At 38.9% G+C, this 576,716-nt stretch overlaps 2 protein-coding genes and 1 pseudogene across 8 annotated transcripts; 2 read left to right on the top strand and 1 right to left on the bottom strand.

Moving 5' to 3' along the window:
* Positions 1-285,425: 285,425 nt before the first annotated feature.
* On the bottom strand, positions 285,426-291,621 carry P2ry1 (purinergic receptor P2Y1). Its single transcript, NM_012800.3, is given in 2 exon segments — positions 285,426-287,518; positions 289,825-291,621. A coding segment is annotated over 1 exon segment (1,122 nt). The 5' UTR covers positions 290,982-291,621; the 3' UTR covers positions 285,426-287,518; positions 289,825-289,859.
* A 90-nt stretch (positions 291,622-291,711) lies between these two features.
* LOC147996270 (uncharacterized) lies at positions 291,712-542,670 on the top strand. Of its 7 annotated transcripts, none has more exons than XR_015674851.1 (12): positions 291,712-292,081; positions 293,532-293,705; positions 331,319-331,400; positions 367,003-367,146; positions 367,794-367,842; positions 377,907-378,043; positions 392,709-392,771; positions 396,243-396,282; positions 459,799-459,966; positions 460,189-460,257; positions 475,606-475,788; positions 517,627-517,943. XR_015674851.1 is itself a non-coding variant. In XM_087640453.1 (12 exons), exons 9-12 carry the CDS (start codon positions 475,765-475,767, stop codon positions 540,798-540,800), a joined length of 225 nt encoding a protein of 74 aa, XP_087496579.1. In that variant the 5' UTR covers positions 291,712-292,081; positions 293,532-293,705; positions 316,357-316,480; positions 331,319-331,400; positions 361,559-361,684; positions 363,054-363,243; positions 367,003-367,146; positions 392,709-392,771; positions 475,606-475,764; the 3' UTR covers positions 540,801-542,243. The 7 variants fall into 7 exon arrangements, 5 of the variants coding, with proteins under 5 accessions (XP_087496579.1, XP_087496577.1, XP_087496561.1 ...); XR_015674848.1 differs by lacking the exons at positions 459,799-459,966; positions 460,189-460,257; positions 517,627-517,943 and adding exons at positions 316,357-316,480; positions 361,559-361,684; positions 478,909-480,475; XM_087640453.1 differs by lacking the exons at positions 367,794-367,842; positions 377,907-378,043; positions 396,243-396,282; positions 459,799-459,966; positions 460,189-460,257 and adding exons at positions 316,357-316,480; positions 361,559-361,684; positions 363,054-363,243; positions 520,013-520,058; positions 540,707-542,243 and having other exon boundaries at positions 517,627-517,687.
* On the top strand, positions 382,394-382,532 carry LOC148006692 (U2 spliceosomal RNA; annotated as a pseudogene).
* Positions 542,671-576,716: the final 34,046 nt, after the last annotated feature.

Below are 576,716 nucleotides of genomic sequence, written 5' to 3'. Positions count from 1 at the left end.
CCTTTCTCCATGGAAAATGTCTTGAAGGCTTATCCCCCCTTCATTTTACTTCAGGGTATTTTGAGATGCAGCAAAACTTATCACACATGTATTCATGCACCATATACATCTACACAGACTGCACTCTGGATAAATGGCCTTCTGAGAAGAGCATACCCTTTTCTTGGAAGCACTCTATGTTGGCTAGTTTAATGTCAACTTGGCACAGGCTGAAGTCATCAGAGGGAAAATCATATAGGTAAATACTTCCATAAGATCTGCCTGTAGGTATTTTCTTAATTAGTGATCGATGGGGGTTGGGGAGGGCACAGCTCATTGTGGATGGTACCATTCACAATGACAAAAAAATGCTCTCTTGATGTCATTCACCCAGGGCAGGTGGCTCTGAGTTCTATAAAAAGGCAGGCTGAGAAAGTCCTAGAGACGACCATGACACTAAGCAATATTTTTCATGGTCTCTGCATCAGCTCCTGCATCCAGATTCCTATCCTGTGGGAGTTCCTGCCCTCACTGCTTTTAATGATGAGCTGGTACACTGAGCTGTGAGCAGAATAAACCCTCTCCCCACCCACTTGCCTTGTTTGTGATGTTTCATCACAACAAAAGAAACCCTGATCAAGACACACCCATAGGAGAGAATAACCGTAGAAAAGCAGAAACCCTGTGCCTGCTCAGATTGTGGCCATTGCTCGTCCTGGCTTGCTTTTCTCGAAGAGTATATTCTTGGGTCCTGTCGCACTGTAATTAAACTCTTGTCTGCTTGATTTCCACTGTGTCCCATATGGATTCTTCTATTTGGAGAGCACAAGGACAGACTGCTGCTTATTGGAGATCAGAAAACATTGGAGGACTCTCTATGACAATTCTATTCTTATTTTTTTTAATTTTATATGGAAAAGACAATTTTCAAGGTGAATTATTTGATTAAAATAGGCACATACATTTCAAGTTCCCTATAAAATGCTCGCTTGATGTCACTCAATATTCCAGGCATTCCAGGCAGTTGGGAATAGGCATGCTTCACTCCCAGGAAAATCTACTACGACATCTAAAAGGCAAGTTGTTTTCCCAGACTCACTAAAGCAGACACTGGCCTGAAGTCAAGCTATCAGTTTCCAGCCATCCAGATGGTACATGGACGGATAAGACCTAGGCATACATCAGATGTTTGCAAACAGAAGATTGGAGAAAATCCTCTCAGAGTGGAAGATTACACTCTTATCACTGTGTGGCTAAAGGCCCTGTATACTCTGCCTATGTCCAAGAATAAAGTGGAAACTTCCAGTTGTAATACATAAGGCTATCCATGGGGTAATTGCCTGTGATTTACTTCCTCAATGATGTCACTGAAGCAGCTTCTATGGTCCCTGCCCTTGCTGCAAAGCTTTAGGAATCAGATAGTGGGGAAGCTTTTGCTGTCTCCCTTCAATGACAGAATATTAATACACCCGACTCTCCTTCATTTTACTTCAGGGTATTTTGAGATGCAGCAAAACTTATCACACATTTACAGAGTCTGTTTTCCTTAAGTAGACAAATGGATTCAGGCTGGGCAGGGTTTCATTCCACAGCACACTATCTTTGCCACAAGGCGGATGTAGGCCCTGTATACTCAGAGAAATAACCACAGTTTGAAGCTTGTGGTTATTGAATTAAAATGAGAACATGCCTGCTCCTAAATATAGGTAGGGAGAAAGGTAATATTGTATTTGTTAGGAAGAAAAAAGCCAGAGGCATCTGGAAGAGTCCAGCTGAAAAGACGGGGCCAAGGGAGAAGAGAGGTCAGAGGAAGAGAAGAGAGGGAAAATAAAAGAAGACCAAGAGGGCAGAGACAACCAAGAGAATCAAGTAAGAGAAAAGAACCAAGATCCGAGAGTGCAGAGGACCAAGAAAGCACACGGGAACCTGTAGGGTTATGGGTCCCTCGTCGCCTCTGCTACCTGCACGATTGATGCAGACTGGATGCTGGAGTTGACCGCGCTTACGCCATGCTGTGGCTGGCAGGGTATCAGGCTGTAGGGAAGCCTTGATATACTTCTCTGGGGGTACAGAAGAACAGTGTGAGGCTCAGGACAGCCAGAGCTGGCTCAGGGGTCCGTGGCAAGGCCAGGCCGTCTGGTTCTCAGTTTCTTGGGCATCCAGGCACTGCTGGAAGCTGCAGAAGAGCTGAGAATGGAGATGGGGCCCTCTTGGGCTGGATGTAGCCTGGAACAGAGTGGGAAAAGGAGGAAGCTCCACCCGGTCCCATAGAAAGAGTCCTTGGCTTGACGGCTTGAGGCTTGGCCTTGGCTTGGTGGCAGCTATGGCTGGGAGTGCAGAGAACCCTTCTATGGGAAGCTAGATGGCGGCTCTACAGACGAAAGCCTTCTCCAAGACTCCCCACAGTGGATCCGGATGAAAAGTGGCAATCTGCTTTTTGTTTGTTTGTTAAGAATTTTATTATCAAAGTTATTACATCTGTTGTGAAAGTTCAAATGCTATAGCAAGGTGTAAACACTCCACTTGAGGAAGAAGTGGTGCTCCTTCCCTTCCAAGAGCCCCCCTTCCTCCACCCTATCCCCCACAGGTCTGGTCTTGACAGCACCCTGCCCACACAGAGTGGCTGGGGTCTCTGCACCTGCCAGGGCAGCCCATGGTTTTAAAGCATTTATTGTCATGGTGGAAAGTGGATGAGTAAAGTCATACCCCACTTCTCAGGATGGGCCTGAGATTAAATACCCTTTGAAAGGAGGAGTGTCTGGAAAGAAGAGTTAATTGGCTAAGTCTTCTAGGCCTTTACGTACCTTTTAAAAATGGAGATCTACCTTGAGCCTCATGTCCCCTACCTGTAGAGAGCATTCACATGGCTAATGACCACAAATGTAGGGGGTTGGGTGGGGGCTGCACCTAGTGACTGGGGTCTGGTTTCCTGGGAGTCAGACAAAAAGCCTACCTTCCCTTCAGGGTCACCGGGGTTTCTAGCCTTAGCTAACGAGGAACAAGGTTACCTTTCACAGTCCCACAGGAAACAAGAAAGCCCCAGCCAAAATGGCTGAGTTATATAGGGACCTGAAGCTGGGGAAAAAGAAACCCAGCCCCTGGGCTGGAGAGATTAAGGTAGGGAGTGGGGTGAGGCGTGTTGGGAGGAGCCACAGGTTTGAGTGAGACTTGTTCCAGCTTTTCTTGGGACTTGACAGCTATCAATCCTTTATGGACAATGGAAATTTGAGAAGAGAAAGAGAATTGAGGAAGACAGCAAGGGACAACATGAAGAAGAAAGAGAACTCTGTGGATATATCCCATTTTCCATGTAGGAAATTGTGCATCTTAATAGAAATGTACTTACAAGAATTCACTTGGCCCTACCTTGGCTTCCTAAGATTGCAAACATAATTAACGTGATGTGCAATATTTCTGTCAGTCTTTTAGAACATAGAATTCTGGGTGTGCAACTTTTATTCATGGCTATGCTGTTGCCCACATTTTAAGACACTGTCTATAAGAAAAGAGACCTGGAGGATTTTCAGGCTTTTGTGGAACTGCTGAAGTTCATCCATCTCTTTTGAAACATTTTCCCAGTCGGTCCTGCAATAGCCCTAATTCATTCAAACTCCTGTTCTCTTCACAGCTCTTTGCAGTTTACCCGTTACACCTGTTCTCTGTCTTCCTGGATACTATTCCTTAACCCAGTCTCCTTTGCCTGTAGATATCAACCAATCTGCCTTCCCAGATTCAGAACAAGTTTCCCTTCTTGTATAAAGGAGTTGATTGCACCCACTTCTGGCTGCCCAAATGGATCAGTTAACTTCTATATCCCCACATAGTACTGTTGATATGCCTGTGTGTTTACATGTCTGTTTATCTGCTGAATTGAAAGCTCCTTGGGGTAGGATACCTGGTTTATCTTTACTTTTTCTGAAATGAGCACAGTGGACAGGACTTAGGTTGTTATTAAGTAAATACCAATCAGTTTTCTGCTCAACTGTTCTCTTACAGAGTAGTTCATCTTTACAGGTTTTGTAAGCGCTGAAATTTTTGAGAGAAAAGAATTCCAGAAACTCTGTTCAATTCCATTTGATAGACACAAAGGCTTTTGTCAGTCTTCAACCATTACATCAACTCTTGGTTGTGCTGAATATAAACTCTTTGCAAACAATTTTCCCCCATTTCTTGTGATTTTAGTATGAAAGGGGAGAATAGGACAACAGGCTTATGTGAATTTCTTCAGGAAGAAAGTTTCATGTCCTCAGACACTGAAGAATACCAAGCTTAGAGTTTGAACTATGACCTAATGCCAAATATTCAAACTCTAAACATAAATGTCTTCTTAGGCTCTCCAGATTAACACTTATCTCCAAATGCAAGCATGCCTCAGGTACTAAAGCAATTGATTGCTCCATCCTTACCAGTTGCTCAAAACAAAACCATTGGGGTCCTTTATAAGTGAAGAGATCGAAGACCAAATTGGTGGTAAAGAAAGAAGCAGATAAAGTGGGTTGAGAAGTAGGAGATAAAGAATACAAAGACATTGTTTACAAAAGAGAAAGAACACTGAAACCTGTTATCATGGAATTAACAATAAAGGCTTGTTTATAGTTCATTCCACCAATTTGACAGTTGGCTTTGCTTAAAGGTGAGGAGGAAACCCAGGAAATATGTTGAATACTTTGCCTCCTTGGAATTTGTCACTGGATCACATGTTTAAACCCCTGTAGAAGGTATGATCCAGGAAGTTTCGTAGTCCTAGAACCAAGCATACATAAGTTTATATTTGGGTGTAGAACCTGTAGAGGGAAGGGCAGAACATGATACCCAGAATTGCATGCTGGTGGCTTGCTGGTAGTTCCCTACATGGAGAAGTGAGAGGGAGATGTTGGGAATCAGAGCCTGGGTAGAGCATGGAGCTTCACACCGGGCACATCCTTTGTGCTGCTACCTCTTCAGCATCACAAGTCTTTGCTTAAGCATTCAATCCTTGCTGCAGGCTAAATGGTCACACAGCTAATGGGTAAAGTCTCTAAGGACATTACGAAGATTTAAGGAGAATGCAAAATGAAGTACAATGAAAAGGTAAGAGAAGTACCATAAGAGCTCTTCAAAGCCCACAGATAGGTGTTAAAACAAGGGCAATTTCCCTGTCTTGCCCACCCCACCCCCTGTCTCCTTTCTTCCATATTTGCAAGGCTGCTTTCGGTCAAAATCTCGGCAGATTTGAGGACAAAGTTAGCCCTGAGCTAAGAACATTCCTTCAGGTGGCAGGTTTAAGGAGACTATTCCAGGTATGCACTAATCAGTTTTCATCTCTGATGGATATATCAAACAAAGAGCTAAAAGGAAGAAGGGTTTATTTGGGCTCATGGTTTTCCAGAATCAAAGGTGTTCATCTCATTCCAGGTATTAAGCAGAGAAGAGACTGAGAGGAAAGAGCAGGAACTAAGACTTAACCTTGAAAGGTGTGCTCCTTGGTCACCTATTTCCCTGCTAGAGCCCACTTTTTTTAAAAATTTTTTCCACCTTTCTTAAATTACGTATTTCTTATTTACATCTCAAATGTTATTCCCTTTCCTGGTTCCCAGGCCAACATCCCCCAACCTCTCCTTCTCCCCTTCTCTATGGGTGTTCCCCTCCCCATCCTCCCCCCATTACTGCCCTCCCCGCAACAATCATGTTCACTGGGGGTTCAGGCTTGGCAGGACCAAGGGCTTCCCCTGCCACTGGTGCTCTTACTAGGCTATTCATTGCTACCTATGAGGTTGGAGCCCAGGGTCAGTCCATGTATAGTCTTTGGGTAGTGGCTTACTTCCTGGAAGCTCTTGTTGCTTGGCATTGTTGTTCATATGGGGTCTCAAGCCCCTTCAGCTCTTTCAGTCCTTTCTCTGATTCCTTCAAAGGGGGTCCCATTCTTAGCTCTATGGTTTGCTGCTGGAATTCACCCACGTATTTGCCATATTCTGGCTGTGTCTCTCAGGAGAGATCTACATCCGGTTCCTCTCAGCCTGTACTTCTTTGCTTCATCAATCTTATCTAGTTTTGTGGCTGTATATGTATGGGCCACATGTGGGACAGGCTCAGAATGGGCATTCCTTGAGCCTCTGTTCTAAGCTTTGCTTCCCTATCCCTTCCTAAGGGTATTCTTGTTTCCCTTTTAAAGAAGGAGTGAAGCTTCCACATTTTGGTAATCCTTCTTGATTTTCATGTGTTCTGTGCATCCAGGGTAATTCGAGCATTTGGGCTAATATCCACTTATCAATGAGGGCATACCATGTGTGTTTTTCTGTGATTGGGTTACCTCACTCAGGATGATATTTTCCAATCCCATCCATTTACCTATGAATTTCATAAAGTCATTGTTTTTGATAGCTGAGTAGTATTCCATTGTGTAGATGTACCACATTTTCTGTATCCATTCATCTGTTGAAGAGCATCTGGGTTCTTTCCAGCTTCTGGCTATTATAAATAAGGGTTCTATGAACATAGTGGAGCATGTGTCTTTGTTATATGTTGGAGCATCTTTGGGGTATATGCCCAAGAGAGGTATAGCTGGGTCCTCAGGTAGTGCAAAGTCTAATTTTCTGAGGAACCTCCAGACTGATTTCCAGAATGGTTGTACCAGTTTGCAATCCCACCAACAATGGAGGAGTGTTCCTCTTTCTCTACATCCTCACTAGCATCTGCTGTCATCGGAGTTTTTGATCTTAGCCATTCTGACTGGTGCGAGGTGAAATCTCAGGGTTGTTTTTATTTGCATTTCCCTTATGACTAAAGATGTTGAACATTTCTTTAGGTGCTTCTCAGCCATTCGATATTCCTCAGCTGTGAATTCTTTGTTTAGCTCTGAACCCCATTTTTAATAGGGTTATTTGTCTCCCTGCAGTCTAACTTTGTGAGTTCTTTGTATATTTTGGATATAAGCTCTCTATCAGTTGTAGGAAGGGTCCACTTCTTAATCTCCCCAACACCTCTCAATAATGCCATCAAAGTACATTAATATATTCATCAATGCATAAGCCCTCTGATAAAGTCCTCGCTACCATGATGCAGTCATTTCTTGAAGATCCAACTCTTAACAATACTGCATTCAGAAGTAAGTTTCTAATGACGTGTGTTTGGGAGCAGACACTTCATAAGCAAACAAAAGCAAGGTGGAAAACCTGTTTGCACAATGACACAGAACAGACGGGTCATGTATGTTTATGAGATTAGCAATGTGGGCTGAGCATTGCATGGGTTGAGTGTGTCCTGATCATTAGAAATAAATCTAAACAGACAGTCTAGACTTCAGTGTCAGGCAGGCCTGAGTTACTACTAGGTCTATCACCGGCTTGTTATACCAACTCGTGGAAATTATTTAACCCCTGTCACCATCAAGTTTTCTCTGTTTCAAAATGAAACCAATCAAACAATCATATGTCCTCTAGATCGTTTTAGGATAGCTTGTGTCTCCTGATTGTTTCTGAGCATTTTACAGAAATCTTGAAGTTCAGGTTAAAATTGACACATTTTTTGTCTGTCCCTTTATGGAAATTGCCACACAAGGTTAGCAGATTGGAATAGAATGCTGGGAATATAGAGAGTGATGGGAAGGAGTTGTCATTCAAGATAAGCCAGGAGCTTTTTGCAGTAGATCTCAGGCTTGTCCACATGCTGACACTACTTTAGGGTCCATCACTGATGGCAGCCTTTGAGCACACGGAAGGTAGAAGCCTTCTGGCCCCCTCAGCTTCCAGTCTGCTTTTCTGCCATTAGCTTTTTCTGTCAGTGAGAAAGCAGCACAACCTTGAGACTTCTACCAAATGGCATTGCTATTAAAAGGAATGCACTTAATTAATCTCGCGTGCTGAGTATCTGAAGTAAGCACCTTGAAAGACTGTGCAGGGCAGAGAAAACAAACCTTTTGAATTTACTGTTCTGAGTTGTTTCACTCTCTCTCTCTCTCTCTCTCTCTCAAGATTTATTTATTTATTATAATAAGTATACTGTAGCTTTCTTCAGACTCAGCAGAAGAGGGCATCAGATCTCATTACAGATGGTTGTGGGCCACCATGTGGTTGCTGGGATTTGAACTCAGCACCTCTGGAAGAGGAGTCAGCGCTCTTAACCACTGAGCCATCTCTCCAACCCTTCTGTATTGTTTCTATTTAAATAATTTCTAGCTTCCATTTGTTTCAATGAGTCAGCTGAATCGCTGTGGCATTCTGAGAGTTGCACATACAAAATTGTGTGTTAGCTGTTTTAAATGCCTTGAAAAGGTGGACCTCGGTCAGGGGACTTGCTACTGAATAGCTTACACTGGGCCTTCAGCCTTGTGCTGCATCTTTAATTTGGGAGATACTCTAATGGCTGCCTTGTTCTGGGTGGTTGTGAGGATTAAATGACGTGATTGTTTCCTATATGCCACACAGGCAGGAGACGGTCATATGGAAAAGTGTACATCCATATAAATTGCACAGAAGCTTTATGTGTTTTCAATGCTGATAGGTATGGTGTAATGCTTGTAATCTCAACAGTGGGAGGTAGAGACAGGAAGATTCCCAAGGGTTGATGGAGGACTGTTTAACCTAATGGGTGGGCTCTAGGCCAATGAGAAACTTACGGGAGGTGTCTGACACGCCTGAGAATGATCACAGAGGTTGTCTTCTGGCCTCCTCATTCCAGTACACACACACGTGGATGCACACTGAGACATGCACATGAATACATATAGGCATGTGCGCACACACACACACACACACACACACACACACACACACACACACACACAGAGTGCATCAAAATCTTTCCACTCTCTGTTTTCTCCTCATCCTCTGAAGGCCTCCCCAGTTACTCCTTTTGGTTTCGTAGTTGGCAAGCATATGTTTTGCTTCATATGTTGACCAAAGTGAGCCTTTCTCCTGGTGAGATTTCCAAAATGTAATTTCCAACTGAGTAGCGATTTTGACATTTTGAGTTTCTAATGCTTAGTGTTCTCTACATTTTGGAATATGAGTGGGAGGAATTGATCTCAGAGTTAAATTATTTCACCAAGGACAAGTTAATAGCACAATGGTTTTGTACAGCCAGCTCTCTCATTAGGAACTGAGCTACAGGGCAAGATGATTGATGACTGAGTCAGTATCTTAGTCTTGTGAAACACTACAAGATTCATTGGTTCTTCTAGCGGGGGGAGGAAATTGAAAGTAAAATCTTATTGCTTCTTTTTCTGGGCCAATGTTCCGGGTTTTTTTTTTGCCAACAAAATGAAGTACTTACTTTTAAAATGTAGACACACAGATAAGAAAATGCGTGTAATTACTTAATAAGGGGGGACATGCATAATTACTCAAATTCAATGCATAAGGAAAGGGAAGCTATTCCAACCCAAGTTTCTGGCATATAATAATGAATTAAAAATAGTGAAAACATTCAGGCTCTGCAGTCACACTTCTGCCGACACATATGGCATTCAAAGATCTTGTGCTCCCCTGCCTCCTGGCAAGCAGATGGTTTTCCCATTGTATTTAAACCAGGGGTTACATGGATGGGCAGAAAGTAAGGACTTCCACCTTGGGTTTAGCTTGAGGCCTAGTGATTTGTGTATTAACTTTGTTAAGAGAAAAGAATAAACATTGCATATGCATATTAATGTTCTATAAGACCTCTGACAATGATTAGACTTGTTAAATAACTCATTGCTGGTCATCAGAGTAAGGTGTTGTAGGGGTAGCATTTTACTTTTTCTTAGATTGTTATTAGTTCTTTAATAATATTGTACATTGTTTTTGTCTGTTTTCATCTCGTCCTCCGAATTCCCAGATCTCCCTGCACCCTGTTTCCTATCTACCCAACTTTATATACATAAAACAAAACAAAACAAAACAAAACAGGTTAAGAACAAATTTTTGCCACCAAAATATTCTTGGGTGTGTGACCTGCTCTTGGAACATGGCAAATCTTACCACGGGCTACAGTCTTTGAGAAAACTGACTGTTGCTCCTCCAGCTGGTAACAATATTTTTTAAAAGTAAATATGTATTCATTTTTTATTTTATGTGTATATTTAAGTGTCTATCCGTATATTTGATCACTATGTGTCTGCGTGGGATTTAAGGAGGCCAGAAGAAAGTAGTGGATCCCTGGAACTAGGGTTTCAGGCAGTGAACTGCCATGTGGGTGCTGGGAATTGAACTGGGGTCTTCAAGAACAGTAAATACTCAGAATTACTGAGCCACCTCTCCAGCCTCAATTATTATTATTTTTTCCTAGATGAAATGGAGATGGGTTTAAGAAAAATCTTAGGGGGTTGGGGATTTAGCTCAGTGGTAGAGCGCTTGCCTAGCAAACGCAAGGCCCTGGGTTCGGTCCCCAGCTCCGAAAAAAAAAAAAAAAGAAAGAAAAACCTTAGAACTGTTACTTTTCTTACTGTGGGAAGGAATGTTAAATACAGAATGATGTCTCTCTTTGTGTTTCTTGTTGAAGCATTCAAAGTGCAGCTAATAATCCATTTTGTATTAAAGACTCATTTACTTGGTCATATTCATGTAAATACTCTGCTGTGGAACTTTAGCAAAGACACCTTCTCTGTATATGTCATATTCCATTAGCATAGTTATTAAACCGATATGAGATCCTAGCATTTAGCATCTATATGCTATAGACAGTGATTATGTGTTTTTTTGACTAGGTAACAACTCACGAAGAGTATCTACATTAAAAAGGAGGAATTATTTATTTTTATTTTGTGTGCACAAGTGTTTCCTTGCGTGCGTGTTTGTAAGTGCAGCACATGTGTGCAGTGTTTAGTGAGACCAGAAGAGGGTATCTGATTCCCTGGAACTAGAGTTACAGAGGCTGTGAGCTATCATGGGAGTGCTGGAAACTTAAGTAGAATTCTCAGAATAAGCCAGAAATTCTTTTAACTACTGAGCCTGTTCTCCAGCTGCAAGTTCATGTATTTAAAAAGAAAACTATTTATTGTGCACATGGCTGTTTGCTTACATGTGTGTTTGTGTATCATATACGTGCAGTGCCCATGGAGAACAGACAAGGGTGCTGGATCCCCTGGAATAGAGTTGCGGACAGTTGTGAGCTGCTATGTGGGTGCTTAAAATTAAACGTTAGTTTAGTATAGAAGAACAGCCAGTCCTAGCTTCAATGAATGGAAACAAAACTTTTGGTTGCTAAGCATGCAGTTCGTGCACCTGCATGAAATTTCAGTAATAAAAACAATTCCAAAAAAAACCCCAAAACCATAGCCATGTAAATGCTTCCCAGAAGTTGCTTATGTAGAAATAACAGAAGAAAACTGTAGAACTCTGCCTTCTAGTTTCTTGGAAGGAAATTATAATTTATGAAGTAGGAAGGAGGATTTGATTACATTTTGGCTGAGTAAAATGTGCTAGGAGCAGATCTCAGGAAAAGGGTAGGCTGGATTCCAGAGGATAGCATCAATGAAACTATCCTATTCAGGCTCCTGGACTCCTTACTGGTTATCAGGAATCACCTGCCTTGCACCATACATGCTGTGAGATTATCTCTTAAGAAGAAATGGCTCTCGGCTTTATAGCGTGGCATTTGCAACATCACTGTGGAGAGAATATGAAGGTAGTTATATAAACACACTGATTAATATTGTTTAGACTATGCGATACTTTCACATAAAAACATCTAAAAGATGTGTTAGGAGAGAAAATGAAACAGATTACGAACACTACGAGAAGCAGAATTAACATGAATGTGTATGTGTGTGAAAGACTATATCACTTCTGAACATGACAAAACAAAGACTCTAAAAGAATTATTATGGGTAAAGAAAATGTAGGAGACTTTATTTTTCTGTGCACTTGAAGTTTGAAACAATCAAATACTATTTTTAGAACAAAAACAGGTCATTTTTTGAAATCAAATAGTGTGGGCATGGCCATACCTACATGTATGCATTTAGGAGCTTAGGGCAGGAGGATAAGGAGTTGCGAGGGCAATCTTGGGTGGCTAGTGAGTTCTAGGTCAGCCTGGGTTCCATGAGAACTTGTCGAAACCAACCAAAACTAAAGCTGTGTAGGAGAAAATGTTTTTAAGATTTAAAATTTTTTATTTGGTGTGTGTGAATGCATTGTCTGCATGCATACATGTGCACAGTTTACATGCCTGGAGCCGAAGGACATGAGAAGAGCATTGGATTCCCTGGAATGGAGTTATGGATGCTTCTGAGAACCATGTGAGTGTCTGGGAACTGAATCTGGGTCCGCTGCAAGAACAATAAGGGCTCTTAACACATTCAGCTGTCTCTCCAGCTCCCAGAGCACTATTTTCAAAACCTGTGGTATTAACATTTGACTGAATCTCCCAATTTAAGGGAATAGTGATGAAAATATGTAAGAAGAGAATATAGCATTTACATTATCTTTCAAATACATGTAAAAGTGACCACTGACAAGCACAGCACTGACAACTGAAGCATGTTTATGTTTAAGGAGCCTATGTCTCAGTATGTGCTTTCACATACAGAGATCAGTTTGGGGGTTGTGTGTGTGCACGTTTGTTTGTATTTCTCTCTCTCTCTCTCTCTCTCTCTCTCTCTCTCTCTCTCTCTGTGTGTGTGTGTGTGTGTGTGTGTGTTTAAAGGAACAGTGCATTAAACAAAATCAGGTTTATACAACTATTGTATTTTAAAACAATAGGCTAAAATGAAACAAAAAAATCCCTAAACCTGCAGTTAGGTGGGGCAGGGGCAAGCAGGAAGTGAAGCTGTGGTTGCCCTGGGAGAAACAACCTAGGCAGTTCTGGCATCGAGAGGCCAATGGAGGTTCAGGAAATGACTGAGCTCGAAACCGGAAAAGTAATGTGGAGAGAACCAGGAAGGTAATAATCTAGAATATAGGGCAGATCCTTGCCTGTGGGAAGAAGCTGGGCAGTTTCTACAAAAAGACACAGGATCTAGAAGCCGCATCTGAACACTTCAAGAAACATCCCAAAAGATGGGTTCTGGTGGAAGAATGTAAAAATAAATGCCCTCCTCTGTGTGCCTGTTCACACCATCACCCTCTTCCTCATGCTCTTTGTCACTGGCAGCATGCCAAGGTAGGAAAGATTCCCTTCTCCCCATCTTACTCTTCACAGGTGAACCTCTCCAGATTTCCTCCACAGGAATTCTGCTCAGTCCCTCTAAGGGCTTCTAATACTTATACCCCAGGAACCCCTTCCCGGAAGGAGAAAGCTGACATGTGGCTGCATTTCACCGATTCTTAGAGTGGATTGGAAAGACACAGAGGACTCTTACATGGCTATGAGACTCTTATATGGCTATTGGCTCAGTTCATAACTGAGTCAATAAAGACCTTTAGAATCTTACCCTAACATCACCCTAAGAATTAAAAAAAACTGAAACAACAAACGTAAACTTAAAAAAAAATTCATGTGTGAGTCAAGACATAAGACTTTTCATGGTGACATGATGGGATGTGTCTGCAATTTTAATACTCAGGAGGCTGAGGCAATAGAATTGAGAATTTGAGGCCAGCTTGGATTGCACAATAATTTTAAATGATGATTGGACTATTTCACCATGGTTATCAACATTCTGAGATCTCAACAACCAGTAGAACCAATAATAACTGTGATATTCTCTGTGCATGCACCACTAGACATTACTGTGGGAAAGCAAAGTTGTAGAATGTAGTGGTGGAGAGTAAATGCAGAAACAAACCTCTGTTGTGCTACTGGTTATGGTAATGTAGCACCTACCTAAGGCAACCTGGTAATGCCAAAAGCCATAAGACTGTGGGTGTCCCCACAAGAATGTTCACAATTCTAACATCTTATATATTAAGTACAGAAGACCATGAACCAAGAGAAGTAGGGACTGGGAATACATCCCAGTGATGAATGCTTACCCACCAGGAATGAGGGTCCTGGTTTGGAATTTTTATTACCAAAAAGAAAAAGCAGGGGAGAAAATATTATACGCATGTCCCAAGCAATGTTGTTAATGGAAGGTGAGCTCAGGTATCTGCTCAGGAGAAACTGTTTGCTTTTAACCTTACAAAATAATAGTAATTCATCTGATAGTATACTATGCAGCCTTTAATAATCTATGCATGACAGAACCTAAGGAATGTACTATTGAGTAAAAGAAACCAGACATGCAAGAGGTTATCCTGTCTATCATCTCTGTATAATTCAAAGTCAGACAGAAAGAGCTAGGGCTTCTGGACTTCTGGGCATGTCCTCTTTCTGGTCTCAGGACGATACAAAGGGTATTCACATTGTTACGTTCAGGCTGCATAGTATGTTTGCTTGTTCTTCCCTGCATTTGATGCACTTCAGGGAAACGTAACCAGACTAGTTGCAAGATATGATGGTAGAGATGTTCAGAATATATTATGAGAGTGGAATCCTATTTATTGTCTTATGTTTTGTAGAAGAGCTAGGTGAAGGTAGATATTTTAGGGATAGAAAAATGAATGAGATTCTTTTTACTATTTAACTTTTATAGATATAAAATATAATGTATATTTTATGTATTTTTGCAATATATTATAAACAATGCAATAAAATATAATAGTGGATTTTAATGTTGAATTATTCCTAGTTATTATTATTTACATTTACAGTTTTGTTTTTACCAAATAAGTACAGAAACACAGGTCAGTATTAATAAAACATTCTTATTAGGATGTTTGGTTATTAAATGAGGACTTGGGAAAATTGGAAGAACCAATTTGGCAGGACCAAAGGCTCATGCAACTTATACAGCCTTGTTTCAGAAAGAGAACATGTTCTGTCTATTCTGGAGCTTATGACACAGGGCTTCAAAATAAAGGCCGAATAGGAACGCTCTAAGCAAGTGTGTAATGACTGACTCCTTTTGAGAGCTTAGTAGACATGCAGAGTCGGAAACTCGCTTTTTCTGTCTGTGGAATGGCCTTAATAATGTATTATCTGTATTCTCCTGGAGGCATTCTGAAGATAAATATATAATGATACAGGGATAGCTTTGAAGTGTTCAGAGATGCTGGTCCAGGGTGTTATTAGAAGGGATGTTCATGAAAAACCATAGGCTAAGGTGCTGCTTGAAGGCACCATTTACCAAAACTGTCATTTACCTGTTGGAAGTCCCTGTACATTAAAGGGATTTAGAGATAAGATTTTGGGTATAAGACTCTTTTTCTGGCTGTTATACAAGAGCATTTAGCAAGCAGTCAATGAAATGTTAGTCACATGGTTTGTAAATGTAAATGCTATTGTGTTTTCAGTGGAAATTATTTTTTAACATTAAAGTTAATACATAATGATTGTGATTATACAGTTTAGCAATATAAATGTTTGGTTTTTCTGGTTTTCTTTGTTTTGTTCTTGTTGTTTTTGAGACCAGTCCTAGCAATGTTGCCCAGGTTAGACCCTAACTTCTGGGAACCAAAGATCTCCTGGCCTCATCTTTTGGAATAGCTGGGACTATAGCTGTATGCTTTCCCTCAAAGGACAGAAAGGGAGCATTGTTTTGTTAATGAATACTCATGCCTAAGAATCACATAGCAAGGTATATTGTATATTGATCATAATTTATTGGAAATATTCAATTATGATAGTTTAAATGATAATGGCCCTCATTGGTTCATCTATTTGACTGTTTATTTTCAAGTTGGTAAACTAAAGTTTGGAAGGAGTAGAAGGTGAGGAATTGTAGGAGGAGGTGTTGCACCGGAGGTGGGTTTTGAGGGTTAAGAAGCTCATGCCAGGCCCAGTCTCTTGCCTCTCTGACTTGTACCAGTAAATAAGATGTGAGCTGTCAGCTACTGTTCCATGGCCATACCTGCCTGCCTGCTGCCTTGCTCCCCACCAAGGTAATGACTCACCCTCTGAAACTGGAAGCAAGCCTCTAATTAAATGCTTTCTTTTATAAGTGACCTTGGTCATGGTGTTCCTTCACAGCAATAGAACAGTAACTAAGATACCAACCTTGTTACATTTATGATACATGATTTTAGGATTAGCTTTTATACTATGGAAAACACAGTTGTCTTAGATTATAAGTAAATTTTAAAATTTATAGGCATGTACAGCTCACATTTGAAAAGGAACTATGAAAGAATTATCCCACAGAGACTGAAAGTATCAATCTACTTGGAGCCTACTGGAAAGAACTAGTCCTTGATATAGTAAATAAATAGCAGCAGAGAATGGTCCCAGGACAGATTAGCCTGAAATACCTATTTCTTAGCTCACTATCATTCCTCAATATATCACAATTACTGAGAAAACACAAAGACACATTTCCATTTGGCTACTCATACACCTCAAAGGAAAAGAAAAGAAAAAACAGGAAAGGAAAGTGGCCTCCTTACTAAGTTGGACCAGCTCTCATTGGTGTTACTACTTACAAAGAACTGTAAGACACTTCTGTCTTCACGTTGCACCCAATAGTTGAAGAAAACATTTTGAGATCTCACATTATTAAGAGAGTTTTCGAAACTAGATGATGCTTTTTACAATGTAAGATGCCAAAAGTTTAGATCAATTTACCTGCAATAAGGAATACTTCCCTTTGCTTTTAAAAAATTAATTATTTCATTTTGTTACATACCAAATGTTGTCCCCCTTTCCCAAAGCTCTTTACACACACACACACACACACACACACACACACACACACACACACACACAGAGAGAGAGAGAGAGAGAGAGAGAGAGAGAGAGAGACCCTTCACCTCTGAGAATTACTCAGATTATAAATAAAACTTCAAAACTTGTCACAAACAGGAAATTTACTAATTCCCAGTTCAGGACTATACCACTGCACATTCTAGAGCTTCTCACTAGAGACAGAGGACATGGGGTCCTAATTTGACATGTGAAGTTAATTTTTCTCAGGTTTGAGCCTTGGTTTTTCCTCTTATGTTGTTGTGGCTACCCCAAAGCATTAATGTGAGCATAAAGTGTATGCCCCCTCCAGTTTTTTATATTGCTGTAATAACCATGAACAAGACAACTTACAGAAAGGATCTATTTGGGCCTGTGGTTTCAGTGGCATAAGAGTCCATGATGGTTGGGTTGAGCAACAGCAGCTGGAGCGAGATGCTGAGCGCTCACCACAAGCTCAAAGTTGAAGCAGAGAGTGAATTTAGAATTGAGTGGTTTTGAAAACTCACTCCCGACTCCTAGTAATATACTTCCTCCTCAAGGCCAAACTCCCTGAACCTACCAAACAGAGCTGTCAGTTGGGAATGAAATATTTGCATACTCAAAGTATTGGGGACATTTTTTATTCAATCCAACACACCAATTAATTAGATGTATGGGAAAGCATTCTCAGCTAGAAAAAATACCCAATTAAACTTAATTTTTATTTATACTTTGTAATCTGAAATTCTTACTAATAATTCTTTTCCAAAGAACCTTAGGAAGGGTCTCTTACTAGACCTTTGGTATGTCAGAAATGATGCAAGTCCAGTCATCTCTGTTTTATCAAAACTATATACGGTCAACAAAACTCATCGACAATTTTACATCCTTAAGTAGAACATCATCAGGCAGGAAATGAATGGAGTGTCATCATTAGTTAGAAACTAAACTGATGGAGTGACCTATCATGACCTATGATGACAGATGGGTGACTATTTCCATGCCATCTCAATTGCAATTTTGCTTTTGGCTGAACTCAATGATTTTATGACCAACAATATATTACAGTTGGGTGAGGGGAGGTGAGGCTTATTTGTCATGATATGTTTTCAAGGACCTGTTCCTGAAACGTGTGAAACAGTGGTGGCTGAACTGGAAAATGCCACTCTGCCCTGGAAGAATGCATTACAGTGGGAATTCTGTCCATATTGTTGCTATTGTTTTAAAGGTGGGGTGTATGGAGAATTATTCCTCTTCTAGGAGAGACAAACATGAAGGTTGTGTACCCATGTTCACTAGCAGATTGCTTTAAGAAGCAGTAATGGGAAACCCAGAAGAGATTCCATGTGTGGAGGAACACACATTGTGTTTAATTGAGCTGCTGCTTGGATGCATAAACACAGCTGGGAACACACTAATATCTCATACTGAAGGCAGAAAAGTCAGGATGTCTTATTTTTATTTTAACCAAGTCTAAACCATGAACTAAATGGCTTAAAATCTTTACAAAACTGTGCACATGTGGAAATTCACTTTTCATACTTTTAATGCATAAGCTGGGACTTTGAGTCGTGATTTATTTTTGAAGCAAAGCACCACGTGTTCAACTTTTATTTTTCTGCTTCCCCGCAGGTTTACAGTGAGAGGAGAGGATTGCCTGAGGTCTGTTAAGTAAATTGAGATGGTATTTACATAGTGATAACCATTCTCTTGCTCTGTTTCTACTTAATTATTTTTAGATTTCCAGTTAGATTGAAAAATTGGGAATAATTACATTCAAAAATATTTCCATGAAAATTTTGATCGAACCATTCCAGAAATAGAATTCGCTTCATTTGGAAGTAAAAAGCAGTCTGTCTGGTATTTTTATTTGAAAATACAGACTATGAAAGGCAAGATGAGAACTTGAAATTTTTCATGAAAAAAAGCCATATTAAAATGTAGGCAATGTATGAGGCTACAGAGACGGCTCAGTCTTTAAGAACACATACGACTTTTATAGTTGACCCAAAACAAGTATGTCAGTGCCAGGGAGTGGATGCCCTCTTCTGGTCTCCATAAGCAAACACACACACACATACACACACACACACACACACACACACACACACACACACACACACACACAAACACATGTAACACTTTAAAACATGCGGACAATATAATAAGGAATGTTTTCTCTTACAATTTATTCCCTTAATAAATCTCAGCTCTGTGTGACTGGAGATACATTTTGTTTCTTTGTTCAGCTTTTAATATTAAGAAATACAAAATAGCTGTTTCTGTAGGTACCAGAATATCTGGTATATATGCCAGAATATCTTGTTTTACTTTCTTTGTAACTGATATGGTTAGTCTTGTATGTCAATTTGACTGGATTTGTAATGACACCAGAGACAAGCTCCTGAGTATGTTTGTGAGGTCTAACTAAGGAGGGAAGATGAACCTTGGATGTGGGTAGCACCATCCCATGGGCTTTCCTCCCTGCCCCAAAACTGAATAAAAAGGAGGAAAAATGGTAGGCAGCTAAACAATGTGACTAGCTGCTTCAAACCCTACAGTCACAGTCACAGCCACAGTCAATTCAGTGACAAACCCCAGCATAGAAGAAACCAATCCTTCCTTCCTTCCTTCCTTCCTTCCTTCCTTCCTTCCTTCCTTCCTTCCTTCTTTCCTTCCTTCCTCCCTTCCCTCCCTCCTTCCTTCTTTCCTTCCTTTCCTTGTTCCTTCCTTTCCATCCATCCATCAGCTACTTTTGTAAGATGCTTTGTCACTCAATTAGGAAAGTCACCAATACAACACACCACTGTCTGAGCCCATAACACACTCCCTGTTAATTATCAACCCGCCTTGTCAGTTGGAGGGTCTCCAGACCTTCAGTTGGATTTTAGTGGCTCAAAACTTTTGTATTATTAAAACTATGATGAAAGGAAACATTTATGAGGGATCTTGTTTAGAATCAGTCTCTCTTGAATGACCTTCAAGAATGTATGGGTGCCTTGAACTGTGCAAACTTTCAGATAAAAATGTAGTTTTAAAAAAACAGATCAATGAAAAGATATAGATTCCCCAGAATCAGCAGCAGCATAGAGTACATCAGGAGCACACAGGGCATAGGCAGATGAAGTATGTTTACTGAGGAATTTGGTCATTTCAACTCTAGTTCTAATATAACAATAGATGGGTGTTTTAAAGTCTGTCCTACCACTTGGGTTTTCCAATTGTTTCTCATCTTGACAAGGGATTAAGTGAGAATTATTACATTAAGAGCTTAGAAGGGACCATGGTAATTTTAACTGCAGGGGGTGTGGGAGTGCTTCTTTTACTCAGGAGCACTCATGGGAAGAGAGTTTGCTTAGAGTTGTTAGCTCTTGCTTGGGTTACTGTAAATCTTCATTAGTTTTGCATGAAAATAGAACATGAAAAAAGAATAGGCTTTCTTTTAACAGAGCTCAGCATCAATATTTGGTAGCTCTGCAAGTGTGTGACTATGTTGAGCTTCTACTCTGTAATCCAGGAGATGTTGAAGGTTCCTATTCCCAGTAAGAAAATGCCACTGGAGTGGCCTCTAATTGTGCTGTTTCTACTTGGATTTATGGGTCACGGTGCATGTCATTACATACTACTTCATCTCTGCACTCCAATGTTTTCACTTTTATTTATTTTTCTTTTTTTTATTATTTTAGTTTCTTTTATTTTTTACTGGATTTTTTACTTATATTTCAAATAAATATTTCCTGGTTTCTAGTCCATAAACTCCTTATCCCATTCCCCCTCCCCCTGCTTCTGTGAGGGTGCTCCCACTCCCACCCACCCACCCCTTCCCACCCTGACATTCCCCTCTACTGGGGCATCTAGCCTTGGAAGGACCAAGGGCTTCTCCTCCCATTGACGCACAACAAGGCCATCCTCTGCTACATATGCAGGTAGAGCCACGGGTCTGAAAGAGGTTTCCTGGTTTGGGGAAACTGTTTCTATTCTCATATGAGCCCAATGCTCCTAAAAATAGCTTGATTTTATAGTTTTATTTGGTCTTCTTTACATCTGGTATCCAAAATGAGGCAAAAACCACAGGCTATCAGCCATGTGAGAGGAAAATATAGGTGGTTAGCAACCTGGATCTCATTTTTCATGCAACTGAAGGCATGCTGTAGAGTATCTAAAGTCTTCACATGGTTAAAAATAAAACTGAAGAATATACTATCCTAGACAATGGTGAACGAAGAAAGGAATCCTTGTTGATATAGCTGGCCTAGGCTATCTCTAAGTACAGCTCGATTAGCTCAAGGGAACAATAGGATATTCAGAAGGAGTCTTTATAGAGCACTGCTGCAGTACTTGGTGCAATTTCTCCTGTCAGATTTAGTAACACAAAGTTGACATAGCTTAGTGTTCTGAATGACAAATGCAAAGTTACTATTTTATTAACACTTTCTAACATTTTGGATATGTAATGTGATATATACAAAATAATTCATTTTTCCCACCCAGGTTTTAGACTCTAACACACTGGCAAGTTTTACTTTATACTTCTGCCTTGTACGTTTCCTTTGCTTCCTCTCACCATTCACGCTGCTGCGTTCTTACAGCCCCTGGCTGGCTCTCTGGAGCAACTGTCCCAGGTTCTGCCTATGTGGGTGCAGCACCACCTGTGGAGTTAGCCAGGGACTCTCTAAGGAGTCCTTGTGTGCTTTATCCTGAGATAGGGCATGGCCAGGGCTTTGAAGAATAAAGTATTCCAGGTCACAGTTTTGCTGTCTTAGTTTCCTTGTGGTCTTATTGTCATTTCTGTTCATATTTGCGGTTGCCTCTCCAATTTAAAAGGCTTAAAAAATTTTTAATGCATATATTTATTGTTGTGGTAGTTTATAATGTATCAGGTCCTTTGAGTTATAGTCTTTGCTATGAAGATAAAATATGACCAACAAAAGAGGTCTGTCCGGTTCAATAAACATAACTAGATTACTAGACAAATTTAAAAGAAAACATAGTTTTAAAGATGTTTATTTGTATTATTTTAATGATGTGTATGAGCATGTGAGTGCATCTGTCCAGCTGGGCCAGAGCCATCTGATATCCCTGGAGCTGGAGTTACAGGTGGTAGTGAGTTGCCCTGTGTGCATGTTAGGAACCTACCTTGGGTCCCTGCAAGAGCAATGTGGGCTTTTAACTGCTGAGGCGGTCTCTCTAGTCCCTGAAAAGGACTGTCTTTACTGTCTTTATGCAAAGACAGTAAAACACTTACTAGCAAAGAATGAAAATGCTGGAGACCAACACAGATATGGCTTAAAAGTCTAACTTTTTCTTTTCTCTCTTTTGTTTGTTTGTTTGGTGTGTGTGTGTGTGTGTGTGTGTGTGTGTGTGTGTGTGTGTGTGTGTGTAGATTGAGTCTAAGTCTTCATGTAGTGTAAAAAATATTTTGTTTGAGTGACATCTGCATCTCCTAATAAGCCTAACTAACTTTCTCTTAGAACATACTTTTCAAATCCCATGTATCCAGGAATCTTAGGGTTTTTATTTTATTTTATTTTATTTTACTTTATTTTATTTTATCTTTATCTCCCACATTTCGGTCTGCCAGACTCTGCACATTTAGGGGAAAGTGGCTTAAAAACTATCTTCTATAAAACAATTTTTCTCTAAAGCACTGTTTCTTAAAGTGTTGACTTGGATTCTTCCCATGAACACATGACAATAACCTGAAGACAGCTTCAGTGATCCAAAGTGGTGTGTAGTTATTGATGCCTAGTGGATTCTTCTTCTTTTTCACTTTCTTTCTTTTTTTTTTGGTTTGTTTTTTGTATTTTGTTTTTTTTGTTTTTGTTTTTTTTTTGTTTTTTTTGTTTTTGTTTCTCAACAAAGAGCTGTCCCATTATAATATCAAGAAAACTGAAGTTTAAAAATCATTCTCCAGGTGTCTACTGGGCACTGCTGTATGCTTTGCTGGTCCTGCATGAAGGAACTAAGTCCCTAAGACTTGACTCACAGTTATGATACCTTTAGTGAAACCAGTTAGACTGGTTACACTTGCTGGGTGTTTGACTATATGCTAGACTCTGGGTTTCCAATAGAAATTGGAGACTGTTAATCAGAGAATGGGATGGAGTCAAATCTACTAAGAGAAATCTGGGCTGTGATTCAGACTTAGTCACTTCACTACTATGACCTTTATTTATTATAATAAGTAGTTCTTGGCAGATGTATTCCTTTACGAAGAAAAGGTATGAATAAAAAATTAATTAATATTGCACACAAAAAACCCTCGGTTTTCATCAATGTTAAGTGGTATTGTTGACTTCATGAATTGTAGATCCTAAAACTATTTTTTTATCACAAAGGAGAATCATATTGAATTGCCTGAATACAACTATTGTCCTGCATGAGCTTCATGTCCTAGGAACAGAACACTCAATGATGTTTAAAGGTTCCCCCTCTAGAGTACGTTTTCCAGAAAAGTCTAGTTTGCTTAGTCATTTGATTTTCTATTTAACACAGAAACGGCCATGTTTCTTCATTAGAATCCATGGACATGTCTACTACTCAACCCACAAAGAGCTGTGAGGCAGAGGGAGATGTTAGGGTAGACACTGGGGACTTGGCCCTCATTTTAAAAGATGACATTAGTCTGTGTTCTATACTAACTCCTTCTCTGAAAACTTCCTGCAGAGATGGAGCACTGTACTGACTCATGTTACTGAGACGTTTGTAAGAAGACTTGGGGAAGGAAGGAAGCAGGATTGCACAACTGCAGAACACTCAGGCTATAATACTTGTTCTTCACGTCGTCACAGAAGACACCTGATGAGGTGACTCGCATTAATATCTTCTACAGAGGAGAATCTGGGCTCATGAAAGTCACCAGTGAAGTAATAGCAAATTGGTATCATCGGACTTTAAGCAATAGAATTGGTTGTCAGGTCACAGGACTGAGAGGCAGAGTAGTGGAAGCAGCTGAGCTTGGCCCCAGGCTGCATTCTCCTTGTTATCTCTCCCTTTCAGCCTTCTGCTTTGTGAAGGTAGTTTTTGCTCTAGACCACAGACACTGTACAGAAGCTGCAGCGTCCTTTCCTTAGGAATTCCGACCCCTCTGGCTTTCAGTCTGCCATGAGCATGCATAGAACCTGGGATTGACAGTCTTCCTGACTGTCTTGAGTCACATGTTTATAACTGATCTGGTGGTGCTGTGTTGAGTCAGATGAATTGATGCAGTGAAAGCGTGGTCAGCCAGTACCATTCCAGATCCTGCTTCTAGAGACTCAGATAAGAAATGGATGGAATCTTTTAGAATGCTCTTAGAGGGATTATATAATGAAGTGGTAATTTAAAGGCTCATATGTATCATAGTATCCTTGGACAAAAGGTCAAACACCTAGTGCAAAAGAACTTTTTAAGTAAATAAAAGACAAATTGAATTTAGAGTCAAAGAAGTAGGCATGCTTTGTCAGAATTTGAACTACCAGTCTTTAATTCTCAACCAAATTAAAGAAACTTAGGGCATTTTAATTAGTAATTTAGTTTGTTGTTTAGTTGCATATTAGGATTGGCCTGGATAAGGCCTGTCAACTCCCAATAAGGCTAATAGGCTTGCAGCTGCACTGCTCATATTACTGGACATATTCTTTTCTCATTGATCAGAAGACATCCTTCTGAAAAACTGACCAGGTAAAACTGAATTCTTGTATTTAACCCTCACATTCATCATCTTGAAATAGGACAGTAAGAAATAATTCAAAAACTCTTGGAATTCATTGCATGATCTGCCTCTCTCTCTCTCTCTCTCTCTCTCTCTCTCTCTCTCTCTCTCTCTCTGTCTCGTTTTCAATGGTGTATTTTTTTTCTGTTCAACTATGAACTTGGTCTTACTGATTAATTGATAACACAGCAAACTTTAATACGATTTGAGGCAATTCCATATGACCTAAAAATAACGAGGCTAAAAATTTAGTCAATACTGAACTATTATAGTTGGTCAATTAATTTTTCTTCTGCTAATGTGAAATGTAGACATCTCAAACTAAGAGAGTTCACATGGGTTAAGGGACCTGAACAACAATTGCTCTCTCAGCTGCTGGAAATAATCCAACAACCATAAGTAGATTTAAACATTAAGAATTTTTTTTGTCTTCAAGGAATAAAGAAAATTGGTAAAACTGGGCATGGGGTGCTAACATGATTGTTGGCATGTCTCTGTACAGATAAATATTGCTTAGCAAGAAAAGAGTACAAAATTTCAAACACTTTTTATTTTGCCTCAGACTGCCATTGGATCACAATGGAGGGAAAATTAAAGCAAAACAAAGTAAATTCTTTATAAGACAAAATATGAGCTGGAGAGATGGCCTTGTCAGCAAAACATGAGGATATGGTTTACTCCCAGGACAAGTTTATAATCCCAGGCCTGGGAGATGGAGATGAAAAAATCTGTGTGGCTTGCTGGCCAGGCAGTATAACCTAGAATTGCTGATCTTCATGTTCAGTGAAAGAGCCTGTTTCAAAAACTCAGGGCAGGGCAGGAAAGATGGCTCAGTGGCTAAAACACTCATCATACAACCAAGCATTTGGATTTCCAGTACTGCCCTAAATGTTGGGTGAGCATGATAGTTTGCCTGTATCCCATAACTCAGAAAGAGGAGAAAAGGGAATCCCGGGGCAGGGGGAAGCTGGTTATTTTGAGTAGACAAACTGTTGAGTCCTGAGTTTAGTAAGAGACTCCACTTCAATATTGTAGGCATTTTAGGATAAAGAATAATTGAGAAAAACCCTAAATGTCAACCTCAGACCAAACAAACTCTAAGACTGAATTATATATGAATAAATGCTTAGGCAATAAGCTTGGATCTGTTCTCCAATAACTCAATGTCCAATTTGTTCTATTCTATGAGTGCCTTATACCTCATTACCTCTCCTCAGAGTTAATGCAACCATCTTCCTCAGAGTTTCAGGCTGAATCTCTTGCACCCCCACCACTATCCCAGAATTGTCTTTATATACTAAAACTTCCAACTTTCTATTTCCTGTCTATACTCAGGCCAGCAGACTTTGATTGACAGATGAAACTTCCACAGATTGCAGAAAAGACCCTGACAATCGAACACAACTCATGTCTGGATTTCTTTTTGAAGGAGCTTAGACGTTATAAAAGTTACCCCTTTCCAACTCTGCTTCCTGTTGCTGTGAGAAGCACTACAACTAAAAATGGCTTGCAGGAGAAAAAGCTTCGTTTGCTTTAAACTTCCTCACCACACTCCATCATTGAAAGAAGTCAGGGTTGGGATTCAAGCAAGAACCTGAAAGCAGAGATCACAAAGGAGTGCTGCTTCCTGGTTCATTCCTTCTGGCTTGATGAGCTTTTCTTCCTTACATAACTCAAGACCATCTGCCCGGGAGTGGCACTGCCCAGGAGTGGCCTACTCCACACCAATTAGCAACAAAGAAAATGCACCACAGAAGTTCCTGCAGGCAAATCTGGCAGAAGTGATTCCCCTCTCCCAGATACGCCTAGGTTTGTGTCCTGTTAAAAAACACTAACCAGCATACTGGAGCTTTCTACCCAACCCTGACAGATTGACATAGATGGAGATGGTAAAGTTCCATTCTTCTGTATCCTGAGGGAAGCCAGGAGTGGTGGATGGGAGCTTTAGGGATGTGTCTACAGGACTTTTGGCTGCTGGAAAGATTCCCTCAAGGGATCAGAGCAGTTCCTGTGGCAGAGGAAACAAATTACAGAGTCAGGATAGCATGGGTTTAAATACCTGTTTGGCCACATGCTGATTCTAAAGACTTAACTATATAGGTCACCCTTCTAAGATACTTTCCTGTCTGGTAAGTAAAGAAAATAATATCTACTTGCAGGACAATTATAATGATCAACTAAAACAACACCTACAAAGTGCAGAGGGTGTGGGCTCCAGTCAGCAATGGTTGGAAGAATGGGGACTTGATTCTTTTTCAAACTTCCCCCACAATCCTCCTCATACCACTACAGTTGGCAGAAATATCCATGATGAAATTCCTGGTTTTAAATGTAAGAATTTTAGTCATCTAGATATTTAAGGTGCTTTGCAAGACTTAAAGTGATAGGTTCAAAGTTATCTAGACTGTGTTTGAATTTAATTCTTACTAGCTTTGCTATTTCTTTTATAAGATACTTGTGTGAACTTCAGTTTTTACTTAAGGTCATAAAAAATTTTTGCAAAGAATAAAATAACTTTGTTTTTTATAGAATAGAAATCGAAACAGTAGTCAAAGAAAGATAATTATTTCTAGCACTTATTCAGTTCTAGCGCCATTCTAAAAGTTTTACATATAGTAACTTGTTTGGTCTTTATGAGGACACTGAGAAGTGAATATTACTGTTAATTTTCTTTTACAGATGTAGAAATTGAGGCCAAGTAAAATCTTGTGTAAAAGGTTATATAGTAGAAAGGGCCATTGCAAAAGCTTCTCTGGGTATCAAATATGTGTTCTGGTGAATGGATGAAGAAGATGAGGAAAACAAGCCAGAGAGGTAGCCAGTGTGTTGTGTCTCCCAAGGTACTATTAGGCAACAAAATAAACAAAAAGGATCAAAATGTCAGGTGTATTTTGTCAAGCAAGGAGGTTTGGGATGTCTATGTCTATCTTGGGATTGCTGATGTATGTTGGAAGATGGGAAACATCTGAGTCCTAAAGAAGTACATGCTGCTTTTGAGAAGCATCCTTAATGAATGGCCACATGCAAGAGGTGGCCAGAATAAGGTATGCTTACTGTCAAGCACTGTGCTCAAAGCTGTATCGTTTGGAAATGATTGGTTGAGAAACTGCTTTAAAGATACTAACTCTCATTCCACAAAGCTGGGCGCCATGAAGATCTGCAAGAGTTGAATGTCTCTGAGACTGGGTGAGACTGGGTCAAAATGAGGACGAGTCTACAATCTACAAGTGTGTATGTGTGTGTGTGTGTGTGTGTGTGTGTGTGTGTTATAGCTATGTATTATGTATATGTTCATGCTCACATACATATCTCTTTGCACATAAATATGTACATATTTAGGATTTTACTTATAATGATAGACTTCCATAAAGCACCTGCCTATTAGCTTTGTGTGTGTGTGTTTGTTTTTATTTGTTTGTTTTTGTTTTTTGTTTTTTCTGGTACTGTGTACTGAGCTCATGGCTTCTTGCATTCTATGCAGTCATGCACTCTACCACTTAGTCACACCCACAGCCTGTTTCTTGACTAATTATGTAGACAGAGGAGTTTCCTAAAGTTTAGAACGGAATTTGTTATGAGTAAAAAGGTTTCATAACTTTTTAGTCAGAATCTGGTTCAGAGCCAAAATAATTTCTAGTGATTCCCCCTCCCCCTAGTGCGCCGACTCCCTCCCCCCACGCCTACCCCCTCTCTCCACACTGAGCCCCTCCCCACATATCGCACTTCCAAAGTGAGGGAAATGATGACTCATGAGAGCCAGCACAGAACTTGGTTCTCTAGATTTTTATCGTCATGTCATGAGCAGCTAGAGGAAATAAAACTGTTCTGAAACTCCGAAGTAGCTAGCTGGAAGGCAGCAGTGCAGCCAGGGGCTTTTCAGGATACACTTTGACAGCAAGTTGAGGCAGACGCTAAGAAGGGAAGGCAGGAAAGACATTTGCCAAGATTCTCTCCCAGAGGGTGGAGTGAGTCAAGTGCTTTTAAGGAGGCAGTGCAGAGCCGAGTGTCTGTCTGACTAAGAAAAGGACGGGAGAAGTAACTTTTGTTATATAACAAACCCAAAGGGACCCGCGCCTTACTGTACAGGAATGTCCGGGATGTCATTTGAACGAAGTTATAACGGATTTGGAAGAATTACATTTTAGGAGTACATTAAGAGGCTAGTGACAAGGAAGAGATGTTTGCTTGTTTTGTTTTGTTTTGTTTTCCAAATAAATCAAATCCTCCCTGGGCTAGTTTTAGTTGATTCTTTGGGTGCCACCTAGTGATTAAAGAGAGGAAAGCAACTGGAAGTAACTGGAAAATGAAAACAAATTCTAGTCCCTGTGTAGGAAAAAATTTGTGTCATGCAAAGCTGATTTTGAGGGAAAAATCACTAATGTGCACTAATACAAACCAGGTATTTCGGAGAGCTAGAGGCTTTAATTCTTACCTTTCCTCTCCATTGCAGACTGTGCAAGCTTGACTTGAACCTATGTAAAACAACACATACACGAGGCAAAAGAAGCATGAGGTTGCAGAGACTGCACTTTACAGATATGGAGTCTCTATTTACATTTTGCAAATGCAGTTGTGGCCTCTCCCAATAACTTTATCAGAGTCCTGTTAGAAGTTCTCTGCAGAGATTGAAATGGGCATCAAGAAGATGACCACTCGAGGTGCTCAGACTCTACAACTAGTACAATCTACTCTATCAGCTTTATTTTTACTTTGCACGCCTACCATAAAGGAGGAGACATATCACCCCTCTCTGATGAGCTGTGTATGATATTTATACATTCTTGATATCTATATAAGAAAAGCACCTGAATCCCAGAGGACTAGTCGATGGTAAAGCCCACCCTAGGTTTCAAACTCTAATTTCTGTGAGAGTCTGGCAGGTGTGTGCTCCCGTTCACTGTTCTAATTTAGGGTAATCTCTCTCTCAAGGCTCTTCGTGTCCTTCATCCCTTTGTCAGCATCATCAGGGTCAGATTAGTTGCTTTAGTTTGGATGTCTACTTGTTAGTAACAACAGTAAGAAGAGGGAGTGGAAAGTTGCTTTTTTTACTCTGAATACAAAGAAGCCTTGGAAGAAATGCTCCTTTCTCTGCCCATTAAAGTTGACTTAGGAATATGTGATTCTAGGAACAGTTACAGCACAGTCTGTGACCATGCAGTAAATAATAGAGCCTCTTCTTTTAAAATTCTTTTAAAGTATTTTTATGTTGATGTCAATTAATATCAGGATAGGACACACAACACTATTAATTTCTTTGGCATAATGTCCTAATGGGAATTTTTAAAAGGTAACCATTTTCTTTAACTTTTTATATTTATATGCTACTCACTAATATTTATTGTTGTTTTTCTCATTGTTGTTACAAACAACAATGTGAGGGGAGGGCTTTATTTTAGCTGAAGGCATAGTCCCTCATGGCAGCAATGATGTTATAAGGGTGAGAGTTTGAGGCAGCTGGCTATGTTTCACCCAACTCTGGAAGCAGAGGAGGATGAGTACTAATACTTAGATTGCTTTCTCTTGTGTCCTTTTTTATTCAGTATAGGACTCTAGCAAATGTATGGTACCACACAATTTCAGGAGGTATGCCCTTCCTTAGTTAAAACTCTCTCTCCCCCCGTGCAGCACACACACACACACACACACACACACACACACACACACACACACACACACACACGAGAGAGAGAGAGAGAGAGAGAGAGAGAGGACAGAGACACAGAGAGAGACAGAGAAACAGCGACAGAGACAGAGACATACACATATGAGGTAGGTCTCTCATATAATTCCAAATACAGCAAGATCTTACAATAAGGTTTAATCACCAAAAGTTCACTTCTGGTCAAGTTGACATACAAATACATAACTTACCATTCTAACCCTGTTCTTAAAGGGCTCATGGATACATTATAATGCTAAGTTCTCCTAAAATAGTAACAGTTCTAACATTATTCAAAAGCTCAAAGCCAAAGGTCTCCTCTGAAACTCAAGGCAATCTCTTAGCCATGAGCACCAGTGACACAGGCAAGGATGAAGCTTGCCTTCATGAAAGACACATGCATGGAAATATTCATAGTGGTTTTGCTCATAGCAACATAGAAAAAACCTAGCTGTTTTAGAACAGGGGAATGGTTCAACTAATTGTGATGTAGTTGTATCATGGATAAATCTCAAAAAAGCTATGCTGATTGGAAAAAAATATTCCCAAGTCATATGCTGATTTGCTGATTTGGTACATACACACACATGAATGCAGTCAATTATGTAAAACTAAACACACACAACTAATTCTAAATAAATCTAGAGACAGAAATAAAATCTATGAATGGATAACATCAGTATTAACAACCTGGCTGTGATATTGTAGTATATAATTTTTGTAAAAATAACTAAATGGTACGATCTTTTACATTATTTCTTATAATAGATGTGAATCTATGAATATCTCATAAAGTTTAATTTTTAATTAAAAAGTTTAGTTTTAAAGTTGTAGGTATTGCTGGCAATAACCTGGTGATAGATGAGAACTGTGTTTCAAAAGATGTTGTCTGGCCTCCCTCCACAAGTATGTTGTGGATGTGCATCTCTCTTCCCACAAAACAAGTTTCTGAGTGCAGTAAAAAAATTTAAAAGAAATTAGCTAATGACTAATATAAATATATAATGACTAATAAAAGTTAAAAGTTACTTACAAATACATTTACCCAAGGATGTCAGAGTTCTTCATTGAAAACTCTTGAAGAGGTCATAGAACATAGAAAGAAATCTCATGGTTATGAGTTGAAAGAACTAATACAATCAAAATGTCTACTTTGTCCAAAATAATCTAAAAGGAGTCAATGTAATTTTCTCACAGAAGTGTAAACAATCCTAAAGTTTGTGTGGAACCAAAAATGACACCAATGCAAACCTGAGCCAAAAGAAAAGAATTGGAAATAACAGTGCACCAAATATCCCATCCACAAAATACAGTACCCCAAGTAGTATATATGTCTGGGAAGTTTTAGATGTGGCTTTAAAAGCACAGGCAACGAAAGGTTTGACAATTGAGATTACATAAAACTAAGAAATTTTATTCCCAGCAAGTAAATCTATAGAGTGAAGCATCAGCCTGTAGACCAGGAGAGAATATTTGTATTATATTTAATGCTAAAAGGTTTGCATCTAGAACTTCAAAACCCTCAACTATAATACCATCCTTAATGGCGCTATCTTCACCATCATCTGAATGAATGATGGACAGATGACCTGCTTACTCATTTATCAAAAGACATACAAGTAACTACCAAATATATTATAAACCATGGTAGCCATGAAGGGAATACACGTGACAGACACATTGTCATCCCAACTAGAATGACCATTTCATGAAAGAAATTCTGGCAGGAATCTGTAGAATGAGGAAATCTCATAACCTATGAGTGACATTGTAAATTTGCAAAGTCATTGTGGGAAAAATGTGGAATTTTCTCAGACAAATAGGAAAACAAACCTGCTCCATTACCCAATAATTTCACTACTGTATAGAAAATTAAAAATCTACTTATCAGAGAGACCTGCACTCCGGTGCATTTAATGGCATCACTCGTAGTAATGATGATCTGTAATTAGCAGGTAATGGACAAAGAAAGTATAGCATCTGTACACCTTGAAATCCAATGCAGCCACAAACATAGTTTTCATTTGCAGCAGTATGAACATAAGGATGAATAAAAAATCAGTCACAGAAAGACAAATTTACCCTTTACATGTGGAGGATTAAAGCTGATCTTATGGAAATAGAATACAAGAGGCCAGGGTCTGGGCAGGTTGTTAATGGATACAGAAGTATAGCTAAGGGCTGAGGCTGAGTGCTACCTGCAGACTAATCGGGTACTATGTGCAATGTCCAAATTCACCCTCCAGCATCATAGACTAGGCAACTGAGTAAATAAATAAAGTTCTTTTAAGATAAGTAACCTTTAATGTTTTAAAAAGCAGAGGGGGACATTTGGTGGCAATGTAAAAACCTTGTGCAGGGACAACTCTCTGAAATCTAAAGGTATGACCATAATAGTGAAGTCTCCATGTAATGGGGGAAAAGGCCCCCATTGCTTATCTTCTATAACCAAGCAAGGTTCTTAGCAGCGGGACATCAACCCAGCTGTAAAACTTTGACCTAGAACCTGCCCTGCCTGCAAGTTGTGGTGGGGTAAAGGTAGCACAAAACTTCTGGGAGTGACCAACCAATGACAGGTCCAACTTGAGTTACAGAAAATGAGAGGGAGTGTATACCTATCTGGCCAAAACCAGAGGCAGGACAACCCAGGAGCCCAGATAAAACTAAACACATCTGGCAAAACAAAACAAAACAAAACAAAACATCATCAACAACAACAAAACAAAATGTAACAAAGCCACAAAATCAACCAACCAATCAATCAACCAGCCAATGAAATGATTCCTAATTATATTCTGCTATATACACAGCAGAACTTTCATGAGAGGAACAACATCCAGCAACTTACAGGAACAGAAGCAGAGACCCACAGTCAAACTAAGAGAAGCCCGGGGAACCCTGCAAAAGAGGGAGGAAGGATTATAGGAACCAGAGAGGTAGAGGACACCACAGGACATGGCCCATAGAACCAACTAAGCAGGGCTCATAGGGGCTCACAAAGACTGAGGTGATAAACAAGGATCCTGTATGCATCTGAGCTAGATCTTCCGTGTATACTTTATGGTTGTGTAGCTTGGTGTTCTTGTGAAATCCAAAGAGTGAGGGTTGGGTGTCTCTGGGGTGGGGGTGTCTCTGACTCTTTTACCTGTGATTGGGACCCTTTTCCTTCTGTTGGGTTGCCTTGTCCAGCCTCAATATGAGAGTTTGTGTCTAGTCTTATTATATCTTATTTAGCCTTATTCAACAGATATCCCTGGGAGAGCTGCTCTTTTTTTGGAGGGAAATAGAGGAGGAAAGGATCTGGGGGAGAAGGGGTAGGGGAGGGACTAAGAGGAGTGTCAGGGAGTGAAAAGGTGGTCAGGATGAAATGTATGAGAGAAGAATAAAAGATTATAAAAAGCACTATTAAATCCCAAGATTAAAAATAAAACAAACAAACAAACAAACATATCAAATACACCATTAATCTCTTTCTGTTCCTCAGAGGAAAATCCAAGAATCTAACTGGCCTAGGCTATTTCATCCATGTCTCTCCCTTCATCCTCAACATCTGTCTTCTTCCCTTTTGTGCCGCACTCTCTCCTCTCATTGTTCTGTGTCCAGCTCACCAGGATACATCACCCTCCTGTGTTTACACAGATTCTCCCCTCAAACACTGCTTAGTTCTCCCCAACTTCACTGGGTTTCTCAGCAGATATCATCTTGTTGTTCACCTGTGCAGATGGGGGATGCACCTTAGCCTGGATGGCTTCTATTCTACCCCATGTGGATTCATAAGCTGTGACTAATTATTTTGCTTGTTTTCTTTGTAATCTGTCTTTTTCCACTACTCCCTGCACTTAACCTAAGAGATTCTCTCACAGCAAAATACAACTACTGCTCCCAACTCTTAAACTATCCCTTACACTTTAAAGGCGTTTGTTTTGAATGCCCTTTGTGAGTGATTAAGTTAATGAGCACGTAGAAATTGCAACAAAGAAAGAAACAAAGGAGGAAACAAACAAAGAAGAAGAAAAAGAAAAAGAAAAATGAAGAAGGATGACTTTGGATGAGGACACCTAGGAGAGAAGACTGTGAATGCTCCCCAAACAGATATGAGAATTGCTTGAGGGCAGATACAGCATTTACCGTGATCTGATCATTTCATTATTGATATATCACACAGCATTCCATAAATAAATGGTTTTCTGTGTTATAATTCAATATGTGTATATTAAAATTGTCACAGATATTCCTATTATCTCTGCTAATCATAGTTATTTCTTTATATAATAGGAAAAAACAAAACACAATTTCCTTATGTATTTTCAGCCACAAAATAAAATAGCAAGGCTTTAGATATCATAAAGCAACATAAAGGCCCCCGATGGTTGTTTTCCTCGTTGCCTTGTGTGAGGGCCTCAGCGATGCTCTGTCTTTGTGCTGTGTGGACGTGTATTATGCAGTGTTGCTGATGTGTGAAAGTCCATTCCATTGTGCAACTTTCATCTTGCATTTATCCATCATGCATCTGCAGCTCATCCTCTTCTTGCACATGTTGTCAAAGGCGTTATGTGATTAAAAAAAAAAGACATTTAGATCCCATACCATACTGATTTTAAAACATACCTAACTTACATTAATTCTTCCTCATTCAAAATATTGCTAATATAGGTTATTTCACCTTTGATTTAAAGAGTATTGAGGGCATGTGTCTTCAGAAACAAATGAATTTGAAACTTTGATTTTTCTTAGTACAGTGCTCAGAGGTCAAAGCCCAAGCAAGAACCTTGAGTTCTTTGTCCCTTTCTTTCCCCATGTACTCTCCAGATCCCCCACCTTAGCTCTGCAATCGTTTTGTTCAACCTGTCTCCGCTATTAGTGTTGATATAATGAGCTCAAAGCAAGCTCTGTCTCTTCTGTTACCATGGAGATACTGTCTTATTTTTGTAATCTTTCTGCATCACGTTATGCATTCATTCAGGTCTGTAAGGGCTCTCTGTTCTGATTTCACATATCTAACAAAGAAGTCTCTCTACAAAATTAACCTCTGACCTTTGCTGTCTACTGCAGTAACCTTGCACTATTTGCTAAGATACATATGGTTCCTCCCAAACCTGTCTTTATCCTTCCACCTGGAAGACACTATACAGAATAAATGGAATAGTTTGTAAAACCCTCCCCCCTCTATAGTCCAATTTCTGCAATTGTGATATGTGTCCCTACATGGCTTTGTGTAACTGGGAAGGAAGGGTCATAAAAAATTTGTCAACAGAAAAAATGTTTCTAAACAGTTAATGACCAAAAGTTAGTTCAAAAAGCAAATGCGTAATGAATCCAAAGTATTTATACCAGTTCTCACCCATGTTAAGTTGTGCAACCTTACACAGCTTTCATCTGAACACATGACACACACATTTGCCATGCCCAGGGAATTATGTCATGTAGTGCCAACAGACACTGCCTAATACAGCTCAGCTCAGGTTCTAGACTGCTGTGTGGATATTGCAGTGTTATTACTGTACCCAGTTTTCTGCTCTTTTAGAAACATAATGGTTTAATGAAGAAAAGTGAAGGCTTCTAGTATTTACCTACTATGATCCTTCTCTATCTTTGGCATGTTCTGTTGGAGTTTAAAAATTGGTGTTTGAGTTGGTTATTTGAGTTTCACAAAAGATCATTAAGTAGATGTTGGCTTGTGATTAGGACAAAATTTCCAAGAGTTTCTGAAATATTTCTAAACATGTGTCTGTTATTTTGTAGGATGTACTGTTGTGAATTGACCTTCTCAGCAGGGATGACAATAAAACTGAAACATCAGTCAACCCTGAGAAATGTTGAAGATGGTCTATATGTCCTGCAGTATCAAATGCTCAGCCACGATTTACTTCTTTATGAAATATTAAAAGTGCATTATCTTACTAGTATGCATTTTTTTGTCTTTATCAAATGGTACAATTACCTATTCCAATGAAGTATTGAAAAATAAGCTCCTTTATGACTGTCAGAAGTAAATGTCTGGCTTATTTACCTGTTTTATATACCCAGGGTCATGGGAAACTTTGTCAGACATAAAAGGGCCATGAGTGACCGTGCTTAAGAAGCTCTGGTCTCCATCACCACTTCCTTGTTTTGAAAGTTGGGCCAGTTGTATATGTGTTACTCATACTTCCCTTCACTCAGAATTATGGGTAATAACATAAAGTTTTTATTACTAATGGGGTGTCGGTTACACATTGTCTCCCTCTCCAGATGAAGTGGGCATTGGTTTCCTTTCACACTGTTTCCCTCTGGTGTACTGCACTCTATGTACCAGCACTGCCTGTCTATCAGACTGTGAAAGCAAGCCACAGCAATCTCTCATAGTTTCTTTAACTAGTTTCCTCTTTCCTTACCCCACTAACACAGGTACAAATAGCAGAGTTGTCAACTATGAGACAACTATTATTACCTAGGTACCTGCTTTATGCTTAGCTTATCCTAAGACCTGGAGACAGGATTTTAGTCTCTGGATTTTAAGTTTTACTTAATGAAGAGGAGGCTTACTTTAAATCTACTCTTTGAGTAAAAACAAATACCACTTTTGGTTTGCATTGGTTTCCATTCAGTTCCTTTTTTCCTCACAATCTTGACACAAGGAATTGTAATTGTAAAGAAAACAGCTTAAAAAACAAAGCACTAGACTATAAAAGAGCATCACTCATTTTGTTGGGATAGTGCATCTTCTGGGTTCTAGATTCAAAGCTGAGAGACATGGCTATAATTTCATCCCCCACGGTCTAACAAGAGCTGTGACCAGAACCCAGTGCCTTGCTTGAAATAATACATGCTGAAAACTCCTTCAACATCTTTTATTTGCTAATTATTTATAATAAATTTGAATTAAAAAAGAATAAAGTTGAAAAATTCCTAAGATCTTCAAAAATACTATTACTAACATGGTAATCCATAAATTTAAAGATTGGAAAATAGAGTCAGTCGAGATGTAATACATGAGGTAGAACTATCTGAAAACAACACAGCCCACGTGGTGAAGTGTTAACAAGAATTTCAGAGATGAAATGAGAGTAACAGCCCTAAGGAAATGAAGCACACCAACAAGACATGCATGAGCATCTGCAGAAGGTATCAAATACAAAACCGGGACATGAAAATTATACAGAAAAATTAACAAATAGCATTAGACCAAGATGAACAGTGGCCAAACAGTAGTTGATAGTATTGGGTAAAAGGAAATGAGAAATATGCACACAACACTGTAGATGATTAGAATTAAAAAAAAAATCTGTGTGAACTAGAAGCCACATCATAGTCAGGCATACAGACAAAGATAGGAACTGTAGCAGTCTAGAGTAATACCCCTAGGTATGTATGCCAAGGAAAAGAGAAGATTAATACAGACACACGGAGACACACAGACACACACAGATACACAGACACACACAGACACACACAGACACACAGGCACACACATACACACATACACACACACACACACACACACACACACACAATCACAATCACAGGGTTGTCCTCAAATTCAAGATATAGAATTAGCTTAGTTATAAGAAGTAGAGAAATGGGACAGAGAACATGAGACACACATTGCAAGAGACCTGGGAAGGTGGGGAGCAGCATGTCTACAATCCTAGATCCTAGCACTACTTTGAGGCTGATCCAGCCAGCACAGTGAATTAACTTTAGGCCATAAGATTGTGTTTCATAAAGTCAAAACAAAATGGGTCTGGTAGTACAGGACTGTCACCCTGCTACTCAGGAGTCTGAGGAAGGAGCATCCTAAGTTTAAGTTGTGCCTGAGTGATTTAGGGAGAGACTGTCTTAAGAGCCGACGAAAAGGGAATGGATGCATAGGTATATGTTCATGTATGCAGACATATGCATTTGGATGATTGACAGAGAAACCCACAAATCTGTGCACTAACAGTTAATCTAAGGGAGCTGGATCCACTGTAGAGAGCTGAGGCTGCCTCACCAGAAACTTTTGAGGGTAGAATGGATAGGCAGAGTATCAAGGACAAGTGCAGACATAGTGGTTTTAAATTGTGGATTCAGACTCCACACTGGCACACCACAATGAAAATACAGCAGCTATACATGAAAATAAGCTGATTACTTCAGTGAAAATATTTTTCCAAAATAAGTCCACATCTATCATCTAAACATTAATCTTGAAGAATGTAAATGAAACAATGAACCAACTACTTCAAAACTCTTTAGACACACATTTACACATAAATTACATATATCTAAATTTAACAAATTAAAAATACTACTTTCCCCCAAACACACTTAAAGGATTATTACGTCTCTTTAAGTGAATTTCTGGCACCACTGTGCCAACATCAGGACTGTTTAATATTTTTTAGTTATATTAGTTACCCTACATGGGAAAATCTTTATAATTCCTTCACAAATATATATCTAATAGACTTTGATTGTATTTACCCTGTCATCTATTTCTCTCACATATTCTTATTCTTACCCCAGATCTTCTTCCCCTCCCTCACCTAATTTTAGATGATTCTTTATAAGCCTGTAAAGGAAACTGGAGTCTTTGATTCTGTTTTATTTCATTTAACATAATGATCTTCAGGTCCATTCATGGTCCTGTAAACAACATGACTTTATTCTTTCTGCTGGCCGAGTAATTCCACAGTATATGTATTTGCTTTTGATGTTTTTGGAGTAATGGGGACCGCACCTAGGACCTGTCTTGCACTGAGCTGCCATTCTATCTCCACCCTGTATCTGTCTAGAGATGTTTTAAAATACCACAGTAGCACCATTCACACTTCTGCTGTTTGACATGTTATGCATATTATCTATATACTAAGATGTCCATTCTGAGATTTCAGAAACTGTACTTCTAGTTTTATGTCAATGCCTGTACAATATCTTCATAATTAGTGATAGATAGGGGGAGACACCAATACACTTCGGGTGGTGCTATCACTGGTCTGGTAGTCCTGGGTTCTAGGAGAAAAAAGGATGCACTAGCCATAGGGACCAACCCAGTAAGCAGCATCCCTCAATGGCCTCTATCTACATCAGCTCCTGCCTTCAAGTTCGCATGCTGCTTGAGATCCTGGCCTCCCTGCTTTTGATAATGAATTGTTATATGAACTGTAAGTGGAATAAACCCTTGCTTCCCCATGTTGCTTTTGATGATGGTGTTACATCACAGCAGTAGTAACCCTAAAACAGAAGTGTTAGCGCTTCATCTTTTTCATCGTCCTCAATGGTGGCTCCTCAATGGTCATAATGTAGTGGTTAGTGTCATCTCCTGCTCTATTGCTATGATACCATAACCAAGGCAACTGTTTTTTTAAGAAAACATATTTAACTGTGGCTTGCTTACAGCTTTAGAAGGTTTGTCCATGCCCATCATGGTGGAAAGCAGACAGGAGACAGGGATGACACTCGAGCATTAGCTGAGAGTTTACATCCTGAACTATGAGTAGTAGGCAGGGGACAGGAGAAAGGAAGGTGGACAGGGAGAGAGAGAGAGACAGAGAGAGAGAGAGAGAGAGAGAGAGAGAGAGAGACAGAGACAGAGACAGAGAGACAGAGAGAGACAGAGAGAGAGGGAGAGGGAGAGGGAGAGGGAGAGGGAGAGGGAGAGAAAGAGAGGGAAAGAGGGAGGAGGGAAGGGAGAGTGGGGGAGGGTGGGTGCTAGCATGGGCTTTTGAAACTTCAAACCCTGCTCCCAGTGACACACTTTCCCTGGCCTCACCTCCTAATCCTCAACATCTGTACTTGCTGGTGACCATGCATTCAAATAGATGGGCTTATGGGGCATTCCCATCCATAGTAATGCAACCATTAAAAGCTCTGTTGATAACAAACTCTATTACTTGCAGGGGTGTTGACAGAAAACAGGAGTAAACACCATAATGTTAAACCACTTTACAATATAAACCTAAACAGTTTAGAATATTAACAAGTTTTCTAAAAACAAAGCTAGCACTAATTATAGACAAAGGATTGTAGACTAGTACCAGACTAATGCAACGCTAAGCAATAGTTTATGGCTTATAAAATGATGTCTAATGAGAAACTTTGAAGACAATTATTATCATTGTTATTATTATTTATATTTGTACCATAATATTTCACATTTTTGTTTATCATTAAAAATGTTGGGCAAAATATCTATAAACGTGAACTTTGAATTTTGCAAGTGTACTCTAGTAGGTATAATCCCCTGTTGAAATGGCTTATGTCTGTTCTTCTAGAAGCTGCCTAAGAACATGAGTTGTGTTCTAGTCTTCTCATTCTGGTATGTAGAAGCTAAATGACTTCTTGCCAGCCCCTGTGCTGAAATGTCCTATATATTATCAGGCAGGTTTCAGAATGAGGATTATGGGAGATGATTGTTGTGCAAAGAGGCTCTGATTCATTCTCAAGGCCCACTTAGAAATCAGCTGGGAACCCTGCCGGGTAGAGCTCTCTACTATTCTGGTGTTGTCATATTGATAATGTGGACACATGTGGTAATGCCCAATGTTTAATGGTCAGGATTCCTTCTGTTTGTTCATTGGTTCTCTCTTAGCTGAGCATGAACATATCTACTTTCTCCATATAGTCAAAGTGTCTTTTCAGTCTTAGAATTACCCCTTATTTTGTCTCACCAAACACCAACCATGGACTAAGACACACATCACTGCTATATTTGTCCTGCTCCTTGTAGACTTCGATGTTTATGCTGAAAAATGTCTCATAGTACTTATCTAAATTTATCTTTTGTGAAATACATAAAAAGAATAAATACTGAAATGGTGAGGGAAATGTTGGCTAATTTTCTCAGCTTGAAAACTATGTAGTTTGTTGAGGTTGTTTACAAAGCTGTCTTTAGAGCTGATACATCAGACTGCATCTACAGCAAAAGCTTAAGAGGAGTTTTTACTTGTTTTTTTTTTTTTAAGCACAAGACTTACATCACTCAGGTTGATCAAGATGGGAACATTATAAAGATTCAGTGGGTAATGTTTGAATAGATTTTAAGTCAAGACAAGCCTTATATGCCTTTCCAACACACACACACACACACACACAAACACACACACACACACACACACACACACCCTTGTTCTGTGATACATGGACCAACTCCAAGCAGCTGCTGGTGTGGGTGGAATAAGACAGCTGAAGTTTGTCTGTTTGTTTTACAGAACAGCAGGGTGTGGAAGGAGACACTTTGGCCATGATGCAGGTAAGGAATGCAGTCCTTTTTTGCCAGTCTTTCTCTGGACAACAAGTGTGCTTCTCTTGAACTTTATATAAACAGCAAATGATGGGACAAAATTCATGAAATGTGCACTAATGAGAAGCAGGCCAAACACCAAGCACACAGGATTTAAGGTGGTCTTCACTAGTCAGTGCCAATGTTGCCTGTGTATAATGCTACAAGAGAGAATGTTACCTTAAATGTTATGCCTTGGTTTTTTCTCTTTGACCTCTGCTAATTTTACAGTTTGCCTGTGTTATAAACTACCCATGACTAGATACACGAATACCCAGATGACAATGGTATATCACAGGATGTATAGATTTCTTCCATTTAATGAATCTAAGATATATTTGATAATGTAATTAGTACAGAATATTTAAGAGTGCCGCATATCACAATACTGCCAGACTAGTGCAGGCATGTTTTATATGAATTTTATTTACACTCAAAGTCAGTGCTGCAACGAAAAGTCAAGTATCCAGCACAATAGAGCTGCACCTCTACCTTCAATGTCACTCTATGTCCTGGTTTGGTAGCCTTGGTCTATCCTCAGTTTATCCATGCCATTGACTTCATAATTGTGGAGGATCCTGTCTCCATCTGTGAGTAGAGTACTATTCCAAGGAAGATGTGTCTTGTGCCTCTTTCTCTCTGTGCTTCGTATCATACAGAGTTTGAAAACCTTCCTTCTGTTTCCACTACTCTTAATAAAATGTTTGCTCTAGCTACTCCTGAAAGGATATCTCCATGTGCTGCTGTTTAAATATGAAATGCCCCCCCCCCATAGGCTAATGTGCTTGACAAGCACATCTCAGGCAGTGCTGCTGATTTGGAAGACCTCAGCCCTTTTAGGAAGTAAGGCCTTCCTTGCTGGAAGAACTAGGGACAAAGGGTTAGGCCTTGAGGCTTTACAGATTGGCTCTGTTACTGACTACAAACTGTAGAACCTGGCTTTCTCTGCCACTATGTCCAGTACCATGCTGGCCAGCATCCTCTTGAACTGGAAACCAAAGGACACACTTCTTCTCAGACATTACCTATTGTAAGATGTTTGACCCAGTAGTGAGAGAAGTAACTAATACAAAAGAGTGGTGCTGAGAGGTAGGCCATTGCCACAATCAATCCAACATGCCTGCTGGGACTTTCAAACTCTTTTGAAGGAGAAACAGGGACACGTTTGGAAAACTGTGCTTGAGAAGACCCAGAACTTTTGTAAGCAGAGGTTAAAGAGCCATTCTAGCAGCAGTGTAGGAGCCCAACATGCCAACAGGACAGAAATGCTCAGTGATGAGCCCTGGGCTCTGCTGGCAAGTGAGTTACAAACCATTTCTGCCACGGCTGAGCAAGTAATCTCCCCGCACCCTGTCCCCGTCCGGAGAACATCGAGGAGTCCGGATTCAAACATCGGAGACTAATTGGGCGGTAGCCAGAGCAGCATCTAGTCTGTGTCATTCTTCTGTTCACTAATTTTGTGCCCACTGTAAGAGAAAGCCACAAGCAGAGCGGAGAGACAGGAAACTCGACGGTGTTCTACTATGCTAAGGCATGAGCTAAAGCACTGTTCCTCCCTGATGATGCTTCAGCCACAGTCAGAGCACAACAGTCACAAGGGTCACATTTGAGCCTTGTTGTATTGGAAAGTCTTCTCCTGTCCTGGATCTTGACAGAACAACTTCCGCATTGCAATGAGGAACTCATTTCGTAATCTCTCCCTTCCTGCAGTGTATACTCTACAGAAGCCCTGCTACCCTTCCTTACTAATTGGGTTCCAGCACTTAGCCATTTCAGGTTATCTCATAGACTTTCGTTACAGCATGTGTCCCTTCCTCACTTCAGTTTTGTGTGACTGAGGTTGGGAGAGCATCCTTTCAGTCATTTACCATTCTGACTGGAGGATTCTGAAGCCCTGTGGAATTTCAAACACAACTTAGTCAAATTAGCCTTCATTCTGAGAATTAATCACCTGTGCTGGAAGACAAAGTCTTTCCTCTCTATTTGCTGTGTATGCCCTTCCTGTTCTCCCCCAGAACTCCCTGGATGGAGATCTCAGACTCAGACTCACACTGACCCAAAGCGAGCAGAGATCTCAGATTAAATGGGATAGATGGGTGGTAAACTGGGAACCAATGTTCTCCCTGGTGGTCCTGCATGGACAGATACCAATAAATTAGCAGGAGCCACAGATATAAGATAAAGCAAGCTACCCTGTAAATGGTATATATCCCGGAGTATATGCACCTGCACATGTCTGTCCTTTTTGGGTCAGGACATCATTGATGTAAATATGGGGGGGGGGCTGCTTATGAATCACAAAATCTTAATGGATAGCATTTACTTAATGCAGTTGATTAAAAATAAAATTAGGGAGCAGAAGGAAACATTTTCACAGCTGACTCTGGTGCTCAGGCTGGACGTCAGCTAAGGAGGAAAAAGGCAGCAGCATTGCAGTCACCAAGGAGCCACAGAGCTCCAGGCTCTAGGACATGAAATGTCACTGGCACAGTCTTACTTAGGCACTCAGGGCAGTTGGTGAGAAAACAGCTTTCTCCACAGTTAATATCTGGTGTATCTCAAGCCCCAAACAAACGAGAAAATCTATGATAAGTCACAGCTCCCCTGACCCGACTGATGTCAAAGTCCCAGTGACTGTGGAGGGCCTGGAACTTTCCCTTATCTGTATCTAATAGAAGCTTGAAAAAAAATTCAGAGAAAACACATGGTTAAAAAAACAACAGAAACAGATTTGCAGAGTTTCAGAAGGTCTCTCAGAGGACTCAGAACCGTCGTCGGGCCCAAAAGGACTCTAGAAGTTTTAAGAGAGAGGCAGACACGCCTGGGAAACCAGAAGAGACTGCACTCTGCACACACATCTCGGACGCCAGAGGAAAACACCAAACTCCATCTGGAACCCTGGTGCACTGAAGCTCCCAGAAATGGCGGCGCAGATCTTCCTGGTTGCTGCCGCTGCGGAGAGCTCTTGGGCAGCACCCCGCGAGCAAACTTGAGCCTCGGGACCACAGGTAAGACCAACATTTCTGCTGCAAGAGACCTGCCTGGTGATCTCGGGACACACAGAGGCAGGATTCCTCTAGGACCGGGCACCTCCTGTGTTTACCGGGAGTCCCACACCCGCGGACCCTGGCCCGCAGCAGCTCTCTGCTCCCAGACACCGTGGGAGAGATACCTCACCGCCTGGTCAGGTGGGCACTCCTGAGGCTGCAGAGCGGAAGAGACCACCAACACTGCCCACCCTGCCCACATCCCTGGCCCAAGAGGAAACTGTATAAGGCCTCTGGGTTCCCGTGGGGGAGGGCCCAGGAGCGGCACGACCCATGCGCCTGAGAAACCGCCGGAACCTGAAGGAAACAGACCAGATAAACAGTTCTCTGCACCCAAATCCCGTGGGAGGGAGAGCTAAACCCTCAGAGAGGCAGACACGCCTGGGAAACCAGAAGAGACTGCACTCTGTACACACATCTCGGACACCAGAGGAAAACACCAAACTCCATCTGGAACCCTGGTGCACTGAAGCTCTCGGAAACGGAAGCGCAGATCTTCCTGGTTGCTGCCGCAGCAGAGAGCTCGTGGGCAGCACCCCGCGAGCGAACTTGAGCCTCGGGACCACAGGTAAGACCAACTTTTCTGCTGCAAGTGACCTGTCTGGTGAACTCAAGACACAGGACCACAGGAACAGCTGAAGACCTGTAGAGAGAAAAAACTACACGCCCGAAAGCAGAACACTCTGTCGCCATAACAGGCTGAAAGAAAACAGGAAAACAGGTCTACAGCACTCCTGACACACAGGCTTATAGAGCAGTCTAGCCACTGTCAGAAATAGCAGAACAAAGTAACACTAGAGATAATCTGATGGCGAGAGGCAAGCGCAGGAACCCAAGCAACGGAAACCAAGACGACATGGCACCATCGGAGCCCAATTCTCCCACCAAAACAAACATGGAATATCCAAACACACCAGAAAAGCAAGATCTAGTTTCAAAATCATATTTGATCATGATGCTGGAGGACTTCAAGAAAGACGTGAAGAACACCCTTAGAGAACAAGTAGAAGCCTACAGAGAGGTATCACAAAAATGTCTGAAAGAATTCCAGGAAAATATAATTAAACAAGTAGAAGCCCATAGAGAGGAGTCACAAAAATCCCTGAAAGAATTCCAGGAAATCATAAATAAACAAGTTAAGCCCATGGAGAGGAGTCACAAAAATCCCTGAAAGAATTCCAGGAAAACAAAATCAAACAGTTGAAGGAATTAAAAATGGAAATAGAAGCAATCAAGAAAGAACACATGGAAACAACCCTGGATATAGAAAACCAAAAGAAGAGACAAGGAGCTGTAGATACAAGCTTCACCAACAGAATACAGGAGATGGAAGAGAGAATCTCAGGAGCAGAAGATTCCGTAGAAATCATTGACTCAACTGTCAAAGATAATGTAAAGCAGAAAAAGCTACTGGTCCAAAACATACAAGAAATCCAGGACTCAATGAGAAGATCAAACCTAAGGATAATAGGTATAGAAGAGAGTGAAGACTCCCAGCTCAAAGGACCAGTAAATATCTTCAACAAAATCATAGAAGAAAACTTCCCTAACCTAAAAAAAGAGATACCCATAGGCATACAAGAAGCCTACAGAACTCCAAATAGATTGGACCAGAAAAGAAACACCTCCCGTCACATAATAGTCAAAACACCAAACGCACAAAATAAAGGAAGAATATTAAAAGCAGTAAGGGAAAAAGGTCAAGTAACATATAAAGGCAAATCTATCAGAATCACACCAGACTTTTCTCCAGAAACTATGAAGGCCAGAAGATCCTGGACTGATGTCATACAGACCCTAAGAGATCACAAATGCCAGCCCAGGTTACTGTATCCTGCAAAACTCTCAATTAACATAGATGGAGAAACCAAGATATTCCATGACAAAACCAAATTTACACAATATCTTTCTACAAATCCAGCACTACAAAGGATAATAAATGGTAAAGCCCAACATAAGGAGGCAAGCTATACCCTAGAAGAAGCAAGAAACTAATCGTCTTGGCAACAAAACAAAGAGAAGAAAAGCACACAAACATAACCTCACATCCAAATATGAATATAACAGGAAGCAATAATCACTATTCCTTAATATCTCTCAACATCAATAGCCTCAACTCCCCAATAAAAAGACATAGATTAACAAACTGGATACACAACGAGGACCCTGCATTCTGCTGCCTACAGGAAACACACCTCAGAGACAAAGACAGACACTACCTCAGAGTGAAAGGCTGGAAAACAACTTTCCAAGCAAATGGTCGGAAGAAGCAAGCTGGAGTAGCCATTCTAATATTAAATAAAATCAATTTACAACTAAATGTCATCAAAAAGGATAAGGAAGGACACTTCATATTCATCAAAGGAAAAATCCACCAAGATGAACTCTCAATCCTAAATATCTATGCCCCAAATACAAGGGCACCTACATACGTAAAAGAAGCCTTACTAAAGCTCAAAACACACATTGCACCTCACACAATAATAGTAGGAGATTTCAACACACCACACTCATCAATGGACAGATCATGGAAACAGAAATTAAACAGAGACGTAGACAGACTAAGAGAAGTCATGAGCCAAAAGGACTTAACAGATATTTATAGAACATTCTATCCTAAAGCAAAAGGATATACCTTCTTCTCAGCTCCTCATGGTACTTTCTCCAAAATTGACCATATAATTGGTCAAAAAACGGGCCTCAACAGGTACAGAAAGAGAGAAATAATCCCATGCATGCTATCAGACCACCATGGCCTAAAACTGGTCTTCAATAACAATAAGGGAAGAATGCCCACATAAATGTGGAAATTGAACAATGCTCTACTCAATGATAACCTGGTCAAGGAAGAAATAAAGAGAGAAATTAAAGACTTTTTAGAAATTAATGAAAATGAAGGTACAACATACCCAAACTTATGGGACACAATGAAAGCTGTGCTAAGAGGAAAATTCATAGCGCTGAGTGCCTGCAGAAAGAAACAGGAAAGAGCATATGTCAGCAGCTTGACAGCACACCTAAAAGCTCTAGAACAAAAAGAAGCAAATACACCCAGGAGGAGTAGAAGGCAGGAAATAATCAAACTCAGAGCAGAAATTAACCAAGTAGAAACAAAAAGGACCATAGAAAGAATCAACAGAACCAAAAGTTGGTTCTTTGAGAAAACAACAGGATAGATAAACCCTTAGCCAGACTAACGAGAGGACACATAGAGTGTGTCCAAATTAACAAAATCAGGAATGAAAAGGGAGACATAACTACAGATTCAGAGGAAATTAAAAAAATCATCAGATCTTTCTATAAAAGCCTATATTCAACAAAACTTGAAAATCTGCAGGAAATGGACAATTTCCTAGACAGATACCAGGTATCGAAGTTAAATCAGGAACAGATAAACGAGTTAAACAACCCCATAACTCCTAAGGAAATAGAAGCAGTCATTAAAGGTCTCCTAACCAAAAAGAGCCCAGGTCCAGACGGGTTTAGCGCAGAATTTTATCAGACCTTCATAGAAGACCTCATACCAATATTATCCAAAATATTCCACAAAATTGAAACAGATGGAGCACTACCGTATTCCTTCTATGAAGCCACAATTACTCTTATACCTAAACCACACAAAGACCCAACAAAGAAAGAGAACTTCAGAACAATTTCCCTTATGAATATCGACGCAAAAATACTCAATAAAATTCTGGCAAACCGAATCCAAGAGCACATCAAAACAATCATCGACCATAATCAAGTAGGCTTCATCCCAGGCATGCCGGGATGGTTTAATATACGGAGAACCATCAACGTGATCCATTATATAAACAAACTGAAAGAACAAAACCACATGATCATTTCATTAGATGCTGAGAAAGCATTTGACACCCCTTCATGATAAAAGTCCTGGAAAGACTAGGAATCCAAGGCCCATACCTAAACATAGTAAAAGCCATATACAGCAAACCAGTTGCTAACATTAAACTAAATGGAGAGAAACTTGAAGCAATCCCACTAAAATCAGGGACTAGACAAGGCTGCCCACTCTCTCCCTACTTATTCAATATAGTTCTTGAAGTTCTAGCCAGAGCAATCAGACAACAAAAGGAGGTCAAGGGGATACAGATCGGAAAAGAAGAAGTCAAAATATCACTATTTGCAGATGATATGATAGTATATTTAAGTGATCCCAAAAGTTCCACCAGAGAACTACTAAAGCTGATAAACAACTTCAGCAAAGTGGCTGGGTATAAAATTAACTCAAATAAATCAGTAGCCTTCCTCTACACAAAAGAGAAACAAGTCGAGAAAGAAATTAGGGAAATGACACCCTTCGTAATAGACCCAAATAATATAAAGTACCTCGGTGTGACTTTAACCAAGCAAGTAACAGATCTGTACAATAAGAACTTCAAGACACTGAAGAAGGAAATTGAAGAAGACCTCAGAAGATGGAAAGATCTCCCATGCTCATGGATTGGCAGGATTAATATAGTAAAAATGGCCATTTTACCAAAAGTGATCTACAGATTCAATGCAATCCCCATCAAAATACCAATCCAATTCTTCAAAGAGTTAGACAGAACAATTTGCAAATTCATCTGGAATAACAAAAAACCCAGGATAGCTAAAACTATCCTCAACAATAAAAGGACTTCAGGGGGAATCACTATCCCTGAACTCAGGCAGTAGTATAGAGCAATAGTGATAAAAACTGCATGGTATTGGTACAGAGACAGACAGATAGACCAATGGAATAGAATTGAAGACCCAGAAATGAACCCACACACCTATGGTCACTTGATTTTTGACAAAGGAGCCAAAACCATCCAATGGAAAAAAGATAGCATTTTCAGCAAATGGTGCTGGTTCAACTGGAGGTCAATATGTAGAAGAATGCAGATCGATCCATGCTTATCACCCTGTACAAAGCTTAAGTCCAAGTGGATCAAGGACCTCCACATCAAACCAGACACACTCAAACTAATAGAAGAAAAACTAGGGAAGCATCTGGAACACATGGGCACTGGAAAAAATTTCCTGAACAAAACACCAATGGCTTATACTCTAAGATCAAGAATCGACAAATGGGATCTCATAAAACTGCAAAGCTTCTGTAAGGCAAAGGACACTGTGGTTAGGACAAAACGGCAACCAACAGATTGGGAAAAGATCTTTACCAATCCTACAACAGATAGAGGCCTTATATCCAAAATATACAAAGAACTCAAGAAGTTAGACTGCAGGGAGACAAATAACCCTATTAAAAAATGGGGTTCAGAGCTAAAAAAGAATTCACAGCTGAGGAATGCCAAATGGTTGAGAAACACCTAAAGAAATGTTCAACATCTTTAGTCATAAGGGAAATGTAAATCAAAACAACCCTGAGATTTCACCTCACACCAGTGAGAATGGCTAAGATCAAAAACTCAGGTGACAAAGAATGCTGGAGAGGATGCAGAGAAAGAGGAACACTCCTCCATTGTTGGTGGGATTGCAGACTGGTACAACCATTCTGGAAATCAGTCTGGAGGTTCCTCAGAAAATTGAACATTGAACTGCCTGAGGATCCAGCTATACCTCTCTTGGGCATATACCCAAAAGATGCCCCAACATATAAAAAAGACACGTGCTCCACTATGTTCATCGCAGCCTTGTTTATAATAGCCAGAACCTGGAAAGAACCCAGATGCCCTTCAACAGAGGAATGGATACAGAAAATGTGGTACATCTACACAATGGAATATTACTATCAAAAACAATGACTTTATGAAATTCGTAGGCAAATAGTTGGAACTGGAAAATATCATCCTGAGTGAGCTAACCCAATCAAAGAAAGACATACATGGTATGCACTCATTGATAAGTGGCTATTAGCCCAAATGCTTGAATTACCCTAGATGCCTAGAACAAATGAAACTCAAGACGGATGATCAAAATGTGAATGTTTCACGCCTTCTTTAAAAGGGGAACAAGAATACCCTTGGCAGGGAAGAGAGAGGCAAAGATTAAAACAGAGACTGAAGTAACACCCATTCAGAGCCTGCCCCACATGTGGCCCATACATATACAGCCACCCAATTAGACAAGATGGATGAAGTGAAGCAGTGAAGGCCGACAGGAGCCGGATGTAGATCGCTCCTGAGAGACACAGCCAGAATACAGCAAATACAGAGGCGAATGTCAGCAGCAAACCACTGAACTGAGAATAGGACCCCCGTTGAAGGAATCAGAGAAAGAACTGGAAGAGCTTGAAGGGGCTCGAGACCCCATATGTACAACAATGCCAAGCAACCAGAGCTTCCAGGGACTAAGCCACTACCTAAAGACTATACATGGACTGACCCTGGACTCTGACCTCATAGGTAGGAATGAATATCCTAGTAAGAGCACCAGTGGAAGGGGAAGCCCTGGGTCCTGCTAAGACTGAACCCCCAGTGAACTAGACTGTTGGGGGGAGGGCGGCAATGGGGGGTGGGTTGGGAGGGGAATACCCATAAGGAAGGGGAGGGGGATGTTTGCCCGGAAACCGGGATAGGGAATAACACTCGAAATGTATATAAGAAATACTCAAGTTAATAATAAAAAAAAAGAAAAGAAAATTATGTTATCTGTACATGTATGTTCCCATATTCAGATGCCAGAGACTTGGCATCCCCACCACTACACTGAGGTTCTAGTAACGCTTTATGTTATAGTCTGTCTGTTTTTTGTCTTTTTAACATGGGTACATGGGTTTATTCCTCAGGTCCTCATGTCTGTGTAGTAAGTGCTTGAGCCTGTAGAGCAATCTACTCAGAATCACTATCTTTATAGCAACATTTGTTGATGCTTCTATTGGTTTGTTTTCATGAGCTGTTTGGCTGATTTGAATCATTCCTCCCAATTTGGGCAGAGTTTGTCTTTTAGAATATATAGCCAAAGCCTGCATTTACATTTATGGCTAATATAAAAGACACATGTAATATATATATAAATTATGTTTTGTGAAAAAAAAAAAAAACAGAAACAACAACATCAACAAAAAAACCTCACAAGTTTCATTAGGAAAGTAAACCTGAAAATAAAAGCGGGGGGTGGGGGTTGGGAATCAATCCCCTTTACTATTTCCAGACTATTAGTTTTTGGTATTCTTTGTAAAACAGTTCTGAAAAGAATCTTAAATGAGGAAAGGCCAAAATGACTGCTTCAAGCAAAATATTCAAGTAACAGCTAAATAATAGGATCAACTGAAAGAATTTCTTTAGTGTCATGTCTTATAGTTGCTCGACATAAAAATTATGCCTGCCTTTAACAGGGAGCAGGGCGGGGGACAGGGAGCAGGGTAGGGGTTTGGAGTGGAGGGAGATGATGCAATACAGTGAAGATTTGTTCTCCCACAACACAAGCTCGGTCATCCCATTTCTTGAAATAAGTGTCTGGCGCCATCTTGTGACAGGCACTTGTAATTGGTTGTGGTTTTGAAACCACAGTCTTGTATTTTGGAACATTTTACACTATGAAATCAGCTTATTTCTAACTTCCAGGCATGAACAAAATATTTATTCAGAGAAATACCCAAAGCACATTGGTTTTGTAGAGTATAGTGAAAATGACAATCATGATTTATTTCGAGTTCTGTGTAACGCCCATTCTTGAGTTCACTCACTCAGAGGCAAAGCAACGTAGACTCATTTAGTTTAGAGCCCAGGGTCATTCAGGGTTAGGACGGACTGGAACCTGAAAGCTAAATCTTAATCTAGTCTTTTAGTAGTTCTTGCCGTTTTAAAAATGCCTACTACATGCTAGGCGTTATGTGAAGCACTTCATGTTTGTTATCTTATAGCGCTTTTAATATTCCTGCGACATAAAGCTACAACTATTGAATCCATTATATACATTTACACATACACAAAGGTTATATAACCTGCCCAAAGTAACTCAGATGGAACAAACCAAACTCGAATGTGAGGATGTACAACCCACTGTCATTCATATAAATGTTAATGCTGTTTATTCATTCACTTGTGATAATACTCGCGTGCATGGGGGCACACACGCGCGCGCGCACACACACACACACACACACACTCAGAGGGGTTTAGGGGAGAATGCAAAGGAGATGTTATGACACAGACTGTTAGGTTTGAAGTTCAGTATTACAACTTTTAGGGTGGAAGAATTTGTTTAATCTGACTTTAAATGATCGTGTAGAAGACTGCAAACATCTTGCCTTGTTGTGGAGTTTTTCCTGAATTGCTCCCTCTTCTAAAGGATCAGTTCCTTCTAAGAAGGTTCTTCCTGGCCTGCCTCCTAAGGTAAGTTCCCTTACAGGACCCAGACGTCCCTTCCTCTGCCTTTGCCAGCACTTGGCACACTTTGTCCTCTCACGGCCACATCATTAGGTTCTCGGCTTTCTTAGTTGGTCCCCATGTGGGTCCCTGCAGCAGTGACTATTGACATCCAGTCAAACCTTGTTGTCAGAGAAGTTAAGATTCCCAAAAATAATCTTAGGCTAAGTTAAAAAAAAAAACCAAATCAAACCAAACCAAAAACCACTAAGCAGCAACTTGCGGTGGGTCAGGGTAGAAGCCCACACAGTGGGTTCACAATAAAGGTGAAGGATCAATTTTCTCCAGGGAAGGAGAAAGTCAACACACTTTTCTTGGGGAGATATTTGATCTGTGGGAGGCTAGAGCAAAAGAACAGAGGATCACTATCAGATGGGGCGTGGTCCTCAAATGTGAAAGCACATGAATGAGCAAAGAGAGGAGCGATTAAACTTAAGATCGGTGGGTCAAACATTTAGTGTTAGGCATTAGAATTCTGTAGTCAGTGTTGCTACAGAGCCCCTGTATTAATTTCAAGGCAAGTTATCTTTAAGTCATGGCTTGAAGAAAAGAATGACTTTTTTAAAAGGCAAACAAGTCTATGATAGCTATAGATTTGTGATTTAGGGAAGGAGTTGGAGGAAATGGCTTAGAAGTCAGCAGAGAGAACGTTTACAAAGAAGCCCCTTCTGGGTGACACCAGAAAATTTAACATTTATCCTGTGGTGCTGTGGTCTATGACAACTTATACAAGGAGAGGTATGGAATTATTTTTGCATTGCAGTGACCAAATATCTGACACAGCAACTTAAGTTTATTTTGTGTTGTAGTTTCCAAGGGCCCCTTCCTTGGTGTAGTGGCTCATGATGGAAGGGTCTTGTGGAAGAAGCTGCTCACCGAATGGTTGACAGGAAACAGGAAAGGGTTATTAGGTGGGGCTAGGAGAAGCGACAGCTGTAAAGTTGTTCTGAGTACAAGGGCATTCTTCTGGTGGCCTATTTTCTTGTATTGGACGCTGTCTTGTTTTGGCTCCACCATACTATAAATTCATTAAGGGATCAATGCATTGATTAAGTGTGAGTTCTCCATATCAACCTCAAAGGCCGTCAGAAGGCAGCCCAGCCCCCAGTACACAAGACCAAGCTGGGCAGGGGTATCCATTTATATTCAAGCAATGAAAGGAAGTGATATCATCAGGAAGTGATGTTATCAGAAAAGAGTCTAATTCACTCGGTATGGAATTCATGGAAGATGCAGGAGATGGAATGTAAACAAATGAATAATAACAAACAAACCCCTCCTCTTTCCCAGAGGTATTCATTTGTGCTTTCATACACTTGATAATTGGAAGTGATTGCAATCGTTCTACAATTTGGCTCACGGATTTCTGCAGAGCCAATGCAAACACATGAACTTGGCATCTGTGGATTTGAGCTTCTTTAACTGTCACCCCAGTGAAGTAGCAAGACAGCTTTTGTATTCTAGTTCTAGAATATGTGAATGTAGTTCATAGATGTCACTGGCTGTGTGAAAGTCATAGGCGCTTCAGCCCTCTCCTACGAACTGGGGAAAATAGCAGTGCATTCAAAGTGAAATGAGAATTAGCCATATTAGTACTGAAGATGCAAAGGGTAAAAATAGTGCATAGCTTTGGAGTAAGGACTGCATGGGCTTTAATTATTTTCTATTGTCACATTACAGTAAACACCTGTTCCTCAGTGGTGGGGCTTTGATTTACTGACATACTCGCAATGACTTACGCAAGTGTCTGACAGACATTAACCACTTCTGAAATACAGGAATAGTTTGGGCCTGGAAACTTTGCTATCATGATAGCTAGCAGAGGTTTGTTGAAATCAGCAAGCTTCATAACAAAAATAAAAGAAGACATCAATGAAAACACTGGTGGTTTGCCTCAGGCATTGCTTCATGCTTTGCTCCTGTGGAGCAGAAAGCTCAAGCCTCACATGTCTGCAGATGCTGAGTATTTATTGTAATATCTTTTGTTGCCTCCGTCTGTGTGTGGAAATGGTGAATGTTGTGGAGATAAGGTATCTTTGGAACCTGAGATGTACTGAGGTTAAGCAGGGTAGAATTCTTTATTCGGTATTATGAAATTATGACCCAAGTGCTATGGATTTGGGATTCTTCCATCTCTGTCATCCACTTGGTCTATCCCAGCACCTTAGTGGTTCTAGACTAATAAAAGAACCATACCACTGAAGCTGGGTTGTACCCAGCTTTGGCATCAAGTTCAAGTCAAATATCCACTTAAAACCCTGGAGAATGTTCTACTGGTTGCCACTTTATGGTCAAGAGATCTGTAATTGAAGATCTCCAGGGGGATGAAACCTAGAGTGATATCTTTATATTATCCAACTTGCCCATGCATGAGGCTTTAACTCTGGATTCTACATCATCTATGTCTTTGCATCCTGGGTTCTCTCCCTTGGGATATCTGCATTCCTGCTTTCCCTTGGTTCTTACTCTGTGTTTTTCATTGTTTAAAGACTTTCCTCTAAACCCAGAGTTGCGGGTTTTGCTGTATAGAAAAGGACTCACCAGGGAGCTGCCTGGGCTCACACTTGGTTTTAATGCTTCCGTGTGTTGTTGCCTTAGGCTTCATTGCTTGTTATCAGCTCACCCAGTCACCTTCTATCCACTGCCTCAATATCAGTCCACCACCAAACCCTGGGGCTTAACTCTCTTTGGTAGGATGTCAAGTGTTTCTTAGAAATGACCAGGCTTTCTGTTTTCTTGCTGAAACGAATACTGGATTAATGAAGTCACAGTGTTCCTCCACTCAGCAAACTCATTTCAAGCTGGGGCCTCTGGACTTTCTGGTTCCTATGCACAGACTGAGAAGCAGCACCTAAAAGGAAACATTAACCTAGGCAGGATCCTGAAGGATTGATGGTTTCTATGAACTGCTAGTCAACAGTATGCACTACGTATACACTATACATATATACATAAACCACAAGTAAATGGTGTATAAAACAGGAGGGTCAGGTTTAGGGAAACTTCCACCACTTAACTCTGACCCTGGGTCTGACTATTGGATTCTCTGCTTCTCCCTAGTAGTCTGAGCTATATGGATTCTAACAATATTGCTAATATTTGCTTTATAATTTATATAACACACACCTTTTTCCATATTGTCATATCATGCCATGCAAAATATAAATAAATTGACACTGAGAAGTTTCTTAAGGTCTTTTGAATAATTAAGTTATTGGAGTCATCCTTCTGAAGTGCTCTGTAAAGGTCAATGGTCTGAAGCTTCATTACATGCTGGTTTCCTTACCCCTTGTTTTAGAAAGAAGGACAAGTACCTTCTCCTTACTGCATCTATTTCTGTTTCCCCCTTTAAGCACTGCAGAGTGTGACTCACGTGGGTCTTGTTTGTATCCAGTTTTTGTTTTTTTCCCTGATGGATCATCCCCAGCACAGGACCCACCTATCTTGAGAGCCTGAGGTAGAGAAAAGCTGTTAAATGCTTAGCAGAGACTAACAAAATCTTACTTTTCCATCTTGTCATTGTGTCTCCTTCAGAAACTCCCGATTTAGCACACTATACATGGCACCTGACAAGTGTTATTAGCATACAAGCAAAAGATCTGAATTTAGGCTTCATTAACGTACCTGATTAGGTATCTTTTAAAGGCCCCCAAGGCTGTTTTTCCTATTCTTGCCATGCTATTTTTTCATCTGCCCATTCTCTAAGCAAATCCCGTGGAGCTAATATATTTAGAGGAGATAGCCTAGTGCTTATGAAGGGTCAGTCTGGCTAGGAAAGTATTTGGAAGGGTCAAGTAGGATTGAGTCTAGTAGCAGCCCAGGTTATGCTGGTTTGGTCTATTGAGAGATGTCTTTAGTTTTTGGCCATTCATCCTATAGTTCTGTGCTACAATGGGAATAATAGTATCTAATGCTTAACATACTTACCCTTAATCATCAGGCTTGGTTCTCAGTTCTTTTCATGAATAAGCTCAATCCTGTTAATCACAAGACTGGAGGAAGATCCAAGTGCCCCAGGTGACTCAGGTGCCCCAGGTGCCCCAAGTGTCCCTGTTTGTCAGAGAGCTTCACCAATCATCATTCAATCCATGTAATACATTTTTAAATGAAATGAAATGATTTTGTAAGTCCATCGTATGCAGCAGTACTTCTTACAGCCCTTCCTGGAGTGGGAGACATATTGACATAATAAAGAGCTTGTCAAGCAAACATGAGATCTTGGTCTTGATTCCCCAGTATTCATGTAAAAGTTAGAGGCTTCATGATCAGAGAGCTGAGGAGGTGAAAACAGCAGATCTTTGGGGCTTCCTAACCATCCAGCCTAGCCTAATTGATGAGTCACAGGTCCCAGTGAAAGACTGTTCCCAGATACAAGTTAGATAGCTCCTCTGCCCTCTACATCTATGCAAATACATGCATGTCATTCCATAAACATGTGCCACCTCCCAGATCACTTCTCCATTTCATTCAAATAAAGTCATGGCAATCTCCTGAAGGAAGCCATTGCTCCCACATTGCTGGCAGTCCAGATGTCATTTTGAACTCAACTGGTATTCACCAACAACAGAGTATCCATTCATTAGTTGGTTGAATGAAAATAGTGGTGTGTTTCATAAATGAAGCATCTCCTTTCTTCCTCGAACTAAGCAACCTATTGCTTACTTTGAACAACTGTTCACCCCATTTTACTTTCTCTGTACTGACACAGCTTCTTTCTGTGTTTACCTCTTCATGCATGCCATCTCAGACCTATAAATCCTGCAAATAGAGAGGTATTCTTCTTGGTAAATGATATCTATATTCCCTGCTTCCTTTGCAGAATAAATACAAGCCCATCTGTGTGTCAGGATGTTTTTGATACCATGTAATATAAAACTTAGCTCAAATTATGTTACAGACCAAACTGATTCCTTGGTTTATATTTAACTAGACCAAGAATTAGTTTTTCTGTAACTCAGTCAGCCAGTGGCTCACTGACCTTTTCATCTTAAGGCATTACAAATAGCTGTTGAACACATTTGATAACAGTAGTCACACCCAGAACTACACAGACTTTCTCTGTAGACTTCTGCTAAAAGAAATTTCATATTTTCCCTAAAGGTCTCAATATATAATTTTGTTTCTTATTGGCCAACTCTATGGCATGCACACCTCTCGGCTACCAGTTTTGAGTGACGGGTGCTACAGCTTCAATAGCTTTGCAACAAAAACCCAAACCACACAGTTAAAAATTCTAACGAATCTCTATTTGGGAATTTAGAATGGAGCAACAGTGATTACACAATGAACTGAACTAAGGAAACTGAGTCTATAAGTAGGAAAGGACAGAAGAGAAAGAATAAAAAATCCCAATCAATCATTTCAAAAATTACTTTCCATATAGAGCTAAAGCAATGTTCTAAGGTTACCCAGCTAAACAGGATATACTCTGATTGGGTCGGAATCAGATTTTGGAAAATTGGCACACTTTATTGTTGTTGTTGTTGTTGTTTTTTATTCTGATTATATAACATTTATCATAAATGAGTACATCCTTGTTGGCTTACATTGGTTTATTATTCCTACAGCAGAAGTTCAGAGCAAAATTGATTGGCTTTGTATCAGTTGTAGGAGCTTAAAAGAGGCAGTTTTCACTTCTGGAGCTAGTGGTAAGATTAGCTTTGCTTAACCACAAAGTCTACATGAAGGGGTAGACTTTGACTAGGAGGCAGAAGGGCATAGATACATCCAACCATCTTTCAACTGCCACACTTTCAAGGACTAATAGTTAAGAAAACCTAGAATCAATTATTCACCAACTTTTGATGGCTCTTGCTTCAAATACATCTTAGGTATCTCCATGTTCTTTATGCCAAGATAGGACTAGCTGACTCCTCAATGACTCTCTCTGGACACCTTTCCAGCCATTTTCTTATGGTATATTAGGGGTCTGAACCAGAGCTTTCTCTATCTACACAGTAGAATTACACAAAAGTCCTGTATCAACTGTCCTCCAAGGGCACACATTTCACACAAATGGTAAGTTGATATATTCAGCATTTCAGCTGACGTCACTTCCTTTAAAACTTTCAGTCTTAAAAAAAGAGGTTTATTTTATTGGTGTGTGTGTGTGTGTGTGTGTGTGTGTGTGTGTGTGTGTGTGTTTATACACCAAAGGAGGACATCAGGTCTCTGAGTTATTGTGAGCCATGTGCTAAGTGCAGAAAGCAGGCCCTCTACAATGAGTGCTCTTGACCACTGAAACATCGCTCTACCTCCTATAGATCTCCAGTCTTAAGGATCAGACTATCAGACTATCAGAACGGCCACCATCTCAATGCACTGAGCTGTATCCAAACTGCCAGCAGGCTAAGAAACTTCCATGAATTTATGTCCTCTCACTGTGACAAATTAAATGCTGGGTACTGGGAGAAGCTGTGACTGATCATACTCATGGAAGCACTAATAGTGGTCTATGACAATGAGATTTAATCCCTGGGACTGACAATGCAGTTTTAAAAAAAATCATCCATATGAGTAAGCCAACCAAAGTAAAAGGCGCTTTGCTGAGAACAAGCTTCAAAGTACGTTATGCCAAACACATTGTATTAGTATTTAGAAAAGAAAGTAGGTCTTTTTATTTTAAAAAAGAAGATGGAAGATAGACATTTTTCCACCTCTTTTTTAACATTCAAAAAAATCATGGCAAACCTGGACTTGATGGCAGACACCCTTACTCCTGGCACTCTAGGAACAGGTAGATCTCTGTGAGTTCAGAGTCACCCTCTTTACATAGTGAGTTCCAGGACCCTGTCTCAAAATGCACAAACCTGATTTTAGGTGTCAACAGGTGAGAGAGAAAAATGAGATGGTACTTAAGTGAACATGTTTTACAGACCGAAGCCTCTGCTTGTGACAAAGCAGGAAGTCAAGGAAAGCAGATCCCTATAAAGGGTGAAAAGTTTGGAGGAAGATGCTGAAGCTGAGGTGGCATGTGTCTAAGGGAGGGTCAAGAATGGGGAGCCCTTTCTTCTGCTTGGACCACACACTCTGGCATCCACCTATCTATTAATCTACTTCTGCCCATGAGACTGAGACATATAACTTGAGGGTAAAGGTTGTTAAAACAAAATGACTAGGAAGCTGATCACCCCAAAGTCAAGCCTGTAGGTTCATGAGGTGTGTTGTTTCTGATTCTCCTGTTCCAAAGAACATTTCCAGAAACCATTTTTTTTAGTCCAACTAATGGGGCTACCATTCAATGTTCTTAAAGTTCTCTCTGCGTGTGGAAGCCCTTACATTTTGTATCTGTCACATAAGCTTTTTCCATCATCTTTTGAGAGTCACTGCAAATCCAACCTTTTCATGGTTTCTCACTCAGTATGCCCTACTCCAAAGAATGTAACATTCTTAAAGACTACACTGTGAGGCTGAGTTCCTTCTGTCACTTGGATGCAGGGTTTTCAAATGCTTCAACCTCTGTTCTAGCCCACTGTCCAAAGGTAAGGGAGAAAAGATGGTAAAAGGACAAGGGCATATGGACCTGTCTAGAAGCAGTTCCTTGGGGGTGATTTCAATCTGTTTGTCAACATATCAGCAGTCAAGTTCAGGCCTCTACTGAATCAACATTAGTCAACAGGACCATCTGGAACACCAGAAGCTTTCTTCTGCATCTCTCAATGAAGTGAATATCAGGGAAGATGAAGATGAGAGGTCAGCAAAGCATTGCAAGGCTAGCTAGGCATGCATACCTTCACTGTCAGTGAATCCTATTTATACTTTCTCCAAGCATCATGTAACCTCCCATGGCTCTTGCCTCAGTGAAACACCATGTGATTCTGTCTTAGGAAAACATCACATAATTCTATGTCATATGAAATATCCAGAAACTTCCACATCAGAAAATAGTACAAGGATTTGTGCCCTTTAAAAACATTGTTGGGAACATGGGATGGATAACAGAATGGAGATCCAGGTATTTAATGAACAGGCCTGTTCTGCCACTCTAGGCAACTCTGGGCAGTCATATTTATGGATTTTACTTTTTGGGTACTTGTTGGAAAGGTCACCCCTCCCAAGGTCAACCTCAAACTGAGAAATAGCAATGTAATAAATCAATTGCTAATATGGGCATAAATCAACTCACAATTCAGTTGAAACTTGTTCTGGACATCATTAAATATTTACATAGACCTCTAATGCTTTACTTCGACATTTTTTTAATCACCCCCTAAAAGTTAAATGTGATCCAAGTTCATCTTTTGTCCAAGCGATCAATTCTCAGGAAGACTATCTGTGAAGCCAAAGGCTTGACAAAAATAAAGAGAAACATAACAATAAGCTTCTCAACACTATGTCGTTTCCAAATGGTCAGTTTTGTGCCTTGTATGCTTGTAACCTGTTCCCAGAATTTGTGTGTGCAGTGCCTTCCCGCGAGTAGCTTAGATATTACCCACTTTCAGGAGCATGTGGGGCTTTCCCCTCAGAACTAATTAATTAGCTTTTTAAGGGAGTTTTCTCATTTGAGTTAGATAAATCAACATAGAGAAGTATTGTTTACCAATACCACTTTATTTCCACTTTCATTTTTGCTTACATCTTGCTTGATATGGCTGACCTCGAGTCTGTCAGTGAGCACCACACAGATGAGAGCACAGTAGTTATGATCATGTCATTCCTGGGTTTTCACCTTTCCTCCTAATCACCATGTATCATGATGGTTACGGTTAAAAACATTGAAATCATGTCCAGAGTATGATATTCAGTGCACCCACCACTTTCCAATGAAATACTGTGTGCTCACTCCAGCCATAGTTAATTTATCAATAATTAAAACTGTACTGCAATCCCAATTACTTTGGAAACTGATGCAAGCACATGCCACTTGCTTTTTTTATCAAGCTATAAGTAAAGACATTTTAATTGCCATGAAGCCAAGTATTTTAGTATCATACTTAAGGTTTGGAGAATATATGGCATGACCAACACTCTAATCTGATCAGAAGTTGAAACATTTGAGTTTTTAAAGCTACAAATTATATTATTTACATTTTAAAATGTATTTACTTATTCTCTTATATATTACATGCTAACTGTGGTTTTCCCTCCCTCCTCTCCTCCTACTCCCTTTTCCCCACTTCTCCTCTTCCCCCAATCCACTGGTCCTCCATTTCCCTCCAGAGAAGGAGGGAAAAAATCTTAAAATCTAGGCTGGGCAAGGAAACCCAGCAGGAGAAAAAGGATCATAAAAGCTGGCATCTTCTACATGTAAGGCTCTTTCATGTCTTGTATTCTAGTTACCTTGAGCATTTATGATCTGTGGGGTTCCACCTACTCTCTGCAAGTCCTGTTTCCTTACCTAGAGTTTCCATTTCTAGCATTCCCTTAGTTTGTGTTTTCTTCATTGCTTTTTCATGGTCTTCTGGTTTTGAGCAGTTTTATTCATTGCTCCCACCTATTTGTTTGTTTTCTTGTCTTTCTTAATTTTAGTTAAAAGATTTATTCATTTCCTCCAATTGTGTGCGTTTTTCTGGATTTCTTTACGGAATTTACTCATTTCCTCTTAAGGAGGACCCCCTCTATTATATTCATAAAACTGGTTTTAAAGTCATTTTCTTTTGCTTCAGCTGAGTTGGAATATCCAGGGCTTGTAGTAGGATAGCTGGGCTTTGGTGGTGTCATACACTGGACTCCAGGTTCACACTCTAGAGGTAAATATAGGTTTTGGTGCTGACTTTTGAGTTTATCTTTGTTGAAAAGATATTTTTCTCTTGGATTCTGGTTTTTCTCTGGTCTTCTGGCCTGAGTGCCATGGTTCTGGTGAACCTCTAGTCCTCGGGTCCAGTAGGGTGTCTCTGCTTAGGTTAAGGTGGCCTGTGTGTTCTCTAGGGTTTTGGTTACTCACACTGATTTTGGGGTTCTGGGAACTGGCATGGCATCTGGAGTTCTGGCTACCTGATGGCCTTTGGTAGGGTAGGGGGTATTGGGGATTCTGTTTACTAGTGTAATCTCTGGGGTTCCAAGTACCAGTGTAGCATTTGGGGTTCTAGGTAATGACTTGTCCTTTGATAGAACAAGGGGCTCTGGGCTTCTGGCTATTTGCATGGCCTCAACTAGAGGCTTATGCCAGAGTTGTGACCAAGATATGGAGATGAGGGGAAGGGGTGCTATTGGGTACAGCTATGTGGGATCTAAGGAATGTTATCAGGCCATGGGCAGTGTCCTACCTGGCCTCTGGTAGAACAGTGGACTTCTACAAGAATCATACTGATTTTTTAATAAAGTATATTTTGATCATATTTTTTCTCTTCCTCAAACAAATTCTATCCACCTGCCGACCCTTCCAACTTTGTTTTTTCTTTCTCTGCCTCTCAAACAACAAATGATTAACACCACACCCAACAAAATAACCAAACACCAAGAAAGTAAACAAGTGAAAAGGGCAAAACTTATAAAACTGCAACACTAATAACAGACATCGGATCCATTTTGACTTGGTCAACAGCTTCTGAGCACACAGCTTGCTCTATAGTGTGCTTGATACATTCAGTGTCACTCCATTAATACAAACTGATTTTTCCCTTTCAGCAGCTATTAGTTTCAAACAGTTTATTGATTAGGGATGGGACTTTGTGCCAATGTATTATTTCTGTGCTGAAATTTTGTCTTCCTCAAACCTGAATAGGTCTTGTACATGCTGTCACAATGTCCATTAGTTCATAGGTACATTAGTTCTGTAATGTCTAGATGACACTGTGTCCTTAGAGTCATCCATCATCTCTGGCTTTTGTAATCTTTTAACTATCTTTTCGTCATAGGTCATTTAGCCTTAGGGAATGGGTTTGATAAAGACATCTCATCCAGGGTTGAGTGCTCTAAGGTCATCCTCTGCACCCTGTTTAATTGTTTTAATTATCACAAACTGCAAAGAAGATTCTCTGATGAGGATTGAGTGATGTGCTGAACTATATGGTATAGCAATATGTCTTCAAAAGTCATTTTACATCTATGTTTCTTTAGCAAAACAGAACAGTAGGCTTCTCCCTATGGCCCATGATCAGGTAGTCTAATGTTTTTGGCCTTATTTATGATTTAGGTGTTGGTTCCATCTCATGGCATGAACATTAAACCAAATAAAAAGGTGGTTGGTTAATCCCAAAAAGTTTGGTCACTACTGCAGGTATGTCACTGTTGTAAGTCACATGGTTTGTAGCCGGGTAATATTATTAATTTTCTCCTTTGGTAGAAGTATATAGTATTTTCCAACACAATAACTGCTAGTCAATAATGTGCAACTTCTACTTAGATACCAGCTCTATTTCTCATTGTTTGATGGCATATGCAAGCAGTATCTTCAGCAATAGGGTCTCACTGTTCTTCTGCAGAGGGTAGTCAATAGCTTTGAGATTAGCTTCTAACGTTTGGGGGAGGCTGTCTATGGGTCCCCTTTGGTCAATGACTCAATATGCAGGCTCTTACCAGGTAATACAAAATGTCTAGTTGGGTCATTGTCTCTTCTATTATGTGGTAACTCCATTTAAGTTCCTTTTATATTTTAAGAAGATTTTGAAATAGGCTTCTATTGGCTTTTCAAAAAGCCTTTATTATCTTTTTTATATTGTTTTTTCAGTTCTCCTCCTCATTTAATCTTCTTATTCTACTTTTTCCTTTAAGTCAGAGTAGAAGCATTAGTCTCATGAAAATAAATATTTATTAGCAACTAAAAAACTGATGTTCCTTATTGAGGAGTTATTGTCACTGAATAGTTGCTGGAATTAAAAAATTAACTTCATTTTAAGGATGTGGCCATTGGTCACTTGTCTTTGCTCCATTAGATTGCTTGAGACCTGTGCATGTATAGGGAACATTGTTTTGGCTTGGTGGGTTATTGAATTAAAAAAAAAGATGAAGGTCTTTTCGGAAACTGGGGGTGGGGGATGGACGGCAGCTACAAGTATATCGACATACATTGTATATGTGTATGAATTTCTCAAATATAAAAATGTTTAAAAGAATAAACTAGTGCACAGAAAACCAAAATGTAAGAAAATGCTGGAGCAGGATTTATATTTCCTCACTTCCAAGTTTTCACTTTTAGAAATGCTGTAAGAATGTTTAGAAATGATGAATTATTGATAGATGTCAAACTGTTGTTGACTGCTCTGAGCAAGAGCTTTAAAATTCAATTCTTGTTTGTACAAAATCTTTGGAATTAATTGTAGACACAAGGCAGCTTTTTTGCCCTGTCCCTTATTCAAGGACATTCAAGGAGATTATCCCCAAAGTTCTGTTATTGGTGTATGCAGTGACATTCTGTCCTCTGTTGCATCTGTTACTCGCCATGGGATGAAATGTAGAAACCCTTTATAGTCCAAGGGCTGAACTTGATGTGACATGAATCACAGGAAGAAAAATGAAAACACTGATATTTTCATGATATTAATCTCTTTGTTATTTTATATTGCCTGGATTGTTGATACTGCACCCAATCCTATAAATATTAGAAAAGTCCTAATATTTCTCAGAAGTTCAGAATTATTTACGAACTGAATTATTTACAAAGTAATCAATCCCATAAACCACAGAAAAAGGAAAGGGAATGCGCTGAACAGATGAGGCCATAATGAAACTATTTTGTTTGATGTAAGTTGTAAATTACTTATGTAGTAATTTTATGAAAAGTAGGTAGAGGATCTTGACATCCCTCGATGTTTGTTTTTACCAATGAAATCTTCAAAAAATGAGTTCATGTAGACTAGGGTATCCAACTGGAAGGTGGTGACACAGGCACAGGGGCACTGATACTCTTTTTGAAATATCTCTTTAATCCTCTCACATGTCATAAATGGTTGCCAGTGCTTTTTTTCACCCATTCTCCATCTTTCTATGTCCTCAGGCAACACAGTTGCTTTTCTTAATGAGAAAGAAAACCATGTTTACTGCTGTCTTGTCTGATGGCCAAGTGCCATTAACCATTGCTTTCTATCTTCCAAATGCTTTAGGGAAGTGGTTGTATGGGTGACTCATTAGGGAAAGAGCAAGAAAGAAATATTTGAGAAGTCTGTGAGGATCCCATGCCCACAAGTGGTGTAACAGTCCAAAAGCTGGCCAGAGTTCACAGAAAACAGAGCTCCAATAATAACGATTTGACATGCATTCCACCAGTGGGTGAAAACAAATGTAAGAGAAAAAGCCACTTCATTGTATCAGACTTATCACACACAGACCCTGCATTCAGGAAGGGCCACATAACAGAACACTTATGTAAGCTCTAGCTATGGTAAGGGCAAGTGTGAATTCACATTAGTCTCGATAAAATGATAGGCCAACCGTCATGAGAATACACATCAAATTTGATGACATAATTTCAGAGATTGGAACCTTTTAAGATGGCTCAGAAGGAATAAATTATGTTTAAAACTGCTTTCTGTTGCTGTGACTGAATATCATAGATTGAGTAATTCGTAAAGAATAAATGTTGATTCAGCTGAAAGATGTGGATGATGGCAAGTTCAAAATAGGACGGGTTGGGGATCTGGAGAGGTGAAGCAATCTTCAGAGAGAAGTGGCCTTGCTCCTGGCCTCTTTTCTTTCAAAGCCACTAATTCAATCATGAGGGCTCTGACCTCATGACCTCATCAAATTCTAATTATCTCCTAGGGAGTTCACCTTCAAAAATCATTAATATATAATCTTGGAATTAAGCTTTCAGCACATGGATTCCAGTGTTTATACCCAAGTCACAGAACTCAGAAATCACTAGCAAAGTCACCTTCTCAGTGACAAAAATTGCTTTTAGCTATTGAACTATGGGGAACAGAGGAAGCAGCTTCAGAGTTGGGACTGAGAGGCAAGTTTAAGCATTAGCTAGATACTGAGGAGCATTGCTGGAAGTTAAGTCTGGATTGCTAAGAGAAGCTGATTTGGGACATCGAGTGAGCTTGTAACCCAGGATCCCATGTTTGAACCCTTGAGAGTTAAGGCAGTTTTTAGTTTTCTGTCTGATTCCTATAAATAATGACTGATGTATAACATTAGCTAATGGTTGCTGTCATTAGGTCTAAATGATGCCTGCTTCATAGAAACTTAGGTGTATGGGAAGTGCAATGTTCTTTCTTCATCTCAGTTTCTATTTAAGTTATCTTTTTCATCTGAATGTCAAGGGGAGAAAAGGAACTAAAATAATCTAACAATAACCTCAGTCTTTTTTTTTTATTAACTTGAGTATTTCTTATATACATTTCAAGTGTTATTCCCTTTCCCGGTTTCCGGGCAAACATCCCCCTCCCCCCTCCCCTTCCTTATGGGTATTCCCCTCCCCACCCTCCCCCCATTGCCGCCCTCCCCCCAAAAGTCTAGTTCACTGGGGGTTCAGTCTTAGCAGGACCCAGGGCTTCCCCTTTCACTGGTGCTCTTAATAGGATATTCATTGCTACCTATGAGGTCAGAGTCCAGGGTCAGTCCATGTATAGTCTTTAGTAATGGCTTAGTCCCTGGAAGCTCTGGTTGCTTGGCATTGTTGTACATATGGGGTCTCGAGCCACTTCAAGCTCTTCCAGTTCTTTCTCTGATTCCTTCAACGGGGGTCCTATTCTCAGTTCAGTGGTTTGCTGCTGGCATTCACCTCTGTATTTGCTGTATTCTGGCTGTGTCTCTCAGGAGCGATCTACATCTGGCTCCTGTCGGCCTGCACTTCTTTGTCTAATTGGGTGGCTGTATATGTATGGGCCACATGTGGAGCAGGCTCTGAATGGGTGTTCCTTCAGTCTCTGTTTTAATCTTTGCCTCTCTATTCCCTGCCAAGGGTATTCTTGTTCCCCTTTTAAAGAAGGAGTGAATGAAGCATTCGCATTTTGATCATCCGTCTTGAGTTTCATTTGTTCTAGGCATCTAGGGTAATTCAAGCATTTGGGCTAATAGCCACTTATCAATGAGTGCATACCATGTATGTCTTTCTTTGATTGGGTTAGCTCACTCAGGATGATATTTTCCAGTTCCAACCATTTGCCTACCAATTTCATAAAGTCGTTGTTTTTGATAGCTGAGTAATATTCCATTGTGTAGATGTACCACAATTTCTGTATCCATTCCTCTGTTGAAGGGCATCTGGGTTCTTTCCAGCTTCTGGCTATTATAAATAAGGCTGCAATGAACATAGTGGAGCACGTGTCTTTTTTATATGCTGGGGCATCTTTTGGGTATATGCCCAAGAGAGGTATAGCTGGATCCTCAGGCAGTTCAATGTCCAATTTTCTGAGGGACCTCCAGACTGATTTCCAGAATGGTTGTACCAGTCTGCAACCCCACCAACAATGGAGGAGTGTTATTCTTTCTCCGCATCCTCGCCAGCATTTGCTGTCACCTGAGTTTTTGATCTTAGCCATTCTCACTGGTGTGAGGTGAAATCTCAGGGTTGTTTTGATTTGCATTTCCCTTATGACTAAAGATGTTGAACATTTCTTTAGGTGTTTCTCAGCCATTCAGCATTCCTCAGCTGTGAATTGTTTGTTTAGCTCTGAGCCCCATTTTTTAATAGGGTTATTTGTCTCCCTGCGGTCTAACTTCTTGAGTTCTTTGTATATTTTGGATATAAGGCCTCTATCTGTTGTAGGATTGGTAAAGATCTTTTCCCAATCTGTTGGTTGCCGTTTTGTCCTAACCACAGTGTCCTTTGCCTTACACAAACTTTGCAGTTTCATGAGTTCCCATTTGTCAATTCTTGATCTTAGAGCATAAGCCATTGGTGTTTTGTTCAGGAAATTTTTTCCAGTGCCCATGTGTTCCAGATGCGTCCCTAGTTTTTCTTCTATTAGTTTGAGTGTGTCTGCTTTGATGTGGAGGTCCTTGATCCACTTGGACTTAAGCTTTGTACAGGGTGATAAGCATGGATCGATCTGCATTCTTCTACATATTGACCTCCAGTTGAACCAGCACCATTTGCTGAAAATGCTATCTTTTTTCCATTGGATGGTTTTGGCTCCTTTGTCAAAAATCAAGTGACCATAGGTGTGTGGGTTCATTTCTGGGTCTTCAATTCTATTCCATTGGTCTATCTGTCTGTCTCTGTACCAATACCATGCAGTTTTTATGACTATTGCTCTATACTACTGCCTGAGTTCAGGGATAGTGATTCCCGCTGAAGTCCTTTTATTGTTGAGGATAGTTTTAGCTATCCTGGGTTTTTTGTTATTCCAGATGAATTTGCAAATTGTTCTGTCTAACTCTTTGAAGAATTGGATTGGTATTTTGATGGGGATTGCATTGAATCTGTAGATCGCTTTTGGTAAAATGGCCATTTTTACTATATTAATCCTGCCAAACCATGAGCATGGGAGATCTTTCCATCTTCTGAGGTCTTCTTCAATTTCCTTCTTCAGTGTCTTGAAGTTCGTATTGTACAGATCTTTTACTTGCTTTGTTAAAGTCACACCGAGGTACTTTATATTATTTGGGTCTATTATGAAGGGTGTCATTTCCCTAATTTCTTTCTCGGCTTGGTTCTCTTTTGTGTAGAGGAAGGCTACTGATTTATTTGAGTTATTTTTATACCCAGCCACTTTCCTGAAGTTGTTTATCAGCTTTAGTAGTTCTCAGGTGGAACTTTTGGGATCACTTAAATATACTATCATATCATCTGCAAATAGTGATATTTTGACTTCTTCTTTTCCGATCTGTATCCCCTTGACCTCTTTTTGTTGTCTGATTGCTCTGGCTAGAACTTCAAGAACTATATTGAATAAGTAGGGAGAGAGTGGGCAGCCTTGTCTAGTCCCTGATTTTAGTGGGATTGCTTCAAGTTTCTCTCCATTTAGTTTAATGGTAGCAACTGGTTTGCTGTATATGGCTTTTACTATGTTTACGTATGGACCTTGAATTCCTATCCTTTCCAGGACTTTTATCATGAAGGGGTGTTGAATTTTGTCAAATGCTTTCTCAGCTTCTAATGAAATGATCATGTGGTTTTGTTCTTTCTGTTTGTTTATATAATGAATCACGTTGATGGTTTTCTGTATATTAAACCATCCCTGCATGCCTGGGATGAAGCCTACTTGATCATGGTGGATGATTGTTTTGATGTGCTCTTGGATTCGGTTTGCCAGAATTTTATTGAGTATTTTAGCGTCGATATTCATAAGGGAAATTGTTCTGAAGTTCTCTTTCTTTGTTGGGTCTTTGTGTGGTTTAGGTATAAGAGTAATTGTGGCTTCATAGAAGGAACTCGGTAGTGCTCCATCTGTTTAAATTTTGTGAAATAGTTTGGATAATATTGGTATGAGGTCTTCTATGAAGGTCTGATAGAATTCTGCACTAAACCCGTCTGGACCTGGACTCATTTTGGTTGGGAGACCTTTAATGACTGCTTCTATTTCCTTAGGAGTTATGGGGTTGTTTAACTGGTTTATCTGTTCCTGATTTAACTTCGGTACCTGGTATCTGCCTAGGAAATTGTCCATTTCCTGCAGATTTTCAAGTTTTGTTGAATATAGGCTTTTATAGAAAGATCTGATGATTTTTTTAATTTCCTCTGAATCTGTAGTTATGTCTCCCTTTTCATTTCTGATTTTGTTAATTTGGACACACTCTCTGTGTCCTCTCGTTAGTCTGGCTAAGGGTTTATCTATCTTGTTGATTTTCTCAAAGAACCAACTTTTGGTTCTGTTGATTCTTTCTATGGTCCTTTTTGTTTCTACTTGGTTGATTTCAGCTCTGAGTTTGATTATTTCCTGCCTTCTACTCCTCCTGAGTGTATTTGCTTCTTTTTGTTCTAGAGCTTTTAGTTGTGCTGTCAAGCTGCTGACATATGCTCTTTCCTGTTTCTTTCTGCAGGCACTCAGCTCTATGAGTTTTCCTCTTAGCATAGCTTTCATTGTTTCCCATAAGTTTGGGTATGTTGTACCTTCATTTTCATTAAATTCTAAAAAGTTTTTAATTTCTTTCTTTATTTCTTCCTTGACCAGGTTATCATTGAGTAGAGCATTGTTCAATTTCCACGTATATGTGGGCATTCTTCCGTTATTTTTATTGAAGACCAGTTTTAGGTCGTGGTGGTCTGATAGCACGCATGGGATTATTTCTATCTTTCTGTACCTGTTGAGGCCTGTTTTTTGACCAATTATATGGTCAATTTTGGAGAAAGTACCATGAGGAGGTGAGAAGAAGGTATATCCTTTTGCTTTAGGACAGAATGTTCTATAAATATCTGTTAAGTCCATTTGGCTCATGACTTTTCTTAGTCTGTCTACTTCTCTTTTTAATTTCTGTTTCCATGATCTGTCCATTGATGAGAGTGGGGTGTTGAAATCTCCTACTATTATTGTGTGATGTGCAATGTGTGTTTTGAGCTTTAGTAAGGTTTCTTTTACGTATGTAGATGCCCTTGTATTTGGGGCATAGATATTTAGGATTGAGAGTTCATCTTGGTGGATTTTTCCTTTGATGAATATGAAGTGTCCTTCCTTATCTTTTTTGATGACTTTTAGTTGAAAATTGATTTTATTTGATATTAGAATGGCTACTCCAGCTTGCTTCTTCCGACCATTTGCTTGGAAAGTTGTTTTCCAGCCTTTCACTCTGAGGTAGTGTCTGTCTTTGTCTCTGAGGTGTGTTTCTGTAAGCAGCAGAATGCAGGGTCCTCGTTGCGTATCCAGTTTGCTAATCTACGTCTTTTTATTGTGGAGTTGAGGCCATTGATGTTGAGAGATATTAAGGAATAGTGATTTTTGCTTCCTGTTATATTCATATTTGGATGTGAGGTTATGTTTGTGAGCTTTTCTTCTCATTGTTTTGTTGCCAAGACGATTAGTTTCTTGCTTCTTCTAGGGTATAGCTTGCCTCCTTATGTTGGGCTTTACCACTTGTTATCCTTTGTAAGGCTGGATTTGTAGAAAGATATTGTGTAAATTTGGTTTTGTCATGGAATATCTTGGTTTCTCCATCTATGTTAATTGAGAGTTTTGCAGGATACAGTAATCTGGGCTGTTATTTGTGTTCTCTTAGGGGCTGTATGACATCAGTCCAGGATCTTCTGGCCTTCATAGTTTCTGGAGAAAAGTCTGGTGTGATTCTGATAGGTCTGCCTTTATATGTTACTTGACCTTTTTCCCTTACTGCTTTTTAATATTCTTTCTTTGTTTTGTGCATTTGGTGTTTTAACTATTATGTGACGAAAGGTGTTTCTTTTCTGGTCCAATCTATTTGGAGTTCTGTAGTCTTCTTGTATGCCTATGGGTATCTCTTTTTTTTTTTTTTTTTTTTAAAACGGATTGCTTTTTTTTTTTTTATTATCTTGAGTATTTCTTATATACATTTCAAGTGTTATTCCCTTTCCCGGTTTCCAGACAGACATCACCCTCACCCCTCCCCTTCCTTGTGGGTGTTCCCCTCCCAAACCTCCCCCCATTGCCACCCTCCCCGCATAGTCTAGTTCACTGGGGGTTCAGTCTTAGCAGGACCCAGGGCTTCCCCTTCCACTGGTGCTCTTACTAGGATATTCATTGCTACCTATGGGGACAGAGTCCAGGGTCAGTCCATGTATAGTCTTTAGGTAGTGGCTTAGTCCCTGGAAGCTCTGGTTGCTTGACATTGTTGTACTTTTGGGGTCTCGAGCACCTTCAAGCTCTTCCAGTTCTTTCTCTGATTCCTTCAACGGGGGACCTATTCTCAGTTCAGTGGTTTGCTGCTGGCATTCGCCTCTGTATTTGCTGTATTCTGGCTGTGTCTCTCAGGAGCGATCTACATCCAGCTCCTGTCGGTCTGCACTTCTTTGCTTCATCCATCTTGTCTAATTGGGTGGCTGTATATGTGTGGGGCAGGCTCTGAATGGGTGTTCCTTCAGTCTCTGTTTTAATCTTTGCCTCTCCCTTTCCTGCCAAGGGTATTCTTTTTCCTCATTTAAAGAAGGAGTGAAGCATTCACATTTTGATCATCCGTCTTGAGTTTCCTTTGTTCTAGGGATCTAGGGTAATTCAAGCATTTGGGCTAATAGCCACTTATCAATGAGTGCATACCATGTATGTCTTTCTGTGAGTGGGTTAGCTCACTCAGGATGATATTTTCCAGTTCCAACCATTTGCCTACGAATTTCATAAACTCGTTGTTTTTGATAGCTGAGTAATATTCCATTGTGTAGGTGTACCACATTTTCTGTATCCATTCCTCTGTTGAAGGGCATCTGGGTTCTTTCCAGTTTCTGGCTATTATAAATAAGGCTGCGATGAACATAGTGAGCACGTGTCTCTTTTATATGTTGAGGCATCTTTTGGGTATATGCCCAAGAGAGGTATGGCTGGATCCTCAGGCAGTTCAATGTCCAATTTTCTGAGGAACCTCCAGACTGATTTCCAGAATGGTTTTACCAGTCTGCAATCCCACCAACAATGGAGGAGTGTTCCTCTTTCTCCACATCCTCGCCAGCATCTGCTGTCACCTGAGTTTTTGATCTTAGCCATTCTCACTGGTGTGAGGTGAAATCTCAGGGTTGTTTTGATTTGCATTTCCCTTATGACTAAAGATGTTGAACATTTCTTTAGGTGTTTCTCAGCCATTCGGCATTCTTCAGCTGTGAATTCTTTGTTCAGCTCTGAACCCCATTTTTTAATAGGGTTATTTGTTTCCCTGCGGTCTAACTTCTTGAGTTCTTTGTATATTTTGGATATAAGGCCTCTATCTGTTATAGGATTGGTAAAGATCTTTTCCCAATCTGTTGGTTGCCGTTTTGTCCTAACCACAGTGTCCTTTGCCTTACAGAAGCTTTGCAGTTTTATGAGATCCCATTTGTCGATTCTTGATCTTAGAGCATAAGCCATTGGTGTTTTGTTCAGGAAATTTTTCCAGTGCCCATGTGTTCCAGATGCTTCCCTAGTTTTTCTTCTATTAGTTTGAGTGTGTCTGGTTTGATGTGGAGGTCCTTGATCCACTTGGACTTAAGCTTTGTACAGGGTGATAAGCACGGATCGATCTGCATTCTTCTACATGTTGCCCTCCAGTTGAACTAGCACCATTTGCTGAAAATGCTATCTTTTTTCCATTGGATGGTTTTGGCTCCTTTGTCAAAAATCAAGTGACCATAGGTGTGTGGGTTCATTTCTGGGTCTTCAATTCTATTCCATTGGTCTATCTGTCTGTCTCTGTACCAATACCATGCAGTTTTTATCACTATTGCTCTGTAATACTGCTTGAGTTCAGGGATAGTGATTCCCCCTGAAGTCCTCTTATTGTTGAGGATAGCTTTAGCTATCCTGGGTTTTTTGTTATTCCAGATGAATTTGCAAATTGTTCTGTCTAACTCTTTGAAGAATTGGATTGGTATTTTGATGGGGATTGCATTGAATCTGTAGATTGCTTTTGGTAAAATGGCCATTTTTACTATATTAATCCTGCCAATCCATGAGCATGGGAGATCTTTCCATCTTCTGAGGTCTTCTTCAATTTCTTTCCTCAGTGTCTTGAAGTTCTTATTGTACAGATCTTTTACTTGCTTGGTTAAAGTCACACCGAGGTACTTTATATTATTTGGGTCTATTATGAAGGGTGTCGTTTCCCTAATTTCTTTCTCGGCTTGTTTCTCTTTTGTATAGAGGAAGGCAACTGATTTATTTGAGTTAATTTTATACCCAGCCACTTTGCTGAAGTTGTTTATCAGCTTTAGTAGTTCTCTGGTGGTACTTTTGGGATCACTTAAATATACTATCATGTCGTCTGCAAATAGTGATATTTTGACCTCTTCTTTTCCGATCTGTATCCCCTTGATCTCCTTTTGTTGTCTGATTGCTCTGGCTAGAACTTCAAGAACTATATTGAATAAGTAGGGAGGGAGTGGGCAGCCTTGTCTAGTCCCTGATTTTAGTGGGATTGCTTCAAGTTTCTCTCCATTTAGTTTAATGTTAGCAACTGGTTTGCTGTATATGGCTTTTACTATGTTTAGGTATGGGCCTTGAATACCTATTCTTTCCAGGACTTTTATCATGAAGGGGTGTTGAATTTTGTCAAATGCTTTCTCAGCATCTAATGAAATGATCATGTGGTTCTGTTCTTTCAGTTTGTTTATATGATGGATCACGTTGATGGTTTTCCTTGTATTAAACCATCCCTGCATGCCTGGGATGAAGCCTACTTGATCATGGTGGATGATTGTTTTGATGTGCTCTTGGATTCGGTTTGCCAGCATTTTATTGAGTATTTTTGCGTCGATATTCATAAGGGAAATTGGTCTGAAGTTCTCTTTCTTTGTTGGGTCTTTGTGTGGTTTAGGTATAAGAGTAATTGTGGCTTCATAGAAGGAATTCGGTAGGGCTCCATCTGTTTCAATTTTGTGGAATAGTTTGGATAATATTGGTATAAGGTCTTCTATGAAGGTTTGATAGAATTCTGCACTAAACCCGTCTGGACCTGGGCTCTTTTTGGTTGGGAGACCTTTAATGACTGCTTCTATTTCCTTAGGAGTTATGGGGTTGTTTAACTGGTTTATCTGTTCCTGATTTAACTTCGATACCTGGTATCTGTCTAGGAAATTGTCCATTTCCTGCAGATTTTCAAGTTTTGTTGAATATAGGTTTTTATAGTGAGATCTGATGATTTTTTGAATTTCCTCTGAATCTGTAGTTATGTCTCCCTTTTCATTTCTGATTTTGTTAATTTGGACACACTCTCTGTGTCCTCTCGTTAGTCTGGCTAAGGGTTTATCTATCTTGTTGATTTTCTCAAAGAACCAACTTTTGGTTCTGTTGATTCTTTCTATGGTCCTTTTTGTTTCTACTTGGTTGATTTCAGCTCTGAGTTTGATTATTTCTTGCCTTCTACTCCTCCTGGGTGTATTTGCTTCTTTTTGTTCTAGAGCTTTTAGGTGTGCTGTCAAGCTGCTGACATATGCTCTTTCCTGTTTCTTTCTGCAGGCACTCAGCGCTATGAGTTTTCCTCTTAGCACAGCTTTCATTGTGTCCCATAAGTTTGGGTATGTTGTACCTTCATTTTCATTAAATTCTAAAAAGTTTTTAATTTCTTTCTTTATTTCTTCCTTGACCAGGTTATCATTGAGTAGAGCATTGTTCAATTTCCACGTATATGTGGGCATTCTTCCCTTATTGTTATTGAAGACCAGTTTTAGGCCGTGGTGGTCCGATAGCACGCATGGGATTATTTCTATCTTTCTGTACCTGTTGAGGCCCATTTTTTGACCAATTATATGGTCAATTTTGGAGAAAGTACCATGAGGAGCTGAGAAGAAGGTATATCCTTTTGCTTTAGGATAGAATGTTCTATAAATATCCGTTAAGTCCATTTGGCTCATGACTTCTCTTAGTCTGTCTACATCTCTGTTTAATTTCTGTTTCCATGATCTGTCCATTGATGAGAGTGGGGTGTTGAAATCTCCTACTATTATTGTGTGAGGTGCAATGTGTGTTTTGAGCTTTAGTAAGGTTTCTTTTACATATGTAGGTGCCCTTTTATTTGGGGCATAGATATTTAGGATTGAGAGTTCATCTTGGTGGATTTTTCCTTTGATGAATATGAAGTGTCCTTCCTTATCTTTTTTGATGACTTTTAGTTGAAAATTGATTTTATTTGATATTAGAATGGCTACTCCAGCTTGCTTCTTCTGACCATTTGCTTGGAAAATTGTTTTCCAGCCTTTCACTCTGAGGTAATGTCTGTCTTTGTCTCTGAGGTGTGTTTCCTGTAGGCAGCAGAATGCAGGGTCCTCATTGCGTATCCAGTTTGTTAATCTATGTCTTTTTATTGGGGAGTTGAGGCCATTGATATTGAGAGATATTAAGGAATAGTGATTATTGCTTCCCGTTATATTCATATTTGGAAGTGAGGTTATGTTTGTGTGCTTTCATTCTCTTTGTTTTGTTGCCAAGATGATTAGTTTCTTGCTTCTAGGGTATAGCTTGCCTCCTTATGTTGGGCTTTACCCTTTATTATCCTTTGTAGTGCTGGACTTGTAGAAAGATATTGTGTAAATTTGGTTTTGTCATGGAATATCTTGGTTTCTCCATCTATGTTAATTGAGAGTTTTGCAGGATACAGTAACCTGGGCTGGCATTTGTGTTCTCTTAGGGTCTGTATGACATCAGTCCAGGATCTTCTGGCCTTCATAGTTTCTGGCGAAAAGTCTAGTGTGATTCTGATAGGTCTGCCTTTATATGTTACTTGACCTTTTTCCCTTACTGCTTTTAATATTCTTTCTTTATTTTGTGCGTTTGGTGTTTTGACAATTATGTGACGGGAGGTGTTTCTTTTCTGGTCCAATCTATTTGGAGTTCTGTAGTCTTCTTGTATGCCTATGGGTATCTCTTTTTTTAGGTTAGGGAAGTTTTCTTCTATGATTTTGTTGAAGATATTTACTGGTCCTTTGAGCTGGGAGTCTTCACTCTCTTCTATACCTATTATCCTTAGGTTTGATCTTCTCATTGAGTCCTGGATTTCCTGTATGTTTTGGACCAGTAGCTTTTTCTGCTTTACATTATCTTTGACAGTTGAGTCAATGATTTCTATGGAATCTTCTGCTCCTGAGATTCTCTCTTCCATCTCTTGAATTCTGTTGGTGAAGCTTGTATCTACAGCTCCTTGTCTTTTCTTTTGATTTTCTATGTCCAGGGTTGTTTCCATGTGTTCTTTCTTGATTGCTTCTATTTCCATTTTTAATTCCTTCAACTGTTTGATTGTGTTTTCCTGGAATTCTTTCAGGGATTTTTGCGATTCCTCTCTGTAGGCTTCTACTTGTTCTCTAAGGGAGATCTTTATGTCTTTCTTGAAGTCCTCCAGCATCATGATCAAATATGATTTTGAAACTAGGTCTTGCTTTTCTGGTGTGTTTGGATATTCCGTGTTTGCTTTGGTGGGAGAATTGGGCTCCGATGATGCCATGTAGTCTTGGTTTCTGTTGCTTGGGTTCCTGCGCTTGCCTCTCGCCATCAGATTATCTCTAGTGTTACTTTGTTCTGCTATTTCTGACAGTGGCTAGACTGTCCTATAACCTGTGTGTCAGGAGTGCTGTAGACCTGTTTTCCTGTTTTCTTTCAGCCAGTTATGGGGACAGAGTGTTCTGCTTTCGGGCGTGTAGTTTTTCCTCTCTACAGGTCTTCAGCTGTTCCTGTGGGCCTGTGTCTTGAGTTCACCAGGCAGGTTTCTTGCAGGGGAAAAGTTGGTCCTACCTGTGGTTCCAAGGCTCAAGTTTGCTCGTGGGGTACTGCCTAAGTCCTCTCCGCGGCGGCAGCAACCGAGGAGATCTGCGCCGCTCTTTCCGGGAGTCTCCGTGCACCTGGGTTCCAGATGGCGTTTGGTGTTTTCCTCTGGCGTCTGGATGTGTGCAGAGTGCAGTCTCTTCTGGTTTCCCAGGCGTGTCCGCCTCTCTGAAGGTTCAGCTCTCCCTCCCACGGGATTTGGGTGCAGAGAACTGTTTATCCGGTCTGTTTCCTTCAGGTTCCGGCAGTGTCTCAGGCGCAGGGGTCCTGCCGCTCCCGGGCCCTCCCCTACGGGAACCCAGAGGCCTTATACAGTTGCCTCTTGGGCCAGGGATGTGGGCAGGGGTGGGCAGTGTTGGTGGTCTCCTCCGCTCTGCAGCCTCAGGAGTGCCCACTTGATCAGGCGGTGAGGTCTCTCTCCCACGGGGTTTGGGAGCAGAGAGCTGCTGCGGTCCGGGATCCGCCGGTGTGGGACCTATGGGTATCTCTTTTTTTAGGTTAGGAAAGTTTTCTTCTATGATTTTGTTGAAGATATTTACTGGTCCTTTGAGCTGGGAGTCTTCACTCTCTTCTATACCTATTATCCTTAGGTTTGATCTTCTCATTGAGTCCTGGATTTCCTGTATGTTTTGGACCAGTAGCTTTTTCCGCTTTACATTATCTTTGACAGTTGAGTCAATGATTTCTAGGGAATCTTCTGCTCCTAAGATTCTCTCTTCCATCTCTTGTAATCTGTTGGTGAAGCTCGTATCTACAGCTCCTTGTCTCTTCTTTTGGTTTTCTATATCCAGGGTTGTTTCCATGTGTTCTTTCTTGATTGCTTCTATTCCCATTTTTAATTCCTTCAGTTGTTTGATTGTGTTTTCCTGGAGTTCTTTCAGGGATTTTTGTGACTCCTCTCTATGGGCTTCTACTTGTTTATTTATGATTTCCTGGAATTCTTTCAGGGATTTTTGCGATTCCTCTCTGTAGGCTTCTACTTGTTCTCTAAGAGAGTTCTTCACGTCTTTCTTGAAGTCCTCCAGCATCATGATCAAATATGATTTTGAAACTAGATCTTGCTTTTCTTGTGTGTTTGGATAATCCATGTTTGTTTTGATGGGAGAATTGGGCTCCGATGGTGCTATGTAGTCTTGTTTTCTGTTTCTTGGGTTCCTGCGCTTGCCTCTCGCCATCAGATTATCTCTAGTGTTGCTTTGTTCTGCTATTTCTGACAGTGGCTAGAATGTCCTATAAGCCTGTGTGTCAGGAGTGCTGTAGACCTGTTTTCCTGTTTTCTTTCAGCCTGTTATGGGGACAGAGTGTTCTGCTTTAGGGCGTGTAGTTTTTCCTCTCTACAGGTCTTCAGCTGTTCCTGTGGGCCTGTGTCTTGAGTTCACCAGGCAGGTCACTTGCAGCAGAAAAGTTGGTCTTACCTGTGGTCCCAAGGCTCAAGTTTGCTCGCGGGGTACTGCCCACGAGCTGTCTGTGGTGGCAGCAACCAGGAAGATCTGTGCTGCCATTTCCGGGAGCTTTTCTGCACCAGGGTTCCAGATGGCGTTTGGTGTTTTCCTCTGGAATCAGTAATGTGTGCAGCGTGCAGTCTCTTCTGGTTTCCCAGGCGTGTCTGCCTCTCTGAAGGTTTAGCTCTCCCTCCAACGGGATTTGGGTGCAGAGAACCGTTTATCTGGTCTGTTCCTTCAGGTTCCGGCGGTGTCTCAGGCGCAGGGGTCCTGCCGCTCCGTGGCCTAGAATTTTAGTTTCAGAGTTTCAGTCCATTATCATGGCAGGAATCATGGGATCATGCAGGCCAACTTAGTGTTGGAGGAGCCAAGAGTTCTACATCTTGATCTGAAGGTCAATAACCTCAGTCTTGTAAGGCCCACCCTGCCTTTATTTGCCTACCCAGTTGTGTTATTTAATATTTAGGTAGGTGGGGCTCAGGGATACCATCTGGCCATTGTTTATTTGTAGTTTTGTCCTTGCCTTTCCTGTGCCTGTGACTCACTCCATTTTATCACTGGTTTAGACACACTTTCAGGTCCTTCAGCCCTTGAGAGTTTCTACTCCACTCTTATGGCATGGATGTCCTTTGCCCTGACTGTCTTATTTGACTTAGCAGACTGTTTTAAGCTAACTTATTTTCTGCAGACACTGAACTGATCACTGGACACCTGACACGTCCGGTCTGGAAGAGCCATTGAACTGGTGTATCTTATCTCTCCTGCCTATTTTCCCCAGGTAGTTTCTAATATTCTTAGACATTTTCTAGAGGGGAAGTAACTAAATTTACAGAATAAGTTCTGGCTGTACTCCAGGTACAAAAAAGATAGAAGTTGTCAAATTGTTTAAAAGTTTGGGTGGGAAGAATTTGGAAAGAAGAGCTATATGTTATGTCATTAGAGTGCCGTTTAGATTCAAGTATAATTCTGCATATGAGAAGACTCAAAAGGAAGCCAGCACTTCTTCCTGCTTCCTTGAATATCTGAGTCCACAACCACATAACAGCTGGCATTGTAATGTCCTGTAGCATCACAGCATTGGGAAAGCAAGACAGGGAGACCACTGCAATTTATTGGCTCTCCTATCTGCCCTAAGTAAAGAGCTCCAGCTTCTGTGAGAGACCATGTCTCAGAAAATGAGATAGAAAGAAACAGAGGAAGACACCTGGCTTTTTTTCATTTTTATTGGATATTTTATGTATTTACATTTCAAATCTTATTCCCTTTCCCAGTTTCTCCCTCTTCCATCCACCCTCCTCCTGCTTCTATAAAGATGCTCCCCCTACCATCCACCCACTCCCAACACATCATCCTGGCATTCTCCTTCAGTGGGGAAATGAGCCTTCACAAGACCAAGGGCTTCTACAATTGACTTCTAAGATTTATAAATTTAGATGAACAGATAAGCATAGTTGCTTGTGGTACAGATATACACATCCATGCATACACCGTGTACTCACTCACTCACTCACTCACTCCCTCAGTGTACTATTTTGCTTCTCTTTTACTGTGATAAGACACTGAGCAAAAGAAACGTGTAGAGGAAAGGCTTTTATTTGGTTTATATCCACATGATAGTTCATCACTGAGGGCAGATAGGGCAGGAATCCAACAAGAAGCAGAGGTCATGGAGGAACGATGTTTACTTTCTCCAGTGTTTCTCAGAGTGTTTGTTATACTAACTAGGGCTATCTTCCCAGGGAGGATCCCGCAGTAGGCTGGGCCCTCCACATCATTCTTCAATCAAGAAAATGCCCAGCAGACGTGCCCACAGGCTAGTGTGATGAAGGCAGTTACTCACCTGAGCTTTCCTCTTCCCAGGTGATTCTAGTTAAAAACTAACCAGCACACACAGTAATAAAACAAAAGAAGTTAAAAAAAAGGAATATATTTAGAATGATCAAGCTTAGTTAAACATGGCTATGCTGACAATTTGAGTGTGTATACCGAGTTAAAGGCTTTAAAGCATATGAGATATAACTTGCAAACTTGGTACTCTGAAGCACATAGTATGAGATTCAAAAGGCAAAAAGGGATAAACTGTTTTAAGAATTCTGGGATTTGCTGTTCTCATTCAGCTTGAGAACCTCGAGTAGTAATGAACTTGAACTGACTTCATGTTTTCAAATGCTTCATGGCTTCTTTAATGAAGCTTACTCAGAAGACATTTCCTTTTACCTATGTGAGATAACTTTTTCCTTTTTATTACATATTTTTTATTTACAGTTCAAATGTTATCCTATTTCCCAGTTTCCTATCCATACACCTCCTATCCCATTCCCCTCCCCCTTCTTCTATGAGGGTGTTCCCCCACCCATCCACAGACCCCTTCCCGCTCCACTGCTCTGACATTCTTCTATACTGGAGTGGTTGAACCTTGGCAGGACCAAGGGCTTCTCCTTCCATTGGTGACCAACAAGGCCATCCTTTGCTACATATGCAGCTGGAAGATGCGGTGGAAGCTTTTGTTATTGTTTTGGCAGCGCTCATTCTTTTTCTTTTGGTTTTTGATTTTGCAGCTGCCGCTAGGCACAGTCAGAAATCGTGCCTAGAAGATGAGAAATGTCGCCCAATAGTAATAGCAGGACAGGGGGCATTAGAGGAGTTACAGGACAGCATGTCAGAAACAGAGCGAGGTGAAAGATTAGAAGCTTTAAGAAGGAAAGGTGCACCTAAGAAAAGAGGCCCTTCCAAGGACCTTGGATCCTAGGTAGCAAGAGATAAGGGAAAGGACGCCCTGGGAGAGAAACAGGGAGGAGATAAAAGGAACACAGTATTTTGGGAGAAAAATTTTGTCTTTGTGCTTGTAAAATGTGTGGTTAGGCTCTGGAAACTTCACAGAGTCATACTGATCAGATTTGATAGAGGTAGACCGCCTGAAAATTTATTCAGGAGAATCAAACAAAAAGATATCTCAATTCTAAACTTTTGTCTTCAGAGTTGTATTTTACAGAGTGTGCCTACTTGGATTCCTGGTCTCAAGGACTTTCAGCTGGGATCAGTCAGGACACATCAGCTACATCATTAGTTTCATTTTTCCTACCGCCTACCCCCAAGGACATCTCAACGCCCATGCACAGCTTGATGGAGTTAATGTAATTGGGTTGTGAGTGGAAATATTCAGGACTGTGTTTCACTTCCATACCATTTGTGAATGTCAGTTGTGCTGCTCAGATATCCCGTAATATATCTCAGTATCTTACAGGAATTTGGTTTCAACACGTTGATGGACTAGTCCAGGAATTGAGACAATCCATCGTCCATATCAACTCCACTCGAGTGGATGGTCACCGTGGAAGTGGTGGGAAAGGGGAAATCCTACCTCTCTTCTGACTCCTATTGGAATCTGGGTCCCTTCGGTGGGACACCATTTAGTTTTTTCCCTCTATGTCTATTGTCTGTCCTTGGTGCACCAAGCTGTCCATGTATGTCAGTTTATGTCTGTGGTTTTTGTTTCTCGTTGTTTAAATGTTTTATGTTTCATGTTCAAAAGAAAAAATGGCAAAAACATTATCTGCCAGTCGTTCACACCTTGATTTGGTTTTAACTCGTTTCAAAAAAGGAACAAATGAATAAAAAGCAGTTTCAATCAGTCCTTGGAGCCCTGTACCTGTAGCCAGGAGTCTAGGTCAGCTGGAGAAGCTGCCCAGGGGGCTGAGCGTCTGCACGAGCTGATCTTAAAGGCACCAGCAGCTCCTCAGCTTCTTTGGTACAGGAGCTGATGGCTGTTTCTCTTAGAAAAATCCCTGACTTATTATTAGACTTAGCAGGTGACAAGGTGCTTCTCTTAAAATCACAGCTAGAAAAGTCATAATGGTGCTTGGTCTAAATATTGAAGATATCTGTAGCCACTTCAATTTTGTTTCTGATTGGTTCTAAATGTATAAATATGCTCTACATGCCTTGGTTATGGACTATTGGCTTTTAAGTTATTGGATATGGTTAAAAAGGTATAATATTGGTAACAGAAAGTTGACATAAAGCTGGTAATATGAATGGAGTCATTCTAGACAACATGTGGCATGAGCCAATCTAGGAAAACAGGTCTAAATTGAGATAATATTTTTATGAAATTCTTACTCTAGAAGCCAGGCTTCTAAAAGAATTTAGGGCAATGTCTCTTTGAGGTATCGGAGACCGCACCATCGTGCGTTGATACATAAAAATTGGCAGTCAAACTTAGTAGCATGAAGGGATAGACTCGGTGTTTTGGAGACTGGATTTTGGAGACTAGGTTGTTGGAGGTTGAGTTTTGCTTTCCAAAGTTGTGGTTTGCCCTGAAGTTACTGTATTTTGATGCTAATTCCACTGCCCCAAGGGCAGCTGCCTAGTCACATACTCAGAACTCAGGTGACCTTGTGGTTGTGCTCTGGTGTTACAAGGAGAACTTAAAGATTGTGATTAAGGATTGCCAGTGTTACATTGATGAACTCAAACTTACTTATAATTGAGAAAAAATCAAACAGGTAGAGACTGTTACAGGATTTACAAAGGACTGATGAGGTTTTAGAACCTGTGAGAGCATTACAGCCTGTTTGCTTACTCCAACTGCCATTTCAAGACAGATTTAGAGGATTGATTTTATGCAATTTGTTTATGTCATGGCAATTGTGAGTTTTCATTTCGTGAGCTTGCTTATAATTTTAGAGAGCCCATAAAGTGATATCATTAAGATTTTTACAAAAGAATGGCTAATAGCCTTATGTAATTTTGTTGCTTCTTCAATATAAGAAGTTAGAACTTTGAATCTTTCCGTGTATATGGAAATTTTTACTGCAAACCTTTGCTCTCAAAATGAGCTTTAATATTTGGGGAGTAGCTGTTACACTACTCCAGAAAAGAATATTTGAAACTAATTTTAAGCTTCTAAGGATATGTTAATTGCTAAAGTACCTCACCTTACCAGAGGACTTAACTTTGTTATCCTCATTGGAGATACAGTTTTTGTCGTATTAGTACAAAATTGTAGGCTAGAGTCATGGAAGTATTTTAAAAAGAAACCTGGTGAAACATACCTTATTCCAAACATCAATCAAATTGGTTATTACAAAATACTTATATTTGGCCTATTACATGCAAAATTGATAATTTTACTCTTTGCATGCTTTTGTATTTCCTGTACATTTGTGCATGCAACCCATAGAAAATGCGCTTACTATATTTATAAGTGGTTCATCTAATGAGAAGGCTACATGTATGATTGGATCACTTGTTTATTTTCTTGAGTTTCTGCTGCTTCAGCACAGATTATTAAATTACATGCTGTAGCAACTGTTTTTAAATGTTAAAAAAAATCAAGCTTTCAATTCATATACTGATAGCCAATGTGTGGCTTGTGGTTTACAATTGATTAAAAGGTTTTCCTTTTTTTTTTTTAGATACTACTAGCCCTCAAATTTTACAATTACTTAATGCTTTATTAGAGGCAGGTTTTCTACTTGAAATCAGTGAGTGATGATTTCAGTGTGAATGTCTGACAACTCACTGTCCTTTCAGTGCTCTGGCTCAGACAACTAAACAAAACCATAGACCCAGCTCTTTGAAAATGGTAATGGAGTTGATAACACACCCTCACGAAAAGAGGAAGACTCCATTTGCTTACTTTCAACGCCCAGTCTCACCCTACCAACTCAGGGATTTCTAAATAAGGCTAAATCTGGACATTGTTTACAGGATTCGACATTTCTAATTAATGCTTAAAACTTGTGAGGTGCTGGAGAGATGGCTTAGTGGTTAAGAGCACTAAGTACTGTTCGTTTGTAGGCCATTTGGGAGCTCAGGCTGGATTGCCTGGACCCCTTAGCAAGGGAGGACAATGATGCCAGGCAGATTATAGGCCTTACATAGAAACAATTCGTCAAAAAATCTCATTCTTTATATCACCAAAACAATAATGCTAGAAACAATAATTTGGTATACAAGTCAATTCATAAATACAAGTGCTCAGTGTCCTCAATTTAATCCTCGAGGACTTATCTTAATAAATAATATTTTAACAAAATTTCAATAAATAAAAAGGGGGAGTTATCCCTGTATGCTAAATAATACTCTTTTTATTTCAATTTTAAAATTTGGATGCCAAGGTTTATGGCACCCTACAACTAGGCATACTTCTGCCTAGGTGAAATAGAAAGATCCACATATTGGCATGATCCTGTCCAGATATTTTATATGGGGAAGAGGGAATGTTTGTGTTTTTTCTACAGGATGCTACAGGAGTGTGCCAGCTGCCTGAGTGGCTAGTGAGACATGCTGATCCTGGGAGCATGAAGATTCAGTTCTCCTGGTTCGGGTCCCTGGAGTCATTCCTGTGTCCTTGGAGGAAGACAGAGGATTTCCCCTCATCTTTTGTCATCACAGAAAGTCTGGCGTTGCTGCAATCATTGTGTCCTGTCCCACAGCGGCCTGCGCTCTGACCCTCTGTGCACTGCTGCTTGCTGGAGAAGCTAGACTCCAGCTGTTACCCCTGCCCCCCTCATTCCCCTGATGTCTCTTGCTGCCTTAACTGGTGTTGTCATCTTGCAGTCTGTAGCTTCACAGGAATGCCATCTGTGTGAAGCTGCTGTGGACTGGGGAACTCTGCCCTGGTTGTGCAGATCTCAGACATAGTTCCCTTGCCTGCTGGTTGTTCCAGAGAAGAATGGCTGATCCTGAACTGCCCTGGGAAAGACCTTGTTACTTTCGCTGCTATTGTAGCAGCCATTACTGCTGCACCCATTGTGTCTGCAGTGTCTAGAGTTACCCTCCCCCAATCTATTGTTAGGCAAACGCAGTGGGTGATCTTTCTGGAGTAGTTGCTAACAATTGGGAATTCTAAATTTTATTATAGGAGCGGCTTGACTACGACCCTTGGTGGTAGCAGCTGAGGAGAACCAGATGAGGTGCCCACTACTTATCGGGAGTGGCTCTGTTTGGTGCAGCCCTATGCTGTGGATTAGTGTTCATGCTATGGTTGGTTTGCAAACTCAGATCTCAACAGAAACATGACAAGGTCGTTGTCACTCAAGCACTTGTGGCCATTGAACAAGTGGCCTCCCCTGGAATTTGGTTACCTATGCTCAGGAATTAGTCGACATCTGAGGTCTCTGCTCTCGCACCCCATGGATTTGTGGATCCATTGCACTGGGATGAGAGAGACTCAATGATTCTTTAAAGGATCAGCCCTTCTACATCACTGAGGTTTCCTCATTGCACGCGATAGGGTGATCATGATTTCCCCACTAACTCATTTTCTGGCTGGCCTCTTTTGTAGAGTTCGCCCTAGGTCGTTTAGCAGTTACTGTCACACAGCACTGCGGTATCCAGAGACGGGCAACTTTCCTGATGTACAGACCAATCTAAGACACGTGGCCCGGTGGCAATAGGGTTACCCTACGACAGATAAGGCTGTGACATTGGAGGAACGACCTAAGACAGGAGCCACAGCAGATGGACGAAACTGCAGAGGCCTAGACCAGCCTCATTCTAATAAAACAAAAAGGGGGAGATGTGGAAAGCCGCAATAGCATTCACCATTACAAGATGGTACCGGCTTCCGCTGTGCCCCACGTGGAAAGCCGGGATAGCATTCGCCATTACAAGATGGTGCTGGCTTCTGCTGCGCCAGCCCGACTTCCTTTCAGGAGACTAGCTGTGTGCGTATGTGCAAGAGTGTGTTCATGCCAAGTCTTTGCCGACCCTCGGGCATGCCAATGAGATCATGTGTAAGCGACCAATCAGGCGTGGACACGCCACATTAGGGTGTATATAAGAAGCGCCATTCTGGGGCTCGCTCTCTCTCCTCTTCAAGATGCAATAAACGCTTTGCTGCAGAAGGATCCTGGTGTCTGCGCGTCGTTCTTGCTGGCGAGACATTGGGCGCGTGACAGCCATGTAGGTCCTGAGAATCAAACCCGGGTCCTTTGGCAAAGCAGCCAGTGCTCTTAACCACTGAGCCATCTTTCCGACCCCTCAAATATAGATATTTAAAGAATTTAAAGTAATGACCTAAATTTTATTGTGGTCTATTATACTTTTCATCTACTAATTTGGATTTTTACTTTTTCTTTGCTAGTTTGAACATGGGATTATCAATCTTGATGATTGTTTCAATTTTTTTGACTAATAAATTCTATATATTGTTCCTGTAGCTTCCATTTCGTTAATCTCTGCATTGATCTTTACTGTTTTGTTTTATATATTATGCATGACTGTGTTGGGGGAGTGGAGGTGCCATGGTGTGTATGTGGAAGAGGACTAATAGAGGGTCTCAGGTTCTTTCTTTCCCTAGTGTAGATCTGGGAATTAAACCCAGGTCATTAGGCTTGGTAGCAAGTGCTTCAACTTTCTGAGCTATCTCATAGCCTAGAGTCTTCTTTTCCTTGCTTCTGTTTTTCTAAGACCTTGAAGCACATCATTCTATTATTTGTTTGAAATATATCTTGGATTTGTTTTAAAGAGTTTATTCTGGATCAAATATAAATGGACAGAAACATGGCTTAGTTGTTTCAAATGATGTGCTCCACCATAAATGGTAGCTTGAAGTTTTTGCAATAACAGAACAAGAGTAAAGGAATTAGTACACTTACTAAATATGTTGATGGGAACAGCAGGCGGCAGGTTCCAGCAGAGAAAGAAGAACTTGCTATAGGCTCAGGTTCTCTGACAAGATTTTATCTGATAGTTAAAATGATGTTAGATCAGATACAGAGAAATGGCTTTCAAGGGGTCTACAGAAGGTGCAAGATAAATTCAGCTTGCAGTATGCAATATTTTAATTCTCTACAATAAAAGAAATTTGAATCAATCATTTAGATAAATTTTCAAAATAGGTGTGTCTTTTTAGGGAGTTTCAGTACTCTTCTTGCTAGCTAAGCAATCCCATTCTGTACATACTGAGACAAACATTTGATGTCTATCAGCACTGGGGTAGCCTTACTCCTAGGTGGGAAAGCAGACTTTAAGAGCCAGAAGAGTTATAGCATGAAGGAAGAGGTCTGAAGTCACATTAACCTTATTAGCCATGATGATCTATATCTGAACTCTCCATTTATATCTTCTACATTTGATGCAACATTTCTGTGAATTCTAGACAGGAGTATGAAGCCTAACTGAAATTGTCATGTAGATCATGTCATGATCTGAAGAAGTAGATAACTGATACAGGAAGTTATCATTTTGTTCAATAATCAATTGCTCTCTGGGTCTCCTCATTCACTTTAATTAGACTGTATGTTTTCTTCTATCTATAGTCATTTACATTCTATGAAATGCTTTACTTAATATTTAAAGTTTTAAAGACAATTGGTTTTTAATTTTAATTTCTCTTCTTGCTAATTGATTCCATAGTTATAATTTCATGTGGGGAGCTAGTTCTAATTTTAGATCAGCGTTCATTATCCATTTCTAACTTCTATTGTAAATCTACTTTGTATTTAAATTTTTGATTTGTTCTATTATTTTGGTATTGCACAAAATTTCTGTGTGGGAGTATAAAGGGATAGTGAAGTTACAGAAGAAATCAGAGAGCATTATAGTACCATTTTTAATTTCTTTCCACTGATATTTTCTGTTCTCCATGTATTGAATATGAATGATATAGGTACAGATATGAGGGGGAGCAGGAATGTGACATAATCCTGGTAGAGCGTGTGAACATAGAGTTTGTGGACATAACCAAATCTCATTCGTTATTCCACCTTCACAAAAGGAAACAGGACTTTAGTATGAGTAAATTTTGTAATATTGTGCATTTATTAGTATTGCTTAGTACTTTAAAAATTTCAGTTAAGAATATGATGTCATGCTTCAATTACTGAAAACTCATAGGTCTCTTTCTCCCCCCCTACACACACACACACACACACACACACACACACACACACACGAGTTCAATAATGTTGCTCTTCTTTCCATGCACTGAAGACTGACCACTTAGGACTGAATCTCAAAAGCTTGGCATCTTTTCTTCAGCAACCATTGATTGTCTGTGGCTCTTTATCTAGGAGCAACGTGAGGCTTTCCTTCATTCCTGTTGAGATGTTTATTAGAACAGTCTTTTTACCTTATGTGCAAGCAACCATATTGAGATTTCATAAGAGCAATATCCCTGTTATGTCCAGAAGAAACTATCATATATCTGTCATCTAATCTTATTATTGTTGTGGTACACTAGCTTTATAGACCAGTAAATTGTTGATAATTTTTCCTCACCATATTTTACATAGTAACTTTCTTTTTTTATGGATTTAACTATTTATTTATTTATTTATTTATTTATTTTATTGGATAGTTTATGTATTTACATTTCAAATATTATCCCCTTTCCTCCCTTTCCCATAACCACCCCCCTGCTTCTGTGAAGATGTTCCCACTCCCATTCATACACTCCCCTTTCAACACTTCAGCATACCCATACACTGGGGCATCAAACCTTCACAGGACTAAGGGCCTCTCCTCCTATTGATGCCCTACAAGGCCATTCTCTACTAGATGTGTGGTTGCAGCCATGGGTGGTTCCATGTGTAATCTTTGGTTGGTGGTTTAGTCCCTGAGAGCTCTGGTGGGTCTGGTTGGTTGATATTGTTGTTCTTCCTATGGGGTTGCAAACCTCTGCAGCTCCTTCAGTTCTTTTTCTAACTTTTCCATTGGGGTCCCTGTGCTCAGTCCAATGGTTAGTTGCAAGCATCCTCATCTGTATCAGTAAGGCTCTGGCAGAGCTTCTTAGGAAACATCCATATCCACATACATGTGGAAGCTGAACATAGTAACTTTCAACACTATAGCAGGTAGCTCGCCATCAGTAAGGAGGCTTCCAACTGAGGGTAAACTTAAAATATCCATGTTTTATGATTGAAATATGTGGTATCATCACCAATAGAGTATTACCTTCTGGCGTACCCAAAAGGAAAAAAAAAGAAGCAATAAAATCAGTGTATATTGTTTGGGATGGGATCTCTTGTTTTTTTTTTTTTCAAATACCTTTAATGTTACTTACCTTTCCTCCTGTTTTTCCTCTATATTGCCCCTCCACCCTTCCCAGTTAGACCCTCTCCCACTCTCCTCTTATACCTTCTTCATAGCATTGAGTCCTGCTTTCCCACTCTCTAGAACTTCTCCTTCATGTAAATGGCTTCTACAGGTACAATGGGTTATATATTTAAACATAAAAATTTGGATCAAGTATACACAAAAAGAGAGAACATGCAGAATTTGTATCTCTGGGTCTGGATTACTACACAGACTATGTTTTCAATTCCCATTAATGTATTTACTAGTGAATTTCATTATCTCATTTTTTCTATTTTTTTCTTTTTCTTTCCCCCAGCTAAATAGAACCAACTCCACTGAGTATATTTACCACATTTTCATTATCTATTTGTCATTTGGTCTGCTTCTATTTCTTAGCTATTTTCAATAGAATAGCAATGAGCAAGGCTGATTAAATATCTTTGTAGCAGAATACAAAGTCCTTTGGGTATCTGCTAATGAGTAGAATAGCTGTGTCATATGGTAGATATGTTTTCATCTCCTTGAGAATTCTCCACGCTGATTTCCATAGAGACTGCCCAAGTTTTCATTCCTACCAACTGTGAATAAATGTTGACATGGCCACACATCTGCACTGGCATTTGTTGTCAGTTACTTTTATTTTAATCTTAGCCATTTTGATTGGGGTAAGCAAAATCTGTAAGTAGTTTTTTTTATGGCTGTCACACACACACACACACACACACACACACACACACACACACACACATGCACACACACATTTTTCGCTTCAACAGAATTCAGCCTGAGTTTGGTTTGGTTTAGTTTATTTCATACCAAAAGAGAAAAGAAACTGACCATTGGTATTATTTTTTTTAAGTTTTATAAAGGACAACATTTAATTGGAGCTGGCTTACAAGGTTCAGTCCATTATCATCAAGAAGGGAGCATGGCAGCATCACAGCTTCCAGTCAGGCATGGTGCAGGAGGAACTGAGTTCTACATCTTCACCCAAAGGAAGCCAGGAACAGACTGAGCTTCCTCAGGCAGCTAGGAGAGGTCTCCAAACCCACTCCCACAGTGACAAGGACATACCTTCTAATAGTGCCACTTCCTGGGTCAAGCATATGCAAACCATCACATTCCACACATAAGTCTATGGAGGCCATACCTAAACTTAGTATAATAAAAAGTACATTTAATCCAACTTCCCAAGTCCCCTTAGTCTATAGCAGTATCAACAATGTTAAAAGTCCAAAGTTCAAAGTCTCTTCTGAGATCCATTCAATCACTGAACTGAAATCCTCAAATTAAAAGGCAACCATCTGGGCAAACTCCAAACTCTGCCATCTCCATATCTGATGTCAAATCGTCTTCAGATCTTCAATTCCTTTTTCATCTTTGTTGGCTGCAACAAACTTCTTTCTCCTTAGCTGGTTCCACTCCCTGTTAGCAGCTTTCCTCGGCAGATAGCCCGTGGCTCTGGCATCTTTAACATCTTTGGGTCTCCAAAACAGTTTCAATGTTACAGCTTGTTTCAGTGTCTGGGATCCACACCGTATCCTCCAAAGCGCCGGCTTCACCTCTCCAGCTCTGCCCTCTGTAGCAGTTTAGCTTCAGGTTGATCCACACTACACTGTTGCTGTTGTTCTTCGTGATCATCTCACAGTACTGGCGTCTCCAGTACACTAGGGTCTGTAAGTAGTTTTGAGTTTCTCTGAATGCTAAACACGTTGAAAAATTTTAAAAGATATTTCTTAGACATTTTTATTTCTCCTCTCAAGAACTCGCTTCAGGTTTATATCTCATTTTTGATTTGGTTTGTTTGTTTTCTTTATTCTTTGCTATTTAAGTGTTTTGTATATTCTGGATATTAATCTATATTGAATATACAGCTGATAAAGATTATCTCTTTCTCTGTGTGCCTCCTCACTACTTAACTGATTATTTCCTTTGTTGTATAAAAGTTTTTAAGGTTTTCTTTCTTACTTTTAGAAAAATTATTATTTTACTGTATTCAATTGGCAATATTCTATTAAAAAATTTGGGTGTTTTTCTAAATAAGCCAGAATCAAAAAGAAAAACATGGCATGTTTCCCTTTTCATTTGAAACATGGATTTAAGATTAAATGTGTATACAAAAATGTTTTTCTTTAAAATTAGGAATAAAGAGTAAACATTTAAAGTACATTGGAAATTGAAAATCCAAATGGAAAAATGTTGTACAGAAAGAGCAAAAAGAAAAAAGTAAAGAAGAAAAAGATTATTAATCAAAATGTGTACAAAGATTAGGTGATTGTATGAACAAAAATACAAACAAATTTATCACTTTTTTGATTGTGTACATGCATATATATATATATATATATATATATATATATATATATATTCAACCAACTGAATCCATTTAGTATTGCTCACATATAGACAGGGAGTGGAAGGGCATTAGGAAAAGTTCATCAGGGAAGAGGAAAGGATAGAAATCAATACAGTATTCATGTATGCAGTTCCCCAAAGTTAAAAAATAAAATAATGGGGGCTTATGGGCAGGAAACCAAGTAAGGGATACCATTTGAAATGTAAGTAAAGAAACATATCTAATAAAAAATTTAAAAAAATAAATAAAATAACATTAACAGTTTTGAATAAAACTATTGAAAAAATTCACAATGGTAACATTAGAGTATCAGATTGGTCATTCCTGGAAAAAAATGAAAGCAGATATTGTAAAATCAATACAGTGAAAATTTCACTGTATTGATTTGTATTTCCCTGGGCCTCAGCTCTACCTGTAGCTCTGAAGGCCAACTGCTACCCAAGAGAAACAGATAAAATTTCTATTCACCAATCCATTGCTTGCTGGAGCACCAGCAAGTCCAGCACCTGTGACATCTGCCCTGTCTATCTGTAGTCCATCTTCTGGTACCCCTCTACCTGAAATGTGGGAGGCCTACAGACATCAGGGACCACCAGCTCTACCTGCAGTCCCAGAGGCCTGTTACTATCAAGGACTACCAGGCCTGCCAACACCAAGGACAACCAGGTGCTAAAGGCCAGCTTAAGAACACATGGTATCTACCCCAAAACTGTCTATATAATTGGTCACAAAACAGGCTTCAACAAATAAAAAAAGATTGAAATAATATCATACATCCTATCAGGCCACCATGGACTAAGGCTGGTCTTCAACAACAACAAAAACAATGGAAAGCCCACATATACATGGAACTTGAACAATGCTCTACTCAATGATAACTTTGTCAAGGAAGAAATAAAGATAGAAATTAAAAAAAGGAAAAGAACACAATAAAAGCCAGAGCAAAGTGGTACCACCCGAACCCAGCTATCCTGCTAGAGCAAGTCCTTGATGTCCTAACACACCTAAAATGTAAGAAAAATGATCTTGAATCTAATCTTATTGAAACGAGAGGGACCTTTAAAAAGAAAACAATTAAATTCCTTAAAGAAATAGAGGAAAATACAATTAAGCAGATAGATGCCTTTAAAGAGGAAATGTATAAATATAAAGAAATACAGGAAAATACAATCAAATAGGATATGAATAAAGCTGTTCAAGACCTGAAAATGAAAAGTGAAATAATAACTAAAACACAAAGTTTGGCCATCCTGGAGATGGATAATCTAGAAAAGAGTATAGGAACCACAGATGTAAAATCACAGACAGAATACAAGTAATGAAAGAGAGGATCTCAAGTGTAGAAGAAATTGATACATTAGTCAAAGAAACTGCTAAATCTAAAAAGTTTATAACACAAAACATTCAGGAAATTTGGGACACTGTGAAAAGACCAAACTTAAGAATAATAGGAATAGAAGAAAAAGAAGATTCCAAGTTCAGAGGCCAGACATATCTTGAATAAAATTATAAAGGATTGAAGGAGCTGAAGGGGTTTGCAGCCCCACAAGAACAACAAAACCAACCAACCAGAGCTCCCAGGGACTAAACCACTACTCAAAGAGAACACATAGACAGACCCATGGCTCCAGCTGCATATGTAGCAGAGGATGGCCTTGTTGGGCAGCAATGGGAGGAAAAGCCCTTGGTTCTGGATGATTCCAGTGTAGGGGAATGTTAGGGCAGGGAGGTGTGAAGGAGGGGTGAATGGGGAGGGGAACACCCTTATAGAAGAAGGAGGAGGAGGATGGTTTAGGGACCATATGGACTGGAAACCAGAAAAGGGACCAGTATAGATCTCTCCTCAGAGACACAACCAGAGCATGTCAAATACAGAGGTGAATGCTAGCAGCAAACCACTGAACTGAGAACGGGACCCCCTTTGGGGGAATTAGAGGAATGATGGAAAGAGCTGAAGGGGTTTGCAACCCCATAAGAACAACAATGCCAACCATCCAGAGCTTCCAGGGTCTAAACCACTACTCAAAGGCTATGCATGGACTGACCCAGGGCTCCAACTGCATATATAGCAGAGAATAGCCTTGTTGGGGCACCAGTGGAAGGGGAAGCCTTTGGTCCTGCTAAGGTTGGATCCCCAGCACAGGAGAATGTTGTGGGAATGGTAAGGAGGTTTGGATGGGGGAGCACCCGTATGGGGGAAAGGGAGAGGATAGGGGGCTTACTGACAAAAAAATCCAGAAAGGGAATAACATTTGAAATGTAAATAAAGAAATAAATCCAATAAAAAAATGAAAAGAAAATAAAGAAGAAGAAGAAAAAAAAGAGATGCCTATAAACATACAAGAAACTTACAGAATACCAAATATAATGGACCAGAAAATTTAATCCTCCTGCCACATAATAATCAAAAGACTAAATGTACAGAACAAAGAATATTAGAAGCTGCAAGAAAAAACCTCAAGTGACATATAAAGTCAGGTCTAGCAGAATTATATCTGACTTCTAAAAGATTTTTAAGAGACTCTAAAAGCTGAAATGGTCTGGGCACATGTTTTGCAGACCTTAAGAGACCACAGATGTCAGCCCAGACTACTGTACTCAGCAAAACTTTCAATCACCATAAGTGAAAAAACACAGTATTTCATGATAAATCAAATTAAACAATATCTTTCCACTAGTTAAGCCCTACAGAGGACACTAGAAGGAAAACTCTAATTTAAGAAGGGTAACTACTCCTAAGAGAATACACACACAACAAATGAATAATTTCACAAGAGCAAAACCAAAAGAACACATACACACACGCGCGCGCGCACACACACACACACACACACACACACACACACATGCAGGCACACACGTATACAATCACCACCACCACCAAAGTAACAGGAATTAGCAATCTTTGGACATCAATATCTCTTAACATCAATGGACTTAATTCTTCAATAAAAAGACACAGGCTATCAGAGTGAATGTGTGAACACAATCCATCATTCTTCACTATACAAGAAACACACTTCAAGTAATAAAGATAGATATTACCTCAGAGTAAATGGCTAGGAAAGTGTTTTCCAAACAAATGGACCCAAGAAACAACTGTAGTAGCCATTCTAATATCTAGTAAAATAGACTTTCAACCAAAAGTTATCAAAAGAGACAGGGAAACAGATTTCATACTCATCAAGGAAAAAGTCCACCAAGAGGATGTCTCAATTCTTAACTCCAACACTTTAAATGCACATTAGTAAAATAAACATTAATAAAGTTTAAATCACACACTGTACCCCACACATTAATAGTGGGAGACTTCAACATCCCACTCCCACCAATTGACAGGTCATCCAGATAAAAAGTAGACAGAAAAATAGTTAAAACTAACAGGTTATGAACCTAATGGACCACATAGTTATCTACAGAACATTTCACCCAAACATAAAAGAATATACTTCCTTCTCAGCACCTCACAGACCCTTCTCCAAAATTGACCACATATTGAGTCATAAAACAAATTTTAACAGATAGAATAAAATTGAATTTATCCTGTTATCCTATCAGACTACCATGGATTAAACATGGATTTTAGCAAAATCATAAATGGAAGGGGGACAGAACAACAGACACTGTGGAAATCCAAGGAATTCTTAGGTCTTACTTCAAAAGCCTGTACTCCACCAAATTTGAAAATCTAAATGACATAAACAATTCCCTGGACAGATTTGAGGAGTCTTGGTATTAGCTCTTCTTTGAAAATCTGATAGAATTCTAGGCTAAAACCATCTGGCCCTGGGCTTGTGTGTGTGTGTGTGTGTGTGTGTGTGTGTGTGTTGGGGTGGGGAGACTTTTTGACTGCTTGTACTTCCTTAGGGTATATGGGACCAATTAGACTTTAGATTGTTTATCTGGTTTTGATTTAACTTTAGTAAGCCTACCAATACTCAAACTATTCCATAAAATAGAAACAGGAAGAAAATTGCAAACTCATTCTATGAGGTCACAGTCACCTGATAAAGCACAAAAGACTCAAAAAAAAAAAAACCACAGAATTTTATACCTATTTCCTCTATGAGCACTGATGAAAAGGTGCTCAATAAAATACTTGCAAACTGAATCCAAGAACATATCAAAGACATCATCTAACACGATCAAGTAAACTTCATCCCAGGGAAGCAGGGGTGGTTAAATGTACAAAAATCTATCAACGTTATCCACAATATAACAAAATGAAAGAAAAACACATGCAATATTATTTCATTAACTGCTGAAAAATTCTTTGACAAAATCCATCACCCCTCCAAGTTAAAAGTCTTGGAGAGATCAGTGACACAAGGTGCATACCTAAACACAATAAAGGCAATATAAAGCACACCAATAGCCAATATCAATTAAAAGGGGAGAAACTTAAAGCAATTCCACCAAAATTGGGATCAAGGCAAGGCTGTACACTACTTTTTCATTATAGTAGTTGAAGTTCTAGCTAGAGTAACAAATCAACTAAAGGAGATCAAGGATTGGAAAAAAATGGAATTAACATATTGCTATTCACAGATGATATAATATTATAAATAAGTGACCGAAAGACTCCCCCAGAGAACTCCTCCAGCTCATGAACACCTTTAGCAAAGTGACTGAGTATAAAATTAACTCAAAATATCAGTAGCCCTCCCCTTTATACAATCAATCAACAGGGTGAGAAAGAAATCAGGAAAAACGCCTTTCACAATAGCCACAAATGATATAAAATATCTTGGTATAACTTTAACCAAGTAAGTGAAAGATATGTAGAATAGAACTTTAAGGCTCTGAAGAAAGAAATTGAAGAAGATACCAAAAGATGGAAAGATCTCTTATGCTCAAGGATCATTCTGATTAACATGGTGAAAATAGCCATTTTACCGAAAGCAATCTACACAGTCAATGCAACTCCCATCAAAATTACAACAGAATTCTCTACTGTCCTTGAAAGAACAAGTCTCAACTTCATATCAAAAAGTAAAAAAATCCAGGATAGTTAAAAACAATCCTGTAGAATAACAGAACTTGTGGAGATATCACCTACCATGACTTCAAGCTGTGTACAGAGCAATTGTAATAAAAACTGCAATGGAATTGGAATATAAACAGACAGATTGTTCAATGAAATTGAATTGAAGACCCAGAGATAAACCCAGATCTATGGACACTTGATTTTTGACAAAGAAGCTAAAACCATACAGTGGAAAAAAGAAGTCATCTCCAACAAATGATGCTAGGTGTCTGCATGTAGAAGAATGCAAATAGATCCACATTTACCACCCTGCACAAAACTCAAGTTCAAGGGAATCGAAGACCTCAACACAAAACCAAGAACACTAAATGTAATTGAGGAGAAAGTAGGAATAACCTTTAACATATTGGCATAGTAGACAACTTCCTGAACAGAACACGAATGGCTCAGGCTCTAAGGTCAAGAAGAATGAGACCTCTTGAACCTGAAAAACTAAAATAAAAAGGCACTATCAATAGGACAAAGCTGACAACCTATGGAATGGGAAAAGATCACCAACTCTACATCTGACAGAGGGTTAATGTCCAAATTATATAAAGACCTCAAGAAGTTAGATGTCAGCAAACCAAATAACCCAATTAAAAATGGATTACATAGCTAAACAGAATTCTCAACAGAGGAATCTCTGAAGATTGAGAATACTCAAGGAAAGGCTCATCTTCTTAGACATGAGAGAATTGCAAATTAAAAAGACTTCGAGATTCTACCTTCGCCTATCAGAATGGCTAAGATCAAAACCCCAAGTGACAGCACACGCTGGTAAGTATCTGAAACAAGGATATTACTCTTCCATTGCTGGTGGGAGTGAAAACTTGTACAACTATACTAAAAATCAATTCCATGATTCTTCAGAAAATTGGGAATAGTTCTACCTCAAGATCCAGCTATACCACTCTTGGGCATATACCCAAAAGATTCTCCAAAATACGACAAGGACACTTGATCAACTATGTTCATAGCAGCATTATTTGTAATAGTCAGAAACTAGAAACAACCCAGATGCACCTCAACTGAAGAATGGGTAAAGAAAATGTGGTTTATTTACACAATAATAATTAAAACTGCTATTAAAATAAGGACATCATGAATTTTGCAGGCTAATGGATGGAACTAGAAAATATCATCCTGAGTGAGGTAATCCAGACCCAAAAGGTATGTATTGTATGTACTCACTTATAAGTGGATATTAGACATAAAGTGTAGGATACCTATGCTACATTCCATGGACTCAAAGAAGCTACATAGCAACGAGAGCCCAAGGGAGGATGGTTGAATCTCATTCAGAAGGGGAAATAAAAGTCATAAAGGGTGCAAAGAGGGAAGGAACTGGTTGGGAGAGAGGATGGAGAAGAAACAAGGGTAGGGAGAGGATCAGGTGTAGGGAGTGTCAGGGAGAGAAGACAGGGAGAGTGAATGAAAATTGGTGTTTGGTGGGAATAGAGGAGACTTCTCTAAGAAGTGTCAGAGACCTGGGATGGCTCTGGGGACTCTATGAGGGTGACTCTGGCTGAGACTCTTAGAGGTAGGATATATGGAGTCTGAAATGCCCACTTTCTGTAGCCAGGCAGAATTCCCAGTGGAGGCATAAGGATGCCAACCAACCCACAAAACCTTCAATGCAAAATTTGTCCTGACTACAAGAAGTGCAAGGACAAAGATGGACAGAGACCAAGAGAATGGTCAGACAATGGCTAGCCCAACTTGAGACTCAGCCCATGGGCAAGAACCAATCCCTGATACTATTAATGATACCCTGCTATGCTTACAGATAGGAGTCTAGTATAACTGCTCTCTGAGAGGCTCCCACCCTGTGCCTAACAGAAAGAGATGCAGAGATCCACAACCAAAAATGAGACAGAAGTCATGAAGTCTTGTGGAAGCAGTGGGGGAAGGATTGCGAGACCTGAGGGGATAGGGATTTCATAAAAGACCAACAAGTCAACTAACATGGACCCATGGGGATTCCTAGAGATTGAACCACCAACCAAAGATGTGCAGCTTAGTCTTCATGAGGGTACCCCAACAACTGGAGTGGGGGCTGTCCTCGTCTGTTTCCTGGCTTTGGATCTAAATGGGCTGCCCTCTCTGGCCTAAGTGGGAGAGGTGTGCCAGGGTGGGTTGGTTCACAGGGAGGCCTCCATGCTCATCAGAAGAGAAGTAGATGGGGAATAAAGCTCTATGAGGGGGACTGGAATGAAGCTGTAATTGGAATGTAAATAAATAAATTGATAAATTAATGAAAATTTCATGTGGAACAGAAAAAAGAATGAAAGAAAAAGAGGAAAAAATGAGAGACTGACAAAGTCAGTCAGTCTGTCTTTCTGCCTACCTCTGTCTCTCTCTGTCTCTCTCTGTCTCTCTCTGTCTCTCTGTCTCTGTCTCTCTCTCTCTGTCTTATACACACACACACACACAATTATACACATACATACACACACATGCACAAATACAGAGGGTGGAGAGAAATAAGCAGGGACGGGGGATGTTCTAGCAGTTTCTGTGTCTTCAGTAATTGGAGACCATCAGCAGTTGTTTGTAAGGAGGATGCCATTTGAAATGTGGAATTTTGTCCTTTGTACAGTTTATGCTGGTTTTGAGCCAGCATTAGTCAATAGCAGAGTATTCACTGCTCAAAGAGTTCATTCTTTGAGTGCCTGAGCTTCTGCCGATCACATTTAGCTCTGTGATCTTTGGATAGGCAGGTTGCTTAAGTTTCCTAACACTGCTCAGTCATGCTCTACACAATGGGGTAGATAATGCTTTAGCCATGAGAGTACTGGTCTCATTGTACAGAAAGTGGGGAAAGCAGATATAGTACTGCTGTCTTCACAGGAAGATCTGTCTTCATCATTTGAAACCTCTAAGTATTAATCATTTCCTGAAGTAATGCAGCTATGGATCCCAAGTAGACCTTTGTTTTATCAAAGTTCTCAGTCTCTGCAGTAATGACTGTCAGGATATCCAGAAGGTAATCTCATCCACTGACATCCGGAGAAAGGCAACCAACATCAAGGCTTTTTCTCAGTTGATGGGAACTGTTTCTTTGGTCTGACCACAGAGTGGACTATATACTGTCTAAGTTTTCTCTAGAGGAATAGAAATGATAGAATGAATAAAATACTACAAAGGGGATTTATTAGATTCATTTACATTGTACATGACAAATAGTTCAACAGTGGCCCACAACATATGGGTAAGAATTAGTCACATCTCAGCTCATGGGGCTGGATCTCTTAGTAATACAAACTTGATGCTAAAAGCCTGAAGGATTCCTGCAGAGCTGCCTATCTTCTGTCCCATCAAAAGGCAGAGAAGTTTCATTTAATGTCATCAAAGAACAGCAGCAATGGAGTAGATACACACAAAAGCAAAAGGAAAACTGGGCAAAAGCAGCAATGCTTTACTCTCAGACCTTTGTATACTTGGGCTTCCCTGGAGGCTATTTTTCTTCCAGAAAATACCCACACAGACCAAACCAAGGCATGCTTCCTAGTTGATTCCATCGAGTTGACAAACTACGTCATCGTAGACAACCATGACTTGTCCTGCTCATCTTTGGAACTTCTAACTCCCAGGTGTGCTTCAATGCTCTACCACTCTTGCACTTGTCCTGGCTTAATTGCTAGGATGTATTGGATATCCTGTTTTATGTTTGTGTAATTTGTTACTTTGGAATACAAATTTTTCTTGACTCTCTTTCCTGAGGTGATACAAAGGCAACACTGGTCTGCTATCTCTTTCAGAAATTTGCCAAGCTTAAATTAGCTGCTGGAAAAGTCATTTGTCAGGATTTCTTCTCTAGTTGAGGTTCATAGGAACTTCACAAGTGATTTCAATGTGAAATCTTAGAAACGAAAAAAATCTAACTTAAAGGAAAATTTTAAAAATGTTGTAAAATAACTGAAAATACTTATCAAGAATTGAATAAAGGAAAGTTAACAGTATGTACATATGACAGAATGTGAGTTCAAGGAATAAACTTGTACAAAATAAACAAGGACACTCTTACCATCAATGACAAATCTTAAAATCACAACTCTGAATTAAACATAAAGAAAATGAAAAGGACGATGATTTATCTTAGTGGTAGAATATTTGTCTAGCATCTATCTGTGGGGTCCTGTGGTCAAGTTCCATCAAAAAGGAATGCATGATAGCAAAGTCTCATCTATGCACATTAAAATATTACATTGGGCAGGGTATTTGAAGGATCATTATTTAGTTTCTCATCATAGTGACAGATACCTGAGACTTCATTTCTACCCACACTTACAGAGACGTCAGTCCATGGTAAGGAAGCTGTTAGGCTTTCAGGCTTGTACTATGGTGGCAATATCTCCTGGGAAGAGCCAACTAGAGAAAGCTGTCCACCTCATGCAATCCGGAAAGCAGAGAGCGGACAGGGCTGTGTAATACCAAGGTGTATTTTTCTAGAACTTGTTCATCAGTGACCTATTTCCACCAATGGTAACCACCCACTCCTACTTTATACCATATTCCCAAAATGACATCATGTTACAAATCCATAAAGAAAGAAACTCACACATTATGGTAGAGTCTTCGGAAGTCTATCTTCCCATGGAAGTATCTACTAGCTGGAGGCCAAGCTTTGAACTCAGGAATTACTGAGGGACACCTTATGTACAAGCTATGGCAGTTTATATTTGCTTATGTCTGTGTGCACATGTGTTTGTATATGCACAAAATCTATATGTATTTCAAATTCACACTTAATATGTAAGACTTTTTATATGGGAAGAGAAAGGATAAATGTTTGACTAAGCACACAAAGTTAAGGAGAAATTAATAAAGTTAAAATATTAAATAGATGGAAACTAGATTACTTTGAGTATTTGCTTAAATGCCCCATTTCTCTTCTTCACTTCTCATTTTTCTACATTAATTTTTCTCTTTACATCTATATGACATGAAGATGAATTAGAATCTCATTGAAAGTCAAATTCCTCAAGTGACAGGAAGAGACTACAAGTAAATAAAGATCTTATGAAGTGATTAGTGTTATGATTTGATACTTAAAAAATTCCCTAAAAATTTATGTTGACGCTTGCTTCCCAGTCACTATTCTAAAGTCCAACATTTTTGAGGGGACTAAATAGAGAGGGCTCTGGTCACATCAATAGATCTGTCCATATTTAGATTTAAGTTCAACAGACTAATGGGAGTTATGGAAATTTTACCACATAGGGCTTGATGTAAAAAGGTCATTGCTGTATGCCTTTGAAGGCTACCCCAACCCCTTTCTCTGCACATTACTATATGGCTTTCTCATGCTCTTTGTTTCCTGGCCAGCATGAGATAAGCAACTCTTTTCCAACATATGTTTCCTGTGATAGTGTTTTGTCTTTTCAAAGCCACAAAGTAGTAAGATCAATCAACCATAGACCTCTGACAATATGAGCCAAAATAAACTTTTTAAAAGGTAGATGCACATAAGGTATCATTTTACAGATATGGCAAGCTGACTAATGCAGGTAATTACAGAGCTCTTCTTGAGGTTAAGCGAATCTTTAGCTGCCAGTGAGCATTGTGAAGAAGGAACAAAAGGAAAGAATGGTGTTAATGAAGTCTAGGGAGAGCACTAGTACTAGAAATATCAGACATCCAAAAGGTGGTGCTGCTGGGTAAGAGACCAGGCTCTGCTAACGTACTTCCAAACAGGAGGGAGATAGACAGGAAAATGCCACTTTTCTGTACATTTGCCCATTTTGATGAGAAAAATAATTGATAAGGGAGACTGGGTGCTTTTTACAGACACAACAGAAAAGGACATGAAATAAGTTTGGATGCAGGGAACTGAATGATCAAATTTAACTGAGATCAGGAATACCCAAATAGTTGAAAAAACATTACTGGTGGGTATTTCTGAGGAATTTTCCAGAAGAGATTAACATTTGAACCAGTAGATCCTGTAAAGGATACTGTGCTTATATGTGGGTAGATATCTAGTCCATCTTAGGTCCCAGGGACACCAGAAAAACTGAAGCATCAGGAGTCTCTCTTTTCTAGAGCTGGTACCTTCTGCCCTTAGATATCAATCAGAGCTACAATATTATAACTTTAGACTCTCAGACACTCAAAGTTCCAACTCACTTCCCAATTTGAAGGCCTCTAGCTACAGACAGAAAGTAATTATCATTTATATTTCTGGTTGTGGAGATTTCTGGACCTCCTAAGTCAGACTGAGCTATTTCATGTCTTTCTGGTTCCACAGCTTTCAGATAATACAGTATAGGACTTCGTGGTTTCCATAATCTTATTAGCCAAATCTCAGAAGATCCTTTCAGTCTATCTGATTATATATCATTACTTCTGCTTCTTTGGAGTCCTTATAATATACTAGGAAAAAATGTATATAAATACATTTAATGGCATAACTTAACATATAATTAAAATACTTGCTTCCTGTAATTCCATGAAAGAATATAAATTCCAAAAGGATAGAATGCAAGTTTTACTCATAGTGTTCTCCAAATATTAAAAGAGTACCCGGTATAATTTAGGTAATATCTACTGATAATTTAGTGAAGGATATGTCATCATTTAATGTTTAAGGCCATACTTTTCTTTGTTACTGGGATGCCAGAAAGAAAGATAGCTGGGTTAGGGTCAATGATGATGGCATGAGACTAAACAGTCCCTTTCATCATTGTAAGGAGAATTGTCTATGTTGAATGAATTCATCCTTCGAAGCAAAATTAATTAGATTAAGATTCTAGAATAATGTCTCTGCATCTAAATCTTACAGTTTATAAATGGCTGAACTTCCAACACATGAAACTGTGCTTCAAAGACCTCATCAGGCTGGCAATGGCAGGAGCCAAACCCAGGTGATTCTCTGCTTGTGGAAGCACAGGAGGGCTACAGCTACAGGGATGTACTTTATAGATACCCATCCACATTGAGCTCAGTTAGGCAGCTGCCTTGTACTTCTCTTCCTTTCTTAGAAATCTACACAATGCAACATTATTCACCTATTAAAAACCAAAGACAGCATGAGTTTTGCAGGCAAATGGATGGAACTTGAGAATATCATCCTAAATTAAGTAACCGAGACTCAAAGAACATGTATGGTTCTTTGAGTATTCATTTATAAATGAATATCAGCCATAAACAACAGGTACCAAGTTATACTCCACAGACCCAAAGAAGCTAAATAATAAAGAAGGTCCAAACAAGGAAGTTTGTGTTGCATGAAGTTTTAAAAGCACAGTTCCACCTTAGCAAGCTAAGGAAGGTGTCCAAGAATCAATTTATCTAAGACTCATTTCATTAAGGATATGGAACCTGATGAGGCCACCTCCTTTAGCCAGGTAGGAACCCCAGTGGGGGCATGGAGACACCAACACACTCACAAAACTTTCAAACCAAAATTTATCCTGTCAACAAGAAATGCAGGCGTGGGGATGGAGCAGAGACTGAGAGAATGGCCAACTAATAACCAGCCCAACTTGAAACCCATCCCATAGACAAGCACCAATCTCTAACATTATTAATAATACTCTTTAATGCTTGCAGACAGGAGCATTGTTGTCCCATGAGAGGCTCCACCCAGCAGCTGACTAAGACAGATTCAGACACCCACAACCAAACAGTGGATGGAGCTTGGGGACTGTTATGGAAGTGTAAGAAGAAGGATTACAGGTCTGAGGGGGATTGCAACTCCACAGGAAAACCAACAGAGTCAACAAACCTAGACCCTTGGGGCTCTCAGAGTCTGAACTGTCAAACGAAGAACACACAGTCTGGACATAGGCCTCCCCACAAGTATATAGTAGACATGCAGTTTGGTCTTCATGTGGTTCCCAAACAACTAGACCAGGGGCTATCCGAAAAGCTGTTGACTGTAAGTAGAATATGTCCTATTAGCTGGGCTGCCTTGTCGGGCTTCAGTGGGAGAAAAAGCACCTTGCCTTACAAAGACTTGAAGTGCCAAGCAGGATGTAGAGTAAATAATTTAAAAATTAATTTAAAAGGAAATAAATCTTTTCAATTAAAAAAAATAAATCTCTAGAAAGTGCACCAGTCCTGAGGCTTTCAAACGTGTCTTTTGCAGTAAAATTTCTTTAAAATTTGTTTAAAATGAATTTTCATCTTAAGGATAGAAAATAGGCAAATTTTATAATCTTGTTTGGTTTTATTATTCTAGATAGGTAGACATCAAGCACAGTTTTACTTAAATATTGATATTACAATGGTATTATGTAATGTGGTTTGTAAATTAAGTTCTATTTTTTAAAAAATGTAAATTTCACGGTGATTGAATAATAATTTTGCTTTTTAAGGATGGCTGGATCACACTTAATATAAACATTCTCATTCTAATGTCTTAAACTCATTTCATACGATATTATTATTAGTAGTAGCATTTTACAAATTTTGCCTTGCAAAATATTAACATTTTTACATCTTATTTGCTATCTGGGGTAGTTTTCAAATAAGAGAATTGGAATTATTAGACACTTGACTTGAAAGGTAGTAACCTTTGGTGCTAGGCTCCAAGATTTGCTGACTTATAAACTCTATGACAGCTTCTGGCTGCAAGCCTTAAGAGTGAGGCAGTCCCCACTGTTGAGAGTTAGTGATGGCTTTTAGGATTAGGGTTGTCACAACCAGCAACCACAGGACAAGGAAGTCAGTTATCACAAAGTTGTTTCACATGTAGTCTTTGGTGGACAAGCTCTCCCCACAGCAGCCATCATTCCCATCTCAAAATGTTGACTAATGAAGAGGTTGGACATTTTTAATCTTTACCACTAATCAACCTTCCTGTCATAACAGCTTGCTGTCCAGGATTGTTGGCCAAATTGTGGATTCATGAGCAACTAAAGGGCTTTTTTTCAAGCACCAGAACAGTACCTACATTACTTGTCGCTAATGAAACAGACCCAGTATATCCTCTATTTGTGGATATTGAGTTTCTCTGAGTGAGAGAAGCTTTGATCTGTCTTGAAAAGTACAAGACAAGAGATGTTAGAAGTTCCTTTTTTAGAATATACAAGATTTGTTTGAGAAACTATTTTTGTGAATTAACATGTCGAAGCTAAAAATTAGGAAAAAAATCTAAATTACTTTCTTGGAATATGGAGTAGGTACAAGGAGAACATGAGAGATTGTTAGCCATCATATCCCATCCTCAGAGATAAGCTGAATTGCTCACTTTTCTGTTTTTGTGACAGAATATCCCTGCAAAAGCAACTGAAGGAAGAAGAGGTGTGTTTTGGCTTGTGGTTCCAGAGTGATAGAGTCTACCGTGGCAAGGAGGGCCTGGCAATCATCAGGGAAGGTATGGTATCAGGGACAGGAAGCTGACCAGTCACATTTTTATCTATACACAAAGCTGACTGACAGAACAAGAATCACATGATGCTATATTGACATACTCCCTTCAGCAAAGTTCCACCTCCTAAAGGTTCTAGAACTTTCCTCAATAGCACTGTCATCTAGGGACCAAATATTCATCCTCAGAAGCCTGTGGGAGACATTTCTCATACAAACCACCAGAGAAAACCTTCCACAACACAGCTTTTTCAGATGTGCTAGATAGACTGTCACTTTCATAAGAACCCTTGTCTTCTGCTAGTTCACCGTCCTTCCCTTCCTGAATCATATCTCTGATCAACGTTTCACTTCACTGCTTTTATGCTTGTCGTCAATAACAACAACCACATAGTACTCATTTCTGGCTGTATGCCAAGGTTGATAGGTTAAAATTGTGAGTTTGGTAAAGACTGCATATTACAAGCAGGATTTTGAATTTAATACATACCTGAATCACTAACACTGTAATATAAAGTATAAGTAGGGAAAGTTATTTACAGCTGTTATGTTTTTTTCTTATTTTACAGTCTTCTGTATTATAATCTTCCACGGTTTATATAATTACCAGGAAAGTTAATATAATTAATAATGAATGTTGGTATATTAAGTCCCCAAGGTACATCATTTATAAAAATATGTTGTACACAAAATCTTACAACATAGACAAAACCCTCCAATGTATGTGGATCAGCTATCTAAATACTTATTAGACTTTAAGAAAGTGTTGAACATGTGCTCCATGCTGAGCTATTCCATGGCATGTAATTTTAAACTTTTTTATAACATTGCTTTAACACATTTATTTAAGTAAATTGTGCACATAATTTGTATGCTATGTTCTTTAAATTTAAAAAATTTTTTTTCGTCTTTCATATAATACAATACTACCACAGCCTCTCTCTGCCCTCCTCCCAGTTCCCTCCACCTCCTCTCTTCTTCAGATTCACTGCTCCTTCATTTCCCTTCAGAAAAAAAGCAGGCTTCCCAGGGACATCAACCAAACACTGCATAACAAGATCAAGTAAGACTAGGCATTAACTCTCATATCAAGGCTGGATGAGGTAACCCAGGTTTAGGAGTAAAAAAAAAAATCCCCAATCTAAAGAACAATAGCAGGTATGCACAGGGCCTACATTGCAAGCTCAATGGTTGCTACTTCAGTCTCTGTGAGACCCTATGATCCCTGATTAGTTGATTCTGTGGGCTATGCTCTCTTGGTGTTCTAAACCCTTCTGATTTCTTTTTCCCCCCGCCCCCATCTCAGGGGTTCCCTAAGCTCTACCTAATGTTTGTCTGTGGTTCTCTGCATCTGCTCCAGCTACTGGAGTCTCTCTGATGATGATTGGGCTAGGCACTGATCCTATGAGTATAGCAGAATATCATTAAGAATCATTTCATTGACTTTTTTTGTCATTCATATTTAGTTCTGTCCTAGGTCCCTGGACCATCCAGCTTTCAGTTCCTCACCATCCAGACAGAGTGCAGTATGGATTCCTTCTTGTGGCATCAACCATGGTTAAACCAGTCATTGGTTAGCCATTTTTTTTTTTGGCTTGGGACAATTTTTTTTTTGGTTATCCATTTCTGTAAGTTCTGAGCCACTATGAATTGTGCAGGAAGAAAAGCTTTTGGGTCGTACATTTTGTTGCTGGTGTTGGTGTTCCATTCTCACCACTGGGAGCATAGCCTCAATACAGAAGGTGGCTGGTGCAGACTTCATAGCCTCCCTTAGTAAGAGTTCCCTGGAGCATCCACTACACTAGGTTTCCATATCACTCCTTAAATGCCCACCTATTCCAGTTCTGTCTCCCAGTGCTCGGTCCCTCTGTTCCCCCCTCCCTCCCTCCTGTCATCTCTCCATTCCAATCTCCATCTGCCCCTAGTCCATTCACAAAATCTATGCTATTTCTTCTTTCCAGGAGGAACCAGTGCATTTCCCCCAGACACATCCTCTTTATTTAACTTCTCTGGGTCCATGGAATGAATTCTAATTTTTTTAAACAGCCACCCCCCACTTCTAAGTGAACGCATAGAATTTTTAGCTTTCTGGGTCTGGGTTTTCTCACTCAGGATGATTTTTTTCATCCTTATTCTTTAAAGTTTTGTTTTTAATGAAAGATTATATAAGCATGAGGCCTTGAAGTCATTCCTTCAGAACCACAAATAAATAAATGAAAAGAAAAAAAAGAAAGAAAGGAAAAAAGGAAAGTAAGAAAATGTCTTAGTTAGGGTTTCTATTTCTGTGATAAATTACATAAACAAAGCACTTGGGAAGAAAAGGAATTGTTTCATATTACACTTCTAAGTAAAAATCCTCCACTAAGTGCAGTAAAGGCAGGGAACTTGAAGCAGGAGCTGTTGCAGAAGTCAAGGAGAAGTGCTATTTACTGGCTTGGTCCTCATGACTTGCTCAGTCTGCTTTCTTATACAACCCAGGACCAGCTGCCTGGTCAGGGCCCCAGGCACAGTGGATTAGACCTCCACACATGAATCACTAATCAACCAACCAGAGCTCCCAGGGACTAAACCACCATCCAAAGTGTACACATGGACAGACCCATGACTCCAGCTTCATATGGAGCAGAGGATGGCCTTGTTGGGCACCAATGGGAGGAGAAGCCCTTTGTCCTGCCAAGACTGGACCCTCCAGTGTAGCCAAATGTCAAGGTAGGGAGGCAGGAAGGGGTAAGTGGTTAGGGAGGGGAACACCCTCAAAAAGAAGGGGGGGGGGATGGGGATTTATAGATGGGAAACTGGGAAAGGGAATAACATTTGAATTGTAAATAGAAAAAATATCCAATAAAAGCATGCAATAAAATGCCTCACTCATGCTTATAGGCCACTCTCATATAGGCATTTTCTCAACTGAAGTTCTTTCCTCTCAGATAACCCTGGCTTGTGTCAAGTTCACAAAATCTAGGTGGAAAAGACAATAAGCAAACAAAGTTGAGATGATAGAACAACGGTACATACTTGTAATTCTGGTTGGTGGGGTGGGTATCTAGAAATAGGCAAATCATGTGAACATGTATGCATACATATATTTTATATATACTCATAAAAGGAAAACTTCAAATGCAGATTGTAGGAACAGCAAATAATAAATAATACTAGGATTTTACCAGAAGAATGTTATGATCCACTCCCCATCACTTGTTCATCCATGGCATATTTGTGATTCTAATTCCTACAGGTTGACAAGGAAGCCACTTGAAAATTAGAGCTTCACTATGGGAAAATTCATAAGTCATAAGTCATTTTGTGTCATCCCTTTGACATAAATAAAGTCAAACAAATATTTAGCACTGATTTAAAAAAATCTTAGTTTTGATAATATGTTCAATTTTCTGTCATCTCTGCACTTTCATTTTGTCTTTTCTCTTTCGGAATGATAATGTTAATCAATTAGACTGTTCTTATTTTCTGCGTAGTGGGAGAATATTTAAAAAACATTGGCTCTACATTTATTATTTTAAATTACTGAAGTAATCTATTTCAAAGAAATTGTTTTACAACGAACTCAAGATGAACTGGAACCTTTCAAATGTGAGTAGATCTCTCACTTTTATGTCCAAAACCTGCTGCAGCAGGATGCTGAGATCTGTTCTCCCAGGCTGATCATCCAGCAGACAGCAATTAAGTGGGAAGCACACTGAAGAATTCAGGTAACATCAGTGTAAATGACTTTGCTCTCATTCTGTCTGCTGTAATTAAATGCTGGTTGTTCTTCACAGAATAAAACTTGTCTCCTATTCAATTCTTTTCACTAGGCTAGGAGACACATTGAAGGTAAGCCTACATTTACACACTGCCACATACCACTTTGGGCTTCTATTTCAGGGTCTCCTATAGGCAATTTAAAGAATACAAAACCAGTAAATTATCCAACACCAAATGGTCACTCTAAGGGGAAATGTGTGTGTGTTCTTAAATTACACATATACTTGAGAGTGTGTGTGTGTGTGTGTGTGTGTGTGTGTGTGTGTGTGTGTAATAACAACTAAAAACAGATGCCATAGATTTGAAAAGAGTAAGGTAGTGTGGGGTGGGGTACATTGGAGGGTGGGAAGGAAGAAATTATGTAATTATATTATAATCAAAAAATACTTAAAAATAGAAAACCATTAACAGAATGACAGTTTATTGGAACTTCTGTGATGTGCCAAATCATTTCAGACTTTGGAACTGCTATCTGAGATTGTGGTCTTGCTCCTAGTGAGTAGTGTGTCTCAGTGGGAAAGTATTGTGAGCACATTGTCCAGTACTTGCTCACATAGGTATCTTAATGTGCACTCCTCATATATCCGTTCTTGGTGCTGGGGCACAGAAGGCAATGGACTCTGACTTCTCAGTACAGAATTAGCACCCAGGAAAGAGTAGCTAAACAGTGAGCAAAATCAAGAGACATGGCCATTATATATGACGAGACAATTACAGATAGAAATGAATGTGGGTAAGCAATAAATAAATACAAGAATGGGCATTTGATCTACATGAAGATCCTCCAAAGGTAGCTTTAGAAATGCACTTGGGGAGAGGGAAACCCCAGCTCTGAAGAGAGTAGGGAGGGAGTATAGTATGATGTCAGGTATAAGACAGACTGAGGCCTGTCGTTGGACGAGAAGGAAGATGGGAGGAAGAAAAGTTTTAGGAAGAGGAGGAGACTGGAACAGGAGGAAGAGGAAGTGACTGAGAGAACATGGAGGCTGATGTTAAGATTTCTCTCTGCACAGTTACAGGTTGTTATGAGTATTATTAATTGATGGATGTGTACAGGGCTTTGTATGTTTAGTTTGGCAATTATATCTTATCAATTGGATCAGAGGTTATTGTTATGTGTTCTTTCATGTGGCGACTTAAATTTAAGAGAGTATGTGGTGGCTGGAGACACTAAGCCTCCATGAAATTGGGATGTATTTCTGGCATGTTGACAACCTGCCTTGGGAGCTAGATGGGTAGAGAGATTGCTGCCAGGCTCAGAAAGAAGCCTTCTTTGGTAGTGTGATATGGGATGGAGCAGAGTGGGTGAGAGGCTTTGCTGACTGAGGTGAAGATATCTACCAGATATCTTGGGGCACTATGGTGCCAGATCTAGTGCGGGATAAAAGACAGCATTTTATTTTTATAATTTTACAGCAACAAGGGAGCTGAGCACCCAGGATGATCTGTCCGGCATCTTGGTTTTGTGTTCCAGTCACTGTGGCATTCATGCTCCTAGTTTTTTGCTTATTTGTTTGTTTGTTTTTGTTTTTCTGTTTTCCACAAAGTTGCTTTTCTCTACTTGCTAACCCATTTCTTTCTATGCTCCTATGACTCCTGCATGGTGGATAGAAGTAGATGATCAACAAGACAAGAACATTTCAATTGCCCTATCTTTGCTCAAGATAAATTTGGTTACTGGTCATGTATTTCCACTAGTGATAAAAACCCTAAGAACTGATAGCACATAAAGGCCATCACTTATTCCACAGAGTGGGATTCCAGAGAAAATACAAATCAGAGATGGGGCAATGAATTCACAATCAGCAAAAGACATGGACCAAAAGGCTTTAGAGCAACTTTCTAGCCATGAGCCAAGTTATAACACTATCATTCAACCCATGTTTGTTTCTATTTATATGCATCATGTGAGGTCAATATTTTGAATCAGTACACAAACAAAATTGTCCACTAACAAGTTTGTACGTATTTCATACAATACTCTGATTTAGTTATTTTTTATAACTAATCTATCCCTAGAGTTAAAAATCTCCCTCATGTCTTCCAAGAACACAAAGTTGCATATCTGAGATCTGCATAGGCCTCTTTGTAATCACTTACCAACCAACCAGGCTGTAAGCATTTCAAAGACAAGGCAAAGCCTTGTCTTTCGTAATGTACGTGGCATTCTGTTACCTTGGGCATGCTCTATGTGCACAGCAGTAAACGGAGCTACATTCACTCAAGAACTGATGCTGCCACTGTTTGTGTCTTCAGATATAATTTATTTCTATTGTAACTGCCTAGAAGGAACATGAGAAGCATTCTTAAAGCCAAGAATATGAAAGGGATAAAACTTAGAATCGAGAAGTCACAGAAGATAAGATGGTGAAGTTAACTATGCATATGCCTACACACTCACACATATTTTTTTGCAATTGTAACTTCTAAACAAAGTCAAAATTACACAATTAAAAGCCTGGAGAAATATTTACTGATATCTCTGGCAAAATGACTACTTCCCTTAATTTATGAAGCAGCCCTATATCAGAGAAAGACAAACAAATATAGTACAAAAAAGAATCAAAATACACTGACACATAATTCACCAAACATGAAATATTATTGACTCTTGTTTTTTTTCTTTTTTCTTTTCTTTTCTTTCTTTTTTTTTTTTTTTTTTTTTTTTTTGGAGCTGAGGACCAAATCCAGGGCCTTTTGACTCTTTATTCTATGCAAAATGTTCAAGAACTGTCTCTTGAATTCTAGTTTTACTCATCAAGTTGTGAAAATCCTGAGTTAGAAAACATGCTATTTTATTCAGTGGAAAAGACATTCTTTCTGTCTCTTTGGGTTTGATGCCCAAAATATTTAATTCCTTGTAGAAAGATTGACAGTATCAGCTAGATTTTTTAGTTTCATTTACCTGAAACCTAATCATCTTTATATCAACAAATGTAGCAAAACTTAGAAATTACAGATATATAAAATGATGAATTCCCAAAGCTTTAATAGCAATCTTTCAGAGCAAAAGCCAAATAGTATTTGTCAAATCAATCATAGTACTTCCATGCAAATAGCATGTTATGCAACTATAAGAATGAAGACAGTGTGTCAGGATATAGGAGGGTTTCCCAGACACATGAATGAAAACAATAGGTTCATATATAATGTGCAAAACTTGGAAAGGACATATGTTTACATTTTCTAGTGTTAAAAATAACATAACAAATAATACTTTTCTAGTATGATTATCTAGAATGGTAGTTTTAAAATCGTGTAAAAAATGAGAATGATATAAGAACTCAGTGCGTACTTTATTTTTTGATTTGTCAACCATATAAATGCATGCATTAAAACTAAGCAAGTTGATATATAATATAATTTCAGTACTCAAGAGCCCAAGGCCAAAGCAGGAGGATCATAATTTCAAGGCAAATATGGACTATAGTTGAAGACCCTGACTCAAATATTTATGTATATATGCATAAACATAATTTATATGTATCTACATACATATCATCATCTATCTATAATCTATCTTCTATGTACTTATAAACATGCATAGAGTTTATGTATATATGTATATACATTTAGAAAAAATTCTTTTGAAACTAGAATAGGATGGTGAATGTTATTTCATTTCATATAAATCAAATATATGAAAATAAATAAATATCATAGTATCTTAATGTAAAGAAGAAAGCTTGATACAGTGGGAAAACCTGAGAAGTCTGTTTTGCCAAAAACCTGTGTAGTTTGAAAATTGACTTTGGTTTCATTCATTCTTTACTTTCCTTATCTATAAAATGCAGTGAAGGACAGCTCTCTAAGGTCATTACAAAGATCAGTTAAGAGAAAGGACTTAAGGTTCCTGCACTGTCTGCTGGAGGTTGGCTCACATACAGAACTAAAATTTGACTTAATCCACGGAAATTCCAGAAACCCTCTGCTTACAACCCCAGCTCTGTAGGACAACACCTACTGTGGACTCTGCTTTCTTTCTTTTTTTTTTTTTTAAAGATTTACTTATTTATTTTATGTACAGCATTCTGCCTGCATTTGTGACTGCAGGCCAGAAGAGGGCACCAGATCTCATTACAGATGGTTGTGAGCCACCATGTGGTTGCTGGGAATTGAACTCATGACCTCTGGAAGAGCAGTCAGTGCTCTTAACCACTGAGCCATCTTTAACCCCTAGTTACCAGTGTATACAGAGACTTACTCCTCCAACCTGCCTCACACTCATTTCTTATTGCTGCCCCAACACCATCAAGTTTCTCTGGGAACATGCCAGTCAGGCCTATAGGCAAGCTTGAGATCTTCAGTCTCCTTCCTCTGTTCCATGTCTAATCTCTCCATCTCATGCCAGCTCTGTAGCATACTACCTATTTTAATCTCTGCTCCGTCTCCGCCCCCATTCCCAAGGGACTTAGTAGATCCTAGTGGTACATCCTTCTTTCTTCCTTCACATGGACCCTCCCCCCCTATCCCTTTCATCCTAGCCCATCACCCTTCCTAAATGTTAGGTCACAAAACCTAGGCACATATTTTACAAGAAAACATGTCTCTGCTAGAGCCTAGAAAACCCATAGAAACAGCACTAAACATTCTTAACATATCTAAATAATGGAACAAAGACCTTCAAATATCTCTTATGTAGATGATAGAGGTGCTTAAAGAAGAACTGGACAAATCCCTTGAAACATCTATGAAAATACAAACATTGGAAGAAAATGAATAAAACACTTTGTGTCTTGAATGTTGAAACAGAATCAATAAAATAAACCCAAACTAAGGAAAATCTGGAAATGAAAACTTTAGAAACTTGAACAGGAACCTCAGAGACAAGCTTCACCAATAGACTACAAGAGATGGAAGAGAGAATCTCAAGTATTAAAGAAAAAAAAAGAGAAGAAATTGACATTCCAGTCAAAGAAAATGATAAATCTAAAAAAATATTGGCACAAAAAAATCAGGAAATTTGGAACACTATGAAAAGAACAAATGTGAAAAGTAATAGAAATAAAAGAAGAAGAAACACAGGTCAAAGGCATAGAAAATACTTTCAACAAAATCAAGAAAATATTCTAACCAAAATAACAAACTATCTGTTAGGGTACAAGAAGAATACAGAACAACAAATAGATTGAAGAAGAACAGAAATTTCACTTAGCACATAACAATCAAAACACATAATGTATGGAACAAAGAAAGAATATTAACACATATTATAAACCAAATGGATCTACCAAATATTTACAAAACATTTTACCAAAACATGAAAGAATATACCTTCTCACCATCTCATGAAACTTCCTCTAAAATTGACCATTATACTCAGACAACAAAGCAAGTCTCAAAGTATATCAGAAAATTTAAATAACTCTCTCTATTTTTCCTAAAATTCACAAGTTAAATCTGCACATCAACAACAGAGACAGAAAGCTTACAGACTCAGGAAAACTTAATGGATCACTATTGAGTAAAAAGAGTCAAGAGAGAAATTAAGGAAGAAATTAAAGACTTTCTAGAGTTGAGTGAAAATAAATACAAAACATTATTAAATATGGGAAATGCTGAAGATGATTCAAGAGGCAAGTTTATAGCACTAAGTACCTACACAGAATAATTGAACAATTCTCACACCAGTAACTTAACAGCACACATGAAAGCTTTAGAGCAATCACATGAAAGAAAGGACATCACAAAAGAGTAGATGGCAAGAAATAATCAAACTCAGGGATGCAAGTAAGAGACTAGAAACTACAACATCAACATCAAAAATAATATAAAGAATCACTGAAACAAACAGTTGGTTCTTAGAGAAAATCAATAAGATTGACAAATTCTTAAAAAATGTAAAAGGCAAAAAGAGAGTATCTGAATTAACAAAATTGGAAATGGAAAGAAAGTTATAACAACAAACACTGAAGAAATTTAGAGAATCACAATCATATAATTTAAATAGCTATACTCTACAAAATTGGAAAAATCTAAAAAAAATGGACAATTTTCTCAATACATACTACTCACCAAAGTTAAATCAAGAGCAGATAAGCAATTTAAACAATTCATTCCTGATGAAATAGAAGCAGTCATTAAAATTCTCCCAACCAATTAAAGCCCATGGACAGATGGTTTATCACAGAATTTTACCGGATTTTCAAATAAGAGTTAACCCAGTATTCCTCACACAAGCACAGACTCTCCAACCATTCAGTCTTGTACCAGTTCACTAATTCCTTAAGTAAATACTCATAGGTGGGCTACCCTGGTATAACTATTTCCTTCTGACCAATGTGGCATAAAGCTCACTTCTACCTTCAGTTAGTTGCGTCTACTTGGGAATTGAGTCTGGAATAAATTAAGACAGTGGATTATGTATTCCAATGGTTTCTGTCATACACAAATGGTTATATAATTTGCTTTTATTAATTATTCAATATCAAGTGGACTGTTATTCTATTTCCATCACATCCGTAGAGCTCTAAGGTATTACAATCACAGGCCTTAGCCCCTGTGAGATGTTCAGTGCATGTTCTGTAGTTACAAGGGCATGGAAGCCAGGTAACCAACTTTTGACTCTAGATGCTAGTGATAAAAGCCCAGGTTTCACTTGTACTTGACCCTCAGCCCCTGATGAAGACCTCATACAAATTTTATGATTACTAGACTACAGCTGCCAGAGCTGTGAGCCACAACACACTGCCCTTATTTCATGGAACATCCTTAGCTTCATCTTTGGAAGTGACACAAATGTTGGTATTGCTCCTATTACTGCCACAGTACCTGCAAAAGGTCACCTAGATTCTAGTTCTGTATCTTTGGCTGCAAGGAGTACAGAGCCTGGCATTGAACAGCAATAGGCTTTAGTCCTCTATGGAAGGTATCTTATCTTGATGACTATGACTATTAGTGACATGACTCTTAGTGTTATTAATGCTTGCCTTGAAGGAGCTAGGGGCAGATTTTTTTGATACCCTGCATCACAGATTGCAGCTGTTACCACCACAAGGCTTGTTGCCCTTGGTGCCAAACTGTGGAGCACAAGCACATGCCCACTGCAAACTACGGCCATCTTCGTGTCTCTGCATCTATAATATTAAGTCATTCACAAATCTTACATTAAAAGAAACAGAGAAATCCACACAGAGAACATGAGCTCACAGTGTCCTAAGCCAAAGAAGCCACTAAATTGATACCATACAAAGGATCTAAAGACATTTCTACAAAAGTACTCCATATAGTTGACATAGACAGCTATTTCACTAGATGTGCAGACAGCAGTATAGAAACATGTCTATAGGAAATGTCTAAAGAAAATGCAGGGACAAAGAGTGGAGCAGAGATTGAAAGAAAGGCCATTCAGAGACTCTTCCACCTAGGGATCCATCCCATCTGCAAACACTGAACCCAGACACTATTGCTGATGCAAAGAAGCGCTTGCTGACCGTATAGCTGTCTCCTGACAGGCTCTGCTAGAGCCTGACCAATACAGATTCAGATGCTCACAGCCAACCATCAGACTGAGCATGAAGACCCCAATTGCAAAGGACTGAAGGAGTGGAAGGTATCTGCAATACCATAGGAAGAACAACAATATCAACCAGATCCCCAGAGCTACCAGGAAATAAACCACCATCCAAAGAGTACACATGGAGGGTCCCATGGCTCCACTTGCATATGTAGCAGAGGGTTGCCTTATCTGACAATGGGAGGGGAGGACATTGGACCTGTGGACTGTGCCCATAGGGGAATGCTAAGGCAGTGAAGTGGGAGTGGGTAGGTTGAGAACCCTCATAGGAGCAGAGGTGAGGGAGAAATGGGATTGGGGATTTGTGGAGGGAAAATTGGGAAGAGGGATAACATTTGAAATGTAAATAAATAAAATAACCAATTTTACAAAAAAACTTCAATAAGATATGATGCTTCAGTTTCTAAAAATTTTATTTTTTAGCCTATTATTGACTCCATTGGCATTATCATACATTTACCTTGGGCAGTCTCATATACTTTAGGTTGGCCTCAAACTCCTAATATATCCAGAATGGCCTTAAACTTGTGACTCTTAAGCATTCCTTTCACTAGTGCTGGAATTAAAGATGTGTTCATCATATCAAGTTTGCTTACTACTGAAAATCAAATTCTAGGCTTTGCACGTGGTAAGCAAGCAGTACCAACTGAGGTATTCTTTGTGAATACACTCTGAGAGAAAAGGTGAATATCTGTAATTGTCAAATCAGACCTCAGGTTTAAAAAAGTATGGACATTTATATGACATTCAAAGATGAATTATGTATACATAGTAAATAGCTATATATCAGACATTTCTGTCCAAGACTCATCCATTATGAAATAGAAACCAATTTGGTCAATGAAGCCCTGTACTGCTCCAAAAATTGGTGAAAGCAGCCCCACTTAGTGTCTCATTATTTCCTAAGTTAGTTTTATTTTATTGAATTCTGAAATAGAAAATTATCTCTTGCTGTCAGTCTTGCTACAATAGAAGACTGGAAATTGGAAATTGGGACTAAAATATGGGCAAAAGTAGAACTGATTGCCAGGTCAAGCAAAGTAAATGAGATCCACCGCTGAAGGGCTATGAATAGAAACCTCCTCAGAACCCTGAGGTTGGAGACCTAAGTGCCAAAGAGAATAAAGAGCTGAATTGGTCAAATCATTTTCAATTTGATGACCGAGAAATGAAAACACTTGGGGGAGTCTATTCACCAGTCTATTCAGGATACTTCATGTTCTCTTTGTGTGTCAGTTCTTCAGGGTAAACTTTGGGCTTTATAAGCCAGAAGTGATAGCAAGTCATCCCACAGTGTGCAGAAATGGAAGCATGAGGAAGCAAGGGAGCCCAGCTTTCTCTTCAGCCTTCTGGGTGGAAGAGATAACGAGAACAGTCTTTTCTTCTCTTTTTCTTTTCTTTCCCCTTAAGGCAGTATCCATTTCCCAGCAGCCATGGGGACCTTAGCTTCTTGCTCTATAAATAAATACTACCAGAAGACATTTGTTCAAGTAGGGAAAATGGTTTGTAACTTTTATTGGAAGTTAGAAATGTAGACATTCTGTTTTGCAAGAGACTTTTCATACTAAAATAAGACTACTAAAAGTAGGATATCTGTGTTTTATTTTATACCTTTTGAACATTCTTTTTCATATGTAATTGAAATGCTAGATGGCTGGAGTTAATAATGTCTCCATTTTGTAGGTAATATTTGAAAGAAAGAAAATAGAGAGAAGGGATGAAAGAAAAGAAAAATAAAGTTATGCTTAATAACAAAAATAGAGGATTCTAGATCTTGGTCAGAAGATGAATTCTCCTAATCATGAAGGTATCATAAAGTAAGTATAGTTTTAGATTTCATTGTCAAAGAAAAAAATTTTCATAAAATCGTGAACTTCTACAGCTTTAAGAGGAAATAAATGTCACATTATCAGTATAAAACCCCCATTTCTAGCCTGAATAACTGCCTAACACAGTCATGATGAAGTACAGTGCCCAGGAGTGTATTTCTGATGAGCCCAAGAAGATTTCTTCACAGACATACTGTTTGAATATTAATATGATTAGATAGAAATTTATAGAAAGTTTTGAAAAAATTACATGTGTTTTTACCAGGCTTCTGCTATTCATTTGCTTTAAGATCATGAAATTGTCAAATATAATTTCTTTCTTAAGGAGAAATAATTTTAAATATGATTCTCTGAAATTTTGAAGTCAATGTATGTGTATATTGGTTTATATAGGTTATTTCTTATAGTTTATTTCATATTATTACTATATCAGTGACTTCCAAGAGTTTTGCCCTGCGACAGGTTTGCTTTTACCTAGAGATGCATGTAAATGTGTGTTCAGTTTTTAAGTCTGTAAAGAGACACTGCTAGGTAGTGTGTCAACAGTGATGATAATAGCTCTTAGTGGTCAAGGAGTGTTTAACACCAATCACTTCATTTCATCCTCAGAGCAGTTAGACCATGGCTGTTGTTACTTCGCTTTATACTCGGATGACTGTGTCTGAATAGGAAGTTTATGAGCAGTTTGTAAGCAGTTTAGAGGAAAATACTAAAGCAGGAAGCCCCAATGTCTTCATCTAGAGTCTTAATCAGTTGTGTTGACCAGGAGTCAGCCTACAAAATAAAAAATAGTATTTACCCTGGTGAAAGGACTGGACTTTTAGGACCCATTTTGTATTTGAGATAATACAAACCAATGTACTTGTCACTAACTTGTCTATGATCTGTGATACCACAGCAGGTCCACACATCCCTTCTAAACCCACCATTCAGGTAGGAGGTCTGAAACAAAGCACACAGGCCACTGTTGTACAAAACACATGCAGCGATTCAAATCATTGCCAATGTCCCCAATTTTATGAAATAATGTATGAAACATATTTTAAAGATCATGAAGTACTTTGTGACTTCAAACTATGAATTAACACATTTTTAAGAGATTCTTAGGAGAAGACCTTGTAAAATAATGTCCCTGAAGAAAGAAGAGCATTGACTTACAAATATTTGTTTTCGGAGATTCCAACTTCCCTCTGACAATGTTATTTTCTCACTGTCAGTAAGATTTACAAGAGTTATTTACAGTATAAATGGTGTTCGCTGGGTCATTTGTTATCTATGCCCTGAAGCAAGCCAAAAAAAAAAAAAAGACAGCTGGGGATGATATTTCTGCACATGGTGTACAGACATACATGCAGACACAACACCCACACACATAATATAATAATTTAAAATTTACAATATTTAAGTTTTCAAGTTACCTCAAGGAAATGGGTAATTTTGAACTGTAAGCATTTTGAGGAATGTTTTAAAACAAATATGCACTCTATAACAAGAAAGATACCAATGTTTATATTCTTTCCCTTGTAAATATTTTGTGCTGTTCCTAGGCTCTGAATTCTACAAAAAAAAAAAAAAGGGGGGGGGGCTGGTCAAATACCGGGAATGTATTTACTTTTGTTCACAGAATATGGTATCAATTATAGCTTTTCCAATGAATTTCATTGTAAACAAATATGTTATGAAAGCTACCGTTCTTACAAATTTGAAGGATACAAAAACTCAGTTAAATGAAGATACAAATGAAAAGCTCACTTTTATAAAGTAATATTGAAATGTCACTAATGTCAGTTCAGTGCTTGTAAGAGATATTAAAAGCTTCTCAAAACTGACATTTTTTAATCAAAGTAATATTTTTAATAATAGTTCCTCTGTGATCATGGCAATCACTCATGTTATTTAAAATCTATTTTTGATACTTGTACATAATCTCAGCTCCAAAGGCACATGGTGAAAGCAGCACACAGAGAATGAATTTGAAAATCACTGAGTCTGTGGTTACCCAAGCGATCCTTAGAGTCTAGGATTGGGGGGAACTCAGTTCACTTTTATACATTATTCTCTTAGTTTCATCTTCACTGCAGCAAACAAAGAGTCTAGCCACAGACTCTCGAAGACTTTTCTTTGCTTCTCCAAGACCATGGAGTTCACAGAAAATGGGGCCTGAATTGTCTCAAAATCTCTCATAACAAAGTCATCTTTAGTCCCTGATCCTTTTGTGCTACAGGCTTTCCTTCATGGTGGTGCACTAGAGTTTCCAGATGGTCCCTGTTTAAATGTGTTTGTTCAAATTATATGATGCTTCAAGTCAATACTACGCAGTGACGCTTGCAAAGACAGATCAAATTTTAATATGGTGACTCTCCAATAATCCATGGTCAGAGCTCTTTGTTATTGAAGATCTCCACATAGCCCCACAGAAGACTTTGCCCACTGCCACCTAACTTCAGAAAGCACACATCACTGGGGATAATTACTGGAAGCTGGAGAAATGGGAAGGAGTAGGCCTTCATTCTGAGGAAGAAGAGAGACTATAGGACCACACCTTGTTTGTAATTACAACCTACTCATCTCCACTTTTGCAAACATTTTAATTGTATAAGTTTATGGTAATTCATGTATAAATTATGTGACAATTAGCATTTCTGTGTTCCTTAATATTTACCAAAGTCAAACTGTACATATTTATGAGGTACAGTGTGACATTTCAGTGTAGAAATAAAATACGTACTGATCAAATAAAAAATAATGCTTAGAACATTGAAGCTCATCTTACATAGTGATTAATATAACATATATGCTCTCATAAACTATAGGCACTTGATTATTTTAGAGAATGCTAAACGTATTCATATTACCAACTGTGTTTGGGTTGTTTGGACACCTCTTACCTAATCTTCAAATTTTTCTCCATTTTGACAATTGTTTTGTGTCACTTTTTCTTGGATAATATGATTTGAGTATAAAACACTCCCAGCTCATGATGCCGTTTTGCAAAGTGGTGGGAATCTTTCTGGTCACAGTGGACTGCACTGTTCAATGCTTTGTGAGTTTCTTGAGCGCCTCCTATTTTGTGTACATCCTTTAGCTTTGAGGAGAGGAATTGGATGAAAACAAGGCCTTTGGAAACGAGTACTTCAAAGTCTCTTAGTCTGCACACTGTCCAGCCGTGAGTCTGTTTTATGCCCATGTGCTTCAAGAAGCTTCTCAAATGTGAGTTGAAAAAGCACCAATCTATGGGTAAGCAGCTTGTCACTGGGAGTCATTTTATTGCTAACACACACACACACACACACACACACACACACACACACACACACAAAAGCAATTGTTGTGGATGTGTTTTTCCCTAAGGAACACCATTTCTCCCACTCAGAATTCATCATTTGATTGTGGTTCTTTGTGTATGGGTATGGGTGAATCTGCCTGGTCCTTCTACAATGCCCTTTGGCATGCATATTATTATTTTCCTTTACATCTTATTTTTAGGAACACATTTGGACGAGGCTCTAAGGTTGTAGTCTCTGACGATTCTTGGAAACAGTCTCACAGTGAACTCACTACTTCTCTGACTCTTACAATCTTTCTGCTCCCTCAACTCTAATTTCCCCTGAGCCTCAGGTACAGGACTTTATTTTAGATAAATCCATTAAGACCAGGCTTCACAACTCTCCATTTGATTGTGGCTTTCTCTAATTATCTTCATCTGCTGCTGCAATGAAACGTTTCCTTTTTAAAGAGTGAGGAATATACTTATCTGTGGATAAAAGGATACATATTTTAAAAGTAGTTAAGTATTATGCTTGGTTAATAAAGCAGAATAAAGAATTGTTTTTCTTCCAAGATTCATGTTTTCCTTAACCCAGGGTATTTGGGTTTTCAGTACCAGCCATAGTTTCCCTCATATTGGGTGTGTCTTGAGGCTAATAAGAGAGCTGCTCATTACCACTGAGGTATGAGGACCACTACTATACCTTAGTGTTATCAGGCCTTGCTGGTGAATGCTGTGGCTCATAGGTGCCATAGCTGGGTAAGACTATTGGTTGCTTAGTGCCTTCTGGTACCAGAAAAGCCAGTCTTTAGGGAGGAGACTTTCAGGTCAGTTCCAGCTTAGGAGTCTTTGGCCCCTGTGTCTGAGTGCACCTTCAGCAATAAGGACTTAAGTTCAGCCTCTGGGAGTCAACTAAGGGAAAAAGCAATACCCTATATATTCTGGGAGACTATTGGTGTACCCTGATGACAACTCAAATGAGAGCTTCTCATGTTTGGTGTTGGAGCTCCGTTAGGTTGTCTTTGGCCCTTGGAGAAAGGATTGTCTGACCATATGGGAAACTTTTATTTAAACTATATGTGTATATTTAAATCCCAACTCACATGATTTATAGACACTTTAGGTAGTTAATAGTATGATTCCTTTTGTCTTTTTCAGACTTTTTACTGTCGTTTTGTCCTGTTTCTATTATTTCTTCTCTATTTATCTCCTTCCCCATCCCTAAATAGAGCACCCCACTTTTGCATTTATCCCAACAGATCACTTTGCACTGTGCTAGTTCCCTTTTTATTGCTCTCCTAACTCTTCCCTTCTGGTAATGGTTTCTTTTTACTTTTCTGATTTCTGCAGTAACTCCAGAATATGTTCTCACATCTGGAGATTCGGAACGTGAAGTCTCAGATGAGAGAGAACAAGTGGCATTTGTCTTTCAACATCTGGATTACCTTACTCAATATTACCCTTTTCAAACATCAATTTACCTGCCAGTTCATTATTTCACCTTTCTTTACAGCTGAATAATATTTCACAGTGTATAAATACACTGAATTTTCATTATCCATTTATCTGTTGAAGGACAGTGAGGCTGTTTGCATTTACTGTTTATTGTGAATAGAACAGCAGAAAACATGGCCAAGCAGGTGTCTGTGGAGTAGTATGTCAAGTCCCGTGGGCATAGGCCAAGGAATGTAAGAGCCAGGTCATATGATCAGTTTATTTTTAGCTTTTTGAGAATTCTTCACACTTATTTCCATAGTGGCTGCACAAGTTTGCAGTTCCACTAATGGTGAATTAGTATCCCTTTTCCCTGTATCCTTTCCAGAATTTTCAGTCAGTTATTCTATTAGTCTATGCCAGTCTTTATTGGGGTAAGCAGAGATCTCAAAATTATTTAACTGTTCACTTTACTAATTGCTAGATAGGATGAACAATTTTGAGATATTTACTAGACATGTTTTTCTTCTTTTGATAACTGTCTGTTCATGTCTCAAGCCCATTTTTTAATGTTGTTAGGTTTTTTTCTTCAACTCTTTTGCTTTTTAATTCATTATATATTTTAGATATTAATTATCTGTCCTATGAGTAGCTGGCAAAGATATTTTTCAATTCTGTATAGTTTTTCTTCATCTGACTGTTTCTTTTAACAGTATAGAAGCCTTTCAGTCTTATGAAGTTCCACTGTCAACCTTTGGCCTTCACTCTTGGGCAAAGGGTGTCCTATTCAGAAAATAATTTCCAACACCTATGCCATGGCAGACACTGCCTATATTTTCTTCTAGAAGTGTTAGTGTTTCAGAATTCACATTTAGTGCTTGTCCCATTTGGAGTTGGTTTTTTATATATGATGAAAAATATGGCTATAATTTCATTTTTTTTTATGGACAGCCATTTTCCCTAGTGTTCACTCTTCCAGCAAATGACTTTGGTGTCTTTGCCAAATATTTTATGGCTGAAGTTATATGTAATCACATTTGGGTCCTTGATTTCCTCCCCATTGTCTATAAGCCTCTTTTGGGACATTATTTTATTGTTTTTGTTATTATGACTCTGATTTTTGTCTTGAGACCTGGGATGGCAATCTCTCTGGTTCTGTTCTTTTTGCTTAGGATTGTTCTATCTGTGGTCTTTTATTTATGTTAGGAGAGATTTTTTAAAAATAGTGATATGGAGATTTTGATTGGGATTGTATCAAATCTGAATATAGTTCTTGGTAAAATGATGAAATTTTTATTAATTATTCTATTTATTTACATTACAAATATTGCAACCTTCCTGGTCCTCCCTCCATGAGCACTTCCCACCTACCCCCTACTCCCTACCTCACCCCACTAGCATCCCCCTTCCCTGGGTCATTAAGTTTCTACAGGAAAAAGATATCCTTTCCCACTGAGGCCAGACAAGTCAGTCCTCTTCTCTATGTGTTGCTGGGCTCACGTATCAGCCTATATATGCACTTTGGTTGGTAGTTTCGTTGGGATCTGTGAGAGGTCAAGAATTTTGAAGATGGGTGAGTGGTCCCCTGTCTCAAATGGGGACAATGTCTATTTACTGGAGGTGGTGTCTAGGTTCGACAGTTCGACTAAGGTCATCTACACTGGGTCCTGGGAGCCTCTCATATCTGGTGTATGGGACTTTCTAGAGGGTCACCATACCCCTACCCCACACTACTGCTTATTTCTATTCATTTTCTGCCCCCTTGGGCTTCTCTCCTGTTTTCCTCCATACCTGATCCTGTCCCCCTTTTTCCTCTCCCTTTTCTCTCCCACCAAGGAGAACTCTAACTCTGTCTCTGGTGATTATTTTGTTCCCACTTCTAGGGGAGATTGAAGTGTCCATTCTTGGGCCTTCCTTTTTATTAAGCTTCATATGGTCTGTGAGTTATATCATGGGTATTCTGAACTTTTTGGCTAATATCCACTTATCAGTCTGTACATACTATGTATCTTCTTTTTGGTCTGGGTGTCCTCACTCAGGATGGTATTTTCTAGTTCAGGAAATTTTCCCCAGTGCACATGTGTTAAAGGCTCTTTTCCACATTTTCTTCTAATAGTTTGAGTGTATTTAGTTTTATGTGGAGGTCCTTGATCCACTTGGACTTCAGGTTAGTATATGGTGATGAGAATGGATAGATTTACATTTTTCTATATGTTGACCTCCAATTGAACCAGCACTATTTGTTGAACATGCTATTGTTTTTCCATTGGATGGTTTTAGATCCTTTGTCAAAGATCAAGTGACTATAGGTGTATGGGATCTTTTCTGCATCTTCAGTACTATTTCATTGATCTATGTGCCTGTCTCTGAACCAATACCATACAGATTTTATCACTATTGCTCTGTAATATAGCTTGAGGTCAGGAATGGTGATTCCCCCAGAAGTTATTTTATTGGTGAGGATACTTTTTGATATCCTGGGTTTTTTGTTACTCCAAATGTATTTGCAAATTGTTCTTTATAACTCTAGGAAAAACTGAGTTGGAATTTTGATGGGGATTGCATTGAATCTGTAGTTTCCTTTTGGCAAAATGACCAGTTTTACTATATTAATCCTGTCAATCCATGAGCATGGGAGATACTTGCATCTTCTGAGCTCTTCTTCAATTTCTTTCTTCAGAGACTTGAAATTCTTTCACATACAGATCTTTCACTTGCTTGGTTAGAGTCGCACTGTGGTACTTTATATTATTTGTGACTATTGTGAAGGGTCTTGTATCTCAAATTTCTTTCTCAGCCATTTTATCCTTTGTGTAGAGGAAGGCTACTTATTTGTTTGTGTTAATTTTATATGCAGGCACTCTGCTGAAATTGTTCATCAGGTTTAGGAGTTCTCTGGTGGAATTTTGGGGGTCAGTTAAGTATACTATCATATCATCTGTGAATAGTGATAATTTGATTTCTTCTTTTCCAATTTGTATCCCCTTGACCTCTTTTTGATGTCTGATTGCTCTGGCTCAGACTTCAAATACTATATTGAATAAATAGGAGAGCATGTGCAACCTTGTCTAGTCCCTGATTTTAGGTGGATTGCTTCAAGTTTCTCTCCATTTAGTTTGATGTTGGCTATTGATTTGCTGTATATTGCTTTTACTATGTTTAGGTATGGACCTTGAATTCCTGAACTCTCCAAGACTTTTAACATGAATGGTGTTGAATTTTGTCAAATGATTTCTCAGCATCTAATGAGATGATCATGTGGTTTTTTGCTTTGAGTTTGTTTGTAATATGGATTATGTTGTATTTCCTTGGAGACTATTGTGAACATGAGCATGATGGTCATCTCTTTTTCACCTTTGTTGTTGACATATAAAAAAATCTATTGATATACATGAGTTGATTTTGTATCCTGCCATACTGCTTAATATTTTTTTGTTTCTAGAAATTTTCTAAGAAAACCTTTGTAATATATAATATCATGTCATCTGCATGTACAGAGTTTGATCACCCCCATTCTCATTTATTTAATTTCCTTCTCTTGCCTTATTCCCCCAGATAATACATTCAGCACAATATTGAAAAAGTGTGAGGACATTGGACTTCTTTGTTTCTTACCTGACTTCAGCGATATTACTTCAATCTTTTCTCCATCTAAGGAGGTGTTGGCTATAAGTTTCTCATGTAAAGATTCACTTAGCAAATGTTTTCAGAACATCTGTTGAAAGGTATGCTATATCAGTGAAGCAAACATATAAACCGGATATCTCAAAGGCAAATTACATGGGATGCTAGAATACGATTCCCAACCATAGCGAGAAAGTGACTCATGATAGTAAGAGTATAAGGAGTGGTCTAGACTATAATGAAGAGCAGGACTGTAAGGGTGAGCCATGAAATGAAGGAGAAGTTGAGCAGAAACTGATAAGTATTCAAAGACAGGAAATATCGAGTATGAAGAAGCAAGTGAAGAGGATATCTGACAGTTTTAAGAATAGTATGACAAGATGTGTGGGTAAAGTGAATCCAGCCTAAGTTGTAGAAGGCAGTTGAAGAGATGTCCCAGACCACACTGTGCCTTGAAGATCATTGCAAGACTTATACAGTGTGTGAAATAGAGAACCACTGTGTCCAGGGAAGTAGAAATGTTAAGCTATGGCATGGGATTTTACCACCCATACTGAGAAATAAAGAAAGTAAGGTGCCTACAGGACACCCAAAAACAGATGTCAGGGCAATAGGAAGCTGCAGGAGCCTGCAGTTTTGGGAGCATGTCTCTGCTGAGGTTTTACCTGGAAAGTTTGGATTATTAGAAAGTATCAGGGTAATCTAATTGGATGAACTCACATAAATTCAGTAAAAGAGAAGATGCAGTACCAAGTTTTAAGCCTTGACATTCTCTGCCATCTTGAAGTTGAGGCAATAACAGAAATTAGGACTTTGACCTCAAAATACCCAATGGTGGAGGGAAATCAGAAGATACACTCTCCGAGAGTGAAGAATAAGGTGCTGAAGGAAGAAAGCATGCTCATCGCTTGTCCAGGTGCTTTTAAGCTTTTGAGAAGGGAGCTTGACCTGTGAGTTTAGCACCATTAATTAACTTTTGCATTAGACTCAGATTTTGTTTCCTCTGGCTTGTGCTCAGTCAGTGTTTTGGAAGCATTTCCCACTCTTTGAAGCCAACTCTGAATCATTCTGGAAATAGATGCTTGCAACATAGTGTCAGATGATGCTTGTGGCCTAGTGTCAGTTGACATGACATCTTTCAGCATCTCTTCAAATTCTAATGCAGCCACTTTCTCTGAAAGAAGTTGACCAGACTCCCCTTGTATCTACTGGGTGTTGTCAGAGAAGAGGTGAAGAAGAACTGACTTCCATTCTTCTAGAACATTCCCACTGTAGCATTTATAGCATTAAGACTGTCACGGAATATAAAGAACCTGGCTCATTTAGCTTTAAGAGAAAGAGCATAGTCTCTTGGCTATTTTTCAAAGGAATATTGAAATTGAAAAAGATATAAAAATGTTAAAAACTTGGAATTTAAGCCTTAACTTTGCTTATCACTTATTATGCTATAGATGATTCAGTCTCTGCTCTAATATTCTAGTTCTTAATAAGATGTTGCCATAGTTTCACATTCAAAGGACAATAAAAAAAAGTCTGTAAACTTGTAGATAAACAATTTAAAGCTTTGTAGCAGTGTAGCTATTAATTAGGTATGGAAGTCTCTCAGGAGAATAAAGAGATTCTCATAATAGCACAAGCATCAGATAACATGAATTTAATTAATAGCTTATAACAGCTGTGTTTAGAAAGGAGTTTTAATATATTTTGACTAAGCAGCACATTAGGGAGATGCATTTCACAAATTATTATATTTTTATTTCATTTATTATTTGCTTCCTAATTAAATGCTCACTTTGTTTAGGTTCTTAGTAAGGAGAATAAATCTATGTTTTCTGAAGTATAATTAAATTTTACAAACTCACAGTAAAGATCCAATGATAGGCATCTGGGTACTAAGAAGTCCAAAGTGGAAACTGTCAGTGCTATTAATGCCTGAGTTTGGAATAGTAAAAAGCAAATTTCTGCTGAATTCTTTTTCTTATAATCACCCTCAAGTTTAGCATTAATTTAATATCTATTTAGAACAGTGATTCTCAACTTGTGGGTCATGACCCCTTTAAGTGTCCCATATCTCATATCCTCCATATCAGATATCTACATTACAATTCACAACAGTAGGAAAACTACAGTTAAAAAGTAGCAACAAAATAATCTTGGGGCTCATAACACATGAACTGTATTAAAGGGTCGCAGCATTAGGAAGATTGAGAACCTCTGACTTAAACCCATGTTGGTTTGTATATGAGGAAAGATTATGAATGGGTGTAGATATGTGTACATGGTTTTGTATAATCAGGTACAAATGCACATGTGTACACAAGTCCATGGAGGCCGGGGTCAACCTTTGTTCTTGTATTGGCTAATAGCCACCTTGACTCAGTCTAGGGCAATATGAGAGGAGAGCCTCGATGGATGCATTGTCTAGATCAGATAGTCCTGTAAGTACATGTATTGGGGATTATGTTGATTATGTTGTTAATTGACACAGGAAGGCCCTGCCCACTGCTAGTGACACCGTTCCTGGGCATGAAGTCTTGTTTTTTTAAAAAAGCTAGCTGAGTGCAATTAACCTGTGAACCAGTTAGCAAAGAGTAGCTGCCAGGGTTTGTTCTGTAGATTTTTGGCTGCCAAGTGAGCTTCTTAGTTGAAGATACCATTCACTGTGTGGAATAGTAAGTGGGCCTTCAAGTCCCTGACTTAAGGTCTTACCATGTTTTATGTCAGGGATGGACTGTGACCTGAAACTAAATTGAACAAATCATTTCCATTTCCAAGTTGTGTTTTGTCAGTGTTTTATCCCAACAGAAATAAAAGTCTCATTCCTTGGAAACTATGCTCCTTGTTTGTGAGATGTGGCTTTTTCTAGAACCAGGGGCTTGCTGATTAGATTAGGTTGTCTGTCCATGAAGCCCAAAAATATGCCACCCTAGCTCTAGGATGACAGGCAGGCATCACTGTTTCTGGCTTTGTATGTGGTGCTAGGGTTAGAACTCGGTTCAAATTTGTGTACTGAGCACTCTATACCCTCAGCTATCTTCCTAGACCTAGGCTCCATCTTTTGATTTACGAGTGGCATATGCATCTAATAGTGGGAAAATATCCTTAAAGGCCACCTTCCACACTTTGTCTTCTGGACAGTATATGGTCCTAGGCAAAGTAATTTAGCTTCCTATCTTAAATCACAAATAGTCATTCCATTATGATAGAACTTAAAGTATATTGTCATTGAAGTAAGGCTCAGGTGTGGATGGGGTTGTTCAAGTGCAATTCCATAAAGCGAAGGAGCAGTCATCATTCATGCATCTCATTCACTGTGTTACTCAGGACCGTATGACGGCAGTAAATCCATGAAGCAGATCAGAGAAGCCACTGGTGCATCTCAGTTCTTAAAACAGGTTACAAATGTTTCCATTTCCTGCAGCTTTCAGAGTGAGAGATATTGTTCAGTATACAAAGTTCTATTCCCACTGAGTGAACTCTGTCATTATTGGAACCACCATAGTCTTTGAACTCTACAGTGTTCTTGCTTAATCATTTTTCTTTAAGAGAGCATCTTCAATAATGGTGCTGAATTAACTGTTTGCATGTAGAAAAATACAAATAGACCCATATTTGTCACCTTGCACAAAGGTCAAGTCTAAGTGGATCAAGGACTTCAACATAAAACAAGATACACTCAATCTAATAGAAGAGAATGTGGGAAAGAGCCTTCAACTTTTTGGCATAGGCAGAAATTTCCTAAACAGAATTCCAATGGCTCACCCTCTAAGATCAAGATAAGTGGGACTTCATTAAACTGGAAAGCTTCTGTATGGAAAGGAACATAGTCAATAAGGCAACCTACAGATTGGAAAAAAAAATCTTCACTAACCCTAAATCTGATAAAGGGCTAATATCCAAAATTCAGGGATGGAAATGAAGATTAGCCTGAGGAAAAGAAGGTCCAGCTACAGGCCCAAGGTGGGATCCAGCTCAAGGGGAGGCCTCAAGACCTGAGAGCATTATTGAGGCTATGGGGCATTCACAAAAAGGAATCTAGCATGGCTACCCTCGGAAAGACCCAACAAGCAGCTGAAAGAGTCAGATGCAGATTTTTGCACCCAATCAATGAACAGAAGCTGCTGACCCCTGTGGTTGAATTAGGGAAAAGCTGCGGGAAGCTGAGGAGGAGGGCGACCATGTGCAGTCTCAATTAACCTGGACCCGGAGATCTCTCTGACATTGAGCTACCACCAGGCAGCATACACCAGCTGAGATGAGGCCCCCTACACATATAGCAGAGGATTCCTGGGTATGGACTCAGAAAATATGCACCTAACCCTCAAGAGATGGGGATGAGGAGGTATGGGATGTGGAATAGTCAGAGTGTGGACCGGGAGGAGAATAAAATATGGAGGGTAAAAAATAAAGTAAAATAAAAGTGAAATGATCCAAAAAAGTTGAGCAGTTTTATCATCTTGTCTCTCAGCTACGGAGGCTTGGGAGTGTCAAGGCATCTTTTGGTTTTCAGCACTTCTTCGGAGCTCTTATAAAGTATTCTTTCAGAAATATTGTGGCACAGACAGGTGGCCATTTTTTACTCCATCTCGTGATGATTAATATTGATCATAAACTTGACAGTACCTAGAATCTGTTAAGAGACAGGGCTTGTAAAACATAGGACCACCTGCCCAAAGATGATACCATCAACAGTGGGCAGGGCCTTCTACATCAATCTTCCCGAATGCACAGGCCAATCTGGGAGAAGTTCCTTCTTCCAGGTGCCTCTGATTTGTGTCCACCAGTCACTGACTTAGAGCAAGTGGTTCTGTAGGTACAGTCTCCACAGACTGTATATGAAGACAGGGGAGCCAGTAAGAACACTGTCCTCAAAGACTAATGGCAATGTGGAGCTAGAGTTCATGACATTTTAGGTACAGTGTGAAAATATAACCAAGCAATATTTCTTAAAAAATCATTTTTTTAAATTGAAAGAGACAAAATAAACTCAAATGAACTAAGAGGAAAGAACTGTTGAGTTTTCACATAGAAAATAGGAAACACTTCCAACCCCGGAAGTAAAACTAGGAAATAAAACTCTGCCCTTTAACCATGGAGCCTACATGTGTCTGAAGTATGCATATGTATAGGTTATGGTTATCTGGCTTGATCTTCTTATGGGACTCCTAGCAGTACAAGTGGGGGGCTGTTGCTGACTCTTTCCCTTGATTTTGGGACTCTTGTCCTCCTACTGCATTGCCTCATTCAGCCTGAATATGAGAGGAGAGGTATCTTGTGTTACTGCAAACTGGTATGCCATGTTTGTTCTATATCCCTGGGAGGCCTGTGCTTTTCTGAAAGGAAATGGAGGAGGAGAGGAGGTGAGAAGAGGAAGTGGGAGGAGATGAGGGAGGGCAAACTGCTGTCAGGGTATAATACTTGAGAAAAAAAAGAAAAGGAAAAAAAAAACCTCAAAACAAAACAAAATTTAAACCATGGAGTCCACAGTCTTAGAGAGTGAGGCCTCAGTCTATGGTTCAATCAGTATTTCCAGTTAGATAGTTTTAAAGCAGATTTGACATGTTTGCAAACTTTTCTGTAATAGCTAAAAAAAAAATAAATAAATTTTAAAAATGCCCAGAAAATTCCTGGTTGCTGCCACTGCAGAGAGCCCCTGGGCAGCACCCCACGAGCGAACTTGAGCCTCGGGACCACAGGTAAGACCAAATTTTCTGCTGCAAGAAAGCTGCCTGGTGAGCTTGGGACACACAGAAGCAGAATTTCTCTAGAACCGGGCACGTTCTGTGTTTACCGGAAGTCCCACACCCGCGGATCCCGGCCCGCAGCAGCTCTCTGCTCCCAGACCCGGTGAGAGAGAGACCCAACCGCCTGGTCAGGTGGGCACTCCTGAGGCTGCAGAGCGGAAGAGACCACCAACACTGCTCACCCCTGCCCACATCCCTGGCCCAAGAGGAAACTGTATAAGGCCTCTGGGCTCCCGTGGGGGAGGGCCCAGGAGCGGCAGGACCCCTGCCAGAGACACCGCCGGACCCTGAAGGAAACAGACCGGATAAACAGTTCTCTGCACCCAAATCCCGTGGGAGGGAGAGCTAAACCTTCAGAGAGGCAGACAAGCCTGGGAAACCAGAAGAGACTGCTCCCTGCACACACATCTCGGACGCCAGAGGAAAAAGCCAAAGACCATCTGGAACCCTGGTGCACTGAAGCTCCCGGAAGGGGCGGCACAGGTCTTCCTGGTTGCTGCCGCTGCAGAGAGCCCCTGGGCAGCACCCCATGAGCAAACCTGAGCCTCGGGACCACAGGTAAGACCAAATTTTCTGCTGCAAGAAAGCTGCCTGGTGAACTCAAGACACAGGCCCACAGGAACAGCTGAAGACCTGTAGAGAGGAAAAACTACACACCCGAAAGCAGAACACTCTGTCCCCATAACTGACTGAAAGAGAGGAAAACAGGTCTACAGCACTCCTGACACACAGGCTTATAGGACAGTCTAGCCACTGTCAGAAATAGCAGAACAAAGTAACACTAGAGATAATCTGATGGCCAGAGGCAAGCACAGGAACCCAAGCAACAGAAACCAAGACTACATGGCATCATCGGAGCCCAATTCTCCCACAAAAACAAACATGGAATATCCAAACACACCAGAAAAGCAAGATCTAGTTTCAAAATCATATTTGATCATGATGCTGGAGGACTTCAAGAAAGACGTGAACACACTTAGGGAAGCACAGGAAAACATTAATAAACAAGTAAAAGCCTACAGAGAGGAATCGCAAAAATCCCTGAAAGAATTCCAGGAAACACAATCAAACAGTTGAAGGAATTAAAAATGGAAATAGAAGCAATCAAGAAAGAACACATGGAAACAACCCTGGATATAGAAAACCAAAAGAAGAGACAAGGAGCTGTAGATACAAGCTTCACCAACAGAATACAAGAGATGGAAGAGAGAATCTCAGGAGCAGAAGATTCCATAGAAATCATTGACTCAACTGTCAAAGATAATGTAAAGCGGAAAAAGCTACTGGTCCAAAACATACAGGAAATCCAGGACTCAATGAGAAGATCAAACCTAAGGATAATAGGTATAGAAGAGAGTGAAGACTCCCAGCTCAAAGGACCAGTAAATATCTTCAACAAAATCATAGAAGAAAACTTCCCTAACCTAAAAAAAGAGATACCCATAGACATACAGGAAGCCTACAGAACTCCAAATAGATTGGACCAGAAAAGAAACACCTCCCGTCACATAATTGTCAAAACACCAAACGCACAAAATAAAGAAAGAATATTAAAAGCAGTAAGGGAAAAAGGTCAAGTAACATATAAAGGGAGACCTATCAGAATCACACCAGACTTCTCGCCAGAAACTATGAAGGCCAGAAGATCCTGGACTGATGTTATACAGACCTTAAGAGAACACAAATGCCAGCCCAGATTACTGTATCCAGCAAAACTCTCAATTAACATTGATGGAGAAACCAAGATATTCCATGACAAAACCAAATTTACACAATATCTTTCTACAAATCCAGCACTACAAAGGATAATAAATGGTAAAGCCCAACATAAGGAGGCAAGCTATACCCTAGAAAAAGCAAGAAACTAATCGTCTTGGCAACAAAACAAAGAGAATGAAAGCACACAAACATAACCTCACATCAAATATGAATATAACGGGAAGCAATAATCACTATTCCTTAATATCTCTCAATATCAATGGCCTCAACTCCCCAATAAAAAGACATAGATTAACAAACTGGATACGCAACGAGGACCCTGCATTCTGCTGCCTACAGGAAACACACCTCAGAGACAAAGACAGACACTACCTCAGAGTGAAAGGCTGGAAAACAACTTTCCAAGCAAATGGTCAGAAGAAGCAAGCTGGAGTAGCCATTCTAATATCAAATAAAATCAATTTCCAACTAAAAGTCATCAAAAAAGATAAGGAAGGACACTTCATATTCATCAAAGGAAAAATCAACCAAGATGAACTCTCAATCCTAAATATCTATGCCCCAAATACAAGGGCACCTACATATGTAAAAGAAACCTTACTAAAGCTCAAAACACACATTGCACCTCACACAATAATAGTGGGAGATTTCAACACCCCACTCTCATCAATGGACAGATCATGGAAACAGAAATTAAACAGTGATGTCGACAGACTAAGAGAAGTCATGAGCCAAATGGACTTAACGGATATTTATAGAACATTCTATCCTAAAGCAAAAGGATATACCTTCTTCTCAGCTCCTCATGGTACTTTCTCCAAAATTGACCATATAATTGGTCAAAAAACGGGCCTCAACAGGTACAGAAAGATAGAAATAATCCCATGCGTGCTATCGGACCACCACGGCCTAAAACTGCTCTTCAATAACAATAAGGGAAGAATGCCCACATATACGTGGAAATTGAACAATGCTCTACTCAATGATAACCTGGTCAAGGAAGAAATAAAGAAAGAAATTAAAAACTTTTTAGAATTTAATGAAAATGAAGATACAACATACTCAAACTTATGGGACACAATGAAAGCTGTGCTAAGAGGAAAACTCATAGCGCTGAGTGCCTGCAGAAAGAAACAGGAAAGAGCATATGTCAGCAGCTTGACAGCACACCTAAAAGCTCTAGAACAAAAAGAAGCAAATACACCCAGGAGGAGTAGAAGGCAGGAAATAATCAAACTCAGAGCTGAAATCAACCAAGTAGAAACAAAAAGGACCATAGAAAGAATCAACAGAACCAAAAGTTGGTTCTTTGAGAAAATCAACAAGATAGATAAACCCTTAGCCAGACTAACGAGAGGACACAGAGAGTGTGTCCAAATTAACAAAATCAGAAATGAAAAGGGAGACATAACTACAGATTCGGAGTAAATTCAAAAAATCATCAGATCTTACTATAAAAACCTATATTCAACAAAATTCGAAAATCTTCAGGAAATGGACAATTTCCTAGACAGATACCAGGTATCGAAGTTAAATCAGGAACAGATAAACCAGTTAAACAACCCCATAACTCCTAAGGAAATAGAAGCAGTCATTAAAGGTCTCCCAACCAAAAAGAGCCCAGGTCCAGACGGGTTTAGTGCAGAATTCTATCAAACCTTCATAGAAGACCTCATACCAATATTATCCAAACTATTCCACAAAATTGAAACAGATGGAGCCCTACCGAATTCCTTCTATGAAGCCACAATTACTCTTATACCTAAACCACACAAAGACACAACAAAGAAAGAGAACTTCAGACCAATTTCCCTTATGAATATCGATGCAAAAATACTCAATAAAATTCTGGCAACCCGAATTCAAGAGCACATCAAAACAATCATCCACCATGATCAAGTAGGCTTCATCCCAGGCATGCAGGGATGGTTTAATATACGGAAAACCATCAACGTGATCCATTATATAAACAAACTGAAAGAACAGAACCACATGATCATTTCATTAGATGCTGAGAAAGCATTTGACAAAATTCAACACCCCTTCATGATAAAAGTCCTGGAAAGAATAGGAATTCAAGGCCCATACCTAAACATAGTAAAAGCCATATACAGCAAACCAGTTGCTAACATTAAACTAAATGGAGAGAAACTTGAAGCAATCCCACTAAAATCAGGGACTAGACAAGGCTGCCCACTCCCTCCCTACTTATTCAATATAGTTCTTGAAGTTCTAGCCAGAGCAATCAGACAACAAAAGGAGATCAAAGGGATACAGATCGGAAAAGAAGAGGTCAAAATATCACTATTTGCAGATGACATGATAGTATATTTAAGTGATCCCAAAAGTTCCACCAGAGAACTACTAAAGCTGATAAACAACTTCAGCAAAGTGGCTGGGTATAAAATTAACTCAAATAAATCAGTTGCCTTCCTCTATACAAAAGAGAAACAAGCCGAGAAAGAAATTAGGGAAACGACACCCTTCATAATAGACCCAAATAATATAAAGTACCTCGGTGTGACTTTAACCAAGCAAGTAAAAGATCTGTACAATAAGAACTTCAAGACACTGAGGAAAGAAATTGAAGAAGACCTCAGAAGATGGAAAGATCTCCCATGCTCATGGATTGGCAGGATTAATATAGTAAAAATGGCCATTTTACCAAAAGCAATCTACAGATTCAATGCAATCCCCATCAAAATACCAATCCAATTCTTCAAAGAGTTAGACAGAACAATTTGCAAATTCATCTGGAATAACAAAAAACCCAGGATAGCTAAAGCTATCCTCAACAATAAAAGGACTTCAGGGGGAATCACTATCCCTGAACTCAAGCAGTATTACAGAGCAATAGTGATAAAAACTGCATGGTATTGGTACAGAGACAGACAGATAGACCAATGGAATAGAGTTGAAGACCCAGAAATGAACCCACACACCTATGGTCACTTGATTTTTGACAAAGGAGCCAAAACCATCCAATGGAAAAAAGATAGCATTTTCAGCAAATGGTGCTGGTTCAACTGGAGGGCAACATGTAGAAGAATGCAGATCGATCCATCCTTATCACCCTGTACAAAGCTTAAGTCCAAGTGGATCAAGGACCTCCACATCAAACCAGACACACTCAAACTAATAGAAGAAAAACTAGGGAAGCATCTGGAACACATGGGCACTGGAAAAAATTTCCTGAACAAAACACCAGTGGCTTATGCTCTAAGATCAAGAATCGACAAATGGGATCTCATAAAACTGCAAAGCTTCTGTAAGGCAAAGGACACTGTGGTTAGGACAAAACGGCAACCAACAGATTGGGAAAAGATCTTTACCAATCCTACAACAGATAGAGGCCTTATTTCCAAAATATACAAAGAACTCAAGAAGTTAGACCGCAGGGAAACAAATAACCCTATTAAAAAATGGGGTTCAGAGCTAAACAAAGAATTCACAGCTGAGGAATGCCGAATGGCTGAGAAACACCTAAAGAAATGTTCAACATCTTTAGTCATAAGGGAAATGCAAATCAAAACAACCCTGAGATTTCACCTCACACCAGTGCGATTGGCTAAGATCAAAAACTCAGGTGACAGCAGATGCTGGTGAGGATGTGGAGAAAGAGGAACACTCCTCCATTGTTGGTGGGATTGCAGACTGGTACAACCATTCTGGAAATCAGTCTGGAGAATCCTCAGAAAATTGGACATTGAACTGCCTGAGGATCCAGCTATACCTCTCTTGGGCATATACCCAAAAGATGCCTCAACATATAAAAGAGACACGTGCTCCACTATGTTCATCGCAGCCTTATTTATAATAGCCAGAAAATGGAAAGAACCCAGATGCCCTTCATCAGAGGAATGGATACAGAAAATGTGGTACATCTACACAACGGAATATTACTCAGCTATCAAAAACAACGAGTTTATGAAATTCGTAGGCAAATGGTTGGAACTGGAAAATATCATCCTGAGTGAGCTAACCCAATCACAGAAAGACATACATGGTATGCACTCATTGATAAGTGGCTATTAGCCCAAATGCTTGAATTACCCTAGATCCCTAGAACAAACGAAACTCAAGACGGATGATCAAAATGTGAATGCTTCACTCCTTCTTTAAATGAGGAAAAAGAATACCCTTGGCAGGGAAGGGAGAGGCAAAGATTAAAACAGAGACTGAAGGAACACCCATTCAGAGCCTGCCCCACATGTGGCCCATACATATACAGCCACCCAATTAGACAAGATGGATGAAGCAAAGAAGTGCAGACCAACAGGAGCCGGATGTAGATCGCTCCTGAGAGACACAGCCAGAATACACCAAAATAGAGGCGAATGCCAGCAGCAAACCACTGAACTGAGAATAGGTCCCCTATTGAAGGAATCAGAGAAAGAACTGGAAGAGCTTGAAGGGGCTCGAGACCCCAAAAGTACAACAATGCCAAGCAACCAGAGCTTCCAGGGACTAAGCCACTACCTAAAGACTATACATGGACTGACCCTGGACTCTGACCCCATAGGTAGCAATGAATATCCTAGTAAGAGCACCAGTGGAAGGGGAAGCCCTGGGTCCTGCTAAGACTGAACCCCCAGTGAATTAGTCTATGGGGGGAGGGCGGCAATGGGGGGAGGGTTGGGAGGGGAACACCCATAAGGAAGGGGAGTGGGGAGGGGGATGTTTGCCCGGAAACCGGGAAAGGGAATAACACTCGAAATGTATATAAGAAATACTCAAGTTAATAAAAAAAAAAATAAAATAAAAAGGACAAAAAAAATAAAGTACAAACACCACCAAAAAAAAATGCCCAGAAAAAATAAAATCAATCAATAAAACTTAGGAGTCCCAAAACTTGCCATTCATAAAATACATTCAAAGCAAATTAGGACCTGTAGGATACCATGCATCCTCACAGTCTGGTACTATGGAGTTGTGGGTTTTAAGAATCAATTATGATATCAGATATAATAATGCAATCAGTAAAAAAGATAAGACATCTAAGAAAAAAGTTGTCCTTAAAAACAATAAGGCTTCAGAAAGAAATGTTCACAGGTTATGGCAGTGGTTGCTTATGGCCATCTATGTCTGAATTAGTATTTGAGCAATAACATACCCACGAGCTTAGCTGGTAGAAATGGGAACATTTCTGTGGTTGCCACTCACAGTGCAGGTTATAACAGATCTCAGCCAGGGCATTGGGAAATTTGCATTTAGGCACTTTTTTTTTAAAGACTTTTAAAACGTCACTGCATTCTCTCCATTGTCCCATGGATGCTCACTCAACCTTGACTTAAATTTTGCTTTCTGTCCTCCACCTAGTCAGCATGAGGTTTCATAAGGTGAGCCTTTGCAAGCTATCCAGAGTTGCATGCACTCTACCATGCCCAGCAGTAGACAGACATGCAGGGAGTCCAAATTTGACTCTCTTTCTTGAGAAAGAGAAGAATGGTATTAGGACGGTCTAATATAAAGGCAGATTAAACCATTTTATTTACATTGAGATGGAAGTTTTTTCTCCATTGAGACTCCTTTCTCCTTGGTGACTCTAGTATGTATCGAGATACGACTGTGTATGTAAATATGACAGTGTATATAAGTGTTTCTGTAAGTACCACAGTGTAGATGCCTCTTTGCTGTATGGATTTCATTTTCTTTGTTTAAATTCTCTGTAATGATTGCTATGAGTAGTTAGATTTTTGATTCTTTGAAGAATCTCCCTATTGGTTTCCATAACGGCTGCATATAATTTTATTCCCATGACCAGTAGGCTACTATTCCCTATATTTTTCTTTCCCTCGATACTAGTTTTCTGGTGTCTTTGTGAAAATATGCCATGTGTCAGCATAATTTGATTTGAATTTGCTTGATAGTAGTTGACAGTAAGCATTTTTTTCAAAAGAATTGTTGATCTTTTCTCTTGTGAGTATTTAATACTTCGGCATATTTAAAATCAAGTTGTTTGGCTTATTTTTGTTATTAAGTTATGTTTATATTAACCTCATAAAATATACAGTTTTCCAAGTTTTCTGCATTTTGTAAGTCAGGTCTTCACAATCTTAATTGTCCCTTTGTCAGACATAGCTGTTTAGTTCAAAATAATACCATTTGTCTATTTTTTAATTTCTCGGTGACTTTGTGGTTTATATACAAAATCTCACTCCCATTTTAATGTTGAAACAGTCTCTTATATTTTCTTCCAGTTGCTCTGTAATTTCTGGTTTCAGTTTGTGTTTATTCCTCTGCAAATTGATGTTGATCCATTTGGTGAAGTGATAGTCCTTCCCATGTGTTTTCATTCCTCCACTGGAAACCAGTCTGCTTGAAACCACAGATTTACTTCTGCTCTCTGCCCTGTCTCACTGGCCTAAGTGCTTGTTTGCATACCAGTGTTGAACTGTTGGGGATATTATCATTCTGTGTTGCATTTTGATGTCTAGTACTATAATATTACATGTTCAGGATTGTTTTGACCATTTGTGTTTCTTATACTTTCATATAAGTTTTAGAATTTCTTTTGTTTCTTTGAGGAATGGCATACATATTTTGTTGAAGGTTGTCTATAGTGTATATATTACGTGGTATGACAATAAATATTTTTTAAAACTGAACTTTAAAACAAATTGATATGAAGATTGGAATATAAGCAGGTATACAACATTTGAAGCATTGAGAAATTAAATTAAGGAAGGTGCAAGCAAAGACAGAGAGATAGGGCTGCAGGGCTTTTAAGACACTAGAGTATTTAATTAAAACAAGGACTCAATTTCTCATTTCTATGCATTCAGACTCTGGACATCAACTTTAGACCAAACTGCATTTCTGGATTCCCAAAAGTAAACTAGAAGTGGGTTGCATCATCCAGTGCACTCACTATGGCTGCTGGGTTTCTGTGGCTAACGCCCTTGATTCCTTTGTGCTCTGGACTTTAAACCTTGTCAGTCTGGTCTAATGGGCCACCTCCTTCCTGGAGCAGGTCTTCTCAGAAAAGATTCCCAGTGGGCGCATCCCCATGGAGATCTCAGTAGCTGAGTTCTATAAAACCAAACCAAACCAACCAACCAACCAACCAACCAACCAAACAAACAAACAAACAAAAAACCTCACTGAAACACAGAAGTACACAAATGCTTTGCCCAGTTTAAAACTCAGAGAGCTGATGGTTCTTTTTTTTCTTTTTTTTCTTTTTTTGGGGGGGTGGCTGGGGACCAAACCCAGGAGTTGATGGTTCTTGTAACTGGAATTAAACACAAATAATCTGACTCTAGAACTAACACTGAGAAAGGCAGCTTTGTGAAGAACATAGTCCAGCATGTTCGATTTGTGTATAGAGGCTAGTGTAAGAGCAGACATTCCCAGCTGAAAACACAATGCAGACTACCTGTAAGGAGAAGCAAGTGGATGATTTTGTTAGAACATACACAGTATGTTTAAGTATACTAAAAATAAGCAGGGATAAGGAACACAGTGATGTCACTGAGTCAACTCTTATCTGATGATGATTTACCACTCCTTATGTTATGAAAGTGAGAGGCCAGATGCCTATGTACCAAGACCTGTACTTGTAAATAGTTTGAGCTTGGCAACACGGTTTATAATTATAGGTTAGGCATTTTATTGTCTAAACTATGTTTAGGTAGAAGGATAGATAGATGATATATATGATGAATAATAGATACATAGAAAGTAGTATAACCTTGCAAATTGCATATAGCACAATTAGGCAGCACAGATAGGAGGGGTCCATATACTAGATGATTTGATGTAGGCTGAAAATGTGCCAGTTCAGAATTCTAATCTCATATGTACATAGATGATTAACTATATTCAAAACTTAGACTTATGAAATACTTTAAGCAAAACAGTACTATCTCTGTCCATAAAAGCAATATAGGTTTCTTGCTTAACAAACATTTTGTTCCTATAGGTATCACATGTGCAGACAGACATACACTCTAATTTAATTGGGGTAGTAGAACATTATTTTTCTAAATACCATTTCAAGTAAATTAGAAAATGTAGCATGTTTGTTTAGAAATCTTGTTGAAGATTAGGGCTGAAGAGTAGTTCATAATTAAGAAGGACTAACGAGAACCCCAAATTAAGATTATCATCAGAGAATAGGTAAGATATAATCAACTTCAGACTGTAGATAAATTTGACTCCCAGGCCTTGCCATAATGTTTTTCCTCCTAATATTCAGTGAAATCTTCCAACAAATATATAAATTAAAAGTATTTTCCATTGTAATAGGAACAGAATTAGAGCTTAAGCAATCATCTAATTAGTTTGTACAAGTAAGAAACATATGAAATGGGGGGGGGGATTCATGACCATCAGTTCTTGCATATGTGCTCATTTAGTGCTTATTGAGATGTAGTATTTTTTGAGTTATGCCTCAAGTTATAAAGCAAACAAATATACTTTATAAAAGGCCAAATTGTTACATGTACATGGAAAATTATGTACTCACAAGACTACTTCCAGATACAACCAGACCTCTTTAGGTATCAATGCTATGCTATCAAAAATATTAAGAGATTAATGTGAACAAAATTTATATTAACATTTTAATTTAAATTTATTTCTTTTATCAAAAAGAGATTTTCTTCCCACATAATATAGCTTGGTTATAGTTCCCCCTCACTACCCTTCCTGGTTTCTTTCACTCCTATATGTATAGACTATTTACCTCTAACATTATTCCTTAAACAATAGAGCATAGCTATACACCTAGTTCTATAACACTTATGCTGTATTGGGTAGTATAAATAATTTAGATATTATTTAAAGTGTAGTAGAGGATGTATAGTTACCTTTTACCAAGATAATGCTATAAACATCAGTATCATATGGGAAAGCTTCCTTAGACCTCTCACATCCAATAGTCATTCAAAGACAAGCACTGTTCTGATGTCTAATATTTGGTATACTTTGATACATCTTTGAAATTATATGAATTATGAAATAGATACATTTTATGCCTGAATTATTGTGCTCAAATTTATACATGAGAAATTCAACAACTACTTAGTCATCAGAAACAGATGCTGGGAAGCGGCAGAAGCTGAAGTATAATTCACATTTCACAGAGCTTCAAGTAAATATTGCCTGTTGTGTCTGTGTATTCAAATGCTAAGCACCTAGACCAAGTCCTCTTCCTCCTCTAGATTGAATTACTCTGTGAAGAGCAGGCCGCAGGCAAGCAGCTTATACTAAGGTTAACTGTGCACAAGTGGAGACTGCTGACTACATTGTTTTGAACTGGTCTTTGAGTACCAGAGTGGATTGCAAAAAGAAAGAAGAAATACAATAGGCTTAAAAATAGATTGCATAAAAGTAGCATTAATATCTCACCAGTGAGATAAGTAAACATTTCCATTTAAAGTCTTTCTTCATAAAAGAGTATAATTTTAGAATCTGGAGCTTTCAGTTCCTCTTGGTGACCCATCAGATGTTTTTGCACTATTATTACATTGTGTAAGTATAGCTGTACAATAACCCTTGATTTCTGATAGTTTTAATACTACAGTTTTCTATTTTCTCCGAGATTGCCTGGATATTTAAAATTTTATATCTCTACATATATTTTAGAACTGCTATATTAATTTCTACACACAATAGACTGGGAGCAGAAGGTAGCACACAGAAAAGACTAATATCTCACAGAGGCTACAGACAGTAATGGAGACAGTGAGCGGTGGGGGGACAGATCCAGTGTTTCTGTAGTACAATTTAGCATCTGTTGCTACATGCCAGAAAAAATCACAGTTTTACTAACTTTCAATAGAGATTTGTTACAAAGATTTGGCTTCCATAAAAATATGGAAGTTGCTGTTTTGTGGAAAGTTATGATGAATATGATCATTCAGGTAGTAAGAATTTTTATGCTATAGGAAGACTGTATTTCATATGATCTCTCTCTCTCTCTGTCTCTGTCACTGTCTCTCTCTCCCTCTCCCTCTGTGTGTGTGTCTATCTCTCTGTCTCTCTGTCTCTCTGTCTATCTCTCTCTCTTACACACACACACACAGACACACAGACACACAGACACACAGACACACTCACACTCTCGTACCTGACTTACTGTGCTTTGTGTAGTACTTCTATTGAGAATTTAACATTGTTTTTAGCAACACGTTTTGTTTCTATTGTGCAGCTTTGGTGGAGATTATGGGTAGAATGTTTACAGGATTCAAAAAAATGAATATGCCCTTCTGTTTCATGCTATGTTGATGACAGCTGAGCCAGTAGTAAGGGATACATACAAGAGACAGGGCTGGCTTCTCATCTACTGTGTCATTTTCAGTTGGGCATTCTAATTTTTTTTATTATTCTTTTTTTCGGAGCTGGGGACTGAACCCAGGGCCTTGCGCTTGCTAGGCAAGTGCTCTACCACTGAGCTAAAGCCCCAACCCCATTATTTTTTTAATTGAGTTGAAGCACATTATTGTGCAGAAGTATAGCCCTTGCTTTTCATGTAAGAAGTCTGCAATATCTTGGACACTAGAACGTGCTTCTGTTCTAGATAAGAAAACAATTCATAGTATAGCCAACTTATATTTAGTTCTAGCTACATACAATGAGGCTAAATCTTTGGCTTGCTGAAGGCTGTTTGTGACAGTTGATACAGACCAATTAAGTACAGAAGGCATGAAAAGTACACAGAATCTATGTGGACAAGTGCTATGAGGAGAAATGAGGACAAGTGAATAAAGTGTCAGGAATACTGAAAAGTACATTGCACATCCAAACTGCGGACTCTCTAATTACCTTGTAGAAAAGTACTCAGTTGTTTTGTCATTTAGATAGTTATCTTCTTGCTATGTTTGGTAGTTAGACATGGACATGTTTATCTACAACCCCTGCCCATCTTCTAGTTTTAATTAATGCTAAAGCCTTGAGCTAACCTTTGGCTCTAATTCTTATTCAGGAACTGAATAGCTTTCAAGCAATGATGAAAAGTAAAGGACAAGCCATATTTGCTTCAAGCATAAGAATAAAACATGACCACCATCACCACAAGTAGCTATCCCTGACGCTTTTGTACGAGAAAACCACAGTGGGTTTAGCAACTTTTGAGAAGTACGGTTTAATAATAAGGCATACAGAAAAAGAAACGATTCTCTTTCACTGGCTACTCTTCACCTTACATGACTGGTGATCATTAGACCGTCTTACTTTTCTCCCATTAAGCTCAAGAAGAACATCGATCTACACCAGTTGATAGCACTGTGGAGAACTGTCTCTTACCTGGGGGAGTCATGAGTGTTAACTTAGCCACATGACTTCTCACGGAACAGTTTCAGCCTGATGAAATTCAGGCACTCTGCTTTCTTCTTTGTAGGGTTTTGACCCCAGAGTCTCATTCATTTCTATATAGGAAAACCAAGCCAAAACACAAAGCCACAAAACCTTAAAGAGCTTTATTCTTTCTTTAATGTCTCTCTAAGCACCAATTGCTCTGTTAAAAGCAGAGTTCCCAAAACACCCAGGTATTAAATAGCTAACATTATCATTACTTAAGTAAAGGATCTAATTTCATTGGGTTTAGCAGGTATGTTCACATTGTAAGACACAAACAAAACATATATTTAAAAATATTCTTTCCTTAACTCAAGAGATGTTTCCCTTGTTAACAACTGAAGTAGTGCACATTATGATGAGCTTTTCTTCAAAACTGAAGGTTGTAATAAAGGACTAATGAGGCATGCAAGAATACAGACAACTTACATTGACAATGGAAATCAACTATGAACTCCAACAGCATGCAGTATCTGTGAACATACTCTTAGTCTAGTCTAGGATACTCTCAAGACACTTGATTTCATGGAACATGTACACTGTGTATTTCAAGTTACTGGAGAACATTTAAATATTGACATCCAATATGCAAGAATAAATATAGCACATAGTTGACATTTTATATAGAAATAGAAGTTTCTGGAGAACACACAAATAATGTAAATAGTGATGAGTGAAAATCTAATGAATTTTTTGAGAGATCTACTAATGAAGACTCAATCACTGGTGTGATGATATAGCATTATACAGAAGTTAGCAGGACATGTGAAGGACACAGTATTTATATTCAAGGTATTTTTCCATTGATAGGGCACCTCATCCTGATTATACAACCCCCATCTCTGTCTCTTCACATATAAAGTGGAAATGATGATGCTGTGCAATAATCTAGAGTGTTATGTGTGGCAAATGAGATATTTACTGCAACTCATATACTCTTGTCCTCTGTGCATAATACATGACTCCAAGAGCTTCTGAAGCAATAACAGGAACAAATAGGCGGATGTTTTCTCCTCACTGGGAGAATGGAAATACTCTCCTGTGGGTTTTATTAAAAACTATTCATTTAAGAAATATTAGAGGTGCACCATGTTTCAAAAACTTCCTTTTTTTGTTAAATAACTGTTTGATTATTTAGTTTCATAACTAGCAGGAGGGTTATCGGGATGCTCACCTTCTGATTTGCAATAAGAATAAGTAATGCGAGCCAAGTATTTAGGCAGATGTAAAACTTCTGTCAAGTATCTATTATTGTCTTTACTTTGCATATATTTTAAGCTCCTTATAAGAATGTGCTATGACCTTATGATAAAAGAGGTCATACTGAAACACTGGGTTAAAAAACCACCTGGAGTTTGTGTTAGTCAGAATGCTCCAGAGGAATAGAACCAACAGTGCTTGTCATACCAGCAAACTTGGAACATTTATGTTACTTTAATCATAGATGTTGGATTGAGACAGAATGTGGTTATAGTATGCTCAAAGGCTTCATTCTTGCAAATAGTTGGATAAGACATGTTTTTCTAGACTGGATCCTGGTAAACAACAGGCAGAGAGCAAATGCAGCTCCTTGTTACTGACTGTGAAGCTAAGGCTGGATGGTAAGCATTTTAATTACTGTTTTACTATTTTACTTTGTGTTGTTCTGTTTTATTTATTTATTTATTTATTTATTTATTTATTTATTTATTTATTTATTTATTTTTTGAGACAGAGTTTCTGTGTAGACCTGGCTGTCAGGGATCTGCCTATTCTGTCACAGTCTCTGTCATAGTCTCTTGTCTTTCTGGTGCTGGGATTAAAATCCTGGGTTACACAGCCTGTCACTGGCCTTCAGGCTTTTAATTGATGATAAAGCAAACAAAATATTAAAGGTCAAGCACCAGAGATTATAATAGACAATCAGATAAAATTGCTTGCCCTGTGGAGAAACAGTTTTCACTCGCTATTTTATATAGCATAGTCATTTAATCTTATTCTTAAAATATTTAAACTCACTTAATTCAAAAGCACATGGTTTAAGAGCTTACATTCTCTATGACTTCCATTTTAAAACTTAGTAGACTTACAAATTTTGTTTGTTTATTAATAAAATTCCTAACACACAGCTTTTTAAAGACCCTTTGTCAACTTCTGAGAAGCATCTATCTCACTTGACAATACACCTCATCTGTGGCTCAAGCTACACATTTCTCCTCATCATTATATGAGTTTAGGCTAAATCATGGTCGCAAAACAATTTACATATTATGCAAACCAGTTATTATTAGCTAAGGAGCCAGATTTTGAGATTTTCAAAACCTAGCAAGTCTGCACAAAGCAAAATTTAAATTTTTAATTTAAATGCACATAAAAATCAATGAGGTAGGCAGAAAGGAGTGGTGGCTGTCGTCATTGTTCTCTTGTCCTCTAGGCACAGCTACTGAGCACTTCCTTGTTCAATCTCTCAGAGTTTGGTTTCGACTCAAGAAAGAGCCACACAGCACAGTTTGCTCAAATTTGAGAGGACTTGCTAAAATTTTTCCTGGCAAGCAATGAATCTCAAACTTTCCAAGATACCTCTCGTATTTCAATGACAGGTAGGTGTACAGATACTTGGATTCATGTTGGAAATTATCTGTTTCTTCCTTTCAGGCTGATGTCTATGAAGCCATTCTGTCAGTGGAGATACACATGATTAATTTTATAATCGGTTGCCCTTTAGAAAGTTATCTGTAAATATAAGAACAATGACCTGTAAAGGAGCTTGTAGTTGCATTATAATTATCTGGGTTCTTCACCACATTCTAAACATCTCAATAATTACTTATAAAATCACCATAGAAACACTTCTCTGTGTATCTATGATGGTATTTTCAGACAAGTAATTAAAGAAGAAAGATTCACTCTGAATTTGGGCATCTCAAATGCTGGGGTCTCAAACTGAGCACAAAGGAGAAAGCACTTTGAAGGCCAGCGTTCATCTCTGTGCTACCTGACAGAGGAGCCGTGTGATTCTTGTCTCATTCTCCTGCCACCATATCTTCTCCACTCTGAAAGATTGGGCACCTTTCAACTTTACAGGCCTCTACACATACTCCCATGTATGTACATGTGCATAATAACTGGACTGAGCACGGGGACACCAAAGAAGTTAGAGAAAGGACTGAAGGAACTGAAGGGGTCTGTAACCCCATAGGAAGAACAATAATATCAACCAACCAGACCCCCCCAGAGCTCTCAGCGACTAAACCACCAACCATTGAGTACAAATGGAATGACACATGGCTCCAGCCATATAAATAGTAGAGGATGGCCTTGTCGGGCATCAAGGGGAGGAGAGGCCCTTGGTCCTGTCAAGGCTCAAAGCCCCAGTGTTGGGGAATGCTAGGATGGGAAGGTGGGAGTGGATGGGTGTGGGAGCACCCTCATAGAAGCAGGGGGAGGGGAAATGGGATAGGAGATTTGTAGAGGGGAAACTAAAACAAGAAGGGGTATAACATTTGAAATGTAAATAGATAAAATATCCAATTTTTTTTAAAAGACAGAAGCTAGGCTCTGTATCTGAGAAAGAACGTGCACTGCTCACTCTTTTAAGACTGGATCACTTCAGTTGCACCTAATACTTTACAGTTTCATCCATTTTTCTGCAAGTTTCTTCCTTCTGCTATGTATCCATTACCTACTGTATGTGTCATGCACTTTGTTAGGTATAGGTGCCTAACATCGAGATGGAAATTCAGATTAACTTAACAACAAATACTATCGTGGGTCTGTTTATATATACTTCATTCAAGACCACCAGTTTTCCTGAGATGCTATTTCATTCGTACTTTTAGACTAAGTAACTTAGCAGGCTAGGAGAAGAAAATTCTATAAAGAAAAGGTAAGATGAAATGGCCTAGAATGTTTGTGGAGCTGAATACTGATGTTATTTGCAATGCTAAAGGCAAAAATGAAGCCAGATAAAGAAACATATCATGAGTTGTCTTATGCACCCATTTAAATGTTTCTATGCATTGTATTTTGTTTGTTAATGTATGTGTACACGTGCATGTGTGTGTCATACTACAGGTATGGATATCAGAGGATAACTTGGGAGCGTGGGTTCTTTCATTGCAGTGTGCTGGTTCTGGGGTAGATATTGAAGTCCGCTTGTCAGGCTTGGCGTCAGCACCCTTACCCATCTAGACACTGAGCCACCTGGTTAGCCCATTCACACATCTTTACAGGACGTAGAAGCAATGAAGAATTACAGAAACCCACAACTGATCACCTTTCAGAGTTGTGTAGACCAGTCCCAACAGCTGCACCTACAAAACACCTCTGCACCTGAAGCTTAGGAAACATTGTAGAAGAAAGAGTACAAAGTTTTTACTAGTCAGAGGTGTTTGCTGCGAGGTTGGTGTTTCTTAGTAATATCAGAAGCTACCCCCATAGAACCTCACCAATGTGATTGCTCAAAAGTGGACCTAAGAGCAAAAACACCAGTTAACATGCAAAAGTTGATGGAGAAGATCAAGAGACCTTAACCTACATAAAGAACTATTTGCAATTGAGGAAGGCTGGAAATGAGAAAGGTGGACTTCCCCAGAGAAAAGCACACCAGAGAAGAGTACAGCAAGTAGTTGCCAAGTGCTGAAAAGTCAGCACTGTATTATATATGGAGCATGATAGAACATGAACAGGTTGTGAGTATGCAATACAAATTAGAAGAGCAGGATATGAATTTACAGGAGAGTAGAGACGGGTACATGAGTTGTCTTGGAAGGAGGAGAGGGCAGAAAAAAATTTAATAATTGAAATTTTTATAAAAAGAAGAGAAAGAACAGTGATGTTTCTAAACATAATAATTTGATAATGAGAATTGTTCCAGAAAGAACATTTTGTCAGTTCTGAGAATGATGGAAGAGAAACATTTCACATTAGTGTTAGGAAACTAGTTAGCTATTTCAGAGGTCCTAGTAGGTAATGCCACTGTCTGGAGAAATGAGAACAGAAGAAGGCAGATGCTTGGTAAGTCAATAAGGATGTAATATGTTAGGACAGTGGTCCAACTGGGTAGTGAGACACGGACACATGCATCTGAATCACACACAAGACAGCCAGGAATCTGCTGGAAAGCCAGTTCAGCTCGGGGCTTTTGAGACTGAAATTCTGTGGTTCAGCAAGGTAAAGCAGCCTGCTCAGTAGTTCTCTGTGAATTAGCAAACACTCCAGGCAAAATTTCAAGATACTGTGAAGAACTCTTAAATTTTAAGCAATAATAGTGTAAGAAAGAGAAATAATTTTATCTAAAACTGAATGATTTTTAAAAGCATATCCTGTACCATGTCTTACTTTGCAATAAAGGAAAATTAGGCAAAAATTAATGTAATTAATATTCTGTATGAGCCAGAGAAGAGAAGTCTAATTATATAATAGGAAAAGTGCTAGAAGAAACCTAAGTGTGCAATATTAAGACAGTGGTTACATAAACAGCTGCACACATCTCCTTTGGAACATTAAGAGTAGGCAGCTGCAGAAGCTTCCACTTTGAAAACAGTTTATCGGTAACGATGGAGGGTTAAAACAGCAGAAGACAGGCTCACAGAGTCAGCGCCACATCAGTCTCATAGTTATTTTACGAAGAAAGATCCCAGCCATTTTCTATATAAGATATGACTATAAGTAGTATCAATTTTTCATTAATCTATAATTAGTAAATTTTAGACTAAAATTTATCAAAGTTTTTTCAACCATGCCCTCTACACATATGTAGCAGACGGGCAGCTTGTTCTTCATATGGGACCCCTAACAACTGGAATAGGGGCTGTCTTTGACTCTGTTGTCCACCTTTGGATCCCTTTCCCCTAGCTGGGCTGCTTTGTTTGACCTCGGTGGGCGAGGATACACTTAGTCCTGATGCATCTTGATGTGCCAGAGCAGGTTGGTACCCAGGGATGGGCCTCCCCTTCACCATAGATAAGGAGAAGGGGGAATGGTGGAAGAAGGGTGGGAGCATGGGACTAGGAGAGGAGGGAGCAGACCAAGATTGGGATGTAAAGTGAATAAATAAATAAATAAAAAATAAAATTAAAGAGAAGTTTCCAATTTCACTGAATTTTAAAAATTATATGATTGATTTGCTTACAAAGTAAAAGTAAAAGTAAATTTTTTCCAACAATGTCATTTGGATGTGAAAATGGCCCGTATTCATTTTCTGTTGCATTATCTTCTTATATTTTTGTGGTATAATATAAGTAGGCACTAGGCTCATTGTAAAATATTAGAGTCACTAATAAAATTATCATTCAAATTGGGACAATTCTGACACTAGTGGGCTGCTGAGGTAACTAGTTGGAACACTGTATAAATCTGGCTGAGTGATCAGTTCTCCATAAACAGCAGATGTTAGCCTGGATTAGGATTGTAGCCTTGGTTTTACCCTAGAAAACTAGCTCATTGCCATTGCTTAGAACAAGGTTTTGGGGTGATATGGTTAATTGATGGAGAAAGTATAATTTAGGCATCTTTCTATACTACTACCAAAGATATTTCTGTTAATTTCACAAAGACTCAAGAATTACAACATTTACAATATTAAAGACAAATATTAAACACTTTAAACCAAGGCCTGCACATTCTTAACAGTACATATTATATACCTATCATTGTATAACTGATAATGTCAAAATAGGACATTATTAATTTGTAGGACAAATTTAACTCACCTTTTTATATTTTAAAAAAGCACTCAATGTATTTTGATCATGTTGTATACTCCCCCAATCCCTCCTAGATCTTCTCACCTCCCCACCCACCCAACTTTATGTTCATTTTTATTTTCTCTCTTTCAAAAGAACCAACCAAACCAAGCAAATGCCCTAAGAAACACACACACACACACACACACACACACACACACACACACACACACACACACATACACCCTAAAACCCCACAGAAATCAAACAAATGAGCATCAGAGCAGTAAGACAAAAATGCCAAGCAAACAAACTATCACCCCCCCAACAAAACCCAAAAAGCAAAGAGAAACAAAAAGCCCACAAAATATCACATTTCAACATTCTATTCAACTTGATAATTAACATTCCAAGTGGAATGTCCTGAACTGAATTGGATTGAAAAACACTTGCAGAGAATTAAGTAGTTCAAAGACCACATCAAAGCAGAAGACGCTGTTCTGTGTAGGCTTAAATTTACAGTCGAGTTTAACATTTAAAGGTGCACAGGGATATTAGTAGAAGGAAGACGGGGTTGGGGATTTATTTAGCTCAGTGGTAAAGTGCTTGCCTAGCAAGCGCAAGGCCCTGGGTTCGGTCCCCAGCTCTGAATAAAAAAAGAAAAAGAAAAAGAAAAAAGTAGAAGGAAGACACACACACTTTGTTTTATGTGGTTTCTGACTTAGAATAACAGCTGGGGCTGGTTTCCTCCCTCCCTGTAAAAGTTTCTCCCTTCCTGCCTGTATTTAAGTCAGTTTCCGAAGAAGAAACTTATGGATTAAAATGATAGTTAAATACACGTAGAAGTTCCTTAAGAGACAATGACAACAACAGTGGCCTTACCATGATTTCTAAGATTCATCCAAGCTTTTAAGTATATTATTATGTGGATTTTGTTAGGGTATTTTTTAAGGGAAGAGAATTATTTTCTTTTTTTTTTATTAACTTGAGTATTTCTTATATACATTTCGAGTGTTATTCCCTTTCCCGGTTTCCGGGCAAACATCCCCCTCTCCCCTCCCCTTCCTTATGGGTGTTCCCCTCCCCACCCTCCCCCCATTGCCACCCTCCCCCCCACAGTCTAGTTCACTGGAGGTTCAGTCTTAGCAGGACCAAGGGCTTCCCCTTCCACTGGTGCTCTTACTAGGATATTCATTGCTACCTATGAGGTCAGAGTCCAGGGTCAGTCCATGTATAGTCTTTAGGTAGTGGCTTAGTCCCTGGAAGCTCTGGTTGCTTGGCATTGTTGTACATATGGGGTCTCGAGCCCCTTCAAGCTCTTCCAGTTCTTTCTCTGATTCCTTCAGAATTATTTTCTTATTATCTCATCCATGAGTCTACCCATTCGAGGACAGAAGTAAATATTATAAACAAAAGTCAATGTGGTTTTCTGAAATAAAAACTTTGTAGAAAGATGAAATAAAAAATAACCATAGATAAATTAGACACAAGTTAAGGGCAGATGCCTAAGCATTAGAGACAAGTGAAACTTTGGAACTTATAAATATTTAAATGTAGTGGTGATTAGATTCAATGAAACTTTTCTGCAATAAAGTCAGCTGTGTGAAGACCTGCAGAGCCCAGGTCTCTTCCGGTGTGTAGCTCTACTGCACTGGCAGCAGAGAGAGTCATGGATAACATGGTGCTGGATCTCTGGAATGTGTCTCACATACCACTGAGCCTAGCACCCTGTATGTAGCACATGTCTAAGCAGAGCTTGGGAACCAACCCTAGGCCTTGCTTTTCTCTCTTTCTACTTCTCAGAATTCTGACTTATAAAGTCTCTTAACTTTCTTTCTGATGACATGGAGATGTGTACTCATGCCTTTGTGAGGCAGAAGAAGGAGGGTGGCTGTGTATTTCAGGCCATTCTAATCCACATAAACAGCTGTATATCAGTCAGGGATATATATATATATATATATATATATATATATATATATATATATATATAGTGAGACACTGTATTGAGACAAATAGACAAAGGGTTAAAAAAAGAGGAAAAAGAGAATTCTGAGCTTTTCTTTAACTCATAAAATATTTAGCAAAATACTGTCATTTTATCTATATCCTTACTACCCTTAACCCTGAGAAGTTAGGCCTTAATTCAGAATCAATGTTTGTATGTATGTATGTATGTATGTATGTATGTATGTATGTATGTATGTACATATATATGCATGCATATGTATGTGTGTATATGTGTGGATTATGCACATATGTATTTCAACAGATTTTTTGAAGATTATGTGTTCCATAGTAGCAGGCATATTGCCTACTTGATTAAATACATTTCCCAACCTCTCTAAGCTTTCTATTCTTGACTAGAAAGTGGAGATGCTGTCATTCTTACAGTTTTGCCCCAAATGAAATGATATTAAATATGTAAAATGCCTGGCACCAGGGAACACACTTTGTTGGCTTCTGCTAAGTAGACACATTGACTTCCCTACTTTTCTGCCCTGCGGTTCCAACATTCTGTGGTTTCAGTATCTTCGTTTCAGGAAATTACAAGGAAGTCTGTTAAAGCAGACTATTTTTAGTGCATGGAGGTCACATTATTTCCTCTATAATACAACTACTAAATATAGCAACATCTTACTATCTTCATGATGTGCTCTAAGCAAGCGTGTCCTGTTTTAAAGCAACAAAAATAATTACAGGAGAATTCTAAACTTTCCCAACCAACCAGGACAAATCAATAGATTCCCTGTCTGGTGGCCAAAACCGATAAAACTGCTTTGTATCGATGACTCTGTAATAAAATGGTAAAGCAGTGTTCTGAGTTTTTATTAACCTTGGTAGGAATGAAGACTTTACAAAGTGTTGGCATCCTGTAATTTCCTGCTCATTTAAATGTTCATTGTGTTAGAATTAGCATGTAGTGTCATCCTTATTCCTACTGTGATAAGATGAAAACAATTGCAGTGTCTGAATCATTTATCTATTAGTGACAGTGAAATAAACCCAGAGCCGAAATAGAATTAAGAAGTTGTTTCAATTCTCGCAAAGGCAAAATGACAGATTGGCTTTGGAATAGCTCTTGACAAGGCGTAGACATAATGTCTGTGACCAATATGAACATGACATTTTTTTTTTCTGGTGTTAGCAGTAAATGGCATGTGGGTAAAATCAAAATTTTCCTTCCTTGCTCTATTCATGGAGAAGGAAGAAATGGCAAGGTTTTGGTGGCAATCCCTGTAATTCCTGCTAACCAGGAGCTAGATGCTGGAGGATACCAAGTTCAAGGCTAGCCTGCACTACAGAATGAGTTCTGGACTTGTTTGAGAACCTTAGGGATTAATAACACTAATAAATTCATTTTAAGAAGAAGAGCAATTACTGGACAACTGGGACTCTGTCCTTTATAAATCTCCACCTTCTACTGGAAGACTCGAAGTACTGAGAGCTTTAGAAGGACCGTTGCAAAATAGATTCACTCAAAGTGTCAAAAGACCGAGATTTCGTCTATTATTTAAGTTAACTCCACGTCTAGATTTTCTTTCCTCACTTTTATAAAAATGAGATTTCATAAAACTTGAGTTAAGAAAGTTATTCTTCTCAGACACAAGTACAATAACCACTTTTCAAGGGAATCTCTTTATGTTATGTAGTCATATCACATTGTTGGAAATAGGTTTTACCTGACTGGAGCCATAGCAATGAACTACTCTTGGTCCTTTTATATGAGCAACATGGACAAACAGAATAAACCATAGACAGCCTATAGTTTCCAGGGGCTTACTATTACAAACTGGTTGGGGCAACATCATGATGTAAGGGTAAATTATTGACAAATGTCATTCTTATTAACTGAAACTTATTGTAGCAATATCTACAAATAGAAGTCTTGATTCCATATCTTGTATTATTTATTTAATTATTTACATCCCAAATGCTGCTTCCTCCCACTCCCTTTCTTACAGAGAACTTCCCCCATCCCCTTCTCCTCTGAGAGGGTGTAGTTCCCACCCCATCCCATGTATCCCCTGACCCTCTCTGCCAGATTAGAGGAATCCTCTCCCAAGGCAGCCATTTTGAGGAATGGATACCATAGTCAGGCTACACCTTTAGGGAGATGTTCTGCTTCAGTTGTTGAGGTCCCACAAGGAGACTGAGCTACATGTTTGCTATTTATCTGCTGCAGGCCTCATTCCCATTCTTTTTTGTGGTTTTTGGTTGGTGGTTCAGTAGAGAGCTCTCAGAGGTCTGGGTTAGTTGACTCTGTTGGTCCTCCTGTGAGGTTTCTATTCCCTTCAGGGCCGTCAATCCTCCCCCAAATCTTCCATGAGTTGCCCACCCCATTCAATGTTTGTCTGTGGGTAACTGTTTCAGTCAGCTGTTGGATAGAGCCTCTCAGAAGACAGTTATGCTAGGCTCCTGATTGCAGTCATAACAGAGTATCATTAATAATGTCAGGGATTGGTGCTTGCTCATGGGATGTTTCTAATTGGGCTGGTTATTGGTTGGCCATCTTTGTCCCTGCATTTCTTTTAGACAGGACAAGTTTGGGTCAGACTTTTTGTAGGTGGGTTTGTGTCTTTATCTCTCCATCCGGGATTCTGAAGGTGGCTTCTTCATGTTCCCACTTGTGTTGACTCCTTGGAGCCTCCTGAATCTCAGATCTCTAACACTTCTTAAAGATTCCCTCTCCCACATACCTGCCCACTTATTCCCCTCCCCCTCCCCTCTTCCACCCATTTTCCTTCCTTTCTCTGCCTCCTGTGACCATTTTGTTCATCCTTTTAAGTGTTATTCAAGGATTCTTGCTTGGGCCTTCCTTCTTGTTTAACTTTTTGGGGTTTTGGGATATATCATGAGTGTTCTGGACTTTATAGATAATACCCATTTATCAATGAGTACGTACCATGCATGTCCTATGAAAAACAAGTACATCATGAATTTTTCAAGCAAATGGATGGAATTAGAAAATATCATCCTCAGTGAGGTACTCCAGACCCAAAAGGACATTAATTCTGTCTCTTGATGATTTCCAGAATCAAGTACTCTACATACTGGTAACTATTTGTCCCAGTTCTTCCCTGCCAGCCTTAACAGTTCTATCCCTATCCCTATAACTGCCCACATTCCACCCCTACCAACATCTGCCTATTCCAAATGCTTTCTCCTTGTGCCATTGTTTGGCTATGTTCTGTGCCTAGAATTACTCCCATACACTTTGCTTCTGGTGAGTTGTGATTCAACTCTTAAAGCTTGCTTGGACTGTCAGTACTGTAATAAGTAGCTTTCTGGAAATCTCTATTCCCAATAGTCGAGCAGAATTAAGTTTGGCCTCTCTGAATTTCTGTAATACTAGACTTGCCTATCTACGGTTCTTAGCATGCTGCTTATACAAAACAAACATGGTACTTCCTAGGTAGTGTGTATTTCACTCTTTTGCTAGCTAGTAAGTACTTTGTTTTATACCATAATAGTTGAGTGCTTGAAATATAGTAGCAATCAGCTATTCTAATATATTTACAAAATATGATTCCATCTGAGGGCTCCAAAGTCTAAAGCCTTCACAGGCAAATGGCCAATGGCAAGTGGCTTTCTGCCAGTATGTGAGGGGATGGGTGGCAGAGAGGGAGGAGACGGACTTTGTCTCCTTTGCAGATACTTGTTCTGTGTTTACTGATGAATGATTAAGGTGCCTTAGGCATATCAGAAGTGAGTTTATTGAACTGGGCAAAATGATAAGTTCTATTTCCTTCTATTTTCCAAGCTAAATGCTGTGTTTGTCTTATTTTCCTCCGCCCTGTGTTTATCTTATTTTTAAACACATTGTTGAAGGATTAGACATTCAAATAGATACATAATTTGTTGACCACCAAATGTTTATTTTTTAAATTTAGCTTTGAACACCCAGCTGTAAGGAATTACTGTAAATATTTAGGCACAGGCACACCTGCCTCAAGAAAAGAACAGAGTTAGATGTAACTCCAAAATCTACCTTTCACTGATAGATCATGAATTTCTATAGATATAGAAGTGATGTAATTTAATATTGAGGAATCAATATAATTTTCGTCTCCCTAACTAGAACTACTCAGGTATAGAATTGGTTAGGGAATACGGAAAAGAAATGAGGAATATGAAATTCTTGGGGGGGAAAAGGTCAGATTAGCTAGATGTCTCTTTGTGAGAATCAGTTTCAGAAAGAAGAATATCTAACACATGTGGACATCAGCAATGGAACTCTGGACATAATTAAGTATGTAAGAGAGTAATGGTACTAGAGAGATGGGGATTTTCATACCATGCTTGGGGAGAGGAAGCTGTTGACAGAGATCGCCCATCTTTGTATGGGAGTGGTGGGAGTCACTAAAAACCAGGCCCAGAGCTGACTAGAAAGGGTCCCCTCCCATAGGAAAAAGAGTCCCTTCCAGCCATCTATTATGTTACCAGCAGGAGTTTCCCCTGAAAAGGATTCAACTGACACTGTGGGAGTGGACATTTCTGCCAGAAGTGACAGCAGAGATCAAATCATGTTGTGATAACCAGTAGTTCACTGTTGTTGGAGGCCAGTACCAGAAGGAGGGCTTGGTTGAGATAAAGCTGGGATGGCACAGAGGGCCATTAGGGTCTATTTCTTCCACATACAGCAAAGGGATTTCCAAACAATACTTTGAGTGACTCAACTTCCCAGCTGTGAGGAGAGATGAAATAACTCTTGACTTCAACTCTATCAACAACTAGTCTCATATTCTTGGTTTCTTAGGTGTCAAAAGTTGATAAAGAGATAGTTCTCTGGGAAAATTTTTTCTGCTTTCATAAAATGTCCAATAAAATGCATATAATAGTGTTTTGTCACTCTCAGGGTGAGAATGCCACAGGAGTTTCCTGACAATGTGAGAGATGCTGCACCATGTGAGCAAGGGATGGGAGTGTTTTGTGGGAAGCACAGCTATTTTTAAGGAATAAAATTCTGACCAACAGGTCTGACACGAAGTCTCAGTTTTATAAAATGCCAAACAGGCTTGGCTGTAGCAGGTGCAGACATGAGCAAGTTTGCTAAGTTCATTCCTAGAAGACTAGGGACACTCCTTACCAGAAGTGTACACCTCCACTTCTGTGAAACGCTCTCAATCCCTTATTCTAATGTCACTTCCACACCTCAGAAAATGTGGGCTACTGCTTCTTTTAACATTTTTGGCTAAAGTTTTCTAAGATGGTAGTTTTCTAATAAACAAAACTAACTTCATTTATAATCCTAAACCTCCTTTGTAATATTCTTATGCATATACAATTTAAAAATGGTGTGAAGATCAAGATCAGACTGGATCCTGCTTAGTTTCTGAGATCAAACAAGATTGAGCACATTCAAAGTGGCATGACCTAACGTACTTCTAATCTACATTTGTAGTTTCTTTCTTGCCTGCCTCCTATTCTAGACACACGTGTGTGTGTGCAAACACACATACACACCCAGACCTTCTTGCAAATGTATACATAGATACACACAAGTACGGAATGAAAGGTCTTTCATGGATCATTATATACAAGCCATTGTCTTGTACAGAAACATACATTTCCAGATAATAGGTTTTCTCTAAGAAGATCTAGATCCCAAAATGTAGTCACTAATTTATCACAGTAAACAAAGTTCATCTTTCCAATATACAAAATTCATGAGTATTTTGGTATTTTAAAAACATTGGATTTCGATATAATTTATTGTTAGAAGAAAAGAAATTTCGACACCAAAGAAGATTAAAGGGAAGCATTAGTTGGATAGGCAGCGGGGGCACATGCTTTTTATCCCAGCATTCAGGAGGCAGAGGCAGGCAGATGTTTGAGTTTGAGGAGTTTGAGGCCAGCAAGATTTACAGAAAGAGTTCCAGAACACTCCCTCCCTCCCTCCCTCCCTCCCTCTCTCTCTCTCTCTCTCTCTCTCTCTCTCTCTCTCTCTCTCTCTCTCTCTGTCTGTCTCTGTCTCTCTCTGTGTGTGTATGTGTGTGTGTTTCTTTTCTTTTTAAGTCTATTACTAAAGATCAAAGATAAATTTGTTTGGATAACAAGAAGTTGAAATCCAGACAGCATAGAAATATATCCATGTGCCTTGAATAGGAGAAGCTATGTTTATAGAGTTATCTGGATCTCATCTAGAAAGAATTTAGATGTTAGGACAAGAAGATGCTGATTAATAGAGGCTCCTCTAGTGGCCATAAACAGGCACACTAAGGAAATAAAAACCATATTTCCTCATCTGAATAGCTTAAATATTTTGCTTTGCTCTGTACTCTACAGCTCAAGTTGTCTTGCTGTGTCAAAATAATTTTAGATATCATTGTAACATTGATGATGAAAATTCTCAGCCCATAGGCAAAAAGCAGTCTTGAATACTGGATTATAGTTTGTAAGCTAACAGGCTCAGAGTGACTCCTAATATACTGGAAAAATGGATGAGATCAGCTGTCCTGTACACAATATTCAATGGCATTAGGAAAAGTCGGCTAAAAGGAATTTGACACTTTGTTGAGTCTTAGCAGCAGAAGTGAGAAGAGGGTCAGTTATGCAACACATTACTGTATGCAGTTCACTTCAAAGTCTCTCAACTCCAATTAATATTGAGAGTATCATGCAAGCTGCTCAATGGTATTCTAAATTTTTTATTCACAAACACTATAAAAGTATTGCTGTTAAACCCAGACAGTGAAAAGCAACACTAAAAACGATACAACATGGTGTATTTTAGTATTTTTCATAGTATGCAATTTGTAATATAAAATGCAATGCAGGAAGTCATCTAATAGTAATCTGGCTCCCTAAAATATGAAAATAATTAATAACAATAATTTGAATTTTTAAAGCTAATCGAGGTGTACTGAAAAAAGTAAAAAGAGAAGAGGGCATACTATTCACTTATTTATTTAAAGAATGATATTGAGTTTCCAAAAAATATAGCAATAGATATTAACTGTCAGAAACTAAAACGTGTTTATATTAACTCAAGATCTTGACTCCTTCAAGATGGCTTTGCCTTTGTAGTGCATTACTGATAACAAGTCAGGGGCTTCATTGTTTTGAACACCCTGATGAGTGCATAGAAGATTGAAGTGCAAACTTCTGGAAAGTCAGTTATGTCAAATGATGTTTTGCTGGGGCACACAAGCGAAATGATGTTTTGTAATAGCAGACGCAGGAAAGGATCCGTGAAGTTTGGAAAGAATATAAATATGACCCCACAGAGACTGGGATCTTGAGAATTTGTTTGCTTCATCCCACCTCTCTAGTCTTTGCTGACAACATCCATGCATTGGTTCAACTAACATTGCTTTGCTGAGCTTCACACATGGTGATTTCATAGAGAGAAACTCACCGAAGAACTTCTTGTGAGGTTACTGTGGCTTCTTGCTGTTTCTGAGCACTTGGGCCAGTTGGTTAGCTTCACAGTTTCTCCTGGATTGTCCTGCTCTTGCTGATTCGTGTGTGGTGTCTGCTGAATGGACTGGACTGCATCTGCTGATTCATGTCTGGTGTTTGTTAGTGGACTAGACTGAGAACAAGGAAGAATGGAATTGCCCCAAAGAACTATTTCTAAAGAGGTCCACTTCCCCTTACCCTAACAACCTTTCTTTGCCACTACCCCTGAAGGGTGGTGCACTAGAGGGGAGGTTGGGCTCTTATTAAAACAGGTTGTGAAAATTTTACATCCACAAAAGATAAAGATAATCTGACTTGCTTCAAGTGTTCAGAAAATTAATTTCATGTTTTCCATAACTTACATAATCACAACCTACAGGCACTGTTTACTAGATCAGACAAAAATGTGATGACAACGTCTCATATACATACCTCCAAATATTCTCTTCATGGCACCACTTCAAAATCTTCTCATAACATGATAACAAAGATAGTTTGATTATCATATTAGCTGGATAGTTGTTCAGTTTTTTTTAACTCTGAAATGCTCCAATTTTGAAAGTTTGTCCTAAATCTTTTATTAACATAATTTGTATAATTTTACAATTTTATACATGATACTGAATTTACATAATTTCCACAATTCCCTTTCTACACATACATACAAACACAGTGTTTATTGTTGTTCATATGCATATGTGTTAGGTGTTTATGGTTGGAGACTTGGCTTTGGATAACATCTCAGGGAGCTGATATATATCCCTCTCTCAACAGTCACTGGTTGTATACATGCTGTGTCACCTATGCATGAGATCTTCTGAAATTCCCTTTATTCACAATGGCATGTTAACTCTTGTCATTATGTTGGTCTTGTTTAGGTGGCCATGTTGTTGAGATTTCATGAGAGCAGCTTCTCCCTCATTTCTAGAAAGAAATATCTACAAGGATTTGTGATTGTGGTCTTTCTTCTTACACTATTTCTCTTCTTTTTTGTGCTGTTTTCCCCAAGTTTAGGTGTAAGATTGTATTTTAGACATTCCAATTGGGTTTGGACACCCTCATGGTCATTTGCTCTCTGAATTTTGTCTAGATCTCTGCAGTAGCTTCCATACATCAGTTACAATAGATAATTCTTCATGGGGAGTAAAAACTACACTTATCTCTGAATATAAGGAAATGTATTTAGAACAAAATTAGGAAATATACTGGTTTAGGACACTGGAAATAGTAGGTTCTCATCCAGCCTCTAAGGTCTCTCCAGCAGTAGGTAGCTGGTCAGCTTTACACTAAAAGGCATGAATTCCTGCTAAGTATGCTTTAAATTCAGGTATACAGCTGTTGGTTACTCCCTAGATAAAAGTGCCACTATTGCACCTTTCAGAATATCTTGCTGGGCTGGTAATTGTCATGGCTCACAAGACATACACCTGGATGTAACTATTGATTTCTTCTCTCTCTTGTCAGCTTACATAGCACTTTCTGTATCTATGGGAGGTGGTTCTTTGTAAGTGGGATTCCAGGTAAGTTCCAGTTCAACTCCCCACAGGCCTGCCCCTTACATCTCCCTGCCAGCTTCATACCTTGTTTTGCAACTATGTGTGTTCATGTTCTTTGTTCATTTATCCCAGAGTCCAAGTAGTGCTTCTTATCTTCTTACCAGACCTACCCTTAATCAAGGGTATTTCATAACTACTCTCATGGTTTGAATATGTCTGGTCCAGGGAGTAACACAATTTGGAGGTTGACCTTGGTATAGGTGTGTCACTGTGGGTGTGGGCTTTGAGACTCTCATCTTAGTTGCCTGGAAGTCAGTATTCCGCTAGTAGCTTTCAGATAAAGATGTAGAACTTGCAGCTCCTTTTGCACCATGTTTGCCTGGATGCTGCCATGTTCCCACCTTGATGATAATGAACTGAAACTTTGAACCTGTAAGTCATCCCTGATTAAATATTGTCCTTTATAAGACTTGCCTTGGTCATGGTGTCTGTTCACAGCAGTAAAACCCTAACTAAGCCATCTACCGTTAAAAACTGGTGCAACATTTTTTCCAGATTAGTTGACATAAAGGATGCTCTTTAGATAATTTCAATTTCAAATACCAATAGATTAAGAGACTCACCCTGATTAATTCTATAAGCAGCGATTGTGTATAAGAATGACACAGTCCAAAAGAATGGAATTCTTGACAGATAAGAGAAGTGAAAATGGTAAAAGCTAGAATAACATAATTCTACAATTTTATAACAAAATCAACTGTTAAGGTGAAAATTTCATGTTAGCTCCCTCAATTTTGATGCTCAAAAGTGGGAAAATTGAGATGCGCAAGAGGAAGGTGTGAGAGTAAAGCTCACATAGATGAGGGACACATCATTGAAACCTTACTGTGGTGATTTTCTATCTCATAAATGGCCCATGGAGGAGCAATGCATGTGCTGCAATGTATTCAGCAGACATGCAACCCAAGAAACCCAGTGTAGCATAAAGAAGGGTCTAGGACAGTATTTCTTGACAATCTAAGAGAGTATAGTCCTGCCACTCTGGGGGTTGAAGAACCTTTTACAGGGCTCGCATAGCAAATATTTTGCATATCAGATATTTACATTACGATTCATAAGAGTAGCAAAATTACAGTTATAAAGTAGTAGTGGAAATAATTTGTTTTGGAGGTCACCACAACATGAGGTATTAAAAGAACTTAGCATTAGAAAAGTTGAAAAACACTGGTTTAAGAGGAAAGCTATTGATTTTAAAATTTATCATGTTTTTCACTTTTATTGGATATTCTTATTTACATTTCAAATGTTATCCCCTTTCCTGGTTTCCCCTCTGGAAACCTGTTATCCTATACCCACTCTACTTACTTCTATGAGGGTGCTCCCCAACCCACCTAACCACCAACTCCCTCCCGCCTCCCCAACCTGGCATTCCCCTACATTGGGGCATCTAGCCTTTACAGGACCAAGAGCCTCTCCTCCCATTGATTCCCGACAAGGCCACCTTCTGCTACATATGCAGCTGGAGCCATGGATCACTCCACATGTACTCTTTGGTTGGTGGTTTAGGCTCTGGGGGGTCTGGTTGGTTGATAATTGTTGTTCTTCCTATGGGGTTGCAAACCCCTTAATCTCCTTCAGTCCTTTCTCTAACTCCTCCAGTGGGGTCTCCATTCTCAGGCCAATGGTTGGCTTCAAGCATCTGCCTCTATATTTGTCAAGCTCTGGTAGAGCCTCTAAGGAGACAGCTATATCAGTCTTCTGTCAGCATGCACTTCTTGACATCCATAATAATGTTTTGGTCTGATGATTATATATGGGATAGATTCCCAGGTAAGGCAGCCTCTGGATGGCCTTTAAAAGTAATTCAATTTGAAATTTTTGAATTCACAGGGTGAATTTCAATTACAAAGTTATTCTATTATTTTATGGATTTATACTCTCAAGAGAAGACTTTACATTATATTATTTCAATTTATGGATCAGGAATGTATCTATTTGTCACGATATTTTTTCCAGAAGTCATTCAGTCATTCTATCCTTTACACTGCACCTGTGATCAGTCAGATATTCTTTCACATTCTGCAGAATCATCAGAGAATCAGATACTAGATTTGGGACTTCACATAACTTACATTATGGTCTAAAGAACCAGAAATAAGTCACAAGTCACCAAGGAACTCCAAAAACAGATGTGATATGATCTAGTTTAAGTACATGCAGTTACTTGTACGCACCTGACTGAAGAATGGTCCATTGTCAAGGAATATCCCTTTTGACCAATTAAGCAGCTTCAAGAGGGATGCACATGGAGCAATGAGAGGTGGAGGAAATACCAGCTTATTCATTCAGATCAGTCAAATGTACCCTGTTAATCTGTGGAAAGACACATATCACAGTCAGAATGCAGAAGTGGAGAGACCATTTAAGAAGAATAAGGAAAGAGGGAGAGAGAAGGGGCACAGGTAAAGTAGTGGAGAGGGAAAGAGAACACAACATAAAACTGCATATTCATAAAAATGTCACAGTGGTTCTTAATATGCTAACCACATATTCCTTAAATATATAGTAACATAACCTGAGTACCTCAGCTGCCACCTCTGGCTGCCTTGAGAAGAAAGTTTCAGGTAGGAATAACACAACAAGGCACTTTTTCATCATAGTAGTCACAGGATGGTTGATTCTATGCAGACCATGGTGTCAATAGTTCAAAGGATGATGAAAGATGTAGTTTTAGATGTGTGCAGAAGGCAGAGCTGGCAGAGCTTCTGATGCAATGGATGGGATGACAGGATAGGAGGCAGAGCAGAGACTAGAATGATAACAAGGTTTTGGCCTAAACAATAGAGGTTCAGAGTTGCCATTTACTGATATTCTAAGGCTATGTGGAGCAGGTTTGAGAGTAATTAGATGAGTCTGGAGTTCAGAGAGATCTTGACTGCAATGTTGATTTAGGAGAATCTATTTAAAGCCATGTTCCTGGATACATAATGGCAAATAAACACAATTTGCATGTTAAGCAATGTGGCAGAGTAAATACTCAGAGAAATGCCTTCTGGCAAAGAATACCTAAAATGCTGGATAAAGTAATAATAAACTTGGAAAAATAAGCTCAGGCTCTTCTAATAGATAAAAGAGAATGTAGAACAAACAGTGAGAGGATAGTAAGCCAGATGTCAAGTTTGTTTTCTTCATCTGTGACCACCTGTTATTTTTCTGATGTTTCAGGGCCTAGGGTATAACTGACCTTGGGATAGAAACAAAGCTTCAAGCCTTAAAAGTGTGCTTAGTTAGATCAAAATTATGTCAGTGAAGCGGACATTTAAATCATTGCTTTCAGAGACTGTACTAGGGCAAATTAACTTGCTACCATCCCCAAGGTGAAGGCTGTTACAGATGGCCCTGTTTGGAGCATGGGCTTTTGTAAGCTAAGGGTTAACAACAGTTCTCAGTCTGGAAAGTACATTTCTGACATAGTCCTAGGTTGTTAGTGACACAGGAGATAAGGCAGCAACAACTAGCTCCTCTAAAGAGAAGATGGTTATCGTTTAAATATGTAAGGCTTTCTGGTTTCCCTGGCCTGCTTTGATTGGCTCCTCCTTTCCACTGTCTCAAACATCTTGCATCTTTCTCCATTTGGAAACCATTTTTTTTCAGTGTGCAGGTCTTTTTTGCAGGAGAGCCCTAGTGGGGCAGAGACACTTTGAATCTGCTATTGGCTCTTGCACTTACCTGCCGCTGCAGTGTGTAAAAACTTCTCCCCAGTCTTTCAACCGCTGTCCCATGTGGGTACCTTACCCTTCCAGATGCAGGCCTACTGGCTAACTTACAGTCCTTCTCTTCTTGATGGGTCTACAATCCTTCACTCCCTGTGACAAAGCTGCTGCACGTATGTGGTCTTGGGACTGCAGATGGATTGAACCCAACACATCTGATTTTTATTTTATGGGAGTACCTTGTCTCTTGGCTATGCTACATGTTATCTTTAGGCTTTTGGCCTGTTATTAAGTTTTTCTGTGTGCTTCCACAGGAATATGTAAGCATCATAAACCAGGCCCAGGATTACTATCATCTCCTTGTTTACAACATATAAATGTAAAGTATTGGGCAAGTAAAAGGAGCCAGATTGTATATATGCACGCATATACTTATTGCTATGTTTGCACAGAGAAAAATGAGTACATTTTCCTAAAACAACCATACATAAATACAGAGCAAGCAGAAAGGCTTAGATAGCAAAATGTATTATTAGGAATAATTCTATGTGATTATCAGAAACAACTGCCAGTGTCTTTCCCTGCTGCTGAGTACTTCCTAGTGCTTTGGGTAATGTCCTTCTCTTAACTTCATGAACTTACCATGGCTTTCATTTCTGAGTTTGTGCCCTCTTCTAGCCTTTCAGAATGTTTTCTTTGATCTTTGACAAGCTTTTAAGTATACTTCATGGATAACTGGTATTTGGGAGAAAGAACACTATGCCAAGTGGGAGTCTACACTTCTCTTGTCATACCAAAGCTGCTTCAATGGCCTGGGCCAACGGCTGATAGTACAAAGCGTTCTTCAATTTCATGCCTTCTTTTTGGCTTCTAAAGACTGATACATGGGCATGCTCCCATTCAGCAGAAATTCTATCCTGTCCTTATTGTCATCTTTCCCCTTTGGGGCACCTCTGCTCAGGTTCCTTTTACCCACTTGTCTAGAAACAGACATTCAAGGCTTTCTAGACTTTACACTAAACTGTGTGCAAACATATATTCTATAACAATATAGTAATAAAATTATGGTCTTGAAATAGGATTAGAACTTATAATGGGAATGGCATTGAATTAAAATGTTAAAATGCTTTAAAAGCTCATATACAGTAGAAAGTAGATGTGTCAGGAAAATATGCTTCAAAGTCCTGCCCATGTCTGAAAATATTTGGTTCTAGTGCTTCTCACAGGGTAATTGCATTGCCAGAGGAAGTGTGCCAAGCAGGTCAATCTACTGAGGTACTTACATTTGTTCTTGATATCGATAACAATTGAAAGTGCTTTTCCTAGAAGTTGCTCAGACCCAGTACCTCCCGCAGAAGATTACTAAGATTGCTTTTAGTTCAGGAACATCAGTAGACAAGAAAACAGGAAGATCCATATCTGTTTTTTAGCACAAAGTATAAGCCTCAGATTCTTATACATCATACATACCAGGTTGATTTCAGCTACACATCTATTCCAAGTAACCTTATATCATGGACAGTTTACAAATGCGATTTTCTTTACATGTCTTGTATTTAAACACCTACATTCTTCATATGCTGCAAGCATTTTAACTCTCCCATACAATTTCCATTCATCCTTTCCCACACATCAGTATTCTTCTTATAGGATTGGTCATTGATCATATTTTCTAATTATTTCATATTCCCATATATGTCACTTAGAGAGCTTTCATATCTTTGTTGGTTATGAGTTCTGTTAATGGGGAATGGTCAGAGAAATGAGTAGGGCACATGAGCAAATCACTCTGAGTTACTGAAAAAAAAAGTTTAAAAGTGAAGCAAAGTCAGAAAAAAGTGTTCCCCAGGAAAAACAGTAATTCTAAATCCAACTTCAGGAGTAGAAGGAAAGAATAATGCATGTTGGAGCAAGAAGGAAAAATAAAATAAATATTTAGAAGGAATGTAGAAATTATTAGTAGAGAAGAAAATAAATAGATCACAAAATTATAGGCCAGCCAAATTACATAATAACATTAGATAAAACTTGCATTTTAGTTGATGTAGGTTTTGTTATTTAAAGGTTAAGAAGCATTTATGAACTAAGCTAAAGCTAAACAAAGAAACAAACCAAAAGCAAGTTACAGCTAAATATCCCTGGCACATGACACAATAAAAGGTAATTGAAAACTAAGTATTTTTCCTTCCTTCCTTCCTTCCTTCCTTCCTTCCTTCCTTCCTTCCTTCCTTCCTTTCTTTCTTCTTTCCTTTCTTTCTATCTTTCTTTCTTTCCATCCCAGATGCTGCTACCTGTCCCAACCTCCCTCCTCCCCAGGCAGAGTTCCTCTCCCCATATCCCTCTCCTTGACCTCTGAAAGAGCAGTGGACCCCAATCCCCTCACCATGGTGCATTAAGTCTCTGCAGGATTAGGCACATTCTCTTCCACCAAGGCCAGACAAGGCAGCCCTCTGCTACATATGTGCCAGGCGCCTCAGACCAGCCAGTGTATGCTAATTTGTTGGTGACTCAATCTCAACCTAGACAGTTAGTAGACACTGTTGCTCTTTCTATGGGGTTGCCATCTCCTTCAGGGTCTTCAATCCTTCCCCTCTTTCATAGGGGTCTCTGGCTTCTGTAGTCTTCCCACTCTCTCTCTATTTCTATTCAATATAGTACTTGAAGTTCTAGCTGGAGCAATAAGACAACAAAAGGAGCTGAAGGGAATACAAATTGGAAAGAAGAAGTTAAGGTATCACTATTTATGAATGATATGCTAGTATACATAAATAGTCCTCAAAATTCTGCCGGGGGGATCCTACATCTGATAAGCAACTTTAGTAAAGTAGCAGGATATTATATTAACTCAAAGAAATCAGTAGTCCCTCCCTATACAAGTGATAAACAGACTGAAAAAGAAATTAGGGAAACAACACCTTCACAATAGCCGCAAATAATATAAGATATCCACCATAGTTTAAGGATACATGGTACAGTATGTTCATAGCAGTTTTGATCATAATACCCAGAAACTACAAGCAACCCAGATATCCATCAACTGAAGATTAGATACAGAAAATATGGTAGATTTATGCAGTGGAATATTATTCAGCTATTAAAAACAAGAACATCTTGGATTTTGCAGGTAAATAGATGGAACTAGAAGATATCATCCTGAGTGAGGTAACCCAGACGCAAAAGGGCATGCATAGTATGTGCTTACTGCTAATAAATGGATATTAGCTATAAAGTACAGACTACCCAAAATACAATTCACAGAGATACAAAGAAGTTAAGCAAGAAGGAAAGCCCGTGTGAGACTGATTGGATCCCACTTAGAAGGGGGAAAATAGTTATGGGAGGCAGAAGGATGGGGGACTTGGGTGGGAGAGGAGAAGGGGAGATGAATAGGAAAGCAGGATCAGGTATGGGGAGAGACAGGAGAGAGCCCAGAGGACCAGTATAATGAATGAAAACATGCAACTGCCAGGGGAGGAGTTGGGAGGAATCTCTAAGGTAGTCCCCAAAACCTGTGATGAGGAAAGCTCCTAGGAGCCAATACAGATGACCTTACCTGAAATGCCCGAGAGTGTGGATATGGAACTTAAAAGAAAACCTCCAGAGGGAGGATGGGTACAAAACTTACACCCCAAATTAGTCCTATCTAAAAGAATTGAAGGCACAAAGATAGAGACTGAAAAATGGCAGACTGACCCAACTTGAGACCTATATCATGGGCAGGCACCAATCCCTGACACTATTAGTGATGTTATATTGTGTTTGCAGACAGGAGACTAGCATAGCTACCCTCTGAGAGGCTCTATCCAACAACTAATTGAGACAGATGCAGATACTCACAGCCAAGACTAAGTATTTTGTATGGAAAGTTAGAGAGGTGGCATGTAAAATGACATTGAGAGTAGCATGGCTATGTACATAGAAAACTATAATGAGCAACAGAAATGTCGCCTAAAATAATCTGAGATGTTCTCACGTAAGCCAGGAGTTTGAGTTGAAATTAGAGACTAATGACTCCTTACATAATTTCTACTTAAAATACCAACAGATCCATTTGAAAATAGTTTCACTTCCATAACGTCAACATCAGAAGATATTCTTAGAGAAATATATTTTATTAAGGTATAAGATGCATTGTGTAAGTTCATGGAGAAGAGACTAATAAGTGGGGCACTATAAGAACCAAGGATAGCTAAACTCTCAGTCACAGGGATAAGCAAACTGGTTCATGCTCATAGGAACAGAAATATCCAGAACCAAGGAGCAAGAACAGTTAAATCATGACCAACAAAATTCTTAACAATGGGAGTCTGGATTTAACTATACATTTGATCCATGACTTTTCTGACCTCTGGCAAGGAGGTCTTATATCATAGGAAAACAAACTATCATGCAGTTATATCTTACCAGGATGCAAAATGTATGCCTCCTCAAATTTTTGGAGGACTAGTATATGATCACAGTGTTACTAAACTTCACATAAGCCATAATAGGCATGTGAAATTGCATAATGAATTAAATACACACATTTGAGCTGCTGAACTTGCCAATGTACCAGATACTGCCTTTCAAAAGTTACTGGTCTGTCTGAGGAGACACTAACATACCTTGAAATGTCTTCTTGCTCTGACCAAATTCAGTATTAGCTTTTAAACTTAAAAATATTTTGTGGGGGACTCTATTAAAGTTTAACTCAAGAACTCCTCTTGCCAAATTCAAAAATAATAAAATTCTGAGAGGATATGAGATGAGATTCTACCTATGAACCATTTAGTTTAAGTAGACAACCTGAATGTTTTGCCAGGCCTAAAGCATGTGAGGCTTATATGCAAAAGTTGTAAAGCAATTTATCCATCACTGTGAGAATCAGCTTCACCTAGATTATTTCTACAGATAAGCGAAGCATGCCATCTGGACAATTGTCTGGAATACATGGCACATAGTATTGCTTTGTTAGTAGAGAATGAGAACCCTTAATTCCCCTTCTCCACTTAGATGATCACTCATGACTATCTGGAGGCTTTATCCTGGCAAGTGACCAGGGACTCTACTGAGATGTAGTACTCTGAAAACCTCCTTCCCCAACTGGACCTACATGCTCATGCTCTGCTTCTGTAGTTGTGGCAAACAGTTCAAATTTGTTACCTTTATTCTTTATTCACTCATTTCTCTTCTCTGGTTAGTGTTTCCAGCTCGCTTACTTCTAATCTGTAATTCTCCTTTTCAAACTTCTCTTCTTGATCTGATGGAAGCTTTACTTCACCTGACCACTTAACACTCAGTGGCATTTGTTGTTTTATTGTTGGATGAAGGAACATGTGTGGTATTTCATACCTAAACTAACCAAAAAGGAACACAGCATTTTACAGTGAATAATTGGTAAAAATAAATTTAGCCAATGGTAAATTCAGCAGATATAAATCAAAGACTGAGAATCAAAAACATGAAGAATTCATGAAAGATAATGGGTTATACTATTCTACCTACAAAAATCATAATTACGTATTTTCAGGATTCTCCACTCCCCTTTCTCCATCTACAACTGTTGTCTCTCCATATATTTATTGTAACAGATAGATGAATTCTAATATGTTACAAGAATCTAAACAGACCAAACATTACATTTAAGAAAAAAAGCATGACTCCAATTTCTTTTCTTTTCTTTTTTTTCGGAGCTGGGGACCGAACCCAGGACCTTGCGCTTGCTTGGCAAGCGCTCTACCACTGAGCTAAATCCCCAACCCCGACTCCAATTTTTATAATTCATCTTTCTAAATATTTTTTGAATCTTATTCTTCTCACTCTGTTTTGTTTTCACTCCGGAGTTTGTGTTCTTTAAAGAATACATAAGGAAAAGAGACAGCACTGAGGATCCCAACGTTTGGATCCATACTGTCGTCACAGAGAAAAGTCTCTGTTAGAAGTGCCAGCTATGAGGGAAAAACAGATTTAATCCAGTCCTTTAGATACAAAAACAGCTATCGAGTAGGCTTGGAGCACCACACAGGAGCAGAAGATGCCACAGTTCCACAGCTCCAGTTGACAGTCTCATAAAAAACAGTTCTCGTGGGCCCTGCCCATTCATCTCTTCCTACTGCTTCCCAGTCCCATGTGCACTGCCCATTCATCCCTTCATACTTCTTCCCAGTCCCGTGTGTCCTTCCCATTCATCCCTTCATACTGCTTCCCAGTCCCGTGTGTCCTTCCCATTCATCCCTTCATACTGCTTCCCAGTCCCGTGTGTCCTTCCCATTCATCCCTTCATACTGCTTCCCAGTCCCGTGTGTCCTTCCCATTCATCCCTTCATACTTCTTCCCAGTCCCGTGTGTCCTTCCCATTCATCCCTTCATACTTCTTCCCAGTCCCGTGTGTCCTTCCCATTCATCCCTTCATACTGCTTCCCAGTCCCGTGTGTCCTTCCCATTCATCCCTTCCTACTTCTTCCCAGTCCCGTGTGTCCTTCCCATTCATCCCTTCCTACTTCTTCCCAGTCCCGTGTGTCCTTCCCATTCATCCCTTCCTACTGCTTCCCAGTCCCATGTGCACTGCCCATTCATCCCTTCATACTTCTTCCCAGTCCCGTGTGTCCTTCCCATTCATCCCTTCCTACTTCTTCCCAGTCCCGTGTGTCCTTCCCATTCATCCCTTCATACTGCTTCCCAGTCCCGTGTGTCCTTCCCATTCATCCATTCCTACTGCTTCCCAGTCCCGTGTGCACTGCCCATTCATCCCTTCATACTTCTTCCCAGTCCCGTGTGTCCTTCCCATTCATCCCTTCATACTTCTTCCCAGTCCCATGTGTCCTTCCCATTCATCCCTTCATATTTCTTCCCAGTCCCGTGTGTCCTTCCCATTCATCCCTTCATACTTCTTCCCAGTCCCGTGTGTCCTTCCCATTCATCCCTTCGTACTGCTTCCCAGTCCCGTGTGTCCTTCCCATTCATCCCTTCATACTGCTTCCCAGTCCCGTGTGTCCTTCCCATTCATCCCTTCATACTGCTTCCCAGTCCCGTGTGTCCTTCCCATTCATCCCTTCATACTGCTTCCCAGTCCCGTGTGTCCTTCCCATTCATCCCTTCATACTGCTTCCCAGTCCCGTGTGTCCTTCCCATTCATCCCTTCATACTGCTTCCCAGTCCCGTATGTCCTTCCCATTCATCCCTTCCTACTTCTTCCCAGTCCCGTGTGTCCTTCCCATTCATCCCTTCATACTTCTTCCCAGTCCCGTGTGTCCTTCCCATTCATCCCTTCATACTGCTTCCCAGTCCCGTGTGTCCTTCCCATTCATCCCTTCATACTGCTTCCCAGTCCCGTGTGTCCTTCCCATTCATCCCTTCCTACTTCTTCCCAGTCCCGTGTGTCCTTCCCATTCATCCCTTCCTACTTCTTCCCAGTCCCGTGTGTCCTTCCCATTCATCCCTTCCTACTGCTTCCCAGTCCCATATGCACTGCCCATTCATCCCTTCATACTTCTTCCCAGTCCCGTCTGTCCTTCCCATTCATCCCTTCATACTTCTTCCCAGTCCCGTGTGTCCTTCCCATTCATCCCTTCATACTTCTTCCCAGTCCCATGTGCACTGCCCATTCATCCCTTCATACTGCTTCCCAGTCCCGTGTGTCCTTCCCACTCATCCCTTCCTACTGCTTCCCAGTCCCGTGTGTCCTTCCCATTCATCTCTTCCTACTGCTTCCCAGTCCCGTGTGTCCTTCCCATTCATCCCTTCATACTGCTTCCCAGTCCCGTGTGTCCTTCCCATTCATTCCTTCCTACTGCTTCCCAGTCCCGTGTGTCCTTCCCATTCATCCCTTCCTACTTCTTCCCAGTCCCGTGTGTCCTTCCCATTCATCCCTTCATACTTCTTCCCAGTCCTGTGTGTCCTTCTCATTCATCCCTTCATACTTCTTCCCAGTCCCGTGTGTCCTTCCCATTCATCCCTTCATACTTCTTCCCAGTCCCGTGTGTCCTTCCATTCATCCATTCCTACTGCTTCCCAGTCCCGTGTGTCCTTCCCATTCATCCCTTCCTACTTCTTCCCAGTCCCATGTGCACTGCCCATTCATCCCTTCATACTGCTTCCCAGTCCCGTGTGTCCTTCCCACTCATCCCTTCCTACTGCTTCCCAGTCCCGTGTGTCCTTCCCATTCATCCCTTCATACTTCTTCCCAGTCCCATGTGCACTGCCCATTCATCCCCTCCTACTGCTTCCCAGTCCCGTGTGTCCTTCCCATTCATCCCTTCCATGTGCATTGCTCGTCCATCCCTCCATTCTTATTCTCCTTCTTGTGGGCATTATGTCATTAATTCTGATCACACTCTTCGCAAATATGCAGTCCTCTCTTCAAGAACAGATACCTTGGAAAGATTTCCATGAGCGAATACTCAGAAAGGTTTTCAAAACCGTCATTTATATTTTAAAAAATATTTGAGGACAAAATAGTAGCCAGGAGGGACCAAAGCAAAAGGGAACATCATTTTCTGTCCTTTCATCTCCTGTTCCTGATGTACATCTGTGTCTAGAGGAGGAAATATTACACATCATTAATGCTTTTATGCTTTTCAAAGGTACCCAGTAGACAGTTTACCATAGATGTAGCCAATGACAACAGAAATAAAAGCCAAAAGCAATGTCATACCCACAACTACTTTAAAATCAGACACCTGGCAAAGACAAACAAAACCCCAAAAACAATCCCCCCAAAACTAAACAACAACAACATCAAAAAACACAAAAACAAAAAAAGAGCAATTAGGGGAGACATGATCAAACCACTTATCATTATTTTAAAAAAAGTTTTAAAAATGTTTTAAGTGAACTTTTTCAGTAAACCTGATGTATTTAATTAGAATTAAAGTTTCTGTTCAAATTTTAATCCATCCATTGATGGATTTGACTAGTTTATATGTGTCACACTTTCAATTTCAATTTATTTGTATTTGTATTTATTTTTGTTTTGTTTTATTTTATTTTATTTTATGCGCATGAGTGTTTTGCTTGCATGTATGTTTTTACACCACATGGATGGCTGGTGCTCACAAAATCAGAAGACTGAATTTTGTAGGACAGGAGTTACACACAGTTCTGAACTACCAAATGGATGCTAGGAATTGAATAGGGCTGATCTGGATGAGAGGCCATTGCTCTTAGCCACTGATCAATCTCTTCAGCTTCTTGACTATTATACACATTAAGAATATAAATTAGTAGGGGCAGAGAGATGACTCAATGAATAAAAGTACTCACTGCCAAACCTATGATGACCTACATCTCTCTGAGTAAGATTCTATCAGACCATCTAGTTTGCTATGCTTTGGTCAGTCTGCCACACTATGACCACAACTCTCTGAATAAGTCTGTCATGCTGTCACAGGTTTCTCTAGAGAAGGCTGCCATGCTATGACAGTTTTCTCTAAGAAAGTTTGCTACACTATGACCTGGCCTTTCTGGGCAACACTTTTACAATGTGACTAGGTATCTCTGGGTAAGTCTGCCATACCATGAGTAAGCCTCTCTGGTCAAGTCTGCTATACCATGACTGATCTCTCTGAGCAAGTCAACCTTGCTTCAAAGCTCTTTGAAGCCTTCCTCCAATGCTCTCCTCTCTTGTCTTCTTACCTTTATGACCCTGGTAGCCATTTTCTTCCCATGGGGCTCTTTGACATACAGTTCTCCAGACCTTCCTTAGACTCTTTCTTAGATCACAGTTTTTGTATCACGTTAACAGGTATTTCTCCCTTCATTGTTAGAAATGAGTTGTAAATGCTCTCATATGATGCTCTCCTTTGAAAAGAATTTTTATTGTGAAATTTTATACCTCTGTATTGTTTCTTCTTGAAAGTTGAAGAAAGGCTGAAGGCATAAACAATGCTTACAGCATAATATGCATTACAGCAAATTAAAGCCTTGGAAGCACAGAACGACCTCTCTAAATGAAGTCCCGCTCCTAACTTAGAAGCTATTTTCATTGATCAGAGCTGAGAAAGGAGAGACCAGTGCCACTGGGTTATCAACTATGCTTTAGGGAAGTTCCTATGTCTATGAGTAGCTGGCCAACACAAAAAAGTATTCCATTATTTTTGTGTGTGTTATTTGTTTTGTTTTGGTATATTTTTGTCTTATTTTTCATTTCTCTTGGTTTTTTGTTTGTTTGTTTTGTTTTTTGTTTTTTGAGAGAGAGTGAGAGAGGGAGAGAGAGAATGAATTTCCCTAAAGAAGATCTAGGGAAGGAAAATATGTTCAGAATATACTATATAAAACTCACTTAATATTTCATTATTACAACCTTTAATTATGAGACATGGAAATCAATAAGACTTTATTTTTAATACAGTTTTTTTAAAAAAGATATATCTTTGGCTGGAAACGAAACATAAATGCTATTCACTCAAACAGCTACTAAGGAGAAACCAAATAAGTGGTCTTCAACTGGACAATGATTCTTTTCTGGTCCAGGGTATAGTGGTGACTACTGTTATCCTCCCATCCCCTCATACCTGTACATTGCAGATTTCATGAGGGCAAAGTTGTCCCTTTGCTATGAGAACAAAGCTTTACAAGAATAAAATCAATCCCTCTACTTCTAATTGAAGATTGGGGTCTTGATTTATAGATGTTAACAGTTTGTGGTTGCTAAGAAAAGTATGATTTTGAAAGTAGACAATGTAACTGATGACTGATAGCACTGCAAAGGAATTATTCTATTAAGAAAATAAATGTGAATAGAAGCCTTTTAATCATGACCAATCGAATTTTTATAAATGTTTTACTTCACTTTGAACTTTTTAGCGTTCCATAGAATGAAGTAGTTATTAATATATCCATGTGGGAACAATGTGTTCTTTTCATAACGATTTGAGAGCATTGGTGATGATTGGGTGGAGATTTATTCTTGTGAAAATATTTATTCTAGAAATGACTGGCCAGTACCAATAATGAACATTCCGCCTCCTGAATTAATCAATATTCACACTCATGGTCTCATTACAAAATGATCAAATAAAGATTAGAATTGTGAACACTAAGACAACAGTACAACATTATTGTTTTGATGAAGGCATTTTGGATAAATCTCCCTTGTCTCTAGAGTTAGGAAGAGGAAAATCCAGGAGAGGCACACACAGTTGAGGAGGCAATGACTTCTCAGAGGAGAAAGCTGGATGGGGAGCCATTTTTCCTTATAGCCTGTGAAGCCTGAGTTCTAGATTCTTCAGGGAGAAACTCATAACATATTTCAGTTGTTAATGTGATGAAGAATTGTGCAATGGATCTTATACTGTATCAATCTACTAGAAGTAGATACTTGCTCTACCACTCTAAATATATCCAAAAGTCAAGGCAGGGTAGGTGTGCATAGCCAAGGAATCATATTCCAAGTGTTTTAAATGAGTAATGACAAGGTCTGGATGATGGAGATATTTTATGGCTACTGTTAATCATCCCCCATCTTTGTTATAACTTTTTCTTGATATATATTATGGATTTCATTATCACATTTTCATATAGAATTTTTCTTGTAAAAGTGATCCCCAATTACCCTCTTTTGTCACCCTTCCGCTCTTGCTGATCTTCTTCCTCTTTCCAACTACTGTCCCTTCTACTTTTCTTTGTGTATGTGTGTAGTCCATGAATTTAATTAAGATTGCCTGCACGATTATGGGTGAGGAATTATTTATAGAATGGGCAATTTACATGGGCTTCACCACTGAAGAAGATGCCTCTTCCTCACTTACCAAACCATTATAGTTATTGCATATAGAACAGTGGGGAAGGGTTGGGCCTTATGACAATCTCCTTATGAATTCATGAGTGTAGCAGGCACATCATCCTTGGAGAATGTTATACAAGACTCCACTCATTCTTCAGGATTTTACATTCTTCATATCATCTATTCTACAATGATTTCTGAGACTTAGAGGGGATGTTATAGATGTCCCACTTGACAGTTTAGAATTGAACCAGCTATAAGTCTTGCAGTATCCACTACTTACTATGAAAATAAGTAACTGACCAAAACTAATAATGGTATTAACTTACAGGCACAAACATGAATTAGAGAAGGCAATAGTATGAACATATTTGTTTAGCAAAACAAGAGTAGTTACTTCTCCAGTAGGGCTTGTGACCTCCCAACTGCAGGCTTTTGATGAAGTCAAGAGTACCAAATGTGAGTTCCCTCCCATGGGAGCAACACAACCAGAAATTAGTTGTTACCACACATACCAGTTATTTTACCACACATTGTGCCTTTTGAGATGGGAATATGATGTCTTACTTGTGTGGACATGAAGATTAGAAACAGATTCTGTTTATCTTTGCATGGTAAAGAAGGTTGTGTAGACACACATGAAACTTAGCATTTTGGTTTTAATAGTCACAGTTCTATGGAGTGTCAAGAGCTCACAGTAGAACCTGCATGGTGTATTGTATTAGTTTCCTGAGGAACAATTTGAATTTGCTATATATTAGACTCAGGGGATTTGAGTCAACTATTGAGTCCTCTCAGTTTCCACGACTCAAGGAAATTTTGTTGTCTTCTTTTTGGTAATATTGGCAAATCCCAGTATAAATTTATCCTATATAGAACTTAACCATGAAGGAAGAAAAGAGAGAGTAAAATTAGAAGTGAAGTTTAACGTATAGGCATTGCATATGTGATCGAACCAGTCTAAAGATATGAATTACAGTATTAAGGTTTTATAGCTTTTGAAATGTCTTTATATAAATGTTTAGCTGTAATTTCTAACATATATTATATGTATGATATATATATATATATGTATATATATAATCAGTCAGTACTTAGAGAGGAGACAAAGAATAATGCAAATAATAGTACTTTAGCTACCTGTAATTGATACCTGCTGGAAAAGGGAAAATCAGTTTTCATATATATTGTTACTGGCCATACATCACATATCATCCACACTCCAGGGGAGGCCTCATGCACAGGAGTTGTTGGCTAACCCAAACTGATCTTCAGTGTTTTGTTTGCTTTGTTTTGTGCTTTCTGTTTGCTATTGTTTTGCATTTGTAAGTTTTTCTTTTTATATTTTATTTTGGGGCTTGATATAGAACATGTTAAATTGTGTGGGTATGATGGGCACTGGAAAAAATTTCCTGAACAAAACACCAATGGCTTACGCTCTAAGATCAAGAATCGACAAATGGGATCTCATAAAACTGCAAAGCTTCTATAAGGTAAAGGACACTGTGGTTAGGACAAAACGGCAACCAACAGATTGGGAAAAGATCTTTACCAATCCTACAACAGATAGAGGCCTTATATCCAAAATATACAAAGAACTCAAGAAGTTAGACCGCAGGGAAACAAATAACCCTATTAAAAAATGGGGTTCAGAGCTAAACAAAGAATTCACAGCTGAGGAATGCCGAATGGCTGAGAAACCTAAAGAAATGTTCAACATCTTTAGTCATAAGGGAAATGCAAATCAAAACAACCCTGAGATTTCACCTCACACCAGTGAGAATGGCTAAGATCAAAAACTCAGGTGACAGCAGATGCTGGCGAGGATGTGGAGAAAGAGGAACACTCCTCCATTGTTGGTGGGATTGCAGACTGGTACAACCATTCTGGAAATCAGTCTGGAGAATCCTCAGAAAATTGGACATTGAACTGCCTGAGGATCCAGCTATACCTCTCTTGGGCATATACCCAAAAGATTCCTCAACATACAAAAGAGACACGTGCTCCACTATGTTCATCGCAGCCTTATTTATAATAGCCAGAAACTGGAAAGAACCCAGATGCCCTTCAACAGAGGAATGGATTCAGAAAATGTGGTACATCTACACAATGGAATATTACTCAGCTATCAAAAACAACGACTTTATGAAATTCGTAGGCAAATGGTTGGAACTGGAAAATATCATCCTGAGTGAGCTAACCCATTCACAGAAAGACATACATGGTATGCACTCATTGATAAGTGGCTATTAGCCCAAATGCTTGAATTACCCTAGATCCCTAGAACAAACGAAACTCAAGACGGATGATCAAAATGTGAATGTTTCACTCCTTCTTTAAATGAGGAAAAAGAATACCCTTGGCAGGGAAGGGAGAGGCAAAGATTAAAACAGAGACTGAAGGAACACCCATTCAGAGCCTGCCCCACATATGACCCATACATATACAGCCACCCAATTAGAGAAGATGGACGAAGCAAAGAAGTGCAGGCCTACAGTTACCGGATGTAGATTGCTCCTGAGAGACACAGCCAGAATACAGCAAATACAGAGGCGAATGCCAGCAGCAAACCACTGAACTGAGAATAGGCCCCCGTTGAAGGAATCAGAGAAAGAAGTGGAAGAGCTTGAAGGGGCTCGAGACCCCAAAAGTACAACAATGTCAAGCAACCAGAGCTTCCAGGGACTAAGCCACTACCTAGAGACTATACATGGACTGACCCTGGACGCTGACCCCATAGGTAGGAATGAATATCCTAGTAAGAGCACCAGTGGAAGGGGAAGCCCTGGGTCCTGCTAAGACTGAACCCCCAGTGAACTAGACTATGGGGGGAGGGCGGCAATGGGGGGAGGGTTGGGAGGGGAACACCCATAAGGAAAGGGAGGGGGGAGGGGGATGTTTGCCCGGAAACCGGGAAAGGGAATAACACTTGAAATGTATATAAGAAATACTCAAGTTAATAAAAAAAATTGTGTGGGTATGGAGATGGAGGTAGGAAGGATTTGGAAGGGGTTAGGATAAGGAAAAGAATGATTAATTATGTTATGTGAAAGAAATTGTTTTGTGAGATTAAGGATGTCATCAAGATGGTTCAGCAAGTAAAAGTATACACTGCCAACTCTAACAAGATGAGGTCAGTCCCTGGCAACTACACAATGAGATAGAGAAAGGATTCCCAGAAGTTATCTTCTGATCTCTGTATCTGGGTCTTGGCTCGATCGACAGCATGCCCACGTGTGCCCACGCAAACACACACACACACACACACACACACACACACAAATGAATAAATGAATGAATGAATACATACATACATACCTACATAGAAAATAGTCCTTTAGAAAGGACCTTCTTGGAGCTGAAGGGGTTTTAAACCCCATAAGAAGAATAACAATATCAACCAACCAGATAACCAGATCTCCCAAGGACTAAACCACCATCCCAAGAGTACACAGGAATGAACCTGTGGCTCCAGCCGCATATATAGCATAGGATGACATTGTTGGGCATCAATGGGAGGAGCGGCCCTTGGTCCTATCAAGGCTCAATGCCCCAGTGTAGGTGAATGTCAGGGCGGGTAGGTGGGAGGGTGTAGGTGGGAGAGAACCCTCATAGAAGCAGGGGGAGATAGCTGGGTTCTCAAGGGGAAACTGGGAAAAGGGATAGCATTTGAAAGGTAAATTTAAAAAATATTCAATGAAAGAAAAAATGAAAAACAAAACAATGTAAAAGGCCTATGATGAATGAAATCTTGCAAGAACATAGAAGGAATAAATACATTATAAGTTAGAGTAAAGAAAAGAGATGCTCAGAATACAGCTTAAAAAAGAAAGCACTTTCTTTATCCAATATTAATTATGTCTTTTATAATATGTACATTAAAGCACATCAACAATATCAAACTATTTTTTATTTATCTTAAGTATTGCTTAAATGAGAGCATGCCTAAACCCTTTTCCTATTTTAGCCAATAGATATTAATTATTTCTAGTCTTGGTATAAATTTTTCAAAATCCACACCTAATATAAAAATCCAATCTGAACAAAAAGTTTTCCTGAAAGCATTGTTGAAGTAAGCTAATAATGGTTACCACTCTGCATGAGAGCAGAGAGATAGGATGGACTTCTGTGAAAGTGACTTCTGCAAGTACAAAAAGTTTCAGGGACTGTCACATCATTGCATTCCAAATAAACTTCATGGTCTCAACATAGCATGCAGGCTCTCCACGGTCTTCCCCTCAGCAAAAGGTTCCACCATACCCATGCTGAGGGAGGCTTCAGGAGGCCTGCTGTTGGCTTTGTATGGTTGTCCCCTGTGTCTGAGGTTCTAATCTCATTTCTGTTTTAATTGAGACACAATTTTCTGACCTTAACACAGTGCCCATGAGCAAATCCCCTCATGGATCTTCCAAAACCAACTCCAGTCTGTTCTAATTATCCATCAAAATCCCTTTTGGGGCACCTTGAACTTTGATTACAAACAGCACTTTTGCAACTGCAATACAATCATTCACTTGTATATTTCTCCATCGATTGACGGTTGATTCATCCACTGAAACATTCTATGAAATATTTATGACAATTGCTATTGTATGTGGAATCAACCCATGAAAGAAGTAAATAGTTAATTAGAAATTTAGTTTGTTGAATCAGAGTCTGAATAAACAATGAACAAACCAAAGTTTGTTCAATGGGGATAAAACAAAACACTAAATAATGCAATACTAGGCATTCTTCTTTTTTCTTGTTTTTTTTCTTTAAATTAGATATTTTTATTTACATTTCAAATGTTCCCGGTTTCCAAATCACCTTTCCTCTCCCCCTCCCCCTTCTTCTATGAGGGTGTTTCCCCACCCATCCACCCACCCTTTACCACCTCCCCACCCTGACATTCCACTACACTAGGGTGCCCAGCCTTGGCAGGACCAAGGACTTCTCCTCCTATTGGTGCCCAAGAAGGTCATTCTCTGCTACACAAGCAGCTGGAGCCATAGGTCTGTCCATGAATACTCTGCATGGTGGTTTAGTCCCTGGGACCTGTGGTTGGTTGGTATTTTTGCAAACCCGTTCAGCTCCTTCAATCCTTTCACTAACTCCTTGAATGGGTATCCCATTCTCAGTTCAATGATTGGCTGCAAGCATTCACCTCTGTAATTATCAGGATCTGGCAGAGTCTCTCAGGAGACAGCTGTATTTGGCTCTACTCAGCATGCACTTCTTGGCATCAGCAATATAGACTGGGTTTGGAGGCTGTAAGTATATGGGCTGGATGCCCAGTTGGGGCAGGCTCTGAATGGCCATTCTTTCAGTCTCTGCTCCAAACTTTGTCTCCATATCTCCTATGAATATTTTTATCCCCTTGTAAGAAGAACTAAAGCATCTGCACTTTGGTTGCCTTTCTTCCTGAGCTTCATGTGGCCTGTGGATTGTATCTTGGATATTCCAAGCTTTTGGGCTAATATCCACTTATTAGTGACTGCATACCATATGTCTTTTTTGTGATTGGGTTACCTTCACTCAGGATGATATTTTCTAGTTCCATTCACTTGCCTATAAATTTCAAAAGTCATTGTTTGTGATAGCTGTGTAATACTCCATTGTATAGATGTACCACATTTTCTATATCCATTTCTCTGTTGAAAAACATCTGGGGTCTTTCCAGCTTCTGGCTATTATAAATAAGGCTGCTATGAAAATAGTGGAGCATGTGAACTTGTTATATGTTGGAGCATCTTTTGAGTATCTTCCCAGAAGTGGTATAGCTGGGTCCTCAGAAAGTACTATGTTCAATTTTCTGAGGAACCTCTAGACTGATTTCCAGAGTGGTTGTACTAGCTTGCAATCCCACCAATGATGGAGGAATTTCTTCTTTCTCTACATCTTTGCCAGCATCTGTTGTTACATGAGTTTTTGGTCTTAGCCATTCTGACTGGTATGAGCTAGAATCTCAGGGTTATTTTGATTTGCATTTCCCTGATGACTAAGGATGTTGAACATTTCTTTAGGTGATTCTCAGCCATTTGATATTCCTCAGCTGAGAATTCTCTGTACCCCATTTTTAAAAGGGTTATTTGATTCTCTAGAGTCTAGCTTCTTGAATTCTTTGTATATATTTGATATTAGCTCTCTATCAGATGTAGGATTGGTAAACATCAAAAGATCTTTGTTTGTCCTTATGTCCTAATGACAGTGTTCTTTGCCTTACAGAAGCTTAGCAATTTAATGAGGTCCCATTTCTCAATTCTTGATCTTATAGCATAAGCAATTGGTGTTCTTTCAGGAATTTTTCCCCAGTGCCCATGTGTTCCAAGCTCTTGCCCACTTTTTCTTCTATTGGTTTGAGAGTATCTGGTTTTATGTGGAGGTCTTTATCCTCTTGGATTTGAGCTTTCTACAGGGTGATAAGATCATCGATGGATGGATCAATTTGCATTCTTCTACATGTTGACCTCCTGTTGAACTAGCACCATTTGTTGAAAATGCTTTCTTTTTTCCACTGGATGGTTCTATCTGTTTTGTCAAAGATCAAGGGACCATAGATGTGGTGGGTTCATTTCTGGGTTTTCAGTTCTATTCCACTGATCTACTGGCCAAGAAAAGACCCTCATATAAAATCAAGTAGACTGAAATAACATGTACAGGGCCTACACAATTTTGCGCCAGGTCCTCTCAGAATCATCATGGCTTCCTGTTTAGTGTTTTAATGGGATTGATCAATGTGAAAATGAATGGTCTCTTTTTATTTCCATTAATGAATTTATGTATTCATTTACATCATGGTCACAGTCCCCTTCCCAGATTCACCAACACAAATTCCTTCCTCTATTGCTTCCTCCTCTTTCCTCAGAGAACAGGAAGATTGCCCATGGGTACCAAACAGTCAGGACTTCCAGTGGAGGGAAGAGGACATCAACCTACGTACAAAACCTTCAACCCAAAAATATCCTGTCTACAAGATGTACAGGGATAAAGATGGAGCAAAGATGACAGAATGACCAATCAATGACAGGCCCAACTTGAGACACATACCATAGAAAGAGCCAATCCTTGGCACTATTAATAATACTCTGTTAATGTTTGTAGACAAGAGCCTGACATAATTGTCTTCTGAGAGACTTCATCCAACAGCTGATGGAAATAGATGCAGAGACCCACTGTCAATCATTAGGCAGCACTTGGAGAAGAGTAGGGGATAGAATTGAGCAAGAATACAGGCTCAAGGATACCACAAGAAGACCTACAGAGTCAACTACCCTGGACACATGTGGGCTCACAGAGATTGAACCACCAACCAATGAGCATACTTGGGGACCTAGGCCCCCTACACATTTGTTGCAGTTGTGCAGCATTTGCCATTATGTGGGTCTCCTAAAAATTGGAGCAGATGCTATCTCTGGCTCAGTTGTCTGCCTTTGGATCCCCTTCCTCTAGATGGGCTGCCATGTCTGGCCTGAGTGGGAGAGGATGCTTTAATTGTGCTGTGAATTGATGGGTCTCTTTTTCTTGTACCCTCTCTTTTGGCTCTTTTCTTCCTTTTTTTGCCTTGTCCAATTGCAAAGTGATAGTTTTTATTTTATTTTATTTTATTTTTAAATGAATGAATGAATAGGGGAGTGTGTGAATGAATGAGAATGTAGCCACTAGGATAAATGTTGACAACTGAACTGTCACTTCTATCTGCTGGGAGATGGAAAATCAATTTTCTCTGGTGAAGGGATACCCAGTATATCAACCACTCCATGACAGGTTTCATGATCAGAAATAGTTGACCAATATAGAATGACCTCCACAGTTATTTTGTGTGCTTTTTTGGATATAGTTTTGCACATTTTGTTTTTGGAGTAGTGGGTTTTTTCTTCTTAGATTTAGATTTTTTTATATTGTGTTTTTTGAGACAGAACATAAAGTTCATGGGGGTAGGGAAGGGTAGAGAATCTGGAAGGACTTGAGAAAAGAGAGGAATATGATCAATATAAATAAATATATTTAAATGTTAAAATTATTTTAAGCATAACTTTATAAAAGAAATAAAATCACACAAAATGAAAGCAATACATACAAACAAAACAATAAGACAAAAATGCTGAAAGAAAACTCCCCCCCCCCCTCTCTCTCTCTCTCACACACACACACACACACACACACACACACACACACACAGACATATGCACAAGTATACCAATTAATCCTGGGCTCAGGGTCTGCCCTGAAGTGTAGCCTTGTGGTGAAGGAAACTTATTTTTCCTTTCCCAAATAGTGTCAATTTTAGATAGCTTTTGGGTTAAAGGCAAATGTTGAGTTACCTTTCCCCTCTCATTGGACATTCTGATTTTTCCTCCAGACCCATTTTCAATGTGGTTCATATCCTGGATACCTAACCTACATGGACTGCATTGGAATGTGTCCAGATGAGAGACAATCTCATGAGGTTAGGATAAGAGAAGAGTAATAGAGTAATATTAACTGCAGTGATTTTAGCAGTTCCACTTGACATCTGGTTAATAAGGTTGTTTCCCTGGGAGGCCTTAGCTACTTATCTCTTTTTCCCATAATCCTCACCTTTCTGTAACTTGAATGCCAAAGGAAATCCAAAGTAGTCATCTCTACTAGTAGTTAAAGACACTCTCCTTTCATATAGTCTTTTTCATGCCCAAGTCAACAACCTCTTTACTAGATGACCTAGTCCAGTTACACATCTGTTTCCTATACATCTATACAGCTGTAATCTATACATATAGAAATAAGTATCTTTTGAATTTTCAGCTAAGAACTTTTAAGTTTTGACAGACTCTACCTGAAACAATAAAAGTTAGGCATTTAAGACAGATGCAGATTCAAACATTCTATGAATTAACTCTATGAGTCATATGAGCAATTTTGTGAACATGAAAGTTTAATAAGTTATTGTGACTCCCAAGGCTTAGGACCACCTCCCTCAATAATAACTCTAGCTCTATATTATGCGGTTGTTTTTGAACGCATCACCAGGGTACTAGCAAATCTTCCTATAATTAAAGTTTTTCTTAAGTTTGTATATAGTTTCTGTCTCATTTAGTTATCGTGTACGTTATTCTGAAATTCTGAATGCACTATTGTCAGACATGTGTCTAATGAACTTTTCTTACCAATTATTCTACAATTTTGCTACTTTACCTTTAGATACATGATTTTACCTGTATTATATTTCTGACTGGAAATGTTATTTAGACACTAAAACAAGGCATTTGCTGTTCTAATGGAAACAGTTGTTACTGTTCTTGCTTGCCATCTGACTAACTGCAAAAAAAAATCATGTTCAAATTGACTTTTGTGACAATTGCAACAGTTCTCAATACTAGACATTTTTCCACTGTTTTCTTATCGATGTATTTGATAATTGTGCACAAGGAAAGATTTGATTTTAGGTTGTTTCTTTAAAGCTTCTCAGAGGATAAGGACCCATGCTCCTAACAACTTTTGGCAGAAAATAACTATTTCAACTTTTGGGATTTTCAGTTATTACCAAGAATCCAGTTGGCAATGGAAACAACACCAGAGTACTTTGTTAACTCTGATCATGTACAACAACTCTATTTATGGAAGATGTCAGCTCTAGGCATTCTCTCACCATGTCCCATTGAATGTAACTGTCACTGGAGATGTTGTTACCAAATAGGGTCCTGGATCTATCACTTCCTGGAAGAAATTAATTATTAAAAATATATTATAGAAGTTCAAAATGAGCAATTTTCCCTATGTGGATGATTTTTTACATGGATTTTGGAGCTGGAATAGAAGCTAGGAAGAGAGTGATAGCTAATTGGTTGTCTGGATGAACCTAGATCTTCATACTTATTTAGCCTCACCACAGCCTTGCAAAGTCAGAATTGCCTCCTTGACACTGGGTTTGATGTCTAATAATCTTCTTAGAAAGCTAACCCACTTTCCTCCTCCTACCTCTTCAGAGTCCTATATCCACCTCCCAAATGGTCTCCTTCATTAAACCATTATTATTAACATATATCCAGGAGTAAATCAACACATAAAACAACCTGCTGAATCCATTCAATGCATGTACATGACCGCTCAGTATTGTTTTTCTGCATTTTATTGAATATTTTATGTATTTACATTGCAAATGTTATCACCTCTCCCTGTTCCCCCCTTTCTCATCCCCAGCTTCTATGAGTATGCTCCTCTTCCCACCCACCTACTCCCACCTCACCATCCTGACATTCCCTTACACTGGGGAAATGCCTCTCAGTATTGTTCACCAGGCACAAGGCCTGCATGTGTTTTTATTTATTTAGTTTTACTTTTTAAGCCATTGTTTAATCTGTATTTCACACAGAGTGAAACAGTTCAAGTTCCTCAGTCACACTTCTCCTCTCCCTGATTCCGAGGGTAAAACTTATACATTTGTGGCAGCTTCCTTTATTGTTATTACTTCATTTCAGAGATTATAGCATAATTATGTCATTTTCCCATTCCTTTCCTCTTTCCAAATATCTCCCATATATCTGTCCTTTCAAACCCATGTCTACTTCTTTCATTAATAGCTGTTGTATTCATATATGTGTGTGTTCATGTATATGTATAAAAATATAACCTGCTCTATCTATAGATTGTTATTTATATGAATGTTTTCCTGGATGACCATTTGGTATTGGATAACCAATTGGTATTCTCTTCCCTGGGAAAGACTCTTTCTCCCCCCTCAGCTTTCCTTAATTTGTCTAGTTTTTGTATAGGGGTGAGGCCTCCTGGACTTGCCCTCATACATTTTATCCTGTCTGTTGCTGTTGTCCATGCCCAGCCTACATTTAGGCACTTGTGCTGTTGATAATTTGTCGGTGCAGTTTCTGAGATTAGTAGCAAACACAGTCTTATAGCAAACCCCCAATCTTCTTGCTCTTACAATTTTCTCCTCCCCTCATTTGCAATGTTCCCTGAGCTTCAGGAGTGGGAATTGTTCGATAGATATATCCTTCTGGACTGAGCTCCACAACTCTACATTTAATTGGTCATGGTTCTCTGTGATGCTCCCCATCTGTTGCAAAGAGAAGTTGCATTGATGAAGGGTGACTTAGCTGTGGGTATAAAGACTAATACTTGAAATATAGTTAGGGATTATTCTGGTTTAGTATTGGTTGTAGGTTTTTCTCCAAAATCCATGACTTCAGTAGACCTGAATAGTTGGTTAGGCTTCTTATGGTGTGGGTTTAAAACCCAATTAGAAAATTGTTGGTTACTGTTCAAATACTTGTATTACTAGTGTACTGGTAGTGTTCTCATGCCATGTGGGTTATTGGCACCATAACTGAGTAAGACTGCTGCTTGTTTCCCCGCTTTGGAAGTTTGCATGGCATCTTCTGATGCCATGAAAACTAGCTCTCAGTGATAAGGCATTCAGATCAGTTCCAATCCAAGAGATTCTGTGCTTTGTATCTGGAGTGTATGGTGTCTTCAGCAGTAAGTAATTAACTTCTACCTCTGGGTGTCAACTAAAGGCAATAAAAAAAGAGTCTGTAATATTTTGGTAATCTCTTGGAAAACCCTGACCAACAGCTTAAAAGCGTTTCTCACCCTTTTTCTGTGGGTTTTGTCAGATGGTCTTTGGCTCTTGGAGGGAACATTGTCAGCTCAGATGAAAAAGCATTCATTTAAACTATATAACCATATATACTTACACACAGACTTACATTTATTATTAGTTTAGATTTTAGGTAGATAGTTAATAGTGGGCATTCCTATTTGATGCCTACAATTACATTTCCTAGTGTTATTTTATTTTCTTCCCTCTTTCTCCCTAGTTAGAGCCCTTCTTTTTTTCCCCATTTCCCTGATCAAATCACCCCCCCTTGCTATTTCCTTCCCTATTCCTTCTTGATCCACACCCAGCAGTGGTCCATTTTTGCTTTCCTTCTTTCGGCAGTTATTGATAATTAGCAGTCATAGCTGAAGATTTGGAGCTGGGAGCTTGTGATGAGAGAGAACATATAACATTTTTTTCTTTTTTTTTATTAACTTGAGTATTTCTTATATACATTTCGAGTGTTATTCCATTTCCCGGTATCCGGGCAAACATCCCCCTCCCCCCTCCCCTTCCTTATGGGTGTTCCCCTCCCAACCCTCCCCCCATTGCCGCCCTCCCCCCACCAGTCTAGTTCACTGGGGGTTCAGTCTTAGCAGGACCCAGGGCTTCCCCTTCCACTGGTGCTCTTACTAGGATATGCATTGCTACCTATGAGGTCAGAGTCCAGGGTCAGTCCATGTATAGTCTTTGGGTAGGGGCTTAGTCCCTGGAAGCTCTGGTTGCTTGACATTGTTGTACTTTTGGGGTCTCGAGCCCCTTCAAGCTCTTCCAGTTCTTTCTCTGATTCCTTCAACGGGGGTCCTATTCTCAGTTCAGTGGTTTGCTGCTGGCATTCGCCTCTGTATTTGCTGTATTCTGGCTGTGTCTCTCAGGAGCGATCTACATCCGGCTCCTGTCGGTCTGCACTTCTTTGCTTCATCCATCTTGTCTAATTGGGTGGCTATATATGTATGGGCCACCTGTGGGGCAGACTCTGAATGGGTGTTCCTTCAGTCTCTGTTCTAATCTTTGCCTCTCTCTTCCCTGCCAAGGGTATTCTTGTTCCCCTTTTAAAGAAGGAGTGAAGAATTCACATTTTGATCATCCGTCTTGAGTTTCATTTGTTCTAGGCATCTAGGGTAATTCAAGCATTTGGGCTAATAGCCACTTATCAATGAGTGCATACCATGTATGTCTTTCTGTGATTGGGTTAGCTCACTCAGGATGATGTTTTCCAGTTCCAACCATTTGCCTACGAATTTCATAAAGTCGTTGTTTTTGATAGCTGAGTAATATTCCATTGTGTAGATGTACCACATTTTCTGTATCCATTCCTCTGTTGAAGGGCATCTGGGTTCTTTCCAGCTTCTGGCTATTGTAAATAAGGCTGCAATGAACATAGTGGAGCACGTGTCTTTTTTATATGTTGGGGCATCTTTTGGGTATATGCCCAAGAGAGGTATAGCTGGATCCTCAGGCAGTTCAATGTCCAATTTTCTGAGGATTCTCCAGACTGATTTCCAGAATGGTTGTACCAGTTTGCAATCCCACCAACAATGGAGGAGTGTTCCTCTTCCTCCACATCCTCGCCAGCATCTGTTGTCCCCTGAGTTTTTGATCTTAGCCATTCTCACTGGTGTGAGGTGAAATCTCAGGGTTGTTTTGATTTGCATTTCCCTTATGACTAAAGATGTTGAACATTTCTTTAGGTGTTTCTCAGCCATTCGGCATTCCTCAGCTGTGAATTCTTTGTTTAGCTCTGAACCCCATTTTTAATAGGGTTATTTGTTTCCCTGCAGTCTAACTTCTTGAGTTCTTTGTATATTTTGGATATAAGGCCTCTATCTGTTGTAGGATTGGTAAAGATCTTTTCCCAATCTGTTGGTTGCCGTTTTGTCCTAACCACAGTGTCCTTTACCTTACAGAAGCTTTGCAGTTTTATGAGATCCCATTTGTTGATTCTTGATCTTAGAGCGTAAGCCATTGGTGTTTTGTTTAGGAAATTTTTTTCAGTGTCCATGTGTTCCAGATGCTTCCCTAGTTTTTCTTCTATTAGTTTGAGTGTGTCTGGTTTGATGTGGAGGTCCTTAATCCACTTGGACTTAAGCTTTGTACAGGGTGATAAGCATGGATCGATCTGCATTCTTCTGCATGTTGACCTCCAGTTGAACCAGCACCATTTGCTGAAAATGCTATCTTTTTTCCATTGGATGGTTTTGGCTCCTTTGTCAAAAATCAAGTGACCATAGATGTGTGGGTTCATTTCTGGCTCTTCAGTTCTATTCCATTGGTCTATCTGTCTGTCTCTGTACCAATAACATGCAGTTTTTATCACTATTGCTCTGTAATACTGCTTGAGTTCAGGGATAGTGATTCCCCCTGAAGTCCTTTTATTGTTGAGGATAGCTTTAGCTATCCTGGGTTTTTTATTATTCCAGATGAATTTGCAAATTATTCTGTCTAACTCTTTGAAGAATTGGATTGGTATTTTGATGGGGATTGCATTGAATCTGTAGATTGCTTTTGGTAAAATGGCCATTTTTACTATATTAATCCTGCCAATCCATGAGCATGGGAGATCTTTCCATCTTCTGAGGTCTTCTTCAATTTCCTTCTTCAGTGTCTTGAAGTTCTTATTGTACAGATCTTTTACTTGCTTGGTTAAAGTCACACCGAGGTACTTTATATTATTTGGGTCTATTATGAAGGGTGTCGTTTCCCTAATTTCTTTCTCGGCTTGTTTCTCTTTTGTGTAGAGGAAGGCTACTGATTTATTTGAGTTAATTTTATACCCAGCCACTTTGCTGAAGTTGTTTATCAGCTTTAGTAGTTCTCTGGTGGAACTTTTGGGATCACTTAAATATACTATCAGATCATCTGCAAACAGTGATATTTTGACTTCTTCTTTTCTGATCTGTATCCCCTTGACCTCCTTTTGTTGTCTGATTGCTCTGGCTAGAACTTCAAGAACTATATTGAATAAGTAGGGAGAGAGTGGGCAGCCTTGTCTAGTCCCTGATTTTAGTGGGATTGCTTCAAGTTTCTCTCCATTTAGTTTAATGTTAGCAACTGGTTTGCTGTATATGGCTTTTACTATGTTCAGGTATGGGCCTTGAATTCCTATTCTTTCCAGGACTTTTATAATGAAGGGGTGTTGAATTTAGTCAAATGCTTTCTCAGCGTCTAATGAAATGATCATGTGGTTTTGTTCTTTCAGTTTGTTTATATAATGGATCACGTTGATGGTTTTCCGTATAATAAACCATCCCTGCATGCCTGGGATGAAGCCTACTTGGTCATGGTGGATGATTGTTTTGATGTGCTCTTGGATTCGGTTTGCCAGAATTTTGTTGAGTATTTTTGCGTCGATATTCATAAGGGAAATTGGTCTGAAGTTCTCTTTCTTTGTTGTGTCTTTGTGTGGTTTAGGTATAAGAGTAATTGTGGCTTCGTAGAAGGTATTCGGTAGTGATCCATCTGTTTCAATTTTGTGGAATAGTTTGGATAATATTGGTATGAGGTCTTCTCTGAAGGTTTGGTAGAATTCTGCACTAAACCCGTCTGGACCTGGGCTCTTTTTGGTTGGGAGACCTTTAATGACTGCTTCTATTTCCTTAGGAGTTATGGGGTTGCTTAACTGGTTTATCTGTTCCTGATTTAACTTCGGTACCTGGTATCTGTCTAGGAAATTGTCCATTTCCTGCAGATTTTCAAGTTTTGTTGAATATAGGTTTTTATAGTAAGATCTGATGATTTTTTGAATTTCCTCTGAATCTGTAGTTATGTCTCCCTTTTCATTTCTGATTTTGTTAATTTGGACGCACTCTCTGTGTCCTCTCCTTAGTCTGGCTAAGGGTTTATCTATCTTGTTGATTTTCTCAAAGAACCAACTTTTGGTTCTGTTGATTCTTTCTATGGTCCTTTTTGTTTCTACGTGGTTGATTTCCGCTCTGATTTTGATTATTTCCTGCCTTCTACTCCTCCTGGGTGTATTTGCTTCTTTTTGTTCTAGAGCTTTTAGGTGTGCTGTCAAGCTGCTGACATATGCTCTTTCCTGTTTCTTTCTGCAGGCACTCAGCGCTATGAGTTTTCCTCTTAGCACAGCTTTCATTGTATCCCATAAGTTTGGGTATGTTGTACCTTCATTTTCATTAAGTTCTAAAAAGTTTTTAATTTCTTTCTTTATTTCTTCCTTGACCAGGTTATCATTGAGTAGAGCATTGTTCAATTTCCAAGTATATGTGGGCATTCTTCCTTGATTGTCATTGAAGACCAGTTTTAGGCCGTGGTGGTCCGATAGCACGCATGGGATTATTTCTATCTTTCTGTACCTGTTGAGGCCTGTTTTTTGACCAATTATATGGTCAATTTTGGAGAAAGTACCATGAGGAGCTGAGAAGAAGGTATATCCTTCTGCTTTAGGATAGAATGTTCTATAAATATCCGTTAAGTCCATTTGGCTCATGACTTCTCATAGTCTGTCTACATCTCTGTTCAATTTCTGTTTCCATGATCTGTCCATTGATGAGAGTGGGGTGTTGAAATCTCCCACTATTATATTGTGAGGTGCAATGTGTGTTTTGAGCTTTAGTAAGGTTTCTTTTACATATGTAGGTGCCCTTGTATTTGGGGCATAGATATTTAGGATTGAGAGTTCATCTTGGTGGATTTTTCCTTTGATTAATATGAAGTGTCCTTCCTTATCTTTTTTGATGACTTTTAGTTGGAAATTGATTTTATTTGATATTAGAATGGCTACTCCAGCTTGCTTCTTCTGACCATTTGCTTGGAAAATTGTTTTCCTGCCTTTCACTCTGAGGTAATGTCTGTCTTTGTCTCTGAGGTGTGTTTTCTGTAGGCAGCAGAATGCAGGGTCCTCGTTGCGTATCCAGTTTGTTAATCTATGTCTTTTTATTGGGGAGTTGAGGCCATTGATGTTGAGAGATATTAAGGAATAGTGATTATTGCTTCTTGTTATATTCATATTTGGATGTGAGGTTATGTTTGTGTGCTTTCATTCTCTTTGTTTTGTTGCCAAGACGATTAGTTTCTTGCTTCTTGTAGGTTATAGCTTGCCTCCTTGTGTTGGGCTTTACCCTTTATTATCCTTTGTAGTGCTGGATTTGTAGAAAGATATTGTGTAAATTTGGTTTTGTCATGGAATATCTTGGTTTCTCCATCTATGTTAATTGAGAGTTTTGCAGGATACAGTAACCTGGGCTGGCATTTGTGTTCTCTTAGGGTCTGTATGACATCAGTCCAGGATCTTCTGGCCTTCATAGTTTCTGGCGAGAAGTCTGGTGTGATTCTGATAGGTCTGCCTTTATATGTTACTTGACCTTTTTCCCTTACTGCTTTTATTATTCTTTCTTTATTTTGTGCGTTTGGTGTTTTGACTATTCTGTGACGGGAGGTGTTTCTTTTCTGGTCCAATCTATTTGGAGTTCTGTAGGCTTCTTGTATACCTATGGGTATCTCTTTTTTTAGATTAGGGAAGTTTTCTTCTATGATTTTGTTGAAGATATTTACTGGTCCTTTGAGCTGGGAGTCTTCACTCTCTTCTATACCTATTATCCTTAGGTTTGATCTTCTCATTGAGTCCTGGATTTCCTGTATGTTTTGGACCAGTAGCTTTTTCCGCTTTACATTATCTTTGACAGTTGAGTCAATGATTTCTATGGAATCTTCTGCTCCTGAGATTCTCTCTTCCATCTCTTGTATTCTGTTGGTGAAGCTTGTATCTACAGCTTCTTGTCTCTTCTTTTGGTTTTCTATATCCAGGGTTGTTTCCATGTGTTCTTTCTTGATTGCTTCTATTTCCATTTTTAATTCCTTCAACTGTTTGATTGTGTTTTCCTGGAATTCTTTCAGGGATTTTTGCGATTCCTCTCTGTAGGCTTCTACTTGTTTATTAATGTTTTCCTGTGTTTCCCTAAGGGAGTTCTTCACGTCTTTCTTGAAGTCCTCCAGCATCATGATCAAATATGATTTTGAAACTAGATCTTGCTTTTCTGGTGTGTTTGGATATTCCATGTTTTTTTGGTGGGAGAATTGGGCTCCGATGATGCCAAGTAGTCTTGGTTTCTGTTGCTTGGGTTCCTGTGCTTGCCTCTCGCCATTAGATTATCTCTAGTGTTACTTTGTTCTGCTATTTCTGACAGTGGCTAGACTGTCCTATAATCCTGTGTGTCAGGAGTGCTGTAGACCTGTTTTCCTCTCTTTCAGTCAGTTATGGGGACAGAGTGTTCTGCTTTCGGGCATGTAGTTTTTCCTCTCTACAGGTCTTCAGCTGTTCCTGTGGGCCTGTGTCTTGAGTTCACCAGGCAGCTTTCTTGCAGCAGAAAAGTTGGTCTTACCTGTGGTCCCGAGGCTCAAGTTCGCTCGTGGTGTGCTGCCCACGGGCTCTCTGCGGCGGTAGCAACCGGGAAGACCTGTGCCGCCCCTTCCGGGAGCTTCAGTGCACCAGGGTTCCAGATGGCCTTTGGTGTTTTCCTCTGGCGTCCAAGATGTATGTACAGAGAGCAGTCTCTTCTGGTTTCCCAGGCTTGTCTGCCTCTCTGAAGGTTTAGCTCTCCCTCCCACGGGATTTGGGTGCAGAGAACTGTTTATCCGGTCTGTTCCTTCAGGTTCCGGCGGTGTCTCAGGCGCAGGGGTCCTGCCGCTCCTGGGCCCTCCCCCACGGGAACCCAGAGGCCTTATACAGTTTCCTCTTGGGCCAGGGATGTGGGCAGGGGTGAGCAGTGTTGGTGGTCTCTTCCGCTCTGCAGCCTCAGGAGTGCCCACCTGACCAGGCGGTTGGGTCTCTCTCTCACAGGGTCTGGGAGCAGAGAGCTGCTGTGGGCCGGGATCCACGGGTGTGGGACTTCCGGTAAACACAGACCGTGCCTGGTCCTAGAGGAATTCTGCTTCTGTGTGTCCCAAGCTCACCAGGCAGCTTTCTTGCAGCAGAAAAGTTGGTCTTACCTGTGGTCCCAAGGCTCAAGTTCGCTCGTGGGGTGCTGCCCACGGGCTCTCTGCAGCGGCAGCAACCAGGAAGACCTGTGCCACCCCTTCCGGGAGCTTCAGTGCACCAGGGTTCCAGATGGTCTTTGGCTTTTTCCTCTGGCGTCCGAGATGTGTGTGCAGAGAGCAGTCTCTTCTGGTGTCCCAGGCTTGTCTGCCTCTCTGAAGGTTTAGCTCTCCCTCCCACGGGATTTGGGTGCAGAGAACTGTTTATCCCACGTATAACATTTTTAATCCCTAAATGGGGAAATATCATCTCATATTCTTACCTAATAATTATTTCCAATATTTTTAAATTAACGTCAACTTTGGGTTTCATACAGACTTACCCATACTGTTGCATAACATTATGTTCTGGTGGACTGTTTAGTTAACATCAATACCTTAAAAACAGTGTAATATGTCAGACATACATTAATTCCAATTGGAATCATCTCCAGCTTCCCATCACAAGTGGGGGTAAAGACTTAATTTCTGAACATCATAGTTACAGCATGCACAGTCATGCATCTACTGATAAACAGCAGCCAAGGTTGAATCAGCAGGTATACTGTGAAAGGCATGCAGAGCTATCTGAATGCTTCTGATAACATGTTTCTCTATGCCTCTAAGGCTTCTTTCCTGTGAACTCACTCAAATCTAGATGGAGAGTTTGTTTTTCATTGGAGATCCAGGTCAAAATGTCCCATTCAATTAAGCCCTTCCCACCTCGAAATGCTATTTTGACAAAATACATTTTAAGACTTATTTTATCTTCAGTTACATATGTATATGTATACTGAGGGTACACACATGATTGCAGATGCCTGTGGAGTTCAGAAGGGAATGTGGGATTAACTCCTTCAAGCTGGAATTACTAGAGGTTGGAGGTATGTAAGTTCTAGGAAGTATTCTGCTTTGTAGAAATGTGCTTGTTTAACTGTTGAACCACCTCTACAGCCCTCTTACCAATGTATATATTATATATAATTATATATAATATTTTATTATATTTTAAATTAATATATAATGTTTATATATGTGTGTATATTATATATAATTATATGTAATATTTTTATATACAATATATAATATATATATATATATCTATATAGTGGTAATGTTATTTTTGCATGCTGTCACATAACATTTTTAAGATCTTCTGAAGAAAGAACAATGCCCAAATAGTTTAGTTTTAAATAAATAGGTCTATTAAAACTTATATGCTTAGTTTAGCTTATTTTAATTTTTATGGTGTTTTATTTTGTTTGTTTGTTTTGCTTTCAAAGAATTATCTTTTCACAAGACAGAGGATTGAACCTAGGGTTTCTTCCCTGAGACAAGAACTCTAACATTGAACTACAGCCCCAGCCTTCAGTAAATCTTTTAGGAAATACCAAATTTGATGTCTGCTAGGGATACATCCCATCTTCAGACACTAAACCAAGGCACTATTGCTGATGCCAAAAAGTGCTTGCTGACAGGAGCCTGGTGTAGCTGTCTCCTGAGAGGCTCTGCTAGAGCCTGATCAATACAGATGAGGATGCTCACAGCCAACCATATAACTGAGCACGGGGATCCCAGTGGAGAAGTTAGGGAAGGACTGAAGGAGCTGGAGGGGTTTGCAAGGCATAGGAAGAATAACATCAACCAGCCAGAACCCCAGAGCTCCCAGGGACCAAATCACCAATCCAAGAGTACACATGGAGCTACCCATATACATAGCAGAAGATGGTCTTTTTTGGACATCAATGGGAAGAGACGTCCTTGGTTTTGTGAAGGCTGGATGCTCCAGTGTAGGGGAATGTCAGAGTAGGGAGGTGGAAGGGAGTGGGAGGGTTGGTTGGGGAGCACCCTCCTAGAAGCAGGAAGATGGAGGAGGGGATAGGGGGTTTACTTAAGGAGGTGAAACCAGGAAGGGAGATAACATTTGAAATGTAAATAAATGCAATAGCCAATGAAGGAAAGAGAAAAAGAAAGAAAGAAAGAAAGAGAGAGAGGGAGGGAGGGAGGGAGGAAGGAAGGAAGGAAGGAAGGAAGGAAGGAAGGAAGAGAAAAGAAAGAAAACCAACTTTAGGGTTTTGCTCACCACATGAATGTTTTAGAAGCATTTCTACTTGACTGTATTCATAGAATCATCTTAACTGGTCAGAACTTGACAAGGACATGAGTTTCTGTGCAACTACTAAATTATGGGAGGGGGCTAGGAAGGGTGGGAGTCACTAACTAATACAAAGCATCTTCCTGATGTACATCACAGAAATTTAAGACAACACTCCTTTTACAGAGATGGACTAAGAGGGTCTGCTGTCCATAAATTCACTAACTAAACAAATCTCGGCCTTGTAGAAGTGACTTACAAATAAAACTTCTTCACATGTCACTGCATTACTTTGAGCAAAGCTGATTGAGGGGGAAATTGCCCCATTCACACAGCTTTCTAGAATGCTGCCTTTAGAAAACACTTGATTTCAGAATGGCTCATTTGTCCTGGATCTAGTTTCTGTTATTCCAGGTTTTGTTTTATGAACAATATTCAAGGAGCCAAGTTTTAACAGTTTACAAATGTCTCCAATTCACATTGATTTTTATAATAAATTTAAACTTTTACACAATGCCTGCTGATTCTAATTGTGTTGTAGCAGACACAGCCTCCTTGTATTCTCATAATAACCCAACCCTGTGATTTTGGCCTAACAGAGGTTCGAGTTGGGAGGGACAAAGGTAAAGACTTTCAGTCATTATATAGTTTATCATTATTTTGTTTGCTAAATGTTTCATGGACCCTTGGGAGAAAACATAGATGGATAAAGGAAGGGGATACTAAGGAAATTGAGATTAGTTTGTGGGAGCACTTTAATTAGTAAGAGAATTTAAAAATTGGCTCAGAAGGAAATTAATGAAATATTTTGTTGGACCTTGAAATAAAAATAATAATCCAGATAGGCTGAAAACTCTGGAAGCTATCAAAAGGAAGAAAGCTGGGTGGAGCGGCATCAAGAGAACTGGGGGTAGGAAAAAGATGTTTAAGAGTGCTGAGCTGCACATCTGAGCTCAGAGAACTCGTCATATCAGATTGTATGGCAGAACCTAAAGCAAAACATAATACCAAGGACACATGGTTAGAAATGAAAATAGAAACAGCTTATTATGAGTGCTGGTTTGTATATGCTTGGCCCAGAGAGTGGCGCTATTAGGTGTAGCCTTGTTGGAGTACATGTGTCACTGTGGGCTGTGTGTGGTGGGCCTTAATATCCTCATCCTAGCTGCCTGGAAGCCAGTATGCTGCTAGCAGCCTTCAAACAAAGATGTAGAACTCGCAACTCCTCCTGCGCCATGCCTGACTAGATGGTGTCATGTTCTTAATTTGATGATAATGGATTGTACCTCTGAACCTGTAAGCCAACCCCAATTAAATGCTGTCCTTATAAGAGGTTGTGGTGTCTACTCACAGCAGTAAAACCTTAACTAAAACATTACAAGAGTAAAAATATAGCTCTAATTAGGGGCCAAAAAACCCTAGGCAACTAGCAACATGGCATGTAATACGTTATATGATATTTATAGTCCACAACACTCCTGTTTTCCATTCATGTGCCATCTGTTAGATATAGCACAGGTAATTCCAGTCTTCCTCTACAAATGTTCTTTTTTTCAATGTGTATTTTGCTATTTTGGTTCAATACCTGTTTTCCTGACACAAAGTGTGTGCTTTGGGAGAGGAATGAGGTGGACTAATGAAAACGTGGCTGTGAGTCCTTCCATCCTCTCTCTGTTATGCGGATGTTGCATAATAATAATCAGATGTGTGTCACCCATATTTTGCTTGCCACCTGTAACTCAGACTTTTGGGTGGGGAAAGACAGTGAAGTTGGGAAAACAGAAAGTTGATATTGACTGAAGAGACCCACTCAAATGAGAATGAAGAAGAAACTAGAAATGTGCATGGCCACTAGACAGGGCAATCTGGCCATTTATAACTAAATGTTGATAGTAATGCAGATAAAGAGGTAATCACTAATTAATTTATTCATTGATCAGAAACATGGAATGCCTGTCCACACCATGTAGCAATACACTACCTCAAAGCAGCCTGAGCACGGGCCACCACAGGTGCAACCAATCACTCTTCAGCCAATTACTAAATAGTTCCACATATAGCTATTTAAATGTTAATTTATATTAAAATAAAAATTATGATTTTAGTTTCCCTTTCACTGGCCACTCAGTAGGAGTTCTGTAGCCACATGCTGTACAGTCCAGTTGCTGAATTTTCTGCCATTAAGAAGTTCTTTTTTTTTTTATTAACTTGAGTATTTCTTATATACATTTCGAGTGTTATTCCCTTTCCCGGTTTCCGGGCAAACATCCCCCTCCCCCCTCCCCTTCCTTATGGGTGTTCTCCTCCCCACCCTCCCCCCATTGCCGCCCTCCCCCCAACAATCTAGTTCACTGGGGGTTCAGTCTTAGCAGGACCCAGGGCTTCCCCTTCCACTGGTGCTCTTACTAGGATATTCATTGCTACCTATGAGGTCAGAGTCCACGGTCAGTCCATGTATAGTCTTTAGGTAGTGGCTTAGTCCCTGGAAGCTCTGGTTGGTGGGCATTGTTGTTCATATGGGGTCACGAGCCCCTTCAAGAAGTTTTTTTGCTGGAGAACTCTGCAAGCATTGCACTCTGCTCTAAATATCCTCGCTTTTCACGGCGGAATCTATCAGATCAATTTCTTCCTCAGGAACTTCACAGATTTCTTACCACCACCAGGAAGTAGTCCTGAGCTTACAAAAATCATTTCTTTTACCTACATGTACGTCTGTGAACTACGTGTACGCCTGATGTCCAAGGGGCCAGAAGAAGGCATGGATTTCCTGCGACAGGAGAAGGGTTGCAGAGGCTCCATCCTCTGCAAGAGCAGCCAGTGCTCCGAAGCCCTGAAACAGCTTCTGAGCTTTTAATTTGTATTCAAGTTACCAGAGGCTCGTGTTCTGACAGTCTCTGATTCCGTAGGGTTGCAGAGCACCTGCTCTGCTTCGTCTTTGAAGTGGCAGCTGCTGTTGCTGCTCACCCGTTCTCTCTAGCCATCGTTGCTTGCTCACTGTCCACACCTCTATCTGACATCCATTGCCTCCAGAGAAGACCACCCTTGCTTCAGCAGCACATTTCTTCTTGATAGCATTTTCATGCAAGATGACCTCCTGAGTCCACCCAGTTTTCTCATCTTCAAGAAGGCTTTCCAAAAGGCTCACGGCTCTCACAGCATCTTTGTACAGTTAGTGAGACTGTTAATGCTGATTGACAGCTTGACAAAATCTAGGCTCACCTGAAAAACAAGCTTTGGCATGCTTGTGAGGGAAGTTTTAGGTTAGGTTAGTGTCTGGCATACCTGGGAGAACTCACATAGATGAAGTTAGTTGAGGTAAGATGTTCCCCCTTACTTTTTGGCAATACCATTCCAAAGGCTTGGGCTCAGGTTCTAACGGAAAAAAAGAAGAAAAGAAAAGGTGAGTACTGGATTCGTCTCTCCTCATCTCCTGTCTTTGCGTGCAATGTAACCAGCCAACTCAAGCCACAGTCACCATGACTTTCCTTGCCATGGTGGTTATACTGTAGAACAAGGAGCCAGAATAAAATCCTTTCTTCCTTAAGTGGTTTGTGTTCAGTATTTAATCATAGCAACAGAAAACGTAACTGTAGTTGGTTCTAAGCTTTCATGACAAGGATCTCTCAGTGGAGCTTGATAAGGATCCCTGTTCAGGTCCCGGCCATCAGGCTGAGATGGAGCCCAACAACCTCCTTCATTAGGGTGCTAGTGACTTTAGTTCCAGAATTTTCCTAGCCAAGTGCAAACAAGTGCAGTCATGGTAGTCTTATTTACAGAAGTACTCATAAACCTTCTGATTATATTGACAGTTGGCTGCTCACAGCATTTTTAATTTATTGCAAAAGATAACAAATCTATAAAAATGTCTGGATTTCAACTCTGACCATGTTGAAATTCCTCGAATAATTTCAGGGATATTTTAAAATCCCATGTAGGGGTTCTGTCCCCAGAGAACATGATTTAATTCACTGTGAAATAGACCATTGCAATTATTTTTCTTTGTTCCTAAATATTATTTATTTTCCTAGATGGCCTTTATAAAGTCCTGCACACACAGTAGCTTCACAATAGAAATTTACTTTGTTGTAATTCCAAAGATTAGACATTAAGTAAGCCTTGGCTGGTACATATTGCTTTTAAAGGTTGTAGATGAATATCAGTCCCATATCTCTTTCTTAGCTCTGGGTGATTCTTTATGAACCAAGGTTTGGAATGTCTGACTGCATCATTTTAATGTCTGCTGCCTTTGTCATATGATTTTCTTCCCTACGCCTATAGATTTCATTATAAGGACATCAATCTTAAAGTTGCAGCCCACCTTTAAGCTATGACCTCATCTTGATTACCTCTGTAGAGTGCCTAGATAAAGCAATGTTAGACTCACTAGTCTCAGGAACAGGTCTTTCAGTAGGACAGGATCCAGTCCATAACTTTCACAAAATATTTTCATCAACACCATGTCTTACAAATGATAGGCCTACACAGTGGCTAGGAACTTTGATATGGATTATTACCTGCATTAATCTAATATGAATTATTAGAATGCACCTTCAGATTCAGTGGGTGTGGGCTAAGTCTAGACATTTGTTTTCCTAAGAAGCAGAGAAACAAACAGACAAACAAAAAGTGAAGTGAATTCTGCCTCCCATCCTGGAGGCACTGCATCCTGACAGCTTGGTGAAAATGCAGACTGTAAATGTGAAGTCAAATTTCATTGATGTTTCCCAGGATTTAAGACATTCCTACAGCCTCTGTTCTTGGTGCCCTGTTATTGTGACATGCCAAAGCTAGAAGCAGGAGCTGGGCTGGGATGTGGTATACTAAAGATTTGGGGAAGAACTGGCCATGGGCCAGGAAAGTAGTAGGCGAGTTTCAGAGGTGAGGCTGAAAGTGAAAAAGGAGCTCAAAACCAAGTCAAAGCATGGTAGAGGTGACCTCCACGTGACAGACACTCAGTAAAACAAGAGTGGAATGAGCTCCCAGCTCTTTGTAACTGATCTAGAAATACCTTTATCGATGGTTTGTGTGTCTGAAAACATTCTAACCCAGAAGTGCCCATGAGAGCCTCAGAAAGGTATTCTGACGGAGGCTTTGAATCTCACTCTTTCTTGCACACTCTTGTTCTCTCCCTTCCTTTCTATCTTCCATTGTCCTACTGTTATGAACTTCAAGTTTTGTCTTGAGGTAGCATATCTTTTACCTTCCTCAAAGAAGTTGCATACCACAGATACTCAGGTACCCACTGATGACTGTCTTCTGGAACAACTACTGTCATCCCTTTATAGAGCCATTCACACCTATCTTGAATCATCTTACAAAAAGATGAATGGAGTTCACGGTATGGGAAACTTTTCAACTTAACAAGTTTAGGAGAAGACGGTACTACATTTTAATAAAATGGGAAGTGTTATAAAGGAATGATATGGTTTGAATTCTTGTATCTTTTCTAAATCATGTTGGAATTCAGTCTTCATAGAAACAGGATGAAAAGACAGGGCCTTTCTAGGGTGAGTATTCATGTAAAGTCTGTCCCCATATATGGGAACAGGAACCCTATGAATGCAACTGCCCTTTTTTCTCCCGTTTTCCATGCAAGGGGCAGAAACACAGTTCTGTCTTGAAAAGAAGACCACAGTCTTCTTTCCTGACATCAAACCTACCAGACTTTTGATCTTGGACGTAGCCCCCAAAATTATGAAAAACTACATTTCTGTTTGTCAGTTTTGGAGTTTATAATGTCTGTCATGGTAGAAAAAAAATCTGAGCTAATATTCACTGATGCCAGGGGCAATGGCTGTGTGACGCTGAATTCCTCACAGATTAATGAATGCTTCTTTGCCATTCTACCACATCTCTTCTTCTGTAAAATGGGGTTAACTAAACATTCTGCTTTCTCAAATGGCTGTTATACTAAGTACAACATACATCATCATGCAAAAGCATCATTCATGTCTTTCTTTAGTCGTGGCTTATGAAGATACTTCTCTAAGCACTATTTTATTCTAATTTTTGGTATGAGCTTACAAATTTATTTACACTATTTAGATGTTCAATTAGGCAAAATTAATAGGCACCAATTTGTATCATTTGTACTCAAAGAACAGTGTGGTTTAACCAAAGCCAACATGGAAAATTCTTCTTCCCCCCTCACACTCTCTGTGAATAGACTGCTGAGTCACTGTATGTGGCAGCCAAATTCAGGTCTATTAGGTATGCCTCTTTAAGAACTTCCAGAGTGCCATCCACGGTCTTTCTGTTAGATAATTAGAAATAAAGTCAACCTAACCTATACCCTAAATAACTAGGTGTGAGTGCAGATTTCTCTCTCTGTTCCTCTGCGCACGCGTATGTGTGTGTGTGTGTGTGTGTGTGTGTGTGTGTGTGTAGAAAAATAATAATGTCAAAGAGGCAGATGTATTTATAGATACAATATATTGTACAATTTGGGTATACTGTGGACTTCAAATAGTTGTGGAATGAAAATCTAAGTAGCACATGATACAAGATAAAGTGAACAACTAATCATCAATCAGACAGCTAGAGGTTGAATCACTAGGGTGTACTAAACCTTTTCCAAAGAATAATGTCATTTTTTTTGTAATGAACACTTTCCTCATTCTTGGGTTTTATGGTATATAGCCATTTTCATTCATTTCTTCATAGTTTTACTTTTACTTCCATCAATACATCCTTTTTGAATCACGAATTGTTTCAAAACACGGTGCTTAATTTCCAATGACTAAATTAGTTGATTTCATTTTTTGTCCAAATGCACCAATTATCTATCACAAGTTTGTTGTTTTTTGGCTTATGACACCAGAATTGGCAAACTCTGGATTTTAATATGTCTGGTAAATTGGTTGTAGATTTGATCTCTAACTGATGAGCAAAACAAAAGCAAACAGAAAAGAATGCCATCCTAAGTTAATATCAGACAAAGTAGAACTCAAAAAGAGAAAGTGATGAAGGAAAATGTGTTTAAAATGAGTTTTAATTGGTACTTTTAGTTGAGTCATATTTTAATTCACTCAATCAGTAACTCCTTCCCAACTAGTTTATTTAATCAATCTATATTTATGTTTATTATCAACATAAGAGTTTCCATTTTTAATATTATAATATTTTGTTGTGTATATTTTATTAATACTTTGATATTATATAGTTTCATGCAGCATCCATTGCTACCGTGAGGTCAGGAGGACAGAAGTTCCATCATATCCTGGACACAGTGTTTCACTCAGTCCTACTTGATCCCTAACTCTTTTTTTTTGTTTGTTAAAGATTTATTTTATTTATATGAATACACTGTAGCTGTCTTCAGACACACCAGAAGAGGGATGGTTGTGAGCCACCATGTGGTTGCTGGGAATTGAACTCAGGACCTCTGGAAGAGCAGGTCGGTGCTCTTAACCACTGAGCCATCTCTCCAGCCCCCGGTCCCTAACTCTTAATACTCTCTGTCCCCTCTTCCTCCAAATTCTGAGTCTTGTTGAGGCTGTAGCACACGTGGGGTAAAGTGTGTGGTGTGTCTCTACAGTCAAACCTTATACTCTGGCCAGATGTGAGGGGTTTTTTTTGTTGTTTTTGTTTTTTTGGTTTTTTTGGTCTGTTTTCTTTTTTTTGCATTAACCATAGTCTACTGCACAAACCACATTTTTTGATGAAGATGAAGAGCTGTGCTAATCTATGAGTAAAGAAAGGAGAATTGAGAGGGCAACTTGATGCTGTGTCCACTTAGCAATATGACAGAAGTAGGTCCATTCTTGCTGCCAGTACTTGTGAATTTATTGTTTGTTCATTCCTCTAGCTTGTTGTTCTCAGTCAAATGCCATTGTTTGGCTACTTGAAAAAATTATGTTTCCATCTTTTTATTTACAATGATTTTGAAAACATCACTTGTAATAGTTTTCTTGGTGACCCATACAGTGGTATCAAACTATTCATATTTCTTATCACAATAGGTTGGTGGCAAAATTTTACCACCTCTACTGGCATGTAGAAGGTTTTATTTTGCTTAAGCTCTTCGCCTACTTCAATTTTAAAATGTAATTGCTTATATAAAACTCCACAAGTGGTATTATAACGATTTCTTCAAGCAACAAAATTATTTAGGGATTCGTGATCACAATAGTGCTTCATTGTATTTACCTTTTCCTCTCTCCAGTACATTGCTATTTTCTTTCTGAAAGGCCAGTTTTGCTTCTATTTGAACTTACTTTCTGCTTGACGAGATTGCTTTAGCTTTTAATTAAAGCTAGATAGATCTTAAAGAAAATTTCTCTTCTTTCTCCTTTACCTATAATCAAACAAACAAACAAACAAACAAAAAAAACCAACAACAACAACAGAACCCAACAACAACAACAACAACATTATTTCTGGGAATCTAGCTTTACTATTTACAGAAATGATGGCTACCAACTCTCCTATGATTTCTGGTTAAAATTCTCATCCCTTTAGACTGGGATTGTCTGTATTCAGTGCATTGCTTTGTTAGGTTTCTTTAAAGCTTTTGCTTTGTTCTGATTTTCAGTAGAGTATGATGAGTCCTTGTATGGATTAAAGAATGATGTCCAATTTGGTCTGAAGATTCCTGCCTTTTCTAGTCCTCGGCTGAGTCTATTCCTTAAGTGTTGTGGATGCTGTTTTGTTTTTCGGTTCTGTGTGGTTCTCCTTTTACAAATGCTGTTTCTTTGCTGAGGCTTTGTGTTTTATTTGTTTCCATGAGCTTGTAATTTCTCACTGAAGCAATTCCATAGTGACTGCTTTGAAGTATTTCTCGTATATTGACAACATCTGTTCCTTTTTCCTATTGGCTCCAGAACTGGAGCAAATACTTCTGCCCCATCTTCCGTTACTCACTGCCATTGAGCAATGCCTCTAGAAGTAAAAACACCAGCCAGAACTATCATTCACATCCAAGTACAGAGCCAGGAATTCCCAATATTACAGGCACTATATTACATTCTGCGATGGGTGGAGTGCTTGTTATCTTAGATCTTTTTCAGCAACTAGACAGAGGAAAGGAAAAGTATAGTTTGGTTGTCTTCTACTCATAGGCAGTAGAGCAAGAGCCTTATTTTCTGTATCATATGTTGCATAGAGTTCTGGAGTCCCTAGGTCTAGATGATTCACTGTATTGGGTTGTATATCTAATGATCCTGTCTGTGCTTTGTTGTCTATCTCTAAAAAGACAAAGAGGAGATACAAGATTTGTTAGGGTCACCATTTCTGGGGAAGGGCCTGTTGTTCTCTGGCACGAGAAACAGGAAACAGGTTTGCACAAATGTATTTTAAAGTCACTTCCTAGCCCTTGGTCCTGCTAAGCCTGGACCCCCCCCCAATGTAGGGGAATGTCAGGGTGGGAAAGGGGGATGGTTGGGGAGGGGGAACACCCTCATAGAAGAAGTGGGAATGGGATGGGGGCTTATGAACGGGAAACTGAGAACGGGAAACTGAGGAAAGGAATAACATTTGAAATATAAATAAAAAATTATTCAATAGAAAAGGAAAGAAAAAAAAGGAAGTCACTTCCTGAGCTACTTTAGTAGTTCTTCAGTCTCATCTGCGACCTGGTTTTATCAATGCTGTTCTCTCTGGTGTGACTTTCTGCTTACAAATGTGCCATTTTACTTATCAGTGTGACTTCTGTTTAATCAAACTTGCTCCATTGCTTATTATCTTCTACTAGTTGCTGTAGATATAAATTTGTAGATTTCATTTCCTATTGAAAATGTTGGTATTGTAAATGGGGCAAACTTATACAATCACTGGCACAGTAATATTAAAAAGAACAACGTTCACCTTAAATTTTTTTTATACAAACAATGGAGTAAATTTGTTATGCCAAAAACCAAAAATTGCGGCAAGAGATTTCTAGCAATTTCATTTGTTCATCCCTCATACTTGTCCCATTATTAAAAATATTATTGGCTCTAGAAAGTGAGAGTTGTACAAAGATCAAGTAACTCATTCAGTTACCAACCACTTCCTTGCTTTGAATCTGCTCTAAGGAAAGGGGGGGGGTGTTGATTTTGTGGAGTGAGTCTTATTGTCTATGCTGCTTTCCTGAATCAACTTTTATTAATTCCTATGATAGAATAAACAGCCTTGGTAGATTCAATGTAAACTATAATACCTTGGTTTCTTTCCTCACAGAAAAGCAGTGTCTGGTGCTCCAGCATTGATACCACAGTGACAGGTGTCCTAGAAATGGAGTCACGCTGGCAGCTGGAAGGCTGTGGGTGATAAACACAGGCAAACTTCTTAGGCCCCAGAATTAAGGAAGCATGAGAGCTTACTACAGCAATTACCAGCCACACCAATATTTCTATGCTGCTATTTTGTAACCACACCTCTTGATCATTGAACTTTACATGAGGCAACTGTTGCTAACTCTAAATAATTATAAAACTAATAATATTCTATTATTGAGAAATGGCACTCACAGTTACACTTCAGAGAAGGTTATAGGTATAGCTTTCATACACACATTTCTTAACATTGGGAAACCTGTGTTTAGTTGAAAATTTTCATATTCATTGTATTTCATAGCTTCCCAAATTTTGCTATCCCAATACATCTGTTACGAATTAGGTTACTGTATAGTTCTTAATGAGAAAATGTTACTGACCAGTTAGGGTACAGGGTTTGCAGCTTCTATAGGCTATTTAAGGCTAATCATATTTGGAACACGAGTATACTAGTCATCCTTGCAACCTTTGATTTTTCACAGCCTATTTTATTTAGGGTTCTAAACTCTTCAACCTCTCTTCTAACAGACTGACCAGAGGTAGGGAGAAAAGAAGGTAAATAGAAAAGGGGTTGTGAACCTTTTTACTAGTAGTACTTTGAGGTGATCTCTCTTTGTTGTCAGGATTCCAGAAATCTAGTTCAATAGGAAACGTCAGACATGAATCAGTAGTGGCAACTCAGTCAGCCAGAAGACCATGAAAAGTTCTTTGACATGATTCTTCAAAGTGAAGAAGTGAAGCATTTTTCAGTGCAAGAGTGTCCTCTCACTGTTCGTGGGGTTCCATTTATATTCTTTTTAACTATTATGTGCCCGCTCAAATGTCTGTTTTTAGCAAAACATTATATGCCCTCTCACAAGACAGCTTCCAGAAAAATACCACGTGACATAACTGAGTTGTTAAAGAAACCAGAAATACTTCACATGGCAACTCCTTTTGGTTTATAAATCAAAGCTGCCATTTTTTTTTCTTGCAAAGTGTCAAGACTGTACGGTCAAGCTTCATCCAAAGGAGTAATGTATTGAGTTTAGATTCTGGCTACTTCCATGGCTGGACATGTTCCAGATTGCTAGTGTTCTCTGTCCTGCTGATTCTTCAGACCAAAGGAATCCCAATTAACTAACCCACCCCTCCCATCCCTTTCCTTCTCACAACTTCCAGTTATAACCTGTTATATGGCAAGGCCAATTCTTTTCCTGAGTTCCCCCACAAGAAGCTAAAGAGGTCAAGAAAGCTGTTATCAGATGAGTCTCTAGCACAAGACTAAATTGGATACATGCTAACAAACTGTGATGGCTGTATGGCATCCTCCCTATGTGAGCACCTACCTGAATGGATTGTGTTTTGTCCTCTCTTGCTCAAAGATTCGTTAAGAAAGGTTGTCAAGGCTTTTATTGAAAGTATTAACCTAGTTGTCCATACCTTTTTTTTCTTTGATAGGCCAAGATGCAGAAACTGATCAGAAATGCTTCCTCTAGCATTTTCAAAGCACAAACCATCAATCGAAAACAAACCTCTCCTTTGGGTGTCAATGGTCCTTATTTTCTAGTAAATGGAATGGGTCCCAGGATAAAAATTCTCATCAGTAAAACTAGAATGTACCTGGAAAGCTGGAGTAAAACTTACCACCCTTGTTTCTACTCAATATATGAAACTTTTACCATATTTTGGCTTCTTTGTTTATTCTATGATTGTGGTCTTCCAGATGAGAGACTGAACTTTTAAGTATTGGAAAATAATTTGAGTTAACATTAGTTTGTAAAATAAGACAAGCTCCAGATTTGACCTCCACTCTGCAACTCTGTAACATTTCTAAGTCCTGAGACTGTAGACACAACTGGAAGAGTTCCAAATACATGGCCTCACCTCTCTTCTCAGCCTGAATCATAAGAAATCACAGTTAAAATGAAATGGCATGGGTTGCTTATATACAATAGCTCACAGATACCCAATGTTTTATGTGAGTTTTGGACTGATATGTAAGTAATTCTCCTGTGATGTTTTCTGATGTCTATGGAAACCCACACTGAGAATCCATCAGGAGGGTCTGTGAGAAACAGGTTTGAGAAACCCTATGTATGGCCACAACCTAAACATGACAAACATTTTAATTCCTACAATGCTCCATATACATGCCATTTATTATTCCATGCCTGACTTTACCGTTCTTTCCATTCAACTTTTGGAATTGACCTACTTAATGAAAATTAACATTGTGACAGTCTTGCCTTTTTCAACACATTACTCTCTCTGTCTCCTTGCTATAAATACGCTGAGAAATATAGAAGTAGTTGAACAGTGTCAGATCACAATGTTAACAAACATTACCATCATCATACCTATTGACTGAAACATGGCTCTACCTGGGGACCAGAAATATCTTTGCAATCCTCCCTAGAGATGTCTGCTTTTCTGAAAGACTTCAGTCTTCCAAGACAGGCATTGGGCCTCCCTAGTTCATCCAACTGCTCTCTGCTGGTGGTAGGTGCCTACAAGTCTAGCTCAGAGAAGTTCTTCCTATTCAGAGACTAATGGCCTGAGGATAAGCCCTGCTTCCCTCTGTCTTATCAGTATTTCCTCAGTCTGCTATCTGTGGAGTTTAGAGATGCTGTTTTCTGTTCTGCCCTGATTATCACAACTCACCTCCTGGGGCCTCTATTTCTTCACTAGTGCTTTGCTGTCTACTTTTTTATTAACATCGTCAGGGATTTCTGAGGCCCTAGGCTTCAATATCCTGCTCTCCGACAACAGAATCTTTAAAAAAGCACTTCCCTTCCAAAAATCTGTTAATGATGTCCACTTAAGTATCCTATTTTCCCAGTGCTCACCGTCAAAGTAGAAACTGAAAGCATGTGTGGAAATGTTGGATATGACTTACCATCTCAGCTTTGCACCTTGAAACATATTTCGTCCAATACCATCCATCCAAAGAATGTTCTGTTTTCACTTATGGAAGGCTCACAGATCCATTTGTATTCATAATATACTTTCTCTGGCATCTTCAGATTAGATACAAGGCATTTAACTTCATCATTCATTTTGTCTTAAGCCTGAGGTCCAGCTGTCTGCCTGTGAATTTACTTACATCGCCATATCAAGACATTCGACAGAATTTAACACTCCTTCATAATAAAAGTCTTGGAAAGATCAGAAATTCAAGGCCCATACCGGAAAGCAATATAAAGCAAACCAGTAGTGGGCAGCACCCCGCGAGCAAACTTGAGCCTCGGGACCACAGGTAAGACCAAGTTTTCTGCTGCAAGAGACCTGCCTGGTGAACTCAGGACACACAGAGGCAGAATTCCTCTAGGACCGGGCATTTCCTGTGTTTACCGGGAGTCCCACACCCGCGGATCCCGGCCCGCAGCAGCTCTCTGCTCCCAGACCCCGTGGGAGAGAGACCTCACCGCCTGGTCAGGTGGGCACTCCTGAGGCTGCAGAGCGGAAGAGACCACCAACACTGCCCACCCCTGCCCACATCCCTGGCCCAAGAGAAAACTGTATAAGGCCTCTGGGTTCCCGTGGGGGAGGGCCCAGGAGCGGCAGGACCCCTGCGCCTGAGACACCGCCGGAACCTGAAGGAACAGACCGGATAAACAGTTCTCTGCACCCAAATCCCGTGTGAGGGAGAGCTAAACCTTCAGAGAGGCAGACACGCCTGGGAAACCAGAAGAGACTGCACTTTGCACACATCTCTGACGCCAGAGGAAAACACAAAACACCATCTGGAACCCTGGTGCACTGAAGCTCCCGGAAACAGCAGCGCAGATCTTCCTGGTTGCTGCCAACGCAGAGAGCTCGAGGGCAGCACCCCGCGAGCGAACTTGAGCCTCGGGACCACAGGTAAGACCAACATTTCTGCTGCAAGTGACCTGCCTGGTGAACTCAAGACACAGGCCCACAGGAACAGCTGAAGACCTGTAGAGAGGAAAAACTACACGCCCGAAAGCAGAACACTCTGTCCCCATAACTGGCTGAAAGAAAACAGGAAAACAGGTCTACAGCACTCCTGACACACAGGCTTGCAGGACAGTCTAGCCATTGTCAGAAATAGCAGAACAAAGTAACACTAAAGATAATCTGATGGTGAGAGGCAAGCACAGGAACCCAAGCAACAGAAAGCAAGACTACATGGCACCATCGGAGCCCAATTCTCCCATCAAAACAAACATGGAATATCCAAACACACCAGAAAAGCAAGAGCTAGTTTCAAAATCATATTTGATCATGATGCTGGAGGACTTCAAGAAAGACGTGAAGAACTCCCTTAGAGAACAAGTAGAAGCCTACAGAGAGGAATCGCAAAAATCCCTGAAAGAATTCCAGGAAATCATAAATAAACAAGTAGAAGCGCATAGAGAAGAGTCACAAAAATCCCTGAAAGAATTCCAGGAAATCATAAACAAGTAGAAGCACATAGAAAGGAGTCACAAAAATCCCTGAAAGAGTTCCAGGAAAACACAATCAAACAGTTGAAGGAATTAAAAATGGAAATAGAAGCAATCAAGAAAGAACACATGGAAACAACCCTGGATATAGAAAACCAAAAGAAGAGACAAGGAGCTGTAGATACGAGCTTCACCAACAGAATACAAGAGATGGAAGAGAGAATCTCAGGAGCAGAAGATTCCATAGAAATCATTGACTCAACTGTCAAAGATAATGTAAAGCGGAAAAAGCTACTGGTCCAAAACATACAGGAAATCCAGGACTCAATGAGAAGATCAAACCTAAGGATAATAGGTATAGAAGAGAGTGAAGACTCCTAGCTCAAAGGACCAGTAAATATCTTCAACAAAATCATAGAAGAAAACTTCCCTAACCTAAAAAAAGAGATACCCAAAGGCATACAAGAAGCCTACAGAACTCCAAATAGATTGGACCAGAAAAGAAACACCTCCCGTCACAGAATAGTCAAAACACCAAACGCACAAAATAAAGAAAGAATATTAAAAGCAGTAAGGGAAAAAGGTCAAGTAACATATAAAGGCAGACCTATCAGAATCATACCGGACTTCTCGCCAGAAACTATGAAGGCCAGAAGATCCTGGACTGATGTCATACAGACCCTAAGAGAACACAAATGCCAGCCCAGGTTACTGTATCCTGCAAAACTCTCAATTAACATAGATGGAGAAACCAAGATATTCCATGACAAAACCAAATTTACACAATATCTTTCTACAAATCCAGCACTACAAAGGATAATAAATGGTAAAGCCAAACATAAGGAGGCAAGCTATACCCTAGAAGAAGCGAGAAACTACTCGTCTTGGCAACAAAACAAAGAGAAGAAAAGCACACAAACATAACCTCACATCCAAATATGAATATAACAGGAAGCAATAATCACTATTCCTTAATATCTCCCAACATCAATGGCCTCAACTCCCCAATAAAAGACATAGATTAACAAACTGGATACACAACGAGGACCCTGCATTCTGCTGCCTACAGGAAACACACCTCAGAGACAAAGGCAGACACTACCTCAGAGTGAAAGGATGGAAAACAACTTTCCAAGCAAATGGTCGGAAGAAGCAAGCTGCAGTAGCCATTCTAATATCAAATAAAATCAATTTTCAACTAAAAGTCATCAAAAAAGATAAGGAAGGACACTTCATATATCCACAAAGATGAACTCTCTATCCTAAATGTCTATGCCCCAAATACAAGGGCACATACATACGTAAAAGAAACCTTACTAAAGCTCAAAACACACATTGCACCTCACACAATAATAGTAGGAGATTTCAACACCCCACTCTCATCAATGGACAGATCATGGAAACAGAAATTAAACAGAGACGTAGACAGACTAAGAGAAGTCATGAGCCAAATGGACTTAACAGATATTTATAGAACATTCTATCCTAAAGCAAAAGGATATACATTCTTCTCAGCTCCTCATGGTACTTTCTCCAAAATTGACCATATAATTGGTCAAAAAACGGGCCTCAACAGGTACAGAAAGAGAGAAATAATCCCATGCGTGCTATCAGACCACCATGGCCTAAAACTGGTCTTCAATAACAGTAAGGGAAGAATGCCCACATATACGTGGAAATTGAACAATGCTCTACTCAATGATAACCTGGTCAAGGAAGAAATAAAGAAAGAAATTAAAGACTTTTTAGAATTTAATGAAAATGAAGGTACAACATACCCAAAATTATGGGACACAATGAAAGCTGTGCTAAGAGAAAAACTCATAGCGCTGGGTGCCTGCAGAAAGAAACAGGAAAGAGCATATGTCAGAAGCTTGACAGCACACCTCAAAGCTCTAGAACAAAAAGAAGCAAATACACCCAGGAGGAGTAGAAGGCAGGAAATAATCAAACTCAGAGCTGAAATCAACCAAGTAGAAACAAAAAGGACCATAGAAAGAATCAACAGAACCAAAAGTTGGTTCTTTGAGAAAATCAACAAGATAGATAAACCCTTAGCCAGACTAACGAGAGGACACAGAGAGTGTGTCCAAATTAACAAAATCAGACATGAAAAGGGAGACATAACTACAGATTCAGAGGAAATTCAAAAAATCATCAGATCTTACTACAAAAGCCTATATTCAACAAAACTTGAAAATCTGCAGGAAATGGACAATTTCCTAGACAGATACCAGGTACCGAAGTTAAATCAGGAACAGATAAACCAGTTAAATAACCCCATAATTCCTAAGGAAATAGAAGGAGTCATTAAAGGTCTCCCAACAAAAACGACCCCAGGTCCAGACGGGTTTAGTGCAGAATTCTATCAGACCTTCATAGAAGACCTCGTACCAATATTATCCAAACTATTCCACAAAATTGAAACAGATGGAGCACTACCGAATTCCTTCTATGAAGCCACAATTACTCTTATAACTAAACCATACAAAGACCCAACAAAGAAAGAGAACTTCAGACCAATTTCCCTTATGAATATCGACGCAAAAATACTCAATAAAATTCTGGCAAACAGAATCCAAGAGCACATCAAAACAATCATCCACCATGATCAAGTAGGCTTCATTCCAGGCATGCTGGGATGGTTTAATATACGGAAAACCATCAATGTGATTTATTATATAAACAAACTGAAAGAACAAAACCACATGATCATTTCTCTAGATGCTGAGAAAGCATTTGACAAAATTCAACACCCCTTCATGATAAAAGTCCTGGAAAGAATAGGAATTCAAGGCCCATACCTAAACATAGTAAAAGCCATATAGAGCAAACCAGTTGCTAACATTAAACTAAATGGAGAGAAACTTGAAGCAATCCCACTAAAATCAGGGACTAGACAAGGCTGCCAACTATCTCCCTACTTATTCAATATAGTTCTTGAAGTTCTAGCCAGAGCAATCAGACCACAAAAGGAGGTCAAGGGGATACAGATCGGAAAAGAAGAAGTCAAAATATCACTATTTGCAGATGATATGATAGTATATTTAAGTGATCCCAAAAGTTCCACCAGAGAACTACTAAAGCTGATAAACAACTTCAGCAAAGTGGCTGGGTATAAAATTAACTCAAATAAATCAGTAGCCTTCCTCTACCCAAAAGAGAAACAAGCTGAGAAAGAAATTAGGGAAACGACACCCTTCATAATAGACCCAAATAATATAAAGTACCTCGGTGTGACTTTAACCAAGCAAGTAAAAGATTTGTACAATAAGAACTTCAAGACACTGAAGAAAGAAATTGAAGAAGACCTCAGAAGATGGAAAGATCTCCCATGCTAATGGATTGGCAGGATTAATATAGTAAAAATGGCCATTTTACCAAAAGCGATCTACAGATTCAATGCAATCCCCATCAAAATACCAATCCAATTCTTCAAAGAGTTAGACAGAACAATTTGCAAATTCACCTGGAATAACAAAAAACCCAGGATAGCTAAAACTATCCTCAACAATAAAAGGACTTCAGGGGGAATCACTATCCCTGAACTCAAGCAGTATTACAGAGCAATAGTGATAAAAACTGCATGTTATTGGTACAGTGACAGACAGATAGACCAATGGAATATAATTGAAGACCCAGAAATGAACCCACACACCTATGTTCACTTGATTTTTCACAAAGGAGCCAAAACCATCCAATGTAAAAAAGATAGCATTTTCAGCAAATGGTGCTGGTTCAACTGGAGGGCAACATGTAGAAGAATGCAGATCGATCCAGGCTTATCACCCTGTACAAAGCTTAAGTCCAAGTGGATCAAGGACCTCCACATCAAACCAGACACACTCAAACTAATAGAAGAAAAACTAGGGAAGCATCTGGAACACATGGGCACTGGAAAAAATTTCCTGAACAAAACACCAATGGCTTATGCTTTAAGATCAAGAATCGACAAATGGGATCTCATAAAACTGCAAAGCTTCTGTAGGGCAAAGGACACTGTGGTTAGGACAAAATGGCAATCAACAGATTGGGAAAAGATCTTCACCATTCCTACAACAGATAGAGGCCTTTTATCCAAAATATACAAAGAACTCAAGAAGTTAGACCGCAGGGAGACAAATAACCCTATTAAAAATGGGGTTCAGAGCTAAACAAAGAATTCACAGCTGAGGAATGCCGAATGGCTGAGAAACGCCTAAAGAAATGTTCAACATCTTTAGTCAAAAAGGAAATGCAAATCAAAACAACCCTGAGATTTCACCTCACACCAGTGAGAATGGCTAAGATCAAAAACTCAGGTGACAGCAAATTCTGGCTAGGATGCGGAGAAAGAGGAACATTCCTCCATTGTTGGTTGCATTGGGGTTGCAGACTGGTACAACCATTCTGGAAATCAGTCTGGAGGTTCCTCAGAAAATTGGACATTGAACTGCCTGAGGATCCAGCTATACCTCTCTTGGGCATATACCCAAAAGATGCCCCAACATATAAAAAAGACACGTGCTCCACTATGTTCATCACAGCCTTATTTATAATAGCCAGAAGCTGGAAAGAACCCAGATGCCCTTCAACAGAGGAATGGATACAGAAAATGTGGTACACCTACACAATGGAATATTACTCAGCTATCAAAAACAATGACTTTATGAAATTCGTGGGCAAATGGTTGGAACTGGAAAATATCATCCTGAGTGAGCTAACCCAATCACAGAAAGACATACATGGTATGCACTCATTGAAAAGTGGCTATTAGCCTAAATGCTTGAATTACCCTAGATGCCTAGAACAAATGAAACTCAAGACGGATGATCAAAATGTGAATGCTTCACTCCTTCTTTAAAAGGGGAACAAGAATACCCTTGGCAGGGAAGAGAGAGGCAAAGATTAAAACAGAGACTGAAGGAACACCCATTCAGAGCCTGCCCCACATGTGGCCCATACATATACAGCCACCCAATTAGACAAGATGGATGAAGCAAAGAAGTGCAGACCGACAGGAGCCGGATGTAGATCGCTCCTGAGAGACACAGCCAGAATACAGCAAATACATAGGCGAATGCCAGCAGAAAACCCCTGAACTGAGAATAGGACCCCTGTTGAAGGAATCAGAGAAAGAACTGGAAGAGCTTGAAGGGGCTCGAGACCCCATATGTACAACAATGCCAAGCAACCAGAGCTTCCAGGGACTAAGCCACTACCTAAAGACTATACATGGACTGACCCTGGACTCTGACCTCATAGGTAGCAATGAATATCTTAGTAAGAGCACCAGTGGAAGGGGAAGCCCTGGGTCCTGCTAAGACTGAACCCCCACTGAACTAGACTGTTGTTGGGAGTGCGGCAATGGGGGTAGGGTTGGGAAGGGAATACCAATAAGGAAGGGGAGGGGGGAGGGGGATGTTTGCCCAGAAACCAGGAAAGGGAATAACACTCGAAATGTATATAATAAATACTCAAGTTAATAATAACAATAAAAAAAGCAAACCAGTAGTCAACATTAAACTAATTGGAGAGAAACTTGAAGCAATCCCACTAAAATCAAGGACTAGAATCAAAATCCCATTCTCTTCCTGCTTATTCAATATAGTACTTGAAGTCCAAGCCAGAGCAATTAGACAACAAAAAGAGTTGAAAGGGATACAAATTGGAAAGGAAGAAGTCAAAATATCACTATCTGCAGATAATAGTATAGTATACATAAGAGATCCCAAAAATTCCACCAGAAAATTCCTACAGCTCATAAACAACTTCAACAAAGTGACTGGATATAAAATTAACTCAAACAAATCAGTAGCCTTCCTCTACTTAGGAGATAAAAAGACTGAGAAAAAAATTAGAGGGAAACATCACTCTTGACAATAGTCACAAATAAAATACCATGGTGTGACTCTGACCAAGCAAATGAAAAATCTGATGACAAGAACTTCAAGTATCTAAAGAAAGAAATTGAAGGAGACCTCAGAAGAAGAAAAGATCTCCCATGCTCATGGATTGGTAGGATTAATAGAGTAAAAATGGCCAACATGCTGAAAGCAATCTACAGATTCAATGCAATCACCATCAAAATCCCAACTCAATTCTTCATAGAGCTAGAAAGAGCAATTTTCAAACTCATTTGGAATAACAAAAACCAAAGATTAAAAACTATCCTTAACAATAAAAGAAGTTCTGAGGGAATCACTATCCCTGACCTCAAACTCTATTACAGAGCAATCATGATAAGAACTGCATGGTATTGGTAAAGAGACAGGACAGTAGATCAATAGAATAGAATTGAAGACCCAGAAATGAACCCATACACATGTGGTCACTTGATCTTTGACAAAGGAGCTAAAACCATCCAGTGGAAAAAAGACAGCATTTTCAACAAATGGTGCTTCCAATTGTATGTCAGCATGTAGAAGAATGAAATTGATTCATTCTTATCTCCCTTACAAAGCTCAAGTCCACGTAGATCAAAGGCCTCCACATAAAACCAGATATAGTAGAGAAGAGCCTTGATCACATAGGCACAGGGAAAATTTTCCTGAAGAGAACACAAATGATTTATGCTCTAAGATCAAGAATCGACAATTGGGACCTCATGAAATTTCAAAGTTTCTGTAAGTCAAAGGACACTCTCAAAAGGACAAAACAGTAACCAACAGATTGCAAAAAGATCTTTACCAATCCTCCATGTTATAGAGGGCTAATACCTAATATATACAAAAAACTCAAGAAGTTAGACTCCAGAGAATCAGATAATCCTATTAAAAATGGAGACCAGAACTAAACAGAGAATTCTCAAATGAGGTATATGGAATAGCTGGGAAGCACTAAAAGAAATGTTCAACATCCTTAGTCATCAGGGAAATGCAAATCAAAACAACTCTGAGATTCCACCTAACAGCAGTCAGAATGGTTAAGAGAAAAATCTCGTGTGACAGCAGGTGCTGGTGAGGATGTGGGGAAATTAGAACACTCCTCCATTCTTGGTGGGATTGCAAGCTTGGACAACCAGTCTGAAAATCAGTCTGGTAGTTCCAAGGAAAATTGGACATAGTACAACCTAAGAACCCAGCTATACCACTCCTGGGCTTGCACCCAAAAGATGCTCCAACATAGAACAAAGACATATGCTCCACTATGTTCATAGCAGCCTTATATATAATAGCCAGAAGTTGGAAAGAACCCAGATATCCTTCAACAGAGGAATGGATACAGAAAATGTGGTACATTTACACAATGGAGTACTACTCAGCTACTAAAAATAATGACTACATGAAATTCTTAGGCAAATGGATGGAACTAGAAAATATCATCCTGAGTGAGGTAACCCAATCACAAAATCACACATGTTATGCAGTCACTGATATATGGCTATTATCCCAAAAGCTCAGAATACCAAGAAACAATTCAAAGATTATATGAAGCTCAAGAAAAAGGAAGAACCTTCTTAGAAGGGGGAAGAAAATACTCACAGAGGAAATATGGAGACAAAGTGTAGAGCAGAGATTTAAAGAAAGGCCGTCCAGAGACTGACCCTATTGGGTATTCATTCTATATGCAGCCACCAAACCTAGGCAGTATTGCTGATGACAAGAAGTGCTTGTTAACAAGATCCTGATAGGGATATCTCCTGATAGGCTGTGCCATAGCCTTACTGATACAGATGAATATGCTTGCAACTAACCATTGGACTAAACACAGGGACCTCAATGGAGGAGTTAGAGAAAGGATTGAAGCAACTGAAGGGGTTTGCATCCCCATAGGAGAACAACAGTTTCATCCAACCAGAGCTCCCAGAGCTCCCAAGGACTAAACCACCAACCAAAGATCGTATGTGGAGAGACCCATGGCTCCATCTACATCTGCTTCAGGGGACTGCACTGTCTGGCATCAATAGAAGGAGAAGCCCTTGGTCCTGTGAAGGCACCTTTAGCTAGTGTTGGGAAGTGCCAGGGTGTTGAGGTAGGAGTGGGTGTGTGGGAGTGGGAGCATCTTCACAGAAGCATGGGGAGGGGTAAAAGGGTGTAACATTTGAAATGTAAATATGTAAAATATTCAATAAAAATAAATAAAATAAAAAAGAAAGGAAAAAAAATCTCTTCAACATTTTTCACTGGCACTCTAGTTCTCCCATACTACAACCAGTAGCAATGATCTGCACCTAAAATCTGGTTCTCCATTCTCTCTGTGCTAATTAGCTTTTGTTTCTATTGGTTTTTGTTTGTTTACTTATTTTGCATCCCAACTACAATTTCCATTCCATTTTCTCCCAGAGCCTCTCACCTTCTGTTCCCTTCCCTGCAGCCATTCCTCCATTTCTCTCTGGAAAAGCACAGGCCTCCCGTGGATATCAACCAGTTATGGCATATCAAGTTGCAATAAAAATAACCACCTTCTCTCCTATTAAAAATGGATGAGGCAATAGGGAAAGAGGAAAGTGTCCCAAAATAAAGCAACAGAGTCAGAGTCAGCCCTTGCTATTAGGAGTCCCACAAGAAGACCAAGCTGCAGAGTGTCTAGATCAGTCCCATGCAGGCTCTCTGGTTGACTGTTCTTTCTCTATGAGTCCTTATGTGCCCAAGTCAGCTGATTCTGTGGATTTTCTTATGGTGTCATATATCTCTCTGGCTCCTATAATCATTCCTCCCCCTCTTGCAGAGGATTCCTCAAGCTCTACCTAATATTTGGCTCTGAGTCTCTGCATCTGTTTCTGTCTGTTGCCAGGTGAAGCCTCTCTGATGACAGTTGGGCTAGGCACCAATATATGAGTATAGCAGAAAATAATTAGGAATCATTTCATTAAATGTTTTTCCAGATATGTTTGATTCTATCCAGATCTCTAGGTCCTGACCCTCCAGGCAGTGTCAAGGGTGGGCTCTGTCTCATAGCATGGTTCTCAAGTTGGAACAGCCGTTGCTTGGCACTTCCACAATTTCTTGGCCCCCTTATCACAGCACATCCTGCCAGGAGGACAAATTGTAGGTCAAAGGTTTTGTGGCTCAGTTTGTGCCCCTATCCTTCTACTGGAAGCCTTGCCTAGTTTCAGAAGATAGATGACTGAGGCTCCTTATCTCTTGCTAGACGTCCTTCTAGAATCACTCTCACAGACTCCTGGTAGTAGACTAGGATTGCACTAGGTTTCAAGCTTGTCCCAGAGTTGCCAAGCCCCTTTCCATATGTCTCTCCCAGTATTCTCTCCCTCCATCTTCCTGACCTTATGCCCCCTGTTCCCATCTCCACCCCACCCAAGTCACCCACCAGTGTCTTGTCTATTTCCCCTTTATAGTGAGGTTCATGTATTCCCCCTTAAATCCCTCTTCTTATTTAGCTTCTCTGGGTTTATGCATTGCAGCATGGTAATCTTTACCTTATGACTACTATCCACTTATAAGCAAGTGAATACACACCACATTTGTTTTTCTGGGTCTGGATACTTCACTCAGAATGTTCCTTTCTAGCACTACTGTTTGCCAGCAAATTTCATGATATCGTTGGTTTTAGTAGCTGAGTAATACTCAGTACCAGTGTAATGATACAAGTACATCGTGGAAATGTACAACATTTTCTTTATTGATTCTTCAGTTGAGGGACATGCCAAGAAGGGTACAGCTGGGTCTTGGGGTAAACTGATTTTCAATTTTCTCAGAAACTGCCATATTGCCATTCAAAGTGGCTGTATGAGTTTGCACCCACACCAGCAATGGAAGAATGTTCTCCTTGTTCCAGATCCTTGCCAGCATGGGCTGTCTCTTGAGTTTTATCTTAACCATTCAAATGTAAGATGGAATTGTCTTTATTTGCATTTCTCTGATGCATCAGGATGTTAAACATTCCTTAAAGTAGTTCTTAGCCATCAGAGATTCCTTTCAAGGATTCTCTTTTGACATCTGTACTCCATTTTTTTTTTAATTGTCAGAGGACGTAATTGACAGAGGAAATTAGTCCTCTGTCAGATGTAAAGTTGGTGAAGATATTTTCTCATTCTGTAAGCTGCTATTTTGTCCTAGTGATGGTGTTCTTTGTCTTACAGAAGTTTGACAGTTTCATCAGGTCCCATTTATTAATTGTTGATCTGAGTGCTTGTGTGTTTGGTGTTCTGTTCAGGAAGGTGTCACCTGTGCCAATGCATTCAAGGCTACGTCCCACTTTCTCTTCTGTCAGATTTAGTGTATTTGGTTTTATGTTATGTTCTTTTATATACATGGACTTGAGTTTTGTGGACGGGGATAGATATGAATCTATCTGCATTCTTTTACATTCTGATACCCAGTTAGACCAGCTCCTTCTGTTTTCATTGCATATTTTTTGCTTCTGTCAAAAATAATGTGCCCCTAGGTGTGGATTTACTTTGATTCCGCTGATCAACCTGTCTATTCCACTGATTCTTTTTAGATTCTGTCAAGATGATTTGTTCATTGTTGAAAGTAGAATATTGAAGTCTTCTACTATTAATGTGGGATTCCAACGTGTGATTTAAGCTTTAATTATGCTTCTTTTACAAATGTGGGTGTCTCTGCATTTGGGACATGGTGTTCAGAAATGAGACATCATCTTGATGGATTGTTTGTTTTTTTTTTTTTTACTATGAAGTGTCTTCTCATTCCATCTCATTAATTTTGGTGGGACATCTATTTTGATATATGTTGGAACTGCTACACCAGCTTGCTTCTCTGGTCCATCTGTTTGGAACATATTTTTCCAACCCCTTACTCTGATGTAATATCTATCCTTGATGCTGACATATGTTTTTCAGTAGAAGGATGGATTTTGTCTTTGCATCTAGTCTGTTACCCTATGTCTTTTTATTAGGGAATTTAGTTTATTAATGTTGTTGTTGTTGTTGTTGTTGTTGTTGTTGTTGTTGTTGATGATGATGATGATGATGATGATGATGATTATGGTGATGATAATGATTAAGAACTAATGATTGTTAATTCCTTTTATTTTGATGGTGGTAATGGTAGTTTGTGTGTGTGTGTGTGTGTGTGTGTGTGTGTGTGTGTGTGTGTGTGTCTTTTGCTTTTGCTGATGTGAAATTATTTATTTCCTGTGTTTTCTTGGGTATAGTTAACCTCCCTATGTTGGAGTTTTCCTTCTTAAGTCTTCTGTAGGGGTAGATTCGTGAATATAAAATGTTTAATTTGGATTTGTCATAAAATGTCTTGTTTTTTCCATTTGTGGTAATTAAAAGTTTTGCTGGGTATTGTAGACTGAGCTGACATCTTTGGCCTCTTAAAGTCGACAAGATATATGTCTAGGCACTCCTGGCCTTTAGAGTCTTTGTTGAGAAGTTTGATATAATTTTAATAGGTCTGGCTTTATATGTGACTTAGCATTATTTCCTTCACAACTCTTAGTATTCTTTCTTCTGTACAGTTAGTTTTTTGATTACTGTATAGTGAGGAGACTTTCTTTTCTGGTCTAATATATTTGTTGATCTGTAGCTTCTTCTATGTTTATAGGCATTTCTTTCCTTAGGATAGGGAGATTTTCTTCTATGATTTTGTTGAAAGTATTGTCTGGACCTTAGAGCTGGGAATCTTTTCCTTCTATTCCTGTTCTTCGTAGGTTTTATCTTTTCATAGTATCCCAGATTTCCTTGATGTCTTATGTCAGAAAGTTTTTAGAGTTAACATTTTATTTGCTTGATATATCAATTTCTTCTGTCATTTCTTCATCTCTTGAGATTCTCTCTTCTATCTCCTATTTTGTTACTGATGCTTGTATCATTAGTTCTTGTCCAGTTACGTGGATTTTATTCCCCAGGACTCCCTCAGTTTGTCTGCTCCTTATTACTTCTGTTTCCATTTTCACATCTTGGGTAGTTTTTATTTGATTTCGTCCCCTGTTGTTGGTATTTCCCTGGAATTCATTGAAGGATGTAGTCTTTTCCATTTTGAACAATGCTATCATCTTCATAGGATCGGATTTAAGGTTACTGTCTTATTCTTCATCTTTGTTAAATATCCACGGTTTGCTGTTATAGAATAGGTGGGCCTGGTGGTGCCACATTGCCCTGATTGTTGTTGATTTTGTTCTTACACTGGCCTCTAGTCATCTGTGTTTTGGGTTATTATAGTTTTAGGTGCTGATTTTGGAGTGTAACTTTGTCAGATAAATCTCTTTTGGAGTTTTTCTCTTAGTCTCTGTCTCCTCTATGGTCTTCTAGCCTGAGTAACATCTGATGTATTGAATGCCAACTTGCCTTTGGATTCCCAAGTACCTGTGTTCTCCAGAAAACAGGTTCTGGGTATCAGCTTTGTCTTTGGGGTTCCTAGTAGACCCTGGTATCTAGTAAGCCAGAAGTCTTCTGCTTAAGTTGTGGATGAGAATATGGACCCATGGGAAATGGGAGACACCTTTTGTTTGTTTGTTTGTTTGTTTCTTTACAATTAGACGTAAAATAGTTATCTAGAGAAAGAAACTTCAACTGAAAGGAAAAAGGACTCAATCAGGTTGACCTGTAAGCAAGTCTGTTGGGGGCATTTTTCAATTAATGATTGGTATGTGGAGTCCAGCCCACTGTGAGAGGTGCCAATCCTTGGCAGATATTTCTGTGTTGTATAAAGCAATAAAAAGAAAACCAGTAAGCCATTTCCTTCCATGGTATCTGCTTCAGTTTCTGCCTCTAGTTTCCTGTCCCAGCTTCCCTCAGTGATGGACTATACGTAGGAAGCCTAGCACACCTTCTCTTCCCTAAGGTGCTTTTGGTCAGAATGTTTTTATTACAGTACTAGAAAACAGACTACAGCACCATCATACACATTTTTTTGTTTGTTTTTGTTTTTTTTATTAACTTGAGTGTTTCTTATTTACATTTCGAGTGTTATTCCCTTTCCCAGTTTCCGGTCAAACATCCCCCTAATCCCTCCCTCTCCCTTTCTTTATGGGTGTTCCTCTCCCCATCCTCCCCCCATTGCCGCCCTCCCCCCAACAATCACGTTCACTGGGGGTTCAGTCTTAGCAGGACCAAGGGCTTCCCCTTCCACTGGTGCTCTTACTAGGATATTCATTGCTACCTATGAGGTCAGAGTCCAGGGTCAGTCCATGTATAGTCTCTAGGTAGTGGCTTAGTCCCTGGAAGCTCTGGTTGCTTGGCATTGTTGTTCATAAGGGGTCTCGGGCTCCTTCAAGCTCTTCACGTTCTTTCTCTGATTCCTTCAACGGGGGTCCCGTTCTCAGTTCAGTGGTTTGCTGCTGGCATTCGCCTCTGTATTTGCTGTATTCTGGCTGTGTCTCTCAGGAGCGATCTACATCCGGCTCCTGTCGGTCTGCACCTCTTTGCTTCATCCATCTTGTCTAATTGGATGGCTGTATGTGTATGGGCCACATGTGGGGCAGGCTCTGAATGGGTGTTCCTTCTGTGTCTGTTTTAATCTTTGCCTCTCTATTCCCTGCCAAGGGTATTCTTGTTCCCCTTTTAAAGAAGGAGTGAAGCATTCACATTTTGATCATCCGTCTTGAGTTTCATTTGTTCTAGGCATCTAGGGTAATTCAAGCATTTGGGCTAATACACATTTTATAGCAGGCTGTTTTCACAGTTGGTCTACTTAAGCAGCACTTGTTAGCTTACTTAAAATACTCATTGATGAGTAGACCATTTTATTTCCTAGAATGCTTGCTCTTAGAGTATTTGAATGATATTATTATTATTGTCATTCTTATCATCTCAATGTCACCGTCGTCGTCGTCGTCGTCGTCGTCGTCGTCGTCGTCATCATCATCATCATCATCATCATCATTTTAAAACAACTTCCTGCTATGCAGGCCAGGCCTATCACAAACTTTTAAACATTATGTCAGTAACCATTTTCCTTGTTTTATTCATAAATCATTCCTCACAAAAAATGATCAACCTTGATCCTGCACAGATGGCCACAGGACAAACCATCACTAATGTAAGATGAATCAAATCTATACCTAGATCTCTGGCTTCTCATCTAAGATTGTATTCATAATATGTATTACTTGGTGATAATTTACGAGAATATCCTAGAATTCTAAAAAGATATGCACACAGTTGAACTTGTCTTTTCAAGTCTCTTATTTGTGTAATTGTTATATAAATTTAAGTATTTCTCCAAAAGCAATCTGAGAATCTTCTTAGGATATTTTCTGTTTCTATATCTTACATATAATTAGAACTTTTTAATGCTAAATTATTTTAGAAGCATGCAATGGAAATATGAGTAGAAGAAAGTTGAAAGAGATTACTAAGGGAGATATAAGAGGGACAAAGAAAAGGGAAAGGGGCAGAAATAAATAGAAAAACAGTATGTGTAGAAGTAAAGGGAAAATGTCTCACTCACCTGATTAGAATAGTATATACCAGGTGTCTTAGTTAAGGTTTACTGCTATGAACAGACACCATGACCAAGACAACTCTTATAAGGACAACATTTAATTGGTGCTGGCTTACAGTTTCAGTTCATTATAATGAAAGTGAGACTATGGCAGCATCCATGCAGGCATTGTCCAGGAGGAGTTGCGAGTTCTATCTACATCTTCATCTGAAGGCTGCTAAGAGAGTACTCACTTCCAGGCAGCTAGGGTGAGTGTCTTAAGCCCATGTCAACAGTGAAACATCTACTCCAACAAGGCCATACCTCCTTAGTGGCACTCCATGGGCCAAGCAAATACAAACTATCACATTCTACTCCATGATCCCCATAGGCTTGTTCAAACAATGGGTCTATGGAGATCATATCTAGCCATAGCATAATAAAAAGTATATTTTGCCGAACTTCCAAAGTCTTCATAGTGTATAGTAGTCTCAATAATGTTAAAAATCCAAAGTTCAAGATAATTTTTTAATGAGAACTTCCATTCTTTATTAAGAATACAAATGACAAAATTGCTTTAGAAGACAGATTAGCAATTTCTCATGAAATAGAACACATTCTTTTGTTAAAATATAATCCCCTTGGATTTTGACCAACTCCTTTATATAAATATCTCCATATAACATCTGTTTTTATATTTAAGTGATATTATTCTTAATTGCTGAACTAGAAACAACTATGATATACTTTAATACTTGAATAAAAAAAGCCCTATTCTATAACCCTCAGGGTACATTGCACTTTGTTCAGCATCAAAAAGCAGTAAACTGAGGAGCCATCAAATGTAGCCTACATATATATGAATGACTGAAAGAAGTCAATCTAGAAGAAAGCTTTTACAGTCAAATAACTTTTAGTGAAAATCAATACTGTATAACCAGTTACAATAAAAATAATTGTCTGGAGGTGAAGGATTAGAATTACAGTTAAGTATGAGATGTCTAGGAAACTATTCTCTGTGCCATGGTAATGATCTCTGCAAGAATTTGGATTTTGTTTTACTTTTTCTTTAATTAAATATTTTATTTATTAAAATTTCAAATGTTATTTCCTTTCCTGGTTTTCCCTCCAGCAAACCCCTATACCGTTTTCTTCCCCCTGCTTTTAGGAGGATGCTCCCACACCTGCCCACTAACTTCCTCCCTCCTCCCCAACCTGGCATTCTCCTACATGGATGCATTGAGTAAGCCTTCATAGGACCAAGGGCCTCTCCTCCCATTGATGGCCAACAATGCCATCCTCTGCTACATATGCAGATGGAGCCATGGTTCACTCCATCTGTAATCTTTGGTTGATGGTTTAGTCCCTGGGAGCTCTAAGGTGTCTGGGTGGTTGATATTACTGTTCTTCTTATGTGTTTGCAAACCCCTTCAGCTCCTTCAGTCCTTTCTCTTACTCCTCCATTGGGGACCCAATTCTCAGTCCAATGATTGGCTGCAAGCATCCGCCTTTTTATTAGTTAGACTCCAGCAGAGCCTCTCATGTAACAGCAATATCAGACTTCTGTCAGCATGCACTTCTTTGCATCAGAAATGGTGTCTGGGTTTGCTGACTGTATATGGGAAAGAGCAGGTGGGGCAGTCTCTGGATGGCCTTTCCTTGAAACTCTGCTCCACTTTTTTTCTCCATATTTCCTCCTATGAGTACTTCATTCCCTCATCTAAGAAGGAATGAAGCAGCCACACTTTGGTCTACCTTTTTCTTGACCTTCATGTGGTCTGTAAATTGTATCTTGGGTATTTCAAGCTTTTGGGCTAATATCCACTTATCAGTGAGTGCATACCATGTATGTTCTTCTGTGATTGGGTTACCTCACTCAGGATGATATATTGTAGTTCCATCCATTTGCCTAAGAATATCATGAAGTCATTGTTTTAATAGCTGAGTCATACTCCACTGTGTAAATGTACCATATTTTCTGTATCCATTCCTCTATTGAAGAACACCTGGAATCTTTCCAGCTTCTGGCTATTATATATGAGGCTGGTATGAACATAGTGGAGCATGTGTCCTTATTATATGTTAGAGCATCTTTGGGTATATGCCCAGGAGTGGTATAGCTGGGTCCTCAGATAGTACAATGTCCAGTTTTCTGAGGAACTACCACACTGATTTCAAAACTGGTTATACCAGCTTGCAATCCCAACAACAGAGGAGTGTTCCTCTTTCTCCACATCCTCCCCAGCTTCTACTGTCATTTGAGTTTTTATCTTAGCCATTCTGACTGCTATTAGGTGGAACCTCAGGGTTGTTTTGATTTGCATTTCTCTGATGACTAAGGATGTTGAAATTTTCTTTAGGTGTTTCTCAGGAATGCAATCTTCCTAGCTGAGATTCTTTGTTTAGCTCTGTCCCTCATTTTTTTCTCTTTTTTTCATCTTTATTAACTTGAGTATTTCTTATTTACACTTCGATTGTTATTCCCCTTCCTGGTTTCCTGGCCAACATCCCCCTAGCCCCTCCAGCTCCCCTTCTCTATGGGTGTTCCCCTCCCCATCCTCCCTAAATTACCGCCCTCCCCCCAACAATCACGTTCACTGGGGGTTCAGTCTTGGCAGGACCAAGTGCTTCCCCTACCACTGGTGCTCTTACTAGGCTATTCATTGCTCCCTATGAAGTTGGAGCCCAGGGTCAGTCCATGTATAGTCTTTGGGCAGTGGCTTAGTCCCTGGAAGCTCTGGTTGATTGGCATTGTTGTTCATATGGGATCTCAAGCCCCTTCAAGCTCTTTCAGTCCTTTCTAAGATTGCTTCAACGAGGGTCCTGTTCTCAGTTCAGTGGTTTAATGATGGCATTCGCCTATGTATTTGCTGTATTCTGGCTGGGTCTCTCAGGAGAGATCTACATCCGGTTCCTGTCAGCCTGCACTTCTTTGCTTCATATATCTTATCTAGTTTGGTGGCTGTATATGTATGGGCCACATGTCGGGCAGGCTCTGAATGGGTGTTCCTTCTGCCTCTGTTCTAAACTTTGCCTCCCTATTCCCTGCCAAGGATTTTCTTGTTCCCATTTTAAAGAAGGAGTGAAGCATTCACATTTTGGTCATTCTTCTTGAGTTTCATGTGTTCTGTACATCTAGGGTAATTTCAGCATTTGGGCTAATAGCCACTTATCAATGAGTGCATACCATGTCTGTTTTTCTGTGATTGGGTTACCTCACTCAGGATATTTTCCAGTTCCATGCATTTGCCTATGAATTTCCTAAAGTCATTGTTTTTGATAGCTGAGTAATATTCCATTGTGTAGCTATACTACATTTTCTGTATCAATTCCTATGTTGAAAAACATCTGGGTTCTTTCCAGCTTCTGGCTATTAGGGTTATTTGATTCTCTGGAGTTGAACTTCTTGAGTCTTTACATGTATTGAATATTATCCTTTTATCAGATGTAGAATTAGTAAAGATCTTTTCCCAATCTTTTGTTTATTATTTTGTCCTATTGACAGTATCCTTGCCTTACAGGAGAGTTGCAATTTTATAAGATACCATATGTTGATTCTTGATTTTAGGGGATAAGCCATTGGTGTAGTGTTCAGGAAATTTTCTCCTGTGCCCATGTATTCGAAATTCTTCTATTAGTTCTTCTATTAGTTTCAGTGTATCTGGCTTTATGTGGAGGTTCTGGATGCTCTGGGACTTGAGCTTTGTACAAGGAGATAATATTGGATCAATCTGCATTCTTCTACATGCAGACCTTCAGTTGAACCAGCACCATTTGTTGAAAATGCTTTTTACCACTGGATGGATTTAGCTCCTTTGTCAAAGATCAAGTGACCATAGGTGTGTGGGTTCTTCTATGGGCCGTCAATTCTATCCATTTGATCTATCTGCCTATCTCTCTACCAATAACATACAGGGTTTTTGTTTTGTTTTGTTTTGATATCACTATTGCTATGTAATACAGCTTGAGGTCTGGGATGGTGATTCCCTCAGAAGTTCTTTATTGTTGAGAATATATTTCCTATGCTTGTCTTTTTGTTATTCCAAATGAGTTTGCAAATTTGTCTTTCTAAGTTTTGGAAGAAATGAGTTGTAATTTTGATGGGGATTACATTGTATCTTCAGATTGCTTTCAGCAAGATGGCCATTTTTACTACATTAATCCTGCCAATCCCATATTTTGAGATTTCTTTGATTTCTTTCTTCAAAAACTTAAAGTTTCTTGTCATACGGATCTTTCATTTGCTTGGTTAGAGTCACACCAAGGTATTTTAAATTATTTGTGACTATTGTGAAGAGTGTCATTTCCCTAATTTCTTTCTCAGCCTGTTTATCCTTTGGGTAGAGGAAGGCTACTGATTTGTTTGAATTAATTTTATATCCAGCCACCTTGCTGAAGTTGTTTTCAGGTTTAGGAGTTCTCTTGTGGATATTTTTGGAATCACTTTAGTATACCATCATCTGCAAATAGTGATATTTCAACTTCTTTTCCGATTTGTACTCCTTTGACATTCTTTTGTTGTCTGATTGCTCTGGCTAGAATTTCAAGTAGTATATTGAATAAGTAAGTAGTTAGTCGGAAGCCTTGTCTAGTCCCTGACTTTAGTGGGATGGCTTCTAGTTTCTATTTATTTTGATGTTGGCTACTGGTTTGCTGTATATTGCCTTTACTATGTTTAGGTGTGAACCTTGAATTCCTGATCTTTCCAAGACTTTTAACATGAAGAGGTGTTGAGTATTGTCAAATGCTTTTTCAGCTTCTAATGATATGATCATGTGATTTTTTCTTTGAATTTGTTTATATAGTGGATTTCATTGATGGATTCCTACGTATTGAACCATCCCTGCCTGCAACCCTGGAATGAAGCCTACTTGATCATGTTGGATTATTGTTTTGATCTGTTCTTGGATTTGGTTTGTGAGAATTTTATTGAGTACTTTTGCTCTGATATTCATAAAGGAAATTGTTCTGAAGTTCTCTTATTTTGTTGGGTCTTTATGTGGCTTAGGTATAAGTATAATTGTAGCTTCACAGAAGGAATTGGGTAGTGTTCATTCTGTTTCTATTTTGTGAAACAATTTGGAGAGTATTGATATTAGGTCTTCTGTGAAGGTCTGAGAGAATTTTGCACTAAACCCATCTGGTTCTGGGCTTTTATGTTTGGGAGACTTTTAATAACTGGTGATATTTCCTTAGGATTTATGACTGTATAGATGGTTTATCTGATCCTGATTTAACTTTGATACCTGGTATCTGTCTATTAAACTGTCCATTTTCTCCAGATTTCCCATTTTTGTTGAATACAGGCTTTTGTACTAGGATCTGATGATTTTTTTAATTTCCTCAGATTCTCTTGTTTTGTCTCTCCTTTCATTTCTGATTTTCTTAATTTGGATACTCTTTCTGTGCCCTCTGGTTAGTCTGGCTAAGGGTTTATCTATCTTGTTGATTTTCTCAATGAACCAAATGCTTTTGTTGATTCTTTGTATAGATTTTTTTTACTTGTTTGATTGCAGGCCTGAGTTTGATTATTTCTTACCTTTACTCCTCATGAGTGTATTTGCTTCCTTTTGTTGTAAAGCCTTCAGGTATGCTGTCAAGCTGCGCATGTATGCTGTTTCCAGTTTCTTTTTGGAGGCACTCAGAGCTATGAGTTTTCCTCTTAGCACTGCTTTCATTGTGTCCCATAAATTTGGGTATTTTTGCCTTAATTTTCATTAAATTCCAAAATTTCTTTAATTTCTGTCTTTACTTCTTCCTTGACCAAGCTGTTATTGAGTAGAGCATTGTCCGACTTCCATGTATATGTGGGCTTCCTGTCATAAGACCAGCCTTAGTTCGTGGTGATCTGATAGGATTCATGGGATTATTTCAATCTTCTTGTATCTGTTGAGGCCTATTTTGTGATTGATTATATGGTCGATTTTGGAGAACGTTCTCTCATGGAAGAGTAAGAGGAAGGATCGAAGGCCCTGAAGGGATTGGAACTCCAGAGAATCATCAGCAAAGTGAGCCAACATGGACCCTTGGGGCTCCTAAAAAACTGAACGATAAATTAAAGAACAGACACAGGCTGAACCTAGACCTTCCCAAAGATATGTAATAAACATGCAGCTTTGCCTTCCTGTGGTCCCAAACAAGTGGAGCAATGGCTATCCTAATAGCTGTTGTCTATCTGTGGGATATATTCTTCTATTGGACTTCCTTCTCTGACCTCAGTGAGAGAGGATGTGCCTAGCCTTGCAGAATCCTGGTGTGCCAGGATTTGAGGATATCCAGGGTAGCCTCCACTACCTTAATTTGAATACTGAATCTCTGCCTTTCCATTCATTTAGCTAAGGGTTTGTCTACCTTGTGGATTTCCTTGGTTTGTTTATTCGTTTATTGATCTCTTTGTTTCTAATTGATTGTTTTCAGCACTGAGTTTGACTATTTCTTGCTGTCTATTCCTCTTGGGTATGTTTGCTTCTTTGTTTTCTATAACTTTCAGGTATGCTTTTAAGTTGTTAGTATGAGATCTCTCTATTTTCTTTATGACGGTACTTAGTGCTCTTATCATTGCTTTCATTGTGTCTCATAAGTTTTGGAATGATGTGAATTCATTTTTACTGAATTCTAGGAAGTCTTTATTTCTTTCCTGACCAAGTTATCATTGAATAGAGAGTTGTTCAATTCCCATAAGTATGTGTGCTTTCTTTTGTTTCTATCTTTGTCGAAGTCCAGCCTTATTCTGTGATGATCTGATAGAATGAAGGGGTTCTTTCAATCTTCTCTTATCTGTTGAGGCTTGCTTTGTGGTCAATTAAATGGTCAATATTAGAGAAGGTTCTGTGAGGTGCTGAGGTGCTCTTTTGTTTGGGAGTCAAATGTTCTGCAGATATCTGTTATATTCATCTGGTTCATAACAGCTATTAATTTCATGGCCTATTAGTGAAATGGCATATTTTAATGACCTATCAGTGAAATTGGAGTGTTGATGTCCCCACAATTATTGTGTAGGGTAAACTAAACCCTATACAATATTTTCATTGTGTGATTTGAACTTTAGTAAAGTTTCTTTGACAAATATGGGGGCTCATTCATTTGGGGCACAGATGTTCAGAATAGAGAGATCTTGGCTTTTTCTTTGATAAGTATGAAGTGTCCTTTCCTCACCTCTTTTCATAACTTTTGGTTAAATGTCTACTTCATCAGATATTGAAAATGGCTAATCAAGCTTACTTCTTGTATCTGTTTGCTTGAAAAAATAAAATTTCAGCTCTTTACTCTGAGATTACTGCTCCAGGGCCACTCCTACAGTTCTGTTGGCATGCTACCTGCCATGTTGCTCATAGATTAACCCTATGAACTGCACATCCTAAACAAACTCTTTCTTTGATAGGTTATGTTGGTCATGATAGTTTATCACAGCAAAAGAAAAGTAATTAAAGGAGGTTACAAAACTAAGACAGGTAACATAGACACTACTTACGATAGTTCCTTCCTCGTGAGCTAATCATCTCTCAAATCTCTAACTGCAAACTGGGGATATCCCACATTGGGGATAGGAACTCAGTACACTAATTTCTTAGATACCCATATCTATTACAGAAAAGAAGGAACGATTAATGGGAAGAGGAATAGAAAGTTTCAAAAATGCCAATGAGATGTTCCAAGTAGCAATCTCTGGTTATAGGAATGATATATTAAAAAAGGAATAGTGTCTTATCTACTGTAAGAATTGCTCTATTAATTTCATAAGACATGCTTATCCATTGGCTAGAAACAGTCCACAGGAAGCATAGCCCTGTTGTAGATGCAGAGATAGAATTAGAAAATTAGGAACTGTGATTATTTGTGAATTATATTTCATTTTGCAGAAGATCTAATTAATGTAATGCATGACTACAGCTTTCCAAACTTTATCCATGTAACTTCCTTAATATCTCTCTAACCCCTTCTTTCTCATCTATTTCCTTACGCATAACCTCATCTTCTTATTCTTCAATACTAATTGTTCTCCTTGCCATCATCAGTTCATTACCCAAGTTGCTGCCAAATATGCTCTCTTTTCACATGCAAATCCAATTTGGGAGCTCCCCAGCAACCAGATTCCAATTTTTCACTGGACAATTAGGAGCAAAAGCCAAGCTTCTTAGCATGGCAACAGAGACTTGCCAAAATTATTCTTCTGGGTCTGCCTCTCTGTAGCTCTCAACACTTCTCCACTTCCACTGAATTCTCAGCGCATTCCACTCACTAAATTTAAGTCAGACACAAATAACTACATACCTCATTCTTTGTGCACTGGTTTCTATCTACTTGTAGTGTCTCCACTGTAGTTGTCTTCTTCTGTACTACAACGTAACTATTAACTGCTACCCAGACAGTAGCCAATATATTATCTTCAGTTGATGGGTCATCCCTCTTGACTGGGTAGGAATTAAAGGCTTTCACACAGTGCAAACTGTGCTTGGGTCCATGCCCAGATATTCTAGTTTAATTAGTTTACAACATGTATGGCTATTGAGACTATAAAATCTCTTAGTACAAGCATACCGAGCAGCTACATCAGAACTGAGAACTCAGATTGTGAGATCTTTCCCATGAGTCAAACCCCTGGCAAGAGTTTAAAAACTTCTGATGTGTACAGCATCTGAAAGCACTTTTCACATATGTGAATATACTGTGGGCAGTCTGGTTTAAAATTGCTTTACAGTAGCTAGGCATAATTACAAATTTGACTGTTTATTATTACTTCTAAAACAATGCTAAACTTGACCTTGATATCGCATGAAGGTGAAATTAAATATTGTTTATTCATAATCTGCTTGCTTCATATTTGAATAGTGATACAGAAGATTAGAGCCTATAGCTCTTGTTCTTTCCTTCTTGTCTATGAGATCTAAGATGTCCAATGTCTCAATCTAAGCCTACTATGCTATTGTATGTAAAGAAATAATGATTTTCCTATGTGTACCTTTATGTGGACTCCACAGCTAGAACTTTTAATACATGGTTTCACAGAACACACACTTTCTTAACATTTTGGATAGTAGCACTAATATTCTTCTTTGATGACATGACCCTAGCCAGGTATGTTTTCTACCTCCTTACCAAGTCCTATTTTCAGGCTTGGTGGAAAACTGTCAAAGCTGAACAAACCATGATTGATTGCCTTATGGTACTCTTAAAATATGGAGAAAAAAGTTTATTTTCAATCTTTCAATAATTGGAAACTAAGCAGAAATAAATATTGGAATATAATACCTATGCCACTATAAAATATTTTATTATTTAGTAAAATGTCAAAATTTGGGGGATATAATTAATGTTGAGAAAACAATGAAGAATATGTACATTTCTAATGTGTCTCAAACAAATAAATGTAGTCTGTTATCCACACCTATTACAATGTGCACACTACAAGAATCATATTAGAGTTTGTAGATAACTGTTATTTTCTACTTTATTATGCATTTGTTTTAATAATGAACATGCTCCAAAGAAGAGGAAATGTTATGTTTTTTAATGTTAAATTCAAGAAATTTTACATTTCTTGGTAAAGTGTGTTACTATATTTTACAGACAGACTTATTCCATCTGTTCTTTTCCTGAAAGTATGAAACCTATGTACCATTTCCTATAAACAATAATAAAAACTATAGAGATGCTAGAGAGTAAGAAAATGAATATAAAGACCTTGGATTACATCTTAATTTTATGACAAATTAGTTTTTTCTTCCTGAGAAAATTAAATTAACTTTTTTTTAGCTCAGATATCTCTTTAAAAAGTTATACAACCCATTTTACAATATCATTATAAATATAGAATAGCATACGATCTGAAGTGTAAGCCTAAGTAAACCTATAGTTGATGGTTGATTTCAGTTGCTTTTCCAGATAAAGATAATATCCTTAAAACCGAAAAGCTTGCAAATTTGCAAGTTGTCCACACTACTTCCCATGCTAACAACACTAAATTTGATTGACTCTATTCAGAGTTGATGTAAAGTAATTGAACATCTTTATCACCATATTTAGGGTAGAGCTAGAGAAGAAATCCACCCAGGCACTGCTCTGAATAACTTTGGCCCAAATGCTTGGTAGGCTGAGGCAGAAGATCTGTTAGTTCAAAGGTCAGATTGAGCCACACTGTCTCAGACACTCATACACCAGGACAAAACAAACATAGACAAGGGAACAACGGGAGCCCAGATGTACAGCTTGCTTATGCAGTTGGCTCAATAGGTGCCACAGCCTGGGACTTGAAACAGTCTTGGTCCTGGCTGTAACTTTCTGCAGACTGTCCTCTGTGGTTTTATCCTGCTGAATTAATTTAGCACAATACAAGGCCTGGCTGGACAGTGGCTGCGATTAAGTGAAAGTATTTTTCACCTGAATATTGTTTCTTTTTTACTTGATTTCAGAATGATGCAAAAATAAAGGACAAGACAGTGTGAACTTTTAGTGAGAACATGATAATGAGGAGAGTAAAACTTACGTTTTACTCAGAAAGAGGAAAGAAGTTAAGAGAATACTTGCATCAGTTTTATGATTTTTGAAGTAAGTGACTGGTAGTAGAGGAAACATTATAGCCTTTTAGAAGATATTTAACCAAAACAACATAAGTGTGACAGGAGAGTTATAGAAATAAGAGACTAAATCCTGCTGGCACATAGATTGTGACAACGGGCATTGATCAAAACTGTATTTGAACATATGTGGTGAGTAGGATCCTGTATCTGTGTAGTTTGGAGCAATCCAGGGATAAAATTACTTCTCATCATACATTTACTCAATGGTGACTCCCCATTTCTTCCAGAAGACTATATTCCCTGACCTATTGGCCATATGACTTGTTTGGGCCACTGAGACATGAAGGCATGAAGCTAGCAAAGGCTTGAGTGTTTGTGAAAGTATTTCTTGTGTGTTTGTTTATTTACCTTCGGCTGTGACAACAAGCAAGAAGAATGAGTATTCTGTAGATTAAGCTTGGACATTGTCTACAATTTGCTACTCCAACCAGCAAACCCAGGTCTAACAAACTTTCATATGACAATTTTACATAAAGCATAAAATAAAACGTTTCTTTCAGTAAATCACTCAGTTTGAGGACAACTTTTAATGGCATGCTATGAGAGTCAATTGTGATACAGTCTTGGCTGCAAACATACAGACAAAGAAACTGATTTTTAAAATACAGAAAATATGTGGCAAAGCCAACTTTGTTGAAGTTAGTGGAAAAATTCAATGGTACAATGGAAAAACAATTTAAGAGCATCAGTGTTATCAAAGGATATGATAATAAGATCTAAAAGGGACATAATCAAATAAAAAAATCTATAAACTTTTTAGACCTATCAAAAGTGAAAAGGCTTAAAATGATTATAGGTAACTCCCAGAGCAGAAGAAAGGAAAAAGCTCCACACTAATTCTGTATTTTCAACAGCCTGTTGTGTGAAAATGCAAAGACAGACACAGATCTTCAACTTGAAGTCATATAAGCCCTTTATGTAATTTCTAATTAATTTAGGAAAATGCGTTTATGTAAGTATATGGAAATAAATGATGCCCTCAAGTCAACAGTTTCAGTAACTTCAAGAAAATTAAATCAGAACTACCTTGCAACCAAAACTTCTACTATTTATCCTTTATTGTTACTAAAGTGAGGACACAAAGTATCAAAGGAACTCAATAAATGGAGAAGATTCTAGCTAAGTAGGCAGAAGTTGATTTCATTTGAGCAGATCAAATGTTGTTTTGACTGAGGTATATTTGATGATGTTCTACCCATCGGCTTTCTAACTCTTTTCCCTGCTAAATACCAGTATCATACTTCATTATATCATTCATGTATTTCTCCTAGTTTCTCACGCCAAAGAAGCAATGTATATTTAAGTAAAAATATGCTTGTGTCAGTAAAGACATCTTCACTAAAAAATAAAAATGATAAAATGAACTGAGAAACAGAAATCAATGTCCATTTTTATCAAAATGGATACTTGAAATTTTTTTAATGTGTGTTAATTTTATACAAAGAAACAACTAAGGGTTGTTACAGAAATTCTATCAGATCATGGGAGTTTCCCCAGTTCCCAATAGGTATGTCTCCTGATCTATGTCAGATTGTATAAAGATAGAGGGATTGTAAAAGCCACATAGGTTTTAGCACTCTTAGGGAAAATTAGGTAATTTGAAATAGTAAATTTAAAAAACATCTTTTAAAACTGTATGAGTGGTAAGAGATTACATAACTCAGAATAATGTGATGTTTTAAAGTTGATTGGTTTCCTTATAGGAAATAGTAGAAATAATACATACACTTTCAAATAAAATTATTTTAGGAAGGAAAATAAGTATTCCATTTCATCAATGCTTTGAGTGAGTTTTATGTTGGGTAGACACTAGTCATCTGTTAGCTATGCTGGAAACCTATATGAAGATCATGTGAACTGGATGTATTGGTTCCCATTTCATAGCCACAATTTAGTTAAAGATGTAACTACATTGTGGGAGCATTGTTGCTTACAGTCACCTAAATGACATTACTTAGCGATGTTCATAGAGTTTACAACTCTCTGAAAAATCTTCCCAATGTCACCATGTGTCAGAGGTCAACTGAACATCCCCTTCAACCTTTAACCTACACCATGGTACAGAGCAGGAAAGAAGGTTCTGTTTTGGCTTTATCTGAGCTTCTATTTTCTATCAAATTATTTCTTTAAAAGGGAAAAGGCATTTACTAATTTCCCTAGGAGTTTAATTATACATTACATGCATTATACAAACATCGGAAAAGCAGTAAGAGAGACAATCTCAAATTTCCAGTTACTCAGTTTGGGGGAAAATAAGGAAGTATGGATAAAATGTGTGTACAGATAACTCTAGAATAGAGTAAGGCTTCAATGAAGTGCAAAGTCCACCTATGTTTAAGAGCAGAGAGATAAATACTGCTATGTGGCCAGGATTGTGCAAGGTTTTCAGCAGACCACCACAACCAAAAAAAATGGGCTGGGGTCCTGGACTAAATACAAACAACAATAACAAACAAATTATTCACAAGTGTTCCTTACTCTATGATTTCTAAATGCTTAAGCACCTGATTGCAGTGACTTCTCCATCATGATTTACTATACTTCAAAACCAAGATCCAAAATAAATGCCTCCTCAAAACAGAAAAAACAATCTGTGTATTACAGCTCTGCTATCTCTGGCAAATACTATTTCATTGCAGATGCGCACCACCTGTGGTGCTTGTAGTCTTCCACCCCTTCTTCTGAGACAATTCCTGTACCTGAGGAGGTACAGTGTAATGTAGCTCTCCCATTCAGAGTGAAGCATTATGCATTTTCTTATTCTTTGCTGGTTGACCAGTTGTAAATCTTTAAGTTAGTTTCATCAACTGAAAAAAGAAGTCTGTTTGATCAGTGTTGACATATATTTATTTTTGGGTATAATGATAAAAACCTAAGGAGTAATTTATTACTAATAGTACATTTAGCAGAATAATAGTATTAAGTTATTCCCTAGGACCTATAAACAGTCACAAGTTTCTCTCCCATTAACAGTACCAGACATGAGTTCCAGCTTGTGGAACGAGTTTCGAATCCAATGAGAAAGCGATTGGTTACTCCTATAATATTCACACCACGATTGCATGTTTTGGTAAACCCATTGTTATCACAGCTAGATAGGCTCACAGCAGGGTAGGGCTGTTGACTACTTTTCACCCTAGAAGTGTATGTAGAATGTTTTAACACTGTTTGCACAGGATCAAGTCAACCAAACTTACATCATGAATGAGGTATTAGCTCATGAAATCCCACACCTAGTTGAGAAACTGATGTCAATGAATGTCGCGTTGGGGATGGAGGGTCACTTTTTTAGCCGATGTTGCAGCTCTTTAGAGGTTACAGATGCTTTAGTAGATCATCCCACATGCACACATGGCTATAGGCAGTACTATGTGTACAAGTGGGTCTAAAAAAATAAACAAAGTTGGGAAGAAAAAATAAAGAGATGGGGAGGAGATAAGAATGAGAGAGAGAGAGAGAGAGAGAGAGAGAGAGAGGAATAGGCATAATTTGACCAAAATACAGTATACATGCATGAAATGCCCAAATTTTAAAAAAGAAAAAAATGTAAAGAAATACAATATACTTCTTTGGGCCAAAATTGCACATGACAACCAAGATAGAAAATATCTTCCCATGAATCTTAATAGCAGGGACTCCATCTTATTCAGTGTACTAATCAAAGAAGTGATGTTCAGAAGTGGTGAGTTTATAATTTAAATCTGAACAAGATTTGCACACAAATACAAGCAGCATTTCTTGGCAGTGTGTAGAAAGAATTGAAGAGGTACATATTACACTGATCTTATTTAAAGCAAAGAGTTTTAGCATATATTTAGAAAGAATACTAGATTTTACTATAACATTTTTATTCAGCCATATATATTGCTTTAATCCTATTTGCTACAATTACTCTGATCTGCCTTAACCCTTCCCATCACTTTCCTCTTTCCTAGTAGGGTTTCTTCTTCTTCAATGTCATCGTTATCACACAAAGCTCTGTTTAGGAAATGAAGCATATGATGTTTGTCTATACCTCCATTATTTCAATTAACATGATAACCTCCAGTGCCATCGACTTTCCTGAAAATGGCATGGCTTTGTTCTTTGTGGCCAAGTTATACTTTTATATGTATTCATCCCCAATTTCTTTAACCATTTGCACCATGAGTCCATGAAGTGGCTATTGTAAAGCAAGTTTTGAGAAAAAATGGTTATGCACATATCTTTATAACAGACTGACTTTTTTCAGGCATAAACCAAGATCAGTATAACTGAACCATGTGGAAATTCTATTTTAAAATGTTTGAAGATATTCTACATGTTTTCCCTCAGTCTAGTTTACATTTTCACCAACAATGTACAAGAGCTGTACACACATACAGATGCACACATATTTTCTGAGCAATTCCTATTCTGACTCATCAAGATAATATTTGTATGTAGTTTTCATTTGCCTTTCTCAGTGGCTACACGTGGTGACCCTATTTTCATGAAATTATTAGTCACTCATGTTTCTTCTTTTGACAACTGTCTGTTCAGTCCGTATGTCTATTTATTGTTTGGATTACTTGTTCCTTTGAGGTTTGGAAATTTTACCTCTTTGTGTAGGATAGATATTAATTTCCTGTTGTGTGAATAGCTGACAAAGATTTTTTTCCCCATTCTGTAGGCTATTTACAACATTGATTGTTTCCTTTGCTGTGTGGAAATTTTTTGCATGTGACCACGTAAGTCAATTCTTCCTATTATTTCCTGAGCTACTGGAGTCCTGCTCACAAAGCCATTTTTTTTTGTTTCCCTATCTTTCCCTCTATGACTTTCAGAGTATAAGGTCAGGCTTGAATATCTTTGATGCGTTTTGATTTGTATTTAACAGGGTGAAAATTGAGTCTAGTTTTGATCATGTTTAGTTTTCCTAACACATTCTTTAAAGAGGTTCTTCATTCTCAATGTGTGTTTTTGTTACCATTGCTAAAAGTCAGTTCTACTGTGTGTCTTTTAATCCTGGTCCTCTAATTTAGTTCATCAGTCTGCATTTTTGTTTCCATGCTAGTACCATGCTGTGTTTGCTCTTAAAGCAAAGTCGAGTTAGCATTCCTCCTTTTACTCAGAAATTTGGGTCTTTAGAGTCTTTCCTGGATCCACATGAGTTTTAAGATTTTTCCTAGTTTAATATACAATTCCATTAATATATCTCTTTTGGTAATATAAGCATCTTGGCAATGTTGATTCTGCTAGTACACAAACATGGGAGTTCTCACAATCTTCTAGTGTCATCTTCAGTTTCTTTCTTTGATGTTAGATCAAAGAATCTGCCTTGTAGATTGTCTTCATTTAATCTCTTTAGCTAGATTCATTTCTGAAGTATTTTAGGTTATTTTGTTTGTTTGTTTGTTTTAAGCTACAGCAATGAAGACTTATTTTTTTTTTTGGTGATAAAACATTATATCTTTCCTTTATTGATAGATTTCTCAGTTACTATATTCCTGTGTTTTCTCACTTCAAGAAAATTTTAGACAGTTTTAAAATTATTGTATTCTTTCATATAGTGACTTCCTCCATGTCATCTTCATTCCTAATCCCCCTCTCTCTACCCCTCCCTTCTATCTATTTATCTATCTCCTCTTACCCTTCAATACTGGGGTTAAGTCCTAGGTCTCACACATACGAGGCAGGTACTCTGCCACTAAGTTATATTACAACCCTCTTTCCACTTCTGATTGTTATTTTTTTTTTTTTGCTTTCTTTTTTTTTATTAACTTGAGTATTTCTTATATACATTTCGAGTATTATTCCCTTTCCCGGTTTCCAGGCAAACATCCCCCTCCCCCCTCCCCTTCTTTATGGGTGTTCCCCTCGCCATCCTCCCCCCATTGCCGCCCTCCCCCCACCAGTCTAGTTCACTGGGGGTTCAGTCTTAGCAGGACCCAGGGCTTCCCCTTCCACTGGTGATCTTACTAGGATATTCATTGCTACCTATGAGGTCAGAGTCCAGGGTCAGTCCATGTATAGTCTTTAGGTAGTGGCTTAGTCCCTGGAAGCTCTGGTTGCTTGGCATTGTTGTACGTATGGGGTCTCGAGCCCCTTCAAGCTCTTCCAGTTCTTTCTCTGATTCCTTCAACGGGGGTCCTATTCTCAGTTCAGTGGTTTGCTGCTGGCATTCGCCTATGTATTTGCTGTATTCTGGCTGTGTCTCTCAGGAGCAATCTACATCCCGCTCCTGTCGGCCTGCACTTCTTTGCTTCATCTATCTTGTCTAATTGGAAGGCTGTATATGTGTGGGCCACATGTGGGCCAGGCTCTGAATGGGTGTTCCTTCTGTGTCTGTTTTAATCTTTGCCTCTCTCTTCCCTGCCAAGGGTATTCTTGTTCCCCTTTTAAAGAAGGAGTGAAGCATTCACATTTTGATCATCCGTCTTGAGTTTCATTTGTTCTAGGCATCTAGGGTAATTCAAGCATTTGGGCTAATAGCCACTTATCAATGAGTGCATACCATGTATGTCTTTCTGTGATTGTGTTAGCTCACTCAGTATGATATTTTCCAGTTCCATCCATTTGCCTACAAATTTCATAAAGTCATTGTTTTTGATAGCTGTGTAATATTCCATTGTGTAGATGTACCACATTTTCTGTATCCATTCCTCTGTTGAAGGGCATCTGGGTTCTTTCCAGCTTCTGGCTATTATACATAAGGCTGCGATGAACATAGTGGAGCACGTGTCTTTTTTATATGTTGGGGCATCTTTTGGGTATATGCCCAAGAGAGGTATAGCTGGATCCTCAGGCAGTTCAATGTCCAATTTTCTGAGGAACCACCAGACTGATTTCCAGAATGGTTGTACCAGTCTGCAACCCCACCAACAATGGAGGAGTGTTCCTCTTTCTCCGCATCCTCGCCAGCATTTGCTGTCACCTGAGTTTTTGATCTTAGCCATTCTCACTGGTGTGAGGTGAAATCTCAGGGTTGTTTTGATTTGCATTTCCCTTATGACTAAAGATGTTGAACATTTCTTTAGGTGTTTCTCAGCCATTCAGCATTCCTCAGCTGTGAATTCTTTGTTTAGCTCTGAACCCCATTTTTTGATAGGGTTATTTGTCTCCCTGTGGTCTAACTTCTTGAGTTCTTTGTATATTTTGGATGTAAGTCCTCTATCTGTTGTAGGATTGATAAAGATCTTTTCCCAATCTGTTGGTTGCCGTTTTGTCCTAACCACAGTGTCCTTTGCCTTACAGAAGCTTTGCAGTTTTATGAGATCCCATTTGTCGATTCTTGATCTTAGAGCATAAGCCATTGGTGTTTTGTTCAGGACATTTTTTCCAGTGCCCATGTGTTCCAGATGCTTCCCTAGTTTTTCTTGTATTAGATGGAATGTGTCTGGTTTGATGTGGAGGTCCTTGGTCCACTTGGACTTAAGCTTTGTACAGGGTGATAATCATGGATCGATCTGCATTCTTCTACATGTTGACCTCCAGTTGAACCAGCACCATTTGCTGAAAATGCTATCTTTTTTCCATTGGATGGTTTTGGCTCCTTTGTCAAAAATCAAGTGACCATAGGTGTGTGGGTTCTGTACTGCAAGCGAGATGTGAGGTCAAAATCCTCCTGGGTAAGCCTCTTCAGTGTGTACCACCATGCCAGGCAAATTTCTTCTATATTAACCATTTGGGAGGCAGGTATGCTGGAGATGGAACTCAGGCCCTTGAGCATGCTGAGAGTGATCTACCATTTGAGAAGCCCTTAACTCTCTTTTGTTATGCCCCGCTCTTCAAAACCACCATAGTTCCTGGGTTAAAGTCTCACACATGTTATACAAGTACTCATCATTTACTATAAGGCAAGATCACTTATTATGAATCACAGGCTAGCTTTGAACTCATTCTGTAATCCAGGCTGGACTTGAATTTGCCATCCTCCTGTCTCACCTTTCTGAATAACTAGCTAGAATGACTGGACTATATCCCATCTACATCATGTAGGGCTCCTGCTTTAACCACTAAATATTTAAATGGAACTGCATATGCAAGTACTGAGAGCAGGGTTGCTTTAACTCATAAAAGTGTCAATCTAATAGATTGATGGCCTGTAAGCTGAGCAAAATATTTGCTTTTATTCTTCATCTTTATCTTTCTATTACATTTATTTACTGTGTGCACTTAAACATGCCACTGTGTGTATGGCCAGAGGACAACTTGTGACAATTCTCTCCTTCAACCATGTGAGTCTCAAAAATTGAACTCATATCATTTTTCAAGTACATTTGCCCATAGAGTCATGTGGTCAGCTCATGATAAACATTTTGTTATTTTTTGGGCAGGGCTAAGAATTAAACCTAAAACCTTGTGTGTGCTAGACTAATGCTCTATCACGAAGCCATATCCTTGCCTCGTACTCTTCATTTTTAAAATGTATTTAAAACAATGAGTGCCTTCAGGATCACATTGAAATTTCTTTTTTATTCTCCATCTTTATTAAATTGGGTATTTCTTTTTTTTTGGGGGGGTACTACTGATTTAATAGAAAATTGCTCTTTCGTTTTTCTTTTTTTTTTTTTGTTAAGACCTTACATATTTAATACAGTGTGTTACCCCTGTACAAATGGAAAAAACTTAAGTTCAACATTTCTAGACCCATATGGCTGTTAATTTCTGTACAGTGCCAACTCAACACAGTAAACGGGGATACTTTTCTCCAAAGTTGACAGCACAGCTAAAGTTTCAAAAAATTCAAATTATATATCTGTATATATATATATATATATATATTTATATTTATATAAAAAGACCAATAATAGCAGTGTGTTATGCATCAACAGCAGCAACAGCTTTTCCAGGTTCTGCAGTCATCTGAACAAAACTGTAGAGAAATCCAGCACACTCCATTAAAAAAATAAAGTAAAAAAACAAAACCCGAGAAAACAGCACAGTTCTGTTACTCTTGTGGTACCTGGCACCATTTTTTTTAAATTAGCTTCTCAATCATCATCTGGAAAGAAAACATTCTGAGCAACATCATTAAAAACAGCTCTGATAAAGCACAGTCACTACTACGTATCATAAAGCAGGTACAAGCTATTTTACATCCACAGAGGTATGATACAGTACTGTCCTACGTCTATAATACTAGAGGATACAATTTAAAAGGCATTATTTGAGACTTGATTCTACTTTTCCAGCAGAGGGCCCAAGGATGGTGTGACACAGCTTTGTAAAGAAACATACTCTAGATAGGATTTCCTTTCACTAGTGGCACAGTTCTAAGGATTCATTCTCTCCATGAATGTCAACTAAAACCGTTATTAAAAAAATGAAATATCCCTAGAACAAAACCGTATAACCACCGGATTCACATGAAGATGACCTAGTGGAGACAAGCTGGACCTCACCTTACCAACAAGCTATCAAATCTGTTATGTTTAAACAGTGAGACCTCCAAGGAAGGAGATGCCAAGTAGTGCTTCAAAGCTTCGGACCACAATCAAACACAGCATCCTTTTCAACAGAAGCAGAAGCTCATCTGAATATGCTCAAGGATGCTGACATCAACATTTAATCATCTCCTCACTCATCCAGGAAGAAGGGGAGATCAGTTACTACTGTACTTTATTGTGTTCAACCAAATCACAATGTTACAAAAATAGCAAGCTGCCATAATAAAAAATAAGGCTCCTCTATCCAGCACCAGATAGCATCATTTTACTTTCAAGCCTAGAAATTGCACACTTGTATATAAACCAACCGAAGATGAGGATTGAGAGTTCATCTTGGTGGATTTTTCCTTTGATGAATATGAAGTGTCCTTCCTTATCTTTTTTGATGACTTTTCATTGAAAACTGATTTTATTTGATATTAGAATGGCTACTCCAGTTTGCTTCTTCTGACCATTTGCTTGGAAAGTTGTTTTCCAGCCTTTCACTCTGAGGTAGTGTCTGTCTTTGTCTCTGAGGTGTGTTTCCTGTAGGCAGCAGAATGCAGGGTCCTCATTGCATATCCAGTTTCTTAATCTATGTCTTTTTATTGGGGAGTTGAGGCCATTGATGTTGAGAGATATTAAGGAATAGTGATTATTGCTTCCTGTTATATTCATATTTGGATGTGAGGTTATGTTTGTGTGCTTTCATTCTCTTTGTTTTGTTGCCAAGACGATTAGTTTCTTGCTTCTTCTAGGGTATAGCTTGCCTCCTTATGTTGGGCTTTACCATTTATTATCCTTTGTAGTGCTGGATTTGTAGAAAGATATTGTGTAAATTTGGTTTTGTCATGGAATATCTTGGTTTCTCCATCAATGTTAATTGAGAGTTTTGCTGGATACAGTAACCTGGGCTGGCATTTGTGTTCTCTTAGGGTCTGTATGACATCAGTCCAGGATCTTCTGGCCTTCATAGTTTCTGGCGAGAAGTCTGGTGTGATTCTGATAGGTCTCCCTTTATATGTTACTTGACCTTTTTCCCTTACTGCTTTTAATATTCTTTCTTTATTTTGTGCGTTTGGTGTTTTGACAATTATGTGACGGGAGGTGTTTCTTTTCTGGTCCAATCTATTTGGAGTTCTGTAGGCTTCTTGTATGTCTATGGGTATCTCTTTTTTTAGGTTAGGGAAGTTTTCTTCTATGATTTTGTTGAAGATATTTACTGGTCCTTTGAGCTGGGAGTCTTCACTCTCTTCTATACCTATTATCCTTAGGTTTGATCTTCTCATTGAGTCCTGGATTTCCTGTGTTTTGGACCAGTAGCTTTTTCCGCTTTACATTATCTTTGACAGTTGAGTCAATGATTTCTATGGAATCTTCTGCTCCTGAGATTCTCTCTTCCATCTCTTGTATTCTGTTGGTGAAGCTTGTATCTACAGCTCCTTGTCTCTTCTTTTGGTTTTCTATATCCAGGGTTGTTTCCATGTGTTCTTTCTTGATTGCTTCTATTTCCATTTTTAATTCCTTCAACTGTTTGATTGTGTTTTCCTGGAATTCTTTCAGGGATTTTTGCGATTCCTCTCTGTAGGCTTCTACTTGTTTATTAATGTTTTCCTGTGTTTCCCTAAGTGTGTTCATGTCTTTCTTGAAGTCCTCCAGCATCATGATCAAATATGATTTTGAAACTAGATCTTGCTTTTCTGGTGTGTTTGGATATTCCATGTTTGTTTTGGTGGGAGAATTGGGCTCCGATGATGGCATGTAGTCTTGGTTTCTGTTGCTTGGGTTCCTGCGCTTGCCTCTCGCCATCAGATTATCTCTAGTGTTACTTTGTTCTGCTATTTCTGACAGTGGCTAGACTGTCCTATAAGCCTGTGTGTCAGGAGTGCTGTAGACCTGTTTTCCTGTTTTCTTTCAGCCAGTTATGGGGACATAGTGTTCTGCTTTCGGGCGTGTAGTTTTTCCTCTCTACAGGTCTTCAGCTGTTCCTGTGGGCCTGTGTCTTGAGTTCACCATGCAGGTTTCTTGCAGGGGAAAAGTTGGTCCTACCTGTGGTTCCAAGGCTTAAGTTTGCTCATGGGGTACTGCCTAAGTCCTCTCCGCGGCGACAGCAACCGGGAAGATCTGCGCTGCTCTTTCCGAAAGCCTCCATGCACCACGGTTCCAGATGACGTTTGGTGTTTTCCTCTGGCGTCTGGATGTGCACAGAGTGCAGTCTCTTCTGGTTTCCCAGGCGTGTCTGCCTCTCTGAAGGTTTAGCTCTCCCTCACACGGGATTTGGGTGCAGAGAACTGTTTATCTGGTCTATTTCCTTCAGGTTCCGGCGGTGTCTCAGGCGCAGGGGTCCTGCCGCTCCTGGGCCCTCCCCTACGGGAACCCAGAGGCCTTATACAGTTGCCTCTTGGGCCAGGGATGTGGGCAGGAGTGGGCAGTGTTGGTGGTCTCCTCCGCTCTGCAGCCTCAGGAGTGCCCACCTGATCAGGCGGTGAGGTCTCTCTCCCACGGGGTTTGGGAGCAGAGAGTTGCTGCGGGTCGGGATCCGCGGGTGTGGGACTTCCGGTAAACACAGGAAGTGCCCGGTCCTAGAGGAATTTTGCCTCTGTGTGTCCTGAGTTCACCAAGCAGGTTTCTTGCAGGGGAAAAATTGGTCCTACCTGCGGTTCCAAGGCTCAAGTTTGCTCGTGGGGTACTGCCTAAGTCCTCTCCGCTGTGGCAGCAACCGGGAAGATCTGCGCCGCTCTTTCCGGGAGCCTCCGTGCACCAGGTTCCAGATGGCGTTTGGTGTTTTCCTCTGGCGTCTGGATGTGCACAGAGTGCTGAAGACTTATTTTTAATTTTCACTTCTCACCAGGTTCATTTTGACTATATAGAAAAGTTTTGGATTGATTTGTGTTGATTACAATTCTTTATATTTTTCTGGAATTGTTTATCAATTCTAAAAGTCTTGATGGAAACTAGTGAGGTCATATCTATACCTGAGTAATTTGACTTCTTCCTTCCTGTTTCTATCCAATCTTCCTTGCCTTCCTACAATAGCTAAAGTCTCTAACACTGTACTGAGCAAGACGGGGAAGGAGTTACTTGCCGCTAACTAAAATGCTTGCAAGTTTTCTGCATACAAAATAATATTGGCTGTGGAAGGGTGGCACATACAATTAGCATGTTTATGCATGTTCTTTCTACTTCTAGTTTAAGACCTTTGTTATAGTGAAGTACTGAACTTTGTCAAAGGGCTTTCTGGTCTATTGAAATGATTATGTGATTTGTGTTTTTAATTCTATTTATGTGCTGTACTACATGCATTGATCTGTATAAAATCACTTATCCATGATTCTCCCAAACGAAAACATCCTAATTATGTTGATCATGGTATATGATCTTTTTAAGATGCTGATGAATTCACTTTACACATAATTCCTGTGTCTATATTCATCAAGGATGCTATTAGGTAGTTTTTTCTGTCCGTATCATTCCCTATCTCTGTGTCTGTGTTTGTTTCTGTCTCTCTGTCTCTCTGTCTCTCTGTCTCTGTCTCTGCCTCTGTCTCTGTCTCTGTCTGTCTGTCTCTCTCTCTCTGTCTCTCTCTCTCTGTCTGTGTGTGTGTGTGTGTGTTTCTATTTGATTATAAGGTAATACTGACTCTATGAAATAACTTTAGATATATTGTCTTCCTTTATTGTGGAATAGCTTGAGAAGCCCAAGCGTCAGTTTTTGTTTAAAGGTCTGATAAAATTGAGCAGCACATTTGTTCAGTTCTAGCATCAATCTCCTTATTTATGTGCTTTATATCTGATTGGTTCAATTTTACTTAGGTCACTTGTTCCTAAAGTTTTATCTCTTTATTCTAGATTTCCATGTATTTATATACTTTTGTTGTTTTTCTTAATATCTGTTTCTATTTTATCTCTAATGTTATGTGATAAGATCCACAAAGGTATTTAAATTGCAAAGATTCTCTTAAGTCCTACTTTAGAATTTTATACATGATATAAACTTTGTTTTAATTGCCACCCTCATGATTTCAAATATGACATAGGATTTTGGAGTTCCTTTCACTGTGGTAACCATGAAAATTCTTGAAATGAGCATGCCTCACAGGAGCTTCTCTGCTTGCATCAGTGTAATTGGTAGATAAGGAAAGATGTAGCAATGCTATCTATATAAACGATAAAACAGAACCTAGATCACAAGATAGAGTCCTCTGTATTTCTCCAACTTTGTGAATTGAGACAGGAAGAGTTAAGATTCTATCTTTTAGAGATGTGCTAGCTTTTGTGAAAAATGAAACTGTTTTTGATATCCAAGCTTTAAAATAAATTCAATTTGAAGGTATCATGGTTAAGTTGGAGTTTTGACACAGTTAATTCCAGAATGGGAGGAATTTTTCTACCCTATCCTTTATTCCTGAATTTACAAATACTATTTTTTCAATGATTTGGTTGTTAGAAAAATTTCAATTCAAACATTTGCCACGCTATTAATTACTAAAATGTCCTTCAGAATTATTCAGTTCAAGAGTTTGAATGAATGCACACACACACACACACACACACACACACACACACACACACACACGTGCATACACACACAAAAACACACATGCACGCACACACACACACACACACACACACAAACACTAGTAAATAAATAAATATAAGTAGTTCTAAGACCACATCTCTAACCTAGACATGTCTTCTAAGTCTTGACCTGAAAATCAAACTTCATTGAAGTATTCTACCATCTCATCCACCAGACTTCTACTAGAAATCTGGCTGTCAAATCACTTATACCTCTTACCAATTTTGATGGCATAAATTTTCTTATTATGTTCTGTTTCTAGGTTCCAATAACTTCACTGAATTCAGAATTAGGAGAAGATAGGCGTACGGAATCCAATACACCATTTGAATCTCTCCCACTCATAATGCTCCAACAAATATTCCTTACTTTTGCTGCATTTTCAGTTAATAGCCTATTATTCCCCAACTTATCTGGGCTACAAATATAACAGTCAACTTTAGCTGAGAAATTCCTAGCTCAGCCTTTCTCCTACCATGCCTCAGCTAGTGCTGCTCCCAGCCAGGAGAGGCCATCTCTCCCAGACTCCCATTTTGCAATCTACCAAATTGGGTTCCCATATAGAAGGCCTGGATGAGCTCTCTTCCCTCTGCTCTCCAGTTAGAAGTCTTCACCTCTGTACTTGCACTAGGCATGTATCTATAAATAGAAGTATCTTTGTTGCTTCATTAAAATTAGACCCAGCTTTCTCAAGGTGGAATGAGAGGGAAATTGCACTCAGGGCAGGAATATTAGCTTGAAGGACATGAGATCTGACTTGCAATTCTTTGCTTTCTTCACGTGAGGTACTCGTTACACTCAGCACTGTGAAGACATCAAAGAGATCTCTATTATTACGTGCTGGGAAGAGATTCTTGAATTGTCTGCTATGCGTGCAACATTTATATAGACTCAAGTAAAACAAGAAGAACATTGTGTGATATCAGAAGGTGTAGCCTTCTTTAAAACCAAAGCTAACCATATTGGCATTTAAAATTAATTTAATTTTTATTAAATCTACATAGCATAAGACTCATAAAGAAAAAAGGAGTATACACTATACTTCTAGATATTGATATCAAACACAGCTGCATGGATGTATATTACTCCTTCTGGGAGATTATATTTTTAGAGCAACTTGAGCTTCATAGGACTACCTACTGTGACCCTAGACAACTGATGAAGCTTCATTGGAAATCTATACATTTTTTACACTCTATTATTTGTGTGCATTTCAGGGGTTTGTGTAAAGGTGTAACATGCATTCAGCATTACTGAAAAAAAACCCTGAGGTTCTTCTGTCTTTTATCTCCATGACCCTTGGTGTCATCAAGAAAAACTGTACTCACTTTGATGCCTTTATGACAGCTACTTTCCTTACCTGGGAGTTGGCTCTTTATCAAAAGGGATAGTAATTTGTTCATTTCTAAGTTGACCATGATGACTACCTCTACCTAATGTGTACAGAAAATTCAACAATCTGTGCGAGAATTCATCACATAGTCTTATTAATTTCAAAGTTTAGCTTAGAAGTTTGTGGCAGACAAAATATAAAATCCACTGTACACTGATGTCATATGGTATCATTCTATCTATGAGCATATGTGAATTTGTTTGACTCTATAAATATGAGATAATAAAGAATGACTTAATTTTTATTTCTAAATATCTGTGTTCTAATTAAAGGAGGAGAATATACATTTCAAACCATAGTTCATGGCTGAGGACTGTTTTTAGCTTTCTTTGTGTTTAAAAAATGCTAATGAGCTTGTTGTTCCGTCCTAAATTTCCAAACAATTACTTCTAAAGAGTCTAGCCGTGAAATGACTTCAAGACTGTGGTAGAAATGCCTTATTTAAAAGTGTGTGAATGACTTAGAGGTGTAGTTTTGTTCTCAACTGCAGCAGCTTGGCTCCCTAGAACAAAAGAGGAAGAGGAATTATGTCAAGAACTGTGACTAAACTTATCCTAGAAGAGAAACTGGGCAGACATGGTAGGTCCTTGGCAGAAGCCCTGCCCAGGCTTGTAGCTATTGCCTAATACTTCTCTTTGTGCCCATGCGACCCACCCATTTCCTTCATTAGAAATCAGTGAATCATATCAGGTTCTGAGTAAACCGTCTTGATCTTACTTTTTTAAGTCCTCTACTTCTTGTTTCTGGCAATCTTGTTTTTGTCCCCTGCCAGTTCGTTATCAGCCTCCCAGCCCCTAGTTGACAAAGTATGTTCAACCAACCACATTGAATGAGAAATTATTTTGAAAACAATGTAGCTAGAATTTAAGACAACAGGTTCGTTTCTAGTCCTGATGGTTAGAGTCAGTTTGTTGACCTTGAAAGAATCCTATGTAAAGTGAAAGAATCTAGGTCCAAATCATAAAATTCTTAGAATGGAAGAATCTGTATAGGTACTTAAAAGTGGAGTTTTCTAATGTGTGTGTGTGTGTGTTTGTGTGTGTGTGTGTTTGTGTGTGTGTGTGTGTGTGTGTGTGTGTGTTTGTGTGTGTGTGAGAAAGAGAGAGACAGAGACAGAGAGAGACAGAGAGAGGAGAGAGAGAGACAGAGATACAGAGAGAGAGGAGAGAGACAGAGAGAAACAGAGAGAGAGACACACACACACACACAGAGAGAGAGAGAGAGAGAGAGAGAGAATTGCAGTAAGTACAGAAGTTAGTATAATATTATAATGATATGCCAATGATATGCCAGTACAATTCTGCAAGGACTAAAAATTAATAGAGAAGAAGAAAATATAAAACTATGTACAACGATAGGCACCCTGACCCTCAAACTCATCATGTAAAACTGATATTGTGCAAGTGAAATAGTTTGAAAGGGCATAATGTGCTGGCAATTTTTTATGTATTTTATATATTTTGAAACCTTCAGGTAAACAGACAGACTACAGTTAGTATATTAACCATTCAGAACCATTCAGAAGGATACTTTGGACACCATGGTGTTCACTTTCCCATCTCTGTTACATGCAAATAGTGCGTGAGTCAGCTTGTATACTTCAAAAGTACATTCTTAGGTTTTAATGCAGTGCTGGTTTGAGATGAGCAGAGGATCTCGCCAATGGTAGGATTATAGGCATAGGAGGAACACACAGCGAAGAAGAGTTTGGTTGTGGTCTACTCTGACTACACTAGTCCATGATATTAACTCTGGTAAACAGTTGGAAAAGCTATCAGAATGATTGCACTGGAATACCAAGGTGACTGGCTTTAGGGGTCTGAAAGTGAGTGCTAACCTCACTTTCAACTTCTGGTCCACTGTTAGTGCTTAGAGTTACGGTTCTTACCTTTTCAAATGCTCAGATCATTTAACTATAACTTTATCACAGTTATGAATCATAATATAAGTATATGTTTTCCAATGGTCTTAGATGAGCCCTGTGAAAGGGCACTTTGAGACCAACAAAGGTCATGACCAGTGAGTTGAGAACCCCTGGCTTAAAGGATATGACACTCTTCCACAGTCAGAAATGGCATCCTTGGACAAAGATCTGAATACTGGCTATTATGAAGCTGAAGGTCACAGTGAGGTAGGAGAGCTGTGAATGATGTGGTCACTGGCTCAGATACCACTGAGTGACTCTAGTAACAACAATGTTTCTCTTATAAAATTAAGGCATATTTACTTACAAATGATTAAATAAATTAGAAAAGCAAAAAATGTCATTGCATTTAAAAATCTTGCCTATGGCATGTGTCATTCTCTCCTTAGATGAGTGCAACCGTGTGTGTAAACTTAATTTTTTATTACCTCATTTTAAATTTACTTCTGCGCTTATTTTTAAAGCCCCTGTTTTTTTTAAATCTGCAATTTCTCATGTTTTCTCTGTTTACTTTAATACATTTGTTATTCATTTATTATTTGCATGATGGTTGGTTTCCACATGTATGCCAGAATGCACATGTAATCATATGAAATCAGAAGACAGCTTGAAGAATGGTCTCCTATTCCACTATTTGAGATCCAGGGGTGAAACTTGGATTGTCAGCCATGGCTGCAAGCACGCCTACTCTCACTAGCTACTCCTCTATTTTTATTTACACATACACACACACACACACACACACACACACACACACACACACACAAATTCAGCTCTTGAATTTAGGTTCTTATTAAGGAATTCTTCAGGTGTCAATTGTTAAATTTTTCATTGGCTTTGATGTTTTCTTCTTTATCTTCCTTTTACATTTTTATTCTGAGAGGTCTGATTACTTTGTATGTCTGTGTAGTACCAGTGTGTGTTTGTGTGCATGCGTGCATGCGTGCGTGTGTGCGTGCGTGTAATTTGAAGCTAGGGATCAAATTAAGATTCCAGTCCACACTCGTGTCAGGAGCCCTGTACCACTCCATTATATGTCTTTTTGTTTTATTTTCCTTTTGAAAATTATAACCCTTTCTTGATTCCTTTCTCTACTTTACTATAATACTTCCACTCATGATGCTCATAATACACTACTGTTCAGATTCTCTCTCTCTCTCTCTCTCTCTCTCTCTCTCTCTCTCTCTCTCTCTCTCTCTCTCTCCTCTCTCTCACTCTCTCTCTCCCTCCCTCCCCCCGCCTCTCTCTCTCTCTCTCTTCCCCCGTGTGTGTGTGTGTGTGTGTGTGTGTGTGTATGTGTGTGTGTGTGTCCTTATCTGCTCTTTCTCTCTCTTCTTTTCCCGTGTTTAAATAATAAATTATGAATATGTATTCTTAATCTAGTGAAGTTTCTCCTGCCTTCTAGCTAAGATATAAGAGGCTTTTTCTTCCTATCTTGTGTAGATAGAATGCTGAGTGCTGGGTAGGAGCTTAGCTGGTGTAGTTTGCTGTCTTGACAGTAATACTATACCCCTCCTCTCCTGACATTTTGCAAACGATTTCACAGTAGTACAAGTAGCTAGGAATCCTCCAACACAGAAGAAAACTGTTTAGTTGGTGAGTGGTACTCAGATGGCAGCTCTGACCATCCTGACCATCACTCTGATTCCTCATATCAGTGTCTTTGCCTCCCTTTTCTGTAATAGTAATTTCTTTAGTTTCTTGATTTCTAAATAAATGGAAATATTCAATATTCTAGTTTCCCATTTCTTAATGTCAAATTCTTATACCTTGATATCTTTCAAACTCTATCTTTGTCAGAGTATCCAAAAGTCTTCTGCGATAATTTTTTATATTACAAAAGCACTAGTAATCTATGTATTATGTGATGTTAGTGAGAAGCCAACAATTATTGATGAATTAATCATGAAAAATAGCTTCTGTGGAAGGAAAAAATGTTGTTATATTTCTATTTAAAGTATTTCCAGTATTTCTTATGTCCTGATTTAGAACTGACCTTCAGTTGGTATCCAGACTTATTCATAAACAGTACTAATAATTTATGCAACTGTGATTTTTTAAAAAAAATTCTTATAATACACAGAAAAATCCTTATATTGGAACAGATTTTAAGAAGCCTGGATGTTATAATTCCTAGTTAATTTATTTTCTGTTTCTATATTTACTCATAATATAATACAAAATATAGAATTTAGAATCAATTCAATTTAGAAAGACACCTGACATCCAGTACTAACACATTAGAAAAGTATTTAAATAATCAAAAGATATCTAATTAGAAACTCACAATAACAACAAAATTATTGAGTCATGTTTCTTGGTGTGTCAAGGGAGGTAATAAGGGGTAATGAGGCACAGGTGCTCCAAAGAGAACTAGTAGGAATTAGTACTGCTCAGCTAGAAGAAGAAAAGGATGAGAGTTTGTAGAACTAGAAACAGTCTAGTACATACTGAAGGACCTTCTTGGTAGTTAGGGTGCACATTCACAGCTCATGTGAAAAGAAAAGTGTGACTCAGATTCTCACCCTCTTTTCTTCATTTCTCCTGTCTCTCTAACTGTGCCTAACAAGAGCATCAGGGAGACTGGGAGCTGGGAAAGGACTTGGCCACCTCCTAAGGCAGCAGTTCATAGAGAGGGAGTCGTGGGGTGTCTCTGGAGGGGCAAATGAAGACTATTAACCCAGCATCTGCCCATCTCCCTCTTGAAAGATCCTGCACTAACTATGGAAGGAAGGAGCTTTTATAAAATAAAGGGCTTGCTTCGTGTTCTCACATAAACTAGAAGATCCAGCAAGGCATCATCAGGGGCACATAACATGCCATGTGTACTCCAAGCCCATAGGCACACACTTGTGGAGTTGTACTTTTTCACAGCTAGCATTCATTCAGTACTACATTCAAGGCACTTTTGCAAAGGCCTTGTATGGAGTTACTCTGATAAAACTCAGTCATAAGTACTCATTCTCTCTGTCTTATAGGCTAGGGAACTGAAGCTGAGAAAGGGATCTCAGATTAATAATAATAAAATCAGACAGAACTTAACTCAGGCAATCCTTGGAGCAATTGCCCCGAATTCACATCCAAACCCCAAGTCTAAACTTACCCAGGTATTCCCAAGTATTCAGACAGATTCAGCAGTTCCTTAGTAGAGGCCATCCATTATGATGTGAACCTTTCATGCACCCACCCCACCATTATATCTGAGTAATAATTAGCCAGTTGGTAAGCTAACTTCAACTTTTAGTTGACCCAATTCGCAAAATCTGTTCATGTAAGAATCATAATCCAAATTGTTCTATTGAAAGTTAGCCAGCCCTATCCTTAGCTGTAAATTATCCTATTTCATTCTGTCTTTAACTTCATTAGCTTTGCTTCCCAGGTCAGATGTAGCACACGGTCCGGAGGCTCTCAGACCATTGTTCTGGAAAGCTGCACAAATTCTCGACTTAACTTTAGGGCTGTGAGGACAGTCTGAAGCAGACAGGATTTTATAATTTGAAGTTGTGGCAACCCTTTTGAAAGGAAAGGAATTTACTTCATTTTATACAATGAAATAAAAATGTTGAGATTCTGAAGAGTAGTAACGATTTCAGTAGGTGTTGAAAGTAGGTTAAACTAGACATTAACTATAATTCCAGAGTTCCTTTTATAAATTGTAGGTAATTTTTTCCCCTGGAGCTGAGGACTGAAGCCAGGGCCTTGTGCTTACTAAACAAGTGCTCTACCACTGAGCTAAATCCCAACTCCTTAAGTTGTAGGTAAATTTAGGAAAGGAATTTTTCACTGATAAGTGAAATAAAATTATCCTGCACATTAACTAGTCTATATAAGGAAAATCTGTTGTCCTTTATGCTTTTGATGAGACAGAAATTTTCTATGAAATCCAGGCTAGTCTCAAACTCAAGGATTTCATGGCTCCATCTCCTGACTGCTAGGATTGCTCGTGAATATTACTATGCCCATATCTACCCAAGATAAAATTTATGATAACAATTTAATATCTAAAATGGTAATAATAGCCTAATGGTTTATTAAATATTTAAAATATCAAACATAGTCCTGATCATTTGTTACCTTTCTTAGCCTATTTAAGTTATTCTGAGTCATATAATAGACGAGGCTTTCTATGGAATCAGATCAGTGTTTCTCCTAACTTTTGCCTTTCCCTGCGTTGATATGAGTGCCGATGACCTGACTGTTAGGGTGGGTGAGGAGAGATGAAGGATCCCGTAATTCAGGGACTCTCTGACTGTTGTTATATGGCAGTAAATCAACAAAGTGATTGAGAGTTTGCGTGTCTGTTAAAATGATATGTGAATCAGATGGAATTATTCAGCTGGTCCTTAACTTCTTGCATTCCTTAAATGTAAAATCCCATAGATCCACAGTTAAAACTTTGGTTTTTGTCTCCATAAACTTTGTCTTTGACAGATTTCTTAAAGCACTCACATTTACATGGTTTAGACAACTTGGTGGGGTAGAGTTGTCTGGGCTCCTACACCCTGTAAACAGCCACACAGTTTGAGAAGGTTTCTTTTTTTTTTTTTTTTTTTTCGGAGCTGGGGACCGAACCCAGGGCCTCGCGCTTCCTAGGCAAGCGCTCTACCGCTGAGCTAAATCCCCAACCCTTGAGAAGGTTTCTAATCAGAGACCAGATCAGGAGTGAGTATAGTCCAAATATGCTTTCACAATAGGATGTGCCTTTCACTCAAAAGCATGATGTGTGAATTTATTAGTTTATATGCTTATAAAATGGGTTATGTTAAAGTAACAGCATCTAAGGTGTTAATTTGAGCTCTGAAGAATAATAAATACATGTATGTATGTTTATATGTATGTATATACGTATATATGTATGTATGTATGTATGACTCTAACAGCTTTGATCAATATTTTTTCACTATAAAGTCAGTTTTCCCTTCTTAAATCCATAAGTATTTTCTGAGCTATTACTCTTATTGTCTCATTCCACACCAAGCTTTTGACTTACTCATGTATCTATTTGTATATGACCTGACTGTGTTTTCCAATGTTATTAAATGGGCCATAGCTGTTCAACTGCAATTATCGCTTATTTTAATGTTTATCTTGTCCCCAACTGAGTCCTACTCTTAACACCGCATAACATTCTCTACCCTCACCCTCCTTAGATTCCGACTACCATGCTGGGCTACACTCAGAATGCATCCTTAGGACACACAGAGCTAGACCCCTGGTCTAAGCAGCTGCAGATGGCAAGAGTGTCAGGAATGACTGTGTGGATTTGCTCTGTGCCACAGTTTAGGTCTATTGTTTAAGGAAAAAGAGGAGAAGAGAGGAGGGAGGGAAGAGAGAAATTAAAAAAAAGAAGTAAAGTTACAATGTCACAATACAGGTAATTTAAAAGTTTGCAGTGTAAAAATTATCTACACATACTTAAATTAGCTCATACATATATATTGGTCAGAAATTGTTTGCAGCCCCTCCCCTCACCCCTTGTCTAGGAGTGTGAACTGAGTCTGGCAAAAGAAAAAAAAAAGAGAATTGGGGGAGGAACTAGTCACGTTAAAGAGAGAGAACAAATGATGGATTCCTGAAAGGACTCTTTCAGAAGCTTTACAAGCATGCAATTTAAACTGTCTGCTCGCTAAAGATAAAATAATAGAGTATGGAATAAATCAAAGTACTTTTTATTATAGAGAAAGAAAACATTTCCTTTTAAGGCTTAGAACTCCTATGAGAATACTGAGTTGGGTCCGTTATGCCCTTGGAATGTAAACTTCAACTCTCATCGAACTTCAGTGAGAAACATACTACTGAAGAAGCCTGTCCACATACATTTTGAAAATATACCAACAGAAGGGAACTCGGCCACATGACTGCCCACTCCTTGGGGCTTGGGACCCTGTATGATCAGCAACACTGAGCAGCCTCTAAATGCCCACAATTCCTGGCACATCTGCTCTATTTTCCTATGCTAGCATTCATCCTGGAAAACATTGGATGGTTCTGCATTGCTTCATTCATGGCAATACAAACAAATTGCATAAATAGACCATTCATTTCTGGCCACTTATGTTTTGGCCTAAATATGATCAATATAGCAATGGGTATATAACTGTAAAGTGAATAAATGAGGCAAACAATTTTACCAGTTAATACAAGGATTCATCATTAGTACACACAAAACACTTTTTCCAACTTTGAATGCTCTTGGGACAAGGTTTCCAAGAGAGAAAAATATATCTTGCCATTAATGATCACGTTTGTAGTTGTGATTCTGTGATTTCAAAGCAATTTCCTTTCATATTTATTATTTCATATAAGAGAAGGATTCTGGCAGTCAGTTCATACCTCCATTTATACATTCTGAAAATTGCTAAAGCAGTTAAAAGATTCTTCCACTGTTGTAAAAGTCAAATAAAAAGTTTGAAATCTAATATTCCTACCCTATTCCAAAGAACATGTTTCAGCATCATTAGAAATTTGGTCCCATTATTAAAATATTATGGGTATCTTGAGGCAAATCAGAGCTGCACTCATCATAGAAAAGGTTTGTTTTACCCTCGTCTAGCTACATCCATTATCTTAAATAAGGGATATGACAAATTCTTCAATTATTGTTATGTAAGTGAGAATCAGAATATCTTTTCAGAACCTGCCCTTTCTCATTTAATGTGCTGTTTTCTATCAATGTCTATAGTTACCATTGGGTTACTATAGACACAGTTACCACAGGATTTGAAGGTGCAATGTATAGAATAGGGTTTTTCTTATGGTTCTATTAAAGCCTCGGCCGTGCCTCTGTTTCCTCCATTCTAAGTTTTGCAAGCTTTCTGTCTGCTAATATAGAAATTAAGATGGATCCTGCCATTGGTACATCTACACAATGGAATATTACTCAGCTATCAAAAACAACGGCTTTATGAAATTCATAGGCAAATGGATGGAACTGGAAAATATTATCCCGAGTGAGGTAACCCAATTACAGAAAAACACACATGGTATGCACTCATTGATAAGTGGATACTAGCCCAAATGCTTGAATTACCCTAGATGCCTAGAACAAATGAAACTCAAGACGGATGATCAAAATGTGAATGCTTCACTCCTTCTTTAAAAGGGGAACAAGAATACCCTTGGCAGGGAAGAGAGAGGCAAAGATTAAAACAGAGACTGAAGGAACTCCCATTCAGAGCCTGCCCCACATGTGGCCCATACATATACAGCCACCCAATTAGACAAGATGGATGAAGCAAAGAAGTGCAGACCGACAGGAGCCGGATGTAGATCGCTCCTGAGAGACACAGCCAGAATACAGCAAATACATAGGCGAATGCCAGCAGCAAACCACTGAATTGAGAATAGGACCCCCGTTGAAGGAATCAGAGAAAGAACTGGAAGAGCTTGAAGGGGCCCGAGACCCCATATGAACAACAATGCCAAACAACCAGAGCTTCCAGGGACTAAGCCACTACCCAAAGACTATACATGGACTGACCCTGGGCTCCAATTACATATGTAGCAATGAATATCCTAGTAAGAGCACCAGTGGAAGGGGAAGCCCTTGGTCTGCCAAGACTGAACCCACAGTGAACGGGATTGTTGGGGAGAAGACAGTAATGGAGGGTGGATGGGGAGGGGAATACCCACATAGAAGGGAAGGGGGGTTTAGGGGGATATTGGCCTGGAAACCGGGAAAGGGAATAACATTTGAAATATAAATAAGAAATACTCAATTTAATAAATATGGAGAAAAAAAGTAAAAAAGAAATGGCTCATGCCTTTTTGGTTTTACTTTTGGTTCTGTTCAGTGTAGGACTAATGATCTAAAATGTGACTTGGTGGATATGAAAATGATAAACTTAGAAAACAGTCATTTTTTATCTGATATTTTTGCACCTCAAATCAATATGGACTGAAAATCCACAGAGTATTTTATTTCTGTAAATATTTTATTAAGTCAGCAGGTACCATTTGATTCCCAGATTCAAGGTCTGGAAACTGATAACTGCTGGAAGTCCACTTCCAAGAGATCCAGCCTCCTCTTCTGGTCTCCTTGGACTTCTGCACACACACACACACACACACACACACACACACACACACACACACACAAATAGATAGCTATATGGATGGATGGATAGATAGATAGATAGATAGATAGATAGATAGATAGATAGATAGATAGACCCATACACATAAATAAAATTAAAATAAAAATCATATATACAGTTAAATACATGTCTCATAATTTTCAATTTTTGAGCAAATTTATTTTATGCCCCATCACTAACACCAAGGTGACATTCCTGAAATAAATTGAAACTTTCTACATCTGAAAGAATTGTATAAACCACATCAATCATGATTATAGTAAAATTAAAATACAAGAAAACCCTTGTCTGTGCTCATATCTTGAAGTGTTTAAATTATGTTTTTATCTTGCAGTTTCGAAGTTCCTAATCCCACATCAAGGTCCTTGGTCCATTTAGAATTCACTTGTATGCAGGATGAGACTTCTGGATATAGTTAATAATTTTTCTATCGGGTAGATTTGTAGTTCTCACAGAATCAGTTTTTAAAGATGCTGTATTCCTTTTCTACTGAATTCTTCTGACATCAACATTACATAGATGGAAATTGATGGGTATCTTTGCATCCTGTGAGCTGTTCCATTTGTCTTCTTGTCTATGTTTGTGTTCATATTCTATGGTTTTCTTACTAATGGCTCTGTAATGTAACTAGAGATATTGTTATATACGATCTACTGCTCTTTGGCTACTTGAGGTCTTATGAGTTTCCATATATATTTTGTGACTGTTTTCTCTAGTTCAGTGGAAAAAAATGGCCTTGATGTTTTGATGTGGATTGTATTGTATATGTGGTTTCCTTTCAGCAATATAGCCATTTTTGATAAAATCTGCCAATCTACATGCATGTGGCTAATCGTTCCAGTGTCTTCAATTTCTTTCATTGCTGTGTTGTTGTTGCTTTTTTTTCCTCCTACGTGTATCTTTCACAACCTTGGATATGTTTATCCTTAAGTATTTTCTTTTATTTTTGATTATCTTATGAATTTGCCCTTTTCTGGGAACATTTTCAAAAACAGAATTACCACATGATCCATGTATACCCCTCAAGCATATACCACAGTAGTTTAAATCAATTCTCAAGAGAGATGCTTGTGCATCCATGTTTAGTGTTGCATAAATGAATGACTAACAAAAACATAGAACCTATACTAAGTGAAATTGTATTCAGGCATGAAGAAAAATCAAATCAATGACATCTGCAGGGAAACGAATGGATCTGGAAATCATTATGTTACAAAAAAATGGGCCAGATACAGAAGGACAAGTGCTGGATATATTTGCTTATATGTGGAACCTAGATTTAGATGGTGTATGTGTATGTGTGCATGTCTTTGTGTGTCTATGTGTATCTGTGTGTGTCTTTGTGTCTGTGTGTGTGTGTGTGTGTGTGTGTGTGTGTGTGTGTGTGTGTGTGTGTAGGAGAGATTTTGTGTGAGAGGGAAACCAGGAAGAGAGAGGACAGTAGGAAAAGTGAATGAATAAAACCCATGTAGTGACACATCTGCAAATGGCATCCTGAGACACAATGCTTTGTGTGCTAACTTAATAGTAACAAATAATAACAGTGTAGGGGCCATGCATGATGGTGCACACCTTCAATCCCAGGACCCAGGAGGCAAAAGCAGACAGATCTTTATGAATTTGAAACCAGCATAATCTGAAACAGTCTCAGGGTAGCCAGGGCTGTTACACAGAGAAACCCTGTCTCAGAAAAAAATACAAACAAACACCAAAATCAAGAAGAAAAAAACAACAAATATAATATTTAATATTACTAACTCATTATAATATTATAAATTAAATATAATTATAAATTAGAATTAAAATTACAATTATATAATACATATAAATATAATATAAAATAGTACAAATAAAGTTTTCCATATTTATTGACTGAGAACCAAAATTGTGTGAATAAGTAACACATATTCCATACAGAAGACATTGTTCTCTAGCTCTTAGGTTGCAATGTAATTGCATATGCATCATTTTCAAAAACTCTCCTTAAGAAAGAGATAGAAAGAGGAAATTCGTTGAGGGTACTTTTTATGAGAAGGGCAGACTAAATTTTAAGTAATGTTGTAAGACACAGAAGCAGCATCATTGGAAATTTACGTTATTCTAATGTTGTAATCAGGTCTTTTCCTGGCTCAATCCTTTACATATAAGTGTGATAAATTTGCTTTTACCAAAAAGTTATTTGTTTTGAGGCAAAACAATGCAATTTAATGACTTCCAGACATATTCTATGTTAAAAACTATCATTGTAATTTACTTGTTCTTTTGAAAAATTAGAAAGAGGTGACTGGAAATTTTAGATGGGCTAGAGAGATGAAAACTATTCAGATACTTTACAAATTTTCATGAATTGAACTGAAAAGAATAATTTCTGACACACACACAAGGAAGTTTTCTTAAACTGTTAAGCATTCAATATTTAGTAATATAGAAAATAGTTAAGAGAAAAATAGTTACTATTTTTTGTAGTTAATTTCCAACTAAGTTGATAAAAAAAGAAACACTACCATCTACAAGTTAGATTTGCTGTGCCGTGTAATGGAATTTGATAAGGCTTAGAGGATTTCAAGTCCTAATGAGTACTGTGTGATGCTAGCAGGGACATAATCAGGGAAAAGCTGACCATGCCAACATCAGATTTGGACAGAGCAGGAGAGATAATATCCACACAACTAGGGCCTGCATGTTCTCTCAAAGTTAAGAATACATGGACCTGAGTAACCACCCCAGCCTCAGACACACACTCAGTGTCATTATGCTTTAGAACCAATACATCTTATCACCCAACCATTAGGAGCAGCTCTCCATCCAATCTATCCCTGAGAATGTGATGTTTCTGAGCATTTCCTTCTTCCCCTTCCTTCCCTCGCTTCCGTCCCCTCCTCTCTGATCTTCTTGCAGTGCTGTATTCTACTCCTTCCCTTTCTCCTCTAGCTCATTCTCTTTCTCCTCTAGCGCTGATGATATCCACCTCAGGGCTGCTGCTGTGATTCCAGTGTCCATCTCCATGTTCCCGGATTCCTTAGGTGAGACCTTCATTTGGCTCGACGACTCTCAGCTTTTTTGTTCCTATACCTGATTTCATGAAGCTCTTAAAGTAGATACCCAACTTCATTTCCTTAGGTTCTGAGTTTTATATCCTATTGTCCACCATCAATAGCAGCATTTCACTGAACATTTGATAAAAGCCAGGCAGTTTTACAAAGCTCTTCACACAAACAACCTCTTACAAGAACTCAATAATGTAATGTCTTGCCAACTTCCTTGTTTGGATTAGCAGACTGAGGTTCAAGATGGTTTTGTCATACCCTGTAGGAAGCCCTGAGTGAGTACAGTCTGAGTAAATTTTCATTGTTGAGATGTGTCAGCCCTATGGAAGTGGCAAAGTCTTCCTCAGGTAACACTCAGAAAGAAATCAAAGCTTTCTTGAGGAGTCCAAATGTGAACCAGTAGCTAAGATACATATATTTATTCTCAAATTCAACTTCTCCTCCATGGATGTTTATAGTCACGGACTGTTGACCTACAGATACCTTCTTCCAAGGATAATCCTTCCCTGTATGCTTTACCTCATCAACACTGTGAGGTTAGGAATTGCAGAGGCAATAGGTACCACTCTATCAGAATATACACCTGGCACAGCTGTGTGCGTTCTTTCTTAATTCCTTTGCCACTCGTGATCAGTCAAGATTACAGAAGAAAGCCATAGAGGACATGATAATACCCAAATTCTCATGGCTAAAATTTGTGTTTATATTTCATGTGCAATGATTTGAGTTTTGAATGCTATAGACTATTGTTCCCTAAATGTTATATATTTGTACAATAAGACATATTCTGCCTTTTAAATATGATTTCCTGATTCAGCTTAATTCATAGGTTATGTTACTTTTTTGTACTGACCATGTGGTGGATGGCTTGATTCCCTTATGCCTGAGGTTTTGCACAGTTTTATTTCTCGGTTCAGAAACAAGAGACTCAGGGAATCCAGTTTTGAGAAGGAGAGCAAAACCTTCTAACCTTTCTTTGGACATCCAGGCATTTAGTGCTTAGAGTCCTGTCCAATGATGAAAGTGCCATCTTGTTGCCCAGTATTAAGGTGACAGTTTAAAAACCTGTCAGTGTCTATACAGACTGCCTGCTATCCAAAACAACTGTTCCAGATGGGGGAATATTTTATACTGGGCATTAAAGAGTGTCATTAATGTTTGGCTGATGAAACCTTTTCCTCTGCACAGCTAGAACTCTTGAATAGTCAAGAAGTAATTCCCTGTCTATTGGCAGCCTGAGCCTATGGGGTGCCATTGACATATTTGAAGGCATAAGGCATAGAGGCTTATATTGCTAGGCCTTAAGAACTAAAGATTTAAGGCTCAAAGAGTCAGAGAGAGTTGTTGGTCCTTAGGTGAGAGGCTTATTGTTCTGCATTTTGATTGCTATTGGACCAGCTCCCAGAAGCTAGTGTTAAAACTTCTGAGTTGCATTTGTCAGGGACATCTCAATGCTTAACTTTAGGAAGATCTCTGGAATTCTTCTAGGAACAACAGGTTTCAGGGACACAATCTGTGTTGCAGGCTGTTCTAGAACTCACTGTGTAGCCAGGCTTTTCTAGAACTTGTGTTCATCCTTCTGCTTCTGCCACCTGAGTATTGAGATGACAGTAATAAACTGTCATCCCCGACTTTCCATTTAGCTCTGAATGCCTGACATTTAATCTTCTATACTCTGCAGCTTTGTAGTGCTGCAGAGATTCATTAACTGTCTTGGCTGCCCAGAGAGAGGGTCTGAGATCAAAGCCTCAGGAGTGCTCCTTGGCTTTGGAAAACCAACTCTGACATTTCTACTCATGAGAAAGTTATCACAAGTAGGCAATTAAAAAACCAAGTTTCAAGAGAAAGCTAGTTTTCTCCTCTGCAATACCCCCATCCCCTCACCCCTCCCCTTTGCCTCTAAGACAGTGCTCCCCTACCCACCTACTCCCACTGTACCCCTCTAGCATCCCCCTTTACTGGGTCAACAAGCCTCCACAGGACCATGTGCTTCCCCTCCCACTGGTGCCAGATAAGGTCATCCTCTGCTACATATGCAGCTGGAGGCATGAGTCTCTCCATGTATACTCTTTGGTTTGTGGTTAAGTCCCTGAGAGTTCTGGGGGGTCTGGTTAGTTTATATTATTGTCCTTCTTATCAGGTTGTGATCCCCTTCAGTTTCTTCAGTCCTTCCACTAACTCTTCCATTGGGGTCCCCAGGCTCAATCCAATGGTTGGCTGTGATTGTCTGCACCAGTCTTATGTGTTGGCAGAAACTCTCAGAGGACAGATATACCAGGCTCCTCTCTACAAGCATTTCTTGGCATCAACAATACTGTCAGGGTTTGGTGTCTGCAGATGGGATGGATCCCAAGGTGGGGTCAACTCTAAATGGCCTTTCCTTTGGTCTCCATTTTTTGTCCCTACGTTTTCCTTAGACAGGAGCAATTCTGGGTTAAAGATTTTGAAATGATGGATGATCCTATTCCTTAACTTGGGGTTATGTCTATCTTCTGGAAGTGGTCTCCTCTGGTTCTATCTCCCTGCTGTTGCGTATTTCTGCTAATGGAAATATGGGAACCTCTCACATTCCTCCTGTCCAAGACTTTCTAGTGGTTGCCACTTTTACCAATACTGTTCTTTGAGTGCCACGCTTATAGCAACAGTGTCATACCAGGTGTGACTTCTGAGCCAATAGTCATAAAAGTTTTAAAAAGTCATAAGTTTTAAAATATCATTCCTCTGATTTAAAATGTGACCATGGCTTTCATTTGCCTATTGCAATGAATACAGTCTTCTCTACTTGTTCTTAGAGAATATGGTTATGGTTTTATTTTTGTCTAAACTTATTTTTTTAACCTACTATGTCACTCTGGAACTATATTTCCCCTTATTCCACCAAACCCATCTTCTTCCCACTTGTAATTGCTCAGTTTTCTTCTCCTACAAACCAATTTCCTCAGTTCATGAAAGTTCAACCAAGACTCTCTCCTCTGTAGGGCTATGATAGTTATAGAGTATTGTCTACACTTATTCTTACCAGCTTTCTATTTGTGGATTGTTTTGTCTTAATTTAAGTAACCATTAGACCTCTGACTTTGTTTAGAAAGCAGATGTCACAATAGCAATTTTTATCCATGACTGGACACTAACTATTACACACATGACTAGTCATCTAATCAATTATCTTGCTAAGAAAAATAAGTTGACATTATTCTTTTTTTTTTTTTTAGTTTCTGGTTTTTTTTTTTTTATTAACTTGAGTATTTCTTATATATATTTCGAGTGTTATTCCCTTTCCCGGTTTCCGGGCAAACATCCCCCTCCCCCTCCCCTTCCTTATGGGTGTTCCCCTCCCAACCCTCCCCCCATTGCCGCCCTCCCCCCATAGACTAGTTCACTGTGGGTTCAGTCTTAGCAGGACCCAGGGCTTCCCCTTCCACTGGTGCTCTTACTAGGATATTCATTGCTACCTATGGGGTCAGAGTCCAGGGTCAGTCCATGTATAGTCTTTAGGTAGTGGCTTAGTCCCTGGAAGCTCTGGTTGCTTGGCATTGTTGTACTTTTGGGGTCTCGAGCACCTTCAAGCTCTTCCAGTTCTTTCTCTGATTCCTTCAATAGGGGACCTATTCTCAGTTCAGTGGTTTGCTGCTGGCATTCGCCTCTATATTTGCTGTATTCTGGCTGTGTCTCTCAGGAGCGATCTACATCCGGCTCCTGTCGGTCTGCACTTCTTTGCTTCATCCATCTTGTCTAATTGGGTGGCTGTATATGTATGGGCCACATGTGGGGCAGGCTCTGAATGGGTGTTCCTTCAGTCTCTGTTTTAATCTTTGCCTCTCCCTTCCCTGCCAAGGGTATTCTTTTTCCTCATTTAAAGAAGGAGTGAAGCATTCACATTTTGATCATCCGTCTTGAGTTTCGTTTGTTCTAGGGATCTAGGGTAATTCAAGCATTTGGGCTAATAGCCACTTATCAATGAGTGCATACCATGTATGTCTTTCTGTGATTGGGTTAGCTCACTCAGGATGATATTTTCCAGTTCCAACATTTGCCTACGAATTTCATAAACTCGTTGTTTTTGATAGCTGAGTAATATTCCATTGTGTAGATGTACCACATTTTCTGTATCCATTCCTCTGTTGAAGGGCATCTGGGTTCTTTCCAGCTTCTGGCTATTATAAATAAGGCTGCGATGAACATAGTGGAGCACGTGTCTCTTTTATATGTTGAGGCATCTTTTGGGTATATGCCCAAGAGAGGTATAGCTGGATCATCAGGCAGTTCAATGTCCAATTTTCTGAGGAACCTCCAGACTGATTTCCAGAATGGTTTTACCAGTCTGCAATCCCACCAACAATGGAGGAGTGTTCCTCTTTCTCCACATCCTCGCCAGCATCTGCTGTCACCTGAGTTTTTGATCTTAGCCAATCGCACTGGTGTGAGGTGAAATCTCAGGGTTGTTTTGATTTGCATTTCCCTTATGACTAAAGATGTTGAACATTTCTTTAGGTGTTTCTCAGCCATTCGGCATTCCTCAGCTGTGAATTCTTTGTTTAGCTCTGAACCCCATTTTTTAATAGGGTTATTTGTTTCCCTGCGGTCTAACTTCTTGAGTTCTTTGTATATTTTGGAAATAAGGCCTCTATCTGTTGTAGGATTGGTAAAGATCTTTTCCCAATCTGTTGGTTGCCGTTTTGTCCTAACCACAGTGTCCTTTGCCTTACAGAAGCTTTGCAGTTTTATGAGATCCCATTTGTCGATTCTTGATCTTAGAGCATAAGCCATTGGTGTTTTGTTCAGGAAATTTTTTCCAGTGCCCATGTGTTCCAGATGCTTCCCTAGTTTTTCTTCTATTAGTTTGAGTGTGTCTGGTTTGATGTGGAGGTCCTTGATCCACTTGGACTTAAGCTTTGTACAGGGTGATAAGGATGGATCGATCTGCATTCTTCTACATGTTGCCCTCCAGTTGAACCAGCACCATTTGCTGAAAATACTATCTTTTTTCCATTGGATGGTTTTGGCTCCTTTGTCAAAAATCAAGTGACCATAGGTGTGTGGGTTCATTTCTGGGTCTTCAATTCTATTCCATTGGTCTATCTGTCTGTCTCTGTACCAATACCATGCAGTTTTTATCACTATTGCTCTGTAATACTGCTTGAGTTCAGGGATAGTGATTCCCCCTGAAGTCCTTTTATTGTTGAGGATAGCTTTAGCTATCCTGGGTTTTTTGTTATTCCAGATGAATTTGCAAATTGTTCTGTCTAACTCTTTGAAGAATTGGATTGGTATTTTGATGGGGATTGCAGTGAATCTGTAGATTGCTTTTGGTAAAATGGCCATTTTTACCATATTAATCCTGCCAATCCATGAGCATGGGAGATCTTTCCATCTTCTGAGGTCTTCTTCAATTTCTTTCCTCAGTGTCTTGAAGTTCTTATTGTACAGATCTTTTACTTGCTTGGTTAAAGTCACACCGAGGTACTTTATATTATTTGGGTCTATTATGAAGGGTGTCGTTTCCCTAATTTCTTTCTCGGCTTGTTTCTCTTTTGTATAGAGGAAGGCAACTGATTTATTTGAGTTAATTTTATACCCAGCCACTTTGCTGAAGTTGTTTATCAGCTTTAGTAGTTCTCTGGTGGAACTTTTGGGATCACTTAAATATACTATCATGTCATCTGCAAATAGTGATATTTTGACCTCTTCTTTTCCGATCTGTATCCCTTTGATCTCCTTTTGTTGTCTGATTGCTCTGGCTAGAACTTCAAGAACTATATTGAATAAGTAGGGAGAGAGTGGGCAGCCTTGTCTAGTCCCTGATTTTAGTGGGATTGCTTCAAGTTTCTCTCCATTTAGTTTAATGTTAGCAACTGGTTTGCTGTATATGGCTTTTACTATGTTTAGGTATGGGCCTTGAATTCCTATTCTTTCCAGGACTTTTATCATGAAGGGGTGTTGAATTTTGTCAAATGCTTTCTCAGCATCTAATGAAATGATCATGTGGTTCTGTTCTTTCAGTTTGTTTATACAATGGATCACGTTGATTGTTTTCCGTATATTAAACCATCCCTGCATGCCTGGGATGAAGCCTACTTGATCATGGTGGATGATTGTTTTGATGTGCTCTTGAATTCGGTTTGCCAGAATTTTATTGAGTATTTTTGCGTCGATATTCATAAGGGAAATTGGTCTGAAGTTCTCTTTCTTTGTTGTGTCTTTGTGTGGTTTAGGTATAAGAGTAATTGTGGCTTCGTAGAAGGAATTCGGTAGGGCTCCATCTGTTTCAATTTTGTGGAATAGTTTGGATAATATTGGTATGAGGTCTTCTATGAAGGTTTGATAGAATTCTGCACTAAACCCGTCTGGACCTGGGCTCTTTTTGGTTGGGAGACCTTTAATGACTGCTTCTATTTCCTTAGGAGTTATGGGGTTGTTTAACTGGTTTATCTGTTCCTGATTTAACTTCGATACCTGGTATCTGTCTAGGAAATTGTCCATTTCCTGAAGATTTTCAAATTTTGTTGAATATAGGTTTTTATAGTAAGATCTGATGATTTTTTGAATTTCCTCCGAATCTGTAGTTATGTCTCCCTTTTCATTTCTGATTTTGTTAATTTGGACACACTCTCTGTGTCCTCTCGTTAGTCTGGCTAAGGGTTTATCTATCTTGTTGATTTTCTCAAAGAACCAACTTTTGGTTCTGTTGATTCTTTCTATGGTCCTTTTTGTTTCTACTTGGTTGATTTCAGCTCTGAGTTTGATTATTTCCTGCCTTCTACTCCTCCTGGGTGTATTTGCTTCTTTTTGTTCTAGAGCTTTTAGGTGTGCTGTCAAGCTGCTGACATATGCTCTTTCCTGTTTCTTTCTGCAGGCACTCAGCGCTATGAGTTTTCCTCTTAGCACAGCTTTCATTGTGTCCCATAAGTTTGAGTATGTTGTATCTTCATTTTCATTAAATTCTAAAAAGTCTTTAATTTCTTTCTTTATTTCTTCCTTGACCAGGTTATCATTGAGTAGAGCATTGTTCAATTTCCACGTATATGTGGGCATTCTTCCCTTATTGTTATTGAAGACCAGTTTTAGGCCGTGGTGGTCCGATAGCACGCATGGGATTATTTCTATCTTTCTGTACCTGTTGAGGCCCGTTTTTTGACCAATTATATGGTCAATTTTGGAGAAAGTACCATGAGGAGCTGAGAAGAAGGTATATCCTTTTGCTTTAGGATAGAATGTTCTATAAATATCCATTAAGTCCATTTGGCTCATGACTTCTCTTAGTCTGTCTACATCTCTGTTTAATTTCTGTTTCCATGATCTGTCCATTGATGAGAGTGGGGTGTTGAAATCTCCCACTATTATTGTGTGAGGTGCAATGTGTGTTTTGAGCTTTAGTAAGGTTTCTTTTACATATGTAGGTGCCCTTGTATTTGGGGCATAGATATTTAGGATTGAGAGTTCATCTTGGTTGATTTTTCCTTTGATGAATATGAAGTGTCCTTCCTTATCTTTTTTGATGACTTTTAGTTGGAAATTGATTTTATTTGATATTAGAATGGCTACTCCAGCTTGCTTCTTCTGACCATTTGCTTGGAAAGTTGTTTTCCAGCCTTTCACTCTGAGGTAGTGTCTGTCTTTGTCTCTGAGGTGTGTTTCCTGCAGGCAGCAGAATGCAGGGTCCTCGTTGCGTATCCAGTTTGTTAATCTATGTCTTTTTATTGGGGAGTTGAGGCCATTGATATTGAGAGATATTAAGGAATAGTGATTATTGCTTCTTGTTATATTCATATTTGATGTGAGGTTATGTTTGTGTGCTTTCATTCTCTTTGTTTTGTTGCCAAGACGATTAGTTTCTTGCTTCTTCTAGGGTATAGCTTGCCTCCTTATGTTGGGCTTTACCATTTATTATCCTTTGTAGTGCTGGATTTGTAGAAAGATATTGTGTAAATTTGGTTTTGTCATGGAATATCTTGGTTTCTCCATCAATGTTAATTGAGAGTTTTGCTGGATACAGTAATCTGGGCTGGCATTTGTGTTCTCTTAGGGTCTGTATAACATCAGTCCAGGATCTTCTGGCCTTCATAGTTTCTGGCGAGAAGTCTGGTGTGATTCTGATAGGTCTCCCTTTATATGTTACTTGACCTTTTTCCCTTACTGCTTTTAATATTCTTTCTTTATTTTGTGCGTTTGGTGTTTTGACAATTATGTGACGGGAGGTGTTTCTTTTCTGGTCCAATCTATTTGGAGTTCTGTAGGCTTCCTGTATGTCTATGGGTATCTCTTTTTTTAGGTTAGGGAAGTTTTCTTCTATGATTTTGTTGAAGATATTTACTGGTCCTTTGAGCTGGGAGTCTTCACTCTCTTCTATACCTATTATCCTTAGGTTTGATCTTCTCATTGAGTCCTGGATTTCCTGTATGTTTTGGACCAGTAGCTTTTTCCGCTTTACATTATCTTTGACAGTTGAGTCAATGATTTCTATGGAATCTTCTGCTCCTGAGATTCTCTCTTCCATCTCTTGTATTCTGTTGGTGAAGCTTGTATCTACAGCTCCTTGTCTCTTCTTTTGGTTTTCTATATCCAGGGTTGTTTCCATGTGTTCTTTCTTGATTGCTTCTATTTCCATTTTTAATTCCTTCAACTGTTTGATTGTGTTTTCCTGGAATTCTTTCAGGGATTTTTGCGATTCCTCTCTGTAGGCTTTTACTTGTTTATTAATGTTTTCCTGTGCTTCCCTAAGTGTGTTCAGGTCTTTCCTGAAGTCCTCCAGCATCATGATCAAATATGATTTTGAAACTAGATCTTGCTTTTCTGGTGTGTTTGGATATTCCATGTTTGTTTTGGTGGGAGAATTGGGCTCCGATGATGGCATGTAGTCTTGGTTTCTGTTGCTTGGGTTCCTGCGCTTGCCTCTCGCCATCAGATTATCTCTAGTGTTACTTTGTTCTGCTATTTCTGACAGTGGCTAGACTGTCCTATAAGCCTGTGTGTCAGGAGTGCTGTATACCTGTTTTCCTCTCTTTCAGTCAGTTATGGGGACAGAGTGTTCTGCTTTCGGGCGTGTAGTTTTTCCTCTCTACAGGTCTTCAGCTGTTCCTGTGGGCCTGTGTCTTGAGTTCACCAGGCAGCTTTCTTGCAGCAGAAAATTTGGTCTTACCTGTGGTCCCGAGGCTCAGGTTTGCTCGTGGGGTGCTGTCCAGGGGCTCTCTGCAGCGGCAGCAACCAGGAAGACCTGTGCTGCCCCTTCCGGGAGCTTCAGTGCACCAGGGTTCCAGATGGTCTTTGGCTTTTTCCTCTGGCGTCCGAGATGTGTGTGCAGGGAGCAGTCTCTTCTGGTTTCCCAGGCCTGTCTGCCTCTCTGAAGGTTTAGCTCTCCCTCACACGGGATTTGGGTGCAGAGAACTGTTTATCCGGTCTGTTTCCTTCAGGGTCCGGCGGTGTCTGTGGCAGGGGTCCTGCCGCTCCTGGGCCCTCCCCCACGGGAGCCCAGAGGCCTTATACAGTTTCCTCTTGGGCCAGGGATGTGGGCAGGGGTGAGCAGTGTTGGTGGTCTCTTCCGCTCTGCAGCCTCAGGAGTGCCCACCTGACCAGGCGGTTGGGTCTCTCTCTCACCGGGTCTGGGAGCAGAGAGCTGCTGCGGGCCGGGATCCGCGGGTGTGGGACTTCCGGTAAACACAGAACGTGCCCGGTTCTAGAGAAATTCTGCTTCCGTGTGTCCCAAGCTCACCAGGCAGCTTTCTTGCAGCAGAAAATTTGGTCTTACCTGTGGTCCCGAGGCTCATGTTTGCTCGTGGGGTGCTGTCCAGGGGCTCTCTGCAGCGGCAGCAACCAGGAAGACCTGTGCCGCCCCTTCCGGCGACATTATTCTTAAATGATGTTCTGTACCCATATAAACAGCTGGACCTCATTTTTGCTTGTGGTAATAGCATACATGCCTATGATACTAAGTTTTCATTGCCAATATGACATGGTCTAGAATCATTTGGAAAGAAAGTATCCATACACGTTGCCTGTGGTAGATAATTTGTGGGGAATTACTATGATTATGTTTATTGAGGTGAGAAAACCTCACACTGTGAGGGGCGCCATTCCTTAGGCATGGACGAGTGGAGGAACTGATTTGAGTGTAAGGATGCATACATTCACTGCCCTCTGTGGTTGATAATAGATGATATGACCAATTCTATCAAGTTCCTCTTCCTGTGACCTCCCATGATGAACTGTAAGATAGAACTATAAGGTAAAATAAACTCATTCTTCTGAGACACTTTTTGTCAGACTATGTTGTCACAGCAAAATTAAGAGAGAAACTGGCACTCAGATGCAGGCCAGTGCTGTGGTGGCAATGTGGTGGGTTGTTCTGCTTTTAGCATGTTTTACGGCAGGATGTGGAAGAGTTTGCACCTTTACCCTACAACACTCAGTGAGTACCAAATACCTGGCATTCTCAAAAGCAAGAAAAATACAAGATTGAGGAGAAGAATGAATATAGATGAGACAAGGAACTGTATAGAAGGATCAACATTCTGCATCAAGGTCCCAAGAGGCCATTACATGAGCTGTGAAGGTGAAGCTTCAGTTGTAATTGAGACCACATAATACTAGAAATGCCAGGACTGTGGGATATCTGCCAAGGAGGGCTGCAGCTAGAGTGGAAACTGTCCAAAGCCTAAGAGAAAAACTGGGCTTTATCTGACAGAACTGGAAGTGTGTGTGTGTGTGTGTGTGTGTGTGTGTGTGTGTGTGTGTGTGTGTGTGTGTTGGTTTGAATGACAAAGACCCCTAATAGGCTCATAGTTTTGAATGCTTGGCCACCAGGAAGTGGCATTATTTTTTACAATTAGAAAATGTTGGGGGAAGTGTGTCACTGAGGTTGGGCTTTGAGGTTTCAAAAGCTCATGTCAAGCCCAGAGTCTTTCTCTTCTTGCTGCCTGCAGATCTAGCTGTAGAATTCTCAGGTACTTCTTCAGCACCATGTCAGGCTGCATTCCACCGTGCATCCTGCCATGGTGATAATGCACTAAACCTCTGAAACTGTAGGCCAGCCACAATTAAATAGGTTTCTTTTATAAGAGTTGGTGTGGTCCTCGTGGATTTTCACAGCAATAGAACAGCATCTCTTCACACTGGGTTGAGGGGGTGGTCAATGAATAAGAAATGTCCTCCATGTTTGGGTATTTGAACATTTGATTTGTAGATAGTGATGCTGTTCGGGGTGGTGTGCTACAGCCTTGATGGACAAAGTACATCACTAGGAGAGGCTTTGAGACTATATAACTTTATCCTCATTCCAGTTTGCATCCTCTCTTTCATGCTTGTGGTTGAGATGTGCTTTCCTAGCTTCCTGCTCCTTCTGGCCTTCCGGCAGCTTTCTGTCATATCTGACCACAATGATGGAGTCGTATCTCTCTGGAACCATAAGTCAAAATAAACTTTCTTCTATAAGTCACTTTTGGTTATGGTGCTTTATCACAGCAACCGAAATACAAGTAATAGAGTGGGTCTACTCAAGTCCCTTTGGAGCCCAGAATGTCATAAGTTCCAGATACCAGACACAGACATGAAGGCCCATGTTCAGTTCCTTCAGAGCACGGCAGAAATGCAATTTTTAAAATATTAACTTGCTGACCCATATGGAAATTCCCAAAGCTTGCTGTAACTACAATAAATACCATTCACCCCTAGACTTGAGGCTCTCACTCTGACCTGCGCAATGGGGACGGCGAGAGACCTTGCTCGAAAACTTGTAATAGAGACTCTTATATACTTATATAGGAATTGCTCCTTGGTGGTCTTTGGTTCCACTTGGGCATAACATTTTACTCAGAGTTGCCTTTATCAGTATTTTACAGAAGCAACAGGAATAGAAACTAAAAATCACCCTAAGTAACTGGTACACTCAGCTTCCTCCTCTGCTCCCACCAATCCAAGAACAATCACAAGGGCGCTGAGAGCTTACCACAACTTCAGCTCTAACTACAGTCGTTTTGTTCCAGCCACCTATTTCTGTGTAAAGAGGTGTCCTAAAGCCAGAGGTATAAAGCAGTCACAATGTTGTTCTCATCATACCTTTGAGTGTTTTAGGAATTAAAAGAAAAAAATCTCAGCAAGGAGGTCTTTCTCAGTTACATAGTATCTAAGGCCTACTCTAAGAAAGTCTGTATAATTCTGTTGGTCTGGACCCTAGGGTCTCTCAGAGACTGAACCACCAACCAAAGGACAAACACAGGCTGGGACTAGGCCTCCAGGCACATATGTAGCAGATGTGCACCTTGGTCTTCATGTAGGTCCTGAACAACTGGAGTGGGGCCTATCCCAAAAGCTGTTGCCTGAACATGGGATATGTTCTTCTAGCTGTGCTGCCTTTTGTAGCCTCAGTGGGAGAGGAAGCACCTAGCCTCACAGAGACTTGAAGTGCCAGAATGAGGGAGATACCCAGGAGGCCCTACCTGCTCAGAGGAAAAGGAAAGGGGAGTGGGGGAAAGATTGTGGGAGGGGGTAACCAGAAGGGCAATGAGTGGGATGTAAGGAGAATAAGTAATAAATAAATTTTTAAAATTTAAAAGAAAGAAAATCTGTATTGCTATGGGTACCTAGACCAGGTAGAAACTTGACCATTCTCTTCTACCAGTATATGTGATGTCAGGTTAGTAAGAGCAGAATGGTTGAATGGTTGGACCCATACTCTCTGTCCATATCCTTTGAAGAATCTTATGAAGCAATTCACCCCTCAGTATAGCTTTTCTGGCATGTGTTCTAGAATACAGCCTTAGTTCTTTTCCTTGTCAATACCAGCTCTCCTATCTTTATTACCTTGCACACCAGACAAGAGCCTCCCAGATTCTTGCTGCTTAACATTAATCGACTGCCACATAAACTCGATTTTTGGAATAATGTCAGCCAATTCTTGCTAACTGCCCCTTTACTGATGGTGTCCTGTGCCTAACATCAAATCCATCTTCCTATAGAACTTCTGTAATTTTCCTGCTACTCGGGAATATGGCTATTGTCCCAGACTCGCATGACAGATCTTCTGCATCCCAATGGCCTTTGACTATCAGACTCAGTAATACAGCTGGATCCTTCCTTTGCCATTGCTACGTTGAATCCACTCTTCACCCCCACCCCACCACCAATTTCCACATGTCACTTCCTTCCTCAGCATCTTCAGGAAATCCCTTTGCCTGGTTTTCCGTTTCTTACCTTGTTACTTCAAACCAATGACCTATACATGCCTTTGCTCTTCCCTGACATGCTTCTTGAGTAGTCAGAAATACTGTTTTATGGTTTAAATGTGCCCTCAATAACAGCAATCCTTTGCAACCTCTAAATCAAATCGACTCTTTATAGTTGTTTTCATGGCCCATGACAGAATTACATCTTCTTTACAAGATTCTCTTTTGAGGCTGAATTCATCAGGAGTGGGGGCACTGTATGGGTCTTCAATGACTTAGTTCTTTCTGCTTCCATTATCTGATCCATTCTTGTTGCTGGAGTAACTATACCCCACTAATTTCTTCTACATTGATCTTTTCTTTTGTTCAGATACTCCATGGGAGGCTGTTGCTACTTTATTGACTACAGCTAAAACTTGCACAGGGACAAATAGGGCCTGAACTGTGGAAGTCTATTTGCAGTAACTACATTGTTGCTCCCACGCAGCGAGCATGGTGGTCTTTCTGACCACTACATTCCCTCTACGTTTCCCAGTAAGAGACATCATGAAAACTTTTTTTTTTGCACTCAAAGAATAATGATGGTGATTACAAATTTTAAAATAAATAAATAAATGTGATTGTTTCATTCCACACACTGTTGTTCCAGAAAGACAGCAAAGCGGCTCAAGATTCTCACATAAAAGGGAGATACTGGTTAGCAAGGCAAGTGTCTCGGGGGACATGTCATTCTTTCAGCTGGCCTTTGTCTTTTAGACAGGCTTTCCAAGAATGTCTCAATCTTTGTTCTTATTTCAAGCTCTGCAGGCATCTTTCTGATATATAATTAGATCCCCCAGAACAAAAAGGCAGATGCCTGTTATTGTGACTGGTATATGACCATTGTACGTAAGAATCGGCAATCTAGCTGGTAAATGATTCTCTTGTCAGTTTGCTCGGTGTGAGTCAGTTCCTCAGTGTTGGTGAACTCTAGATGAACTGTTGAGATCAAGTTTCTGGATCTGCACAACTAAAGACCAGACTCTGGACTGTGGTGATTGAAAATAAACCGTGAACTTAAGAGGTAAGGCTTGGTGAGGGAAGCCAGTAGGCATGTCCATTTAATATGCTTTTAGCTGGATATACTTTTCCCTCTGTATCTTTGTCTCACAAACACTGAACCCAGAACAAAGCATAAAAAGGTTGGCTTCGTTCTGTCTATAAATTTGAACGTTAAAGAACTGAGTCAAAGTACAGTATTATGTGTCTGCGAGATCTCACAGGGAGAGACCCACAAAGCCTCCAAGTATGATAAAAGGCATCAGAAATCTGAAACAAAGACAGCAAAAGCAGTACATGCTTGCAGATTGCCAAGGAAGTGCAACACTGTGATTTCATTGATTCCTAACAAAAGAGCAGAAACTGGCACTAGCATGTTTCCCTGCTGTTCAGGTGTACACTATGGGGAATACTGAGCACATTTTGTGTTATTCCTCCAGCATTATTTACATCTATTACGATGCCTTCCTTGTAGTTACGGAATACACAGCTGAAAAGGTTTAAATATCCCGACCAGGGAGCACAAGCTATAAGTAATAGCCTTGAGTTCAGAACTGAGGTTTTCTGATAGCAAACTCCTCCTCTTACACTAAAGTAGAGGGTCACTGTCCAAAGCTAAAGAAATAATGAAAAGTTAAGTTGTCAACATTTGTACAAATCAAGTACAATGACTTCAAGTATACATTCTTAGAAATTCTGAGTGGAAGAAAATAACAAACAGAAACAGTTTTATTTAGAATGGATTGCATGTAATAAAGTTAAACATGATTTTTTTTGCACTTGTTATTTGTTATTAAGTAAATACATTTGCTTTTATTTAAAAATAGTTTTGAGAAACATCTTATCCTGTTTCTTTAGATCCATGTCATCTTTTACTAACTAAAGTAATGAATAATTTACAATTTTTGAACATGTCTATCAAAAAAGTAAACTCTGTAACAAAACCTACAACACAAGTAAACGTAGAAGTACACACACTAAAATCATTTACTGATACTGATCAACACTATTCTATTTTCTTTGTTGAAGTTCTCTCATAACTCATTATACTAATGTGTGTTCCTTCTTCTCTTGGCTTTTCAACGGAAGTTTTACTCTCACCTGACAGAATTTACTGGATTATCTCCAAGACTTCACAGGGGACTTCCCATCTTCACACTGGTGATTTCTATCCAATAGGCAATCAAAAAAGTAGTGAGGACTTTTTCTGACTCTGTATGAAAAGCAGCCCACTTACCTCCATACCCCCATCCCATTCCCAGCTCTATTGCGGGGTCACTATGGTCTGATCAGTTGCTCATCTCAGGGGCCAGACACTACCACAACTGCTGGTTTGGATTGTCCATCAATCCTAGCAGCCATACTGACTGATCAGGGCAGAACTCAGGATCAGCCCAGGGTGCTGCAACTCTGTGGAGTTAACAAGTAAGCACAGAAAAAGCATTAACATAGATTTCAAATGACCTCTGCTGTGCCCACAATGCTTGTGCTGTCAGCTCTCAAACCATAGCAGATGGACTCTGAATGTAGGGTCAGTTTTTAAAATTGCCCATGGAAGCTCTGACCATATTTGGGTGTCAGAATTCTAAATTTTCTGAAAAGAGCTATTAAATTTCTAATCCATTAACGAAAGGAAGAGAAATACAATTCACTTTTATTTCCAGAAAACTGTTCTGTAACTCTAAACTTAAGGTGAGTTACAAAGTCAAAGTTGTTAAAACTTTAGGAGGAACCCTTAAAATATCAAGATAGTTATATGCACTATTCCCAAGTATGAATTACAAACACTCCAACATAAAACACTCTAGTGCACTACACATACACTCTGAGATACATTCTAGCATACAAACACACTCACACATACCTCTACATACAGACTCAAGCACACACTCAAGCAAACATACATTGCAATGTATTCTAATGCACATCTACAGTCCAACACACACACACATAACACAAACACACACACACACACACACACACACACACACACACACACACACACACCTTTACCAAAGTTGCTATCAGAAACAGTGCGATCTGACTAGCATATCTAATGAAGGACTTACCGGTATCTTAAGGGCCTGCAGAGATGCCAATGTCCTATCCACAAGAATTTGTTACAAGGCACTTCTGTAGATGCCAGGAAACCCAGTACAGGAACATTGCAGGTTTGCCTTTCTACTGAGATAAACTTTATTACCAGTAATTACTTAGACATATCATATCTCACACTTAGGAGGCAAAGGTAATGCAAACTAAAAAACAAATTACAAAAGAATGTTAGTATAATTACTTCCATGGATAGGCAGAGGCATGCAAATCTCTGTAAATCCCAGGCTAGCCTGGTCTACAAAGTGAGTTCTAAGATTGCCAACGCTGTTACACAGAGAAACCCTGTGTCAAAGAAAAGAACAAAAGAAAGAACAGAATATATCCTCGTTTGTGATTAAACATCAAATAAGAACAGTGTTAGGGATTATTTTGCCTCAAGATTCTCTCTTTACCATAAAATGTTATAGCGCAATTGTCAGTTTAAGAGATTGCTCAAATTCAAACAATGTGGCTTGTAGTGTATGTTGAAATGTGAGGAAATGTTTGAGCAAGAACTGTTTAATAATACAGACACCATCACCATGTTTCATAGCTTTATTGAATCTTTCTGTTTTAATTTTCTATGCAAAGTACACTTCTAATGACCACAATTTATGAAGCTCTGCTGTTATTATAAATAGCAGATATAAGGTTGGCTGCCATGCCTAGGACACGCGCGCGCGCGCGCACACACACACACACACACACACACACACACACACACACACACGAGCGAGCAAAGTCAGAAACATGGGCGATTCTGCAGCTCCCTACAGTCAAGCAATACTGTGCTTTTATGGGCCATGAACCTCTTTTTAATACAAAGACAATTATATTCAATCAATCCAGAGTTTGTTAAGCTACCACTGACGAGATAAACCTGAGAAGGCTCAAAGTGCCAAAGTAACACTGTTCCATACCTAACTCAATAGCACTGTTAACCACAAAGAAATCTGCTTCAATCATCTGCATAAAAATCACAATTATTATAAAAATAAACTTTTTCTTGCAAAATCGCTAAAACAACATAACTCAAATGTACAAATTTTGATATGAAACATAAATTCACCTTCATTTTTTAAAATGACAGAATTTAGCAGCCAAATGACATGGTTATCACTTGAAATGTTGGTATTAAAGTTACCAACCTCAAGAAAACAGATTAAAATTAATAGCAATGCTCAATTTGTTGTTAGTGTTACTTAAAAATAAACCCACCTCAAAGAAGATTGTACTATGTGGCCTTAAGAAAAAAATACATTGTAAAGCTTCAAGATCTGGCAGAAAACTATCAGCTGCATCTTTATCACCCTGCATCACTAAAGATTGTCTTTTACATTCTCACATTGTATCTACACTACCCAACCCACTAGACATCTAAATCAATTTTGAATAGGAGATAAGCCATTAGCCTTTGGCAGTGGAAGCTGCGATCATAGTTAGGGCAATACTCTAAACTTTCTGAAAAGACAACACAAACTTTCTATTGTATAAACATATATAATGTACATAATACATAACCTGTCTAAAATATCCTATGCTTGTTATAAATCTTACCATGGTCTAACACCAAATCATATCTGGGTAGCAATAAACCCACACAAAAGGAAAGCATGCAAATTCAAATCTAGGGAAAATTAAAACCCTTGTTAGAAAACACATTTTCATCTTTTCAGATTCAAATACAAACTGGTCCTAAAGGTTCAAAGATACTAATATCTGGAAAAAAAACTCTTAAATATAATTCTCATTTTTATCTAGCCTTATATATTACTGTAAAATATACATGTGACATTTGAACATTATGCACTGCAATAAATAGAGTTTACACCAGTATGTTGTATCTTCAAGGAAGTTTTACAATCTGTACATCTGAAGGCCCATAAACCTCTTCAATAAATACTATTTCAATAATTACATTCGACCAATGGAAGAAAAGCTTCAATACACATTTACTAGTATCACACTGTCTACGTCCTGTCACTAATTGAATTCTAGTTGCTACTGAGTACTGATATTTGTCATATCAAGATGGGTTAGTGTCCTGGTTGGGTGAGCAGAGATTTACAGGTTTCAACTTGTCCGTTCCACAGTCGGTGGAGATTGAGAACTTTCTCCAAGGACTAGACTGGAGAGTCCTAGGAAGCACAGAAGCAGATTCCAAACAGTTCTCACTGCTTTTCAAGACTTACCACAGCACCTATGGCATCAACAGTTGGTGTCCTGTCGCCTTTTTCTGTTCATGAAGAATGGGCTTCCAAATGTCTTCTCAGTGGTCACATCACGGTTTTAATTTTGAATTCTGTCTTGTGTGCTAAGTTTCTTCTTAATTTATCATTTCCGTTCAATACAGGTTCAAAGCAACCATCAAAGAGTCCGAGACAGTACTTTGTAAGGAATAAACAGCAGATAGCAACAAGGAAAACAAACCCTTGAGCTTGGAATGAAGACATCTTTGTAGTGTGAAGAGTCACTTGCTACATCTTACAGTTTCAGGTGTCTTTCAACAAAATGTCAACATAACTGTCATTATATGAAAACACCTACTCATGTGGCACAAACTGGTCTTTTGGCCAATAGAATGTTGCTTCTTCTTGACCTGTGCATCAGGTCATCTCAGGGACTTCTTGTGACCTGGAAGAAGTTGGCACAGTCAGTCGTGTTACTATTGTGACATATCACTATTTAATGATGCAGTAAGCTAAGAAAGAACACTTTAGGGGCTGCAGCAGTAGCTCAGTGGTTGAACTCTTGCCTAGTATCTACAAGGCCCCAGGGCCAATCCCCAGAATGAGGAACATGACAAGGAGCAGAAGGGTACTTTGGTCCTCTACCCAAGTACTAACCGAAAGAACATTTTCTGGAAGTTGAAACAGTGCATTTAACACATATTCAAGATCAGGCTGCTCTCCTAAGCCTCAGAATGAGAAAACTGTATTAAATAATGAGGAAATGATATAGACATATGGAGAACTGAGCCCTGGGTTTCTGAAATTTTCATTTGGGTCAGTTTAACAAAATTACTTTTGAGCCACTGAACATATTTGAAGTGTCAACATAATAAGGTTGTATTTTAGATTTTGTCTGTAGGATTCTGAAACAGGAAATGTTGCATTAGTCTTACCACTTGACAACTTGGAAAACCTCAAAAGCAGGAGACACAGTAAAAGTCTTCTTTAGTTGGCTACTTTACCTCTGTATGTTATGATTGAATCTGTAGAAGAATCACTATATAGGAAAGCTAAATGCAACTTTCCTTCATGGACCTGAGTAATAAGACATTGGGCAAATGGAAACACTCCAAAGATCTCCCAGATTCCTAGTCACTTGGGTGTATAACAAATGACATCAAATCCTGACTGAATCTTATGTTATTTATCCAACTAGGCATAAAGGTTCTTTCCTCAGAGAGTACTAAAAAGCAGTGTCTACCATCACATAGAAACTCAGAAGGTGGCCGAGTGAAGACTAGCTTTCACCGCTATAATTCCTTGGACATCAGACTTCTTTATTTGCACTCTTTAGTTCTTCACTATTTTAATTAAATTAAATTTGACCATTTCAATGGCTATAAATGTAGCAATTCACTATTCGTTGGGAATTGTTTTTAAAATTGGATATACTTTGTAACTAATTCATTACTATCTAGGAGAGAAGGCACTGCTGTCTCTTTATTATGAATGTCCTGATGAACACTTGTAATGGACCTCTCCTCAGTTTCACCATGCCTCAAGCACTTAAATTTTAATTTCCTTTATTTTCTCTTTGCAAATGTTTTTCATTCAAACAGTCATCCAAAGGTTACAACTTGTTGTAAGATAACAGCTTTCCATGATTTTGGCACACCTACGTGATTTTCTTGTATCCCCTTTCATTCTGCATTTAATGTTTTCAAGACCTCGGAGGAGACAGAAAGAACCCTCCCGTTATTTTTTAGTTTTACATCCTTCTTTTTGAACTCTTCTCCTCAGCTCCAGCTGCAGAAAGCAGCTGTCAACCAAGGCGTCTGCTGTCCCGCCCTCCACCCCACAATCTACTGAGGGTTCCACTGCTGCCTTCACCCTTTAGTCCGAAGTTTAACTGGGATTTCTCAAAATTGTTTTCACAGATGTGAGGGAGCAGTTGTCTTGGAACACAGAGTCCTAAGACACTGCACAGCAGTGGTGCAAGTGAGAACTCTTTATCCCAGGAAGCCTAACAGTCCACAGTATTTATCAGGAAAACACATGCACTTCAATGATTTTGAGGGTACCTTGCCAATAATATAATATCCGCAGCCTCCTACCACCAAACATTTAAAAAGTGATGCTTTCTAATCAGTTTTCCAGAAATAACTGGAAATGTTCATTGTCTTCACATAAAAGCCCATTGATTTTCCTTTTCTATTCAATTCCCCAAAGATATTATCAGCCACCATGTATGCTTCTGAGGAACTGAAAGACGTGTACCTCAGGCATCTGCTCAGTACTCAGTGGACTGACCAGTGTGTCATTATACTATGCCAAATTGGTTTTCAAAGTATAGATTTGTAGTTTGTTTGGGTCATGAATTATGCATAGCAATGCAGGCTGAACCAATCACAGATTCAAGTTCCAGGTGGCCAATTTTCTTGGAGATATTTTTAATATCAAAAATGCTCTGCTACACACACACACACACACACACACACACACACACACACACACACACACTTTAAACAGAAAAAGCCTGTGAATTGAAACGGAGGAAGGGGAAGTGTTTATCTAGTAGCCCTCTTTCATTACTCATACTTCTAGTCAGTAAGAAAGGAGCTTACAGGAAAGAATAATAAATGTGGATGTGTGCATCAAGTGGATGCTTTTTTTTTCCTTTTTTTTTTTTGACTCAGGTCTTTCTTGTTTGGAGTGTTCTCTAACATTGCTAGTAACTTAGGAAGAAAAGCATCTCTATGAGGATCCTACCATGTTACAAACTGAGGAGCTTGGATCTCCTGCCTTCACAAACTTGTGTCTCCGTTCTGCTTGAACTCAGACAAAATGTTGAGAGTCATTTCTTCACTCTTGGATTGTAAATTGGCCTCACTCCTCCTGGAAGCTTTCCTGGTGGCTCGGGACAGTCTCCTTCTGAATGTATCTCCAGCCAAGAAATAAAGAATGGGGTCCACACAGCTGTTGAGACTTGCTAGACCTCTTGTTACCTGATAGGTGGCATAAACCCTGTCGTTGAAATCACACATTTCTGGGGTCTGGAAATCCAGCCGTGCCCTCAAATTCATCGTTTTCATCACATGGAAAGGGATGTAAGACACAGCAAACACCGTCAGGACAATTATCACCAGGTAAATGGATTTCCTCCGGAGAGGAGAGTTGTCCAGATCTTTGTAGATCAAAGCTCTAACAATTAATCCATAACAGCCCAAGATCAGCACCAGGGGGATGCAGAACATGGCCACAGTCGTGCACATACTGTAGATGAAATAACTTCGCAGGTACTCATCTGACGTGGAGTCGTAGCAGGTGACAGTTTTGTTTTTCCGAATCCCAGTGCCAGAGTAGAAGAGAATGGGGGAGATGGCCACCACCACAATGAGCCATACCAGCACACTGACATAAATGGCATTCTTCTTCTTGAGCCTGCCCAGAGACTTGAGAGGGTACACCACGCCACTGTACCTGTGTGCACTGATGCAGGTGAGGAACAAGATGCTGCCATAGAGGTTTACATGGAAGATGAACCTCTGCAGCTTGCACATAACATCCCCGAAGATCCAGTCAGTCTTGTTGAAGTAGTAGAAGATGAGAGCTGGTAGGGTGAGCACATACAAAAAGTCGGCCAGAGCCAAATTGAACATGTACACCGAGATGCCGCTCCAAGGCTTCATGTGGAAAACAAACATCCAGATTGCCACGCTGTTGCCAAGGAAGCCTATGATGAACACTAAGATGTAGACCGCAGGCAGGTAGTAGAACTGGAAGCCGGTCTTGATCAGGGCACATCGGAATGAAGAGGAAACTGCTGCAGTCGAGGCGATTGTACTGTTTCCCCAAAGGGAGCCCAGGCCAGCCAGGAAGGCAGCATCTGTCCCGTTGGGGACAGCCGACCAAGGCACCTCGGTCATCCTCTTCTTTCCAACTCAGGCAGCTACTCGAAAGGACAGACCGCGACGAGAGGGCAGCTGCGGCGAGAGGCTCAGCGCGCATCGGAGGCGCGGGCCAGGGGCTGGGACCGCGTGCGGGAGTTCCCTACGGGTCGGAGCGCGCGGGGGCTCGCCCACACCGGCTCTGGCCGCGCGTTTGTCGCGGGCCATGAAATTCGCCCGGGGCTGCGACCGATCCAAGCTGAAGGACGGGCGGGCAACTTCCCGGTCCAGCTGGCGGCACGGAGGTTACACAACAGGACGCGCAGGGCACCTCCACCAAGTTTGCAAGTGCGCTCCCGCGCAGGGCGACAGATAGGCGCTGCTCAAAGCGCCTGGGGCGCAGTAGGGTCAAGTCCAAGTAGCTCCGCGGTTCTCAGCGGCCGAAGGGCGCAGGCCAACCACCTCCTCGCTCCGATCAACTTTGCCTGGCCATCTGCCTACTCCCTACCTTGCAACTCCGGACCGTCACCGGGGACGCCGCGACTCTTCTTCCGGCCGCATTCTCAGCCCGCACTCAGCCTTGGGAGAGCTCTTGGCCGCGGACCCTGGAGCTACCCTTCACCCCGCTCGCAGTCCATGAAGTCGGCAGCTCTCCTCGGTGCTCTGCTGGGTCTCGAGTGCAGGGAGCAGGAGAGAGAGAGAGAGCAAGGCTCCCAGCGGGGTGGGCGGAGCCTGGGAGCCCGGGCGAGTCGGTGCACCACCGAGAGGCGAGGGGCGTGTCTCGGCCGAGCAAGCTTGGGGCTGCTGGCTCAGGGCTGGGCGCCCAGGGCGGGAGGTGGCCTCTGGAAGCAGGGATCACGGTGCCCCTGATAGCCTGGCACGGCTGCCACCACTCAGTGGTCAGAACAAAAGGTGCTCTAGGGCAGCGGTGGCTTCTGGCCAGCGTATGGCTGGAGGGGTTTCCTCGATCCTCTACAGGCTGGCTCTGTAAAGTGAAGTTGCTGACACACTGAAAACCTTCTGGACGCTGGCAGCATTCTGTCTAAAGCTTTGAGCAGAGCAGCCTGAGACAGACATCTCCAGAGTCTCCCCGGAACTCGCAAGGTGTTTGCAGGCTCCAGACAACCAGCGGTTTGCAGGTGGGCACGCCCTGGCCCTGCACAGCGCCTTGCTTTGCCCAGCGCATGTAGGAACCTGCTGATCCCAGAGAATGCCAGCTCTGAATGAGTGAGGGTGGTAAGCGGCATGGGCAAGTCGCTTTCTGCCCTTCATGTCTGTTTGTTTTTATTGTTGTTTGTTTTCTTATTAGTCTAAATACTATTTTTGCACTACTTAGAAAAACGCTAATACACCAGCATCACTCACGTTATTGTGAGAGTGTACACTAAGAGCCTGGTCTAACTGCTTAGTTAATGCAACACGTATGCTCAGTACAACTTGGCTGCTAACACTTGCTGGAAAGAACAAGCGCCCTCAAACCCCCATTTACCATTTACATACATTTAAAGATTAGAGACTACAGTAAAAGTGAATCAAAATCAAGCGGAATATTAAACGCCGCTTTATAAAGAGAGTTCATTTGTGGAATGATAAATTTACAGTTTGGTTTTATTCCTATTTCTTAAAATGTCTAGATACAGGCTCCACTTGTAGATGTCTTTAAAATATAGACAGAGACCAATGTAACTAGTTTATTTATTGTAAATCTCAGTTTGGAGCTCCAAATGCATAAAAATGTGGGCAATGCATTCCAAAAATATGTTTATATAAATAGATTGTTTCCTACCTGAAGATGTAATTAAACAGAACCACCCAAGAATGGAACCAAGCACTTCTTGACAATCTTCTGATTAATGTGTTTTATCTGACATATTAGCACATACATTTCTCTTGAAGAAAAATAATAGAAGAATAAAGTCTTCAACTATTTACTGTAACCATTTCTTTCTAGTCTCATATATTAAATGACTTTGTTCCCTTGAAATTACTCAAGAGTCGGAGTTGGTGAACTGGCTCAGCTGGTAAAGGCATTAGGCACTTAGCACCAAGCCTGAGGACATGAGTTTGATCCCCTAACTCACATGGTAGAAGGAAAGAACTGACTCCCACTGCCCTGTTACCCATGCACCCATATTGTGACATGTGGACTATGACACAAGAGCATATGTTCATGTACACACACACACACACACACACACACACACACACACACACACGGAGACAGAGAGATTGACATACAGATACACAAAGACTAAATGTACAGGAAAAACAAAAAAAAAAAAAAACAAATAAAGGAAGAAACCATAGAGGAAAATCATGAGCTCCTTGCCCAGACACTGAGAAGGAAATTACTGCACACCACCCAGCAGATCCTTTCAGGAAACAGAAAAGTATGACTACAGAAACAGAATGAGCATACTGGTACAGTGAGTCGTGGTTGAACCCAAGAGCACACTGATGATAAACTAGACCAAGCCCAAGTGCAAAGGTGCTGCGATTATGAAACAGCTCTGTTAGCTTTCTATCTTCATATCTGACCGTTCCATAATTCTAACCTTAACAGATATTCTTCTGTTGTTCATTTGACAGATTACTAGCTGGGCTGCATGGTCTACTGTGAAAGAAAAGGAAACTAGGAAACCCACTAAGCATTTCAAGAGTATTCAGGTCTTGATGCCTTGCTCCTTTGCATCTTTAATTTCATGCAATCTAAGCAATATACGACCTCCCTCAGAAGTCTGTGGAAATGCATTAGCTCATCATGTGAGTGTTTTGAAATGAACCTTTGGTCCAAATAGTGCTAAGGACTTTCCAACAACCTACTAGAAATTTGGGGAACTGATATAACTAACCATACTATATGATAGACATTTTAAATTTGGGTTCTTAAAACGAGTGATTATTTTAAACATGACTTTTATCATATTTAACTATGTGTTCACTCTACTTGTTATATTTAAAGTAAAGATGTACACTACAGAAATAAGATACAGTCATTTGTTGGCAACTTTCCATTCATAAAATATTGAACTAGATTGAATGAAAGAAAAATGAAAAGATCCTAATATTCATATTAGAATACAATTATATGTGTCTTAAAAGTATAAGAGAAAAATATGCCCTATAATGCTTCCAACATGTGTTATAATTACTTGGATACTAATTGCTATTGAATTTGCATTACAGTGTGTTGGGGCTCAGGTACTTATGTATTTGTCCTTGACATGCCTATAGTCTGAACTAGAGATGGGGAGGGACCAGAGGATAGATGTCTCTGTATTCCTCCTCCCCTGTCTGTAGTCTTCACTTTTTCTCTTGCAATGAGGTACAGCAGGTAGAATGTCTCATGTTCAGCGTTCTTTGTCCCTTAGTCAACCATGAGTCCTAAAATGGTCACAGACTGACATTGCCTTAAAGGAAGAAATGCTGCTCAGAAATACCAAGAAGAATCTAAGCAGATAGAGCTAGAAGACTTCCTCTTCTATTTGCTGGCAGCCAGCTTTCCTTCTGGCTTTGTGCCTTCATTCTTTCAGACGATTGGTGTTTTCTTCTGATTAACCTGTTATGTGTTATAATTATGCTTGCCATTACCCTTGGGGTGGGTAATTAGACCATTCCATCCTCAGAGTGGCTTGTAAGAGATATAAATTTAGTTGAAAAAAAAGTGCCAGGAATACAAAAAACTTATCACAATACCATGTAACTTAACAACCAACGGCTTATGTGTGGCTTCCAGAACCCTGATTAGGGGTGACAAGGGAGTGAAGGCATGAAAAGACACATACAGAGGCACACAGAGAGTAGCTGGGGTCAGGTGGTCTAGGTTCTTAGTTGGAGAAGTTCCAGAACTACAGAAGAGTATCATGTTTATTACATTAAAATGAAAAGGGGAGACAGGGTTACTTCATACAGTTGAACAATGAGGTACGGGACAGGCTTGGCTAATGTCAGAAGGAACAGAGCTTTGGTTGTTCCAAAGGAACGTATTTGATGGCTGACAACTATGTGTAACCTCAGTTCTAGGAGATGCAACTCCTTCTGACTTCCATGAGCACCACACACAGATACATGATTCACAGAAATACATGTAGGTCAATCATCTGTGCACATCCATTAATAAAATAGTTTTTTTAATCTCTCTCTTTTTTCCCTCCATCTTTATTAAATTGGGTATTTCTTATTTACATTTCAATTGTTATTTTCTTTCCCGGTTTCTAGGCCAACATCCCCCTAACCCCTCCCTCTCCCCTTCTCTATGGGTGTTCCCCTCCCCATCCTTCCCCCATTACCGCCCTCCCCGCAACAATCAGGTTCACTGGGGTTCCAGACTTGGAAGGCTTCCCCTTCCACTGGTGCCCTTACTAGGCTATTCATTGCTACCTATGCAGTTGGAGTCCAGGGTCAGTCCATGTATAGTCTTTGGGTAGTGGCTTAGTCCCTGGAAGCTCTGGTTGTTTGGCATTGTTGTTTATATGGGGTCTCAAGCCCCCTCAAGGTCTTTCAGTCCTTTCTCTGAATCCTTCAACGGGGGTCCTATTCTCAATTCTGTGGTTTGCTGCTGGCATTCAGAAAATTTAAAAAGCAAAAAGTAAAAAGCATTCTGTATGTTTCTACCCTAGTATATATGCCATTGCTACAAGGGGAAATAATGTTACAATGGTAGGTAATACAAGTGATAAAATGAGCTGAATGGAAAGCTTAGGGAATTCACCACTGTCCAACACTACAAACAGGGGTTAGGCTTGAGTTACAACCTTTATAAAGTGCAAGCCAGTGATGAAGTTGGAAGAAGTGAGGCACAAAAAAAGTGAAGGTCCCTGTTAGGAAAGCTTAAGCCTTGGTGGCCAGAGCAGGCTGAGTATGTAAAACAGTCATCCCCAGAAGACTCCTCTCAAGACAGAAAACATTAGCCTAATCCCTGAAGGGAGTAATGGCCACAGACACTCTTAGATGCTTCTTGAATGTACTTCCTGTTTGTACATAGCACTCATAAACATAACCACCAACCATAGACAAACTGAGAAAGATAGTTATGTGAAGTCTGATCCATTTGGACTCATAAGCAAAAATTCCTTGTGCTCAAGTCCTCATTTTCACCTTTAGAAGGAATCATTTTTATTTTGTAAAATACAGATGAAAAAAATCATTGAAAATAATTCAAGTTCATGTCAGCAAGCAGGAAAGCAAAAGAAAATCTGATTTAAATAAGAGCATCAGTGGCTGCTACAGTTGTTCTGTGTTTTCAGGAAAGAGACCTTTATAATCAGACAAGGAGACAATAGACGCTCCTAAGACTAACGAATTAAACAGGATGATTTCAGAGGAATACCTTAGGAAATGAGGAAAATGGTCATTCTTAAAAAAAAAATAAAAGTAGAGGAGAAAAAATTGAAGTAAGAAACCCAAGGGGTTCTCAGAGATGTAGCCCAGCAAAGGAGAAATAGGAGAGAAGTCTAAGGTAGTGAGGAATATAAGAGTAGAAGCCAATGGAGGGAATGAGAGGATTGTCCTGTGCCAAGAGGACCCAGCTGCGCCTGCCAATTATACACTTGTCATGGATTCAATCAGCAGGCTTCTGGAAATGTATTTCATTAGGAATCACAGCAGGCGGAGAAACATAGGAGACAGAAAGGCAGTTCAAGGTTGGGGTAGGGAGAGGAGGAGAGCAGTGTGGAGGAGAGCAGTGCAGAAGACCACCTTGCTACAGAGTTATTGAGGGCTTTCAATCTTGTATCCCAAAAAGGACCTTAACCTTGCAAGACGGTGTTCCATTAGTTCTATAAATGCTTGCAGTGCTCACTTTAGGTTGTTTGCTCCTTTTGAGACAAAGTTTCTCTGTGTAGCTTTGGGTGAGCTGGGATGTTGTTGCTGTTGTTGTTTTCAGCAGTCCTCCAGCCTCTGCTTTCCAAGTACTGAGACTACAGGTCTGTGCTGATGGCCCTGGCTTAGTTTCTATTTTTACATAGGTTAAGTTAGCCCCAGATAGCCTCCATGCAAAGTTTTAGACACTCTTCTAGAAGTAAACATGGCAACTGAGGAAACCATTCCATGAGTAAACCTGTTAAAGAGAAGTAGCTCCAGTAGCCTGTTTATAACGGCAAAGAGAAACAAAGCTTAAATAGAAAGCAACATAGGAATTATTGCAGTTGTTGGGAAAGAACCAGCATAGGAGTGAGGTGATGCTTCAGGTAGAGAAATAATCATCTGATTCTTATGATTTCAATAAGAGGAGCTGAATCTCAGAGTATCAGGCTTGTTCTGTCTTTTTCTTGTTAGTGGTGGTGATGGTTTGTTTTGGAGCTTCTTTTGTTGGTTGGCTGGTTGGTCTTTTCTTCTTTTGTTTTTGCCATCTTCCTCATTTCTAAATTGATAGCAGCTAGATATTTCTGTCTCCCAGGAACTACATCATGGTGACAAATGAAGGTGACAAATGAAGTCTCACCTTGAGACCCTATGTTGCTGTTTGGACACAAATACAAACACGATTAACTGGTAGAGTCTCCTAGGTATAGAATGTTGACCCGGGGTGAACCAAGGGACTTTACTTGTATAACAAGCTCCTTTTGTGTCCAAGCTGGTCATTCAATCACTGCCAGTGTGTATCACATTATCTGTGATGTTGTTTGACATTGCATTGTTGAAGCTTCTCTTGTCTTAAATTAATACATCTTAAGGGCATAAGATTCTTGAATTGTGGGATATTTATGCCATTCCCTGTACAGAATAAGGATCATGTGTTGACTTGTTATTGAGTAGAGGAGTCCAAAGAGCAAGACTGGGTTTAGAAGTCAGTTAAGGCCACTTTAAAGCTAAGTAAGAGCTACCTTGTCAAATCAATTCTATGTTGATATTTTAAAAATAATGTCTCTGTAACAAAACAGCTAGAAGAATAAAAGGTAGTCAGAATGTGCCCAGCACACAGTATATACAAAATAAATAACAGGTTTTTTATTGTGGGTGTCATTAATATTTGCAACCTGTTCTTTGTTTTTTATCTTAATGGATAGATCTTGTCAAGAAGGTACTTACGTGTAACAAATAAAACCAACTTTGACAAAGTGACTTTATTCCAATGGTATAGAAGTATTATAAGCATTAGAACTTGAAAATAGAGGCTTTTGTTCCTACTGCCCCTGAGCCTTGGTGCACAATCAAACAACAGATTCAAGAAATTGGAAGCATGAGCTACTTACACTGGCAGGAGATATTGTGGCAGGGAATGACTGTACCAAACAGGTCTGAAATTGCTCCCACTGAAAAGAAGACACTGTAGCCATGCTTGTACTGGAAGGGAAGAAAGGATATGAGAAGTGAAAGAATCTCAGGGAATTCAATTCAAAATCTCTCTCGATGTCCTAAGGACAGAGAATTGTGCCCATGGGAGAAAACAATGTTCCTAGAGAGATGAGAGCAGGCCCTGGAAGTCTGTTGCCTGGCTTTGCCAGAGAGGCAAGTGAACACTCATTACCATTAACGACAGGCAGGTATATATCCTCAATGACATCTGCCTTTCTGGTTTCCTGGATTCACTACAGAAAGAAAGGTAGAATACACTGTCATTTTGCCCGTTTTGTCTTTGCTAAGGTTGAAAAGTGTAACAAGGAAAGAAAAAGAAGGAAATATGGGGAAGGGGAGAGAGAGGGGGGGAGGGAGGGAGGGAGGGAGGGAGAGGAGAGAGAGAGAGAGGAAGGAGGAGGGAGGGAGAAGGAGAAAGGAAAGGACGGAGGGAGGGAGGGAGGGAGGGAGGGAGGGAGGGAGGGAGGGAGGGAGGGAGAGAGGTTTTACATGGATGCTTGGAGAATGGACAGGTTTCTTCCATCAAAGTAGAGAGTTCTGCTCCCATCCCAGAAACTAGCCTGTGGGGCAGGCATGTGCCCGTGGGACCCTAATTATTAATTCAATTGGAAATAACCCCAGGGATATATTTACAGTAGTTCAAATCCCTGGAAATAAGGAGTTTGACATGAGCGTTGGTGCAGCAGAGAAATTGAATTTGGTTTAGAGAACTAGTGCCTCAGGAGAAAGTCGAAAGCAAGAATGGAAAACGTTGGGCTGATTGCATTAGCCAGGCATAGTTAATGCTCTATGAACTCTGCTCAGGCATGAACACATGACTGTAAGACAGACTGCAGTTTCCTTTCACAAGACACCTTTAGAGGTCAGCAACACCAATGCATATGGCCAACTGTCAGGTTTTACATTTGAAATGCAGTTTGAAAATCAGTTATGGAAAGGAGAAGCTGAGCCTAGCCACCAGCCAAATTATTAGTATTTAGAGACAAGTTGATATTATTATTACTGGCTCAGAGACACATAGAATGGTGCCATATGGCTGAACCATTCTATTGTAAAGTATACACACAAAGGACTTTGAGTCAGCACGCCTCAGAGATACTTGTACATCTGTGTTCAATGTAACCATCTTAACCCACCATCACTAAGACCAATACCAGGAGTCACTGCAACTGACCAAGAGAATCAGGTCAGGCTAATGTGTGACCTCATACTGGGATGCATTGCCAGAAAAGAACTGGGCTGGGATATTGGAAATTAACTGGAAAAAGTCATAGGAAGGGAATTGTAGGCAGCAGACATGGGAAGATTAAAAAAAAATTCACTAGGTGCTATTGAAATGGAAAGAAAGATATCAAAATCCTAATGTCCAGGCTGAAATCTCTAGAGAAAGTTTATAAGTGTACACGAGTGAGAGAGAGAAAAGAGGATGTGCCAACTGAGGGAACCCTATTCTGTAGAAGAGATAGGAAAGAGAAGGGGAAGAAATGTAAGCAATCAATATTCATAGCCATGTATATTATTAGGAACAAAGCAATACATTTAAGCACAAAAAGACTTCAGGCTGTTATTAGTGGCAATACCTGCATGGAGATAGATGTTCTGTGTACAGCATAAATATTAAATCACAGGGGATAAACTGTTTTGCTGAATTTCAGATTATGAGTTTGATGGTCATTGTTAGTTGTTAACAAACCCTAGAGTTATCTGGGAGATGGCCTTCCAAGCACTCCCATGTGGGATTTTTGGAATTAGGATAATGATCTGAGAAAAGCCATTCTGGATGTGGGTGGCATCCTTTCTTGGCCTAAACCCAAGAGTGAATGAAGAAGAGAGACTGAGCTGAGTCCCGGAGATGAGTGCATTAACCCATTGCTCTTCTTTCTTGAATGTGGACCAAATGTGACCAGTTCTCTTAAGGTATTGTTACTGTGGCATCCCTGCAGGGATGGAATATAACCTGGAATTGTTGGCCTAATAAATTCTCTTTCCCGAAGAAGATCCCACTCCCTAGGGAGTTGTTGTTGTTGTTGTTGTCACAGCAACAGGAAAAGTAATTAAGACAAAGAGGATCTAGGACTGCCTGGGTTGAAGGTATCACAGATGTAGAGATCACTCCAAGGGAATTGAATTAAGAAAGTAAGTAGAGGAAAATTTGCTTTTCTTTGTTCCTCCTGGGGACAATTAGCCACCCAAGGTGGGATGGTGTTTCTAACTTCAACTGTGTAAGCAGCTTAGTGCTATGTGTCATGGGGTAACAGACCAGATTAGAACATGTTTTCTGTGTTTACAGATATAAACACATCATAGTGCAAAACTTCATAGGGTAAATCTCTAAAGTGGTGAAAGTCTTGTTTTTTATGCTTAGAGGAAAGACTATGCCAACATTGGACTAGTAATTCTCTGTTCTCTCTGAGTGACTCAAACTTAGCTCCCTGACACAGCAATTTGAACTCATGTTATTTCATCTAAGAGATTATTTTTGAGAGTTAACAATATGAATTATAGCTAATATAGTCAGATTATTTTTTAAGGATAGAACACATATTATGTAGGACTCAAGCCTTTTGTATATAAATATCTGAAGGTTGTGAGAGCTGATTATGTTTCACATACTAGCCTTATTTTTTTTCTTGCAGATTTTGGTTTAAATCACAGCAACAGGAAAAGTAATTAAGACTATGTGGAGCTAGGATTCCCTGGGTTGAAGGTATCACAGACCCAGAGATGACTCCAATGACACTCATGAGCACTCAACCTAAATAGAAGCATTCTTTTCTGTAGCCATTCATCACAGGATATTTTGAGAATTGTGTAATGGACTCCCACTTTAAGCTGATTGGAAAAGCCCATGCTATGCAAATTTAAAGAAGTGTTTTGAAACATTGTGCTTTTCAACAAAGCTGTATAAGTATTTGAGAATCTTCCCTACCAAATCAATTACAAACTCTTTATATAGCTTCTCAGGAAAGTGTTACTCAGCACTGGATTTTACTATTTACCATATAAATTCTTAATAACATAGAATCTCTATTCTTCAGCTACAGTCTATTCCTTTTGAAATAATATAACAGGGCAGTAGATTGTAGGAGTCCATACAGAACACTAGTATGCTTTTGTTCTTCCTTTATTCCTATGATGTTTTCCCATTGCTTACTGACATTAAAGAATTTCACATTTTCTAATTCTTTCATTAGTATTTTTCAAAGCTCTTCATAATGATCCCCAATCATCCTTTCTATACTCTAACCTGCTGTATGGGTCCCATAAATATTCTCTGTATATTTTGCAATATTTTGGCCTCTTGATCTTTATGACATTTAATGTGTTCTCTATCCTGTCTTTTTCATTTTATTCATGTTTCAAACAGAAAATTTGATGCAGTAAAATGAGAACACATAATACTATATGTTATCTTGTGCGGTCTTGCAGCAGACAATAAATCATTTAGATCCATTTGACCTCTCTGTAATATTGAAAGCCTTCATTCTGAGGTTGGTCTCTAAGTACTGATACTGTCTCCATGCATTTTGTCTGACATGAAGCCTGTTATATTCACTATCCCTGTAGCTTTGAGAGTGATGAAGAGAAAGGAGGAAAGACACATATTTAGCTGTCTGTAAGCTTTTATTGCTTTATGTGCTAAGCAAGCACAGTCTATAAGCTTTCACTATATGAGTTTACATGCAATATTAACACTCTCTGAAGTGGGTCTTCTCAGTGCCCTTCTCCGCATTGTGGTCTTCTTGACTGACAGCCTGGTAATGACTACAATAGCACCATTGAACTCTAGCGTATGATAATTAAATTTTAACTAAAATAGAAATGTCAGGGTTTCAAGGTAAGATAGCGTATTAGAAGTCCTACCATTAAAACTTGGTAGGAGAAAACAGTCAAGGCAATATATAACAAGCTCTTTCTTTATAAAGACAAGGTCTATAAATGACCCTATTAAGCCATGGGAGCTCTCCACAGGGAAGCAGGCAGGAGGTCTAGCTTAAAATCTTGTAGAGGAGGTAAAATGTGAGGGATATCTAGTTGCATAAGGGAGAGCATCATGCTGCTGCTCACAAACATCCGACCTGAAGGGTCAGAAGAGGACAAGGTAGAGAGTAGGGATCTGAGGGATGAGATAGGACTGACAGCATCCCTCCTCTACAGAACTAGGAGGAATACTGAGGCTGCAGAAACCCATAGCTGATTCTTACCTTTCCTCCACACAACAGGGCTTGGAACCTGCTGGTGCCCCTGAGGTTTCCTCTTTCAGTCTAATGCAGCTGCACCAAATATTTGCTCCAAAAGTATTACTTTCATTTTAAATTTTACAATGTCCTACCTAACTGTCTATATTTCCTGTATATCTTTCATATATATATGTATATATATGTATATATATGTATGTATACTTATATTAATTTTTTGTATATTCCTCAATTATATTTTAGGACACTTTCTTTTTCTCTAAAAGTGTATCCACAAATACTCAGATAATACTGCTGCGGTGACTTACACATACACATGAGTTAAAAAAAAATGCACTTAGACATTAATCCCACCTATGTGACCATAGTAGGTTATGAACCTAATATGATTCCAGAATGTAAAACAAAATAGTTTTACAGATAACACAAAAGAAAATCTATTTGGGCTGAGTGACCTCTTTTAAGGCTCAATATTTTAAACACAACTCATGAAAGCTATAGGTGATATTATGAATGCCATCAAACTTAAGTTGGGAAGGAGCAGTGATCATGGCTTGTCAGGGACTAGGGAGAGTGATGTGGGAAGATCACATGACTTGAGCCCAGGAGTTCCAGGCTATAATGTACTATGTTGGAAGGGTTTCTATATTTAAGAGTCATTGGTGGATGGAGCCTATGAACAGCCACTAAAGCCTGTTCTATTCAACATAATAAGGACATGCCACTTACATTTCAGCTCTGTGAAGGATACTGCCAAGAGAATAACTCAAAATCAGACAAGGCTGTGAGAAAATACTTGCAAAAAATACATTTAATAAGATTGTATTATAAAACATTGAAAGAATTAGCCCTCAATAATAATAAAGTCAATGAACCCAGTTAAAATACTTAGTCTATGTGAAGAGATAGCTCACCAACATAAATGTGCAGGTGCCAGATAAGAACATGAGATCAAGTCCAGGGTCATTTTTCTTCAAGAACTTTGAATCCAAGCATCCCTTCAAACCTACCAGAAGGGATGGAATGTGAAACACAATACCAATACTGTTTCATAATTAAAAACAAATCAGATGCTAAGCCATGGAGAAATATAGAGGATATGCAAATAAAATTAGTAAATAAAAGATGCCAGTCAAAAAACTACCTACTATGAGACCCCAATTTTGTGACATTCCAAAACAAGAAAAGCATCAGTGTTTACCAGGGTTTAAGAATAAGGGGGGATAAAAACTCAAAGCACAGCAGATTTTTTTTTGTAGCAGTGAATCTATTTCATACAATGCTGTACTAGCAGATAAATGTCATTGTAGATATTTTCCAACGCACTAAACTAACAGAAAGTGAACTCTAATGTACACTAGAGACTTGGAGTGATAATGACTCTTCAACCATTGCAGGCTCATCAAACATAACAAGCATCCTATTTTGGAGCAAGATGTTGATTGTGAATGACATTGTACGTGGGCTGAGAAGACATATGGAAACTCAGTCCTTCAGGCTTAATGTCATTGTGAACCTCAAATTACTCTAAGACACTGCTTTCAAATTTCAGCCATTGTTAACCTTAAAATTATTTCTGTGGATTCTCTTTCAATATTATGAATATCTCCTGTACTCGTTACTCTGCTGCTGTGATAAAACAGCATGACCAAAGCAATTTACAGAAAATGTTTGTTTTGACTTATGAATCCAGGGAGATATGAATCCACTGTTGCAGGGAAGTGTGGCAACATGAGGCAGATGTGGGTCAGGAACAGGTGTCAGAGAAATCAATCATATCTTCAATTCCAAGCAGGAAGGAGAAAAGTTGAGCAGGAAATGGGTAAGGACTTGACATCTCAAGGCTGTCTCCTGGTGACATACTTTTCTCAGTGATATTGTACCACTTAATTCTCCCAAGCAGCTTCCCCATCTGTGAACTAAGAGTTTAAGTCTACTCCTGTCAGGGAAATTTCTTACTCAAATCACCTGATCTCCTTTTATTTCTAACACATTTCTAAAATGAAAAAGCTGTAAAATGATAAAACTCATGAGGGGTAAAGTAAAACGAGGTGTGAAACATTAACAGGTGAGGGGATTAAGTTTGTGGGAGAGGAGTTTAGCTTCCTTAACCAAAAACAGAAAGCTAAATTTTGAAGCTCAGCCTTTATACAAGGAGAGACTGGGTTTAAGAAAATTAAAAGTTATCGATTTTGGAAACTAGAAGTAAGAACACAGGTGAGAATGGAGGGCTTATTGAAAGTTATGGTAAAGGAGAGGTATCCCACATATGGAACTTTGTTCCTCCTCCACTTATTCAGCTACAAAACATTCTCCCAGGCTCTCCTCTTCTCTGTACCAACATACCACTCAAACTTGGATCTTGGAGTCCTTTCTGAGTGAAATGGAGACTGTGATGATGTCGGCTCTCACATCATAAAGACTACGTAGGAAACTACAGAAACAACATGTGTCACCTCCTGACAGCATACTAAAATGCTAAATGTGTCATTGCTTCTCATACCTCAGCACCAACTATGAGTGGAAGCTTTAACGATGCTTCTCTACTGGTCCAAAAGACCCTCCCTTCAACTCTACTCTTTGTTTTCCTCTTTTTTCTATTTTCTTTTTAAAAATATTTTATTTACTTGAATTCTGTTGTTGCTCCTCTGCAGACCTCCCTCCCACAGTTCCTCATCCCATTCCTCCTCCCCCTTGCCTCCCAGAGGTCCTAGCTGCACTGAGACCTTACATGACTGTTTCTTTCTGCTCATTCCAAAGCATGGTAGAAAAGCCTCTCTCCTGTGTCCCAGAAGTCCCACCTACATCCTCCATCCTAAAATTGGCTGCCAGCCTTCCTTCTTGACAAGTCAAGAACCAGTTAGGGAACAATACTTTAGCTACAGAACCTCCCCTTACAGGATTGCTTCTAGTTTCTCTCCATTTCTTTTGATTTTGTTTGTTGGTTTGTTGTATATGTATGTATATGTATATGTATATGTATATGTATATGTATATGTATATGTGTATGTGTATGTGTATGTGTATGTGTATGTGTATGTGTATGTGTATGTATATGTATATGTATATGTATATGTATATGTATATGTATTGTTATAATGTTTAGGTATGTTCCATGAATTTCTGATCTCTCCAAGACTTTTAGCATGGGGGTGTACTGTATTTTGTTGAAGGCTTTTTCAGCATCTAATGAGATGATCATGTGACTTTTTCCTTGAGTTTGTTTATAAATTGTATTATATTGATGGCTTTTTGTATATTGAACCATTCCTGCCTCCCAGGGATTAACCATACGTAATGGTGATGAATGATGGTTTTGATGTGTTCTTGGATTCAGTTTGTGAGAATTTTGAGTATTTTTGCATTGATAGTCATAAGTGAAATTGTCTTCCAGTTCTCTTTCTTTGTTGGGCCTTTGTGTCGTTTAGGTATCAGAGTAACTGTGGATTCATACAATTTATTAAGTAGTGTTCCTTCAGGTTCTATATCGTGGAATAGTGTGAAAAGTATTGGTATTAGACCTTCTTTGAAGATCTGGTAGAATGCTGCACTAAAACCATCTGGCCCTGAGTTTTTTTGGTTTAGTGGGATTTAATGACTATTTCTATTTTTTAGGTGTTATAGAACTGTTTAGAAGTTCAAGTGATATTGATTTAACTTTGGTACATGTTATCCATCTAGAATATCATCCATTTCATCTAGATTTTCCTGTTTTGTTGGGTAAACTTTTTGTAGTAGGTTCTGCTGATTTTTTTAATTTCCTCAGTTTCTCTTGTTATGGTGCTCTTTTCATTTCTAGTTTTGTTAATTTGTCTATTGTCGCTGTGCCCTTTAGTTAGTTTAGCTAAGGGTTTATCTATCTTGTTTATTTTCTTAAAAATCCACCTCTTGGTTTTGTTGATTCTTTGTATAGTTCTCTTTGTTTTCAATAGGTTAATTTCAACCCTGAGTTTGACTATTTCCTGCTGTCTACTTCTCTTGGATGTGTTTGCTTCTTTCTGTTCTAAAACTATCAGGTGTACTGTTAAGTTGCTAACATGGAATCTCACAAATTTCTTTATGAAGACACTTAGTACTATGATTTTTTCTCTTAGTTCTGCTTTCATTATGTCCCATAAGTTTATGTATGCTGTGTCTTCATTTTCATTGAATTCTATAGAATCTTTGGTGTATTTCTTTATTTCTTCTCTTACCATGTTATCATTGAGCATAGAGTTGTTTAGCTTCTGTGAGTATGTTGGTTTTCTCTTGTTTTGTTGTTATTGAAGTCCAGCCTTAGTCTGTAGTGATCTGATAGAATGCATGGAATTAATTAAATATTCTTATATCTGTTGAGGCTATTATATGGTTAATTTTGAAGAAGGTACCATGAGGTGCTGAGAAGAAGGTATATTCTCTTTTTTGGGGGGAAATGTTTTGTAGATATCTGTTAAGCCCATTTGTTTCAAACTTCTGTTAGTTTTATGTGTTTATTTTCTGTTTCAATAATCTGTCCATTGGTGAGAGTAGGACACTGACATCTGTGAGGTTCAACGCATGTTTTGAACTTTAGTAAAGTTTCCTGTGCCAATGTGGGTGCTCTTACATTTGGGGCATGGAAGTTCAGAATTCAGAGTTCCTCTTGGTGAATTTTTCCTTTGATGAATATGAATTGTTCTTTGCCACTTGACTTAATAACTTTTGGTTGAAAATCTATTTTACTGGATATTAGAATGGCTACTCCAGCTTGTTTCTTGGGATCATTTTCTTGAAAAACTTTTTTCCAGCCCTTTACTCTGAGGTAATGCTGTCTTAGTCATTGAGGTGTGTTTTTTTGTAGGCAGCAAAATGTTGGATTCTGTTTAAGTATTCAGTCTGTTAGCTTGTATGTTTTTATTAGGAAATTAAGTCCAGTGAAGTTGAGAGATATTAATGACAGATGACTGTTAGTTCCTGTTATTATTGTTGCTGGAAGTGGTATAATATGTGTGTGATTCTCTTCTTTGTGGTTTGTTGTGAGATGTTTTATTTGGGTAGTTACCGTACTTGTGTTGGACCTTTGCTTTCAGTATCCTCTGTGGGGCTTAATAGAAAATTATTGTTTAACTTTGGTTTTGTCATTGAATATCTTGGTTTCTCCACCTATGATGATTGAGAGTTTTGCCGGGTATAGTAGCCTCAACCGGCATTTGTGTTCTCTTAGGGTCTGGATGACATTTGTCCAGGATTTTCTGGCTTTTAGTGTCTCTGTTGAGAAGTCTGGTATAATTCAGGTAGGTCTGCCTTAAGATGTTGCTGGGTCTTTTTCCCATACAGTTTTTAATATTCTTTCTTTATTCTGTGCATTTAGTGTTTTGATTATTATGTAATGAGAGGATTTTCATTTCTGGTCCATCTGTTTGGTGTTCTGAAGGCTTCTTGTACCTTAATGGCCATCCCTTTCTTTACTAGAAAAGTTTTCTTCTATAATTTGTTGAAGATGTTGTCTGGCTCTCTAATCTGGAAATTTTCACCCTCTTCTATTCCTATTATTTTTAGGTTTGATCTTTTCATTTTGTCCTGAATTTCCTAAATGTTTTGGGTTAGGAGCTTTATACATTCTGTATTTTCTTTGACCAATGTGTCAATATCTTCTATCATATTTTTTATGCCTGAAATATTTTCTTTTCCATCTCTTGTATTCTGTTGGTGGTGCTTGCATCTGTAGCTCCTGATCTCTTTTTTTAAGTTTTAAACCTTCAGGGTTGACTCCATTTGTATTTTCATTTTGTTTCTATTTCCATTTTAGGTTTTGGGCCATTTTATTCTATTCTTTCACCTGTTTGAATGTATTTTCCTATGTTTCTTTAAAGTATTAAGAATATGTAAAGCTTCCCACATTTGTGTGACTTCTTTGCTGTGATGGTTTGTATATGCTCAGCCTAGTGAGCAGCACTATTAGAAGATGTGGGCTTGTAGGAGTGGGTGTGGCCTTGTTGGAGTAGTTATATCATTGTCAGTATGGGCTTTAGGACTCTCATCCTAGCTGCCTGGAAGCCAGTGTCTGCTAGTAGCCTTCAGATGAAGATGTAGAACTCTCAGCTCCTACTGCACCATTCCTCCCTGGATGCTTCCATGTTCCTATAAGCCAGCCCCAATTAAATGTTGCCCTCATAAGTGTCCCCTTGGTCATGGTGTTGGTTCACAGCAGTAAATTCTAACTAAGATACTTGTGCAGGGTCCATGCTAATCTTTTTTGTGTTTCTGGCTGGAACAGGCCTCCTGTGTTCTTGGTTAGGGAAAACCTCCTTGGAGTCAGGCAGGCTTTGGGTTCCAGGGACAGGATCTCTTCCAGTTACAAGTGAAGGTGCAAACCAGAAGGACTAGGCTGCTGGTTAAAGCAGACCTCTTGTGTCCTTGGTTATTGCAGACTTCTTAGGAGTCAAGATAGCTGTATTCTTGGTTACTGCAGACTTCTTGGGAGACAGGAAAGCTGCACAGTGTGAGAGGGAATTGAGCCCACTGATCTGGCTCAACTCTACTCTTAAACCCAGCAAACATTTCTGCATTCGAATGTTTCTTACTTTCAACTGTGACTGTGTTGTCGGTGCTTTCCATTGCTCAAAGAAAGCTTTATTCTAAAGTAAGGATGGGTAGGAAAAGCATCACTGAATGCAAATGTTTGATGAAAATTAAAGAAAAAGCATAAAGACAGTGAAGGAAAAGTAACAGTGTAAAGGCAAAAATCAAGTTGTAATAGCAGTGAGTAAAGGAGATAGAAAGTCTACCAAAAGAAACACAGGGAAAGGCTTTACTGTACAACATGAAGAATTGAATTTGGATCCCCAGGATTGATGTAAATGCAGGATATTGTGATACAACACTATTACCCTAGTGATGGGGTGGGGCAAAGATAGATTTCAAAGCCCAGTGTCCATGCAGCCTACCTAATTTGTGATCTCGGGTTTCTGTGAAGGACTTTCTTAAGAAACTAGTTAGAGGATATAAGGAACAGAGCAAAAGAGGAAGGTGCTTGAATTGTTTGACTTTGACCATCATGTATACATGCCTATACTCAAAGACATGCATGCTCTACAATTATATACATACAAAAATGAAAATAAAATAATACCATGGAAAGAATAAAGAACTCTCAGATATTTTACATAAGTACACTCATTAATATCTTCTGTAATTCTTTACTAGTGTTATTCAGAGAATATTATCTAGGCAAGAACAAAATGGCAAAGTTATGGGAGGTGAAAGAAAGGAGCAGAAAATTAATGATGTCAGTGTAGGACTAGCATACAAGTGTCAAGTGTTGAAATTGAACACAGTTGAGCAAAGGAGGGAAGTAGAAATCATGACTCCCTGCTACTAAAGAGAGTATAGAATGATTAGCACTAGGTAAAAAAAGATTCATGTCCTAACAAAATTCAGAAAACAGTTATGAAGAAGAGATCCTAAGTGTCTCCAGATGCGGAAAACAGCACTCATGAAGATAAAGTACAATTATAATCATTGACCTGTTAGGAGCTGCATTGATTAGAGAAAATGGCTTGGCACTTACAATCCTGTCTGTCCCTAGAATGACTCATGTAACAGAGAAAGTGAACACTTTTCAGAAATACTATGTCTTAAAAAATAATTTCAGTAAATCATGACAAAGGAAGACAGAGTTCAGATCTCAAGAGAGCAGAGAATAGAGTTCTGGAGTTCTGAGCCTGAGACTCAGGGAGAAATCCATTAGTTTGAATCAAGAAGGCTAAGGAATACAGAAGAAATCTAGAAGAAAGCCATTGGAGCTGACTCATTGCTGGGTATTTGAAGGAATTTCTGCAGTTGGTTTTTATCTTAGAGAAGTTAGGAAAATGACTTAGCCATAATTATTAGTAGGCATTGCTTGATAATAACACTTGGTGAAGGAGGGATCATACATACACAAGACATTTTATAAGTCACAGCACAGCTCTCTTGATATAGGTACGCTTTAAAATGACACCGTACAGAAAGCAAGAATAAAATTTCCTTGCAATGAAACCAAGAGAGACAAGTAAACATAATTCCACCTCTAACAACGAAAATAACAGGAAGTGACAATCACTATTCCTTAATATCTCTCAACAACAACAGTCTCAATTCCCCAATAAAAAGACATAGACTAACAGATTGGATACATAAAGAGGACCCAGCATTTTGCTGCATGCAGGAAACACACCTCACAGACAAAGACAGACACTACCTCCAGAGTAAATGGCTGGAAAACATTTTTCCAAGCAAATGGCCTGAAGAAAAAAGCTGGAGTTGCCATCCTAATATCAAATAAAATTGACTTTCAACCAAGAGCATTTAAAAAAGATAAGGAAGTACACTTGATATTCATCAAAGGAAAAATCTACCAAGATGAACTCTCAATCCTAAATATCTATGCTCCAAATGCAAGGGCACCTACATTCATAAAAGAAACCTTACTAAAGCTGAAAACACACATTGGAGTTCACACGATAATAGTAGGAGATTTCAACACCTCACTCTCATCACTGGACAGATCATGGAAACAGAAATTAAACAGAGATGTAGAGAAACTAACAGTTAACAGATATTTACAGAACATTCCATCCTAAAACAAAAGGATATACCTTCTTCTCAGCACCCCATGGAAGCTTCTCCAAAATTGACCATATAATCAGGCACAAAACAGGCCTCAACAGATACAGGAAGATAGAAATTATCCTATGCATCTTATCAGAATACCATGCACTAAGACTCGTCTTCAATAACAACAATAATGACAGGAAGCCCACATATATATGGAAGTGGAACAATGCTCTACTCAATAACAACTTGGTCAAGGAAGAAATAAAGAAATAAATTAAAGACTCCTTAGAATTTAATGAAAATGAAGAAACAACATTAGCAAACTTACAGGGCACAATGAAAGCGGTACTAAGAAGAAAACTCATACCTCTGAGTGCCTGCAAAAAGAAAGAGGAGAGAGCATATGTCAGCGGATTGACAGCACACCTTAAAGCTCTAGAACAAAAATAAATAAATAAATCCAAGAGAAGTAGAAGGCAGGAAATAATCAAACTCAGAGCTGAAATCAACCAAGTAGAAACAAAAAGGACTATACAAAGAATCAACAAAAGCAGGAGCTGGCTCTTTGACAAAGACAACAAGATAGATAAAGCCTTAGCCAGACTAACTAGAGGTCACAGAGAGTGTGTCCAAATTAAGAAAATAAAAAATGAAAAGGGAGACATAACAATAGAATCTGAAGAAATTCAAAAAATCATCAGATCTTACTACAAAAGCCTATGTTCAACAAAACTGGAAAATCTGGAGGAAATGGACAATTTTGTAGACAGATACCAGGTACCAAAGTTAAATCAGGCACAAATAAATCATCTAAACAACCCCATAACTTCTAAAGAAATAGAAGCAGTTATTAAAAGACTCCCAACCAAAAAGAGCCCAGGCCAAATGGGTTCAGTGCAGAATTCTATCAGATCTTCATAGATGACATCATACCAATACTGTCCAAACTATTCCACAAAATTTTAAACAGAGTACTATCGAATTCCTTCTTTGAAGCCACAATTACTCTTATACCAAAACCACACAAAGACCCAACAAAGAAAGAGAACTTCAGACCAATTTCCCTTATGAATATTGATGCAAAATTACTCAATAAAATTCTTGCAAACTGAATCCAAGAACACATGAAAATGATCATCCAACATGATCAAGTAGGCTTCATCCCAGGGACACAGGGATGGTTTAATATAAGAAAATCCAACAAAGTAATCCACTATATAAACAAACTCAAATATAAGAACCACATGATCATTTCATTAGATGCTGAGAAAACATTTAACAAAATTCAACACCCTTTCATGATAAAAGTCCTGGAAAGATCAGGAATTCAAGGTCCATACCTAAACATAGTAAAAGCAATATACAGCAAACCAGTAGCTAACATCAAACTGAATGGAGAGAAACTTGAAGCAATCTTACTAAAATCAGGGACTAGACAAGGCTGCCCACTCTCTCCCTACTTATTCTATATAGTACTCGAAGTCCTAACCAGAGCAATCAGACAGCAAAAGGAGGTCAAAGGGATACAAATTGGAAGGAAATAAATCAAAATATGACTATTTGCAGATGATATGATAGTGTACTTAAGCGACCCGAAATGGTCCACCAGAGAACTACTTCACCTGATAAACAACTTCAGCAGTGTCAGGGTATAAAATTAACTCAAACAAATCTATAGCCTTCCTCTACTCAAAGGATAAATAAGCTGAGAAAGAAATTAAGGAAATGATATTGTTCATAATAGTCCCAAATAATATAAAATACCTCGGTGTGACTTTAACCAAGCAAGTGAAAAATCTGTTTGATAAGAATTTCAAATCTCCGAAGAAAGAAATTGAGGAAGATCTCAGAAGATGGAAAGATCTTCCATGCTCATGGATTGCCAGGATTAATATAGTAAAGATGTCCATTTTGCCAAAAGCAATCTATAGATTCAATGCAATCACCATCAAAATTCCTACTCAATTCGTTATAAAGATAGAACAATTTGCAAAGTCATTTGGAATAACAAAAACTCAGGACAGCAAAAACTATACTCAACAATAAAAGAACTTCTGGGGGAATCACCATCCCTGACCTCAAGCAGTATTACTGAACAATTGTCATAAAAACTGCATGACCCAGAAATGAACCCACACACCTATGGTCATTTGATTTTTAAAGAAGGAGCTAAAACCACCCATTGGAAGAAAGATAGCATTTTCAACAAATGGTGCTGGTTCAACTGGAGGTCAACATGTAGAAGAATGCAAATCGATCCATTCTTATCACCTTGTACAAAGCTATAGTCCACATGGATCAAGGACCTCCACATCTAACCAGATACACTCAAACTAATAGAAGAAAAAGTGGCGAAGAGTCTCAAACACATGGGTAGTGGGGAAAATTTCCTGAACGAAACAGCAATGGCTTACGCTCTAAGATCAAGAATCGACAAATGGGACCTCATAAAACTGCAAAGCTTTTGTAAAGCAAAAGACACCGTCGTTAGGACAAAACAGCAACAAACAGATTGGGAAAAGATCTTTACCAATCCTACATCTGATAGAGGGCTAATATCCAAAATATACAAAGAACTCAAGAAGTTAGACTCCAGAGAGCCAAATCACCCTATTAAAAAATGGGGTACACAAAAGAGGTAAACAAAACTTTCATAGCTGAGGATCATTGAATGGCCAAAAAGCACCTAAAGAAATGTACAACATCCTTAGTCATCAGGGAAATGCAAATCAAAACAACCTTGAGATTCCACCTCACACCAGTCAGAATGGCTAAGATCAAAAACTCAGGTGACAGCAGATGTTGGCGTGGATGTGGAGAAAGAGGACCACTCCTCCATTGTTGGTGGGATTGCAAACTGGTACAACCATTCTGGAAATCATTCCGGAGGGTCCTCAGAAAATTGGACATTACAATACTTGAGGACCCAGCTATACCTCTCTTGGGCATATACCCAAAAGATGCTCCAACATACAAAAAAGACACATGCTCCACTATGTTCATAGCAGCCTTATTTATAATAGCCAGAAGCTGGAAAGAACCCAGATGTCCTTCAACAGAGGAATGGATTAAAAAATGTGGTACATCTACACAATGGAGTACTACTCAGCTATCAAAAACAATGACTTCATAGGCAAATGGAGTGAATTAGAAAATATCATCCTGAGTGAGTTACTCAATCACAAGAAGACACACTCGGTATGCATTCATTGATAAGTGGATATTAGCCAAAAAGCTCAAATTACCCAAGATGCAATCTACAGACCACAGGAAGCTCAAGAAGGATGACCAAAATCCAGATGCTCCCACTCCTTCTTAAAAGGGGGAAAATATTCATAGAAGGGGATATGGAAGCAAAGTTTAGAGCAGTGACTCCAGGAATGGCCATTCAGAGCCTGACACACATGTGGCCCATAGATATACAGCCACCGAAACTAGGTAAGATTTATGAAGCTAAAAATGCACGCGGAAATGGACTGGATATAGATCTCTCCTGTGAGACACATCCAGAGCATGTCCAATACAGAGGTCAATGCTGGCAGAAAACTACCGAACTGAGAACTCCCTTAGGGGGAGTTTGAGGAAGTATTGAAAGAGTTGAAGGAGCTTGCAACCCCATAAAAATAACAATGCCAACCAATGAGAGCTTCCAGGGAATAAACCACTAGGGAAAGAGTATATACATGGACTGACCCAGGGCTCCAACTGCATATGTAGCAGAGAAAGAATAGCCTTGTTGGGGAACCAGTGGAAGGGAAAGCCCTTGGTCTTGCCAAGGTTGGACCCCCAGTGCAGGGGAATATTGGGGAGGGCAATAAGGGGGATTTATAGGGGGAATACCCATATGGGGGATAGGGAGGGGAGGGGAGAGGGGCTTATGGACAGAAAACTGGGAAGGAGAATAACCTTTGAAATGTAAGTAAAGAAATATATAATAAAAAATTTAAAAAATCAACATCAAAAACAAAATGAGCAGTTTAAAGGTGGGTTCTTTTAGAAGGTATCCTTGTCGGTAAAAGGTGGGTGACTATACATAGAAACTAAGGCAAAACTTTTAAATTTGGGTCAAAAGACAGCTCTGTAGGTAAAGGTGTCTGCTGCCTAACCTGACACCTTTAACCTGTTTCCTGTTACCCACATGGTCAAAAAACCCCAACTCTCATATAGTCCCACGACTGAATTCTAGACATGCCATGGGCACACACACTAACCAATATAAAAGCAAAACAATGAAACAAATTAAAGGCTGTTATTAATTCCAACATGAATATTTATACTTAAAAAAGCCAAAATATAGTGATCAGCAATAGCAGATAGTCAGAAAAGATAGGGTTGGAATTAATTTAAATATTGTTTAAATAGTTTTTGATGACAAGGAAACATACCACAGATGGGGCAATAATAAATGAGGCAAGTCATCAATGCTAAAAAGAGGCAAGGACAAATCTTACAACTGCAGAAGTGAGCCTGGTCGATTTATCAGATATTGATAAAGTATTTAACCAAAGAGCTTAAACCATGGAGGTGTGTTTTTAACTTACTCATCTTGGTAGAGTCAAAGCATTGTTGGTTCATATAGTGTTGTGTTTTTTATACCTGATTACATGAATGAATCTGGCTTTCCACAACAACAGATTGCAGAATTAAAATTGAAACCCTGATTGAATTAAAAAGTTTTCTATTTATCTTTACTTTACACATACACATGGTTTGCACTTAGCTGCTGAACTATTACTCTAGTCAGACCCAGCCCCATACACTTTTAAGGCAGTTTTTGTGTGTGTGTGTGTGTGTAGTGTAGAGAGAAAAAAAACTTTTCTGATGTTTCAGTTCTCAGCTGTGATTCAGAGTCAGCCATTAAGAATGTCCATTACTTTTCTATAACTAGAAGCTGGATAAAGAGGATATATCCCTAATTCAAAGTGTAAATTTCAAAATCCATTTTTCTTTGGTTAAGTCGTTTATTTATTTTTATATAGTAGGAATAAAAATAAATTGCTGAAAATATTTTAATTCAACTTAATTGAATTAAGCATTTAATTTAATTAAGTTGAGCATTTTCTTGATACCTTTTAAGGATAGTCATTTTTGTTGCTACGAATCACTGTAGTTCCTTTGGAAGCCACTGGTGATTCCTTGTAAATTTAAATCTTCAGAAAACTGTTCGAGTTTGGTATTTTGTTGTATTTAAGTTAATATCAATTAAGTTTTATAAGTTATATTTTTACAAAGTTTTGTAGCTGTGAAAGTTTGCCCCCATTTGTCACAGTAAAAATAAATTTTTGCTTTTTGGTGGGTTTTTTTGGGTGTGTGTGTTTGTTTGTTTGTTTGTTTTTATAATACAAACTTTCATCTTTTCCCAGAGGCAAAAATAATAGTAAAGCCATATCTACGAGTCACAAATGCAAAAAAAAAATTCCTTCAACATAGGCGCAGTTCCTAAACATGAAAGTGAACTTGTCCGGAGGATACCTGGTGTCAAAGCTGGTAAGTTACACTCTGGTATAAAGTGAATCACCACCCCACAGCTTAGAATCACCTAACCAGTGAGCCTCAACTGAGGATCTGTTTACATCAGATTGGCCTGTGGGTATTACTGTGAGGAATTATCTTGCTTGTCTACATTGATATGGAAAGGCTCATCCAAAATATGCGTGATACCTTCTGGTGCATTCTTGTTGCGTTATATATATATATCAATGAGTAACTCAATCTCTGAGCACAGCAACTAGCATTCTAATTTGTAAGTCATTCTAAGTTATAAATTCTCGGGTAGTGTGTAGTGGATCCCTCCATCACCTGAACCGGAGTACTCCCCAACCTACATTTTGTCTGCATCATCTATCTTTCCTGTCCAAATGGAACTATCTTTCTCCAGCCTCCCTTCTTCCTCTCTCTGACCCAGAAGTTCCTTCTACTCCTGGCCCAGTGATGTGTCCCCTGCAATCTTTATTCATAGAAAAGGGTCCAGCCACATGTTCTCTACATTTTCTAAAAATGAAAACAGTAGAACATATCATGGTAATAAGATCAGATAAAGAGGTTGTTTATGCATATGGAAGCAAAATCCAACTAGATCTACTAGTGTTTTGTTGCTGTTGTTTGAAGGTCCTAAAATAGTTCTGTGCTGAGAGGTGATTCATAACTCTATTCAGTCCCTGCTAGAATAGCAGACAGATTCTATATTAGTTTTAAAAAAATCTATCTTTGTCAGGGCCCAGCACCTATAAAAATATACATTAATTTTAGATTTCTATACTTTGTATGTATGATTGTTTTGTCAACATATATGTAGTATATATATTTCTGGTGCCTTCAGGGGTCAGAAGAAAGTGTCAGATGCCCTGGAACTGGAGCTACAGATGATTGTGAGCCATCAGGTCACCATGTAGGTGCTGGGAAACAAATCTGAGTTCTGGAAAACTGACTGCTGAGCCAATCCTCCAGCCTCAAGAGCTCTTGTCTGTATTAGCTCTGTGCTCATCAGCTTCCTCTCGTCTTTAGATGATGGCTCCATTCACTTACCAGACCCTAGCAAGATTGATATGCAGTGTTGGTTTTGATAAATGATCTTGCTTGGTACCATGCCAGACATGGTACCTGCTTTGTAGCCTAGCCTAGCTACAACCTACCCCATTCTTCCTGTCTTAGCCTCAGAAAACTATTGGGGTCACGGGCACGTGACACTGAGCGTCAATTCACATTTGACAGGAAAACAAATTGTCACGTTGGTAGCCTTTGACTGATAGGAAGACTTTCTTCCAAAAGACAACTGAACTATCATTTTCAGAGATAAAGGTGTATGCCTTTTGTTAATACCAGCGAACAGATACATTCTGCAAAGCAGCCACTATATCAGAAAATCAAGTTATCTGGAAAAATTTAGAGCTGGCTGTGAGCCACTGGTTTATATAATACTCATTTTCAAGCAAATTTAAGACAAACGTATTTGTATCTTAGACATGTCTGCCATTCCATTCTTCCTGTTTCCACTTAGAACACTTACCTCTTGAAAATGATATAGAAATAATTCCCAAGGAGACTCTTCTACAAAATGAAGCAGGTGCAATCTATGAACTGTCTTTCTGTCTCTAGGGTAATGTGTAATATATCTAATACCTTTGCCTTTACTTCACTGTAATAAGTTTACAGACACGAGAGCCAAAATAAAACTGTGAATGTAACTTTTTAATGCAATATGAATGGATTATATAGAAGGCAGTTGATACATGCTGGCACTAAGTGACAATGGAACCAGGGAGGGTGTAGGTAGGCTCATCACTCTGGAATGTAAAGATAGTCATAACTGTTCTGTTGTGTCACCATGACAATACCTGACAGAAACAACATAGGGGACAAAAGTTATTTTGGTTCATGGTTTCATCCATCCAAATGGAGAAAGGACAGAGAAGAGGCTCAATGCCTCCTGGCAGAGACCATTCATATCCCCATGGGCTAGAAAACAAAGAGAAAGACAAGATATGGGGAAAGCTACCCCCAGTGGGTCTGCTCCCAGAGACCTATTTCTTTCCTCCTATCAAGAGTCACTTCCTGAATTTCCATAACATTCTAAAACAGTGCCACCAGCTAAGAGCTAGGTATTTAGGTAATAAAGCTGTGAAGGATGCTTCATATTCAAACCATAGCAAGGTGTGTGCACGCACAAACACACACACACACACACACACACACACACACAGAGAGAGAGAGAGAGAGAGAGAGAGAGAGAGAGAGATTCCAAAATCTTGTTTAATGTTAGAAAAAGACGAGCTAAAACAATAGTTTATTCATTAAAAAAAACTATGTAATAATAAATGTACAGACATCTAGATACATAGTAAGGGGAAATGTCTCTAACAGAATTTGACAGAAGGACTCCTAAATAAACAGGGCTAGAATTCTGCCCTTATGTGTTGATATGCTCTTCCCAGGTTTCCAGTAGTGATTGGGCATCCTTCAGTAATATTTACTGCTTAGAATCTTATCCCTTTCATATAGGAATGTACTTGTGGACACTGTCTCCGTGTTTATTTGGGAAAGTGTTCATAGCAGGTCTAGAACAGAACTTATTGACTGAAAAACAAGCAACAGAGAAAAAAGCCATATATTGAAACCCAGAGGTTATTTCCATATGAAATACTTGCATTTGCGCATTGTAAAGCTTCCGGCTCAGCCTGGCTTTATCAGATTCTCTAGGAAGAACTGAGCAAGGGGTGCCCAGAGAGTGTGGAAGCACTTGGGATATCAGGGCAGCAAGCTGAGCACCTCTGTTTGGTTTCTCAGTGTCCGTGTTTTCTCTCAATTCATTCTTCACGAGCCTTACAGGTTTCCATTTGGCTTCTTCTGTATACCAGTTTCTCTGTCAGCCTCCCAGACCCCACCTCCTCGTAAGTTAAGGCCATTGGGGGAATGTCTATATTCCCTGGACTTTTGACAAATGCTTTCTCTCACTGCTGTTTGGACAAGACAATGTAAACCATTTGTGTAGATGAAACTATGCGGTACTCTGGTAAGCTTGGAACTGGTCACTTGTCCTATCCATGGCCCTCATGTCCATTAGTTTTGTTTTGTTTTGTTTTTTATTCGCTTTTAGTTTGACTGTGGCTCCTTTAAAAGACTTAACCCAAACTTGGTGGTTGAAACAATATGCGTTAAATCAATTGCTAAAAGTTTTGGAGGTCTGAAGTATGATGCTGGTTTTTGGTGGCTGTAATTCAGTAGAGGTTTAGCAGGGAGTTCATTGGATGGTCCTTATGACGTCTATGACTGCCTTTAACCCTCATGTATCTTCCAGCTGTGTAACTTCTTGGCTTATTTAGTAGTGGCACTGCTTCCTGATATATTAACTTTTTTCATGTAAGGGGCCTCATTCTACATGGAGATTCTAGAAGCATGTGGCAGGATAATCTTCCATACTGAGATATCCAGCCATATTTGAACAAAATCACCATTTCTACATAAAACTACAACTTACTTTTACTGGGTATTGGAATCTGGGCATCTTGAGAGAATACTGTTTTGTTTAATAAACTTCATCCAATTGTAAAACTGAGAGAGAGGGGCTGTAAATAATAAGGATCAACTAAGGCTATGTTTATCTTCTATAATTGTATAACCAGAGCAATGCTTCTCCATGAATTCTCAATTATAATTTGATTTTAAATTTGACAGACAAATTATTATATTTTACAGACTGTTAACGGTACATAATTATAAGATGGAGACTCAACTTTTACTTGAACTTGGCCTGGCATAAAGCCATCAATTCTAAGGACAGTGTGGATGTTACACGTCTTCAAATTATAGTAATAGTGTTCTGTGGCCTTAAGTTGGAATTGCTTATAAAAGCAAGTCAAATAAGAGTTTTATCCAGGTTTAATAAAATGACTGAGAAATACATGGACTGAAATTGAGTTTGTTTTTAATTCTATATAATTCCTAGAGGACTAAATGAGCTTCAGTGGCAACCTGATGCCAAATAACAGATATCTTGTAAAATAACTCAGTCTGCCTCACTGCTGTGCTTTTAAGTTCATGTGAACATAAAAACTTGCCTTCTGTTGTGTTTCTCTGTTCACTACTTTTCTGTGTGTGTATGATTGGATTAATTGTTTGAAAAGTCATTACGAAAACACAGTCATATTATAATATTCATGCTTTCTAGAGTCTCACAGGAAGATGACACAGGTTTCTCTGGCTTAGAATTGTCACTGTCTCCCTTTATGTCTCTGTGATCTCAATTGTTCTGTTCGACCAAATGTACCAAACCATGAAGGAGATAGAACTCTACTTGATCAAAAATGAAATAATCAGAGTCAATCTCACCTGGTAGTGCAATCAGCTATGTGTTTTTAACACGGTTTTCTTACCTCCCTGACCCCTCAATTTCCTTACTCAGAAAAGAGGAGAAGTGTCCATGTCTAAAGCCCAAAAATCTCAAAAATTGAGATTAGATTCTCATTCTGAGACCATTAGGAGTAGGGATAACTTCTCCCCTCTTTCTGTGTCTGCCTCAGCAATTAACCAGGTCATCTCAACCAAGTGATCACAGTCAGTCAGTCACACACCCAGCACCTAGATAGCCTGTCCATGATAATGAGGCATCTCAGTACCTTGGCTTTCAGCCAATGACTTTTTCCCACCCTGGGCATTCTCAAGCCAAAAATTATATAACTGTTGGTTTACCCCAAATAAAGAGTATGCATATAAACCCATAAGACCAAATAAGAAAAACGAACAAGTTAAAATAGATAGTCTCAGAGAGTTGCTTCATTAAAGAATGAAGAAAGAGAAGGCCTTTCTCTAAAAGGACTGTAACACTTAGATTGCTAGAGAAAGAAGACCCCACCCCCAACACACACACACACACACACACACACACACACACACACACACACACACAGAGACACACACAGACACTTGCTCCCAACAAGACCAGGATTCTGTTTGTTCCAGATTCTACTTTACCTCCTTCTGGCCTGGCTGGCAGTGGAGTCTGACTGACATCCTTGAGGGAAAAGGTGGATTGTAGGCCTGACCAACTTTCTTCCTGTCCTCTCCAAACTGGTGTCTTGGTGGTGCCTGGACACCCTGAAAGGAGAGGAACCACATACCCTGACTTGGCACAGATATTAAGCATTGTATGATTAAGTTTAATATTTAAATTTGAATTTAAATAAATGCATCATGTTTTAAAAGTTAACTTTCAAATACATTTATGATGATCCTGTGATTCTCTCTTCAAATGTTTATGCTACAAATGAAAAAGATGATGAAAATGTGACTATGGCTAATCAAAATAATTTCATATCATCAAGTAAATATGACATGCTTACCCTTAGTGAAACTAACATGTCAGAACAAAATTTCCAGAGGACAATAAGAGAAATCTGGGATTAGTATTTCAGCCATAATTTTTTAACCCTTTCCTGAAAAACTTGAGGAGAGGCCAATTTTGGTTGATAATCTTAAAATATGCTTAAGTTACTTGAGTTTCTGAAGCTGAAGCTTACCAGGAGGTAAGAGGGCATTTGGGGAACTCTGTGTTATAGTTCCCAATAACATCTCTTCTATCACTGCTCTGAACCTTTAATGACTGAAAATGGGACTCTTCAAAATAACAGCTACTTATAATTTAAACCTAAAAATGGAAAGTTGCTGGCATTTTTCCATAAATATAGTGTTCCAAGTGACATAAAGAAAAGGAAGCTCGCATTAAGTTATTAGTCCCCGACTGAAGTTGGATGAAGCCCACATAAGGTAATACTTATTTTAGAATCATAATTTTCTACTTAATAATCTGTTATTCCTAAGGTCTGTAATTATTTGAATGATTTTATTTTAAAAAGCCATTTCTACGGGGGGAAAACAGAGTCAGACAAAGAAATGAATTCTTTTCATTGGTAGGAGTGAGATTTTTGCTTTCCAAAGGCAAAGGAACATAGGTGTGTCTACTAAGCCCTTCGCCTTCCTCAAGTACCCTTCTACTTATTACAGCCATAGGGGTGGGACCATCCATCAGCCTCTACTTCATCATTAGTTTTTTCATCTTTGTGGCCTAAGAAAGGGGAATTAGGAATCTTGTTTGGTTAATCTTTGCCCATTACATTCTTTAAAAGACTCAGCAACAACCAGGCCACACAATTAGGTATTGATTTTTCTTGACCCCGACTAGAAGTAAGTGTATATGAGGCCAAAGTTGTTCCTGAAGACACCAGTATTCTTCCTCTAAATCCCTCTGTGGTCAAATATCCCTTAAAACCGAGAAGGAAAAAGAGATGCTGGAGCAAACTGCAAAATGGTAAGAGAGATATGCACTTTGCCAGTGAAAATGTTACATCCAACAAATAGCTTCTTGTTTAACTGCTGGATCAGGAAATCTGTCTTAGTCATATTGATTACATCATCTGCTACACAGCTGCTCTCCCAACTGCAGAGAGGAATTAATGCTGCAAGTGAATAAATGAACATTGCCATACCAAAAACAGGACTTAAGAAAAGCAAAACACATTGGTGTTTTAACACTTCTGTATCAATTTAATATGCATTTAATCTGCATTGCTCACACACAAACTATTATATTCTATATCTTTGTTTTAATAAGTACATTGTAAGTTCATTCATACATTAACAGTTTTGAGTCCTGGTGTTCGGCCAAATGCTATGATAGGAGGATGCAGGGCCCTAGAAGACAGGCGAGGTTCCTTTCAGCTTGAAGATAAAACTTATTAACAATTGGCAATATCAGGCTGTGGCCATTTATTTAATGAAATGAGTTAGAATGCAGATGTATATGAGGACAGGGAGGATTACTTTAAAAGGTATCTTAACTAGGGTTTCTCTTGCTATGGTAAACATCATGGCCAAAAACAACCTGGAGAGGAAAGGGATTTTGTCATCTTATATTTCAGTGTAATAAATCATCACTGAGAGGAAGTCAGGGCAGAAACCTGGATGTAAGAACTGGAGTAGAGACCACGGAAGAGGTGTGCTGCTACTATCTAGATTGCTCTTCCCGAGGCTCGCTTAGCCCGCTTTCTTATACAACTCAGGACCATCTGCCCAAAGAGGTACTACCCATCATGGGGTGGCCCCCATCAATCACTAATTCATACAATACCCCCATAGACTCATCTACAGGCCACTCTGGTAGATGTATTTTCTTAACTTACCCCCTCATGCCAGTTGTACTTAGGCTTGTGTCAATTGGGCAGATACCGACCAGCACAATTGAGCCCTTGTCAGCTTGACACACAAACATAACAGATTACCTGTTCGTTCTTGCTCACCCCTAAAATCTCATATTAATAGAAATATCACAATGTAAACCTTTAAAAGTTCCATAGTCTTTAAAAATGCAAACACTTTAAAAGTTCACTCACTTTAAAACATTTACTTTTTACTGTTCAGAGACTCAAATTTATCCAGTGTCTCTGAATATCCAATCTCTCTAAAACATCTAAAGTTTGTCTAAACTTCCAAAGTCGCTCAATTGTGGGTTCCTTAAAATGAAGAGATAAGCTAAATAGTTAAATAGTTTTCTTTTTGTTGTTGTTGTTGTTGTTGTTTGCTTGTTTGTTTGTTTTCTCCAAGAGATAAGAACCAGGGCACAATCATGGTAAGACCAAAGCTAAATCAAAATTCAACAGAATAAAAATGTCATTATTGAATATCTGGTACCCAGTCGGGATCCTATGGGTTTAAAAGGGCCACATTTCTCTGGCTTTGCTACCTACAATCTACAGTTTGTCTTGTGTGCTAGGATGGCTCTGCCCACAACTGCTACTGTTCTTGTTGGACATCCTAGAATACTGGCATTTCCAGTATGCTGGGGTCTCATCAGCAAATGAGCCACACCTTCACCAACAGACTCCCTGGCTCTCTTTGGGGACTCTGACTCCGCCACATGGCACCAAGCCTCACCATCTCTCCATAACCTCTTTAACCCCAGGGCTTATACAGCTGCCAAGGTTGCATCTTCCCTAGTAGCCTCTCCTGCTCTTGTACATGTGAATTCTTGGCTGCTCTCCATGATCCCTTCATGCCTTCAAAACCAGTAACCACCTGGTAAACTCTTGCACATCACACTTTTCTGCTGCCCGTACAAGATGCAGTCTTGGCACTCTCTGGACCACAGCTGATGTATACTGACTCTCAGGAAATACTGCCAGAAGATCTCACCCAAATGATGCTGGCCTCCTCTGAATCACCATTAATTGCTCCACTGCACTAAACCAACACTGACATCCAAGCAAAGCAAAGATTTTGCATTTGTGGTTATGCTCTCTTGTTAATCACAGCTGATTCTTCAGCCTCACTTGACCAGAAGCGCATTCAAAATATCTTATAAATGGCCAGTAGAGTCTTGCTTTCTTCTGAAACTTCACAAGCCAAGACCTTTGTGTTAGAATGCTTGCCTTTGTCTTCCTACTTCTGACGGCTCTCTTCTCAGTGCTCGAGCAAAAATGAAAAAAAAATTTATAGGACAGGTCGATTATTCTTTGTTATATAAATAAGAATCAGCAATGTTTTTATTTTCCTTTTTACAGTGTGCAAAAAAATTCTCAGTTAACGTAAATGAGTATAATGTTCAGAACTTTCATGAATTCTTTTCTTAGAAATTCCACATTTCTAATAATACATTTATAATCATTTTTTAAACTTCACATATGTTTATTACATACTTGTCCTGTGTCTTTTTCTCCCTTCCAAATTCATGTTATATGTGTGTATATTAAAATGTGCACTGTTTATTAATAAATATATAAATACAATCTTCTCAGTTATCATTTAGTATTTACATATGTTTAGGGCTGACCACTTCAGATTGGTTAACCTAGCAGTGGGCTCTTCCCTGAAGAAGACTGATTTTTCCTTCCTCAGCAGTCCTGTATTGTATGTAGCTCTTCATCTAGGGATGAGGTCCTGTGCACAATGTCTCCCATCCATGTTGTCATGTCAATGAATATCACTATTTTTCAGGCTTTGCTGAGGCAAGATACATGGGCTTTTATTTTCTTGTCATCTTTCACCTCATTCTGGCTTGCTTCTGCCCACTCTGTAGATCTCACCGTATAGGTTTTTAATATCTAACTGTGATTCACATCACATATTTTGTGACCTGCTCACGGCTAAGCATCTGTGTGCACAGGGTACACACTGCTCAGGACAGGAGTTCTCAGGTCATGGGCTCTTTCAACAGAATTCTTGAGGTTTTTCTACTGGACAGTAAAGTCTCGCTAAGTAGAAAACAATCTTCCTACAAAGTACCAGTGCAGAAAATCACTGTACCTTCACTTCTGCCACAGAAACACAAAAGTGTATACTCTTCACTTACACAGCAGGAAGGCAAGCAGAGATGGGGGTGTCCCTTAAAATGTTAAGTATTTCTATAAGGGAAAATCATCTTAAAACAACAAGTACCTGAATAACAATATAAACACCACAATGTCAGGTTTTTGTGATCTACTGAAAACTGCTGCTCATGTACGAAGCAATTTATGAAGAAAGATTTTGCTGAATGAAAGTAAGATTAATTATTTATTATAGAATCAATAAGGAAGACTAGAACAAAGCTAGATTTGTCCTGGCTACCGGAGTAAATCAGTACTCTTCTATATGCTAGCTTATTAAGAAATTGCAGTGCTTTGGTATCGGGCAGCTTTGTAATATCATTTTAGGATCAAGGCAGGAGAGAGAAGCAAAAGCCTATCTAGAGAATCATGAAAGCAAGAATCCCAGGAAAGCTGAACTCTGTGGATTTCCTGGCTCCTTAACAAGTTGCAGTTGTACTGAACTTTACAGACCCACAAAGCATCACATCCTTCTCTTTCTCCTTCTCCTTCTCCTTCTCCTTCTCCTTCTCCTTCTCCTTCTCCTTCTCCTTCTCCTTCTCCTTCTCCTCCTCCTCCTTCTCTTCTTTCTCCTTATCCTTCTCCTTCCCATTCTCCTTCTCCTTCTCCTCCTTCTCCTCCTCCTTCTCCTCCTTCTTAGTCTTCCTCTTCTACTTTCTCCTTTTCTTCTCCTCCTCCCTCTCCCCCTCCTTCTCCTTCTCCTTTTTCTCCTACTATTCATCATGGAACACTAAAAGAAGGTAGCCATTTCCTTCCTGTCACAATAGGAATCTCTCTGTACCAAACAGAATTATTTCTGAAGTTCCTTTCATATTTTAAAAGATATCAAATTTCATTATCACAAAGTGTTGTCTCACTATTAAGATTTCTTTCAAGGAAGACTTGAAATTAAAAAATTCAAAGAAAAGAACAATGAAGACTAGAATATGAAATTTGACTGTTAACTTAAGGTTTCAAAACTGAATGTTCAACACTGAAAACATGTATACAAGTAACCTTTTATAGGCTCAACAGGTTATACTTAGGAATATATATATACATATATATACATATACATATATATATGAAAAATACATATATATATCTATATATGAAATGAGGACACAAATTTGAAGGAAAGCAAGGAGATGTATATGGGATTGTTTGGACAGAAGAAAGGGAAGGGAAGAATGTGATAATTATATTAAAATCTTAAAAACAAAGAAAAACTTATTTTTCACACATCTAGAATTCCAGAAAATTTCATAGATATGCATCTGAACTGAAACGCTCAGCTCGACATATTTTGTGAAAATAATAACTTGCTTTATATTGCAAATTAAGAACAATATCAAGTCTAGTTTTTATGTTTTCCCCTGCTACATTCATATTTAGTTACAAAGTTTTTGAATACAGAAGAAATATATAGCTGAAAAGGTGACAGTACAGTGTTAACTATTGTACAAATTTGTTTTCAAACAAACTTAAATTATATAATTTCAGGACCTTGAGAAACTCTTTAGCTAGGGATTTCCTTTACTGCTATTCCCATTGGTCTGTTTCAGTTGCCATTAAGTAGCGTAGAAATTGGTGAATTCATCTTTAAGAATTTATTTTTGCATTAGTGAAGTATATTAAATAATCCAGTGACTGAGTGCATGTTTGGGGAAATACGATTTTATTTGCTATACCATGATTGAGTGCATATTCAATAATATTACACGGAGTTTATTTGATTTTAGCGTGACGTACACAGATAAGTGAGATGAATCCATGTCTTAATGATAGTCCAAACAAATTCTATTGATACATGTTTGCTCTCGATAGTAAAACATGCCCACTGACTGAATGACAGAATGTCACAGTGTGAGACTACTTTTTATAGCTTTCAAATTGTGCTATCCCAGACCAGCTGGAGCCGCACATGAAGCATCATTTCTCAAAACACTGTTTTTCTCAAAGCACATCCAGTCTTGGAGAGAATTGGGCAACACAGGCATCCTTGGACTGATGCAAGTCAAACATTCTTCACTCTGGTCCAAAACTGTGACAAATTAAAATAGGTTTGTTTTTCTGAACTTTCATGTAAAACTTGACTAATCCCATGCTGCAACTGCCTGTTTCCTACATTCATCTATTTACATGACACTTGACGTAATTTCTACAGCTACTTGCTGTAAAATGCAACTGTGTTCACTGACAGGAATTTTTACATAGACGCTGGTGTCTATTCTCCAATTTCTGTAGAGTACATCTTGCTGCAATGAATATTCTTATTAATAAATAAACAAACTATTTTCTATTTTTAATCTGTATTTATTTACTTTTATTGGATTTTTTTAAATTAAATTTCAAATGGTATCCTCTTTCCTAGTTTCCCCTCCAGAAACCTACTATCTTCTATGTGGGTGCTCCCCCAACAACCAGCCCACTGTTTCTCACCTCCCCACCCTGAAATTCCCCTCCACTGGGACATCGAGCCTTCACAGGGCCAAGGGTATCTCGTCCCATTAATGCCCAATAAGGCCATCTTCTGCTATATATGCAGATGTAGCCATAGATTCATCCCTATGTACTCTGGGGATGGTGGTTTAGTCCTGGGGAGCTCTGGGGTGTCTGGTTGGTTGATGTCTTTGTTCTTCTCCTGTTGTTGCAGACTCCTTTAGCTACTTCAGTCCTTCTCTAACTCCTCCTTTGGGGACGCCGTTCTCAGTTCAATGGTTGGCTGGGTGCCTCTGTATTTGGCAGGCTCTGGCAGAACCACTCTGGAGACAGCAATATTAGGCTTCTGTCAGAATGCACTTCTTGGCATCAGCAACATTATCTTGGTTTGGTGGCTGTATATGGGATGGATCCCCAGGTGGGGCAGTCTTTGGATCACCGTTCTAGAGACTTTCCAGTCTCTGCTCCACACTTTGTCTCCATATTTCCTCCTATGAATATTTTCCCCCTTCTAAGAAGGACCGAAGCATCCACATTTTGGCCTTCCTGCGTCTTGAGTTTCATGTGGTCTGTGGATTGTATCTTGGGTATTCTGAGATTTTGGGCTAATATCCACATATCAGTGAGTGCCTACTATGTGTGTTCTTTTGTGATTGGGTTACTTCATACAGAATATTATTGTCTAGTTCCATCCATTTGCCTAAGAATTTCAAGAAGTCATTGATTTTAATAGCTGAGTAGTACTCCATTGTGTAAATGTACCACATTTTCTGTATCCATTCCTCTGTTGAAGGGCAACTGGGTTCTTTCCAGCTTCTGGCTATTATAAATAAGGCTGCGATGAACATAGTGAGCATGTGTCCTTATTATATGTTGGATATTTTGGATATATGCCCAGGAGTGGTAGAGTTGGATCTTCAGGTACTGCTATGTCCTACTGCCAGACTGATTTCCAGAATGGTTGTACCAGCTTTCAATCTCACCAACAATGGAGGAGTGTTACTCTTTCTCCACATCCTCACGAGCATCTGCTGTCACCTGATTTTTGATCTTAGCCATTCTCACTGGTGTGAGGTAGAATTTTCGGGTTGTTTTGATTTGCATTTCCCTGATGACTAAGGTTGTTGAACATTTCTTAAGGTGTTTTGGGTCCATTCAATATTCTTCAGTTGAGAATTCTTTGTTTAGCTCTGAACCCCATTTTTAATAGGATTATTTTATTCTCTGGAGTCTAACTTCTTGAATTCTTAGTATATCTATCAGATATAGGATTAGTAAAGTTCTTTTCCCAATCTGTTGGTTGCTATTTTGTCCTAATGACAGTTTCCTTTGCCTTATAGAAGCTTTGCAATTTTATGAGGTCCCATTTTTCAATTCTTGATCTTAGAGCATAAGCCATTGGTGTTCTGTTCAGGAAAATATCCCCTGTGCCTATATGTTCCAGGCTTTTGCCCACTTTCTCTTCTATTAATTTCAGTGTATCAATTTTGCATGGAGGTCTTTGATTCACTTGGACTTGAGCTTCGTACAAGGAGATAAGGATGGATCGATTTTCATTCTTCTACATGTTGGCTGCCAGTTGAACCAGCACCATTTTGAAAATGCTGTGAATGCTAGTAGCAAACCATTGAACTGAGAATGGGATCCTCCTTGGAGGAATTGAGAAAGGATTGATAGAGCTGAAGGGGCTTGCAACCTCATAAGAACAATACCAACCAACTAGAGCTCCCAAGGACTAAACCAATACCCAGTGACTATACATAGACTGCCCCATGGCTTCAGCTGCATGTGTAGCAGAGGATGTCCTTGTTGGGAGACAATGGAAGAAGAAACCCTTGGTCCTGTCAAGAATGGAACCCCAAGTGTAGGGGAGTGTTGGGAATATGTGAAGGGGGATAGTTTGTGAGGGGGAACACCCTTATACAAGAAGGGAAGGAGGATGAGATAGGGGACTTATATCTGGGAAACCAGGAAAGGGAATAACATTTGAAATGTGAACAGAAAAAATATCAAAAAAGAGAAAGAAAGAAAGAAAGAAAGAAAGAAAGAAAGAAAGGAAGGAAGAAAGGAAGAAAGAAAGGAAGAAAGAAAAGAAAGAAAGAAAAAAAGAAAGAAAGAAAGAAAGAAAGAAAGAAAGAAAGAAAGAAAGAAAGAGAAAATGTTCTCCTTTTTCCACTGAATGGCTTTAGTTCTTTTTTCAAAGATCAAGTGACCATAAGTGTGTGAGTTCATTTCTGGGTCTCCCATTTTATTTCATTGATCTACCTAAGATGGATGACGTTTTTAGTTATTGAGTACAGAAAAGTTGAAACCAACCTGCACCTACTCTTATTTTTATTTGTAAATACTCTTCTGGCACCCAAAGTTCTCATTCCAGAGCCCTCATTCTATCTGTCTTGCTACATAAAAATATGTGGAGAAAGGTAAACCCAAGATCAAGTTCCAAGTGTGGAGAACAAGAAGCTACAGAGCCAGAGAGGGTCTGCATGCCTCTAGCACTGGGAACAAGTCAGGGGATAGTGAAGATAATGCTTGTGACTGTTTACATTTGAAATTGTTCTGGCTTCTAGTGTTAGTGTTACCTTATAACTCTGTTGGGAGGGAAAAAAGGAAAAGCATCTAATAGACAAGCAGTAAGAATCTTTTTCTTTTTATTTGTCTTCCACTTCAAGATTAGTAAATTAAACCCTGATGTACATTTGACTAATTTCAGAAGGTAGAGTCCAGTGTGTGACAGCATTCATCTAGCCACTATGGTTCTTTGCCACCATCTTTGTGGTAGAGTTGATTATCAGTGGGGTTGATTATTATTATTAGCACCTAATGGGGAAAGATACAAATATGCTTTGTAAAATATTCTAAATCTCATTTTCAAGTTTAGACTAACAGAGATGCTATTTCACAAAGGTTTACATACATACATACATATGTTTACGAACTTACATGCAAACACTCTGCTTGAAGGTTTAGTCATCTTTAAAAAGGATTAATTTGTAATTAGGTGTATTGACTTAGTCGACAGTGGCTAAATGATATGTACATGTGATTACAGGTGCCTGCAGAACCCAGAAGATGGCCTAGCCTCCTCTAGTGCCAGAGTTACAGATGCTTGTGATCCACCTGTCCTGCGTGAGGTAGGAAACAATCTTAGAGTCTACACAAACAGTATGTGCTCTGAACCACAAAGCCATCTCTCTAGCCTGGATGTTTAATCTTTAACAAAAGATCTTTGACATTTAGGAATGGAATTCCAAAGTAATATATTCGTTGAGGTTTTATTGTGAAATTTCATGAAAACCAAGTTTGATAATGTTTGCTGACGGTCGGTACGATAAAAAAAAAATCCAAACTCTTCATACATTCACAGTGACTTAGGTTCAATTGACTGTAGTCACTCCAACACTGCAGAAGAAGTAAAAGGGTATGTGGAGGTCCCCAGACGATTACTTGTTTAATGTGTTAATATAATTCATAGTAAAGACATATGAAGAAAAAAGGTCTTCATCATGATAATTAACCTGAATTGAATGGTTCTGACCTATGCATGTCCTCCCTTAGAGCTTGGATATAAGATGTTTCCTTAAAAGGGCACATGTGTTAATGGCTTTGTCCCTATGTAAGCAGTTACAGAGGTGAGGATTTGTGGCCATTTTTGGATCACAAGATCTTTGTCTTAGTGAGTTAATCCAGTGCTGGACTCAGTTTTATGCCACCGTTGGGTGGTGGAACCTTTCAGAGGTAGGGTTGAGTTAAAGGAGGTAGGTTCACTGTAGGCTTTGTTTCCAGGAACTATGTGGTATGGTGGGCGTCTTCCTGTCTGCTTTCTGGCTGTAATTAAACACCTTTGCTCCACTTGTTTGTAAGCCCCAATGATGTTTGTAAGTCTGATAGTGACTGTACCAGCTAAAACAGGCTATTAACTATGAATTCAGGAGCCAAGAGAAATCCTTCCTGAAGTTGTATTCTGCATTTTATTACAGTGAGTGATGCCCAACTAGTGTACCTTAAGCTATCTATTTGCTCTCAGGTGACCATCCAGGCTGTCTTTTCTATAAGTCACCAGAGGTAATAATTTGCTTTGAAATATTTGATTTAAATTTATATTCAAAAGGGTCAGAGGATCACCAAAGCTTTCAGCTTTTCATTCATTCAGTAAGGATGTTTTAAATTTCTTAATATCTGAAATTATTTCAGCAACTATAAAAATGTCCATAAAGACCCAAGTAAAATTCTTATTGCTGCCAGATAAGACAAGAAAGTGGGCATACGAGCCAAATGACTGTGCTAAATAGACAGTAAATTGATTCATTAGGAGGTGGGCAAACTCACTCGCAAGCTCTGCCTTATTGTTTGGGAGAACTGCGACAATAATTGGATTTTATCTGAGAAAACACTGCAAAGGAAGGAGGGGTCAGATAATATTTGGCCTTAACAGCTTAGTAAGCACTCTATCCTGAAAACATCCGCCCTCCTTTCTCAAGGTAGAATCTATGGACCATCGACAATTGACAACTCTAGTGAGTAACTCAGGTGTCCAGAGACAGTTGAATTCTTTTAAAGAGGTACTAAACAAATTAAGGATTTTTTTCTAAAAAAATTGAATGTTGTTTACCTATTCCATGGTTATGATGATTAAGCAGCATGTATAGTTTAGAGGGCTTTAAAACACAAGTATGAATGAAATGAGTTACCCACAATTCGTTTCTCATGGTCAAAGAGAAATAGGGAGAAAGAAAACAACGGGACCTAATAAGCTGATTCTCATAGCTAATTGTTGACATATAGGAATTTAAGATGTGCATCATTCAGAAAGTGCACACTTAAATCACATTCTATACATATTGATTATGTTATTACATGTACTATCCATGAACACTTTTAAGGAGTAGCCATAAATTAGATATCCAAGGTAGTCTCATATATGTGAGTATGTAAATTTATATTTGTACATATATATGTTTATTTATATATGTGTACATACACTAAATGCATATAAATATGAACACATATGTATTGACAAGAGGACTAAAATATGGACCAGCATTTGCTCCGTATTAATATTTTATGGATGCAATATTAATTAATTTTTAATTAATTCTTATCCTCCAGGGGAAGATAAGGGAAATTAATGGGAAAAAGAGAACATTTACTAAGCAAACTATTATCATATTTCATCTTATTATTGTTTGATGTTTTAAATATTTTATTTGCACATAATTTTAATGTTCATTATATGCATACTATAAATAATACTTGTTGCTGTGTATTTCACTATATTTTAGAATACATGCTATGTTAACTAAACATTCAGTGATTCAATTTTTTTTAAAAAAATGTATAAAGATTTTCTAATAAAATTCAATGTATATCTGCATGTTCTGGAAAAAAAAGTTGACCAAAGTTTTGTATTGCGAAAATTTTAACATTATTTTAGCTATGTGATTTTCTAAATCCACAGACAGTATCATCAAAAGCCAAGGTCTACAGATCTGAGAATTGTCTAAAGTTATGCTATCCGTTAAGTTGCATTAAGATTGAAGCATTAAGGCTTGTTTTATTGTCAGAATTACTAACTCCTTAGGAATATAAACTTGGAAAGAATCCACGTTTCTCATGGGATAGGTTCATTCTATCATAAAATGTGTGTATATAAGAAGAAGGGAGTGGGAAATTTGTACAGACATGAATGTTAAAATGTCTATTAGTCATTTCTTGATAATATTATATATCATAAACATTGAACACCCAGAACAATGCTATTCTTTTCAAGTGTATCTGTGAGTCAGCATCTGCAGAATGCTTTCAAGCAGTTTTGTTTCCACTTTACCCAGATAAGGGTGATTCAGCCTCACTTATCTCCTTACATGGTGGGAACACTCACAGTACCTCCATTTTCAGAGGATGGCTACATGTAACTTGCAAAGACAGACTGCAATCCTTGTGCTTTCATGAATACTGTACCCAAACACACCCATTTTATGTGATTTTTTTTTGTTGCAATCCATGAAACCCCTTGCCTACATCGTATTAAATGGTTGATAGCTGGCATAATTTGTTTTTAACTTGATATTTTGAAAATTCAACAACGAAAAAACTTTGAAAAATGACTCTAACATGTTGACTCTTTTGAGTTGAAGACACTTAAAGGCAGCCAGCACAAGAAGATAATTCTGACTTCCTTTCTGTTTTGTAAAGGCAGGAAATATGAACAGCATCATCGCCACATTAAAGGAAGCAATAATCTTATCACTAAGGACAGGAAGTTCGAGCTAGTAGAATTCTGTACAGACTCGGTTAAAATTAGCTTATCTTCTCAGCTTCCTCAAGAAACTTAGCTGCTGTCTTGTGACTCAGTATTCTTGTCCAGTTTAGTATGTATGTAACTGAGGCCAAATGCTTTTGTGTGGCTGTTTGTCATTTTCATCAAAGTTATTTTGTCCTGAAAAACTTATATTAACTAAAGTTCTAGTTTTCTCCCATTGAAGAGTAAACATGTAAAATCTACCTTATTTCCCTACACCTCTCTTAGCAATTATTTTATTCCATTCTGTCATCTCTTTTGTCTCATCTTTTTGTCTCATTCTTATCCGAAATGTATTATAACAAGGAATCTACTAATTTTAAAGAAACAATAAATTTAATTTATAAGACATTTTTAATTTCTCAGACCTAATATTATTAATTATGTCTGGGATTAAATTTTATAAATTATTTTCTTTATAAATATCAGAACATCCTACTGATATTTCTCCTGGAAGCAAAGCATATATTTTTAATCAGTATAGGATGCTTTCTGGGAGGGAATTTTTTTTTAATCTAAGTTCCATTATTGGGTGCCTGATGATATAACTGGCCATATGTATGTTTATAAGATAAAGAAGAGAAATTATGTACACACAGAAAATGTGAAAGAAACAGCCTAGTAAGTGCTCACCATAAATACATACAGCCTTGACAATGCAATGGAGGTGGGGTGGGGAATGGTGAAGATTCTTCTATGCGCGGAACAATGGCTGAGCAGACATCAGGAGACAGAAAAGTCTACAACATGATGGTACCTTTTTATGCTACTGCAGTCAGAAAACTCCCTGGAAAAGGAAGGGTGTCTATGGCAGCTGCTTCCATAAATTGATCTTGTTAAAGGGAAGTGTGATAAGGCTTCTTTCTGCTGTTAGTTACTGTGACCTTTATGCCAGTTCCACAGTTTCAATAGGTCCCCAAATACTAAGACACACAAACAAGCAGGAAACTTCTTTAGAGTTTGTTTAACTTGTGAGATTTGCTTATTAAGTACTTTTCAGATCAAGCATAATGGCACCTGCTTTTAATCCTACTAGTTGGGAGGCAGAGGCATGTGGATATCTGTGAGACTGAGGTCAGCCTGCTATACAGAGTGAGTATTAGACCAATCAGGGCTATATGATAAGACCTGTATCAAAAAGCAAACAAACTCAAAATTTTTCTAGAGGACTGGAGATTTATCAAGTGGTTAAGAGCCGGTAGTGCTGTTGCAGAGGACCTAAGGTTGGGTTCCAGCAGCTCCAAGATATCTGACACCTTCCTCAGGATCTGAATGTTATTGGACCAATGTACACACACACACACACACACACACACACACACACACGCACACACACACAAACATGCACACACACACAAGAACACACGCACACATGTGCACACACCTGTGCACACAAAGTATTTATGTGCATGCACACAGACACAGAATTAGATTATGGATAAATCTTTTTAGCAATTTCAAAGCACACTACTTGCACAGAATTGAGTTTGCTGTTTGAAAATGTTAGTAAAGTAGAGCTTAGAATTTTTCAATATCACATGAAAAACCAAGCACCTGAAAAAAAGAAAAAAAAACAAAAAACAAAAAAACAAAGCAACAACAACAAAAATTCAGCTTTCAATAAGTAACTGGAAGCAAATCTTTGAAAGAGGAGTTAGATCAGAGGCTGGGCTCTGAAGTGCAGCCGGGTGAGAATACTCATCCCCTGTTTTCAAAAGTTGAAAGATCAAGACTAATGACCAGCTTAGCCAGGTGATCTTTTCATTTGCTAACATGTATTGAAATAATAATAATTAATGACACTATAAGATGCAAAACTATAATATCTATTTTCATAGCACTGTTTCCAAAAGTAAGTTTTTGAAATAGTGAATAAGTGAATTTAACAAAGTTTCTAAACATTACCTGTAAATAATAAACAAGCACATGTCTTGTCAAAATATAAAGCACTCATGTTGAACTATGAAACTCGGTATCTTTTCTCCCTTGGTGGAAAAAAAATCTCATTCCTAACTTGCCATTTTAGTAATGACACCATTGTCGGTTCAAACTTTCTAAGATCAGAGATAATGTATATGCTTATGTCTGTTGGAACATATGTTTATAATTATAATTTAACTTAATTTGAATATCGTGATAAGTGAAAAATGATCATTCAAATTGTATTATCATGATTAGAAAATTATAAGATAATAGATTTTTAGAAAAACATTTTCTTGTTAGTATTTTCATGATCAAATAAATCAGTTCATTTGCAATTACTTATTTCTGAAATTTTCAGCACCTCTTAGTGTACAAAAACAGGTATAAATATACTATCTCTAATTTAGAAATCTCTTTGCTCTCACTGGTACAAACTAAATGACAAAGAACAAATATTTTGTGTAAGATCAATGAAGTATGAAAAGGTCAGCTTGACTAAAATTTAATATGATTTGTGTCTGTTTATAAAGTCTAAGATGGTTCTAGAAAAATAGCATTTATTATTTTAACATATAATCATCTTTACTATTTTTACTACTTATCTTTACTAATGAGGTGATCATTAAACCTTATTAAACAGAAATTGAGTAAATATTTGTTTTTTATGCTGTATCACTCTACAAAATGCTTTTAAGGTCTATAGTTGGCTGGAACGGATGCTAATAGAAAGGGCAAAGCCAAGGTCAATTATTAAAGTAGGTCATGATAAATATAGAGCAGAATCACCCACCACACAGTAATCTGCATGTGTTTTTAACTTAGATATTACAAGTATTGATTATTTTTTCATTTTAAAACATACACACACATACATATATACATATATATAAAATAATGTACATTATAAATTAATTTTGTTACATTTTACTTGCAATGCAGAATATTTTGAACAATATTAAAGTGATGTAACTAACTAATCTTTGAGAAGCTGAGTTTAACCAAGTGACCAAAATTGAAAATAAACGAGTGAATTTCTTATTTATGAGAAAATTTTGATATTTGCTACAATAAACACTATATTTCATCCTCAAGTTTAACTCTAGTCTTATTTTTGTATGTGCATTATATAAATGGTGGACCTTTCTTCATATTAACGATGATTTTCTTGTTTTCCACTATCTGCTAGCACGAAAAAGACCAGTCACATTCTGTTCTTGTGCTTGTTATTGTTGTTAGCATTTCAATATTCAGTCGAAGCCTTCTGTATTTCCACATCTCTTTTTTTTAATCTTTATTAACTTGGGTATTTCTTATTTACATTTCGATTGTTATTCCCTTTCCCGGTTTCCAGGCCAACATCCCCCTAACCCTTCTCCCTCCCCTTCTATATGGGTGTTCCCCTCCCCATCCTCCCCCCATTACTGCCCTCCCCCCAACAATCACATTCACTTGGGGGTTCAGTCTTGGCAGGACGAAGGACTTCCCCTTCTTCTGGTGCTCTTACTAGGCTATTCATTGCTACCTATGTGGTTGGAGCCCAGGGTCAGTCCATGTATAGTCTTTGGGTAGTAGCTTAGTCCTGGAAGCTCTGGTTGGTTGGCACTGTTGTTCATATGGGGTCTTAAACCCCTTCAAGCTCTTTCAATCCTTCCTAAGATTCTTTCAACGGGGGTCCTGTTCTCAGTTCAGTGGTTTAAAAATGGCATTCGCTCATGTATTTGCTGTATTCTGGGTGTGTCTCTCAGGAGAGATCTACATCCGGTTCCTGTCGGCCTGCACTTCTTTGCTTCATCCATCTTATTTAGTTTGGTGGCTGTATATGTATGGACAACATGTGGGGTAGGCTCTGAATGGGCGTTCCTTCAGCCTCTGCTCTAAACTTTGCCTCCCTATTCCCTCTCAAGGGTATTCTTGTTCCCCTTTTAAAGAAGGAGTGAAGCATTCACATTTTGGTCACCCTTCTTGAGTTTCATGTATTCAGTACATCTGGGGTAATTCGAGCATTTGGGCTAGTATCCACTTATCCATGAGTGCATACCATGTGTGTTTTTCTGTGATTGGGATACCTCACTCAGGAAGATATTTTCCAGTTCCATCCATTTGCCTATGAATTTCATAAAGTCATTTGTTTTTGATGGCTGAGTAATATTCCATTGTGTAGACGTACAACATTTTCTGTATCCATTCCTCTATTGAAGGGCATCTGGATTCTTTCCAGCTTCTGGATATTATAGATAAGGCTGCTATGAACATAGTGGAGCTTGTGTCTTTGTTATATGTTGGGGCATCTTTTGGGTATAGGCCGAAGAGGAGTATAGCTGGGTCCTCAGGTAGTTCAATGTCCAACTTTCTGAGGAACCTCCAGACTGATTTCCAGAATGGTTGTACCAGTCTGCAATCCCACTAACAATGGAGGAGTGTTCCTCTTTCTCCACATCCTCACCAGCATTTGCTGTCACCTGAGTTTTTGATCTTAGCCATTCTGACTGGTGTGAGGTGAAATCTCAGGGTTGTTTTGATTTGAATTTCCCTTATGACTAAAGATGTTGAATGTTTCTTTAGGTGTTTCTCAGCCATTCGAAATTCCTCAACTGTGAATTATTTGTTTAGCTCTGAACTCCATTTTTTAATAAGGTTATTTGTCTCCCTAAGGTCTAACTTCTTGAGTTCTTTGTATATTTTGTATATAAGCCCTCTATCAGTTGTAGGATTGGTAAAGATCTTTTCCCAATCTGTCCGTAGTCAATTTGTCCTAACAACAGTGTCCTTTGCTTTACAAAAGCTTTGCAGGTTTATGAGATCCCATTTGTTGATTCTTGATCTCGGAGCGTAAGCCATTGGTGTTTTGTTATTGAAATTTTCGCCAGTCCCCACGTGTTCGAGATTCTTCCCCATTTTTTTGTCTATTAGATTGAGTATATCTGATTTGATGTGGAGGTCCTTGATCCACTTGGACTTAAGCTTTGTACAGGGTGATAAGCATGGATCAATCTGCATTCTTCTACATGCTGACCTCCAGTTGAACCAGCTCCATTTGCTGAAAATGTTATATTTTTTTCCATTGCATGGTTTTGACTCCTTTGTCAAAAATCAAGTGACCATAGGTTTGTGGGTTCATTTCTGGGTCTTCAATTCTATTCCACTGATCTATCTGTCTGTCTCTGTACCAATACAATACAGTTTTTATCACTCCTGCTCTGTAATACGGCTTGAGATCAGGGATAGTGATTCCTCCAGAAGTCCTTTTATTGTTGAGGATAGTTTTAGCTATCCTGGGTTTTTTGTTAATATAGATGAATTTGCAAATTGTTCTGTATAACTCTCTGAAGAATTAGATTGGTATTTTGATGGGGATTGCATTGAATCTGTAGATTGCTTTTGGTAAAAGGGCCAGTTTTACTATATTAATCCTGCCAATCCATGAGCATGGGAGATCTTTCCATCTTCTGAGACCTTCTTCAATTTCATTCTTTATAGGCTTGAAGTTCTTATCCTACAGATCTTTCACTTGCTCGGTTAAAGTGACACTGAGGTATTTTATATTATTTGCGACTATTATGAAGGGTGTCGTTTCCCTAATTTCTTTCTCGGGTAGTTTCTCTTTTGTGTAGAGGAAGGTTACTGATTTATTTGAGTTAATTTTATACCCAGCCACTTTGGTGAAAGTGTTTATTAGTTTTAGTAGTTCTCTGGTGGAACTTTTGGGATCACTTATTATACTATCATATCATCTGCAAGTAGTGATATTTTGACTTCTTTTCCAATCTGTATCCCTTTGATCTCCTTTTGTTGTCTGATTGCTCTGGCTAGAACTTCAAGAACTATATTGAATAAGTAGGGAGAGAGTGGGCAGCCTTTTCTATCCCCTGATTTTAGTGGGATTGCTTCAAGTTTCTCTCCATTTAGTTTAATGTTAGCTACTGGTTTGCTGTATATGGCTTTTACTATGTTTAGGTATGGGCCTTGAATTTCTATTCTTTCCAGGACTTTTATCATGGAGGTGTGTTGAATTTTGTCAAATGCTTTCTCAGCATCTAATGAGGTCTTTATCTTTCAGTTTGTTTATATAGTGTATTACGTTGATGGTTTTCCATATATTAAACCAGCCCTGCATGCCTGGGATGAGGTCTACTTGATCATGATGGATGATTGTTTTGATGTGCTCTTGGATTCTGTTTGCCAGAATTTTATTGAGTATTTTTGCGTCGATATTCATAAAGGAAATTGGTCCGAAGTTCTCTTTCTTTGTTGCGACTTTTTGTGGTTTAGGTATAAGAGTAATTGTGGCTTCATTGAAGGAATTCGGTAGCACTCTATCTGTTTCAACTTTGTGGAATAGTTTGGATAGTATTGTGATGAGGTCTTTTATGAAGGTCTGATAAAATTCTTCACTGAACCCATCACGACCTGGGATCTTTTTGGTTGGGAGACCTTTAATGACTGCTTCTATTTCTTTAGGAGTTATGGGGTTGTTTAAATGGTTTATCTGTGCCTGATTTAACTTTGTAACCGGTATCTGTCTAGGAAATTGTCCATTTCCTGCAGATTTTCAAGTTCTTTTTGAACATAGGCTTTTGTAGTAGGATATGATGAGTTTTTGAATTTCCTCTGATTCTGTAGCTATGTCTCCTTTTCATTTCTGATTTTGTTAATTTGGACACACCAGTCTGGCTAAGGGTTTATCTATCTTGTTGATTTTCTCAAAGAACCAGCTCCTGCTTTTGTTGATTCTTTGTATAACCCTTTTTGTTTCTACTTGGTTGATTTCAGCTCTGAGTTTGATTATTTCCTGCCTTCTACTCCTCCTGAGTGTATTTGCTTCTTTTTGTTCTAGAGCTTTTAGGTGTGCTGTCAAGATGCTGATGTATGCTCTCTCCTGTCTTTGTATCTGAGGTGTGTTTCCTTTAGGCAACAGAATGCAGGGTCCTCATTGCGTATCCAGTTTGTTAATCTATGTCTTTTTAATGGTGATTTGAGTCCATTGATGTTGAAAGATATTAAGGAATAGTGATTGTTGCTTCCTGTTATATTCATGTTTGGATGTGAGATTAAATTTGTGGGCTTTTCTTCTCTTTGTTTTGTTGCCAAGATGATTAGTTTCTTGCTTTTTCTAGGGCATAGCTTGCCTCCTTATCTTGGGCTTTACCATTTATTATCCTTCGTAGGGCTGGATTTATAGAAAGATATTGTGTAAATTTGGTTTTGTCATGGAATCTCTTGTTTTCTCCATATATGTTAATCGAGAGTTTTCCTGGATACAGTAACCTGGTCTGGCATTTGTGTTCTCTTAGGGTCTGTATGACATCTGTCCAGGATCTTCTCTGGCTTTCATAGTCTCTGTTGAGAAGTCTGCTGTGATTCTGATAGGTCTGCCTTTATATGTTAATTGACCTTTTTCCCTTACTGCTTTTAATATTCTTTCTTTATTTTGTGCATTTGGTTTTTGACTATTATGAGATGGGAGCAGTTTCTTTTCTGGTCCAATCTATTTGAAGTTTTGTAGGCTTCTTGCATGTTTATGGGCATCTCTTTCTTTAGGTTAGGGAAGTTTTCTTCTAGGATTTTGTTGAAAATATTTACGGGTCCTTTGAGCTGGGAGTCTTCACTCTCTTCTATACCTATTATCCTTAGGTTTGACCTTCTCATTGAGTCCTGGATTTCCTGTATGTTTTGGACCAGTAGCTTTTTCCATTTTCCATTATCTTTGACAGTTGTGTCTATGATTTCTATGGAATCTTCTGGTTCTTTTTTTTTTTTTTTTTCGGAGCTGGGGACCGAACCCAGGGCCTTGCGCTCCCTAGGTAAGCGCTCTACCACTGAGCTAAATCCCCAGCCCTCTATGGAATCTTCTGCTCCTGAGATTCTCTCTTCTGTCTCTTGTATTCTGTTGGTGATGCTTGTATCTGTGGCTCCTTGTCTCTTCCTTTGGTTTTCTATATCCAGGGTTGTTTCCCTTTCTGCTTTCTTTATTACTTCTATTTCTGTTTTTACTTCCTTCACCTGTTTGTGTTTTCCTGGAATTCTTTCAGGGATTTTTGTGATTCCTCTCTATAGGCTTCTACTTGTTTATGTTTTCCTGTGTTTTTCTAAGGGACCTCTTTATTTCTTTCTTGAAGTCCTCCATCATCATGATCAAATGTGATTTTAAATCTAGATCTTGCTTTTCTGGTGTGTTTGGATATTCAGTGTTTGCTCTGGTGGGAGAATTGGACTCTGATGATGCCACTTATTCTTGGTTTTTGTTGGTTGGGTTCCTGCTCTTGCCTCTTGCCATCAGGTTGTCTGTGGTATTACCTTGTTCTGCTATTTCTGACAGTGGCTAGACTGTCCTATAGGCCTGTGTGTCAGGAGTGCTGTAGACCTGTTTTCCTGTTTCCTTTCAGCCAGTTATGGGAACAGAGTGTTCTGCTTTCAGGCATTTAGTCTTTCCTCTCTACTGGTCTTCAGCTGTTCCTGTGGGCGTGTGTCCTGAGTCCACCAGGCAGGTTGCTTGGAACAGAAATGTTGGTCTTGTCTGTGGTCCCGCAGCTGACGTTGCTCTTGGGGGGTTCCTTTTGAGCTCTCCTTAAGGGTGGCAACCAGAAGGGCCTGCGCCACCTTTTTCTGTGTCCCGGGTGCCCCAGGGTCCCAGATGGTGTTAGGTATTTTCCTCTGGAGTCAGAAATGTGGGCAGAGTGTGTCTGCCCCTCTGAAGGTTTAGCTCTCCTTCCCACGGGATTTGGGTGCAGGGAGCTGTTGACCAGGTCCCTTCAGGTCTGGACCTTGTCTGGACTACAGGGGACCTGCCGCTTGAGTGCCCCTATCTTCTGTTTCCCAGAGGCCCTATACAGTTTCCTTTTGGGCCAGTGGTGGGCAGTATTGGTGGTCTCTCCTGCTCCGCAGTCTCAGGAGTGCCCACTTGTCCAGGCGGTGAGCTCTCTCTCCCAAGGGGCTTGGCAGCAGGGAGCTGTGGGCCTGGATCAGCAAGGTTCGAGCTCCAGCTAAAAGCCAGAAGTGTCCAGTCCCACAGGAATTTTGCCTCTGTGTGCCCTGAGTCCACCAGGCAGGTTGCTTGGAGCAGAAAAGTTGGTCTTATCTGTGGTCCCGCAGTTGAAGTTGCTCCTGGGGGGCTGCTTTTGAGCTCTCCATGAGGGCAGCACCCAGGAGGGCCTGCGCTGCCTTTTCCCAGGGCCCCTGTGCACTGGGGTCCCAGATGGCATTAGGTGTTTTCCTCTGGAGTCAGAAATATGGGCAAAGTGTAGTCTCTTCTGTCTTCCCAGGCGTGTCTGCCCCTCTGAAGGTTTAGCTCTCCCTCCCATGGGTTTTTTGTGCAGGGAGCTGTTGACCACCGGGTCCCTTCAGGTCTGGGTGGTGTCTGGACCGCCTTTCCACATCTCTTAATGCTAACCAGAACAGTCAAGAAATCACCTATCTTCTGGGAATGAGAGAATCTTGGGCTAACTTCTTCTCAGGAAGAGAAACTGAATCCAAGGACCCAGTAAGGCCCTGCACTATGCTCATTGAGGGGCAGATTGTAACTGGGTTTTAGCTCTTCTATAGATGTCATCGTGATGGTAAATTGTCTCAGGTGGAAGTCATGACTTCATTCTCCTAGCACATTGTGATAGTTCTGGGGAAATGGGGTTCTTTGATAGATGAGTACATTCAGACTTTGTTGTTGGGGTATACTGATGTGGACATGTTTGGTTAGTGTATGCTTTCTCTTCCTCCACACTTTTTCTTCTATTTGTATTAAGTTCCTATTGTTTTCCCAGCAGCACAGAAGCGAACTGGTACTTAATCTTTGTCCTTGGTCAGTTTAGAGCATGTAGGGGTCATGTCAAATTTGATACTAGATTGAAATGAAAAAGCAGAGAAGACTTTTTCCAGATGAAACTTTATTAAATTAGGCAGTCAAGCCAATCTAATTTTGGCATGTGACAGCTTACATCTCTGATTGGGAGGCAATTTGTGAAGTAAGACATTCATTAAAATAAACACAAAGCTAAACTAAGATGTTAACTGTAAAGGTGATGGGCAGTGATATGGTGCTGTTATATCGTAAGAGTCTTGCAATTATCATGTAATTATGCAAATTTTATCACCTTATCATTTTCATACTGGGAAAATGTTCTGAAATAGAAGCTTACCTAGGGCCAATTTTTAGATCAAATAAGCTCATAGACAACCTCCTATCTTTTAAATTTTAAACTAAAAGTTATACAGACACTTTTAAAACATAAAGGTGACTTTAAAACAAAACTCAAAAGTATGGTTATAGTACTAGTAACTCACTAATGGTGTTTTAATATACACTTAATTTGACTTACTAATTTGCTTTGCTATGTCAATTTTTATAGTAGATTTCACTCAAGTATTAAAAAAATCAGTATTAATTTGCATGTTAGGGAATGTTATTGGTATCTTTCCATCAGTGGTTATGAAGTAAATGGTAATTAAATCAAGGAAATATCATATCATGCTTATAAAAAATTGTAAAAATTCTTCTTTTACAAAGACTATTGTACTTCAGAATTGGTGTTTTAATTGTAAAGCCATTTATAAATGGCTGAAATTCTAGAAATATTTTACACCCTATAGCTTTGTATAACAAAAATATGTATATGCTAAAGATTTTACTATATTTTCAACATATCACATGGATATAAAGATATCATTGTGAAGACTCGTTCATTCATGGTATACAATATTGGGACAAGTGAATGAATTTTTCTATTATAAGTATGTTAGTTTAACTATGCGAGAAGATCTGAAGGAATATCAGAAATTTTAAGATTGATTGATATTGTGTGGCATTCTGTTGCTCTCATTCCCTTGCTCAACTCAGTTAAAGTGTGAAGTCTCTATATTCACAAGTAAAAAGTTAAGTTTAATGAAAAAATATAGAATTTCCCAAAGAAATAACACAGACTCATCAATGTCATGATAGACAAAAGAAGTCTCCATAGTAAGGATAACAGCACTGAATCCATAAATATAAAGACTAAGAATCCAGACACAAAACTAATGAGGCAACATTTTGAATTTCTCAGAAGGCCACTGACATTTTTATAGGTAACAATAACACTGTTTCCATGATATCTAAACAGTCCCTAACACATTGCACTTAGACTTGGAATTAATCTCTCTATTCTGAAGTCATTTAGAAATGTGTGTTGAGATAAACCAACTGACTATTCCTTATTGCCAGCAAGGGTTAGATTTTGTCATTCTCAAAACATGGTAAAGTTTAAAATGTATTTTTAGTGAAGTTTTAGTGGACCTATTTAAGAAATTAGAAGGTCAAATTAACATGGGAATATGTATTTTACCATCTCTTTAGAGGCAATGTTTGAAAATATATTTGTTGAAGACTGGGATAAACTATCTTCATTGTACAAAGTGAATAAGTATGTGTGTGACACATTATATCTATACTTCAGCCAGAACAGCTTTGGGACAGAGTTCAGAGAGGGAAAGGGCTGTGAATGTAGTTCACTTGATAGAGTGCTTGCCTGGATTGTACCCGCTGAACCACATAACCTGGATACAGCGGTCCATTCCTGTAATTCCTATTCCTGTGTTATGGAAGTAGGAGACTCAACAACTCCAAGTTATCCTTAGCTTTATAGTAAATTTGAAACCAGCCCACCCTATGTGAGACCCTGTCTTAAAAAAAATTAGGAATGAGTAAGTGAATGAAAACTAAACAAATGGGGAAGAAATAAAGGAATCTTCTGTCCAAATATCAATGTGGTAAATATAATGAAAGAAAGAACAAATGAGATCCCAGCTGTCCCACAATAAAACAGAGAAAGGAGAAGATGAAGATTAGAGTTTTCTTAACAGTTGATTTGTTTTTTTTTTTTTTGGTAATAGACATTAAAAGCAACATACATGAACTAGCTGTGCACTGGAAAAAGTTGAGGCATTAGGAAGTTGTTAAGGACAATGAAGATTATGTAAGTGATTTCAAGTCAAGACTCAGTATTAGATGCCAGCAGCCTAACCTGAAGCAGACCATTGTAGCGCTGACATACATACATGCATAGCATCTTTTATTAGTTAAGGCTGAAGTGTCTGGCACAGTTGTGATATTGCACTGTCTTTTGTTTTACAAGAGCTACATATGATGACTTCGTAGTTTTATCAATAGTAGCAACAGTAGTAGATGCACTATTAGCAGTAATAGTACTAGTAGCTGTAGTAGTGGTAGAAATAGTACTACTAGTAGAATAATCGTAGCAGTAACAGAAGCAGTAGTAATACTAATTTGTTAGAGTACAATTGTATTGCTGTGGCAAAAATCAGTAACAGGGAAAACATATTATGCTCACTGTTTCAGAGGGTCCTGTGTATACTATTCTGGGATCATGCCCTTATGAAAGACTCAGGCCTCCATTTGTTGGTACCAGGAAGCAGAAAGAAAGGGAATAGGAAGCGGCAGTAGATAACATGCCCCCAAGAGTCTACACTCCTTAGATCACTTTCTTTGACAAGGCCATACCTACCAACGTTCCCAGACTCCTACAGACCAGTGCCACCAGCTACCAACCAGCACCTAAATCACCAGCCCCAGGAAAAAAAGTCACATTCAAACAATACCATAGGATTGGATGAAAATGATTCTATTTTAAAAACTTTGTTATAAAATTATTTTTACTATTTCATAGAAAAAGCTAAGTTGAATTATTTTTTTAAATTATTCTCTCTCTCTCTTTCTCTCTCTCTCTCTCTGTGTGTGTGTGTGTGTGTGTGTGTGTGTGTGTGTGTGTACATGTATATGTGAGGGGATGTAGGTCAGAAGACATCTTTCAGACACTGGTTCTTACCTCCCACCTGATTTTCAAGGCATGGTCTTCTTGCTGATTGTGTTACTGTGCTTGTGGTACGTGGTGTAGTGAACACCCAAGACTTCCAGCATCTGACCAGTCCTCTCATTTGTGCCACCAATCTCACCATAGGGATGCTGGAATTGCAGAGGAGTATTACTGTTCCCAGACTTTTACTTTTTATAAAAAAGCACTTTTTGTTTAATGTTATTTTAAAAGGGGGTAGTTAATTTTACTCATCAAGCCGTCTCCTCAGCTTCCTCAATGTAATTTTCATTTTAAAACTCACATTTCCCCTGCTTTTCACCTTCTCTTTTCCAAGCTTTATGGTCTTGAGAAAAAGCAATTATTATAAATGATAAATTAAGGGGATCACAGACATTCTGACTCAGAATAGCAGGGATGTTGAGGTCATTAATTTCTCAGACTTTAAGAAGATAAAAGTCACCTGGAGGGCCTGTCACATTTCACTGCCAGCACTTTTCTTGACATCCTGATTTAACAGAAGTGAACTGAGTCTGAAAATACATGCCTTTAGAAAACACAAGCACCACAGGTGTACTTCTTCATTAACAAATGTTGAGTAATATGGAAACACTGAGTCCAGCTCGATTTCTTCAAACAGGAAAAGATGTAGCCAAAGGTTCCCTGTCCAGAGAGTAAGTCTGGATATGAGACTTCCACTACTGTGTCCTGCAACTTCTCTCTTGTCCATAACTTTTTTGTTCTTGTTTTTTTTTTATTTCTGTAGAAGTCTAGATGAATTCACCTGGAAGACAAAATAAATTTGATGGAAATATTCAGAACCAGTCATAGAAAATTTGCATTGATAGCAATATGTTTTAAAATGTGTTTTACACTGTAATAGCTTGCACATGTGGTGCTATATCATAGTATAAAATTTATTAATTACAATATAGACATCATATATTAAAATACCTGGAGGGGTGGTTTGAATGAGAATGCCCCACATAAGCTTACGTGTTTGAATACTTGGTTCCCAGTTGGTGGAACAATTTGGGAAGGATTAGAAAGTATAGCCTTGTTGGAGAAAGAGGAGTAGCCTTATTGGAAGAAGTCTATTACTGGAGGAAGGGTTAGCCATTTCAAAAGACTCACACCATTCTCAGTGTGCCTCTCTCTCTCTCTCTCTCTTTCTTTCTCTGTCTCTCTGTCTGTCTCTGTCTGTCTGTGTCTGTCTCTCTTTCTCTCTTTCCCTCTCTCTCTCTCTCTCTCTCTCTCTCTCTCTCCCTCCCTCCCTCCCTCCCTCCCTCCCTCCTTCTCTTTATCTCATAGATTAGGATGTGAGTACTGAGACAATACCATGAACCCTAATCCTTTGAACCTCAATCTCAAATAATTTCTTTTATACATTGCCTTGGTCTTTATATTTTTCACAGCAACATAGAAGTAATTAGGATACATGACTGTTCCATTAAATGTAGATATATGAAGCTCTCAGCTGACCTTAGATCCCATTAGACTGTCTTAGAGGTTGCCATGTTGGAAGAAGGGTGGGTATTACTAGACACAGGCTAAGAAGAGGCAAACTGGAGGCCACTGAGACCCACATTTGCCACACATTTTAAATGTTTTAGATATAATTCTTTAACATGAAATGCCATTTAAATGGAGTTCTACAGATAAAACCAGTGTCCATTGCATCCCAGTAGATCACCCACATACAGAAAGAAATTTTGCTCATAAGTTAAATGAAAATGAAAATCAAATTACTTTCCTTATAAGAACAAACGTGAGAGATATAACTAAATATTTCTATATTAGAATACTTAAACAGAACATTTATAGGTAAGTAAAACTCTAATATTTGATCAAGTTATCTGGATAATAAAGTCATCATTCTTCATTGTCCTGTGCATTCACAATGCCCATTTCTTAACTCCTGGAAGAAACTTTAGTAAATATATGGTATACAGAAAAATAATGTAGGAGACTTTAGAGGAGAATGTCTTCTTTATTCTGCAAAGCCAAGCCCTGCACAAGAGTTACTTTATAGTCAGTTCTATGAAGAAATTCAATCCATGTCATTGTTTCACCTCTGAATGGCACTCATGTGGGGCTCAGTCAGAATCACCTGTATGAAGACAATAGAGGTCCTTATAGAGGGAATAAATAAATCCTTTAGAGAAATACAGAAAAGTACACACATTTGAATAAAATGAATAAATCCCTTAAAGAAATTTAAGAATAAAACAAAGAGTGGAGAGAAACGAACAAAATAGCTCAGAACCGGAAAATGAAAGTAGAATTCATGAAGGAAGCAGAAAACCAATGTAATTCTGGAAATGAAAAATTTACAAGTTTGAGTAGTAAATACAGGCGCAAGTTTCACCAATAGACTATGAGAGATAGAACATCTCTCCTCTGTGTTAGGGGGGTGAAAATACAAAAGAAGAAATGGATACATTGGTCAAAGAAAATGTTAAATTTACAAAACTTCTGACACCAAAATATCCAGAAGTCCAGGTCAGCATGAGAAAAACAAACTTAAGAATTATTGATTTAGAAGAAAGAGAACACTAGTTGAAAGGTCCTGAAAGTATTTTAAATAAAGTCATAGAAGAAAAATTCCCTATCCCAAAGAAGGATATGCCTATAAAGGTGCAAGAAGCATATAGAACACCAAATAAAAATTTCCCAAAAATCAAATTTTCCTTGCCACATAATAATAAAAACAATAAATATGCAGAATGGAGAAAGAATAATAAAAGTTGTAAGGGCAAAAGACCACATAACATAAAAGGCAGATCTAATATGATAACACCTGGCATAGTGGAGAGTTTAAAAGTCAAAGGTGCCAGAAAAATGAGCTGTAGACTCTAAGAGACCACAGTGCCAGATCAGGCTATTATAGCCAGCAAAACTTTCAATCACCAAACATGGGGAAAATAAGATATTCCATAACATTGCCAAATTTAAATTCTATCTATCTACAATTCTAGCCCTACAGAAGAGGTTAGAAGAAAACTCCTATCTAAGGAGTTTAACTATACCCATGAAAATGCAGGATAAAAATTTGAGATAAGCAATACCAAAGTGGGAAAAAAGGAAGCAAGGAAGCACACACACACCTCCAGCACCACCAGCACCAATGATGACAACAACAAAATGACTGAAATTAACAATGATTGATCATTGATATCTCTCAATATCAATGGTCTCAGTTACTAACAATGGAAGTGAAAACAAGAGCTAGTCTTCTTATGAATCCAAGAAATACACTTCAAAATCAAAGATTTCCTCAAGGTAAAGGGTTAGAAAACAATATTCAAGAAAACAGAACAAAGAAGCAAGCTGGTATAGTTATTTTATTATCTGACAAAATAAACTTCAAATAAAAACTAATCAGAAAAGATAGGGAAAGACACTACATATTCCAAGCACAAAGACACCCATGTTTGTATAGGAAAAACTACTACAGATTAACTCACATATTGACCCTCAAACACTGATGGTGAGAAACTTCAATATCCCACTTTCACCAATACATAGGTCATTCAGAAAATCAAACGATCCTGTTAAAAATGGGGTACAGAGCTAAACAGAGAATTCTCAACTGAGAATACTGAATGGCTAAGAAGCATCTAAAGAAATGTTCGACACACTTAGTCATTAGGGAAATGCAAATCAAAACAACCCTGAGATACCACCTTACATCAGTCAGAATGGCTAATATCAAAAATTCAGGTGACAGTAGATACTGGTGAGGATATGGGAAAAAGAGGAACACTCCTCTACTGCTGGTGGTATTGCAAGTTGGCACAACCACTTTGGAAATAGGTCTGGCAGTTCCTCAGAAAATTAGACATAGTACTACCTGAGGACCCAGCTATACCACTCCTTGGCATACACACAAAAGATGTCCCAACATACAGCAAAGACACATGCTCTACTATGTTCATAGTAGCCTTATTTATAATAGCCAGAAGCTTGAAAGAACCCAGATGTCCTTCAACAGAGGAATGGATACTGAAAATGTGGTACATTTATTTACACAATGGAGTACTATTCACCTATTAAAAACAATGACTACATGAAATTCTTAGGAAAATGGATGTAGCAAGAAAATATCATCCAATGTGAGGTAACCTAGTCACAAAAGAATACAAATGTTATGCACTCACTGGTAAGTGGATATTAGCCCAAAAGCTTGGAATTCCTAAGAAAAAAAATCACAGATCATATGAAGCTTAAGAAGAAGGAAGACCAAATATGGATGCTTCATTCCTTCTTAGAAGGGAGAAAAAAATACTTACTGGAGGAAATATAGGGACAAAGAGTGGAGCAAGAACTGAAGGAAAGGTCATCCATAGACTGCCCCACATGGAGATCAATACCATATGTAGCCACCAAACCCAGTCACTATTGCTTCCTGACAGGAGCCTGATATGGGTGTCCCCTGAGAGGCTCTGCAAGAGCCCTACTGATATCAGCCCTACTGATGAGAAAGTTTTCAGCTAACCATTGGACTTAACAAGGGGACCCCAAAGGGGGAGCTATCGAAAAGACTGAAGGAGCTGAAGGGGTTTGCCACACCATAGAAAGAACAACAGTATCAACCAACCAGACCCCACCAGAGCTTCCAGTGGCTAAACCACAACCTAATGAGTACACATGGAGGGATCCTTGAATCCAGCCATATATGTAGCATATGGTAGCATTGTCCAGCATCAATAGGAAGAAACATCCTTGGTCCTGTGAAGGCTCATTACCTCAATGAAGGTAAGGGCATTGACTTAGGAGTGGGTGGGTGGGAGTCAGAGCATCCTCATAGAAGCAGGGGGAGGGGAGGTATTGAAGAGGGGAAAGGAAATAACAATTGAAACGTAAATACATAAAATATCCATGAAAAATAAAATAAAGAAAAAGGTCATTCAGACAAACATGAAACAGATAAATAACTGGAGCTAACAGACACTATATAAACCAAATGAATCATATATATATTTACTGACATCTCTGTATCTCATGAAACATTACTTAAACATTGACTACACACTCAGGCACAAAGGAAGTCTCAGCACATACAAGAAAATTGCAATAATTCCTTGCATCCTATCAGACCACCATGGTCTATAGCTGATTATCAGCAACAATAGAAACAACAGAAAGCTTAAAAACTTATGGAAACGAAACCGTCTACTGCATAAAAATTGGGTTAAAGTAGAAATAAAGAAATTAAATATTTTCTGAAATTCAATGAAAATTAGTACATAGCATATCAAAATTTATTGGACAAAATGAAAAGTGGTCTAAGAGGAAAGTTGATAGCACTAAATGCCTACAAACCAAAACCAAACAAACAAACAAATCCTGGATTCTCATGTTGGCAACTTAATAGCACATGTGAAAGTTCTAGGACAAAAAGTTGTGATCACATCCAAGAGGAGGAAGCATCAAGAAATATTCAAACTTAGGTCTGAAATCAATAAAATACAAAGAGAAAAATAAAGATAATCAATAAACAAAGAGTTGGTGCTTGGTGAAAATTAATAATATCAATAAGCTCTTATCCAAACTAAGTAAAAGGCAGAAAGAGAATATTCATATTAACAAAATCAGAAACAAAATTGGGATGTAAAAGCAGAAACTCAGGATAGTGCAAGAAATATAAAAATATACCTTAAAAGTTTTTACTTCAACTTTGAAATTCTAAAAGAAGTGGATAATTTTCTAGATCAGTATCACTTATCAAAGTTAAATCAAGTTTGGACAACTATTTAAACAAACTTATAACATCTAGTGAAATAGAAGCAGTCATTAAAGTCTCTTTTCTAACCAGAGGCTGGAAAGTCCAGAGACCTATGATAGAAAAAAATCAATAAAATGTTTCCTGATCATATCCTTATATATTCAAAGATTGGTGCCTAGCCCAATTGCCATGAGTGAGGATTCCTCTGGCCCCTGATGGGAGCAGTTACAAAGACCCACAGATTAGGCAAAGAGAGAGCCCAAATGGGAGATCTTCATTTGTTCCCTCCCCTTCAAGTTTGGGGAACCCTGTGGAAAGGGGAAAGAAGAAATATAGGAGCAAGAGGGGTCAATAATACAAGAGGAGCACAGCCCACAGAGTAGGGCTCACTGAGGCTCACAGATGCTGAAGTAGCAATCACATAGCCTATATGGGTCTTCACTATATCCTCTGCATAAGCTATAGTTGTTAGATTGCTATTTTCTTGGGATTCCTAACAGTGGGAGAGGTGGTGTCTCTGACTCTTTTATTCGTCCTTGGGACAAGTGAAATTCTATGGGATTGCCTCACTAGCCTTGGTATGAGGGTGTGCACATAGAGTTATTGCATCTTGTTATGCCATGTGTGGTTAATATCCCCGGGAGGCCTGCTCTTTCTTGAAGGGAAACATAAGAGGAATGCATCTGGGGGAGAGGGAAGTAGAAAATTGGGAAAATTGGAGGGAGGAGGAAAAATGGTGGTCCGGTTGTATTGAAAATAACAAAACAAAACAAGAAAAGCCCAGGGACTTATGGTTTTAGTACAGAATTATACTAAACCTTCAAAGAAGAGTTAATGCCAATACAACTCCAATTATTTTACTGTTGCCTAGTCCTCAGGCCCCCAAGGTTGTCCTTTCGGGAAGGAAATAAAAATTCCTGGAATCAATGATAAGACTCTTGGGGCCAGCTGCAGAAGCAGACTCACTTATTTTAATAGTGGAGAGGGCCTTTATATACTCCTCCAAAGTTCTCTAGATCAATAACTGCTCATCCTGTGTAGGTGGCACTAGCCAATTGGCTTCCCTGGTCACACATGCTCTGTCTCTGTTCTTTTCTGGGTGTCAGGCAAGTTCCAAAGTTAGTAAATGCAGAAGCACCACCTGTGCAGGTGTTGGCCATTGCAGGCCACTAGTCAGAACAAGCTGATTCATTCCTCTACCATTTTACAAAATAGAAACACGGGGAATAATGGTTAATTCATTTTATGAGATCACAATTACCCTGATACCCAAACTGCAAGAAGGATGATAGCAGGATAGCAAGGATTTCTGAGTCAACTGAGCAAGGCTCATGTGAACCCATAGAGACTGAATAAGTAAGCATGGGACCTCCATTGTCTGCAGCAGACTCTCTGCCTATCTATTATCTATCACCTTTAGATTCATGTTTCTCAGGGACTCCTGAGTGTGGGGATGAGCTGGTCTCTGATTCTTGTGCCTGCTCTTGGGTCTCGTTTCCTTCCGTTCGTTTGCCTCGTCTAACATCTACACGACATTTTTTGCTGTATCTTCATATAGTTGATTTTGACATATTTGGTTGTTCCCTTATAGAAATGTTTTATTTTTATTGGATATTTTATTTACATTTCAAATAGTATCCCCTTTCCCACTTTCCCCTCCAGAACCCTTCATCCCATTCCCCCTCCCCTGCTTCTATGATGGTGTTCCCCCTATGAGAGGCAGAAATGGGGTAGATTTGAAGGTGGGGGGAGGTGTGGAAGAACTGGACTGAGTAGAGGGAAGAGAAACTGTAATCAGGTTATACTGCATGAGAAAAGAATGTGTTTTTAATAAAAAAAAATTTTTTTCAGTAGAGAAATCCTGTGTCTTAACACATGCCTGAAGTGTTAAGTCTTAAGTGTTAGGTGTTAAGTCTCATTAGCTTGGGCAGTGTGGACAATCTGAGAATGAATTCTAATCTAATTAACTTACTTCTAGAGCCCAAAGCTGGTCAGAGTTGTCATTGGGACCACTGGTTAGTGGGAAGTCACACTCAGCTTAATGATACTTTGGGTTTTCTGCAGGAATGAAAGAATTTGAAAGAAGTTAGTGGAAAATTCAGCTGGATGGAGACTTCAATACCTTTCCTGAATTACACCAGTCTTTTCAGAAGAAAAATACATTAAGGCTAGACCCCCAGTGTATGGAATTATTGGGGGTACAGTTAAGGGGGGTGAATGGGGAGGGGAACACCCATATAGAAGGGGAGAGGGAGGGGTGAGGAGGCTGAAGGACTGGAAATCAAGAAAGGGAATAACATTTGAAATGTAAATAAGAAATACCCAATTTAATAAAAATGGAAGAAAAAATATGAGGTTGCCCTGTTCTTCGAAAAGCATTAAATGGGCAGCCCGAGATGCCCCCCCAGGATGACAATCTGAACACATTTGGATGTGCTGGGCATTACTAGGATGAGCAAGGAAGTGGTGGAAGGATGGGAGGGAAGAAGTACCAGAGGATATGGGCACAATGAAGAAAGGCAGAACTGGAGACGGGAAGGTAGTGAGGGATAGGCTGATGTGAGCTGGCACTCAGGGCCATGTTTATGTCTGTGGCCCGGTAGCAGTGAGGGTCTGTGTTGGAGTTCTGGGCTGCTTCCTGGGGGCCCTGTTGTTATCTAAGGGCTGTGCAGAGCTGGACATTGTGAGAGAGCTTGCCAGAATGGCTCATGAGCATGGGAAAACTCCCAGGGAGAGCAACTCACCTACCACACAGGCCCAGGTCCAGGGTTTTGGATTGGTCCACCCCAATATCTACCCCATCTGTGAACTGCTGGAGTGCATGAAAGGGCCATTCTTCCAGAACTAAAGCTGCAGGATCTCCATGACTCAGGACAACAACAGGATATCCAAGAGGAGTCCCAGTGGGGATCCCATATTGAGATTGTAGCAGAAGCCAGAGGCCTTGGACCAAACCAATGACTCATTGTAATGAACATTTTCCCCCACTACCCCCACAAAAAGCTATTTGGGCAAAAGGCTATGCTGTGTGACACATGACACACTGTAGCTTTTACAGTGAGGATCAGTCTTGTTTGTTTTTGTTGTCGTTGTTGTTGCTTGTGTGTTCATTTGGAGGGGATATTTCAAGGGCAGAAGGCAGGTATGAAGGAAAGGGAAGAAGAGTTGGATTGGAGTGCATGATGTGAAATTCACAGAGAATCAATAAAAAGATTTTTAAAAAAATGCATTAAATGGTTGAAAAATTTCCAGTCTTCTGACCATGGTGTTCTGACCTTATTAAAAACTAATGCAAGACATCAGGAGAAACTTAGAAATAGCCCTGTCAATCATAGCATCAGATCCTCACCTGAGGTTGTGATGAATCAAAAAGTAACATATATATATATATATATATATATATATATATATATATATATATATAGGATGTATTACCCACCTGAAGTCCAAATGTATCAAAGACCCTCTGCCAGGCTACCAACTACTCACGCCACATTGGACACATTCATAATAAGCTTTTACTCTTGATACAGAACGCTGACACATAAAGTATAAAGTATAAATCTTTCCCACTTTGAGAAATATATCCTATATATTTCAAAATATACACAACCTAGAATTTTTAAAAAATGAGTTGGATCTATGGCTAGAGAGTATTTGTTTGAGCTTTAATTGAGCCAAAAAGAAAACCCTATTCTCGAAACTTTCACTTGTCATGAAAAACAGCTTCTGTATGCTCGGTTTAAAAATGTTTGGCAATTACTGAGCTGTCTGTTGGGCTTCTGTAAGTGATGCTCAAGACAGTGTGTGTGCTTAGGATGAGAGGCACTTTTGTTTAATCACGGGGGAATAAAAGTTCATTTCGGGAGGCTTCTTAACAATTGTAAATGTTTTGCTGACACTTTGACACACATCATTGAGTTATCACAGTTAGTTTAGAAGAATGGCTAAGGGGGTTCTTTAACAATGGCTAAGTTAGAAGAATTATTCAGTCTACTATTCCCTGCATTTTGTTCTCACTTTTATTAGCCACGTTATCTTCCTCCTGCAGTGTGATTGGAAGAAGCTCCTAGCACCTGACATTTGGTAGAGATAGCTTAGCTTAAACATCCCATATGGTACAAGTTGAAAACATATATTATCAAATACAGCACAATATATAAATATATACACATATAGTTTTCATTAATATAGGCAAAAGAGAACAGTTCCCAACTATCATGGCATTGTGTCTGTCTTCCCTCAGGATGCTTTGCAATTGTTACATATAAACAGAACGATGGTGTGGCTGAGGGTATGCAGTGTCAAAGCAGCTGGGTAGTATGTGCAATGCCCTAGCTTCAGTCCCAAGCACATCACAAAGAGAAAGGACTGTTGAGGGTCTCAGCACTTCCCATATTAAAAAGGTAACATTGTTAAGTTGAAGTAAATATAAAGAAGTCTGTATTTTCTTCTTGTTTAAAAGATACTACTGACCAAATTTCTGACACTTTCTTCAATGATCTCAGTAGGACACTGGACAAGAGGACAGAGATCTCTTAGCACAGTATGGGTAGAGATATTGAGCTGAGAGTCAAGACTAAGAACAGGGAAGAAAGTGTACCCCTAAACAGACTTTTCTACTTAAAAACAAATAAAAGTTGATAGGTAGGGCAGTTGAAAGAAGAGGAGGGTGTCAAAGGTTTTAATAATAACTTAATCGTACATTATAAGGTCTGTGAAGTTCCCGATAAATGGAGAGATTTAAGTTTTCTCTCGGCCCTTACCTTCTCTTCTTTCCATCAAATTTTCTTCACCAGCAAAATATCTTACCAATATATGAATTGAACATAGCACAAAATTAACAAATAAAAGGAGCAAAATCAGACGATGTGTACTCATACTCAAATTGTAGCAAGATCATATTTTTATCATACCTTTAAAAACTGGAAATTCAGATTTATTTCTCCCAAATTCAAAGTATTTCTAAAAAATGTGAGGCCATGAGATGCTGTAACATCAGGGCCTGTGATCAGTAAGTCCCGAGACTTGGAATTAGTAGACTTGTGCGCATACTGGTGACCACTGTGCTGCAAAAGAATCCATTTTGTAAGAAATTTATGGTATTAACTTAATCAGCATTTGTATATAATGCACCTAACACAGTGCTAGTCTTACTGAAAATCATCTTTACATTAACTTTTTTCTCATGGAAGGAAGAAGGGCATGACTACAGGTTTCTGTTGTCACACACGACTGGCTTTGGAGCTAGTTATATGGTTTCCTACTGCCTGACAGAAGTCTTACATAGGTTCTTAATACATCCTACATTAGAAATGTTTAAAACGAGGCAAAAATATAAGCAATATTTCATAAGTGTAAATTTTTTCAAATTATTGTTATTTAAAGCTTAAATGCCTCAAGTATGTTAGATTTTTAAAGTTCTTTACTGTGTGTGTGTGTGTGTGTGTGTGTGTGTGTGTGTGTGTGTGTGTGTGAGAGAGAGAGAGAGAGAGAGAGAGAGGCAGAAAGAGAAAGAGTATTTTGTATGGTATGGGTACTTGTACCATGGCTTGCATATGGATGTTAGATGACAACTTTGTGAAATTTTTTTCCCCTTCCCCCTTTATGTAGGTTCCATCCAGGTCATCATACCTGCATAGTTCTGCAGCCAGTACCCATGTCCATTGAACTTTAATGTCAGAAATTTATTTTTCAAAATATTCAATAATCTCTTTACATGGGCAAAAATTGGTTCAGATCCTGTATGTCCTGCATGATGTAAATGGTGTTTCTAATGCTATCCTACAGGTACTGAAAATCTCAAAGTCAAATTCAAATGATGAAAGGCAGACATTCTAAGTAATGCCCATTTAGTACTGAGTATCTAAGTACCACTCTGGGTTCTGACTGTACAGCATCAAACAGACAATAAGCACAAATGTTCTCCTAGGCCATAAGACAGAGCAAGGAGGGATAACCTACAAAATTAGACAGTTATAAGGAGTTGTAAGGACAACCAAAGGAGGAAGAACATAGGAAGCACTTAGAATAGCAAGGCCCATTTCTTTCTTGTTTTTCTCTTTAATCATTTAAATTAGTACTTGAATGAATGCTTTATTTTCATACATATCTAAACTCTACTGTAATTCATTCTCCTCTCCCTCTGTCCTCTGTATCTCCTGTTTCCTCTGGCTGGTTCCCTTTCTGAGGATGTCCCCACTTGAGTTTTCATTTCACAAGTATTCCATTACACACACTCTCTCTCTCCACTCCCATCCATTTGCTTCTCCTCATGACCCTCTTAATAATTTCATGACATGTAAGTACATCCACCCACATATATAAGTTTAAATCCAAGTTCTGTATCTAAGAGAAAAAATGCTGTGTTTGCCTTTGAGGCTGTTTTTTTATGTTTGAAATGAGTCCAATTACATCTGTGTTCTTTAAAATGTCATAACTTCAGTTTTCTTTATGGTTGAATAAATTTCATTGCTGATATGTGCCATGTTTTCTTTTCCTATTGTTCAATCAATGCTGATTCCATTCCTGGGTTATTGTAAATAATGTGGGAACGAGTATGTGTATGCAAATAACTCTGTAGTATATGACTTATAATCCTTTGAACTTGTGCCCATGAATGGTATAGCTAGGGTAGCTGACAGCTTTTAAGAAACCTACACATTAATTTCCACAGTGAAGCCTCAAGCTTATAACCCCAACCAGCACTGCATAACAATTCTCCTCCAAGTGAACATCAGTAGTCATTACTATTTGTTTTCCTGAGTTTAGATGTGTTGGCTGTGTTATGAAACTCAAGCCAAATTTAAATTGCCTTTTCCTGACAGCCAAGGATGCTGGACAGTTTTCTAAATTCATATTGGCATTTTCATTCAGTTTCCTGAGAATTCTCTACTTAGTGTTGTGGTCCATTTGTTAACTGGATGATTTGTGTGTGGGTTGTTCAAATTTTACAGTTCTTTTGATACTCTAGATATTAATCTCTGTCCTGTCATATCATTGACAAAGATTTCCTTCTATTCTGTAATCTACTTCTTTAAATTGTTTCTTTTTCTGTGCAAAAGCCTCTTAGTTCATTTCAATCCCAACTGTCAACCATTGGGATATTTAAAGAGGGATTACAGTCCATGTTTCCTTCAGAAAATGTTTGAATGATAATGTAAAAGTGTGATTACCAGGACTATGACTAGGTAAAGGGATGCCCAGAAGAACGAAGTACAAGCAGAGTGGTTGGGGAGACCTTACAAGGAACTCCAAGGGCCCAGATCAGACAGAGCAAGATAATAGAAGGGGCACGGTGGGGGTTGAAGAAAGGGATATACACTTAAGTTAAGGCCCTGGTTCATTACTGTAAGATTTTTTTCATAATGATGTTGTCTTAGTTAGGGTTTTATTGCTATGAACAGACACCATGGTCAATGCAAGTTTTATAAAAGACATTTAATTGGGGCTAGCTTACAGGTTCAGAGATTCAGTCCATTATCATCAAGGTGGGAGCATGGCAGCATCCCGGCAGGCATGGTGCAGGAAGAGCTGAGAGTTCTACATCTTCACCCTAAAGAACAGCCAGGAACAGCCTCAGCATCCTAGGAGGAGCGAGGAGGAGGGTCTCCAAGTCCATCCCACAGTGACACACTTCCTCCGACAAGGCCACACCTTCTAATAGTGCCACTCCCTGGGCCACTCATATGCAAACTATCACAGATATATTCTAACTAAATAAAATGGGATTTTCCTTGAAAATTCGAATATAACCTAACTGTCAAAATCACTCAAGACACTAGAGTAAAACTGGATGAAAGAAGACCAAGGAGGAAGAGTGCAAACAGCCAGAAGATGGATGTAGGGATTTTTTTCCCATTTGATAGTAATGGGTCATGAAAAGTTTTGTGGGAGAGTGAACAAAATTAATTAGTAGATTGAAGTATACCGTATGAGAACAGAAACATATGAGAGAAGAAGATCAAAAGCTACTACAGTGCCAAATAGATAGCCATAAAATCACAAATGCAAGTAATAGTATATGGACTAAGCAGGTTATATTTAGGAATATAAGTGCATATACATATATGCATGCAATAATGGTAAAAAAGTAGGCCTTGGATTTAAAAGAAAATGAAGAGGAGTATATGTGGGAGTTTTCACAGAGGAAAGAGAAATTCAAAATCATGTAATTATAGTATAACTTCAAAAACAGCTAGTTTGAGACATGGTTAGTTTCTTGGTTTTGCAGTTTGTTTAAGTGTTTAGAGATAACCCCGTGGAATCACAAATATGGTAAACATAAAGACTCAATCTATATTACTTTAATCCTATGCAAGTTGTTCACCAGGTCCCATTAATGTATGGCATCATGATGTTTCTTTAAGTAGATCAGAAATTTCAACAGGTCATTTAAGCCCCCAATTAATTTGGATAAATTATGAGACTTAAAACAAAAAGAAAAACAAAAAAGTATCTGGACATCATGATTTCTATATTAAATTAAGCCAGAATTTGGGATTAAAGTTATGTTTTCTTTTTTCTTGCTTGCTTGATGCTTAGAACAAGTCAACGGGAAACTGAGAATCCTGCTTGGAAAAAAAATCAGAATAAAACACTAACAGACAATCAGATATCAAAGAACATCTTGAATCTTATCAAACACCTTTGACAAACACCACAGTCCAGGTAAATATGTCAAATTTAGCAGAGTAATAATGAACTGATGTACTTATGAGTATTGGAAAGATGTGCACATTAACAACACACACACACACACACACACACACACACACACACACACACACGATATGGCCATTCTCAAGGCAATGACTTCATTGTGGAGTTACAATGGTTCTATTACATATAATTCAATTTGATTCAGTGTTTGTTAATACAGATGGATACCTGTAATCATGTTTCTAGTAACTGGCATGTCTGTTTTTGAAACATTCTGCAATAATAACTCTAATCACTTTGCTCTCATCTACTTTTCACCAATCCTTTCAAAAAACATTCCAAGTGTATATAATATTCTCTGACTACCCATTATCTTAAGACATTTTAAAAGTTTAAATTCAGATTGCCTAGAAAAAGGATTGACAGAGAATAGATGTACAATATTTGTGGAACGGAAAAGAAATGAGTGAATTTGTTAGAGTCTATCATATTTTTCTTTGTAACTATCATTGAAAATTTTTGTGTTAAGTGCTCTCGTAAATCCTATAGAAGGGATTTTGCCTTCATTTCACCTTTCTACTCTTTACTTTGAGTTCACGTACAAAAAACAACTTCTGCGAGGCATGCTTCATGTTATAAAGAACAGAGGCAACCTACCAACACAGAAGGAAAATTCTATTTTGGAAACAGTGATTCTTAGTAATTTTAAAGTTCAATATACATAGGGCTTACCCAATGTTTTTGTTATGTTCTGTGCCATCCTAAAAACATTTGAAATATCTAACATTTCATGCTCTTGTCTTGTGTGTATGATGTATTAAGGCTGTAAGTTAAAACAGAATGTGCGCATGTCAGGCCTGCATTGGACTTTAGTTCCCAGCATCATAAGTCAGCAGTCATTAGAAGTAATCACAAGGGAATTGAACAGGAATTGATTTAGCATTATGTAACCAAAGCAAGGTAGTCACTTTCAATTTCATTCAATTTTTTCTATAGTGTAAAGGCAGCAGAAATGAAAGCTCTCTGGAGATGAGCATGATGTATTGCTTTTAGTATTAGAAGTGAGATTTTTTTTTAAGTAGCCCGAGAAAAGAAAGTTTGAATGGCTCTGTTGTCCATCCGAAGATGAAAGAAGATGGGAAAGGAAGGGGGCAGAAAGGGGACAGAAACAGATGCAAGAGTTGCCACACTTTTGAGTGTCCTTATTCCTATGAAGCAACAGTTACAAATGCTTCCAGAAAGCATGGGCCAGGAAATATTACAGACTCCGAGGACCATATGTTGTCTACCACAGCTGCTCAGCTCTGCTGTAGTAGTAGAAAGACAATCATTGTGCCCAGGACTTCACTTGAGTGTGTTCTTGCAAACTGTCATCTAGGAAACCAAGCAGCTGGAGGGCCAGCTCTTGAAGAGTAGCATGGTGGCTCCTGCTACAGAGGATAAAAGCTCCTGCTGCATCAGTGCTAATCCTGTGTGAAGAGAGTGGGGCCCTAGTCTTCTGACATCTAAGAAGCTCTCTAAGTCAAACTTCTCTTCACATTTGGTCAACTTCATGCTTCAAGACCTCTGTAATGTACCATTATTTTTAGCCATTTTTTTCTTAACACAGTTTCACAAAGATTCTGCTTAAACATAGTAAGAGGCTAATACGTAGTAACTTGTTCATTGCTGGAGTCCTGACATAACCGATAAGACATGTTCTATAAATAGGTTCTGGGGGAGGGAGTAGTTAGAAAACTAAAGCAGAGGAAGATACATCTGATAGACATCGCTGTCCTTCCAGAAACTTTAAGTTGTTTCTCCCGGAATCAACCGAGGCACCAAAGAACAGGACAGATGCAAAAGACTTGGCAAACTAGAGCTTGTTGGCTCAGTTTCTCTAAAACACTCTGGTTCTCTAGTAGTAGTTGATTTGGAGTTAGTTTTATTCTTTTACACAGGATGTAGACTCTTACTTGTAAGCTGTCTTTGGGAGAAGGGAGGAGAAAGATATGGAAAGTTGGGTTGACGCAGTAGTTCACAATTTGGAGGCTATTTTTCTTCTCTTACATATGCAGGACACAAAATAAGCTTGGTATGTGGAACCATGTCCCGTCCACCACTAAACCAGATTTTGCTCATGCTTGCCAATCTCAATATGCTTCCATGTGACTGCTTTGTTTTGAATCATGCTTCATCCTAATCACAGGAGTGAAAAGGATGAGGAAATGGTAAGCGATATATAATGGAAACGGGCTTCATATTAGTTCCTTCTCTGGAAGCTTTGACAGAACTGCAGAGTAAGAAACTTGAATAAGATAGGTTTCACTGGCTAAGACTGTTAGAGATTTTAGTCCAAGTGCATTCAGCATATTGTGCTTGGGCAACTGGGGGACAAGAGCACATGTGTAAATTCTCTACCTCATGGTGCTGAAAAGCAGACAACAGGTATGCACTTTGAAGGGACAACCCTGGTACCCTCTGTTTCCATCTAGAACCCAACCCTTGGTATCTTCAGTTTCCCAAAATAGTATTATCAGCTGAAGGCCAAGATTCAGCACTTGCTCTGAAAACATGGAGAGGTGCATCACATTAAAACTGTAACAACCGGATTTGGAGACTCACAGTCTAACAAACAAAGGAGCAATGTCTAGTTTGTCTTTTTTAATTTGTATTTCTCCAAATTTCAAACAGAAACACTTTATTCTACAGAACTAAAGAAAACATTTTAAATGCTTGTGAAGCATAGGAAACAAATATTATTGACTTAAAGACAGAAATGCTGTCTGAAAATGCTTCACTGAAAATGCAAAGTTCATTTTAAATAAAATTCAAGATAGAAGCAAATAGATATGAAAGTCAGTCTGAGCTTCTCCACATGTTTTAACCTTAACAGCTTGAAATGTTATCAGTCTGCAACCAAATTTACAAAGGATCTCTTAAGAGACACTGCAATTTCTTAATCAAAGGAAACCAAAGACGTAAATCACATAAATCAATCTACACAAGCTTAGATATAAAAATTAATTTTGTAGCATTTCACACTCATCTTACCTAATAAGAGAAAAAATGAAGATGCTCAGTTCATCTTAAGGAAACATGTTATTTTAAAGAATAACTTAATTGCTTGGCTTGTGATCACCTATTTATGAAGACTTGGAAGACAGTTTGCCCAGCATCTAATACAGAAAGTATGTTATAGTGAATACAAGTGTGATTCTCTTGTTTTTCCATTTCAAGTGTCTGGTGAAACCTGCTGTGATGTCTAAGCTCTGATATTTAGACCGTGAATTAACACAGCGCAGCTCTGCCAATAAACACATCCAAGTTTTCATGGCCAGTGACAACCGCTCTGCAGATGGTTACATATGATTCCAGTTTGTTTTTAATATTTTTTCTCAGATTGTATTTTAGGCCTTCCTACCCATATTTCTGCACAGTATAACACCTAATGAGAGCTACAGGAATTTTTGTAGTAAATACAGTGCAGACTAACTGTGCTGTAATATTCTAACTTAGTTGATATGATCTAAGGGAATGCATTTTGACTTCTTGCCCATCTTTGCTCCAGAGGAGCCACTGCGTTTGTAGGATGAGACATTTCTATTTTCAGTTGACAGAGACTGCATGCTGGCAAAGATAAGGCTTAAGTGGGTCAGCCCACTCTCCTTTTGCATGACCTGTAAGGTTAATTATCAGATGGATCTCAAACATTTTCTTCTCGAAACAAGTCTAAAGATCCTTCACAGTTGTATATGTTTCATATCAAAATGAGAAAGGTACAGGACATGACCTGAAGAAGCCAGTTGTGTCTTCTAATCTCATCTCACTAGCCGGACCCCAAGAGCTCTGACAAACAGCCATGAACACCCTCCTCTAATGACCTGATTCACGACTGTCAGCAAAGGTGACGTGGAGCCAAAACAGTGTTTTCACATTGAAACACGGGTGGTGGAAACTGTGCCCTTGTCAGTTACAGTGCTCTCTCTGTGCACAGTGCCTCAGGCAGTCATTGGGAGTGTATTTTCGTCATGCACCTCAGATAGTACATGATACTCACCTTGGCGGTTTCTTTTTCCTTTTTGTTTTGTTTTTCTCAGTTTTCTAGCTGCCCTGTCCTTTTGATATGCGGAAATCCATGTCACATCTGTGTAAGTGCATGAGAACACTCTGCCCAGAAGCAGAAGCAGTGTTCCATTGCTTGGTCTTCTGAAGTATCTATTGTAACTATTATTTTGTAAATATTATAAATTCCACTTAAATACTTGACCAGGGTCAATCTTTTTCTTCGCAACTAATAGGAATTCCCTTTGATTTGAGTTTCTGTCTTGAAGCTTATTGCTTTAATGATTACAATACTAATCTAATGCTAATTTAATGCTTTAGGTAGGTCTTCAAACAGGAAAGATGGAGAGATAATGTTTATGTGAATGCTGTTCTTGCCTATTTGTTTGTATTTGCAACAGGCAAACACCAGCTAATGGGCAGGCTGGAGTATCACTATGTTGAAAGGCAGATGTTCACAGAGGGTTTTTTATACCCTCCCAATTTGTAGGTTTTCAGTTTCTGGCAACATTTAGCAGTTTTGTTTTTTTCCTTCTTGCTGTTCATACTTAATCTGAGTAATATCTTTCCTCTTTGCTGTTTAACTTATAACTGTTTTGAGCTTTATTTATCTTAATGACTTTGCTTAGTGAGACAAAACACCATTTCAAATTCTTATTTCTTAGTTTCTGCTCTAGAATCCAACTGATTAAAAAAATCTGGCCATAAATTCTTAATGGTGTACTCATCTATCTCTATTATGGAATAAAACAATTTGAAGATCAATGTTTTCATAGAGCCCCCATTAAAATGCAGAGCAATCGATGAGCTGGCTTCTCAGGTTTCCCCTTCACAGATTCTGGGAATATGTCTTCCTAGGATTGCTTACATTTAATGCATCTTCTTAAGGTTGTTTAAAGTTAAACTAGAGATTTACAGATATACATTGCAAAGAGCTGACCTCACAAGGGTACCATACCTGCTAATCACAAGCAAGATCTTTCTGGAAATGAGCATGGAAGGTTGGCAAATGTGATGACAGGGACAGTCATTTGGCTCTCATTTTTCTACCATTTGTAGAAGATTCTCCTTGGTTTTGGCCTAAAAGATGGAGTGTACTTATATCTATTAATAATCTATATGATTAAATACAACTGATGTTAAAGAGCTTCTCATTGATGGAACTCACTTTTTTCAAGTATTTCATGACTGTCATGTTTAATGTTATTCCAGATAAGGTAAAGATTCATTACTATGTTCAAGTAACTCAATCTTGCCCTTTCTGCATCTGAACTTCATTGTAGAGGAGGCATACAAAAACCAGAAGAACTAAAAGCAACAGATCATGCAAAGAAGTCTGGATATGACATTGCTGATACAGGAAGAGTCAAAGACCAGATCTAAGATAGCAGTGCTCTCCATATGGTTGCTTGATCATAATCAAAAAGGTAAGCATGACATGAGTCCAGAAAGCATGTATTTGTGTTTTCTTTGTATTGATGGTAGTGCCAATATTATGACAGGAACATTTTCATTGAATATGTTTTACTATGTAAAATTTTATTAAGCTAGAGAAATAGCTCACCTATTAAAATTTCGGCTCACAAATTAAAATATAACTAAAACCTCACTAAACAGATAGTTAATTTTCATTAAATGAAAATTAAATAAAATCTCAAAGGTGAATAGAAAGGAAAAGACACTCAGACCAAAGTTGTCAATGAATCCACTTAGATGGGCATAACCAAAGAGGGCATATCTGGGAAGATTCAAGGTTACATATATAGTTAGAATATAGAGTGGAGTCAAGACTACTAAAGAAAGATAACAGGAGGAGGTAAATAAAGTAGGCTTGATAATGGCATCAAATACCAAAAACACACAGAAACAACGTAAATAACCAGTAATGTGGCTTTCTCAAAAGAAACCTTGAGATAGTAGCTTGATTATTGCAAAGATAAATGTGGATATCTTTCCCTTGTGGAATAAATGACAATAGTACAATTATGTTTTCCAGACCTAAATTTCATGAAAAAACAAGGTGTTAAGTGTTCTAACAAATACCCTTTCCCCAAGATTACCTCTTTCTCTGCAGGGAGGACTCATGCCCAGAAGATTCCCAGAGGACTCCCCCTTCAACCTGGGTAATATGGCCATCAGCAAGCAATCTGATATTTGGTTTTCTTATCACAGCTCTAGACGTGATATCTGTCAGAGCAGGTCTTATCACATGGAGAGCTTCAGATTTCCTCTGTTGGGCATAGCATTGTCCTGTGGGCATGCACCCCTAGTTGGAACATCAGCATACACTGGTGTAATTTTCATCAATATCCTTATTTGTGTATTTAAAATATATGGAATCCTGTATAGGCAGCTTTGGGTCTTCTTACTTTTCCCTACAAGTCATTTTTTTTAAGTTTTATGGATGATATCTTTATTAACTCAATTCTTTCTTTGTTTTGCAAGCTTACATGCAATTCCCTTTAATAAAACACAACAGAATGAAACTGTTTCTAAGCAGTTTTACAGTATACACTTAGGAGGCTTTTCCGTTGGATCACAAATGTGATTTTTTCCTGCCTCGTTAGCCAGCAGGTGAATAATGAGCTACTTACATAATTTCTTGTCTTAGGGGAAGTGAAAATGTACCAGGTAGAACATAGAACATTGCAAATCTGTAACTTACTTTGCTTGCTAAGCGAACTGCCCAGTGCCTATGTTTATGACTCAAGTAAGGGAAAAGACAACGCTGGCGATGATTTCTCAGGTCTCATCGGTTTTCCCTTTTCATGCTACATTAAATAAAGGAGTCTAAATAAATTCCTGCCTGCTCAAAATGGTTTCTTCCCTATGTTACAGGCAATTTATCTTGATGTTTGCTTTGTCCGCCCTAAGTGGGACAAAGGGTGATTGATTTTCTGTTACGAGGAACTGACGTTAACTCTGCGCAGTCTCCCTTGGGACTTCGCAGTGAAAACAGTGTTTCCTGAACTGAGAACTATAAAATGACACCTTTGTCAGGAGTTGAGGGCAGTTAAAAAATTAGCAGTGAAAGGGCCAGAGAATTCATATTATACAGCCGTAGCACGATGTAGATATCAGGTTAGCAGTTTAGGAATAATGTAACGATGAGATATGAAGCCCCTTCATCCTCTTGCACCATAACAAAGACTTCTGGATAACATTTCCCTCTGATGATGCCCTGTTCACAACCCCTCCTAATGAGATAGATTTTAATTTCTCAGCATGAGAATGTGGCCATCAGATACCTATTATGACAGAAGTGGGTTCTGCATGGTCATGATCTCAGTCACCTTTTAAGTCCCCAAGAACTTCCAGTTTGAAGAAGGAGGAAACATGTAAGAGTGTGCAGTTGTATGATAATCCCTTTCTTGCACTTTAAATATGCATTAGGAGAGGAAATGCTCAGTCTCTGTAGAAGCTGGTTCATGATCCAGTGGGCCTCGGCTACCATGGAGTCAGGGTGAAACTGAGTGAGATAATCATTAATACGCATCCCCTAATGTTCCTCTGTTCTGTAAAAAGAACTTGAAAGCTCCACACACACAAGATACCTAGATACTTAGGAACAGTCCTACACGTGTGTGTGTGTGTGTGTGTGTGTGTGTGTGTGTGTGTGTGTGTTTTCTCTAAGTGCAGTGAAATAAATAGATTCTTTTGTCAACCAGGCAACTCCTCTGCCTCCTTCTTACAACAAAATAATGACAAGAAACTATCCCTTTAAAGTATATAGAAACCCTATAAAATAGCCAGAATGTTACTGAGGGAAACAATGCTAGAAGCATTGTAAAACCCATGTCTTTGTTTGCTCTGACATTTACTTTGAAGAAACCTTTCAGAAAGATAGAGAAAAGACATGAATAAATTACCAAAGTTGAATAAATGACTTTGAATGCAAAGACTCACCTTTTCAAGTTGAAAGAACTCACTGAATACTCAGAAAATTAATAAAATCAAATGGTCATATGAAGGTATATTGTTAAACAAGTTCTACTGGTCATTAAAGGGCAGGCATTTTCACAAAGTTAATGTCAATATGATTGGCAAGATTAGAACTCAAGAGATGGAACAATATTACTAAAATTTCTAATGAAAAATCTCTTCAAGCTCTAAACTAATACATAAAGAAGGCATCATTCAACTTTGAAAATTGAATAAAATAACAGTTTGATTGTGAGATAATTAAATAAAAGAATGGACCTCTTATTTGCCCTTTCTTAGAAACTGCTGTGGCATATAATTTATAAAAAAATGATGTAAGAGACAGGAGGTGACATTCAATTAACGCTGCCTTACTTAGAAGAAGGAATCAGCATGATTAAAACAATCTAATTCTATAAACTTATTCATATTTTTTGTAGCAAAGGAACATTAAATCTTAAATTAAACAAGCAAACTAGGCCCTGTGAGACAGCCACTCAACCTGATGATGTGAGTTCAGTGCTCAGAACTCACATGACTGAAGGCAATAAAGGAGTCCACTGACCTGATGTGGCCGGCTACTACATGGGTGCTACTACATGTATGCGCGCGTGTGCGCTCACACACACACACACACACACACACACACACACATACACACACACACACACACACACACAAATCTTATGACTAATGAACTAAGTTAACTAAAGGAAACTATAAGAGTACTGGCTGATGATTTGAAGTTTTGAGCTTTTGGAAGACCATTGTCTGGGGTTTAACAGATCTGTGAGACATATGCCTAAAAGAGCTAAACAGGGGAAGCTAAGATAATACAAATATTACCTTTACTCTGAGAAGTCGTAAAATAATAGAAATCTAAGAGATATACACTATCTTTCCACAGAGCACATATGTATGTAATAACTTGCTATCATTTGGCCTCTCACCATGCTGTACTGGGTCACATAGATGGGTTATTTTTGCTTTGTTTAATGAGCATTTGGGATTCTATAAAAATATCATCTTTCAGAATCTGATTTTGTACTATTTCCCAGGAGTCTTAAGTTGCAGGTCTTACATTTGTGTATATATTCTTTCTGAGTGGTTAGATAACAGAACCAAAATGTCACCTACCTTTAATATCTCAAAATACTTCCAGTTACCATGATACCTCTTTATTTTTTTCTTTATTAACTTGAGTATTTCTTATTTACATTTCGATTGTTATTCCCTTTCCCAGTTTCCAGGCCAACATCCCCCTAACCCCTCCCTCTCCCCTTCTATATGAGTGTTCCCCTCCCCATCCTCCCCCCATTACCGCCCTCCCCCCAACAATCACGTTCACTGGGGGTTCAGTCTTGGCAGGACCAAGGGCTTCCCGTTCCACTGGTGCTCTTACTAGGCTATTCATTGCTACCTATGAGGTCAGAGTCCAGGGTCAGTCCATGTATAGTCTTTGGGTAGTAGCTTAGTCCCCGGAAGCTCTGGTTGCTTAGCAATGTTATGATACCTCTTTATAAACAACTTTGTTTACTTGGGTTAGAAGCCATAAAATTATGCAGAATTACTCTCTCTCAAAAGTTGAGAATTTTCACTATGACACCAGAGAGATGGGATTTGGAGAGATCTATCTGGTTTTTATTAATCCACTATTTTAAGCAGACAGATAATATTGTACACATTCATTGTGTACAGCATGTTTGAAAATGCATGTATGTTATAAAATTGACACAAAGATGTAGTTAATAAATGCATTAATTCACTTGTTTTCTATGGAGAAAGTCTAAATGTGCTGTTTTCCAAGAAAACTGTACATTGCTGTTGACTGTCTGTAATAGAACTCTTCAGTAATTCCCCTTAACTTGCAATTTCTCCTTAAAGCGTTAGCCAACCTTTTCAATCCACTCCTGATAACACCACTCTGCTCTACTCTTATGAGCTCTAGGTTTATCCATGCAAATGAGATCCCATGATAGGAACTCCTCTGTGTCTGGCTCATTTTACTATTCCTCCTAGGCTTATCTGTACTGTCATAAATAGCAGAAGTTATTCCTTTTTATTGGTGATGTGAATGCAGTTTTGTATTTATGAATATGTTTTGAATGCACTGGGTATTGACAGGTGTGCTGATTCTGCATCTAGGACAATATGAACAGTGATGGAACACATAGTAGGGCTAGTCTGTTCCATGTTCTGATTTCATTTACTGGATCATCCACAAGATTAACTCTAAGTGCATTAGAACTCACTCTCCCAGTTTCCACTATGGCTGTACTAATTCCATTCCCATTAGCCTAGTTCATGTTTCCTTACACACTAGCTCTCTTTTGTGTTTTGTATGATCACTGTCCTAAGGAATGAGTAATGTTTGTAACAATTGTGGTTTGTCCATAATCTTCCTGACAGTTGCTGACATTATACATTTGTTCATATAGCCATTGCCCTCCTGTGTGTCTCTTATTGAGATGCGTCTATCTATATATTCTGCTCATTTTACAACACTATTTCCTTTACATTCAGGTGTCAAATTTCTTTTGAGGTTTGGATATTTATCTTTTATCAATACATAATTGCTTATTTTCTCCGAATCCATTTCTTTTTCTTTCATTTTTATAACTCCATTGTTTCTTTTTCCTCTGCTATGTGTTGAAATCCCATTAAACTAGTTTTGTTCTCTCTATGCCTCTGCAGCCCAGTCTGGCCTTGACATATACAAATCCACCTGCCTTACCCTACAGTGCTAGTATCATAGGTCTTCATTACAGTGGATTGCTTTTTGTTTTGTTTTGTTTTTCTTTCAAATGCCTCAAGAGCCCGATTAAAATAGGATCGTTTCTCAGGAATTAACCATATGTATTTTCTTGTATACCTTTAAAAAGTAATTTTATACTTGAAGGTCTTAGATTTGCATTTGTATCGTTCTAGTTTTATTTATTTATTTATTTATTTTAATATTTAGTAATAGTGTGTGCATGAAAAGGAGAGAGAGAAGGAGAGCATAAAGAGGCAGTCACATGTCATGGCACAGAAGCAGAGGTCAGGGGACAACTTTCTATAGTACATTCTCCCCTCTCACTTTATGTGGAATCTAAGGAGTGAACTCAAGTTGGGGCCCAGAACTTGTCAAGCCATCTTGCCATTCCAGGTCAACTGAATGCAATGTGCGATTGTGAAAGTTTCTTTGTACTTTCTGTTCTTTTTCTTGGTCAAGAAATATCTTTTTAAACTATTAAAATGGTATTTGATGACTCTATAGCTTTGTAGTGTGTTTCAAAGTTACTTGATCTGATCACTTTCTAAGACAGGAAGAGGAAGTTTGAGTAAAAGTTGGGCTGACGACCCATGACTTTAGGCTTTAGCTCCCCTATGACTACTGAGTCATATTTAAAGATTGTTTCTTTTTCGATTTACCCAAGTTTTATAGCTGTTATTTGTGTTGGTTCTGCTTCATTCTTATATGCCAGGATTTACTTTTAAAACAAGAAGAGTTCAACAGGAAGTTATAGAGAAATGTGCCAGCAAACTCTGCTACACTAATTCCTAAAGGATTAGGAATGTTACAATGCAATAGCAAAACCAACAGTTTTACTGATAGCTTTACAGTCTGCAGAACTTATTAGCATTTATGAATTATATGTATTCTTATTTATATGTGCCTTGTATTCTATACAGAATCTGATATCAACACTAACACAGTCAACACCATAACTATACATTCACAAGACATTCTTTTGTTACTCAGCCTGGCCAAAACCAAGCCTTCTCTATTCTTTCCCCGACTTTTGCAGAAAATTATGAACACCTTCATCATGGGATGACTTTCTGAATTTTATCAAGAATGATATCTATCCTTTTGAGGTTGGCTGATTTTCACTCAATATAAGTTCCTTAATCTTCATGCAACACATTATATGCATCAATAGTTCATTTCTTTTTATTGATGAATAGTATTCTGTGGAAGAGTTATAGCATGCTCAGCTCAGTCATGCATCTATTTATAGAATACTTTATTTTGCAGTTTTTCTCTCTGAATTATATCATTCCTATATATAGTTGTCTGTATATTTATTGTGTGAAAATAAGATTTCAGTTCTCAGTGATATATGTCCTGAGAACAATTGCTGCTTCGTGTTATAAATCCAATTCTAGTTTTCGCAGAAACTGCCAAACTATTTTACAAAGGAACTCTGCTTCTGTGGATTCCAGTGAGGAATTTATAAGTATTTGATTTCTATTACAAAAATATTTTATCATTGGAATAAACATATAGTTTTAGTGTAGGCAGTTAGAGTTTGTAAGGTAAACTTCAAGAAAAATGACAGTTACAAGGGAAAGATAATTCCAAAACTATACAGAGGTTCCTTTTCAAAGGCCCAACAATTAGCTGATCTGCACATCAATGGGAGTTCAGGAAAGAATCCCACAGACAGTAGAGACTCAAAGGTACAGAGACAAAACACTGTCTTAGAAAACAGACAGCAGATAACCTAATACAATGAGACTGTGACTCAGTTTTTAAAATATCCTGGTTCACTATTGAGGAATATTAACTTTAGTTCTTGTTCCATCTAACAAGATAAGAACAAATTCCCAGTGGATCACATTGTTTTCAAATAACCATATGCAGTAAAAAAGGTCAAGGAAGTTTATAGGAATATAAAGCTATCTTCATACAAATTATGTCATTTACCATATCTGGCAGCAGAATGAGAACTATGAAGCATGCAGAGAAGCATGGAAATACAGGTTCGAAGAAAATGAGAAACTACTGCAGCTGCTCAAAATGGCAGGAGGAAGTATTCTCACTGCCTCATCTTTGGGTGTTCTTAGGTATTTGGTGAAGATTTTGCAGGGGGAGTCCAAAGAGTGAGCAGGAAACCCCGGTCGAGTGGAACATGAAAACATCCAATTCTGTAGAAGCAAACACTTAGAACTGTCAATGAGTTCCAAATATCTAGGACTATGCTGGGTTTCCAGTCATAAAATGAGAAGGAGCAAATAGGCACAAGTTAGCTCATATTAATTTATTTCACATGGTTGCTCCTCTTTCTGAGTATAGATTTTTGCACTACATGTATGGAGGGGCTTGTGAACATCGGAAGACATAGAGTTGTGACATACTGTGAGGATACTGGAAACCAATCCTGAACCACTATTAGCTTTTAGAACTGATGAGACATCTCTCCAGGCCCTGCTTAAAAGGTCTGAACATTTTTTTTTGTTAAAATATTGTCACTTGGGAGACTGGAAATCTCAGCATTCTGAGAACTAACTTTAGGGGAATACTAGTAAAATCTCTTACTCTAGCTAATAGTCTAGCAATAGTAATAGACTAGTAATACTAGATTTAGTCTAATAATGAACCATCTGGCTAGAAAAAATGCACAGTTTCTTTACTGAGACATTCTTGGAGAAGGCAGGCTTAGCGTTCTTTGACCCTGGGGGCTTCCTCTAGGGTCTTACAAATACCAGGACACTAGGACATTGTCCTAACAAGTCAGACAGAAGTAACTCCGTTCCATTTTTGTCCTATTCTATACCATTACTTAACAAGTAAAATACTAAAATATATTTTAACTAATATAGTTTCTACTCAGAACAAGAGTGGTAATAAACCCATTTATTTGAAACAGACATACTTATTGCAAATGGATTCTGAACTACAACTAGAAAAAGAGGTGGAGGAGGCATCACAGCTCATGGGAGTTTGACATGGCTTTGACTTTGTCTGCCCTCCGTCCTTTATGCTACTTTTCTATCTAACGGCACCAAGTCTCCAAGAGCTGTCATTTTTGCCTTTGCCTTTATCCTCACCTCACTGCCCTCTCTGCAGAACAGGGCTGGAGATGCCCCTCACAAGGCCCATGTGCCTGAAGGAAAAAAAAAAAAAACCTCTTTAGCTGAACTGTCCCAGAAAGGGGGAAAAAGCAAAACAAAACAAGCAAGCTAAACAACAGAATCTGAATGATTAATTTATTATTTCAGCAATCTTAGTTGAACAGTTTTCTTTCATTTAGATGTTATTCTTATTTGCCTAAAAACATGGCCTCTATAGGTTTTTTTTTTCTTGTTGTTGTTAAAGTTTGAATTCTGTCCTTGATAATAAAAAAATGGCTGTTATTGTGAAGGGCTTATTTAATTAAGTGAAGTTGAAAGATTGGACTCAATTGATTTCAGCTAAAGAATATTTTGATGAAGAACAACAGCCCTCCATATTCCTACGGAACACACAAAGGAGAGCGCCACTAGAACAGGATTAAGGGGTTAGCCTGCAGGGCCCTTGCTCCGGTTCCAATCTATGAGGCCACAGAATAATGGCTGCACCCCACTGCAGAATAGTGTATTTATAGAACTCCTCTGTGTGGGAACACAATATGAGGCTGAAGAGATCACTTTGTTAAGGTACTTCAGATAGCATGGCTACAAACTGAAGGATGCTGCTGAGAAGCCTGGCAAAAAGTAAACAAAGAGCTTCTATTTTTCGCACTAAGGGGTTATAGGAGGAATACATGGGGAATTTGGGTAAATCTGGCACAAGACAATAAACAAGACTGTGCTTCCCATCAGCTGGCTTTTTCCTTGACTTTCTTTCCTACAAAGTGCCCAGGCTCACCTTTAACTCCTGGTACTACTGTTTAAAGCAAAAAACAGTAAGGGGAGTGAATCATTTCACCTGCTTGCTACAAATATTATTAAACTTCTAAGTCTTGCAGTTGGCTTCTAGAATTTCAACGTGTGTATCAAGTCTTCTGTAACCAAAAGAGAATAATAACTGAGAGCAAGTTGCTTAAATATGAATCAAAAGTGTACAATACAAAACCATAGGTACTTTATAATTGTCCTAATATACTTTCTCGTTTAACTCATGAGAGATGCTTTGAATGTCATCTTCATATTTTATTGTATTGAATAAATTATTTAACAACTTCTTATTGACATGTGCCCTTTAGGGAAGGTTCGTTAAGATTCATAATCAACAGACATGCTGGGTTCAAGAATTCAGTACTGTCAGGGAGTTCCTGAAAATTAGAAGATTCACCGTACCCCTACCCAAAATCATAAAATCATAACAACTTCTGGGATAGATCCCCAGTTGGGGCAGTCTCTGGATAGTGCAGAATAATAGCTGAGAATTTGTAACACTCTATTGTAGATCTTCAGTTGTAGTTTATCATGCATCAGATAATTTATCCTTGGCGGTTGGACCCTCCTAATTAAGGTTGAAGTCTTCCATTGTCCAGGTAACCTTCTGAGCTCTGCATGAAATAGGTGACTCCCATTACCAACAGTGCTTCTTTTTCTTTGACCTGGTCTGGGGAGCCTGATACCCCTATAATTTCTACCTGCCAAATGTCATGTAGCCTTGGTGAGATTACAGGTTCAGATGAATTACTTCCTTCCTCTGGATAAGAACTTGTCCAGCAAGCACCTGAGATTCCTGGGATGCCTCTCCATGCAAAGGAGGCACTCACAGAACTTTAAACTCCAGCCAATGATTTTCACTTACACTGAAAACTCCTTTCCACTCTCCAAAGTCCATCTCCAAAGTCCTCCGTTTCACCCCGAATAAAGTGTAAGCATTCAAATCCACCAAAAATAAAGAAATCTGAACAAGCTAAGACCATCTCAGAGAGCTTTGTCATTGAAGATCGGCAGAGGTGTTCCCCTAAAAGAGCTACAACACTAAGGTCCTTGGAGAAGGCTTTCTCATCCCTACCCTCTCATCCTCTGCACTCACTCTCCGCTGTACCCAGATTCTGCTGAACTCCACCCATTCTGGACTGGTGTGCAGTGGTGTCTAGACACCCTGAAAGGGAGGAAGCAGAAGACTGAACCATAGCTGGATCCCCCAAACACATGCCCCATTTGGTCATACAACTAATGAATTTACACATTAACAGATGAAAGTTTTCATGATCGATTCTTGTATTGAAGTAAATAAGCAAGGACTAAATTAAAATATTCAGTACTTTTAGATACACAGGATAAACTTAGCAATCATGAGAATAATTAAAAGAATTGGCACTAAGTCATTCTGTAAAAATACGTACCAAGCTATTTATTGTCAATGCGAAACAAATGCTTAGGACTAAAACTTGTCTGTAGTTTCTGAGGTGGGGTCACAGGCATCATACATCTTTATAAAATCCTCATTCTAAGATCTCTGTGGAGTATTAATGACATGAATTTTGGAAGATTGTATATAAAATTGTAGCATATTTTAAAGTAACTTAAAATTCCTTTTATTTTTATTTGTGTATAGGGACATAGGAATACACTTGAGTACAAGTACCCACAGAGTCCAGAAAGTAACATTAAATTCCATGGAGCTGGAGTTCCAGGCAGTTCTGAGCCATCCAACATGGATGTTAGAAACTACTCTTGTGTCTTCTGAAAGAGGTATTCTCAACTGCAAAGCCAACTCTCCAGTTCCACTTGAATCCGTTTGTAACCTCGAAATACTTCCTCTCAGTGACTACAGACTTCAAGGAGAGCTCAAGCAGAAGCAAAACCCACAGATTTGATGTTTATGTCAGTTGTTGCTTTGAATGCAAAAGCTAAAAATCTTAGATTGTTCCGCAAGAAAGCAAGATTTGGTTCAGTAAATAGTTGTGTCTTTTTCTCAAAATCACTACTACACCTAAAATTCAAATGGATCTCAAAAGTAAACACAATCTTCATTTTGAGCACCTAGACTCTTCCAAGAGAGAAATATATTTCTGCCACAACATTGGACATCTGCCCTCAACACATGTCATTGTGGAAATCATGTATTCATTTACAATTCTTTGAGAAAAGTGAAACTAACCATTCCTATTCTGAGGAGGATAAACAATCCTGGGGAAGAAAATAAACAGTTGTTTCAACTGAAGAGCAATCCTGACCAGACCTAGGCAGTTGTACCCCTGTATTTAAAACGGTCATGGTCTCAACCAAACTCCCGTTGATTGCTAGCTACCAGAACAAAGAAAAAAATATGTTTCAGTTGTTTCCTTTAAATTTTGAAAGGATTTTAGGACAAAGTAAAGCTTGGTTCTAAGGTTTTATGTTAAATGGGAATTTTTTTTTTATAAATTGAACCCCTCAAGTGAAAAAGGTTGTTATATTAAAAGGTGGAATGAATGCCCAGAAAGACACAACTATTCAGCATCAAATCCATGCAGTAACTTAGGGTATAAGATGGAGATGAAAACATCTTAGCAACTGATCATTTGAGACAAAAATAAATGAATTGTAGATTGGTCTCCAGCCTTGTGAGTTGGGGCCAAAGTTAAGCCTTGGAAGACATAGTCTTCAGGACATTCTAGGACTCAGCTCCTCACTCTCCTATCTTTATCTTGCTAGCTATGAGCTAGGAAGCTTGGATCGATGTGTAATACTGCTGTGCTATACCTCCACCAACACAAGTACTGAGACCAATGAGACATGAAGCTGTGAGCCCAAATGCTCCCCCTTTAAGGTGATAAGCTCACATTGTTTGTTACAGTAATGGGATGTTAACATAATTCCCCTGTTCTTGTCACAAGGAATGGTGATCAAAACTCATTGCACGGCAGATGGAAAACACTTGATAGAAAGCAGAAAACTGTTTCATTGATGAGCTCCTGACAGGAAGTATGCAGCCTCAGCCAGTAGCTCCTGTGTCTGGCTAAAGCTGAAATGCTAGCCGTTAAAGCAAGGACATCAAGAGAAAATCCTCTTCACAGCCACCCAAAAGAAACATATGGAATCATTAACAGTCTAATATATGAGATACAATAATAGCAGAAAAACAATGAAATTTTGTTATATACTGGAAGGATATTCAAGGAGGCACTAGTTAAATCTAGAGATTTGCTTATTTGTGGCAAGACTCAAAGATCTAAATATATTAATCGCCTGTGTCTGGTTTTCTCCTTCTAGAAAGTATGTAGCTATCTACCAGTTCAACATAAGCAAAATGTGGTGGTCCACTCATTAAACAGCAGTGCATGAGAGGTTGAGGCAGAAAGATCATAATTTTTTCAGCAAGACTTGACTATATAACCGGACTCTTTGAAAAAATAAAATCAGCATCTCTGTGCCTAAATGGCCTTTTGCATCTTTATTAAACTGAAGTCTAGTCATTCTACAAAGATACTTACTGTGCCATTTAACTCACTAATTTAACTAGATATTTTTATCTTTTGTGTTTTTTCTTCTTACTTATTCTCTCATACAGCACATCTCGACTACAGACTCTCCCCTCTTTCTACTTCTCCTACTCCTACCCTACCACCTCCCACCTATATTACTCCTAGTAATGGAGGGTATGGAGCCTAAACTGGCTATTTTCTGCTACCAGGCATGGCATCCAGTGCTTGGACAGAGACTCCAACCAAGCCAGAAAACCTTCAATCCACAGCCAGTTCTTCCTAAGAGATGTGCTAGCCAATGGTCTTTCAGAGCTTGTGGGAGTGGCCAAACAATGATTGCTCCAAGGAGGTCTATCACAGAAGAGGAAACCCATGTTTGACACTGCCTGGATGGCCATGAACCAGAACCTGGATCTTTTTATTTTTATTATGAATTAAAAATAACTTAAGAAAAAAATTAAATCTCATCTTTTCCTTTTAATTACATAATTTTGCTTTTCCTTTTCCTCCCTTCAAAACCTGCTATAGACCTTTCCTTGCTGTCTTTAAAATGCAAAGCCTCTTTTAAAATTAGTTGTTATTACATGCACAAATGTATGCATATACACGTGTATATTCCCAAATACAGCCTGCTTTGTCTGCACAAAATTACTTGTATGTATCTTTATGGTGGTGACCATTTGGTATTAATAACCAATTGGTGTCTCTTCCCTGGAGAAGACTAATTGTCCCACTCTCAGCCTTCCTCAGTTTCCTGTAGTGCTATGTATTTCTAAATTATTTTACTAAGTATTTCATATAAACATAACTGTCTCCTCCTAGGTCATTCATATTCTAACCACTGCTGTCTTTTCTTTTTATGTAGCTTTGGTTAGTACTTAGGTTGAGATATCTCTCACAGCTCATGTAAAACCATGCCAGGAAGTTTGGTATGGTAAAGCAGGTTGAGAGTCAGAGACTAGGTGGCCACATACCAGAACCTTAGGTGACTCAGCTCCCTGCCAGACTCCTGACCTGGAACATGTGTCATGCCTCTCACACAAAAGAAACATGTCCTGTAGGCTCAAGACATAGTTCTCCATGTTAATGAGGCACCTAGGGGCTCAGAGGGCTCAGCTTCCCTTCACAAACACTCCTCCCTGAAATAAAAAGGTATTTAATCTCAGGCACACCCTGAGAAGTGGGATGTGGTTTTACACATCCATTTTCTGCCATGACAGTAAACTGTTTAGAACCACAGACTGTCTCTTTTCACCAATATCCACCATGAGGAGCCATGGATCCATGGAGAAGGCCTTTGCCTACAGAGCTGCAGCCTAATCTCCCACCGAAGGCCTCTCCTTTCTGCTCCCAGCCACAACCACCACCAAGCCTTCTTTTGCCAACTAAGCACAATGACCCCCACTGAGAAGACTCCCTTTTCTGCTCTTCAACCACTCCCAGTAGCAGGCAACTGGATGTCCTAGAGCCTGAGAAACCCAGGACCCTGGCCTCAGTGCTTCCCTACAGCCCAGCACCTGTTCCAGTGGGTGGGGAAAGCACAGTGAAACTCCCTGGATTCTGCCTCACCAAATGCCATGCCCTGCAGAGAAGACACAGACTAGATACTTTAGTCAATGAAGTCATACATTCGGGCACTAGAAACTTCAGCCACTTCTCTACAACTTTTATTTCTTTTCTCTCTCTCTCTCTCTCTCCCTCTCTCTCTCTCTCTCTCTCTCTCTCTTTCTTTCTTTCTGTTTTGCTTCTTTTTAAATTGGATAGTGTTATTTACCTTCCAAAGGTTAGCTCCCTTCCGGGTTTCCTGTCCATAAGTCCCCCATCCGATAACCCTTCCCCCTGCTTCTATGAGAGTATTCCCCCACCAACTACAGACCCCTTCCCACCTCCCTGTCCTGACATTCCCCTACACTGGGGCATGAAGCCTTGGCAAGACCAAAGACTTCTCCATCCATTGATGCCCTACAAGGCCATCCTCTGCTACACATGTGCCTGGAGCCACGGGTCTGTCCATGTGTACGCTTTGGATGGCAGTTTAGTCCCTGGGAGCTCTGGTTGGTTGGTATTGTAGTATTTTTGTTTGTTTGTTTGTTCATTTGCTTGTTTTGGCTTGCTTTTTTTTTTACAACAAATTTAAACAATTTAATACTTGGTTTTTCCTAAAATATAAGAACTTAAATATTTTAATATTATTAAGGAATCAGTTCAACAGTAGATGACATTATGGTTTCTCTACTAATATAGATGTTTTTGCTTAAGTTTTTAGTTTACATTGTTTGTTAAAATTCACATGTTTTAGTTACATAAATTGATGATTTTTTTAATATTTACTCTTTTTTATGGGATATTCTTTGTTTACATTTCAAATGTTATTCCCTTTCTTGGTTTTCCGTCCATAAACCCCCATCCTATCCCACCTCCCCTTTCTTCTATAAGGGTATTCCCCCTCCCCAAACACCCATCTCCTCCTGCCTTCGACTCAGACATTCTCCTACACTGGGGCATAGAGCCTTGGCAAGAACAAGGGCTTCTCATCCCATTGGTGCCCACCAAAGCCATCCTCTGCTACATATGTAGTTGGAGCCATGGGCCTGTCCATGTATACTCCTTGGGTAGTGATTTAGTCCCTTGGAGCATCGCTTCTCGGCCTTTTGGCTAAGATCAAGTGTAGTCCCTTGGAGCTTTGGTTGTTTGGTATTGTTGTTTTTATGGGGTTGCAAGCCCCTTCGACTCCTTCAATCCTTTCTCTAATTCCTCCAATGGGGACTCCATTCTCAGTTCAATCATTTGCTGCTAGCATTCACCTCCGTATTTGTCATGCTCTGGCAAAGCCTCACAGGAGGCAGCTATATCTGGATCCTGTCACCATGCACTTCTTGTCATCAGCAATATAGTCTAGGTTTGGTGGGTGTATGTATATATGCTGGATCTCAACGTGGGACAGTCTCAAAGATTGGCCATTCCTTCAGACTCTGCTCCAAACTTTGTCTCAGTATCTCCTCCTATGAATATTTTTGTTTCCCCTTTTAAGAAGGACTGAAGCATCCTCACTTTTGGTTGTACTTCTTCTTGAGCTTCATGTAGTCAGTGGATTATATCCTGGGTAATTCAAATTTTTTGGCTAATATCTGCTTATCAGTGAGTGCATACCATGTGTGGTTTTTTTTTGTGATTGGGTTACCTCACTCAGCATGATATTTTCCAGTTCCATCCATTTGCCTCTGAATTTCATGAGGTCACTATTTTTGATAGCTGAGTAGGAATCCATGGTGTAAACACACCACACTTTCTGTATCCATTCTTCTGTTGAGAACATCTGGGTTCTTTCCAATTTCTGGCTATTATAAATAAGGCTGCTGTGAACATGGTAGAGTATGTGTCCTTGTTATATGTAAAAGTATCATTTGGATATAACCCAGGGGTGGCATAGTTTGGTCCTCAGGTAGTACTATGTCCAATTTTCTGAGGACAGACTGATTTCCAGAGTGTCTGTACCAGCTTGCATTCTCACGAACAATGGAGGAGTGTTCCTCTTTTTTCACACCTTTGTCAGCATCTGTTGTCACCTGAGACTTTTTTATCTTAGCCACTTTGACTGGTGTGAGGTGGAATCTCAGGGTTGTTTCAATTTGCATTTCCCAGATGACTAAGGATGTTGAACATTTTTTAGGTCCTTCCAGGTCCTCCAATATTCCTCAGTTGAGAATTCTTTGTTTAGCTCCGTACCCCATTTTAATAGGGTTATTTGATTCTCTGAAGCCTAAGTTCTTGAGTTCTTTGGATATATTGGATATTAGCCCTTTTATATGTGTAGGATTAGTAAAGATCAGTTCCCAACCTGTTGGTTACCGTTTTCTCCTAATGACAGTGTTCTTTGCCTTACAGAAGCTTTGCAATTTTAGGAAGTTCCATTTCTCAATTGTTGATCTGAAAGCATAAGGATAACTTTTCTTCTATTAAGTTGAGTGTATCTGGTTTTATGTAGAGGGCCTTGATTCACTTGGACTTGACCTTTGTACAGGGCAATAAGAACGTATTGATGTGCATTCTTATATATGCTGACCTCCAGTTGAACCAGCACCATTTGTTCAAAATACTTTTTTTTTCCATTGTAAGGTTTTAGCTCCTTTATAAATTTCAAGTGATCATATGTATGTAGGTTCATTTCTGGGTCTTAAATTCTATCCCACTGATCTACCTGCTTGTCTTTATACCAATACTATATAGTTATTATCGCTATAGCTCTGCAATATAGCCTGAGGTCAGGGATGGTGATTCCCCCAGAAGTTCTTTTATTATTGAAAATAGTTTTCACTATGCTGGTTTTTGTATTATTCCAAATGAATTTGCAAATTGCTCTTTCTACTTCTATGAAGAATTGAGTTGGAATATTGATGGGGATTGCATTGAATCTGTAGATTGCTTTGGGCAAGATGCCAATTTTACAATATTAATCCCGCCAATCCATGAGCATGGGAGATCTTTCCAATGTCTGAGTTCTTCAATTTCTTTCTTCAGAGAACAGAAGTTCTTGTCATACAGATCTTTCACTTGCTTGTTAAGAGCCACACTGAAATATTTTATATTATTTGGAACTATTGTGATGGGTGTCATTTCCCTAATTTCTTTCTCAGCCTATTTATACTTTGAGTAGAGGAAGGTTACTGATTTGTTTGAGTTAATTTTATATCCAGCCTCTTTGTCGAAGTTGTTTACCAGGCTTAGGAGTTCTCTGGTTGAATTTTTGGGGTCGCTTAAGTATACTATTATATCATCTGCAAATAGTGATATTTTGACTTCTTCCTTTCCAATTTTTATCTGTTTGACCTCTTTATGTTGTCTGATTGCTCTGGCTAATACTTCGAGAACTATATTGAATAAGTAGGGAGAGATTGGGCAGCCTTGTCTAGTCTCTGATTTTAGTGGGATTGCTTCAATTTCTCTCCATTCAGTTTAACGTTAGTTACTTGTTTGCTGTATATTACTTTTACTATGTTTAGTTATGGGGCTTGAATTCCTGATCTCTCCAGGACTTTTATTATGAAGGGGTATTGAATTTTGTCAAATACTTTCTTAGCATCTAATGGATTTTGCTTTGAGTTTGTTTATATAGAGGATTACTTTGATGGATTTCCATATATTGAACGATCCCTGCATCCCTGGGATGAATCCTACTTGATCATGATGGATGATCGTTTTGATGTGTTCATGAATTCAGTTTGTGAGAATGTTATTGAGTAATTTTTCATCAATATCCATAAGGGAAATTGGTCAGAAGTTTTATTTCTTTGTTGGGTCTTTGTGTGGTTTAGGTATGAGCATAATTGTGGCTTCATAAAAGGAATTGGGTAGTGTTCCTTCTGTTTCTATTTTGTGGAATAGTTTGTAGAGTATTGGTATTAAGGCTTCTATGAAGGTTTGATAGAATTCTGCATTAAACGCATCTGGTCCTAATCTTTTTTTGGTTGGGAGACTTTTAATAACTGTTTCTATTTCTTTAGGGGGTTTGGGACTATTTAGATGGTTTATCTGATCCTGATTTAACTTCAGTACCTGGTATTTGTCTAGAAAATTGTCCATTTCATCCAGATTTCCAGTTCTGTTGAGTATAGGCTTTTGTAATAGAATCTGATTGTTTTTAGAATTTCTTCGGTTTCTATTGTTATGTCTCCCTATGTTTTGTTCTTTTTATTTTTTAAGGCAGCACATAATCTAATATTGTGTCTACTTTAAATTAAATTCCCCATTTTTGCCACAAGCATAAATTCTTTTACCCAACTATAACTGCTTATTAATAATTTCTAATTGATGTCTCCTTTAAGCTCCAAGTTTTTGGTAAAACCATTGATTTTGTTCCTAATTTTAGAGTAGGTTTCTTATACTTTACTTTCTTTAGTGTGTGTGTGAGGTTATAATTACATCACTTCTCCCTTCCCATTTCTCTCTCCATATTCTCCTATAAATTCCTCCTTGCTTTCTTTCAAATTTAAAAGTAACTGGTTTCTTCAATACTAACCTCTTCCATGAAGACACTGTGTGATTTGACCAAGCCTGTTCAGTCAGTGAACAGGTTATCAGGGGAGGGAGTAAGGATTGAAAAAGAAAGACTGACTACGTTATAGCATGACTCCTGCTTGCACTAAAGCAACTTTATTTTCACTGCGCCATATTTCTACCCCAGATGTGCTGACATAGGTAAAATTATCTCTCCATAGCATAAGTAATGAAACAATAGATATCTTGTGCAAGGCTCAGCAGACATCCGTTTTCCATATAAGACTATTTCAAGAACTTCCTTATGATGCACATGTCTGGGGTCAAGAGATTCTGCACCCAGGCAGTTCCTGTGATTGCTTATCTAAGTCCCTCCTAGTCTGCGTTCCTTAGCCTTAAGTCAGTTTGGCTGACTGCAGCTGGCTCTCCACAGTGATTATGTTTTAGAACTCCATACACATGTAGTACAATATGAAAGTTGAAAGGTAGATGTGTCATTCTATTACTAACATAGCTTAATAACTTGCTATTAGAAGGATGTAACATGCCAGATGATGAAAATAAAAGAAGGATCTGTCTTTTTGTCAGAAAACCCATTTTCTAGTGGGAATTTGACTGCTGGGCTTTGATCCGAATCTGTTAACTTTTACCCCAATCTTAATTATTTCTTTATATTGCCTGATTTTGGATTTGGCTTTGTTTTGCTTTTCAAGACTGTAAGGTACAAAAATACTATTTAAGATCTTTGACTTTTATTTTGGGTACTTATGACTATAAATTTACTTCTTAAACTGCTTTAATCATGCTTTGTATGTTTTTCTTTCTCATAGTTTTCTTTTCATTTCAGTCTGGGAATTTTTTTAACCCTCTTTTGACTTCTTCAATGACCTATTTATTATTCAGTAATACATTGTTAAATCCTGCTGAGCCTATGTTCCCTTATGTTCAGATATAACACAAATTGTTATTTCAACTTTCCTATATTTGATAACTCTTGGTATGTGTTCTGTTATATGATCTATTTTAGAGGAAGTCCAGCACTCATGAGAAAAATGCCCATTCTTGGTATTAAAGTAGAATATTCTATAGGGTTTTTGTTTTGTTTTGTTTTTGTCTGTTTGTTTCTGTTACTGTTTTAACAGTAACATTTTACCTATTGTGACATTTAGCTCATGGGTTTCTCTGTTTATGTATTTATTTACTTTTGTCTCAATGTGTTGTCAACTACTGAATATATGTTACCAATGTCATTATTATTACATTGGTATAAATCTTCGACTTTATATTTGATATTATTTATCTTATAAAGCAAGGTGTGCATCATGTTTCCATTTAATGTATATGTTTAGAATCATGTCATTTTAGGGGAATGTTCTTTCCCATAATCAGTGTGACATGACCTCCTTTACCTCTTTCAATTATTTTTGTCTGGGGCTCCGTTTTCCAATTAGGTAGTACAGAAGAAAGTCTGTTTTCTGGTTCTATTTATATATGGTATTGGGACAGTGAAAAATACTGCCTACATAATGACAGAAAATAGCTCTGAGTCATACATGCAAGCATTTTCAAATCTCCAAAATATATAAAGAACTATCAAAAGTAAATAATAAAGCAACCCAATTAAAAATAAGTCAAGTGACTGAATATTTCTCTAAGAAAAATATATAAGTAACTAATAAGTTTACTAATTGTTAGAACATTGTTTTTCTTGGCAACGTCCTTAATGTTTGAGGGTTGCAACCACTTGATGGCATGACAGACATTTTTCCTAGCCACTGTACTTTCTTACAAATCAAAGGAATATAGTGATGCTACTCAAAAAGGATGCTGTAGGCACATACAAATGCAATCAGAATGACGTTGCACCAACATCCATGGATGTTCCCTAGAGGACCCCAGTCAAAATGCCCTTTTTCAAATTGGTCAACTGAGGAGTAGAGGTCATCCTCAATGTCACAGATAGTTTGGGTTCTACGCATCTACCTGCTGAGTCTAGTGTTCATGTCATTTCTGAAGCAGCTTTCTTCCTAACATAAGAAAAGAAACAACAGGTTTTTTTTCTCCTTGGATGCATTTTGAATGTTTAAATTGTTTTTTTTTAATACAAGCAGAGCAAGACAAATGTTACTTTAATGAAAGAGGGAGTTCTTTCACAATCAATAATAGATTGTTTATCATTTGTCTCATTCATGGTCTATTTATATCATACTTATTTTAATATTATTTTGGATATTCTTTAAATCTCATTGACTAAGAAATGGTTCCCAAATGCATGATGCATATAATTAGCCTATGCTAAGTGATAAGACTTTGTAGCCCCCCCTCTCTAAAAAGAAAATACCCATTGTGACCAGGAATCAAGGCAATTAAACATCATTAGCAAGACTAAGAGCTTAGAAAAAATGAACTCCATTCAGTTTGACAAAATGAAATGTTGAACACACTGAATAACACAGAGACATGAGAAGGGGTTCAAAGAAGTTCTTCATACACACTAAACGCCCTGTACTTTAGAGAAACCCAGGGCTTACTAGCACTAATCTGTAATAAGGGAATGGACCTCAGGTTGGGTATACTGCAGAGTCCTCATAAATTACCAGCCAAATCAGTCACTGGATGAAAGTCTAAGTACATTTTATGTACTAATAAGACTTTAAGAGAAAGAACCATGGTTCATTACCTTATATTGTCCTCTCTCTCTCTCTCTCTCTCTCTCTCTCTCTCTCTCTCTCTCTCTCTCTCTCTCTCTGCTGAGTTGCCCATTACAGGGAAGTACTCACTTCACACAATATCAACCATAGAGCAAGATGGCTGTGCATTTTAGGGTAAAATTGACTGAATGTCTAAATGTTTCAAACACCAAGATCCACTGCACTGCAACCTTTATATTTTAATATTTATTTAATTTTTTATGTGGGCACGCGTGTACAAGTGTATGTGGGTTTGTGCTTATGTGTGTCTCTGTGTGTGCATGGTATGTTTGTGGCATTTGTGTACAGATGCCTGTGGACATCTGAAGACCTGTTCCCATAGAGCTAGCATTACAGAGAGTTCAAAGCCACCCTCTGTGGATATTAGGAACTGAACCCAGGCCTCCTGAAAGAGCAGCAAATGCTTTTAACTGTGAAGCCATCTTTCTATCTCTAAGACCATTACTTTCTTTGATTCCTGTAACTTGAAATCACTTTGATGATGTGTTCTGCTTAACACTTAAATGTTATCTATCTCACAACAGTTGACCTGTAACTGTGGAAACTGGACTCAGTTCTTGTTTTTCGAGATGCTAATTTTAATGACAACTGTATCTGATTTCATTTATTTTTAAATTAGCCAAGTTTTCTTTTTAAAAAATTAACCAAGTTACATAACAGTAAATTGAAAATGTATCCACAATATTAACAAGTATTCAGAAGATCTGACCCACATGTTTTAGAGTGGGTATATGCCATGGGAGTGGAATAAGCAGTTGCTTCTTGAGTGGCATGGTTCAAATTAGAATTTCATTTCCTAAGTTTGGATAGTTGAGAACCATGAAGTATAGCAGTGGAGGCATAATTATTAAGCATCAACACCAAAAGGTCAAAATCAACACATGCTTTAACATGATACATTTCCTTAATTGATATTAAACAAATAAAAGCATATAGAACTTTTGAAAGACCCTCAAGTACACCTATTTTAGAATTGTAAATTCTCTAAGTGTGGAAACAACAAGACATAATATGTTTCTGACTTCATTATTTTGTGGACCATTAAAAATTAATTTAATGATTTAGATTTAATTATATAATTTACCAGTGTGTGCTATTGTTGCTGGTGGTGAGGGGAGAAATGGCATGTTTATGTGTGTGGGAGTGTCTGTGTCTGTGTCTTAGAAGAAATTTTTCAAGTGTTCATTCTCTCCTTCATTGTGTTGGTCTGGGGATTGACCTCTGGTTATCAGGCTTGGCAGCCATCACCTGTAACCACTGAGGTATCTTACTTGCCTTGTTTGCAATATCTTAAAAATAGTATTTTGAATAGATTTGTTTGGGGGAAACTAGTACACATGTATACTTAAAGACAGAGATGTATATTTAAAGTACATTGCAAGTCTTCTTTTCTGTTCACTGTGTGAGGTTCAAGAAGGAAGCTGTCATATGCAAATCATAAAGGAAACCATCATACACAAATCAAAATGGCAACTGCATCCAAAACTATACACCAGCAGACCGCAATCATGATTTCCCAGCCTTCAGAACTTGAAGCTACATGTTTATGCTTAAACAGCTTATGGACACGGTAGGGATGACAATATTTAGGGATACTGATGCACCACTGAACCTAAATATCAGATTTGAAAGCTGAAATGTAGATTATTTAAGAATAAAGGCAAGGAAGAAATTCCTTGGAACAGATTCCCAGCAGATAAAGAGAATTTCACGTAATGGGAGGAAACATGTAACTGGAGTTATCTACTTTATGGGTTCATCTTTTTCCATCTTTTCCTCACCCTTTCAATCTCCTAATACTAGATAGAAGAGCAAATATTGATAGAGGAAAAAGGGGTGATGTTTATCCTTAGTCCACTTCCTGCTGATTAAGGGTGTCAGGTTCCTTGGGGCAACATTGATCTTTGCTGGCAGGATATCTAATTTTTTTCACTTTCATATTTCTTCTTTTCACACCTATTTAATAAACCACAACAAACAGCCAACAACCCACCTTGCATCTTGGGACCCTATCTTCTGAAGGGTTTCCCAAGTCCCAAATATCACTCAAACACAGAAACTATCTAAAGCTGGAAAAATCACACTCCTGCTAGAGCACAAGGCAAATCATAGTCAGCTGCTCTGGACTATCTCAAGCACTCCCATATCCCACACCTTATTATAAAACAAATATATACTTTTATAATATTTCTATTTAAGAAAACTGTCACCACAGAATACCTTTATCAAGGGAGATGGATGTATGGATGGATGGATAGATAGATAGATAGATAGATAGATAGATAGATAGATAGATAGATAGATAGATAGATATAGAGATATTTGCATGTTGGTGGATACTCATGGATATCAGAAAAGGGCAGGTAATTGTTAGCTTAAATAAGTAGGTGATGCGAACTGAACCTGGGGCCTTTACAAGAGCAACAAGAACTCAAAATGATGAACTGTTTCCAGCCCTCATCACTATTTTTACTGCATTTTATTTGTATCATTTTGTTTTATTTTATTTTGTTTTGTTTTGCAAGAAGAACATTCCTTTTGAGTCCAATTAATGAAAACTCAGATGAGAGAAATAACCTCAAAGTACAGTCTTCTGTTTAGCTTTCACATTTTGAGGACTTCATCTGGTGAGTGCTCTGTGAGAGCATAGTCAACGTCTGGAACAGCATCAGTCAGAACCACCATTCTTAGCCTTATTGGAAGAATGATTTATACAGTAGCGTGAGGAGCAGCAAGATGTGTGCTCACTTCCAGCTGGAGCAAGCATGCCGCACTGATCTATTTAATAATTACTGAATAAATATTTACAGCGACGAGATAGTCTTGCTTTAAAGCTCAGGAAATTATAAACTGTGATGTTTATATCTGGTTGTAACAAGTTTACATTTTTGTCTTTAGAAAAAGAGAATTATTCATGTTATAACAATTGTATTGATGTTAGTGTATTACAGGAAGTTCCTAATAGAGTACGGATTGTTGAGTTTCTGCCCGGTGAAGTTTAGTAGAGAGTCAAGGATATTTTTTCTTTCCGGTTTGTTTAATCCTACCCTGTCAGCTCTTCTCTCTTGTACTGGGTAAGAGTGATAAAGCTTTAACTAGTTTACTGATGCTCCTGCTAAAGCAGAAATGTTGTTACCATTCCATATCATGGAGTTCAGTAGCATGTGGTTTCATTATACTCAACCCTACAGAAGAAAAACATACATAACTGGGCCAAATAATCATTTAACTTCTTGCAATAGCTTTTACAAAACCATGAATAGGCTGAAAGTACTTGTCTTGGTTAGGGTTTTACTACTGTGAACAAACTCCATGGCTAAGGCAAGTCTATAAAGGACAGTATTTAACTGGGCTGGCTTACAGCTTCAGATGTTCAGTCCACCATAATCAAGGTGGAAGCAGAGCAGCATCTAGGCAAGCATGATGAGCAGAGCTGAGAGTTATACATCTTCATCTGAAAGCCGCTAGCAAAATACTGGTTTCCAGGTAGGTAGGATGAGGGTCTTAAAGCCCATGCTCAGAGTGACACACCTATTCCAACATGTCCATAGGTCAACCCAATGCATACAATCCTTCATTGAGACTTTCCCACCCTGGTGATTCTACATTATATCAAGTTGACAATTAATGCTAATCATTCCAGTGCCCTAATAAAATAAGCCATTGCATTTCAGTAAACGTAGATCTTCCATAGTGAATGAGTGTTGCGTGTGAAACATGTACTATTCACACAATAGTGAATTCATTGCTGCCTTTGGACTTTCTAACCTCAAGTACTCACATCTACTCCAACAGGGCAACAAGTTCTAATAGTGCCATTTCCTGAGCCAAGTATATATAAACCATCACAGTACTAGTAAGAAAAAACTTGGGTTATTTCAAAATAAACAGGTGCATACTTCTTCAGTGTTCATTCTTCAGAGACTCCATCTGCATCTTGATCAGTAACCATTTTCTAACTACACATAACAATTTCTTCCATGAATTTCACATCCAGTTTCCATTGTGGTCATTGTTTCTCTGCCTCTTGATTTCTCCCTTCATTGTACTCCCCCAATATCAAGACCCTTCCAAATATGACATTTATAACATTTAGATGGAAAAATAAACACAATAAAAATGTGCACAAAGAAGTTTAAAATGTGTTGTTGAATTGTTATTGATTAATTAATGGAAGTTCTTTTTTGTCATGTAAGCTAACTTATGATCTTTCTGTTTATTGTTGTTTTCTACTTAATTCTACAGAGTGAATCTGTATGCTGTCTCAATGAGCCATCAACCTAACCCCTGAGGAGATGAAAGTAAGAGGTAAGGACTGTAAGTGGTGATAGGATCATGAGAGCATGGTTTCATGAATGGAATCAGTGCCTATTATAGGTTCATTTATGATGTGATAAAATACCCTAATAAACAGCTCTGTGGTAAAGTTACTTAGGCAGAAGACTGAAAGCTGTCACATCCATTCATAGCCAGGATAGACAAATATTTCAAGCATGCTTGTTTGCTTGCCTCTTTCTCCTTGGGTTCATTCTCCACTCTGATCCTATTCAGAAATGCCTGTCTCTCCATCCACAGTGAACTTGATCTTTGAACATGAATTAACTTAATTAAGACAATGCATCCTCATGTCTGTAGGTCAACTGAATGCATACAATCCTTCACTGAGACTTTCCACCCAGGTGATTCTATATTATATAAAGTTGACAATTAACACTAATCATTCCAGTGCCCTAATATAATAAGCCACTGCATTTCAGTAAACTTACATCTTCCATAATGAATGATTGTTGCATGTGAAACATTTACTATTCACACAATAGTGAATTCATTGCTGCCTTTGTTTGGACTTTCTAACCTCAAGGACAAAGGAGTAACCACCATTTATAAGCCTCTAAGTGTACTGCAGTTTGCGTAGATGAATGCATACATCATTTTATACTGCTTTCTAAACTACTCAGGTTACCTTCTTCAAGTTGTTTTTCCTATTACAATTTACCAGTGATTGTCTTTTGGTGTCTGTCATTTATAAACTGTTGTGAAATAGGCATTGATACCTCAAGTATAGAAAAGTCAGTGTTAAGAGTCTGAGGTTCATGGGCACGATCTAATGGGGGAAAATCTGGTACTAATGAATGAGGTGAGAGAAATATGACAAAAGTTTCCATAATCAGCATTCACAGACACACCCAGACCTTGGTGAGCACATGTAATTTCATTCAAAATGATTGAGAAGCTATTGGAGAATTGGGAGCAGAAGAGTGATGTAGGATATGCATCTTCTGAATTACTACTATGAAAAAAATTAACTTTTCATAAATGCAGAATAAAATGAAAACCTGTTAAGTACAAATTAACAACACCTATTACCAAGACAAGAGGATGGAGATTGGCCTGGGGTGTCAACAGTAGAGGTGGTAAGGTGTGGCCAGAGACTGTGTTTGGAAAGTAAAACTCTAAGAATTGCTGATAGAAGTCGTAAGAGTTGGAAAATGAAATGTACCACGAATGACTCCAAGAAGATAGTACAGCTCAGATAGGGAAAACCACAAATTCAAATTTTCCCACTCCCACTCTATGAAACTCTTCCCCAGGTTGTGAAGAAACTCAACAAATTAAGGCTTTCCAATGTTGTACTTGATGATTCAATGTTTCCTCCTATTTGATAAATCTTCATAGTTAGTACTAAACTCATTGTTATAGAACAAATGCATATAGTGTAACGGCTGGTATCATTAGGGATTTGTCCCCAGAATATGGAATTACTAGGAAGGACGGATCCTTTAAAGGATCCTTAAAGTGGGGGTCTGTTTGAAGGACATTAGATCACTGATTCATACCATTGAAAGAGATATTGGGGTCCTGGCTTCTTCTCTCTGGTTGTTTTCTTACACCAAGAGGGGAGCAAGTTTGCTCCCCACCAACATATTAGCCTTGCTTGGCTCACACCAATGTGGTAGAGCATCAGAGACTAAAAACCTTTGAATCTTTGAATCAAATATATTCTTAAATTATTCACAGGAGCTTAAAGATAACATTATTATGGAGTTTCACATCTTAAGATGATTATGATGAATGATTTATTGCTATTTACCAAGATAGGCACTATTTCATTCAAAATTCCCTTCAAGGTTGATCTAATGGTACAATTTTCAGTAAAAAAAAAAAAAAGAACAAAAGAACAGTAAATAAAACACTGAACTGATCATGAAGTTGGTTCTTCAAATTAGTCTATGACTTTGAAGTTCTTCGTTTCCATTTTGTGCATCAGATATAGTGACTTCCACCTGCTCTGTCAGTGGCTGAATGCATATGCAAAATATTTCACAAATGTTTGGTAATTGGTTAACTGAATAGTACATAGCTGCTATATGTGGACAAGGAAATTATTTTGGTCTCTTATTAACCACCTACTGATTTTTCCATGAGGCTAAATCTTGTAATTCTATTTCTGCCTTTTAATGGTTTTATCTATTTTTAATTAAGCTTCTCTAGAAATATTTAACTTTGAAGCCTAAACACATTTTCTAATTAAAGGATCAGGACAGAGCCTGGAATTATCCCCTGGCTAGTTTTTCCTAATCTATTTACTTAATTTTCCTTAGAGAGTAAGTGTGAACTGAAGCATGTATAATAATAAAAACCAAAATGCTGTTTCCACCTGAACTTAAAAAGTCAACAGAAAGAACTCATCAGCTGCCATTAGGTCTGAAACCCAGATGGTCAGAGGAGACAGACCATCACCTGATTTTGTTAATTTCTTAAGGAAATGCTTAATGTTGAGATGGATCCTTTGGAACTGAACACCAAATATGTTCCTTCCAGAGGTTAGTGTAATTAATTCTGGGGGAGTGATAATTTTAATGCATCACCATTGTTTATCTAAAGAGAACAGGTACAATATGTTCTGATATAATGTGGTGCACACCATTAAACTCACCCTTTTAATAGGAATTCAAGTACCACTACCTTAATATCTGGACATGAATTGCATTCTTAGAATTACCTGCTGTAAGTAGTGGTTAACGATTCACTCAAAAAAAAAGGGGGGGTGGGTTGGGGATTTAGCACAGTGGTAGAGCGCTTGGCTAGCAAGCTCAAGTCCCTGGGTTCGGTCCCCAATTCCGAAAAAAAGAAAAGGAAAAAAAAACATGTACACATTCTGATTTCATCTATACTACTGTCCTTAAGTACATAGTTTTTTTCATTGTATACTTGTGACAGACACTGTGGTTAGTGCTTAAAATCATCCTATTTAATTTTTTCTAAATCATTTATAAGTTAAATGAATAAATACAAGGCAGATAAACTTTGACTAATATCCACAATAAATAATATACTAAAACTTAAGAGTGGAAATAGTGTGGCTTAGAAGAGAAATGGTTTTCAAAGGCTCCTCAAACCCAGAGGTTTGAGGGAGTGATTATTTTTCAAAGGCTGTGTGATCTTATCGGTGGATTAATCCAGTAGCAGAATTAAAATGTGATGTCATTATTGGGAGGTGTTAGAAAGAAAGAGGTAGGACCCAGCTACAGAGGGTATATAGCTCATTTGGAATGTGCCCTGGAAAGGTATACCTTGTCCACAACTCCTTCTTCTTAGTCTCTATGCCTTCTGTTTACAAGAATTTGAGGAGCTTCATGTCACCTCATGGCCCTGACATAATGTTCTGTCTGTCTCACTGTAGCCCAGAAACAAGAGTCCAGTCAGTGATCATAAACAAAAACTTCTAGAACCAACCACCAAAATAATTCTTTCCTCACTTTCTGTTGTTTGTAATAGATTCTGCCACAGCAATGAAACCTAAGCACCTGGAAATAAGGTAATTTAAAGCACCATCATGGAAAGTAACTAATTCTATAGTGGGTTTGGCCTAATGCTGCTTATATTATATTTATTTGGGTTGCCAAAATTGTGCAAAAATCTGAACGTAGGCATGTAAGACACTGGGGGACCCTGCCCCTGGGTTGGCCCTGACTGGTAAATAAAGTTATCAGTAGTCAGTTGATGATGGGCAGGGCAGACAGAGGTGGGACTTTTAGGATTCCTGGGCAAGGGCTCAAGGAAGGAAAAAGAGGAGATCCACTATGCTAGTAGAAGGTGAGAAGATGCTACACCTGAGAAGGTGCTGGACAAAAAGCATAGCTACTATAGGAGTCTGAGGATCGCAGTCCAAGAGCCAACCCCAACCCCCACTGGGTCCACGATAACAAAGATGAAATGTAGAATTTATTAAGTAGTAACTCAGGAATAACAGAAGGATGTGGATTAGCCACGTGGAGGTTAAGAAGTAGCCCAACCATTAAGCTGTTTTAAGCATATGAAAACATAAAGACTATGCATGTGTGTCTTTCATTCGGGAACCCAGAACAGTAGGGCAGGTAGCTAGAGGAACATGCTGCCAATGCCAGGATCAACTTGAGTAATTAATTGGGTACTGCTCCATATTTTTCTTTTTTCTTTTTTTTTTTTTTTTTGGTTTTTTTTTTTTTTTCGGAGCTGGGGACCGAACCCAGGGCCTTGCGCTTCCTAGGCAAGCGCTCTACCACTGAGCTAAATCCGCAACCCCGCTCCATATTTTTCAACCGTTAGATCCATCAGTGGTTCACATTCTTGAGAGAATCTGTTTGGTCTAACTTGGATCTGGTGTCCATCCTGCTAAGAAGTTTCCATGTGGTGAATACTATTTCTTTATTTTTATTTTTTATTGGATACTTTTATTTACATATTAAATGTTATCCCCTTTCCAGGTTTCCCGTCCATAACCCCCTATCACATTCCCCTCCCCCTTCTACTATGAGGGTTCATCCCCTTACACTGGAGGGAGAGCCTTGGCAGGACTAAGAGCTTCTCCTCCCCTTGGTACCCAACAAGACTATCCTCTGCTACATATGCAGCTGGAGATATGGGTCTGTGCATGTGCGTTTTTGGGTGGTGGTTTACTCCTTGGGAGCTCTAGTTGGTTGGTATTATTCTTGTGGGGTTGCAAACCCCTTCAGTTCCTTCGATCCTTTCTCCAACTCCTCCAATAGGGACCTCGTTTTTAGTTCAATGATTGGCTGCAAACATCCACCTCTGTATTTGTAATGATCTGGCTGAGATTCTCAGGAGACAGCTGTATCAGACTCTTGTCACCATGTACTTTTAGCATCATCAATATTGGCTGGGTTTGGTGGCTGTAGGTATATGGGCTGGATCCCCAGGTGGGGCAGTCTTTGGATGGCCCTGATGGCCCTTCCTTCAGTCTGCTCTCCAAACATTGTCTCCATATTTCCTCCTATTAATATTTTTGTTCACCCTCTAAGAAACTGCACTTTGGCCATTCTTCTTGAGCTTCATGTGGTCTGTGGATTGTATCATTGGGTAATCTGAGCTTTTGCGCTAATATCCGTTTATTAGTGAGTACATACCATGTGTGTGGGGTTTTTTTTTGTGATTGGGTAACCTCACTCAGAAAGATACTTTCTAGTTCATTTGCCTAAGAATTCAAGACATTGTTTTCACAGCTGGGAAGAATGCCATAGTATAAATGTACCATGTTTTCTGTATGCATTCCTCTGTTGAGAGATGTCTGGGTTCTTTCCTGCATCTAGCTATTATAAATAAGGCTACTATGAATATAGAGGAGCATGTGTCCTTCTTATATCTTGGAGCATCTTTTAAGTATATGCCCAGAAGTGGTATATCTGGGTCCTCCGGTAGTACTATGACAAATTTTGTGAGGAACCTCCAGACTGATTTCCAGAGTAGTTGTACCAGCTTGCAATCACACCAACCATGGAGGAGTGTTCCTTTTTCTTCACATCATCAACACCATCTGTTGTCACCTGACTTTTTGATTTTAGGCATTCTGACTGGTGCGATATGGAATCTCAGGGTTGTTTTGATTTGCATTTCCCTGATGACTAAGGATGTTGAACATTTCTTTAGGTGCTTCAGGGCCATTGGATATTCCTCAGTTGAGAATTTTTGTTTATTTCTGTACTTCATTACGAATAGGATTATTTGGTTTTCTAGAGTCTAACTTCTTGAGCTCTTTGTATATATTAGATATTTGCCCTCTATCAGATGTAGGATTCGTAATGATCTTTTTCCAATCTTTTGGTTGCCATTCTGTTCTAATGACAGTGTCCTTTGCCTTACAGAAGCTTTGTAATCTTATGAAGTCCCATTTGTCTATTCTTGATGTTAGAGCATAAGCCATTGATGTTCTGTTCAGGAAATTTTCTCCAATGCCCATGTGTTCGAGGCTCTTGCCCACTTTTTCTTCTATTAGTTTGAGTGTATCTGGTTTTATGTGGAGTTTCTTGATGCATTTGGACTTGAGCTTTTTACAGGGTGATAAGAATGGATCAATTTGCATTGTTCTACATGCTGACCACCAGATGAAACAGCACCATTTATTGAACATGCTATCTTTTTTCCACTAGATGGTTTTAGCTCCTTTGTAAAGGTCAGGTGATGATAGATATATGGGTTCATCTCTGGGTCTTCAATTCTATTCCATTGATCTACCTGCCTGTCTTTGTACCAATACCATGCATTTTTTTATCATGATTGCTCTGTAATACAGCTTAAGGTCAGGGACAGTGATTCCCCCAGAAGTTCTTTTATGGTTGAGGACAGTTTTCAATACCCTGAGCTTTTTGTTATTCCAAATGAATTTGCAAATTACTCTTTGTAAGTCTATGAGGAATTGAGTTGGAATTTTGATGGGAATTGCATTGAATCTGTAGATTGGTTATGGAAAAATGGCCATTTTTACTATATTAATCCTGCCAATCCATGAGCATGTTAGACCTTTCCATCTTCTGAGATCTTCAATTTTTTTCTTCAAAGACTTGATGTTCTTGTCATAAAGATCTTTCACTTGCTTAGTTAGAGTCTCACCAAGATATTTTATATTATTTGTGACTATTGTGAAGGGTGTCCTTTCCCTAATTTCTTTCTCACCATGTTTATTTTTTGAGTAGCGGAAGGCTACTGATTTGGTTGAGTTAATTATATATCCAGCCACTTTGCTGAACTTCTTTATCACATTTGGGAGTTCTCTGGTGGAATTTCTGGGATCATTTATGTATACTATATCATCTGCAAATAGTGATATTTTGACATCTTCCTTTCCAATTTGTATTCCTTTGACTTCCTTTAGTTGTCTGATTGCTCTGGCTAGGAATTTGACTACTATACTGAGTAATTAGGTAGAGAGTGGGAAGCCTTGTCTAGTCCCTGATTTTAGTGAGATTGCTTCAAGTTTCTCTCTATTTAGTTTGACATTGACTACTGGATTGCTTTATATGGCTTTGACTATGTTTAGGTATGGGCCTTGAATTCCTGATCTTTCCAAGACTTTTAGCATGAAGGGGTGTTAAATTTTGTCAAATGCTTTCACAGCTTCTAATTAAAGGATCGTGTGTGTATGTTTTTTTTTCTTTGAGTTTGTTGATATAGTGGATTACGTTGATTGATTTCCATATATTGAAGCATCTCTGCATCTCTGGGATGAAGCCTACTTGATCATGATAGATGAACATTTTGATGTTCTTGATTTGGTTTGAAACCATTGTCTTGAGTATTATTGCATTGATATTCATAAGGGAATTTGGTCTGAATTCCCTTTTTCATTAGGTCTTTGTGTGGTTTAGGTATAAGTATAATTGTGGCTTCATAGAAGGAATTCGGTAGTGTTCCTTCTGTTTCTTTTCTGTAGAATAATTTGGACAGTATTGGTATTAGATCTTCTATGAAGGTCTGATAGAACTGTGGACTTAACCCATCTGGTCCTGGGCTTTCTTTTTTTTTTTTTATTTATTTTTTTTTATTAACTTGAGTATTTCTTATATACATTTCAAGTGTTCTTCCCTTTCCCGGTTTCCGGGCAAAATCCCCCTCCCCCCTCCCCTTCCTTATGGGTGTTCCCCTCCCAACCCTCCCCCCATTGCCGCCCTCCCCCCATAGTCTAGTTCACTGGGGGTTCAGTCTTAGCAGGACCCAGGGCTTCCCCTTCCACTGGTGCTCTTACTAGGATATTCATTGCTACCTATGGGGTCAGAGTCCAGGGTCAGTCCATATATAGTCTTTAGGTAGTGGCTTAGTCCCTGGAAGCTCTGGTTGCTTGACATTGTTGTACTTTTGGGGTCTCGAGCCCCTTCAAGCTCTTCCAGTTCTTTCTCTGATTCCTTCAACGGGGGACCTATTCTCAGCTCAGTGGTTTGCTGCTGGCATTCGCCTCTGTATTTGCTGTATTCTGGCTGTGTCTCTCAGGAGCGATCTACATCCGGCTCCTGTCGGTCTGCACTTCTTTGCTTCATCCATCTTGTCCAATTGGGTGGCTGTATATGTATGGGCCACCTGTGGGGCAGGCTCTGAATGGGTGTTCCTTCAGTCTCTGTTTTAATCTTTGCCTCTCCCTTCCCAGCCAAGGGTATTCTTTTTCCTCATTTAAAGAAGGAGTGAAGCATTCACATTTTGATCATCCGTCTTGAGTTTCGTTTGTTCTAGGGATCTAGGGTAATTCAAGCATTTGGGCTAATAGCCACTTATCAATGAGTGCATACCATGTATGTCTTTCTGTGATTGGGTTAGCTCACTCAGGATGATATTTTCCAGTTCCAACCATTTGCCTACGAATTTCATAGACTCGTTGTTTTTGATAGCTGAGTAATAATCCATTGTGTAGATGTACCACATTTTCTGTATCCATTCCTCTGTTGAAGGGCATCTGGGTTCTTTCCATTTTCTGGCTATTATAAATAAGGCTGCGATGAACATAGTGGAGCACGTGTCTCTTTTATATGTTGAGGCATCTTTTGGGTATATGCCCAAGAGAGGTATAGCTGGATCCTCAGGCAGTTCAATGTCCAATTTTCTGAGGAACCTCCAGACTGATTTCCAGAATGGTTTTACCAGTCTGCAATCCCACCAACAATGGAGGAGTGTTCCTCTTTCTCCACATCCTCGCCAGCATCTGCTGTCACCAGAGTTTTTGATCTTAGCCATTCTCACTGGTGTGAGGTGAAATCTCAGGGTTGTTTTGATTTGCATTTCCCTTATGACTAAAGATGTTGAACATTTCTTTAGGTGTTTCTCAGCCATTCGGCATTCCTCAGCTGTGAATTCTTTGTTTAGCTCTGAACCCCACTTTTTAATAGGGTTATTTGTTTCCCTGCGGTCTAACTTCTTGAGTTCTTTGTATATTTTGGATATAAGGCCTCTATCTGTTGTAGGATTGGTAAAGATCTTTTCCCAATCTGTTGGTTGCCGTTTTGTCCTAACCACCGTGTCCTTTGCCTTACAGAAGCTTTGCAGTTTTATGAGATCCCATTTGTCGATTCTTGATCTTAGAGCATAAGCCATTGGTGTTTTGTTCAGGAAATTTTTTCCAGTGCCCATGTGTTCCAGATGCTTCCCTAGTTTTTCTTCTATTAGTTTGAGTGTGTCTGGTTTGATGTGGAGGTCCTTGATCCACTTGGACTTAAGCTTTGTACAGGGTGATAAGCATGGATCGATCTGCATTCTTCTACATGTTGCCCTCCAGTTGAACCAGCACCATTTGCTGAAAATGCTATCTTTTTTCCATTGGATGGTTTTGGCTCCTTTGTCAAAAATCAAGTGACCATAGGTGTGTGGGTTCATTTCTGGGTCTTCAATTCTATTCCATTGGTCTATCTCTCTGTCTCTGTACCAATACCATGCAGTTTTTATCACTATTGCTCTGTAATACTGCTTGAGTTCAGGGATAGTGATTCCCCCTGAAGTCCTTTTATTGTTGAGGATAGCTTTAGCTATCCTGGGTTTTTTGTTATTCCAGATGAATTTGCAAATTGTTCTGTCTAACTCTTTGAAGAATTGGATTGGTATTTTGATGGGGATTGCATTGAATCTGTAGATTGCTTTTGGTAAAATGGCCATTTTTACTATATTAATCCTGCCAATCCATGAGCATGGGAGATCTTTCCATCTTCTGAGGTCTTCTTCAATTTCTTTCCTCAGTGTCTTGAAGTTCTTATTGTACAGATCTTTTACTTGCTTGGTTAAAGTCACACCGAGGTACTTTATATTATTTGGGTCTATTATGAAGGGTGTCGTTTCCCTAATTTCTTTCTCGGCTTGTTTCTCTTTTGTATAGAGGAAGGCAACTGATTTATTTGAGTTAATTTTATACCCAGCCACTTTGCTGAAGTTGTTTATCAGCTTTAGTAGTTCTCTGGTGGAACTTTTGGGATCACTTAAATATACTATCATGTCATCTGCAAATAGTGATATTTTGACTTCTTCTTTTCCGATCTGTATCCCCTTGACCTCCTTTTGTTGTCTGATTGCTCTGGCTAGAACTTCAAGAACTATATTGAATAAGAAGGGAGAGAGTGGGCAGCCTTGTCTAGTCCCTGATTTTAGTGGGATTGCTTCGAGTTTCTCTCCATTTAGTTTAATGTTAGCAACTGGTTTGCTGTATATGGCTTTTACTATGTTTAGGTATGGGCCTTGAATTCCTATTCTTTCCAGGACTTTTATCATGAAGGGGTGTTGAATTTTGTCAAATGCTTTCTCACCATCTAATGAAATGATCATGTGGTTTTGTTCTTTCAGTTTGTTTATATGATGGATCACGTTGATGGTTTTCCGTATATTAAACCATCCCTGCATGCCTGGGATGAAGCCTACTTGATCATGGTGGATGATTGTTTTGATGTGCTCTTGAATTCGGTTTGCCAGAATTTTATTGAGTATTTTTGCGTCGATATTCATAAGGGAAATTGGTCTGAAGTTCTCTTTCTTTGTTGTGTCTTTGTGTGGTTTAGGTATAAGAGTAATTGTGGCTTCGTAGAAGGAATTCGGTAGTGCTTCATCTGTTTCAATTTTGTGGAATAGTTTGGATAATATTGGTATGAGGTCTTCTATGAAGGTTTGATAGAATTCTGCACTAAACCCGTCTGGACCTGGGCTCTTTTTGGTTGGAAGACCTTTAATGACTGCTTCTATTTCCTTAGGAGTTATGGGGTTGTTTAACTGGTTTATCTGTTCCTGATTTAACTTCGATACCTGGTATCTGTCTAGGAAATTGTCCATTTCCTGAAGATTTTCAAATTTTGTTGAATATAGGTTTTTATAGTAAGATCTGATGATATTTTGAATTTCCTCTGAATCTGTAGTTATGTCTCCCTTTTCATTTCTAATTTTGTTAATTTGGACGCACTCTCTGTGTCCTCTCGTTAGTCTGGCTAAGGGTTTATCTATCTTGTTGATTTTCTCAAAGAACCAACTTTTGGTTCTGTTGATTATTTCTATGGTCCTTTTTGTTTCTACTTGGTTGATTTCAGCTCTGAGTTTGATTATTTCCTGCCTTCTACTCCTCCTGGGTGTATTTGCTTCTTTTTGTTCTAGAGCTTTTAGGTGTGCTGTCAATCTGCTGACATATGCTCTTTCCTGTTTCTTTCTGCAGGCACTCAGTGCTATGAGTTTTCCTCTTAGCACAGCTTTCATTGTGTCCCATAAGTTTGGGTATGTTGTATCTTCATTTTCATTAAATTCTAAAAAGTTTTTAATTTCTTTCTTTATTTCTTCCTTGACCAGGTTATCATTGAGTAGAGCATTGTTCAATTTCCACGTATATGTGGGCATTCTTCCCTTATTGTTATTGAAGACCAGTTTTAGGCCGTGGTGGTCCGATAGCATGCATGGGATTATCTCTATCTTTCTGTACCTGTTGAGGCCCGTTTTTTGACCAATTATATGGTCAATTTTGGAGAAAGTACCATGAGGAGCTGAGAAGAAGGTATATCCTTTTGCTTTAGGATAGAATGTTCTATAAATATCCGTTAAGTCCATTTGGGTCATGACTTCTCTTAGTCTGTCGACATCACTGTTTAATTTCTGTTTCCATGATCTGTCCATTGATGAGAGTGGGGTGTTGAAGTCTCCCACTATTATTGTGTGAGGTGCAATGTGTGTTTTGAGCTTTAGTAAGGTTTCTTTTACGTATGTAGGTGCCCTTGTATTTGGGGCATAGCTATTTAGGATTGAGAGTTCATCTTGGTGGATTTTTCCTTTGATGAATATGAAGTGTCCTTCCTTATCTTTTTTGATGACTTTTAGTTGGAAATTGATTTTATTTGATATTAGAATGGCTACTCCAGCTTGCTTCTTCTGACCATTTGCTTGGAAAGTTGTTTTCCTGCCTTTCACTCTGAGGTAGTGTCTGTCTTTGTCTCTGAGGTGTGTTTCCTGTAGGCAGCAGAATGCAGGGTCCTCATTGCGTATCCAGTTTGTTAATCTATGTCTTTTTATTGGGGAGTTGAGGCCATTGATATGGAGAGATATTAAGGAATAGTGATTATTGCTTCCCTTTATATTCATATTTGGATGTGAGGTTATGTTTGTGTGCTTTCATTCTCTTTGTTTTGTTGCCAAGACGATTAGTTTCTTGCTTCTTCTAGGGTATAGCTTGCCTCCTTATGTTGGGCTTCACCATTTATTATCCTTTGTAGTGCTGGATTTGTAGAAAGATATTGTGTAAATTTGGTTTTGTCATGGAATATCTTGGTTTCTCCATCAATGTTAATTGAGAGTTTTGCAGGATACAGTAACCTGGGCTGGCATTTGTGTTCTCTTAGGGTCTGTATGACATCAGTCCAGGATCTTCTGGCCTTCATAGTTTCTGGCGAGAAGTCTGGTGTGATTCTGATAGGTCTCCCTTTATATGTTACTTGACCTTTTTCCCTTACTGCTTTTAATATTCTTTCTTTATTTTGTGCGTTTGGTGTTTTGACAATTATGTGACGGGAGGTGTTTCTTTTCTGGTCCAATCTATTTGGAGTTCTGTAGGCTTCTTGTATGTCTATGGGTATCTCTTTTTTTAGGTTAGGGAAGTTTTCTTCTATGATTTTGTTGAAGATATTTACTGGTCCTTTGAGCTGGGAGTCTTCACTCTCTTCTATACCTATTATCCTTAGGTTTGATCTTCTCATTGAGTCCTGGATTTCCTGTATGTTTTGGACCAGTAGCTTTTTCCGCTTTACATTATCTTTGACAGTTGAGTCAATGATTTCTATGGAATCTTCTGCTCCTGAGATTCTCTCTTCCATCTCTTGAATTCTGTTGGTGAGGCTTGTATCTACAGCTCCTTGTCTCTTCTTTTGGTTTTCTATATCCAGGGTTGTTTCCATGTGTTCTTTCTTGATTGCTTCTATTTCCATTTTTAATTCCTTCAACTGTTTGATTGTGTTTTCCTGGAATTCTTTCAGGGATTTTTGCGATTCCTCTCTGTAGGCTTTTACTTGTTTATTAATGTTTTCCTGTGCTTCCCTAAGTGTGTTCATGTCTTTCTTGAAGTCCTCCAGCATCATGATCAAATATGATTTTGTAACTAGATCTTGCTTTTCTGGTGTGTTTGGATATTCCATGTTTGTTTTGGTGGGAGAATTGGGCTCCGATGATGGCATGTAGTCTTGGTTTCTGTTGCTTGGGTTCCTGCGCTTGCCTCTCGCCATCAGATTATCTCTAGTGTTACTTTGTTCTGCTATTTCTGACAGTGGCTAGACTGTCCTATAAGCCTGTGTGACAGGAGTGCTGTAGACCTGTTTTCCTCTCTTTCAGTCAGTTATGGGGCCAGAGTGTTCTGCTTTCGGGCGTGTAGTTTTTCCTCTCTACAGGTCTTCAGCTGTTCCTGTGGGCCTGTGTCTTGAGTTCACCAGGCAGCTTTCTTGCAGCAGAAAATTTGGTCTTACCTGTGGTCCCGAGGCTCAGGTTCGCTCGTGGGGTGCTGCCCACGGGCTCTCTGCAGCGGCAGCAACCAGGAAGACCTGTGCCACCCCTTCCGGGAACTTCAGTGCACCAGGGTTCCAGATGGTCTTTGGCTTTTTCCTCTGGCGTCCGAGATGTGTGTGCAGGGAGCAGTCACTTCTGGTTTCCCAGGCTTGTCTGCCTCTCTGAAGGTTTAGCTCTCCCTCCCACGGGATTTGGGTGCAGAGAACTGTTTATCCGGTCTGTTTCTTTCAGGTTCCGGCGGTGTCTCAGGCACAGGGGTCCTGCCGCTCCTGGGCCCTTCCCCACGGGAGCCCAGAGGCCTTATACAGTTTCCTCTTGGGCCAGGGATGTGGGCAGGGGTGAGCAGAGTTGGTGGTCTCTTCCGCTCTGCAGCCTCAGGAGTGCCCACCTGACCAGGCGGTTGGGTCTCTCTCTCACCGGGTCTGGGAGCAGAGAGCTGCTGTGGGCCGGGTGGGCTTTCTTTTTGGTTTGGATATTTTTAATAACTGCTTCTATTTCTTTAGGAGGTATGGGAGTGTTGAGATGGTTTATTTGGTCATGATTTAACTTTGGTACACGGTGTCTAGAAAAATGTCCATTTCATCTAGAATTCCAGTTTTGTTGAGCATAGGCTTTTGTAGTAGGATCTGATGATTTTTTGAATTTCCTCAGTTTCTGTTGTTATGTCTTTCTTTTCATTTCTGATTTTGTCAAATTGGATACTCTCTCTGTGCCCTCTGGTTAGTTTGGCTAAGGATTGATCTATCTTATTGATTTTTCTCAAAAAATCAGTTCCTGGTTTTGTTGGTCTTATATAGTTCTTGTTGTTTCTACTTGGTTGATTTCAGCCCTGAGTTTGAATACTTCCTGCCATCGACTCCTCTTGGTTGTATTTGCTTCTTTTTGTTCTAGAGTTTTTAGGTGTTCTGTCAAGCTGCTAGTTTATGCTTTCTGCAGTTTCTTTTTGGAGGTGCTCAGAGCTATGAGTGTTCTTCTTAGCACTGCTTTCATTGTGTCCCATAATTTTGGGTATTCTGTCCCTTTATTTTCATTAAATTCTAAGTTATTAATTTCTTTCTTTATTTCTTCTTTTACCAAGTTGTCCTTGACTAGAGCATTATTCAGATTCCATGTGTAGGCTTTCTGTCATTTTTGTTGTTATTGAAGACCAATCTTAGTCCATGGTGATCTGATAGGATGCATGGGATTATTTCAATCTTCTTATATATGTTGTTCCCTATTTTGTGACTGATTATATGGTTAATTTTGGAGACGGTACCATGATGTGCTGCGAAGAAGATATATTCTTTTGTTTTAGGATGAAATGTTCTATAGATATCTGTTAAAACCATTTGGTTCATAACTTCTATTAGTTTCTACGTGTCTCTGTTTAGTTTGTTTCCATGATTTGTCCATTGATAAAGTCTCCCACTATTATTCTGTGAGGCACAATGTGTTCTTTGAGCTTTAGTAAGGGTTTTTTTTTTAATATGTTGGCCTTACATTTGGAGCATAGATATTCAGGATTGAGAGTTCATCTTGGTGGATTTTTCCCCTGATGAATATGAAGTGTCCTTTCTTATTGTTTTTGATAACTTTTGATTGAAAGTTGATTTTATTTGATATTAGAATTGCTGTTCCAACTTGTTTCTTGGGACCATTTGCTTGGAAATTTGTTTTCCAACCTTTAACTCTGATGTAGTATTTGTCTTTGTGGTAGGGGATCTGAGTTCTGATCTTGCCAAGCAGCCTTGGTTTCTGTTGCTTAGGTTCTTGCCCTTGCCTCTTACCATCTGCTTATCTCTGTTATTAGCTGGTCTTGCTCTCTCTGACAGTAGCTTGACCCTCCTGTAGCCCCCTGTGTCAGCACTCTGGGGACTGCTTTCTCCTAGGGGCATTTGGGTACAGAGAGCTGTCGCACAGGGTCATTTCCAGGCACAGGCAGAAACTGGAAGGATTCTGTCCCAGACTGCTCCTCTGTTCCTGTGTCCAGAGGGATCCAGGCAGGTTCCTTTTGGGCCAGGAATGTGAGCAGAAAGCATCTAAAATCAGATATAACTTTACTACAAGACATCATAAAATAATAAATCTAAATTGAGAATAGTTGGTAGTTAAAATTTTAATTGGCAGAATGAAGTGAATATAAGACTGACTTTGCATAAAATTAGATGTCTATAAAGAAGAAAGGACTTTAGAGCTGAAAGGTGGCACACTTCAATATGTGATATTCTTGTGTGTTCACAAGTACAGTCAGTAAAACCATTGTAATTCCTTCAACAGGAAAAATGTTTAGGGGAGCTTCACATTATTTAGTTCTGCCTAAGACAGCATAGGATAAAACAAAATACAGAAATTTTTCCTGCAATTAAAATGCCAATTAAATCACTGTCTGAAGGCAAGCAGGTGAAAGGCTGCCTCGGGAAAGTCCTGACAAACTTATTATGCAATCTGCATGACTCATGGCCATTCTGTGCTATGGAGAGTGGAACAGACAAGCATTCAGTGTTCCCATAGCATGAAGAATTCTTCCACATAACAGCTTCCTGCAGCTCACTCTGGATGATTTATTGGAAACCATCTCATTTTATTTCTTGAATGAACTATAGATGCTTTGAATCTCCAAATTCAAAATTCCAAGGAACATAGATAGAGTGGTTGTCCCATGATCAACAGATCCACAGTTTCTCACTTAACCTTCCCAGGTGGCCGGTTAGTAACCTGGTTTCTTTCCAGATTAGAGCCGGAACTGCCAAAGTTACAAAGTGACTCCTGACAGGGACATACTGGGCCAAGGAATAGTGCCAAACCATTGCACAAAATCCCCAGGGACAGAGTCTACAGCACCAGAGGTTACAAGCTTGAGTCATCAAGAAAATATCAACTGGGAAAGGGAGTGGATCTGTATGGGAGTGGAGATGGGGAGAACCTGGGAGGAGTGGAGGGAGAGGAAACTGTATTCTGGATATGCTAAGAAAAGCATTCATGTTCAATAAAAGGGAAATAAAAAGTAAATGTCAACCTATGTTCAAAGAGCCCTGTTGACCAAACCCGGAGTCCATGCAATAAATGAACATAAACTAAAGCTGTGTCATGTGATGGGAGATCAAACTCCATTCTCAAAACTAAGCTTGCCAGAAACTTTTCTTTCCTTATAATGCAGCTAGTGTACTTCAATCTATGGCCACCTGACCAGGTGCTCAGTGATAAACTTTATAGGCCTGGAAGGTAGGAGAGCATTGGATGAGTTCCACAGTCCCCAAGTCCAGACAACAGTCATCAAATGGTCTGAAATTCATAAAGGAAATTTTAACACGATTTTAATTTCCCAGTGTGTATAACAGTGATAATTGAAGTAATAGCAGGTAACATTTCATGTGTGATCACAATGTTAGTTTCCTTGTAGAAACTAACATGCACGCTAGGCAGCCCTACGTGGACACTGTTCCAGTCCTCAAAAGACTGAGGAAACACAGCTGCTTTTACCAGCTGGTTGAGACCCTCTGCAAACAACGGCAGAGCGGAGGTTGAATCCTCAATGTCTGGCTCTGGACTGTAAATGTTTGCTTTAGGTAGTTTCCTTTGTTGTTGTACCAGATATAAGTATGTTTCTAAAAATAATATTTTTATTTGATTCTTAAGGATTTCATATATAAATACTGTATTGACACCATTTTCCTTTCCTCCCTACAATTCTCCCTGCATTCCTCTCACTCCTCCTCAAATGTATTGCCTCTTATTCATTCATATATATATATATATATATATATATATATATACACATATATGTGTGTGTATGTATGTATATATGTATGTATGTATGTATATATATGTGGGTGTGTGTATATATTTATATTTGTGTGTGTATGTATATATATATATATGTGTGTGTGTGTGCCTCATTCACATAACATATCAATTTGTGTTGTCATACTTTATGTCTTGGTTAGATGATCATATTTTTGTGACTTCCTGGGTACAACTTTCCAGTCTTATATAAAAGACCCTAACAGTTGATGCCCTATCCTGATCTTCTGGTTCTTACCATCTTTCTGCCCCATTTTGAATGATGGTCCCTGAGCCTTACGTGCAGGGGTTGTGTTGTAGATGTGTCAGTTGGGGCTTTGCACTCCACAGTTCTCAGTTGTGATTTCTGTAATGGTCACTGCCTGCTGCAAAAATAAGCTCCTTTGATAAGGAGTGAGAGCTACACTCACGAGTGGGTAGAAGGATAAGTATTTAGAATGCATTTAGAAAGTATTTGTTTACTGAAGTAGCAGTAGTGAGTTTTCTTCCAGGTCAGTAAGGAGCTTGGTTTATGGTACCAAGCATAAAATCCCTTCTATATTGAGCAGACTTTAAGTCCAGTTACATGACTGTTGGTTACCTAAGGAAATAAGTGTCCTGTTGGACCTTTTAGGAGATCTTGTCATCCTGGTCACTGTTGCTCAGGCATAGCTCTTGATTGCTTTCTCCTGTGGCAGCCTGCATAGCCCATTCGGGTACAGTGAGAGCTAGTCCTAGGAAGGAGACTTTTAGAGCATTTTCAGCTCAATTTCTCCAAGTTTTCTGTGTTGTCTTCAACAATAGGGACATTACTTTGTGGGAGAGGACCAAGAACAGTGGAAGTAGCATACATTCAAGAACATGGAAGTAAGAGTTAGGGATTTAGCTCAGTGGTAGAGCACTTGCTTAGCAAGCACAAGTCCCTGGGTTCGGTCCTCAGGTCCAGGGGGGCGGGGGGAAAGAAAGAAAGAAAGAACATGTGAGTAGTCATGGTTGGGACTCACTGATCTGAAGGTGAAAAGGGGGCTTCTGATACTTGGTATTGTGGTGGGTTTTGTTAGCCATATACTTTTTGACCCAAGTGGTATAGTGGTCATTTAAGCTCTCTCTCTCTCTCTCTTTCTCTCTCTCTCTCTCTCTCTCTCTCTCTCTCTCTCTCTCTCTCTCTCTCTCTCTTTCTGTGTGTGTGTGTGTGTGCATGAACATATACTTACGTGTGGGATTTTAAGCAAGTCTAAAATAATGTGATTCCTTATAGCATTTATAAACACCCTTAGTGTGAATTTATCACATCACCTTTCCCTCTGTGCTGCTCTCACTCCCCTTTCCAGACACAGAGTTTCACCATGTGGTCCGGGCTGGGCTGGAATAGACTTCCTATACCAGGCTGACCTAAAAGTCGTTGAAACACATTTGTTTTTCAAAAACATGAATGTATATTTTTTAAAATTAAGTTGATTCAGAAAGTATGATACTGAAGTTTCAAAGTTGAATTCCTTGACAAATAGTATGTAGAAAATTTTATATATGTTGAACAGAAAATTTATCCAAAAATGTAGAGTACATTTTTAGCTAATAGAAATCATGCAACAGGGCTGGAGAGATGGCTCAGTGAAGAGCACTGACTTCTCTTCCAGAGGTCCTGAGTTCAATTCCCAGCAACCACATGGTAGCTTACAACCATCTGTAATGGGATCTGATGCCTTGTTCTGGTGTGTCGGAAGACAGCAGCATTGTACTCATATACATAGAATAAATAAATCTTTTTAAAAAAGAAAGAAATCAGCAACAGTGTGCTTCTCTATGAGTGTCTCAAGGTCATAGGACCATTATAAACATATATAATACACTAATAATAGTTTTTCATGACTAACTATGGCAAATGCTCACCAGGTACAGGATTAAAAATCCAAGTTAGAACATGTATAAATGAAAGTGCAAACAGCAAACAAAATCACGGCACTTTATCAGATATTATGGAAGAAAGATTTTATGTTATAAAGGCCTGATTCAAAAAATAGATTCAGTTTTACAAAATCTATTTACAGATGTCTAAGATTTTTACAGAATTTACAGAATTCTGTTTACAGAATATTCCAAGATTCCAAACACCAGTCTAACTCTTTTGGTGCCCTGCCATGCAATTTCTTCTATTTCTTTGCTTGGAAAATGATTATACAGAAGTGGTTTAATACAAATTAAATTAACAAATACTCTTAATTAATGGGCCCTGAGATTTTTGATGCTAGATTGGTAAAATAGTTTGGCTTCTTTGTGTAACCAACTGTGCCTTGCTTATTGCTTCTGAATTTAAAAAAAAAATATGCCCTTGCAGAGTGGGATGGATTAGAGAAAGGGTCCAGGTTGTCAGAACATTACGTGTTTATTTCAACGAATGTAATAGCAGTAAATTACACACTGATGATTCAGCCTCCTGTTTAGCTTGGTATTTTCAGGAAAATTCAGTTACCTTAGCAACTAGTCTATCACATGGGACATGCTGTTGCATGCATAATGTCTGAAAGTCAAAAGCTTTTCCCTCTGGAAGAAATCATACCACAAAACAGGAAAGTAAATACCATCTTTTGCATAATGAATTATGTTACTTGTCTCCATGGAAGGTAGAAAATAATTTTTATTTACTTTAGTGTTTCTTTGCTGCTATCTGTCAAAGTGGCAATATGTGTATTTCACAAATGGAAAAAAGTTACATATATATGTATATATATGTATATGTATACATATCATAAGTATATAAAATAAATAAGACTGGATCATTGTATATTCACTGTTCTTTGGTATAAATCACAATCAAATTAGCCTTAAATTTTTAAATAGCACATCATTAGCATAAAACAGCAAGATATAGTATTTTTATCCTGTGTTCATTACAAAAACGTTGCATGATAGTGTGATAATTTAGAATAATAGTATTGCAGATGAAAATCAGTATATGAGTGGAAATATTTTGTCAGGATTATTGTTGTGTTACAGACACAAAGCTTACAAATTTCAATAATAATATATACTTTTAATTTTTAAGGCTTCATTTGATTCATTAATATTTGAGATAAACTCAACTCTCTGTGTCACCCAGGCTAGGCTTGACCTTCAGATCTGTTTTCCTCAGGTTTTAGTGTCAGATTACAGGTACACAGCTTCATTCCTGACTTTTAAAGTATTTCACCTGCCTCATAAGAGGAAAATATAACCACTATCAACTTCTCAACCAAAGCATTTTAAGTATTTTTAAGTGTTTACTTTATATAGTTCATGTTCTAGTTGAGACAACAAAAAAGGCATGAAATAGACAATGTAATTACATTGTATTAATTCTTATAGAGAATTTTGTATGTAACAAAATTCCTCTCCCTCTACATCTTACCTTTTCTTTCCTTCTGGACATTTTGTTCCTGAAACTCAATGCAGGGAAGCAAGGTTGTAATTCTTCCACCCAGTGAATGTGACTGAACCCCACACAGGAGAGATCCTGCAGTGGGGAGGACAGAGAAATGGGGCAGGTCACACTCAGGTCATATAAGAAAAGACAGCAAAATCTGACTTTTCAGCCTTGAACAAAAAAGTTACCAATTCTGAACATGATAAAGCTAGAATATATCTTGTATCCCTAGGCTGAAATAGAATGTGTTTCTTTCAATATATTTGTAGATGAGCATAGAAATGAATGTATATGTACTAATATACCCAGTATACGTAGTCATATATGATTATATATTGCGGTATATTCTATGATATATAATGATGCATTCGACTTGGGATTTTTTCAAGTATAAAGCTATATGACAGATAAGTGCCATGTGGAGTAAGAACAATAGATAAAAAGCTAAAATATGTAAATGCTGACAGTATCTTTGTTGAGAATATTTCAGTATGGGCCTACTAAACATAGCAAACATACTAAACCAATGTAAGATATTAGTACTAGAAAATACCAAATCTCTGTATTACCTTCTCATCTATTCTATAAATCTGAAATATTCCTATTAAATATAGTATATTAAGAATTAAAATCAAGAACACAGTTGGGATTACATTGCACAATTTCAAAATTTATTACAGAATTACAATAAACAAAAGGCAGCCTGAGACACTGTAGGATAATGGTAAGGATTTAGATACATTGAGTCCATAAACAGGAAACTGCAGATGTGATCAATTAATTGACATTTTTAATTCCCAAGATAAGGTAGCAATGGATTCTTTAAAAGTACAGTGCAGGACTATTTGGACACCATTAAAAATAATCTTATTCATTACCTTTAATCACATACAAGTTAAAGTAAAAATAGATCATAGATTCAAAGTAAAAGCCAAAACTATTTTCTAGGAAAAAATGCCAGTGATGTTTCTTTCCTCAAAGTAGGAAGAATAGTTGACAGAAAGACATCAGCTATATAGAAAATGACATTGTTGAACTTCACCAAACTAATATTTTTTTTCTTCAGTAGAACATTAAGAAAACAAGAAAGCGAGTAATGACAGGGCTTCGTACTTTCTGAAGCTCTCTCTCTCTCTCTCTCTCTCTCTCTCTCTCTCTCTCTCTCTCTCTCTCTCTCTCTCTGTTCTCTTCTCTCATTTTCAGTCTTGAAACTAGCTGGAACCCTCTAGGAAAAAGGAACCATAACTGAGAAAATGTTTCTACCAGATTTGTGTGTGAGCCACTATGTGGGGCATCTTATTGCTTAATGATTTATGTGGAAGGGCATCATGCACTCGGCTGATGCCACCCCAGGACTGGTAGTTTTGAGATGTATAAGAAGTAGAATAAGAAAGCCAAAGGGAACAAGCCAATAAGCAGCAGTCATCTATCACCTCTGCTTCAGTGCTGCCCTTCAGGTCCCAGCTGTTCCCTCCCTGACTTCCTTTTATGGAAGTCTACATTCTGTAAGGTTTTCTTTTTGTCATGCTGTTTATCATGGACTGTGAAACAAGCTAGGATAACTATGTATTTGTAGTTATTGGTGACTTTTCTAATACTTCTTACTTCCTGATACTACAGAATGCTCTAGAATCATCGAATATGTTCCCTTCCCTAGCCAAAACTACTATTTCTTCAAGGAACTCTATATGTTTTTACTGGAGGAGGGATAAAGGTCAAGATTTGGATGCTAGCTGGGCTTTGTAGAATTTGGGGTTTGTTTGTTTTTCAGTAATTATTTTCAGGTAATATAGATATATTTGTGTTTTAACAGAAAAGTCTCTTTCATTTAGACTGACCCTATTCAAACCTTCTATAGGTCTTCACAAGTACTGAGGAAAATTATGAGAGCTCTTACTATAATTCCAGAATATAAAACAGAATTAGGTGGGAACCCATAATCAAAGTTTGTCCTTTGGATGCTGGAATAACTTCAGTCTTCTCTCCCAGCCTTCAGAAATAGAAGATTGTTAGTGCTTGTGAAACAATGGAGGCACAAGTTTAAAGATTGGCTCAGCCAATATCAATTATTGATTTAACTTGACCTTGACATAAAATAATTTGAATATAAAGTACAGCTATCTCTATGTAGCTCTATTGAACCTCTGACGAAGTGAAAGGATTTGACGATGCCTAAGTATCTGACACATTTTCGATGGTATTCAAGGTCTTCAGCATACACTATTTATTTCAAGACTTAAAATAGCCTGAAAACAGGCTACTTTCTTCAGTGGACACTGAGGTCTGAGGAAGTAATAATTCCTGGAAATTACATAGAAAGGGAAAGAGAACAATTAAATCTAGATGTTAATCTTCATGGCTCACTCACTGAAAAATTTATCTATTGCTTATTTGAGATTTAATATAACTAGTCCTCTTGCACATGAGTATGCATGTGTGTGAGTGTGTTCATGTGCATATGCGAGTGTATGTGTTGGTGTCTGTGTGTGTATACCAGCACTTGTCCAGAACCTTACAGTCCACAGTCTCTTCTTTTTGTTTTACAAGCTCCAAATTTCAGATAATTTTTTTCTTATACTGTTAATTAAATTATATTTGTTGCCACATATGTGAGAAAGTAGCTCACAAATGACATTAGAAAAAGTCTATCATACATCTGATTAGATAAGAAAGGAAGATAGTTCTTTCTGTTTTTTTCTTTTGGTTTTGCTTTGGACTTTCTGCTGGGGGAGTCAGACAGCTCTATGAGCCTTTAATAAAATTAACCTTCTGCTTCAATCAACCATCATCAAATTGGGTATTTTTCTAAACCCATAATTTGGTTAAGTATTTAAATTGTTCTTCAGTGTTTAAAATTGCAATCTAAAATATCTGAGGAAAAGGATATGATGTCTTGTCACATTTGATGCTCTCAGTCACTAATTAAAGATTCCATGCAAGACTACTGACGCATAGCTCTACCTTAAGGCTCAGCACCTTGGTGGAAAACTCCAAGAAATAATCGCATCCTTGCTTGCTGCCAGCACTGAAGAGGGAGGTCCTTCCGACTCCAAGGAATGACATGTCTTTATAGCCTAACATTTCTTAAAGCTGTGATTTTATGTTACCCCATCTCTTGTTCTCAATTGTCATGCTTAAATACAATCCTACTAATGTATGGGAGAATTATAAATAAATAGTAGTTTTATAAATAAAGAGCAATTTGTTTTTCGTTAAGAATTATAAAAATGTTTTATTGGTATGGCTTCGGTACCAAGACAGGAAGTTGAGGTTAGGGGAATTATAAACTCCAGTCCAGTTTTGGACCGCATCGGTGTTAAGATAAAATGATCCTATCTTAACAAAAAGATGTCATGAACTTGAATAATGAGTGAAACTTCCTGAATATAATACAAAAGTTCAATGCATATGTTTAAGTTTAAAAAGGCTGTGGTTGATAGATTTACAATTCTAAAATATAATTCAATACAACAAAAAGCCCTGGGGCAAATTAAAAGTTGAAGATCAAATGGCCAGATATGTCCATAGGAATAGCTTGCAGTTCCTAAATGATTGATTTGGCAATTCAGTTTTATATGTTTTTAATGTACTACAAGATGCTTACTTTTGTTACTGACAAAAAGATTTAGGTTTTTTTACTTTATTTCTTTTCTAGCATCCATTGTATTCTAAACATTCGGTCATTACTGGTGTTTTCTTTAGACATACCATTCATTTGTTTCTGAAATGCTGACAATGGTCAATGGATATGGCCTTTCTTTCTGTATTTTCTTCTTACTCTGGAATGAAAGAGAAATGTGAAGAGATTCCAGGAATTATCCTAACTGTTACTTTAGGTATGTTTAGTCATTTAGTTTTATTTTTATTGTCTTTGATAATGTGTAGTCTTGTTATAATATGTATATTTGCTTTTATTTGTGATGTACCCATAATTACAATTTTAACTTCAATTACAGAAAGTAAAGAAAAAAGCTATTATTTTATTATTTAATACTGAATATTGATGTACAGCTATTAAGACATGTAGAAGTAATAGTATATTGACCTAAAATCGACCCAGATTTAGAAGTCATGTCATTTTATATCTCTTCCCAAATATCATGAGAGCAGCCATGTAGAGATAGACACAATATGGTCACGAAGGAGTAAAGGAAGCTGCTCGTCCTCTGGTGTGGTCTCTCGACTTTTAAATAACTTCAAGAGGAAGCCAGTTTCAGTAGCGATAGGTCAAGGCATGTAGGCTTGGCACATTTGGAACGATTTTGAAGAGGTGTACAGTAGATGAGTCAGAAAGAGCAAAGGCAACAAACTATAAGGAAGGGATGGTCTGCTGTGAAATCACAGTACAGATTAAATGGTCCCACAGATCACTTGCCCTTCTACCACCTTCGGTCTTTCATGAACGAGAGACTAGAGATTACACAATGATTGAGTGCAGAAAGAGATTTGGGAGGATGTCTGATCCAGCTGGCTTGGGATCTGTAGGCGTGTATTTCTCCATTTTCAGCATGGCAAGACTGATCCATGTCGCACACCACTTACAGTAAACCTCTGCTTTCAGGTCTAGCCAGACTACCAAAAAATTGATGCAAGGGTTTATAGAAATAAGGATGACTCTGAGAATGGAAACAAGCTCTAAAGTCCAGGGATTTGCTTTTAATCTTTATTAGAGTACAATAAGAGCATCGCAGAACACTCAAGTTTGCCAAGGTGATCTTACAGTGTGGAAAATGGCAACCTGAGAAGGTACCTCTTAGAGAAAGGGGAATATATAGATGAGTTAAATGTCTTTCATTGGCACTAAAATTTTACTATAATGAGATTGTGGCAAGCACACTCACTTAGATTGAGCTGCTATCATAACATGTCATAGAAGAGACTTGAACAGCAGATATTGGTTCTCTCTGAGTTCCAGGGTTAGAAGCCTGACATCAGGATGCCTTCATAGTAAGGTCATGAAGAGGCCACTTTCCAGGCTTGCAAAGAGCTGAATTTCTTCTTTTATGTTCATATGCCCTCTCCTGAAATAGGGCTCCTTGGAAGAGTAAGACAGTTCTCTGGTGTCTCTTCTGACCCAGTCACTAATTCTGCTTCTTTGTACCACTCACAAGACCTCATCTAAATCTAATTATGTCCCAAAAGCCACGTCCAATTACCACCATCACCTTGGAGGTTAGGGCTGTAAGGTATAAATTTGGGAAATGTGAAGTACTCAGCCACTGATAATCACTGAGCCACCATAAGTTCAATACCAGTGAAAACTAATGCTGGTTCCTTAAGGAGCCTAGCATTAAAGCTGGACTTGACTCCAATCTCATAGTTGTCTTCTGAGCTGTAGAGAAGGAAGAAGGAGGAGTCTCATACAAGTTCTTTTTTTCCAAGACAGAAAGGAAGAGAGATGTCCTGATGTTTGGCAGAGAAAAATTAGATGGGCTTGAATAAAGGAAAAGGCAGAAAGCCAGGAAATCTGACTTAAATGTCAGCACCATAGATACTCAACTGAGCAGGCTTTTCAAGCAGGAGCAGTTGTATTATTTTGAAATCGGCACTTTAAGAGAGTATGACTTCCAAGCTGCCATGAATCATAGCAAGGAAGGAAAGTCGTAAGTGTTCAGAGATATTTCCTGAATCTAAATCTAACTCTAGGCATGTTGGAGTTTGCAGAGGCACCATGGCTGCCATAGTCCCATGCAAGGTGAGCTGAAAATGACGAATAGCCTTAGGACCAAGGGCAGCATATCCAGACAAGAAACTGGCAGAAATCGGGCTTTAGGATTTGAAGTAGAAGCAGGAGATCATGGGCACTGGAAATTTTAGCTGCTAGGAGAGCAGCTAATATCTAGTTTCTAGTTACATAGGAATGTATGCAAGAAACAAGGCTGTATTTACTAACAGTTTTCTTTGATGCTTTAGTGTATGAGTCTTTAAAATATTAGACTCTCCTAAGGCCAATCAATGTTTTGGAGACAACAAAGGGCTACACTTGCCATCAAAATGTGTCAATAGCAAAGGACTGTACATCAGAAAACCCACAGCCCACACTCCAAAACACGTCTACTGAGCTATAGATTCAAGGTACTAATTATTTGATGACCAAATGTCAAGCACATAGAGTCAGGCCTATACCTGTGGTTTCTGTTTATTTAAAACCAGTCAGTCACCCAATGCTATAGCAATCCAAGGGCAAACCCGGCTGTTCTGCTTTCATCTCGTCAAGCCAGCTAATGTATACCCCTATCAGCAGGGCCAACTCTGTTATGCTGTCCAGGCACAATGAAGGGCAGACTCTCCCAAATTTTAAGCCAGTGAAGGGCAGGGCCAGTTCTCCCACTCTCGTGACCTAGGTAGCAACTCTTCCAACTGCCATAAGTGTCATGCTGTGAAGTGGAATACATCTCCCCCACTTGTCCAGTTTAGCTACTTTTTTTTAAAACCAAGCCGAGTACTAGAACCAGGGGCCGTATACATGCAAAGCAAATGCTATACCACTGATCTACACTTTCATACTCCTCTTTTTTAAATCTATTTTTCCAAATATTTATTTAGTAACAATGTGCTGTGCATATTAGCATGTTTATATCAGCAATATTTAAGATAGCTCTCATGCCAAGAACCTGAAAATTATTCGTGTTGTTTCTTAAGCCATCCCCTTGTTTTTAATTTTCAGTTGTATCAACAGATTTCGGTTTTAGATAATCTTGTGATGGATTACCATGTCATTTAGGGGTTCAATTCATGTAAAGAGACACCATGACAAAGCAAATCTCATAAAGGACAGCATTTAATTGGGGCTGGATTACTGAATCTGAGGTTCATTTCATTATCATCATGGCTGGAAGTATGGCAACATCCAGGCAGGCATGGCACTGGAGGAGCTGAGAGGTCTACATCTTGTTATGAAGACAAACATGAAAAGAATGGCTTCCAGGTATCTATGAGTTTGGTATCTCAAAGCCCACCCTGACACTGACACACTTCCTTCAATAAGGTCATACCTCCTAAGAGTGCCACTCCCTGGGCCAAATATATTCAAACCACCACAATTACCAAGGACATATAATTCTGTGTGTATCTTTAACATTTCTAAAAAAAAAAATACTGCTCCGTTTGTAAGACCTGTTGATCCTTTGTACATTTTTATATTTTTTGCATGTTAGCAATTTTGGTCAATTCCAAATTTTGCACTTACCTATATTTATAAGAATATTTACTCTTTCCCTCAAAAACACAGATGCTTCTTAAGATTTTTATGATATTATTAACAATAGAAAATACAGAATGCTCAAAAATTTAATAAGTAACATAAGCAAAATTTCATATATCTGTTGATTAAATTTTCATTGAAATTACATGTGTAGATATTTTTCTAATTTTACTAGAATATTTTCCTGTAGTATTCAATTCTCAAAGCTATGTCTACCATAAGAATTGTTGACGTTTTTCATTTATTTCATAAATTTTGTATTAGCATCACCATCAAATTTTGTTCTGAGAGATTATATATATGAAATATTTAGGTGAGTTTATTTCATTAAGTTTAAGTTTAAATCACAACTGCTCATAGAGCTAGAGGACACTCTGGTGGTGAGGAGCAAGGAAAATGACTATCAACAAAGAAAACAAATCTAAGCAAATTTGCTTATTTGGACTGCCTAAGAGGAGCCAGGGTTCTCAGTTCTTGTGACCCTCAGGAATTCTCAGTCCCTAAATTGTTCTGCTCCTTTGTCCAGAAAATATAGCAATCATTATCTAGAGTTATATAGTTCTTTCACAGGAAGAGTCTCATTTAACTCTAAGCATGACAATTTTCTTTCACTAAAGAATGAGATGTTGGTGACTTGGTCAGCAATATCCAGTTTGTGAATGAGAAGACATAATTCCTGTCTGACACAGGTAGCTATCTGCCTACCTTAGATTTTATTCTGCTGCTACAGCATTACTTTCTCAACACCAAAGATTTTTTTAAGGCTTCAAAGTTTACTTTTTTGCTTCAACAAGAGTGATTGAGAACTAAAGCATAAAATCTAGTACAGGTAAAATATAAAACTTAACCTAGATTAAGACCATATTAACTGGCAGAGCAATTGTCAAATGTATCTTTCATCTTAGAAGTATTGTCACTCCTCAGACCTCTCAAGAGCTAAGTTCCAGGGCCTTCTTCCAAACACTAAAATCCTCAAGTCCTTTGAAATTTAAAATATTTGAGCATAATCTACACACATCTTCCCATGTGTTCTAACTCATCTAGACAATTAATAAGTAACCAAATAAATTTGCATTTTTGATATAAAGTATTATAGAGCAAACAGGCAGTGTTAAGAGTTGAGAGGAATAGATTTGGAATGTTCAATACAATGTAAATACTACATAAGAAATAACTAATATTTTAATCAGAGCATCCAGTCAGGTCTTTTTCTGTACATAGCAATCATGATGAAAATTTGATTCCAATAATGTTGCCTACAAAGCCTGAACAAAATATTTTTATACATGGCATCCAAGATGTCAAATATTTTGTGTAGTCTTGAGGAAGAATGGGGATAGAATTGAGCAAGCTAGATGGTTCAAGGACACAACAAGATTTATAAAAACAACTAATCTGGGCCCATGAGGGCTCACAGAGATTGAGTCACCAATCAAATAGCATTCAGTGGATGTACTTAGGGCCCCCCACACATCTAAAATAGATGTGCACCTTGGTCTTCATGTGGATCTTTTGACAATTCGAATTGGGGCTGTCTCTGACTCTGTTGCCTGCAATTGGATTTCTTCTCATACCTGGGCTGCCTAGTTGGGCCTCAATGGGAATGAAAGTGATTAGTTCTGCTAGGACTAAATGTCCCCGGATGGGGTAGACCCCAACAGGGGTGGGGAGCTTCCCCTTCTTGACAAGAAGAGGATGTAATGGCAGGAGGGATTTGTAAGGGCAGAACTGGAAGAGAAGGGCTGTGATTGTAATGTAGTGTGAAAAAAAGTATTTTAAAAAAAGGAAGATTAGAAAAACATATCTTAAAAAATATATTTATTTGGTGGTTTAGTCCCTGGGAGCTTTAAGTGGTCTGTTTGGTTGATATTGTTCTTCATATGGGGTGTCAAACCCCTACAGTCCTTACCCTAACTTCTACATTGGGATCCCTGCCTTCAGTCTGATGTTTGGCTCTGTCCATCTGCATCTGAATTGCTCCTGCTCTGGCAGAGCCTCTCAGGGGAGAGCTATACCAGTCCCCTGTCAGTAAGCACGTCTTGGCATCAGCAATAGCATCTGGGTTTGGTGTCTGCAGATGGGATGGATCCCCAGTTTGAGCAGTCTCTGGATGGCCTTTCCTTAAGTCTCTGCTTCACTCATTTCCTTTTGACAGGAGAGATTCTGGATTCATATTTATGAAGTGGGTGAGTAGCCCCATCTCTCAACTGGGGGCCGTGCCTTTCCACTGGATAAGGTCTTTACAGGTTCTATCTCCCCTTTGTTGGCTATTTCAGTTAATGTCCTCCCTGTTGGGTCCTGGGAACCTTTGAATCCCTGGCACCTTGAATGACCCATGGTAGGGGAATGCTAGGGTGCTGAGGCAGGAGTGGGTGGGTAGGTGGGAGACCACCTTAATAGAAGCAGGAGGACGGAGGGAGGGGATATGGGTCTTGTGCAGGGGAAACTGGGAAGGGGGATAACAATTAAAATGTAAATAAAATAACAGATGAAAACTGAAAAAAAATTGATTTTTCTGAGACACTACAAAGTTATTTCAGGTCAAATTTTTTAAGTTAAAAAATGAAATGTTTCCTTTTGTTACTTGAAGCTCATAAGTTAGACTGTATTCAAACTTAAAATTATGTTTCTGAACTGTTTTCAAACTACGCATAAAGTCTCCATGACAAGACTAACATTCACTTGCAACACCTTTTAGTCACTACATAGTCAGAAAGACTTAGAAACACACATCTTAGAAAGACTGTACGCTTACTTACAATGGTGGTATTGGCATTTGTTGCATACTGTTCTTGAAAATTAATACTAACAAATTTACACCCATTTATCAGAGTGAATAATACACTCTGAAACAGATGTTTTTAAAATCTTTATTATGCTCAGTGTTGTTGTATAGGGTGGAGAGAAACTGATTTTCAAAATCTCATAAATCTACAGTCTACTTAGGATTTTATATTATGAAAGTAGATTGAGACTGACTTAAAATTTTCAATTAACACTTTGCTTCCAATCAGCTGGGTGATATAACACTGTGTAGACAAATGACTATTATATGAAATTTAAATTTGATTAGTACAAATATTTAAAATTGGGGAAAATTGAAATTACTGATTTGGGTTGAGAGAATTTTAATAAGAATTATTTAAAATTTTGTTTAAATGATTTAAAGAATTGCTTTAAAATGTTTACTAATTGTTTCTATTGTGGGGGTACTTTTGTATCATATATATATTTATATATGTGTATATATATATTTACATATGTGTATATATATGGCATATATATGGTGTGTGTGTGTGTGTGTGTGTGTGTGTGTGTGTGTGTCCACTTGATACTCAGCCACATGGTATACACTAACTATAACCTTTCCCAGAAGGAGGTGATCTTTCTGAGCTGGAACATCCAATTGTACTGTTATCCTAATTTCCAGATACCTGCCCCCCTCTAGTGCTACGTGGCACTAGCAAGGCATAGCACTCCAAAGATGATCTCAGACACCCAGAAGCCCCAGAGTGCCACTAAGTGGTGGAGATATAGAAGAGAAAGAGAAGCAGAGGATGCGGAGATATACACAGTAAAGAGACAGAATTGGAGTGTTGAGGGTAGTGAGGTTTAGCCTGATGTGAGTAACTAGCAATGCCACTTAAGGCCATGGTGAGGTCCTGGTCCATGGTGCCACCAAGGGCCATGTTTGGATCCGTGGCCATGAAGTAATAAGGGTATGTCATCAAAGGTCAGGTGAACTTCCCTGGGCTGGGTTATTGCCTGGGGCCATGCTGATGACTGAGGGCTATGCAGTACTGGCTCCACCTCTCATCCGGGCATTGTGGAAGAGCTGGCCCTGTCCCTTACCAACTGCAACACACAGTCCTCTCCTGGACAGTACAGTAGAGCTGCCCCTAGTGGCGAAGGTGAGAGTGAACAAGACTCTAAGGTGTGAGAGCAGGAAAGCTGATCTTGCCCCTTGCTGCTGGTTACAGTATTGGATTAACTAGCTGAGGCAATTTGGGGAGCTTTCCCTGATGCTTTGGGTCCAGGAGACTCAAGTCATTGGTTGTTCAACTCAGCTACAACCCAGGCCCAGATCCAGGGCTTTGAGTTGGCCTACCCTGACATCTACTTCATCTTTGAACTTCAGAAGCACAGGAAAGGGCCAGCCTGCAGATCTAAAGGTGAAGGAACTCTATGACACAGAGCAAAAGGATATCCAAGAGGAGTCCCAGTGAGAATGGCATTGATGGTGGAGCAGATGTCAGAGGTCTTGCCTTAGTTAGGGTTTTACTGCTGTGAACAGACACCATGACCACAGCAACTCTAATAAAGACATTTAACTGGGGCAGGCTTATAGGTTCAGAGGTTCAGTCCATTATAATCAAGGCAGGAACATGGCAGCATCCAGGCAGGTATGGTATAAGAAGAGCTGAGAATTCTACATTTTCTTCTGAAGGCCACTAGGAGAAGACTGGCTTCCTTGTAATGAGTAGGAGGGTCTTAAAGCCATTCCCACAATGACACACTTCCTCCAACAAGGCCATTCCATATAGTGCCACTTTCTGGGCCAAGTATATTCAAACTACCACAAGGCCTTGAAGCAGGCCAATGACTCACTGAAATGAACACTTGCAAGTAAAGGTGTGTCAACAGAAGTGTATACTGAGTGACATACTGTGACACACTACAACATCTGTAACAGGATGGTTTTTTTTTTTCTTTTCTTTTTTCTTTTTTTCGGAGCTGGGGACCAAACCCAGGGCCTAGCGCTTGCTAGGCAAGCACTCTACCACTGAGCTAAATCCCCAACCCCTAACAGGATGTTTTTATGCTTTATTTTGATTTGCTTTATTTTTTATTTTTATTTCTTATTTTCCTTTGAGTAAAAAGGTTGCAAAGGCAGAAAGCTGATACAAAGGACAGGGAAATGAATAGGACTGAGGTACATGATAGAAAACTCACAAAGAATCAACAAAAAGTTGAAAAAGAAAGAAAGAAAAACAGAAAAGGGAGATACTACAGTGTAGCAAGAAGTACTTAGAAAATTGTCCTTAAGAACAGCACCTGGATTTTAAAGGTGATTTTCTACTCAATGTACATATCTTATTCTTTAAGTCAATATAATTAGAAGAAGACAGCATAGTACTAAGAAGGGTGTGATGGACCACCCAGTAAAAAACAAAGAAATGGCTTACAGGAAATACAGCAAGCAACAAGATGTTTACATCAGAAAAGAATGAAGCTTTATATATCTTCACAACCTAAACAGACAAAACCAGGACTTCATAAACATCTTTGGAAGAATAAAAATGGATGCTTTTAAAATAATAATAGTTATTATTTTATATATACCTCTCTCAATTGACCTAGCATCAATAAACTTAATAGTAAGCCACTGACAGAGGCATCTCCATTAGCAGCACAAACAAGATGATAGCAGCCATTAATACCTCCATTATGTACATCCATAATGTACATTGTACTGGAATTATTGACAAAGACAAATGCACATTAGGAAGAAGTGAGATATAAACACGAGATGGAATGAGGAAATTACTATGTGCAGATATCAAAATGACATACTTAGAAGCATAGCTAGAGGAAAGGAATTAGAGAAATCAATAAACTAAATGACAAATTTTATGTAAATTTTCATATTCTCTACTTGAAAGAGTGAGCTAAATATGAAGTGTAATGGAAGAGGAAAATCACATTTAGAATAACATACGAGAGCAACTTCATTACATATGATGAGGGAGTTTAGCTAACTTAGAAAATGCTGTTAGAAAGTATAGACAAACATCATATAACTTGAGAATATTAGGATTAGATCAACTAGGGGCTCTCTCCTAAAAGTCAGCTACCATCAGAAAATACTGCTACCGTAGAAAGTACAGGGAAAGAATAAATAATTAAATCATCAAATGCGATAACCTAGAATAAATTCAGACTCACCAAGTCTCCAGTGGAAGGCTTAGACATTTTTTTGAGAAATAATGGGCTTAAACTATCCTAGAATTTCCGCTACCTCAACCTGGCAATGTTTCATCAGCAGAACAGTCAGTTTCCTCTAGTCTGTTAGACAGCTTGCTTTGCTGTGGTTGGAGAGCAGGCTATAAAGTTGCCTAAGGAAGACGAAGTCTTGCCATAGGTAACAAATTCTTCCTTAATGTCAAGATTGTGGAATCACATGTATAGCTAAAATTGGATCTCTAATGCCTCAGGTAATAGATCTTAAGAGAAAATGTGTACTAGGAAAGAAATTATATAGTCATGACTACTTTTCCTTGACAAAAATATAGGAAGTACTATTAGAATAAAACCACAAAAGTTTCAAAAATAAAAATCAGTGAGTACAACACTCAACCCTTATTTAAGAAACTTCTTCCTACAGTAGATGGTAATTAACACATAGACCCACAGTTGGGTACATTTACAGAGCAAGAGACTTTGGACCATCCGAAGTGGGGTAACCCAGTCACAAAAGAACACGGATACTATGTATTCACTGATAGGAAGAACAAAGTGTGGATGCTTCAGTCCTTCTTAGAAGAGTGAACAAAATGCTCACAGGAGGTAGAGGGAGGGGGGAACTTGGAGGAAGAGAGGAGAGGGAAAAAGAGGAATGGATCAGGTGTGGGAAGAGAGAGGGATGACATACAGAGGGCCAGGAAATTGAATAGAGATGTGTAGCAATGGGGAATGGGGAACTGGGGTAGCCACCAGAAAGTCCCAGATGCCGGGAAAGCAAGAGGCTCCCAGGACTCAGGGAGATGAGATTAACTGAAATGCACAACAAAGGGGAGGAAGAATCTATAGAAACCATATCCAGAGGTTAGGCGAGGTCATGGTTGAGTGATGGAGCCACCCACTTGTCTCCAAATTTTTAACCAGAATTGCTACTGTCTAAAGGAAATACATAGGGACAAAGTGTGGAGCAGAGACTGAAGGAAAGGCCATCCAGAGACTGCCCAACCTGGGGATCCAGCCCAGACACTATTGTGGATGCCAAGAAGTGCTTGCTAACAAGAGCCTGATATAGGTGTCTCCTGAGACATTGTGCCAGAACCTAACAAATACAGATGTGGATGCTCGCAACCAACCATTGGACTGAGCAAAGGGATCTTAGTGGAGAAGTTAGGGAAGGACTGAAGCAGCTGAAAAGGTTTGCAACCCCATAGGAAGAACAACAATACCAACCAACCAGACCCCCTAGAGCTCCCGGGGACTAAACCACCAACCAAAGTGTACACATGGAGAGATCCATGGCTCTACCTGCATATGTAGCAGAGGATGATGTTATCTAGCATCAAAGGAAGAGGCTATTGGTCCTGTGAAGGCTAGATACCCTTGTACAGGAATGCCAGGAAGGTGAAGTAGGGTGGGGGAACATCCTCATAGAAGCAGGGGGAGGGGAGATGGCGTAGAGGGTTTGCTGAGGGGAAACTGGGAAAAGAGGTAACATTTGAAATGTAAATAAATAAAATACCCAATAAAAAATGGACAAACAGCTTAATGGAAGCTAAGAAAAGCAAAAACATTTTGGGGGCACGGTGGGGAGGGGAAATATACCTCCTCTCCTTAAAAGAATAGTGAAGCATGCTGTAAAATGACACAGAAATAAATTTCATTAATGTAGATGAAAAAATGAATATTTCAAGAGAATTGTAGGGTTAGTAAAGACCTAACCGAAAATTCAATACTTAAACTGGATATGGTTTACATTCTCACAAACTCTGTGTTCAAGAGGCCGAGGGAGGAGAATGGTGTGTTCAAAGTAAATCTGAACCATATTATGAGTCCAGGAGTAACCTTCAACTACATAGACCCTGTCTCAAAACAAAAAAACAATCTAATCCAGGCATGATGGCATATTTCTGTAATCTCAACACTCAACATACAGACTCATGCTATATAGTGACTTCCAGACTAACCAAGGCTATATGATACCCTTCCTCGATAAAATAGAGGGTCAGTGAAATAGCTTAGTGGGTAGAGATTTCTGCTGACACGATTTACTACCTGAGAAGGAAGCCAACAAGATAAAAGGAGACAATTGTTCCCTCATACTCAAAAACAAAATAACAAATGTAACAGAATTCTTAGGGAAAGAAAAAAGTACTCAAATGTTTTTCTCAAATATGATATCATAAAAGTGACAATATTAATTATAATATTGCTTGCATACTATAATGTACAGATTCAAAGAAACATTCCATTCAGCCCAAAAATATCATTGGAAAATGTGGGCATACTTGATGCTGACAATCTTTGACTTATTAAAAATTTAAAAATACCTGTTGGTCTAATACTCAGTGCATGTAATTTAATAAAAGAGATTTTGATTGAGCTTCAACATAATGAGTGCAATTTGGTTTACAGTGGGTCAAATGTGCATCTTGTAAATGCATTAGAGTCAAATTTTGACATGAATCTAAGAAATAATGACAGCTATGATTGACTGAATCTGATATTTTCATTCTTAATTTGCTTTCCTAGTATTTCTTGAATGATTAGCACTGAACAAAGAGTAATACTGTATGCTGGACACTCCAGTTATTTAACCCAGAGGCTTTCATCATACAGAACTTGTGTTTTGGTGGGAGAGTATGGCACAGTGATAAAATGATCATTTCACATTCAGATAGATTGTAGTACATACCTTTAATCCCAGCATGTGGGAGTCGGTGGCAGTCAGATGTCAGAGTTCAAGGCCTGCTTGGTCTATAGAGTTCTGAGATAGCAAGGGCTGTTCAGAGAAACCATGTCTTGAAAAACAAAGTATAAATGTTACTGAAGAAGTAAAATACTTGTTAGAGAGAGTTCCTGTGAGATGCATGTAAGAAATGAACTTACAAGAGCCAAGTAGGAGTTGGGCAGAGCAAATGGGGAGTACTGGATCGAACAGGAAACCCCCTTATAGGAGCACAACTTCCAGTTTATTCAGCGGAAGTGGGCAGAAGATAGCAGCAACCACAGGGAAGGATGAACTAGGGGGTCCTGCCTGAATCCAGGACCAGCATGCTGGACTTTCAGGGCTAACCAGGTAGGGTGGAGAAGCAATGGCTAAGCTGGGGAACACCTAACTGACAAGGAACTTGATGGGAAAGTAACTGTGACTAAGTAGTCCAAGAAGGATTCAGCTTATGCAAGCCACCCCAGCAAAGAAAACAGTATGGTTGAAGACCCAGTATTCACTAGTGCCAAAATTAATGCTGGAAGATGTAAAGAAGAAGCAATTTGGAAAAAAAAACAACTTCTTGCAAGGATGTCTTGCAGAAACTGGGACAACTGACAGCACAGCCCTATGCCATCTTCTAACAAGCATTGTGAGCCTTTCATTGAACCTGTGACCCACATCAGGAGTGGCTGTTTCTGCCACGTTCTTATGTTCCTAGCTGTGGGATGTGGCTGATACTTGCAATGGCTAATCTTTGAAAGAATAAGAAGATTCTCACACGTGTGTTGCTTCAGGCTTTTCCCAGCCAAGCCACTATATTCCAGAAAAACCACAGTTTTCTGAAGGCAGCCAAGGCCAACAGAGCCCCAGTGCATTACTGCCAGAGGTTAGAAAAGATGCAAAGCAGAGGTTGCAGGAGGACCCCAGCCATTTCTGCCTAAGATACCTTGTGAGACACTTTCTCATTGAAGAATGTCTGTGGTTAATGGTATACAGTTCATTTTCAGGGAAGGCAGACCTCACAAGAAGGATGGAATACAGTGTTTACTGCACAGTATTCCTACTTTCCTTGGAGCCTCAACTGACTGTTCCCTGCTTCTTTACAAAGAGGGTGAGCATATCAAGGAGGAAGTTTTCCCCAAGAAACTAAGACCTAATATTTTCTTCTCTCAGTAAGAGTTGAGCCTTTAGGTAAGCTGGGAATACTCAGCCTCAATGTCATAAAGATTGGCTTAAAACTTCTGTATCTGGACTGATGTAAGACAGAATCACCAGTCACAAAGCAGAAAGGAGAAAGCAAAGGAATTCATGTGATCAAATACACATGGTGTGCTTGCATAATGGCATGTGTCAGAAGCATCAGAAAACCAAAATCTGAGAAATCTTGACTTTAACCTGGAGATGAAGAGAACTTTAGAGGAGTTTCATAAAGGTGGCTTTATGTTATGTGGTATGTGTGGCTTGAAAGTGAAATGCACTCATAAACCCCATGTGCTGTTTGCCTACAGCCAGCTGATGGCATTCTTTTGGGAGATTCTGAACACTTGTAGAGTCAGGTCCCAAATAGAGGAAGCAGTTCACTTCAAGTATCTTGACAGTCAGTGAAGGTCCTCTCATCCATCCTCTGCTGCTTGTCCATTTTGAGCCTTTGCTATGGAAGGTTCTGCCTCACTGTGGGCTCAGAATGGACAAATCCATAGATTATGGATAAAGGCCAATGAAAACATGACTTAATAATGAATTTTTTAAGTCGTGTCTGTCAGGTATGTTTTGTCATGAGGAGAAGAAAAAGGATCTAAAAAGATAAGTCTTGAGCGCATGTTCAGTCACTGTCCTCGGGTGAAATAAATTCTCCAGATAACATAATTAGAAAGGCTGAGACCGGGGTTGGGGATTTAGCTCAGTGGTAGAGCGCTTGCCTAGGAAGCGCAAGGCCCTGGGTTCAGTCCCCAGCTCCGAAAAAAAAGAACCAAAAAAAAAAAAAGAAAAGAAAAGAAAAGAAAAAGAAAGGCTGAGACCTAGAGAGAGGCAGAAGAGAAAGATTAGTAGAATGACTCAGGAGATTTAGAAAAGCAAAGCAACGGAAGTAGAAGTAGGGGTGGGAAGATGGGAGAGATCACAGTGAAGATCACTTTTGTGTAGCATCCTTTCCCTGATTCACCTGACTCATCTCTGTTTTGTGAGTAGATCCACAACCACTCCAGGCCAGCAGTGTGATGCTGGTGGAGCTGGTGTACATGCAGATGAACTGAGTCTATCATCTCCTTCTAAGTTCATTTACTCCGCCTCAACCACAATCTCTGGACCAACTATTAGAGAAATAATGCTCATGGAGAAAAAATTATATTGCTAACAAGAACAGCTAGCACACACAGAGAAGAAGTCAGTGTGGATGGTTGATAGATCAAGAGATTCAGAGACAACCTATGTCATTGGGTTCCTAATTCCTCAATCCTGTTTCCACTAATCAATGTGACAGAAGTCTGTATAGTTCCTCTTGTGCCTATTGGATATTAAAGCTGAATTTCTTTTCAGTAATTTGGACTTTGAAACTCCATTTAGAAAATCAAATATTATTTTGAAAACTTACACTACATAGAGATGTGGAAACACTCAAAGAATACCATCAGTATTCTAGTTCTTAATGAATAAAGCATGATCCTTTCTCCTGGCTAGAATTTTATCAACTTGATAAAAGTTCACATCATCTGAGAGAAAACCTCACTTGAGAAAATAGATCCATCAGTTCACCCTTCATGGAAGTATGTGGGATGTATTCTTGATTAGTGGTTGATATGGGAATGATCAGCCCACTGCTTATGATACCACCAATGGGCAGGTGGTCCTGGGTTGAAAGCAAGTTGAGTAAGCCATGAAGAACAAATACAGTAAATATCACCTCCCACCGTAGTCTGATTCAGTACCTACCTCCTGGTTCCTGCCTTCACTACCTGGCCTGACTTCCCTCAAAGATAAATTTTGACCTGTGAGTTGTAATTGGAAATAAACCCTGCTTCCCCACCTTGCCTTGGTCTGAGTGTTTATCATAGTGATATAATTCAAACCTAGGCAGTCTGGTTAGTAGAGATTGATTATTCGAGAAGCAATTGAGTTGTGAGGGAAGATTAGTGTTGAACCTTGCTCTTAGTAAACATAGAGTGTCTGTCAGCTCTTCAGAGGTAGGTCAGGTCACAGGTGAGTATACTTGAACCTCAGCAAACTTCTACTTCCAGAAAATAACTACGCTGAAGAAGTATCACACAAACATGATAGGGAATCTTTAAAAATGTTTGTGGCAAAATATGTAGATGGAGAAAACCAAAGAAGAGAAAAGGAAATCTGGATAACAGCAATTGTTAAAGGTCTTAAATCGAACAGCTTGTCAGACATATAAAAATGCCTTAAAGATAAAGGAATCAAGGATGCCCTTTGTCGTCGTAACTAAATGATGACAAATGTCCTAGTAGGAGTCACTAACTTCCTGAGAATCTACCAAAAGGTCCAACCAGAAGAGTCTGCAAATCACAGGAACAGTTGTGATCTCAGAGAAAGGACATCTACAGAATAAGTGAAGAAAAGGTGTAGGTTAGCTGGAGAACCATGTGAAATGGGAAACTGAGTTTCCATTAGTGCAGTTCTTTAACTTCTGTGAATGTTACACCACAGTGTGAGACACACACAGTACTTTAATAGGTTGTGGTGTGGTGGGAGAAGTAGGGTAGGCGAGATTCTAAGTGGGTAGCACTGCTTGTCATGTTAGCCTAGAAACCTGAATTTGATTCCAAGAACCCACATGAAAGTCAGAGAAAACCAACCTTACAAAGTTGACCTCTAGTCTCCATACAAGCACAACTGCATCCCCCCAACACACCACACAGTAGACACACATACACATACAACACACACAAACACATATACACACTTCACACACATTCACATACAATCACAATATTGTAATAGAGAAACTACACAAATATACCACACAGAATGAATTATATTTACCTAGATTTGTTCACCCTTCTGTATGTAAGTATATTTAGACTGTATTAGTAAATATGCACACATAAAATACAGATACTACTCTGGAAACAGATGCTGGTCTTAAATCTTCCAAAAATATACTGTGATTATGTTTTTGTTTGCATGTGTGCACACATGTACATGTGTAGTGTGTGTGTGTGTGTGTGTGTGTGTGTGTGTGTGTGTGTGTGTGTGTGTTTGGAATAGAGAGAGAAAGAAAGACAGAGAGGGACAGGGAGAGAGACAGAGAGAGCAAGTGAGTGGTGAGAGAGACAGACAAACACACAGACAGAGACAGCAAGACAGCAAGTCAAAGGACAACTTCCAGGAGTCTGTTCCAGGAGTCCATCATGGGCTCTGAGGCTGGGACTCAGGCAGTCAGGTTATGGGGTCAAGTGTTTTCTTCTGCTAAGCCACTCTGCAGACTCTACTGGCTGTTAAGTCTTGCTGGGTTTTTGTCTTTAGACAATGAGCATAAGCTCCTTATGCTTCCTCTATCCTGTGTGTAAAATGGAGCTACTGGAATAACAATGGAAGGTATTCTCTGGGAGAATCTGGAGGATTCCCTGGGTCATTGGCTGCTGAGAAAACAGAATTGCTTGTGTGCAGAAAGCCCTTGGTGAACTTCAGTGATCCTCACAACGAAGATGGCTGCCTTTTAGAGCTTCACAAGCATGAGGAAATCTGTCTCCTCAGGCTGCTCAAATGTGTAGTTAGAGAGGTGCCACCACACACTCATCATTACCTCTGCTCGTTAATAATGGACAAAACTCTCACAGCCAAAAATACTTTCGACTGGCTGACAGGACATTCTGTATTGATTTTCTGGCTTTCCCTGTCAGTCTTCCTTCTCATAAGTTATTCATTTACTTTTAAGCTCTAGGCCCGCAGGTTCACATTTTATCTAATCAGTCTGACAGCCCATCTTTCCGAGCTTTCCAAATGCTGCAGAAAGCATGGGCCATTTCCACCAAGGAACACGGCTTTCCTTCTGGAAGGATCCACCACTCAGAACTGCTCAGGACTCTTCAGCTCTGCAGTGCATCAAATTGCATTTTCATTAATATTGGATACATTCTTTCCGTGATACACAGTAATTTAAAATTTATGATGTATTATTATGGCTAGGATGCTTATAGCATGCTGGAGTAAAAAGCAGGAGGTTAAAAGGACTTCTACACTATAGTGTCATCTGTGAAAGTGCAAGCAGGTGTGTATCCTCTCCTTGATAACCGAGTTTGAAAAAAAAAAAGAATATCAAATTGGAGCGGTGGAGAGATGCCTCTGTGGTTAAGAACATCTGTTGCTCTTGCAGAGGACCTGGATTTGGTTCCTAGAACACACATGGTGGCTCACAACCAACCATAACTGCTAGGCATTCATGTTGTGCATATTTGTACATGTGAAATATATCTAAAACAAACCAAAAGGATCAGCACTTTAAAACTGTAGACTGTATTTAAAACTGGTGTGGTTTTACTGTCTATATATTCTCTAAGTATTTGCAAAAGTCTTTTGTTACTCTGGAGTCAAGCATTGCATTTTGTGGGGCTGGATAGACAGAAGAGTTAACAGCAATCAAACTCTGCCCTGACACTACTAGGTCACTCTAATGTCCTCAGGGCACGTGCTTGGGAAGAGCTGTGGTGGTGACCCACATTCTAAGAAATTTCAACAGTTCTGTACATTTCTTTTGGGCTTCCTTAAAGTGATCCCTACAACTGGTTTTTAATATATTTTCACATAGCAAACGTTCATACCCTTATTATTCACTAGACTGTGTTCCCTGCAAGCCAACAGAGAGGGTTACTGACCTTAACTCCAGTCTCCATGTGTGTGTGTGTGTGAAGAGTTCTCTTTTAATGTATAAAATTATTTATTGTATTAAGCCAATACATTTTTACTTAAGGGATTTGATTCATTTGCTGTCTATCCAGATCATCTGAAAATAGCCCTTTCTCAAAGGTCATCCAGTTGTGCTTTTTAGACCTTTTTTTTTAAATCTGTCCTTGGTTTAATGACACAGTCATTGACAACTTCTAACTTCTTAGCCAGAAGATTTGAGGATTTCTTCAATTTATTTTAAGGATCCTTCTTCAATTAGATTGAGAAATCATTTTAAGGTAAACTTTACTTGTGACACCAACATCTCTGAAGAGTCTTCTCATATCCATTCCTGGAGAATGGTACATATGCCTTTTAAAGGATTATATCATTTCAGTTATAAAGACTGAACCCCCAGTGAACTAGACTGGTGGGGGGAGGGCGGCAATGGGGGAGGGTTGGGAGGGGAACACCCATAAGGAAGGGGAGGGGGGAGGGGGATGTTTGCCCGGATACCGGGAAAGGGAATAACACTCGAAATGTATATAAGAAATACTCAAGTTAATAAAAAAAAATAAAATGTAAAAACAAAACAAAACAAAACAAAAAGACTACAGTCAAAGATTACTCCGATTTAGCTGCTAACGCCTGCCTTCTTTAAGCATCATAGAGGTATTAGGCCTGAGTTGTCTCAGGGTGGTTCTGTGATGCAACATGAAGTTATCCTCTTCATTTTACTCACATGCTTCATATCCATGATTCCCCTTAGCACACCAGCATGGTTGTCACTCTTTCCCTGACCATCCTAATCTGCCCTAGAACTGCCAGAGGATTGCCCACAGGTCTCTGATTTCCTGTTGATTCTAACTGCATAGTCGTTTGTCCAAGTGCGAGTTTTGTCTTGGGATCAGGAAAGTGAAATAAATAGAAATTAATAGTATTCAAGAACATCAATTCAGATAATCCAATAGAAAAGAGGATTCTAATTTCTTAATATGAATGATAACGTAGGCTCTGTAACATTAAGTTACTCCAACTCCCTCAGGACTAGTAGGTGGGAGTTCCAAAGAGCTGGAACTGAGGCCATGGCTACCTTCCTTCCAATCCTGTGTTCTCCCTGGGCTGCAATGCTTCTCTGGCTCCTGTGTACAGGGTGCAGAGCACACAGACAACCACACATGAGTGAACTCCCACTCAGGGTATCTTAGTCAGTTACCTGCTCAGTGACTCAACTTCAGTAATCCTTTACTAACCTTGTTGCCTAGAACAGGTACCTACTGTGACATTCTTGTATCCTTAGAAAATGCTTTTAAATGAGGAACAACAGAAAAGGAAGCAAAGAAGCTATAAGAAGGTTAATTCTTCCAGTACTAAAGGATCTTTGTATACCTTATAAATGCCTCAATCAGTCTTCCTTGCTCTCTTGTTTGTTTGTTACCTGTTAATCCATTCATTATCTCAGCATATTCTAGAATGTGAATGCACAGACAGTGAAATGGAAAATGAGGGCAGACCACAAACTGTAAATTTAAGGTAAGGATGAGCAAAGTATGAAGAGATGATGACCTTAGATGACAAGGTCAACCTGTGGATTGGACAAAGCCTACCACTAGGCCAGAAAGAGCAAGAGCAAGAGGCCTGTGGGGCTCAAAAGGGAACCTTCCTAGAGCATTCTTTTCATTTTTTTCTAGGGCATTCTTGAACTCCTCATTTTTTTATCAGGACTCTGCTTCCAAAACCAGTCACCAGCCTAGAATTTCCTTTTGTTTTAGTGTGAGGAAATGAGGTGTACTTTGATTTAGGTATGATGAAACACATTTGACTGCCCTGTCAGAAAAGTCTGGCATATGCATTAATATATGGCAGTGTGCACAATTCCACAGTAAAGACACATCAACATAGCACATTTGTTCCTACCCTAGTGTATTCTTATGTCCTTTGTTCAAGGATGATTTCTTCACAAGAGATGCTTATAACCATCTCTTATGTATAACGTATCTATGGTGACTTTAACACTATGACTTTGCATAAATCCCTGGCTGATCATTGTTTCTAAGAACTGATAATTACTACACTGAGTTATAATTCTATAAAGTACTGCCCACATACAGTTACATACCTGACAATCCCGTAGGTAGATTTCACTTTAAGCCTGAATAAAATTGGTTCACAATCCTTGCTTTTGGAGGTATAGCTGGATTTGGTAAGATGTTGTCCCACATTTGGGTTCTGGGCACCAAAGCATAGTTGCAGGGGTATATTCTTCATCTGTGTCTAACGTTCTACTCAATAATGAGTGCTTTCCTTATTCCTTGTACAGAAATGTTTATAAGTATTTTTAACATTTAGAGAATTGATGGACCCAATGGCTTTCTTGGTAGTTTCATTTGTGCTACTAGAAGTCTGGAAGTATTCTGTAATTGATATATAAAATTTGCTACTAAAAACCACTCATGTTATTGCTATCTCTTGCTAGTTGATAATAATAGGCAAACATATATGTTTATTAAATGATAATAGGAATATCAGGCATTCTTAACATAATTCTCTACTCTAGAATATGTTTATGATTCATGTCTGTCTAATTTAATATTCTCCTTTTGGGAAAGTTGGACAGATACCATGAATCTTCTGAGGTAAATAGGAGGGGCAAATTACATAAAGTTCACAAAATTGTATTACTTCTGTTCAGAACTTCTGTCAATTACTTTGCAAAATTTACATGAGTCCCAAATTGGGAGACCAGGGTACAGGTTACTAGTAGAGTTCTTGTCTTACACATACAACATGCCCTAGCTTAATATGTAGCAGCATAAAAAATCACTAAGTTAATTGTTTTTAATTAAATAAACTCAGAGATATTTTTATTTCTAGTTTGTTCCATTAAGGAGGCTGGAAAAGAAATCTTACCATAACTTTTTCTAATATGGAAAACAATAAATTCTTTTTTTTTTGCTGTTTTTTTTCTTTCTCTTCCTTGTTTAGCAGCTTGTGAGGCATCCCTCTGATGTGTCTAATGAGAGTCCTTTGCTGCGAATACAGCCAAGACAGCCATGTACGCCCCCGACCCCCACTCAGGGGTGTGGAGGGTCAGCTATTGCTTCATTTGCTGAGGGTGTTTACCTTTCCCGCTCTCCTGTTCATTTTGTTTAATTGAGAGAGTCTGGGAGAGCTGAATGTAATTCAGCTGATGTATTCTGTCACGCCACCGAATGCTCCTGGCTTAAAGAAAAATTTAAAAGGCTTATCCCTTAAATAGCATTATGTTGCTATGGGATTTCACTTAGAAGCATAACCATGTTTATATATCAAGCATATACGCCTACAGAGCTTGGCAATTTCTGCATAACATTTCCTCTTTCTTTTTTTTTTTTAAATTTTTTATTAAGTATATTTCTTTTTTTTTTTTTATTAACTTGAGTATTTCTTATACACATTTCCAGTGTTCTTCCCTTTCCCAGTTTCCGGGCAAACATCCCCCTCCCCCCTCCCCTTTCTTATCGGTGTTCCCCTCCCCACCCTCCCCCCATTGTCCCCCTCCCCCCAACAGTCTAGTTCACTGGGGGTTCAGTCTTAGCAGGACCCAGGGCTTCCCCTTCCACTGGTGCTCTTACTAGGATATTCATTGCTACCTATGAGGTCAGAGTCCAGGGTCAGTCCATGTATAGTCTTTAGGTAGTGGCTTAGTCCCTGGAAGCTCAGGTTGCTTGGCATTGTTGTACTTTTGGGGTCTCGAGCCCCTTCAAGCTCTTCCAGTTCTTTCTCTGATTCCTTCAACGGGGGGTCCTATTCTCAGTTCAGTGGTTTGCTGCTGGTATTCGCCTCTGTAATTTGCTGTATTCTGGCTGTGTCTCTCAGGAGCGATCTACATCCGGCTCCTGTCGGTCTGCACTTCTTTGCTTCATCCATCTTGTCTAATTGGATGGCTGTATATGCATGGGCCACATGTGGGGCAGGCTCTGAATGGGTGTTCCTTCAGTCTCTGTTTTAATCTTTGCCTCTCTCTTCCCTGCCAAGGGTATTCTTGTTCCCCTTTTAAAGAAGGAGTGAAGCATTCACATTTTGATCATCTTGTCTTGAGTTTCATTTGTTCTAGGCATTTAGGGTAATTCAAGCATTTGGGCTAATAGCCACTTATCAGTGAGTGCATACCATGTATGTCTTTCTGTGTTTGGGTTAGCTCACTCAGGATGATATTTTCCAGTTCCAGCCATTTGCCTACGAATTTCATAAAGTCGTTGTTTTTGATAGCTGAGTAATATTCCATTGTGTAGATGTACCACATTTTCTGTATCCATTCCTCTGTTGAAGGGCATCTGGGTTCTTTCCAGCTTCTGGCTATTATAAATAAGGCTGCAATGAACATAGTGGAGCACGTGTCTTTTTTATATGTTGGGGCATCTTTTGGGTATATGCCCAAGAGAGGTATAGCTGGATCCTCAGGCAGTTCAATGTCCAATTTTCTGAGGATCCTCCAGACTGATTTCCAGAATGGTTGTACCAGTTTGCAATCCCACCAACAATGGAGGAGTGTTCCTCTTTCTCCACATCCTCGCCAGCATCTGTGGTCCCCTGAGTTTTTGATCTTAGCCATTCTCACTGGTGTGAGGTGAAATCTCAGGGTTGTTTTGATTTGCACTTCCCTTATGACTAAAGATGTTGAACATTTCTTTAGGTGTTTCTCCGCCATTCGGCATTCCTCAGTTGTGAATTCTTTGTTTAGCTCTGAGCCCCATTTTTTAATAGGGTTATTTGTTTCCCTGCGGTCTAACTTCTTGAGTTCTTTGTATATTTTGGATATAAGGCCTCTATCTGTTGTAGGATTGGTAAAGATCTTTTCCCAATCTGTTGGTTGCCGTTTTGTCCTAACCACAGTGTCCTTTGCCTTACAGAAGCTTTGCAGTTTTATGAGATTCCATTTGTCAATTCTTGATCTTAGAGCATAAGCCATTGGTGTTTTGTTCAGGAAATTTTTTCCAGTGCCCATGTGTTCCAGATGCTTCCCTAGTTTTTCTTCTATTAGTTTGAGTGTGTCTGGTTTGATGTGGAGGTCCTTGATCCACTTGGACTTAAGCTTTGTACAGGGTGATAAGCATGGATCGATCTGCATTCTTCTACATGTTGACCTCCAGTTGAACCAGCACCATTTGCTGAAAATGCTATCTTTTTTCCATTGGATGGTTTTGGCTCCTTTGTCAAAAATCAAGTGACCATAGGTGTGTGGGTTCATTTCTGGGTCTTCAATTCTATTCCATTGGTCTATCTGTCTCTGTACCAATACCATGCAGTTTTTATCACTATTGCTCTGTAATACTGCTTGAGTTCAGGGATAGTGATTCCCCCTGAAGTCCTTTCATTGTTGAGGATAGCTTTAGCTATCCTGGGTTTTTTGTTATTCCAGATGAATTTGCAAATTGTTCTGTCTAACTCTTTGAAGAATTGGATTGGTATTTTGATGGGGATTGCATTGAATCTGTAGATTGCTTTTGGTAAAATGGCCATTTTTACTATATTAATCCTGCCAATCCATGAGCATGGGAGATCTTTCCATCTTCTGAGGTCTTCTTCAATTTCCTTCTTCAGTGTCTTGAAGTTCTTATTGTACAGATCTTTTACTTGCTTTGTTAAAGTCACTCCGAGGTACTTTATATTATTTGGGTCTATTATGAAGGGTGTCGTTTCCCTAATTTCTTTCTCGGCTTGTTTCTCTTTTGTATAGAGGAAGGCAACTGATTTATTTGAGTTAATTTTATACCCAGCCACTTTGCTGAAGTTGTTTATCAGCTTTAGTAGTTCTCTGGTGGAACTTTTGGGATCACTTAAATATACTATCATATCATCTGCAAATAGTGATATTTTGACTTCTTCTTTTCCGATCTGTATCCCCTTGACATCCTTTTGTTGTCTGATTGCTCTGGCTAGAACTTCAAGAACTATATTGAATAAGTAGGGAGAGAGTGGGCAGCCTTGTCTAGTCCCTGATTTTAGTGGGATTGCTTCAAGTTTCTCTCCATTTAGTTTAATGTTAGCAACTGGTTTGCTGTATATGGCTTTTACCATGTAAAACAATAAATTCTTATTCTCAAATGCTAGGCAATATTTGTAAGCTTATATTCTGATGATAAAATGAAGATAATCAGAAAGTTGGGATGTTAACAAATCTACATTTGATTCGCAAAACAAAGATTCTACATTTCTAGCCAAACCTGAAAAGAACAACCCAATTGTCTCTAAGGATACCACAAGTATAATCAGAAAAAAAAAAAAGAATCTAAAGAAAAGCAGAGAGACACAATGCTCTACGTTCTAAGATGCAGTGGAATCTCTAGGATGCTGTGTCCTTGTTGTTCTAGGCAGAATAATGTTCCTTTTCTGCTCTAGATATCTTAGGACTTGGCTCCATGGTTTCCTTTTGTAATTTTTGTTATTTTTTCATTTAAATTAGTGATAGAGAATCATAAAGGTGTTCTGGTTATATAACATGACCCATCATTCTTCAGTGTAGTGTTAGGACCCTCCCATACATCAGCCCTACCCCATGTATTAATGTACAGTAAAAGCAAAATGGTAGTGTTCTCGGGACTCTCTTACAAAGCTATATTTATTGTGTGTGTGTGTATATATATATATACATATATATACACAATTTTGTGAACTTTATATAACATATATAACAATCAGTATTTTGGTTCTTAGTGTACAATACATAAAGTGACAGTTTCACAGAACTGTAAATAACATTTTTGTCAATAACTAGTTGACTACAACTGTGTAGGCTGATTTCTGAATCTTCCATTCAATTGCATTGGCCTATGAGTCTGTTTCCACTTTAGTGTTTCTTTGATTAATCTACCTCTGTATAACTATTGTGATGCCCCCAGCATTGTTCTGTTCAGAATAACTTGTGTGTTTCACGTCTTCTGTGCTCCTTGTGAATTTCTGGAGTTTCTTTCAAGTTCCGTCAAAAATGTTAGTGCAATTTTCATGGGGATTACACTGATTCTTTAGATCACTTTTGGTAATGTGAACAATTTCACACTAGTAATTCTGTCAAGCCAATGGCATTTATGATCTTTAGATCTTCCAATATGTTCTAGTTGCTTCCTCTTGCTGTGATAAAACACTATGGCCAAAAAAGCTTGGAAAGGAAAGGGTTTATTACCTTACATATTACAGTCCATCCTGAAGAGAAGTGGAGGCAGGAACTCAAGCAGAGACCTAAAGACAGGAGCTCAAGCAGACACCTAAAGACAGGAGCACAAGCATAAAGAAGTGCAGCTTAGTGGCTTATTACACATGACTTACTTAGGCTACTTTCTTATACAACCCAGGACCACTTGCCCCAGGAGGTGATAAACTCACAGTGATCTAAGACATTTATACACCAATCATTAATCAATAAAATGCCTTATAGGCTTACTTAGAGACCAATCTAATGGAGGCATTTTCTTTGTTGAAGTTTCCTCTTCTCAGATAGCTCTGGCTTATATGACAAAAACATTTTTCCCTTACTGTCTTAAATTTTTGTTGTATATATCTATGGCCTTGGTTATATTCATTCTTATGTTTTGTTTTTAAAACTCTTACAAATTTTTTTCTGGGTAAGATTTTGGAGGAAGGCATATATAGAGAAGCTACAAAATTTTGCATGCTGCCTTTTTATTAATCCTGCTATTTTGATGACAGCGTTAGTCACATTTCAAGGATTTTTAGTTGAGCCAGTAGAGCCTTCTGAATATTGTGTTATGCCATATGCATGTAGATATAAATTGATATCTTCCTTTGTTTTTTTATGCCAGTTTTACTTTTTCCTCTTATCTTATAGCTGTTAATAAGATATTGGGTCACTGGTGAACAATAGAGAGATTGAGTGCCCTTTCTTCTCCAGGCTAGAAGAAATTCAGTATACTGCTGGCTATAAGTATATCATACGGGTCTGTCCCTTCCAATCCTAGTACTCCAGTGTTTTTATCATGAAGGAACTGTGAATTTTGTCAAAACTCTTTTCGAAGTCTGTTGAGATGATCATGTGGTTTCTGTTCTTAATTTTATTTAGGTGTAATATTATATTTATTGATTTGCCTATACTGAACTGACTTAGCATCCCTGGAATGAAGCCTACTTGATTAATGATGTATGATCATTTTGGTGTGTTCTTAAGTTCAGTTTTGTAAGTAATCAGCAAGTATGTTATGATTTGATAAAAGCTGTAATTAGTCCCTTTTCTGTTATTTGAACAAGATACTACATACCATGTGTTTTAAAAGGAAAAGAGTTTTCTTTAATTTACAATATGAGAAGTGGTGAATCCAAACAAGTTCTGTTAGCTTGATCAGGGCCCTGTTGGCTGTGACACATCATAGGGATAGAATTAATGGTGTCTTGGAGTTGTTGTAAAGGTAGTGATCACATGACAAGATAGGTAGCCAAAGTGAAGGCAAGTGTCAGTCTTTTTCTTTTTGTAACAATTCATTTTTCTAAGAACTAACAATGAAGGTCTAGTTTCATCCTGACAACACTGTCTTTTCACTGGATTTAATGGTCTACATAATCTGCCAGTCCAACCTCTGTGAGTTCCAAGAATCCAACACAAGAAACACTAGGAGATATATTGTGTGTAAACCAGAATAGTCTGTTAGGAAGATAGTGAAACATAGGAAGCTTTGCATAAGTTTGGCTCATCCGAACTCCTTATAGAATGTAAGCCATTGGGTTACTATGCATTTTATTTAACATTACTGTCAATGATGAAAGCCAATTGGAGTTATATTTTTTAAATAAAGTTCATAAAGCAAATCAAAAATAGCAATAGCAACCAGAGAGTAGTGAAAGACAGTGGGTAGTAAGGAACAGAACTCTGTAACTGCTTGTGTGATTGACTCTCAGCCTTCCTAGTCCTAATAATCACTGAAGAAACATTGAGAAGTTACATACCCTGTATTTCAATGTTTTTGACTGAACAGTCATGTGTAAAGTGCTCACAAAAGGGCCTGGTACACACTATATGTGTCCTGATATCAGAGCTAGAACTGGAAAGCCAAGAGGACCCCAATCCTTTTTCTTCTTCTCTTAGTGGTACCTGTCGCTGACCTTCTGATTCTTTGCCTCTTTTCCCTGTAAATCAGCTGAATTTTGGAAGGCAAATGGGAATAGGAGAGAAACAAAGTGCAAAATACTGTGGAAGTCAAAGGTGTTTTAATTTACTGTTAGAATAGAAAGAGCAAAATAGTTTTGAAATACCAAAGTAACATGCTAATTTGAAGTTTTTACACTGTTTAAGAAAGATCATATGAGACTAAGAAGAGTGATAAATGAGGCTGGTTTACTGGTTTATACCTTAAATGTCTAATACATACATACATACATACATACATACATACATACATACATACATATGCATATGTGTGTATGTGTGTTGTTTTTCTTTGTAATATACCTTTGTGAATGGGAAGAATATGACAGACAGTGGTAGATATATGAATGCAATGTGACTAGATATAGAGGTAGGTAGATGACAGATAGATACATAGATAGATAGATAGATAGATAGATAGATAGATAGATAGATACATACATACATACATACATACATACATACATACATACATACATAGACAGACAGACAGATGGCATGCTGGAGACTGGGTAATCTTTTCAGCAAAGACATACTAATTTTCTAGAACAGTCATGAAAAAATACCACAGACTGAGTGGCTTAAATAAATTTATTTTCCTATGGTTTTGAAATGTTTGAGTTGCAAGTCTGATTTCTCATGCGACCTCTTTCTTACACTTTCATGTTATCTCCTCACACGATTCTTCATTCTGAGGACACATCTATGGTGCCCTGCTATTTGTTTAACTTCCTTTTGCTTCTAATGATAGCAGTCAACTTGAGTTGGTCTCATTCTAAGTTAGTTACCTCTTTAAAGGAACTATTTGTAATCACAGTCACATCCTAAGTTACTTGAGATTATAGATTTTATTTTATATTTTTAAAGTCATGTTTCTTTATGTATACGAGTACTCTTGTCTACATGTACCCTGCATACAAGAAGAAGGGATCACACAGCTGTGAACTACCATGTGGGTGCTGGGAATTGAACTCAGGACCTTATGAAGAGCAGTGAGAGCTCTTAACCACTGAGCTATCTCTCCAGTCACGAGATTGGGGTTTTAAATGTGTATATTTTAGGGACAATGCAATTCAAAAAGCATAATACAATCATTAGGAAAGGCAAGATTATCAAGCAATAGTCTGTAAAAGGCAGGACTGTGCTGTGGGAAATTTCCTTTCATAGAATTTAAAGTGTACAATGGCTGCTTAGATGCAGATGATGAATTGTACATAGAGCCAAAACTGTCATTGTATTTACTGCCTGAATCAGAGGGTGTCACAGCAGTATAATTAAGAAATATCAAAACATACAGAATGGAATGTAGACATGGAGAAAGGAAGATAATAGTTTCTTAATTCAGTTACCAGCTGCTTGCTATGAACCTAGTCCAAAAGGACGAGAAACACACTGGCGATCTTTGAAGATCTATAAAACATGAACATGACTATATAAAGAAAGGTCAAGATGGCCAACAAACATTTATACATATAAGCCTGAAGCTCTGAGAGTTGCAGATGTGGATTTTAAAATTAGGATTTACGTGCTCTTAAGATCATTTAAGCGGCCCAGGGCCACAGCTCAGGGAATCAGGGGTTGCCTACCTTGTATGGAGATCTGGGTTTGAGCCCAAATCTGCAAGTGAAAAAGTAACAACAAAATGTTCTTTAGAACTATGATTTCAGGCACAAGTTTCTAAGGAATAAAGAATGACTAATAAAAGCTAAGAAGGATGGCTCAGTTAGTAAAGTACTTAGAGCCTACGTGAGTTCAAATCCAAAACTCTTCCTTAAAAGACTAAATTACAGAATGTGAGCTCCAGGGTTAGTGAGAGACCCTGTCTCAAAAAATAGATTAGAGAGTTACTGAGAAAAAAGATACCCACCAGTAACCTCTAGTCTCCACATGAAAGTACACACACACACATGCGCATGCACACACACACAGGCACACACACCACAAAAGAATGACAAAGAGATGGAAAACTAAATTATCCAATGGGGTAGAAGAACAAATGCTAACTTCAGTTGTGACTACGTCCATCAAGTATTCCTTGTGAGGTTGTCATATATGTGATTTTCAAGTGAATGTTATAAATGACTAGCTTTAAAATACATATCTATCTAGGTCATAAGAACAATGCTAACCTATTATTCTTTTTTTTTATTAACTTGAGTATTTCTTATATACATTTCAAGTGTTATTCCCTTTCCCGGTTTCCGGGCAAACATCCCCCTCCCCCCTCCCCTTCTTTATGGGTGTTCCCCTGCCCACCCTCCCCCCCCATTGCCACCCTCCCCCCAACAATCTAGTTCACTGGGGGTTCAGTCTTAGCAGGACCAAGGGCTTCCCCTTCCACTGGTGCTCTTACTAGGATATTCATTGCTACCTATGGGGTCAGAGTCCAGGGTCAGTCCATGTATAGTCTTTAGGTAGTGGCTTAGTCCCTGGAAGCTCTGGTTGCTTGGCATTGTTGTACATATGGGGTCTCGAGCCCCTTCAAGCTCTTCCAGTTCTTTCTCTGATTCCTTCAACGGGGGTCCTATTCTCAGTTCAGTGGTTTGCTGCTGGCATTCGCCTCTGTGTTTGCTGTATTCTGGCTGTGTCTCTCAGGAGCGATCTACATCCGGCTCCTGTCAGTCTGCACTTCTTTGCTTCATCCATCTTGTCTAATTGGGTGGCTATATATGTATGGGCCACATGTGGGGCAGGCTCTGAATGGGTGTTCCTTCTGTGTCTGTTTTAATCTTTGCCTCTCTATTACTCTAAACTTTGTTCCTAGACTAGGCCATCTCCGCAGTATCTGTTCTAATCTATAGTCAACAGGAAGCAACTCAGCCCTGCAGTCTGTTCTCTTTCCCAGAGATTCTTACATATTCTTGCAAACACTAATTTGCTAAGGATAGACTGCAGAGGTGAGCTGCAAATGATTGGCTCGATTTGGCAACAACTTTAAACATCTTCTACAGTATCTACAGACTTCCTTGATCTTTTGTTTCGCTGTCTAAATTTCCCCTGTTTCCCATTAGTCTCACTGAGAGATCCCTACACTGTAGTAAGAGCCTTTTTTCCCATTTAAAGCCTTTGATTACTCTCCCAGACATTGCTTCCTAGTTTGATGGTGGAAAGGGGGTTGGGGGAGTCTTCAGGGAAGGTTTTCTAGAATTAAGCGAACAGATTACATCACTGCTTGGTGCTTTCCTGTTCTTTTAAGAATTGGGGCAAATTATATCCTTGTCGTGTGGAGTTGGACCAAGAAGAAGGTCACCAATTGTTCCATCAGGAGAACATCAAATGGCCTCACTGTCTGTCACTGCTGCTGATGTTGGCTTCTGTGATCAGATAGTCATTTCCTCTCAGCTACAGACCCCTATCATCATTATTGCAGTCCTGCTGTGGATGATTGAGACTGCCTGCGAACTCCTCAGAATGTTCCAATCCCAACCCTCTCGAAGGTCATTACTTCTCTCATTCTGCTGGTTCTCATCTTTCCTAAATTTCTCCAGGTTTTGTTTTCCTCAAAACACATACAAAATTATTTCCTGTAAGATGTACCAGTATAATTGAGACCTCTGTTTTCTTCCTCTAAATAGTAGGAAGCTATTTATTACACATTCTCCAAGTTCTTATAGTGCTAAAATTAGGCAGAAGTCTAAGAGTTTGAAAATTCTTCTGAATGAATCTTACATCGTAAACTCAATGTACACCAGGTCGGGTTTTAGAAACATGAGACAAGAGCCAAGTATCTGGCTCATGGGTTTATCGTTTCTTCTAGTGTCTTGGTTTCTGTTGTTTGTTAGAGGTCTGCTTTCTCCCTCTCTCCCCTCATTTTCTGCCGTGTCCTTCTGGGCTTGAGCACAATGATAAACCACTATTTTTGCCCATGTTGATAACCCAAATCCAGAAAGTATCAAAGAGTTTAGTCTCCACTTGATGCCGAGTGGTAGAGGGTGAGAGCAGAAGCAGAGCCTGGAACAGATACTAGAGGTCCCGTTTGTGTCAGAACCACTAGGTCCCACAGAGATTGTATCATTGAGGAAATATTACACTGAAGGCCACAGATATGTCATAAATGAGCAAAACTCAACAAAAAGTAGTGTGCAAACTGCAGAGCATATACTCAAGAAGGGCAAGTAGTGTGGAAGCTGCAAAATACACCCTTGAGGTGGCAGGTCTAATAGGATTCATCACTTCTCAGATGCTGTCACCAGGAGCTCTGGGCTCAAGGGTGCCAGATTCCTAAATCCTGATGCTATCGTCCTTATCACTGTGATAGATCACAAATAGGACTTTATATTTTGTACCTGTCATTATCCTGTGACAACAACACCCTGACTCAGGATCTCTTATTGGAAATTTTTGCTCTGAAACGTCCCCAGAATTAAAATGAGGGTTAAAAAGTTCAAGAAACAGGAAACAGTTCTTTGAGACTCAAGGTTACTGAGCACTGGAGATGAAGTCAAAGAAGCCAACATAAGTGGTATCCACCATAAGGCCTTTTACTTTAGCTTGCAGAATAAAGGAAACTATTAGAATTGTAGGGAAATTCCCTGTCTCTTGAGGGAGATGGAAAAGATTCCGGAGCCTCTATTGGAGAAAAGGAAACCGTCAGCTTCCCATTGTCCAGAAGTGGGAAGCTCGAGAAAAAAAATGGTAGTTTTCCAAGATCTATGAAATTTCCAAAGGACAGTCTCCAACTTTGACATCTTTGTGCAAAGAAAAGTAATGAGTTTCAGTGAATAACGAAGCTGGAGGCATGTCCACATCCTGCTTTTGCAATACCACACCATTATAAACCATGTAAATATTGCTTAAAGAACACGAAGTGGTCAATAGGAAGGTGAATAGAGACATCTCTCCTTTAAAACAGCAATTCCACTATGCACACCTGAGGGACTTGGTAATGCCACAGCATATCAACTCATGTTATATTTGCCTAATCTTTTTAAAACTATTTCTAAATGTAACCTCTGTGCTGTTTAAATATATAAATATATATAAACATAATATATATTATGTATTGTCAATTAGCATAATATGGACGTAAGTAAAAAAATGTTCATTCATTTCCATCTTTGGCTTGATCTCGAGGCCATGGTCAGAGAAAACACAAGGAAAAACAAGTGAATACCACACATAGCCAGCAGCAACACATATGTTAGGTGCTTTCCAGGTTCACTTGTACCTCTCTGTCATATTCTGGGAAAATAAGGCCAGCAAAAAGTTCCATAGGATAATTTTAAAGCATAGGCTGTAAACTAGTATGCTACTTTGAGCCTGATTTTTAATCATGTAGACTTCTGAGTACATTTTTATATATTATGTATTTTAATATATGAGAATGTTAATATTTATCTCTTGATCATACGTTGATTTTTTTATTTCCAGTTATGTCCCTATTATATACTTCCAACCTTAGTTTCATTTTGTAATTTAAGCAACTATCACATCAATATTCCTCTTAAACTTTGTTTTCAAAATGCTTATTTGTGACATTTTAAGGATCATTCCTATCCCACTCTTTGAGGTTATGAAAGGTCACACTGAACAAGAGGACAGTGGAAGTGATATTCCAGACCCTTCAGCTGGCCTCTGTCACAGGATCAAATGTTTTCCTGGCTCATGTGTTTGCTATAAGGACTGTGTTCTCATGGTCTATATGCCTTGAGCAAAGAAAGAAAAAAAAAGATGCTCTTACTCACTCCTGACTTGTAATTTCAAACAGAGTTTTTCATACTAGGACCATCTTAATTTTTATTTTATTTTCTATTCTTCCTTCCTTTTTGTTATTTTTGAATTTTGTGTATTGGCCCTGTGTTTGTGTTGTTTCTACTTCTTTACCTTTCTCCAAATCTTCTTGTGTCCTCCTGTCTACTCAAATTCATGACCTCCTATTCCTTAATTATTATTCTTACACAGATGTACACACATATACATACATACATACATACATACATACACATAAATGTATGAATATAGTCAGCTCAGTCTCTTTAAAGTTGCACTGTGTGTGTGTGTGTGTGTGTGTGTGTGTGTGTGTGTGTGTGTGTGTGTGTGTCCTCTTGGGACTGGATAACTTATCAGGGAACTCATCCCTGTAGAAAACTGATTCTCCCTCTCTCAGCACACCATACATCCCTGTAACTCTTTATGTAGTTGTGAGCATTTGTGAGATTTTTCTCACTGAAGATGACATACCTACTGGTATTGTCAAGGTCTTGTTTAGACTACTTTCCTATTATATATAGAAGACATTATCTGCAGGAGATATTCTGGTTTGCTAACTCTTACAATCATTCTCCCCCTTTTAATGTTTAAAAACTCTATATTCTATGGAGACATTCTTCTTTTCAGACTTAAGCTTCACAAGGCAGAGAAGCTTGTTCATTCGGGGTGCCAGCTCTTATCCTGTTCTAGGAAACAGATAAGCATGTGTTGAACAAATAAAAGAAAAATTAATCAGATAAAGCCCACTTTGTGGGGAACCAGAGAGAAGATGGTAGATCACCATATCACCGTAAAGGGAGGCATTCAGGCCAGAGTTGAGAGAAAATGAAATTAAGATGCTTAGTTAGCCTGTCTGAATTAGGTCTGTTATAAGAAGTTTTAGCCTGTAGTCATAGCTGGACAGAACCTTTGCTTTTCATCCCTGTTTCAGGAGCTTCAGCTTCTCATATGAATGGACTTAGGCAGTGGTTTCTCTTCCAGAAGCAGGAAAATAGAGGCCTATGGAAAAATTTCTATTCATGAAATGGCATTGATTCCAGTGCAACCACAAAGGGAAGAGTATAAAGGGGGTTCACTTTATGCTGAAGAAAAATAAATGAAAAATTATATACTATACAAATTACAAATGTCCTACAATTACTTTTTGTACAATGTTCAAATTTGAAAATTATTATATTTTATGCAGTCCATTTATTAGCAAGGATCTTAAAATGCTCACAGGGTAAATGTAACAACTATGCTTGAAGCATAAAAATTAAGAAAAAATGATAACATTATACAATATCCATATCTACTCAACTAAATATAATAAAATTAACCATAAGAACAATTATTATGCATACTCAGGTGAATTTTCAAAAAGCAAATTTTCTAAGCTTATCTTCCCTTACATTATATTATATTATATTATATAATTCTTTTCAGTTTACAAAATGCCCTTGAGCATCATAGAGACGGAAAATAAAAATACTCCTTTCTTTCATGCTTAGTACAGAGAGCCTTGTTCCCAAGTGACGGAACTCATTATTCAAGGATGAAATTTCTGACTCACTCAGCACAGCAGAGTTTGGGAGCCCTCGCCAGCATAGTTAAACTGAGACTTCCTTCCAGGAAAGGAGTAGTCAGAAGGTTCCATGCTGCACTCTCCTCTTAGAGTAGCAACATGGACTAATAGCCTCTGACAGCATATGAGCCATAAATGATAAGTAGATGGAGTTTAGAGAGGGCTAACGAGGAAAGCTTTTCATGAACAGGATGAAATTTGAAAGTGGAGTGGGGTGCACAGGATTGTAGAGATGAATGATAGGCACTGAAAAGAAACTCCAGGAAGGGAAAACACTCAACACATAACATGTGGTCACTGGTACTGCAGCAGGCAGAAAACTGTTTGTGAAGCCATCAACAAACCTGGATACAAAATGGATACGGTACATCCACTCAATGGAGTACTACTCAGCTATTAAAAATATTGACTTCATGAAATTTTTAGGCAAATGGGTGGAACTAGAAAATACCATCCTGAGTGAGGTAACCAAATCACAAAGGAACACACATGGTATGCACTCACTGATAAGTGGATATTAGCCCCAAAGCTCGGACTATCCAACATATAATCCACAAATCACATGAAGCTCAAGAAGAAGAATGACCAAAATGCAGATGCTCCAGTCCTTCTTAAAAGGGGGGAACAAAAATAATTATAGGAGGAGATATGGAGACAAAGTTTGGAGCAGAAACGGAAGGAATGGCCATTCAGAGCCTGCCACATCTCGGGATCCTGCCCATATACATATAGCCATCAAACCCAGATAATATTGCTGAAGCCATGAAGCACATGCTGACAGGAGCCTGATATAGCTGCCTTGTAGAGAGCGGCGCGGCGAAACAAAGATGGCGCCGACATCCAGCCTTGTCTGGATATAAACGACTTACTGCGCATGTGCAGGCTTGTCCCCTTGCTAGGGCTCCCTCTAGTGGTGAACAGCGGTACTGCACATGTGCGGTTTATTCACCAGGTGTTAGTTGACCGTTAATATGCTAATGAGGTGATTCATTCTCCGCCAATCCCTGGAGGACAAGTAGTGGGGTGATCCAAGCCCCACCAATCCCTGAGAGATAATTAGCATACTGCTGTCTATATAAGCCGAGCGATTTTGCTGCTCGGGGTCCCTGTTCAGAAGAGCTGTAACACTGAGAAGAGCTGTAACACTGAGAAGAGCTGTAACACAGTAAAGGCTTGCTCGCAGAAGAATCCTGTTGCCGCGCGTCGTTCTTGCTGGCGGGACATTGGGCGCGCGACAGCTGCCTCTTAAGAGGCTCTGCCAGAGCATGACAAATACAGAGGCAAATGTTCTCAGCAAACCATTAAACTGAGAATGGGGTCCCTGTTGGAGGAGTTAGAGAAAATTTGACAGAGCTGAAGGGACTTACAACCCCATAAGAACAAAAATAGGAACCAACCAGACCTCCCAGGGAGTAAAATACCATCTAAAGAGTACACATGGATAGACCCATAGCTCCAGCTGCACAGGTAGCAGAGGATGGCCTTGTTGGGCACCAATGGGAAGAGAAACCCTTGGTCCTGCCAAGGTTAAATACCCCAGTGTAGGGGAATGTGATGGCAGGGAGGCATGATTGGGTGGGTGGTTGAGTGGGGAACACCCTCATAGAGGAAGGGGGAGGGGGAATGGGATAGGGGGAATTGGATGGAGATTTATGGACAGAAAATGGGGAAAGAAAAAATAAATAAATACAAAATCAATCCTAAAATTTATATGAAACCACCAAAGACCATAAATAGTTGAAGTAATCAGGTGTAAAAAGAATATACCCACTTTTAGATTTACAACAATGCTGTAATTACAGAGAGGCACAGAACCATTGAGACAGAACAGAGAAAACACAAGAAATCTATTCTCAATTTGTCTTTTACAAATACTGAGTCCACGCATTGGGAAAGGGTAGCCAGAGCAACAGATGATAGAAAAAACCAGCTGTTGCTGTGCTAAGGAATGAAACTAGATTCCTATTCCTCAGCAGTTAAAAGATCAACCTGACACGGGTTAAAGACTCAACCATACAACCCTGAGCTATAGAACTTCTAGAAGAGAAAATGGAAATGCTTAATGGCATGGGTATGGTTAAGGTTTTTACAAATAAATCTATGAACGTATAGGCAACAAAAATTAGAAGTGAACAAAAAGAATTTATCAAACTAAAATAGGAATGTGCAGGGGAAACCAAAAGCAAAATAAAAAGAACGTCTCTACAACAAAAGCAAATAGCTGCAAGGGAGTCATCTTATGAGGGATTAACAGACAGAAAACAAACGTGTTCAAATATGGTAAAGCCAATATACATAAGAAGCACACCCAGCTTCTGGGTAAAACCAATCTAAACTTAAAAATGTATAAAAGATTGAAACATATATTTCTCATAAGGAGACATGTAAATAGCTAACAGGTACATAAAAAAAAAAAAGTTCTGTCCCAGGTTCTCAGGAAAATGTTAATCAATGCCACTAGAACCCTAGAGTAGAGATTACCAAATGACAAAAGATAATGAACCTTGAGAGTGATGCCGGGAAGAATGAACTTTTGCATGTTGTTAGTAGCAATGCAAATTAGTACAGTCATTATGGAAAGTATGGGCAGTTACATAAGGAACACTGTATGGCCCAGCCACCATATCTTGGCTTTGTATCCAAAGGAAGTTAAACCAGGACTTCAAAGAGACATCTGAATAAATGGGTTATTGTAACTTTATTCACAAAAGCAAATAGCTGAAATTATCTTATTTGTCATCTGAATGAGTTGATAGTGAAAATGCATTATAAACATAGTGGAATACTACTCAGCTCTAAAAAAGGATGGATTGACTTTTCAGTGTATAGGAGAACATAATTGGCATTTAGATAAAAGAGAAAACTACAGGGGGTAGGTGATAGGGGTAATTCAGGAGGCTGTAGCCCATTTCTGCCACTGTCTAACTTGGTGACTGAGAGAATACTCTGATCTGATGCAGATTTGCATTCAATAATAGACAGGACACCATAACAAGTTGTTATGCCTAGCATTTTAGTAAATTTTTCCAGATCATCAACCTATAACAGTAAACTCAATAATCACATCATCAGAATAACCACTGGCATTTTCCGTTGTAGAGTTTTAGATTATATCACAAAGCTCATTGAGGGCCTGTGAGGAATGAAGGAAATGAGGTGACATCTATGAGGCTCTTGTTGAACCAGGGCATTCCCATGTTCTGTAACAAAGTTATGTAAAAAAAGATATATCATTGGCATATATACATATATATACATATATATATACACATATATACACATATATACACATATATACATATATACATATATATACATATATATACATATATATACATATATATACATATATACATATATATACATATATACATATATACATATATATACATATATACATATATATACATATATACATATATATACATATATATACATATATATATATATATATATATATATATATATATATATATATATATATATATGCTTGACCCTTGTGCTAGTACTGGGAACCAGGACTAAAATAATAGGTAATTTCACATTAATCTTAGTACATGGTGCAAAAAGAGATAATATCCAAAATTATAAATTATTTTTCAAAATGTCTACAAAATTGCCACAAGCAACCTAAACGTTTTAGTCCTCGTATCCTTGGCAATATGTACTGTTTTGCATCCATTAATTACAGGAAGTCAGTCTAGTGGATGTGAGGTGGTATCTCAATTCAGTTTTCAGTTGTATTTGCAGCAAACCAGAGGCAAGACAGCAACCAACAGTATTTCTCTAAGAATCCTGCCTTGCATTCCTGATTTCCCTCAATAATGGATTGTAACTTGGAAATATGAGAGAAATAATCTCCTTTGCCACCCCAGAACTTATAATTTCCTAATTACTAAAGGTAATTAAGATAATTTTCCCATTTTAATTTGTATACCTTCTATGGAAAACATCTATTCCAGTCTTTTACTTATTTCACATTTCAATATGTATGTAATTTTATTACATTAGAAATATCATATATAAAAATTTTGTGAGTTGTATGATTTTGAATAATACTTTTAGTTTCTTGATTGATTCTCACATTTTTTACTATGATCATTAAAATAATAAAATTTTGTATCCTTTTTTAAATTCTAAATTTTAAATATTTTTAGTTTTCACAAATGAACACAGTATACTTACATCGTTCCCACTAACATTCTCTACATTCAATTCCTCCTGTGACCATTTAGCATTGCTCATATATATATCTGTACTTTTGTTTTACACCTTAGAATCGATAACCTATCAAGTGATGAATCCTTGGAGAAAACTGATTCTCCTCCCTCAGCAGTCATTGACTGCCTATAACTTTTCATATAGGGATGGGACATTGTTCTACCTTCACCTTAGCATGTTAACTGATGTGACCATTATGAGGTCTTGTTCATGAAACTACTGTGTTGAGATTTAATGGGTGAAGTTGTCAGGCTTAGAGGACACTAGCTAGCAGCAGGCAAATTGCTTCTCTCATTCTACCAGTCTTTCTGCCCCCTCTTCTGTGTTGTTCACTGAGCTTTAGTTGTGGGTCTCAAGTTCATACATTGTACCACATGGTTACTTACTCTATACAGTTGACCAGTGATGGATGTTGCAAAAATAAGCATCCTGATGAGGGGTGAGAGCTACACTTAACTATGGGTATAAGTATTTACAACATAGTTAAAAGCTATATGTAGTAAATGGTAGGAGCAGGGTTTCTTTTAGCTTCTATGACCACTTTGGTTATAGGTAATTGGCTAGATTTGTAGTATAAAGCATGGGTTCCCCCATAATGAGTAGTCTTTAACTCCAATTATAGAGCTATTGGTTATCTGTAAGACATAAGTACCACTATTACACCACTAGGGATATCTTGCCAAACCTGTCATTATTGTTCATAGATATTATAGCAGGGTAATAAATATTGATTGCTTTTCTCCCTTAGCAATAGTACTTTTCAATACTACAAGATCTGGTTCTTAGAAAAGACGTTTTCCAGTCAGTTCCAGCTCCAACTCTATACTTATAAGTCCTATGTCTGAAGGGAATGATGTCTTCTGCAACATGCCTTACTTCTCAATTGTAGGGAACAACCAGAGGCATTGGCCAAAGTTTTATTTTTATGTATGTATTTTTGATTTATATCTTTTTGGGTATGTATTTGGTGGTATATCTATCTACTAAATCATTACTTTACACCAAATAATCAAAATTTACTCTTATCTGCCTTTCATTTTGTAGGTTTTAATTACTAATAAGTAACTTAGGAGCAAAGATTGTTAAGATTTTGTATGGAGTAGGGTAAACATATAAATTCCAGGAGGAATATAGACACAAACTCTCAATATTATACACAGTAACCCCCATACCATCTATTTTTTTAGAAATAAAATTTAAAATGTATAGGGTACAAATATATGCTTAAAAATTGCATATAGGCACAGGCTCAGAGTTCAGGCTGATTGAACCAAAGAGTGTTAATAAAAATGAAAATTAATCGACAAGGAATATTATGTAAAAAACAAAAATTAGTAAAATACAAGACATATGCTATCATTTCCCTATAACATGCAGTTTCGTTCTATGTGCTTTTGCTCTGGGACATGACCATGTTATCAGCCCCTTTCCAGGTTCCTTTGAATCTATCAATAAAAGACCCAACACACAGTTGTTCAATTTCAACTTGCCTTCTTGGCACAATTGCTTGACGCTACTATCTCCTGCCTGGAAAAGAGTGACCTTTTCAATTTCTAATCTCTACCTCTCCTAACTTCAGTTGGCAAATTCCCTTGGTCACCCCTGTGTAGCCACTCCATTTTGAGATCTCATATAACTCTTAGTTCTTCTCTTTCCAAAGCATAGCTGACTTCATTCTCCTTCCTTGCATCTCCGTTTTCTTCCAGGGACCTGGAAGTCCCGCCTGTACCTTCAACCCAGTGATTAGCCTATGGCTTTCTTTACTGACAGATCAAGAACCAATTGAAGAATAGGACCTTAACATCAGAACTGCCCCCAACATTTCTCAAACTTACATACTAGAGAATGAGTAAAGTAACCAGTAAGAGGAAGTAAAATGTTGTCCATGTAAAGGACAATGTACTCAAAGAACAATAGGAATGGAAACAGTTAACCAATCTGAAAAGAAAACTGGAGTTTAAGTAATGTTGCCTATTTGAGCTATATAAAGTCATCTTAATATGAACCAGAACATGGTCATAGATTCTGACCAGTGGGGATAAATGTTTTACTGATTCAGAGACAACTTTAGATGTCCTCTTCAGAGTGTAGAATCAGTTTATCTATAGATACTTCTCTCTATCAGTTGATTCAATGTTAATAATAACCTGCGTTTGCAAAAATGTAGAATTATAATCTCTGGTAAGTGGAAATGGACAATGTAAGAACCAGAAAACAAGAGCCTGCCAGTTCCAAAGCTTATTGAATTTTGAAACATAAGCTGATGGTTCTATCTGTGGCCATCAAGTTCTTCAGGGAAGATCAGCAACCTCATTTCTGTAGCTGAAAGAAGTGAAGAAAACCCTTGATAGGTATGTATTTGCCAAGAATGCTGCACACAATCCAGCCATGTCCAAGCTGCAGCCTACATATCTATAAATTCATAAAAGAACCATTTGTTTTACAAGTAAGAAAACTGAGCCACAGAATAGTTGAAGAAGTTGAATAAGTTTGAAGGTAACTTTTTATACAATTGGGGTTTGAAACAGTGCAAAAGTCATTCTGTATGCTTATGTAGCTCTGTTCTGCCCTCCAGCTAAATGTAATTTCTCAGGTTTTTAAACACTGCTTCTAAAGATGATTCAACCACAGCATTCAAATTAAAAGCTGCAATTTTCTGGTATATTAGCTTCTTTTCTTGTCCATGTGACCAATAATACACAAAAGTCAAAAATGGAAAGTATGCTTATCTGAACTGTGGTTTCAAAGGTTTTAGTCAGTTCATCTTAAGGGGAAAGGATGGCTGAGGGAGCAACTCTGTTCTTGGTGCCAGCGGTCAATAGTGAGACTGCATATGCCACTGCCTGGAAGAGGAGGTCCACACAGGGATCTAGTATCATCATGAAAGGTCACCATTGGTGAACTACTTCAACCAACTAGACACCAAATCCTAAAGGCTCTTTGCATTCAAATGTAAAGCATGAGGGGACTACTTGAGATTCAAACCATAACAGCTGGTAACTTGTTAATGAATCTATTTTTGATCTTTAAAAACCCTATGATGAAACGGTGTAAGTTTGCTTATAAATACATGGCATATTGAAATGTTTTTACTTGGCAAAAATGTGCATTTAGAAATATAAGCACTGGCATAACTCCCAGGAAACTTGTAGTTCAGGTACTTTGAACACTTCAAGTTGTAGAAAACATGTGAAAAAATGTAATTAGTATTGACCTCACAAAGTCTAGAACATCTTATGGACTGTATAACAACAGATGCTACTTAAAGAAATTTATGTTTTAAAATTAGCGTACAGGTTTCCTTATGGTGTTTTCAGCAGAGATTGTTTCAGTTGCTATTTCCCTCCCATGTCGCCTTTAGCTCTCTGCCCTACTATAATATTTTACCCTTCTGTGACTGTTTGTGTATGCTTGGCCCAGGCAGTTGCACTGTTGGAACTTGTGGCCTTCTTGGAGTAGGTATGGTCTTGTAGGTGTGGGCTTTAACGCCCATGTCCTAGATGCCTGGGAGCCAGTAATAGGCTAGCAGCCTTTAGATGAAGAAGTAGACCTCTCAGCTCCTTCTGAGCCATACCTTTATGGTTGCTGCCAAGTTCCTGCCTTGATGATAATAGACTGAACCTCTGAACCTGTAAACCTGCTCCAATTAAATGTTGTCCTTGTGAGAGTTGCCTTGGTCATGTTGTCTGTTCACATCAGTAACTAAGACACCTTCTTTCCCCAATATTTCCTGTTCCTTCTCACACTGGTCCAGTTATCTTCTCTGCCCACGTAAAACCTCTTTTTCCTTCTCATGAGCCCCTTTCTAGTACCCACACTCACTTCCATATAAATATACATATATAAAAGTTATTCAGGTGTTTTTTTTAAAGCAGTTCAAATCATAAAGAACGCTTCTGCTATAGCAATTGTGGGAATTTATATCAAATAGGAATTGATACACTGACGGGAAGGAGTGAGAACGAGGCTGCTGTGTTATAGAAGCAAGTGGCCTCATCAGGAGCTTTGGGGGGCAGGGGCAGATAAGCACTCTGCTCTTTCTTGTCATTGTCCCAATAACTTAGGAGCAACCCTGAAAGGTGAATTGTATGGACTGCCTAAACTGTGGTCTAGTCTTCTGTGACCTGCAGACCCTGTGTTTGAAGGATTTGTATTCTGCTGCTGTTACTAGAAGCACAAAACCTACTGAAGAAAACACCAGAAGAACTTCCTAAACTCACAAGCTATCTGAGGTAGGTTTATTATTGCTGTAAAAGAGAAATACCATCACCAAAAGCAACTTGGAGAGGAAAGGGTTTGTTTGGAATACAGTCTACTAAAGGAAGCCAATTTAGGAACTCAAACTGGGAGGAAATTTGGTGATAGGAGCTGAAACAGAGGGCGTGGAGTGGTCTTGCTTACTGCCTTGCTGTTTGTCAGGGCTTGCTCTGACTGATTTTGTTTTTTTTAAATAGGACGTAGAACAACCAGCCCAAGGATGGCACAACCAATATTCAGCTGGGACCTCCCTTTTTGGTCATTAAGTAAGAAAATTCCCTTCATGCTTACCTACAGTTTGCTCTTATGGAAGCTATTTGGTTTCTTACCTGAACAGAAGCACATTTTACATATCAAAGCAGACCTGGCCTCCAGGTTCTCCCAGCATTCCTCAGTCCCTACCTGACATACCCTGCTAACAACCCTGAAATTTCTAGTCCAGGTACTGGGCTGCCCTTTCAGCCAGAGGTTCTTCCCTGTATAATCCAGACACTTTGGACTCTCGTGCTTTCTCTTCTCCTCTTCTCTCTATGTTAGTGTATTCTTTCTTTCTTTCTCTACCCCCATTACATGACTACTTCCCTGACCTCCTTCTTTGGGGCCAGTGAACTCACCCACTGGAGAGCAGCTCCTCAATAACCTGCCCTTAATATATTTTAATCTGGTTTGAGTTGGCTCATTTCACCAACAGAAAGGTAATCAGAGAAGGCTAGGCTGATTCTATGACAAGCTGCAAATTGGTAGTTAAGGAGACTAGGTTTAATTCTGTTTCCAGGCAAGTCTAGGCCTCGGATGCTGTCCTGCCACCTGGCCTGAGGCAAGGACAATGGGTTGGCAGCACTTTCCAGACTTCCTTAGCTAGTTTCCCAGCAAGTTTGAGCCCCCATACCCTGGTAATGGACCCAATAAATTATCATAGAGGTCACCTACCCCAGAATTTCCAGAATTTATATGCTTTAAATCAAGCATACAAGCTCATTTAGTTGTCTCTCTGTCTTGGCAATGGAAGACCCCAGCATGCTGGAGTTCTGCAGAATAAAACACTCTTTGTGTTCACATTCCATTTGAGTCCAGGGTATCATTCTTCAGCAAATCATGGATCCTTACAACCTATCAGAAGCATTTTCACAATTGAAGTTTCCATCTCTCAAATGTCTAGCCTGTGTCAAGTTGATATAAAACCTGGTCCCTGTTAGGGAGCAAGCTCAGCAGCTGCAAAACTCTGCTTGGATAGGACTATGATAGAGAGACACCACTACTTTACCACAGAATCATGGACATAGAGTCCTTCCTCCTTTTCTGCCAAGCAAACTTAAAAATTGGATATTGAGGCAAAAATATACCCCTAGGTATATTTTCCACTGTAGTCAGTAGCAGAAAATCCACGAGACAGAAATTGCTACACCTTCTCAGCAAGGACTCTCCGAAAACATCTTACGTTTTCTCTTGTAATTTCATGATCAATGCAGAGTTTGCTTTTTCTTCTTGACCACAAATACTGCACAATTTAAAATCATGATAGAAGAGTATGATCCCTTCATCCCCCCCACCCCAATCCCCCGGATGGTCATTGAGAATCAAGAGACTAGCTAACGTCCAATACCACTTAAACGATCGAAATAAAAATAGGTAGGAAACAACAGTTCTGGTCATGTTTGGAAGAAATTTTTTTGTCCAATTTGCTAAAAAAAAATTGCATAGATTAAAACATAGGTGGAGCATTACTTGAGAGGCAGATTCACTTTCAATTCAAATTCAATTTCAGTGATCCAAAACATCACTATAGTAAATCCTTATTTTGTCCTAATTTATGTAAGGAGATAAGAGATTGTTCTTGCTCCTGGGAGTGATTTACTCACCTCCTTCTCTAGGGGTTGATTTACACACTCACCTCTTTCCCTAGACAGAGACTGATTTTCACATGAAAAGAGACCTGGATGCTTTCAGTAGTCCTGGAGCTGGCTTTCCCCAGGGAAGCTGGGGCTGGCTGCTGCCTTTTGTCACCTTTCACCACAGGAATGTCTTCAGAGGGCCACAGAAGCTACTGTCGCAAGGCTGCTTACTCTGCTTTTATGAAGAGGAGGATGGAAATTGGTTTTAAGAAATCACAAGGGCACATATTTGCTAACTCACAAACTCATATTTACAGTAATTAAGAGGCATGGATTTTTTTTTCTTTTTCGGTAGAGCAAACCTAATCATTTTCCTTGGGTTTTTGTTCTACTCAGGTTTGAACATTCATTGCTGGTTTGGGTTTCCCCCAGTACAGCTGATAGCATCAAACATCCAAAACCAAGCAGCCGAATGGAGCTCCCAAGCAGCTTGTGTGGAGCGATGTTATCAACTGTTATAAGAGTAGCAGAATTCTTGGGTTTGGGCTCGGTCTTGGCCTGTGAGATGTCTTTCAGTTCTACTTATGAGTTTTTAGTAAATCCAGATCAGTTCCGCCCTAAACCCTGGGAACTTCATTTCAAAAGGGAGCAAAAGATTTGGATACAGTGAAAACAACGTCAAGTGCAAAGGCTCAAATTAATAACTGTGGAAAATAACCTCTGGTTAATGGTTGATACACACGCTTGCACCAGTCACAGGTGTTTTGAACAATTCTGAAGGGACTGTCTCTGTTTTCAATAGGAGGAATTCCCTACCACCACCCCCAATAGAACCTTGTCTCTCCCTAATGCTTCATTTTGTATAGCCTGGCTGAATAAAATTGGTTCTTCCCGAGTGCACAGCAGATTGGGGCCTGGAGTGGGAGGCTTAGAGCTCACTCTCACAAGTAGAGTGCCTGCTTCCTCCTGGAGAGAGATCTGTTGTTCCTGGAAATTTAAGAAATTCAGATGTAATGGGAGTAGATAAGATCAAGCATCTTATGGCTCCAAACTCATTTCCAGATCCCCCTTTCCAGCAACTGACTCAAGTTCCAGCAAGTGATCTGACATTTTCCATCATGACAAGGAGCTGACAGGTGCTAGAGGGTGAGCTATGAGGCAGGCAAGCTAAGCAGAAGGCCTGAAAAGCAGAGTCAGAAACTGGTATCTAGAACTCTGTAAGTTTCACAAGAAAAGACAATCAAAGTTAATATTCAAACACATTATTTACAATTTCGGTTACAGGATGAATCTAAGGTCACCTGTATGCATAAGTTTAATTGGGAAAGGAAAGGAAAGCTCCACCTAAAAAACACCTTTCATTTTAAAATGTTATTCTATAAAAGTAATATTGGAAAGTCGTACGTGCATGTGCAGTCAGCCAATGCCTAGTAGTCCTGCAGGTGCCGTCTAACACATTAAATTCTGTTCTATTCCTTCCATTTGTTTCCTATATGTTCTTTTTCTTTGAAACATGGAAATTGAAACTACACGGTGGTTTATTAAATTATTAAGTAGAAATTAATGCTTGGAAACAGTTCATGAGGGTTAGGCCAGTTAAACTTAACCAGCCAAAGGGCTAAGAACCCTTAACTGCGCATTCCTCAAAGGGGTCAGCAGATCTCAGATCCCTGAAGTCCTCCTTGTCTCTTGTAGCAAGACACATTAGCAAATTAATAATATTTCCAGCTACAAAGATAGAAACAAAACTAAGCGTGGCACAAAGAGAGCCTAATAGACCTGTATGCACATGTTAGCCTGTTGGGGCTGATTCACAGTCATTACCACCAGCTCCACCTGATCCACTGTAAACATTTCCTGACCCTTTTGTCTCTGCACTCAAGTATCTCCCCAGATTCCCAAATAGATCCTTCATTTTAATATAGAATTTAATGAAGTTGAGGACAAAACTGGTATCTTAATTTGCTGGCTGATTTTAGTAAATATGAAGTTCACTACACTGCTCTATTGATTACAGGATCTGTATCTCTATGAACTTAGAGAATCGACTAATGCAGTGTTTGAGGGAGCACTGGGAGGAGAGCAAGGCCTCTGGAATTATGTAGTAATGACTGTTTCTTCTTTCTTAAGGTTTTCATGTGTTTGAACAAATAAGTTAGATAACACACGTGCAATGTGGCAAACACAAAAATGTTAAAACCATTGATAAATTAATTTCATTTGGATATCAAAATTGTTACGCTTTTCTTGCTTTATACCATTTATCGGCATGAGAATCAAGTGCATACTGAAAAATAGATAATTTACACACAGAACCTTCTCATTTTCCGAGAGGGGCTTGTGTATCTCGCCTGCAATGTTAGACAATAGTTTGTCTGCCTTCTGCAACTTACCGCACACTCTGCAGTGACTAGATTGGACTTCAAGGCCAGTTCGAATATTGACTCCTCCCTTGTATGTTCACCTGTGAACAACAACAACAAAATTACAACATATCTGACCTAGTGGTTTCCCTATCAATAGTGTTTTAATTCAAAATCAGAACACTGTTTAATGCTCTTTATTTAGAATTTTTAAATGTAAGTAAAAATGTAAGCCGAAGAGGCAATACATGAATATAGCAAAAATATGTGATATAAACATATTGTTTAGGAATTAATTTGTGAAATAGCATATTTGAGTCAAAGGAAAATCCTTAGATATACATAGAGAGGTTTCATAGAACATAGAAATTGATCTACAGGTAGAAGAGAAACTGCCACTATCTTCCTGAGAGTAGTGCTTAGACCCCAGCACACATAACTCAATGGCAGTTCTATGGACAGATATTTCTGTACCAATAATAGTTCTCAGAAATCTATGGAATCACAAGATAACATAAAGAAAGGGACAGCAAAATCCACAGGACATTCAGTCATTGTTTTGCTTATTTCAAAGGTTTAAGATTTTTCTCTAACGGTTTAATGTTAAGCGCTAAGAATGACCCTGGCTATGAGTTCTACTCCATAGTTGTATACCAACAGCAACTCTACAAACCAAAACTGAGAAATATTTATAGTGCACCGAGTAGGTTGAAAATAACTTGTCTTAGTCAGGCCATGAATGAGTAACACAACTCCTGGTTTCCACGCCTAGAGCCAATTTTTGACCACATTGTACTCGGCTTTCTATAAATATCAAGTAATACTTAGGAATATGGCATTGCCATTCCATCAAGATTGTCATGGTCCTTGCTGAAGAGGACAGGGTTGTTCAGGAGAGTCACAAAGCTCATGAAACAAGACTCGACCTTCCTCAAGGTTGTGTGAGCCATGAATCACTGCTAGGGGAGAGGAGATTCTTTAGTGGAGCTGTGGCAAGCCCTCCAGGGGACTTTAGTGATTCAGCTTTCAGGATTTGTCACCCAAGCTGAGTTGAGCTTTTCATTAATACAGCTGTGTGAGTCATCCATGCTTCCACAATTTACTCTTCACCCATCCTTTCATAACTAATCCCAGTATTTCCACTGGTTCATGATATTAGACTCTGTCACTTGTGACTATTATGATAGGCATTGGCTACTACGATATCACCCTTTATAATATCTTACTACTTTCATCTCAGTAATAATAAAGAGACAAACAAGATCTTTTTGCTAACATGTTTTTATTATTTGAGAATTTTACATCATGCCCCTTGATTAAACCCACTTCCCAGTCCAGACCCCTCCCTTATCACACCCCCCATAAAGAAAAAGTAGAAAGAGGGAAAAGGGGAACCAAGTCCACCTTGTAATTTTCTTATACTCACTGGAACATGGTCAAATTCCCAATGGCCAGCCCTGGAAGAAGAGCTGAGTCCTTCCCTAACCGTACCCCTGCCAGAAGCTATTGATATACACAGCTACACTTCAGCATCCCTATCACAATATTTAAGAAGGCTTTCCTTTGGGGCTGTTATTTTGAAGGGGTATTTGGGGTGGAGGTGTTGTCCCAGAAGCCTTCTATATTCCTCTTTCTCAGCTGTATCTACAATCATTGATACTCCTGCCAGAGTAGCTTCCTTACCCTTTACAGTCAGTGGGAACACAGATCCCGGGCTTGTACATGGTTTCTAGCAACATACAGACTACAAGCACCCAGATATTTTCCAGTGTCAACACATGCCCAGGACCTTGCCTGATCCCCAGTGGTCATACAGCTAACAGACATCTACATGCTCCTCTGAAGAAGCTCAGGCCACAAATCAGTATGGCCTCTGGGAGAAGTATGAACCATGGAGGTCCTTTAAAGGAGGTCCAAACCAGTAAATGGGCGATCCAGCTGCTAGGCTATTTGGAGGGTGTGCGGTGAGTTTATGAAAGCTGCAGGCTACTGCACACCATCCCACCTACCCTACTGGGTATCAACTGTTTCCTCCATCAGCAGCAGCCTTACCTCAAACCCATCACTGCTAGTGTGCCTCCAGGCCCACCTCACATGTGCCACTCCCTCCTCTGTCTTTCCTACTTCTCCAGCCCATATCCACTTATTGTATTGGAGTTGCCCTGTATCACAGGCCCTTTTCCCAAACAGTTTTACATGCAATGAGTCATTGGTCTTATTCAAGGTCTCTGGCTTTTGACACACTATCAATACCGGACCCTCACTGAGAGCCCTCTCAGATATCCTGCTCTTGCCCAGAGTCATGGTGGCCGTGCAGCTCTGGATCTGCAGGAGCAGCCACATCACATTCCAGTAGCTCACAGATGGAGTAGATATTGGGATGGACCAACTCAAAGCCCTGGCTCTTGGTTTGGGTTGTACTTGAGTTTGTCAGTCCAGACCTCTACTGGGCCAGTAAGGGTAGAGCCAGCCCTCCTGCCTACTTCACATCCTATCTGGCAGGCCCATTGAGGTGCAGGCCAGCCTCAAGAAACAATATCTTAATCCGAAAAATTATGCAGGTTATTTTCTCTCAACCTTGTAGGGCTCCATGCACTGAAGAAGATTCCATTTTTTTTTCTCTCTAAGAACAAAGAATCTCCCTGATTTACCAGTCCTTAAAGAAAAACAGTTGTAAGTCAGCAGAATGATTTTTATCTTTTTGCATATAATTTCAACTCTAGTATGCTTTTTTTAGAGAAAAAATGGTTATTCCTTTCGTATTCAGACCCACTGGGCAAGGCTTTTACAAATAAAGGGAATCTGCTTAAGTGTGTTAAAAACAAAGAAAGAAAGAAAGAAAGAAAGAAAGAAAGAAAGAAAGAAAGGAAGAAAGAAAAGACTCCAAGGAAAAGCACAATTAGAGAATTCAACAGTAGAGGTCTCAATCTGCTGAGATTTAAATTCACTTGAATATCTGTAAGCCAATCCTTCCATGTACTACACCCACACACACAGACATAGGCATAAACACAGTATATGTTTTCTGAGTATGTGTCCCTTGTCTGTGTTTTTGTTTCATTTTTAATTATTTTTATTGGATATTTTATGTATTTACATTTCAATGGTTATCCCATTCCCCACCCAGTCCCATTCCTCCTTTTCCCTAACCTCTGAAGTTGCTCTCACTCCCACCCGCCAACTTCCACCTTATCGCCCTGGCATTCCCTTACACTGAGGAAAAGAGCCTTCACAGGACCAAGGGCTTCTCCTCCTATTGATGCCAGACAATGCTATTCCCTGCTACATATGCAGCTGGAGCCATGGGTCCCTCCATGTGGACTCTTTGGTTGGGGATTTAGTCCCCGGAAGCTCTGGGAGGGTCTGCTCGGTTGATATTATTGTTCTTCCAATGGATTGCAAACACCTTCAGCTTCTACAGTCCTTTCTCTAAGTGCTCCAATGGGGTCCCCATGCTCATTCCAATGGTTAGCTGCAAGCGTCTTCATTTGTATCAGTAAGGCTCTGGCAGAGTCTCTCAGGATACATCCGTATCAGGCTCCTGGCAGCAAGCACTTCTTGGCATCAGCAATAGTGACTGGGTTTGTTGGCTGTTTATGGGATGGATCCCCAGGTAGGGCGGTCTCTGGATGATAGCCTTTTCTTCACTCTCTGCTCTATTCTTTACCCCTGTATTAGGTGAGTATTTTGTTCTCCCTTCTAAGGAAGGACTCATGCATCCACATTTTGGTATTCCTTCTTCTTGAGCTTGAATTGTATTTTGCATATTCTGAGATTTGGGCTAATAGCCACTTATCATGGAGTGCATATCATGTATGTTCTTTTGAGACTGTGTTACCACACTCAGGATGATTATCTAGTTCCATCCATTTGCCTAAGAATTCCATGAAGTCATTGTTTTTAATAGCTGAATAGTATACCATTGTATAAGTGGACCACTTTTCCTGTATCCATTTCTCTGTTGAAGGACATCTGGGTTCTTTCCAGCTTCTGGCTATTATAAATAAGGCTGCTATGAACTTAGTGCAGCATGTATCCTTGTTATATGTTGGAGCATCTTTTGGGTATGTGCCCTGCAGTGGTATAACTGGGTCCTCAGGTAGCACTATGTCCAACTTTCTGAGGAACCACCAGACTCATTTCCAGAGTGGTTGTACCAGCTTGCAATCCCACCAGCAATGGAGACGTGTTCCTCTTTCTCTATATCCTTACTACCATCTGCTGTCCCCTGAGTTTTTTTATCTTAGCCGTTCTGACTGGTGTGAGGTAGAATTTCAGGATTGTTTTGATTTGCATTTTCCTGATGACTAAGGAGGTTGAACATTTCTTTACGTGCTTCTCAGCCATTCCATATTCTTCAGTTGAGAATTCTTTGTTTGGCTCTGTACCTCATTTTAAATAGGGTTATTTGTTCTCTGAAGTCTAACTTCTTGAGTTCCTTGTATATATTGGATATTAGCTCTCTATCAAACGTAGCATTGGTAAAGATCTTTCCCTGAACTCTTGATTGTTGTTTTGTCCTATTAACAGTGTCCTTTCCCTTACAGAAGTTTGCAATTTTATGAGGTTCCATTTGTTGATCTTAGAGCATAAGCATCTTCTTTGATTTCATTGATGCTTTTGTCATACAGATCTTTCACTTGCTTGGTTAGAGTCACACTAAGGTATTTTATGTAATTAGGGACTATTGTAAAAAATGTTCTTTCCTTAATTTCTTTCTCTGCCTGTTTATGCTTTAAGTGGAGGAGGTCTATGGATTTGTTTGAAAGAATTTGATATCCTGCCAATTTGGTGAAGTAGTTTAATAAGTAGTAGTAGTTCTCTCATGAATTTTTTGGGGGTCTCTTATGCATACTACCAAGTCATCTACTAATAGTGATATTTTGACTTCTTCCTTTCTAAATTGTATACTTCTGACCTCCTTTTGTTGTCTAATTGTTCTGGCTAGGACTTCAAGTACTATATTGAATATGTAGGGAGAGAGTAGGCAGCATTGTCTAGGACCTGATTTTAGTGGGATTGCTTCAAGTTTCTCTCCGTTGAGTTTAATGTAAGCTACTGGCTTGCTGTATATTACTTTTACTATGTTTAGGTATGGGCCTTGAATTCCTGATCTTTCCAGAACTTTTATCATGAAGGGGTAATGAATTTTGTCAAAGGTTTTTCTCACCATCTAATGAGATGATCATGTGTTTTTTTTCATTGAATTTGTTTATACAGTGGATTATGTTGATGGATTTCCATATATTGAACCAAGCATGTATTCCTGGGATGAAGCCTCCTAGATCATAGTGAATAATCTTTTTGATGTGTTTTTGGATTTGGTTTGCTAGAATTTTATTGAGTACTTTGACATCGATATTCCTGAGGGAAATTGGTCTAAAGTTCTCTTTCTTTGTAGGGTTTTTGGGTGGTTAGGTATAAGCTTAATTGTGGCTTCAAAGAACAAAGTGGATAGTGTTCCTTCTGTTTCTGTTTTGTGGAATAGTTTGAACAGTATTTGGTATTAGGTCTTCTTTGAAGATTTGATAGAACACTGCACTAAATCCATCTGGTCCTGGGCTTTGTTTGGCTGGGAGACTTTTAATGACCGCCCTATTTTTTTTAGGGGTTATGCAAAAGTTTAGATGGTTTATCTGATCCTAGTTTAAATTTTGTAACTGGTATTTATCTGTTGAGTTCTATTTTGTGACTGATTATATTGTCAATTTTGGAGAAGGTACCATGAGGTCCTAAAAAGAAAGTATATTCTTTTGTTTTAGGATGAAATGTTTTATATATATATATATCTGTTAAATCCATTTGTTTCATAACTTCTGTATATTTCACCATGTCTCTGTTTAGTTTCTTTTTCCATGATCTGTCCACTGGTAAGAGTAGGGTATGGAAATCTTCTTTGAGCTTTAGTAAAGTTTATTTTATGAATATGGGTGCCCTTACATTTGGAGCATAGATATTCAGGATTGAGAGTTCATCTTGGTGGATTTTTCCTTTGATGAATGTGAAATATCCTGCCATATCTTTTTTGATAAATTTTGGTGAAAGTTGATTTTCTTTGATATTAAAATTGCTACTCCTGCTTGTTTCTTGGGACCATTTGCTTGGAAAAAATTTTCCAAGCCTTTTACACTTAGGTCATGTCTCTCTTTGTCACTGAGATGCATTTTTTGTATGTATCAAAATGCCATGTCCTGTTTATGCATCCAGTCTGTTAGTCTATGTCTTTTTATTGGGGAATTGAATCTATTTCTATTAATCATGAGATATTAAGGAATAGTGACTATTGTTTCCTGTTATTCCTGTTGTTAGAGGTATGATTATGTTTGTATTGCTATCTTCATTTGAGTTTGTTGCAAAAAGATTACTTTCTTGCTTTTTCTAGGATGTAGTCTCTCTCCTTGTGTTGGAGTTTTCCATCTATTATCCTTTGTGGGGCTGCATTTATGGAAAGATATTGTGTAAATTTAGTTTTCTCATGGGATATCTTGGTTTCTTCATCTATGTTAATAAAGAGTTTTGCTGTATATAGTAGCCTGGGCTGGCATATGTGTTCTCTTAGGGTCTGTATGACATCTGCCCAGGATCTTCTAGCTTTCATAGTCTATGTTGAGAAGTCTGGTGTAATTCTGATAGGTCTTCTTTTTCATGTTACTTGACCTTTTTTCCTTACTGCTTTTAGTATTCTCTATTTTGTGCATTTGGTGTTTTGACTTTTATGCGACAAATTTCTCAAATTATGTGAGAAATTTCTTTTCTGGTCCAATCTTTTTGTAGTTCCGTTAGGCTTCATGTATGTTTATGGGCATCTGTTTTTTTTTTTTAGGTTAGGGAAGTGTGTTTGTTTGTTTGTTTGTTTGTTTGTTTTAATTTTTAAAATATATTTAGGGGCCTTTTAAGTTGGGAACCTTTGCTCCTTTCTATTATCTTTATGTGTGATCTTCTCATTGTGTCATGGATTTCCTGTATGTTTTGGGTTAGGAGCTTTTTGCATTTCACATTTTCTTTGGCTATTGTTTAAATGTTTTCTATGGCATCTTCTGTCCCTGAGATTCTCTCTTTAATTTCTTTCTTCTGTTGGTAATGCTTGCATCTATGATTCCTGATCTCTTCCCTAGGTTTTCTATTTCCAGTGTTGTCTCTCTTTGTGATTTCTTTATTGTTTCTATCTCAATTTTTAGATACTAGATGGTTTTGTTCAATTCCTTCACTTGTTTGGTTGTGTTTTCTCTTTAAGTGTTTATAATTATTTACCTATGTTTTCCTATAATTCTTTAAGAGAGTTATTTATGTTCTTCATAAAGTCCTCTATCATCATTGTTAGATGTGATTTTAAATACACATCTTATTTTTCCAGTGTGTTGGGGTGTCAGTGTGTTGGGGTGTGTGATAGGAGAACTGGGTTTTCCACTTGGTTATCTTTGATGTTAGTTAGTCTTGCTGTCTCTGACTGGAACTTGTCTCACCTTTTTATCTTAGGAATGAGAGCATTCTTGGGAGACTCGCTCTCTCTGCAGCTTTTGGGTCTGACGGGCTGTAGGACAGCCTTAGTCCTGTTCCAGACTGCTTTACAGTTCCTATGATCTGTGTGTTCCTGGTTTCTCTCTTTGGACAGTTATTGGAGCAATAGTGGAGCCTCATATTTGGGCTTAGGAGTGAGAGCACTCCTGGGAGACCAATAGTCTATGGGCAGGTTTTGGGTCTGTCTTAGCTCTGGGCACAGATGGAGACTAGAAAAACTGTTTTTGTTTTCCGAAACAAAACACAGCTCAATACTTTTCATTTAGAAAGTGTGAACATAGGGTTGGGGATTTAGCTCAGTGGTAGAGCGCTTGCCTAGGAAGTGCAAGGCCCTGGGTTCGGTCCCCAGCTCCAAAAAAAAAAAAAAAGTGTGAACATAATTACATAATTTATAGATTTTAAATTGAGCACCATTAGAGTAGCTCGATAAAATACCATGTTTTTCTCTTCCTTCCCATTTGGAATGTGAACCATTTTCTTGCCTATTATATCATATGTATCTATCTTTTAGATGCTACCAACCATTCAGTTACTTAGGAGTACCAGGTTTTCCACGGTAGGATAACAGGTAAACCTTACCTTAGTTAAAGTTCCCCCAAATCGGGGTTGGCTACATTTATGATTCAATGTACCAAAGAGAAGCCAAAGGGGATTCCTTCAAGTGGAAAGATGAATGTTTCATAATGTGGAAAGTAAGTGTCCTAGTGGGCTTCAGCTGTCAGCTTGGCACAAGGTTAGAGTCACCTGGGGAGAAGGATCCTCAATTGAGGAATTGTTTCTATCTCATTGACTTGTGGCCATGTCTATGGGGAAGTTTTTTCTTAATTGCTAACTGATACATGAGGGTCCAGCTTATTGTGGGCAGTGCCATGCATAGGCAGGTAGGTTGGGTGGTAGAAGAATGCTGGCTGGGCAAGCCAGAAGTGTTCCTCCATAGTTACTGCTTTAATTTCTGCCTCCCACCCCTGCACTGCCTTTCTTCAATTATGGAGTAAGCTGTAAGCAAAAACAAACCCTTTCCCCATTATTGAGGTTTTGGTTATGGTTCGTCATCACAGCAAAAGAAAAACAAAATAGGACAGAGGAAAAAGTGTGCTGAAACTGATAAGAACCAGAAAAAAGCAACAGTCACAGAAACAACAGAAGGTTATTCAGTGCTTTTCAGTGTTCCCCTGGGGGTCTTAGAAGCAATTCCAAACACAAGGGAGGGGGTTTTCTGTACTATTGGCATTAGATGTTTGCAATTACTCATTTCTTTAAAAGATAAGCATTTAAGTATTTAATTGAAGGAAAATAAATACTAAAAACACACTAATTTTTCTAGCAAGCACACATACATACATACATACACACATACATACATACATACATACATGTGTGTGTGTGTGTGTGTGTGTGTGTGTGTGTGTGTACAAAAATCTCACACACCATTGTTGAATTTTGGCATATAATAATTGGAGAAGATTTATTGAAGATGAAGTAATGGAGCAAGTTCAAGCCTTCAATCGTTACCAACTGACTCACAGCTTATATAGTTGGTTCAATAATCTCAAATGCAATTTTGACGCCTTTTTCACTAATTCTTGACAGTTACATTGATGGATGACAAATGAGTCTGGAGCATGTGCTGGATCGTGGGCTGAGTCTTTTATACACATTAGTTATTTGTAACTCTTACAACAGTTTTGAGAGGCAAGTATTAGTATTATTGGCCTACCAGCTATTACTATCCAGCCCTATCCAAGGATATAGAGGTCTGTGGGCCTAGAGCAACCAGCATCCTTAATGAGAACGCTCTTTTTTTGTGTGTTTGTCACAAGGCTTCAAAATTGAACATTTAGAGCAATGATATTCTGAGGCTTACATAATCTTCACTTAGAACATTGGTTCTCAACCTTTCTAATGCTATGCCCTTTTAATACAGTTCCTCATATAATGGTGACTCCCCCAAACACAAAATTATTTTGTTGCTATTTCATAAATGTAATTTTGCTACTGTTATGAATTGTAATGTGAATATCTGGTACACAAGATATCTGATCTGTAACCCCCGAAGGGGTCACAATCCACAGGTTGAGAGCCACTAATTTAGAAGTCTCTTATGCTCTGTAGCCAGTGTTTTTAAAACTTTTCATGCCTTTGCTTATGGTTCCAATTGGCACACTATCATACTGAGTGTGTGTGTGTGTGTGTGTGTATGTATATGTGTGTATGTATATGTGTGTATGTGTGTGTGTATATATGTTTTCTAGGAAATTGTTTCACCTCTAAGCAGTACATCTAGCTCTAGAGATTTAAATCTTATTCTCTTTAGAAAGAAAATTCAAGAAGTTTGGCTCTCAAAGTATATTTCCCAGGTTCTTTTTATTGTCACACCAAGGTCAAACATCAGAATTTCTTATTCCCTTCATTGTATTGTCACTTCTCTGCTCATCTGAAACCATCCTGCCCTTCTTGTCTGGTTCAACAGGAACACAGTTAGACCACAAAGTGACAAAGACTAGGGTTCAAGGAGTGTGTTATGTAAAGATACTGCGGTCTCACAGCAGTTCATACTTGGTGCTGTGGTCCTGTTAAGTGCTTAGAACCTCAGATGGCAGAGAAGAAACCAATCACTACCTCAAACATGAAGGGAAAGAATTTGGATCTTGGATGGTCCAAATTCTCTGAACATCTCTACTTAACCTCCATTTCTTAGTGGCTCAAGGAGGCAGGAGAACCCTTCCTTCTGGAGGTAGCACTTTTACAACAGTTGGTTTTCTGCCCAGAGAATGAAAGCCTTGTGATCATTAGAGTGTCTTTTACTGATTAGAAAGTAACATTCTGGGAAAAGGAAAAAAAAAAAAAACAACTCTTATCTGCCAGCACATGGGATAGACACACCCAGAGACACACCCATTGTTCTGAACTCATTTTGTTTGATCGCATACTTCTCATGCTGTCAGAATTTGCAGTTACTATAAAAACCACATACATGAAGATATACATGTATGCACACACAGAGACTCTGTGACTTTTATTTATTTTAATCTTCTGTTATTTAATTCGGGTGCACAGACTGAGCACTCAAAACATGAAACTGAGCATGAATTTCAAAATAAAAATGCAATATGTGTGATATTTGTGAAGTATTAATTATAAGCTGCAGAAATCCAAGCAATCTGATAGAGAGAAAAGAAATCATTCTATTTTTGGAGACCCAGGTACCTGCCTACTCCACACCAATCCTGCAGTTGAGTCTTCCCAGCATTAATAAGCATTAACTGTGAGACCTATTATAATTAAAAGTGAGTTCATGGATGCTGTCATATTCACTATGTTTTTCTCCTCTGTGACCAGTATTTCTCCATTTATGCTTTATCTACTATTTAGTGTCCTGAGTCTAGGCATCAGAATATAAGAACTAACTCATTTATTCTGTTGGGGATACATCAAATGCGGTACATATTGACCTAGCATAACAGCTCTTAGATTCCCTTCCATTAGCATTGGGGCATGTGTTACATAGCATGAATTATGTTTTTGTGCATCTAAGGGAAGCAGACACAACAAGGCATCCCTATCTTTCCATTGGGCTCCAACACAAATTACAGTGGACAACTGACTGACCATCAGGAGATTACATTATAGCCTTTGTAATGTGATTAGTCTCTTGTCTAGATTAGAATTTGGCAAGAACCTCACATAGATTGAGTTCTCTGTACAGCAAATCATGGCATTGCAAATAAGAGTACTGATATCCACTGTTTGATTATTTCAATCAGAAGTGTTCTGAAAATATTTTCTCCCAGCAAGTGTGTGGTTCTTGTTTTTTTGGTTGTTTGTTTTGTTTTTGTATTTTTCTTTTAATAGTACCTGTTGTATAGCAGACCTGCTCAATTCTGATACTGTTCTTTTGCAGTGATGAAACACCATGAACCAAGGCAACTTATAGAAGAAAAGCCATTTGGCTATGTTCGCAGAAGAGTAGAGTCCATATCAATGGGAACAACATGGCTACAAGTGGCAGGAATGGCAACTAGAGCAGGAAGTTGAGTGCTCCCAGCCTCAAACTGAAAATATGAAGGCAGAAAACTGGAACCAGGTGGGGCTGTGTTTCATTTTGTTTTTATCTCAAAGTCCACGCCCCAATGGGACAAGGTTATACCACCTAAACTTTATATCACCACCAACCAGACACAAAGAGTTCAAATGCCCAAGACTATAGGTGACACTCCTCATTCAAACCACTGCAATACATTTTTCTTTTGGGTTATTGTGCATTTAGTGTTAGATCTCAGAAAGCGTGGCCACCTAAATCATAGTCACAGTGCTTTTTTCTAAAAGTTTTATAGATTAAAGTTGACATGGACATATGTGTGTTTTAGTTTAATTTCATTTATAAAGCACGGAATGTGACATAAGATTCAAAAGATTCTCTTTGCAGATTGGCACTATTGAAATGTTTCCCCTTTACATTTGAGTTGCCTTTAAGCCTTTATTTAAAACCAGTGCATACATACCATGAGTCTATTTCTGGACTCTTGCTTTCACATTGCCATTTCCCTGTCTTGATGCAAGTGGCTCATTGTGCTCCACTTGCACAGATACAGCTAGATTTGCAGTTAACCTCAGAACCAGGTAAGTACTCCAACTTCTTGTTTTATTTATTTAATGTATTTTCATTTTCCACTTGCAATGTAGAGTTGGTTTGTCAATTTTATTAAAACTTTATTGATAATCTAACAAGGACTGTATTGACTATTGATCCACTAGTGTATAACTCACCATTTAACAATGTTGAATATTTTAATGTCTCTACATGTATAAACATTTTTAAATTGTCAAAGAACACCAATAATTTTCAATTTTATGAAAGTTTGTCAATATATTTTATATTTGCAAAGCTATTTTTAAGATGTATTTTTTTAGTTTATAGTTTTCAAGGACATTTAATACTCAAACACATCACACACTTGATATTTATATGTTATATTTAACTCTTCATTAATTCAAAATGTCTGCTAAATTTTCAAGGCACAGCATAGCTATCATTCTATTTTCTAGTTAACCATCAAGGGGAATTCTAGTTTCCCTCTCAGAGGAGTCTTTGACCTTCCACTGGACCCAATGCACTAAAAGTCTGTGCAGATGCTTAATAAGAAACCAAATGATCCTGGTTACTCAGCTAAAAACAACTTCAGAATCATCTCCTTTCATGAACTAAGAGAAATCCACAAGGCAATCATAACTAGACGTTGGATTTCTTTAAAGGACAGAAAAGAAATAAGAGTGTTTCTGTTATGCTTTCTTTTAATTACAATAGATAAAACTCCCTAGAGTCAGTATGTTGATTGACCCACATCATGTCCATTGCTGACACAGCACAGTATGTTTAAGGAGCTCTTTTGCAGAGCAATAGTCTTCAGTGCTCCAATGGGATTCAGGTAACAAAAACAGCTAATCGTATCAATTCATTACCCAGAGAAGCTTTTACTTACCTTCATTTTCCACTGGATTAAAGAGAGGCTATATTTCCCTTCCTTTTTGTCAGTCTACAGTTAACATTGGTATTGCAACAGAGTTGAAATGACAGAGTGACTTAAGAAAAAGTTTCATTGTGGACTTTGTAGAAGGTTATAGCTGAAGATCATGGAATGTAATCTATTTCCAAAGTCACAGTCTGCTCTCTTTTTTGAAGACCTACTGAACCATAATCTGAAATATGAGTTTGAAGAACGAACTTCCAACTAACTTTGCTAGAGTTTGTTGAAGTCAAAGTCGTATGAACTGGGAATCTGAAAATAGCTCTACGTGTGGTTGTCTTGAACTCAGTCTCAGAAGAACAACACCATCAATTACAGAATTTGTTAACACACTGTTTACAATGCTTTCTTGGATTCTTGTAACAGATGTGACATTTTGCTGCTTTGCGTTTGACTCAGTCACATAGCCTGTCCACATAGACTGGATGGCATATTCTTATATGTGAGTTTGTGTTTACTTTTACTGTGGCTGAGCTATAATGTTAGGCCATGAAATTTTATGTTAGTTTTCTCATAGGCACATACCATTACTGGGCAGCTAGCAGCACATTACTAGGCTCTGTATCCTGGATTCTGAAAATGACGATGCATGCAGGGCTGGCTTCTGTAGCATGGAGTTTAGCTAAACTGCTTTGAGCTACTGACAGGTTATGCACTTCCAGACATCTGCCTAGGAACACACTGGATCCATGAATGAAAGACACATCCACACTAGCTTATTTTTGAAATGCCTTGGCTAGCTCAAAGGCTGGGCAGTTTTAATCTTCCATCTGGCTATCTTAGTAACCCCCAGTACTCCTGACACAACACCCTCTAAATCTATGATCTATCTTTGCTGCCTTGTTTCTTTTGGGCAACCCCCTAGTCTTTGGTGCCCAAAATATTTCTGGGCAGTACTTTTGGAGGCTGCATTCCTTCTCATCAACATTTTGGATGATTTTTCTTCTGCAGCTCTAAATCTGATTCATCTCTCTCTGAAATGTGGCAATTCTCTCCTCCTCTCTCCTGCACCATTGCCCAAGCAAATCTAAGGGCCTCACTCTGTCTCCTTTTGACCAATCACTGGCCAGTGGCATCTTTATTGATCAATCAAAAATCAACTGGGGACAAAGACCTTCAGCCTTTGGACATGCAGATCCTCAATAAATCAAATCATTAGAAACAATCCAAAACAGGCTTCTTTCCAGGCTTTCAAATGCTTGCCTTCCAGCTATAGTTTTGGCAGGTCATTTTTCTGTCTCATAATGTCTCAAGTGTCTCCTCTGTCTCCTTTTCCTCCTCCTCCTCCTCCTCTTCCTCTTCCTCCTCTTCTTCTTCCCCCTCCTCTTTCTCCTCATCCTTCTCTTCCTTCTTTTTAAATGAAAACATGAACATTGTAGAACAAATCCCTCCAAGATCATTTTAAAACCATATTTACTTCTTTATGGATCTTATAGCTAAATAATTTCATATCATAAAACCAGCATCTGGGTTTCCAAATTATAAATTTAAGAGCAAATGCAGATCCATTCCAAATATCCTTCCTCCTTTTGCTTATTTGTCCACAAAATGCTGGGAATGGTATACATATTAGTAAACTAAATAGTATTTGACACCCAAGATATTAATGTTGCTTTAAAAGAATGACTGGTATGTTTTCTACAGATAAATCTCATGACTTTAATCTTTCTTGTTTATAGGCATCATCCTGGCTACTTAAGAAAAGGATTGATAAACAACAGAGTTTAGAGAGTAAGAAGAGCCATTAAGCTTCATCTAGCAAAAAAAGGGGGGAGGGGCAGAAAAGCAGGTAACCATAGACAGGGGCACTAATCAGCTCTTCCTTTCTTTGCACATAGGGAAGGAACATGGGGGACTGACCCATGAGATGTTTTTGTGATAGGCTGAGACCAATTCCCCATAAGCAATACACAATGGATAAATCTACAGGAGATCCCTGAAATGACAGTAACAGGTACTAGCCAAATAGAATGGATAACATTAAGCACTTCTTCCACAAGATACCAGACACCCATTAACCACTCCTCAACTCTCAAGGTTCACGGATCACTGTGGGAGATGGCAGGAAGAATGTGAGAGCCAGAACAGGTAGATGAAACATATCCAGAGATACAGAGAAATATCTCTGGATATTTCAGGCCAGCTGTACATCTGAACTCAGTATTCATGGCAGCATGAACAAGTCCAGGCCAGGTTAAATCCCAGCACAGAGAGGGGAGTTGGGCATACAATACCACCCTGGTGATGAAGTGATTGGCAATTCTTAGCAGCTGAGAAAGGAAAGGTCAATTTTCTTCAAGAGTGAAAGTCCTGGAAAGTCAAGTATGTTCTGGGTAAACACTAAATGCCCAAGACTATTAGATCTCACAAATTTGTCTTCATTTGCAAAAACAAAAAAAAGAGTGAGGAGACACAGTATTTTATGGATAGGGAAGCAACAATTTGGGAAGAAATGAGGAAGAATATGATTAAAAGATTCTGTAAAAACCTTGAAATTCTCAAAGAACTAATAGACAACAATAACAGAAAGACCTTGCACCACAATAACAAAATCGACAAACCAACTAAATAATAACAACCATCTCCCCGAATCCCCAAATTTCTAAACATTAATCTCAGAGGAGGACACTTAGACATTCAAGTCGCTTCACAGATTCCTAATTATTCCTGTCACTCCATTGTGGTCCACTAGCCACCTATACATTCTTGCCCTCCATGGGAGTCTATGTGTCATATCAGTGACAGATGTGAATTAGGTGTTGACACCGGCAACTATGCTTTGAGAGTGATGATTATTAAATTTCCTGTAACTTTACATTTTTACGCATAGCTTCTTTAAAATTAAGCTTCATTAACTTACAATTAAATAAACTCCATTAAAATTAAGTTAATAGCATGTGTCATGTCTAAAGTCATTTTTACAACATTACAATATTTTTATATCACATGTAATTCATATTTATATATTGAATGAAGGAAATACTGCACAGAGATGAGTTACTTTACATTTGTTCTTAGTTTAGTATTCAGAGGTATCCTATTTGTTCTTGAAAATAAACAGAGTTGAAACATTTACACAATGGGAGTTCACAAGCACACCTTGTCATTCGTGGTAGAAACAAAATAACTGGGGAGAGTAGTTAAGTAATAACATACATTGGGCAATCTTGGGGGTTTTGCCTTTCATTTATTTTGTAATTGATGTATCTCATTAAATAAAATGAATACATTTTACAATTTTATAAAGGTTTTATATGTTTTTCAAAAGACAATAATTTAATTCAGAACCCTACAATGTATACAAAGCACCTTAATTTTTAACTGTTGTTTTTGGAAGATATTTTATATTTACAGATGGTACTCTTACACTACATTTTCTTGAATTACTGATTTCCAATATTATCCATTAACTTGCTTGAATACATACAAGGATATTCTTTAAACTCCATTCTTAAACCCTCCAAGTCATTTCCTGAATAAATTTAGTGATGTCAACATTTCTAGTTTAGTCTATGATTAATGTTTTTTTATTGGATATTTTTTATTTACATTTCAAATGTTATCCCTTCTCCCGGTTTCCTGGACATATGCCCCCTATCCCGTCCCCCTTCCCTTCTTCTACAAGGATGTTACTCTCTTCAACAACACCCCCTTTCCACTGCCCAACATACCCCTACATTGGGGGGACCCAGCCTTGACAGGACCAAGGGCTTCTCCTTCCATTGGTGCCCAACAAGACCATCCTCTACTACATATGCAGCTGGAGCCATGGGTCAATTCAGGTATAGACTTTGGGTAGTGGTTTACTCCCAGGGAGCTCTGGTTAGTTGGCATTGTTGTTCTTATGGGGTTGCAAGTCCCTTCAGCTCTTTCAATACTTCCTCTAATTCCTCCAACAGGAATCCCATTCTCAGTTCAGTGGTTTGCTGCTAGCATTCTCCTCTGTATTTGAAATGCTTTGGCTGTGCCTCTCAGAAGACAACTATATCAGGCTCCTGTCAGCATGCACTTCTTAGCTTCATCAATCTTATCTAGTTTTGGTGGCTGTATATATATGGGCTATATACAAATGTGGGGCAGGTTCGGAGTGACTATTACATCAGGCTCTGCTCCAAACAATGCCTCCATATCCCCTCCTATGGAATATTTTTGTTCCCCCTTTTAAGGAGTGAAGCATCCACACTTTGGTTGTCCTTCTTGAACTTCATGTGCTTTATGGATTGTATCTTGGGTAATTCGAGATTTTGGGCTACTATCCACTTATCATTGAGTACATACCATGAGTGTTGTTCTGTGACTGGGTTAACTCACACAGGATGATATTTTCTAGTTCAATACATTTGCCTATGAATTTCATGAAGTCATTGTTTTTGACAGCTGAATAGTATTCCATCGTGTAGATGTACAACATTTTCTGGATCCATTTCTTTGTTGAAGGGCATATGGGTTCTTTCCAGCTTCTGGCTATTATAAATAAGGCTGCTATGAACATAGTGGAACAGGTGTCTTTGCTGTATGTTGGAGCATCTTTTAGGTATATTCCCAGGAGAGGTATAGCTGGGTCCTTAGATAGTGCAATGTTCAATTTTCTGAGAAACCTCCTGACTGACTTCCAGAGTGGTTGCACCAGTTTGCAATCCCACTAACAATGGAGGAGTGTTCCTCTTTCTCCACATACTCCCCAGCATCTGCCAACATTTGAGTTTTTGATCCTAGTCATTCTGACTGGTGTGAGGTGGAATCTCAAGGTTGATTTGATTTGCATTTCCCTGATGACTAATAATGTTTAACATTTCTTTAGATAATTCTCAGCCATTCGATATTCCTCAGCTGAGAATTCTTTCTTAGCTCTGTACCACATTTTTAATAGGGTTATTTAGCTCTCTGGTGTCTAACTTCTTGAGTTATGTGTATATTTTCAAGAGGAGGCCTCTATCAGTTGTAGGATTGGTAAAGATCTTTTCCTAATATACTGGTTGCCATTTTGTCCTGATGACAGTGTCCTTTGCCTTATAGAAGCTTTGCACTTGTATGAGGTCCCATTTGTGTATTGTTGACATAAACCTTTGGTGTTCTGTTCAGGAAATTTTCCCTAGTGCCAATGTGATCAAGACTCTTCCCCATCTTTTCTTCTATTGGTTTGAGGGTATCTGGTTTGATATGAATGTCCTTGATCCACTTGGACTTAAGCTTTGTACAGGGAGATAAGAATGGAATCAGAGAAAGAACTGGAAGAGCTTGAAGGGGCTCGAGACCCCATATGTACAAAAATGCCAAGCAACCAGAGCTTCCAGGGACTAAGCCACTACCTAAAGACTATACATGGACTGACCCTGGACTCTGACCTCATAGGTAGCAATGAATATCCTAGTAAGAGCACCAGTGGAAGGGGAAGCCCTGGGTCCTGCTAAGACTGAACCCCCAGTGAACTAGACTGTTGGGGGGAGGGCTGCAATGGGGGGAGGGTTGGGAGGGGAACATCCATAAGGAAGGGGAGGGGGGAGGGGGATGTTTGCCCGGAAACCGGGAAAGGGAATAACACTCGAAATGTATATAAGAAATACTCAAGTTAATAATAATAATAAAAAAAAGAATGGAACAATTTGCCTTCTTCCACATGCTGACCTCCAGCTGAACCAGCAACATTTGTGGAAAGTGCTATCTTTTTTCCAATCTTTTTGTCAAAGATTAGGTGATCACAGGCGTATGGGTTCATTTCTGGGTCATTTCCCTAATTTCTTTCTCAACCTGTCTATCCTTTGAGTATAGGAAAGCTACTGATTTGTTTGAGTTAATTTTATACCCAGCCACTTCACCGAAGTTGTTTATCAGGCTTAGTAATTCTCTGCTGGAACTTTTGTGGTCACTAAAGTATACTATCATATCATCTGCAAACAGTGATATTTTGACTTCTTCCTTTCCAATTTGTATACCTTTGACCTCCTTTTGTTGTCTGGTTGCTCTGGTTAGGATTTCAAGTGCTATATTGAATAAATAGGGAGAGAGTGGGCAGCCTTGTCTATTCCCTGATTTTAGTGGGATTGCTTCAAGTTTCTCTCCATTGAGTTTAATGTAAGCTACTAGTTTGCTGTATATTACTTTTATTATGTTTAGGTATGGACCTTGAATTCCTGATCTTTCCAAGACTTTTATCGTGAAGGGGTGTTGTGTTGAATTTTGTCAAATGTTTTCTCAGCATCTAATGAAATGATCATTTTTTGAGTTTTTTTGTATAGTGGATTATGTTGATGGGTTTCCGTATATTGAACCACCCCTCCATCCCTGGGATGAAGCCTACTTGTTCATGATGGATGATCGTTGTGATGTATTCTTACACTCAGTTTGCTAGCATTTTATTGAGTATTTTTTCATCAATATTCATAAGGGAAATTGGTCTGAAGTTCTTTTTCTATGTTAGGTCTTTGTGTGGTTTAGGTATAAGTGTAATTGTGGCTTTATAGAAGGAATTGGGTAATGCTCCTGTTTCTATTTTGTGGAATAGTTTGGATTGTATTGGTATGAGGACTTCTATGAAGGTCTGATAGAATTATGCACTAAACCCATCTGGCCCTGGTCTCTGTTTGGATGTGAGACTTTTAATAACTGCTTCTAATTCTTTACGAGTTATGGGACTGTTTATATGATTTATCTGTTCCTGATTTAACTTTGGTATCTGATGTTTGTCTAGAAAATTGTTTTTTTCCTCCAGATTTTCCAGTTTTGTTGAATATAGGCTTTTTTAATTTCCTCAGATTTTGTTGTTATTTCTCTTTTTTTGTTTCTGATTTTGTTAATTTGGATACATTCTCTATGCCCTCTTGCTAAGGATTTATCTATCTTGTTGATTTTCTCAAAGAACCAGCTCCTGGTTTTCTTGATTATTTGTATAGTCCTTTTTGTTTCTGCTCAGTTGATTTCAGCCCTGAGTTTGATTATTTTCTGCCTTCTACTCATCTTCGATGTTTTTGCTTCTTTTTGTTCTAGAGCATTTAGGTGTGCTGTTAAGCTGCTTATGTATGCTCTAGATTGTTTCTTTTTGGAGGTACTCATAGCTATGAGTTTTCCTCTTAGCACTGCTTATATTGTGTCCCATAAGTTTGGGCATGTTATGCCTTCAATTTCATTAAATTCTAAAAAGTTTTTAATTTCTTTTTATATTTCTTCCTTGACCAAGTTATCGTTGAGTAGAGAGGTATTCAACCTCCATGAGTATGTGGGCTTTCTGTCATTTTTGTTGTTATTGAAGACCAGCCTTAGTTCATAGTGATCTGATAGGATGCATGGGATTATTTCAATCTTCTTGTATCTGTTGAGGCCTGTTTTGTGACTGATTATATGGTCAATTTTGAAGGTACGATGAGGTCCCGAGGAGGTATATTATTTTGTTTTAGGGTGAAATGTTCTATAAATATTTGTTAAATTCATTTGTTTCATAACTTCTGTTAGTTTCTCTATGTCTCTTTTTAATTTCTGTTCCATGATCTGCTCATTGACAAGAGTGGGGTGTTCAAATCTCTTAGTGTAATAATCTCTTAGTGTGTGAGGTGCAATATGTGCTTTGAGCTTTAACAAGATTTCCTTTATGAGTGTAGTTGTCCTTGCATTTGGTGCATAGATATTCAGAATTGAGAGTTCATCTTGGTGGATTTTTCCTTTATGAATACAAAGTGTCCTTCCTTATCATTTTTGATAACTTTTGGTTGAACGCTGATTTTATTTGATGTTATAATGGGTACTCTAGCTTTTTTCTTCAGACCGTTTGCTTGGAAAGTTGTTTTTCAGCCTTTTACTCTGAGGTAGTTAGTGTCTGTCTTTGTCTTTAAGGTGTGTTTCCTTAGGTATGCAACGAAAAGCTGGATCCTCTTTGTATATCCAGTCTGTTAGTCTGTTTTTTTTTTAAATTGGAAAATTGAATGCATTTATATTAAGAGATATTAAGGAATAGTGATTGTTGTTTCCTGTTATTTTTGTTGTTCAAGGTGTGATTATGTTTGTAGGGCTATCTTCTTGTGAGTTTGTTGCAAAAAAGATTACTTTCTTGCTTTTTCTAGGGTGTAGTTTCCCTCCTCGTGTTGGAGTTTTCCATCTATTATCCCCTTTAGGGCTGGATTTGTAGAAAGATATTGGGTAAATTTGCTTTTGTCATGGAATATCTTGGTTTCTCCATCTATGCTGAGAGTTTTACTGGGTATAGTAGCCTGGACTGGCATATGTGTTCTCTTAGGGTTTGTATGACATTTGCCCAGGATCTTCTGGCTTTCACAGTCTCTGGTGAGAAGTCTGGTATAAGTGAAGGTCTGCCACCACATGATGCTCATGACAAAGAACAACCAAAGTGTGGATGCTTCAGTCCTTCTTAGAAGGGGGAACAAAAATATTCATAGGAGGAAATAAGGAGACTAAGTTTGGAGCAGAGACTGAAGGAATGGCCATTCAGAGACTGCCCCACCTGGGGATCCATCACATATACATACAGTCACCAAACCCAGACAATATTGCAGATGCCAAGAAGTGCATGCTGACAGGAGCCTGATAAAGCTGTCTCCTAAGAGGCTCTGCCAGAGCATGACAAATACAGAGGTGGATGCCCGCAGCCAACCATTAAACTGAGAACTGAGTCTCCATTGGAGGAGTTAGAGAAAGGATTGAAGGAGCTGAAGGGGCTTGCAATCTCATAAGAACAACAATACCAACCAACCAGAGCTCCCAGACTAAGGCACTACCCAAAGAGTACACATGAACTGACCAATGGCTCCAGCTGCATATGTAGCAGAGGATGGCCTTGTTGGACATCAATGAGAGGAGAGGCCCTTGGTCCTGCCAAGCTCGAACCCTGGTGTAAGGGAATGTCAGGGCTCGGAGGCAGGAAGGTGGTGGAACACTCTCATAGAAGAACAGGGAAGGGGATGGGATAGGGGGTTTATGGACAAGAAACCAGGAAAAGGAATAACATTTGAAATGTAAATAGAAAATATCCAAGAAAAAAAAGGTCTCAACATGGCTTGTAGGATGTCAGACAATAAGGGCACTTTGTGTAAACATTTACCATAAAATTCAAAATACTCTTAGTAATTCTACTATTAATCATTTAGTTTACAACAATGAAAACACACAAATTCTTTTGCAGCTTTATTTATAATAGCCCCCAAATGCAAATAGTTCAGGCTTCATTCCATATTGTTGTAGTTTGAATGTGAAATTCCTGCCTTAGGCTCCTGCCTTGGAGGTTGGGAAACATTTATGAGCTAGAGCCTTGTTAGAAGACCTGAGTCAGTGGCAGCTGGTGTGTTATAGGTGCTACCACTTCCTGTCTTCTGTCTGCTTGTGGATAATCCATGCAATGTAACCAAGCCCCTCATACCAAAGCCCCTATGCCTTTCTGGTCATAATAAACAGTGTTTCTTTGAGCTGCACACCAAAAGAAACCTTAAATTGCTTCTTCTCAGGTATTTGATAATAGCAACGAGAAAAAGAAACTTAATTCATGTTGTCTAATAGGTACTTTGCACTATTTGACTATTAACCGTCTCTCGATCCTTTCACTCAGGGTTGGGTGGCCACCATTCTATTCTGTTTCTTTGAGTTAAATTATTTGAGATCAAAATGTAAGTGGGAAAATGCCATATTTATATTTCTGTGCCTGGCTTATTGCACTTAGCATAGTTTATGTTCTCAAATTTTATTCATACTTTCACAAATGGCAAATATTATTTTTGTCGAAAAGTACATGGGGAGAATATTATAAATAATATGGTTCCCATAATTATTGAAAAGGCAAAATTTAAAATTCTTAATATAGAAAAAAGTCCTCAAAATGATGAATAAGTGAATTCACTTAATTTAATTATCTTACATGGTATTCATTAATCATTTTATAACTGGTAGTTCATGAATATAAAAAGGTAAAGTTTGTCAATGTGCAATTAAAAAATAAATTATTTAAAAAAAAGTGAAGGTCTGCCTTTATATGTTACTTGACTTTTTCCCTTAGTGCTTTTCATATTCTTTGTTTGTTTTGTACGTTTGGCATTTTGACCATTGTGAGACTGGAGGAAATTCTTTTCTGGTCCAATCTATTGGGAGTTCTGTAGGCTTCTTATATGCTTGTGGGCATCTTTTTCTTTAGCTTAGGGAAGTTTTCTTCAATATTTTTTGAAGATATTTACTGGTCCTTTAAGTTGGGAGTCTTCACTCTCTTCTATACCTATTATCCTTAGGTTTGATCTTCTCATTGTGTCATGGATTTCCTGGATGTTTTATGCTAGAAGCTTTTTCTATTTAACATTATCTTTGATGGTTGTGTCGATGTTTTCAACAGTATCTCCTGCCCCTGATATCCTCTCTTCTATCTCTTGTATTTTTTTGGTGATGCTTGCATCTATGATTCCTGATCTCTTCCCAAGGTTTTCTATCTCCAGGATGGTCTCCCTTTGTCCTTTCTTTATTGTTTCTTTTCCATTTTTAAATCATGGATGGTTTTGTCCTTTTCCTTCAGCTGTTTCATTGTGTTTTCCTTAATTCTTTAAGGGATTATTTAAGGGATTTTTGTGTTTCCTCTTTAAGAACTTCCATTTGTTCACTTGTATTGTCCTGTATTCCTTCAAGGGAGTTATTTATGTCCTTCTTAAAGTCCTCCATCATCGTCATCATAAAATGTGATTTTAAATCCAAATCTTGCTTTTCCAAGGAAATCTTTTTTGGATATCCAGTATTTGCTTTGGTGGGAGAACTGGGCTCTGATGAAGCCAAGTAGTCTTGGTTTCTGTTGCTTAGGTTCTTGTGCTTGCCTCTCGCCATCAGGTTGTCTCTTGTGTTAGCTTGTCTTGCTGTCTCTGACAGTGGCTTGACCCTCCTGTAGGCATGTATGTTAGCACTCCTATAGACCTGTTTTCTTTGAACCAGATCTGGAACAGAGAGCTGCTCCTCTGTTGGTGTGAACTGAAGCCTCCGGATGGGTTGCTTGGTGCAGAAGAGTTGGTCGTACCTCTGCTCTCAGGTGTGTAGCCACTCCTGGTGATTGGCTTTCAGCTCTTGGTGCAGGCAGAAATCAGAAGGGCCCTGCCCCTGACTGCTCCTAGGCCCCTGTGCCCAGAGGGCACAGATGGCACTAGGCAATTTCATTTTGGGTCAGGAGTATGTGCAGTAAGTAGTTGTTTCCTCTGGATTCTCAGGAGTGTCAGAACTTCTGAGAATCCAGCTCTCTCCCACACAGGATTTGGGTACAGGCAGCTGTGGCAAAGGTTCAGTTCAGTTCCAGCGCAGGCAGATGTCAGCAGTTTCCTGCCGCTGCCTGTTCCTATATTCCTGTATCCAGCGGCCACTATGTGGGTTCCTCTTGAGCTAGGAATGTGAGCAGTAGTGGTGGTCTCCCCTGAGCTCTCTGGAGTGTCTGCACTTCTGATGGTCCAGCTCTCTCGCCCATGGGATTTAGGTGTAGGGAGCTGTGGGACCTGTTCAGTTCAGTTCTGGGCACAGCCAGAAACTGGAAGTGTTCAGTCCCAGACAACTTCTGCCTTTGTATGACCTGAGGCCACAAGGCAGGTTGCTTGGAGCAGCAAAGTTGGTCTTACCTGGGCTCTCAGGTGTGTAGGCTGATTAATGTTTTTCGTATAGTTAGTGTCTTTATTTATAACTTTCAATGCCATTTGTGTATAAATTTTTTTTCTCTTTTATGATAGCATTTCCTTTAAATTCAGTAACTAATTTATTATCAAGTCCATATCTTTCTGTTTCTGTTTCATAATTCTCTATGTTCTTACAGAACTTAGTTCACTAAAAACTAGTAAACAAAAAAGAACATATAATGGTAGTTAATCTATATTAAATAATATAGTAAATATAATTATTTGATTTTGTATTAAATGGAACAAATGGAAAAGTTGTATTACAATAAATGAGAAAAGCAACTGACTTAAAGGTCAATCAATATATGAATAGGTAGAAAAATATGTTAGGTACACACAATGAGGTTTTTGTTTATTTAGAAGAATGAAATATACCACTTTCAGGAAAACAGACACAACTGGAGATCCTCATAATAAACAGATTAAGTCAAACCCAGAAAAACACATTTTCTCTCATTTTTGAACCACAGATGATGTATAGACATTTCAAACCATGCTTGCATATATGACATGAACACAGCAATGAAACTGTCTAAAAAATAGTGGGAGAGGAAGAAAAGAAGCAGAATGGGGATAGGAAATATAGTCAAATAGTGGTACAGTATATACTTGTCAAAGTACATGATATACTTGTAGGAAGAATAGTGAAACGTTTTACTATATACAGTAAATATGCAACAATAAATAAATTGATCATTAAATTATTTCTTTGAACGAATTTTTGTGGAAGTTTCCAAACTTTTGAATCAGTAATTTATCCAAGTGAAATTATATGGGAGACCACAATTTAAAACAAAAACAAAAACAAAAACAAAAACAAAAACAAAAACAAAAACAAAAACCAAAAAACAACAACAGCAAAAAAGGACAACAACCAGAATTACTGTATCACCAGTAAAAAGAAATTGCATGTATCAAATGTAAAAGTTTTTAAAACTCCAATATCCTGAGATAGATTAATTAAGCCAGATTGATAAACAAATAAATTAGAAATTAGAGAAACATGTTTTTAAAAATAATATCAGTTTCAATTTATTTGCTTATGTAAATTGCCAAAGTTGCATATTCCCTGAGAATACATAACTGTATTTTAATGTAATACAGGAGCTGAGATATGAAACTGTTTGACTACCATTTCCTGGTTCTCTTTTACAAAAACAAAAAGTCAGGCAAGAAGCTCACAGAGCTTTTAGATCCAACCTGTAATGATGTGATCACAACCTCATATTCTGAGACTTCAAGATTGCTACAATTACATGCACAGACCAATGGTGTGGCAGCCCTGATCATTGACTAGCTTTGAGCCCCTTCACAGCATATCCATATTGTTGTAGCAAAGAAAATGCATGGGCCTAAAGTTAGAAAGAAGAAAAACAAAAATAGAGAGGCAGGAGAAAAAGGAACAAGAAAGGAAGGGAGGGAGAGAGGGAGGGAGAAAAGATAGAAGAAGAAGGAGAGAGAAAGGGAGGGAAGGAGAGAGGAAGGGAGGGATGGTGAGATGGAAGGAACCAACAAACCAAACTAACCAATGAACTTTCTTTTCTTTAACTTGGATTTTTTAATTTACATTTCAAATATTATTCCCTTTCCCCCACCCAACTACCCACCCATTCCCGCCTACCCCCACTCCATCAGACATTCCCCTACTCTGGGCTGTCCACCCTTGACAGGACCAAGGGCTTCTCCACCCTTTGGTGCCTAACAAGGCCATCCTCTGCTACATATGAAGCTGTAGCCATGGATCTGTCCATGTGTACTCTTTGGGTAGTGGTTTAGTCCCTAGGAGCTCTGGTTGGTTGGTATAGTTCTTATGGGGATGCAAGCCACTTCAGCTCCCTCAATCCTTCCTTTAACTCCTCCAATGGGAACCCTGTGCTCAGTTCAGTGGTTGGCTGCAAGCATTCTGTATTTGTCATGCTCTAGCAGAGTCTCTCAGGAGACAGCTATATCAGCCTCCGGTCAGCATGCACTTCTTGGCATCTAACTTTATTATCAATACGTATTTACTAAGAGATGAGAGGATTTTCTTCCAGAAATTGCATATAGAAAACTTTGTAATGTTTTTAATGTATTTCAGAAACTCAGTTTGACACTCTAGTCCTCAGAAACCCTGATCCTCTGCAGCCCTTCAGTCCCACCCACCAAACCATTCCCATTCTTTCTCAACCTTCCCAGACACCCCCAACCACTCCTTGGAGCTTTCCTGCTTCTTTCTGACCTCACCTTAACATTTTTGAGTCGCAGTTGATGTAGTTGCATATTTCCTTCTGTGCCTGTAGGATAAACTTCCTTCTCTTTTGCTGACCTTCTTTCTTTGCATCCAGACTCGCATATGACAGGCATTAATTACTAACTTCCTTGAATGCTTCCCCCAAAGATGCATGAACCTCAGTAGGCCATTCCTGTCAAAATGACTTATTTTTCTTTGCTAGAGCACAGCTGTTGTCTGCAGTTCTGTTTGTAGGACTTCAATAATTCTGTACTTTTCTCCCAAGGTTTCTATGATTTTCTCAGCTGCTTTTCAATTCACTTTATTCAATTCAAAAACAAACAATGGAAAAGTTATTAAAATTGGCGATATTTACATGACATGATAAAGGGCTACCACAAAGGTAGAAAGGTGACTGTGTTGATAAATTTGACTGTGTTCTGTGAATAAAGATCTAAGCAGCATTAAACAACCTACATGAGACTCTTGGTACATTTGTAATGAAAACTATCTGCCTGTGTTTGCTGACAAATTAATTCATAATTACATGTGAGGGCTTTTCAGGCCTACAACATAGGATAACTCTCAAAATGTCACTTTACCTTTTCTTGAAGATATGTTTCTACAAAATAGTTACTGTTACAGACTCTGAAAGTTCACTGGAAATTAACATTTTGGGAAGGAAAGGGCAGGAAGCAGATGGGGCAGAGAAACTAGTATTTAGGAAGATCTTGTCAGTGGATACAACCTTTGGGGTGCATAGGTTGAAATGTCTGAGCTTTCTTCCACTGTATCTATTGGTCACTGAATGCATTCTGCCTGGATGCTGGCAAAACACATCATACTCAAATAGTTGCCCACTGGGGCTATCCAGAACAGAACATCCAGCATCAAGGGTGAATCCCCTCTCACATGAACATTATCCTACAAACAAATACACAGTTAAATTGGCACCAGATATCTGCCCACCTAAACTTTCAAGGATGATCAGGAAGCTGATGGGGAACTCATTCTCATGTTAATGTCACAGAACTATGTTCTGATTTCACAGCTCTGCCCAGTGAATCCTGGAGTAACATCAACTTGGTTCTCAGTTCCAAAAGCCAGAATGTCGGACTTTCTTAAAGTGTCAAAGCTGAGATAAATGGAACAGGCTAATTAGTCATCCACTAGAGGCTTCATTCCTGTCCTTTGAGGCTATTGACTGTTTTCAGGTCTTGACAGTTTAGATCATTTTCTTTGCAGTGTGGCAGTTATAGCAATGAGATATAAATGGTGAGAAATTAGCATTATAAATCATTTCCGAGAAATCTTGAATCTCTCTGACTTATGACATGTTGGTCCCTAATGATGGAATTTATTTCTTGATACCTGTTTGGAAGACATAAGATGCCTGAGCCCAAATCAGAAAATTCTACAATAGCCTAAATAATTCTGCATTATTAATTAGTATCTCTTAGAAAACCTTGTTTCAGAGTTCCTCTTTAACTCTGTTTACCACATGTAATAATTCCCAACTTTGGCTTTATCCTGTATGTCTAGTTAAACTCTTACAGTGAATTCCTTCAGAACCATCTATTTTATTGAACAAGAATTTGAATTCTCACTTACACCTGTAAAATAAGACTTTGAGAATGTCTGGGGTTGACAGCTCCCTACCCTGATATATTTGCTGATCCAGAGGGAGTAATGAGGTCTCTGGAGTGACCAACAGGCAAGGGGGAAAGAACTTCCTGAAGGCTGGGCTGGGTAGCTTTTTGTCTTGAGTTTATAGCTCTTCCTTGAACTGAGCTTGGAAATAGGCTGGAGGTAAATGGTGCGTACTTCTCTCTTCTGTTATGGATATTTATTTGTATGTGGGGCTCTATATCTCTTTCCTCTGGAAAAAAATAGATTTTAAAGACCATAATTTGAATGTGTGCAATGATAATATATTCTGAACATTCTCAAGCCTGGTTTTAGTAACAAAATGATTCTTAATAGTCTATTATTTTTAATACTTAACAATTTTGAATGACAATTATAAAAAGAAATGAATAAAAAGAACATTATTCTAGCTATTGCATAGCCTATAATAAAGTTTTACAACCATAACACTGCAACAATTTTTCATAGCACATGCTCTTCAAGGAAATGTGAAATTAGTTTCCAATTCAGATTCATGGGGTGATCTTAACAGTCACTCCTGATTTACCTATAAGGTCAACATGTTTCATTTTTAGGATTGAAATAATTTTCTATTGATTCTTAATGTGCAACAGAGAATTTCAAAGAATAATAAAGTAATAGCGTCTGAATTAAAATTACAGTTACTGCAATGCTATTGTGTTCTGATGCCTGTAGTAAAGCTACTTGGAAATTGCTCTCACCATGTGGTTCTTGTCTTTATTGGTCTGGAAACATGATGCCACAAGTGTTTTTACAAGTGAGCAGCATTTTCAATATGGTTATGGATATGGTTTTTTTGCCTGTGGGAATGGTTTTTGACATCTGCATGTGGTTATTCTGCCTTTTTTTTTTTAAAAGAAACAGAAGTGAAATACTGCAGAATGTGTTGACTCACTGACTTCCAAAAAACCTTTAAAGGATTCTCTGTGGCTCTTTCCGAAAAAGAAAATAGAAGAAAAGAAAGTCAGGCTTTTGTGAGGTGCTGACAAATGATGGTGACCAGATGGCTTTCTGTGTCCATGGCCTACACTGTGCATATAGGCTGCACAGACCTTTGGGTGAGACAAAAGCAAGTGGCACAGATTTACCACAGATCCTTGAGTCGATGCTTTTTTGTCCTTTAACTGGGTGGTTGTGGGAGGAGAACCTAGTAAGGAAAGATGTAGGAAATAATAAAATAATCAAGGAGAAAAACTTATCAAAGATCGATGTGCTTATAAGCCTAGGGGGAGGGACTAAAGAACAATGACTAGAACTGGAGAGATCCATAGAGCATGTAATGAGGCAAAGAAAGAGGAGAGAGGAAAGTTTTATCGAAAATGGTCAAGTTCACAGTTCCAAAGAGCACAGTGGTAGGGAAAAGAGAAAATGAGAAGCCCCTAACAAAGGGTCTTACAGACCTGTGTACAACATTATAGCTATAATCAACTATAACATATACTCAAAAATTTAAGATGCTGAAACTCACATTGTTTTATTTTGATAAGCTTAGTAAAATAATTACAGCTTCCAATAAGTACTATAGTCACAGATATTTACAATATTTTCTTATAAAAACAATTAGAGGGAATATGTTTAAATACAAACGTATCCTCTCTGAGATGCACATACCAAATGATGTGCTGTGACTATGCACATGTAACTGGAGGGCAAACAAGAATAGGAAGAACTCAAAAGGACCAGTTGATTCTTTTCATGAAAAATCTAACAAAACTCTTGGAGTAAGCCAAGTTAAAGCAGAAAAAAATTAAAGAAAAAAGTGAAAGCAAAAAAAGTTTGAAAACTAAGAAAGAACTGAATTAAGCACAAAGACTGCATTTTTTAAAAAAAGAATCTACTAAGAATGTGCAGGATATACAAATGGAATGTTTCTATTTTAATTCTAATTAAAATAAATCAATTTTGCCAATTGCAAACAGATTAAAGTTGCCTGTATTAAAAACTAAAAACTAATTTTATTTTCATGCTTTTAAATTAGATAGAGGTTGCTTATATGAGTCATGCCTAAGTGATACACCATTAAGGATAAAGCAAGGTATTAAATAATTAAATTAAAAAATACCACAAACACAAAATCAAAGTAATGAGAATGAGTGCAGGTGCCATGCAATAATGAAGGGGCAAAAGATCAAATTATAATCATAAAATATATAATCCAAGTTAAACTATTGGGATTATAAGTAAAATTAGACATTTAAAATTATAGGATTAGGAATTTAACACAGCCCTGTTTAAAAATGGGAGGGAAATCTAATTAAAGGCAGAAGACTCCAGAGCACATGGACGTAGAGCTAGGAAGGGTTATGGCTTGTGTTTGTTTATTCAGCTCAAGGATAATTGTATTAGAGTCTAAAAGGAGCCTCCCGGGGTAGTCAAGTTGTAAAGCTCAATAGCTCCAAAATGACACACTGCCCACATTATCCTACACAGAGGTCAGCCACAGGGGGAGACGAATTAGCACAAAGTAAGGATGCTCACAGTCCCAGCCAAATCATACTTAGGCTCTTGCCAGCATCCCAAAGAAAAACACAAAAGGAGAAATGAAAGGGTAAGTTACTTCTAAGACAGGATTCAAAAGGTAGACAGATGCAGCCCACCCTCGTGGAGGCTTACACTGTCTGGGCTACCAAGAAGTTTGTTCTCACCCCAGTGGATACATCTACAAAACAATTCCTGAATCTAAGACTTGGGAAATGTTGCAGAAGAGGGGGAAGAAGGACTGTGGCAGTCAGAGTATTTGCATTGAGATTCTGTCTCCTGATAACATCGGAAACTACATGGATAGAGTGTCTCTAACATGACTGCCTAAGCAGTAGCTGGACAGGGAAGACAGCAGTGGGCATGCCAGAGTGGATAGAGAAAGCCCACGATGTAAACTCTACATAAAGGAAACTGAGGAAGGCTGAGAGAAACAGTTCTCTCCAAGCAAGACACACTGATTGATTATTCAATGCCAAATGATCTGCTCTGAAATCATACACCCAACTGGACAGACTAAATAGGTTGTATTTAGGGATATATATGTCTATACACATAGATGCATGTAACAGCAGTTATGGATTCAAGGACCATGAATTTAAAAGAAAGCAAAGAGGTATATATGAAAGGGTTTGGAGGGGGAAATGTGAAGGAAAATATTATTTAATTTTAATCTCAAAGATAAAGAAAAGGAAAAGAAAAACAGAGACGTCTGTTCTTAAAAGGTGAACAAAAAACCATAGTAATGGTCCAGATCCTGCATGCTCCAATGTGCAGCTTGTGTCCATGTGGGTCCCCTAACGATTGGAGCCAGTGATGACTCAGTCTCTATTCCCTGCCATTAGATCCACTTCCTCTTACCTGAACTGCCTGGTTGGGCCTCAGTAGAAGAAGAGGTACCTAGTCCTGAGGGGACTAGATGTCCCAGCGTGGGGTGTTATCCAAAGGGGCTCCCGTAAGGGGAGGGGCCAGTAGGGGGAGGGATTTGTAAAGGGGACACTGAAAGAGAAGGGAGGAGGGAGAAGGGCTGGGATCTGGGTATAAAGTGAATAAAAAAACAAAAAGTATGAAAAAAAAGATGGTCTTAACAATAGAACTCAAGGCTTAAAAAGGAGCTATAGTTGGAAATTATATTAAACAGCTATAATCAAGAAAAGCAATTATATTCTGTCAAAACTTGAAAACAGAATTTATACATAGTAGTAAGTTATAGTCTCCATGACAAAAACAAGTGAAATAAAACACATAGAATTGGGAAGAAAAGGATAAAGCTCCCTGCATGGTCGCATTTACTAGAGCATCTGTGAGAATCTGTGAACTTTGAGATGTGATTTAACCTAAGTACTAAGCAAAGCAACGGCGTAAGAAAATGTAGCAGTAACTAGAATATAAACAGCCTAGAAGACATCTCTCACGATGTAAAATACTTAAGAAAATAAGCTGCGAATGTGGCGTTCACAGGCCTGGACTGGAGCAGCTTCGTTTGCTCTGGGACAGGTAAGTGTGCAAGGCAAGCAAGCACACTGTGAGTGTAGAAGACACAATGAAGAGGGTGGGTAGGTGTGATCGAGGGCCTTCAGCAGACTGGCAAGATTTACACTAATCTGATTGGTAGGATTATGAATGTTTGCTGTATTATTATCCATACCTTTATATTAATCTTACTGGCTTTGCAGGATTAAAATATTCCTGGAATTTATGTGTTCCTTTAATGGAGTCTAAACACTATGAGCAAGAGTATTTGAGTTCTACAAATTTAAAGAGTTAATATCACAGTGGCTTTGTTATATTATTTTCTTTTTGCAGTGCACACGTTCAGTATGTTGATACTAAATATCTTGTTTATTTCAAATACATAGATTCCTCAAGGAATAGCTCTATTTAATAGGACTAAATAACTCCATTACTTTTTAGCCACAATCATCTCAGGGTCTTTTCATTTTCTCTTTATTTGGCAACTGTTAGCTGTCATAACAGCCTAGAGTATCATTTTTGTCTCAAGGGAAGAAACTATCCCCTGTAATGAGATGTTCAGGCACTATATTAACAGAAGCATTAAATACAAACTCAAGTAACAATAGAAGACAGTAAATGATCTAACATTAGGATATAAATATTAAAAGTCTGTACTATCCCACTTTAAAGTCCTAGGTGAAATTTTATGAATATTAGAAAGTATCAAGAGTAATAAAAACTTTTCCCACTTACTTTGTTGATGCCTCCTGTTTATGTTGCATATGGGCCAAAACAGAATCACTCCTCTTGAAATGCCCCTGATTTAATGGTGGATGTCACTGCTATGAATAACATTACCAGTGTACTTTAAGCATTTTCCAGGAGTGCCTTAAAATATTTGATGAATAATATGATTAAAACCTAATATGGCTGAAAAATAGCATCTTAATTAGCTTGGTTACACAATTCTGATTTTAGAAACTTAGTTATCATATTACTACCCCCAAAAAGTTGAGTTTTGTCTCTGAAATCCATTCTTTCTGTGGTCTCTGATGAACTCAGATGACAAACTTACGAAACTCTGCCACACTCATGAGCAATTCTCAAAGCACAAAAGATCAGGAAGTTCTCTGGGTATCATTTGGTTGATCAGGAAATCAACTCTTGATCTAGGTTGTATATTCTGTAACAGAATATGCTGCTTTCTTCAGCATATTTTATTCAAGTCCTAAGTTTCTCTACTCTCTAATGTTAAATATTCGTTAGTCTCTATTATTGTGTGTGTGTGTTTAAAATGTACAGCATGAATATTAAAATAGTCATTAACATTAACTATAAACTTGTTTGTCAAGTTTTTCCTCAGCCTGTTGGATAAATGGATTTTATTAATCTCCATATCAAGTCCCCAGTGAGAGTGCTTTTGCTATCTCCATTTCATAGATAAATAGAGTTGTAATGAGATTAAGGAATTTGCTCATGTCATGAAGCCAATGAGATAGAGCCAGAATGTGAACAGAGTATGATTGTCTCTGGGACAACAGATATCAATCACTTCGCCCAAGGCTGGGATCAGATATGCCTTTGAGTTCCTGCAGGGTATCTAAAATCGTTTTGCACAGTCTTGCCTTTTGAATGTGATGAAATTAGACTCACGGTGAACAGTTGACAACCCCCACATCAGAAAACAGAGCTGAGATTCAGCTGGGGTGTGTTTCAAATGAGCCTAGAGATCATCTGGCTCTACCAACAGCTGCCAAGAAAGCACGGCCACCTTAGGTGCATATTCCAAGTCTCCTGTCTCACTGTAGGTATGCCAAGCTCTTGGCTCATCCCAAGTAGGGTCACAATAATAAAATAAAATAATATTTATATTATTTTAAATATTAACATATTTACCTTAGAAAACATGCATCATTTTTATATGTTGGGGCACTGAACATCATTTTTCATAGCTCATCAAAGATTGCCATCTACAGTTACCCTACAGTGCAAAAACCCAGCAGAGCCTCCTACTGCTAGCCACGTAAATGTAACTCAGTACCATTGATCAACCTTATCCATCCCTCCCCGAAATCTAAGCCAAGAATTAAAAAGAATATTTCATCTGCATAGTTTTAAACTAAGAAAGAAATCCAAAGTGCTTAAAGACAGATAATATATTCTAAAGAAAGAATAAAAAACAGTAATAAATTAGATCCAACCTTAGAACATCAGTGGATAACAATAATGTCTGTCTAGTCATCAAAGACACAGTTGCTTCTCCAGGGTGTCTTCAATACACTAAGACATGTCAGTCAAATGAAATTATATCCCATTTTAATATTATAATGTAATATAATTTACATAAATGGACTCTTCCCTTCATTTTTAATTTTTCCAAAGAGCTATGAGGTAGACAAGCAAAGATGTTTATGGAAATTAAGCAACATCCTGATAGCTGATGTGACTCCAGAGTCCATATTCTTTCCAGTGCCCTCCAACATCATGCTGCAGCGTGCTTGGTGCTGTGGGCTCGCATTTTTCCATTGCTAATTCTCACCCTGGTGCTGGCATCACAAAATGGATATGTCTAGCTACACGCCACACCATGGAAGGCAAAGTTCAGCAGAGCTAAGTTACTTGCCCAACCTCATGCAGCAAACAATATACAGACTAGGTTTAGTTTAATTGGGAAACATTGCTCGTTGCATTTTGCAGCATGCCTCATCATCTGGTAGAGAACCTGATAACGTAGTGATAACCGTTCTGACTTGGCTGAAGTTGACTGGATCATCAACTTTAAAAAGATGGCACTTTAATTGTTCTTTATAAAACAACAGCTTGTTTATGTTTAAAGGATTGCGGGATTGGATATTGCTTGGGGGAAGATATTATGATTATAGTTTTGAAAAACTGGAATCCTTGTGCTGAGAACTTCTAAGAATATGATGAAGTCATGATCCTGTATACTTATAGTGAAAACAGCCCAGCACTGTTACTTTTCATACTAGTATAAAACTTGACACAATACTTCTGTGGTCCTGAATGTGAGTTGACCTTTAGCATGCTTCACTGATATCTGGTAAGAAAATGAAGACTCAGGAGCAAAAGAGTATCAGTTCACAATATTACTAGATGTTTGTCATAATTCTCCCATTTGATTTTAACAAAGATAAGTAGTAACACTGAAAACAATAGAATGCACAAGCTTCCAAGGTAGCCAGACTTCACTGCTGAAGTATAAACTCATAGTCTATTGTACCATGCTTTAAATGTAAAGAAAAATATTAGGTCAGTTAAATTTCACCAATGTTAATCAATGCTTAGTTGTGCTGTAAAGCTAACCATGGCAAATGAATTAAGCCTATTGAAAATAAATAAAGGGGGAGTTACAGTTCAGAGAACTGGCTTGCAACTTGTAAATTAGGCATGCATAACATGGAAATGTTATGCAAGTCTACAAGTCATTTAAATATAAGAAAGTGGAAATATTTGCCGTTTCATACAAATGGGAACATAGTTATGGGAGCTGTTATGTGAGCTGTTGTCTGCAAGCATTTTCACAGCAGACTTTGGATATGAAAGTTATCCTCCCCAGATTGAGACTTAATATAGTTCTTCCAAATCTTTGAGACTAAACTAGATTTAAAGGACAGGAGAATGCTTGTCTAACGCATGTCAGTATTAATGCCTGGCCCAACAAACATGCCTACACACATGGGAAGTTATTAAGAAACAAACTACAAAACATTAAGGAGAATGGAAGAAGGACACAGAGGGTGTTTGTTGTTTGTTTACTTATTGTTAAGGACCTGTCCTGGAAAACTATATCAGTATTCTTCAGTATGCTTTGAGCTGTTCCCTGCATCCCAGGTTTTGAGCATTGTTTGGGGCAGGTTCTGGGGCCTTTGGGTCAAGGAACTTCACTGACAGATGCAGATTACTATGTGCAGGCCTTTGAAGTTTGTAGTCTCCTCCAGTTCCCAACTATCTCTCTGTTTCCCAATAATCTAAGACACGACTAATCTCCATCTACAAACTCCCACGACAAAGCTATTTCACCACACCTTCCCTACCATAATGGACCCAACTTGTGAGCTAGAATAGATTTTTCTTTCATAAGTCCTTTCTGCAAGGCTGTTTGTCACATCAAAGAGAAAGGTGGCTAATATACCTTGGAAATGATAATCTTCATTTTGCAATCTTCATTGCTTCTGTAAGCAAGCTCTTTCTTCTGATTTCTTTATTGAATAAAAAAATCCATATCACTGGAGCATGGTTGGGAGTTGAGGTTGAAGCTCAGTAGTTGAGCACTTGACTAGCTTGAGCAAGGGAGTAGGTTCAAAATTCAGACTGACAAGTGAAGGAAGAAAGAGAATGTGGGAGGGAAGGACAGAGAGGGGTATGGGAGCAAGAGAAGGAGGGAGAACAGGGAGAGGGAGGGAAGGAGAGAGGGAGGGAGGAAAGAAAATGGAGGAATCAGGAGAGCAAAACAGGGGGGAGAGGAGGGAAAAGAGCACTTGGACATTTATTTAGAGTTAAGTTGAATGGAATAACACATGTAAGAGTTCTGTGCACAGCTAGAGAGGCTCATCATTCCAAGAAGATCATAGCTGTCATTCTGTGGTTCTCTTTGTGCTTTGCTCTCCTGAAGTCTAATTTCCCTAATGCTTTACTCTCCTTTATAATTTGTTCTGTTGGTTCTGGCCTAACCTTCGACTTCAACTTCAGCAAAACTGGAGTGAACTTTTTCTGCTCTCTTGTTCTAACTCAAATTCAAATACACTTTCAAAATCTTAACAAAATAAGTAGGTGGTTAACAAACGATAAATTTTGAGGCCTATTGGTTCTCCCTAAAACCACAAGAAACAGGAGTCACTGCCAACCACTCAGTTGCTAGTGCTTGTACATAAATTCCGTCATCATCTCGCCTTTTTCAGTCATCCAAACTTTTTAAAAACTCACTAATTCCTGAAATAGCCAATGTGACTGAAGCTTACCACATATGCAAGATGGCTTTAGGAAACTCTGCAAATGCCAACACTATTTAGTTTTGGCAGCAGCTTGCTTTTATTGGTCCATGATCTCAAAGATAATAAAAATGTGCTAAGAAATGTGACATTAAGTCTTCAGTTAAACAAGACCTACTGAACTTTCTCATCTCACCTAGTCTCTCTACATCTTTGCTTTTATTCAAGTTTCTTGTCCTTCTTATTTTATATGTAGGAGTGTTTTGTTTGCATCGATGTGTGTGTACCATGTGTTTGTATGGTGAGAGAAGATGGTGCCTAATTCCTTCATATGAAGTTACTGAAGATAGTTGTGAGCTGTCATGTTGGTGTTGAGAATGGAAACCTCCCTGGTCCACTGAAAGAGCAGTAAGTGCTCTTACCTGCTATACCATCCATCTGTCTAGACACCTAAGGTTCTACTCTTGCCAGTAAATATGTTTATAAATGTAAACTGAAGTCTTTACACTACCCTGAATTTCACATTTAATTTATGACTGTTTTTTCATTGGTGTGAGCATCTTTGTTTCTACAATTTGTTCAGGCAGTTCCTGTGATAGTAAGAGAATAGTGGGCAGATACCCACCCTGAAAAGTGAAACTCAAGACAGGCTTGGAACAGGCTCTCTTACCTCAAGAGAGCTGAGGCCTGTTCTCCTTAATCCTAAGTGATAGAAATTAAGCCAATGAGACAATGTTTGCTGGAAAGAATGAATTTTTTTTAAATAACAGCATTTGTTAAACATGGGCTAATAACAAGATATATTCTGAGTACCCAGGTACAGAGAATACAATAGGCAAGACCAAAAGAAGGTATGGTCATATGGGTCTGAGATATCCCTAAGCCTGAGATCTGTAGATTTTCTACTCTATTACAGACCAGGCACCAAATGCAAATGGTTCATGAAGAACCTCATCTTAGAAACCATGTAAGAAGTTGCTACAAAGCTGGATGCCCTGTGCGTTACTATGATTTTCAGTATCATTTTCCACACTGGGCTCTGTCTTGACCTGCAGTGTAAGGATTAGGTGCTGATTATAATGTACTCGCACTTGCGATGCACTTGTGAAATGGTGAATGGATAGCGAATGGAAGAAAAGGACTCTGGTATTTCAGTGACTGGAATAGGAGTCCAGGGTTCCAGGGCTGTCATAGCTCAAAGCTCATGGAGGACTAGTCATTTCATCTGTGTGTTTCCCAGCTTTTCCATGGGCAAATCAAGCAAGGCTTGTAGATCTATTAACACCTTTGGAGACTAACTTGTCCCTTAGTTTTGACAGCAGGAGATCCTAAACACCCATGGAATGCCCAGCACTGGAGTAACTGGTGCTAAGAGCAAAGTTGCAGATCACACATGATGGGATCCTGTGTTTGAAAAACTGACTTTCTGATAGAAAAGACAACTACGAAAGAAACAGCAAGAGGCTGGCTGCTTGTAGCATAAAGTAGGCTCTAGGACTAAAGAGAAATTACAATATGTACATAACACATTTTGTGCAATCCACAGTAACAGCAAACTGGATGCTGAAATTTTTGCTCAGCAACTGAATCATCAGAGCTTCAAGTTTATTGGCAATAATGCATTCATGTGTGTTGTACAGACAGAGCGCAGTTAGCTGTTGCAACTTGTTATAGAAAGAAATCATTGCCTAGCGACACTAATCCACTTTGAACATGATAAGGCATGAAGATGTTAACACCCGGCAACTTCCCTCAGTTCCAGTCAAATGCAGGCTGGTGGCCTACAGCCAGCCAGCAGATGTGCTGCCTACACAATGCTCTCTTCTGCCTGAAACTCATAGTAGCTTTGGTTTACATGTCAGGGAATGGACTCTGTGCTTTCTTAAAGATCAATTAATAAATTTTACACAAATCCGTAGGTTTCAGCTTGGGACTGATACTTTCTGCACTAGACAGCACTTGGGGAGTGAATGGTCTCATTGTTTTTCGGAGGAGAACAACTCTGAGATGTGTGGGTGTCTGACTGAAATACTGGAGCGCCTTAGAGTCATCCTGATAGGGTGCTGGTCCCAAGAAATGGTGTGAGTTAATAACCCCATTCAGCAGGGCTGTTAAAAAGTGAAAGAAAGCAGGCGTTTCACATGTACAAAAGGTCACTTGTCAAAAGTTCTCATGAAACTCAAATTAATTTAGATGTGATATTTTTTTTTAATTTGGGCACCAGTATTCTAAGCTATCTGGTATAGTATTGGGAGTCTTTCTTTGCTCAATCCTGCACTTTAACATCTCCTAAATGAAGCCAATCTGGACTGTCTGTATTAAAGGATATACATGCGATACACCATCTTGTTTCAAAGGTTATTTTAATGCGCCAAGTTACTAGTAAGAAGACCATTGTAACAACAAATACAGAGTGAGCTCAGTAATAAAAGGAGCCCTGTTCCACTTAAAATTTTAGTCCACTTGCTAAAGTTGACAATCCTACAAACAGAGCCTGGAAGAGACTTGGACTTAACAGACACCCCAATGGGAAGGACAGTTCTGTAATGCCATTGCCAACTCTAAAGTAGGCTGCACAGACTCTTGGCAGAGAGTCTGAATAACAATAGTACAGCTGGGGCTGAATCAACTCCCTCACAGGACTCTGATTGCTCAAGCAGGAGAAAACGGAGACAAACCCAATGTTGTCCCAAAGTTTTCTCTGGTTGTACTCAGAAAAATGCTCTGCACACTCGTCGCACTGCAGCGCCCCCCACGAGCCTCATCCAGTTAACTTGAAAGTAGTCTCTCAGAAAAGCTTGGCTTCCTTCAGCCGTTTTAAGGCATGCCAATACAGGTAACAGACAGGGGCACGTGAGCAGCTGCACTTGGTGAGGGTTATCTGCTCCTCTTCATTCCTTCACTTTATTCTAAGTAGTCTTCCGGCCCTTGATCTCCCTCAGCACTCTTCTTCTGGAAGCCATGGATGATCGTTTCAGACAACTGCATTACCTGATTTCCCAGCAGTACAGGAGAGGTTTCCCTGCCCCTCCTTCTCCGTGCTCCCTCGCTAAGTGTCTGTGGCACTGTGCTCTACTCTTTCCCACCCTTTCCTCTTTCCCATCGTAACTGTCTCATTCTCTTCTTGGGTCTCATGTTTCCACGCCTCTTCAATGGCATTTGCTTGCAATTTTCTGTTCCCGTCTAAGGCCATCACAACCCTCCACAGCGCTTTGACTGCCAAGTGCATGTGATGGTCTCAATGAGCCCTTGCAGTTCAAACCTTTCTCCTGGGCTCAATGCCCACACACACCACTGTCTCTGGTAATAACCACATGCATGCCCAGTGGACATCTCCAACTGTATGAATCCTGGCAAAACTGTCTTTCTACCCAGACCCACAGCTGCCTGCCCCTTTTTATTGCCCTGTATGTCCTTGATTGGGGTCATCTTTGGTTCCCTTTTTCCCTGTCTCTTCTCCGATTTAAACCATGTGCATGTTTATGAGTTTTATTTTCTTAATCTCTCTGCAATCTGTTTATTTCTCCTCTGTCACTGGATGTCACTTAAACTGTAAATCTAACACATTTTATCATGTTTTGAAATCAATAATCAAGCTTTCACAAGGTGACTACCACTAAACTACCGTGTAATTTAACCCTTAAATCCTAAGTATTCTCTAAGTTTAGGGTCCAATATTGTCTTCTCTTCAGGATCATCAGTGGCCTTGCTATCATTGCCTATAATTAGACTGCAGGGACATCTCTAACAGTGTGGTGCTTTCAGTCTCAAGGATGTTGGTATGCATCCTCAGTGTAGAGAACTTCATTTCTACAGGTTCTGTGAGACACAACTTTCTACTCCCCCATCAATTGTTGCATTTTATTCTAACAGCTTTTTAAACTTTTTTTCTGCCAATACACTGTAAACTCTACAAGAGACTAGTTAATCACAATCTTTTTGAGTAACTGGGAACCGAAAGCCTAAATAAATATAGCAGAAAAAAAAATAAAGATTTTTGTATTTATTTTCATGTAAGGGTAAGAGTAAATTATAAAGAGTTTAAAATGTTTTCACATAACTTGCTGTTAGGAAATAGAATGTACTTTTGGTTTATTCATAGAAGAAAACACAAACTTTGTGGTGGATGATACTTAAGAGATATAAAGTCTTATTTCTTATGATTCTCCAGCATTCAGCATTGAAGTATATCTTGCTGTTGTTTACCAGCACAACCAGCAATATGGTCATACTGCTATCAGCCTTTTTTTTTTTTTTTTGTAATTTACACGAGGTTTATTGATAGGAACCAGTGCACTGGGGTCGAGACTGGTATCCCACGCAGGTGCACAGGAGTTCGACGACCAGTAGCTGGGAAAAGGGGTATTTAAAGGAAGAAGCCACAACCCAAGGGGGGCAGGGATGGCATCATTGGAAAATCACAAGGAGAAACGTCCTGTCTCTTAAGATTGCTTAACTTTATGGTCTGCTAGTTCCTAGGAGAAGCTTCCTGCTTCTCAAGGTTGTTCTCTAAGATTTTAATCTAACTTTATGGTCAGATAATTCCTGGGAGAAGCTTTCTGTTATCTTTACTAGGTTGGGAACCGCATATCTAACGGCCTTATCTTGAGTCCTTTTATCTAGTTTCTGGGAGAGCAGGCTCAGGAAATGAGACCTTCTACTTACAGGTAGAGGGCAGGGTCTGGAATTTGAGGTATTTAGGGCTTCTTATGGGTGAGGTTGCATTTTTAAACTTCTGACTTTTTGGCTGTATTTTTTATTCTTTCATTCCCCACTTCTTCTAGTGGCTAGTTCTAATCATAGAACTAAATTTTAGTATCCTTATTTATAATATTGGTTTTCTTGTCCTCCTAAAGCATGATACTGTTGGAGTAAAATAAAAATCTGAACAGTACTCACTCTTTCTCTAATGAAGGTAACTAGTTTATTTAACACACATGGACCCAAAGAGAAGAAGCAGAAGCAAACCTAAGAAGGGTCCCATAAGGGAAGATATCAGAGTAGTCATTCAAGGAGATCTACTAAACCAGTTCTCGAACCATCCCTGATGTGTTTCTGTCTCTCTGTCTTTTGTCTAACCTTTCTCTAAATTTACTCTCAGAGTCTTTAATTACTCCTGAATGGTCTACATAGAAGCAACATTCTTTCTTTTAGTGTAGCACACAGACCTCCTTCTTTATGTAGATGTTGTCTATTTTCTGTAAACATGTTTTTGTGGGAGAAAATAATCTAAACTTGAATGATTATATTATGATTTAATTTGAAAATCACCCCACCCCCTGTCCCTTTTCAATCTATTCATTTTACTCTGTGCCTTCCCACTGGACAAGGGACAGGAGATAAAGACTTAATAGTCAGAAATAGGGGCATATGAATCAATGTTATGGTTGAGAGCTACAGTAGTACACAACCCAGCAGTGCCTAGCGAGGATGCAAAGAGAAGAAGCAGAGCTCCAGGGGATTCTCTCTTCTCAACCAGATGCCCCTCTGGGGAGAAGGAAGGGATGATTTCTGGAGAGACTTTGCTCTTTTTTTGGGTTTGAATTTCATTTAACTGGTTAATTGCAATCCTGCATTGACAGAAGAACTACCCAAAGACTACTATCAAGCAAAGATAATGAGTTATCCACACTTGTGAATACTGAATAACATTACAGGGCAGAAATAATGTTAGTGAGTAAACTGAATATCAGTAAACATTACATCGTTAATCATTTCAGTCATAGCAAATACATGAAAGGGTATAGAGAACACAAATCCTCAGTCTTCCTTATATAGTATTTAGAGTCTTCCTGGAAACCTAATATAAGAGGTCCCCAAAAACCTCAGCCAATGCATCCGTGATATTTTTCATTGCTTTTGTAGAATACCTGATAGACATGACAGAACATTTATTCTGGCTCACTGTTTTAAGAAGGAGAGTCCATTAGACAGAGCTGACATGACTGGACTCACTGTAGTAGAAGAGTACAGTAGCTTCATATAGCATGGTGGCTGCCAGTAAGTGGACAGCTCTTGTAGAAGCAGGGTGCCATAAACGCTCTAGGTCCAGCCCCAATGACCCACTTATTCCAGATTGTGTGTGTGTGTGTGTGTGTGTGTGTGTGTGTGTGTGAGTGAGTGTGTTTGTGTATACATACCATGGCAAGCATGTAGTGGTCAGGGGACAATCTCTCCTACTACCATGAGTGCCAGGAACTGGATTTAGATGGTCAATCTCCAACAAGTAGTTCCAAATCCATGGTTGCACATATATCTCTACTTAAATTCAATCCATCACAAAATGAAACAAAAAGATGTGAATATAGTAATGGGACATGTGTAGAGGAGGGCGGTTGACAGGAACAGGATGGTGTCTGAGCTAGGGTTACTATTGTTATGATGAAACATTATTACCAAAAGCAACTTGGGGGAGGAAACAGTTTGGCTTATATATCTTGAATCACCGTCCACTGAAGGAAGCCAAGGCAAGAACTCAAAGTGAACAGGAAGCTGGAGACAGGAGCTGATGCAAGAGTCAGAGTTCTGCTTATTGGCTTACTCCTAAAGGTTTCCCCAGTTTCTTTTCTCATAAAACCTCAGACCCCCATTCCAAGGTTGGCCCCACCTACAATGGACTGAACCTTCCACATCAGTCACTCATTAAGAAAATGCCCTAAAGGCCTGGCCAATCTTATGGAAGTATTTCCTTAATTGGGGTTCCCTCCTCTCAGATGACTTTAGAATGTGTCAAGTATACAAAAACTAGCGTGGGCAGAGGGGGATGAAATTGGTTATAGAGTAAGGGTAATTGGAGTGAATTATATATGTTCATGACATTGTATTTTACAATTTTAATTTTTAAAAGAATAAATAAAATATTGTTAAAAGTAGTACAACATCACAAAAAGATCTCAGTCTTTAAAATGAACATGTTTTCTTCTCTAAAAGTAGTGCTAGGAATTATCATTCAAGGAAATTTCATGCTTTCTGAAGTACTGAAAAAGAAATGTGAGATTTTTGTAGTTGATCTCTATACTAATATTTGCAATGAAAAGTTCTAGGCTCTTGTCTAAGAGGGATAGCATGACTAATGCCCTCATTGTCATGACTTTCAAATATATCAGCTTCCTGGGGCTTCTCAACACCATCCACTTCCATCAGGTTACATCAAACAGCAATAGCAGCAATAGCTCGTCCTGTGAGACTTTGGCTCCTTCGTTCTGCCATATTAGTAACTGGAAGTGGAAGGAAGAAACAGAGTCAGTAAAAGTATTTCCAGCTTTAGAAAGTCCGAAATTATGTCAAACACAATGTGAAGGTCAGGTGAGGAGTCAGAAATAAATGATAGGAATCATCTCTCGCATTTGCTAACAATGTCACTTAGTCACTTAGAAGACATTAAAGTCTAAGGAAGCAGCATGTGTCCCTTGCCATTTGCCCTTTAGTTTTAAAAATCATTAAGTAGCTGCTCAGTAAATATTTATAGAGTTAATGAATATTGAGGTCTAAAATGACTTCAGCATGACTGAAAGGTAAAGACTAAGTTCAGCTAAAATCCATCTTCCAATATTTTCCTACAGGACAAAAGCAAAGCATTCTGCTTTGGGTCCTAATTCAGATAAAGGCTCTAATGCAAGGAAGTACGGGCAGAAAAGGGAGGATCATTTGGACCCAGGAGTTTGAAGTTAGCATAGACAAGGTAGTGAGACCCTGTGTCACAAACACTGTTAGCATAACAGGCTAAGAATGCTATCTGTCAATAGACAGCATCAATGCTACCTGCTAAATGCTTTCCAGAAGTTCACAAGAAGAAAAAACAAAACAGGAAAATGTTCTTGTTAGTTAATATCCAGATGCATAGAATCCTACTGTCCAGGCATACACTGTGAGAAGAATGTTCTCACTGACTGAGTACAAGGAAGGGCAACATTTTGAGACTTTACCTACAATCTTCACAGTAAAGGAAGCCAGGAAGGACATATCAAAGGTCCTCCACACCTCAGCTTACAGGCTAAGAGTGGGAGCAAGATGGAATTGTTTTCCCCATCATACAGAAACATTTGCCATTTTGGAGTAGGCTTTGTGAGGTAGAACTTGCTCAGACACCAAGCTTCGTCCTTAGGATATGCTGGCAGCCCATTCCACCAGCCATGTTCTCTACTGTGCCCTTTCTCTTGTTCAAACTGTAACTCACGTTCCTGCAGTTCTCATTATTGATTCATATTTGGGGTTTTACAGAGTGTTATAAAATCTAGCTATGTTACATGAATCTATATGTTAAAGATTAGCACTTATTAACCCCCTTTCTCTATTAACTTCAGTATTAATTAGCGTTTCTCTGTTCAAGTACTTTAAGATACAGTGCATATATGAAACCCACCAGCAAAGATATCTCAATTTTCAAAAGAAAACACTTTTAAAAGGAGGTGTACTTTTCAACAAAGTACTTTTAAGACATTTTAAAAATATTTTTAAAAACACTTTCAACATGTTCTAATTAATGTCATACTAAGAAATATAACACTATTCTTCCAGTATTAGCTAAGCTAATATAAGGTAATATACAAATATTCCCATTGACAACAAAATGCTTTTAACAACCCAGAAGTTTTTTAACTTACATGTTAAATTCTCAGCAACAAGCATATATTTCCACCACACATTCATGTGTAGGCACACACACAGACACATGCACTCACATACCAACATGCATACACATGTATGCACATGTGCACACGCGCACACCCAGACACACACATACACACACACACACACACACACACGCACACACACACACACACACACACACACACACACACACACACAGCCTCCTGATAGACAGTAAGGGCTTGTTTACCACCTTGCTATAAAATAGAATGATATTATGAAGCTGTCCCTCCACTACCATACTCTCCTGACATTTTCCTTTTAGCCCCAGTTTTTGTCAGCCTCTCCGTGGCAGCATAACAGATGCAGGTGCTCTGTCTCATAATTAAAAACATCCCTGAATGCACTGTTCCAGAAAGTTCTTTTCTGTTGCAGGCCCATGATTTAGACTTGGGCTGTTCTGGCTATTTTAATGACTGTCAAAGAAGCACTTGTACAATTCAGAAGAAAACTTCCCGTGGATTTGGCTCAGATTTGTACTCAGGGAAGCACACAGGAAGGATGAACGGCTCTCACTAGTACTGGCACCGATAAGCAGAAGATGAACAAGTGTCCTCAGAAAGCCCTGGCCTCATTTCACTCCTAGCCTTCTGGAACCACCCCCAATCCTAACCCTAGATTTAGAGCACCCCACAGACGCAACTAGCTTGCTCACATACTGCCAGACATTGATGGTGTTTGTGGAAACAGAATACTAAATATGTAGGACATTCTGGGACAGACACCAGCCTCGTGTGTGCATGGATTTTTAAAGCATAGGAACACATTCCTGAACCCAGAAACTGTCAGAAATACAGGAAAATCAAAAACTAGATTGGTGGTGAGGAGAGGCAAGCATTTTGTCATTTTCTCTCATGTACCCAGGGGTGTTATTTGATGCTAAGTCAATCATAAAATGTACTATTTATATTTGAATGCTTCATGCTAGACTCAGCTACTGCCTAGTTCACAGGTTTCAAAATGTAATGCGTACACCCTAAAGGAAGTAGCATGGGGCACTCTTCTCCACCAGTCTGCCCAGTTACATATGGATTCAGCACTGGGTGAATAGAAAGGTGGCAGAGGGGTACAAGTGTCCAGAATGGGAGATCTCTGGGTACAATTAGCAAAGTAACCATAACAACACCATCCCTGGTAGACTCCAAGCACTGTGTTTTTGCATCGTGATTACCTATTCCTTTTTGAAGGAAACAGGATTTCCAATGAAATATACACTTTTATGTCCGTTAGCAGCACCCTCTAAGGGTGTGTCCTATCGATGTTGTTATATAGTATATGGAAGGACTTTCACTTTTAAAGATATTTCTAGTGTTCAGAGCAGATTTTCATAAACTTTCCCACTTGAGATTCCTTTTCACCCAACTTCAAGAAACCAGGATAGAACTCTATATAAGACCAAGTATGCACTGATAACATTTTATTTAAAAAGTTACTTTAAAGCAATTCTTTGAATATAAAATATTCAAAGAATATAAAATTCTTTGAATTCTGAAAATAAAAACAAATTAGCATGCTAATAAGATGAATTGCCTGTTTATTCTTATACAAATAATTAAATCTGGGACAAAGATTTGGTATTGCAGACTACACAGTGGCTTCACACATTTTCTAAGTTGATTAATATTCTGGCTTTATAACTATCATTGTTGAGAATGCCACATGATTTAAATATGTACTACTAAGTAGGAAAAGTACATTTATGGAGCATTTCAGAAACAGTGTGTTGTGGTTGGTTTTAGTGCCAATTTAATATAAATTGGAGATACCTGGGTAGGAAGCCGCACATGCACATTTGTCCTGACTGTCTGGATTGAAGGGGAAACTCATTCCAGCAGCGGTGGCACCGTCAAGCAGCAACCTGATAAAACAAATATATCAAAAGGAAGACTGTCTTGCCCTTTGCTTGCTTGACCTTTCCTCTTGGTGCAGAGATGAGGTCTCCAGGAAGCTTCCAACTTCAGAATCATACTGGGACTACTGAGCCCCCAGACATAAAGGAACTGAGTAAGTACCAATTGTCAACCTACAAGGAGAGATATGGACTCATTCTGACTATTAGGCTGTTTCAAGGACCAAGTAACTACAGTGTTCTAAACTCTCTTGTGTAATCCTGCTGTTGTTACTATTTTGAGCTGACTTATTAAATCCCTTCTCTCTCTCTGTCGTCTCTCTCTCAGTCTCTCTCTCTCTCTGTCATACACACACACACACACACACACACACACACACACACACAAACACTTATCATGTATTGTTAAGGAATCTTACCAAAAATATGGTTGGAATTTCTGTCTATTCCTTATTTTATGAGGCTTACATCTGTAACTCGGATAGCAATCTTAAAAGCTAACGTTCTAACATGATTTCATGCAACGATATGCTTATTGGATACTAATGTGCTGAAGAATGATGAGAGGAAAGTTATACAACACATTTCCATAACTGAGTCATGTGTTTCTGTAAGGGCAGAAGATGGCAACACAGTGGCATTTGTGTAGTTCACAGAATGCAGCAGCCTCAGTGTCCCAGCAGTGTAGCAGTGTAGCATCAGACAGAGAGACAGCATATGCTGTGTGAACTGTGTGTTTTGTGACCAGAATAAAGGCCGCAATGAAGTTGGAGATATGACACAGTCCAGCACAGCCAGAAGCATCTCAGACTCATTACACAGTTGATTTTGAATTCACACTTGGACACCATGCTTAGAAAACTTTCCCGGGCGTGAGACTGTCAGAGAACCCAGCATTCAGTTGCAATCACATGTGGCCCAAGGTGTGAGACTCTGAGTACAGACCACTTTCACACCATGAAGAAAGAGTTGCTTCTTCTCAGCTGAAAGGGATGGATGAGAAAACAGGTCCCTCTGCCAATAAACAGGCAAAAGCTAGGTAACCTAACATACCACTTTGTACAAAGACAGAAGGGTCTCTTCCTTGTATTGAACTGGGCACTGGGCTAGTAGGATGGGCTTCGGTCCTAAAATCCTCTGCGTTGCTATAAGGATTGTACTCTTATTTAAATGTTCTGCCCGGAAGGCTGTGATGGGTTATGGAAACCTAAGGCTTCATATGACATGTGATTGTCTCTAATTACTTTTGGAGTTCCTACAGTATTCTCTTCCACAGTTTAATCTACAGCAAGTTTTTTGTTGATGGTGGTGGTGGTTTTAATTTGTACTAGAGCAAGAGAATTGGGAAGAAAATGAGCTCAGTTAGGCAAGCAAGCAAGGGGATGTGGCTCATTCTCTGTAGGAGGACAGTAGCTCTCTGCATACATGCGGGAAACTGAAATGCCTTCATTGCATTGGCCTGCCTAGCAGCCAGGAGACAAAAGACACTACATGCGCAAATCCATGTAGGAGAGACTCTATGAGGCTACACAGAAATCTTGATACAAACAACAGAAATACAAAACACAGCAGTCAGAATAGCAAAAAATGTGCTCAGGAACCCTTCAACAGGATGATAGTAGTTCTACCGATGTGTCATAAATGTGTCCTTTATTCATAACTCATTTATTAATTCATTACAATTTTAATTAATAGGAAAGCAGAAGTACGTGCATTTCTAGTTTGTTTTTTTTGTTTGTTTGTTTGTTTTTTAATTGCTTTAGTTCTAGAAGATCCCTTCAGCTTCCTCAAATCCAGCTTTCTGGATTGTGGAGACACTAACATGACTTTATGTCTACTTTCTGTCACATTTTGGTGGGAATGACTGTTTACAAAGACCTGAATTCCAGTCGGCAAACTCATGACTGATGTGCTATACTTATTGAAACATAGTAAAAAGTTGTCCCTTCCTGACATCAGATATACGATCTTGTTAAAACATACACATTTTATCATAAGATATTGAACCTCTCAGAAGTTATCAGAGAAGCTGAAGAGGGAATTGTCACTTTCACCAAATCAATTCCCCTAACAATAAACCCAAACACAGTGTTGGAATTCACTCAAACCTTGGTGAATGGGGCAGTGAAACTCGGGTCAGATTATTTTCTTGCCCCTTTAAATCTAGTGCACAGCACAGAGGCTAACAGCACAGATACAAAGTAACTGAGTTAATAAAATGTGAGTTTACCTTTTAAGTACTGGTCAAATTTTTCACTGAGGCTTCAGGTTATTTGGACTTTGAAAACTCAAATTCATTAAAACAGAGTACAGTTTTGTGATCAGAATACAAGGGACAAGAAGAAACTGAAAACCTTTTCAAACCCTGAGTAGCCTGCCTACGATGATATTTTATACTCTCTGACAACATATCTGATTGTAGAAATTCTAAGAGGCTCTGGGCATTTGAGGATAAAATACAATCAACAATATGACCCCTTACCGTTTCAAACAGACTTGCCTCCCAAGTCCACAAATAAATGTGAGTGAGACACAGGACTGCCCCTGCTCACAATGAGGAGTGACGTGCATTTCTCTAGAACGTCTGCTTCTTCTTCTGGATCTCCATACTTACACTGCCCTGTCATAGCTTTCTTTTACACCATTACTCACTGAGACCTGCACGGCACAGAAACATTGACCAACACAGAAAACAATAGAAACAACATGACTGGCGCTGCTGTGAGGGAGATGGTTTAGAGTCTGTGACTGAGTCTCCGATTCAGATAAGGAAAAGAGGTAATGGATCTGCAGGAGCCTAGACACTCCGTAGCTGGTTCTATGGCAGCTGGCTCTCCGTCTGCTGCTCCACCACCCGGTGGAAACACCTTGAGCCAGGACTTCCCCATCGTTCAGCTTTTCAAGGGCAGAAAGAAGGACAGTTTTGATTCAGAATCTCTCACTTCTGACCTTGCTAGCCATACTGAGTGAGTCAAGGAAAGCACAGAGGTGAAACTGTTGTTACCAAGACCCTTCTTACCCGTGAGAGTTCTGGATATAACAATGTGTGGGATAAAAGAGACTCCAAGGCTCTTGAAACTCATACCACATTAAAATAGAAATCAGGGAGCAGTCACATGTACCCCACGCTGAAGAATTCACCTGTGATGAAAAGTAAACCCTGACTCACCTGATTTAAAGTACCTGACATTGTTCTTCAAACCCACTCTAGTGATCTGGTTCTTCTGGTATTGGCATCCTGTAAGCAGTGCTTTTCCACCGATCTGATCAATACAGTTCCTCATGTCATGGTGACCCACAACCATAAAATTATTTTTGTTGCTAATTTATAATTGTAATTCTGCTACCGTCTTGAATCATAATCTTAATATCTGTGCTTTTCTAGGTCTTAGGCAACTCCTGTGAAAGTCTCTTAGACACATAAAGGGGTCATGACCCACAGTTTGAGAATCTTTGATGTAGATGGAAACCATCTCTGGCTGTGTGCTTTTGTTTTTGATTGGCATCTAGACCAATGAATCTCGGGTGAGAATAGCTGTAATACTCCTTTTTTGGATCAAGAATTCCGTCTACATTGCTATTAGCTGCCAATAGTGTTCCTAAAAGATGGAAAGGATGCACTTAATAAATAGGAATATGCCAGTTATTAGACAGTCCATGTACTGGTTAGTTAGTTTGTTTTGGGTTTTTGTTTGTTTTTTGTTTTTGTTTTTGTTTTGCCAACTTAGTGTGAGCACAATTCATCAAGGCAGAAAGAACCTCATTTGAGAAGGTCCCTCCATCATCTTGGCATGTAAATAATGCTATACAGCATTTTCTTAATCAATGATTGTTGTGAGAGGGCCCAGACCACTGGGGGCAGCTGGTCCTATAAGAAAGCAAGGATGAACAAGCCAGAGGTCAAACCAATAAGTACCATTCTTCGGTGGCCTCTGCTTCAATTGCTGCTGAATCTGCTTTATGATAGACTGTAAGCGATTAAGATGAAATACATCCCTTTTCTCCCACATTGTTTTTGCCCTCATGCTATGGCAGTAGGAAATGAACCAGTTATGGCCAAGGAAGATCCTAAACATATTGTTCTTCTATAGCCACTCTTGGTGCTTTGTTCCTGTGTATAGGATATTCCCAGTAACCTGGAGGATGCCACACTAAGGAAATAATATGGGAACAGAAAAAGCGTGACATACTATTTCAGTCATGTGTGAAATTTAAAAATGTTGAACTCATAGAAGTTGAGAAAAGAACAGTGGTTATGAGGACTGTGGGCTGGAAGGTTAAGGACTGGAGCAGCAGCCGTCAAGAGGCCTAAGACACTGTTACACAGGAGAGATACATTCTGGAAGTCTACGACATAATGGTTATTATACTAATGGAGTGTTTTTGAATGTTTCTGAACAATCATAATGTTTTATTATACAAAAAGATAAATATAGGAGGTAAGAAAGTAAGAAATTTGTTAATCCCTTGACTTAATATTTTATCATGCAGATATATCAAAACATCACATTGTGTGTCATAGATATATTGCTTTAGCCATTCTTTTTATCTTAATAAGTTAGATAAAAAAGAAAATATTCCAAATATCTGTAGTATGCCTAGTTTGATCCTTCAGAACATAAGCATTCCTGGTCTCCTACTCTCAACAGACAGGCTAGACATCTTGAGAAATAAAAAGATCCTGTCAACAAGGAGTTCCAAACTCAGTGAAGGCTTCATTCAGTGCTCTGTACTTCCTTTGTCTATTCCAGGAAATGAATTTTCCTAGACCATACCTGATTACCTCAGCTGTGTGAAAACCAAAACTCAAAGATTAAGTAGAAAACTTCTCTTCCTTAAGTCTTGGCTTGACCCTAGTGAACAATAAATTCTTCCTACATTTTAAGCACTCTTTTTGATCCACTTGGACTTGAGGATAAAGATATCTTTAAACCAGAACAGCTTTCAGAAAACAGTTTTGAAACACCTCTCTCTCTCTCTCTCTCTCTCTCTCTCTCTCTCTCTCTCTCTCTCTCTTTCTCTCTTTCTCTCTTTCTCTCTTTCTCTCTCTCTCTCTCAGTAGGAACAGCTTCTATCTTCATACATCATGTGCTCAAGTCTTCCTCTGCCAGCCCAGAGACAGTCATGGTTTCTAGAGAACTCTTTAGGGTGTCCACTTGGTTTATTGGATGACAGTTAAGTCATTTGTGTTGACAGAGAAGCATGGTGCCAAAGGAGACATTCTTACACAACTCGACCTCGGGGCTGATGTGCACATCTTGGAACCAAGCAGCTTAAGATACTTGGAGCTGAGAAATGAAAACAAAGGATGTGGTCTCTCTGTGGCTTCCTGACCTCAGCGATCTGTGTGGTTTCCATGATTGTAAATTATCTTGAAAGAAGCAGAGTTTTAGGGGGCAGAGAAATTGTTTGGAGCAGGAGGAAAACAATGACGGAATTAATGAGACAAAATGAAAAGAGGGCTCGCTGTGCATCGCTCCTTAAATTTGGTTATGTTATTTTTTTTTCTTCCACAGGTCACCTATTGGCTTGGCAAAAATGAATTGCAGGCTGTGGAATATCAAGGAAGTGAGCTCGGTGAGGCCCAGCTGCGCTGCTGCAAACCATTCAATTACAGCACAAATAGGCTCCTTGCATATTAGGGCAGTGCAGCATTTGCTCCCCGCCAGTGGGTGTGCTGAAAGCTCTCTGCTCTGGCTGATAAGGAAGTGTGTTTCCTGTGCCTCTCTAGAGACAAGAAACTTAAACACCTACCCAACCCCAGAAGCCTGACACTTCCACTTCCTAATTTGAGACATGGGTCTTGCTTTTTATAAAAAGCTACTTTTGAGACAAAGGATTCTTTGGTTTATTTGGTCTTAGTACAGAAAAACAGAAATTGATGTTTGACTTTCATCTCATTCCAACACCCTAAGATATTCCTTGAATTATCAGAACCAAGACACATGCCTTTCAGCTAAATCTAGTTGATTATGACTACTTTAATAGTAACGTGCTCTTTGTCACAAGCTAGTTGCATCACCAAAACAGAGCTGTTAGTCTTACATTATAATAAACAGCCATGATTCTTTACCAGCACCATCCTTCATTCTCCACGTGTGAGAAACTTCCCACTTTGTGGGTATGGAGGAAGTAAAAACCATCTCTCATAAACAAAAGCTGATTTCTGAATGTTCCCAAAGCCAGGCCTCAGGCAGCTATCTTGGGCTTTGCCTGTAAAACGCTATCATAGACTGTGCTAATTTGTGAGCTGAGGATGAAAGGTCTACAAAGTTATGGGTACAGGAAATTTTTTCTGACTCAGTGGCATAACTATCACACAGGATCTGAGGTCAGTATTGGTTAGCTTAATACTGACCGAGGTCCACTTCTGCTTGCCTTGAGTTGGACATGCAAAATGAACTGGAGCCCTAGCTCATGCCTCCCACTTAGTAAATTTTGTATCTGCTCAAAGAAGTCCTATGTTTTGCGTACAAAGAAAACCTTGACCAAAACTTGGCTGAAACCTTCTTAACGTAGATGTGAATCTCTTTCTCAGGCTCCCCTGTTCTCTCACCACCTTTCCCCCTCCCATCTCCTCTCTGCTCACCACCCTGTTTATCCCCTGGCCCATTCCTCTCTCCTACCCAGTGCTCCTACCCCATTTTCTTTATCCTTTCTTCCCTGACCTCTTCTGTCCATACTGTGGTCCTCTCTCCTCTCTCATTCTTCTCCTCCTTCCTCTTCTCTCTTCTCCTTCTTACCTATCCCCTTCTCACCCTTCCTTTCCCTCATTATCTTACTTTCTAGTCATTGTAGTACTCTTGTCACAAAGTGGCAGAAATAAAATTGCACTCTTATCTTTTTAGTTGAGAAATAGAGACTGGAGAATTTTAATGTTTTAAAACTACTTTTAATTCAGTGTGTGTGTATGTGTGTGTGCGTGTGTGTGTGTGTATGTGTGTGTGTGTGTGTGTGTGTGTGTGTGTACAAGTTACAGAACAGCTTGATGAAGCTGGTTCTTTTAACCATATTGATCCCAGGAATCTAAATCAGTTGGTTGAATTTGGTAACAAATGCCATCCCATGTTGAGACATCCCACCTATCCAAAATTCTAGACAATGTAAAACAAACTGTTTAAAGTAGCCAGAATTCCTTAGGGTGTCTCGGCAGTCAAATAGTCCCAGAACAGTTAATAACATGTCTTTTTTTTTTTGGTTCTTTTTTTCGGAGCTGGGGACCGAACCCAGGGCCTTGCGCTTCCTAGGTAAGCGCTCTACCACTGAGCTAAATCCCCAGCCCCAATATAACATGTCTTTTTAAACAGTGACTTAATATGCTGTGTGGAGATAAACAGGCTGCATACTAAACTCCAGTCAGAAATAAGAAGTATATAAATACCTCTCATATTTCCGACTTCCCATTGCTGTGGTATTTGTGTATTTATATCAGTCCATGTTCATTTGACCTGTGTAGTTAAAAGACAATGTGAAAACAGTTGAGTCAAGACTTGGGAAATTATCTCCGTGGCTCAGTGAGGTAAGAGGACTTGTCATTTGATGACTCAGCATTCAGCTTTCTCTAATTATATAGAAAATATAATTTTACAATTTGCTTGAATAAGAAGATAAGTTCATAAGTTACTTTTTCTTGCTATGATAAAAGAACAGGAGATAAGAGTCTTTACTTCAAAGTATCATTACAAACCTCTTACTTTAAAAAATATTTTTATTAAGTACATTTGATTATTTTTGTAATGCTTTTTTCTTTTCCAGACCTTAGTTCTCCCCACATTGGCCAAGAAGACTCCATCATGTTTATTGTTATGTATTTTTTATTTCACCACGTTGCCTTTAATAATTTCTCCACATTCAGTAACAACAGTATGTTCCAAATTAATCTTGTTCATTTTCTTCTTCCAGACCTGAAATCAGCAGTTTCCCAAGGAGTCCTGGATCCTTTTAATGGGTAATATATTTCTTTTAAACCACAGCCTGGTTAGCAAAAGTTTTCATTGTTTTTTGGTATTCATTGCTTCGAGGGTTTTAGTGGAATAAGTGAGAAAATATGTATTTTTTAAAAGTAAATATTATTCCTAAGCTCAGGCTGATATTCTCACCAACTCACACAAAGAACCCAGTGTTTCTACTTCCTTGATTTCTGTATTTTATTAAGTCCTTTCCATTTTTCTTGAAATAATTTGGTTCATGAAAACATTAAAAATTATATATATGAGACATATGTATATAAAATATATGTCTAAAACTGCCAATATTAGTATTTCCAGTGATAAAAACTCTGGTGAATCATTTAGAAGCCTTTGTGGTTTCCCATTTTATCCTCAGACTGTACAGTAAAAATGCTATGGTTTAAAGTCAATTGAAATGAAGCCTCCCTGTGCCTGCCCGTCCTGATGCAGCTAGTATCGTCATTTGTCTAAGGCTTTTTCAACTTTGGTTTGAAGATTGATCATGATATATGCTTTATGCTGCAGCTATTCATGGCTACCGTCAGAATGATAAGGTCCATTTGGCTTTGAAGAAGTCTTTTCCATCTCACATCTTCTTACAGCCCTGCATCCCTTATAGGTAATGTGGTGATTAAGTTTTAAGTCCATATTAAAGAGACACACTAATGATGTAGTAAATAGGTGATCATGGGCCAGAGAAACTCTCAGTGGGTCAGGGTTCTCAGTGCTGAGCTTGACAACTGGAGCTAAATTTTGGAACCAGAGTGGAGGAAGGAGAGAATCAACAAGTCACTCTGACTTCCACACCTGTTGTCACCTCAGATTCTCTGCCTGACCACAGACCCAGGAGTCAAAGAGCAGACCTTGGTGGACTGAACTCCCTGAACTGGCAAGACAATATATGTCAGGTTTTCTGTCACAGAGACAGGCAAAGTAATTAATACAGGTTTAAAATTTTCCAGGTGTCAGGAATGTGGCAGTCACCAATGTTTTAATTGTTTATCTGTGTGTGTGTGTGTGTGTGTGTGTGTGTGTGTGTGTGTGCGTGCGTGAGTGTGCATGTGTATGTGTATGTCTCTGTGCATATGTGCACAAGCACATGTGTGGGCATGCATGTGTCACAGAATGCTTGTAGAAGTCAGAGAACAACCTGTGAGACTTGGTTTCTCCTCTTATCTCAGGGATTGAACTGAGGCCATCAAGCTCAGCAAAAAAAAAAAAAAAAAAAAAAAAAAAAAAAAAAAAAAGAGAAAGAGAGAGAAAAAGGAAAAAAAGGTGTTTTATTCCACTGAGCCATCTTGCCAGTCTTAAATAATAATTTTAAATGATTCATAAAATCATAAAATGCCACATGTTAATTAGTACCATGTGATGCTTCAACATATACAATATGTTTAAGCTAAATTAACCATAGAGTTATCCTCAAATATTTATATTTTCTTTATGGCAAAATACTCAATGAATATATAATATTATTAAAGCATTAAATTCAACAGATAAATAGATATAAATATTTATGTATTGCATAAAACATATCACTAGTAAAACTTGTGTCTTTAATAGCTCTTAAGGCATCAAAACACATCTGAAAAGCCAGGACTTTGGTGTCAGTCAGTTTCGGTTTAAATTGTAATTTCATCAACTCCTTTCATGGGTAGATTTGGACTAATAGCACTGTTTTCCCTCCGGGTCTTTGATAGTTGAGAGATTGTGCCAAAGACAACATCTGACTCAGACTAAGCACATAATAGATATTGATTTATATCTCTATTCTGTTCTACAATTCTGCAACATAAAAACTTTTCACTTGGGATCCATATGACCATATACCAGGTGTAGCCATTTTGCATGAACTGTTGAACAAAATGCATGCTTATAGCAAAGGAAAAAGGACTAAGCAGTTTGTCATTAGAGAGCCACATAGGCAGAGTACCTCCTCGTTTATCTTGTTTCCCTCTGCAGAGATGTTTCCTCTGTTCCCTCTCTTAACAACCTCTACTCTGCTCAGCACTCAAATGCAAAACAGATCTTGCCCTACAGGAAACTATAACTTTGGGGTCAGGCTAATAAGAAACTTATTAACAGAAGCAGTGCTTCCACCAATCTTTTATATACTCAATTTGAGAAAAAGCAAGACAAAAGCAGCCACACACAAGGGTGCAGTGGATATCACACAATGTCGCCCACCATACTAAAGCCCTAACCAATTACATTTTCAAAACATGTGTAGTCACAGGTTGAGTGTCGGAAGACCATATCAACTCAGAAGAGATAAATTTCATTGTAAGGTCCCATCATCATTCATAGCTAGTGAGTCATGGTTCTTCTCCTTCATGTGAAGTCAAATGTTTGGTCCATTTCTCAATAACTTGTTATCCGTTATTTGTCTCTGTATCATCATGGCAAGAAATAAATACTCTGTTCAGAACATATTGTTCTGGATAATATTCACTGTAGACTTGATTAGAATTAAAATGACATAGGAGACATAATCTTGGATGTGTCTAGGAAAGTGTTTCCAGGCAGTTTTAATTGAATGTGGATCAGTCCATCTCACGAACTAGGATCCCAGAATGAATATAAAAGAGAAAGGTAAAGGCCAGATGGGTACTACATTCATCTTCTCTTCATACTTGACGTGGAAGCAACATGGCAAGCTGCCTCATGTTCCTGTGATTATGCTGTCCTTCCATTAAGAACCTGTATCCCATCTTAAATCAATAAAATTATTTTTCCCTTAGATTGTTTCTGTCAAATATTTTATTGCCACAATGGAAAACTAATGCTTCGTTAAATGATTTAATATCATAATTCTGTCAAGGAACATTTTAACACTTATCTTGGCTATGCTATACCTTTAAGACCTTCATGATGTTTCAAGTATCAAGGGTTTCCAAAACTATAGAAAAAGTCATAAAATCAGTCATTATCTCCGCTACTTGAAATGTATTGAAAATATTATAATATTAAAAACTAGTGGATTACATACAGTGAAAATTAATTCTCCTAGTAAAATACTGCTTATACTTATTTATAAGAAAATATTATTTTAGACTTTTACAGATGGAAAAAGTGAATTAAAACATTTTAATCTAATGGTCCAGTTGTATATCCTGACTAATTCACTTACTTACTACCTGTCTTTGTGAAGTATATTACCCCAAACTTCTATTCATATCTGAGTTACTAGAAGCATTTTCAATGTATCAGAGAAAGCTATAAAATCACACCTGAACTCTTCAATGAGTCTTATGTACCAGACTGTCTTCCTGGGTTTAGGAGCCTTTCCTTTTTAAATTATTTTTTAACTTAAATTTAAATATATTTTGATCATATTCTTCCCATCCCACGAGTTCTTCCAAAATCTCTCCCCATCCCTATTTATCCAACGTTCAATTCTTTATCAATAGACAAACAAAACTCAGTAGAAATACAAAATATTCACAAACCAAAACACATATTAAATCATACCCAAAAAGAAACACATCAACCTGTAATGTTAGTTAAAAATAAAAGTGCGCGCGCGCACACACACACACACACACACACACACACACACACACATACACACACACACACACACAAACTTTGGAATTCATTGTATGTTTGTCAACTTCTCGTGAACATGTGGCCTCTCTTGCAGTGGTTGATATCTCAGTGTCACACTGTTAGAGAAAACTAAATTTCCCTCTCCCACAATGTATAATCAACCATTCAGTTAATAACTTTTACCCTGGTAGCTGGGATTCTTTCACTCATCATTTATTCACTCACTCATCCATTCATTCATTCATTTGTTCAGCTTTAAAATATAACAAAATAAAATATAAAATAATACAAAAACTACCACATCGAAGTTGGATAAGACAATCTAACAGAAGGAAGAGAGTCCAAGAGAAGGTACAAGAATCAGAGACTCACTCATTTGCACAATCAGGAATCTTATAACACTAATCTAAATGCTATAATATATACAGAAGACCTAGAGCAGACCTCAGAAGCCCTGCACATGCTGCTTTGGTATGTGTGAGATCATATGAGCTTTGCTAGTGTATGTTGATGTCATTATGCAGGAGAAGGCAGGTACAGGATAGAATGAGGCCCTGTCATTGGACGAGAAGGAAGGATGGGTGGGAGAATGGTTTGAGAAAGACAGAAGAGGCTGGAGCGAGGAGGAAGCAGCTGAGAGAACATGGCAGCAGATGTTAAGATTCCCCTCTGTGCATATTACAGGTGGTTATGACTATTCTTAAAGGACGGCTGTGTCCAGGATTTTGTGTTGTCTAGATGGGCAAATTATATCTTATCAATTGGATCAGAGAACATTGTGTGATGTGTTCTTTCATGTGGCGACTTGATTGAGTTCAAGAGAGTTTATGATAGCAGGATGCACCAGGCTGGCATGGGATAATGGGATAAGTATGCCTGGCATGGTGGAAACCAGCCAAGAGAGCTGTGATTGAGGGTGGGGCAGCCTGACAGGGTCAGAAGGTACTTTGTGGCAATATGGAGCCGCTGAGATAAAGATAAATTAGCGCTAGTTCCAATGGCTGGCTGGATCTGGAACTAACTAGAACACAATCACCAGGGTATGAGTGTATGGGGATGGTTCCGCCACTTTTTATTTATTTACGGCAACATGCTGCTGTTTATTTAGAGGGCCTTATTTTATCAACATACTCAATGGTTCTTATATTCTTTCTGCCTCCTCTTCCTCAGGATTCACTAGGCTCTGAGGAGAGGAACGTGATGTAAGCATTCCTTTTAGCACTCAGTGTTCCAATCCTCTTCTCTCTCTCTCTCCCTCTCTCCCTCTCTCTCTCCCTCTCTGAGTAATGTCTTGCCATGGGTCTCTAGATGTATTCCCATCTGCTCCAGAAGAAAGTTTCTCTGATGATAGCTAAATAAAACATACCAGAAGTAATTTTGCCACTACAATTTTTTTCTAGTTTTAGAGAATTATTTTGTTTTAGCCTCGGACCCTAGGTTATCTGGTCTCAAATTCTTGGTCACCCAAGCAGTGTTGGGTTCATTTCATGGAGCAGGCCTTAAGTCAGATCAGTTATTGCTTTGTGCCACTAAGCTTTGTGCCACTATTGTTCTAGCATAGCTTGTAGAGAGTCACCATTGTAGATAAAGGGTTTCTGGCTGGCTTGGCATTACATTTTTCTTTTGAGAAGGGGTGAGATGTTCCTATTCCAACATAGGAGGGAACTTTCTATATAAGCACCTGCTTCCTCAACTCCCATTTTATCCTCCTATTTAAGAACCCAAGTCAATAACTATTCTGCTTTCCCTTTTTAATGAAATGTCTCTTCCCTCTAGTCCATCATTCCTTACATACCCTCTGATTCAATCAATTATAGCGTAGTTATTGTTTATGTCACAGCTAATATACACATATAATCCCTCTATTAATCCTACTGATCCATGAACATGGTAGATCTTCTCATATTCTGATAAATAATTCAATTCCTTTCTCTGAAACCTTGAAATTTTTTTCTTTATTAACTTGAGTATTTCTTATTTACATTTCGATTGTTACTCCCTTTGCCGGTTTTGGGACCAACATCCCCCTAAACCCTCCCCCTCCCCTTCTCTCTGGGTGTTCCCCTCCCCATCCTCCCCCCATTACCGCCCTCCCTCCAACAATCACATTCACTGGGGGTTCAGTATTAGCAGAACCAAGGGCTTCCCCTTCCACTGGTGTTCTTACTAGGCTATTCATTGCTACCTATGCGGTTGGAGCCCAGGGTGAGTTCATGCATAGTCTTTGGGAAGTGGCTTAGTCCCTGGAAGCTCTGATTGCTTGGCATTGTTGTTCATATGGGGTCTGGAGCGCCTTCAAAGCTCTTCCAGTCCTTTCTCTGATTCCTTCAATGGGGGTACCGTTCTCAGTTCAGTGGTTTGCTGCTGGCATTCGACTATGTATTTGCTGTGTTCTGGCTGTGTCTGTCAGGAGAGATCTACATCCGGTTCCTACTGGCCTGCACTACTTTGCTTCATCCATCTTGTCTAATTGGGTGGCTGTATATGTATGGGCCACAGGTGGGGCAGGCTCTGAATGGGTGTTCCATCTGCCTCTGTTTTTAACTTTGCCTCTCTATTCCCTGCCAAGGGTATTCTTGTTCCCCTTTTGAAGAAGGAGTGAAGCATTCACATTGTGATCATCCATCTGGAGTTTCATATGTTCTGTGCATCTAGGGTAATTCAAGCATTTGGGCTACTATCCCCTTATCAATGAGTGCATACCATGTGTGTTTTTCTGTGATTGGGTTACCTCACTCAGGATGATATTTTCCAGTTCCCTCCATTTGCCTATGAATTTCATAAAGTCATTGTTTTTGATAGTTGAGTAATATTCCATTGTGTAGATGTACCACATTTTCTGTATCCATTCCTCTGTTGAAGGGCAACTGGGTTCTTTCCAGCTTCTGACTATTATAAATAAGGCTGCTATGAACATAGTGGACCATGTGTCTTTGTTATATGTTGGGGCATCTTTTGGGTATATGCCCAAGAGAGGTATAGCTGGGTCCTCAGGTAGTTCAATGTCCAATTTTCTGAGGAACCTGCAGACTTATTTCCAGAATGGTTGTAGCTGTCTGCAATCCCACCAACAATGGAGGAGTGTTCCTCTTTCTCTACATCCTCGCCAGCATTTGCTGTCACCTGACTTTTTGATCTTAGCCAGTTTCACTGGTGTGAGATGAAATCTCAGGGATGTTTTGATTTGCATTTCCCTTATGACTAAAGATGTTGAACATTACTTTAGGTGTTTCTCAGCCATTCGGCATTCCTCAGCTGTGAATTGTTTGTTTAGCTCTGAACCCCATTTTTTTTTCTTTTCTTTTTCTTTTTTTTTTTTATTAACTTGAGTATTTCTTATATACATTTCGAGTGTTATTCCCTTTCCCGGTTTCCGGGCAAACATCCCCCTCCCCCTCCCCTTCCTTATGGGTGTTCCCCTCCCAACCCTCCCCCCATTGCCGCCCTCCCCCCATAGACTAGTTCACTGGGGGTTCAGTCTTAGCAGGACCCAGGGCTTCCCCTTCCACTGGTGCTCTTACTAGGATATTCATTGCTACCTATGGGGTCAGAGTCCAGGGTCAGTCCATGTATAGTCTTTAGGTAGTGGCTTAGTCCCTGGAAGCTCTGGTTGCTTGACATTCTTGTACTTTTGGGGTCTCGAGCCCCTTCAAGCTCTTCCAGTTTTTTCTCTGATTCCTTCAATAGGGGACCTATTCTCAGTTCAATGGTTTGCTGCTGGCATTCGCCTCTGTATTTGCTGTATTCTGGCTGTGTCTCTCAGGAGCGATCTACATCCGGCTCCTGTCGGTCTGCACTTCTTTGCTTCATCCATCTTGTCTAATTGGGTGGCTGTATATGTATGGGCCACATGTGGGGCAGGCTCTGAATGGGTGTTCCTTCAGTCTCTGTTTTAATCTTTGCCTCTCCCTTCCCTGCCAAGGGTATTCTTTTTCCTCATTTAAAGAAGGAGTGAAGCATTCACATTATGATCATCCGTCTTGAGTTTCGTTTGTTCTAGGGATCTAGGGTAATTCAAGCATTTGGGCTAATAGTCACTTATCAATGAGTGCATACCATGTATGTCTTTCTGTGATTGGGTTAGCTCACTCAGGATGATATTTTCCAGTTCCAACCATTTGCTTACGAATTTCATAAACTCGTTGTTTTTGATAGTTGAGTAATATTCCATTGTATAGATGTACCACATTCTCTGTATCCATTCCTCTGTTGAAGGGCATCTGGGTTCTTTCCATTTTCTGGCTATTATAAATAAGGCGCGATGAACATAGTGGAGCACATGTCTCTTTTATATGTTGAGGCATCTTTTGGGTATATGCCCAAAAGAGGTATAGCTGGATCCTCAGGCAGTTCAATGTCCAATTTTCTGAGGAACCTCCAGACTGATTTCCAGAATGGTTTTACCAGTCTGCAATCCCACCAACAATGGAGGAGTGTTCCTCTTTCTCCACATCCTCGCCAGCATCTGCTGTCACCTGAGTTTTTGATCTTAGCCAATCGCACTGGTGTGAGGTGAAATCTCAGGGTTGTTTTGATTTGCATTTCCCTTATGACTAAAGATGTTGAACATTTCTTTAGGTGTTTCTCAGCCATTCGGCATTCCTCAGCTGTGAATTCTTTGTTTAGCTCTGAACCCCATTTTTAATAGGGTTATTTGTTTCCCTGCGGTCTAACATCTTGAGTTCTTTGTATATTTTGGATATAAGGCCTCTATCTGTTCTAGGATTGGTAAAGATCTTTTCCCAATCTGTTGGTTGCCGTTTTGTCCTAACCACAGTGTCCTTTGCCTTACAGAAGCTTTGCAGTTTTATGAGATCCCATTTGTCGATTCTTGATCTTAGAGCATAAGCCATTGGTGTTTTGTTCAGGAAATTTTTTCCAGTGCCCATGTGTTCCAGATGTTTCCCTAGTTTTTCTTCTATTAGTTTGAGTGTGTCTGGTTTGATGTGGAGGTCCTTGATATACTTGGACTTAAGCTTTGTACACGGTGATAAGCATGGATCGATCTGCATTCTTCTACATGTTGCCCTCCAGTTGAACCAGCACCATATGCTGAAAATGCTATCTTTTTTCCATTGGATGGTTTTGGCTCCTTTGTCAAAAATCAAGTGACCATAGGTGTGTGGGTTCATTTCTGGGTCTTCAATTCTATTCCATTGGTCTATCCGTCTGTCTCTGTACCAATACCATGCAGTTTTTATCACTATTGCTCTGTAATACTGCTTGAGTTCAGGGATAGTGATTCCCCCTGAAGTCCTTTTATTGTTGAGGATAGCTTTAGCTATCCTGGGTTTTTTGTTATTCCAGATGAATTTGCAAATTGTTCTGTCTAACTCTTTGAAGAATTGGATTGGTATTTTGATGGGGATTGCATTGAATCTGTAGATTGCTTTTGGTAAAATGGCCATTTTTACTATATTAATCCTGCCAATCCATGAGCATGGGAGATCTTTCCATCTTCTGAGGTCTTCTTCAATTTCTTTCCTCAGTGTCTTGAAGTTCTTATTGTACAGATCTTTTACTTGCTTGGTTAAAGTCACACCGAGGTACTTAATATTATTTGGGTCTATTATGAAGGGTGTCGTTTCCCTAATTTCTTTCTCAGCTTGTTTCTCTTTTGTATAGAGGAAGGCAACTGATTTATTTGAGTTAATTTTATACCCAGCCGCTTTGCTGAAGTTGTTTATCAGCTTTAGTAGTTCTCTGGTGGAACTTTTGGGATTACTTAAATATACTATCATGTCATCTGCAAATAGTGATATTTTGACCTCTTCTTTTCTGATCTGTATCCCTTTGATCAACTTTTGTTGTCTGATTGCTCTGGCTAGAACTTCAAGAACTATATTGAATAAGTAGGGAGAGAGTGGGCAGCCTTGTCTAGTCCCTGATTTTAGTGGGATTGCTTCAAGTTTCTCTCCATTTAGTTTAATGTTAGCAATTGGTTTGCTGTATATGGCTTTTACTATGTTTAGGTATGGGCCTTGAATTCCTATTCTTTCCAGGACTTTTATCATGAAGGGGTGTTGAATTTTGTCAAATGCTTTCTCAGCATCTAATGAAATGATCATGTGGTTCTGTTCTTTCAGTTTGTTTATATAATGGATCACGTTGATGGTTTTCCGTATATTAAACCATCCCTGCATGCCTGGGATGAAGCCTACTTGATCATGGTGGATGATTGTTTTGATGTGCTCTTGAATTCGGTTTGCCAGAATTTTATTGAGTATTTTTGCGTCGATATTCATAAGGGAAATTGGTCTGAAGTTCTCTTTCTTTGTTGTGTCTTTGTGTGGTTTAGGTATAAGAGTAATTGTGGCTTCGTAGAAGGAATTCGGTAGGGCTCCATCTGTTTCAATTTTGTGGAATAGTTTGGATAATATTGGTATGAGGTCTTCTATGAAGGTTTGATAGAATTCTGCACTAAACCCGTCTGGACCTGGGCTCTTTTTGGTTGGGAGACCTTTAATGACTGCTTCTATTTCCTTAGGAGTTATGGGGTTGTTTAACTGGTTTATCTGTTCCCGATTTAACTTCGATACCTGGTATCTGTCTAGGAAATTTTCCATTTCCTGAAGATTTTCAAATTTTGTTGAATATAGGTTTTTATAGTAAGATCTGATGATTTTTTGAATTTCCTCTGAATCTGTAGTTATGTCTCCCTTTTCATTTCTGATTTTGTAAATTTGGACGCACTCTCTGTGTCCTCACGTTAGTCTGGCTAAGGGTTTATCTATCTTGTTGATTTTCTCAAAGAACCAACTTCTGGTTCTGTTGATTCTTTCTATGGTCCTTTTTGTTTCTACTTGATTGATTTCAGCTCTGAATTTGATTATTTCCTGCCTTCTACTCCTCCTGGGTGTATTTGCTTCTTTTTGTTCTAGAGCTTTTAGGTGTGCTGTCAAGCTGCTGACATATGCTCTTTCCTGTTTCTTTCTGCAGGCACTCAGCGCTATGAGTTTTCCTCTTAGCACAGCTTTCATTGTGTCCCATAAGTTTGAGTATGTTGTATCTTCATTTTCATTAAATTCTAAAAAGTTTTTAATTTCTTTCTTTATTTCTTCCTTGACCAGGTTATCATTGAGTAGAGCATTGTTCAATTTCCACGTATATGTGGGCATTCTTCCCTTATTGTTATTGAAGACCAGTTTTAGGCCGTGGTGGTCCGATAGCACGCATGGGATTATTTCTATCTTTCTGTACCTGTTGAGGCCCGTTTTTTGACCAATTATATGGTCAATTTTGGAGAAAGTACCATGAGGAGCTGAGAAGAAGGTATATCCTTTTGCTTTAGGATAGAATGTTCTATAAATATCCGTTAAGTCCATTTGGCTCATGACTTCTCTTAGTCTGTCGACATCACTGTTTAATTTCTGTTTCCATGATCTGTCCATTGATGAGAGTGGGGTGTTGAAATCTCCCACTATTATTGTGTGAGGTGCAATGTGTGTTTTGAGCTTTAGTAAGGTTTCTTTTACGTATGTAGGTGCCCTTGTATTTGGGGCATAGATATTTAGGATTGAGAGTTCATCTTGGTGGATTTTTTCTTTGATGAATATGAAGTGTCCTTCCTTATCTTTTTTGATGACTTTTAGTTGGAAATTGATTTTATTTGATATTAGAATGGCTACTCCAGCTTGCTTCTTCTGACCATTTGCTTGGAAAGTTGTTTTCCAGCCTTTCACTCTGAGGTAGTGTCTGTCTTTGTCTCTGAGGTGTGTTTCCTGTAGGCAGCAGAATGCAGGGTCCTCGTTGCGTATCCAGTTCGTTAATCTATGTCTTTTTATTGGGGAGTTGAGGCCATTGATATTGAGAGATATTAAGGAATAGTGATTATTGTTTCCCTTTATATTCATATTTGGATGTGAGGTTATGTTTGTGTGCTTTCATTCTCTTTGTTTTGTTGCCAAGACGATTAGTTTCTTGCTTCTTCTAGGGTATAGCTTGCCTCCTTATGTTGGGCTTTACCATTTATTATCCTTTGTCGTGCTGGATTTGTAGAAAGATATTGTGTAAATTTGGTTTTGTCATGGAATATCTTGGTTTCTCCATCAATGTTAATTGAGAGTTTTGCTGGATACAGTAACCTGGGCTGGCATTTGTGTTCTCTTAGGGTCTGTATGACATCAGTCCAGGATCTTCTGGCCTTCATAGTTTCTGGCGAGAAGTCTGGTGTGATTCTGATAGGTCTCCCTTTATATGTTACTTGACCTTTTTCCCTTACTGCTTTTAATATTCTTTCTTTATTTTGTGCGTTTGGTGTTTTGACAATTATGTGACGGGAGGTGTTTCTTTTCTGGTCCAATCTATTTGGAGTTCTGTAGGCTTCTTGTATATCTATGGGTATCTCTTTTTTTAGGTTAGGGAAGTTTTCTTCTATGATTTTGTTGAAGATATTTACTGGTCCTTTGAGCTGGGAGTCTTCACTCTCTTCTATACCTATTATCCTTAGGTTTGATCTTCTCATTGAGTCCTGGATTTCCTGTATGTTTTGGACCAGTAGCTTTTTCCACTTTACATTATCTTTGACAGTTGAGTCAATGATTTCTATGGAATCTTCTGCTCCTGAGATTCTCTCTTCCATCTCTTGTATTCTGTTGGTGAAGCTTGTATCTACAGCTCCTTTGTCTCTTCTTTTGGTTTTCTATATCCAGGGTTGTTTCCATGTGTTCTTTCTTGATTGCTTCTATTTCCATTTTTAATACCTTCAACTGTTTGATTGTGTTTTCCTGGAATTCTTTCAGGGATTTTTGCGATTCCTCTCTGTAGGCTTCTACTTGTTTATTAATGTTTTCCTGTGTTTCCCTAAGTGTGTTCATGTCTTTCTTGAAGTCCTCCAGCATCATGATCAAATATGATTTTGAAACTAGATCTTGCTTTTCTGGTGTGTTTGGATATTCATGTTTGTTTTGGTGGGAGAATTGGGCTCCGATGATGGCATGTAGTCTTGGTTTCTGTTGCTTGGGTTCCTGTGCTTGCCTCTCGCCATCAGATTATCTCTAGTGTTACTTTGTTCTGCTATTTCTGACAGTGGCTAGACTGTCCTATAAGCCTGTGTGTCAGGAGTGCTGTAGACCTGTTTTCCTCTCTTTCAGTCAGTTCTTGGGACAGAGTGTTCTGCTTTCGGGCGTGTAGTTTTTCCTCTCTACAGGTCTTCAGCTGTTCCTGTGGGCCTGTGTCTTGAGTTCACCAGGCAGCTTTCTTGCAGCAGAAAAGTTGGTCTTACCTGTGGTCCCGAGGCTCAGGTTCGCTCGTGGGGTGCTGCCCAGGGGCTCTCTGCAGCAGCAGCAACCAGGAAGACCTGTGCCGCCCCTTCCGGGAGCTTCAGTGCACCAGGGTTCCAGATGGTCTTTGGCTTTTTCCTCTGGCGTCCGAGATGTGCGAGCAGGGAGCAGTCTCTTCTTGTTTCCCAGGCTTGTCTGCCTCTCTGAAGGTTTAGCTCTCCCTCCCACGGGATTTGGGTGCAGAGAACTGTTTATCCGGTCTGTTTCTTTCAGGTTCCGGCAGTGTCTCAGGCCGGTGTCCTGCCGCTCCTGGGCCCTCCCCCACGGGAGCCCAGAGGCCTTATACAGTTTCCTCTTGGGCCAGGGATGTGGGCAGGGGTGAGCAGTGTTGGTGGTCTCTTCCGCTCTGCAGCCTCAGGAGTGCCCACCTGACCAGGCGGTTGGGTCTCTCTCTCACCGGGTCTGGGAGCAGAGAGCTGCTGCGGGCCGGGATCCGCGGGTGTGGGACTTCCGGTAAACACAGAACGTGCCTGGTCCTAGAGAAATTCTGCTTCCGTGTGTCCCAAGCTCACCAGGCAGCTTTCTTGCAGCAGAAAATTTGGTCTTACCTGTGGTCCCGAGGCTCAGGTTCGCTCGTGGGGTGCTGCCCAGGGGCTCTCTGCAGAGGCAGCTGAACCCCATTTTTAATAGGGGTATTTGTCTCCCTGCTGTCTAACTTCTTGAGTTCTTTGCATATTTTGGATATAAGCCCTCTATCTGTTGTAGGATTCGTAAAGATCTTTTCCCAATCTATTGGTTGCCGTTTTCTCCTAACCACAGTGTCCTTTGCCTTACAGTAGCTTTGCAGTTTTATGAGATCCCATTTGTCGTTTCTTGATCTTAGAGCATAAGTCATTGGTTTGTTGTTGAGGAAATTTTCTTCAGTGCCCATGTGTTCGAGATGCTTTTCTTCCATTAGTTTGAGTGTATCTGGTTTGATGTGGAGGTCCTTGATCCACTTGGACTTAAGCTTTGTAAAGGGTGATAAGCATGGATCGATTTGCATTCTTCTACATGTTGACCTCCAGTTGAACCAGCACCATTTGCTGAAAATGCTATCTTTTTTCCATTGGATGATTTTGGCTCCTTTGTCAAAAATCAAGTGACCATAGGTGTATAGGTTCATTTCTGGGCCTTCAATTTTATTCCATTGGTCTATCTGTCTCTCTCTGTATCAATACCATGCAGTTTTTATCACTATTGCTCTGTATACTGTTAGAGTTCAGGGATAGTGATTCCCCCTGAAGTCCTTTTATTGTTGGGGATAGTTTTAGATATCTTGGGATTTTTGTTATTCCAGATGAATTTGCAAATTGTTCTGTCTAACTCTTTGAAGAATTTGATTGGTATTTTGATGGGGATTGCATTGAATCTGTAGATCGCTTTTGGTAAAATGGCCATTTTTACTATATTAATCCTGCCAATCCATGAGCATGGGAGATCTTTCCATCCTCTGAGGTCTTCTTCAATTTCTTTCTTCAGAGTCTTGAAGTTCTTTTGTATAGATCTTTTACTTGCTCGGCTAAAGTCACACCAAGGTACTTTATATTTTTGGGGTCTATTATGAAGGGTGTCATTTCCCTAATTTCTTTCTCGGCTTGTTTCTCTTTTGTGTAGAGGAAGGCTACTGATTTATTTGGGTTAGTTTTATACCCAGTCACTTTGCTGAAGTTGTTTATCAGCTTTAGTAGTTCTCTGGTGGAACTTTTGGGATCACTAAAATATACTATCATATCATCTGCAAATAATGATATTTTGACTTCTTCTTTTCCAGTCTGTATCCCCTTGATTTCCTTTTGTTGTCTGATTGCTCTGACTAGAACTTCAAGAACTATATTGAATGAGTAGGGAGAGAGTGGGCAGCCTTGTTTAGTCCCTGATTTTAGTGGCATTGCTTCAAGCTTCTCTCCATTTAGTTTAATGTTAGCAATTGGTTTGCTGTATATAGCTTTTACTATGTTTAGGTATGGGCCTTGAATTCCTATTCTTTCCAGGACTTTTATCATGAAGGGGTGTTGAATTTTGTCAAATGCTTTCTCAGCATCTAATGAAATGATCATGTGGTTTTGTTCTTTCACTTTGTTTATTTAATGGATCACGTTGATGGTTTTCCGTATATTAAACCATCCCTGCATGCCTGGGATGAAGCCTACTTGATCATGGTGGATGATTATTTTGATGTGCTCTTGGATTCAGTTTGCCAGAATTTTATTGAGTATTTTTGTGTCGATATTCATAAGGGAAATTGGTCTGAAGTTCTCTTTCTTTGTTAGGTCTTTGTGTGGTTTAGGTATAAAAGTAATTGTGGCTTCATAGAAGGAATTCATAGTGCTCCATCTGTCACAATTTTGTGGAATAGTTTGGAAAGTATTGGTATGAGGTCTTCTATGAAGGTCTGATAGAATTCTGCACTAAACCCATCTGTACCTGGGCTCTTTTTGGTTGGGAGACCTTTAATGACTGCTTCTATTTCCTTAGGAGTTATGGGGTTGTTTAACTGGTTTATCTGTTCCTGATTTAACTTCGGTACCTGGTATCTGTCTAGGAAATTTTCCATTTCCTGCAGATTTTCAAGTTTTTTTGAATATAGGCTTTTATAATAAGACCTGATGATTTTTTGAATTTCCTATGAATCTGTAGTTATGTCTCCCTTTTCATTTCTGATTTTGTTAATTTGGACACACTCTCTGTGTCCTCACGTTAGTCTGGCTAAGGGTTTATATATCTTGTTGATTTTCTCAAAGAATCAACTTTTGGTTCTGTTGATTCTTTCTATGGTCCTTTTTGTTTCTACTTGATTGATTTCAGCTCTGAGTTTGATTATTTCCTGCCTTCTACTCCTCCTGGGTGTATTTGCTTCTTTTTGTTCTAGAGCTTTTAGGTGTGCTGTCAAGCTGCTGACATATGCTCTTTCCTGTTTCTTTCTGCAAAACCTTGAAATTTTTATCATTCAAGTCTTTTGCTTGCTTGGTTAGAGGTACCCCAAAGCCTTTTCTCATTTTCATCGAGCCACATCACAGGGTAGTGCCAGCCAGTCTCTGCCTAATATACTCAGTAATATTTAGTTAAATCTTTGTAAAGGCAGAGGTAATATTTTTTAAGGACAAAGTTGGATAAATCTAAACTAGGATTTTAAAAGCATGCATTAATGTCTAATTAATGTCTATTCTCTTTATTCCCTCCCATATCTTCATGACAAACTTTCCTTCAACAGAAACTATATACTGCCATGAACAAAGGTACTCAGAATTATGTTGGTCAATTTTCAACTTCTTCTTAGAAGAGATACTCATATCAAGAGCTCAGCATGAAGTTGGAAATCTGAGCAATGTTCTGTTAGCAGAGCATGTTAGAAGCTTGTTTCCCTCACTTCTAACTATGCTACACACGTCTCTCACTCAGAACTTTCTGAATATGATGATATCTTCACTTAAATCTGAAAATGACTATTACAGCTTACAACAAAACTTGAGTCTACCACCTTTGCTGTCTTCCAGATAAGAGTGTCCAAGTTCATTCTGTAAAACTCTATATGGACAACACAATTTGCATCAGCACCACAGTCCATCCTACAAGTGTTACTTACCGTCACTCACGTTGATTTCAGTGTATGTTGAGTACAGTGATGTAAGTTTAGCAGACTCTAGTGTATTCTTGCCACCTGTCAGCAATAAGTGCTTCATCAGAAGAATCATGGGGATAATGAATTTGGCCCCGTATCAAAGAACATGTAAGACAGTGTCTGTTTCCCTTTCAATCTAATGCTCCTTGAGCCGTTGCTTTCTAAAGTTGGGGTATCTTTGTTCTCATTTTTCATAGTCATAGAAATAATTATTAACATACTATAACATAAACTATATTTTCTTTCTCATAGAAATAATTATTAACATACTGTAACATAAACTATATTGTCTTTCCACCTATCCAACAGTGTAGCAAATGAAACCCCAAGACATCAAATTGCTTTTGTGCTGAGGGGGTGAGGGTGGAGGTATTTTAAGTAACAAACGAGGCAAAGGGAGAGTGAATATCTTTGGCCATGTGGTAAGTCTAGATAAAGTCAGGGTATGTTCCTCTTAAAGGAGTGTGGCAAAGGCTCCAGTGGTTGTGTCAAATGTTGAGCATTCCAACATTTTGGGAAGGATTATGTAAAAAGCTGTCCTCTGCCTTACTTTCTGGGAAATCCTGATCCTGCCAGAGAACCTCTCATTTGAGGTTGTCCTCAGTCAGCCCACAAGTACTGCCTCATTCATTTTACCCACTTGGTACCTAAGTCATGTGATGCAAAACATCTTAGAGAAGCATTTCTTGTTTTATTATTTCATTTTATTTGCTACCCTTCTGAAATAAAGGGCCATTGCAGGAGGGATTTGATCATTTTCCTGATCTTATTTCCATGCATTATTTCCACAATTTGGGCTCTAGATATATGGGAAGCGTAGGTGAGCTAGGAAATATAGAGGACATTCGGAGACATGGGACTGAACCCCTGCCCTCGAGAAGCCTAGAAACTTCTCATGTCCTATTAGATATTAACTGTGGATGGCAGAGTGATGAGACCAGACAAATCCACCTGCTAGTAGGTGGGGTTTGAGACTCATCTTACAGGCACTCCCTTCAAGAACTTTCATCATACTGAGTCATAACCAAATTATAGTAGTTGAAGGATCTTTGATCAAGGGTCAGAGACTGAAGCATTATAAACTAAGAAATTCAAAGTACCATTCTGAGAAAATATGATCAGAAAGTATGAGAATTAGAAAAACATTTCTAAAAACTAATTTGCTTTTTAAGTTATCCTTTGAAAATTCCATATATGTATATGATGTATTTTGATCATATTTACCCTGACTCCTTACAGCTACTTCCATGCTCCCTACTACCTATTCCTACCAACTTCATCACTTCTGTTGGTAGGTTTATAGCCAACTGAGTCTAATTAGTGCGTAGATATAGGGCCATTCACTGGAGCATGGGCAACCTACTAGAGCCCAAACTCCTAAAGAAAACTGACTTTCCTCCCTTACCAACTCCCTCCCCCCATCAAGAGTTCTTCAGCTAGATGTGGGGGCTTTGTGAAACTTTCCAGAATCTATGGTGGAATGTTGACTTGAACTTGTGCAGGTTTTGTGCAGACAGTCAGAGCTGTTAGAAGTTCAGGAGCATAATGACCCTGTCACGTCTGGAAGACACTCTCTTACAGTATGTCTCCCCTTTCTCAACTTCAGACACCTCTGCTGGCACTGCACCATAGTCATCTGTCCTGGGTTTGGAGCTGGTCTCACATTAGGTCCTGTGTTCACCAATTTTGTCCTTCTCTCCTTGTATCCAGTCTGAATCTGCCAATCCAGTGTAAGATGATCACTGTCAGAAAAGTCCCTGTGAGGACTTTTGTAAAAATATTCCCTACTTCCCTGATTAAGAGAGTTGAATGTGAAACAAGGGGATATGAATCTCTGACAAGCTCCAAGTGATAGTGCCAGCATCCTCTTGGGACCTCTTGAGAATTATTGAAGTAGATAGATAGAAAATTGAATCTTATGTATATCCAAAAACTAGACTCAAAAGCAAGGACATAAATCAGATCTGATACATTTGTAAGAATATGAGAGATAGAGAAAGGAATCACAGTTTGATAACATCTAGCATATAACAGGTGGCTGTTATTATTTAGTGAGTCATATTATTTCTGTAGGTTAGGTATAATTGTGTTACTAATAGTCTCATTTTAATTATTAGAAAATGGAAGCTTAGACAACTCACACAGATTTCTAGATGTCAACCAGCTGAATTTGGATTCTAGTTTCTCTAACTCCAGAATAAACTTCTGGTGACTCAGGCTAAGGCCTTTGAGAGTATCCTGCTGGGGCAAGGGTGTCTTAGATTTGCATGTTCAGAAATGACCTTTTTCCCTCCAGTGAACCTAGAATAATCAATGTGGGCAGACTGTCTATTATTTCTATTTACTCTACCATAATCTAGTGTGGGAAGACTATCTCAACCTAGATAAACTTGCAATCTGCGGCTTTGGAAGTCACGCTACCCCCAGTTTTCAACTTCCAGATCTGTGAAGGAGAAGACTTAAATGTGCTTAAACTTTTCTTCCACTGTAAACATTTATGCATTAAATTTGAGAGAAGCAACTCACATTCACAAAGAATTGCCAAGGACTTAGAATCATCACTCTGTGTATCCTATAAGCTATAACCCACCAGGATTAGAAACTGCCAGAAACTGTAGCCATAATAAAATGAATAATATTGTTTTAGTGAAAAATGACATCAGTTTAAAGTCTTCAGTATTCTTTAAAGCAGTAAAGATGAAGTGAGATGGTTCTGGATATGAGGCCCCCAGATCTGTGAAAGATAGATCTTTTTACTCATTACATTTCTGTTCTGTCCTCTAGAGATATTGTACATCAAACAAAATCCAGTGTTTCCTTACCTTAAGGTTAAAGCCAGGGAGATACTGTTGTCCTGTCATAAGAAACCCCACATGCATACATACCTAGAAACTTGTCTGCTTCTCTTGGTCATGACCTGGATCATTTAAAAGCTGGTATTTTCCTGTACCTTGTTGCCAACTTCATTGGTGACACTATGTCTGGAAACTGCAGGCAATATGTATAGACAACAAGGAGACTTTGTATAAAGATTCAGACTTTTCCTTCCCAGCAGGCTAGCGAGGACAGCACAGGAAGTGTGTCTTGCATGCATCATGTTTATGAAGTGACCACTCATTGTAAAAACAGATTTACAATGAGTGTAATGTGTGTGGTTGAGGTCTGGCAACCATCATGATGTTAATCACAAATAAAACTAAAAGGGAAGACCATAAATTTAAAAACTAAATATGACTTCAAATAACAACGTTTCCCATTGAAAAGGCTCAGATATTTTTCCTTTTTCCTTTCTGTACAACTTTAATATTTACATTTTTATTTTTTATATAGCAGTGTTTTGCATGCATTTAAGTATGTGTAGCACATTTGTGACTGGCGGCTGGAAAACCCAGAAGAATGTATTTGATAATCCAGATTTGAGTTAAAGATGCTTTATGGATTCTAGGAACCAAATCCAGGTCTTCTGCAAGACCAGCAAGTGCTCTTCATGGCTAAGGCATATCTCCATCCAAATTTTATCTTTAAAATATATTTGTATTTAATCTTTGAGAATTCCATACATGCATTTAATATATTTTGATTTTGTTTACCTCCAACTTTTATTTTAATCTTTTAACAATTAAATCTAGGAGATAATGCCATACTAGGCAAGTGAGCTAGATATTTGATTTTCATTTATATGATATAATTTAAATTTTTCATCTATTCTTTGTGTGTGTACACGTGTGTGTGTGTACACATACGTGTGTGTGCACATGTACATGCGTGTGCATAAATGCACATGTTTGTGTGTGTTTATTTGTAATATATAGTACACCCATGTATATTATAGAAGTATACTCATCATGATTTTGTAGGAAGTGTGTGAATATATGTCTCTGTGTATGCATACATGTGGATATATTTTCCAGGTCTCAAATGTACAGTGTACTTCTTATTATAATCAATGTTTTCTTAGTGATATTGTGTTATTAGACAGTCTAATGCTCCATATACAACATAGTAGAAAGAGGTTACAAATACTGAATGCATTGGAGCTCACCAGTATCTGTAAGCATTCCAAGTACACATTTGCAATAAAATACTTCAGTAATCTATGCTGTGTAGAGCACATTTGTGTGACACTTTATAATAAAATGTGTGTAAAACATACCCCAGGGATTCCAAAGTGACACCTACATATAATACAGCCTCAGTGACCATATGTATTTTACAGTTCACACAACTCTCCAAAATGCTATTCTGGATACACTTGTTCACCAGGACCACCCAGGCATGGCAAGATCAACAACAGAACCAGTAAAATCTAAACCCGATAACCCCAATAACTGGAGCACAAAAGACCTCTGCAATGCAGAGGATGAAATGATCAACTCAACCAAGATCGAGGGTGGAAAATGATCCAAAGGAAGGAATATTCAAACTAATGTTCAGGTATGAAATTTTGTCTGTTTGAGAAATGGTAAACAAAGACCAATTTGTCCTTTCCTCTCATTTATGTGAAGACAAAGAATGAATAAAATCTCATGCAGGACTTTAAAAATAACATAAAGCATGATTTCCAAATGTTTCCCTTCCTGTCATACGAAGAAGAGGCAGCTTTAACATCTGGCAAACACAGATGCTTTACTCCTCACACTTCTGGATTGACTTCAGTATCACACAGCAGGTAGCGTGGTTCCCTCTTTAAAGAAAGTAAGGACACCCGCGGATCCCGGCCCGCAGCAGCTCTCTGCTCCCAGACCCGGTGAGAGAGAGACCCAACCGCCTGGTCAGGTGGGCACTCCTGAGGCTGCAGAGCGGAAGAGACCACAAACACTGCTCACCCCTGCCCACATCCCTGGCCCAAGAGGAAACTGTATAAGGCCTCTGGGCTCCCGTGGGGGAGGGCCCAGGAGCAGCAGGACTTCTGCGCCTGAGACACCGCCGGAACCTGAAAGAAACAGACCGGATAAACAGTTCTCTGCACCCAAATCCCGTGGGAGGGAGAGCTAAACCTTCAGAGAGGCAGACAAGCCTGGGAAACCAGAAGAGACTGCTCCCTGCACACACATCTCGGACGCCAGAGGAAAAAGCCAAAGACCATCTGGAACCCTGGTGCACTGAAGCTCCCGGAAGGGGCGGCACAGGTCTTCCTGGTTGCTGCCGCTGCAGAGAGCCCCTGGGCAGCACCCCACGAGCGAACCTGAGCCTCGGGACCACAGGTAAGACCAAATTTTCTGCTGCAAGAAAGCTGCCTGGTGAACTCAAGACACAGGCCCACAAGAACAGCTGAAGACCTGTAGAGAGGAAAAACTACACGCCGGAAAGCAGAACACACTGTCCCCATAACTGACTGAAAGAGAGGAAAACAGGTCTACAGCACTCCTGACACACAGGCTTATAGGTCAGTCTAGCCACTGTCAGAAATAGCAGAACAAAGTAACACTAGAGATAATCTGATGGCGAGAGGCAAGCGCAGGAACCCAAGCAACAGAAACCAAGACTGCATGCCATCATCGGAGCCCAATTCTCCCGCCAAAACAAACATGGAATATCCAAACACACCAGAAAAGCAAGATCTAGTTTCAAAATCATATTTGATCATGATGCTGGAGGACTTCAAGAAAGACATGAACACACTTAGGGAAACACAGGAAATCATTAATAAACAAGTAGAGGCCTACAGAGAGGAATGGCAAAAATCCCTGAAAGAATTCCAGGAAAACACAATCAAACAGATGAAGGAATTAAAAATGGAAATAGAAGCAATCAAGAAAGAACACATGGAAACAACCCTGGATATAGAAAACCAAAAGAAGAGACAAGGAGCTGTAGATACAAGCTTCACCAACAGAATACAAGAGATGGAAGAGAGAATCTCAGGAGCAGAAGATTCCATAGAAATCATTGACTCAACTGTCAAAGATAATGTAAAGCGGAAAAAGCTACTGGTCCAAAACATACAGGAAATCCAGGACTCAATGAGAAGATCAAACCTAAGGATAATAGGTATAGAAGAGAGTGAAGACTCCCAGCTCAAAGGACCAGTAAATATCTTCAACAAAATCATAGAAGAAAACTTCCCTAACCTAAAAAAAGAGATACCCATAGGCATACAAGAAGCCTACAGAACTCCAAATAGATTGGACCAGAAAAGAAACACCTCCCGTCACATAATTGTCAAAACACCAAACGCACAAAATAAAGAAAGAATATTAAAAGCAGTAAGGGAAAAAGGTCAAGTAACATATAAAGGGAGACCTATCAGAATCACACCAGACTTCTCGCCAGAAACTATGAAGGCCAGAAGATCCTGGACTGATGTCATACAGACCCTAAGAGAACACAAATGCCAGCCCAGGTTACTGTATCCAGCAAAACTCTCAATTAACATTGATGGAGAAACCAAGATATTCCATGACAAAACCAAATTTACACAATATCTTTCTACAAATCCAGCACTACAAAGGATAATAAATGGTAAAGCCCAACATAAGGAGGCAAGCTATACCCTAGAAGAAGCAAGAAACTAATCGTCTTGGCAACAAAACAAAGAGAATGAAAGCACACAAACATAACCTCACATCCAAATATGAATATAAAGGGAAACAATAATCACTATTCCTTAATATCTCTCAATATCAATGGCCTCAACTCCCCAATAAAAAGACATAGATTAACAAACTGGATACGCAACGAGGACCCTGCATTCTGCTGCCTACAGGAAACACACCTCAGAGACAAAGACAGACACTACCTCAGAGTGAAAGGCTGGAAAACAACTTTCCAAGCAAATGGTCAGAAGAAGCAAGCTGGAGTAGCCATTCTAATATCAAATAAAATCAATTTCCAACTAAAAGTCATCAAAAAAGATAAGGAAGGACACTTCATATTCATCAAAGGAAAAATCCACCAAGATGAACTCTCAATCCTAAATATCTATGCCCCAAATACAAGGGCACCTACATACGTAAAAGAAACCTTACTAAAGCTCAAAACACACATTGCACCTCACACAATAATAGTGGGAGATTTCAACACCCCACTCTCATCAATGGACAGATCATGGAAACAGAAATTAAACAGTGATGTCGACAGACTAAGAGAAGTCATGAGCCAAATGGACTTAACGGATATTTATAGAACATTCTATCCTAAAGCAAAAGGATATACCTTCTTCTCAGCTCCTCATGGTACTTTCTCCAAAATTGACCATATAATTGGTCAAAAAACGGGCCTCAACAGGTACAGAAAGATAGAAATAATCCCATGCGTGCTATCGGACCACCACGGCCTAAAACTGGTCTTCAATAACAATAAGGGAAGAATGCCCACATATACGTGGAAATTGAACAATGCTCTACTCAATGATAACCTGGTCAAGGAAGAAATAAAGAAAGAAATTAAAAACTTTTTAGAATTTAATGAAAATGAAGATACAACATACTCAAACTTATGGGACACAATGAAAGCTGTGCTAAGAGGAAAACTCATAGCGCTGAGTGCCTGCAGAAAGAAACAGGAAAGAGCATATGTCAGCAGCTTGACAGCACACCTAAAAGCTCTAGAACAAAAAGAAGCAAATACACCCAGGAGGAGTAGAAGGCAGGAAATAATCAAACTCAGAGCTGAAATCAACCAAGTAGAAACAAAAAGGACCATAGAAAGAATCAACAGGACCAAAAGTTGGTTCTTTGAGAAAATCAACAAGATAGATAAACCCTTAGCCAGACTAACGAGAGGACACAGAGAGTGCGTCCAAATTAACAAAATCAGAAATGAAAAGGGAGACATAACTACAGATTCAGAGGAAATTCAAAAAATCATCAGATCTTACTATAAAAACCTATATTCAACAAAATTTGAAAATCTTCAGGAAATGGACTATTTCCTAGACAGATACCAGGTATCAAATTTAAATCAGGAACAGATAAACCAGTTAAACAACCCCATAACTCCTAAGGAAATAGAAGCAGTCATTAAAGGTCTCCCAACCAAAAAGAGCCCAGGTCCAGATGGGTTTAGTGCAGAATTCTATCAAACCTGCATAGAAGACCTCATACCAATATTATCCAAACTATTCCACAAAATTGAAACAGATGGAGCCCTACCGAATTCCTTCTACGAATCTACAATTACTCTTATACCTAAACCACACAAAGACACAACAAAGAAAGAGAACTTCAGACCAATTTCCCTTATGAATATCGACGCAAAAATACTCAATAAAATTCTGGCAAACCGAATTCAAGAGCAGATCAAAACAATCATCCACCATGATCAAGTAGGCTTCATCCCAGGCATGCAGGGATGGTTTAATATACGGAAAACCATCAACGTGATCCATTATATAAACAAACTGAAAGAACAGAACCACATGATCATTTCATTAGATGCTGAGAAAGCATTTGACAAAATTCAACACCCCTTCATGATAAAAGTCCTGGAAAGAATAGGAATTCAAGGCCCATACCTAAACATAGTAAAAGCCATATACAGCAAACCAGTTGCTAACATTAAACTAAATGGAGAGAAACTTGAAGCAATCCCACTAAAATCAAGGACTAGACAAGGCTGCCCACTCTCTCCCTACTTATTCAATATAGTTCTTGAAGTTCTAGCCAGAGCAATCAGACAACAAAAGGAGATCAAAGGGATACAGATCGGAAAAGAAGAGGTCAAAATATCACTATTTGCAGATGATATGATAGTATATTTAAGTGATCCCAAAAGTTCCACCAGAGAACTACTAAAGCTGATAAACAACTTCAGCAAAGTGGCTGGGTATAAAATTAACTCAAATAAATCAGTTGCCTTCCTCTATACAAAAGAGAAACAAGCCGAGAAAGAAATTAGGGAAACGACACCCTTCATAATAGACCCAAATAATATAAAGTACCTCGGTGTGACTTTAACCAAGCAAGTAAAAGATCTGTACAATAAGAACTTCAAGACACTGAAGAAAGAAATTGAAGAAGACCTCAGAAGATGGAAAGATCTCCCATGCTCATGGATTGGCAGGATTAATATGGTAAAAATGGCCATTTTACCAAAAGCAATCTACAGATTCAATGCAATCCCCATCAAAATACCAATCCAATTCTTCAAAGAGTTAGACAGAACAATTTGCAAATTCATCTGGAATAACAAAAAACCCAGGATAGCTAAAGCTATCCTCAACAATAAAAGGACTTCAGGGGGAATCACTATCCCTGAACTCAAGCAGTATTACAGAGCAATAGTGATAAAAACTGCATGGTATTGGTACAGAGACAGACAGATAGACCAATGGAATAGAATTGAAGACCCAGAAATGAACCCACACACCTATGGTCACTTGATTTTTGACAAAGGAGCCAAAACCATCCAATGGAAAAAAGATAGCATTTTCAGCAAATGGTGCTGGTTCAACTGGAGGGCAACATGTAGAAGAATGCAGATCGATCCATCCTTATCACCCTGTACAAAGCTTAAGTCCAAGTGGATCAAGGACCTCCACATCAAACCAGACACACTCAAACTAATAGAAGAAAAACTAGGGAAGCATCTGGAACACATGGGCACTGGAAAAAATTTCCTGAACAAAACACCAATGGCTTATGCTCTAAGATCAAGAATCGACAAATGGGATCTCATAAAACTGCAAAGCTTCTGTAAGGCAAAGGACACTGTGGTTAGGACAAAACGGCAACCAACAGATTGGGAAAAGATCTTTACCAATCCTACAACAGATAGAGGCCTTATTTCCAAAATATACAAAGAACTCAAGAAGTTAGACCGCAGGGAAACAAATAACCCTATTAAAAAATGGGGTTCAGAGCTAAACAAAGAATTCACAGCTGAGGAATGCCGAATGGCTGAGAAACACCTAAAGAAATGTTCAACATCTTTAGTCATAAGGGAAATGCAAATCAAAACAACCCTGAGATTTCACCTCACACCAGTGCGATTGGCTAAGATCAAAAACTCAGGTGACAGCAGATGCTGGCGAGGATGTGGAGAAAGAGGAACACTCCTCCATTGTTGGTGGGATTGCAGACTGGTAAAACCATTCTGGAAATCAGTCTGGAGGTTCCTCAGAAAATTGGACATTGAACTGCCTGATGATCCAGCTATACCTCTCTTGGGCATATACCCAAAAGATGCCTCAACATATAAAAGAGACACGTGCTCCACTATGTTCATCGCAGCCTTATTTATAGTAGCCAGAAGCTGGAAAGAACCCAGATGCCCTTCAACAGAGGAATGGATACAGAAAATGTGGTACATCTACACAATGGAATATTACTCAGCTATCAAAAACAACGAGTTTATGAAATTCGTAGGCAAATGGTTGGAACTGGAAAATATCATCCTGAGTGAGCTAACCCAATCACAGAAAGACATACATGGTATGCACTCATTGATAAGTGGCTATTAGCCCAAATGCTTGAATTACCCTAGATCCCTAGAACAAACGAAACTCAAGACGGATGATCAAAATGTGAATGCTTCACTCCTTCTTTAAATGAGGAAAAAGAATACCCTTGGCAGGGAAGGGAGAGGCAAAGATTAAAACAGAGACTGAAGGAACACCCATTCAGAGCCTGCCCCACATGTGGCCCATACATATACAGCCACCCAATTAGACAAGATGGATGAAGCAAAGAAGTGCAGACCGACAGGAGCCGGATGTAGATCGCTCCTGAGAGACACAGCCAGAATACAGCAAATATAGAGGCGAATGCCAGCAGCAAACCACTGAACTGAGAATAGGTCCCCTATTGAAGGAATCAGAGAAAGAACTGGAAGAGCTTGAAGGGGCTCGAGACCCCAAAAGTACAACAATGCCAAGCAACCAGAGCTTCCAGGGACTAAGCCACTACCTAAAGACTATACATGGACTGACCCTGGACTCTGACCCCATAGGTAGCAATGAATATCCTAGTAAGAGCACCAGTGGAAGGGGAAGCCCTGGGTCCTGCTAAGACTGAACCCCCAGTGAACTAGACTATGGGGGGAGGGCGGCAATGGGGGGAGGGTTGGGAGGGGAACACCCATAAGGAAGGGGAGGGGGGAGGGGGATTTTGCCCGGAAACCGGGAAAGGGAATAACACTTGAAATGTATATAAGAAATACTCAAGTTAATAAAAAAATAAAAAATAAAAAAAAATGGGGTTCAGAGCTAAACAAAGAATTCACAGCTGAGGAATGCCGAATGGCTGAGAAACACCTAAAGAAATGTTCAACATCTTTAGTCATAAGGGAAATGCAAATCAAAACAACCCTGAGATTTCACCTCACACCAGTGCGATTGGCTAAGATCAAAAACTCAGGTGACAGCAGATGCTGGCGAGGATGTGGAGAAAGAGGAACACTCCTCCATTGTTGGTGGGATTGCAGACTGGTAAAACCATTCTGGAAATCAGTCTGGAGGTTCCTCAGAAAATTGGACATTGAACTGCCTGAGGATCCAGCTATACCTCTCTTGGGCATATACCCAAAAGATGCCTCAACATATAAAAGAGACACGTGCTCCACCATGTTCATCGCAGCCTTATTTATAATAGCCAGAAACTGGAAAGAACCCAGATGCCCTTCAACAGAGGAATGGATACAGAAAATGTGGTACATCTACACAATGGAATATTACTCAGCTATCAAAAACAACGAGTTTATGAAATTCGTAGGCAAATGGTTGGAACTGGAAAATATCATCCTGAGTGAGCTAACCCAATCACAGAAAGACATACATGGTATGCACTCATTGATAAGTGGCTATTAGTCCAAATGCTTGAATTACCCTAGATCCCTAGAACAAACGAAACTCAAGACGGATGATCAAAATGTGAATGCTTCACTCCTTCTTTAAATGAGGAAAAAGAATACCCTTGGCAGGGAAGGGAGAGGCAAAGATTAAAACAGAGACTGAAGGAACACCCATTCAGAGCCTGCCCCACATGTGGCCCATACATATACAGTCACCCAATTAGACAAGATGGATGAAGCAAAGAAGTGCAGACCGACAGGAGCCGGATGTAGATCGCTCCTGAGAGACACAGCCAGAATACAGCAAATATAGAGGCGAATGCCAGCAGCAAACCACTGAACTGAGAATAGGTCCCCTATTGAAGGAATCAGAGAAAGAACTGGAAGAGCTTGAAGGGGCTCGAGACCCCAAAAGTACAACAATGCCAAGCAACCAGAGCTTCCAGGGACTAAGCCACTACCTAAAGACTATACATGGACTGACCCTGGACTCTGACCCCATAGGTAGCAATGAATATCCTAGTAAGAGCACCAGTGGAAGGGGAAGCCCTGGGTCCTGCTAAGACTGAACCCACAGTGAACTAGTCTATGGGGGGAGGGCGGCAATGGGGGGAGGGTTGGGAGGGGAACACCCATAAGGAAGGGGAGGGGGGAGGGGGATGTTTGCCCGGAAACCGGGAAAGGGAATAACACTCGAAATGTATATAAGAAATACTCAAGTTAATAAAAAAAAAAAAAAAAAAATCGGGCTTAAATCTATGTAAAAAAAAAAAAAAAAAAAAAAGAAAGTAAGTCACAGACTAGCCAGAATGCTTGTTCAAGTGTCCATAGTGTGAACATGGAGAAATCTGTCCCGTTCAAAGCCTGATTCTTCCTAAAACAGACACAATCCTAGTGTGGAAGGAACAGGTTTGTGGGGAAGTAATGTACTGCTGTTCTATGTCAGCGTGTGGTTCTATAGATAAGAATGCAGTAAACTGCTGTGATCATTTCATCATTAAAAGATTATTGCAGGAAAATCATTGTGTGTAAATGAGTGTCACCACTAATCTTACTAAAAAATCTTGGATATTATTTTGTAAGCAATAACTACAGTCATTGGGAAATCCAAAGTGTTGAATAAAAACACGAAGCTGTTTACATATTAATCTTGTTAATCAGTATTGATTGTACTGACAAGAACTTAACATGGGGATTTATGTGACAACATAGGTATTTTCAAAACTACAGAGTTTACCTGAAATTGAAATGCCATGCTGCGTTCCTTCTACATACTGTGTCAGTGCTTTCTATGATCTCCACATAAAGTAATAGATGCTTTTGGTTTCATGAAAGGGTAACTCTACTCTTGGTGAGACTGGAAGAGTCACTACATTTAATGGTTTTTAGCTTACATGTTAATCGACTCATTTGTAATGCACACTATGTCTTCCAGTGAAGATAATGTGGCTTTTCATGGTGGTCTTGAGTTTCAAATCCCTTTCTCCCTCTCATTGCCTGGAGGACTAGAAACAGAAGAGAGATGGCCCAGAGACCTAGGATAAAACCAAAAATGGCTGACAAAACAATGAAAGGATGCCTAATGATATTCTGCTATACTTATACATTGATACCTAGTCCAATTGTCACCAGAGAGGCTTCATCTGGTAACTGATGGAAATAGCTACAGGGATTCACAGGCAAACAAACATTAGGTGGAGTTTGGAGAATATCTTAAAGAAGGAGAGAGTGGATTTTAGGAGCCAGAGGGGTCAAGGACACCAAAATAAAATCCTTAGAAACAGCAAACCTAGGCTCATAAGGGCTGAGACTGAACTGACAATCAGAGACCCTACATGGGGACTGTCCTAACTCCTCTGCATGTATGTTATAGCTGTGTGGCTTGGTGTTCTTGTGTGACTGCTAAGAGTGGGAACAGGTGCTGTCTCTGACACTTTTGCCTGCTTTTGACATCCTTTCCTTCCCACTGGGTTGCCTCATTCAGCTTTAATATGAGGGGAGGTCCCTAATCTTGTTGCAACTTGATATGCCATGTTTGGTTGACATCCTGGGAGGCCTGCCCTTTTCTGAAAGGAAACAGAGGAGCAGTGCACAGGGGATAGCTGACCTGAGGGAATGTATGGTGTGAGGGGTGGAGAAAGGGGAAAGTGTTGTAGGGATGTAATATATGAAAAAATAAATTAATTTTTAAATTAAAAACAGACAAAAATTTCTTGGATTGACAACTTACAATTTTCAATAAAAAGAGTTCATTCAGAAATGTTATCTATTCTACTAAATCAGTGCCCAAATACTTAGTTTTGACTCTGTGTCAGGTATTTTGTTAATAAAGTTTGTGATTTAAAATCTCTCAAGTCTCTTTGCTATATATTCTCACTATTTTACTTGTTATACACGGGAAAGAAATCAAGATTCAGCATAACTAAATAACTAATAAAATATCAACAAATGACTTTATAAATGAGAAGTTTCATTGGAGCTTATAAACTTTTTAATATTTTCTTTATATTTAAGAATTTCATACACGTATAATATAAAGTTTGATCATATCCATCCCTGCTCCCTCCAATTGCCCCCAGAGCATAGCATCCTCTGAACATACGCCCCTTTCATCTATAGCCTACTTAGTACAGTCAGTGCTTCCCTGACCAGTAACTATTGTAGGTCAGCTTTCTGAATAGGAGAATAGGGGGTTCAGCCTTAGGGAAGTAGTATATTATTGTTGCAACTCTAATCTTTCTCCCATCAGTAAATATTGAGGAGACTCTAATTATGGGCTGTTTTGAAAATAGTTTAGGGGCAGCCATTGCAACAGAGGGAGGTCAGAGGCACATTTTTTGCCAGGATAATGGTTGTCAATTTGGAATCCTATTAAGCTGATAGAAAAGTGGTAGTGATTTTTGATTGGCCATTAAACATTGGAGAGGGAAAATTGTGTGATAAGAATATCAGATTCTGACCAATCAGAGTCTGCCCCACATGAGGCCCATATATATATACAGCCACCAAAACTAGATAAGATTGTTGAAGCTAAAAAGTGCATGCTGAAAGGAGCAGATATAGATCTCTCCTGGGAGACATATGCAGAGCATGTCCAATACAGAGGTCAATGCTAACAGCAAAACACTCAGCTGAGAACAAGACACCTGTTGGAGGAACTAGAGAAAGGACTAACAGAGCTGAAGGGACTTGCAACCCCATAAGAACAACAATGCCTACCAACCACAGCTTCCAGGGACTAAACCACTACCAAAAGACTATACATGGATTGACCCAGAGCTCCAACTGCATAGTTAGCAGAGAATAGCCTTGATGGGGCACCAGTGGAAGGGAGACAGAACCCTTGGTCCTGTCAAGGTGGGAACCCTAATGCAAGGGAATGTCGGGGAGGTGGGAGCAGTAAGGGGGTGAATTGGGGGGAACTCTTATATAGGGGAAGGGGAGGGGATGGGGGCTGATGGACATGAAACCGGGAAAGGGAAAAACATTCAAAATGTAAACAAAGAAATATATCTAAAAAAAAAAAAAGAAGAAGAAAAGAAAAAAAAAAAGAATGTCAGGTTCTTTTCCTGGAGCTCTGTCTAGGAGTGCATCCACCTAATTTAAAATTTGGGGTGCTGAACCATTCCAACATACCTTGTCGTTAGTATAAGGCTCCCACAAGTGTAGGGGAAAGAATTGAAGATAATGCTGAATGGACATTGTTGGATCGTACCTAGCAAGAGCCGTATCTTTTAGGGATGCACTGATGGAATGTAGAGCTTGGATTGCTTCAGGGGACCGTGTTCTTGGGGAGGAGGACGTTTTATTGAAAACCCTCCTGGTTGTAAGGCGAGGGCCAGAACACATGACCACACTCTACATACAGACTGACCAACATCATGGCCTAGAACAGAGTTCTCTGTGCTAACGAGATATGTAGATGGGCCCTGAGAATTTAGACAATAAGCTTCCCTTCCCAGACATTTCTTCCTGAAAAAGGCATTTAATGTCTGGTCCACCCTGAGGTAGGATGCACCCATTTTCCACAATGAACAATCAATAAATAGTTTGGAACCAAGGACTGTCTCTCTCATCAAGAACCACTTTGGGAAGCATGGAGAAAGCCTTCCTCTACAGAGCTGCACAGTCTAAGTCTCCAGAAGGCCCCTCTGTGCTCCCAGGCAATCACCACTAAGCTAGAGGTCCCCATCTCCCCAGCCTGGGGCTCATCCTTGGCCCAACCCCTCAGTTCTCAACTCCTCCATGCAGTTTCCAGCTTTGACTGCCAAGAAGTCAGGGAACTCCAGCTTCATCCTTAGCCTATGCTGTTTCTCACTTGGGTTCAGGCCCCCACCTAAGGCTGCATTCTCCCATCCCCTGAACAGTTCATCCCCACTCCTCTCGAGCCCATCACCCAACAGTGGGCATAGAATAAATGCAGTCTAGCATCTCCCATTTCACCTACCTACCAGTGTTCTCACACCCTAGTAGAATGCCAGTTAGTCTGCCTCACAGAGTTCCTATAACCCAGAAATCTACTACAGAGGTATCCCATGCCTTGCACTATGATTTTCATTAAATAAGACTTCTGACAAAAAGCACTGACCTCCCATGCCATACCAAACAGAATAATTCTGTTTGAATTCACATTTACTTTTAGTTGTATGTTGAAATGAATCTGTGTGTGTGTGTGTATGTGTCTGTGTCTGTGCCTGCATGTCTGTGTGTGTATGTGTGTGTATATGTGTATGTGTATGTGTCTGTGTCTGTGCCTGTGTGTCTGTGTGTCTGTATCTCTTTGTGCATGTCTGTATGTGCATTGTCTGTGTGTGTGTGTCTCTGTGTGTGTGTTTGTGTCTGTCTGTGTGTATGTGTATGTGTGTGTATGTTTTTGTCTCAGTGTGTGGTTGCCTATGTCTATGTGTGTGTGCATGTGCATGTGCATTTCTGTGTGTGTGTGTGTTTGTGTGTGTGTGTGTGTGTGTCTGTATCTCTCTGTGCATGCCTGTGTCTGTGTATCTGTGTGTGTGTTTATGTCTCTCTGTGTGTGTCTGTGTGTGTGTGTGCGTGTCTGTATCTCTCTGTGCATGTCTGTGTCTCTGTGTCTGTGTGTGTGTTTATGTCTCTGTGTGTGTGTCTGTGTGTGTGTGTCTGTATCTCTCTATGCATGTCTGTGTCTGTGTGTCTCTGTGTGTGTTTGTATCTCTCTTTGTATGTTATGTTTGTGTCTGTGTGTGTGTGTTTGTGTCTGTGTCTGTGTGTGTATGTGTGTGTATGTTTTTGTGTCAGTGTGTGCTTGCCTATGTCTGTGTGTGTGCATGTGTGTGTGTGTGTGTGTCTGTATCTTTCTGTGCATGTCTGTGTCTGTGTGTGTGTTTGTCTCTCTGTGTGTGTGTTTGTCTCTCTGTGTGTGTGTTTGTGTCTCTGTGTGTGTGTGTGTGTCTGAGTGTTCAATGTTACAATGGCTGGACCATGGAGCAGTTCAATTATTATTTCTTGAGCCATAATTTTTCCATTTTCTGTAATGGCCGCTTTTATTATAATTCCCAGCAACAATGGTCAGGCATCCCCTTCACTTGCAGTCCGGTAGCTCATCCTATCTTTAATCTTTTAGGCAATTGCTTGCTGTTCTCACTACAGTGAGATGATGCCTTTCTGTGCATTTGTTGGATAACTAGTGAGATTGGATATTACCCATGTACCTGTTGTGTGTTTTCCTTAGAGAAATGCAAGCTTCCTTTGATGGTTAGTGACCATGCCTTGGCTCCTTGTGCCTTTTGGTTCGTTTGGTTTGGGTCTTGCTCATTCTGGAATGTTTACTGCTGGGATTTTGGAGCTCATTTTCTGTTCTGGATGTCAACACTTGTACTGTAGACATTAAAGATAGTGTCTCCATTCTGTTGGCTGTTTCTGCCCCCTATTGCTTGGTTCCTTTTCCCTCCATGCTTTGGACTTTGATATAATTCAGTTGTCAATTTTTTGTTTGATTTCTTTCCTGTGCTTTTGGGTTTGTATCTGAAAAGTCTGCGCATTTTAATATCCTTGAACATTCCCAAGCTCTTCCATTGCTTGGATTTAAGCCTTTAATTTATTGTGAGTTTATCTCTGCAATTAGTAAGAAGTAGAAGATCAGAAAAGTCTTTCAAGTTTATGTTTGTTTGTTTTTCAAAGAGTCTTGCTCTGTGGCCTAGATTGGTCTCTAGTTCATACTTTTACATCCTCAGCCTCTGAATGTTAGGATAACAGACAAACACTGCCACGCTCATGCTTAATCAAAGTCATTTCTACAATAGCTAAGCCTGCAGGAATTTGAAGACAGCACTGTAAGCTCTGCTTTATGATAAGAGAAGCAACTTGTATCTGACTGCACAATCTACATGACAAAATGGCTATATACATGCAGACACACATACACAGAGGTATACTCTTATACTTGAATACTTACCTAATGAATGGGATAGAAAACTTAGTGACATAGACCACCTACCTCCCATAGATGCCTCCTTTAATCATGGTTCATGTTCACACTACATCTTCTTAAAAACTTTAAAGATTTGGGAGATTCATGTTGAAGTATGAATTAGAAAATAGGAACTATTAAGGTGAAGTGTTTTGGCAGTTCATCTAATTTATCTATGTCTAACTTTTCTCAACTATAATGCTTGGTTAAATAATACAGGGCCATAATTCTATTGTTATATATCAAAATGAAATAAGCATGTGAAATTGTTTCGATTCCTTTTCTATATACATTTTATTCATACTATGATTATTTTTTAAAATTATTTTTCTGTACCAAGGAACAATCTCAAGGCCATATGCATCCTAGGCAAGTGTTCTACACCAAAACCATACGCAAAAATGTGATATATTTTCATTTGATTGGATTTCGATCACTGCCTATTCCTTGACATGTCCAGTTATGTTTTAGTGCATATTGAGCATTTTGTGTTCCATTCTTAAGTATCTGGATTTTCTTGCCTTCTTTTAAGGACCATTTTTGTCTTATGGTAAAGTTATAGACTATTTTGATCATTTAGGGAGTCTTGTTTTCAAGCTTTGATACAATGCTTCTGAGGAACTTGCTCAGACATAATTTCATGAAGATGTGTTCTTTAGAGTTTACACAAAAAGATCAAGATTTAAGATCAAGAATTGATAAATGAGACCTCATGAAACTGGAAAGCTTCTATAAGGCAAAAGACATAGCCAATAGAACAAATTGGCAACCTACGGATTGGGAAAAGTCTTCACTAACCCCACATTAGATAGAGGGCTCATAATCAAAATATATAAAGAACTCAAGAAGATAATCACAAAGAAACCAAACAACCCAATCAATAAATGGGTTATAGAAATAACCAGAATTTACAACAATGGAATCTTGAATGGCTGAAAAGCACCTAAAGAAATGTTCAAAGTCCTCAGTGATCCGGGAAATGCAAATCAGAATGACCCTGAGACTCCATTTTACACCAATCAGGTTGGCTAAGATTAAAGCCAGGTGACAGCACATGTTGGGGAGGATGTGGAGCAAGAACACTTTTCCATTGCTGGTGGGATTGCAAACTGGTACAACCACTCTGGAAGTCAAGCTGGAGGTTCCTCAGAAAATTGGAAAGATATCTACCTAAAGACCTAGCCACTCTTGGGCATATACCCAAAAAATGCCTGATAATGCCACAGGGACATATGTTCCACTATGTTCATAGTGGCCTTATTTGTGATAGCCAGAGGCTGGAAACAACCCAGATGTCCCAAAACAGGAGAATGGATAAAGAAAATGTGGTTCATTTACATAATGGAATCCTACTCAGCTATTAAGAATGAGGACATAGAACCAAAAGTTGGTTCTTTGAGAAAATCAACAAGATAGATAAACCCTTAGCTAGACTAACGAGAGGACACAGAGAGTGCGTCCAAATTAACAAAATCAGAAATGAAAAGGGAGACATAACTACAGATTCAGAGGAAATTCAAAAAATCATCAGATCTTACTATAAAAACCTATATTCAACAAAATTTGAAAATCTTCAGGAAATGGACAATTTCCTAGACAGATACCAGGTATCGAAGTTAAATCAGGAACAGATAAACCAGTTAAACAACCCCATAACTCCTAAGGAAATAGAAGCAGTCATTAAAGGTCTCCCAACCAAAAAGAGCCCAGGTCCAGATGGGTTTAGTGCAGAATTCTATCAAATTCTATCATAGAAGACCTCATACCAATATTATCCAAACTATTCCACAAAATTGAAACAGATGGAGCACTACCGAATTCCTTCTACGAGGCCACAATTACTCTTATACCTAAACCACACAAAGACACAACAAAGAAAGAGAACTTCAGACCAATTTCCCTTATGAATACCGACACAAAAATACTCAATAAAATTCTGGCAAACTGAATTCAAGAGCACATCAAAACAATCATCCACCATGATCAAGTAGGCTTCATCCCAGGCATGCAGGGATGGTTTAATATACGGAAAACCATCAACGTGATCCATTATATAAACAAGCTGAAAGAACAGAACCACATGATCATTTCATTAGATGCTGAGAAAGCATTTGACAAAATTCAACACCCCTTCATGATAAAAGTCCTGGAAAGAATAGGAATTCAAGGCCCATACCTAAACATAGTAAAAGCCATATACAGCAAACCAGTTGCTAACATTAAACTAAATGGAGAGAAACTTGAAGCAATCCCACTAAAATCAGGGACTAGACAAGGCTGCCCACTCTCTCCCTACTTATTCAATATAGTTCTTGAAGTTCTAGCCAGAGCAATCAGACAACAAAAGGAGATCAAAGGGATACAGATCGGAAAAGAAGAGGTCAAAATATCACTATTTGCAGATGACATGATAGTATATTTAAGTGACCCCAAAAGTTCCACCAGAGAACTACTAAAGCTGATAAACAACTTCAGCAAAGTGGCTGGGTATAAAATTAACTCAAATAAATCAGTTGCCTTCCTCTATACAAAAGAGAAACAAGCCGAGAAAGAAATTAGGGAAACGACACCCTTCATAATAGACCCAAATAATATAAAGTACCTCGGTGTGACTTTAACTAAGCAAGTAAAAGATCTGTACAATAAGAACTTCAAGACACTGAGGAAAGAAATTGAAGAAGACCTCAGAAGATGGAAAGATCTCCCATGCTCATGGATTGGCAGGATTAATATAGTAAAAATGGCCATTTTACCAAAAGCAATCTACAGATTCAATGCAATCCCCATCAAAATACCAATCCAATTCTTCAAAGAGTTAGACAGAACAATTTGCAAATTCATCTGGAATAACAAAAAACCCAGGATAGCTAAAGCTATCCTCAACAATAAAAGGACTTCAGGGGGAATCACTATCCCTGAACTCAAGCAGTATTACAGAGCAATAGTGATAAAAACTGCATGGTATTGGTACAGAGACAGACAGATAGACCAATGGAATAGAATTGAAGACCCAGAAATGAACCCACATACCTATGGTCACTTGATTTTTGACAAAGGAGCCAAAACCATCCAATGGAAAAAAGATAGCATTTTCAGCAAATGGTGCTGGTTCAACTGGAGGGCAACATGTAGAAGAATGCAGATCGATCCATCCTTATCACCCTGTACAAAGCTTAAGTCCAAGTGGATCAAGGACCTCCACATCAAACCAGACACACTCAAACTAATAGAAGAAAAACTAGGGAAGCATCTGGAACACATGGGCACTGGAAAAAATTTCCTGAACAAAACACCAATGGCTTATGCTCTAAGATCAAGAATAGACAAATGGGATCTCATAAAACTGCAAAGCTTCTGTAAGGCAAAGGACACTGTGGTTAGGACAAAACGGCAACCAACAGATTGGGAAAAGATCTTTACCAATCCTACAACAGATAGAGGCCTTATATCCAAAATATACAAAGAACTCAAGAAGTTAGACCGCAGGGAAACAAACAACCCTATTAAAAAATGGGATTCAGAGCTAAACAAAGAATTCACAGCTGAGGAATGCCGAATGGCTGAGAAACACCTAAAGAAATGTTCAACATCTTTAGTCATAAGGGAAATGCAAATCAAAACAACCCTGAGATTTCACCTCACACCAGTGCGATTGGCTAAGATCAAAAACTCAGGTGACAGCAGATGCTGGCGAGGATGTGGAGAAAGAGGAACACTCCTCCATTGTTGGTGGGATTGCAGACTGGTAAAACCATTCTGGAAATCAGTCTGGAGGTTCCTCAGAAAATTGGACATTGAACTGCCTGAGGATCCAGCTATACCTCTCTTGGGCATATACCCAAAAGATGCCTCAACATATAAAAGAGACACGTGCTCCACTATGTTCATTGCAGCCTTATTTATAATAGCCAGAAAATGGAAAGAACCCAGATGCCCTTCAACAGAGGAATGGATACAGAAAATGTGGTACATCTACACAATGGAATATTACTCAGCTATCAAAAACAACGAGTTTATGAAATTCGTAGGCAAATGGTTGGAACTGGAAAATATCATCCTGAGTGAGCTAACCCAATCACAGAAAGACATACATGGTATGCACTCATTGATAAGTGGCTATTAGCCCAAATGCTTGAATTACCCTAGATCCCTAGAACAAACGAAACTCAAGACGGATGATCAAAATGTGAATGCTTCACTCCTTCTTTAAATGAGGAAAAAGAATACCCTTGGCAGGGAAGGGAGAGGCAAAGATTAAAACAGAGACTGAAGGAACACCCATTCAGAGCCTGCCCCACATGTGGCCCATACATATACAGCCACCCAATTAGACAAGATGGATGAAGCAAAGAAGTGCAGACCGACAGGAGCCGGATGTAGATCGCTCCTGAGAGACACAGCCAGAATACAGCAAATACAGAGGCGAATGCCAGCAGCAAACCACTGAACTGAGAATAGGTCCCCTATTGAAGGAATCAGAGAAAGAACTGGAAGAGCTTGAAGGGGCTCGAGACCCCAAAAGTACAACAATGCCAAGCAACCAGAGCTTCCAGGGACTAAGCCACTACCTAAAGACTATACATGGACTGACCCTGGACTCTGACCCCATAGGTAGCAATGAATATCCTAGTAAGAGCACCAGTGGAAGGGGAAGCCCTGGGTCCTGCTAAGACTGAACCCACAGTGAACTAGTCTATGGGGGGAGGGCGGCAATGGGGGGAGGGTTGGGAGGGGAACACCCATAAGGAATGGGAGGGGGGAGGGGAATGTTTGCCCGGAAACCGGAAAAGGGAATAACACTCGAAATGTATATAAGAAATACTCAAGTTAATAAAAAAATAAATAAAATAAAATTACATGCAACAGTGAAAAAAAAAAAAAAGAATGAGGACATCATGTTTTCTCGGCAAATGGATGGAACTAGAAAATATTATCCTGAGTGAGGTAACTTAGACCCAAAAGGACATGCATGGTATGTACTCACTAAAAAGTAGATATTAACCAAAAAAGTACAGAATACCCAGGATACAATCCACAGAATTCAAAAAAGTTAACAAGCCAAAGGGCCCAAGTGAGGATGCCTCAATCCCACCTGGGAGAGAGAAGAAAGCAATCACAGGAGGGGGAAGAAGAGAGGGATCTGGTGGGAAAGATGACAAAGAAGATTCCATGATTGGGTGCTGTGCGGGGGGAACCTAATCCCTGAGGGTCAGCAGAAATAATTGAAAGAGACAACCTTGGAAGGAAGGAGGTAGTGTTGAAAGACCCTCCAGAATGTACCAGAGATCTAGGAAGAGAGAGACCCTCAGGACTTAAAGAGAAGGACCCTAGACAAACTGTCCTACAGTGGGGAGAGTGAACTTGTAAAGCCCACCTCCAGAAGAAAGAAAGGGCATCAAGTGAGGCATGGATTTGCCATCCCACAGTCAAAAAGCCTGTCCCTGAAAGAACTGCAGGGACAAAAGTGCAGAAGAACCTGGTGGAAAGAAGGTCCAGCAACAGACCCAAATTGGGATCCAGCTCATGGGCAAGCCCCAAGGCTTAACATTATTACTGAGGCTGTGGTGTGCTCACAAAAAGGGACCTATCATGATTGCCCTCTGAAAGACCCAACAAGAAGCTCAAAGAGTCAGATGCAAATATTTACACACAACCAATGGACAGAAGCTGCTGAACTCTATTTTAGGGAAAAGCTGGAATAAACTGAGGAGGAGGGTAATCCTATAAGAAGATGAGAAATCTCAACTAATGTAGACCCCAAAGATCTCTTAGACACTGGATCACCAGCCAGGCATCATACACAAGCTGATATGAGGCCCCCAATACATATATAGCAGAGGACTGCCTGGTCTAGACTCAGTCAGAGAATATGCACCTAACCCTCAAGAAACTGGAGGCCCCAGGGAGTAGGGAGGTCTGGTGCCATGGTGTGGGGATGGGGACACTCTGGTGGAGATGCAGGTGGGTGGGTGGGAGGAGCTATGGGGTGTGGAGCAGTCAAAGGGTGAACCCAGAGAAAGATAAAGTCTGGACTGTAAAGAGATTAAATTGAAAAAACTTACTGGTACAGGATCCTTCCAATCTCCATCTTCTCCCAGATGTAAGGCTGTTTCACATCCCTTTGGACCAAAACCTGCCTGAAGGGAGGTGGTCTCCGAGGAGTGCTCTCACTCCTAAACCCACAGCCAAGACCCCACATTCGCTCCACTAATTGTCCAAAGAGGGACCCTCCAGGAATGCACAGGGCATTGAGCAGCCTAGGACTGGGTCCTTCTGTTCTCCATCTGCACCCAGAGCTGAGGCTGTCCCACAGCCCTCCAGACTCCAAACCTGCCCAGAGAGAGCTGGTCTTGCAGGAATGCTCTCACTCCTAAGGTCACAGGCTCACAGGCCCACAGAAGGGACAAGCTCCAGTCAGAGACTGCAAGACCAACTAACATCAGATATAACCAGATGGCCAAAGGCAAGCTCAAGAACCTAAGTAACAGAAACCAAGACTACTTGACATCATCAGAAGCCGGTTCTCCCACCACATCAAGTACTGAATACCCCAACACTGAAAAAACAAGATTTGGGTTTAAAATCGCATCTCATGATGATGATAGAGGGCCAAAAGAAGGCCATAAATAACTCCATTTAAGAAATACAGGACAGTTCAGGCACAGGGACGTAGGAGCAGTCAGGGGCAGGACCCTTCAGGTTTCTGCCTATGCCAAGAGCTGAAAGCCAGTCGCTAGGAGCGCCTACACACTTGAGAGCACAGGTAAGACCAACTTTTCTGCTCCAAGTGACCTGCCTGGTGGACTAGGAACACACAAAGGCAGAAGTCCTCTGGGACATAACACTTCTGGTTTCTGGCTGTGCCCAGAACTGAACTGATCCAATCCCACAGCTCCCTGCACCCAAATCCTGTGGGAGAGAGAGCTGAACTCCCAGAAATGCATCAATCTTGAGAACACAGGACAGACCACCACATCTGCCCACTTCGGTCCACATCCCTGGCCCAAGAGGAAACTACATAGTGCCTCTAGATACAGGAAAATAAGAGCAGTCAGCCGCAGGAACCAACTGATTCCTGCCTGCACCCAGAACTGAACTGAACCTGTCACACAGCTCCCTGCACCCAAATCCTATGGGGAAGAGAGTTGGACCCTAGGAAGTACAGACACTCCTGAAAACTCAAAGGACATAACTACTTTCTGCCCACATTCCTTACCCAAGAGGAATTTGCCTAGTGCCATCTGTGACCTCTGAGCACCGGGACCTAGGAACAGTCAGGCACCGTACCCTTCGGGTTTCTGCCTGCGAGGAACGCTGAAAGCCAGTCGCCAGGAGTGTCTACAAACCTGAGAGCATAGCTCTCTCTTTCCAGATCCAGCTGTAGAAAAAAGGTCTACAGGACTGCTGACACACAGGCCTACAGGAGGGTCAAGCCACTGCCAGAGACAGCAAGACAAGCTAACACCAGAGATATCCTAATGGCAAGAGGCAAGCATAGGAGCTTAAGCAACAGAAACCAAGACTACTTAGCATCATCAGAGCCCAGTTCTCCACCAAAGCAAATATTGGATATCCAAACACACTGAAAAAGCAAGATTTAGATTTAAAATCACATTTTATGATGATGATGATGATGATGACGACGACGACGGAGGAGGAGGATTTTAAGAAGGACATAAATAATTCCCTTAAAGAAACACAGGACAACACAAGTAAAGTAGAAGCCCTTAAAGAGGAAACACAAAAATCCCTTAAAGAATTACAGTAAAACACAACCAAACAGGTGAAGGAATTGAACAAAACTGTCCAGGATTTAAAAATGGAAAAAGAAACAATAAAGAAAGCACAAAGGGAGACAACCCTGGAGATATAAAACCTAGAAAAAAGATCAAGAGTCACAGATGCAAGCATCACCAACAGAATACAAGAGATAGAAGAGAGACTCTTAGGGGCAGACAATACCATAGCAAACATAAACACAACTGTCTAAGATAATGTAAAATGCTAAAAGATCCTAGCCGAAAACATTCAGCAAATACAGGACACAATGAGAAGATCAATCCTAAGTATAATAAATAGCAAAGAGAGCAAAGACTCTCAATTTAAAGGGCCAGTAAATATCTTCAACAAACTTATAAAAGAAAACTTCCCTAACCTAAAGAAAGAGAAGCCATAAACAGTACTTCATTGTAAAAGTCATAGAAAGATCAGGCATTCAAGGCCCATACCTAGACACAGTAAAAGCAATATACAGAAAACAAGTAGACAACATCAAACTAAATGGAGAGAAACTTGAAGCAATTGAAACTTGAAGCAATCAGGGACTAGACATGGCTGCCCACTCTCTCCCTACCTATTCAATATAGTGCTTGAAGTCGTAGCCAGAGCAATTAGACAACAAATGGTGGTCAAACATATAGAAATTGAATATAAAGAAGTCAAAATATCACTATTAACAGATGACATGATAGTATACATAAGAGACACCAAAAAAAAAATCCATTGAGAGAATTCTTACAGCTGATAAGCTACTTCACCAAATTGGCAGTATATAAATTCTTTCAAGAAAATCAGTAGCCTTCCCTTACTAAAGGATAAACAGGGTGAGAAAGAAATTAGGGAAGTGAGAACCTTCACAATAGTCCCAAATAATATAAAATACCTTGGTGTGAGTCTAATCAAGCAAGTGAAAGATCTATATGACAAGAACTTCAAGTCTCTGAAGAAAGAAATCATAGAAGATCTCAAAAGATGGATCTCCTATGCTCATGGATTGGCAGGATTAATATAGTAAAAATGGTCATCTTGCTGAAAGCAATCTATAGATTCAAAGCAATTCTCATCAAAATCCCAACTCAATTCTTCATAGAATTAGAAAGAGCACTTTGAAAATTCATCTGGAATAGCAAAAAACCCAGGATAGCAAAAGTTATTCTCAACAATAAAAGAACTTTTAGGGTAATCACCATCCCTGACCTCAAGCTGTATTCCAGAGCAATCATCACAAAAACTACAGGATATTGATACAGAGACAGGCAGTTAGATCAATAGAATAAAATTGAAGACGCAAAAATGAACCCACACAACTAGGCTCATTTGATCTTTGACAAAGGAGCTAAAACCATCCAATGTAAAAAAGACAGCATTTAAAAAAAATTGGTGCTGATTCAACTGGAGGTCAACATGTAGAAGAATGAAGTTTGACACATTCTTATCTCCTTGTACAAAGCTCAAGTCCAAGTGGATCAAAGGCCTCCACATAAAACCAGATACACTGAAACTAATAGAGGAGAAAGTGGTGAAGAACCTGGAACAACATAGGCACAGAGGAAAATTTACTGAACAAAACACCAATGGCTAATGTTCTAAGATCAAGAATCACCAAATGGGACCTCACTAAACTGCAAAGCTTCTGAAAAGCAAAGGACACTGTCAACAGATCAAAAGACAACAACAGATTGGGAAAAGATCTTTACCTATCCTACAACTGACAGAGAGCTAATACATAATATATACAAAGAACTCAAGAAGTTAGACACCAGAGAGCCAAATAACCCTATTAAAAATGAAGTAGAGAGCTAAACAGAGAATATTCAACTGAGGAATATCAAATGGCCATGAAGCACCTAAAGAAATGTTCAACATCCTTAGTCATCAGTGAAGTGCAAATCAAAGCAACCCTGAGATTCTGCCTCACACCAGTCAGAATGACTAAGATCAAAAACTCAGGTGACAGCAGATGTTGGCAAGGATGTGGGGAAAGAGGAACGCTCCTCCATTGTTGGTGGGATTGCAAGCTGGTGCGATCACTGGAAATCAGTCTGGAGGTTCCTCAGAAAATTGGACATAGTACTACCTGAGGACCCAGCTATACCACTCCTCGACATATACTCAAAAGATGCTCCAACATTTTACAAGGACACTAGGCTGCACTATGTTTCTAACAGTTTTATATATAACAGCCAGAAGCTGGAAAGAACTCAGATGTCCTTCAATAGAGAAATGGATACAGAAAATGTGGTTCATTTACACAAGGAAATACTACTCAGCTATTAAAAACTATGACTTCCTGGCTTCTTGGGCAAATGGATGGAACTAGAAAATATCATTGTGAGTGAGTTAATCCAGTCACAAAAGAACACACATGGTATGCACTCACTCATAAGCAGATATTGGCCCAAAAGCTTGAAATACCCAAAATCCAATTCACAGACCATATGAAGCTCAGGAAGAAGGAATACCAAAATGTGGATGCTTCAGTCCTTCTTAGAAGGGGGAACAAAATACTCATGGGAAGAAATACAGGGACAATGAGTGGAGCACTGAGTGAAGGAAAGGCCATCCAGAGACTGCCCCACCTGGGGATTCATCCCATATGCAGCCACCAAACCCAGTCACTATTGCTGATGCCAAGAAGTGCTTGCTGACAGAGCCTGATATGGATGTCTCCTGAGAGGCTCTGACAGAGTCTTTCTGATACCTATTAAGATGCTTGCAACTAATCATCACACTGAGCCTGGGACCCCAGTGGAGGGGTTAGAGAAAGGACTGAGTGGGCTGAAGGGATTTGGAACCTCATAGGAAGAACAAAAATATCAACAAACCAGACCCCACCCCCAGATTTCTCAGGGACTACACAACCAACCAAAAAGTAAGTATGTGGGGACCCATGGCTCCAGCTGCATATGTAACAGAGGATGGCATTGTCTGGCATCAATAGGAGGAGAAGCCCTTGGTTCTGTGAAGGCTCTTTTCCCCAGATTAGGGGAATGCCTGAGTACTGAATTACCAGCAGGTGGGAGGGATGGGGAGCATCCTCATAGAATTAGGGGGAGGGAGATAGGAGAAGAGGAAAAGAGGGTAACAATTGAAATGTAAATACATAAACTATCCAATAAAAAATCACCTGATTCCTTAATGCTCTGATGAGCCTTTGACTTCATTCATTCTAGCAATATTCTGTGCATAAATACTTGTTAACTCTTTTCCTGTGTCCTAGCATTTTGTCTTATATGATGTCTCGTACTCAGAATGAGTTGGAGTTATTATGACGTGGATATCTGGAGACTGGTTCTTCATTGATATTTTGACAATTACAAATGTCCTTTTTTTATTCAATAAAAAATAAATATAATGACCTCTTCAGCTAGATAAATGTAAAACAGAAAGTGAAATAAAAGGGCACATTTATGACAGAAAGATGGCAAGGGACACATTGAAGCCACGTGTCAGCATTTTTTGTTTGTTTACTATGTGCTATATTCAGTGAGAAGAGTTCAGGAAGAATACTTTGTCATTAGGGGTTCACTTGAGAACCTATTATCAGGGAGAAAAAGAATGCAGTGTGAATTCAGAAACTTAAACTATATGGTTCTAAGTCTCACTTCTACACAGCTCACTTCCACTGTTAGCAGACACAACAGTTTTCTGTATTTTCTAAAAGTGTTATTTTGAGGTTGTTTAATTTCCCAATAGGATCGCTAATAATAAATCACTAAAAGTAATCTGGTATCTGAAATAATATCAATAATGGAAAAAAAGACAGAGATAGCCAGTTAAAATCCATGGATGTCAATTCTATAAATCTATAGTTGTATTAACATTTTGATAACAGGCAAGCAAAAATTTAGGTTGCATGAAGCCCCATTTTATTCTTTTCCTGTCGGTCCTCACTTTGTCAGACCTCCCATGTATGATTTCTCCAGGTAATGGGACAGTCGAATCACTACCCAGACACTTTATTCAGTATTTCTGAGAAAACATTTATCATCATAATTCACACTTGAAGTGGGTGCAATTCTGACAGTTGAAAACATTTTAAAAATTTTTGAGTGCTTAATTTTCCACATAGAGCTATCATCCTACTATCCCAATAAAAACTGTAAGAGTGATCCTTCTAAAGAACTTTAAAACACAAAAATTCAATTATTATGACATAAACTTCTGTTCTCTTCCTACTGAGACAAATCTAGAGAGGCTGCCTTGCATGGCAATATAAACTAGAGATCATCAGAGAAGTAGCAACTTCACTCTTTTTGAATATCCTCCCCCAAATTACCAAGAACTTTCTTAAATAGTGGCCAAGGTTGGAGTTCTACTGGCCACCAGGTGGCAGTCACACCTCAGCAACACAGGAGCAAGAGGCATGCAGCCTGCCCTCTTCTGTCTTTTCACCTCCAATATTCCTTAGCACCAATTTTAACGTTTACAAACATTGCTGTTGTACTCACAGATTTTCTTAGTAACTCACTTCCTTCCTTTTGTTCTAAAAATACGCAACTCCCACTTGATGAATTGACATCTACGAATTGATGTTTTCTGCACTTTCTAAAAAATTATTTCTTGACATGATCCCCCCCCACCCCCTGCTTTATTCTATTTTCACTCCCACAGCAGAACTGCTGCTAGAATTTACTCAGGTAGACACTAAGGACAGTCTGGGAGGTTACTCTTGGCCCAGCGTCCTCATTTCATCCTTCTCCTTGTACACCAGGAAGAATTTCTCAGAGGAGAAATGAACTATTTCCTGTCAGTTCCATATTCTGAGGTCTGCTCAGTTGGAAGCAGAAGAAAGAAAGGCAGCAGATAACAAATCTCTCATACTGTCTTCTCCCAGCAGATATCTCTGCCAATTCACCTCTAGGTGCTAAACTTTAGGAATTTTTTCTATTGGCTCATTCTTAGTTTCTGAAGCCACAGGAGTGAGAAGTAAAGCTCAAATATAGCTCTTTAAGCAGATGTTAGCTCCAATGACCGACTTAGTTAAAGCAATGTTTTAATACAGACTTTAATCTTTAATATAAGATTATAAAAAAGGCAGAAAGTTGGCTTGGAAAAGATCTTTCTCAGGGTTCCATACAATTTTCAAAGGAAGGGTCCCTATATAGACTATCTCCTTCAGGATTTGCAGAGAAATCAGAGCTCACCATGGCTAGAGACAAGGTATAACTGCCAGTTATATTTCTCCTCAGCAGCAAGTCTGCACAATACACGGGATGAACTCTGGAGGAAAGCACTTCATTAAATGCCAGTGGCTGTAGAAGAATCACTCAAATAAAATACCTTAAGTTTCCTGGGTGGAGACCAGATCATTGTTTATAGAGTCATTATGAAATACATATTCACTTGAAATGTGAATTCTTGAAAGAACTACACGTATTTATCAACATAATATGCTTACTTCTAGGAACAAAGTTCACTGATTGGTGTTTTGTGCACATCCAGTCTCCCTTGCATATATGATACAAGGTAGAGAATAATACATGTAATTCCACTTTACAAGGATCAAATACAAAATATGTATTAGCATAAACTTAAAACTCACAATGTATCCTAATTCTATTTACTTAGCTAGCTTTGTCATTTATTTTTAAAAATCTAAAGTGGATCTCTTGTCTTGAACATATTTATGTAGATTTTATAAAAATCTTATTATTACACTATATGTCTTTTTTTCAATCATTCCGTGGTATTTTATTTATTTATTTTATTGACTTTTTAAAGTTAGCATGCAAAGTACGGGTTTCATTGTGGTATTTCACATATATATTCTTTTTCATTTATCTCTCCATTGTCCTCTCCTGTTTTCCTGACCCTCTTTGTGGGCTTCATTCTTCCCTGCCTCATCCTCGTTCATTTGACTTAAGATCTCTACCTCTGCTCTCATGCTTGGTCCACTTCTTTCACGATTTATTCTTCCCCTCCACAGAGGACAAGCACACACACACACACACACACACACACACACACACACACACGCATGCATGCACGCATGCACACACGCACACACACACAATTAAATGTATAATATGCACTTAAGGGCAAACATGGTATTTGTCTTTTTAGAGTCTATAATATTTCATTTAACATACTCTTTCCAGTTCCCTTCATTTACTACTATTATTATTTCACCTTTCCCTATTCTGAAAAATTACATTACTATGTATATGTACCGCCTTTTTGTCTATTCATCAATCCACTGGACATCTTGAAAGATTTGATTTGTTAGCTATTGTGAAAAAATACATCCATTAACAAGGGTGCACAACCATCTCTGTAGCATTGGAGACCTTAGGTACATACCAAGGAATAGTATTTGGAAGGCCTTTCTCTGGAGATGACATGGTCGCTGCTGTCTTAAAATCAGAGAAGCTGCTTATCCACACTCAATCCTCAAGAGACTGGGTCCAATAGCATTTCCTCAAGGAAGGGATGGAGTACTGTGAGGGTGGCCCACAGGTAGATATGAGCAGTTCGTGAGCAACTCACAAGGCAGTGTAATTGAGACACAGGCTTGCCTTCCACCACTCATCTTAAGATCTTAAGAATTGGTGACAGAGAGGCTTTCTCTGGCAGCTGATGGAAGTAGATGCACAGATACACGGCCAAACATGAGGCAAAGCTCAGGGAACCCCAGGGAAGATGAAAAGACGTTTGGTAGGAGCCAGAGGGCTCAGGGATACCAGGAGAACAGAGAATTAACATCAGGGTCAATAGGGACTCACAGAGTCTGAAGCAGCGATCACAAGACTTACTTGGGTCTGCACTAGGTCTTCTGACTATGTTATGGTTGTCCAGCTTTGGGTTTTGGGGTTTGGGTTTTGTTTGTTTTTGTTTTTTTTTTTGTTTGTATTTACTCATTCATTCATTTATTTATTTATTTAGTGGAACTCCTAACAGTGGGAGTTGGGGGTGTATGACTCTTGTGTATGTTCTTGGAAGCTTTTTCTTCCTAATGGGTTGTCTCATCCAGCCTTGATATAAATATTTGTGCCTAGTCTTATTGTATCACATTACACTGTGCTTGGTTGACATTCCTGGGAGGCCAGCTCTTTCTGAAGAGAAAAGAAAGTTTGGAGTTAGGGAACTGGGACTAGAGGAGACTACCATCAAGATGTATTGTACAAGAAAAGAGTAAATAGACAAAAGAGAAAAGTAGTAAGGAGGAATACTTCTCTTCACTGATACAGCAGCCTGTACATGGTCCATGCCCCCGTAGGCACCTTGATCTATGCTCCTTAACATAACCTCAACTAAACTTAAGCTTTTGTGTTTTCTGGTCTGCCACTGCTCAGTTAGCTGGGGTGAATACACATCTACTCATCTGTCACCAGGAAAAGTTAAGGTACCTCAGGATCATATATTAATTGGATATTTTATTTTGAGAAACTTCTGCACTGTCTTATACAATATCAGCTCCAGTATGCGCTCGGTGTGCTACTACAGAAAGTGAGTTTTTTTCTTTTAATTTGGCTCACTTCCTATTGTTATTGAACTTTATGTGATTCATTTGCTTCTATTTGACAAAGACACCCAATATCACATAGATACATTATTAGAACCCTTGTGTTTTCTTGAGGCATTATCTTTATTAGCATGCAGTGGCACTTTTATGTCTTGCGGTACATTTTTGTTTTGACATCCACTTTATAAGATATTTTATAATAGCTATCCCAGCTTCTTGGAACTCAGTAGGTTAACATCATCATTGACTCTGTAGGTGTCTATACTGAGAACAATAGAGACTAGCTTGAATTTTGATTTTTAATCCTTTAGCTTGTCATAATCTCTTCACTAGTGAGTTAATCCATTTATACTTAAGACGGATAGTGAGAAATTTTTACTAATTCCTGTGGTTATATTTGTTGTTTTACTGATTATTTGAAGCAGTTTGTTCTTTGCTTTCTTCCTAGTTTGTTTAGCAGTTTATTTGTTGTTGTGTTGATTATGATGTATTTCTCCCTAGATCTCATTTGTTCATTTATCCCCCTCATAAATGGTATTTTACAGTGCTCTCATGACTAAAACTGTCCCTACTCTTGTTCATATAAATGTCTCCTTTAGTGCTGGCTTAGTAGTCATGAACTGCTCCAGTTTGTGCTTGTCTTGAAATGTCCTGAGATCTATCCATTGTAGGAAGTACCTTGGATAGACAGAAGTCTTACTTCTCTGTTATTTGTACTCCAAAACCATCGTTCCGTGTTGACCCGGCTTCTAGGATTGTTGCTGAAAGATCCTGTGTTTCCATGGTATGTTCATCTGTATATGTGAGTAGTCATTTCTCCCTGAGACCTTTCAATATTATTTCTCTGCTTTATGGTTTTGATATGTTGGACACTTTGTGTCACCATAAGGTTCATGACTATTTGTGTTGGTTATTCCTTCTTATCTAGTTTGCAGAAATTTTCTGCTATAATTTCATGGAACAAGTTTTGTCCCATCACTTCCTTCAATCCCACAGTCTTAGATTTAAGCTCATATCATTGTGGTCACACTCACTATTTCTTCTTCTAACTGGTATTTGGAATTAGCATGTCTTCAATCTTGTCCTCCGCCATTGCTATTCTGTGTACTTCTGATTGGGTCTAGTGGTGATGTTTTCCATCGTGGTTTTCATTTGACTCATGAAGTTTTACAGCTTATGTTTTACTCGATATTTTCTCAAACTCTGTTTTCTTAATTTTTCATTATTAATGGTAATTTCACTTTTACTGCTTCTCTCATCTACTTTGTTGACTTTTCCCCTCTATGTTGCTGAGTTTCTTTATTAAGTGATGGCTCAACTGAGTCCAACTGCCTTTTACACTTATCATTAAGAGTCATTGCTAAAATCGATTAGTAGGCTTTTCAAATTGTTATCTACTATTTTATCTGTTTTGATATCATTTGATTCCATGGCTGGGGGCTTGGGAATTTTTGGATGAGTTATGTTTCTTTGATTTTTTCCTATTTCTATATTTCTGTCCTGTGATTTTCACAAGTGATGGGCTCATTGTAGACTTTTCTTATTGCTCAGCCTATTCTTGAGTGTTCAGTCTCCAAAATCATTGAGTGGAGCAAAGCATATTGTTGAAACAACAAAACCTAACCATGCAAGATATTAAAAGATACTTACCTTTAATTAAGGCTGTCTAATAAACCACAAGTAACTATACCCTCCAACTAGAAAAACAAATTTAGAATATACTATGAACTTTCTAGTTATCAAGATAAATACATAAATAGTAAGCAATGGTTATAAAGGGAAAAGACAGACAAAGATAAAGATGCGAAGTTAAATAAATATCAAAAGTAAGAAATAAAGTAAGAGAAACATATACAGAGAGAATGAGAAAAGATAAAGAGATTGTAAAAATAAAGAAAAATAAATGAGGATTTCCTAATATTAAGAAAATTTAAAAACTAGATTAGATAAATATAAGAAGAGTAAAATAAAAAAATTTTTTTTAATATAACAATATCAAAAGTGCTAAAACTTAGCAGGGATGAAAAGGGGGCACTGAGGCACTTATGACAAATGGAGAGATCAAACAATAAAGAATAAAATAATAAAAGCTGCCTAATAAGACTTAATAAAGGTCTAGATATATTGTAGAAATAAAAAAATACTAAGATTGAGAGTAATAATAAAAATATTCAATAATTCAGATGCATATAAGTGAAATTGGTGAGTAATATGTATCAAATTTTCTTGGAAAGAACTTAGAGTAGTGAAAGACTGAGCAATAAAAATAGATTCCAATTAGAAAGTCATCATAGCATTAGGAATATTCGCTCTTGAAAAATTCCAAACATGCCGGCTTTCTGGCTAGAAGGAAAACATTCAAATGGCACAGAACTCTCAGCCTAGTAGGTTTGTCACATCCATGAGCTGAATTAATGCTTTTTCATGTTCCATTCAAGCTCTAAGACCAATTATAACCTACGTCATTGTTGTTCCTTACAGGAAAATTAGAAATTAAATTTGATTTTTGTTGGCAATTACTATATTCTGTTAGTATATTAATAAAAACTCATTGTAATTATGGATTCTAATGAATCAGGTTGAGTGAGTGTTACATGAAAGATATATAGCTTTAATTGTAGCTTGAAACTAAAGAATAAAATGATGCAGCTTCTTTCTGCATTCTCTGCAAAGCTCTTAAATAATTTATGTATTTAGATACTATATAACATGTTAAAGCATGCCTGAAATGCTATGTTATATAAGGACACACACACACACACACACACACACATACACACACACACACAACTGGCCTTTATAATATAAACACTAAACTTGAAAAGCATAGAGCTATTCCAGCATTTGAAAATTTTCTCTCTCCTGGTTTCTATGGAGGCAGATTGAAAATCCTGAAGTTTATTCAGTAAGTGAAAATGAGAGTCAAAACAGTAATAGATTGGTTAAAAAGGAAAAAGAATGCCTTGAATATGAATAAGAAGTTTCATGATGAACAAGGATATTTTGTGCCTCGCTTAAACCAAAAATGAAGGCAACATGACTTCGAGAGATTTGTAGAGTGGCATTCCTGGCCATTTTGCTCTACACATGAGAGCTTACCTTTCCTTACCCTGTGCTTACAAATTCTGTACACAGTGTACACAGGATTCCATGGATCCACGTTGCCATAGCACAATGCTCTGTCACTACCCTATAAAACATTTCTGTATTGAAAAGTTTTTTTAAATGCATTATGTGGACTTGAATTAAAAACAAACACACACGAATTGCTAAGTAGATCTTTTTAATTCAAGTCATGCTCCTGCTCTCTACTAAGAAGCTGGTAGCATGAGGACAGAGTGGCAAAGGAGAATCAGGCAGATAGCCTGGAGCAAAATCCTTGGGTTTTGACTTGTCTTCTAACTTGATTAGAGACAAAGATCTGGCTTGCATAAGGAAAGGGAGATTTGGTTCATTTTTCAATTAGTTCTGTTCCCCCAGGCAGTAGTCAGTACCCCTGAAGTCTTAACAGTCAAGAAGTGCACATTACCTGGGCAGGTATGGAGCAAAGCTCTGTCTTTTAGAGTTCATATTCAATGAGCCTTCCCTTGTTTTGGAGAATGCTCTTGCATCATTCCATTGGCCTTCAAATATATTCCGGTATTTTCAAATAGCGCGCGTGTGTGTGTGTGTGTGTGTGTGTGTGTGTGTGTGTGTGTGTGTGTGTGTGTGTATGTGTGTGTGTGTGTATTAGAATGCTCATGAAGCCAGATTGTGTTTTTCTTTCTCCATCTTTTTTTAAGTCAGCTTTTCACTGAACATAGTACATAATAATTAGCTAATCCATCTGGCCAATAATCATCAGGACATATATGTCTCCACGCCCCCACCCACCAGCACTAGTCTATAGGTATGTACTGCTATGACTAGCAATTATGGAGGTGCTAGTGTTCTGAATTCAGGCATTTCTGCCTGCTCACTCAATGTCTTAACAGATGGCATTAGCTTAATAGCTTAATAGATTCATTAACAAATAATATTCTAAGACACAAACCTGATGCTTGCCTTTTTATTCTTTCTCCTCCCCAACCTCTTTACCCGCAACTTCACGACCCATCCCCTCTCCCCATCCCTCTGTCTTGTTCTCTTTCTCTCTCAAACAAAAACATACAAAAAATCAAAACAAAAAGACAAAATTTCAAAAATGAAATGAATCAGAAACATGCAAGCAAACAAACAACAATAAAAACACTAACAAACAAACAAACCATGGAGTACCTCTGTGGTGGCCTGAGCATGAAGTGTGCTCCGGAGTGTTGTTGATATACCCACTACTGTACTTTCACTAAAGAATATCACTTTATTTTTCCTTTCTCAGCAGAGGTCAAATACAAATAGCTTCTTGGTTAGTCCTAGGGCTTTATTCCCAACACCTCTTCTCAGCACTGGGGTCTTCTTTGGCTTTGTACAGGACTTTATGTGCTATTACAGTCTCTGGGCATTAGCCCTGTTTTAGCTGGATGATAGTTTTATTGGAGTCATCTTCCACCTTTGAATTTTATAGTCTTTCTGCCTCCTCTTCCCATAGATCTCTGAGCCTTGAGCAATGCTATGTGAGAAAGACATCCTAGTTTTTCACTCTCTGCACTTTGATATAGGGCCATTCTTAAAATGCAGGTACGTTTTGATTAAAATAAGCATATTGGTTTGATATTTATTTGTTTGTTGAGAGGAAATGATTAATACAATCCATGAATGACACATTTGCTATGCAAAATAGAACCAAAATATTATTACCAGTAATAGCTTTATTTTTTGAAAAAAATTTAACTCATGACAGAAACCAGAGTGATTTTGGTGTGATTTTATGAGGCCAAGGAGAGTTCCTAAAAAGAAGATGTGATTACAAAGACTTGTTAACTGATTTGAACTTTTTATGGCTTTATTCATCCAGCAGTAATTTTCAATTTCTCCTAAATATAGATCAGTTCCTTTCTCATGGGATGTGTATCTTTACCTGTTATACCACAAAAGGCAGAGGGGTTTAGGATGCCCACTTTTACCCCAACCAATCAAAATTAAAGAAACAGAGAGCTAAGCCCTTCTACAGAAGGGGTACATAGACACCACTAGATCACCACTAGAAAGGGTGAGGAAAAGGCAATCACCAGACAGAAGACCCTAAACCCAAGTAAATATACCAGTCACCTTAGAGTTGGTGTTCTCCCCACTCTGGAGCCTCTTCTGTTCTGAGAAGTCAGAAATGTTTGCCTATAAGTTTTGCTTTCTTTTTTTTCTGTTTTTAATTGAATTTTTTATTTACATTTCAAATGTTATCTTCTTTCCCGATTTTCCCTTCCATAAACCCCCTATCCCATTTCCCATCCCCTTCTTCTATGGAGAGGTTGGACTGTGGTGAATCCATCGTTACTTTGGACTGTCTTTAGCCTTCTCAATAGCTATTATCCACCTCTTGCATTTGGTCTAGCATCTTTCTTACTATTGAGCAAATCCTTTAGAATGTAAAAAAAATCCTATTTTACACCTGCCAGATGGATGGCTGCCCTTAGACAGCAAAAAACTTCCCCATTTTTGTGTAACCTGTCAACCTGGTGTTTCCAACAATGTATTTGAAAGTGTCTTGACTTATGATTTGCTTTGTTCTAGTGCTATAAAACCTTAACAAAACCATTACCATGTTGTAATACAGAACCTGGGGCAAGCTTAAACTATTTCCAAGCCATTATCATTCACTTATTCTAAAATAGACTATGCCATATCCCCTTTGAGTACTGCTTCTTTTGTTAACAACAATAACATGCAAACAGTGCCTTATAGAAATGGAGAAAGAGTTCTCTTTAAAACCATAGAAGCAATCTATTTTTAAGAGAAATAGAATTTTAAATGAAGCACTATCTCTCAAGATATAAATTGAGTGTTTTTCCCAAGGTGGCAGTCAGTAAGATATACTTCCAATATACCATTACACTAAGAGCATTTTTTATACGTGTTAAATTGGCTAAACAGGCAAGTGAGGACACACACACACACACACACACACACACACACACAGACAAACACACAAAACATTCATTGTATCTAAGAACAAATACTCAAGTAATTGAACCCATACATCATGCTTTCTTCAACTGCTTCTAGGGATGAGATTTTGTTAAAAAAAAAAAAAGAAAAGAATTCAAAACTAAAATGTAACCACATTGCCATGACTGGTTAACTTTCAGTATGAATTCAGAAGCTCCACACTCAAGGCCCTCTCATTTCTTGAGCCTCAGTGTTGGATATATAGTGGGGGTGTGACAAAAATGTGCTGGCAGCCAATCCTCCCTTCTCTGCCTAATACTTTTTGTGTTCATGAATAAACTAATGATGACATTCAACCATCCATTATTTCTCCCAGAGTTCATGCACACTGCTGATATTTTATTGCTGTTTTGGAGATTAGTTCTTTCTATCATTTCTTCATTAATCAGCATAAGCAGTCCATAAATATTAGTTCTTTCATCCTCTGAGAGACCCTCATCTGCCAGATTAATAGTCTTACATAAAAGCACATAAAAATTAGAAATAATTCCCCTATACATATTGATGTACAATTTTGCTAAGATAGTTATATTTTTCTATAGCTACTTAATTTTCTTTAGCCAATTAATTAACTTCATTCACCTATAAAAGTGAATATACTTCAAAATTGATTTTGCTTAGCTCTGTTTTTCAATAATGTAAATAATACAATAGAACTTTACTTATTTCTTCTATTGTGGACATGGTAAGCTTTCTGGGAGTGGTTAGATTTAACTAGCTATAGTTACT

This window comes from Rattus norvegicus, chromosome 2, assembly GCF_021556685.1.
Source record: "Rattus norvegicus strain SHRSP/BbbUtx chromosome 2, alternate assembly SHRSP_T2T, whole genome shotgun sequence".
Taxonomy (NCBI): domain Eukaryota; kingdom Metazoa; phylum Chordata; class Mammalia; order Rodentia; family Muridae; genus Rattus; species Rattus norvegicus.
The sequence above is the reverse complement of the archived record's forward strand: the minus strand, read 5'-3'. Positions and strand labels throughout refer to the sequence as shown.

Coding starts and splice junctions, on each gene's coding strand:
- LOC147996270 (XM_087640439.1), top strand. CDS start 367,044: ATGCAAAGAAGTCTGGATATGACATTGCTGATACAGGAAGAGTCAAAG. Junction 367,843..377,906: donor GGACTCCCCCTTCAACCTGG/GTAATATGGCCA, acceptor ATTTGTGTATAG/GGACATAGGAATACACTTGA. Junction 378,044..379,967: donor TCTTGTGTCTTCTGAAAGAG/GTATTCTCAACT, acceptor TTCTGCTACCAG/GCATGGCATCCAGTGCTTGG.